This window comes from Corvus cornix, chromosome 2 (genome assembly GCF_000738735.6).
Source record: "Corvus cornix cornix isolate S_Up_H32 chromosome 2, ASM73873v5, whole genome shotgun sequence".
NCBI classification, from domain to species: Eukaryota; Metazoa; Chordata; class Aves; order Passeriformes; family Corvidae; genus Corvus; species Corvus cornix.
The window spans coordinates 9,727,143-10,246,690 of NC_046333.1; the positions used below are offsets into that span (position 1 = coordinate 9,727,143).

At 40.5% G+C, this 519,548-nt stretch overlaps 2 protein-coding genes across 7 annotated transcripts; one reads left to right on the top strand and one right to left on the bottom strand.

Moving 5' to 3' along the window:
- Positions 1-34,854: 34,854 nt before the first annotated feature.
- ZMYND11 (zinc finger MYND-type containing 11) lies at positions 34,855-140,423 on the top strand. Of its 3 annotated transcripts, XM_019283165.3 has the most exons (16): positions 34,855-35,071; positions 78,940-79,074; positions 96,194-96,353; positions 109,379-109,423; positions 112,202-112,363; positions 121,247-121,324; positions 121,724-121,816; positions 123,287-123,374; positions 124,493-124,548; positions 125,336-125,413; positions 125,939-126,057; positions 127,908-128,115; positions 129,964-130,032; positions 131,864-132,136; positions 133,210-133,395; positions 138,015-140,423. In XM_019283165.3, exons 2-16 carry the CDS (start codon positions 78,959-78,961, stop codon positions 138,135-138,137), a joined length of 1,854 nt encoding a protein of 617 aa, XP_019138710.2. In that variant the 5' UTR covers positions 34,855-35,071; positions 78,940-78,958; the 3' UTR covers positions 138,138-140,423. The 3 variants fall into 3 exon arrangements, with proteins under 3 accessions (XP_019138710.2, XP_019138711.2, XP_010393170.3); XM_010394868.4 differs by lacking the exon at positions 109,379-109,423 and having other exon boundaries at positions 34,856-35,071; XM_019283166.3 differs by lacking the exons at positions 109,379-109,423; positions 112,202-112,363.
- Positions 140,424-147,965: 7,542 nt separating this feature from the next.
- On the bottom strand, positions 147,966-459,016 carry DIP2C (disco interacting protein 2 homolog C). 4 transcript variants are annotated; one of them, XM_039548195.1, is made up of 39 exons: positions 458,645-459,016; positions 293,117-293,188; positions 290,445-290,612; positions 281,061-281,171; positions 263,193-263,318; positions 262,134-262,343; positions 255,936-256,067; positions 254,475-254,594; positions 253,336-253,533; positions 242,865-242,956; positions 238,894-239,004; positions 228,548-228,671; positions 227,813-227,922; positions 226,393-226,495; positions 225,976-226,040; positions 224,098-224,191; positions 223,856-223,975; positions 222,880-222,994; positions 218,907-219,046; positions 217,179-217,315; positions 214,786-214,994; positions 213,861-213,975; positions 209,355-209,556; positions 207,248-207,357; positions 206,378-206,458; positions 202,733-202,856; positions 201,374-201,495; positions 198,611-198,722; positions 198,413-198,522; positions 195,502-195,632; positions 186,695-186,863; positions 185,588-185,758; positions 178,868-178,897; positions 177,107-177,168; positions 160,184-160,241; positions 159,133-159,207; positions 158,043-158,217; positions 156,131-156,254; positions 147,966-151,456 (listed from the first exon to the last, which is right to left on the bottom strand). In XM_039548195.1, the coding sequence occupies exons 1-39, from the start codon at positions 458,727-458,729 to the stop codon at positions 151,204-151,206; spliced, it is 4,866 nt and encodes a 1,621-aa protein (XP_039404129.1). In that variant the 5' UTR covers positions 458,730-459,016; the 3' UTR covers positions 147,966-151,203. The 4 variants fall into 4 exon arrangements, with proteins under 4 accessions (XP_039404129.1, XP_039404131.1, XP_039404130.1 ...); XM_039548197.1 differs by lacking the exon at positions 290,445-290,612; XM_039548196.1 differs by lacking the exon at positions 178,868-178,897.
- Positions 459,017-519,548: the final 60,532 nt, after the last annotated feature.

The following is a 519,548-nucleotide window of genomic DNA, read 5'->3' on the forward strand; positions in this document are numbered from 1 at the left end:
TATCAAATACCTGGAAAAGTAATTACTTTAGCCATCTAATTAAACATACAGATTAAAACAGGTTACAGTCTGAGTTTAAACTGGTGGCAATGAATATTTTAGCCTCCAGTGATAAATTGCATGTCAGAGTTTTCCTGTCTTTTCAGCCTGGGCTGTAACCCCAAAGGGACTGGGCGTGCAGTGCTTATCTTAAGTGTATCTATAACATACAGACAACCTTTCACAAATGCAAAGAGGACATATTGTGTCGTCAGACTTGTACTTCCTAAGCAGGGTTCTACTCCAGCTGACAGTAATGAACTCTGACGGTGGAGCAGAGGTTATTTTTGTCCTAAATGACAAGCTGCCATGTCCTGTTATCTAGAAGATTTAAGACCTGACACAGTCTATTTCATCTAATGGGAACAGTTTAAAATGAAAAGACAGGTTAACATATGCCAGTAGGAATGGATATGGAGCTGTATTTCCCCAGGTAGCCGAGAACTAAATACCAGTGATTTTTCTAACCATGGTGGTTTTTGTCAGTTCATTTTATTTCAAGGTGTGCTTAAAATTCAAACAAGTATTGGAATTTGCATCCCAGCATCCCCTCAGCTGGCCACTTTTCCCAGGAGATAGAAAAAGGCTGAGGTTGTCACCAGTAATTACTCCTGACTGACCAGACATTCTACCAAAAGAGTGACAACCACCATTTTAGTCAAAGAGAAGAGATGACGAAAGCAAACACCTTGTTTCTTCTTTTTGTTAGAAATGGGTGGTTTTGAAGCAGTTCAGACTAGTGACATCCCTTTAGATGAACCTCACAGTCCAATGCAGCTACCTTTTCCTGAGGGCAATTCCATTTAGTATTTAGCTCTAATTAGCCTTTTGCCTTTTGTCTAATATTTTGCATCTTCAGTGCTGTAAAACAGTGACTGCATTTTTGCTCTGGTTTTATGCAGTTCTTGAGCCATGATTAGGATTCCTACAGCACGTACTGCTATCAACACCGCACAGCCAGGCATTCAAAGTGCCCTTTGCAGGGGCTTCTCTGTCAGACTCATATTTCCAAAATTCAGCACACAGGCAAGTATTTGGCCCAGAGACTTAAATTCCACAGTGTTATAAACCATGGATGTATGACATGTCCTAGAAAGTCTCTGTGCCCTGGTTCATATTTAAAGACCCCTGCTTTTAATGGAATTTTATCTTCCCAGACATTATGAAATCCATTAAAATGAAAAATACTTCTTTTGGGTTCCTGGAAGTAATTAATTCATTTATACTTGAAATAAAGGACAGATATTGTAGTAACAGTAACTGTCAGAAAAGAGGACAATTAGAAAGGCTTAGAAAATACAGGCTGTGTTCCTGACAGGCAGCTGAGGAGCTGCAGGGAATTAACAGTGCTGGGGACATTAAGTTCTTTTATATCATATTAGTAAGAACCAAGGACCCTGAAGTGTGGTTTAATGACAGGATTAAAACTTTACAAAGCTTCACAGGTTCCTTTCTCAAAAGTATTTGAGCAAGAGCAGACAATGACTTAGTAACACAGAGGTGAACTAAGTATTGCTGCATTTGCCAAAACCAAAGAAGTTTTTTGCAAACATTGCAGTCTACACCTTCCTCGTGAGGGGAAGAAGAGGGGCAAACACTGATCTCCTCTCTGGTCACCAGTGACAGGACCCCATTTAATGGCCTGAAGTTGTGTATGGGCAGGTTTAGGTTGGGTATCAGGAAAAGATTCTTCACCCCAAGGGTGATTGGGTACTGGAACAGGCTCCCCAGGGCAGTGGTCACAGCACCAGGCCTGACAGAGTTCAAGAAGCATTTGGACAAAGCTCTCAGGCACAGGGTATGACTCTTGGGATGGTTCTGTGCAGGGCCAGGAGTCGGACTCAGTGGGTCCCTTCCATCTCAAAATATTCTATGATTCTATGAATGAAGTTACAAAAAATAATTATGCAGAAGCAAATTAAAAATGCTGTGATACGCATCTAGTAAAAGAGTAATCACACCAAGAACCTAAGAGAAGCATGACAAATCACCCAAGATATAGTAACCACCTTGAATACAAGAGATTCCTCTAGACATTTTCTTCTTCTGAGTCTACCTGTATCAGAAAAAGCAAAACAGGAGTCCACAAAAGGGTAGGTCCTGCAAATGGGTGAACGAGATGGGCCAGGAATACTGGATGGCCAAAACATATATCCTTGAGTCAAGATATAACTCTTCAAGCTTTAGTTTTGGGGGTTTTTGTTTTCTTTTTTTACCTACAATGGAAGTGGAAAATTCTGTCTATCTGGGTCACAGTTTTCACAAAATCTTGAAATGTTTTTGAAAAGAAATCTCTTATTTCTGCTTTGCCTTTTGCAAACTCTATACACAACCATACCTAACCAGAAGATTTCCTTAATGGGACCCTAATGCATCTTTCCATCTTCCTATCACAGAATGGTTGGGTTGGTAGGAATCTTGAAGTTCCCCTGTCCATCGGCAGGGACACCTTCCTCTAGACCAGCTTGCTCCAAGCCCTGTCCAACCTGGCCTTGGACACTTCCACGGATGAGGAAGCCACAACTTCACTGAGCAACCTCTTCCAGTGCCTCACTGCCCTCATGGTAAAGAATTTACCTGTGTCCTATGTGTTCTTGGACATATATTTAAATATTTTAAAATATACTAATCTTCAATTTTTCATCATTAAGGGAAAAAAAGTGTTTTTCATTCTAGATACCAGTGCTTTTGTCTCTGTATGTAGTATTTCTATCTTTAGAAATTTTGTCTAAGAACAAATGGAGACAGTGCTAAGGTATGAGTATGCTGAAGTATAATACACATCCTTTGCACATGTCACAACATCTGAGTTTGTAGTTCAGAGTCTCTGGCTGTTTGCATTTATTTCCAGTGTCTGGACCTGTGTACATTTTGCCAGAGGGACACAACAATACAACAATTCTGAATCTGAAAATAGCTTTACTATATTTTTTATTGGATTTTACATTTAAAGTAACTATGATTCTCTATTGCGTAACTCTCATATTCGTGTTTGCTATCTGGGTATTAACTGAATAATCCAACACCCTAACATTGCAATATATGTGCATTAACAATTATAATATTAATTTTTAAAAATGAACACACCTTCTAACTGCACTATTTATCTTAAAAATGAGCCCAAGTCAAAATATTCATATCCAGGTCTCAATTTCCCTGTTTTTCAGGTGATACAGATGGACTACTGGCTTTTAACTTACATCCCATTTAAGTAACCTTTGCATTTTTGTGTATATTGCTTGTTTATCTTTAGCAAGACAAAATAAACTCTAGGATTCAAGTGACTATTTTTTGGGATTCATCAAAGAAGAATAAAGAATACATTTTTATGAGACAGTGTGGCTGAGCTGAGCTGAGGAGCAGGTGTTTGGAATGCATGCAGAGGGATTCAGTTGCTGTCAGTGTGTTTAAAGCTGGAGAAGACAGTCAGCACTGTGCTCTTCAGCTTGTAAACTCTGGTTGCTGATGTGATGAGAAACAGTGAATGTTCTGCTTACAAATTTAGACTCTTCATCCCAAGAGGTTCCTACTAGATCCCAGGCTCTGGGACAAAGCCAGGTTCTTTTTTCATGGCCAGTATATTTCAGAACAATAATATATGACATTTGTGTGCCTTCTGAAAGCCCAGAAGAACGTGGTTTCCTTCTTGTGCAATGTGAGCAGCCCTTTCAATCTCCATCAACACAAGTCACAGGGCTCTCTGAGAACCAGGAGAGAATAAATGAAGAATTGGAATATTTATATTATTTTTTCTGTAAATTGCTCTCATCTGTTGGTTTATAAGAGTTTTGCCTTTCCAGTTTATATGTCATATAGGTGAAATAATAATTGCAAGATAATAAATGTATTGTGTAAAGTCTAATAGACTGGAGCTGCAATCAGGGTTCCACCAGTCACTCTCCACTTCCTGGCAGGGAGCAATGAACTAAGTAACAGCCTTCAGTGCAATTTCTTGTGTCAGGGCAATCTCAAGCACAGGCTGTGCAGAGAATGCATTGGGAGCAGTCCTGGGGGGAAGGACTTGGGGGAATTGGTTGATGAGTAGCTCAAAATGACCCAGAAATGGGCACTCACAGCCCAGAAAGCCAGATAAGGCTGCATCAAAAGCAGTGTGGGCAGCAGGCAAGGGAGGGGATTCTGCCCCTCTGCTCTGCTCTGCTCTGCTCTGCTCTGGTGAGACCCCAGCTGCAGAGCTGCCTCCAGCTCTGGAGGCCCCAACAAAAGAAGGAGAAGGACCTGTTCGAGTGAGTCCAGGGGATGCCATGCAGATTATTAGAGGGCTGAAGCAACTCTGCTATGGAGACAAGCTGGGAGAGTTGTGGCTGTTGAGCCCAGAGAAGAGAAGGCTCTGAGGGGACCTGGTAACAACTCCTCCTATGATGTACAGGAAAGCTGAAGAGGGACTGTTTCCAAGTGGAAAGGACAGGTGGAGTGACAGGACAAGGGGCAATGGCCTTAAACTGACAGAGAGCAGGTTTAGATTAGATATTAGAAATAAATTTGTTACTGTGAGGGTGAGTTACTGGCACAGTTGCCCAGAGAAACTGTGGCTGCCCCATTCCTGGAAGTGCTCAAGGCCAGGCTGGATGGGGCACCCTGGTCTAGTGGAAGGTGTCCCTGCCCTTTGAAGGGGCATTGGAACTTGATCATCTTTAAGGCTGTTTCCAACTGAACCTATTCTATGATTCTATGATTTACTAGTGGATGCATTTACATAAAAAGGGGTAATGAATAACATAGTTTTGTACCCTTTTTGCTTCTTATTTATTTCAGGATTATAAGCAAGCAAAAAAAGGGCAAGTTTTCCAGTAATATTCTTCATGAATTAATAAAAGCATGGATGACAAATGTTGGATAGAGCAGAGTAGTTGTCAGAGAAGCCTGCAGACACCAGAGTTTGCAGAGACAGCAGAAGGCAAGGTATTTTGAGACAGCACATATATGAGATTTTTAGTAAAGTGAATGATGCATGGCAGGGAGCAGTTTAGGAGAGGAGACACTGCAGGAACATGCCTTATTCTGCCTGCAAGAAAGTTTGAGAATGATAGAATATATCTTCTGAAGAAGCAGTATGGATGGGAAAAATCCAAAATTATTAGAACCACTGTTTTTCTTCATGACATTTCATGGTTATGAGGAAAATCAGGGCAGAATGCCACAAAAACAGCTGTTGCTATGTACTCTATAAAATTGTCCCAAACCAGGAATTAAAGAATCATAAAAAAACCAAATAGAAAAAAAAATAACAAAACTTCTTCCAAAAAAACCAAAACCTGAAGACCTTATACTACCCAAACCATGTTTTAGGCTACATCAGCTCTTTGTTACTCAGGATATGATTTATATTCTGACTTCTGAAACAGTTGGAATAAATAAGTCACCCCAGCAGCAACTGCTTGAAACACAAGTAAAATCTTCTTATGAGTTGATCTGATGTATTATTACCGGAAAGTATTTCGGCCCCTGAAAAAAGTGGCAGTCATCATCGCTTGAGTTCACAAACTGTCAGCTCTGTCCAAGGTGCCAGCTTATTACCTCCAGAATATTTGAGATCCAGAAAAACAACATTGTAAGAGACTTTATCAGAATATTTATGGAATGAATTACTGGCAAAGTTGCTGTTATTTGTTTTATTTAAAGGAAGTTTATAGGTGAAAACTGGTCTAGTTTCTGTATACGTATTAAATGAAAGATTCTTTTAGAGATGTGTTTCTTTTAGAGATAGACTATGTGAACTCTTAAATATTTTTTTCATATTCATTTGGAAAAATAACTCTAAGAGTGCCATTAATTCCACAGTTCTCCAGAACAATTTTATATACACTGAAAAAAAAGTAAATTATGGTATTCATAACCACTGTAACAAGGTTACAAATTGTATATTTTCAAACATTCATTAATTCCATCAGTCTTCATGCATGCCTATAGTGGACCCCGTGGTGAGTCCCTGTCTCTACCAAACAGCCTCAGGTTTACACAGAAGCAAATGAGAGAAAAACATTTTACAGAACACAGAGGATTTGTCATGCCAGGCATAAAGACAAAACAAGGTCTGTTTTTCAAAACTACAAGCTTATTCTCCCATGAGCTGAACATTGGCAGAAATTTTTACAACAGTTTTAATCTGTTCTTGACACTCTTACTTTCTAAAAATATCTGGTACATCTTGCTGGCACATACAGGACCCTTACGAATTTATTTTGAATATACAAAGCAGAAAATCTGGGGTTTGGCATGCTGTCAGCGTAAGGAGGACGCACACAAACCATTGCAAAGGCCTTAGCAGTTCAGCTGGGAGCTTACAAGGTTTCCCTATACTCATGCATGAGGAATGCAACTCCCCATGAATTCAATTGTGGGTCAGATTTGTCTTTTGAGATCAAAGCCCTCATTAATATGTTGGGAGGATGTGAATTCAAAGAGGGAGTTTGACAGTGATGAATGTCACTGTGCATGCTGAGAACTCCTGCTGCACATTTCATTAACATGGGTCTTGCAAACATGTTCTTGCTACAAATCCACCCCAAGTTTACAAAAATCTGCTGAAAGGCTGGTCACATTTTAAAGTTTCCTGAATTTTGAAAGATTTTACTGGTTCAAAAGAGATTCTTTGGATAACATTATGGCCATGCTGATGCTAACAGGAGTTTCATCATTGATTTTAGCAAAGTGTGGTAGGCTGACCTTGGATGGACACCAGGTGCCCACTGTGGAGCTCTGTGGGCTGCAGGGGCACAGCTCCTCTCCGGGGTCTTCAACAAAGCCTGAAGGAGAATCTCCACTCTGGCTCCTGGAGCACTTTCCCCCTCTTCTTCACTGATCCTGGTGTCTGCATAGTTGTTTCTCTTGCATATTCCCAATGCTTCCTCCAGCTGCTATTGCTCAGTTTTAGGGGTTTTTTACCCTTCTTGCTTATGTTATCCAGAGGCACTTACAGATGATGCTGATGGGCTCAACCTCAGCCAACAGCAGATCTGTCTTGGAGCCAGCTGGCATTGGCTCTCTCAGGCATGGGGAAAACTTCTGGAAGTTTCTCTCAAAAGCCACCCATGGCCCCAAAACCTTTTGTGACCAAAACCTTGCCATCAAAACCCAATACACAAGGCCAGAATTTGCAGTCTAATGACTGAAGAGGTTATCTATACAAACAGCCACTGGTTAGAGCTTGCTCTACTTACATTAATGTGGCTACAGCTCAAACCTGCAGTGTTCAGAAAGTTATCTACTTGCAAGCACTTGGTTTGTGCAAAGGTATTTCCTGTTTTAACCTACAAAACTATAGCAAATTGCAACTCACTGTGCTCTGTGAATTTTCTGTGAATGTGTATTAAACAAAAATAAAACCCAAAGCTTGTGGACTAAGTCTTCCTTTGTTTTCTCAAATGCAGTTACAGAGTTTCTTCAGCAGAGGAAGTCCCAGTTTCCAGCAAGGAAAGCACGGTGTGTTGTGACCTGAGTGAAAACTTGAGGAGCACCCTTTCCCTTTGGTTCTCCCAAACATAACCCCTGCTTGCCCTCTGAGTCCTAGAAAAATAACAGGTCAGTAAATGTGGTGGTTTGCTGTGAAGACTTCACCACACTGGTGGCTGTGTTCTGATGCTTAACAATAAAAATGCCTTCTCAGACTGGCACATGAAATTCAGTGGCAATGCACATCACATGCCTGCAGTGTGGTCTTCCTGCCTCTGGGGCTTTCCCCAGATGCTCATCATAGCCAAGATTTGTGTTGCAAAGAGGTGCTGCGTAAACAGGCAAACATAATTTTGTTTTATGAAACAAACCAGGACGTGCCCCCTTCATACAAGCAGTCTGACACTCAGGACCCCTGGATACAGAGCAAGTTTTGTTCTTAAAGCTGATTTGGCCTCAAGGTTACAATAATATTAAGCAACATTTCTTTACATGCAATGCAGAATCTACAGGCGTTAAACTGAAGAAGCAATTTGCCGGTATCTTAGAAATACTTGGTCAAAGTTTGGGATTTGCCTCCAGGCTCTAAAAATTCTAAAAAGTAGGTCACTCAGAAATAGTCCAGCTGTCTCATATTCCCAGTTATTGTTTGTTAATTTCCCAAAAACATATGAAACAGACCCACTCCACCATACCATCTTTCAAAAAGATTGTGGAAATGATCCTAGTGTCAGCTACACACTTCATAACATCCCTACCAGGAAACTGGATTGCACATGACTGGGGAAAATAAGATCCAGCATATGTCTTTCATCCTGTTTTTATCCTTTTTCTCCATGGAAAATATTCTCACCTTGGCTGCAAATTTAGATAAAGTTTCAGTCTGTGAGAGGAAATTTGTGTGGTTTTCTTTTTTTTTTTTTTTCCTCTTCTGTTTGGGTTACTTTTAATCCTTCTTGGAGACCTGATATAACCTCAGTTTTCTACATTTTTGCACTTGAGTCAAATATCTGACTGTGATAAATGGCCACAATGAAGTTCCTTGGAAAATTGAGCTGTATCACTCCTGCCTCTGTTGGAGAGCTCCTATATAACAAGATTATAAATGCATTTTCCTTACTACCCCAGCTCCAACAAAAGGAAAAAAAAGAATTATGAAAGAAATGTTGATGTCTTCTGACCAGCTGATAATATCATCTGCTATTTTCTATTCTTAAAATTTGTTATATTATTTAAGAGCCATTATTGCTTTTGCATGAAGCTTCATTCGAAAAGTGCTACATGAAAAATTCAACTCAGCTAATCAGCATAGCTAGCTTAGTGACAGAAATTTCCCATAGAAAACAGGGAGACATAGGAGAAAAAACTCAGCAGAAAGGACCTGATTTATTTTTTTGATCAACTACTGACTCGTGCTAATTTGAAAAAATTCAGAAGAAGCAGAGCCAACACTGGCAAGACAAAGAAAAACTAAATGCAATCAAATGATATTCCAGTGCTCACAATGAAACCATTGCACACTGCAGCTGATGTTAGGATTTCAATCCTCAGAGACAGACAGGTGATTCAGATGCCAAGCTCTTTTGAAATTGTCATACATACTTGGACTTAAAAAGATGCAGACTTCGATTCTGTTTCAGCTCCCACCAAAAGATGTGGGCTTTGAGCCCATCATTTAAGGCATTTAATACTCTTACCTGAATCTTAACAAAATTAAATAGATTCACAAAACCTTTGAAAGCATAGAATATTTCATTTGATCACCATAGAGAGCTAACAGAGGGTGCCCATAACCACACAGAAATCTCCAAAAAGTCTGAAAATACTTTGCCACTGTCTTCCAACACCTTAGAGAAGTTACAGGGAAGCTGGAAGTACTCTCTTCTCTAGGATGCACAGTAGCAGGTCGAGACAGCAGGTACATGTTGTTCCATGGTAAATTTCATGTGGATTTAAGAAAAAAGATTATTCATCTTGAGAAGAATTAAACACTGGAACAGGCAGCCCAGCAAAGCAGTGGAATCCCCTTGGCTTAGAAATACTCCTTGGCTAGACAATCCTCTGGAAAATCAAATCTAAGGCCTGGCTGTTGGCTGGAGATTGGAACAGATGATCTCCAGAGGTCCCTTCCAACATGGAATTTTCTGTAATTCTAACCTGTAATTCACCACTTCTGTTATTTTTAAAATTACTTTGGTAGTGTTCAAGAAACAATAAGTTGTGAAAAGCACATGTTCACCTAATATACCAAAACATGTGAGAAATATGATCATAAGCTCTGTCCATCAGATTCAGATATTGCTTGAAAGTCAAACCAAGGTATTCAGCTGGGGTGAGACTCTAGAGATGCTGGTCACAAGGGCTCTGTCTATCCCAGTTGAACTGGGGATGCCTGGGCACAGAGACCAAGAGGCAGTGAGTGCTCTGTATCTGTGTTAGCAAACTGTCATTGTCTCCAAAAGAAGGGCCTGCAAGCAAGTTCTTCTTCGGCCTGACGAGTCCTCACTGCCAGCAGGTCCTGTGCAGGGCGGGTGCAAGGAAAGTCCTACCTGGGACAGGCAAAGGTGCTGCTAGATAATGATCAAACCATTCATCAGACAGATAATAGTGGTTCAGGGACCAGAAATGTCCCTGAGCAAACTGGGATTTAAAGCCTAAAAATACGAGAATAGGAAGAAATAGGTCCTTATTCCACTGCACATAGGCCAGCAACCAAACACAAGTTAGCCCAAACTATTAATTCATTCCACTACAAAAGCGTAAGTTCACTTTCAAACCAAAATAAAAAGTACTTAGCTTGTGGAACAGATATGGTGAAAGTATCTTATAAATCTGTTGAAGAAAAAATTGTACATTATTAATGGCTTGATTAGTCAAGGAAAGGGTGGAAAATTAAACAAACACAATGTCCTTGCTGTCTGAAAAGAGATAAATTGCTAACACGCGTACACCCTGTGTTATGGTGGATTGAGACTACCGGTTTGACTCCTCACTCTTTTTTGTCTGGGCCTTGGCTCATTGACAATACCATTATAGAACTTATTTCCTAATTCTTCAACAGGCTTGTATTGGGTTTGTATTGCCAGATTTTGGTAGTGGAGGCCTATAGAGATGGCTTCTGTGAGAACCTGCCAGAAGCTTCCTCCATGTCTGATAGAGCCAATGCCAGGCAGCTCCAAGGAGGACCCACCAGTGGCCCAGGCCAAGTGGTGGTGGTGATGCCTCTGGGGTAATGAATTAAGAAGGGGGAATAAAAGTGCTCAAATTCTACAGCAGTCAAGAGAGACAGGAGTGAGAATACATGAGAGGAACAGCTCTGCAGACCCCAAGGTCAGTGCAGAAGGAAGGGGAGGAGATGTTCCAGTCCCCTGCAGCTTCTGATGCAGCCCATGGTGAGGCAGCTGTACCTCTGCAACCCATGGAGATACATGGTGGAGCAGGGATCCCCCTGAAGCCCATGGAGGACCCCATGTCAGAGCAGGTGGATGCCCAAAGGATGCTGTGACCCCTAGGGAAGCCCATGCTGGAGCAGCTTTTCTGGCAGAACATCCAATCCCCTGGGGGACCCACGCTGGAGCAGCCTTTTCCTGAAGGACTCCACGCCATGAAAGGGGGGTACACGTTCCAGAGTCCCATGTGTTGTTCAGTGGCAGCTGTGCAGGCTGTGCCACAGCTTTGGCCTCTGTCACCTGCAAGCAGGGCAGACACGTACAGGGAACACCACTCTGCATGAGCCCAAACAAAAGACATGCCTCCATCAGTCTGTCACGGGAGCATGTGTAGATCTTCCCTGCTACTGTCCCTTCACAGAACAAATGGCCTAGAGCTGGGCCAGGTGCTAGAAATCACTCCCCTATTTTCATAGAAGCAAGTCAGAGTGGGCAGGATGTCACTTTATTGGGTTTATATGGGACATCCTGGGGGAGCGGTGGTTACACAGCCCCCTGTTTTTCTGTACATCACACTTCAGACACTTTCCCTGTCATTGTGCTGTGGACTTCTGTGAGAGATGGGAAGGACAACCCAAAGGGATTAGAGGAGTCCTGACAGCACACATGGTGCTGGAAACCACAGCATAGTTGAGCAATAGCATGTGATGACATCTACCATTACTTTTACAAGTCTCTCACATGGTGTTTGAGGTAGAAGGAGGTTCCCAAACCATCCACTACACAGCAGGGACTTTCACACAGCACTTTTCACTTGTTCCTGCCTGCTCCATCTGCCTCTTCTAGAATGTAGCAGCAGCCTCAGGCATCTTGTGTCATAGCTATCCCTACCATGCTAAAGACATTTCTCTGTAACTAATAAGAGTGTTACCTCAGAGAGCTGAGTCTGGGCTCAAGAAATGAGAGATGATAAAGGCTCTGTTTACACAGTATCCCTCAATCTCATGGGATGATTAGCAAGACTGCACTCTAGGAGGATGTGTGCTGAGGATGGAGTGGATCTCTGCACACCTGTCCTGCCCCAGCACTGATGCCACGTAAGAGGAGGGGTGTGTGGAGAGGTCCTGGAGACAGCGGTGTGTGAGCAGTCCCAATGCTCAGCTGACAGCGTATCCCACTAAAGGGTATGGCTGCCAGGGCCTGAAGGACATGCCGGCGAGTTTGGCAGTATTTTGTGGCAATGCAAGCAGTCGGTGAAGAAATGCTATGTATGTTCTTACACTGCCATCTTGTGACCGGCAAAGGTAACGTTTGTGCACTGAAACTTGTAAAATAGAATTATTACAACTATTATAAAATAGGACTTACAAGCAATTTCCAATAGCATGCTACTGAAAACTAATGCCTGCAATCAGGCAGTTAATTAGCTACAGGTCATTCATTACTTTTAGTTTTTTCATCTGAAATTTTGAACATTCACATATCACTGCAATTTTGAACATTTTTTCAAACGTAACGAAGTCACATTCTCTTAACATCTGTATCTCATTTTGGACAAGGATCAAGTCTGGGAACATTGGAAACATTTTGAAAAAGCCATGGTAATTATAAAAAGCCAGTTAACTTTTTTGTTTTGTCTTTTGAGGGGGCAAGCTGGCAGAGTTTGAAGATGTTGAATGTCCTTCATTTGCTGAAAAGGATCTTTCAGAATGCAGTGTTTCTCAGGGAGGACTTACTAGGTACAATCACTTTCTTGGAAGTTTCTTGGAACTTTCTAGCTGCCAAGGCTTTACCTTCAGTTCTCAGATGCTTGTCTCACATTCTGCATTGTTCTGCACACTGATTATATAATAGATTGACATTTTTAAAAAATAGTTCCTTCAGGTAGTTGGTGGCATGACTCTTATACTGCTTTCAAAATTAGCACTTAAAATGGCATTGTCTGGAAGCCAAAAGAGGGACTATAACCTTGGGCTACCTATCACTACTGTTATCGAAGCCATGTGAAAGGCTCTGTATCAACTTCTCAATCGGATTCACCCACAAGTTAAACTTCCAACAGTTACCCATTTCAAATTTTTCATCAAAACACCAGCAGTGATGGGATTTGAAACACTTTAGATTAAAAATTAGGGTCAGTAGCATAGTAATGACAAAAGGCAGTTTATGAGATTGCCGAGGTAAAAAAGATACAGTTCCATGGCAGATTCTGACTTCTAAACTATTTTGTCATATAGGGCTCCGTGCCCCTCTTCTGAATTAGACACATTACCTTCAAAGGCAAACAAGGTAACAAGCAAGGAAACTAGATCCTTCCCTCAGTAATCAATGCACCTGGAGTACCCCGAGTTCCCAGAGATCTCCAACTGGAATCCATTCTACAGGTGCAACTGCCTCCTCTGGAGAAGCTCCTTTTGTTCATTGGCAAAGAGGCCGAGAGCTGACATACAGTGACAAAGTCAGTGATATCAGTGTGCACTGCCCCTGCCTCACAAAGTCGAGTGGACAGAGTGCAGATTGTTAAATGGAACTGGGGGGGAAGCAGTGGTGAATTGCAGTGCAAATACCCTTGTGATAGGTCCAATATAAAGCCCAGACTGATGTGGACTGGCTGTCTATCACTTTCCCACAGCCCCATATGGAAGGACAGACTGGATAAATTATTCCACAGACCTTGCTCTCTTTCTGTTTTCCAAAGAGAAAATTGTTACCTCTGTATTTTAATAATCTGATCCATTTTGAGAATTAAAATTCCAGAATATATAAATGTAAAGTCAGAAACAAAAGAGGCTTCTACTTATCTCTGCATCTACTTATTTCTGCTGATATGAATTTCAATACCCATGGTAAACTTTTTCAGATTACTGTTTACTTGCACAAGTAATCATAAGTGTGTTTTCTTCTGTCCTTTGGTTGGATATATAGTTCAAAAATTAAAGAGCAAGTCCACATTTATGCTCTAAAATTTCCAGCATATTTTATTTATATAATTAACTTGTAAAGTCATCTATTTTTACTGACAATGCCTACCTCTCCCTGATGAGTGACTGAGTTGTGTGACTCTTCATAAAATGAGCATCTGCTACAGTAGGGTTTAGGATTTGTGTCTTCCCACTCTTCTGGACATTTAGAAAATTTATTGGTCTCTTGATGTTTGACCGCAAAATAAGGAATGCACTGTCACATACAAAGTCCTGAACTATCTATAGAGAACACCTCTAAATAAGAAGATTTTATTCAGCCTTGATTTATGGTATTCATCTTACCTAACTTCAGGCACCAACCATGTAGAGATTTACAGCTAAACAAGTCACTTCAGCATCTTTTTACAGGGAGTTAAAATGTGGTTTGAGGTTATGTTCTGCTCCACTTCAGTTATCTATCTGGAGAACAAGATGAATTTATACCTAGATCATAGTGACAAAGTAACTGTTTCTCCACTGCCTACTGTAACTAGGCTCAAATGTAAACCAATCTTTGGTTAAGTTAATGCCATCCCCATCATAAAAACACATTACCAACACATTAATAAGTATCGATTTGAAGAATAGTTCTCATTTTAGTCTCAGTTCTTCATTTTAGTCCATGTTGTATAATTGTAACACGTTTTACCAGGGCTTGTTGCAAGATTTACATTATCTGAATTGATTTAAGTCTGACACATAGCACAGGCACCTCCCCCAAAGCCTTTCCTAAAGCTGCATTCTGTAATCTGCAAAGGCTGATGACAGTCACAGCACAGTCTATAACATTTACCTGCATCTGTGCTAGCTTAGAAACAGAAAGTTGTTTGCATGGTGTGATAGTGACTGCAGTAGAGCAGGAGGGAAATCTACCGAAGATTTCTGTTTCTTCATGGATAACTGTCTTCTGGAGGTGGGAGGGGAAGGGGAAAGAGGATCTTTTCCTCATTCTTCCAAGAGAAAGAGCTTCAAGCAGACAAATGATTGAAAAAATAGTCCAATCTCCTCTTGATCTACTAGAAGATCTTGAGTATATTATTATTACATATTGTTATCTGGAATTTGGCAGGGTTTTCAACCACATTCACTGGTTCACTGAGAAGTATGTAGAAACTCCTGCAAAAATGTTCTGCCATAATAAGCAGAATATCAGAGTCCAGCTGTGCAATATAGAGGATTTATAGACATAAAAGGTTTCCATTTTACTGAATGATTAAAAAAATAAACTGAAAAATTTCAATGCCAGAAACGATTTTTGTTGGGTTCGGCTGGTTGGTTGTTTTTCTGGAAATGTACTTTAGTTAAAAAAACCACCCAAACCAAACAAATCAACCTTTATCTGTCATTGTAATTAAGTTGAAACTGTACATTATTATTATATTAATCTAAAAAATTATTAAAATTGTACTCACAATTTTTACAGCTCAATCATAATTGTATTGTCCTTACAGTGTTAGACACACATTGCTGAAATTCTTTTTGTTAACAGCACCTAACTTTAATGATTTTCTCTATCGCACATTTTGACGACGCTTTGAAACTTAACAAATTGAGTTTCACTTCTCACTTACAAAATTAAATCAAAATACTGACCAGATTCCAGAGTCTGAGAAATTGAAGTACTAGTTTCTCCTCTTTACAGGAGAAAACCTAGAGTTTTCATACTGTTATGAAGTTATGCAAGATAACACTGAAGTCCAGGCATTTTGCAACCTTGACACGAGCTGGCAGGTCAAAATAAGCTCATAGGTACAGCTTTCACTTGATCTACTAACTGATGTGAAAGCTAAAAGTAGAACTTAGCTTTCAATACAATTTAATTCACCAGAGATGATTCAATTAGGTAAAGCTGAAATCAATTTTTTCGCCCAGAAAAAAAAAAATACAGCCAGGGTTATTTTAAAAATCACATTTGTGATGTGTTTAGTATCTACCATTCAAGTTCAAGTCATGTGATACAATAATTCTCAGCAGCCTAAAAAAGAATAGCTGAAAAATCTAAATTAGGAAGATTCTGCCCAGTTTCCCGAAATCCAGCTTTTGTGTTAGCCTGTGTGAAGCTGGAATGGTACTGCACCTGCTGAAAGTTTTAAACTGAGTGCTATTGAAAAAAATCAACAACAGAACTGCAGGTTAGGAGAAAAACATAGTCTCCCCTAATCTTTGAGCAGCCTATTTTCCTTCGAGTGCACGTGTCATTATCTCAGTAGTGCTAATGGATTTGGAACCATGTGTCCAGAGACCATGCCTGTCTCCAGGACCTCTCTGAGGGATATTGAGTATTTGCAATTGACCCCTCATTGACCTTAAGAAGTTTTGGGTCTTAAACACAGTATTTTTTTTGGTTACATATAGTAGTGTGTTGTGGCACAAAATCTAGGCTGTGAAAAAGAAAGAGGAAACTTTAAAAAAAATCTGAGCTGGATGGGATGAGCCTTTATGTAGGCATGGTCTGTATGTATGCAGGTCATCATATAGCAGAGATTGTACGATAGGCAGTGTCAGAGAAGAACAAAATTAAATTACAGTAAAGAAGGAATAATCACAATTCTATGAAAAATCATCAGTAACATGTTTTATGCAGTTTTTAAAAAAAATTATTTCTTCACATTTTTGTTTAATTCATCTTTCTTTGAGTCTCATCCAGTAATGTCTCCCTCCCACTCCCTTCATCTGGAATAGGAATCCAATTCTTTAAGTACTTTCTCTTCAACTTACTTTTCAACTCTGTCCCCAAAGCTGAAATTTCAGTGACTAATTGAACAAAATTTGGAATACTTCCAAGCCTACCTTGTCCTCATTGGTTTGACAACGTTCCTGTGCTCTGGTCATTAGTACAGCATGACCCTGCAGAACTAACTCAGCCATGAAGCAGGTTAATCAGTAAATGAATAGAGTTCTTGAACAGAGAAGTTTTATTCTGAGTTCACCAAAGCAATTATGTGTTAATTAATTCTCTGCCAGGCACAAAGTAAGACAAATATAGGAATTATGATCTTGAGAGAAATAATTTTCTGGCGAGAAGGTCAAATTGTAAACTGATGTAAATTGTCAGAGCTTGCTTTACTTATATTGAGACACTAAGATTTATACCTTCTGAGGATCTGGCCCTATTATAAGAGGATTCACTTTTTAAATTTTTTTCTTAATCCTAATAACCAAGGGTAAACCCATGCCAGCTGAGCCTTTCTTCAAAGAAAATGAGTTTCCTCTGAAAAATTGCTTCATATGACTTAAATCATAAATAACAAAACTGGTATATCTCCATTTTCTAGATATACATAGAAATGTCTCATTAGACAACATACAAATATATATCTAGAGGCTGAATTTTTTAAATGTTCAGTCCTTAAAAATATATACATATAACTTACTAAACCAAGACAGCATTAAAATCCCCAGGAATATGCAGACTAAAACTTGAAAGAAAGCTTTGGATTGTGTATTTTTTTATATTTGAAAAATTAACTCCTATGAGCATAACTTAATTACACCATAGTTCAGAGTGCTGCAAAAGCAAAAAAGCTTGCAAATCTCAAACATAAAATACATCAAGAATCTGTTCTTTTTCCCATTTCAACCAGTAAGATATTTACCTTTCAGTTAAATGGAAACAAAAGCAGGTTTTAGACCACGCAACCTCTTCTTTATTTCAGAACCCAATTTTTTAAGAATAGACATTGAATGGAGTTTCCAGGTTTTCAGATGTGCCTTTTGTAAGCCTTTGAAGGGATTTAACATTCAGTGGATTGACAGGTTTAGTCAATAACATCTCAAGGTACCATTACTTCAAGTCACTTTGGAATGAAGAGACCATCTAATCTAGCAGCAGAACACTGAATGTACACAACTTTTTAATCCTACAGTTGAAAGTCTAAATAAAAATTTATTATTATCAGATATTTTTTTTTAAATGAAAGCATTTCATATGCTGGCTCTGCCAAAGGTGCTGCTCAGTGTGGTTGTCTAGGTACTGTACCTTGTCAAGAAGGGAGATGTCAAGTCTTTGTGCTCCAATTCCATCAGCACCCTGCTTCATTGCTCCCAGTCGTGCTTTCAGTTCTGTAATCATACTTACATGAGAGTGAGATGAGAAAAGCCTTTCATACTGGACTCAGATGAATTGCACAGGTGTAGCTGAAAGCAACCTGCTTCATGCCAAAACTTCGCATGGGAGGTGCCTAAGGGGTTATGATTAATACAAGCTTCTAAAAGTATAACACTGAAATGTCTTCACTGGGAAATTGATTATAATTCCTCTAAGCTAAGCCAAGTCAGACATATGTATCTCATCTGTAATTTTGCTATAAAATCTCCTGCAATACTTCAGTATTTTTTGCATTCCTGATAGTCAAACACAAACAGAATAGTAGTGATAGATGTGTCTTCTCAGAAGCTATTATTACTTCCAAGCTCACTGCAGTACCCCCAAAGGGGTGCTTCTGAGATTCTTGTCTCTTGTAGGACAATGGGATTTGTATTGTTTGCAGACACAACAGATTGAACAATCAAAGGTGACAGAAAGGTGTATTATATGCCTGTAGGTGACCATTATTAACTACCACTACTAGTCCTGAAAATATTCCTGTTGTAAATGTTTGGATTCCATGGAACCAACTGGTTATTTTACCACTCCTGGTGATTTTCAACATGTAATATTTATCAAATACTATTCCTTTGTTTGTGATTAATCCCTTGCTGAAGGACAGTGTTTCTTAAGGAAAACAGAGTGTTCTGGGTTTTAAAGAACATAGAAACAATTGTTAAAAAATTAAGTGCCCAGCTGCCCTATTACATATCTAGATAGCCCAATTCCTTTTGCAGAGCACGTTGACTGTTAAAACTACAAATACATGTATAATGAGAACTACAAATACATGTTGTATAATGAAACAAAGTGCCAGCATTGAAGTTTATCAATAGGCACAAGCAGTTCCTAAGCAAGCAGAGCCACTTACATTGGTTTTTTGTAGCAATGGGGATCTGGATCATCTAATAAATGCTCTGCAGACTCTCCTCTCTCCATCCTACTATAACTTTCCACAAAACTTGTAACAACAATTTTTTTCTCTCTCTTCCTCTCTCTCACACAAACAAAACATGATTGTGTGTTTCCTTTGTTTCCTTAGTTTCCTTTTCCCTTCCAAAAGGGCTTGGGAAGGAAACCATTGCAGAGCAACATAATAAAATTATAATAAATGTTTATATATGATCCAATAAAATACAAGTAAGAACCAAAACTAAAGTTGCACACTAAATTAATATTTCTACATACATATCACATCCCTTCTCCCTGTCTTTTCTTTCTCCAACCCTAAAGACAACAGAGTATGACCTTTAGGAAGGAAAATAATTTCTCTATATATCCTTGAAGAATTTAGTGCTATGTGGGCCTAATCCTTCTATGGTTTTTGAGAGTTAAAAGAACACATAACTTCTACCTGTAACAGTACTAAAGTGGATTGAAGCCAAAAGAAAGCCAAGAATATCAACAGGGACCACTGTGAATAGGGATCAACAAGTTTCTTGAAGTTCAGTCTCCTAAGATGTGCCAAAACCTCATGTTCCTGCCTGTTTGTAATTTGCCTCACATAAAAATTACTTCCATTATTTTTCCCCATAATGTTCTGGAATTAATAGCCCTTTCATGCACAGACGAGCCCACTTTTGTGATAACAAACTGCTTATGGTAAAGCAATGAAAGGTCAGGAAACTGTCTCTGCTTGCAACATTTGTCTAAGGAAAGGTAGTGGAAGATTACAGAAATTCTTTATTACTTCTCTATAACCCCACTAAATTCTTGAAACAAATATTTTAGGTACTTGCCTATAAAGAGTAGGTTAAAATATTTTTTACATTCCTTTTGCTCCTTGACCATGACATATGCAATCTTTCACAATATTTTTTCAGAAGAAAATATGCATGTTTCTTCCAAAAAATATGTCAAGTTTTCTCCTTTAACAGATGGTGACAGTAGTTCTTATCATATTTCCTCATAGCCTTAGATTTTAAGCAAAACATTTTGGCAAATCAAGAGGTATAAATAAAGATTCAGATGTTTCTTGAACTCCACATAATTTAAATAAATCATATTTATGAATGTCTGGCTGAGCAGAATTGACTGCCAACATATACCCTTTGGGCCTGAGTTTGTTATCTGATGTTTATCTCAGACTGGAAAACACAGCATGAGAATCATTTATCTCTTTTTGTACTCTCCTTTTCCCTACTTTTCAATTTTTTTCAAAATCACTATTTAAAGTTAAAACCCCATTACCTTGAAATGTACTCACATGCCCAGTAAGTTTAGCATCTGAGAACTGAAATAATTAAAACCCAGTAATTACCAAATAAATTAATCAAATAAGCCCTCACTTAATGTCCCATTTCATCTTCACATAAATGAATGTAAAAAACTTCTTACATTTCAACATTGGGCTTTCAAAAATTTGGCATTTCCCTCTTAGCAAGCAGGCTGCAGAAGTATGAACTCTGTGCTAAACAAGCTCTGAATTCTTGAGAGGTGTGATGCTGGCAACATGCACCAGCAAATCAGACAGACACAAGTGCTGTGAAGGGACACAACAGCAGCAGTGATCCTTCTGATCCCCCAGCCTGGGGCAATTCAAACTCCTCAAGCCACGCTGGCAAACCCAGGAGGTGTTCTCATGTTCTCACCAGTACTGCTATTTTTTCCAAACTGAGCCTCATTACTTTATTCCCATACATATTGTCAACAGCTGATCTAGTATAACACTGGAAGTATCTGGAAGAAACAGAGAAAAAACCTTTTCAATACTGCAGGCCAAATCACGGGACTGACATTGATAGTAGCCTTGCAAGATAAGCAATCTACAGACCTGAACAGAAATTGCAAATATTCCTTAACTTTCCCAAGTTCTTTCAAAAAGTGGAAAAAGAAGCCAACAAAGACTAAGTATCCCCACAAGATATAAGAAATAAATCTTAAAACCACACCGTGAATGGATTTTTATACTTTATTTTTATAAGTACAATTGCAATGAAACTTAGTAGGAAAAACTAGCAGTCTTTTAAGATGTTCATGCAAATAAGGGGCACTCAGGTTTTTTTAGCATGGATATGTTCATAGATGGCAAATTCATACATTCCAATGTACAAGTGTCAGTATCCATAGCAAGATTTGATTTCCTTCTTACATTTTGATATGTGTACTAAAGTGGATGGAGTACATTCAGCAATGTCCCAGCCTCAATAAAATGTTATGTGCTGTTTCCACCTCTGATATGCACCAAGTCTGAAAGCCTTCTCTCTTAAAAAGTTTTCATGGTGGCAATTATGTCTCCTTTCCCATCTCCTCAAGTTCCTCTTCATCACCTCCAGCAATCTCTCATGACACAATAATTTTTATATGAATATTGCTACTAAAAGCATCACTCTTTCCAAAACAGAATTTCTCATTTTTCCTTCTTTGTTTCCAGAATACTTTAAAAAATTATTTTAGATAAGAATATTTAAAAGAAGATCCACCTCAAAATTAATGTAGTCATTGGTTGAATTTGTTTTATAACTAGGAAAACAGCAATTTTCTTCACTATTTGAATCTCCAACCATGAGAATTAAATATCATCGTTCTCAGCTTCATGTTCCCAAATAAAATAGTGGCTGAAAAAGAAAATTAATGACTGTGTCCTGGGTGGCAACAAATAGAACCAACCTCTGGAACACATCTTCAAAACCAGATTTTTTAAAGAATCACTCAAAATGCCTGCACATGGAGGACATCATGAGAACCTGCTTCCCTTGGTTAGCAAACTAGTCCCAGACTGAGCATCTGTTTGTATGGAGGAGTCAACATTGAACTTTATGCAGAGATCAGAGGAGCACTTGTGCCCAATGGTTACGGTAGGTATTCCATTTAGCAAGAAAGCTACTGAACGCCCTTCTCAAGGGATTTGAGACATATGATGAATTGTAATAACTTTATCTCGTGGACTGGTTTTGGCTGGGATGGAGTAAACTTTCTTCATAGCAGCCGCTTGGGTGCTGTTTTGGATTTATGACCAAAACAGTGGTGATAACACAGGGCTGGTTTAGGTATTGCTCAGCAGTGCTTACACAGAGTCAAGGTTTTCTCTGCTTCTCACCCCACCCTGGCAGTGGCGACTGGGGGTGCACAAGAGGTTGGTGGGGGGACAGAGCCAGGACAGCTGACCCCACCTGACTGAGGGGTATCCCACACCATGTGGAGTCATGGTCAGCAATAACAGCGGGGAAAGAAGGAACAAAGAGGATACTTGGAGTCATGCCGTTTGTCTTTCCAAGTCACTGTTATGCATAATGGAGCCCTGCTTTCCTGAAGATGGCTGACACCTGCCTGCCCATGGAAGTAGTGAATTAATTCCTTATTTTGCTCTGCTTGTGTGTAGAGCTTTGGCTTTACCCATCAAATTGTTTTTATCTTGATCCATGACTTTTCTCACTTTTACCCTTCCAATTCTCTCCTCCTTCCCACTGGGGTAGAGTGAGTGAGGGAGGGAGGGAGGGAGGGAGTGAGTGAGTGAGTGAGTGAGTGATTGAGTGGGGCTGATCTTCCTGATGGGGTTAACCCAAAATATCTCAAAATGATAAAATCCCTCTTTCTCATAGAAAAGCATGCAAGCATTCACAGGCAGTATAATTAGGTCACCTTTCTATTTGCAGTGGCTTACCAGGACAGAGCAAGCAGTACTTTCAGATGCAGACCTGGTTAGTTATTCATCTTGGGAGCTGGCAATGAGAATGGTATCTTAGGCCATACAAACCAGGAGCACCAGTGCTTTAAGGTCAACTGCTCTGGCAGTGAGCCCCATCTGCCCTTTCTCTCCAAGATGATCTTTATTAGTTTCCTTTTAGTTGTTCTTGTAGGGAAGTCTCGTGATTTTCTTCTCGTCAAACTCAAGGAAAGAGGTTAGGATGATCATATTTATGTGCAGTGAAGTAGAAAGCAGTGGTTTGAAAGCAATCACAGTTTACTGTGGCAGTATGTACTCTATGTTTGCCTGCCAGGCATCTATTTTACATTTTGCAAAAATATACAGGGCTGAGTGTTTTGTGCAAGGGGTCCCTCCTCCCCCCTCAAGTTTTTGATAGCTTACAAAATACATGGGGAAGAAAAATCTTAGAAAGTAAAATACTGACCCAGTTGCAGACAAATGTTTCTAAGATTTGAAACTACAGATTCAACCAAGGCCACACCAGCATAATGTTGATCCTCTCCTGTGCAATGTCCACTTAGACATGAAGGTTTGTGCCTCCAGTGTCTTCCTTCCTCCCTTGAAGTCCACATAAGTCCTTCTCTGTGATGGAACACTCACGCAGTCGGTGCTCCCTTAAGCAATATTGAGAGTGGCAGGAAAACGAGATAAAATGATAGAACATGAGCAAGACAACAAAGTTGGTTAAGAAACCCCATTACTCTCCAGGCCTCTCTTTTCCCTGGTGTCTCTCTTGACTCTGCAGTTGCTGATTGCTCCAGCTGAGCAGGGTCTCAAGTCCTTCCTGCCCTCACTTTCCTGGCTGTCACCAACACTACCCCACAGCAAATAGAAATTGGATACTACTGTGCCCAGATACATGGGCTTATGCTTGTTTTCTCTTTTAAGAATCACTCTGCAGTCTGATGCAGCATGGGCTCTGTAAGTGATGCACGTGATTTGTGACTTCTTTCCCATTATGTAAGGCAGAAGACTCTCTCCACGCAGTTTCACTGGAATTCAGATTAGGCTTTTCCTATATCATAGAGAAGTTTATTTCATCTCACATTCACCTTAGCATTTACAAAAATTTCCCAAGGAAGAAAGCAGGCCCCATCTCATTTACAAGTGAGACCTTCAATAAACTTTGAAACTTAGTAGCATGGAAGTGATTTATTGAGTTGCTAGAAAGAATGGAGTTTCCTGTTCAGCCTTCCTAAATCATTTTTGTAAAATATTAAAAGTGAGCTCCTATTTCTCTTTTGTATTCATGCCTGTAAAAACAGCCACAAAATCTATGAGATTATTTTGCTAGATTTCAATGTAAACAGAAGAAATGGAACAACTCTAAAGGTGTCATTCAAGCTACATTTTCTTGACTTCAAGAGGGCTTTAAATTACCTTTGAATTCAGATGTAAAGTGTGGCCTAGCAGAGGGTCTGACTGTACAGATGCAGGGGAAATATGAAAGCATAAGAAATCAGTCATGACTTTTTTTTTTTTTGGGACTCTCAGAGTTATACTTAGAAATTCTGGCATTGCTGGAACTCTTACTATAGTCTGTAAAGCACATTCAAAATTCTACATATTTACAAATGGTTCTTAGCAGGTAGTTTAAAATGGCAGTGTAACTTGAATTTTCCGTGTCTCTTTACCAACACATCATGTTTAAAGATTTGACATTTGTTCACGGCCAAAAAAAATTATGATTTTTTTAAACATATACTGTTATATCTCTATTTAGATATTGAAGTACTACAACTTTTATGGCCTCAATAAATGAGAGATGCGTACACTACTACTGATGTGTTTAGAAAAAGATGTTGGGGACTAGACCCCTATTTTTTCCCCCATTGCCCCTTCCAAAATTCCAGTGAAATTTACTTACAACTTCTTGTGCTTTATAAATGCTAGCACAATTAATATTTAGACTGTCTGAAAATCAAAATAATTTTTCCAAAAATAAACAGTGGAATAGGAAAAGATCAATAATATCTCTGTGTAACAGAAATAATCAGTATGATCTGTGTTCTATTGTTGAATTAAATGATTCACACATATGGTCCTGCAAACCACAGGCAAGCTGAGCAACAGTTTTCTGGAGTGCAGATGGCTTCTATGGCTCTAATATGACAAATGGCAGTAGAGTTCCACTATCCCCTCTCTATTTCATAGTATCACAGAAGGAATGCTGCATATCATCTCCAACCATTTTTATTATAAGCCTCAATTTAAAAAAATACGTAATTTGTTGGATGAAATCTGTCATAGCTACTTCCTTCCCTGGACAGCTCTAAAGCAAAGTTTAATCAATTCTATTTAGCCATTTTTAATATCTGAGAAAGACAAAAAATGAATGCGTGACAGCTGCTGCTATTAATAAAGGCCCTACTTCTTTAGTTTCCATTTTTCACATTGTGTTCTTTCAAAACAAAGGCTATGAGGAGCTTAAGGTTGTATTAACTTTTCTGACTTAGAAAAATTATTTTTATACATTTATTTTTAACATTTCTGATGTTAACTAAGACAGATTGTATGTGTATGCGCAATTATTAAGATATTATTGTGCTTGCTAACTCATGCATGTCTTGACATGTTAAAAAAGCTGTTTAAGAAACAGAAGTTCCAAATTGCTTGGAAATCATGGGCCTTCCATACAGACAGAGTAAGCTTTTCAATTTTTTTGAAATGTATATTATGAAGACAACTAAATAGTAAACAGTTAAATTAATGTCTTTCACACACTAACAGGCACCAGACATGATACATTTACTTCTAGTAATTGTAAATTGTATTTCCATGGATGCACATTCCAATCAATCTCTCACTGCTTGCTACAGTTGTAGCAAACAATTTGCTCACATTAATAGCAACAAAATTATTTGTCTAGGGAAATGGTTATTGGAATTCTGCTTTGACTTTAGGGCTGTCCGTGTAGATTAACTTTTCTTAAGATTAACTAAACTCACACATATTTCTATTAATTTGAGTGTGCAGGCAGTATAATAAAGAAGCGATGTCTGTAGTGATAAACAAAGGAGTGCTAAGGTCCAAGCACAGGCACTGGCACACAGTTACAGATTCTGTTAAATGGTTAACATGGTTTCTGAAGAGGAAAAAAAAGCCAAGCCAGATTTAAGGGCATTACAACCCAGACACTATTCCCAATAGGCTGTTTAGTCAAGAACATCGTATTTTGGAGGTAACAGAATTTAGCCACCTGAATGTAAGGCATGTTGTGTAGGTTGCTGTCAGGGCTAGACAGCAGTGACGGACACATTTTATGCATTTATTCATCAGAAAGTGTTGTTGCCTATGATCAAAATACTAACCCAAACTTCTATTAAAAAACTGTACAGAGGTCATTTTATTCTTTGCTACCTCTTTTAAAAGTCTCAGCTACAACAACAATGTCCAAATACACCATCTAAACCTTAAGTCAATTGTGTAAAAACTTTCCTGTAGACCTACTGCTTCAAATGTAGTGAAGGCTTTTTGGTTTTAATTTGATCTTCAAATCCTTACACCTCCTGTAATCCATTCTACTTTACCTTACTTACTGCAACAATATTCTCCTTTCATTAACTACACAAGTTCATGTTCAACTAATTATCCAACACGACCATTGGCTCCTTTCAGAGTTACTAAACTACATGTCTTACATTCTGCAGCCATACAACTCTGGTCTTTATTCTTCATTTCTCTAAGGAAGAATGATCTTTTAAATTTATTTTTTATTTTAAAGAAGGGGCCATCTGCAAGAAAGCTTGGAAGCATCTCTTTGTTAACACTTTTAGCAGCTTGTGAGCGTCCCAATTTTTAAAGGCTTTTTTATATTTTTCAGTATCATATTTGAACAGGTATTCCCAAAAAAAAGGTAGTACAATTACATTTCTGTCATATATAATGAGTTCAGGTTTGACTTAAACACTCCCAGGAATGTTCTACTAGAACTCAAGAGCAGAATGTTGTCTGCATTGTGCCATGTAAATCTAGTAACTGAGGCAAAAATAATCGACTCCAATCCTCCAAAGGAATATCTCCTTATCACACTTTGTTTCCATGAAGACATTCCAACAAAACTGCCACCATTGCTTCATGGCAAGTTAATTGCTTACAAATAGCTTATACCACCCCATGTCCCCTCAGCCCGGGAGTTCCATGGTACTGAATGAAAATGCTTGTAAATAACACAGTTTAACAATTCAATTAGTGTTCTGCAAGGGGTTTGTAGTTTATAATTTTTCCCTGTGGAGATCATGTTTTAATATAGTGTGCATAAATCTGTTCTATCTTTCTTACCATTGGGGGACCTGAACAATTTCGCTGCAGTAATGAAAAGGGAGGAGTAGCTCATTGCTAGCACCAGTATCACCTCTCATCTAGGTGGCCTTACTAACCAGTAAAATATAAAAGAGGATACAAATTTGGGACACTTGACCCCAGAATTCCCATACATTAAGGATACCAGCAGCCATACTGCTACCACAAGGATACTATGAGTTCATTCCTAGCCACTAAATTCCTAAGAGAGGGAAGATTTTATTCTTATAGTCCTTGCTTGAACATGTTGTTCATACACACTGGACATTGCTTACAACTTGGCAAACAGGGTTCATTTGTCTCTTCAGGAATCCCTACATGTGCATAAAATATTTTGAGATGGTTCAGTCTGAATCTCCCAGCTATTTAAAAAAATTGTTTGTCTTTTAGTTTTAGAGGGGTTTTGAGTTGAATTTCTTTTGCCTCTTCTAATATTTTTGATCACCTGCTAGAGTAATCAAGAGTCCTTTGATTTTAAGAAGCCACATATTATCTTCCTTATTCCCCCTATGCATTGTGTGTACAGCTCAGTAGCTGAAAGCAAATACAACTTTGTACGTGAATGGTCACCTTCTTGGTAAATTAATTGATACAGTGTTTCATTTAAAACCTGCGCAAAATTTTCTTACAGACACAAATTAGTCCAGGGTAAGAACTCAAACACAGACTTTTGTGTGAGTTGATTTGTCCTGTTTTTATATCATCAAGCACTATGAATTTAACTCTAAAAGGCAGCACACTAACTAAGAGGATAGGGGAGAACTCTGCCCCCTTTTCAAATGGAGAATCCATCTGGAAATTCAATCCCTTTTCCAATAATAATATTATGAGGAATTATTACAATGTTTTACTGCTTGATGTTTATTACAGGATCCCCTTTGAAATTTTTTGTAAACTCCTTGCAGCTTCCTGAGTTTTTATGAGCAGAGAACTGTGTTGTTCTCTATCATGTGTATACCTACCACTTTGCAACTTTTCTGAATAGCATTAGAAAATAGTTTTAAATAGAAGAATGATTATGTTATTTAATTGGCACTTGGGCAGGATTCCGTTGATATCTAGAGAGTTATGGGAGAAAGAAGGAAAAATACGTCTGTTTCTCTGTCCCAGCACCTTGGAGCTGTGCTAAACCATTCAAAGGCAAAAGCATTTCCAAAGTGAATGCAACATAGTTGTCACCCAGAAGGGAAAACATTCACATAAATAACTGAGATGAAAAGTAGCATGACCTATAGTTAAGAACTGAAACATGGGGATGATAAATCTTTCCTTTTATGTTAAGAAATGAACAAAATTAGAACTAGTCCAGCACTAAGAAGAGGCTATAAAGCATATGTGGATTTATGTCCCAATGTTAAAAAATGTATTAAGGGCAGGTATTGAACAGAAAATGTGTTATCAAAATTGCCCTGAGTGACACACATGTACAGGACGTAAAAATCTGATTCCTTTTATTTTTTTTAATTCAGGATCAAGGAAATTAGGTGGACTTTTTAAGTTCAGCAATGCAGGATATTTAAAGTTGCTATTTCAATGGTAACTGTAATTAGTTACCCTGCTACTAGCTAACCATGACTTTTGATTAGTATGCCTGGTAAATTTACAAGATATTTCAAACCCCCACATTATTCTTATTAAAGTTAATAGGTTGTTAATAAATTCCTTTTTTAAAATGAGACATCTTTAAGTGTTACATTGCCATATGCTGAACATAATGCAGCTGTTAACTAAGATAAATAGGTAAATAGACAAAAATGTAAATAAAATCTATTATTTGTGAATTATACATAATACATATCCTACATGACATGTAAGATCAAACAATACACAATCTATTTGTCCCAGTACTCTTTCCAAATCTAATAATTTCAAACAGTCTCACTGTCTTAAGTTCCACTTTGGTTAACTTGTCATGGCATTCTCTTCCAATTTCATCAGTGTAAGAAGGTTGGTAGCAAAAGGACAATCAGACTAGAATATGACAATTGATTTTAAGCATGTGATTACTCACAGAATGCAACAAAAATTAAATTGGTGATAATGGATCAAAACTATTTAATCTTATCCAACATATTATCTTTAACTTTGGATAATATAAAAAGCTTTCAAATAAGGTGTCAGAAACACAGAATGACAGATGTGGATTTTTTTTGTTCCCACATTAGCTTTCATCCTGACCATAATGGTTCAAAACTGACACAAATGTTGCTATTAATTAAACCCATCCTGTACAGCCAATCAGTGATATCTCTAAGAGGTGCAGTCAAGCTGCAGATGATATCAGGACACATCAAAGTTCCAAGCACATGAAGATGGCTTCATGCCAGGCCAGCTTCAGTCTGGTAGGGATCTTCAGCTCAGGCAATGTGTTAGATCTGAGAGCAGCTCTGTTCCAGAAACAATTTTGTCTCTTTTGTGTAGCATCAGAACTGGAAAAATAAACAGTGTGAGACTGGAGCTAATGCTATGCAAAAGAGTGTATTCCTGGAAACTGGAGCTTGGGAAAAAGCTGTACAGAGCCACAACTGGTGATCAGCTCTGGTCTAACACGGCTTATTAGCTCCAGATAAGTACTAATGACAACACATTGTGTCTTTCAGAAACATCTGGATGTCTCTGTTCTGTACAGGGACAGAAGTCTGTATACTGGAAAGGCTTGTTAAGCCCAGAGCAGTGCCCCATGAATGCATGGAACCAGTCCAGGACCAGCACTACCTTGGAGCTAACAAGCCAAGTCGGAACATGGAAGGCTTTGACACAAAGGGCAGAGACAGAGTATTTCTGCACTAATTAGCTCAAAGGCAGTGCTGGACCAAAATGGGTTAAGCCTGGCTTGTCATGAACTAAACTCTGTTTTAAAAGCACTTGAACATCTCTGCACGCTCCTAATGCATGCACCTCCCTTATCCATGAATGACCACTGTCTTGAGATGATGGACTCCACTTACTTTAAACGCAGGATTTTTTTTTCTTACTATTTTCTATGCTGGCATTTATGATGTGCAGTGTAATTAATATTTCCCTACAATTATGGCATTCATAATGCCTCCATATAAAAGTTCTAGTTCTGTAGTTATTTAATAGCAAAAGGTACTACTTATTTCCTCATAGTCACAGCAGGTTTTCTGGCAAATGATGTATCTCCAATCACAGCATCCTCATAAAATAACAATAGATGCTACTTCAGTCTAAAATCAAATTTAAATTTTGCACGTTTATTTTGCATAGATAATTTCCTATATTATACCAACACTGGACAAACCACTGTGAGATAAATTTGATGTACACTTGGAAGTTGACATTAAAGCTTTTTTTTCTCCCACAAAGTATGAAACTGGTGCAAACTCACTCTGTTGTTTAGAATTAGATAAAAAATATGGAGCTATATTTCTTTTGGCAGACTCTGTGCTGAATCAGGCATACACTTTTCATGAAGCATAATGCTGGTGTAAACACATGTCATGTCATATGTCATAAACATATGTCAGTTTACTCACAGGTAAACTTTTTAGGATAAACCTCTATTCCCAGTTGTGCATGAAAATGTAAAGACAGAACAGAGTGAAGAAAAAAAAAAAGTGCATTTTTGTATCTTAGTCTACATCTATACTTGCTAGACTTAGTCCTGAGTGGGGTTTTTTATTACCAGTTACACCCACAGGGAACTCACACATGTGAGTGCTGGCCATAGGGTGTCAGACCAAAGATCCACCTCCCCACAGTGTACTGTTTTCAACAAATGCCCCAGAATGTCTTTAGAAATTCTGCCTGTACAAGCTCCTCTGAGCACTGTGGGTAGCCTGCACCACACATCGCCAGGGACAGAGCAAGGAGAGGGAAGCTGAAAAGGGAAGAAGGATCCTGGCTGCTGTAGAGTCTACTTCAATCCTCATCATGTCAAGACTGCAAGGACAGCACCTCTGGATGGCTTGAACTCACTCCTTAGACAGCTTCATGGAGCAGCAGACACTGGGGGCTCTCTGCTCTGTGTCCCCCCTCTTGAGCCTGGTATTTTCTTTACAATGCCTAAAACCTAAGGCATCACCGGGGAGAAAAGGAACAGCATAACCTTCTCCTTAAGACTCTCCCATCCTCCAACTGTTTTCAGCTCCATGGATTTCCTGAGCCTGTTGTTATTAAGACTTTGTTCCCTTCCCCCAGATTCCTAAATTAAATGCCTAGCTGAGATTTTTACTGCAAAGAAAACTGTGTTGCTAAACTTTGTTCTGATGAAAAATTTACACTAATTTTCTGCATTAATACTTCTATGATCACAACACAGCAGACCTGCCTCTCAGGAAACACATTCAAATTATTTTTGTTTCAGTGCAGCTGGGAGTAAAGTACACAGTGAAGTGGGCTGGCACCACCAGCAAGACAGCTATCTTACAAAGCAAGATAAAGACTTGAGCTTATAGTGGGTGGGTTTGGTTCAGCCAGAAAGATGGTAGAAAGTCCTGGAGAAGGCAGGGATGTGCATTCATTAGCCTAGCACAAGTGCTGCGATGGAGAGTACACAACACTCCCTGCTCTCCTAAGGGTAGCATTCAGATGACTTCATGGTACCAAGCCCAGTACCTAGAACACACCAGCAATTATGTACTTGTTCACCTGCAGGTTTGATGGTTGTACCACCACTGAAGCAAGAGAATAGCAGAAGAGCATGGCAAGAATAAAAAGTCATATACACACAGTATTGTGCTGTCCAGTATTAGAACTAAAAATAGAATGATCTTTGGAAAAGAATGAGGGGAAGAGTATCATCTAAAAGGAAAACAGAGCCATGTTTACCAGTCTGCATGTTACTAGGCAGTGTTGGTCTTCTCCCATCTGAAAAGTGTAGTGGACATACCTGGAGGAACATGGTTATAGCCAGGACACAGGGCATTCTTGTCCGAGCCTGCATTCAGCTCAGGGGTTTCCCAAGTCACGGTTTGTGTGTCTCCAACCTGCAAAGGATTTCTTTGCCATGAACCTGCCTCGTATGCCCCTTAATTCATGGCAGGAGATTATGTTCTTGGTCTGGATGATGCTAATTTTGTGTTTCTTGTTTATGCAGCTTCTTCTCCCCCCTCCAAGTCCCTTTCAAAGAGAAGCAGTGCCTACAAATCGCCTGTTTACACACCAGTGCAGCGCTACTGGCAAAACCACACAGGCAGAACGATGTATTCCTACGGCAAGTACTTTCTACTCGGAAGGAAGTAACTTTATCATGTTTTCTTTCTAACACTGACGCAGTGATGCGTTTTCTCTCCCCACAACCACGTAAGCAAGCAGGCGACTTGAGCCCTCACGATTAACCTTTTGGACCAGCAAATTCTTTCCCCAACCGAGCCACTGCAGCCCGAGAGGTGCCGGTCCTGCCCCAGAGCTCCGGCTCCCGACCGTCCTTGCCAGGGCCCTTCCCGGCCGGGCGGGAGGAAATGCGGCCCCGCGGCCTCGCACCGCCCCCCGCCCTCGCCCCGGGGAGGGGGGGCTGGAGAAGGCCCTGAGCCCGCTTTTTGTTGGAACAAACATTTCCCCGTGCCGATGAGGAAACCCGCCGCGGCCGGAGCTGGGGGAGGGGGATTTCCTTCCCATTGTCTGCCGGGCTCGGCGCTCCCGGCCCCCGCTCCCAGTGAAAGTGAATGGCCGGGAGGGACCCGCCGCAGGGCTCGTGTTAGACACCCAACTACTGCGGATAAACGCAGGACTCGGGGCTAGCCCAGCCCGGCTAGCCGGGCTTCAAAGCTGTACACTGATGAGCATTGAAAAGTCTTCACAATACACATAAAAATAAGTCAAAACGAGACAAAAATGCATCCTTTTTACCCTTCAACGGGCATTTGAAGGCTATATAATGCAAACAGTTACTCAGGGGACCTAGTGAGGATATCAAAATATCCCCAAACCTGGCCCATGAACACCCATTTATAAGCTCTATGCCTGTCTTTCTACACTTGATTTAATTCACTGCCCATCAGCTCAAGAAGATAACGTGGCTATGGTTGCAGACACTCCCTACATGTTTGCTTTAGGATACCCTGTTCTTTCCAAAATCAAATATTTGTATCCTGAAACAAATATTTGGAGGTGGTCCAGACTAGCCTTTCTAAGTATGTTAAGTACAGGAGATTGTTGACAAGTGGTAGACTCTAGGTAAAAACCTGTACGGTAGGCAAGCCATAAGGCTTCTGCCCTCCATGTGCTTCCATGCTGGTGAAACTGCGGCCTGAGTATTTATTTGACAGCTCTCTATGGGTCCTGTGAGAGATAAAGGGCTAAAACCTCTTTATACTGAAGATAGCTGAACTTCTGCCTTAAATAAATATTTACATAGGTAAGGAGAAGGCACTGCGGCAGAGCAATAAATCTTTCACTAGAGAAGCTGAGACTGGCTTTGGAGCTTTGTTTTGGAGTTATGGCAAATCCCCCCAGGCGACCCAGTTGTTGGGGATACCTGGCTGTTTGGGGTGAAGAATTAAAAATGGTTATGTGGCTGCTAGCTATGTTTGTTTGTCCTCTGATTCTGGATGCAAAAATCAGTGTGCCTTAACCATGCTGGCTTGAGCAGTGCTGTTGGCTTGACTGCACGGTAGAAACAGCAGAAACTATAATGACCCCAACTTCTTTTTTCTTCCCCCTGTATATAAATATAGCTCAGATGCAATTTGAACAGAGAAGGTTTCAAAGAAAGCTAAGACAGGCAAGCCAGCAATATCCCATGGAAACTTGGCATATATTTCTATCTAACTTCTTTTGAAAATGACATGCCTTAACGAAATCACAGCCAAACATCACAAATAAATGCTTAAAATAAGGTAGTATTTTTGTAATTATATTGACAGTAAATCCCTTTTTACTTAAAAAAATTGCCTGTAAATTTCATTTGCTTTTTATTAATACAAGCAATATAATGCAGTTAATAAATTATAGTACCACTATTGGGTATCTGCCCAATGCCTCAAGCACTCTTTGAAAGCAGATTACCAGCACTTTCTTTCCTATCTATTTATTTTAGATAATGTAAAATGTTCTTTCATATTTAAATGCATAACAGAAGTAAGACTTTATCACAACTGTGCAACTAACCATTATTTGCATTTTATTTTCAAAGTGGACGTAAAGTCCTGATGCAGCAGTCTCAAAGAAACTGTGTGGGTTTAGACACTACTAGAAATCTTATTTACTGGACATACAGGAGAAACTTTCACTGTTCAGTGTACAAACTCTGTTTAATCTTTGACTGATCAGGCACAATGGATGCATCTTTTTCAACATTAGCACTACTATTTCCTTCTACTATTTTAGTAATATTAACAACTACTCATATGGCTCAATTTTTTTCATACATAAATGCTCATAGAATTAAGCTTACAGTATATTTTAATAAAAGTAAAGTTCTAGTCAAGTTAATTAATTGTGAAGTGTGTTACTTATCCATTAATAATTCCTGAAGCATTTCAGAAACTTCAGAATATATTTTCCTAGACATTCATTAATATTTATCTCACAGTCCATAAAAAACAGTGTAAAACGTACATGCTCTCTTGCTACTTACATATATGTTCCTATAAAGTTATGTATTTTGTATTACTATGTATCTCCCAACCCTGCAGTGCAAGAATGGCTAACAGTTGGACTCAATGATCATAAAGGTCTTTTCCAATCTAAATGATTCTATGATTCTGTGGTCTACAGTTCACGACGTGTTGACAACTCTGAGACAGGCCGTTGATTCTCTATGTTTTAGTTTCTGTTGCTCAAGGTGAGTGTCTACTTTTAAAAACATTATCTGTCATTTCTTCAAGTTGGACTTAATGATAGGAGGAATTTCCATGTATCAAGTCGGATAAGCACCACATTTTCCCTCTGCAACAAGAGAGGGTCCAGACCGAAGACTGTGACAAAATACATACATAATAAATATATAATAAATAGTTAAAGATCCGTTTCAAATGTATTATTAAAAAAAAATAATAAAAGAAACAAACAGCAACTCCAGCAGACACCACTAGAGTTCTCCTTCTCCCAAATATCCCTAGCACCATCCTAAACCCTGTTTACCCCAGAAACCTGAACTGTGGACAGACAGAAGAGGAGAGAGAGAGAGAAAATTCAGACACAATAAAACTCTGAGGGGAAAAATATGTGGAAGGAGGAGGCAGCAGCGGCCTGGGGAAGGGATTGAAAAGTTTCCCCTGGCTTAACTTCTCCCCCCCTGCAGCAGCAGAAGCAGCGCCAGCAGCACAAGGTGAGAGAGACTTTTAAGTCTGGGGAGGAGGGGTGTGTGTGCGGGAGGGGGGGTGAATTTACAGCCCTGTGGATATTTCTGTGTCTGCCTCCCTGGCTTTGGGGTGCGAGAGACGCCGTGTCTCATGCTGGGTGGATTTTTTTTTTTTAATATGATGGAGGATTATAAACATGGCGCCTTAAAAAAACTACAAAATCATGTACACACTGTTCCAAGGAGATGGGGGAGAGGGGACAGGGGAAGGGCTGGGCACCAGGGGAGGGGGCAATCCTTCCCCGCGGGGTGCCATATGAGGAGGGGGGAGCAATTATACTTAATAATAAAATGTGTGGGGCTGCGGGGGGGAGATGGAAGGCGGGATTTTTTTTTATTATTATTATTATTTCATTTTTCGGAGTGGGCAGGATTATCTGGCAGCCCGCTTGGAAACCGAGGAGGAGAAGGGGACGGCGGCGGAGCGCGTGTGATTATTAACGGCGATTATTTTTGTCCCCACACCTTCCCGGTCGAATTTCGGCTGGGAGGCGGCGGCGGGTCCTCCGTGCCCCCGTGCCGAGTTGCAGCCAGCCCCGGGGCCGGGGCGGGAGGAGGTGGGGTGGGGAGAGGGGCGCTCCGGAGAGAATCGCCGCTTCCAGCGCTCCGCGCGGGCCTGCAGGGCGGGGGAGCCGGGGACTCGCGTGAGAGGCGAGGCCGGGCAGGTGTGGTGCAGCCCGGCCTCGGCCCCGTCACCCCCCGGTCCCCCTTTCTCCCACACGCGGGGCCACCGCTTTGCTCCCCACTCTCTCCCGCTTTCCTTTCGCTCACACACCCCTGCCGCCACCGCATTTCCTCGCTGGGGAGGGGATGCCTGCTTGGAGGACGGGTCTTGGCCCGAGTAATGGCAGCTGCTCGACAGCGCCGAGGCTCCACAGGAGAGAGACGGCGGGGCTCCCGCAGGCCGGGCGAGGGGCCATGGCTGCCGTGCCCGCGGGGGACAGGGGAGGGGACGGGGAAAGGGTGAACTCAGAGCCCCGGCCCTCCTCGCCCGGCGGCTGCGGGCGGTGCCACCCCCGTAGCCGGGACGGCCTCGCCGCCCGGCGGGGCACGGGGCCCCGGATAGCCTCGTCCCCCGGCACCCCCCCGGGGGCTTCCTCGCCTCCCTTGTGTGCTCTGGGGCAGGGCCTGGGGAGAAAAAGGGGCGATTTGTCCGCTCTCCCCCCTCCCCCCGGCTCCCCGCGCCCTCCGGAGCTGCGCCCTCGCTGCCCCCAGCCGAGAAGGGCCCTCCCGGGGCTGTGCCGGACTCGGCGGGTCTGGGAATGCGAACTGGCGACGGGCTCGCTTTTGTCGACGGGCTCGCTTTTGTCGGCGTTCTGGGGAGCTTTGTGTGTGTGCACCCCCGAAGCCGTGTTTGCAGATAACTCCCTCGGTGCACTTTGTGGGGTGTTCGCCTTCTCCCCCTCCCTCAGGGCTGCTCAGAGGCCTGTCTCCTTTCTTTTCGGGGAAAGGATGGAAGTGTAGGTGTGGGAGTGCCCGTGGTAAGGATGATGAGGAGTTTCGGTGCGCTTTCCTGACCTTTCGTGTGCTCCAGACAGCAGCCCCCCTGTAAAATGCTGATGTTAAAGATTTGGGAAACTTCGTGTGTCTTTTGGGGCTTATCCTGAAACCAGCAGACTTTGGGAATTTGTTTTTGGTCTTCTGTGAACTTTACAGATGCTGGATATGGGGTGGCTTGAGAAGAGGAAAAGGAGTGAAAAAACTTTAATTTAGTGCTGGTTGGTTTTATGATTTAACCTGGAATCATCTGGCATGGTCTCTGTATTGTGGGAGTAATTCTATTTTTTGTAGTTTTAAGAAGATCCTATTGCAGTAGAAAAGAAAAAGAGTAGTAAATGCTTTCTTGTCCTAGATAATGCTGATATTTTTTCATTTCTGTTGCTTTTGTAGGAAATCATTTAATTCTTTAGGGGTGAATGCTGAGACAGGTGTCAGGAGGGAGGAAAATGGGAGGAGAAATGCCAGTTTGTGGTTCAGGTTGCACTCCTTTGGGTTCTTCTAGTTCCTCATCCTTCAGTGTGAAGGACCTGGCATCTCTCCACTTTTTTTTTTTTTTTTTTTTTTTTTAATTATCAGCCACTCTTGAGTGTGTTACAGAAAGTCTTTAGGGAAGTAGATTGTTTGCTGACTAATGTTTTGTATAAAAGTGGAAGTGCCCACAAAATAATTCCCACTTCTATGGGATTTATGGCATTAATTAATTCCCACTGTGGATCTATGGCCTTAAAATGTCAGCTTTTCCATGCCTAAACAAACCCTCTCTGCTTTGACCAGATAGTTGCATGGGGAAGGGAGGGAAGGGAATGCTTCATGGGGTAAGTAGCTCAACAGAGAGCACTTGATCTTGCTGATGATGAGTTTGGTTTTAGTGAGTGGAGAAAAAAGTGACTGTGTTGATGACTGTTGGGTGTGCTATGGATGGTGGTCTCTGCATCTGCAGCTGATACTTGGTATGGGTTTCAGTAGCAAAGGTCTCAGAGAGAAAAATTACTCTTCCACTCCACCTCATGAACTGGATAGTGTGATGGAAATTGTCTTGTGTTGAAGTCAGCTTTGTAAGGGGAGTTGTGAGTCTGTGGATGTTGGGTGGGGGTCTGAAAACGTTGGTGATAGAAGATACTCTTTGACAGTTTGAAGCTTTTTAGCGAAAATTTTACAGTTCACCTCTGAAGGTGGTGTTTGTTTTGTTTTTTAAATCTAAGCAAGCACTTCCAGCTATTAAATATAAATGTAAAAAACCAAATTGAGTTTGTTCACCATAAATCAAAATTCCTAGTAGTTTGACTTAGTCCTTCTGTAGTATGAGCTAGAGCAATGCTTCATAACTTTTCAGGACAAAAAATGAGCACTATTGGAGTGACAAGAATTTCATGACTGGAATTGCTGTGCAGCCAGTATGTGACTGGGAGGTCATGTGCTGTGTGTCCACACTGTTTGCAGGCAGTAGACATTCTGTGGGCATCTACTGTTCAGGTGTCCTGGGTTTTCCCCTGCCTTGGAGCAGAGAGAAGGGAGTGTTCAGGATGACCTGAGGCTTCTGCAGCAGAAGAGCCTGGATCATGTTTTCAGCCTAAGGTCATCTTAAAAACAAGTGAGAAGGTGAAAGGCTGTGAAGTGGGTTTGGTATTTCTGCCTGCATGTAAATAAAACATACTGGGTGTGGTTAGTGACGTGATGCTCCCTGAGAAGATGGACTATGAATTTGGCCTCAAACTCATCTTGAACTGGCTCAGGCTCCATCTAGACTGTTGAGCATTTCTACCAGTGCACTACAGCTTGGGGACCACTGAACTGTGCCATCTGCAGTCACTGGGTTAGAATAAAATACTTCAAAAGGAGCTAGATGAAAGTTAACATTGAAGATGTTCCCTTAATTTTAGGTAACTAAATGCCCCCATAGATGTCTGCATTATCTAGTTAGTTAGCAAATTGTCTCATTTCACGCAGTTTGAGAATGAGGGGGAATTTTAGAATTAGCAGACATGTTTTGAAATGGAGGACCCAACTTCAGTCAGCTAAAGTTCACGAATTTTGGACATACCTGTAACTAGTTTTCATAGTATCTGCCTTCCACAGTGTTTCAGAACATTTATCTCTGGAAGTCTGTGAGGACTTCAGGCAGTGTCAATCAGTCCAGGCTAAAAGTTCTGAAAGTGTGCTGTGATGTGAAAGTGTGTGAAAGGTGATGATGAAGATGTTTTTGGGAAATTTCTGGTTTGCTTCTTAAATGACTTTTTAGCTGGATCCAGATTAGCATAAATGTCAGTAAAACTTGTATTTTACCCATAATGCAGGTTGTTACAAATGCTAACTAGAACTATAAACAAAATTAATCTGTGCAAGGCATACGTGCCTCACACCAGTGATGAACTTGGTTGGTAAAATGTGGAATTGTTTAAAATTACTGGCCAAATGCACACAAGGTTTTACTTTCCTGAATGAAGTAGGCTTTGGAGATTTTTTCAAAAGTTAGGTCAGAATTGTTGGAGCAATTTTTTTCATATCTATCCAGCAAATACATAAATTTGTTTGAAATCCTGACCCCTGATTTTATTAATTGCAGTGGTTTTCCTTCCATATAACAGGACTTTGTTTAGCCATTCTTCTTGCCCTGATTGTTTAGGAGGTAATGTCAGATCATGTTCTTTATCTGCAGAAGGTTTTGTGCCTCGGTTTTTGTTGGGTTTGTTTAGTCTCAGGATGTGGTGAACACTCCCATTGTACGTGTGTAGTACCTGGAGCGTGGTGCCCTTGGTAGCTGGGCAGTGCAACGTATGTCATCTTTCATATAGCTCATACATTTTAGGCTGTCAAGTGTTGCTTGTGCTAAACATTGTGAGCAAAGATTGTTCTTGTCAGGTTCTGGATCATTTTTCATCAGTTGAATGTAAATTTAGCTCATAATTGGGTTATTGTTCTAAGGTTTAATTTTCCAGTCGTGAGAGTACAGCCTGCAAAATAGGTAATTTATAAGATGACGTAATGACTCCATTTTTCAGGAATTTCTTTATTTGTTATTGGCAAGAGTATAAGAAATGCAAAACAAATGTGGTAAACTCCACAAACCCCTTAATTCCTGGGTGTAGTGCAGGTAACTGGGAGTAGACTGATTGACACCAGAGTGGCTGTGTACAGTACAATAACCACTGTGGCCTCAAGCCTGCACAGCTGAACTCCTGTGGCACACGGGGCCATCTGATTTCCAAGGCCTCTCCACAGGCAGCTCCCAGAAACACCAGAGCTGGATCAAGCCCATTTTTTTTCACCATATTTTCAATCGTAGTCTTTAAACACAATTTTATCATCTATTTAAACCAATGTCTGCCAGCAAGTAAGTTGTGAAAGCCTGAACTCTGTCTTCTTGTTTATTTCTATCATGCTGCGAATATTGAATTATATAAAAAAAAATTTAAGGGTAAACCTAGCATTTTAGTAAGATTTCATTCATATTTATTTATTCTCTTTTTTTTCTCCCTGAAACTACCAGGGTCTTTTAAGTCCTCTGGGCAGGCGACAGCAGGCACAGTGGTGATACATACTGACATGTCCATGAACCCAAGTTAAAGCTCATGGTGTCTAATTTTAGCCAGCTTTGGTAATATCCCATTGGAGCCTGATCCCATAGCTATACCATGTAGATAAGAACAAAGTGTAGCCATTGAGAGTTTTGTGTATAAAAAGACTGGTTTTGATTTTCTTCCAAGCTCTCATTTTACACTTCACTAGAATGCAAAAGTGTTTGTTATGAAAATGCAGAGAAAAGTATACTATTGGTTAAAAAGGCAGTTATACTTGTAATTTCAAAATTAGAAATATATTTAAAAATGTAAGTAAAATATGGTTTATTGGTATACTTACTAACAATCAGAATATCTTTGCATATACCTTTACACTGTATCCAGTTTGAAATTCCAAGGTTAAATAATTGCAGAATAAAACATTGTGAATTAATGATTATGAGTCTTCATACAACTCTCACTTGTAGTATTATATAAGACTAATTCTTAAAAATAATTTCAACACCAGACACAGTGAAATTTAAAGTACTAAAATCCACTAGTTCATTAAAAATTAATTTAAATATACAACAAAAATACCAGTAATATCCCATTCACCTTTTTTTTGTGGAAATTGCATTTTTTTGCATGCAAAGGACTGGGCTCTAATTTATTTTTTACCCATAATAGGATACTATTGATTTGAGGTCTAGTAATTGAAAAAAAGAAGAGTTAAACATATTCCTGCTTACCTCTCATTTCTCCTATATTTGTTAATATGTTAAATATTAAACCTACTTGCATTATATTCACATCTGTGATTTTAATGCAGCTGACTGAACTATGTTTTGGTTACAGACTGTAGGACTCTGCTAGTAGGTGTAGTACTCCAAAGCAGTGTTTTGGCAAGTGGGTATTTGATCCCGTTAACTTAGGGCATGGCATTGTTATCTGGTCTTTTAAAGAGAGGTGGATGGGAGTTGCATGCTGTGACTCACGGGACATGGCACTTAGTTTACTAATTTTAGCTGAGTGATTCTTATCTGTCAACCTTAGGTTTTATTTGAACCTTCTGGAAAAGCGAGTAAGTGAAACAAAATGGAGTTGAGAGAAAATGATTAGCAGAGTCCCAGAGTAGCTAGAAATAGTATACAGTGAAAAAGAAATTAAAAGTATGTAAGATATGTTTATTGCTCAACAAATCTTAAAGATCTGAGAGACTGATCTGAGAGCTTTATCTTTCTTAGCACGCTATCATTTTCTGTTAAGTCTCACACAACATTTATGCATTCAGTAAGAGAGGATCTCACACTACAGATACCTGTTTGCAATTACAGATGCTTCTCAAGTCAGAAACCAAGCACCAGCCAAGCCTGCATTGGCTGCTTGTGCCTTATTACTATTTTCTTGGTGTCATTGCTTGTAAAAGAAAACTTCCGAAGAGGAGAGAGTCTGTGCCTTGCATAACACTGCAGTGTGTGCATTCACATGCACAAATTAAAGTGGGAATTCTGCCTCAGAATGGTGGGGGGTTTCTCCAGTTTTCCTTCTGGTCGGTTGTTAATTTTGTGATCAGTGTCTTATGAGCTGTCATTGACTTCAGAGACAAGTTGGAACCCAGAGTTTATGCATAATCTCCTTCCCCCAAGCAATTACTAGGATCCAGGTTCAAAATTGTACAAAATCAAAACAAAGGAATTGCTATTTCATAAAATGTAATCGCAGGCCACACAGTCACTGATTGTTCACTGATGAAAATTGATATTCACTATTCACTGCAGAAAATTCATTGTTACCCATAGATTAATATTAATATAATGATGGAGACCTTGATCATATAAGCACTTGTTTCCCACAGGCATGAAAATGCATAGGCCTTGGAGCATACTGATGAATAAGTTTAGTTTCACAAAATAGTTTTAAAAATTAAAACCTTATGTATGACTCCAGTATTCCAGGAAGAACACAGTTAAAATTTGCCAATACAATTTTATGTAATGCTGTATTTTTAATTCTTTTAATGGAGCTGCATAGCAGTGTTACATGGGCATTTTTATGCCTTCTCAATATTAACAGTATGACTGTTGGTTTTTTTGCACATGCTAAATTTTACATTGATGATTTTCATTGAAGCTAAGGCACTTTTCCTACATGTACATTAGTCTTTGAAGGAATTAACTGCTTTTGAAAAGAACAGAGAAAACGTGGATTAGTGTTAGTGATCACTGTTAGTGATTTCTGCCATTTTCTGTATATCTTAAATCCTGTGTGTTATAGAAAACCTTAATTATAGATAAAGAAAATGGTAAAAGAAGAAATTTCTACTGGAAAAGCCAATACTATTATGAGAAGAAAGGTTTATTTTTAATAATATATTTATTAGGAAAGCTAGAAAACAGATATGTCAGGAAACTGTATTTTAACACTGTTTCAAAATTACAGAAATTGTGAATGTGCAAGCAGATTAAGTAATCAATTTTTTTTCCCATATAACATAAATTAAAAACCTGAATTCTGAAAGTTTTCTTGATTCATCCTGTTCTTATCATTTACCTGACAACAGTAGGCAAATCTAGGCAATCCTTTTTGCTCCATGCAACAAATTGTTTAGAGTGGGTAATGTTCTCCTCACCTTGTGCTTCTATTCCTTCTTTGTTAAACACTCAAAATTGCAGAAAACTTTTTTTCTTTCTTTTTAATTAAAAGCGAAGAATTGTTATTAGTTGTTTTCCTAGGAACCAGATTGGCACCATTTTTAGCTTCACATAACTATAGTTGAGAATTTAGGACGTTCCTAAGAACTGGCTGCATGGACCTTTTCTCGGGAAGCTTTGGTGTCAGTCATCACATGCAAGCTGACACTTGAATATAATACAGCACACTGAATAATTTGGCATTGGCACTAATATTAAAAAAAAAAGATAATTTAATTTTTTTTCCCAAATAAAAATAGCTTTCTCAAAACTTTTCTTGGTCATAGTGAAATGTGAGGAACAATGAGAAGGGATGTACACTTTGCTCACAGATAACTCAGGATGTCCCACCTCTTAGCAGTCTGACTAGAATGGAATATCAGGCTGTTTAAAAGCTGCCATATTAAAATATTGTTTGTTTCTTTGTTTGCGTGTTAAAAGAAAATGTTTTGTTTCACTGACATTACTTTCTGAAGGAGAGTGCTGATGCATACCTGGGAGCATTTCAGACTGACAGTGTTGGAAAGTGAGAAACATGGACACTCTCAATCTGTAATTGTGTCTTTCAGTTTTGTAGCTTTGTCTTCATCTTCTGCTTACACTGACCTGAAGTAAATAGACTTACAGGAAATACTTGTTGTAAGAAAGAGATTCTTCGTTTTCCTGCACACTTTCCACTCTCCTGGCTCCCAGAAGGCTTCTTTGTAAATGTCCTAATTGGAAGCATACTCCTAACTTCTCTCTGGTTCCAGACATGAGATTTCCTCTTTTTATTGAACTTGCACGTTTTAGGAAATACAGATTAAGAGCCAACCATCTCCAGGAACCAGTTTTATTGATTTTTTAAATTCATGCTGATATTCTTTTTCTCAATAGTTTTAAAAAGTATTATAAAAATACCCACATTTCCGGTCAACCAAATATTAGCCTAAGTTGTAGCACTAATTCCTGAAAACATGGAGCTTTCAATAAAATGGAAGGATTTTTGTTCCTCACACAGGCACAGGAAATACCAATAAATATCAGCTAAAGCTGCGTGGTGGCGCAGATGCTTGGAGTACAGGTGCGCCAAGGAGTGAGGAGCTGAACATGGTTTGCTCTGCCAAATTAGTGGATAAGCAGTTACAGTGTTTCCTGGGCCATTGGGAAGGAATGGTATCCAAATTTCTGCTTGGCTCTTCTTCAGGAGAACTGCCTTTCTTGATCAAACTAGCATGTCATGTAATCCAGAGTCTTGTTTCCAGCCATCAGATGTCTCCTAAAAAGGTGTCAAAAATCAGGCAATTTGCTGAGGTTGAAAGCTACAGAATACTTGTTTTCTGTACTATTTCCAAACAACAGTAATTTAGATTATGGCTCCTGTTTTTACAGGAGCGATAGTCTAAATGTAGAAGTTTTATTTGTTCCATTTTTTTAATGTGTTAATTTCTCTTTCCTGTAGTAGATGAGTATTTTAGCTGTAATGTTGAAGCCTACTGCTTTTTAGGTCAAGCCTGTTCTGTCCTCTCTACATGCTTTGCAGCCTCCCACTGCAGTGCTTTTTGTCTTTGCACTTTCCGAGAGCTTCTTCCTAGGTTGCAGAAAAGAGCCATGTCATACCTGCTTCTCTGAGGGATTTGGTGGAGATAAGAGACTTTGAGGGTCGAGTTAGTGAAAGGCCATAGTGGTTGTCTGTTGAGTACCAGTAAGAGCTGGGAAATGCACATTTGAAAGGAAGAAAGGGAGAGTTTGTTGTGAGATGGACATTAAGTGGAAGTCAGGTACAGCCTTGTCACAGGAGACAGGAGGCAGGACCACTGACTTTGCTAATGTCATTTGGTGCAGCTCTGTTGACTTTAGTGGAGCAATATTAGTTTACACCTGCAGAAAATTTTCTGAATCTCTGGGAATGAGAATATAAAATGAAGTATTTATGGGTGAGTGACAGAGAGAGTGCATGTGAGAGAGCGCGCATGCACACACTTTCAGGCCTGATTGATTATATGAAAAAAACCCTGGAGTTGAAAGAACATTATTTTAAATTAACATTCATTATCTTCACGCGTGAGATAACAGTTCACTTTGGACCAAATCCTAACCCCATTATGTTTCCTGAGCAGAGACTGCTTTTTCCTTGAGTGAGGTTATTCAGTATGAGAATGGCAAAATGTAGTCAGATCTTTGACAATTAAAATATATGGTTTAGTCACTGTATATTAGAATAAAGCTGTGTTATTTCTGTCAGGAAAACACGTATCTTTTTTCTTTTTAAAAGAAATTATTGCATTTTCTTTGAAATGTGAAATAAAAAGTAAGGTATCTATTTTTTAGGTCTGATCTTATGCCCGGAAAAGCTTGCAGCCATTTTAATTCATGCTGCATTCATTGATCTAGCAGTTAAATCATTTAATCAGTGTGCAGCTAGGTCTTCTACCTATTGGACACTGTTAAAGTGTTCAGTAATACACTTTGGGTTATTGGCTTCTAAATGTTGCTTTTGGGGAAAAAAAAAAAAAAGAAAACAAAAAAGAAAAACAACCTATGAACACCCCAGTTAGCTGATGAACATTATAAAGGAAAACACAATGTGAATTCATGGTCTTATCACTCAACTGTTTTTTGTCCTGTACATAATATAAGTAGAAAAAAGCACATCAGAGCAAACAAAGAAAAAATCTGATTTTTATATTCTTTGGCAGTTCTTTTAAATACAGAGTTTAAGTCATCTAATTAGGCAGCAGCTTGCTATGAAATATTTTCATAACAGATATAGTTTGTGAGCATGAAAATGAAAGCCACATTTTAAAATTATAAGCCCAAATAACTTTCTGAATTTAAATATTACTCTGAAAATGGCTTATTCTGTAAGTAAAATAATGTGAAAGAAAGTGGGAGAAGTTTGTATTTTATGTCAACAGCACTAGAAAACTTAATAGCTTAGACTTAAATGCTGCAACTATAGAAACCCAGTAATCTAAATACATAAAAAGGGAAATAAGTGTAGCAGCAGCTAATAGGTGGCAGTGAAAAGCAGAGGAAAATATCATGATGCTTTTAAGTGTCCTGTATTTTCTGAGGGAGTTACTCACAATGAAATAAATCTCCCCTTGGTATGCAATAGGCAAGTATCTTGTCCAGGGAGAGATGGTAAATTCCTTGGCAGTGATGCACTTGGCACCAGCAGTTTTTTAAAGGGTCACCTGTGTGCTTTTCAGTTATTTCTCTGTAGAGATGAAAAGGGAAGTTCATGCTCTTGTGAGGTATTGTTATCTGTCTGAGTGCAGGTGGAACAAGAAAGTCGTGTTTCATATGAAGATGGGAACTGTATTTCCCTCTTGTTCGATGAAGGCTCAGAATCCAGACGTGCCAATTCCATCTGTTTGTGTCTGGATCCCTTGGCGTATTTCCTTGTGCTTTCCTGATGTACACTGAAAGCTTCATCAGATGAGAGGCTATGATCGTGTTAAGTATCTCTCTGTATATTCAGCAGGGAGACTCTGAACAAAGGAGAGGGTCAGTTGTTCATCTTATTTGGTGTTTATTTAGTGAATTTTTCAATGGTTTCACTCTCCAACTTCTAATAGCTCCTCTGCTTTATCATGTTAGTTTATTACAATTTTGGTACAACTTCTTGTTATACTTGCACCTGGGAATTCTGGGATGTCATTCCTTTTTTGAAGTAATGTCATGATATATGTACATGAGGAATGCGACAGTAGAGGAGAAATTTGACTAAAGGTTTCATGAATGCCATCCCACTGCTGAGTAAGACCTCACTGAGCCAGTTGAAATAGGGATCTGATACTTTTGCTCTCTTCCTTTTGGAAGAACATTGAAAGGGCTGCAAACTCAGACGAATGTGCTGTGTCCTCACTGTGTATTTCTTTACCACTAAATAGGGGATTCAGTCATGGAAGGCAACTCGGTGAGGTTAAAGAAAGAAAGGTGCTGAAATCAGCTGCATGTCAAAGGAAAATGAGAATTCAGTGACAATAAAAGCAAAGTGTCAGTGTTAATGCAACATACTTTCAGGTTTTGAAGAGCTGAAGATGCCTCTTAAAAGCAGCTTTGGGTGGCTGAATTGCAGTTTAGGAGCTGTCAAAGGACAGGGTGTTAAAGAAGGCTAAAGTCCTGGCAGGAGAGCAAACAAGCATCCCCGTGAGCTCAGCCCGTTCTGGTGGGTGTGGTGACCAGATGATTATCAAACAATACATGAAGTGCAATATTGCAGTGGGTATCAAACATTTTCACATCTATGTTGCTAAACTTGGGAAACAAAAAGAGCTCTTGACAGCATGAAATTACAGCCCTGGTTTCCAACGTTTCTTCTGAGTTCCACTGAATTAATGAAATTACCTGAGCTGCCAGACCGGGTGGAGAGCTGCTGGTGAGCTGCTGTCGCAGGAACCCCCACATCGGGCAGAAGTGCTGATTTACAGTCTCTTTGTCTTGAATTTAAATGATGACCTTCACTTCCTGCATCTCAGACTACAGCAGGCTGCAATGGAGGTAGCCTTGAGACGGCGTTTGCTAATGAAGTTCTAGCACCTTTGATAGCTGTGCTAGATAATCAGAAAGTGATAGATGATGGTGTACTGTGTTTGGAAATTTCATTTAAAGTATATATTTATGTACTTATGATTTTGACCCATTCAAGCCATTTGTATGATCTGTTGGTGTTTTCCACAAGAGTAGGGATGTTGGCCTGGCTGAATTCCAGTTTGGCTAATTACATTCTGAGTACCTACATTTCTGTAAAGTTTCATCTGGATTTTGTTACTGTTGTTTATTTAAATAGTAATGCATATGTACTTGGAAACATATAAAATAACAGCACAGGATAAAAAAAGTTAGGAAAATCCCTGCTCCAAATTACATTTAGTATTTGTGCATGAATAAAGTATGGCATGATACAGTACAGAAAAAATATGAAGTGGCATAGTCAGTAATAGCATTCATAGAAGAGGTAGGTTTTCAGAGTTTATGAAATAGGTTAAGTTGCTGAGTAGTGTGCACTGTTAAACATATGATATATTATGCAGCAGGAATGGATATAATTCACTGGTAGGAGAAATAATGCTTGTTTGTATTGTAGTTAAACTGTATATATTTTTACAAGGTTATCATGCATGGATTTTACATGTGTGTCAACAAGGGAGCGGGAGCCAATTTATGCGGTGATGTCAAAAGGACTTAGGCAATCACAGATCTGCACGTGGCAATCAACTGCTGGCACAGAAATGTTTCTCTTCTACATACAAAGGCATATTTTATCATTTACCACTCAGTCTCTCAGAATCCTGCTTAAATTACAGTAGGAAGGACTTGCTGTTTGTTACTGTAGACTAAGATGTCGGTGAAAAAGAACCCAAGCCACATCCTGTTGTGGAGAGTTATTTTGTAGAGATATGAGCTTCAAAGCTGCAAGCTTGCTCTTAAAACTGATGGGTATTAATAGTCAATATTAACCAAGAATAGATTTCCAGAGGACTTCAAAATAATCCAGTATTAGACCATACTGCATAACCATAGCAGTCTAATATTTACAAGAACTGTCGCAGTGTTATCCTAAAAATAACTTGTTTATTTAGAGATGTTTAATCCAGTGTGTATATACCCCATTAGACAAAGATATTAGAAGTAGATGGAAAAGCAGTTTTCATTTTGAAAATGATTTCAAGAAAAGTGCTTTTGACTAGTATTTGTGAGTGAAATCATACCCAACTCAAATAGATTGTTCACAAAAAGAGGTTTAGGGTATCTTTGTTTTTCTAGAAATGGAAAAAATTGTTTTGAAGATATCTTAGAATTTGCATATTAACACTGGTGTTTCTTATTGTTAGTAGTTGTTTTTACATAACTTCATTTCTAGTAAAAATAGTAAATAATGTACTATGTACTTCCGCAACAGAAAGATTTACGACAATGTATGTGCTTCTGAAAATTGCTGTTCTTTTAATTTTTGTCTGTTCAATGGCTTGGCCTTGTTTTTGGAAAGAATTTTCCTGTGTAACCCAACTTAAATAATTTTACCTATTTCTTCTGTATGAAACCCAGTGAAAATGCCATGACAAGCCCTTGTGACGTCAGCCAACCTGTCATGTGTAAGTGAAAGGATTGAAGCCCCATTTGTCAGTGCTTTGGGACAGACAGGTATCTTACCCACTTTAGTGTCTGTCTAGCTGGATATTTTTTTGTCATCTGTGGACTTTTTCCTATGAAAAAAAATCAGGAATACTTCAATGAGGAAAGCCATCCAGCGTCCACATGCTGCACATTATGGGAATGAGATCCATGTGGCTTCTTACCTTTTTTTTTTTTCCTCCTTCTGTATCATTTATTAAAGCTGTTATGGAATATCTGCTTAAGGCTAAAAGAGTTTGAATTCTCACTTAGCTTCATTAAGGTCTTGGGCTTGGTGTTTACTGCTTCTGCTTTCATCAAGGCCACTTCCTCAGAGGCTTTTGCAGGAGCCACATATGTTCCTATGAATAACATTCTTCATTTTCTGTCTCAAATCATGGTAGAATTATACTTTTTAATCAGCCGGTTTTATTTAAACTCAAAAATTTCATTGCTGGTTCTGCCTCTAAAGCAGAATTTGTTATTTTATACTTTTATGTTGTGGGTTGTCTACTTCTGTATTCACACATTTAAATGCTTCAGGCTATTCATTGTGTGTTTTCTGGGGGGTTTAACAGTTCAGCCATTTCCACACAGACTGTCGAAGTCAGTTGGTGACTGTCAAAATTCGCTATCAGACTGCTAAGATGAATCTCCCACTGTCACTACAGAGTACTTCTCTAGAGAACAAAACATTGTTAAGAAACAGTTGAGGTACTGGAGGTGATGCTATCTGTAGATCCATCAGTAGCTTCACCATATGCTCTTAGTGCTAGAATGGTTTCTGTAAAAGACTCCATGCCCTCAGGTGCTTAGTGGCCAGGTGTAGCTGTTGAAGTCACTATGATAAATTGTACTAGTGCACTCAAAATAGAAAAAGAGGTGATTTACCAACAGGCAACTTCTAAAAAATATATTTAGTTCACATTAGTGTTTTCTATTTTCATTACTTTGTTCTCCCTCAGAATTTTTAAAATTTATCTGACTTTTTATGGTTGGGAGGAAACCAAAAGTGGCACAGTCAGTACCTTATATACTTATTCGTTGCAAAGATACAAGACTAGTCTTAAGTGAAAGGACACATATGTAGCCCAGTAGTTTGAATATACATGAAGAATTCGTGTCTCAAAGAATTCTGGTTATTGGTAAGCAACCTCTCTTTATTTTAGCTGTAAATTTAAACTTTGAACAATGAATGTGCTTAGACTAGTGATGTGCTTATTAGGTTAAAAAAAGAAGCAAGATTTTAGTAGGAAAAAATTATCACAAGACAAAACAGCACATGATCTCATTAGTATTTATGGCTTGCTAAACTGCAGTTTAAAAGTCACATTTCTGTCTAAAGTTTTCCACAATAGTCATACAAGCAACATTAAACAGTGTTGTTTTAGTTTGTTTACTTGAGGTCAGATTCAATGATTAGAGTGATTAAAGTTGCAGTTGTCTGCAAAGGCAGCACTAATTAGCTGCAATTGATGTTAGCGGGACTAAATAAACATTGGTTCTGAAAATCTCATCATGAATGGACCTCATATCTGTTTGCAGACATCTTTGAAAATCTGGCCCTTAGGACAGTTTACATCTTTCCTTCTCTTCTATCAGTGGTTTTCCCTTATCAGTTCCCCATTTTACTCTGCTCAGGAAGGTCCATCAATTTTAAACAGCATTTTGTAGTAATTTCTTTCTTGAAGAGTTTATACATGTCAGAAGGGATAGATTGACAGAAGAGACTTGGCCCTGGCTTCCCATGCAGTATTTTACTTCTTTGCTCTAATATTCTTAGGATAATTCTTTTCATCCATTGATGTTTAAGTGCTGCAGAAAAGGGATTAGTGTAATTAGTTTTGCATTTGGAAATGGTAGTGTAGAGATATGCAGTGACTTGCCTGAAGTTAACTAGCACAGGAGGTGACTACCAAGTTAGCAGCCCTGGCGCTCAGTCTGCTTCCTTCAGCAAATGGAGTTTCAGAGTGCTTGATCTATCCACACAAAATAACCAGACGAGAATCTTCTAAATGTAGTGATCTGGTACTTACGCAGTGTGAGTCATGTTCTGGGATGCTGGCAGTGTTTTTTTGTGATATTTCCGTTTCACATTCAGCTTCAGGGGCTCAGCGGGGGCTTTTGGTCTGTTTGCCATATGAAGTTCATCAGGGGTGACAGGGGAAAGCAGCTTAATGTGGTCATGTTATTTTTGTCTATTGTAGAAATTTGTGATGGGGACTGTTTCTGTTTTGCCTAAAGTCACCAAAATAGTGCATTGACTGTAAGCTAACTGGAGGTGCCCAGGACTATTTCCAGCAGAATTGCCTGGACAGTGTTAGTTATTGAGTGTAATTATTTTGCCCTTATGGAGAGCAAAGGATAAAAGCCACTTGTCAGATTTCCTAAATTGCACACCATTGTTAATTGTGGTGCTGAAGTTGGGTACCTTAGCTAGGCCTTCCGGACACAGCTTTTTGTGTAATGGTTCCCCAACTATAAAATGAAAAGAAAATGAAAAACAAATCTTACAAAGTGCTGTGGGCATAAAAACGTTCAAGGCTACAAGATCCTCAGCCAAGATGGTTTGTGGAAAAAACATTAATAACCTCAGCCAGCTGCTACTCACCATGGAGTACTTACCACTCTTCTCATCTTGCTTTCTCGAAACTGAGTGTAGAGGAATGTGTGCTGTAGGTACTGTGAGAACTCTCGGCCCAGTTTGTTTGCTTTTCTCTACCCCATCAACTAAAGTAGATTACAGCAAACTTTTCAGGCTGGAGCACAGACATGTGGTCAGTCTTCCCTAAATTAATTCCTGTAACTTGCTCAGCTGAGGTTTGTTCCAGATCCCAAAGGCTAGAGACCCTTGCCTCCAAGGATTCAATTAGCCAACACTACTAATTTAGCGGCCCCAAGCGGAGGACAGATTTCTCCTTAGGACTCCTTCTCTTCAGCACAACAGAAATGCTCAGGATACTTAATGTTGTCTTCAAATTAGAAGATTCTCCAGATTCCTTGTAGCAGAGCCGGTTCTTCTAGTCAGAGCTTGATTTAGAGAAAGAAATGGTATTTGTGGGCCTTACAGGTGTCTTAGATGGGAAGGCATCTGGTTGAACCATTCAGGTCTGTTTGCTGCGTCAGTAAAAATACCTAATCTTTATTACTTTTATTTACAGCCTGCTTATATTAATAATTTAGGATTGAGATTTGTTGTGAATTAGATGTTGACGTTGGTGTTCCAACAGAGAGGCTGGAACTCTGCTGTTACTTATGTTACCTTTCTCCATCTTTAGCCGTGGAGCATCCCATATATTTGAGTGGCTTCATGTCATGCACCAGGAATTCAGTAAATGTGTCTTTGATCAATCCCTGTGGTTCTTATGATCTCTACAAATATGTCTAGAGGGAGGTGACTGTGGAAGAGAGTAAAAAGCCACTTAAGACACACTAATAGTGTGAGGATGACAACACACAGCCAGTGTGGGTAAGTATGGATTGGAAGCCAGGCTGTAGGATCTAAACGTGAGCTCTTCAAATGAAGGAACTTGTCACGATGTCTATATCACACATGTCATGTTGTGACTGCTTTCAAGTGTGTACTGTGTAGGGCAAATATGGCCAAACCTCTCACCCTGTGATTGCACACTAAAATTCCTATGTGGTTTTGAGCCAAAACTGCTATACCCTATGCTTTGGATAGCTGAGAGCTCCCAAAATGGAGGTTGAGACTCGTCTCAGTGTTGAGTGCTAGCGTTTGCTTCCTTGTTGACTGGTTTCTTCCAAATCCAGAGATCTGAGTTTATTCATCCCTCATGGTATCAGCATGGTCCTGCTGCCAGGTACATGACTGGCAGCCTCACGAGAACTATACCTGAAATATTGTGATCCAGGAGCTGTGTCTGCCCACCACAGGCTGGTGAGAATAACTCATCAGGTTTCTGCAATGATTTACCAGTCTCATTTTTGTGCTTGTAACAGATTCTGAATATACTTCTCTGTAGCATGGTTTCCTCCCTGTAAAGTAGCAGTATCAGCACTTTGCTGTATTACGAGGCATTTGGAGTATAAATTAGAGGGGAACAGTTGCTAAGGCATACACTTCCATTTCATTCTGTGAACAGGTCTGCTTCTAAGACAGAAGGAGATAAAGATAATATGCCAATACTTTTAGCACTAGAAGAATAGAAAATTAGAAGAAGAGAAGAGATGGAGAGAAAGTGGTATTGATAACAGTGAAGGCAAGTGCAAAAGCAAAAGGCTAGCAGAATTAATATGCTAAATTGTTTAATAGCTCTGCAAAAATGGATGGAACTTCAAGTTGCTGGTACCCCCATAGTAGCAGGAAATGTCATTGCACTTAGGTCATAGAAACAGTGAAAAACACTTGCTACTATGATTTTCTGATTAGCTTTAAAGAAAGTGCTACACTAAAACTAGCAAATTTTGTACTTAGTAACTTAAATTAATGTTACATTGAAATTGAGAAACTGCTTATAACTTGGGAAGGCATGTCGTGAGAAGTTGCATCATTTTCCTCAAGAGAAATATCTTCCTTAAAATCTTCACCAAGAGACAACTAATCTTGCTAGCAATTCTCTTATTAGCGCTGCTCTGCTATTTTGTCATTCAGAGGGAACGTCTCGACTCTGGGAAGAGTGAAATGTGTGTCAATTCACATTTGCACATAGCCCATTTTTTACTTTTTGCTGTGACATCGGAAGTTTTGTTGTCATCAAGGAACTGAGGCATTCACTGTGATACAATCTGGACCTGCCCTCAGAGCTTTTGAGATAATTGAATATTGTTACACAAATTGTCTGGTTCCAGGCTTCAACTCTAGGATGCTTGTGCTCTTGAACATGAGCCCTACACTTGGAAACACCCTCTTGGATTTCTTTCTTAGTGTAATTAAACAGGAATGGCTTCTTCAGTGCTCACTCATTGAATCTGAATATCCATTGTTCAAGAGTGACTGGAGAGTTCAGTAATTAGCATGTGTATGTTGGTGTTTTTTCCATTCTGCAAAAACCAAAAATTATTTATGAAATCTAAAGAATATAGATAGAATTTTTTTTAACTGGTTAAAAAACGTTGCTGGTGTCACAGCAAACCTGTAGCACTGCCAGGAAGTGAACTTGGACATACCTGCAGGACAGACCTTCTTAAACAAATTTATCTGCTATACTGTTGAAGCTGGCTGTCAGCAATTGGCCATGCATTGTCATTTCTACTTAAAAAAGATGGGAGTGGCACATGTGACAGGAGACTTAGTACCAGAATAGTCAGTGCAATCTTCCTTCAGCTCAGCTTTCCTGTTTCTTAGACTTTTAGCTGAGTCTTCCAGAGGGCTTATCAGGTCAGGCAGTCTGTTTTAATTCTTTCTCAAAAAATAGTTGCACGGATTTTACACAAGCTTTTCCTTTTCTAAAGAAAAACAAGAAAAAGTAGACTGAGAATAAAACTTTCTTGTCTAGGATCTTAAATTATTAAAAATACTGAATTAAAAAAAAAATTGAATACATGGAGACAATATAATTACTTTTCACATTTCCTCATGTAGCTTGCTTGAAACAGCAGCTAAAACACTCCCAATAAAAAGAGCTGTTGCATTTTCAAATAATGAGATTTGCTTTCCAATATGTACTTCTGTTGCTTGCTGTCTTCTAACTGTTAGCTGTGGCCAATTAAAAACATAAGTCAGTTTATTTTTTATTCCTTCTAATTAGCATTTTCGTGTTCACTATATGCACTAAACTTTCAAAGCAGTTTTGGGGTGATTTAAAAGAATATTTGTAATTTAGTGATTGATACTGCGTTTTACAAAATCTTTGGGCTTTTTGAGATTCTGGCAAATGGGAAATAAAAGGCAGTAAGGACCTTCAAGAAAATCAGGCACAGATGAAACATCTTGTATCCCTTTCCCACGACTGCAGGAAACAAGATATAAGAAGGAGAGGGGAGGATGTCAGGGAGGTGGCATATAATCCATGAAAATTTATAGCAAATCCGTTGGACAACTGAGAAGGCTCTTGGTGTGGGAAAATGACTAAAATAAACTGAAGTCAGCAGAGAAGTACTCGGATACTACGGCTAAGGAGAAGAGCAGTGAGCAGGTCATGAATGTGGGAGAAATAGAATTTAGGGTACAAAAATTGGATCAATGTGATGAATTACCTGAAGAAAATTAAGTTCCTCGATCTTTACCTTGTTCTTTGTCTTCTTGTTTTTTGAAAATAAAGATTTGCAGAGAAATATATAATTGAGTGGAAGAGAAATCCAGCATTTTTTTAATTATGAGGGAAAAAAATTATCTAGTCTACTACTCCTTCTGGATGAGATCCAGGGAAGGCAAAGCTGTTGTGTAGGATTCTGAATATCTTTATCCTGTTTTTAATTGAAGTAGATGTACGTACACCTTGTAACATCCCAAAATTGTTAGGAAGGCATTTTGTAGTATGAGATACATTTTAGTTGTTACTGACTACTTTCATTTCAGAATTACTGAAAAATCTATGTGTCTTCCAACTAGCTGCCCTATACCAGACAGATTTCTTTCTTCAAGAGAAACAATCGAATGTCTCAAATTTTTGTGCACTTGTTATTTATCATATAAATGATAAGTCCAATGCAAAATGCATATAATTCTTCATGCCATTGTATTATTTCTTGTTTCACCGTCTGCTACCTCTTGTGCTATAAAAGTGCAGTCTCTTTGTAATACAGTTTGGATTTGTTTTTGTTTTTGTTTTTTTCAAATTGAGCGATTCAAAGATACTACATGAGGGAGAAGCAATTTATGTGATGTGGCTACATTCTTAAGCTGTAACAATGATAAATTAGTAACATTGCTTTAGGAGTTTGCAGTCATTTTGCTTTTGATATGATTTGAAGAACTGTGTTGCTTAAACACATTTTATTCTTCACATACAATAGAAATTTAATAGTGTGGTTCTGTACAGATTCTTGACTGAATTACAGCTAGATTTGTTCCTTAGACTAGTTTACTGGAATATATTAATGTATAGATATCTAATATAATTTATTTCCTTTGCAGTGCTGTACGTTTGTATTTGATTTATATTTACAAAGCCAAAATCTTATAATAAATAATAGAACCAAACTGTTTGCATAGCTTTCTTTTTGATCTTTGTTTTCTTATCTGCATAAACATTACTGCAGGCTCCTGGACTGGTACCTGTGGTAAATGGATGTTTGACGTTCTGTATTTCTGTTCCATCTTATCTGTCTGTTTATCAGCCACATAGTCCAGCGTCTCTTCCAGAACATGCTTATTCATAAAAGCTATTGGCTGTTGTCAGGATTGAGACTGGAGGGCTGTAGGCAGTAATGAGATGTGAAACTTGGAACTCATATCTTTAAGACATCCATCTACCTGATTTGCTGCTGTGCTAAAAAGATTGTTTATTCATCTCGGTTATTTTGAAATGAGTTTCTTGATTTTTAAAAGAGAGACTGCAAGTGGAGCAGAGGATGGAATTGAAACTCTACATCTCTTAAAATCTAAATCTTTAGAATTCCTCTCAGAATTTTAGATCTATGTATTTTTCCCATATGCAGTCTTTTAAAATAATTTCTGTAATCCCTGGGATAAAGCTCTGGTGCAGGATTATTTCTGACTCATGATGGTGGAGTAAGGGAGGAGAGATGGAGCTTGGAGATTTGTCTTTGCTATTTACAGATCTTGGGACAAGCCCTTTAACCTTTCAAAGACTCAACTCCTTCAGCTTTAGATTGTGGGCAGGCGTTTGAAGTTTTTGGAAGATATTACAAAAAAAATCAACTTCTTTAGGGTGCTAGAAGTTACACTAGAGAAAATGCATTACCCAGTCACGTGGTCTTAGTATCTTCTTGAAGGGTTATCTATGAGCTTTGAAATTAAATATTTTTCTGGGGCTTTGGTAATATTTAGTACCTTGGAGCTCTGTATCCTATGACAAATCCAGTATTGAGTATTGGTCAAATACATCCACTTATGGTTTGAGCTGTGGGATTTTGCCATGGAATCAGCTTGTGGACATGACCCAGTGGAGGATAATGTTTTCTCCTCCAGAATCAGCCTGAATCATCCCATGGAATTTTTCTTTTGCCAGTTTGTACCCTATGCAGCTCCTGCTACCATCCCATCATCATGCTGGTTTCTGAGTGCAATGGTGCCAGGCTGTCTCCAATGGAAGCATTTCCCACTCCTGCACTTGTGGGGTTCTGTTTGAGGAGCTCTCTTCCTTTCAGGCCCTGACCTTGTGGGACCTCTTCTTTGCCAGGTGCATGTGAACAAGGGCCTTTCTGTTTGTCTTTATGCTTTTGTGTGGTGGTGGTGGGCATCTCACAACCATGTCCTTCCCTCTCACACTGGTCTGGACATGCCAGCTTCTGTCCTGGTGTCATTCAAACCCATTGAGAGGATTTCCTCTGCTTTCTTACAGTGCCATTGTGAGAATTGTCACCTGCATTTAAAATGTTATGAATGAAGGCCATTTACATTTTTGCCTTTAACAATGTATTTGAAGTATTGAAGAGTTCGTAAGCTCTTTAACTAATCCAGAGCTTTGTGTTAGTAATTAAAAAAATGAGTGGTGGCAGTTTTCATCAGAGCTGAAGGTCACTGAAGGCATAATGTATTAAGAAAATGTAGCACATAATTTCCTTTCTCCAGATTCTTTTGTGGAAGTGGAAATAGGTTTTTAAAAATACCTGGTTTTTATAAGAGTTTTACTTTCTATAGTCAGTAAAAGTACAATAAAAAAATAACCCACTGTAATTTTAATTCTTGCTTTCTTAGGGATGAGAAAAAATTAAATTCCATGGACAATATCACAGTGGTGAATGTTTGTCCATTGGAGGTTTTTATAGTGTACATGAGAGTTAGTTTCTCCTGCCTAGTATGATGTTAAGCTTTTACATTTAGTGGGTAAGTGAGGCACACGGACACTGGGTTTCTCCCAGTGGGAATGTGCAGCTATCTAGGATTTGAGGGTTTGTGCCATGTTAGAATAAATATTTAATTACTTGTGCAAGTGGCAGCACTCCAGCAGGGCAGCTGAGCACTTCCAGCCTGGGCTGTCCATCACCTGCTCCAGCATTGGCCTGGAACAGCTCCTTGCTATGGAGGGTGGTGCTGAGCATTCCTGAATCCCAGGAAAACCTTGCTGTAGTCAAGAGCCCTGGTGAATCACACCTATATAGCCCAAGTATTAAAAGATCTTATCTTAACTTCCGTAAATGACTGCAAATACTAAGACAGAGATGTCACAAATAGTTGTTTCAGGTTGTACATCTGTTGATTGTCCTACAGTGGTCCATCAATGTTTGCACAGAACCTAGGTGCATATTCACAATTGTTAATTACTTTGTGTTGGGTTTTGGCAATAGAATAATTCAATTAATAAAGTACTTGGATGTTCTTTAATAAAAAGTCTCAGCATGTTTAACAGCATGGGTACACACCTACCTACCTCTGAAATGGGGCCTCAGCTCCCACTCTGCCAGCATCCTGCCCAAGTATGGTTAACTATGAAAACTCTGCCGACCTGTATGACAGTAGAGTTTAAATGAGTCCTTAAAATACACTCTGTCCTCACTTTCTTGTTCTAAAACATTAGCTTGTTTACAGACTTCTGCCATTCTGTGATATTTTTAATGCAAGGCAAATAATATTTGTCTGAATTCACAACCTGTAAAGAAACTATCCCAGTGATGTGTTTAGCTTGGCTTTGCTTATGCAGAATATTTGTGTGTAAACATGGCAGATACTGTTTTTCAATGTTCTTTTTTGTCTGCAGTACTTAAAAGAGTCCCTTGTATCATTTCATATATCACTTAGTCATAAAACCTCTGAATATACATTGTGAGAGCCTCAGAAAAGTGTTAATTGCATTCCACTGCAGTGGTAGCCAGAAGGTCAGGATCTAAAATTAATGTATTTCTGAATAATTTGAATTTTGTATGAAGGTTGATTTTTCATGGTTACTACTCAAAGTAGCATGCTAATTTATGGCTAACATATTACATATTTTTCCTGTAAAAACAAGGAGGCCTTTCCCTTCTCACAGATACAGGCATGCTATCTAAACATTTCTGCAATAGAAATAATTAAATGCGTTGGTAGATTATTGGACTTGTCTCAAATGTGTGCAGAAACTCTATAAAATTGAGAAAAACTTTCTTTTGAAAGGAATCAACTAGAGATTTTTAGGTGAGATTCATTAGCTTTTATTGTTATCAATATATACATATGAAAGCATTTTGAAAGAATATTTAATTTATTTCTTTAAGGAAAATATTGTGTATTAGCTGCCTTCCAATGCATTTTTATTCCTCACTGGTGAACAGATGAGTATAATTATCTTTGTATTAATCAGTTTTGGAAGTCTTTTCCAGTGATAATGTATAGAGAGGATTAAGAGAGAGATTACCAAAGCATTAGGACTTTTTTCTGGTTTTTTTTTAAGAAAGAATCCTTGCCTTAAGTCAATTACAAAATTATTTCCTTGTAAGAAACTGTTGAGCAAACTGAAAAAAAATAAAATCACCTATGGCAGGGTCTGTATGTTCTGGATCTTGAGAGGGAGATGTGCAAGCAGTGAGGTCCTATTTTGGTCATGCACCTTCTTTTCTAACTTTTTCTTTCCTTGTTATGTGGTAAGGCAGGGTGGTCTTTTTACCGTTAGAAATTTTGAAGTTCCTTTTCTCTTTCTTTTCCTCTGTTAGATGAGTAGCAATAAAAGAGAGGAATAACATCCCTTCTCACATCCTCTGCTACCATTTTTCACTGGGGAATAGTTTTGTTTTCCTGGTGCTCATTTTTCATGGGTATTAACTTGCTCCATAGTGTTCTCTAGTTTGACCTTTGTTTTATGTTTTGCTTTGGATATCATCAGAGTGATGATAAAATTTAAATGCAGTTCTGTAAAGTTATTTTAATTGAATGTTTGAGTAACTCTGTGTGCCTCTGTAATGACTGAAATTAACTTGATCTGGAGCTTGGAAAGCTCCATGTCCTATGTATGATTTCATAATTAAAAAAATAAATTAATACAATGTTTTATTGAACAAATCTGAGATCACAGTTCATTTGCTTTTGGCTTTAGGGAACCAAAGTGCAGCTGCACTCTGAATTCCTGCTGTTGAAAGGCTTCTTCCAAGCCTCCAGTTACACCAAAAATGGTTATGTGACATAGTTCCAGCTCTGGGAGTCACAAGCTAACCTTCTTCTGTAGGAATCTGCTTTCGAGTCATGATAACTTCTTTTTCTTGCCTGATTACAGTAGCCCTGGTTTAGCTCTGGGATTGTATCACATCAGACAAGCCTATGTGGATATTGTTAGGCAGCTCTGTAATATCTCCATTACTTTCTTGCCTTCAGTGTTTCTTGTCTGGGATGTTGGGGTTTTTTTCTCATTTCACATTTATTGGAGAGGCTGAAGAATAAAGGGTTGAGAACAGCTTAGACCGTGCTCTACAATGAGAATAGTTACACGTAATATCACAGGATACTGATGGGATCTGTTCACCACTGCTCTCCTCATTCTTCTGGTATTCCTGTGTTGGTGTCCTGGTGTGGAGCCTGTTCTGCAGGAGTGTTTGCAGTTTGTCTTTATTTGCTTAACAGAAAGAAGTTCTGCTTATCTAAGCCATTTTTGCTGGCATGTTTGCATCTGTGACTGCATATGAGAAGGAACAAGCCTGCCATTTTCATTTTACTTCCAAAGTAGCAGAAGTTTCCATTACAGATCAGTTTTTATTATATCTGTCCAAGAGTCATGCTCTGCTTATATCAGGGAAATACCACCTGCTAAATGACACATCATACTCATGCAAAAACTGTGTATGTGCGTCCTAAAACCCATACAGGTGGAAACAAAGAACAATCTGTCATTTGAGATCAGCCAAGACTGATTTTTTCCAAATGTCCACTGGACTTTGTTTTGCAATGTAGCTGATTTTAAGAGTGACCCATATCCCTTGTCTATAACTCATCATATGTGACAAGTGTGAGAGGAAGGGAGTTTACTTTACGTGAGATTTGCCCATGGGTCTGGCAAAAACCTAGAGACCCAGCCAGGATGGTTAGCAGAAGACAATATTTGAGCTGGGTCATAAACCTTGAAAAGGCAGTCATAAATCGTAATTAAGGGGTTTTGTTTCCTCAATGGTGTAACTCTTCAGAGAATGGAGACTGAAATTGTTTACCAAAGCCCATTTCTTTTGTGTTCAGAGAAGTGTTTAGGAAACCTTAACCAGGGTTTATTAAGCATATCTGTGGGAGACAAAAACAGAATTGTTGGTCTCCAAGCAGCAAGCAGCATTGACAGGCTGACTGGTGTGGTCAGAAAGGATATTTAATTTCAAAGGATAAACTACAGGCTTCTTTTTCTTTTTTTTTTTATCTGAAATCAAGCTTATCTGGTTCATACCTTATCTAGTTTAATGTATGAGAACTGTAAATTCAGCTATGTTAAGCAAACAGTTTACTTTGGGTTAAATCCATTTTCTCTTTGTTTTACTAATTTTTGAGTTTGTTAGGATTACTGTTGTGTACGTAATTTAATACAGATGTCTTCAAAGAGTAAAGAAAAATCCATAACTCTTAAAGAGAATAGCTGAAGGGGAAAAAATGTCTCTGGAACTCCTTTTCATTCTTCTGTGGTCCTGCCGGAGGGGTTTGGATTAAAGGATTGTATCAGGAAGTCATCTTGCTGCAGTTGGTAACCATAAGAGAGAGACCAAAAACCAAAGAAGAGAGAAAGACTTAATGTTTTCAGTCATAACATTACAATGCTAAAATTTTCAAAGTCCTATAAAGTATAGAAGCATAAATAATATAAAGAAGAGTAACAGATCCTGTGTGTGAGGTGATGGGGTGGGATGGATGTGTATTCTGTTTGTTTTGGAAATGAAATAGTGAAAAAACTTATTTTTGAGATATCTATTAATATGAAATAAGAGGTGAAATGATCAGGCTGTGTTTCTTTTTTCTTCTTTTTCAGCATCATAAAACAAGATCAAGAAATCAGACATTTACGAGTAACTTGTAATTTTATAAAGTATAAATAATGTTTTGGACAGTGGGAATTTAGCCTGTAGAACACCATGGAGGTCATATAGTTAAATATAGTGGTTCAATTTTCAAAAAGTGCTTGATGATATAAAGTCTAATAACAGTGGCAGCAAAGCATGCCTAGAGAAGGGTAATCAAATCTCGTGATTTAAGACGTAAGCGCATTACCTGTAGCATCTGGAAAGGCCTCGTTCCTCTCTGTCACCTGCAAAGCTTTCTGCAATTAGTAAGCTTCATTCTGGCTATTTGTAGTGCCTAATTTCTCTGAAGCATTGCTCATAGCAGTTGTTAGGGGCAGGATGCAGTCTTCTGTATGTCATCATATCGTATCAAGTGTTCACACAGAACAGTGCCCTGCTTCCCGGTGCTGCTGTGTTGAATGACACCGGCATGGTCTGAAACAAAAGATCCTGGCAGTGTGATGCTGCGAAAGCACAAAATTGCCTGAGCCAACATCAAATAGAAGTGAACTTGAATGGTTTTTACACATTACTTTGAGAATTAATCCAATCTTTTGTAAAAATCAGTTGTTATAGTTCATGCAAAAAACCCCTTGCCCTTATAAGCAGTAGTGAGATAACTGAATGCATGAAGTAGGCAATTTCTTTTGACACAAAAATGGAAGTGTATTTGATATCTAATTTTTGCTTTATCTTTTTATTTCTGTGGTTTGCTCTAAATAGCAACTGCTGGTTAAAATTTATGTAACGTGCAATATGAGGAGTATATACAGAGTTAAATCCTATGTGAGATCCTCCTTTGTAAGTAAAACCTATAGGAATTAATTTAGATACAGTTTTGTCTTAGTTAGGAAATTAGGTAAGAGTGAAATGTTTTAGCATTAACCCTTAATAAATCAAAGGGAGAGATAAAGACGGCTTCCAAGGCTGAAGGCTTGAATTATAGGGTCAGATGACTCCTAAACGTTTTGAACAGCTTTTCCAGCACCCTCCAAAGTGAAGTCCTGCAAAGGACTGGGGCATGGCCTGTGAGCAGGCTTGCTGGCCCATGGGATGTAGTTCCATATGCATGCAGCTGCTCTGGGAACAGAGCTTGAAACCTGGGTTTCAGCATTTTAAAATTTATTTTACATTCCATTTTATAACTTTCCATGGAGTTCATAAAAGTCAGAGTCAAATCGAAGGAATAAAGGAAGATGTTTATTTTAAATTATTGAAGACAGAGACATCAGTATGGAAATTTTTTACTGCTTATATGTTTGCAGTTTCTTTTTATTGAACTTATTAAACTGTTTGGAGGTAATCAGAAAATGGGTGTAGGAACCAGGCTCAGACCAACCAAATAAATTTGATTAACTGAGTGTTGATAAAGGCAGGAGGGTGAGATGAAGGTTCCAGTAGTGATATGATATAGAGGACAAAGGCTGCAACGTTATAAAAAGGGGTGAAAAATTTGTACTTTACTTTAAATGAAAAGTACCTTTGATCTGAAATAAACAGCCTTGTGACCTAGGAGTCAAAGTTAGAGAAAGTTAGCTTCTTGAAATAACTAAGGATATTAATTTTTTTTTCTAGCTCAGTTTCTACTTGATCAAGGTATTGTTGTGAAACACTGAAGAAAATTCTACAGTTATGCTATTGCAGTTTCATTTTGTCTGGATAGATAGCCACATTTATTAAAATTACACTTCTTGCAAGAAAAATTAAAAAGTGTCTTACACTGCACTTTTTCTTAATTAAAAACTCAATCTGACAAGAAAAAAATTCAAAATACACATTATTCCCATTGAAAATTATAGTATATATCAGACATTGTCATTAATCAGCCCTTTTACTAGAATTGCAATGATATTACTTGGGTTATAAAGGAAATATCCCTGGGTTTGTTTGAGGGTTTTTAAGGAAAAACTGCGGTTATTTAAGCCTTTCTCAATGAAAAACACAATTGCATTTCTTTTTCTTTAAGCAGATGGGGAAAGTAAGATATCTTCAGTTATTCAAAGATGTCCATATGGAAACTGAAAACATATTGATGAAATTTTTAATCCAAAAAAGGCAAAGTAGCAGCAAAATCAATAATATGCTGGCTAGAGCCCTTAGCTGAGATGCAAGAAATTCAGTTGTAAGCACGACTTTATACTAGGCAAGTGTAGGCACTGGTTAAAACAGGCAGCCTGAGTGCAGTGTGTGTGATTTAAATCCAGCCACATGAACTTCTCATCCTAATTTCACTTTATCTTCCCTGGAGAGAAATGGTTAATTTTAGGGCTTAATTCATCTGACCTATTTGCGATGTCTGCTTCACAACAAGATGAATTGTAGCCTTGAGTAGATCATGTCAAGTGTGAAGGGAGCGTGGAGTGATTAGCTCAGGAATAGACGTCTGCATTCAATCCGTTTTTCCAGCCTCTCATGTTGGAGGCTGCATTAACAAAAGGACAGAGCTGCAGGAGGACTCTGGCTGTGGAGCTGGAGCTTTGGCACCGATCACCTGCAGTGCCAGCTGCCCCAGGTGAGCTGAGGGGATCTCCAATACATTCCCACATATCTACTACTGTATTTCCACAAACCAACTTGGGACCAATAAAAACATTTTTTGAAGGAGAGAGCTTTATGAGAAAACTGTGCAGCTCAGTGTTCATTTCTACTCTAGTGTGACTATCTGCTTCACTGTAAGGACATGAAACACTTGGACTAGGAGGGAGCACACAGGCATTCAGCAGCCTTGCCAAAAGTAGAATAAACATTTTTTGATTTGGGGAGATGAAGTTTCAAATGCCCTCCTCTGAGTGACCACATTATGGAAAGAATATCAGTTTTGTTTGTCAGTGTTATTTCCTGTTCTCGAGTTGCTTAATATGTTCTCATTTTTGCAACAGGGAAAAGAATTCTTGGTGTACTGGCTCTCCTCTTTCTTTACATCAGAAATCTGCTCTTTTCAGAAAGCTAAAACCCCAACAAACATGCAGGGGCTGAAAGTGCCTAGCTAAACATTTCGGCAGGTTGAGGCAAAAAAGGGTTTTTGTCTGTAAGGAAGGTTTGCATGTTTCCTGTCTCAAGCCAGCTGAACACACTGCTGTGCAAAAGGGCTTTTTACTAAAGCTTTTACTTTCTTGCTTTGAAAACCAGATTTTCAGCCTTTCCAGCACATTTTAGGGGTAAAGAGCTGCTTTCTTCTCTGAACAGGTTAGGTAACTTTTGTTTGCCACATTTTTTTCTTAAGTAATTATACTTTAGGGGCCCTGTGTTACATTTTTTTCTGCCTGGAATTGCTTTTAGAGCAACTGGAAGCACTGTTGAATGGAGTTACTTGGTGCTTTCCCTTCTCTGCTCTTTCCTCAAATGCTTACACTTTACTTAAATGCTGCCTGTTTGTCTGTTACCATAGGAAAACCTTATATATGCTGTCATGTGTTGGACTTCTTGCCTAACACTGAATTTACTTTTCTGTGTGGAAAGTGCTAGTAAGAAAATACAATAGTTGTTTAACCTGTATGAAATAGCTGAAAGACTATTTGTAATGCGATCATTAAGTATATTCAAACCAGGTAGGACAAAGAAGGGGATGAGAAATGGAAGTGCAAATGAAACTACCTTTGTTTTTTCTTTTTGTCATCCTCTTGTAGTATTATGTAGATCCCCAGCCAGATGGCTACTGGCTATAAGCTGTGTGTGGATTCACAGGATTTTAACTCCTCTGTTGGTTTCCCATCTGTCATAAACTCAGAAGCTGCAATCCAGAGACTGACATGAATGTCAGTGTCTTCTTAAGCACACCAAAACCATTATGCTCAAAGGCTGCAGTAAGAGCACGAATGAAGACAGGACAGTGTCTGGCTTACCAACCATGCTGCTAGACTAGGCAGTAAAATTTCTTGCAGCTGGTTTAATGTAGTGCTTCAAATTAGTTTGACCACTGTGGTGGCAGCAGTCTCCGACAAACACTACCTGAAAAGTCTCCTCAAAAGGAGGTTTTTTTCTATTGTTGGAGCTCAGCAAAGATTGTAAACCCACAATTGATTTCAGTAGGAAATCTCATGTCTAAAAATAAAACAGCATGCTATCTGCAACAGAAAAAAAGTGGTAAAAGTCAACACTTGGGGAATAGATGTGAAGTGTTTAAAAGCAATACCTTGGTCTTTCTTCAGTTTAAAATGACCAGTTCAGTATCCCGTATGTTTTCCTTCAGCATGTCATCACTTGGATGAACACATTCTGTGTGAATGGAGGTGAAAACAGTGAAAAACATCTTAGATTTCATGGTATAGGGTAGAATAAGGCGTTGGTCACCTTGTGGCTGCTCACCAGGGCCTCAGTGTCATGGAAACAAAGAAACCTTGCTCCTCAATGTAAGAGAAGCTCTCATAGTCTTACTTTATGTCTTGTCATACTCAAAAAAGCAAAATGAAAAATTAAATGAAATCTCTATGAAACAAATGAGAAATAGGGGCTGAGCACACTCCACAAACCATTTTAGAAGGAATTTTAGTATGTAAATATATCAAAGAGAAGCATGCATATAAGCCCGTAAGGACATCACTACTATTACGAAGTCCTCCCAGATTTAGACTTGGTGTTCTTCATTAATGGATTTGACTTACATGAGAAGAAAAGTTACACCCCTGCGAGAAAATAACCACTTTCCTGAGGAGTAGCTGTCTGAAATCAAGCAATCTGGTAATCCAGCTTCAAAAACCCTGTCAGGAGCAAATTACCCTCTCCGTTTCCACTTTGTGTTCAGTCCTGTAGGACAGGGAGCAGCTTAAGAGGATGATGAAGTGTTAGACTGTGTTTCAGGTGGTTTCTAGTGCTTGGTGGAGTAGGCCAGAGTGAAATGCCTCATTCGGCATCAGGCATCACAACTGGAGTCAGTCCAGGCAGGTGCTCCTGCAGCACAGTGGACTTCACGTCTTCTGCCTAGGTGGAAAGAGCCCCACATGATGAAATAAGATAATTGATAGGAAAGATAGCCAGAACTCTGGTATTTTATTTCCTGCAGAATAGTGTTTTGTAAATCCAAAATTCAAGTCAAGAGGCTTGGCCTTTGTTATAACACCATAATGTTGTGATATTCTTACAGTTAATTTTCTTTGCATTACTCAGAAAATATTTTTGTAGAAATCACAACAGGAGGCTCTATTTCATGAATGACATTTTTAGAAATTTGGGAGAAGCTGATGGTAGGATTAGTTAATTTTTCTGGGTTTGTAACTTCTATTGGTAGCCACAGGGACGGCACACTATTCAGTTATGTCCTGCACATCTATGAATTTCCCCCACCCTGTAGGGCTAAGTCCCAGTGTCAGAGCTCCCTATCATTCATGTGCATTCAGGTTAAAGGAGTAAAATAAAAACCCAGCCAAATGCTGGCAGTAGAGAAAACTGAAATAATCTGAAAAATGAAGTCCAAGTTTTGATGATGAAATTATTAATCCTGTGTTTCTGTGTCCAAAGGAAATGGCTGAGAACAGAACAGTATGGTCCTGTTGCCTTTAATAAACCTCAGCCCTAGATAATGATAGAGCAGGAAGGGCTCTTGAGTGTTGGGGAAGTAATGTCCTCCCTAAAGGGCCTTTGTAATCTGCTCTGTGTCATCGACATCACCATCATCAGTGCTTGAAGAAATAGGTTTCAGATGCACCTGCCAGAGGAGACACAGAACATCATTCTACAAGTGGAAAGTGCTGTAATCCCAGAGCATCACAGGGCTCTTTGTAGCTCCAGCATATGCCATGGACATGCATATGAATATAATAGCAAGCCACTGGTCAAAGTATTAATTTTACCAAAGAAGTAGTACAGAACAGATATAACATGCAAGAATCAAGCTGATGTGAAATGGATTTTCAGAAAAGAAATGTGTAATTCTGTTCACCTGCAGCTGGTCCTCGAGAAGCCTTGAGAAGAATTCTCTACATAAAAAAATAAGGACATGTAAGTTGACTTCAGGTAAGAGAGGATGAGAAATAGGAGTTGGAAGCATCTGAATGTTATAGGTAATAGAAAATATATAAAAAGAGATCACACTAGAACTCCCACCCAGGACTTTGAAACAGACCAACAAATTTGAGAGTGCAGTCCCAGATTACATGTACAGTGTTGGGAAAAATTCTGTGCCAGAAAAACCCATTTCCCAACCTCTGCCACACCATCAGCCACACCAAGAGCTGGTTATAAAGTTAAGTGGTATATTGCCCGTGCCTCTTTTAAAGAGCTTATAGGAAGGACATACGAATCTGAAATGGTAGGGTGAGGTTTTCTTGATGTCAGCTGCTACCAAGTTTGCTGAGAAACTGGTGCTATCTGAAGTAATGGCAACATACTTCCATCATCTGCTTGATCTTTGGAAGATCTTTGTTTGAGTAATGTTTTGACTTTTAAGGTTTCTCTTTATAAAGTTTATGGTTTTGAAACTTATTTTCTTCATTTTTTCCATTTGTCAACTTTTGCAGCAAAGATGAAAAGGATCACGATTATACTCAGCTGTTTTCCACTTCAGGATTCGTTTAGTTATGAATGCAGTTGTTTTTCACTGTACATTGGTTTCTGTGAAAACTGCTGTTCTCACGTCTGTAAATTGTCCTCTAGGCAAGCTTTGTCCTTGTCCAGACATGAACATTTTGAGGGGAGAGCTGAGGGCAATCTGATGTACAAAAGTGCAAACTTGATAAATTACCTGCTTTTGAGGTATTTAAAAAAAAAAAATATCAAAATGTACCTTAGAAATGGATAGGGATTAAGGCTTCACTAGGCAATGATGATGGAGTTGGTTTGGGGCAGGATGAGAGGAAAGCTGTGTAGGAATGCATGTAATTAGTGAGTTTGGATACTGCGTATGAAGGAGACAACATGCTCCAAATATACTTCAGGTTGTACTTTTAAGCCAGATGTCTGTGGCCAACCTAGGAAATACATTCTTTAGAAAACATGGAAAAGAAAACTAAGCAAGGTGAGCACTAGGGGAAAGGCTTCCAGTTCCACAACGCATAGTTCTTTCTCTTGATGAACTGTCCCACAGCTGGGAGCATTGCATGAAACTTTCAGGTCCTTTATTTCTGATATTCACCTTGAATTTCAGAGGCAGGATCTAAAGCTCAGGTTTTACAATTTGATCCTCTCCCTGCCTGGAAGTTTCTTTTGATTAATGCTGTAGAAGCCTGTAAGCTTTGGCAGTGTTTTTCTTAGGCTCATCTTACCTGCATTACAGATCAATGTGTTTTAACGCTGTAAGTTCTGAGTGTATTTCTGAAAGTTTCCAAGGATAAGCCCAGGTATATTGGCCTCGAAGGAGCTTTAGTTTGGAAACCTTAGTTGGTTCAGAACTGTACTTGTTTTCTGTATATAGTATCTGCTTTCGTGGAGATGACTGTTGACAAGAGAAAGTCTCCTCTGAGCTAATGTTGCTTGTGGCCTGACTGCTGGAGAAAAGTGGTCATGCCTGCATAACACACTCACTTTAAAATAATTCAATATCTGAGCAGTTTTAGAAGTTCTGTAGCTGTGCTTTTATTTGTAGAGAGGGAGAAGCCAAAAAGAAGAGCTTTGAAAGAAACAAGTTCAGGCAGGCTTTGTTTTTGTTAAGGAGCAACAAAAATTGATTCAGCTGCCTTTTGTCAATAAAAATGCAGCCTGGCAGAGGAGTAGTTGTTACAAACATCTAAGGTTTAGGTCCTGTTGCTACCACCAGAATCACAATTTGTACTTTAAAGATAGTGTCAGTTGTATGTAATTCAGAGAAAGAGAAGAAAACCCAGCAATTTGGAATCTCACGTTATATTGGAAAAAAGTCAACATCAGCTCTGTGTTATACCATATAGCTTACATAATCTGCAATGAATTTATCTTTTTCATTATTTGGTACTTCTCCATACATTCCTAACTCTTTGACCTGGAAAATTTATCTCTCTTTCACATTGTTTAGCATGAAGCTGACCTTATGCCGGATTACATTCCCTGCTAATATACCATGAAAAATCATTTATTTATTTATGTCAGCATACCTTATTTATTATACCTTACTTACTGACAGAGAAATTTACTGCATCAGTTCAGTTGAGGCTTACGGAGCAACCAAGCTCCTTAGCTTTCAGACCGGAAAGGAAGATGATGATCAAAAGCTTGCTTTCAGAGAAGGAGCTACTCTTCTCATTTATATTTCTTAGCATTTTCCAAGATGTCTTCCACCTATCACTTGTTATTAGAGGGAGTTGCAGAATCAAAGTGGCATCTATTTATCATCCAAACCAAAATTCCAGCCCTCACCAACAGCCTTCTTTGGCCATGATTTTTCCCGTTTTACGACCAAGTGAGCATTGGAGCCTGTCAGGATGCATAGCTGCATTAATCATCTCTGCTTACTATAGCCAAGTGAAAGGACAGGAAGCGTCTATTTACTAAGGGTTTGTCTACATGGGGAAATAGCCCAGACTGCTCATTAGGAGTTAACTCCTTCCATGGATTCTCTATGAACATCTTTCAGTGGTTTAGCTTCAGGCTGCTTTGGAAAATATGGAATTTGGTATTGGGTGTAGTTAAACCACAGAAAGCCTGTGTTAGTGTGCAGTGTGGGTTCAGAACATGATCCTATCTCCACGTGTCACTTAATCTTCTGTAACTGACCCTCTTGATGCTCTTAGTCTGTGGCAAATGGAGGGTAAAACGTGTTAGTTCAAGCCTCTCATATTAAGGCAGGTGTGTGTGACTTGCTTGTGTCCGTACGCCTGTGCATTTGTACAGGTGAGCCCAGGGTGCTGCTGACAGCAGCTAGGGTGCAAGCATTATTTTTGATAACCCCAAATAAACAAATCTGATGAGAACTCATTATTTTTCATGATAGAGGACAAGAAATCTGTAGGATGATCTCTTTACACCTTGTATGAGCCATGTATTATTTAGTGATGTTGAAGTTAGTTGTGTTGGACCATCTTTTGTATAGAGATTTCCTTTGCCCCAAGATGAGTAGCCTTCTGAGGTAAACAGCTTAAAGTCTATTTAATATTAGTCTAGTATGTCATTATCCTGAAAATAAGAGGCTTTGTTACTATGGAAGCTAAAGTTTACCTTCATGAGAAACTTGCATCACTTTTCAGGAACTGTGTTTTTAAAGCAACTTACACTAGTGCAGGCTTCATTGTGGAAACTATTTCGTGTAACTTAATTTCATTAATTAAGCCTTAACCAAACCAAACTAATTTTTTTTTTTAACTGGAATTATGTTCAGGAGTTTGATAAAGGCATTAACAATGTATGCATTTTTAGTGGTCATATAGAATAGGAGTAGAATAGAAAAGAAAAGAATATTTCAGTTATAAGAGTCTTACAGTAACCATTTAGTCCAACTGCATGACCACTTCAGGGCTGACCAAAAGTTAAAGCATGTTATTAAGGGCAAATGCCAAATGCCTCTTAAACAGTTACAGGCTTGGGGCATTTTCACCTCTCTAGGAAGCCTGTTACAGTGTTTGACCACCCTGCAGGTAAAGAAATACCTCCTAATATCCAGTCTAAATCTTCCCAGAACTGCTTTGAAACGTTACTTTCTCAGTAAAACAAAAACTTGTGTGGTTCTTGATCTTCCTATGTAACCATTAATTTTCTTACTAGCTATAAAAACTAGCTCTCTGTGTGTTGGATACTGATTAAAAGTTGAAATATTAAGGAAAATACTGCTTATTATAGAAGATCAATGTAGAACCTTGTCTTAACACAGATTCATAGCAGAAAATAGATTATGTGCTTCAGCTTACCTAGGCACAGTACCGAGAGTCAAACATGATGACCATTACCAAAAAAGTCATTTAAAGAAGCTGGTGTAGCTACATTGCTAGTAACAGATTTGGCTCTTTGCTTTCAGCTCTTTCAACTACATTACTTTCTTTGGCAGTTATGCACTTCTCTTTTCCAAACTTACATTGCTAGATAAAGTTTTAGTCAGTGATTTCTGCCAGACAGGAACAAAGGATAGTTTTCTCCAAATATTAGGATGACATTTTGTATTGTCTGTGAAATTCCATACTGGGATTGGCTGGAGAAGCAGCAGAATGCATTTTAGTCCTGTACATATATTTGTATTTGATAGCAAACAAGAAGACCACTTTGACAAGCCTTTGTTTGGGGTATGTGGCTATTATTCAGTCTTTCTCAGCATCTTGTGTTGATGCTTCGGATCAGATTTTGTTTTACTCTATTTACGCTTACACTTTTAGAAATTCTCTTTTGGGACGGCGCCTCAACATTTGTATCAAGTTCTCTCTAACAGGGTGAGTTAATTAAACAAGAAAGTCTAGGTTTGGCTCCAAAAGAAAAATAAAGAGTTGTACCATTTGTATACTGATGATTCAAAATGTCTGAACTTAACATTCAAGTGCTGTATGCTTTAGCCCCAGCGAAGGACACTTACTTAATCATTATGAATGGAATACAATACAAATGAAATAAATGCAGTATCAGGGATTAAAATAAACCTTGCACATATGTGTAGTAAAAGTATTCTTGGGGCCTTTAATTCTGTAATGTCCTTGGCTCAGATTTATACAGTGGCTCACTGCCATCTTGAAATGGCACAAGGTAAAAGCAAAAGCTTTCATGTATTCTGTGCACAGGAGTTGGGAAAAAATTAAATTTCAGAGAGAATGAAGCAAAACTCTGCAGTTTTGTATTCATGCAGTCCTGTTTTGTGTCTGTACTGCACTTCAGGGGGTTATGCAAAACCTCACTCAGAAAGTTGCATGACATCAAGGTTACAAACCTTGCAGCTGGGAAATGCAAAAGGTGGAGCTGCACAGAACAGCAGGGGTATTGCACTTGCACGTGGGAAATATTTAGGATTATTATGTTAATAAACTTTTCTCTTTTGAATAGATTGTGTAGACCTTAAGCTAACGGTGAATGAAATGAAAAGATTTTCATTAGGAATGACACACATTCAACATCCAAAATTCGGTATTTTAATAACTTCCAAAATGACAGCATTACAGCCTGAACTAATCTCCTAATAAAAAAAAAAAAAAAAAACAAACTGAAGAATTCAGTAACTTTTATTAATTTATAGTCTAATTTTCTGAGTTTAGTCTAATTAACAAAGAAATTTTGCCTATTTCAGCCACAAGCCTTTGTTACATTTTTCAGCTTCACTAACATCACTCAACACATCCCTAAGTTTTTCATTGTGAGGATGTGGCAGTCAGCAGAAAGGCATTTGTTGATTTAGTGGATTGGGATTAAGTCCAGAATAAATATCTAATATACAAAACCACTTGCTTATTCTTCAACATTTGAAAATTACTTTGTATGCAAAATCTTTATTTCTGATAACCTTCACTCTTACAAAAGAGAGTCTCCTTCTACCAGGAGGTTAAATTCTTGGTTATGTCTATAATCTTGCACACTCATGAAGACAAATAAATGGTAAGCAAAATATGGAATTATTTCTCCTACCAAAAGCTGTCCTCACCCTAGCAGCTTCTCCCCACATTTTTGAATCACCAGCTATGGAAGGCAGATATAATATTAAACCTCTTGGTTTTGCCCCATGCATGCCTATGCTGCTTTTCAGTCAAGGCATTTTCACCTGTACCTTTCCTATGTAAAAATAGAATAATTACCACTTTTAATCACAATTGTTGTAGGAGGGGAAGACTAAGAGTTCACACTCCCACGAAACTGGTGATGAAAGATATGTTTTAACAGCAGTTTAAATTGTAAACTAAATTTTAAGCTGCAGAAGTTTACAGTACAATGAAGACCTGTATAAAGTCTAGGGACCCAAACACTGCATCAACTTGCAAATCTGGATTTTAATGGTAGACTCCTATTTAGTACAAGAACAAAGCTAGACATTTGGAACTCTTTGTACTGCTGATATATACAGTTTATGCTTACTGTAAAAAGTTACACTTTAAGAAACACTAGACCTCATATTATAAAGTACATATAAATATGAAACTAGGTCTGTGTTTAAGCTCCCAAACCACCCAAAATCAGCATGAAAGCCACAAAAACTAGGACTGAGTCTAGTTTCTTCCTCCTGTTGAGCCTAAAATCTTTCCCTGTGTATTGTGGAAGAAAAAATAGCAAGTCCCAGGGCTTTGAGGCCAAAAGGCAGCATCCAGTAGCTGAGCAGTGGCAAGGATCAACTCCCTAAACCTTCTTTGCATTGCAATTAAGTGCATGTGGAGTCCCAGCCAAATGGTGGCTGATAGCAGGGATGGAGTTTAACCTGTTTGACCTTGCACTGGAAGGGCTGAGCCCCACAGGTAGCCTCACTTTCAGTGAAGTATGAACACAAGACTTAACAAGCTACTGCCTGTCAGCTCTTAATTAGCAGCTCCCATCAGAGCAGCAGCACCCAACTGCAATGCCGACTGCTTCAGTGCAAAGTCCAATTCATTAGTTAAGTTTTCAGAAGCATCATAATTTGCTTGAACGATGGTATTTAACAGCTAACACGTGGCAAGATTTGACTACCTTGGAGTTGTGTGTAGGGAGAGTTTCTAGCTAAACTTAGTACTTGATAGTATCTGCTAAATTGGATGCAGGCAGCAGGTCAGGAGGTTCCTTGGGCTAAATTCCTTGACATGCTGCAAGGTGATTTTTGTTTATTTTGACTTGCAGTTCAGATTTCCATATCCACCACTGTTGCAGCAGACAGCTGTACAGCATTTGCTTCAGCCAAGTGTGTGCTAATGATTGGTAGCCTTGTTGTTTTGACAGTGTCTGCCTTGCCACCGCTGTGACACTGCTGCCGCGTGGCAGTGAGGCTGCTCTGGGGGCTTGGGGAAGATAAGCTGTGCTCTGTGTGTTATCTTGTATACTCACAAGATAAAGCACAGGTTGTGGAGCCTGCCTGTGAGAAGTGTGGGTAACATTTGGCTCTTGAGGAATACAGTAAAGTAGTATACTTTTCAAAATGTGTTTAGGACATTAAAGAGGGATTCAAAATACAAAGTACAGTAAAACCATACTACTCAGTGTGCATGAGGAAAAGTTAGAAAGTTGAAAATTGAGAAGAGAAATTATTTGCTTTGGGCCCTGTGTGAGTGAGGGTGTGATGGAAGTGTGTGAGCTGGTGCATCAAACACAAAACTTTTTCTGTTAGGAGGATATTTCTTATATTCTGCAGGTCTCATGGATGCCTACAAAACCTAAGACAGATCCTGCTGATATAATTTCCTAGATTTTCAGTCGTCTGGTTTTGTCAATCTTTCTCTCAGAAGCTATGTCCTACCATAAACTTGCTAACAAAACATGACAGAAATGGCATGGAGCAAATAATTTTGTATGGACAGGGGGTGCCATAGCTAAATGAGCATAGTGCCCAGCAAATCATACAAAGGAAATGAATGTTTCCTTCAGCTTTCAATTTTTCTTTCCAGAATTTTTAAATGAATGCTATAACAAAAGAGGACGATGAGTAACACCTTCAAGCATTTGTATGTAAATGTACATTTCAGTATTGTGGTTTTAAAGAGTCTCCAGACTTCAAATTTCTTTAAAACACTGCATGGGTGAATCAGCCTCTTTTGATACTTAACCTCTGAGCCACAGATTTTTACACATACACACACTGCATGTTTATGCTTGTTCTCTCCTCTGTGTGTGTGTGTGTGTGTGTATGAACCCACACATAAGCAAATAATCAGGAGTGATAAATACAGATTTAGGAACCTAACGTGTATCCCGTTAAAATGTAAACTACTATTTGCGTGAATAAGTTGTTCCAGTGGAGACTCTGGGAGGATTTTCTGTTGCTTGGAAGTAGAACTCAAAGGCATTGTATGAACTGTTAGTAGTTGGATACAAGTTCCCTTTAAGATATTGTAATAATATAGAAAAATGCTTATATTTTTGCAGGAGTGCAGGGAGTAGACTGTTGTGGTTAATTTTACCATAGAGGAAGAGTGACTGCAATGAACAGCAAGAAATATGCTACAATCTTTTAATCTTTTTCTGTAATGCAAAAAGACTCTATTTTTTCTACACCGTGCAATTAAAAGATTAAAATAACACTAAAGGAGCCTGGACTTTTAGAAAAAAACCCTTATTTTTGTATTCTTGGCAATATGGTGTGTAAGAACTGCTATTTCAGTAGTAAAGTGTCAACTGTTGAGTTTAACGAAAGTGCCCTTAAATAGTAAACCAAAGTTATGAAAGTGAAATGTATATTCTTTGAAGGCAGAACACCTACTAAAATTATTGTATCTTAAAAAAAAAAAAGGAAACAGAGAACAGGTGTGATTGCTGTATCCCATGTGTGTCCATACTGCTGTTATTTCCAGACAAACAGAGAAGAGCCATGGCCCTGCCTGTGTGTGCAGCAGTGGGAGCAGGGGCCAGCCAGCAAGGAGCCATTTGGGGGCCACCAACATGGGTTGTGTTTTGGGGGGTAACTTCTGGCTCAGTGATGTGACATCCCTGCCGCATTCGGGGCCAGGAGGTGCACGCCTGTCCTGAGGGCTGAGTTAGCCATGGCACAGGGCACAGCCTGGCCGTGCTTCAAGCCAACACAGCACGATAAGGATACGGTAAGGGGGCGGTCGGAGAGTTTGTTCTGAAAGCACATTCCAAAGGAGATGTGATCCTGTAGGGCTTTTGGCACTCTGCAGCCACAGGGCTTCAGGAATTCATGGTTACAGTTCTTCACTCTCCCTCTTCCTGCCTCAAGCATGGGCTTCTTCTCCTACTCTGGGAATTCCTTATCCCCAAAGGCCAGCCTTCCCTCTGGCTGCACGGCGGGGCCATGGGGCCATGCAGAGGTGGCAGGTGGCTTCCCCAGGACCCTGTGCTGTGCCGGGGCCCTCGGGCACAGGTGTTGTGGAGGCGAGAGAAAACCTCGCTGTCCCCTGTGCTGGGTGTGACGCTAGCATGGCAGCCATATGCTGGGCTGCCAGAAATAGCGGCTATTTTTAAAGAGTTGGGATTACTAAATAAACTGAGAACTAGGCTGTTGTTTCACACTGATATCGGGGTCAAGAAGGACGAGTGTTTGCTCCTTGCATGGGGATGTGATGCTGTGCAAGGGACCCCATGTCCGGCTTGCTGGCTGCCATATTGTCTGACAGCTTTTGTAGCAGAGAGTTTGTAGAGAGCTGGAATAAGAAGAATGATCTTTCAGTCATGTCTGTGTTAGGAAAGAAATTTTATGCTAAAATAATAGGTCTGTAAAGACTGGCGCTTTTTGTGTTAAGATCTAACCTTTTTTTGTGCTTTCCTCTATTTCTCTTAAAAATTAAATTCTACAAATGGTTATATGTTACTCTTACAAATTAGCAGGGTTTTTTTTTTTAGTTTGCAATGGCCTCATGTTCTGTGAAATTAATGCAGAGGAGCTCACAGAGATGCAGTGTCTTTTCCCACTGTTCCCAACGGAGACTTTCTTTCTCTGAATCACTGTCAGGCGATGCTATCTACTGCTGTCACTCTTAGCTGTATGTCTGTCACATTCCCCCTTATCCTTCCTTCAAAACTGTGTTCTTGGCCTTTTTATCTGGGAGATCCCTCTAGTTGCCCTTGCTTTAATCCCCAGAGGGAGGAGATTTCTAAAGCTGAAATGTGGGATCGATGTGTGACCACACCACATCTTCTCATGTGCTGCTCTGTTCTGCCCTTCCCTGACATCTACTGTAGCCAGGAATGCCTCATGGACCTGGGCATGTACATACCACTTCACATCATCTTTTTTCTTCTCCCAATTTTTTTCTTTAAATGGGCTACATAACATAAAGTATAATGCAGTTAAATAATTTCTTATCCTTAATAATGGAATGTTGCTATTCATTTCATTGCACCTGTAAAGTTAGTGAGCTTTGCTGAGCTTATATCAGATCTAAAACTTGAGAGCCCTCTTTGATAAGTACCTGTAGGTCCCATAGACTTGAAAATGACATTGCTGCAACTGATGGAATACTCAAATCTGTTTCATTTTTCTGGATTTGAGAGCAGGGACACTTTTAGTACTTAAATTCCCATCTTTAACTTTGCACAGATGGTGAAATGTTTTTGCATTTTTTATATTATTTTGGGTTACTGAAGTTAATATTCTGCTAGCTACAAATATCCGTGTGCATACCACAGAGTTCATTCTGAGGACAGAGCTCTAAAATAAATTATAGACCTTGGTAGCACCCATAAATCAGTCATTTTTTCATTGAGAAAGTGGTGGCAGTGGAAGAAAGTTATTTAATGATCAAAATGCATCGTTAAGCTTTTAAAAAGGGATTCGGTGCCTGTAGTGGAGCTGTAGGCGATTTATGGCTTATCTGTACTCATTGCCTCCAGCTTTTGGAAAATTTGTAAACAAAGCCAGATGCTCATTATGTTCCTGTTCAGGGTTGGTTAGATGGGTAAATGCCATCAGAAGCACTTTGGTCCTGTTGGGTTTTAGCATGTTACAGAAAATGGAACTGCTCCAAAATACTTTTTTAAATACTTATCATTCATGAAAATATACTTCTAGTTTCTCCTCTTAGAATGGACTTTTTAAAAATAGCTGTTAACGATAAGAACATGAAGGTAATACTCCAAGAACTGTGTGGTATGTTAAACTGTGGGTCCAGCTTTTTCTCTGTGTTAGAATTTGTGCTTATGCCATATGATGTAGTCAAGTACCACTCTCACCCTTTTTAAGGGCTTCAGGCAATGCAGGAGGCTGTGGCAGCTTCAGGCTGGGGTAGTTTTGCATTTTTACCAAATACAGGGAACTGAGATATGAACTAAGTGACTTTTTATAACCAGTTTCATAAGTTGAGTAATTTGCTATTGATTTCATATATTTTACTGCTTTCCTTTTGTCTTCTGTATAGATTACGTGATGTGAAAGGGGTTCTTGTAAACTGCGTTTTTTTCACTTTTTACTGCTCTTCAAGCACTTGAAAACGTCGTTGGGTACAAATTGAATGGCTACGCGACAGTACAGTTTTCCTTGTAATCATGTTTGTTGCAATATAATCTTCACGTAATTTATTCCATAATTCTTGGTTAACCTTTTGGTGTATTTTTTTGTTTTTTTGTTTATTGGCTGCAGCTGACCAGGTAAACAGGTCATGGCACGCCTAACGAAGAGACGACAGGCAGATACAAAGGCTATCCAGCATCTTTGGGCAGCTATAGAGATAATCCGGAACCAGAAGCAAATTGCAAACATTGACCGTATTACAAAGTAAGTGACCTGCTCCAAATACAGTCTTGGTGAGGGGGAAGGTTGATGCTAATAAAAGCCCTTGGAGACAGAGATAGTAAACATTGTTAGAGCCTGTGAAACAGTTACATGCACTTCTATGTTACTAATTAATTAATTATATATAAAAAACCAAATTTACCAAACTGGGCACCTGAAGGGCCTAAAATGAGGTTAATTCACAGAATTGAAATATTACCCTGTATTTGTTTTGTATAAGCATCTTTAGGAAATATGTAACATTTCTAGTGCTATAACTGAATTTAGCATTTTGGAGTTGATAGCTTGATCAAAATACAAGAAGTAGATATAACAGTTGAGGACAAAAGGGCAATAAAATCTGTAAATAATCTATTTCTTTAGGAAAATGTGAGAGACTAGTAGGACTTTTCCAGAAGGCAAAGAGAAATCTGAAGTGTTAGGTTGCTCAAATAAATAAGAAGCCATATTTGCTGAGAAGTGCATAAGATGCTATTAAAGAAGACATGAGATGATTACCACCTGTGATTAATACTGTTAAAATATTCTTCAAGGTGTATTAGGTGCTGGATACACAAAGAAATATATATTCTTTGTTCTGTGGAGCTTGCAATGTGCAGAAAAGTCTGCAATATAACTTGTAGCAGCCACTGTATTAAAAACAGAGGGCTTTGTGCCTCTTTCTGCTTTGTCTGCATTTTCAGGCCGGCCTGTACGTCACATTTGTCAAAGTAATCAATATGAATAATTTAAAAGAACTAAAGTAACCAGTTGGCAACTCTTCAGTTGCCAGAACCAATGTGAACTGATAATGAGGCCAGAGACCACTAACAGGGAGAGTTATAAACAGTGCAGGTGACTAACAAAGTGAAAATCATTATATCATGGTCCATGACACGGTCCACTGACAGAGTTTGGAAATTTTAGGGTGGAAGTGACAGGCAAAACTGGCTTCGTAAGTGGAAGAAGTATAACAGTTCAGGTTCTCCAAACATAATGAACAGTGAAGTGCAGAAAGAAAGATGATGTCCCAAATGAATTAGTGGGTACCCTGCTTCTGCAAGAAGAAAAATGGACCATCAAACCAAAATGCACCTTTCCAGAGATAGGGAATTCCATGAGGGCTTGAGAAGGAGTCTGTATTTTAGGGAATTTCACTTTTGAGGTTGCAGTGGAGTTTTAGAATGCATTAAAGCATATATATTATCATCATGTCTCCAAGGAGACAAGTGGGTAAACTAATGCTGTACACTTTCCATTTTAACATTTCAAATTACTTGCTTTAGGCTACATATTAGCTGAGTTTGTTAGCTGTTTGTGCTCCTTTTAGATGTAATAAAGGGAGACAGGCATGTCTAGCTGGGAATTCATCCCACTCTTATGAGAGATGCCTAGTTTAAGTTAGTGGGAATAACATTTAGCTGAGTAAAGTTAGGTCAGACAAATCATTACAAACAAGGTTGAGAAAACAAGCAATTAGATACTAGAAAAAGAAGTACTGCTCTTGGTAACTTGATGGGTAGTTTGATTTTTTAAAAAAGTCTAGATCCAGATTGTATGACTCATTTGTAATCAGAAGAAAAGTAAGTGACTAAACAGAAATGCAAGAAGCCTTAGTACTTTGAGAAAGACGTGCAAGGTGTTAGCAGTGAAGAGTAATCTAAAAAGTGCTTGGGCATTTTAAATTCTCCCCATGCACATCAGTGAGATAAGAGTGATGAACACTGATCTAGTTTCTATTATGTGACATTCCTAAGGAGATAACTTTTGACAAGGAAATGATAAAGACCTTTGAATTGCTGTATGGTACTAGTGGTTGATGAAGAAACACATATGACATAGTAAATGAGTATGCATAATACATAATATTCAAAATAAAGTTCCAAAATTAGCATGGCATCAGAATATCTCTTCTGATGAAAACGGAGCAGCTGATACATTCTTTCAGGCTCAATAATCATTTGGTCAGGTCAACTGCAATTCCTTAAAAGATCCATCAGTGTCTGGGCATACAGGCAAACATATGAATACTAACGATTTTCAAAACCAATGGTCAAAAGTGAAAATTATGAGCATGTGTACACAGTTGGAGCTAAAATGAAGATTTTAATATTTGGATTAGTAACATTTTCTAGAAGTGTTAAAACATCTTGGGATTGACAGAAAGAGTGGCTTTGCGTATTACAAGTATTTGAAAGTAATAATGACAGTGACATTATGGAAGTGTGTCATATTCCTAAGTGAGGATACAGAAAAACAGCAAGAGAATATTTTTTTTTATAAATCCATGTTTAAGGTAAGTAACAGTCTTCCTATGTGTCATATAGTGGATGACAAATGGGTACTTTCAGAGAAATTCACATGTTGAAAAGATGATTCATGATTTGGTTTTTGAATGGATTTTCTTTTCTCCTGGTTTGAGCATTCATTTGCTGCTAGAGAAAAGTCATCCTGTGTCTTTTGTGACCTGTTCGTCCAACTATCTTTACAGCAATTGCTATGAAGAACTGTTGCTTTCTTCATTAGATGGTTTGTTAAGCAAATCTATTTGTTGGCTTTTCTCTTAATGTGCAATTCAGCATGGTTGTCTCCCTCTCCTTTATATATTCTTGTTAATTTAATTTAATTTAATATAATTTAATTCTTACTTTTCTTAGTCTTCTGGTGCTGAGTAGAAGACACTGTTCATCTCAAGGAACACTTACTTTTGATGACCAGGGAGGAAATGTTGGTGATACAAAAAGAGGGTTCATTGTTCGTAGATTATGAACTGTTTCAACTCAGTATGTAAAACAGACAAATTTATATTACACGTGCAAGTATGCAAATTGTTATCTATGCACTTTAAGTATAATTGTTAGAAGATTATTTGGGTAAAGGAAGACTTCCAGGAGGTACTGTCAATGGTGAGTATGCAAGGAAAATCTAAAGAACTAGGCACGCATTTTCTGTAGAGTGCATAAGAGTAGGAGGATAGTGTAGGAGGAGCCAAGAGCACTAGAAGGTACTTCTGTTATTATCAGGAAAAACCTATAAGGAAAGAGGTCCTTTAATTAAAAGCAGACTAGATCAAGTATACTTTGCTTTTTAAATTGATGAGGGGGAAAGGCAAGAACAGAAAAATGTGTGATTAGAAGTGATTGAAAACTGTCTTACATCAAGGGAAGAGTCACTTGGAAAGTTTGAATATGCAAGTTAGAGCCTTTAAGAAATTAATTAGTAAGCTTTTTGAACTTTTGACAATTTTTTTAGAAAAGTCATTGCATGCAGAGAAGCAGTAAGAAACACAAGAAAGGTGTCTGTTTTGTAAAGAATTAAAAACGTGGTTGTAAAAATGGCAAGAATATGACAGAGTTAATTGGAGTATTATATAAATACTTAAGGCATTGGTAAGGAAGAGACCACACTGCGCAGACTCAATGTCTCAGAAAAAAACACTCAACAAATCATCATATGAAAGGGATTCTGCAGTTTTATTGACTACCTGTGAGGGTACCTTATATTTGGAAATGCACTTTCCATGGGTTGGAGAGAATTCTTCAGTAACTTGAAAACTGAATGAAGGACTGAAAACCAAAACTAACGAGAAGCAAGAGTGACGTGAATTTAAAGGAATTAGTACTTTGAATGCAAACTACCTTTGGAAGAGAATTTTAAAATATATGTTTAAGTTCCTATCTTTGTACATAAGCTCCAGTATATTCAATGCATTTTTATTTAATGATAGAGCTCACTTGAAGGCAGTAGTAGCATTTCTGTTAAGGTATGGAAAATAAATATTCTCACCTGGCTTATATTGTCACAGTGTATCTCAAGTCAATGAATTGCAATAGTTTAAAGTTTGACTACAAGAAATAGCTAGTATTTCTAAACCCACCACATTTCTTAATAACAAAATTACATTTCTAAGAGGTATTCCTCAAGAAATATGACTTCTTTTTCTGAATAGACTTGATATTGGGATAATTTGACCCTAGTGTATCAATTATTTAGATGAGCATTATTGGTATTAGTTGTGCTGTAGGCACTAGTGAAGAAATAGCTTCCCATATCCTATGAATTCTCTGTCAAGAGTGCAGCCTGAAAAATAGTTCATCCCTAAAAGTGTGTTAAAAATTGTAACTATGCTTTGACTTCCTGTTTTTTCCTCATTATCTTCCATCTGTTCTGGTTTTGGGGTAACCTCAAGAATTGATTCTATGGAATAAAACGCCTTAAAATACACTGGCAAAAAGGCATGCATATTTAGCTGAGTAGGATAAATTACTGACATTCAGTTGTATAGCAGATTGGTAAGTATTTCTGTACGGACATGTTTTTAAAGTTCCCTTTTTTTGGCCATTCCAATCTCCCAGTTCATTTTACAGTGTTTTCTTCATAATTCCCTTACAGGTAATTGGACTCATAAGATTTAATTAACTATTAATTAAATATATACCCCTTTTCTCACAAAGTATTTGGTTTTCTCAGTAGCAATATATGAACATTTCATAATCTTTATGATTAGTTCATAGTTCATTAGCTATTGAGTTAATGTTATTAACATACCCAGTTGGCAAATCTGGTCTTCTAAAACGATTATTGGCAGCTTTCAAGATTTTTTCATTGTTAAATGATAATTTTTCTGGTTTCTAAACTACTCCATGAAGACTAATGTAAAGAACCAAAACATAATTCTTCTGCACATTCTTCCTCGTGATTTTTTCTCTTTCCCTTTGTTGCATTTCATGATTGATTAAGTTGATTAGTGTTTCTCTGTCTCTTGTATAGGCTGTGTCTGTACCATCTTGTGTACCATGACAGGGAATGCCCTGGCACTCTCTGGAGCAGTTATGCTGGGTCTACACCTCATTGCCTTTAGCTCATAGAGTGTTTCTTTGGCCCTGACATATTCTTTTGTTTGTTTTGTATGTGTGTGTGGTTCTTCAGTTCTAAGTGCCAAAAATAACACAGCCCACAGCAATGCTATTCTCGAAACCTGAAGATAGAGCCATGATAGTTCGCCGTTGGGCACGATGTGGAGGCGTCTGAGGACACACAGCGTGCTGCAACAGGGTTGGGTGCCCTTGGCAGAGGGAGCCAGTGTTGGCATGGTTTACACTGGTGTTCTCTGTCATGCCATGCTTTGCTTTTTCCCTGGAGGAAGAACTTGTCTTTCTCCAGAATGGAGCCTGTGAATAAGTTAGTGTGGAAATGAAACCAAGAGTGGCCATAGACACAGGGTAGAGGTATCACAACTTTGGGGGGGATGAAGCTGATGGATAGACCACTAGCTGGGATAAAACTGATAATGCTGAAATTGGGCACTTTATATTATTTTCAAGTAAAGTGATACTGAAACCATCTGTTTCATCAATCAGAAAGCTGTTTTACCCCATTGGTGTTACAAAAAAATATTTTTTTCTCATTAATAGATACTTTAATATTTTTAATTGGTTTTCAATTAGGATGGTCCAGTAGTAGGTGCCTAAACGGTCATAGCTGTTTTTCCCATATTTGTTCTGTGGGCTCATTCTTGCTATATTGTAATTTAATGTAGGTGCAGCCAAGTCAGAACATCAAACAGAAATGAGCAGATCCCAAGCCAGTGTAGAGTAGACTCTCTTAGCTCTGTGCAGACTGACATTAATCAGCACTGATGGGATATCATGTCAGAAAAGAATTACTCAGTATGAAAGATTACTGTAAAATAATGAGATTTTCTGGTTCCACCGTTGAGATGGAGTTGCTAACAGTTGTAGATTGAGTATGTGACCCTCTCAGTTTGACATTTGGACCTAGGAAGGGGATTTCTTCTCCAAGTATCAGTCTTTGGAATTTCTCTAGTCAATGTCTGAGAAAGAGTTGAAGTTCATATATATGGTTTTGTTGCCTTACTTCTTTTGCTGTTCTCTTTCTAGGCTGTCTACTTTAACAGAAAACAATTTATAGAAGTAGTGATTAAAGTAAAGTTGAGAATGAGCAATTTATTCTCAGGTACAGAATAAACACAACAGGGTATAAATAAGAAAATGAGCAATTTGAATGGATAGGGAATAATCACACAAGTATATAAATAAGAATATGTGGTGAAGTGGCAAGAAAGAAAAATCAGAAGAACAAGATTCTTACAAAATTGCTTATTTGAAGCTTAGAAACTTACCAGAAAAAAATCTGTTACTATTTATAGTACTCCTGATGAAAATTTAAATCCTCCTAGTATTCTGCATGTTGCAACTAAATAGTCATGCATAAATGAAAATAGTAAGCCATAGGAAAGATTAGAAGAGCAGATGACTCTGGATTTATAACTAGATAATCCTGTTGTTAAACTTTGCATGAACAGAAGAAGTATTGTAGCCCCTGATATTTCTTTGATTGAAATAAAGGCTTAGAAATGTTTTTTTTCGCTTTGTTGGTTTCTTATCCTTTGTCAAGCTATTCCCCTAAAATATCTGTCTTTTTGTTGCTGGAGAGCAGGCTTATCTGAAAGCAACTGTTTGAAGTAGAGCATCCTCCTGTTATGCAGGAGAATGCAGTGATCACTTGAGTTCACTTTTTACCAGAGTTACTGGCTCCTTTTCTATATCTGTACATCGTTTTCATGTATGCTTTAAATGTGACTATTTGAAGCAAACAGTGTTATTGAAACCCTGGCCAGTACACTGAATTTGTTTTCTGTGCATGCAGTGTAGTAGCAATTCCTGATTATGCAAGGGTAAGCAAAAGTTTGGAGTACAAGGTCCAACAATAAAAAGCATAATACTTCCTTAACAGTCCACATAGCTGCTTCCAGAGGCAGCCTGTCTAGTGAGAAAACTGACTTCAGTTTCTATAGGACTGGCAGAATTATAGATAATATGCATTACAGAATACATCACTGGGTGGTGACAGGGTAGAAAACTCTTAATTTTCAATGCCTCCTCATGTGTTTTCTGTTACAGGTAAAGACAAGGTGCTTTTTTTCTGTTTGGCTCCTCTGTGTCAATCTCCTTTGTAATTTTGTTTATTTTCCTTCTCTGTTTGTCATTATGAACTCCAGCTACTTCTTTAAGCTCCAAACCAGTGTGGGATTTTTCTGTTCTCAGAACACTTTTTTTGTGTTAAAGTGAGACAATGACCTGAGTTTAGAGTTTTAAGGCTTCTAAATCCTTAGTCAGAGATCAAACTGCAGAAAACAAAGGTCTTCTCTGCTTTTTCAGCAATTTGTGACCAATTTAGTTAAAAATCATTATATTAATAAAACAAAAACCAGTCTAAAAATCATTTGATCATTTGATTCCCTAATAACAAAATTTTTAGTACAAGTACTACTTTGGTCATATATAAAAATCGTATTATGGGTGCATAACTAGCAGTTACAAGCATAGCAATACATTGCAGAGAAATGTGCTGGACACCAAAATGCTTGGCTTGTTTGACACATTAATTTTTTATACTGATGGCGTCGCAGTGAGTTTAAATGATGGATTCAGGTTAAATTTGTTTTATATTTTCAAAAGCTCATTTATATTCTATAAAGTAACAAAAAGAACACTGAGAACTGCATATATGCAGGAAAGTACAGGGGTTCTTACCTGCTCCTGCATCATAACTGATACACAGTTTTGCTTGTAAATTTGTACTGAGACTGACCAATGAGGTAATACTCATCAAGCTAATAACAATTTTTAATACCCAGATTCAAAAAAAAAGTTGAAAGAAAAGTGAGAAACCAAGCTAAACATGCATATTTTATAAAACTCTTAAGAAGGAATGACAGATTGTGATTTAATTGCACAAGGGGTGTTTACAATGGCATATGTTCATTAAATTTCACCTGTGTTCCCTGTAGATAGATACATTCATCATACAGCTTTTACCTATCTGTTTACAGGGTGTTTTATCTTAATTTTGTTTACGATTTTGGAATGATTTTTTGGTTGGGATATTATTTAATTTTAATATTGCTCATATTAATGGTCCATTTTAAGGGCTGCCTTTAGATTATTTGACTAAGGAGAGTGAAAACAGGGATTGCAGGAAAAAATGTAAACTTTTCTTGAAAAAAGTCTATAAAGAACCTATCTGCATTTGCTCTGAGTAGTCATGGAATTAAAAGTGCTAAATTAGTAGATTTGCTTGAAGTATTATCTTGAGTTTATAATGCATATTAATAATTACTCTTTTTCCCATCAAGCTCTTTTATTGATACAGCTTATTTCTTCAATTTGTGTAACAATTCTATTTAATCACATTAATTAAACTGGTTTAAGGAATACAGAAAGAGAAGTCCACAAGTATTCAACAGTGTTATTTGTAATTTCTTAGGGATGATTTTTCCTTCAACTTGGTACTGAGACATTGTCCCCTGTTGCTTCCTGAATTGCTGGGTCTGCTTTCCAGTGCTGGCTGTCAAAGACTAGTTCAGTGCCTGGTGTGGAAAACTCTTCACCAGGGGACTGACGGATTGCTCCAGCCTTGCTGCCTTTTTTCCTGCTTTATGCAGAATACAGGGAATGGATAGGATGTTGTAGCTGGCTGTGCAATCATTACACCTGTAAGGGTCTAGCATAAATGGCTATTTTGTTAAGGACTGGAGCTTAAGGTGAAGTGGAGCTTTTTGTGCATTTGCTTTGATCAGAAATATTACTGCATGCACGTCTTGTTCCTACAGTTCATTCTGCAAAAAATAAATAGGTGCTCACATGTTCTGATGAATTTTGCTTGATTTAATGTTCCTTATTTAATAATTCTTCTCTTAGGAATGGTCTTACATGGTATTGCTAGCGTGGCATTTTTCTTTTTCTGTCTCAGAAGTCAATGTTCTTCATTGATTCAGTAGGTGAAGTCATCTCTGGGCTGAGCATGACTATGGTAAATAAAATGATTCACAGAAACAGCACAAACACATTGTTATTAACAGCAGCCATACTCCTTGTTTGATGTTTGTTAGTAAGTGGATACTCATTTAAAGTCTCCTTATTGAGTATTACTATAAAAGCTGTAATATCCAATGTTTAATACAATACATACAAACTATGAGCTCCAGTAGGAATATTGAGAAGGAAAGGGATGGAACTGATTTGAAAATCGCTGTCCCCATTTTCATGTACTCCATATTTCTATTAATATTTGTATTGAAATTGTGTAAGTTTACACTGAAAAATACATAAAAGGCTAATTTTATTCCTAATTATTAAAAGCAAACCAGTTTTTATGTCATGACCATAATGGTTTTTGTTCAAATCATAACATCTTTGTAATATTTGAAAGTGAAACTTCTAGCTTATGTTTGGTTTCTTTGCTGTAAATAAATGTGACTTTCTATTAGAAGTAAGAGATAAAAATGAGTGGGACATGGCCATTTAACAGCTTGTATCTGACCTGAAGTGCTCATCAAGGCTTTCTCTGTAATCAGTGGAGAGAGAATGATCTCCAAAGCACTACTCATACCATCTATTTTAGGCTGTGGTTTCATATTCCCATTCATATAAACAATATCATCACCAAGAGCAGCAGCCCTGCCCTGATGGCTTTTCCAGCCATTGTGTTGTTCCCTAGATGGTAATAAGGTGAACATTTGTGTGACAGAGTGATGATTCTGAAACTCAGCTAGACTAAAAGTAACCTAACAAAAAAACCACACACACAAAACCACCCCCAAAAACAGAAAGAAAAAGGTTTTTGACCCATATAAGAATGGAAATTAGATAGAAAGCTCTAAAAAACTGAATCATGAAAGCATTCAAATCTTTATTTTTTTAACATGTTTTGAATTGAGATGCTCAGTATGAACTGACTAAATATTTCATTTCCAAGGTATTAGCTAGGATGTTACATTCTGAGTCATGTAATACTTGTTTGTCTCTTCAGTACATCCAAAGAAAAGAGCAGGATGGAACAGTGGCCCTGCAGATACCTGAACAATTGTACCTGTGCATGCAGCACCTGTGCATGATTAGTGCTTGTTTCCCAGTGCACACACATGTGCATTACCAGCAGTGTCACATACAGGTTTTTAGGTTGGGAAAATAGGAGTAGAGCCATTTATTAGGTAAGTTCCTCCGTAAGAAGGTGGTGGGGAAATTTTTCTGGGTAAGGGTTGAATAGCTTGGTGCTTAAATTACTTGCTTTTCATGGCCATACTGGTGGATTACACAATCTAAAGTGTATAGTGAAGTTGTAAGAGTGGGAGTTTAAATTACTGAATCAGGGAATTACCTGGGTTAACATTACTGTGCTTTTTACAGAAATGACCCAGGTGATTACCATTATTGGTGCATGCATGGTGCCTGTGGTATCTAAAGCACTCACAAACGAGATCACTCCTCAGCTTCCTTTTAGCAGCAGCAGCACAAACATCAGGCAGATCTGAATTTAGCTGAACTGCTAGATTTCACTGTTTCACTATCAAGTTTATGTGTTCTTTTTGTTTTATAAAAACACTGCACAAAATTAGATTCCATATTCATGCAAATTCTGAATTTCTTGACTACAAAGGAAAGATGAAACAAACTTTAAAAACACTTACTGCTTGGATAGTGTATGTGTCTTCAAAATGAATGTTGCAGATACTGATGTCAGAGGGAGAAGTAAATGCATGGTTTCTCTGTAATTCCTGGAATTTTGGACGGCATAAAATGTGGATCACGTAAGAAGTATTTTACTGCAGAGGCAGCAGCCCTGTCAGTGGCTGCCTGGTCTGTGCATGTGCTGTTGGTATGTGGAGTGCGCCTGTTCATATACCTGCATCTCATTGTGGAATATAAATACAGAGGAAGAAAATTGTGCCATGATTGTGTTTATCTTAGTGAATATAATCCATAATTGAAACTTCAGAAAGTGGAAACACATCAAAAAGTATCCTAGAAAACAAAAGTGAGCTGCTACATCCCCTCTGTAGCCAGCTCTACCTCCTGGGTGTGTCTGTGTTGTCTCAGCTCTCAGACCAGCTCTCAGTTTCTGGCAAGCGGGGAATATATGTGTCAAATACCCATAATGTTTAGGCTGTGTTTTATGGGAGTTGATTGGTCCCATAGTGCTACATGGTGGGAGCAGGCAACCTGAGCTTCAGAGCTGAGACCTGGAGATACAACTGTGAGCACAGATCTTCACCTGGCTTTCCACAAGGAGAGCTGATGGATTCCCAAGATCTGGGCCTGTGTATTTGAAGTTCTTATGCCATGTAGCTGCATTTGTTAAAAAAGAATAAATCAATCACAGCCATCTCTTCTACTTTTATTTTCAGTATGACCAAGTGGCCTGTTCTTTGCAAATTATATTTTAAAAAGGTCTTAAAAGAAATGTGTGGGCCTTCTATAAAATAGCTGTCATGCCCTGGAACTGAGGCAAAAGGCATCACTTTTCACTAGAGGTAGGGAGACAATATAAAACTCAGAACAGATTTTTGGCTGCTTTCCTTCTATTTTATGTATTATTCCTTAAGGTCTGTCCCTGAATCTAGGACGTTTTTATGTACCTGTAGGTAACATTTAAAATTAATGGCAGACTTTCAGTTGAGTTTAATGGTATCTGCTGTATTTTCTCAGATCTCAATTTTATCAGATCTCATTTTATCAGACCTCAAATTTATCAGTTTTCAACTCATCCCTGGATGAGTTGCTCAGTGGATAGTCTGCTGGCAGCAGCAGGCTGCTACTTCCCTTTTCATTGGGGAGGGTGGAGGCATCCAGCATTGAGAGAGATCAGACCAAGATCACAGTGCTTGCCATGAAAGTTAACATCTACCTACGCTTGCCACACTGTTGTATTTTTGCAGCTATTTGTGATATGTGTTTTATTTCAGTCTTTACGTACAGATACCCTTGCTGTAACATTTTTCGGTTATTTTCTTTTGGTTGAGTTCAAGTGGCCGAAAATGCAATTCCTTATGAGTTCAGAAAAACTGGTTGGTTTTTTTTTTAAATACCCATGTCAGCTTCCTACCTTAAATAACCTTCCTTCCTCCTCTGCCCAGCTTTCTTCTTTGGGCTGCAGTACAGCAGTGCCCATGTAGACCATTTGCTGCCTCTCAGTCGACCACAGATGCCTTCAAGAGGACTCTTTAGGAGCAGAGTTAGCTATTTTACCTGCTCTATTTTGTAGCTATCTAGACTAAACTCTTTGGGACGGGGTTTAGCTTCATGCTGTGTCTTGCAGAGCACCAGGCAGGAGTTGTGAGCTGTGTGACAGCTGTAGGTGAAAAGTTCACCATCTGATCCCCTGCAAGTGCTGGCCACTTCTGTGTCTGTTTTGCTCCCATGGTGATCACAGCTTTAGAGTCTGCTTCCTACACACCCCTAAGATCAAACCAAGCTTCTTTCTTTAGTTTTAAGGTGTGTTATGAAGCACATATATTAGATGTAGGTTTTTAATAGAAACACTTCATGGAAACTGGCAATTTGAGAAAAGTATTTTGAAGTTTTAGGAGTGAATTGGTGATACGCTGACAGACTTTTGTGCTTCTGTAATGTCCTATATATTTGGCAGGCAGGTGGTTTAGAGGTGGATCAGGTACTCCTGTAGTCCAGTTTGTTTAGCAAAGGGAGGTGGCAAGATCCAGTTGTCAATTGGTAGTGCCATGAGTTACCGGAGATTTTGTTGCTGTGAAGGAGGGAGAGTCTGGAAATGCCCGTACCAGGTTTTGCTGCATCTCTTTCCTCTCCAGTGTTCAGCATGGCTCAGATGGGGTGTACAGCAGGTGCCTGTGTGGCCCCTCTGAGAAGTGCTGGAGGCCCCTCCTTCCACATGTGCTGGTCCCTTGGGCTGTCCCTGTGGTGTCTGAGAGGTGGTCAAGATTTTAGGATGGGTAACAGTAATAACATAATAATATAAACAGAAGAATATGACCATATTTTATTGTCACTTACACCTGACTAATGTTCATCTGCAGTCCCAAAGAGATTTGAAATTGTTGTTTCATATTTCTCTGATTGGTACTTTGTGTATTAAATACAGATGAGCATCACATACATATACAATCTATGAATCTATTAGTGATTATACTCTGTAAGTCTCCTCTAAAGGTTTTCTTTTATCATCAGACAGATGCACACATATATTAGGTGTGTGCACATGTGCATCTACCTGATTCTGTTGGTAGTATCGTTTCTGAAGGTCACCACATTTAAATATACATTTGATGGTATGGCAATGAGGTTTGTTTAAGGGTGCTAATGAACAAACTACGTGCTAAAGATCCTTAGCCTTTCCCTTCCAAGTGGTGTTGCAATAATTGAAAACATGCATTACTAGGCCCTTAAAAGTTGGTTCCAAAAACTGTAATTTTGCTAGATTTGCTAGATTCTTCTATGCTAATGTCAAGGAGGTTTGCACTGCCAGTTTATAAATTGAGAAAATACTGACCTATAAACACTCTAATTTTCAGCGGCAGTTCAGTTGCTTCTGTATTCTGCAGACAGGCAGCCTCATTTGGTGAGATTTTGAATTTAACATGCAGATTATCAGGCCTAACCTCCACTTTTCATCAGACAGACCCTCATTTTATATAGTACGGATTAGCAGAGTTTTGAAATGGTTTCTTCAGCCCCCTATCTGATTAGGGCTGGTTTACTGATTTAGAGGATTTTACTTTGTCTCTGTGCCTTATTCTCACTCATATGAGTGTATTTGCTTTACTGCTTGTGGCTGGGTTGTATTACACTCCAAAATCTGTTGATATGGAGGGCTGGGCAAGAGCATAACAAACCAGTGTTCCTTCAACTCCCTGTCTCCAAGGTAAGGCTAATCAAGTTTTGTTGAAAACAGCAATTGGGGATTGCTTTATCTCCTGTACTTGTTTTTTAACTTGCTGGTGCCAGATGCTTCAGTGCATGCAGTGCCAGGAAGGGACGTGCACTCCCTGGATTAGTGGTGTCACTTCCGCACAAAGGCATTTCAATATTGTTTTTCCCTGATCCAGTAATGAGGCTGACATAGTAGTTGGGACTCCAGACATCATGCTTTCTGTCTCTGAGCTGGATATTAACTTATTCTGTGTTTTCAGCATTTTTCACGTTGTGAGAGTTTTTTTCACATTTCATTATTAAAGAACTTTAACGATCTTTTCTGATTTGAGTCCTGTGCCTTAGTCACTTCTTTTATTACCTGCTGTCCTTCTGGCTGAAAAGAAACAAGATAAGTTTTCATCCAAACCTTACAGTGTTGTTTTTTAGTCTTTGTGAATATCTAGCCATGTACACTTCACAAGTTTTAATGAAGTAAAAATTTGGGGGAGGGTGCACTTTTCTAACAGCAGTTCTACTCTTTGAAGTAAAACCATTCTCTCTACACATGCGTGCTTTCCTATGAAAGGTGATAACATTTTATTTTAAAAATAGAAAGCATAGCCCTTGTGGCTCTCCAGTGGCACAGTCTGAACATTGACTAAAGTATTCTTCAAAAAGCCACTGGGGATTTATTACTCCTGATTTACAGCTGGAGAAAATGGGGAGGCAGTTTAGTAGGTAGCAATACTTTCACTCTGGTTGAGAACACAGATTGGATTTGAGAAATGGGTGATTCTGAGCCTTGTGCTCCTTTTCACTAGGGCACAACCTGCCACAGTGGAAATAGGCAGATTAAACCTCTTAGATGATTACAGTTGGTTTAATGCTTTTTGGTTGGTATTATGTATCTGTTCTGTTCAGAGATATCAGTGAGAAATCACGAAACCTGTAGCTTACATTTAGAAATTTGGTTGGACTGAGTTTCTGCAACTAGAGATGATGCAGTGCAAAATACATCCTTCAGTAGGATACCCTGAGGGTTATGGCACTGGGTTAATACTTGATTTCTGTTCTCAGACCTATAGCAGCCCACCATATAAGTGTAGGGAAATCGCTTATGTGCTCAGAGTCTGATTTGTTCTGTCACTAAAATGGGAAGAATGATAGTTAGCCTATTCTCCGTATTTTGAGACCTATTAAGGACTTGAATTAATTACAGACATATGAATGCTATGGCTCTGTTGGGGAGGTTGTTAGTACTGAGTTAAAAATGGAAATTTGCTGAAAAAAGAGTAACATTAGCAAATGTTGATGAAGATAATTTGCACTTTAAAAAGCTAGTTGTGTTTGCATAAATATGTGCATATGTGCACACACACGAAATACATGTAACATGATTATATAAGCAAATGAGCTGTTTTCGTGTGGGTTTAAAGCTTCAGCACTTTATGCTTCCACAGACTAGTGGTGTTCACTTGCACTCTGTTTGAAAGTGAAGTAAACAGACTTGAGTCTCTGCCTGTTTCAGACCTTGGAATTTGGAGAACTTGGAAAACTCATTTATGGTGTTTAATCTCACTTGAACAGGTGCTCATGATGAGTTTTGGTTTCTGTAAAAGTCGAGAGGGATCAGGTTGGGCAGATGAGCATCCACCCAGGGTGATACAGAACTGAAGTGCCTTATCTTCTGATTTTGGCCCTTGCCCCTATGTGCAAACCACCAGAAGGTTCATATATATTAGCTTGGAACGCAGACTTGCACAGAATATTGTTCTTTTTGTATCAATTACTTACTTTTTAGACAGTGCTAGCTTGCACACACCAATCAGGCTTGGACCATGTTGTGGTAGACATTGTAAAATATAGTAAATGGTAGCATCTGCCTCTAAGAGTTTTTATCCTAAAATAATAAAACTCAAGATCCTGAAAACATGCTGCATTTATGTAAATGCCTCTGATACCAAGCAGAAATTTATAAATGCTCTGTGCTGCTCTGATTATTGTATAATTTACTATAACAATATATACTTCCACTCAGTCAGAAATCTACTGTATGGTTTTATATACAGTTTAGAGCAAAACAAAAATATTAGCATGAACCAGTTCCAGCAAAAGCTTGGGAGAGAAAGCAGGAAAGGAAAATACCTTTATTTATCCAAAACAGCAAGAAGTTTGAAAGGCAAATGTCTTCAAAAAGAGGGGTTGATTGAAGACTTGACCATTGGAATGGTCTTCACTCCTTATTGTAAGTTTATAACTTCTAAAGCATTAAAAATTCCTTTCAGCCATGTTATTAAAAAAAAATCTGAACTGATTTAACTCTCTTTTTTTCATGCAATGTTACTGCTTTAAAATAAATCTTTCTTGAGTTTGCTCGTGATCATAATTACATTTTTTGTGAAGGTGTTTGTGATGACAGTCACAAAGGAGTCATGGTTGCTGGAATTCATTATGAAGCAGGAATGAGAGGATACTATAGCTGTCAGCTTTGTCTTAAAGCAGGCAAATTACAGATTTCTCTCTTAGGAAACAGGTAAGGACAGAATACCTGGAGAAATAAAAACTGAGAGAAATTCAGTTAGCTCTGTAACTTTAACAGATCTATAACTAGGAAAATATTGTCCACAAAATAATTGGTTCCAAGTCAATTCACTTATCTGCTGATTGCCTGCGATTGCAGCTCTCCGTGTGCAGCAACTCCTAGATATGTTCTCAGAATTTTGTTAAAAAAACCTGAATTGTAATGAATTTAAGGCAAAAAGGTCATTTTTATTTGAGAGAAAATAATTTTATGTTGTTTACTCCAAGTTAATATTTGGCATTGGGCTAGAAGTGAATTATACTGGGCAAAGGTCAACATTACATAGCTGAATCTCATGTCTATACACAGTTAAGGCTACATATGTTTTTTTCTCACCAAGGCAGTTTGTCACAGTGTGATCATGGTAGTTATCTCAAGAAAAGGAGAAAAACCACTTAGCACAGAAACTTGAGCTGCTGGGTTTTCCTATGTGATATATAAATATTGCATTTTTTGTAAATGTGTTGTACACACAAGCATCACAAAGATTCATTGGTACATTCTGTAGTATGTATGCTATAGGAAGTGTTGGAGACATGCAAGTTTAAGGTAATTTAAAGGGCACAAATGGATGTGGCAGAGACAAGCCCAAACAGTGTATGTGTTAATTTTGGGATTTTTTTGGTAGAGGAGTACTGTGCTACTACTTGTCTAAGTGTGTACACGATAGCTGCAAGGAGAAAAAGTTGATTTTAAGTAAAGGGGGAAGTTATATAAATTTCGAATGTTTAAAAACAATCTAAAACTTAGACTGTGTATTATTTTAACTCATCTGAAAATGTGTATATTTTGCTGATACATTTTATAGCTTAAAACTAACACTTTTTAAAAGACTTTTGTGCTTTGTGTGCAGGTATATGTCTCGAGTCCATGGTATGCATCCAAAAGAAACTACACGTCAGCTGAGTTTAGCAGTCAAGGATGGTCTCATTGTGGAAACCCTGACGGTGGGGTGTAAAGGGTCAAAAGCTGGTATTGAACAAGAAGGATATTGGTTGCCAGGAGATGAGATTGTGAGTATAAAGTCTTTGAGAAAATAAATCACGATTTCTGATATCTTAGCATGAAAGTTGTTTTAATTTATATTTAAAGCTATTTATAGATTCTGTGTTGGTGCTCGTGAGCAGGGAAGTAATGCGCTCTTAAATTTTTTTAACCTTTTCTATTCCATAGAAGCTTGCTCTTCTTGAATTCTGAGTTTTCTGCTATGAAAAACTGGCAAAGTCTTTTACTCGGTTATCCCTCACTTTTATGTAGTATTCTCTTCGACAGTTATACAGGAAGACAGTAAATATTATTGGTATTACTTGAAATCCTCAGACGTTCTCAAATCCCAAAGGTGGTGCATTAAAAAAAAAAAAAAAGAAGTCTAGAACTTTTGATTAATCTTTCTTTAATCTGAATCTGAGGAGCAAAGAACTCCTTTTCAGAAATGCAACATGAAATTATAGAATTATATGCAAAAACACATGAAAAGATGTGTTTTGCTGATATTCATGAACACCAGGGCATTCAATTAGAATGGATTTTTGTAGCAAATTAGCTACAGGCATCCAAATACTGTTCCAAATACTAAAATACATTTAAATAGGTTGGAAGTTACGTGAAGGGAAGAAAAGCATGTTTTTGATATCCCTCCATAGCTGAGATGGAACACACTCACAAAGTGAGGGTTGTCACAGAGACCAGGAAAAAGCTTGCACAATAGCTTTGTCTTGTTTGGAAGTCCCATCTCTCTATTTACAAGACAACATTTTCCTAACTTTAAAAAAAAAAGAGTTTTGGAAAGCTTTAAAATACCTGAACTAGGAACTATTGCTTTGGAATATAAATTGCATTAAATACTGATAAAAGGGTCAGCATTGTCTCAGACATAGCTAATACATTAAATTTATAGGAAACCCAGAAAAACTCTAAAAACCACCAAAACACTCATTGGAATATTGCAGTTATGAGTAAGATCCTGAAAGTGAAACAATGTATTATTTTTTGTTTTGTGGAAACAAGCAATATCCATAACAGAAAACATTATCGTCAAAATTATCCCACTTACACTAATTTAAAGCATTGAAATACCTTAATTTCAATACATTGTATTTAATGCACATTATGTCACTGTAAAGATTCTCATTCTAATTTCATTAGAAACCCTCTAGGGAACCTTTAAAGGGTATGTTACTATTCTCCCTGGGAGGAGACATTTCAAAACTTCAGCTTAGCTCTTTTAGGTATTTCTTGCATCAGTTTTATCTGTTTAGAAGTGATATTAACTGTGTAAGCTCAACAAGACATAAAGCCTCAGATCTGTGGTTATCTCAAGTACTCTGTATGTTTGTTTCCTCTATTGCTAAGAGAAAGGAAAAAAAGAAAAAAAGAATCAAAATGCCTCACAATAGCCATTTCTTATATAGTCATTCAAATAATGTTCCTGCTGCTTATTAGCAACATTTGTTTAACAAAACTTGAAAGATAACCAGCCTGTAAATTCCCTGTGAGTCATTAGAATTACACAAATATTTTATTTCTGAGAAAAAAGCGTCGTCTTTGACTTGACTGAAGATGCTGTTAAAGTCACGTTATGAATAACCCTTTAGTTAGAAGCACTGACTGCATTTTCAGCATGACTGCTAAGCACTGATACTTTGGGCTGTGACCATATGTGTAGTGGCCATCTCAGTAGTTCAGAGCACCACACTTGACTTAACAGTTTTATGCAAAAATAAGAATCAGCTTCTGATCCAGGCCATACTGCAATAGTACCCAAACCCCAACTTTTTGATCCTAATACTGAATCATAATGCTGCAGACAGATGAAGCAAAACACATTGATTTGGTATAAAGTCATTCTCTTTGTTCTTTTATTCAGAAAGTTTTAATGAGTAACAAAGTGACATTGTCATCACTCGACATCAGATCAAGTATTTTCCATTCTTCGAAAATTGGTGCAAACCCATGAAGTTTGGTATGTTCCTGCTTTGGACACACTGGAAGGTTTTACAGAGGCTTTGTCTGCACTTGATCAAGAAGCAGTTTGTAGTTCTTTGTAATTCAGCACTGCTCAAATCTGGTACTAATGACTGTTGAACCATGAGCTCAAGTTACATTTCAGTGAGGGCAAACACATTGAATTCTTTTTGGAGGTTCGCTTGGAGGAGATGGAACTCTATGAAGCAGGGTTATTAATGTTAAAATAGGGATTTCAGGCTCATCGAACTTTAGCACTTGACATAATTGTCAAATTTGGTTTGACTGGTACTACTGGAACTTGGAAAGCTCATAATGGAAAGAGAGGACTTAAGAACCAATCCACCACCCACTGACACCAGTGCAGGAATGCTTTTGGATTTTAGCTTGTTTCCTGGCACCACAGTGGAAGTCAGAAAATACAGGCTGCCCCAAGGAGATAGTAAAGGGACACATTCTTATCATCCCTCCCCCCTTTTTTTATTTGAGTATTTGCTTGGTGTTTTTTTACACTTTTGAAGTTTTGGATCTGAATTTTTGTAAGTAAAAAAATTACTGGCCTTGGCCACAAAACTGCTGAGCACCTTTGTCTGTTACTGTGAGAGGTGCCTGACTAGAGGATGCCACAGGACCTGAAAGTACTGGTTGTGATGGTGACTACAGACTGATGGCTAAATAGTGACAATAATTTAAAGTATAGAGATTATGAAAACACAGCTCTATTTGGAAAAGATTCATTTGATAATCTGTGGTGCTTGCTTAGGGGTTTCCAAACATTTGCCCTATCCAATAGGCTGACATAAAGATAGATCTATGCAGTAAGGACACGATCTCTGATGGGGTTACTCTTAGCCTTCAGAAAAATTATACTGCTTTGCTCTCATTGTTCTGGTAGTATGTTGAAGCTGTGGTAAAATAAATTAAGCAAAACCTCATATATTTAGTAATATCATACAAAATAACAAGCTGAGGTACAAAGACAAAACAGTTTGAGGGCATCAGGAGGCTCTTCCAAAAGGGACAGCTCATGAAAATTAATGTTCAGAAAAACTGGGAAAAAAATAATGATCATATTTAAGAGTATAAAATTATTCTCTTTTTCTGTCAGATACATGTGGGAGAAATATTTTTATATAAGTTAGTAAATTTAAAATGTGGTGTCAGTAGCAAAATGTACTGTATTCCAACTGACATTTAAGGGTTGGTACCTCTACAAGAACTTTGCTCCAAATATTATACCTCCAGGGCTTGTGCAGGTATTCATTTTGTTTGCTCATTTGCCAGATGTTTTGCACATTTTCAAAATGTGTTCTCATCTTACAGGCGTTCTTATCTTGCAGATGATTAATGCATTTGACACAAAATAAATGAGAGAAGAATTTCTTTTGCATTTTTATTCAGGATTTTAGTTAGGAATTTTGCATTTTTCTGTTTGTTGATGCCATTACTATACAATTGAACAAAATCTCTTCAGCTTCTTGCCTTGCAAGGGAAATGTCAGTCCTGAAGTCTGGTAATGGAAGTTTACTTTTTTCTTTCTTTCTAAATGCTTTATTTCTATTTCTCACAGAACTTCTGGAATTTGGACATTCTACTTACTATCAGCATAAAAAAAATCCCCTTTCTCTTTGGATTTAGAAAAAAAAATGGCAAATCAGTGCTGTTAACTATGTTTTCAGTGCAGTTGATAAAATAGAAAGGAAACATAGTTCTTCAAGAAAATAATAATGAATCTTCTTACCTATTCATTACTATTTCCTGATATGCCATGATTTTTATGTACTTTTATCTGTGTAAAATAGTACTCAGTCTAACCCCAAGGAAAGAAATTGAATTTAAGTACCGATGTCCTGTGGCTTTATGGGCGTGTTAGATACAGTTTTTAGGGTTAGTTTGTCTTACTCATTTACATTTTTCTACAGACAGTGTGCACTGAACTATTTTGAGCATTTAATGTGCTAATTCTTCTCCTCATGATTAAAGTCATAAAATTGCTCTGACCCAGAGAAAGGCTTTATAAATATATAATTTCAATTTTCATGTGTTCATAAAGCCAAACAATATTGTGCTCTTCTAAAATGGAGATGTGTTCATAACACGAGTTCATTGTTTGCATCTGATTGCAACACATCCCACAGCACTGCTGTGGTTTAAAAGTGGTTCATAGTGGCCAAATTCCCTAATGAGATGTGAAGAGTGAGGCTTCACACTTAGTTAAGGCACTGTGAGCTATTTCTTCACTGAAAAATGCATAAAAGGTGATTATATTTTCAAGAAATTACTCTTTTACAGTGTTCTGTTTTCTGATCATTTAATTGATTGCTTATAGAAAGAGCCAGCAATTCTTCTGGCTAGTTAAGTCTGACTTTGGAGGTCAGTTACAGTCATTTTCCTGTTTATTTGGTCCTCTCTCTATCTAAATTATTGCCTTTCCAATTCTTCCCTCTAAAGATGTTTTAGTTTAGTGGAGAGGATACTGTTTGGAGGGGAAGTTTCATTGCTTTTTCCTGTTTTCAGAAAACATTACAGATGCAATGTGGTTTTTCCCAACACACACATGTATTCTCAGTGTGCTAATTCATTACTGGGGATTTTTCCAGGTATTTTAAATGGAGAAAGTACTGGTGCTTGCCCAAAGCGACTCCAGATAAGTCACAAGGCTGCCTAAATAGTCCATCTCTCTGCTCTGTCTGTATTCCCATCATTTTAACATTTGTAGTAACCCACTGTCAGCATGGTGAGTCTTGAAGGTGATTTTGTTAACCCAAGTGACCTTAGGCACACACCCAGCTATTTTTGTGATTTGATGTGTTGCAGGTTCAATTTTACTAGGATCAGTCTCTAAGAAAGCAGTATTTTTGGCTGTTATGTTTGTGTTAATCTAAATTACTTTAGACTGAGCAAAGGTTTGATTCCTTGCTTGCCATGCTTAATTGCTTTTGTAATTATATTGATTTTTCCATGCTAGGTCAGTATTGGTAGCCAGAAGCTGTTTTTTGAACTGTCTATGTCATCTTGAGTTTCCATAAATATGAAGATAATTGTAAAAAGCTTAAGAACTGTCACTGTGAGGGTTTGAATCTTTTCTGTACACAAAATAAATTTTAAATAATAAAAATCTCCAAACAACAACAGACAAAACCAAACCTCAATCCAAAACCAGCTTGAATAGCTACCAGTTCCTTCTAGCAAGCTAGGGGCTTCTAAATAACTAGGCTGAGGAATGGTTTTAATGTGCATCCCATTTATTTCAGTTAGGAGCAGAAGGATAATATGAAACAGCAATAGTGACAGCCAGTGCCTTCATCATGAAAGCTCTTACAACTGGAGAGCACAAAGAGGAAGAACATGTCACACCAAATGAAGAAAAATCTCCTTCAGTGTTTAAAAAAAATTCTCCATTTGCCTTATCCATCTGTATGGCCTTTAATGTAAAGTCCTGTGTTATTTCACTGATCTAAAGCCAAACATAGCCCAAGCCATATTAGTTAATATTTTTCACATATTGAAGAAATTGACAATTTTCCAGGCTGGAATGTTCCAGATAGATTCCTAATTATTGTGAAAGTACCAGTGTTCTTTTACAGTTGGTGATTCACTGATGCAAAGAGTTAATGATTGATCCCATGAGAGAAAAAATTCAAACTGGCTTCCATCCCTTATTACCACACATCAGGGAGAGTATGAGGAGGCTTTGAGGTCAGGCCACATACCAGCTTGGTCACACAAGAACACTCAAGGAAGATGAGCTTCTGAAACTCTTTGAATCTTTCTTTTTTGTCTGTCTTTCCATCCTGTAAGGTCCCATCATTCAGAGCTTAATTTTTCAAAAGACTGCCATTAAATCAATCTGCCATGTGCTAAATACAATGATTTTCTTGCAAATTATTGTCAGAAACTGCAGATGTGATTCTGCTTATTAATAAACCAAAAATTTAGTGGATATGTGAAAGTTCAGAAAAGCAAATATTTTCAAATCATCAAATCAAAGCATGGACTATTTTGTCCTAGAGAAGCGAATTAGAATTCTGAATTCCCAAGTCATGGATGAGAAATTCTTTCTGCATTAAAGCCAAGACCCTGTTCTGTCTTTGGATTGAGGCTGTTAACATGCAGCTCATGAGAGTGGCCTCACAGCCATTCCAGTGGTTCTTCCTGCCTCCAGATGGGTTAAGAATAGTAAGCAATTCTCTGCATTCCTTTTCCAATCTTGTTTTTCTCTTCCCATCTGTTCAGGGGTATTTCTTTTCTCTCCTCTGCTCATCCTTATTTTTTTTCCTCTGGAAAGGGAGTTCACACTGTTTGCAGAATCTTCACCTTACTGAAGGTGACACTAGTAGACTCCATCTGATGGCAGAGAGATGCTGCTTCTTTTAAGCTGGTGAAACAACCTTGTCAGCATCTTCACTTGCCTCTCTCAGCTTTGCCAACTTGACTTTAAAAAATTCAGTTGATGTAATGCTGTATTCTTCTTTGAAGCTTTCACTCTCCATTCTGGAGTTGAGATACTGATAATGTTGTTCACAGATTTCACAAAATGTTCTTTTCTGATTGGAAGGGTGTTCTGAAGAATGAGAATTTACCTATTGGTTTGAAGTAAACTAGTCAGACTAGTCTGTGTGAAGGTTCCATTATGGGATTTAAATTATGCTAACAGAATAATGACAGAGATCAGTCTATCTTGAGTTTGTTCTGAAAATACGCATCTTGCACCTTTTTGTGCCCACCCTGACCTAGTAGTGTTGTTTTTATTAACTTTGTGGGTTCAAAATGCTCTGTATCTCTGGCAACTGATTTGAATCTTTTATTATTATGTCATGCTGGTCACTAAATGAAATGTCATTGACTTTTATGGGCTTATTAATATTCATGCTTCATTCACAATAAAGGCAGTCCTCGTGCCTTTCTGACAGCTGAAACAATACCAGCCACACCTACAGCACAGGACACATGGGCAAGAGATTTAAGGAACCTTTGTAGGAGGGAGGTTCTGCTGTTGGTTCAGATGAAGTGTTTCTGTGTGTGCTGAAACATCAACCTAAAGAAACACTACAAAATAAGACCAGAGAAGCAATGTAAACATATTTTAAGCAAGAAAAGGGAAGAAGACCATTTTTGTTCACAGTTCTTGAAAGGAGACTTGGAACTACAAGAAAAGAGATGGTTTATTTCTAGTCTGGATTCACCTTCTTTCTAGGGGAACAAAACCATAATGAGGAAATAAAAGGCATTGCACCTGATAAATACTTCACTCCATCACTGATTTATCTCCCTAATGAAAATAGCCTACAGACCTCCTCTTGGCTCCACCTAAGTCAAAATTTGTGACATTAATAGCAGAGTGAATCCAGTTTCTGAGGAGATAAGCTGAAAGTTTCTGTTAACCTTGAACTCTCTTGGAACGTAAAGAAAGAAAAAAACATTTTCACTTGAAATTATTTCCTATTTCTAATATCCTGGAAGAGAATACTTGTATTGTCTCACCTTAAATCGTGTACACTGCTACTACCCAAACACGATTTTCTTGGGAAGGAAATTGAGATTTATTCATTACTTCAGGAGCACATCTCATCTGAGATAAGTATGACAGGGGTTTAAAGCAGTTAGTTTGGCTGCTGACGTGCTACTACACTTCTTGAAAAAAACCTCATTTCTTTAGCATTGGGACCTAGAGCCTGGCTCTGTACTTTGGGGCCTATCACCCCAAGTTGTCCAGAACACAGCTGCAAGGTAGGAAGGGGAATAAAAATCTACCTGTCCTGGCACGAATCCAGAGAAGACTTGGGTGGTTTCTGCCAGAAACTGAAGACTTCTAAGAGAAACTGGCAATAAGTTAATTAGACTAACTTAGGCTTGCAGATTAAATTCAGTGAAAGAAAGCCAAAAGTGTTCTGAGAGTATGTGGAATTGTCTGCAGCACCTGAATCTTCCTGCATCAGTGCATCATTAGAGGAAGCAGTTACCGGTGAAGAAAGTAGAAATGGATTGTTACAAGCCCATAAATACATCTGTGTTTTAATATGCACTATGGAGAAGGACATTTTGGTCTCTCCCCTGCCTGATGATTTTGTGTTGGTTCTTTTTAGAATAGAAAGAGTTTCTAAAATAAGAGAATTTAAAAATCATGTAAAACAAGAAATTCCAATTAATTGCTGAGGTACTAAAACTTAGGCCATAATTAACAAATAAATAAATGTACTTGAAATAAAGCAAGATGCCTCAATAGTTGTGAGGACGTGAATCATAATTACTTTGGATTTCTTTGTGATAAAATATGAGTAATGAATACCTACAAAGTGTCCTACAGAGTCAGTTTATGGGAATCCATTTTAAAGATAAAGCCCAGGTCAACAAAGAAAAGAATCTATAAAGGCAACTGATCTGAATGAATAGATTATCCTGTCTGTAAAAGCACACATTGTAGCTACCTGCTGTGGTAGTTTTCTAGAAAAAGAAGGAGAAGATAAAGTGAAACAATTTTCACAAAGGGATTCTAGCTGCTGAAGTCTTTTTGGCTTTGAAAGAGAGATGTATGCATGTTTATTTGCTGAGCACTTTTGATGAGCAAAAGCAGTAGGAAAAACATAGATGCAAAACAGGAAGAAATATATCTAGTAAACACATGGATACAGGAAAACTGCAGGGGAGAAAATAAGCTTATTTTGATGCTGAATTTACCCCAAAGCATTGCTCTAGCATTAAATGTAAAACATGTGATGATCTAAGAAACTTTTATCATTGGAAAGCAATTGTCCTGATCAAATATGGATCCTTTACAGCAATGATAAAAGGGAAATACTTTATTAAAGGGCTAACTCGCCATTTACCTGCTGCAAAGATGGAGTAAGTCCTCTGAGCCATCAAGGAATTAATCACACCTTTCTCAGTTTGAAGCCTAACCTTTTCATCATTGTTCTGATGAAAAGATAAAAGCAGATTACTGAAGGCAAGTTTACAGGAGGATTCATGCTTGCTAAGGAATAGATGGAGCCAGGGATGTGGCATGAAGAGAAGGCTAACCCAAAGGGCAGTAGGAAGACTGCCCTCACAGCAGGCTAAGGCCTCTGGTCAAAAACATACACAGTGTCCCCACTGCATTTGAAAAAATACTGGGAATGGTGTTTCATGACACATTATGTTTGTTCAACCCAGGTATTATTTGGTGCATGCTGGTGTCTGAGTGGAAACCAGTACATCTGCCAGAAACCCCTGATAATCTGGAGATTCTTACTGGCTACTGTACCCAGCGAGGTACAGCCTGTTTAAAATAGAGGCCAGTGTGCACGCACCACGTGCACTTATACTGCCTGAAAAAAAAAAAGGAGTAAGGCTCCAATCTCTGCAGTTCTACAGATAATCAGCCACACTTTGTAAACTCCTCTTACTACAGAGCAGTTACTTGGAAGTTGAACAGAATTGCAAAAGCAGTGATAGATGGGCAAAGGGGGGCATTTCAAAGCTGAGCTAAATGCTGGTTTAGCATTTCTGCAGCTCATAAGGGCTGCTAACAACTGCTCCTGTCCAAGCCTGTTTCAGGCTGCCTTTTTTGTGGGGCACAGATTATGGTATTTACATCTTGAGAGAAGTACAGAACAGACCAATGAAGTGGGCAGTAGCTATTTGCAACAAATATACAAGTAAGAAGCATTTCTTCAGGTTTTTTGCTGGAGGACAGAAGTCTCATAGGTAATGCACCCCCACCACGGTTCCTGATATTCATGAGTCATAGAGATGTACTGCAAGGTTTTAGCAATTACCTTTAGTAAAGCTCATGTCTAATTGAGAAAGCTTTGATGGAGCAGATGCTGCCTGAAAAAGACAGAAAGGAACTGATTTATTAAGAATGGAAAACGTGTTTAGACAGAAATAGATGCTGCTTTGTGGGGGCATAGGTTCCTGCAGCATACTCTGAGTCCTCTTAAGGAGAGGACCCGGATACCAGAGAAGAGTAATGAGATGGTAGATACATCCATGCTAGAATGCAGTACCACCACTTTTTAGTATAATAAAGGCTTTTAATTTACAGCAGAAAATTTGAAATATGAAAGATTAAGTAGAGAAGATAGGAATTACTTCCCAACAGCAGATGATGATGAATGCACGTTGCAAAACCTAAGCAAAATCAAAGATGTGAAAAAAAAAAAAAAAAAGCATCATTCATGTGCGAGGCATTTATTTCAGTGTATCTTTCTACTTGATAGGGACTGGTGGTCAGCTTTGTTGGGTTCCAGTGAAGAATTGCTGAAGGCCAGCAAAGAAACCTAACATCAAAAAACAAGATTTTAAAAGCTTCTCTTTTAGTTGAAGGGGGGGAAATGTGAAGAACTCTGATGTTAAAGCTGATAGAGGTGAGAAGAGATGGAAGTGTTCCTTATGGCTGTTCCCAAATCCTAAAATACCAGAATCCAGAACATTTGCTTCAGAAATTATATCTTTAAATTGAGCATGGCCTATCTCATTACATGTTAAAGAAATAGGAATCTAAGAAATAGTAGGAAATCATTTATTGGCATTCTTTAAAGGGTTATGAAATAGTCATGGAAAGATTACACTAAAATCTTGGGCTGGTGATTTGAAGATGTCTTGAAATAAATGTAGCATGCAAATACTACCATTTTTAAATAATTTGTATTTTGTAAACGACTTCTTTCTTCTGGCATGGACCTCTTTGCCATTCTAGATTCCACCTCTGTGACAGACCAAAATTGTTACAATACACAGTTGGTGAAGTCTGCTGTGTGTCTGCAAATACTCTTCCTTTAGACCAGTGAAAAACTGCTCTAAGTTTCTTATCCACTGGACAGCTGGAGCTCTAGGGACTGTTAAAGCATAGACACCATGCAGGGCTGACAAGGAGTTTGTGCACAGGTGGGTCTGAATGAAAATCCGGTGATCTGGAAGGAGCTGTGTGTACGTGAGTGTAGGGGGGAGAGAGAGAGGAACACCACAGCAGCATGCACGTTAAAGAAGCTCTGGAGAAGCACTTAAAACAGAACACCTGGGGGAAAAAAACGTGCAAAGAGTGCTATGGGACAAATGCCACACAGGAAATGCTGGGAACCATGAACTCCATGGGAAATTGTTTCCTTCATTTGCATCATATTGAATTTAGGACAACAGAACTGTATGTATATTATTCTCAAATAAACATGATCGTGCCAAAGGGGTAACTGACTTATAACTGTCTTTCCCATATATGTGACCCTTTTTTTTTTAGCTTACTGGTTGGGTCCAAAGGATATCCATAATTTGGATTGTTTGGGAAATCTAGTTCAACAGTGTGAAACCAGCAAATCCCCATAAAGGGGAGTTTCATGAATAGAGTTTTGCTTTTTTCCCCCTCCCTTTTCCTCTCTCCACCTGATAGTAGAGTGACTTAATACCGAGTATCTGGGCTACCATTAAGGGACTTGGAGAAACCAGATTAACAGGTAAGAAATGAGCTATGTTAATGGAATGTGCATTATAAAAAGGCAAAGTGGTCCTTTTAGACAAAGTGTAAGAAAGGAGGCTATACTGTTTTCGTGTGCTATGCCTACATATATTTTATATGAAAATGAAAATTTATTACTTGTTTTAACATATTTTTTTTTTTTACAATAATTACGGGCTTGCTGTGGTATGGAAGTGACCTAATAGTTACAATTGTGACCTTTAAGTTATTGTTAATTTTACTGTCAGTATGTGCTTCACATCTCCTACTTAATGGTATGCTAATTGTACAGCAGGATGTCACATTCTCCAACATACAGATTCCCTATTTCAATTACAGCTAAGTAAATCTCCATTACTAATGAGTAAGCATTTCTTTTCCATGTACATTTGCATTATAATGGACATTTTCTTTGTGCACTAAAATTATTCTTTCCTTGACAACAACTATGTATTTTATTTTACAGTAAAGGCTACGACATGATGATTCATTCCTTTCTGTTGGGTTTATCTGTATTTAAATTGTCAAATGTTCTGGATAGCCTGACATTTTCTATTCCGTGTTATTTTTCTGTACTTACAGAATAAATGTATGTATTTTCTTTAAGACAACCTACTTAAGACAAATGACAAACAAAAGTAAGCTTACGTACCGGTCATAAATTAAGTTGTATTTTTGAAATTGTTGCAGTGCTTCGCTCATGTTGCTGAGAAATCTCAGCTATTTATGTCAGTGCAAAGTGACCTTTATGATACAATGTTTGACAGATTTGAATATAAAGAACAAGTGACCACATGTGACCCATATGATTGCAAGATCCCACTCTGCTTAACAGAGCATAGCTCTTTGGCTATTACACGCAGTCCCCCAAACACATTTGCTGCCCGGCTGATGCATAGATTTACAAACACAGCGGGCAGCTGGGCAGAACGAAGGGGGAAGGCCTCCCGTTGGATCTGAGTTAGGCACCTTTGCTGCCAAATCCTCTCCCTCTCGGGGCCAGTCACTGGTGCCGCTGAACTGCTGAACTTGGGCAGGCAGCAGAGGATTCCCTTTGTCTGCCAGCACAGTGACCTGGGAGGCCTTCCCTGCCCTGCGTCAGGAAACGGAGTCCCTGTGGCGGAGATCCTTCCTTCAGTCTGCGTGGCCCTGGGAAAATGTCTCACCTTTTATACACAAATACAGACTGTGAGTTTTAATCATAGCCTAACCTTTGATAATCTGCAGCAAAGGTGTTGCTTTGATTTTGGTGGGGCCACTCCCTATGCAGTAAATTATGTTAGAAGGATCTTTTTTAGATGCCCAGAGAAGGTTTATGTATCAAAGAGAGTGCATTAATTAACAATCATTAATATTCTTGATGATTTTTAAATTGGCCTGGTGGTGGGTGTGTATATGGATAAGAATGATGGGTGCTGGGTTCTTTTAATCATATTTGGGATATTTTAAAGAAGTAAAATGTGGTGAAAGTGTCAGGTAGCATTCCAGGAATGCAGGAGGAAATGTGTGCAACCAAAAGTTAGAACTAACAGATTGATTTCCTGGTCACTGTGCATGAATTCTTTCTAGCCTTGTGTATATCCTGATAATCAGATGGCTTACAGTATAGATACAAAGTTTGTTTTGTTTTTATTTTGAAAGGCCTACGGTATGCAGCCTTTTTCCCAGACAGCAGCAAAAAACAAGGTGAACAATTTTTGCACTATGTGGTTTTGAATTCTGTCATATTTTCTATTACGTTTCTGTCTTCCATTAGGATAGCTTAGTCTACTCTCTTAGCCACCACCATCATCCATATCACTCCCGGTCCCGGGTTCAGTGTGCGTGCCGTGTGTCCGGCGGGCTCCCGGGGCTGGCCGCGGCCGCTCGGATGTCGCAGCTCCGGGCGCTGTCACCGCGGCCGCCCTTGGGCCGCTGCTTTCGGGAGCGGCCGGCGACACCTGGCGGTGCGAGCGGGAACTGCAGCCCCGCCGCGCCTGCGGCTGCAGGAGCGCCCTGACCTGCCCGACCCCGAGCGCTGGCAGCCGGAGCTGGGCACACTTAAACTAATCCCATTTCCTGCATGAAAAAAAAACAAAAAAAACCAAACAAAAAAACCAACAAAGTGCTGGGAGCACATTCCCCTCCCATTCACACATAGGTAAACCGAGAGAAGCAATGACCAACATTTCATTGTTGTTGGAGGAAAATTAATTCCTCTGACCTCGCTATTGAAGTCAATAGGGCAGTTGTCCACAAGGGTTATGTTCCTTTTAAAATCTTTTTTTATTAGCTTTTCAAATATATTGCACAAATTAATGTTTTATGTATACTTATGCACTAAATATACTGCATTAAACTAAAACATTTTTCTGTGAAAAACCTTGTATTTAGAAATAATGAGGTTTTCAAAACTTTACCGTGTGAATACTGAAGGAAGCTTCTTCTGGTGTTTTATTTAACGTCATGGTTTCTGGCTTGAGTGTATGATTTTTCTTGCCAGCAAATATATTTCCGTATGTTTATGAAATTCCACATCTCTTTGCCAGCATATTTCTTAACAATGGAATATCTGGGAGATAGGAATACGTAACTAGTGCAAACAAAAATTAAGAATCCTGGTATCCTGATTCTGTGGTGAAATTGCAGGACCTGTTAGGGTCTTCTCAGTTTAATTTTTATCTAACATACCTTCAACCAAAACTGATTATTTTTCTTGCTTAATTGGCCCTTTACTGCCACCTGATTTTTTTTTTTCATTTCATACATACAGTTAATATAAAAGAAATAAAAACCACTACTTTATCCTGATTTTTCTCAGTCTGCAGGCAAATCAAGTTCACCAATAATGCAGTATCTTTAGTTGTTTATAAAATATCCTAAAGAAAGGACTCCCAAAGTACACGGCCACTGGACTTTGGAAGGGGAAAGATTTGGTGAAACAAGAAAGTGTTCTTTACAGCCAAATTTGGTGGTGTTATGCCATTTTGAGATATACAGAATTTGCCAATAAAATGAAATTAGGAGAAATGATAACAGGTCAAGTTACTCTGTTAATCTGCACAACAAAGGAGGGCAAAGTTCTGAGTTCAAAAATCACTGGTTACGATTTCATAGGGCAGTTTTTCTCCTCTAAACTTGCTGCCCCTGCAATCCAACATTCATGGTACATAAACTTTAGTGCAGGCAGTTTGGGTTGAGGCTGTCCCAGAATCTCTTGTGTTCATGGGGGCTCTGGTCAGATGAGTTCTGTACACAACACGGCTGCTCTTCAGCAGAAGGGACTGGAAGCGCCACTTGTGTGTGGCACTTCTTACGCTGCTCCGCTGGAGGAGACCTTTCACACAAGGACTGTAGTTCCCAGGCACAGAATAATGAAAATCAGACAAATGCCAGTTCTGGCAGTTGGTGGGAATTGCTAACTCCACCTTTACAACATGACATTAAAAATAGCTTGATCTGATTTTTACCAAGATAATTTATTGAAGAATAGGAGTAATTTTTTCAGAGATCTGAACCCATTGAAAAGTGACATTTGACATGAAAAGGCATTGGGAGTTTTATCTGAGATATGACAGCTATTTTGTCTTCTAAGTGTAGGGAAAACTGTGGCATTTCAGATAACAAACATAAACATTTAACAGTGGCCACTGGCAATTCTGCTTGGTTTTAGAACTATAGATTCCTAGAGCAAAATTCTGCTTCCAAATTATATGCATGCTGCTCTCATTTATTTCAGCAAAGCTTGTGCACATGTTTCAAAGGTCAGAATTTGGCCGTTGGGGGTGAATTTTCAAGGAAGAGTATATTAAAGACATCTGTGCATCACAGAACCATATCCTTTGTCTTCTGTAGAATGTTTCAGGAATGAGCCTGGTGCTATTTGAGCACGGCAAGTGAAACATTTTATATTTTTTGAATTGCATTGGGATTGCTTAGCAGAAATATTTCTTGCAGTAATTGGTTCATGATTTCATTTATTTCTTGTAACTCAACACTTCAATGCTGAAAAGTTGTCAGTTTTAAGACAGTAGAGACTGGAAGGGACCGCCCTTCAGAAAATTACAGTTGAAAATATACTGTAACAATCAAACTAAGGGAAATAGTCCAAGAAAATAGGTATGGTCTGTTGAGGTGCACAAACTTTTGTTTGCAGTCTAATACAGAGAGGTCAACAAATGTTTTACACAAAGGTAGAAAACAAACCCACTTTTCATTGTGGACAGAGCTCATATTTGAAATTGTAACTAATCAGACACTTGAAAAAACTAAAACTTGGCATTCATATTTTATTGGCGTTAGTGTGTATTAAATTGATGAAGATCTTTAAGCACGTAGGTTTTCCCCTGTTTTTTAAACATTATACACCACTTAAAATGTTTATAATGTCTAATTGCTGCTGGATTTCAAGACATATCAATTTTGTTCTTAGTTCCTGCAGATTTTGACAGAATGTCATACCAAAATATTTTGTATTTTTTGTAGGACTGGGAAACAGAAAATCATGACTGGTATTGTTTTGAATGCCATTTGCCTGGAGAGGTGTTGATATGTGACCTGTGTTTTCGTGTGTATCATTCCAAGTGTTTGTCTGATGAGTTCAGGCTTAGAGACAGCAGTAGTCACTGGCAGTGCCCAGTTTGCAGGGTGAGTACCTATGAGATTTCATGTGCTGATTAGAGGATTGATATTCATTAATAGATTCATTAAGGTGTCCAGATGGTCTGGCCAGGTTAATGGGTAAAGAACTGAATATTGAAATGATGGTACATACCTAGAGCATCTATGCAGAGGTACCAAAATGTGGTGCCTGTAGCAGATGGCTATTTTTGAAGACTCCAACAAGTTTTACTTGCACAGTACCCTGTGTCAGAGTGTGTGCACCTAAGTGCAGTAAAGTGTGGGAACTTTCGACAAGAGTAAACAAATTGCTGTATAAAATGCTACTGTTTTTACTTAACGTCATTGTAATGAATCATTTTTGTATTTTGATGACTTGCATTCTTAATATTTTATTGGAATGATATTTTACGTTATAAAGCCACAATCATGTTACTGATGAAGGCAGTATCAAAAATACGGAGTTAAATCCTGCTTTTCATTTACTGATGTGGATTCTGTTGGTGCAAAAAGGGCAATCTGGATTTCACTCAGGGCGTCCATATCTATGTTGCTTTTTCTTTAAAAATGCTATTCTTATGAGTATGGTAGGGAGACAGCAAAAAGTATATTTTATATACTTTCCAAGAATGGGCAGATATGTTGTCTATGTGTCATTAGAAGACTAAACATTCTAGTCAGGATGGTACCTAGCCTTGAATCAGCCAAATACCTATTGCTGTTTTCATCTCTGTATCACCTCCCCAAATGGAGCACTTCACTAGGCTTCCTACAGAGCTAGGCTCCCTTCCTGTGGAAGGAATAATGCATATGAACGTTTCAGATAAAACTGTTGGTACAGAAAGGCATAAAACTGCCAGTTCCACTCTGCCTAGGATTGCTGGAGGGAGAGGCAATTCCTTTGCAAAAGCTTGGATTTAGCTGTAGAGCAGCAGACTGATTTTAAGATTATCTGTGCTGCAGGGAATGTGAGGTTTCAGGCACTTCGTTGGATGGAGAAGCAGTTGTTGAAAACACGTGGATTGCTTTGTTTCAAAGCAGCACTTTTTGATTGCTGTTACCTTAGAACGAATTCTAAAAAGCCTGTTGCCTCAGACTGGGAGCTCTCAGGGTTTAGGGAAATAGCAAGAAAATCAAGCCTGCCTCAAGGAAGTTGAAAGTAATGAAAAAGAAGTAGTGGCAGGGAATAAACTGTTAAGAATAAAGACAAATACTGCATCTCTCCATATTGAATTGCTAGCATTTAATTTAGCTAGTCAATATTCCCTCTGTTAACGACAAAGTATGACCATATATAAATGAATTGCTTTCAGATTTTTAAATAAATCTCTAATAATTGTTGGGTGTTATTATAAATATTAATAATTCCTATAAATAGTTAAAATTAGGTAAACTGCATCTAGTCTCCACTCTAGTTTGCTGGGAATTTTAGATGATGCCTGGTGAGAGTAGAGAATGTAGATGGTTTATGCCACCTTGTGTATGAGGTGGTTTTATAACATCTTGTAACATGGATGTCCTCAGAGTGAAAATGCTGAATCATTGCTTGAAATATGCTCCAATACGTCAGCTTGGAGAACAGCTTGACTTTCATCCTGAAGCCTTGATGTCCTTTATGGCAAAGATATTAAATAAATGTTTACCTTAAAAAAAAGTCCTGTGAAAATTGAGCCATGTGCTCTCTGCCTATCTTTCTGCGTATTGGTTCCTTTTTCGTTATACGAATATAAGGAAAGGTTTTGGGGGCTCTTAAATACTTCCTGCCTTTGGCTTGCTTAGTGCCAAAGTTCACCTTGCTTAGGTGAAGATCAACCTATTTTTGTGAATATTGCCATTGTGAATGCCATGGCATCCTTCCTCCCTCTGTGCCAGCAGCTCCTCTTTTTGTTGTTGTTAATTCAAATCCCTTCAAGCCCTAATTCTGCAAACTTGGACTAAGGAGGCTTGCACAGTCCCTGTAAGTGTGGGAGTCAGCATCCTTGCGTCACTATTCATCCTTCAGTATTCTGCTACTTTCTCCCCACCCTCCTAGGAAATGACTGATCTAATTTCATTTTAAAGGCAAGAAAGTGGCCTATATTCAAAAAACTAATAATGTGGAGAGAGCCCTGGCTGATGTCCAGAGGGCGTAACAGAGCTTAACCAAGTTGCATAAGGGCAATGGGGGATTTACGTTGCATTATCAGCCGTAAATATGTACCTTCAAGAAAAGTGATAGCTGGGACAAAGAGATACATATATTTTCATATTTAATTCTCATAACTGGACATAGCACTTTTCACTTGGAGATTTCAAAGCTCTACAAAAGTGAAGTAAAAGTGTGTTTAAAACATAATATATTGGGAGAAATAATCTAAGAACACTTCATTCTTATGTAAAGATTGCTTCTATAATGCTGCCAAGGTCAGCAAGCCTTTGGATTTTTCATTTCACAATTTCTCATTGTATTAGTTTGATCAACCTGTGCAGCTTTATCTTGCACACTTGACTACTCAGAACTATCTTATAAAAGCCATTGCTAAGGATTTGTTCATAACTAAAAAATATTTTTCCTCCCATATAATTTATAACAAGCACTTTCATACCTTGTTCTCAACTCTGTTTGCCTGCTCATGGTTTTTCTCCACTGCATCCATAAACAACAATGTCCAGTTCCTCATTTGTTTCTTTTTTTAACTTGACGGTACCACTCTGAATATATTTCTACTCTATATAACTCTCAGCAGGAGTCAAAAGTCAAACAAAGTTCAATTCAAACCACATTGCACTGACTGAAATTTTTCCCTGACTTTTGACTAATCACTGTCTTAAGTGAAATAAATTGGCATTATCAGCAAAATTCCTGGTAGGCAGGTCACAAGAAAAAAACGTAATATTGAATGAGCTTAGAGATCACATTTTTCACTATTGGAATAGTCCATTCAAGACAGGGTTAGTCAGCTCAGTTTCTGAAGGAGAAGGAGACTTGTACATTTATTGCTGCTCTTCAATAAGATAAAACAAGGGAATTAATTTTCTTCAGCTGTTAATTTAGTACCTAAAGACTACAAAAGGTACTGCCAAAATACTAACTTTTTGGAGGGGGAATAGATATATACAAAATTATGAATAGGAGAATACTGATCACATGTTGGTGTAACTATTATTATTTCTTCTCTAAAAATCCAAATTTAAAAAAAAATATAGGAAGGCAAAATTCAGCATTTTGATATATCGTTTGTCCTAGAGAAATAGATTTTGATTCATGAAACAGAAGGAAAGAATTATTCATGTGTTTTCACTTGACTCCTAAATTTTTGTACAATCATGTGATCAGATTGGTCTTCCATGCATGTTCTTTGCTAGGACTTATATCCAATTTACCTATCGTAGTGGGTGTTTCAATATTCCTGGGGTTTATACATAGGAGACTAAAGTAATCTGTAGAGTTTAAGATATTAAGTACTGTGCTGATAAGTATTCTATAAATAGGCTGTTTCTGAGTTCTGGTACTGTACTGAGCATTTCCTAGACTACATAAAAATAAACCATTATGCAGTTCACAATTGACTTCAGACAAAATTTGACAAGTGAGAATGACAAGCAGTAGAAAGTTAGAAGCACAGAAAGATGGAGGTTACTTAAGTGAAGTTGCTCAAGTGCTCAGATTAGGGGGGGTTTAGGTACCAGCTGTCAGTCAAGGTGGTTAATGCAAAATACAAGGAAGGAGGAAATAATACTAATTTATTGACTTATTTTATGGTATTATGGTAGGAGTTTGTTAGAGACCTGTATGGGGAAACACATTCTTGAAACAGGATTTGGTGGGGTCACACAAATAATAATCATGGATTGATGGTAAAGGAAAGTCCTAGTGCAGGACCAGTTTTAGCAGCACATGGCTCAGTGCACAGAGCCCACACCTGAGGAGGTTTTAGTTCTCAGCAGGTCCCTCCCATGCACCCTGGAGTAAATCAGGGAGCTGACAGAACAGGGTGCTACATAGGACATACTGAATGAAGTATAAAGGAATTTGTCCACAGCAGTGAGGAAACTGGGAAACCTCCACTTAGAGCCTCCTGCCACCTTCTTTGTGCACATAAAAGCATATTTAATTCATATGATACTTCATATTCAGAAAGTGCTTAATGCACCATACAAGTAGAAATCAATTTGTGGATTCAGCTGTAACATTTCCAAAAGCACCTGATGCTTTAAAAGTCTAGTTTTACTGCATTTGACCATGAAAGAGGCAAGTCTTAGGGCATATTTTGCTCATGCAGAAGCTTTTCTGTGTGATACTTAGGGCACATAGTGCATTGATTGCTCTGAGACCCATTCCATGTGCCTGCATACCTTTCTTAATAGTACCGGAAACATGAGGACCTGAGGGTTGGAAGTTTGAGAGGGCGGCAGAGCGGTAAAGCTTTCCATATGTAGCACCAAATTCCTCTGGCAATTTAAGCCCTGGAAGAGTCCAAGGGCTAGTGTGTAAAGCAAGAAGTTTCTACAGGGCAGTGGTGAGTGTATGTTAGACTCATGCTCATAGTTCCCCTCTGCAAATAGACCCCTTGAAACCTGAATTGCTTCTGAAAATGCAATGGATGCCTTAGAAACATGTATCTGTCATTGAGCAGCCTTCACATAATCCATCACTGAACTGAGATGCAGCTCTTTGATGTGTGTATACACAGGACAGGTGAGGGAGGAAGGGACAAATATTCATTAATGGGAGATTATAGGGAAATGGAAACCTCTTTAAAGGGAGCAAATGTAATTTAAATTGTTACAGCTAGACAGAATGCTGGCACTGACACCTTGCATTTCTTAGAGATTTCCTATTTTTTCTCTTCAAATGAAAGATTGCAGCAACTGCAGCACAGTGGCCACTGCCACCCTGGGAGTTGAGAGCTCCATGCTAACTCAGAGTGCTGAGGTTTGTCACTTCCATCATCCCTGGTGCTACTGAAGGATGGAGTGTTTCTTGGAAGTGCCCCTGGCTGCTCTACCCTCATGTGGTTTGTAAAGTCTTGCAGTGAATTTCTGCACTATAAGCATGTCAGAATTGCTAAATAAGTCACACCTGTGCTGTGCAATATATTGCTACCCTCTTTATGAGTTAGGCAGTATAATTAATCTGGAATATTGAATATAAAGAGCAATGTAACCTTCAGGTACCAGAAGAAACAGATGTGCTGCAGAGAATAAGGCAAATACAAGGTATTTCCTGCACCCACAAGAAGAGAGTTGGGCTGCAGCCTTGGCCTTTCACCTACCAAATCTCATTAATCTTCTATATGAGGATTGCTATTGTGAAGGTTATTACTTCACTCCTACATCCCCTGTGTAAACACTGGGCCTGACCAAGCCTTTCACTTTACCTTGATTCAGAGCAGAAGGTTTGCAGATTTCTCTAAAGCAATGAGAGGAGTTGTCCATGTTGCAGGTTAAGCTGAGCAGGCAGCTGAGCACCACACGGCTGCTCTCTCATGTCTCCTCAACACCCAGCTGAAAAAGAAAACAAAACAAAAGTGGTGCAAAGGCAATCACTGCCCACACTCCATGGACTGATCGATGCCCAGACAGTTCCTGACCTAAAGATGGTTAAATTCCCCCTAGGCCCTCCTCTTCCTTTCTATTGTTGGGCATGACGTTATATGCCATGGAGTATCTCTTTGGTTAGTCAGGTCATCTGCCTTGTTGTGTCTTCTCCCAACCTCTTGTGTACTCCCCAATCTATTCACTGTGGGGGCAGAGTGAGAAACTGCCAAGGCCTTTGCATTGTGCAAACACTGTTCAGCAAGAGCTAAAACATCCATGTGTTATCAACACTGTTTTGGGCACAAATCTAAACCACACGACCATACAAGCTGCTGTGAAGACAATTCCTTTCATCCCAGCCAGACCTAGTACAGTCCTATATTAAGATAATTTGTCCCACAAATAGGCTATCTACAAGTATAAGGATCCTGATATTTTGGGGACTGGATTGAATCTCAGCAGTCTCCTTGAAAGAAACTTGAACTTGAACAAGGTTTGCAGTTGAGTATCTTAGTAGATCTGACAGGGAAAAGATAGTGGATCTTGCCACTATCATTGTTTTTGTTTCCTGAAAGTAGGAAATTAGAAAAATGAAAACTTAATTTTCATTTATATTTGCTTCTATAGTGCTCTGCCAAAAAAGGGACTTGAAAGTGGGTATATTATCTTGTGTCAGAGCAATATAAATAGATTTTATGCAAGTCATAGTCCCCAGCTAGTATTATCTATTTTCTTGCTTTAAGTGGCTCTAGGTTGACTTGTCTGAGAACACTACAAGTCTTCAAAATACAAAGAAGGGGTTTTTTTATTAAAAAATTACACATTTTGCAGTATAACTTCCGAAGAATGTGATTGCTACCTCCTAAATGGCTAATTATTGCTGAAAAGTGAATGAAGTGGTTGAAATGTAACTTGCTTTCTACAAAGGGTGAGCAACCGTGCCATAAAAAGACATTTTGCTGGCTCATAGGCTCCAATTCTCCAAATTTATTACCTTTCAAAATTTAGTAGAGGAACATGGAGATCAAGTTTTTCTTAAAATAAATCAGTGTAGGGATTTGAAAGAAAAGTGAAAAAATCAAAGTTTGCCAGAATTGGCAAGTTAATTATATCATTTTCATTGGTGCTTAAGATGATATTAATTGCTGACATCAATAACTATACAAAGCTAGCTATCTATCTTTTCTTATGATCTGAAGGATAAGACTGTAAACCATCTATCTCAACAGTTTCTTTCAAACTGTCTTGCCCAGTAGGGCATGAAAAATGGTTCACATGAATTCTGAAATACTTTCAAAGGATGATAAATTCAGAGCCATGTCAGAAAAAGAGGTGTAGGACTAGTCAGTGCAAGTGAGTTTTATTGTGTCCTTATAAGTTTCAGTCTTTTAAAATGCTGTGTCATTAGCAAGCACGCAGCACTCCGGTGCCTGAAATGACAAAATGACAGCAGCGTTTCATAATGCAGATAATTTAATGCACATTTGGGTTTTCATTTGCAGTAGCAATGTTGGTTTATGAGAAACTGAACAGGTGATTTGAATTCCAGCAGAATGCACTTTCTCACGGCAGTCAGAGTGAAACATGAATATACAGAAGGTGATTCAGATATATAGTGCAAGATAAAATTCTCTGTCAGTCCAGAGTTTGGAAGGAAGATCAGGCAACCATTAATATTACGAAAATAATGCTTAAAGGAACTGTAGGTATTAGAAATACCTGGGGCTGGCCCTTTCCACAACAGAGTTTTTCCTAGTCAGGAGAAAGCTATAGTGTTGTTATGCACAGTGCAGAATCTGAGTAGGTTCATGACTGAACTGGTATTTCAGCGCAGTTTGTAATGATTCTAATTGCTGTTAAGCAATCAAATGAGCAGCTTTGCAGGTAGTGCTGTGTGCAGTTTTGTTTTAAGAAAGAGGTAGTAAGTACAATCCTGAGATGTACAGGTTGCAAGTTTGCTTTAGCACAGGGGAACAGCCTGTGATTTTCAGTCTCCTCAGTGTCTTGCAGGAGGAATATAAACAGGGGAGACACAATCAAATCCTATCAGCTTTTTTTGCACTGATGTGTAATTTTACCCTTGCCAAGTAAATTTGTAAAAGCAGTTGCTCTGTACTCTGTGTGCTTCCTATGTCCAGAGTCACATACAATTAATTCAATTAAAAATAGCACACTTCTAGTGACTGATAATTTTTAAGGCTCATACTTCTTTGAGTTACCTACTGGAACATGCATTCGTTTTTTTCTTGTGTTTGCTAAGCAACCATCATCTGCACAATTATGTGGACCTTGCTAAAGACCATGAGATTTTGAGGATGTAACAGCCAGTTTGGTCCACACAGGTTGCACACAAGTGGTGAAATGGGGCATGAGAAGGGGAGACTCAGCTTGGCAGTCAGTGCACAAGGAGGTGGGAGGAGGAGTGAATGTCTTGCAAGAGATGTGGGCAATTAGAAACACTTCAGGATAATAAACCTGGAACCCATGCTGTTGTTTCACCATGATTTTGTTTTGGAAAGCTACTGTAGGTAAAAGCAGGGAGGAGGTAGCACTCTTCAGCCAGCTGTTGTAAGGCCATGCAGAACTGTGCACAGCTGCTGTGAGCTGGAATTAGAAAGGCTGCTTTGTAAGAGCACATTGGGCATTTGCAGAGAGACACCTTCTCTCTAGCAGCACGTTTTCTGTATGCAGGGCTTCTCACTAGCCTGATTATACTTTGAAGGGTGGGGTTAAGTCTCTATACTAGTCTAAGATGAGAGGCAAAAACTCTGGATCTTGAACTGCTAAAAAGTAGTCATCTGTGTTCCAGAATCCAGATTAAATTTTATTAAGGAAGAACCACAAAAATCCCAAACTGCTATGTTTCTTGAGCAGTAAAAAGTGCTCTGAGTTTCTACTGGCTAGAGCCAATTAGACTTCCTCCCAGATGGTGTCATTTTGCTTAGTAAGCACATAATTTTTAGATGGTACAGGATATTATTTTAAAAATTATTTTTTATTTTACTAAAATTATTAATGGCTTGCTAATGAAAAGACCATTAAATAAATTTTAAGCTGCTCCCTAAAATGCCTTTCTTCATTGCTTTATTCTAATTAGGCACTTTTTTTATGAGAGGTTTTGACAAATTATTATGGATACAAGTGGAAATAAAACTTGTGATTTTTCTGTAGCTGAAGTTCTCAGCCCAGACATAATTCAAAGCAACACATATAGTTGTTGTGGCGTGTTAGTGTTACTAATTTCCCAGAAAAGATTTTCCCTAAGAAATAGTGTTTTATGTGATTCAAAGTTACCTTTTCAAATTAAGTGTTAATGCAGAGAAAATGTTTATTGGCTGGATTTTGAAGTCAAGTTTAAAATAATAATATGATCCTGTTTTTCTTTGGCAGAGTATCAAGAAGAAAAACACAAGTAAACAAGAGATGAGCACATACCTGCGATTCATAGTGTCTCGTATGAAGGAGCGGGTGAGTGTGAGACAGGGAGGTTTATTCAGTGTTGTGCTGCACTGTGGAGGGTCATTGTGGTTGTTCAAGTGTGACTGTGCAGGGAGGAGGGCTGCAAGAGGGTGGGTTTTATTTCTTGTGTCACAAGCAGTGTGTGTTTCCACATACACTTATCAGGCGCCATGGCTCGGATCAGTATCGCCCTGACAGGAGCAGGTTTATGCCATGGGCCTGTGGTTCCTCTGACATGGACATTTTTCAGGTTTGAGACACACGTAATCTCATGGGTTGTGATTCCCAGTTTGCCCTTATGTAGTCCCCACCTGAAATATTCCAAACTATTGCATTTTCTAATCTTCTTTTATGTGTTTTAAGCAGATTCTTAATGCAATAATAAACACTGTCTCATGGTCCTTTCAGGCTATAGATCTAAACAAGAAAGGGAAGGACAACAAACACCCAATGTATCGAAGGCTGGTGCACTCAGCTGTTGATGTTCCTACTATACAGGAGGTAGAGTGACTTGCTTTCTAAATTACACACTGGTTTTGTGTCTTTTAACAGTGAAGGTCTAAAAAGTCCTAATCCTATTTAATTCTCTTTATGATGAGTATTTCAGTATTGTATCCAGCATTGGATATGGAAGCTTAACATTTCAAACTTTTCCTCATAAATATGTTACCAAGTAAAACCATTTTGAGTGGTGCCTAGTTTTCAGACACAGAATATCCTCAATTCTTTTTTGTGCTAAAGTTTTACTAGGAGCTGCAGGTAGCTAAAATCTTAGAGAAAGTACTGTTTAACTAAATCAACGAGACTCAAGTGCCTATGTTTGCATCTCTGGCCCAATGTTCTTGACCATATTCCAATTTCAGTCATTATGCCCTTGTGTAGGTGTCAGCTTTATAAACATCCAAATGATTCATAAAGAACCAATCATTTTGTTCATCATGAAAAACCAGACTCACCCAAAACATTTGTTTTGCATTAATTGTTCCAAAAATAAAGTACTAATAAATATTTTGTCCCTTTTTTCTGAACTAAAGGTCTGATCATGACTCATATAAATCAACTGCACATGACCATAATGAACAGCATACTCATCTTTACTCATTCCTGCAACTGGATTGCTATGCAGTGCTGTGGTATATCTTGCCCTTTACAACCACAGATGTGAAGAGCCTTTGTTTTATTATTAAAATGCATGCATAAACAATAGCTTCACTGACAGTTTTGGACACCAGCACTGCTGCCTGTCTAGAAGTGCTGGCAACACTGGTTGGGCCTGAAAATAGGTCAGGTCTTCCTTTCACTCTGTCAACTTCTGCTGCTTCCACAGAAGGTCTTTTGGCCTTGATAGCATTCTATAAGCTGATGTTGTTTTGTTTGATGATTGCAGTTGTCATAGATGTTCTTGAGAGAGCACAACTGAAAATGTTGCATTCCTTATCGGACAAAAGGCCATACTAGGAAAATGAATTGCATGGCTCCATGTAGGCATTTGTTATGAGTTTGGAAGACTGGGACAATCAGCTTGCATCAGAAAGCACTGACTGTCAACCGAAGATCTTGGACGTTTAAAGGCAGTCAACATTGATTTGAAACTAGCTGATATTTTAAGGTACAAAATGTTCACCTCAGGGAACATATTTCAGTTTGAACAAATGTTCTGGGCCACACCTTATGCTGAAGCTACTCCAGATTCAGCTTGTTACAACCAGGAAAATCTTTTTTAAACTTGGTGAAGTATTAAAGAATCTATTTTACTTCTGAGCGTTGCATAAAGGAACCATTGCAAAAAGTTCAGCCAGTGCTCTGGTACTAACAAACCATGTCAAAGAGTTGTAAGTATTCCTTTTGTATGCAGGAAAGGCAGTGTCTGATCTGTGTTGCATAATGCAGATTTCTGTGAAAGCTTCTCTGCATAAACAGGTACAGCACTTTTAAGAGTTTTCTCACAGTCTTGTGTTTTCTTTTGTGTAGAAAGTAAATGAAGGAAAGTACAGGAGTTATGAGGAGTTCAAAGCAGATGCTCAACTTCTTCTACACAACACGGTGATTTTCTATGGAGGTAAAATACTACATTTACTGCTTGCCTTGTTTGATTCGTCTTTATTTGTAGGAAACTCACAAGTTCAGGATTGAATTTGGTATTAGATAGTCTTAAGTATGAATTAAGTCATTTGAAAGCCTTTAAAAATCAAAGTGCATAAGGGTCTTTTCTGGCCCACCTACTACAGAACTATTTTCATCCTCCCTGGCTAAACCTCTTAGTGGGAATTTACACCTTTGCCATCCTGTTCTTTCTTCAGAAAGTCCTAAGTCAGTCTATACTGCAGATTTTTGCCAATATACATATGTTGTCCTAGGGTACGGTAGGGTTTCTCTGCTGTGTCAGCAGAAAAATGTACTATAGACATATTTCTTTTACTTTTGGGCAATATCTGCCATATTGTGACAGCAAATATAGCTACATCCACACCAGAAGTGTGCTGCTGGTGCAGTGTGAAGGTACAGCCATCGGAGAAGCTGACAGGCACTGGGAAGGTAATGAGCAACTGATTGGAAGTCAAAAAACACCACCACCATCTCAGAAGCTGTAGCCAGGTCCTGTTTTCCAGAGCCATCATTTCAGGAAGAATGTGGCTCTCCCCTGCAGACGTGGCCTCCCCATCAGGGAGACTGGGAGGAGGGTGGCACCAGTCTGTTTGCAGCCCCAGGAGATTCACATTGTGGCTGGTGGGGAAAGATGTGAATATGGCAGGAGAGGAATACATGGGTGTAAAGGGAGATTCAGTGATAAACAGTCTGTGAAGCATCACTCAGAGCAGAGAGCAGAGGGCCATGTTTTAGGACAGCAGCAGTGTGTCATTAAGACACAAGCAGAGAAAGAGACTGAATCCATATTAAGAGCAACTGTGTCTCCCTACTGCTGCTCCTCCTCAGATGTGTGCTTGTATTGTTCAGTGTAAAAGCAGTATTGTTGAATATAAATATGACACAGAAAACAAATACTGAACTGAATGTTAGAAAATTTTAAATGGAAGGGCTGTCCAAGTGATTAAATTATGTTTTGTCTTCTTAAGCACGACAATTATAGCATGAAAGTCACAGCAATGACAGCTGCAAATCTTTGTGAGCACTGTGATCATACTGTGATTGTTTATACCATCTATTTTTAATTTATAGCGGACAGTGAACAAGCTGATATAGCAAGGATGCTTTACAAAGACACCTGCCATGAAGTAAGTACTACCAAGTAACCAAGATGTAGTTAAGATACTTGATTTTCATTTCAGAATCTAAGAAATTATTCTTCATATTACAAAAAAAAAAAAAGGTGTGCAATTGAATTATAAATTTTTTCCTGACTCTGTAGCAGCTGATCGAGAATTCCTTTTTCTTTTTCTTCAGTTTTTTTTTGTTGGTTGGTTGGGTTTTGCAGTTGTAGTTGTTGTTGGGGTTTTGCTGGGGTTTTTTTTTTGCAACTAGATTGTAATTTTAAAAAGACTGATATTCAAATTTTAATTTTGAAAATAATCAGGTAATATATATTTGGACTAGAAATAATTGTACTTACTAATACAAATTGAACCTGAGGTGAGATTCCTACTAAACTCTGTAATTGGCATCAAAACATTTCTCCACATTCAGAGGACACCAAAAATACAGCTGAGGAGCTGGCACACTTTCTCCTTTTGTACAGTTGAATTACTTCTCTCACAATGTACTTTAAATATTTGATGAATTTTAAGAACTATTCTTTGCATTTCATCTATAATAGATGATTAATATGTCAATTAGTCTTCTCCCTCTGCCTGGGTTTTCTGAAACATGAAGAATGTTTCTTCAGGTTGTCTTTCAGCCTCTCACATCCCACCTCAGTTTCACACCTTTAGTTTGCATGGACGGAAGTAACTCCACCAAATTACCAAGCAGGGCTGAAAAATTTTACTGCTAAAGGGAGAGGGATGCTACTGAAATCACATAAATAGGATTTTTTTTGCTTATTTACCTTCTTTTGTTTTTCAGCTGGATGAACTGCAGCTTTGCAAGAACTGTTTCTATTTGTCAAATGCGCGACCTGACAATTGGTTCTGCTATCCTTGTGTATGTTGCTGACACAGATTTTTATTTGTTTGCTTTTCTGTATAAAAGCCTGCAGTTTTGGTGTCATTAATGCACTGAATATTCCACTTCAGGGGGCTTGTTTCAAAGGCATAGTTAAGACCCTGTAAGCCTGGATATTTTGCACAAGTGAAGTGTTGATTGAAGTTCAAAGCTGTAACAATATAGGTTATAAAATTTGGGTATCAGCCAGTTACAACAGTTTCACAAGAGAATAAGGAGCTTACAGAACTAAAATTTTGCTCCTGAATGAAGCTAAAAAGACATGTTAATTTTTAGTCTGCTTAAGATCTCTGTTTTCAATAGACAGTTATACCCTTTTCAGACTTTGTTGTTTTGGGTTTTTTTTACTTTGATACAAGCAATATCTCTAACAAGGAAATGTATTGTAAGAAGATAAAAATGGAAAAAGCACTAGACACAAACAGTAACCATATTTTTAAGGTACTAGCATAGTATTACAGCAGAATATTTCATATCCACTAATAAATCCAACTTTTTTCCCAGATACCTAATCATGAGTTGGTTTGGGCCAAAATGAAAGGCTTTGGGTTTTGGCCAGCCAAAGTCATGCAGAAAGAGGACAATCAAGTTGATGTCCGCTTTTTTGGCCATCACCACCAAAGGTAATTTATTAATTCCATGTGCTGCTTTTTACGAACAATATTAAAAGAATTTATCTCATCTATCATGTTGTAAATCCTGGCTCAGCTTGTTGCCAGCATTAGAAATACTGAATGCTTTCCCATAATGGTTTCAGAAAATTTAAAGTTCAGTCTAACACATGTGAAGTGTCCAAATGGCTCAGAGATTCTCTTTCCACAGTTGCCAGAAGGATGTTCCTTAATGCCATTTTAATTAAAGACAGTAAGTGAACTTCAGCTTCACTTGCCCAGCTTCACATGGGTGGCAGCCTGATAATCCAGGCCAAGGTGAAAATTGGCAGAAATGTTCTCCTTCTACCAGCAGTATTGACTTTGTGCAGTTTCTCATTTGAGCTGAGGCACTGCAATTTTGTGGTTTAGTACCATGATATATATCACAAATGTTTGTGTCTCACTGCTAGAACATTGACAGGCCTCCTGCTGGGAGCCAGTTTGCAATTTCAGAGAATCACTCTTTACATTGGAAACTTAACTCTTAGAGATCAGCTTTTGGTTCTCTCTCCAGTTGGTTGTTCACCATTTGGGGAGGTTTGTAGCAGTGTTACAGTGGATGTACTGTTGTTTGGGGTTTTTTTAATGTTTCATTTATGTGCCTATAATGTGAGGACAGGAAACATTTCCAAAGTAATTCATGGTTGTTGGGAGGTGGTATATTTTGGTGCACCCCAAAAGGGCCTAGACAATTCCGTAACAGTGTTTTAGGAGACTGTTTATTTAAATTGCTTTCAGTGTAACTTTCACAGTATATAACATCTTTTCACATCTTATATGAACTACCAAGACTTTCTAATAGTCATAAAGTGAGCAAAGGATCTTTACTGGTGCCTCAGTCACAGAAAGGTTTTTACCTTGAATGTGTTTACAAATGCAGTTTATTTCTTTAGTAATCTTTTGCTTTGAGTTCATACAGTTTAAAACTACTTAATAAAGTAACCTGGCACCTGTGGGATGAGGTGCTTGCAACTTCTTAAATGTGTGCTATACAAAAGGCAAAGGATGTTTAACTAGAGTGCCATTGCTGTGCTGGACTTGGACAAAAGGCCAAATTCTTGGCTGGTGTAAATTGGCATTGTTTCTTTGTCTTCACTGAAATTAAATTTATATTGCAAGAATAAAGAATCTGTTCACAAACATATAATTTGTTGATTATTTAATCTGTTAGGCAGGTGTGCATGGCACTGACCCTATATCTTCAATGTTCAAGCTTGGTGCTTGGTATAACTTTCAAAATGTCAAGACCTGCCCATCTTACTCTCTGAGGACTCTCGGAACATATTTAAGAGGACAAAGTAACTTTGGAACCAAGTCACTGGCATGAATTCAGTCCAAAGAAACATGACAGTCCCCACAAAAGTTCAGTCCTGATAGACAGGGGCCCAGGCTGCAAAATGTCTCTATTCCAGGTGATGAGTTGGTACATTCCTTGACAGTTTTAGCAAGGAGGTCAAGAGCTAAATTGGATTAGCATATGAACCTCCGATCAAAACTGTTTCTGTGTCTGACTCAGGGCATTTAGCAAGAGAGCAGGTAAGAGATGGTACTGGGGAAGGTTTGTGGCTCATCAAAAATGAGGGAGACTTTTAGCCATAGCACTCACAGCTAACAAGTATTTATAATAACAAAAATGTCTAACAGTATGCAGTCCATTTTTTTTCGAGTGTGTTGAGTTTAAAAAAAGAAATCAAAGTAAAAAGGAATTGTCAGTGATTGGCCATTGTGAAAAACTGCTTTTGAAGTCAGTTTCTCAGGTCAGGATCCTTCACCTGTATTATTTAATGTTTCTGAACCTGTCTGTACTGTGTATTCAAAAGGGCCTGGATCCCCTCTGAAAACATTCAAGATATCACAGTTAACATCCACCGGCTGCACGTGAAACGCAGTATGGGATGGAAGAAGGCCTGTGATGAGCTGGAACTGCACCAGCGTTTTCTTCGTGAGGGGAGATTCTGGAAATCAAAGAATGAGGACAAAGGGGAAGAGGAGGCAGAGTCGAGTATCTCTTCCACTAGCAATGAGCAAGTGAGTGCTGCTACAATATTAGCAATCAGGGCCATTCATTAAAGAGTACGAAGATGATATATTTTTGATTAATGTGCTATTAAATTAGCCTTGTGCGCTGTCTGCAGGTTTGTGATGACAAGAGGGTTCAAAGGCTTATTGTCTCTCTGTTTTGTAGCTCAGTAATAGCAAGAATACAGATTTTCCTCTTTCCTCAGTTTCTTGGATGACCTTTGGGAAGTTTCAAAGTGTTTCTCACTTAACAGCACCTTGATGAGACAGATCAAGATTTCTAAAGTTAAATAGGAATGGTCAAGTCAAATGTCACAGATATCAGATGGACTGCAACACTGCCTTCTTGGAGCCCTGTCAAGGGCCAGCCCTGTAGCTGCTCAGCCTTTTCACAGCTGGAGTATGTTCACTTTGGACTCTGTCCTGCTTTCAGATCCATGAGTAACACCAGCTGTGACATTTTCAGCATTTCACCTAACTAAAGTTAGGTGCAAACGTTGCACTTGGGGACCATGTGACCAGCAAGATTAAAGTCATTAAAAATAATTCTGCAAAACAAGAAAAATTGCATTGTTTGTAACAAAGGGAACAAACAGCCAAAATCCAAAACCTTGTATTTCCATATGGAAATTCCCTTATCATAGCTGATCTTTACTAGTCATTCATCGTCCAAGAGGGTATTATATATTCACTACTAGTGACTTGGCAGTAAGGTTTTCATAGTTTGTAGGACGCTTCTCTGTATTTTTGGCAGCCCTTTCCCTGGCAGCATCTTTTCTCATTTAAAACCACTATCCTTTCTCTAAGTCTGTATTAAAAAAAAAATCGGTGTATTTTGACTCTCTTCCTTTGTCCTTTTGTCAAACAGGTCTATCACCCAATTTGGAACTAAAAAATTAAAAGTTTATAAAACTGTATGTTGTAGTGGGAGGTTGTTCCTTATCAAAGTGGTTTTAGGGTTTTTAAGCCTAGTTTGCTTAGCTAACCCTTTGTAGCTCCTTTGTTTAAAGTCTTGTGTGCAGTCATTCAACAGCCTGTGGTAAAACAGGAAAATGGTCACAAATAAAAGATAACAGTGGTATTTTCACATTTTTTTCAGAAGTGTCAGTCGCAGGGTCTGAAGTGTCTGTTTATGTATTTTCTCTTCGATGCCATCTGTTCATCCTTCACTTGGCAAATGCTTATACCTGTTTTACTGGTTTCCCAGATAAAGGAACACAAGAGTAGCCATCAAACTCACTGTTCTGCTGTAGTCTGCAGTATCCTGTTACTAACACTAGCTAGTACTGCATGCTTCAAAAGCAGGCGTAAGAACTTCTCTACAAGCACCGTAAGATAATTACCATCAACTTAGATCTCATCCTTGTTTCTATTGTGAGACTGACTTTTACTCTAAAGCATTAAGTTCCATACCCCTCCAGTTATAATCCAGTCTGGATGTTCTTACCATATTTACATACTTACATTTGCTTTACAATCACTGCTGTTTTCTGGCATCAAACAAGATCTGATTTCTAAGTATGGGTCACTGATACCAGAATATCTCAGAAAACGAGTGTTTGAGCTTGTGTGTGAAATGAAGAAAGGAATGGTTAAGAATATTTTAGCAAATGCATATTAAATATTAGAACTTGTTCATTAATTTTGTTCCTTTGTGCATTCATAGTCATCAGTGATAACATAGAAAGTCTAATGTGTACACTTCTCATTTAAGAACATTTAATTAAACTTTCTATTTGATACCTTAAAAAATACAAATAATCACAAATAAAGGGCACATTGGTCATGTTACAATGAAAGCTGCTTACATGAACTGGTTTTTGGATTGATTCAATATGCTTTTCTTAATGTTCACAGCTGAAGGTTACTCAGGAACCAAGAGCAAAGAAAGGACGACGTAACCAGAGTATGGAACTCAAAAAAGAAGTGAGTGACCTAAATGATTGTGTTTGTAGAGATAACAAGTACAAAAAGTCTGAAATTTTAATAGACACACCTTCAGTTTCAGTCACCTTTTACTGATTTTACATTAGTCTTGGAAGTTCCAGCCCCACACTTGGTCCTCCTTGCTAACAAATGTAATTGTGCCTCCCACACGTAAGTAATGTGTGTCATCATGGGAACATTATGTATTGTGAATAAAGGAAGTCAGCTTACAACATTTCTTTTTTAATAACAAATTCAGGCTATCAGTAAGTCCATAAACAGCAGAAATTAGTAAGTGCAATCCAGACTGTAAAGTTTATGAACTACCGTATCCACTTTGTCTGTAGGGCTTCTCTGTTTATCCCGCTTGCACACGCCAGGATCAGGGAACCAAGGGCTGCGTTATTGCGCGTGTACACAAGGGGGCACTTAGAGAGAGAGCCGTAAATCTGTTCCGAACCGTCAAGGACTTTTTCCTGGCCTTGTTCCAGCTGCAGGAGTAATGCTAAGAAAAATTTGCGCATATGTCCATTCCTTGCAAGAGGACTCGGGGTGCCATTGCAGAGGAGGGTGCAGGTACTGTAGCACCAGAGCTCCCTGTGGTGGCTGGAACACAGACGTGGCCACTCGTAATTCCTGGGCACCTGCCCCCCCCTTGTACCTGACCCCGTAGGAGGCAGCTTTGTTGATGGAGGCAGTGACACAGTCTGTGCTCCCTGGGGCACAAACTGTGTTTGAGTGCAAGATAGGGAGATTACAGGAGGATGTCTCACCATTCTTATTGTGTTTTCTGTCAAGCGAATGCTGTAATTTGCTTCATATATTTATGTCTTAACATTTGCCTTCTTAGCTCTGATCAGTGATCCAGAAGTCAATCACAGTGACCTCTTAGAGAGTAATTGATTGCAAAAGGGAATACACAGTCAGCCTTTTGAATGGTGTGAGCAATGCTTCATCACACGGACAGGCACAAAGTCTAGTCCTGAGCAAGGCTTTGTCTCTGCACTGTAAAATGAGCATTCAAACATCTCACTTGAAAAAAAAAAAATTATTGTTTGTGTCTTCAGACACTTCAAATAGCAATAAGTGATTCCAGGAGTGTAACTTCGATCTGTTCTAAAGAGCAGGAGCAATTGGTGATACAGGGTAATAGCACTGGCAGCTAAATTCAGTACAGTACACTACAGTAACTGTGACTTCTTTCTTGATAATTGTGTAATTATATAGAGCTTCTGTGGTCATCCAAGTCTAGTTCTATATTATTGGAAGCAAGACGTAGACTCTCATTAGCCTTTCATCTTCAAAGGACCTTTGAAGTACTAATCAATCTTTGCAGCAGTTCTATGGAATCAGTGGAATATTACAGACTCCAGTGGAGCCTGCTGGGCCAGGGGAAGCCCAGAGTTTGCCAAAACAATTCAGGAGCCTTGGCTATGCAACTACAGTCTCTTTAGGCAGAATATTGTGGGGAAAAGTGTCTCTAGCAGATCTCTAGTAATCCCAAGGGGTCAGCATAGCCTCTGAGGTTTGTCATACTTTTGGGGAGGTGAGGCTGGGGAGTGTGGCATCCTGAGGCCATTGGTGTGCTTCCTTTTGGAGGGCTCCAGGCTGAAGTCAGAAAAGCCTGACCCAAGAGCCTACCCACTCTCAAGCTGGTTTTCCACAGGGATCCCACATCCCATTAGCACTACAGGTCTTCGACAGACACCTTTCACATTAATTACACTGATATTATTCATGTAACATTTTTCCTTCAGGGGGAACTGAACAGTTAACAGGTTGACTTTTTCTATTTTGATATCTGATTTACAAGTTTGTTCTTTCTCTGCAGGAGCCAGAACCTGAAACTGAAGCAGTAAGTTCAAGCCAGGAAATTCCCACAATGCCTCAGCCCATTGAAAAAGTTTCAGTCTCAACTCAGACCAAGAAGTTAAGTGCCTCTTCTCCAAAAATGCTGCATCGGAGCACCCAGACCAGTAATGATGGAGTGTGTCAGAACATGTGCCATGACAAATACACCAAAATCTTTAACGATTTCAAGGACAGGATGAAAGCTGATCACAAAAGAGAAACTGAGAGAGTTGTGCGAGAGGCAGTGGAAAAGGTAACACTTGTTGAACAGCACCTACACTTGAGGGTTGAGAAGGGATTTTGGGGATTTTTTCACATTCTTTTCTATTTTTTTAACAACTGCTCTTACCAAAATGAATAAAAAACCTTTTCCAAAGAGACTACATAAAAATACTCTCCATTATTGCTTTTTTAGACCATTTCTATACCAACAAGCCTACTTTAAACAGAAAACTCTTGACTTTTTTTGATTCTTGTCCACTGAAATCAGTTTGTGATCCAAAACTGAAACTAATTGTTCATTCATGAGTATCTGTTTCCAAAGCCTTTCTCTCCATTGTCAAGTGTGATTCTAAACAATGTCATTGTTTAACTGCTAGTCATAAATAATTCTTCTTTTGTCAATCTTCTAACCTAAAGATCAAATAGGGTCACTGAAATTTGTTTGAATTTTCTTATCTAATAATAACCTGTTTAAAATTCAATGTCTTAAACTTGACCTGGTCACCTTTGGCTGGAGAGAGCAGGACAATTTGGAGGATGATTTGTCTGACCTCTCTTAAGTACCTGTCTTAAAATAAGATTAATTTCCTTCTGCATGAAGGACTGTGAAATGAACCTAGGGAGTTCAAGTGTTAATCCTGTAGGATTAAGACACCAAAGGTTTAGATACCTGAGCAAGGGCAAAGGAACCTCACTGACAATGAATACTTAAAGGTACCTCTTAATGAACTCAGGGATGTTCAATTTTGTATTTTCCATTGTGCACTTGCTATAGATTTATATGCAGTTGTAGATTTGGAAGAAACAAAATCTTTTTTTAAGAGAAATTCATAAATTTGTAAACTGATCATTGAGCAAATATGCATAGAACTTACTTAGCTTATTGTAGATGCCTAGCAGAGTAGAAATACAGTGACATTTTTATTTGATAAAATCTAATTTTGTTCTAACTGAGAAATTTTTATTTCCTAAATAGGAGAAATCTCCAATTAGGTGACCTCCACCTGTATCAGTAATAGAGGTTTAAAGAGTAGAGGTTTAAATAAGACACTTTCAATTCCAATAGCTGTCCCCTGACTTGTTTTGCTGACTTGTCTTTGGCAGCTGCGTACAGAGATGGAAGAAGAGAAAAGGCAGGCTGTAAATAAAGCTGTGGCCAACGCACAAGGAGAGATGGACAGAAAATGTAAGCAGGTAAAGGAGAAGTGCAAAGAAGAATTTTTAGAAGAAATTAAGAAACTAGCAGGCCAGCACAAGCAACTGATTTCCCAGACCAAGAAGAAGCAGTGGGTAAGTGTCCAAAATTTATCACCAGTAAGTGCAAATGTATAATGCATCCTTCAGGCCAGTTGAAGGGGATTTCTCCCTTGTTTTTAACTGCACTGCTCTTCCACTGCTCTTCCAGTATTAAGGCTTTCTCCTTCATATTACTGTTTCAAATTTTCTCCAGATTTCAACTTGATATTCTGATTACTTTCCATCTTAATTTGTTAGTGTTAACAGCAACATCTTCTAGAGTCCAATCAGATCTTAGTATCAAAAATATTTTTTTCTATATGCAGTTTTACTCCATAGAAGACATGTTTTGCATTATGTTCACATTCCTTTGATCTTGAGGCCTCAGAGGGTACAATATATGGCTGCATCAATTTGTATTCCCCTGCTAATAAGGCTATTAGTGATATCCTTTTGGCCTTTTCCTCTCCTTGCTTTTTCTACAGCTCTTTTATATTCTTTTGTATTTAAGACATGACATTCTGAAATGTATTCCTCTCCCTCGCTCAGATCTTCAGTGCAAATCTTCAGCATCGACTACAAAAACCATGTTGCTCTGCCCTTTAGAAACATGAAAATACACATCTAACTTAGTGTTCTATTACATGCCACAAACTTTTCCCTGGTTTTATTTGGATTGTGGCTCATATTTTCTCAGGCTGGAAGTGTGTTCTCCCGCATGACTGTACACCACCTAGCCAAACACTGCAAGCACCATAAACTGTGCTGCTTTCCAGGAGCAGAGTGCAGGTGGAAACCACTCTGCTCAGGAGCCGGGACCTGGCACACACACAGACTCCGCTATTTCTATGCTAATTTTCACAGAACAGGGGAGTGAAAGCCATTGCTCAGGAAGTCACACAGCACTGTGACAGCTGTCTGTAACACACAGAGGTGTGGGCACAGGATTGTAGCACTGGTGGGGCTGGGAAGGAGCGGGAGCCTCCAGGAGATGGCACAAGCCAAGGGACAGCCAGTCCTGCCAGCCCCCTGCAGCCCCATTTGCCTTCTGCTATGAAGGGCTGTTTTGCTGCTGCTCAGCCTCATTAGTCCCTGTGCTTACATGAAACGAGGGTCCCTGCAGGGAAAACTCTGCTCTGGAGAAGAGTGGAAAAAATACTCGGGCGAGACAGTCAGTTGCTGACTATCACAGTTGGTTTTTGGAAAGAGAAGAATTACTTCACATGCCAGAACTCCTGTAGAGTCTTTATTTCTGTTCCTCACGGAGATTTTACTGTGGGTGTTATGATGCTGCAATGCTTGGGTCTCTGTAAATAAGAGGATTCCTCCCTGTCTACCTGTCTCTGCTGACCAGAGAAGTTATTTATGACTCTGACTTGATCAAGTTACTGTGTTCAGTGTGTCACCAGCTGCTGGTGCCTGTGTGCATGTGCTCACCTGTCGCACTGGAGAGGGAAATGGAATTGCCTTTGCCCACTACAGAATATGTCAAATTAGCTCTGTTGTCACAAGTGAAGAGCACACATGTGAACCATTGTCACCATTCCACTGACATGCAGTAACTCAGGCACAATAACTTGATTGTGAGACTGGACTCTTAGCTCTAGCTGCTTTTTGGTGGTTTTGAAGGCAGAATTTTCTAAAGGGACTGACTGGACTTACTTTTATCTGCTCCAATGTGCCTTTACATATCCTTCAGACTAATCAGAGAGTGCCCTGATACCACATCACTGAGTTTATTAACAAGGGCATAAAGCCTCTCTACTGAGCAAAACAATCAAAAGATAGAGTATTTGACAGTCTTGCCTATTTCTGTGGCCTCGAACTATCCGTCAATCACCACCCTAAATGAAGGCATCATGCAGGCAGCTGGTTTGCATGTGGCAGGAGAGGGAGGGTCAGGATAAACACCTCTGCATTCAAGCTGATGGATCTGCCTGCCAACACACAGCCCCAGGCAGCTGGACTTGGTCCAATTACACAACTCCCCAGTGATTCTTCCTTCAGTGATACTAATGACAGTCCCTGGTGTGTAGTACTGCACTTGTGTGCTGCTATTATAATGATACCTCCTTACCAAAATCTCATGTAATTAACTCACATACTAAATGAGTTTTGGTGGCTTTGCTTTTTAATTAGGAGCAGAGACCTCTGGTTTTGTGTAATGCTGATGTCTAGGCTTGGGAATACAGCTGCTATTATTCGCACTATATTTGTCTTTTTCTCATACCTAAAAAAAAGTCCAGTTGGGATGAAGGGATCATTTTGCTGGTGGTATACAGGGACATGAGAAGATGTGCTTCCAGCCCTCAGGAGACTAATGCATAGTTAAAGAATAACAGTTCCTCTTTCTGTAGCTGGTCACAATATCCTTGGCTTAGCCCAATTTCATTTGTACACCTCCAGAAAATTTGGGTTTTATACAGATACCTCAAGTAAATAGCAAACAAAAGGAAGAAATGTAAAGACAGGAATAACAATAATGAGATTATGCAGCTCGATGGCCTCCAGGGTGCAGGCTGGAGTGCTGGTCTTAATGTTTCTGTTTTAGTTTCTCCAAGTTCTTTTATTTGTGTATAAGCCTTATTTAAATTGGTGCATAGGTCATTTCTATAGATAGCTTTTAACTTTTTTCTCTTTCAAATTTATTTACACATATATTTATTTTAACTTGCAACAGGTGGTCTTTAAGTGAATGAGCATTGTCTGTGATGTGCACTGTCTAAAACAAAACCCCAAGTGATTGATAATGTTTAGAAAGAGGAAAAGAAAAGAGGATGCCTGAGGCTAGCTGGCATTTTGCCTTCAGTGCCACATGTGCTGGTACCAGCACAGATGACACTATTTTCCTTTTCTAAGTGGAGATTTACATCCCACACTTATGGCCAGCATATGTAAAGGGAAGTGCAGGACCCACAGATCAGTTGTCCTCTCCTGTCGTAGCATTTTTTGATCTCTCCAAGCCAGCAGATGTGAATTTGGTCTCTGGGCTGAGGCCCATGCTGTACATAATGGAGAGACACAGCTGTTCCCTGCATCTTTCCAGCAGATGATCCTAATGGCTCCCACAGGCTTGTGGGCCGCCAGCAACATGAAAAACCAGGAAAACAGCTCTTGAGAGGACACTTGTTTGCAGACATTTTTACAAATAAACTTCTCAGGAGCTAAATTATGAAAGGAAAATGGAGAGGTTCCCTTCTCACACAGCTAGGGCAGTCCCTTTATTGCTGATGTAAATAAATGGGTATCAGTTTAGCCAATGTAAATGTTGGCTTTCTTGGACCTGTCTTTCAGTAGTGGGGGTTGTTGTGGTTTTTCTTTTGAGGCAGTTGGGTTTGTTTTTTTTGTAATTCCCTGTTTTATTAGCAAAGCTGTAGCTAGACAGAACATAAAAAGTAAATTGTGTGTTATTCTGTGGTTTGATAGCAGCCTGCACAGACTGTGTGGTATCCCTCCCCCTGTTCCCCATCACACAATAAGCATTTCAGACTGGATTCCTAAAGATACTTTCTGATTTTGAGCAGACCAAATTCCGAAAGACAAATCTGATGTTGTTAGAAGCTGGCTCTCCAAGATGCAGAAGTATAAATGGTACCTTTCATAGCAATGCCACCTTGCTTTATAGAATTTTGTCAAAATGACAGTTAATGCTTTTGCAGCATTCCCTCAAGGGGCATAAACCCACCTGAAGACAGGGCACACACACTGCGTGTGGGTGCTGTACCTCCTTGATGGCCACCCATAGTGCTAACCAGCACGTTGCATTCCCTTTCTTAGTTCCTCAGAAGCCAAAGGGCTATTTTCCAAGTAGCTCTTCCAGCTACCAGAAAGCTGTGGGCCTTCTGTGTGTTCCAAGGTAGCAATCGTCTTTGCTGCAGCTTTCCCCAGAACCAAGTAACTCTGCATAAATCACGGGCTGTGCAGCATCTTTCTTTGAGGAGTTTTGTGCAGTCCTGGCAGGCACAACAAAGGACACAAGCCCAGGCAGCCAATCTGTGTACAACAGGCCTTCTTGGTTTTATGTAAGACTTGGAGGTAAAAACACTTTCTTGATCTGCTCAGTAGCACTGAAGTAGCGCAAGGTTTTCCCTTCAGGAGGTGGCAGTGCTGCCTGGCAGTCAGCAAACCCCAGTGACAGCAGCCTCCTTGCAGGCTGACCCCAGATGGGCTATAACAAGCCAATAATTCTTCACTCCTGGGATGTTATTGTTGTGACTTTTGAGATTTTCTAGACCGAAAGGATCTTCCCCAGCAACCTCTGGACAGGTCAGGCTTACAAAGAAGCCTCAGAAACACCAATTTTTCCAGCCTGTGTAGAGCCTGCTCACGCCAGCAGCTCCTGCTGATTTATTGTAGCCTTTTAAGACGTAGATCAGGGTGTTATTACACAAATGTAGGGTAAAAGAGGTTCCTGGGCTATGTGGCTGAAAAACGTCAGTCCACCATTCTGAGACATGAGTTTTCTTAAGCAAGCGATGATTTTTTGAAAAGCAGTAATCCAGACTGTGGAAAATAGGAAGGCATTGTGCGGATGTGCTGAAGATTGCTGCTTCACTCAGCATGTGTGAAAAATGCCCTCACATGCTGGTGTGTGCAGGGCTGGGGGAACGCTGGTGAGCTGGTGAGGAGGGATCCTGCCAGGGGGATAATCCCATCTCGTTTGTTCTCCCCAGTGCTACAACTGTGAAGAGGAGGCCATGTACCACTGCTGCTGGAACACTTCCTACTGCTCCATCAAGTGTCAGCAGGAGCACTGGCATGCCGAACACAAACGTACCTGCCGCAGGAAAAGATGAAAGAGTTACTCCTCCCCTAGAGCAGCACCCCGATGATTGCTATTCTCAGACACAGCGGTTTTTGTTTCCAAGAAAAGCCAAAATTGTTTAGAATTTGCTTCCCATTTTGCACCAGCCTTTAAACACTTTTGGTAAAAGAAATTTTGCACAGTAATTTCAGTCTTCTGTTAAAAATGCTCCTCCAAAATTTTGTCGGCAGAATAAATTGAACATCTGTGGGAGCAGGTTACTGCAAATAATTTTAAACTAGAGGATTTGTTGCATTTTCAGCAAATTTTAAGACATTTTTAGGTTTTACAGATATTTTAATCTTTAAAAACAGCAGATCTAAAAACAAAAAAATGATGCAAGTTTAACAAAAGGAACATTTAAAAACTAGATCTGAATGTAAAAAGTACAGAACTGTTTCAGAAAAACAAAGCATACTACCTTGATGTAACATTTATTTCTTAACCTTGTTGAGCTGGTTTTGTTCAGCTTAATTTTACTGTTTAAAGGCATTATCTATTGGTTATACCAGTGGGTACATGATTGAATTTAGGGAACAGGGTTGACACAGCAGGTGCTAGTCCTGCGTATTTTTTCTTAAATATTTCCCAACTGTGTTTTATTTTCATTATTTCTTTTCAATATATAACTTTTATAACAAAATATTAGCTTTGATCTTGTAGTTTAAAATCACAGGGAACTGGGGTAATCTTTTACTGAGCTGGATCTTAGAGAAAAATGAATATTTAAATTTTGAAGTTTGCACATTTCATTTTTGTTCTAACATGAGTGCTTGTAACAAGAATAAGAAAAGCCAAAAAAAAACCCAAACAAAAACAAACAAACAAAAAAACCCAACTACCTTTATTCCTACTCGGAATTTGGAGGCATACAAATTACTTTTTTGCGCCCCCCTTCAGCCTCCCCAATTCAACATCATTTGACCACCTCTTATCTGGTGTCACCTGGTCCACCATAACTTGATAATAAAAGGAGAAAAAGCACTTAAGTTTCACAGAAGCCGTTATGTTTGTAGTAATGGGTCATTGCCTAATAATGAGCTCCATCACTGTACTCAGAATGAAGAATAATGCATGTTAATTTTCTTGTATTAAAGATGCCGTGATTTGTAAAAAGTCTGTATTTTGCGGAATGTCTGGATTAAGAAGCATTACCAATAGGAATGGATCGATAGTTGAAAAATGATTTTCTTTTTGTTTGTTTTATATATAGATATATGAATTGCATCCATGTTCAGAGACAATTTTTTAAATAGATGTAAAGCTTACTTAAATAGCTTTTCTTTTAAAGTGTCTCCACATTTTAGTTTTTTTCAAAGATTGGTCTTAGACTGAGTCATATGCCCATTAATCATCCAGCTATTTTTTGAGAAGTTAGAGGAATAATTTGTAAATATTTATTTAGATCTTTGATATTTATTGAAAGCAATTACATGATGGAACGATGGAAGCTGAAGAATCAGGAGGAAAGCCTTTTAAAAAGTTTTCTCTAGGATTTGTCAGGGTCATTGTAAAGACAAAAATATAACTAAGACTTCTGTGAACTACCACTGAAATCCTGACCTTTTTTACTTACAGTGGTGATATAAGTTAATTGACTATATACCGCCAAATAATGCCCAATATGTTGCAGAAATTAAGTGGTAAGTTGATTGGAAAAAATAGTAAGTAGATGGTAACTTGTATTACCACAGCTACATTATTGCCTGATAAATGTGTAATTAACTTTTGTCGCCTCTGTGTTGTGACTGTAAAACACTTCACAACTAAAAATCAATCTTGTTCGATTACTTTACAAGTTCCAAAACTTCGATCCACCCCTATGAAAGCAAGTTATTGTGAAAATATTTTTGGTGTAAAATCATTCCAGAATATGTAATATTTAACTGATAGCTGCATGAAAGTAAGATTCGTGTTACTTTGGCTTTTTTGTCTCTGTTGACACGGTTGCACATTTCCAAGTTACTACAGCGTGAAAACTGTGTGTTTTAAAAAAAAAAAACAAAACAAAAAAAAAAAGATTGTGGCCTGGTTTTGTATAAGTTTTAGGTAAAATTACAATTGATTGTTTTAGGAATCATGATTTAAAATTAATTTTTCTGCAAATCATAAAGCTATAATAAAGTGTTGAGCTTAGCCACTATGCACATTGTAATTATTCATTGTGGCTGTCCAGTTTATGATGCATTCTGGCATTTTGTAAGCTGCTCTGACTAGCAATATATAGAGTCATTTAATGTGTTAACATTGGTTAATAAATGTATTTAAAAAAACCTCATTGAAAGTATCTGTGTTGATTTTGGCCAGTTGTCCTCACATCCTGGGGTGGGCAGGCATGAGGCTGCTGTTAGTACTTGTACCAAGCGAGACCGGGGCTGTGCGTGGGGAGCTGGGCCTGAACTCCCAGGAACCTTGTTCCTGACTCGAGGGGAGCTGGCAGGGCCATGCAAGGGCTTCAGCACTTAACATGGCTTAACAGCACCCACAGGGAATCTTTTCAGCCCATGCAGAGCCAGCAGCCCCTGGGGGTTGCGCCCATCAAGTCCTGGTTTTAAAGCCAGATCCTGCACTGGCAGCAGCCAGGCTGGGGCTCAGCCCTGCCTTGCCCTGTGCTTCCCCTCACCAGAGGCCCCACTCTGCCTCCGCCCTCACCCGGTCACCAGCCCTGAGCCTGCGCCTGTTGTGTGTTTTATCAATGAAGTAATTCCCTCTGGAGGGGCTGCATGAGCTCAGCTTCACCTGAGTGCAGTGGGGTTTCTCCTGCTGAGCCCTGAGCAGCTCAGTCCCTCACTCGCCACAACGCTGCCAGTGAGGTGCCCAAGGGAGCCAAGGGCCCAAGGAGCACATCCTGCGGCCAGCCACCCAAGAGAAAGGGCCATGTGGGGACAAGCCAAAGGCTGAGTGGGTCATCCTGGAGCTCCACTGGGACTTCAGGGCTGCAGGAGGGACACTGGGAGTTGGTTTCAGTATGGCAATTAAGAATTTCCCTATGGAAATTAAGACCTGGAAAGACCTTCAAGTCCTAAGGGATCCCTCTAAGTCTCTTTTATTATTTCACAATCCAAACAGTTCTGTTCTTACACGAGCCAAATTTTATTCCTTCATCTTGATGAAACTCAATTAAATGTCAACAGCCAGCACAGCCAATCACGTAAGCTGGTAAAGCAGGATCAGGAATAAGCAGCATCTCCCTTCAGCTCCCCTCCCAGGGCATTCCCCTTTTTTGATGACTGCAGTCACTCTCCAAGCTCATCAGCACTCCAATGGCAGAAATCCTCAGTGCAAATGCTCCTCCATTCCTCTCCCCATGTGCATTTGCCAGTTCAGGTGACAGCAGTGGTGCCAGCATCAGGATCAAACAGATCTCTGGATGTGCCAAGGCAGCCTCCCACCTGCATTGTGTAACATGGACTGTCTGTGACCTGCTGTACTCCATCACTGTCCCACACTGGGCCCTGTCACTGCCAGCTGGCAGAGCAGAGGAGGAGAATTGTCCTTGCACTGCCCCAACTCTGCAAGTTTCCTTCCATCAGGAATCTCAGGGTGAGTGAGGGTTTCTCTGAGTTCCTGCAGCATCACCGCTGCAGGCAGTGCTCCTAAAGCATCAGTCTGAAAGACTTATTGTTGGCTTTTCCTATTATTAACATTGTTATTACTATTAATTTTTTAATTTTTATTGTTTTTTTAAACTCTGGCTATTCCTTTATTTTAATAAGGAGAAGCTGTGGTTTCTGCCTCCTGCTTCCTTTAGGTGGAGTGAGCTGCCCAGCTCATGGCTTGTTTGCCTTTCACAATCTTAAATGACCAAGTATGTGAAATATGTTTGGGATTTGTTACTGGTAGTTAGGGGCCACCCTGTCAATTTTAGCTTCGCTGAGTGAGAGTACATATGTGATCTGTGCATATACTTCTCAAATGCTTTCATAAATCAAATTGAGGCGGGGGGTATCTAAACCGAAGAGGCCCTTCTTGTGTTGTTTCACGTTAAGAAAATGCAACTGCAAGCAGAAAGGTCCATCCATTTGTGAGAATACTAGAATATTTTTGGGGTTAAGTGGGAAATGATTATAGGTAATGTAAAAGGAATAAAACCAACTATCTTGGATCTTCCAAACCCCATAGTTTATCCTTAATAAAACCTATTTCCAGATGTCAAAAGGCTCAAAAGTATGATACGCTCTGAGTAACGCTCTTTGTAAAAGAAATGCTGGTTACTAGATGTTCAAAATTGTAAAATCAGAAAAAGAAAGAGAACCAAGAAAAAATTAACTCTACATTGTCCCTCCTGCTCCCCATGGCCATGCCTGCCCCAGGACCTCTCCAGCCCCTTGACCCTGGAGTCACAAGTGAGGTATAGAAGGGATGTTTCATCCCTTCAGGCGTGGCAAACAGCAATGAGGAGGCTGAAATTAAGCGCAGCATCTACTTTGTAGATAATTTGTACATAGAAGGAAACTGAAGATTATTCAGAAGGAATGCCAAGAGAGCAAGAACACTCCATGATAAAAGGCAGAGTGATGTGTTTGTTTACAAAGCCACTGGCCAGCTGCTGTAAACTCACTGAGTGAAAAGTAAGCTGGTGTGAAGCTTCAATGGAAATAGGATTTACCCTAGAGAGATACCTAAAAATAAACTGAGTTCTGCATCAGAAGATGCTGTGAATCTGGTTACACAAAATGCTTTAGTAGTGTTTGGAAAAGGACTTCTGCAGCAGAAAATAATGTTTGTTAATAAAGCCAGAGCACTTCGATTTTTAACTACTTCATTAACAGGAAAGGTATCTTTGGCAAACAGCCACTGTAGGCAGCTTGGGGCCCCACTTGCTGCCACATTCCACCTCCGCTTCTCCCCTGCTCATGCTCCCATGGGAGCATGGGCCAGTTTTGAGCCATGATCCCACCATGCTTGGCCACAGCAATGTGCTTTTGTCCCTTGTAATAGAGCCTTCAATGTGAAAAATGGTTTCATTAAAAGTGAAAAGAGACTCGGTGACTTGCACACAGCAGCTCTTTGAGTCCCTGTCACCAGGAAAGAGGGTTTTGCGTGGCTTGGGCCACACCTCTATGCCTCAGCCAGTTGGGGCATCCTGCTCACTGTCCTCATTGGGAGGCATAGGAGCCGTGTGGGTCAGCTGTGCCTGAGGAGGGAGCAGAACAAACCCCAGGGCATGGGCAGGGACATCCCCCGCTGCCAGCCCTGCAGCTCAGCCTCGCCAAGGAGCAGCAACACTGGCTCCTTCCAGGAAAAGCATGGCCAGAAACTCTGCCATGCGTGGATTACGTGCTGGAGAGAGAATTTCTTTGGCTGACACAACGCTTGACTGAGTGACAGAGCCTTTTCCTATCTTTTCACAAGTCCATAAAGACCACAAGGGCTAGAAAGCCTTTTAGTTTTGCCCCGAAGAAACGCAAGATGTGCAGCTCAGCCATGCAATTGCTTCTGTTTTCCCACTGATGCTGGAGCCGGCAGCATTTGAACCCTGGGCTCCCCAGTGCCAGGGGCTGCCACAGCAGGGAGCTGCTCCATGCTGGCCGAGCTGTTGGGACTCGGCGCTGGACGCCGAGCCAGAGCCCAGCACTGCTCAGCTCTTCCAACCAGCGGGGTTCCCGCTGCCTCTCTCTGCCGAATTTGGGTGGGGGCAATGCTGCACTTGCAAGGAAGCCTTGGAGTCAGTGGGGTGACATTGAGATTTAGGTGCCGGAAGGGGAACAGGAGGCCGCTCCCACAGCAGGTCCCTGCTGCAGGGACTGGATCTGTCCTGAAGTGCCACAGACACTGAGAAAGCTCCGAGCCACCTCGGGCTTGTCCTGGTGCAGGAGCCTCCCTTTGAAAGCTACGGACAATTACAAGCAGCAATTGCCACAGACAGGGGCCCTGCAGCGAGAGAGCAGCGGGAGCTCAAGGCTAAGAGCCACAGGCTTCCCAAGCTCCTCCTTAGCCTGGCACAGCCCAGACTGTCGACCTCTGCCCCTGGTACTAGATCCACTCCCAGAGCCTTTCTCTTAGCCCAAAGCTCATGAAGAAGTACCCTCTCTGTGCAGAATCATCTGCAGAGACAGAACCTATCTATGGTCTTCTAGTAACAGCTTATCCAGAATTTGCCTCTTTTTCTCCTAATTGTGATCCTGCTCAGGACCTCCCTGGGCAGAGGGAGTGTTTCCACCTCTCCCAACTACTGCTATCACCATTTGGTGAAGAAAAGCAGTGTCTGGAATCCCGCATCCCATTACAGACCTAATTATTATTATTCCAGTAGCTCAGCATTTCCAAATCAAAACGGGACTTTGCTACATCCCAAACTGACAGGTTGCATCCTGACTTTGTGTCTCTCCTGCAGATGCACTGGCTTTATCGTGCTGGAGAAATAAATGGTGCTGGTAGTTGTAAGTAAAGTGCAACGACAGCACACGTGCCTCATGCAGGCATAGCAAAATGCAGTCAGACCAGTTTGGAGCAAGGCTACAGCCTGTTAGGTGATCCACTGGAAATGGGAGTTTTTAATGGAAGTTTTCACTTAAGAAAACATGGGGTTTGTTAGAAAATTTTCATAACAGAGTGATCTCTAATAGCCATTTTATTACTGCTTAAAACAGCAGTTAAAAACCTCTTGTACTGTAAAAAGGCTTTGCTCCAAGTTGAAAAAATACTTCCCTCCTTTGAAGGAAAAAAAAAAATTATAGCTGAGACCACACTTCTTTCTCTTTGCTAACCAAAGAGCTGTGAGAGAAGAACTTAAACATTCCCATTCAGTTTTTGTGGCCCTGCACCCTGGACTGGCAGGGTGAGCTGTGGGTTTCCATGGTGGATGCCCAGTGCCTGCCCAGGCAGCCAGAGAGTTTTTCAGGCTGTGCAAGTCCACCCCTGCCCCTGCAGCAGCCAGCCCGGACTGAGCCACGCAGGGACCCTGCAAAGGCACACGAGGGTGCAGCCCCATCCCAGCTTGCAGCTACTTGTGGTTAGGAGAGAGGGGGGGTATGCAAAAAAAATTCTCCTGTGGATTTCAGGAAAGTATCCAAACCCAAATGTTTGGGAGAGGCATCCTAGAAATGCTAATGAGTACATGTGGCTGCAATGGAAAGTTTAATTCCTTTGTACCTCCTCAGCCACTCACTTCCTTTGGGCAGTTGTTGGCTCAAATTCTCGTCTCCTGCTGCTCTGTGAATACTAGCCGTGCCATACTCCTCTCCCGACCTGGCTTCACGGAAACATTATTTTCTTCTTGCATGCAGCTGCTTTTCCTATTCTTGTTTTCTCCCAGTTTCTGTTCTTCAGTCCTGCCACTTACCTGATACAGATCTGGTTCTTTTTTAGTTTCCCAGACCGTTGGGGCTGGGATAAACTCTGTCCTTGCCTTGCACAGGTCTGTCCTTCTACCTCTATACACCTCCTCTCTTGAGTCTTCCTGCAGAGCCCTTGGCTCAGTCCAACAGGGGCAGGTCACCCAAGCCTCCAGTCAGAATCCAGGGCTAAGAGCAGCGACGTGAGTCCCAGCATTGGAGCTTCCTGATTGAAATGCACTCCCCTAGGAGGCCCCTAAAATTGGGCGCCCGATGCCACAGGTTTAGATTGTCTCAACTGCTTGATCTTTACTTCCATATGCACAATCTTCTCTTTCCTGGCCTCCTCTTCTACCCAAATATTTTTCCTAAAACTGCCCTTCATTTGTGGCTTCCTGCACTGGTGTGTTTATCCTGATAGCTCAGTACAGCTCTTGGTGCCTCTTCTGGCATCTCCAAACCTTTCCCATGTGCTGCCAGTCACACTTGGAAGCCACTTCCTGTGAAGATTCTACCAGCTTTGTCCCCTCCTCCAGCTACTCTCCACATGCCTATGAGCCTCAATCTACCAAAGCACAAAATTAAAACAAGATCAGCTTTGTGCCTTTAGGATCTGCCCATTAACTGGCCATTGCTGTAGAAGATTTGGCAATCATTAAAAAAAATTATTATTAGCTGTGTCGTGGGCTCCCAGGGAAAAGACTTCCCCCCCTGCCCCCCACTGGCCCCATGTGCATCATAGACAATATACAACAGTGCTTTGGCTTTGAAGAAATCTTGTTTGTGCAGACCAGAAAAAGGTAAAGAGCACTGACTTTGACTGGCATGATGCAGCACGACCTGCTTAGTGAACCTGAGGGAATTTGAAATGCCATGCAGTTCCCAGTGTCAGGATGATGCCAGAAAGTGCAGAGATGGCCTGATCCTGTTCTGCTGTGTAAGAAAGGGGGAGCTGCTGCTTCAGAGATGTTGACCTCAGGCAGGTGCAGCACAAATGAGGCAAAGCTTAGATGGTTTTTGTACCAGCTTTAAGGTGATACCCCACAAAAGAGACAAGGAAAACCATGAAAAGGAGAACCCTAAATCATGGTAAGGTGAGAGAGAGCTTTTGGGAATGTGGGCTACCAAATGGAGCACTCCAGATGTAAAAAAACCCCATACATTTATGTTTTAAAAAAATTAACAATATATTATTTTATATTTTATCCCCAAACAAAATGATTAATTTCTACTTTCACCATGTAGAATCTGGTTACTTTTTTTCTTTTTCCTTTTCAAATCTCAGTTTTAAAGCAAAAATTTCTTCCAATAAAACAAAGCAACAAAAAATTCAAAATCAGGGTTGGCTCTTACGCTGGGGACAGTGGGGTCCATTCCCCTTGGGATGACTCTTGTAGGCTGTACCTCTTCCCCACTGCCCATCCACCCAGAGCCCAGCCCAGCCCCCTCAAACATGAGTGTGCCCAGGCAAGAGCCACAGCTGGATTTGCCTCTCCAGGGATGCAGAGGGTTCTGTGGCCCAGCAGGTGACTGTGAGAAGCTGTGCTGGAGAAAGCTCAAAGCTCCCCCAAACTCAGCTTTGCTCACAAGGCAACTGGTAAGAATTTGTTGTTGATCTCTGTGCATGCCCCTCCCTCCCCCCTTGATAATAACAGTGCATAAAGGAAATCTTTGTGTTGAAAACCAGAAAAGGAAAGTTGTATGGTCTTTTATCAAACTTTTTTTCCAATTCTTACATTCTTAGTATCATGATAATGAATAAATTATGCTGTTCCTATTGTTCATGATTCTTCTAATCTCACAGGGGTTTTTTGTTGAGATTTCCCACCAGCTTTGCAGTGTTACAGCCGCCTTTTGCCAAAATAATTTTTAAATTGTGGATATGAAATATTTTGACCTTTTAAAAACCCTAATCCCCTTAACATAAAAATCAAACCCCTTTTTCCTTTAATGAAACAATTTGTGAAATTGAATCAGGAATTACTTGCTGTTCTGCCATCCTCTTCCTTCTGCCATCTCTAACTTGCTTTGTCATTCCCACAATTTTTGGATCTCTGCTCAGGGAAATTGTAGTTCCACAAGACTGCACCTACCTCTTGTGATGAGCAACCTGAAATCCAAGCCATCAGAGACGGGATTTTACACCCTGAAGTTCTCAGACAGGCCTCCAAAGACATGAGGACTCACAATTTCACCCCTCGAAATCACATTTGGAAAACGAGAGTTGGGGCCAAACCTCTTCCCTGGAGAAGCTGCTACTCAGCAGCTGGGAGCCAGATCTGAAATCAAGGTCTTTTTGGAAAAAGCCAATGGAAACATGCCGCTCACATTTCCAGGAGGGATCATCTGGCCACCCAAGGTTACTGAATCATTAGGGAGGTTCTAGCCCCACGTGTGAGTGACCAAGCAGCAACCCATAGACTTCCAGCGGCAGAAAGTTCCATCAGAGCTGTAACACCTGGATCAGCAACTTCCTTAGGTGACTGATTAGCAGCATGTCAGTAGCAAGACCTTGCAAGAAAAGTGATAAGTGACAAATTTGAGGAGTTTTACAGTACTAATGCTTGTTATTGCTTCTCACAAAATGTTACCAAGCTTACAATAATCTTTACACTTTCAGCAAAAATGTGAACAGTATATTTGAATATATTAAAAAGAATTAAAAAAACATTTCACAAAAAACATTTGTTGCCATATGAAAGTCTTTCAGCAATAAATGCCCACACCAGTATTTAAACATTGTTAAAAGTATAATGATTTGTACTAATAAATTATGCAACAAGAGAGGTAAACAAAATAAAATTACAGTATAGCTCTCCATGTTCCTCCACTGAGCATCCGCAGCTCTTGGAAGCTCCATTTTAGATGACTAATTAAGAAACTGATATTTTCAGAGCAACAAAAATAAAAGCTTTTATTTGTTCATTTGAATATAAAACAGGCGTTATCACAGATGTACAAAGCGTACTGGTGGTTTAACATACAAGAAGGTTGCTGTCCTTTGCACATAAAAATTTTTGTTTGAATCTGTGATTGGCTGAGTTACATGAATTTCTCTAACCAGTCACCACACTCTATGAAATAACGCTGCTAACATTCAACTGATAAAAGGGACAGTCTTCCCTTGGGTAAAGTGTCAAGCAGGATTAAATATATATAATAAACAAGCACCATGAGGAATCTGCTCCTGTTTGATTAGTTTTGTGTTTAAATGTTCATTGTGTACCCTCTCTTTTTGTGCATGTGCATCGAGTTGATTACATGGTTTTGTCTGACTCCAAAAGCACAAGGTCACAAGACAAACATTTTATACATTCTCATGAATGGTTTATCTACAGTACAGTTTCTAATACAGAACAATCCTTCTTTATTGCTCAGTCTGATGGTGCTTAAATGTTTCCTTCCTTTTGCTTGCACAACAAAACCAGAAACTCAGTTTATCATTTCTCTTAACTCAGGATTTAACAACCACAGATGACAGGTTGCAGAAGAGAGCTGTTATTAACTGCGTTTCACAACTGCATTGCAGCTCTTTTATTCTCTACAAATGCAAAGTTGACTTCGTGAAGGTTAAAGTGATGCTTTGAACGACAGCGAGATTTGTTTTGCAGTACTGAGATCAGCGATAGCAGGACTTCACAAGTTAGTTCACACACTGCAATTATGTTTGTAATCAATCAACATCTTGTCTGAAACCTTACAACAACTTGCCATTAAGAACAGATTTTATTCTTTTTAGGGAGCAGAAAATGATTTAACAAAGTATGGGATTGGTCTGCAGAGCATGAATAGGGCTATTCACAGGACAGTGAGGGTGGAAAAGATGGTCTGAAAGAAAACGCGTCTGATGTGGCAAGATGCTCCGTACTGTACATGCAGACTAAAACGTCCCTACCTCTTAAAAAGATTTTTAACACCCAGCATTGAGACTCCCTTATACGTGATAAAAACATGATAACATTTGCCCTGCAACAATCTTAGTCATGCATATCCGGTAATGAGAGCCAGCACATGAACGTCATTTGGGACAAATAAGAAAAGCATTCTTGGACTGCAGCTGGTAAATCCCACTCTTGATCACAAACAGGTCAATTCAGTTACAACCACATGAAGGAAGGGGAAGGTTTTAAAAAAGGGGGCAGGGGGGGCAGGGAAGACAACATAACGGGGGAATCAAACCCCTCTTTTCTCCAAAGGTAGTAAAATGAAGGCAGCTGTGATGCATGTTTTCTACTCTTCTCCCGTGATGGCCTCAGGCTGGAGACCACGGGACTCCTCCGTTCCTTAACCAGGCAGATGGGTTCCTCTGATGTTTCAATGCGTTTAGGGACTAGTTAGCAGATGCACGATCCGTGCCAAAGGGTGGTAGTGACTGTACACGCTCCTCTCCATTAAGGAATAAATTAAAGACCATTGAAACAATCGTTTCCTGTAAATGTAAACTGGATGCGTTGGCCACCAAGCTACATGTCCTAGCTGAGAGGCGAATTGATGACTCTGTGCAAAAAACCCCAAAACTTTTCCTTATAGCAGTAAAAACACCAACTAAAACAATGAAAAAAATTGTGCAACAAAGTTCTGCAGCTAGACAACAGTGCTATTCCTCAACCTGCCTTTTCTAAGTCTAACAAGTGTATGCACATGCCAGCACGAATATTTATTGTTGCCTCCATGGCAAAGAAAAGAAAATTATTGTAGTGCATTTTTAGTCTTAAATTCATTCACTGCCTTAAAGGCAGCAATAATTCCACTTGCTGGTATCTAGAGGATTCTTTTTGACAGGGATACTTAGCAATCCAGGATTGCTTTTTTTCTTTTTCCAAAAAATTCGTGAGTAACATTTGATTATCTACAGTGGGAGACACCATGCAAGTGACAAGTACTGCATTTTAAACTTTAAAATCTTTTGTCATTAGTGAATTTATATTTCATATATATATATTTGATGTGATACTATCCACTCAAGATAATACAACACTTTGTTTTTATATTAGCAAACATTTCAAGATTTTAATATTCTTGAATGTTTCTTCTCTTTTATACTTCTAAAGAGATCAAAATAAATTAAACGTTTTGTACATAATTACAGAAGTAGTAGTTAACTTATTTTATCTTTTTAGTTTAGTACAAAGATATTTGCAAGCTCATTGCCGAAATACACCTTATTTATAAATTTCTTCCATTCTAACGCTAACAGCAAAGGCTCTTTGGCCTTTGGGCTTTCAGCATCTCTGACAGAAAGCTGCAAAATTTCTAATTGAAAGGTGCTACTTTGGGTTTTCTCCTCGTACCACTACATAGTTTCCTAAGATGTGGGATCTAAAATGGCTTAAGTTAGTAATGGATCTGTATTCATCAACTTTTTATGATATATTAAAACAAATGAAGGAAACAATTATTTGTATTAGTATGCAAATTGTTTTAAAAGAATCCATTTGGAGGGCAGAATAAAAAAAAATCTACTTCAGCTTACTTAATGTAAAATACAAAGCCACATTTACTCAAAAAGCAGTATTGTCCAATAAGCAAAAAATAAAAGTTTAAAATGGGCTTTTCCAACACACTGAAGGGCCTTACCCCATAGTCCTTCTTTTCTAAAATTTAGTGATAAAAGAAAACATTTCACATTTTATTTCCTGCCAATCGTGACTGCTTTGAAAAGTCGTAATAGAAACAGTTCCATTCTGATGAGTGTCAGCATCTTATCTGCACACTTTTTAGTGGACACAAAAAAATTTTATACATCTATAGTAAAGTCCATGGAAGCTTTAAGGTACAAGACTACATGTTGTAGGCCACATAGATGGGATCTAGCTGGTCTGCCAAAAATCCATCTCGTAGGTGCATACGTTGTTTCTCTCCACGGGAGTTGATAGGAATTACACCAATGTCCACAACCACCACCACCCCTACAATCAGATAGTGTTCCTCCAGGACCACGTTGGTGACCAAAGGAACAAGGTCCAAAGCTTCTTGCTCAGATCCATCCAGCTCAACTACAACAACCAATAAATTTGTCCAGGTAAACACCGCACTGGAACGAAAGAAAAAATAGTATTAGTGGTAGGGTTTTTTTATCCATTTCATTTTTTATCTTTTTTCTTGCATCTTGGTTACCTTTTGTTGGAGCTCCTTGGGCTTGTTCAGTGTGCTCAGCACAAAGTGTGAGCAGCAAGAGAGAACATGCTGCAGGCAAGGGCAGAACAGCCCCATGAGCTCTCTCTTTAATACTGCTGCAATTTTAAGCATTAGGCTGAACTTTACAGAAACTTGCCTGCCGTGTAATGAGGGACTATGACAGCATGTGGTTCCCTCTGAAGCCAGGGAAGTGCCACAGCTCTGCTGTGGTCATGGAGTGATGTGTGTGTGGAGGCGTCTTCTCTGGGGTTTTTTGAAGAGCAGCCCAGAAAACCAAGGAGGTTAAGAGAGGAGGCACCAAGAAGAACAGCAGGAGCATAGGCTGAGCTGAAAGATCTGAAGGATAAGGCCTGCTAGTGAAGGGGTGTGGAGCCCTGGGAAGGCACATGGCACAGTGCAGGCAGACAGGGGTGCCCGGGGAGGGGCCATCCTCCCTGCGCCTGCTTGGCAAACACGGCTGTGCGACTTAGGGAATGGGCTGGCTGCTGTCCAGGCAGGGCAGAGCTCAGCACAAAAAAGCTGCAATTCTTCTGGACCAATTGGTTTCCACAGAAGTAAGGCTGTCTCTCCATCTGTTTTATTTTGGCTGTTTTATTTCTGTTGGGTTTAAGGGGACAGGAGTTTTAACATTCCTGATTAACAGTTGAGACAGTCAAGGGAATGCCATTATCCCCAGTATCTCTTCTTTGCTAAAAGAACTTTGTAAGACCCCAAAGTTTTGGTTAAGTCCTGGAGCCAAAGCAGGTAAATTTTGGGTTCTGCTACCTGGGACCATTTCTGGCTAAGGATAATGCATTTATCTTTCCAAATACGGAGGCTGGGAGGATATCAAAGTCTGGTGTATGGTTCCATCCAGAGTAGTTTTACAGCTTCCCTCCATCCTCCTCCTCACATCTCCAGTGTCTCCAAAGACTCTTGCATCTCATGGGAGGTCAGCACAGCTAAGTCACAAAGAGCAATCTCATTCTTCCTTGCAGGTGTTTAAGACAATTCTTCCTCTAACTTATTCCATAGAATAAATAATAATATTCTACACATGTAAGCCATACATCAAGCCCTGTACTTTACTTGCCTTCACCTCATAAAATCAGGGGATAACTTCCCAGAACTGTCTTGAGCATAAGCATCTGAAAGTCAGAATATATTATGTACATAAGCCATCTTCAAAAAGAGCTTCTTACCCTAAGGTCAATGCTTGATTGAGACAGAAGTGCACTGTTTTAGCCTACTAAGACAGCTCTGAAAATCCATGTACTGTGGAACCATATCTTAATTAGCCCAAAAATTAGCTATGAAAATGTGCTCTACGTTGATGCTTGACAGAATGGATTTTAGAAGGAAAGTACTTACTCTAAAAAAAAAATTATTTTCAGATCCTGCCAAAGTACTATTTGATTGAATTCTTATGTGCTTATTGATCTGGAAAACTAATGAGCAGTCAAAGCAAGGCTGAGAAGGCCCCTTTTGACTTAGTACTGCTGTGAAATGAATTTCCATTTGTAATTATGTTTTTACAGGCATTTTAGTAAGTTGATTGATGCTGAATATATGTATCAGACTGCACAGGTGACCATCTCCAGAGAGGTCCTGGAATTTTTATTGATTGCTGTACAAACATCTAAATTAGTATTATATATATTTTAACAAAAAAACCCTGGGTAGGTTTCATTGAAATGTAAGTTAGCATTTGAAACCATGCCTGGAAACTGCTGTTAGTTCGTTACTTGAGAAAGCAATTAATAGCAAGATTCAGGAGCAGGTCCCTAAAACATGTGTTAGAATAAACTAGTTTGTCTGAATTCAGAAAACTGATTCCCAAAATTTTCATGAAGCTTCTATTAAGTCCTAAAATCAGTGACACTCCCAAGAGGCTTCAATTTAATTTAAAACTCATTTCATATGTCATGGTTCTAACTCACTGGTGACCACTGGAAGTAAAAGGAAATATTGCTCTTTATGTTCTTACTAGTTGAGATGAAATACATTAGCCAGTGTGTATCTCTTATGCATACATAACTTTCTAGCCCTGATGAATAAAAAAACTCAAACCAAAAATCTAGGGACCAGGAAGGCTGCCCTTTCCTTAAGAAATAACTGAGTCACAGTAATCAAGTCACACCCAATAGATGGAAAACAGTCAATGCACTGAGCTGGGAATGGCCCCTCCTGCTGCTTCCGTGTCACCAAATGCTACAGGAAAAACAAGGAACTTGTCAAAACACCTCCAGGGAAAGAAGCTCCTAATTGTTTTCTTCTCCAAATATCTTGTGTAGCTTTGTGTATAAACCACTTCTAGGCAAATTCCAGGAAGCTCTGTTCTGTTCCTCCTTTGAGACTTTGACATTTAAATGAGTCAACCATGTGCTTTAATTAAAACACATTCCTTATTTTTCAATGTATTTTGTGGTATTAGAAACACTTTCAAAATGCCCGGTGTGTGTTTCCCTCACAGTAAAACCAGACTGTGCCACTCTTGTTACGTATAAAGACACAGGAAGTCCAGGGTCAGAGGTTGTTGATTTTGTGCTAAAATTTCTTAAGAGACGAGCATAATTTTAAATGACCTTTCAGATCTGATCCTCAATGACAGAAGCTGCCCAGCAGGATCACATGTCAGTCAACAAACCCCCGGGTCCCTCAGTGGTGCCCAGTGTTACAAAATGAGCTGCGTTTCTCAGAGGCTGTTTTTACAATCTATCAACTGGACATGCCCAGCACCTTCTGTGTGCAACAGGAACTTATGTAGTTAAATCCTTAATGGGGCATTGTAACTGAAGAAAGGAAAGAAAAACAAGAAAAGAAAAAAAGAAAAGAGGCTCATGCCCCTGTCCACAGAAAGGGATATACAAATTATAAATTTAAAAAAAAAGAGTTAGCTGGCTATTATTTTGTCAAGGGGTGTGTCACAAAGACAAAAGGAGCGTCTCTCAGAGAAGCTGAAAGAGAAGTTACATGAAAGAAGTCAAGGACAGTCAGGACAAGGACTGTGAATGAAAACTCTATGATGGTTATTTGGCAGAGCATTGGTTAGGAAGAGGCTGGGAACTGTGAGCAAACCAGACATTGTCACTCTGAATAACTGTGTGTCCCTTTTCTACAGGGACCACATCCAAGACACATCTAATTCATCAGCAATCTCTCTTTTTGAGGAAAAAACAACCCTGAGATATTGGCCTTAAATATTGGCCCTTGAGCAAAGGGTAGCAACAGTACAGAGTGTTTTCTGAATTCTCAGTCCTGTGCCTTGTACACTATCACCCACCTACTGGGAAGAGTGAAGGCACTGAGAATTATCTGCACGTACTTCTACCTTCTTGCAGAAATTCAGTGGCCTTTTTCTCTGGTTGTTCCAGCTTACCCCCAACCCTTTTTCAGTTGTCACTTTCTCACTCAGAATTTCCATGGTTGTGAAACAAAAAGGATCCTCAAAGTGCTCTCAGCAGTCTTGAAAGCAGGAATATAATTCAAGCATTTTCTGGTACTGAAACCCATTTCTGCAGTGTGATATGGCTACTTAATTCACTGCCTGTGAGCTCATAATTTGAGGGGACACAAACCTCTGACAAACAGGTACTGATGAACACATCGATTTATGAATCTATGGCCATCTTATCATAGAGCAGTCCTTAAACAGCTTTACCGGAAAACTGCTGGTACTGACACATTTTCAAGGGGAATTTCACGACATTCCTAAAGTGTTCACACTGGTCTGTATGAAGGCACAGAACCCAGCTCCCTGTGTAGTCCCTATCTGGCACAAGACCATACCAGCAGTGATGATGCTCTAGGAGGAGGCAATAAGGCAAAACCTGAGTTACACTCGGCCAAGCAACTAAATGCATTCATTTTAACTGATATTTAAGAAAAAAGCAAAGTCTTGTACTAAAGAAAACCAGTTCAGCTGCTGTGCTTCATTCATTATTAATCTTTCTGCTTCAGGCCACACCTCTGCAGCCAGGACTGAAAAGAAAAATGCACTAAATTGCTCTGGATATTGCGACAGATTCATTTTGGTTGAAAGGTGAATAGCTGAGCAAAGGTTGTATCAAAACAGAACAACTACCTGACTGAGTCTTCTGATGAAAGAATAATGAAAAGCAATTTGAGCTCATCGGCCTCAAGAAATGATTACTTGCTGTGTACATCTGAGGATGATACATTGATTAAGACAACATCATTATTAACTCATTGATTTACCACTTCAATTTCCATTGTGACCTTGATTTGATCACTACTTCATTTATTAATAACCCATTCAAAAAATAACAGTGTGTTCACTAATAAAGTTTATTAGTGTTCATTTATTTGAAATGTTTGCTTGCTTACTCCTTAAAAAAAAAAAAAAAAAAAGAAAGAAACATACTGAATGAACTTATCAGAAATCAGTCCTTTCTGATTAAATCTGTTTGAGAAAAGTTTCATCCTAAGGACACATTGGCAGCTGGGTTATAAATCCTGTGACCATCCTGACAGGCCATTTTCTGGATCAATTGCAATATCCAAGGAGAAAACCTAGACATTATAGATATTTCAGCTTTTTATAAGGGCCCTGGTGTTATATAATCCTTACCATTCTGTGATGCTCTTGTGTGCTCTAATTACAGAGGTTTCAATATCGATCGGATGGTACCTCATCCCTCGCAATTCCATGGCTTCATCTAATGCACCCACCACATAAAGTGCATCATGGCGTTCTGGTGGTGAGGGAAAAAAAACAAGAGAGATTCTATTCTCCAGTACATTAAATTATAAAAATGTTCACATTCAGAATTAAGTAAAATAAGTACAATGTAAGTTGTCCTTGAATTTCTGAAACCCTGAAGTGATTTCTGAACTAACGAGCATTTTCCATTACTGAAGTGCAATGCAGAGCAAAAAGACAGAAGAAAGGAAGGCAGAAACACTACTCCCATTTGAAAAAGACAAAGGCAGAAATCTTTATCCAAAGACAGCAGCATAAATTCCTGGTGTTCTCCCAGGTGGATGCAGAACAGATTCATTTTTTTTAAGGCACTCTGAATAGACAATAGGTTCCTTGTTTGTCTCTGTTTTTTCAAAGAGAAAGAACAGATTTAATCCTAACAGTGTGGCTGACTTTCTTCCAATTGCTTTGAGATGGTCACTACAGATGCTTTTGGTGTATTACAAAGGTGATTATCAATAAACTAAAAACATGTGCTATAGCTAGATAGCAAATTGCTCATTCAGGTAAATTAAGCATAACACTTTTATAGCCCGTGTTTTTGACCTACTAAAGAAATAAATGAGGCTGAAGTTACACTTCTTAAAAGATACTAGGCTGAAAATAAACAATACATGCTAGTTACAAAAAGTATTTGCTTATAGCAGATAACTGACTCTTTTTTGCAAGAATTTGGATAGTTGCGTAGTGGTATTGTAATGACAATATGAGCTCTACCTAGTAAAGGGCTGAGAACTTTCTGCTCTGGGAGCTGTAAGTAGGAGGAGAATGGAGCAACTTTTTGCTAGGAGAATACTTAAGCTATTTGAATGCTTAAGTTGCAATATCCTCAGAGAATCCTGAATTTTCTTAAAGTTGGGCTATCATTATGAAATGAAAAAAGCCTGTGCAAACCAAAGTAAACCTCTTCAGAGGGTGCCAACATTAGGCAGCAGGCCTAATCCAGATGGATTACTAAAATGTTTTCAGGTTTGATGAATTCTTTCTTTGGCTGAATAGTAGCTATTCTAATGGCCCTGGGATCACCCCTGGAGGTGCTCACAGTGTTGCTGGAAACCCTACTTGGCCAACAGCCTTCCCTGGCCAGCTCAGCCACAGCTGCTTGTGGCACTGTGCTCTGCAAAAATCACAGAAGAAACTGTTTTCCCAAGCACAGACTTTGTGTGCCTGGCAGCACTGGTTCACTTATATGTGTACATGAGACAAAGAATTTCATTAAAACAAGTAAGAGAATCCTGTACCTTCCTGACAGAAACCCAAACACTCTATAATTTCTCTTGCAGCCTACTGCTTGTTGTTACATTTCAGTAACCAGCCCTGTGGGGTTAAAGACAGGAAGGTCTGAGGAATGGACAGCTCCTGTGAAGAGGTTTATAACAGAGGAGGTGGTGGTCACAGGAGGGACAGGGCTCAGATTCCCACCAGGCTTCTTCCATCTGCACAAATGCTTTCCTGGGCACACAATTGCCAGAGCAAATTATGGCAGTTTCAGCTGCATTTCATATTTTTCAAGCAGAAGCACTGGGTGCATTAACAGTGCCAAAAGGTCACTGGTGGAGGGGATTTATAGCACCTGAGGTCCAGCAAAGGAAAAGCAACTATTTCAGCAGGGAAATCTTGCCCTCTGATTTATTTTCTGATTCTTTTAACTAAGGCTTTTTTGCAGTTTTACAGGTTTCACAGATGGAGCATGTTAGGTACCGCAGGGCCAGAGACACAGTGTCACCCTCCAAATAATCTAAATTATTTGCATAGACCTAGATGATGAGAAAGCTCTTACCTCCATTTGCATCTGTGAGTTCTGTTCTTCTCAGGAACCCCAGATAACCAGTTCTTGCCCAAATAGTCTGTGTGTCTCCAAAGCTGAGTCTTGAGTTAAAATGATCTGATTGCAAAGATTCATCTCCATAGATGGTAAAATACCCACTGGCATTGTGAGTGCTGTGAACCCATATCTAAGTTAAAAGCAATTATACTGGTATTAATTAAAGTAGCTTTCAAGAATGAAGCATTATTGAAAATTTTTGATGCAAATATTTTTAGTCACAGCTAGATAATACTAAAAATGTCTTTTAAATCTGTTTCTGAATCCATAACTGAGCCAGTTCCAGGCACAGAGACCCCAATCTACTTTTGTTGAAGTTGCAGGGCAGATCTGAGCCAAGTTCCCCACTCCTGGTTCAGTGTATTTACCCCAGCAGAGCATCCTCCATGAACACCAGACAGACAGATTATTTTAAAGAGTGAGGCCAGGGACCTTCACCTATGGAGAAGGATTCTTTCCATTGAACTCAAAGCATCATGGAAATTTTTATGATTTCAAATTAATGAACTCTTACAGAAACTCACAAATTAGATTGTGGTTTTAATTATGATCAAACATGTTCTTCATTTTGTTAACTAGATTTTTAAGTGCTTGAAAACAACATAATTTTTTTCCTCACTCTAGAAACATAAAATAAATTTGAAAAGCATATAGCCTTGCTCAACTGAGCTAATGAGAGTACTTCAGTGCAATGAAGCACGATTATGAAGAACAGCACAAGAAAACCATCTAGCTGAAATTGAGCTAATCTATAACCTTTCATGTAAACTTCCATCAGAATTAGCGAAGCACCAAGTATAAAATACAGTTAGCAAAAGCAAATTTTTTTTCATATTTTTAACTTGAGCTATTACTATTTAGTAACAATTTACTAACAATTTTAATAATGACACAAGTAACATTTTATAAAGATCAGTAGAATTCACTGTTTTCTTCACTGGGCATTTGATAAGGTGTATCATAGGAAATCATTAGCATGCACAAAAATAGATTTGTCTCTGCAATTTAGTTCAGAGCATACAAAGTTCTGGTTCTCATGACTCACCTCACCAAGATGAGAATCTCCTAAGGGTCCCTTTGTTTCTGGATTAGCAATAATGATACGTACTCCTGGGAGGATCTATTGAAAGAAAACATGAGGCAGTAAGAAAGCAGGTACCACCTTTGCAATTGTATGCTGACACTTTGTCCCCAAAGAACCTTCATTAGGAACTACAAGAAATCCTTAAAAGTTAAGGTAGATTTATAGCGCAAAAAAATAAAATAGTCCATAGGTATGACAAATTCTGAGATATTTGGGAGATGTGACAAAACTGCTTCTCTTTGTGAAAGCTGTTCCGTCAATAAACCTCCTCAGAAATGAAATGTTCACCTGCAGAACAAAAGTCAGACCAAATGGTCCCTGTCTCTATGAGAATACGTAGTAGGATAGGAAAAATCCCAATGAAACTTTGGCCTGAAACAAGGAGAAAGCCAGAGGCATCATGCAATCTCCCAGGATGATGACCTGCCAAATACCTCACGTAATGGACATTCAACAACTACAGAGGTGGATGTTGACCCCCAAAATAAAAAGGGAGCATCCTCTGACCATGGGTGTCTGCAAAGGTATGGACAGAAAGCTTTAGATGAGCATCCACAGCATCAGAGCTTGCTCCCATGTCCTCACCCTGTCCCCACAGCCATGCCCCAGCAGGGACAGATCCTTTGCAGGTGAGCAGTGGCCCATGAGCACAGCATTGGTCATCTCAGAACAGCTCTCACTAGAGGTGGGTTCTACATTGATGGAACTGCCAGCACCAGCAGCACATTTGTCAGCTGCTTCAGGAAGGACATGCAGGGGATGAAATACCTTCTTTTTGCATAAAAGAAGGAATTGATTTCTGCATAAAAGAGCAAGGTACAGGTTCTGAGAGAGCAGTAATGCATCAGTTACTGCTATCATGCTGTAACCTCCACAGTAAAGGAAGGACATCAATCTGTACAGCTGATAGTGCATTCCCCAGCAGTACATTCATGTAAAAATGAACAGAAATGGATATTAACTGAAAATATTGACCATAAAAGTTACACTTAAATCTTCTTTCAGTACTTACTTTTCCAGACTCCATGAGAGGCAAACTATGTGGAGATCCTCTTTCAACCAAACGAACTCTGTAAAATAATATGTATAATACATGGTTGCATTTATTTGCTTTTCATTAACATTTATTTCTAAAAGGAATGGTTAATGGTTGCAGAGTTTAATGTTATTTTTGGAAGAGATGAAGCTTATATCCTGTTATGTAGAACATAATCAGACCCAATATTTAATATTAGTCAAAACTTATGGATGGGAAAATAATGAAAAAAGATGTGTGTGAACATTTTCTTAAATAATAAATTCTTCAAATGTAGTTGGTGCCTTTTATTTGTTTTCGATAGACTTTTGTAAATGAAATTCCATGCACAAATTTATTCATGGCAAGAGGGATCTAAAATACTGATTTCTCACAAGAACATCATAAAAACCAGGGCACAGACACAAAAGCATCTGAGCTGAGTGAGCAACCACATTCCACAAGTAGCTAACAGCTAAAATCAAAATCATATCAAAATAACTCATAACTTGGCCTCAGCTTCAAATCTGCATTTGCAATCTGTTAATTATTTTCAATGGACAGTGGCTGATAAACATTTTAATATTTTTAAAAAATCATTTAATGAGAAATGTTATTACTGCTGATATCAGATCCGTTCTCAGAGTATAACTTTCTGGCTGTCTCTCTTCTTTTTTTAGATAACTTATTTCCCCACTAAGTGAACTGGAATGTCATCTCTCCTTCAGTGGTAAAATGTTCTGGAAGGAAATTTCTCATTTAACCTTAGAAAACTACTCAGCAGGTTAGAATGCAAGAGACTTTCAAGTTCCAAAATAGCTAATGATCTCAGCCAGTACATGGCAAAGAAAATTCAGTAACATCTAGTTATTCCTGTATCCTAAGGAAGTAACGTACAACCATGAAAACCTTAACCTTCCCACTCCTGAACATTATCTGTAATCCACTTAGCCAAGCTAAATCTGGACTTGTGTCCAAAGAGCTGTTCTTACCTCTTTCCTCCCCTCAGCTCTGGGTATCAGAAAGACAAAACCCCACAATACAAGATGCCTAAAAGCCAGCCATGTAAAAGGTAAAGATGAAATGTCAGAAGACAAGAAAACAGACAGGAGCAGATGGGTGGAGATGGCTGGATCCCGATAAGCTGAGCATAAAACTGAGTCTATTAGGAGCAGTCACAATAGATCTTTTTCAGACTGTTTTGTCTTTTTATAGAGTATCACAGTGCTCAGTTTGGGAAAGGAGGGATGAGACACAGAGAGACCCCAGCTAGAGGTCTCTTTGGAGGTCTCTTTGGAGAAGAACAAAGCTTTGGCAAGTTCAGACCCTAAGCATAAAGAAGATGGAAAAAGATCTTTCTCCTCTTTTTCCCTTTCCCTATTTCTTTGCTCCAAGAGTCTTCTATAAAAGCTGAGACTGTTGAGGTCAAGGCAGGCATAGTGGATAGTGTTTTATCTGCAGTTCTGGGAAGTCTCTCAACTTTGATGAATGGGGCAGGGTTAAGCACTGAGATACTGCACATCAGTGTGAACAGCTCCTCTCACTAACAGAAAGATACAACCCAAACATCTAGGAATTTCAGACTTTTTTCCAAGTCGTGTTGAGAGGAAAAGGATGTAAACTGTAAAGTACCTACGAGGGGTACTGTGTGGAGCAGGCACAGCTAGGCAGCTGCCACCCAGCCTATGAGGTGTGTAACAGGAACCACCTTTCAACACTTCTTCAGGGGCCATTAAACTCCCAGACAGAGCCTGAAGCACTGATTACCTCCTCTGTGTGTTACCTTTAATGTTATCCTGCCCTTGTTTACACTGTTGTGTTACAGGTGTTACACATGTCTGTGTTTTCTACATTTACTGCTGAGCCTCCCACCAGCTGAGGAGCAGTAGAGCCACCACTGGATTCATGGCAGAAGCAGTGAAGCTACAGCATCCATTTGTTCATCCAGGAACACAGACACAGGGCAGCAGAAAGCCAGGCTGTGGGAGCTTCTCTAAAATGAGTGTGTGCAAGGCTAAGTTAATGCTGCTCTATAAAGGGTACATCTACATCAGCCAGGCTTGTGGCAGCAAATGGCAACAAAATGGCACCCAACCACACAAACGGCAGCCAAATCATAAGTATTTAGGAGTATTCGGTAAAGGTTTTAAAAATAACTGTATGTACTGAAATGAAATTAAATATTGCAAAAACCAGTTGCTACTAGTGCCTATATATTTCTGCCTTCATATATGTATCTTTGTTCTGTAAAATCCGTATTAGTCTAGAAATAGAAAATGCCTTAACTGAGTTCTTCCAAACCATTAACATCTCCAAACTTTCGATAGGTGTTTGCAGACAGATAGCTACTCTTGGCAGAAATAGTTATCATCTCAACCACATGGTACCTCCTTTAACAGACAGAGTTATCTTACGTATTATTTATGAATGTTTTGTGAAATTGAGAAAGTCTTTAAAAAAAAAGACAATTTAGAAAACCTCAGTCACAAGCACTGTTAAGAGTGATGGTGTAACGAAGGTCAGGAAGCAATTTATGCAATTTAAGATAGGTTTAAAGAGAATTCTGTTTGGATAACAATAGAAAAAACCTCTGGGGCAGGAAAAGTGTATGTCAGAACTTTCCAGCTGCCCACAGATACTGCCGGCCTTTGCTCCCTTCCTGTCACTAAGACATGCCTCCATGAAGTGTTGCTGAACTCCAGGCCTAGCAAAAATCACAAATAATAAAGCAACACATTCAATAGTCAGTGGAATGACTACTGGAAATGAATCAACAGTTATAAATCTGACAATCTCCATCTTTGCTTTCAGCATCTGTGCTTCCCATCTTGTTGTTATTATCACTGGCATATTTTTCTAGTTCCCTTCTCCACCTATTGCATTTAACCTTGCCTGATTTTTTAGCACATGGTGATCCACAGAAGGTGCAATTTCTCACTTTCCAGCTCTGTTAAACCTCTCCCACTCTGTGCTTCCCGCCTCACATCCCCTACAGAGTTTTCACGGCACTAAACATAGAAACGGCATTTCCTGGAGGTTTTCTGTGAGGGTCCTCTTAGCACCCAAAACCTTGGATCCCTTTTTAAAAAGTTTCTGCCAAGCTCACAATCCATTTGGGAATACACTGTTAAACCTCTAACAAATTCAAAATAATAAAAAATATTTTGCCACTAAGATATTTAAAAAAAAAAGTAAGCCAAACATGAGATTCTGATGTTACCCACTCTCATGCACATTCTTAATTTTAAGTGCTTAATAATCTCATTAACTCTACTGGGATTAGATACTGTGAATAAATTATGGGTATTAGGCAATAATTTTTAAAGTTAGTTTTATTGTGCCTCAGCATAAAATAATTCAATTTTTCCCACTCTTCCCCAAGAGAGTTCCCTTTTTCCACTGAAAAACACAGACACAATTGAAAACTTCTTTTCTTCCCTCTTGAGCAAACAGCATCACTATCAAGGCTGCTCTGGCAAGCAAACTAAAAATGCAGAGCACAGGGCCCATCAGACCCTTAAAAACACCACCTCTGAATTACCCAGGTGATGCTGGCTGAGAAGCACTCGGCTCCTTGCAGCCTCCCTAGGATAATGACAGAAAACCCTCTCCAAATTCACAAATAATTGTAACCTGCTCCCAGGCAGCGCAGGTCCAGGAAGGGCAAGTCCTGTTTCTCAGCAGTGCTCCAGAGCTCTTTGTTGGGAATGAAAACAATCTCTTAGAAAGTGAGTACAGAGCGTTCCTGCTGTTTTCTTCTGTGTTCTAGTCTTGGTGGGAAAGGCAGAGGAGAACATGGCAGTACAGCCAGACTGGGCTAAGAGCCTGAAAATCGAGTGGATGGGAGAAAACATGCTGCACTTGGGTGTGAAAGTTACTTTTGCACCTTCTGGTGGTTTGCAGCCAAGCTGAGAGGGAAAACATAATTGAGAGACCCAATGTAGGGCAGACACAGAGTTTCTCCCCCACCGAAATGTCTCACTGGAGGGGGGAGACAGAAGATGTTTGAGAATCGTTTCATTGTTGCAAAGCTATAACCAGGGATGATGCACAGTGAAACTGTAATATTTACACAGAATTGTACAGGAGAGTATATTTTTCATAACTTTTTTCCACTGGTTCCTAAGAAATTTTTCTTAAAAAGTTCTCTCACTGGAGTTGTACAGTTGAGAAAGCTGTTTCAGAGTCTGGCAACTGGGATTTAATGGGGAATGCAGCTACACCCCCAGTATGTGTCAAACTTCTTCTCTTGTTACAATTTAATACATTGAACAGATTTCATCTTCTTTATATCAACCACTTACTATAGAAAAGTAGGACTGAAATCTGACTTCAGAGCAAGAACTGGCCAGATATAACTAACCAGTGACTGCCATCACTGTGCAGCGAAGCGGTATCGAAATGCAGCAACCATATCTTTCTGCCCAACTACCTTACATGAAACTGCAAATTTTGTTTATGCTCCATTTTAGATCTGGTTCATTTGGTGATGAAAACTCTCCAAAATACACTGCACAGCTTGCTGGTGCTTTACACTAATCAGAGAGTTTGTCAGCAGAGCTATTAACTCTTGCTTTGGGAATCTGCAGGGGCTGGCACGAGCACAGTGGTACTAAGCAAGACGATGGTGCCAAACCTGGGCAATCCTTCAGAGCCGGCTGTGCTGCTGCTCTGAGAAAGAGTTTGGATTCTGTGATTCTAATGGAGATGGAAAGAAGCTATGAGGTCATCCAAGTCTTGCTCCCTGCCAAAAAAAGACTGCTCCCTGCAATGCACTTTTGAGTGCTTTGTCTACTTCTGTTAAAGTACTTCAAATGATGGGGCTTCTTCTACTTCCTTTCAGGGCTTATTTATCAGCTGAATTTATTTCAAATCCAGGAACCTTTTTTCACTCTGCGATGCTTGGCATGACCGAGTCTTAGTTTTGTCTTATTATTTCTACCTCTCCACATCCAACTCAAAGGAGACTTTCCCCAGTGTCCCCATTCCCTTTCAACATAACTCAGCTGAAGAGATTGCCTTTTACCCTACACTTGGCCAAACCTCACATCTCAAACTTTTTTCTTTCCTTTATAGCCATTGCCTCAAGCTGAGCCATGGTAATTGCCCTCTTCCTCCTTGCCCATGTGCCAGCATCTTGTCAGTAAGGTTTGGGGACTGAACCTTCCACCCTCTCCAGCTCTTATTTCCCTGCCTATCCCACCAGCCCTTCCTCCTGTCTGGAGCAGTTCTCACACCATGTCACTTTGCAGTCATGCCAGCCTGGAAGCCCAACTCTTTAATACCAGCTATTTTGCACTCTGATTTCTTTCAGCATCTGTTCTTGGATGCTGCCACTCTTGAAAATCTTCAGCAACAAAGCCTAGAGGAAACTAGACAGGATGTGATGAACATATAACCCAATGTGTAGAAGTCCCCTCCATGCCCACAGTTTCTGTGGTAGCAAGCAACAGCCAGTGGTCTCTGGTTTCATTCCAGCCCTGTTTCTTAAGTGTTCCTACTGACTGTCATCTTACATTAGAAGTTAAGCTTGTGGGGGAAAAGTGGGTATTTTCTTATCCTGTAAGATCCTCCTTATTGATAGTTTAAAAATTTTTCTGTATTAACTGGAACAAAAAAGTTAAATATTACAGAAGTTGTAAATGTAATCTTAAAAAAAAATGTAGCAGGTCAGAAAAACAGGGTTATTGATGTTTAATGTTTCGGGGCATTTTGTTTTGTTTTTTAATTAAGTTAATTAACTCTCCAAACTGAAAATGTTTTGACCACCATCATGAGCAAAAACTAAAAACTTCATGTGTTTTGACCACTTTGGAAACTCTTTTTCCTTAAGCGGAAAAGGATCTACCCAAAGTGACTCTTCTGAACTCAACACAATAGTCTTTTACAAGGAAAAAAAGGCCAACTACCTAATTCATTAGAAACTGCAATGAAAATCTAATTGCAAGGCAGAAACCTTTTATGTGGCTACATCCACAGCACAATGACTTCCCAGTTCTGACTCAAATCATTACAAACTATTGCCATCAACACTTTTCAGATATGTATCAATGTCCAGTCTGAGATGGTGCCTGGATAAGACTTTTGATGGGAAAGGGCTGATGCAGCCTCTTCTCATTTTCTATAGTTAGAAGAAGGATGGACACTGAAGGTAACAGTGGGATCCTGGACTGGGTCACGGCTCTTTGACACTCAAGCCTGTCAGTGCATTTTCTCTTTACTCAAATAATAAAATGCTTCTACATAAGCTATTCCAGAATTAACAAGTCAATGAGCTCATTCTACCAAAAAATGGAAATATGGATCGAAGAACTTAAGCTCTGCCTTCCAAAATGGCATGCAGTATTCAAACAGCAGATCAGAAAAGTAGGAAAATTGCACAGCTGAACACTTAGGCTGAAGGGAAAAGGTAGACAATGAAAAAGTTTTCCTGCATCATCCTGGTTTCCTCAGAGCAGTTTTTCTCCTATCACATGATAAATTCCAATAATAGATAAATACAATTGAGACTGAAAAAGGGACTTTGGGATTTAGGCAAACTTTAACCAACCAAATGAACAACCATTAAACTTTCTCTATGCCTAGGACATATCTTAATCCTGTTAATTTGATAATCAACAAGAATTAGTACTAAATCATTTCCTTTAATGTAAAGGAATCCTTCACTATAAACCTAAATAACACTTCATGTGCCAAATTCCCTGAGGTCAAAAGCAAACACCTTCCAACCCTTCAGATGACTGAACAAAGAAGCAGAAAAAGTTACACAATGATTTGAGGCAGTTCAGAAAGCTGCAAATGAATCAAAATGGGGCAGGAACTCTGGTTCAGGAGGAGAACACTCAAAGCTTCACAGATTAAAAAAAGCAGTAGCAATTTGATCATAAAAGATTATGAGAATATGTAAAAAAATTCATGTTTATGTTTGCTTTCAGCTTTGAAGTACTTTAAAATGTTCAACTGTCATCACACATTAAATTTGTTTAAATTAACTTTGCACATTGTTTAAAGCACAATATACAACTATTTCAAGAGAATGCAGTGAACCAGGACTCTGGAGAATTTGCTCTCCCACCTTGCACCTCGAGCACCATCAGGTACAGCATTACCTTTCTCTGTGCTTCAGGTTCAGCTTTGCAAAACCAGGCATAAAGCTGCTCAGAGCTGTTATCTTTTTACTCAGATTATAAACATCCCAGGACATGTGTTTATCACTAATTGTTTTTACAGCACTTTTCATAATCACAGTTGTGATCTGAGAATTCTGTTTAATGCAATATGCTTTTTCTATTTTGTAACCCTTTGTCTTCCCAGTCCTAATCTCTAAAGAGGCTTCACATATAAGGAAAAATTTAATTATAATGAACTTGGGATCTGAAAATATCCCTAGATAATGGAATTAGCTTATTTGTTGTTAACAAATGATGGAAATTATTTTAGCATTGCTAATGAAATATTCATATTCTAGATTCCCACAATGTAATCAAACAAGAATTTCTGAACTCAAGTAATTTTCTTTAACCTGTCCTCTTCTCTTGCTATAACCTCCAAAATTCCCACCATTAGCTGACTCACCCTGCATTTTTGGGAAAAAATCTGCAGAAAGTTCTGCTTAACAACAACCAGGGACATTTCCTGTGCATGGAACACCAACACACAGAGCTATTTTTTCAGCTCAATTAAAACTGCAGATGAGCACTCAGAAGGAAAGGTCAGCGGTGCCATGAGCAGCAGTGCCTTGTACACCTGCAGGCACTGAAAAGGGACTGCCCTGTCACAGGAGACTCACTGGGAAGCCTGGCTGGGCTGCTTGAGACTCTGCTTAAGCAAGCTCATCTTCTGCTCACAGACACTTCCAGTATATGCCATACTAAAAAGGACAAGTGAGGCTTGAAGCAACATATTAAGATCTATTGAAGGGAGCCATTTAAGAGGGTATTACATCTCTAACCAAATTAGTGATGTATCCTTATATAAATAAAGGATGCTTTTACTATTCAGAGCTCCCCTTCCCAAGCCTAACCATTCCTTCAGTTTTCCTTCAGCCAGAGACTTCACTGACAACAGGAGCCAAATGAGTGCCTGAGGCTGGCAAGCTGGAGTGGGTCCCAAAGGTGACAGAGCCCATTTCCCAGGGGTAACTGGCAGCACAGCACCCTGTGCTGAATTATTTGTCACAAAAAACTGACAGTGTGTGGGATGGCAAAGGCCCTGTCCTCCTGCAAAGGCTGGCAAGAGAAGAGGGAAATGAAAGATGGGTGGAGAGCACATAGGAAGCTCCATCTCTTATAGCACAGCACAGTCTGTGGCTAGGGCTGCAGAAGCCACAAAGGCTTGTTCCAAATCTTACATGCATTCATTATTTCCCCTTCCAAAGCAGATGCCTTGTGAAATGCCCTCTAAGGCAGCAGTATGGGAAAGCAGCACTTTTTCTTCCACTCAGCAAATGTACCCCATGTTGATCACTTGGCACTTTTAAAGAATCAGTGTTTAGCATTCCATTAACAGTATATACCAAAATGAAGGAAAGCAAACTGTTTCAGAATATATTATCTGCAAAAATCAAATATATAATACATCGTATTTGCATTAAAAAAATGGAAGAATGAAAATTCTCTTTTATGAAGACATTCCTGTAACTGTACAGCTAGACTCATGGCAAAGTCTGAGACAGAGAAAGAAAGAAGTATGGCTTGTAGGGAACAAAAAAGGAAGAATTTTTAATAAATCTTCCTCAGAAATGTGAGCAGCCAGCTTGTTTCATCTATTCCCAGCTTCCAGGAGAAGCATGATTGAAAGAGAAGGACCAGTAACACCAAAGAAGCTCGGTATACCTGGAAATGGGAAATCCTTTTTTTTAACAGTGTCAGTCACTCTTCTGGAATAAATATGTTGGTGTATTTTAATATGTTGGAAACCTAATAAGCAGTGAAATTCCCAATAATTTTACTGAAATTTTATAATTTCGGCAAGTTATCGTTAAACTTCAAAACTTGTAGGGTGTGCCCAGCCCCTGCCCTGGAGGGAGGCCTGCTGAGATAAGGAGGTTGCATAACCTCCCAGCAAGATCCCCTTGGAAAAGGCAGCACTTTGTGGTGAGGGTGAGAGAAAAATGAAACCATGATCCTCTGGGAGACCCTATGTAGACTCTTTGTAACCCCTTGGCTTCTACCCTCTCACACCCACCCTTGTACCCCTATAAGAGCTACCCTGCTCTCCCTTAGAGATCGGAGAGCTCATCCCTGGCCTCCCCTTCGCGGGGAGTGGGACAAATAAAGCTGCCCCATGCAGAACCGCCAAACGAGCCTCTTATCTCTCTCCTCCTGGTCTGGCCTGGGGTTGCCTCACAGAACATGAGCTGAAATCACTCTCGCTGAATCACTAAAGAGCTGACAGCCTGCTGGGACAGGCACCCCTCTGCAGAGGCACCCCGGCGGCTGAGGGAACACCACAGACTTCTTTTGGGACACTCTCTCTGGGTCAGTCACGGCTCCCTGGGTCTGAGCCATAGACACCAACCCAGTTGCAATGAAAACTGGTTTGTAAAAACAAAAATGGAACCATTTTCCATCTAGTTCTTTTACTCATACTTGAAGAATGACATGAAAATGTTACTTGCAAACAGTACGACAGTAACTGCACAACTGCAGTACACCCACCTTCCTGGAAAGGTACAGGTTTTTGTTTTCCCTTTGTCTTTGTCTTACTTGGTACACAGAATAGTATTCCCTTTCCCCTAAGCCCTCCAGGGAAATACAACTGGAATTTCTTGAGTTGTAGTTAAAGTATGCTAAACCACATCCTCTCTCAAAAACCATACTTGGAGCCAACTCTTATTGTCCTGTTCCACTGAAATCATGATATGCTTATCCCTTGAAGATGACTTTATCAAGGAAGAAATGGGCTTGGGTCAATGGAGGAAATACTTCAGTAATCAGTAATCTTGCCTTAGAAAGCACACAAATTACTTTGTAGGGCTCCCACTCCCCTAGTTATTGGAAGTTTCTCCCTTTCTCCTGCCCTGCACAGAAGTTGTGTTATGCCTGGAAACATGAAGCATCTTTCAAAGCTCTTCAAAAGGTATATTTACAAATTTGGTTATAACTCTGGATCCTTATGAGTAAACAGTACAATTTCTTCAAAAGTATTTGCTCCTCTTCCATTTCCCAGGCCATCAGCTTTATTCCTAATCACTGACTATTCAGTGTATGGAGACTGAACAAGTTTGTCTCCTGATGCAGTCAGAACAGCAAGAGACAATCTTTCCTCCTCTCTAGAGAGACTGGGAGTTCTCTAAGTCAGAACTGCAAGTGTTCACATGATGCTTATCAGCCCAAATTAACTTTTCTTTCTGAGAGATTTGTTTCCCAAAGATCAGAAACAATGCCAAGCGGATTTTTGAGACAGCAGTGTTTGCATGGCAGAAAGAAAGCACAATACTGCTAAAAGGCCAAGGCTGTATCTTCTTCTGAGGAAAAACACAAAGAAGGAGGGTTTTGCCAGTACCATGACAAACAGCTTATACTCATAAATAAGATTCTGAAAGCTAATAGGCAAAATGCCTAAAAGCCAGGCGGTTCTACAAAGACTCCTCAAAACCAAACTGCATCATTTCTTTTTGTACTTAAATCTTTGAGGGACTCAGGCTTTAAAGACCTCAAGCCTTTCTCTCAACTGAGCTACTTTTACTGACTCCATAGGGGTGCAAATCTTTTCACTTTCATGAAAGAACTGTTTCTGTGAAAACAGAAAAAAAAATCCAAACAGCTAAAGCAACAGACAACTATAAAACAGTATGGGTAATGTATGGAACTCGGAATTGGGGAGTGCTGTGTGAAGCTTGGAATTGGAGCCACCCATATGAAAATATCCCTGGAGCTCAGGGTGACAGGAATGGCAGTGCTGGAGGTAGCACTTGACAATTCCATTTGCTAAATGAGCTTACTGTGTCTAAAGCACTCTGAGGACAATGACATGGGAGGTCTATGTTTTGAACAGCTCACCAGGTACGTGGAGCTTTACACCTCAAAACAACCCACACCCTCTGCCTACAGAGTCTCACTGCAAGGGAAATGCTGGCTGGGTGTCACAGAGGGTAGTGATGGATTCTAACCACCCCTTTGGACCCCACACAGTGAGCAACTGAGGACTGCGATTTTCTCTAACCTGTGACTGGGCTCTGTACACTGCAACCCATTCCAGGAGCTGGAAAAGCCCTGCTCCCCCCAGCATCAAGGGAGCACTCTTCCAAGTTTCTCTTTTGCTATCATTGGCAAACGGTTTTCAAATATAATTAATCAATAAAGTTTCACAAAAGGTACCTATTTCACTGTCACTTGCTATTAGCACGTGGCCTTCTGAGACTCCTCCCCTCTGTCTCTTTTTCATCTCATGTGAATATAAAATGGTTCCCCTCTATGCTGTGACTGTGCTACAGAGCACTGCTGTGGCTACAGCTCAGCTAACAACTCAGCTAAGGAGTTCTTTAATAACCCTTTAATAAGAGTATTTTTCAAGGTAGATGGAGGAGAAGTGTTTGACAATAAGGAAAAAAAGCTCCTGTGGCTTTGTTGTTTGGTGTTACCCAAAACAATGCATACACAACATGAAAGTTTCAGTAAAATGCAGAGGAGAAGGATAAACAATTGACAGCCATAATAAAAGGCTAATTTTCTGCTCCTGCATGAAGTCTGAAATGCTGGAATATATTAAAATGAAGCCAAAGCTTTACTGATTCCTTTTGACAGAGCCTGGATTTGAGACTGGGCTCAGTGTATAAGCAATCTATAAAAATAAATCCTAAGTAACAATTTTCTCATTTCTTTGAAATGCTACAAGTGTTCCCTTTTTTTCTTGAGGAATGAGATTCAGAATTTCCATCCTCTGAAAACGCCTTTGTCAGGGAGACAATGTCAGCAAGTCTGAAGGAAATTCAGAGATCTCTGAATACTCTCAGAATCCAAAGCAAAAAATAAGACTTGCTTATTACTGGTAGTACAATACACAAATGACCTCTTAAGAAATTGAGTCTGCTAATGACAGATGAAGTATATACAAGGTCATATTTTTTAAGAGCTACATTAATTTGCATCACTCCAAGGAGATGTCAGTGGCCACATGGGAAAAGACACCTATTTTGTACAGCTCCACAGACTGCTTGTTTAATATAGAGGGTAATCAGGTTAAAATAATTGTTCTGATGATGGAGTGGGAGTATTTCAGTGAAAGACTATGGATATCACAAACCACAAATTGAATAACAGCCAGACTGAAAAATTAAAAACTTGAACCCAAATACATCTTTGTGCTTCTGGTCTGTTTGACAATACTCCACACCTGGATTTGAGTCCCTCTTTGGTGCCAGCTGCCTCACCATGTCTGTCTATCCCAGCAGTTCACCATTACATGTAGCTCAAAAGAAACTCTAGTAAACCACAAAAGAGTTTAATAAATTAATTTTTCCATTTCTATTACCCTACAGACCTAACTAGATGAAACTGAATAATTTAAAAGATCATTTAATGCACCTATTATTTCACCAAAGGGTATACTGGGGTTTGAAGACAGGATAAGAAGGACATGATGGGAAAGGATGCCTGCATGTATGAAATTAGAGATGGCATCAAATAGAAAACAGTGTTTACCAACACTGGCTGAAAGTCTTCATTTTTGCCCAGTCTGATACAAAATGTGGGTGTAGTTCAATAAACAGGTTAAATACAATTTGTAGTAAAAATAAGGGGAAACTGTCTATAACAAATACAAAATGGCATCCCAATCTTCATCAATACATTTGTGGCTTGGTTAGTGGCTCTCTCCCCCTGGGAGCCTAAGCCTCCACTACATCAAAGCTTGTAAGTTGTCACTATCTGCTACTGAACAAGAAGACTGGTGACATTTTTATCTGCTTTTGAGGGCAGACAGATTGCAATGAATATGTTTCCTTTTACTTTTCTTATCCTTTTTAAAATAAACTTCAATATCAAAGTGGATCTTTCCTTGCTCTGCTTAGGGCAGAACAGTGGGTTTTTGTTTTTTTTTTTTTTTTTTCCTTTTTTTAATGGGTAAGGTTTTGATATAGAAGAGAGTATTAGGATGCAAGGGGATGCTTATCTTTACAGGATTTGCATGACGTTTCAACTTTAGGAGAAGATCAATGGTCTCAATGTCACCAGACGGATCCTTCAGCTCACTATTTAAAATTTCTGAGGAAATTCTCTATAAAACATTTAGAATATGAAAGGTACAGATACCCAGGAAAAGAAATTTCTGTGTTAAAAATTTGAGAAAAAATTCAAAGCAGTCGAAATATTTCAATATTTTTAATGCCATTTTATTTCTAATTCATACCTGTTAGCTTCAAATTCAAGGTAATTTCAAAATATGCATTACCATGTTGAAACAGTAACATTTTGAAAACAGTTTTGAATGAGTCTAAAAAAATATATGGTTTTGGATGTTTACAAATATACTGAAACATTTGAGAATCCAGCCTGACCTGCTGCAGAACACCTGAAAATATTTTTGCCTTTTTGATGGAAAGAAAGATTTATTTTGGTTTATTCTCAGTTTGATGAATTGGCTTGTTTTGCCAATAAATAGTTTTTCTACCAAGAATTAAGCTGCTGTTAAGGATGAAGAAGCTGTGAAATTTTTATTCTAATTTCAGATATGTATTTTTTGTTGGACATTTTATAAACATGTGTACATATTGTTTTAGAGCAATCCAGATACAAGGGATGCTTGGGCTTTAAATTTAAATCTTTAGTGGTACAAAAGGCTGCAATGTTGTAAATGCCACCATCTTTCAAGTATATGGTGTTTTGGCATGATGAGAAAACTCTCTCTCTCTCCCTCCCTCCCTTTTTTATCTTCCAAGTACTTCTCAGCTTTTAGAGTATTTAGGTATCTTGAGCTTACCCACCTGAAAAGCTTTCTGAGGAGAGCATGACTGGTCAAAAATATGACAGAACAGTCTGACAACCAGCACTTTAGACAGCAGGACAAGAATATGTATACATTTATTTGATTTATTTTCCTTTTTTGGGGGGTGGGGGGAATAAAATTGCTTTCCTAGAGGCAGAGAAATGCAGCAATGACCTGACCGGGTGCTCCCGCCCGGAGCTCTGCTGCCTGGCCCTCCCTGAGGATGCCCGTGGGCACAGGGCTATGGCCTGAGCTGCTCAGGGAGGCAGCAGCCAGGAGCCTCTGTGCTGTGCTGGGAAGCATTAATCCACCTACTCTGCCTTTTGGACCCGAGTTAACCTCTGTAAACTGCACTGCAGGGGCACATCACCCACTTGGTGGATAACACACAAGTCTTCTTCATTAAAAGCCTGTGTGAGACTTGCCTGTGTTTGCTCACTCTTTCTTGGCCATCCTGAGGACACCCTGATTTTTAGAAATGGTTTAGAAAACCATTAGAATGCCGAGTACAGCAACACTGATATCCTGTCACCAACAGAAGGCCAGAGCTGTATATTCTTGCTTTTAGGGTGCTACTCAGTTTCCAAAAATAGGTGTCTAATGCCATTTGAGACAGCACAGGGTGCCTGGGACAACTCGTTAGGGCTAACAAATACAACATGACTCCATGAGAGACCCTACTAGTGAGGCTGGAGCATCTAGAACTGCACTAGATGCTCACAGCCAGGCAGTCAAGCCTTTGTCCAGTGTCAGAACTGATGCCAGTCACTGACTAAGTGGTTGCACCCCTTGGAACAAGTATCCTGAACCACCAGGTAAGCCCAGTACTATGGCCAGACTTCCAGTAGCTAAACCAGTGGGCTGGTAACTCAAAATCCCACAGGGACACACAAAAAGGTGTTTGAAAACCTCCACCCTGACCTAAGCAGCAAACCATCCAAATCCAGGGAGACCTGGAAGGAAAGAAACATCTAGCTTGGTCGAACAGCCACCCCTAGATCTCCACAAAGATTGTACCTAGCACAGGTATTTTGACCTAAACTCCTATAAAAAAATGACATTTTCATAAGCTGTGAAGTGCACAAGCACATAATTACCGGATGAGCTTGAAATAGTTGTATTGAAACTGATTATTAATTTTTATGGATGTGAACAGGATTTGAATAATCTCAAAGAGATGAACTACAGCTGTTTTTTGAAGCAACTAGAGAGTGTTATCATGCCAAGAAAAAAAATATGTTCAGTCTTTTGCAGACCCTGAAAAGTATCTTCTAAAATATAAATTATGAAAAACATTTTCTTACATTAAGTGTACAGTGTAAAATGTTCATATTGTTGGGGGACCGGCTGGCCTGCAAAGACTCTGTGGGTTGCTACTCTGTGGTCTCACAGCTATTTACAGGAATCTTTCAGTTACTGGTAAGTAATAGGGACATTCAGTTCCACTAAAATGGTTAGACACAGCAAGTGTGAAGAGATTATATCAAATAGAGTTGTTTTCTCCCTTAATTTATGACCCACTGATCTAATTCTAAATTCCACAGGACTGGGTAAATGAGGCACAGCTTTAAACCATCAAATTAAAATCTACATTACCACAATATGAGAACCAGCTGTAAAGATCATCTTTCATGTTCTGTAGAACTAGTCACTAAATATAAATTAACACACTGCAAAGCCTGATCTCGATAATGATGCCTACTGCTCAATGATATGCTAAGGCAGCGAAATAGTATACCCATGGTTTATGCAACTTTTATGAATAGTAAGTCTTAATTCGTCTCTCTATAACATATTTTTTTATTACTTATAATTTTTACACTGTGAATGTTACATTCTCCTTCTATAGAAAAGGCCTTTTTTCTTTTCTGGATTTAGTACGACCATGGACTGTGTCACTACTGCAGTTGCTGGGCCAGGAACACCAAATTTCTGTGGCTGGGTTATGCAGACAGCAGTGTCCCAAAGGACAGATCAAACAAAAGTCTTCTTATTGGAATCATTGTGAAAGGAATAAAGAAATGGTGAGTCAAATATATTGCAGCTCCTTTTTTCTACCTGCCAAACTCCCTGTGCAACAAGAAAATATCTACATGTCTATCTGACCTAACTACCCAGTAAGTAATTTGGGCCTGCTGTACCCTGAGGTTTGTAGTCTGCAAGCTGAACTGGACACTTTGACAGAGCCAAAGTTGGGGGGCAAATTCTCTGTTAAGCTTTTAAGAAGGATGAAAGAAACAGAACAAAGAAACTCCCTATTTGGATAATGATTTTTTAAGGGAACCAGGATTGTTAATTAAATGTTCACCTTTTCCAGAGTTCATAGAAAACTTTTTGGTTTGTTACAGTTCTGTAAAGAGACTCGTGACCAGAGTATTGGAAAACAGAAATATATGTGCATGGGTATTTTTTAAAATCACAACTGAGATCTCAAGCTTCCCTCCAATTGCTAAGTGGTAAATTTTATTTCTCACTTCTTGTATACACATCTAACACTCAAGATGGAACTGAAAAATACCCACAATTACAGAATGTGATCGCTCACAGGGGCTGAAGCCAATAATCCATCTCCTCATAGTCCTGCAGCATTAAGAACTGTAGGAAACTCTGCCGGGGTCTTCTGACAGGAAAACAGCTGCCAACCCAGGAGAAACACCTCTGTGAAGCTAAAAGGCCCAGCAGGACTCCAGTCCCATGGGACTGGCTAGGCTGCACCACCTGAATACAAGTGTCATGAAATCCTGATGGCAATAAAGGCAAGGAATCTTGTTAGCCACTGCAGTAGTGATGTCAGATGCCTCAGTTTTATCAATGGTAAAATTAATTAACCAATTATTATAAATGTCTATGTCTGCTTGCTGGTAGGAGTCAACACAAATTATTTATGAGAATTACAAAGGTTTCCAGAATCCGTGAGGTGTGCTGTAAGCTGTTTTCTTGTTAGAAACTCTGTTAATTGTGTGTATTAGAGAAAAAGAAAAAGGTGGTTCCGACCTGTCATGCCTCAGTGCCCTCATATCAACATACACTGTGGTGGGATCTGGTCCAGATGTTCCCTGCAAACAACAACATCAGCTAATCAGAACCTGAGGGCTGGGAGGAGAAAAGAGTTTTACCCCCCAAATAACCAAACATTCATTTCAGTGCTAATTATGCTAATCAAATGACAAATTATATTTAAGGTATTCATCAAAGATCAGCTTTACAGAATCAGAACAAGCACTGGAAACATACCTACCATCAGGTACGTGTCACCTTGGGGTTCAGAAAAACATCAAGCAGTCAGACTACTTAACCAACACATGTCAACAGAGGTTCTATTTGCTACAAAATGCCAAGTAATCAGCACATGGATACATACAAAAAATGTTAAATACGTTTTGCCATATAAAGGAAGGCGGAAATCGCTGAGGAGACACAGTTTAATGGCAGAAGCACATGGTCAGGAATGTGAAGCATGGTTTACTGAGAGTCTTCCATACATGCAACAGAGAATATACTTGAAGCTAAAGATAGTAAAGGTAGCACGCATGACATGAACCAATCTGGACTGAAGGTCTGTTAAGCAATTATTCTGATCCTTTTCAGTCTTCCACTGCATAATTTAAATCCTTGCTTTATGTCACAATATTTAGTTACTTGAAAAGAGGCAGACTAATTTTAGTTTCCTTTCATGCAGAGATGATGCAGTCTTTAGGCCTTTCCACCCACAGCTTTTCTGCAGTTTTGCAGCCTACTATGATCTGCCCTTATCCAAAACTTCAAACTCATCACCACTGAACATCATGTGAATTCTCAATGCTCTGGGCTAGGACTCTTCCCTCTGCTGCAGACCTCGTGCCACTGCTAAGCACAAAGCTAGAAGAAAAGCACAACTTCATTTTGGACCACTGGAATGTCAGAAATTTTCTTTCAGCAGAGGAATTCTCCTAAACCTGGTAAACTCCAGATGTACAAACTCCTTTACATGTTATTTAGACATTTACTGCTTAAACCAGCAGGCAACATCAACTCCTAGTGATTTCTGTCCCATTTGGGTTACATTGTAGAGTATAATTCTTCACATTAGGAATCTTCACATCTAGGGCTAAGTTTTACATTTCTGCAGTGCTGGCTGGTAGTTCCACAATTTTTTGAGCACTAAAAGTTGCAATGGAGATCCACAAATAGGAAATTTTTGTATCTAAGGGGGAAAAGAATTACCACTACCAATTGATACTTACTGCACAGGTACTGATCATCACCCACCACCAGAGGAGAACAGGAGTAATAGAGCTGCACATGCATGTTAGCCTCTTTAGCTTGTTATACACAATACAAGGTACAATATCCTCTCTAGCTATAAACAACACGATTTTCAGTCTACTGGTAAACTCAGCAGTGTAACAGACTAGTGCTGAGTGGAGAACTTATTTTAAATATATGCAATGTTGAAAAGAAAAAAACAAAACCAAGGAAAAATTGGTTATCTTTAAAAATAAAACTAAAGCTGATTTGATTTGTAAAATAATGGAAACAGTCAAGCTGGAAAATCAAAGACAATCACTATGGTATTTATTATTTTCAGCATGAATGAAATAGTTACAATGGACATCTAATATTTGATGAAACCTGCATCCAGATAAAGCTATAATGGACTTATTTATAATTTTATAGAAGGATCTGAAAATCCCCAAATCTCCAGACTCAATTTCTAGTCTGTCCCACTGTTGGAAGCTGATAGGTGGGTATTGAGGGAACATGAAAATCCCCTACCTGCTCGGCCAGCTTCCCCAGCCTGTGAGGCTATAGCAGCAGGAATAGCAGGGATGAGGGAGAGAAGGAAATAAGGTAACACAAGACGAAAATAACAATAAAAAATGGGAATGAAGGGTGGGAGAAAAAAAAGAGGAGAATGCAAAAAGCAGGGAGTAAAATAAAAGAAAAACAATGTCAAATACAGGAATTTTACAAATTAACCATTATACCATTAAAGGTTAAAAAAAGTAAAAAATGAGGTGTCAACATTTTAGTAGAGCAACAGAAGAGACAGCTGTAGACTGCTAACCTTGGACAAACAGACTTAAATGGTTTTAGGACACTACAGACAATGTTAGTGGAAAACACGCGTCTAGCATACTGATTTTTTTGTCGTTGTTGTTTTTGTTTTTGAAGTCATTAAACATTAAGGCCCTGCTATTTAAATGCACTTTAATCCAGTGAGAGTTCCAGGTCTGCCATTTCACTAGTAATAAAAGTTTGTAAGTGATGTACTCTGGAAATCAAAAGTAAGCTCTCTTTTAGGAAAAAAATTAAAATTAGTATACAACAGAGAAAGATACTTACACCTTCTTGCATACAGATTAACCTGATCCTACAGTGAAATAAAATCAAGGCTTGGTGCATAATCTAACTACTGGAAGATCATAAATAGAGTAACTTCAGAGCCCAATAAGTCTTCATTCATATTTGTTATGATAAACAGTTTAATACATATACAGAACAATAAAGTTAAAAGCTGATAAAACCCCATCAGTTCTCCTTCATGACTGATAGCTCAGCAAAGAGACAAAAAATCCTCAGCGGTGCCTAGTCCTAAGCCACTACTATCACGTGGAGTATCTAACACCAGATGGCTGCTGTGGGATTTGCCCTACAACTTGTGAAAACAAACAGCTCTGAAAGCCCTGGCATCCCACGTTCCTCTCACCAGACTTCTGAATGCCAGCAGAGCTAAAGACTGCAGGAAGCTGCCACAGCAACACCTTAAGACAGGTTTATTTTGGTTGCAAAGGAAGATGAAACATTTTAACAAAATAGGATGGATCTGCTTATTACATTGGTGCCCCAAAATAGTATTACTAATAATCCAGGCTGAACACTGCAGTGTAACAGCAAGAAAGCAAGAGAATTACTGAAATCCAGCAGTTACATAATTCATTGCCTGTGACTATACTGCAGGTCCAGAAAGGATTTTGAGAGTACCAGAGTCTCATATGGCTTTTAACTACAGAACGGCTTGAGAAACAGCAGCGGAATTATCAGCACCATCCTTCTGTGGCCAGTTGCAGCTGGAATACTCTGAAAAGTATTTCAAAAGAAGCAGAGTCTAAGCCAAGACCAGAATGACTGACTCAATTTGTCTGTGCACATTTATTTTGAGAGACAGGGATAGAGAGCATCTGTTATGCTGGTAACAGGGAAAAACAACTTCTGGAGTATCTGATATTTACTTAGGACATGCCTGGTAGTGTTCAAGGAAACAAAATGGGACATACAGAATTTTCTGTCTGAAAATGGTTATATCATAAATCACATCTCTTGGACTAAATAAATCTCCTGCCCATGCACAGGCTGCCACTGGTGAACCATCCCTGGTCTGAGCAAATCTCAGCAATATGGCAGGCTTTTATTCTCTGGGAAAACATTGCAGGTCACAACTGCTTAAAGGCCCACCCCAAAAAGTCGGCTGTAGGGCTGACCACGTGCCAGGACTCAGTCCATACCTAATTTCCAGTCAAGTCAAAGGCCAAGCTGCATGCTCTCCCTTCTTCCCTCCCCAGAGTGAAAAACCAGGAACTAGGCTATTAGAAGTCCTAAGAATTTAAATATAACTGGGGTTTTGGGTTTTCTTTCACTATCTAAGGATGTGGCCTCAGTGTTTACTCCGAGTCTACTTCTGCTCCAGTGATGCTCAGAAAAGGAATTTTTGGTGTGCACTTGGCGATCTCACCTCCGCAAGCACAGTGGCTGGAGCTGTGAAAAGAACTTCATGGCATGACTCACAGCAAAGGTGGGAAAGCAGAATCTGAGGGAGCTCACCCAGAGCTGTAGTACATTGCTAAGAGTGAATCATACCTCTGACACAGTGCACAGTCTCCTGCAGCACGCTCTGCAGACCTACCCTTTATTACTTTTAATATAGAAGATCCTCAGAGAGTGTGATCTATCACTAAGTAAAAAGAAATACTGACTTTAAGCCCTAAATTGAGTAACAAAGATTCCTTTGCCAGACAGTGAGGAAAGAGTTCATTTCATGTAACTTCAGCCATCAAAGAAGAAATGTGCAGTATAAGGTAGGAAGAATCTCCTGATGGTGATGGATCCCATCCGCAGATGGGTACCTGAGATGTCTCTTGAAGTATTTCTGTGATTCCACTGACTATTCATGGATATGGGATAACTCACTTAACCTTGCAGTCTCAGTTAGAGGAGATAGAAAAGAAGCAAGATGAATCCAGCTCTCCTTAGCTTGGACAGATTTGCTAGTACATTTTCAGGGTTAACTAAGGAAAATTAACAACTTCTAGAAGTTTTCCCTCAACTGAAATTGAGTAGCAGGTTGAATAAAATGAAAATATTTATTCCAAGTGTTTAAATGGAAATTAGCTAAAATCCTAGAGAACCATCTGTGCTGTTGTAAGAAACAGGCTACTTTTCATATCTATTTTTCTCTCTCTCTTGAGAATGCTAAGATGCTAGTTAATGAGAATTAAAATATGCTAGATGCAATCTTTTCATCTCACTAATCCCTGGACCATTATTTTTGACTATACAGCCATAAAAGGTCAGATATTAATAGTATTTAAGTGCCTAAAGATGGAGGGAATTATTTATTTTCAAAAGCACATCTCTAAAAATCTAGTCCAAAATGACTACATCAAAGGAAGCATACTAAATTTGCTCTCAGTTTGAAAGGAAATGAATACAAATGACAACGCATTAGTCTGTCAGTGATCACAACCTGGAAATTAAGATAATTTGGTAGACTAAGACTCTTTTGTACCAAAGGGATTATCACAATGATTTCCTTTTTAAGGTAATCTTTAATAAAATGTTAAATTCTGCTATACACAGACATACAAACACACATAAATGTACATACACACCCTCCTCCTCTTCCTTTTTGAGGGGTGAACTGTAAAAGCTTTCTGGAAAAATCAGTATACCTTTCCCTTGAAACATTTGAGTCTTGGATTTGTCTACAAAATTGGAAATCAAGAAGGTATCAAAGATAATACCCGGGTTGTGTTAGAGGTACTCCTTAGAGAAGAAACCTGGATAGGCTTTTTTTGCTGGTATGGGTCAGTAGCTGAATACTGAGATATGTTTAGTAAGGTGATTAGTAGATACATATTTTAGAAACACTGCAGAACAGACTGGATCACCATTATCCCTGTGGAAGATGATGTTCCAGGTACCATGTGCTGATCTCATAGATGACATAACTTGGAAGAAAAAAAGCAAAGGCAGATGCCATTGACTCAAATATCTTGAGAAGTAGTTTTATGCAGTGTGAAGAATCCAGAAATCATAACCCATTTCTGGAACATACTTGGGACAATACTAATTGTAGGAATATTGTTGATGGGGGATTAAAATTTATTTTGTTCCTCAGCTGAGAAAACAGAATAGCCCACAAGCTATTCTGGAATACCACTAGCCATAAACTTCCAGACAGTTTGGAAAGAGCATTCAATCTAATTCAGTATCCAGTCCCTGGCAATGCCTACTGCCAGATGCTTCAAAACATGCAAGCCTCTATCTTTATATTCTCTACCAAAATGACATGTTTTGTGGTGATGCTTGCAAGTAAAACCTTTAGTAATTTTTCAAACACCTTTAAAACTTGCCAAACAAGGCTCAGCTCAAATGCTTCAAAAACAATTCTGCTTGGGAGGATAATGTTACTACAAATAGCCTGTCCTGAAATGGCTTTTCTCCATTCCAGCCACATTACTCTTTAGACACTGTTTGTCTTTTAGTTTATCTTATGGACTGAGATGCCACATCTTAGTAGAACTCAAGAAGCCTGACAGTAAACTGTACAATCAGCCCAGCTGTTTAACCATCTCACTCAAGGCTCACATTCCGTGCTGCTCCTAAATCCATAGGCACTATCATTAATAACATTCCTTCAGAGATTTACCCACTTTTACAGTTTGATTCAACAACTCAAGAATTTCTGTAAAGAACCATCTAAGAAGCAACCTTCAGCTAAGGAGTTAACACAATCAAAAGGCAGATGTACATAGTCAAGCCATAATCCAGTCTAACTCCATGCTGATTAGGACTTCCAGTTTCTCTAAGTGTAGTCAGCTTTCCTGCATGTTTGCAGTGGGTTGACCTAGTCAGCAGCTCAGTACCCACCCAGCTCCCTGTGGAACAGGGAAAGCACAGGAAGAGCAAAAGTGAGAAAACCCCCAGGTCAAGATGAAGACAGTTTAAAGAGTGAAGGAAAGAGAGAAACCCAAGTGATGCAAAAGCAATCACTCATCACCCCCCTTGAGCAGAATGATGCCCAGCCAGTCTCTGAGAAATGGTGACTTTGGAAGACCAACCACCCTTTTTCTTTAATGCTGAGCATGACATTATGTGGTATGGGACATCCCAGGTCAGCTTGGGACAGCTTTCCTGGCTTTATCCCTTCCCAGCTTCTTTCTCCTCCAACCTTCTTGCTGGAGGGCAGTGGGGTGGTCGCTCAGGGGGCACAGAGAGAAATGGGGACAGCCCTGATGCTGTGCAGGACTGCTCAGCAGGAGCCCAGCCACTGGTGTGCCCCCAACACTGTTCAGTCACAAACCAAAATAGAAAACCAAAAACTTCTAAGTGAAACAATCAGCATGAACAGTCCAGAGATCAGTGCACATCTGAAATAGAGATTTTCAATACTGGCAAGCAAACTTCTGCAGCTAAAAATTTTCCTTTCTAATCTACAGCATCCTTCAAGTCTGGTCCCTGCATCTACCAAAAGCCAGAAAAGTTGTCTTTCAGAAGCAGCTCCACCACAGCAGCAGGGGAGAGCTAACAGGCCCCACCCTGAACTGTTCCCAATGAAGGTATGGCATCATTTACCTCCTTCCCCTCCTTTCTAAAACTTTATTCCTGAAGAATATTTATGGTAGCAATTACAGAATGGCAAACCAAACAACTCTACCTCTGGGCCACAGAATGACTTTTAACCCTGCTCAGCTTTGCCGTGTCTTATGCTTGACAGCAATAATTAAAGACAGCCTAGGCTGTAGGGATGCTCTGCTGCAGTCAGAGAGAAAGCAAGCAGTACTGGAGGTGTGGCACACCTCCTTGTATTCATATCCTGGTAACACTAAAAAGGGCAAGAGGCTAAAGCAGGCACAGACACACTGGTCTGTGCTGAACACATAACCTGTATTTGTCAGATTTTTTTGATAAAATAAAAAATATTTACATTTACAGTCAGAAAAGGAATAGCAGATTCTTATCTGCATTGTCACTGACAAGATCTGTTGTGACTTCCACACTGAAGCAGGTACCCATGTGACCTTCATGAGAAATCCTTCATGTAAACCAGGGGTAACTGCCAGCTTTGAAATGTGGGATGGACCACTCAGAGTACAGGCAAGTCCTACTGAGGACACAGTGACTTTGAAGAGGTTAGAGACATGGTAGATGACAAATGGATATGGGACTTCCCAGCAAGAGCAGCTGCCAATGCAGAAGAAGATTCTTTTAGTATTTAAAAGGTTATTAAATTAGAAAACATATTACACCTGAGTAGGACACCTATGGTATTATTACAGGATATGTGAAACTCTGGAACCAGATTTGGAAGGACAGAAGGAGATCAAGAGTCATAAAAATGAGACTGAGATCAGGAAAGCATGTATTAAGGTTTTTTATCTATTTATCAAAATTAAGATGTGTATTAGATGCATGACAGAAATGAGATTCTTATTCTAGATTTGAAAAATGCAATAAAATAAAAAAGGCTGGATCTAATGCCAGATAAATTTAAACTAAAAATAAGGCAAAATTAATTAAAAATGGAACACCTTAAAAAAAGCAAGTTAACTTCCATCACATGAAGTCCTCAAAGAGAAAATAATATATTCCAGATCAGCCTAAAACTGTTTTCTTGGTGCATTTATCGCTGGTTGAAAAACTAGACACTACTCAGAAATTCAGACCGGATAGCTACAGTTCTCCATCAGTCATTAAAATCATGACTCAATAAAGATTCCTAGCGAATGGATGTTACATCCTGTATTATTCTTGGGAATTTTCTTCTCATTAGAGGATCAAAACAGAAGAGATATCGCAAAATAATTTTCCTTGTGTGCAGAAAATATCTATCTAGTTCAATAGGTAATGGTTGGGAGTATTTCACAAACAGAAGGAATCCATTTGGTAACATACTGAAGTAAACACTTGGAAACTGTAGTTTACATGACATGGTTACATACTGGCTTTGGAGGACAGAGTACACATTCTGTCACTGTCAGGTGCCTTTCTGAATTACTGTATTCATGGGCAGAATAAATGCTATGATTGCAACATGAGAGGGATGTAGTTGACAAAGTAACAGAAATTTACTACCTTTGTATGCAAGAACATTAAGTACCACATGCATTTGCTTAGTATGCCTACGACCAAACAGCCAAAGGAAATACAATGAATGCTTCTTACTGAAAACCATTTCCTTAAATAACTTTGAGCTTAAGGAGTGAAAAATCTTACCTGCAAACATATTGCCAGGTTAACTCTACAGCCAAGTGATGTGCTGACAGCCCGTGGATGGAGACCCAGGTCTTTAAATAACTTTGAAAATGACTGAGTAAGAGCTATTCGAGGTCGTTCTTCAGCCACCACTACGCATGTCCGTACACGTGAAAGGTCCAGTCCCCTTGCCTAGAAAGAAGTCAAAATGTAACAAAGGCCACTAATGGGCAGATTTAATGCAAAACAGTAGTTCTTAAGTGTATTATGCAGGTAATATGAGTCAAGAGGAATAGCAGAACACAGGCTAAGGTATCCGTACAGTTTCCATCTTTCCTGGAGGCCGGATGGCCAGATGACACTCTAATAGCTGAAGATGCACATACTTGCTTGTCATCTCAACATTAGCACATAGGAAATGATGGGCATGCTAATTCTGAAGGGAGGGGATGCTATTTCCCCAAATTAATTCAGACGACAGTGAATAACAGCAAACAGGAAGCAATGTCTAGACTTGGAAAAACTGATTAGGAAATTATTAAGCGAGAATGGTAAAGGCTGGAGACATCATAAATATCAGTATCTCAAGATTCAATTTATTTCAGTAGCACACAGGAAATTCCAGGTGATTTCAGATATTTAGCTGGCTACCTGGCTTTTAATTCTGGGGGAAAAAGGAAGATATACCCTCCTCTCCATACAATGAGGACCACCTAGTTAAAACAACACAGTACTTTCAAGCATGTGATTATTTAACGACAGGGATGAAAACCAAACTAGTACTTCATATAACCAGGGCACTCAAAAAACACTACACTATGTAGCACTCCTTGAGGCTCTTGGACATTTACACCTCTGTTTTCCAACACTTGCCTATCAACACAGGCTGCAACACAGATCAGAAAGCCTAGGTAAATAAAAACCTTTCCTTGATGTTTAACAGCCCTGTGATCAGAAGAATGACTGGTATTGATACACAGCCTTTGGCAAGGAGTAACGTGGCTTCTGTGGAAGCTGCCTGTGCCCTCTGATGATTTTCTCCTCACAGCAGACAGTCAGCAGAGTGTTCAAGGCTCCCAAACCCCACCATACAGGTGGCAGGGCGTGCAGGACAGCAGAACCACTCACCTTCAGTGACTCTGTTTGCGACCCGAGTCCCTTAGTACAGAGCTCCATGACTGAATAGGAACAAAAAGTGTCTCTCACTTTGTACTGACTCACGGCAAGAAGCCACAGGGCGGGATTGGTCTCCAGTTCTGAGGGAGGAATCAGAATAGACTGGTGTCCTGAATAAACGCTGCAAGACACAAGATTCATTAACACACACTAAACACCAGTGTCCATAGACAAGCCATGGGGAGCTTGAATAGACAGTTTATCACAGCACTGGATGAACCATGTGGAGCCTTACAGTGCTCCACAGCTCCAGAAGTATAACATGATGTTTAACCCTGGTTTTTTGTCATACTTTCAGAGTCTATGATGAATCATGAGAACTGCAGGCAGAATGTGCTCCTAAACTACTAATTTACTTAAAATTCCTGTGGACTTTGCTGTTAGAACTGTACCAAAGAGAGCAAAATAGCTCAGTTATAAATGGTGTGAATAAGCAGTACAATAATATTAATAAAAATTAAGCCTTGCTGACAAATACTTTGGATTGAGTAATTAGCATTTTAAGAGACCTTGACTAAAAAAGTACTTTATTGCTTAATATGGAAAAAACCTGTCTCCTGCTAAAGGAAGCAAGAGGTTTGCAATAATTTTCAAGGGAGTAAATTTGGCCCCAATTCAACTACCCTTGCGGCTTTAAATTTCTTCTGTGAAAGTTTCATGAACTTTTGAAACTTAAATATACTACATCTCTTGTATACTGGATACTCACTGAGCAAAAATACTGCTAAAATACACTTATCAGGGCCCTGATGGAAACAATTATGTCAGAGCTAATTTCTCTGGTATCTAAGATTTTCCTCAAGGGAAAAATATTCCCAGTTTGATGAGTTTATTTCCCATGGGTTCTGTGTTGTTCACTCATCTCACTCAGGCAGATTTACCATCAATTTTACAGTCCACTCACATCTCAATTTGTATTCTGTAGATATTTCCAATTTGAATGGTGACAGCGTAAAGCCTCCAAATCATAGAAGTTCTGAGAAAGGACCATAAAAGCCCCTGAGATTTATCATGCACAAAAGAATTTCATTTGTGACTTGAAAATTGAAATGCCAGCTTGGTAAAGTAAAGTCGATGTTTTCAAATCCAAGTGTCTGAGGTAAGACATGAAATGGAACTTTATTTTCAGGAAAATGAGCATCTCTCTAACACTGGACATCAGGACACCTTTGCAATTCTTGCAGATGGGCTGCACACACTCACACAGGTTCCCTCCTTGGTTAGTGAGTGCCCCCACTCCCCCAAACCCAGATGAGAGTGCTTTCAAAAGCTGTGCCATGTAGAGCAAGGTTTGTGTGACCTGGATGTCTTTACTTGGTACGATAAAGGCAAAAAAAGGTGTACAAGTCCAGCCCCAACAGCAGTTAATAATGCAAATTGTTTAGGTCTCCACTGGAGTAGGAGCCTGATGACGTCATGGAATATGTATGAACTACAGTTCAAACAATTTCATTTATCATAGAGGAGAAATTTTATCTTTGACTGCTTGTCCCCATTTATGCCACTCTGGGTGATTCATGACCAGTGGCTTCCATGGAGAGATGTGCTCTGGGATGGGGCTGACACGATGACCACAGCATGGGGCAGGCAAATGAACCATTACACTTTTATGGAATCAGAGTAAGTATCACTGAACCTTGAGCATGTGCTGCATAAACATGTGAAAAGAGATCTTGGCAATGTTACCCAAGCCTGAAAGGGGAATGCCCTGAGCTCAAGTGAAAGATCACACCTGTCAGGGACTAGTACCAGTTTTTAGAATAAATAATACCTGACTCTTTCTTTCTTAGCCAATTCTATTAAGTTTTTCAGAGACGTAAGACCAACAGACCTTTTAGCTTAGGGCTTCACAAAGAATCAAGGTGTGCAATCCATCTGGTAAATACATAATTCTTACAAACAGGAAGCTGTAACCACTCGTGTAAAAGCCTGGGATGGGCTCCAATCTGTACAAATATGGTATACAGAGATTGACTCTCAAACCCTTCCTCCTGCCCCTGAAATTCTCTAGTTGATGCAACGAGTATCAGGGGAAAAAAATTATCTGCACAATAAATACCTCAGGAAACATGATGCCAGGGTGTCAAATGTCAGAGAATTATTACTCTCAACCACATTAAGATCCCTTAAGTATCACTTATTCAACTGGGCAGACATACCAAAATCAAAACCAAATCAAAAGAACAAACTTTATCCCTGTACTGAAAAGTGTTCCCACAAACTCCACAGTAAAATGGGAAAAGAAAGCTGCATTGCTTTGGTAGGAAAACAAAAAATTGATTCCAAATGTATTTTACCAGAAAATCATTTAAAATAGCAGAATTTACACCAAAGACAAATGTTTTCCCCCTCAGCAACACTAATGTGTGGGGACGAACTGTCTACCTCTCTTGACCAACTTATGGACAAGAAAGATACTTGGGTTTGCTCCCACCAACAGTCCTGCAGCAAAGCATGAGGATTTGGATGCAAAAAAACCCATCTTCTTCAGACTGAGGGGTACAAATACTCTTATGATCAGGCTTAGACTAAAAAAATTACTCCAGTTAGACTGAAACAAATTAAGATGTTGCTTGCATGTTTTCTGAGTTTTCTAATGCCTCAAAAATACTATGGAGTTCAGGATCAAACTGCATAGCAGAAGGAAATATCTAGCAGGCAGGAAACTTTCTGTGGTGGAAAGCCTCACATGTGCTGCTCTTGTCTGCAATACACAAATCTACAGCCAGCTGATACCATGCCTGGAAACTTCATGCCCAACACAGGCTTTGCCTACTGAACTGTGGTTTAATAATCCATGCATATCCTCTGATTTGCTAGAGCAGTTGGTGGAGCTACAAGAAGAACTACAAAGGCATAATTGTGGGGTGATTGTGCCAGTTCCACAGCTGAAGTGGTTTATGCAGCACCTGGTCACCACGACATCAACCATAACTTGGCTCAGCTCCCTGAATCAATCTCTGAAACATTACGCAGAATCTGTGTTTCAGTCCAAGCCACAAAATGCTCCTGATAGCTACATATCTGTGCAAATTCACAGATTTATACTCCCCTGAGAAGCTATCACCTGTGTTTTGGTGAAGAGAAGCTGAGGAAAAAATACCCTGGCACAGCTGGTTGAAGCATTTCTACCATTCTGGTGGTTTCAAATCACTGTGAGATGTTAGAGGCCATTTGCTTATCATGAATGCCAAACACCACACAGAGGACCATGGGCTTGAACAAACTGCAGTTGTGCAAGGCTGCTTTGGAGATGCTGGATGAAGCTTGATATGGTTCCAAACCCATAGGAAGCTCTGTCAATGCTGCCTCCATGTAATTCTAGGTATGGTAGAGTTAATCCTGAAACTGAGGCACTGAACAAGGTGAGGCAGTTCCATCTCACCTTGAAACATCATAGTTAAGATGGTTAAGCTGTCAGCTTGGCTATTCTCATACAGGAACAAAGAAAATCACGGTGAACACTGCGGCAGCAGGGGGATCAACGGGATATTCGGAAAACTTGGGAGTTTAAATATAAACTGTTGAACCTAAATTCCCCTTTCTGAGATTGCAACAATATATGATACAATGGACTAGGTGCAAGATTTAGTTATGTAAATACTGGGAAGGAATTGTATCAAGATTGTTTCTTCCATTGGTGCAGAAAACTGCATCACAAAAGTATCCACCTCCTGATGCAAGTCTTGACAACAGGAGCAGACACAGTGCAGAGCATCCCTTGTCACAATGACTTTTGGCATGCAGATTCAGAGGGAAATGCCAGGGTGGCTGAGGCGGGAGATCACCTTTTAGAAATGTTGTCTTCCTTTAGGGAACTGCAGAGCAATCCAGGGAAAAAAAGCATTCATGTGGTGGACAAAGCCTTGGATTGTGGCAGTAAGTGAAGAGCCTTGTCTGCCTGCACTAAGCAAGGGCTGCCCAAGGACATGAATCCTCCAGGTAAAAGCACCAGGATGCATTTTGGTATGACGGCACCATCTGATCACAACACTGGCTCTGCTGCTGGCAGGCTGTTTTGGCAGCATATGGAGATTCCTGGAAGGACCTCTTGGCACTTAACTGTTCCACTGAATTGGAGCTTTATCCCATATTGTGCTGAGGCAGATTAGCAGAAAAAGCTGAGGTTTTATTATAGTTCCAAAAATTTCAGCAGGCCAATAAGTGCTGACAATGGCAAGTGCAATTTCCAATTGCATTCTGGCAGGTTACTGACCCACCACTGCCCTTACCCCTGGGTCCTTGCCAGGTGACATGAGCTGCTTTCCCACTTCACTGGAGGAGGCAGGTGGGTACTGCTGCATCCTGTCAAGCATATGCATTTGGTTTCTGCATTTCTACAGATGATATTTGGCATTTGGTGTTGAGGGACAGGTATGGGAACTGGGTGCTTGGTAGAGCAAAAGTCTTCACAATCACCTGGACCAGAGCTTGTAGGGAGGACAGTACAGGCTATAGAGGACAGTGCTTAGGCATATATCTCTCTTGGGCTTCAAAGGACTTGGGCAAAAATTAAATCTTCAGTTCTGGAGACCCACCATGTACTAAAAAAATGGACTTTTGGAGAAAAAGTAACCACCACCTGAAGAGTCCAGAGATGACGGCTGGCACACAGCACTCTAAGAACATGACTGCACATGGTAAGCAGATAACCCATCAGTACCAGAGACAGCAAAAGGCCACTGCTCAGCCTTTAGCATCATTCTGGTTCCTTATCACCATCTCTCTTGCCCCACTTACTCCCCCATGTACGGGCATGTCTCCAGAGGTGATAACAGTAAGTCTGCCAGCTCATCTCAGAACTCACATATCAAGGTGACTCAGGGCTTTCAGCTGCCCTTGAACCTTCCAGACTTGAGGGAGGTTTAACAGTACTGTTATAATGTGGAAGGAAAGCAAATTGCCTCTTCCACAAATTGCCACTGGCAACAGACTCTGCAGGAAACTGGCACACAGCAGTATGAGGGCAGACAACACACCTTCACACTCCTCCTGGGCCAATTATGCACTTTGCAAAATACATGACAGATGTTTATGTTCATATCCTTCACTTCCCATGCCAGGGTTATCCAGTTCTGATGTGGGATTTAGGCTTCTTTATGCAGTCTTGCCTTTAGTTTGCTGCACATGGGCTGGAAATTGGGGGAAATGCTCATGCCTGCCAGTTATCTTCAAGTTAGCCTAAAAAACCTAACAATAATTAGTGATTCCTAACACAATAAACCTTCCTAAAATGCAGTTCTCCTGTTGGTGTTGCAATCCCTTGCTCACTTCTTGCACAGTTCCACCTGTCTGGTTACTAAGAAACCTTGCAGACTTTTGCAGCAGAAGCTACCTGGCAGTACCACTGTGGATTTTGGCTTCATGCTATGGAACAGAGGCAGCAGGAGCAGGATAGGAGAAAGCACCTTCCCTGGAAAGCCTTCCCTGGACCATTTCACAGCAATCGTGTTATTTATTGCATGGCCACTGTGCACCAGAAAATTCAGTTCCTCTGGTCCAGTCTGAGTCTCACTGACTTCCACTATTACAAGCTCAGTGTCTGAGAATATATATAAAATTTATTTAAAATTATTAATGTACTTAATTTTAATTTGAGCAAGGACAATTCTGTCTTCCAGCAGTAAAAGTAGAACTGCAATTTGAGTTGGCTTAGCTGGGCTAAAGTAGAAGGAAAATTCTTACTCGATTGCATTACTCAGCAACTATCAATTAAGTGAATCCTCACTAATGAACTGCAGAATGCTCTATTCTGCCCCACAGTGACAATCATTAAGACAGGGACATCTTAATTTCAGGAAGCATTTCTGAACAATGGGATTTAGAATTCATTTTTTTTTTTACATTTGAGGTCTTTGGCTTTTTTTTTTCCTTTTAAAGAATGTAATACATTTTAAAATGTAATGCAATGCAAGTCGGAATACTAGGATCACCTTCTCAGAATGGATAAATGAGATTATTAAAGAGAAAAACGCGAAGATAATGTATTCTTTTATTGAATCATTAATAAGAACTCGTTAAAATCAGGAAGTTAGGGGGTTGTGAACTCACATGGGGCTGATGTCTGCTGCCACACCCAGGACTTGATGTTCAGTGATAAAGGTTCCAAGGAAACCCTGCTGGAGCATGAGGCCAGTTTAGAGGGAACAGTTCTTTTTAATGTATTGCTCTGCTTTGCAAGGTTTCTTTTCTTTATTATTTTATAACCTTTAGGCCATAAAATAATAAATTTTTTAAAAATAAAAAACTTTGCAAAACTATGCAATATATTCCAAACTTACCAAAGGGCTGGCTCCATGCTCCAGCAGCTTTCCTAAGTAGCTTTGACCTCACAGAATGGGGCATTCTGGGGCACCGTAGTGGAGCAGGCCAGCACAACGTCTAAGCACCTACAATGGGGATAAAAGGTTAGTTTTTCTTTCAATTCCTTAGTCAATGCCTCCTTTGGTCTAGTTAATAAAGGAATTTAAATGTACTTTTAACTGCACCCAGCACAGGAGGTTTCTCTTGCTTCCTGCTGGGCTCTTAAAACAAAGAGTTCCTATTTAACTCTCAAAAGCCTCTAGCTTATAAAAAATTTAAGACCTAACTTCATTTCCATATGCCATTAGAAATATTAATTTAGTTAATGGAAGTGGTGACAAGACAATCATAAGTTTCGAGCAGAATTCTCTGAGTTAGAAATCTGGGTTGAAATGTTGTCTGGATCCAGTTATACTGAACCACAAAGGGTAAAATGCAAAGTCACAAAATTTTAAGTTATGATCAGTAAGAGCTTTGTAAACTCCAGGATGCGTTTTTTTCCTATGACATCAAATAATACTCATTTCTAAAATAGTAATGAAATGGAAATTAGGTTTGTAAGTGGAATTAATTAGGCTGTATCTGATGCCAGCTTTCTCCAAGTGACAATCGTAATTCTAGCAGCCCGAAGTTTTTCTGATTTAATCGGAACAGGGGATTGTGGCAAAGAAGAGACTGATGTGATGGTTCACAAGACTAGAGTGTTGCTGGCCTGATCTCAGTTCCTTCAACTCCCTTGTTTCCTTCCTCTTTTTTGAAAACGGTATATAAAATTTTCTATTCCTTCTATAAGCTACAAATGACCGCAGACTCTGATTGCTTTCTCCCAGAGGCTTGCTGCCTTAATTCACTTGCCAGTCATAAACAATCTTCTCCTTCTGAAAGGCTGAATACTATCAGTATTGGGAAGGACCTAAGGGCAGCAAATGCATACTTATTGGAAAAATGGTTCTAGAAGAAGAAGAAAAAAATTTGTATTCAGGAGAGTCTCGGGCACCACAAATTACTTGGGTTTTAGACTAGTCAACATTTGTCTGTGTTTTATGGCTCTATCATGATGTTGCATAGAAGTTATTCTTGGATGCTGTGTGCTCCAGCACTATCCTATACAATGATACATTCCTTAGCTAAACTCTCCTGTGGTGCTGTACAGTCCTTCCCTGGCCTAACAGTGCTGACATCAGTTCATGCTGGAACACTCGAGTCTTTATCAGAAATAGTCACCTGACTTTAAAAAAACCAACATTTAAAAAATTAAACTTAAAACAGAGTGATTTAATTAAAATCTCAAAATTTCTGAAGTTTTTTTTCTGCAGCCTCAATAGTTTTACTTTTATGTTGGGTAAATGAAACGCTGAAAACCAAAAAGTTTTTCAAAACAAAGGCAATGCTAATCTCTATGTAAAACTCAAAATATTATTAGGCAAGTATAACTTAAATCAAAAGAAACTGATCAAGAATGAATAAGATAATACTGTTAATCTTTGGCCTATTTAATATATAATAACAAATATTTTAAAAGGGCAATAAAGCATGCCAATAGCCGACTTTTAAATAACAATAATTGTTGAAAAGAAGTTGTTGCAGCTGTTATCAAATAATACTTCCTTCAGCTATTTAGTAAATTGGTACAAAGTTTATCCAAAGTATTTTTAATGCCATGGATTATCTTCATTTTAGTAACTAAAAATAGCAGAACTGCTAACACCAAAGAATTTTCTGTGGAGAGTGCAAAGATATCAGACTACTGTGACTCTGAGATGCTTTCATCAAAATGGGCTCCAACACTCCCACAGTTATTTTCCTTTGCCTCTGCATCAACCCAGCCAACTTAAAAAAAAAAAATTAATAGACCTGCTTTCAGTAGCTGAACTGTAGCTTCCCTGGAGTATAGAGATAGACAGAATTGTTATTTCAAAATGTATTAACCAAAAAAGCTGATTCGCATTTCACTAGAAACATTTTGTTCTCTGATAACTTCGCTATTGCCATAAAAGTACCTGCAAAAAAACACACTTCTGTGTCTGCAAAAACCATATCCTGAAAGTCCCACAAATGAGGAAGTCCCCTGATATCTACTCCTGCTTTCAGATAAGAGAATGAAAAAGAGGACACAAGGAAACCCCTTCCTTAAGGTAATACTGGTAAAGCACTGATTTCATCAAATGAAACAAGCCAGACTCTGCAGAGACAGCAGTAAAGCGGCAGGACGTCAATGAGCAGCTGTGTTGATGCTCTCTACTTCCAAGCCTAAATACCTACGGCCATGCCCCACTCAAACAAACCTCATCCTCCATACAGCAGGTTCTGTATAGCTTCCAGCAATTCCAACTGCCTATGGCAGTCCCAGAGGCACTGTCTGTTCTTCCCATCCTTTCATCACTCACATCATCCGTTCTGTTGTGCTACAGTGCAATGGAAACCGTGTTTCAGAAAAGGCTGAGGAGAAGCCTCACCTGCAGAGGCACCAGAGGACAAACCCAAGTCCACAGTAGGGGTCCAAGCAGATCGCGACTTCCCGGGAGGGATAAAGCTCACACTGCAGCTTAATAGAACGACAAAAGGCACTAGTGGCTGCATGAGACATCTGAAAGACAACAGCAAAGCAATTAAAATGATCAACTGTGTCATTGGAAAGCTCAGTCTCAGACTGTTCCAAGTGCTTACATCAATTACAGGATAAAACCACCAAGTAAATATTGACTTTATGCTCAGTGTAAGCACACAGGTAATTTATATCTTAGAAAACATAATTTTCCTTCAAGAGGGCATCCACGTAATTGTGAAAGGGGAGAGGAGACAATGAATGGTAAGTTTGAAGTGATTTAGGAAGAAAGCTGTGAGTGGTTTAAAGATGTGCTCCAAGCTGTATGCAAAGCTAATGATAACATGCTACAATTCCTGGAAGAATAAAGGAATTAATGACTGAATTAAACATTTTGTTGATCATCAGTACCATATTTTAAAGTACATATTTCTTAACAAAATAAATAAAAAATGCCAATGAACTTTTTAAATTGAAAGGAATTTTGCCAGACAGTACTAAGGACCTAATCATTCAGCCCTAAAAATCCCAATAAACTTAGCAAAGTTTCTGTAAATAAATATCTGTAAAATATCTGCATGTTATCCAGCTCCTAGTTGAGAAAAAGACTCCTAAAATTTTGGTAAGAAAGCTCTCAAAGATAAAACAAGCAGAAAGTAGAAATAAAAAACCTGATCCAAAGGAAATTATTTCGATTTTTTTCCTAGTATTAGGATGTTTTCCACACTCACCCATCCTGACTTACAAGTTCTAATGACAACGGAACAGGAAAATATCTTTTAATGTTTGTCCTCTCTACTAGCAACAAGAAAGACACCAGTGTTAGAAACACAGCCTGAACAGGATTTAACTTACCAAACCTTTGATCTCTGCCACATAGGGAGCTGGTTGCTTTATATACTGCTCACTGAGAGTCAGTGGAGGAAAATGGGCACTTGGAAGGTAAAATTTATTTGATCTTAAAGTAAACAGGGGAATAAAGCTCCAGAAGTGACTTTTTCTCCATTCCAATGACAGCCATAACTGAGGCTGGATGTGTTCCAAGTGATGCAAAAGGACCAGTTCAGTATGGGTGTCTGTATGGTGATCATTTGCAGTCTGCAGATTAATTCTGCTCAAGCTGAATCAAGACCACTTTTTCACCCAGGATTAAACCGAACTCTATTGACACAGAACTGATAATCATAATTATTCTGTGAATTTTTACACCATAAAAATTGTGTGCAAGCTGTTGAAAATGTTGAGAGTGACACAAGTGGAATCTACTACTTTCAAAGTGATTACAAAACATTTACCAACTTTTCAGGAGGCACAGGAGTTATTTAGCCATTTCTTTTAATTTAGTACCACCGCATTATGAATTATAAGCCTTGTGGCCTCTTTTGATCCTTTTATAATTAATTAATCATTAGTGATGATGTCGTGGATGGTAACTGTTTACATAAACCTGCTGAGTCAGTGACCTGCAGGCTCTGTGACCCAGATATTAGAAGCTAATCAAGAATTCCTTGATAGATTTATCTGTATTTCCCTCTAGCCACACTAAGAAAGGCTCATCGACTTGTCCTGTCTTTGACTATCTTTGAAGATTCCCAGATACTCACTTTGCATAGTTAGTAGTCATTTCTGCAAGTCTGATAAAGTGTAATTCAGACCTGATTTAATACAGATGACTGCATCTGAAACAATCATTTGAGGCCTCTAGAAGAAATGAAGACTTATGTGACATTCGCTCCTTTAAAAAACAGATGTTTTAGATAAATCAGATAAATTACACCCTAAAAGTCCCACTTCTCTGTGTTGGCTGGTGAGGAGCCCAATGACCACTCCACATCTGTAGGCATTGTACTATTCAAAGTTAGATGGAATGAATGTTGCAGGAGTGTCCAATATGTGACCACCAGCAAGGTCAACCATTTAACCATCAGTCAGCCTCAAGCTGGTCACTTCACCAGCCCTGTGCTTCAAATTCTTCACCTGAAAATGGGGAAAATGGTGTTTACTTTGTTTATAAAGTATGCTGACAGTTTCTGCAAATAGATGGATAACACCAAAGAGTATGAGGAATTCAACATAGGCTCTGAGTGTGATACATCACTAGAGATTGCTAAAGTAATCATAATCCTCGGATATGCAACAAATAGGAGTAAGGAGGTAACGAGTAGGAATAACAGAGTGATTTTACTTTGTCTTGGTGAAACCAATAGTGAGATGATACATAAATCAGCAGATAGGTAAAACAGATTTGATGAATTGTGGCTAAAGGGTTCGAGAAAATGGCAGAATAGATTTCAAGAGCTCAAATGCCTGACCTTATCAAACGAATCTATCAATGAATTTTTGCAGCTTACTCTAGTACTGTACTAGGTGAATATACCAGAGAAATCATCATGTCCCTCAATTGCATGAAGAAGAGAATATTGAAAACCAATGGCTAGTAGCTGAGTTGCAACAAGAAGGGAGCAATGAATGGGCACTGGAACAAGTAGGAAAACGATGACAGTCTCATTTCCTTCACAGATCAGAAATAACAGATGCCTAAGTTGAAAAATGCTTCGGGCAGACAAACTAGTGGTCTATGCACAGGAGTAATGGACTGAAATTTTTAGTCTGAGGAGGAGGAGATGGGCTAAACCCACCACACACAGTCCTGTAGCAAGTAGAGAAGAAATAATTTAATGTCAATGGAATCAAACAATGACTGCAAGGGAGGAAGCGCTTCAATTCCTAGTTCCAAAGATCACAAGGAGTCACAAATTAGGAGCAACCACCTGCCAGCCAGGCAGGACAGCAAGAAGGGCAGCTTTAACACAAGTCCCTACCTTTACCCCTGCCAGCATGCCAGTGGTGGAGACACTGAAGTCAAGGTAAGCAAGCGTTTCAGGGTTAGAAGGTTTGTAGATCTGTGCAGGCCGCTTCTTTGGCAAATCGTCTGGTGGAGACAGAGACAGAAAATGTGTGTATGTCACTGACAAACACGGTGACAAAAGAGTCAGAGGTCCCTTAAGCCCAGCACCCACCTGTATCTAGGACTGGAGGCCATGTCCTGATATCCACTGCTGCCGCCGCCTCCCGCGACCGTAGCAATTTACATATTAATTGCGTAGTCATTAAGCAGGCAGAGCGGCTCACCTAGAAAATCCAGAAATAAATAAAAACATGATGGGATACTAATTAACTCTCCCATGAAAATGGGCAAGACTGTGACTTATTTTCTGCCAGAACAGGACACAGGTGTATCAATTTTATGTTTCCTGATCAGCAGGTGGGAAGCTGCTCAAAAAATGCAGCTCATGAAGCAGACAAAGTCATGTGAGCTTTACAACTTACATGAAAACTGCACTTTGAGAAGAGCATTGTAATGAAATTACAGGCACCTTAATAGTGAGAACATGACCTTTCCAACTCATTGAATCAGCTCTCACCCCAAAGTGTCAGTAAAGAAGACTGTCCAAAACATTTCCTATATGATGGTAATATATCTTGGTTTATAAACAATATTTTCAGATAAACAAAAACCTAGTCTGACGTTTTAATGAATAATTTTACTATCTTAAGTCAGTGTTACGTTAGCCATGTATTTCCAGTTCCTGTGCTAGTGATAAACCACTGTGAACTCTTCTGATATTGGCAACAGTAGCTCTAGAACAGAAATTGTGCAAGTGGCACTAAGAAATGAAATGGTGAGCTTACTGCAAATACCATCTGCACTGAATTTTACATGATACATGCTGAATTCTCCTTTTAGATTTGCTATTTTTAAAAGTTCATAGGTATCAACTATAAGAATATTTCTTACTGATTATAAAAAATTAATATCCTTAAGGAATTCAGACAAACATGAATATGAACACTGAAATCACTGAAGATAAAACACAGGAAAAACTGAAAAGCAACATTCTTCTTCTTTTACCCAAACTTTGAAAATCTGTGCAAATGCTGCTAAGAGTATTTTTTTTCTTTAAGGAAAATGAAACACTTCATTGCACACTAAATTTCCAGTGTTTAACCTAATGAAATCAGTAATCATATGTACACTAAATGTTACCACTGAGCAGAAGAGAACAGCTTCTCTTGACAATAATCTCATGGAAGTCAACTTTATACAACACCAGAAATTTGGAAATTTGAACAAACATCACTGAACCAAACTCTAATCTCTTGACACTCTAATCCCATTACTTCCCTATAGATAAACAGTCTAAATATTTCAAGGTAAAAGTGGATACAAACAAAGCCACTGCAGCACCCCTCAATCCAATCATTTTTACTGTCATGGCAAGGCAAATTAATTCTTACATTTTAATCTATGCAAATCTTGATTTGGGACACTAAGGCATCAAACAAAAGGAATTTCAAGAGTTGGTGGTTAGAAGCTTTCTCAGGAATTACATAATCTGGAAGGTTTATTAAAATACAGAATATCCATGCCCAGAGAATTGCACATCAGAGGTAAACACATAGGGATTGTGGGAAGGAGAAATAACATATTTTAGCTACAGGTTAGCAACTGCTCAAGATGGGGCTCAGTTCAGTTATACCTTACAACTACTAGGTCATCACAAAAACACAATTATGTAGGCCAAATTTTACTCAGAAGTCATTCTGACTGACTTCAAAATGTGCAGTGCAGACGTACAACATGTTAGAGCAGGCATTGACCCCATCACATCAGGAAATTTGTGTGACTGCATTGGCAATGAAAGAACAGCTGCAATATTTTATTTTCTACAAGGCCATTAATCTCAAAATTGAAAGAAGTTCTTGTGTAAAACAGAGCCAAGAGGTTTATAAGTAAAACTGGCATTAATATGGCTAATAAATGTCAACATTTTATTTAAAGTTAGTCTATTGAAGAGACAATGAATACAAGTCAGCTTACATCTATCAGGGTTTTATCATGAAATCAAATAGATCTAGTTTAGCTATTAAACATCAAGGGAAAAAGAAACACATTTTACATCACTTCTATATGTTAACAATTGATGTTTAAAAACACCGAGTGCCAAAATATTAAATAATGAGAATCTTGAAAATAACAGGACAATTTCTCATACCTCTTCTGATACTTTGTGGCATCTGATGCCATAAGGAAAGCCAAAAGATACAACTATCTCTACTACTTGTTAATTGAAAAGTAATGATGGTAAAAACACGTTTGTTTCTTCAGAATTCCAATCAATATATTAGAAACTGCCAGATGTAAAGGGCTATCTAATTTCAACTATTTTTATTTCCCTCAGTAACAAGCACATTGCAGTTATTTATGTGCAACAAAGGCTAAACGTTAGATAAAGCCAAAATACTAAAAGAAAGCACTGAATGAAAAAGTCTGAGTAACACCTTCCTAGATGAAATGAAATATTGATCAACATCTTCACAACAGAACTTTGAAACTGTTTTAAATGCAGAACAATTGGATGTTCAGAGGTGAGCATGCCATCAGGTTAGGATAAACTTCCCACTGAGGTTTTTCTCAACAGTCAGTGTGGTGCTGCCTGTGAGGAATCCTACCCCTTTTAGCATGTAGCTAAATATAACAAAGGACTTTAAATATATTTTTTGAAAGGAGTCACGTAACTGGGGCAAAATGTGACAGCTCAAGTTAGCAGGTTGTACGTTGTCAAGCAGTGTTGATTTTGCAACACACTGAAGTCCTGAGTCCTTGGAAGGAATACAACTCTTCAACCCAACCACCACTCAAGTTACTCAAGTTACTGCTCCTAAAGACACAAACCCATCACTCATTTCATCTACTCGTGCAGTCTGTGGTGTCTGCTCACCTCCACAATCATCTTCACTGTGGGTAAGGTGGTGGCAATGTTCTGGGGATGTGGAGGTCGCACTGTGATTGGCACACAGCCCGCATACAGGCATCCGTAAAACGCCGCAATCAGGTCTATCCCTGCATGGAGAACAAAGCAGAAAGCCTCCCCTGAAAATCAAATCATTTCATCACAGACTCCTATGTCAGCATAAATAGTACTTGGAACTGAACCCAGAAGGTTAAATGAGTGACTAAGCCCTTTAACAGACTTCTTTTTCAGCCCCTTGTCAGTATTTGTTCAGCTTCACTGATTCCTCTCAACTGCACTGTTCTGAGCATGAAAAAGCACAGGCAACACACAGAATTGCAGCCAGATATCAACACTTAGGAGAACTCCACTTTGATGTTCAGGAAATGACCTGTTAAAAAGACTGATTTCTACAGATTATCTTCCTAAATTTACATTTATAGAGTGCACAAGAAGAGAGATGTCCCCGCAAAAGGACCAAGTAGGATGATGCTTGGTCCTATCAGCTGCAGAAAAATCATCTGGAGGTTCCATAAAATACTGTCTTTCTCTTGCCATTTTTAACCTGATGTAGGCAGCCTTGACTTACCTACCTGAAATTTTACAGTAAAAAAGGGAGTAATGATTTTGAAATCCTGGTTCTAACATAAAATTCGGTGCTGTCCCATATAAATATTGACTGTAGGTAATAGACAAGGGACAGCACCCTTCAGGCTACCTAAGGAGGCTGAACAGACAACAGTACAAAGATCCCTTGGATACTGCTGCCTGACACCTCCCTGGTGCTGTACACAGGCTGTGATGACAGTGGGGGATGGTTTATTCTTTCAGTGGAAGAAAATCTGCAGTACTGGTAGGTTATTGTTCCTTCAATAAAATGCTTCATTCATGGGAAGTGAAATACAGAAACAAACACTTAAGTTTAAAGTACTAGTCTTCTTTTGTGGAAAAGGTTTTCCCATATTAACCATTGCAAAACTGCTCCTACAACTATAGATATAACCAGTGTCTTGCAGTCCTTACAAACCAAATATCACATTACAGACCTTAAATCAGACTGTTTATTTCACCAACACACAAGAAATGTTAAAGTAGCTTGTAAGAGACATGTTTTAAAAACACAGGTTAGTCTTAATCTGAACCCAAAGAAATAAAATCTGTGTGTATGCACAGAGAGAGATCCTTTTAAATATGTTTGACTAAATTCAAAGAAATGTGCATAAGGCAAATATTTTGTGTTTTGCCAATTAACAGGGTGTACATGGTAGCACCACTGATGCAGCACCATTCTGAAGGATCTTGATGAACTTCCAGGAGTACCAAGGTACAGCTACAGCAATTCTTTACCTGGTGGGTAAACCAAAGCAACATGGTCTCCATCCTGTAAATGTCCCCTCTCCATCAGCATGACAGCTATCTTCTCAGCTCGTTTATGCAGCTGGACACATGTCAGCGAGTTGGCTATTGTTCCCTGCACAGGAAGAAAGATAAATGTCACAGGACATAATGTGATGTGCTGATACTCTATTTTCCTCTTCACCTTAGAAGCTGTGGGATGAGGGGCAGCCACAATACGTCATGCAGTCAACTTAAAATATGGAAACATTCAGCCTTAGGCCAAACTGTAGTTGGAAGGAAAAAAGATGTTTGTAAGGCAGAGGAATGTTCTCTGTTCCTTTCTCTGTACCTTCTGCCCTTAGTGCTTCTGCCCCAACCAAGGCAGTACAGCAGTGGGCTAATGTCCTGCCTATGTAACCTGTACTTCCCTTGCTACACAGGCAGCATTCTGGCTGCAGCCAGGGAAGTGCCTTTATGGTCTCTGTAGCAAACTGGAGCATCTGTGGACAGCAATTCTGAAAATTGCATTTTCTTGTCTGCATGCTGGAGTGGAGCCAAATGGCCCAGCAGAAATATTTTAAAGACAAGAGACAAAAGACACAGAAGAAAACAATACTTTGTGATGGAGAAAAGAATTAGTCTGGAACACAAGATAAGCACTTACATTGCATATAAATGAAAGAGAGAAGAAAGGCATTTGTTTAATTTGAATAACTCTGGTCAGCATGAGCTTGGCATTTTTGAAGCACTTCAAATAGTGCAAACCCAAAATTATCAGTGTTTTAAATTGAATGAGTGTTACAGTTCTTGCACTTCCTAAATATATATATGTGTGTGTGTGTGCATGTACATATGTACACACACAAATACACATTTAGAAAAATATATACATCTATATCACAAAATTCACTACCACTGCAGGCAGACACCTCAGAAGTCTAAAAATGAATGTACAGGACAGACTGGTTGCACCTAGAGTTGGTCAGGCCAGGTCTGGGCTGGAAGAAAAGGACAGGGCAGTATGGGAAGGGCTACATCTTGGCTTGTGTACTTGTTCTGTGGAAAAAGAGGAATTCGGTCTCCGGTACTGCTTTGGCACACCTGGCACTTCTATCAGAAGCACTAAGTTCAGTTATTTTTCACTTAGCCACTTAGTCACCACTGCAATGTTTACTGACCAGGCTTCAGAGAGGAGGGAGCAGTTTGCCAAAGGGGAAGCCCTGCAAGCAGTGCCATGTTACCAGGATTGCCTGGCACTCACAGACTTCATTGCAAACTGTCAACAGAGAGCACAACCCAATGGAAAATAAAATGGGCAAAGTCAGGCTCAGCATTCCTCTTCATCAGCCTCAGCAACCACACTCACTGAATTGCACTCCAGGCAATTTTAATCAGTCTTTTGATCAATGTGGAGATCACTTCACTAAGAAACCTTCCTCTAAGGACATATGCAACTCTATGGATGCTGGACCAGAGATGACTTCCCGCTGTCCAGCTGTGAGTAGGCCAAAGCAGCCTGAGGTCTGGCTGTCCTGCCACTGCAGACCCGTCAGGAGGAACGTATTTAAACTCTCCATTTCTTCTTTCAAGAAATTGCCTGTTTCAATGGTTATGAGAAGAAGGACCCTTTATATCCCGCCACAGATCAGAAGCATAGCTCCTACCAACAGATAGGGAATTGCTGCAAACCATGTGAATTTGTGAAAAGCTTGTTTACATTTAAGACTTCTGGCACTTGCTGCCAGTGAACCAGTGGGAAGTCACTGTTTATATGAACTGTAGGGAAGGAGAATCCTGTTGTTGGACAAGAAGCACTTGCAAGCATCAGACAACTGCTCCCTTTGGGCCTTTAATGAGCTATCCTGAAATGTAAAGGTGTTGCAATCCTTCATGACACACACTAAAAACAATGTACTGCCCTAATTTTGAAATATTTCAAATTCTCAAAGCTTGGGTTACAGGAAAACACTAATCTCAGTAGACTTTTATGAGTCATCCACTGCAGGATGCCTGAATGTTTTAGAACAAAGTGTACAGACAATGTCCAAGAAAGATAAAATAGGAAAATTTACAAATCAGAACTAAAATTCAAGATGGGCAATAAAACTTGCAAACCCCACAAAACCTGCCATCCCTTTCTATAAAATATTAATTCTCCCCAAAAAGCATTACATCTTTTAAACAAATTTCATATGAGAAGATACTCTTCACTGAGAGTAACAGATAAACTGTATTTCAAAATCCAACTATTTTTCACTTCTATGGAATGAGAATTTGTTTTGTTAATCCTTGTTTTTGCACATTGTGTCCTTACTTCCCACTGTCTGAACCCTTCTTCCAGCATGGGAAGTTTGGCTTTATTTAAAGCTCAAAAGCAATGGTCTTGTGTGGAAGAGCTGGGATCCCATAGTACATATCAACTCTTTCTCACAGCACCTTTGCTCCTAACTTACAGGACACAGCAATGCAATACTTCAACAGTGTAATATTGAACTTATAAATAGCATTGCCTCTCAAGATTTCTACTTTGCCATAAAAAAATACATTACTACTTCACTATTTATCTGTCAGGTTTCACATATTCACAAATATGAGATATTAATCTGAATTTTTTAGAAAATTATTTAATGATTACTGGTAGCCTCAAACTGAACGTTGTACCAGTACTGTAAAATGGAGAAGCACATTCTGTAAATACTGCAAGTAGTGATTTCACAGAGGTTCACAAATTACTGGAGGTCTAAGAACCCATTCAAGTCGCGTAAAGACCACAATGGGCTGAGACAACACCAGCTACTACTCCAGGGAATAGCACTATTTCAGGCCTCTCCTGGAGACTCTCACACACTATGTATGTTTCCCAGATCTGATAGATATGTGTAGATGTACTGTGATGGAATGGTTTGAAATCAGACTTTAATTCTCTCTGTGGTCTTGAGAATTATTTTTTTGTCATCTGTAATCTGTAATCATCCAGGAAGTAAAGAAGTTACACTACAGACAGCAAGGAAATTTTACTCTTAACAAAGCCAAGTTCTGCACTCATCACATTCATTAATTCAATTTTAGTAAGCAATGAAATGCTGTGCCAGCCTGGCACCCCATGTAGGTTATGCAGAGAGATTTATTAGGGATCCTCTGCAGACTTGATTGTATTCAGGACATACATTTTCTTCTCTTCACCTCCTTTCCTCATTCTCACACCTCCCCCCAGATGGTCCAATGTCAAAAACAACAGCCATTGCTTTATTTAGGGAAAATGCTTTGGTTTTGCCAAGCCTGTGCTTTTCAAATTGGAAATCAGGATGGTGAGCAGTATTAAACACTGTTATTCAGCATAGGGACGGATTTGAAACGGATTCAACAGTATTGAAACAGATCTGCAGTGTCAGCTCACACACAACATGCATGTGGTGGAAAAAGAAATGAGAAATGTGTAAGGCACACTGTCTGATACAAAAGCAATCTATATCTTGACAACTGGCAATGATTATTCTCTTTTTCTTTTTGCCTTAGTGAACATTAAATATAACAGCTGAGTATTAGTGGGAAAAGGAAGAGAAAGGTCACATCCAGCCACAGCACAAGCAGGTGCTGCTGAAATCCCAGTGTGCCTTTTCCAAACCTATTGGAGCCATGGCTTCAGCTTCTTACCCTGCAGTTGAGCAGAGTGTAGAGCACATGGTCAGGGGTGGTCTGAGCTCTCCACTGCAACACTTCTGACAGGAACAGGAACTGCAATAAAGCAGAGTGACAATCATGACACTGAACAACTTCTTGGCTTTAAAATCCAGGTCACAGTACCCAGAAGCATTAAACAGGAATTAATTCTCTTGTCGTCACACATTTATAGCAAGGTGCTTCTGCACGGTAGCAGTGGCCTCTCTGGAAGTGAAGCCACTGCTGGGATGATGATATATTGCTGCACATACTTCCAAAGCAATAACACAGTTCTTACTGATCCCTCTGAATTTAAGTGCTATTCAATTCTTCAGCTTCCTCTCTTTTTCTTACTATAAATATGTAAGTACTTCTATAGTTTAGAACTTACTAATTTAATTACTCACATATACTCCCAAAAGAGCTGAATTTCAACTTAATTTTCCAGGACTGAAATAACAAATAAGGTCAGGACCATATATGTAAACAAAATTCTCTGGATTCCACTTGAGCTTGTAAAAATTACACAATAGAGGGTGATTTCTGGAAGAAGCCCCACCACATTTTTTCTGTTATCCCATGGAAACTTATTTCAAAAAATCCATAAAGATGAAATGCAGTGACCTCTCCTCATGTCTATTTCATATTTATGTGTAAAGGAGGTTCTGAAATATTAAATATATCCGTTAACTAAAAAGAAGCCATCAACAAATTTTGTAATAATAACAATAATCATCATCATCATCCATCATATCTCTGTACTGCTAAGTGTCCTGATGTCAACTATATGATGTTAATTCTATATATGTATGAAGTTAACTATACGACGTTAAATATAAGCTGTAACAGAAAAGTTTAGCTTACCTTTCTGGCCTGGTCATTATCTTCTATTTGCCCCAAATCTCTACCACTGGCCTGTGCAATTCTTTTTCCAGAGACCAAGTTCCCCACCATCACAGAGGCAGGGCCAATTTCTAGAATAAAGAAGAAATATGCAAAGTGCAATAAAAATACTTTCCCTGTGGATGAAAATTCATGTCTTTTTTTTTGCATTACATGATGTTTTCCTCACTGTTGTCCACAAAACCAAACCTTGAGCACATGTCTGATGATACAAACTTCGGTTGTGGACCAGAAATGGTTGTTGGAAGATACATAGGATTCATCCTCTCAAAATATATCTCATTTAGCATGGGCTCTCCACAGCCAGAGACACAGCTTGTTTTGATATGATGAATCTTTGGAAAATTTAGCTCTTACTGTAGGCATATCCATTCAAGTGCCTCAAAACAGAGGGACAACATTCCTGGTTCCCTCTTTGGCTCCCTGGGCTAAGTTGCATCTGTATTAGGACTTCTGTAATGCTATAGACATGAAGTGACAGGGATTAGGAAGGCACATGGTGCGTGTGATAAAATATATGCAAGCCCTCTAGAATAAGATCAAGAGTGAAGACAAACAGCTTCAGAAGAAAAGATGTCACAGCTGACACTTCTCCATGAGGTGGATTTCACTGATGTTTTGTTGCTGCCATTAGGGGACAATACCTGTCTCACAAATACCATTTAAGCTCATGTTGGCATTTGTTTTCTGCTTCTCCAGCATGGATTACTGATCAACTGCAATTGATACCAGGCTTTTCTTCTAGTCTATGATGTGCAAGTGATTGTTTGTAATGTAAGTAACCAGACAATGTACAATCAAAAGCACCTACAGACTACTCTGCTTTAAAATTATAAAAGCAATGCCCTCGGGGTATGTCACAACAACACTAAATGGGAGAATGTGATACTGTAAGTTTTGTTTCTGTGCTCCTGGCATTACTTTTACCATAGTAATATTTAATGTATATATAACATATCTGTAACAATCTCCATTGATTCCAATTCAGCAATTATTTTGCGGTGCAGCAATAAGGAAATACCGAAGTGAGCACTGCCGTAAAAGGCCTCATTGCTTCCATTAAGTTAGTGCAAGTCACTGTATCCAGTATCCACAAACTGAGATTATGGTTTTGATTCTGAAACATTTGTCCAAAGGTTTAAGAAAAGCTGACGGTGTAGGCAAACTTGCACTGAGTTCATGATGGATAGCCTCCATATTTGAGATCCAGAGAGCAAACCCACTTCTAATCCCAAGGTGTTTTTCAAAGTGGAAAATAACCAACACTTAGTATAATGTAGCTGAATTCAAGTCTTAAGCCTGAAGCTACACATCCAGAACTCCTTGAAATTAATCTGAGTACTATAATCTGCAACTGGATTCAAAGGCAAAAAAAATTTGTTAAAATTTGCTTGTACATTGGGCACAAGTAACCAGTGACTGGACTACAGCAGGCCACAGGGGCTTTCTTGGTCTCTTGAGACAGTGCCTTGCTGTATCATCCAACTCTCTTCATGAAGAGGCAGAACTTCTGAAGAATAATCTTAAAACTAGTTAGGGTTTTCCCTCTAATATACCTGCTGTAAGAGTAATATAGAATCTCCCCACTCAGGTGGGGGATTAAACCACTCATTCTTTGGTTTCATTTATTCATGACCAGTTTTTAAGTATTTGCTCTTCCCACACTATTTAGTGTCAACAGTCCTCTTCCTCTCTGTTTCTAGTTTACAAACTCAGCCTTCAAAATAAGCCAGGATTTTATCTTTCTCTGATTTGGTCTCAGTCCACCCTCTTCAAACATAACTGAAGAGGAATTTACAAAGAACTCCAGGTGTGGTCTCAGCAGTGCCTTGTAGAGTGATAAAAATGTTATCTTTATTGAATTAGCAGCATTTTCCCTTGCACTCTCTGTGAAGGTGCTTCTACCTTCTGGCAACACCAGTGATGTCCTTGACACACACAGAGAATTTCAGAGGAAAGCCAATCAAGCTGATTCTCACCTGCGTCAGCAATTACTCGACTTTGCTCCATTCCAGTACCATAAACACACAGCATGAAGTCAGAGTCCCTTTGCCTTCACTCCTCTTACCTGGTTGCTTTTGCCGGGGTTTAGGCAGGTTTGTGACACAGGTGTGGGGACACATCAGCACGTTACAAGGATGCAGAGATCCTTCCAGGAAGAGCTGTTTGGTTTCTGACAGGTGTATCCCTCCCAGCGGCGTCTTGGGAAGTGTGTTTGCTGGGACAAGTGCCAGGCAATAGACTCCCACTTGATGAATACTGTCTATTGCCTAAAAAACCACACAGGAAGTCGATTTTAATGAAAGGCTAATTTTTCATCATTCTAATTCTGTTCTGAATTACTGCATAAAACAGCCCTAATAACGAACTGGCAATGGAAAGACACTTCAGCTATGCCAGTGATAAGGAGGTTCTTTTCACTGGGAACAGGTGGACGGAAATGTTGTTACACTCATTCCAGCAGATAAAGAAGCAACCAAAAACCTGGTGATAAATACACACAAATCTATTAGGAAATGTTACCTTGTTATCCCTCTTAAGCACACATTAGTAGCAGGTATTGTGGAGATTTATTACAAAGATGGGTTGGCAGGCCATGTGAAATTGCTTTAAATTGGTGCACTCCTTAGAGCTAAAGTTCAAAGGATTTCTATCAACTTAATATCCAGTCCATCTTCCTGAGCAAGGCAAAATTTCAAATAACCCCTACACCTAACGATGTATGTAGCTTGTGAATTTTTTTTACTTTTTTATAGGGTAATAACTGTTTCATTCCCTGATCACAGTGCAAAAGATTTTCAGGCAGGAATGGGAAATATATAAGGGAAAACTATGAAACTATCCACTTGAAAAAAATCTGTTGGACAAAAACCTGAAAAAGAAGCATCTTTGAATCTTATAGCAATCATGTTCACTGCCTGACAAGTTAATTAAATTGCATCACTTTCAAGAAAATTGTAGCATACAGTATCTATGTAATTTATTGAGTTAAATATGAATATCATGAATATCCACACACTTAGATTTTAATTCCATACAAATTTGAAGGAGTTATTTTCCTTATAAGGGTAACAAAAATTGCAGCATTAGTGTTAGAAAACCAACTTCAGACATTAACGCAAACTGAGAAACAAATTAAATAGCAGCTCTAATGAGTAGTTAAATGTTCAAAAATATAATTTACTTATCTTGCTTTTTAATTTTAAACTGTGAGAAAAGTGAATTGATATGTGTGCTGCCTTGAAGATACAATCTATACTCTGAGCATCAAATAATCACTTACAGTTATATATGTACTAAAGTGTAGACCAATAAATTACTGATTACTTCTACAGATGAAGCAATGCTTTGCTTTTGGCTTCCGTTTGCTCCATTTCTTATTGATTTGACTTCAAAATTTCATAAGAAAGAATAATAAAACGGTGACTCATTTAAAAACATTGGAATTTTAGCAGCAGTAGTTCTCACAGCAGAATTGGAAGACCTTGCTGCTGGTCTACAGACACCACCCGGAAGATCAGCAAGAGTGAAATATTTATGGCAGCCAACATACAATTCTGGCAGAAATCATCATAACCTACTAATCATAACGTTATTTGTAGGTTCTGAAAAGCAGTGATAAATCATGGGATCCTCTCCTGACATGAGTTTGAAGGAAAACCATCACAGGGCAAGTAACCACTTTTACTCAAACATTTAACTCCATGGCTCCTACAGCTGGTGAGCGGAAAGCAATACCCAGCTGGGGTGGGATGAGGGGTGTATGCAATGATTCCCCAGTAACTTCTGAACTGTCTCTGAGAGCAACATCTGCTACACAAGGCCACATAAAATATCATGTGTCATTCAAACCCATCACCTTTGAGTTTGGCACATTTCTGAAGCAGGGAATGACTTTGTCACAAGGATGACAACTGGTGAACTGAGTCTTAAAATTTTGAGGGAGAAGAGTACCAGTCAATTTTAATACTGCTGGCATTTATGCCTCTTGATGAGATGGCTTGGTTTTTGAAATGACTCTGTCCAGCCAGAGACGAACAGTATCTGAAATCTCTGTCCCTCTCTTTCATCATGAAAACGGACAAGATATACCCAAACTTGTGCAGAGTCCACAGTGCTGTGTTGTTTGAGCTGAGAAAACCTCTCATTCTGACACAATTCTCTGGGTAAACACTCTCCAGTGCTGCAGTAGATCTCCTGGCTTTACTTAGTCCTGTCAAGTCCTGGCACTGGTAAAATGAACATCCAGCCTGCCAACACAGGAACTACAGCACTGCCTGAAGGGTCAGATCAGTCTGCAGCAGATGAGTATCTAGGATCTATCTGACTGAACTGCTGGGTGATCTGGGATCTTCACCCTTCTACTCTCAAGAAGCTCCATCCCCAGCCTGACCACTCCCTCCCAACCATCCTTCTGCTAAAGCCCACAGTCCAGCACACACCCATAGGTAGAGTAGCTCTACCATCCTTCAGCTCCCTGCCAAGGGGCAGAATGGGTCAGGAGAGTCAGAATATGTGCAAACCACTGGAAAAAAGGGTTCTGCAAATCAAGACAGCTCAACTGCAGGGAAGAGACAGCAAGGTGCAGCAGAAGCAGGCAGTGCAGGGCAGGGCTGGCACAGGGTAGCCCTCACAGGGTGTCAGACAACTCACAAATAGCCTTAGAATCAAGTAGCAATTTGATAGAGTTTGTTATCATGGACTTCACTGAGAGTCATGACACAGACTGTTATGTTGTGCCTCACTAGCAGATGATTCAGATACAGCTGGTTACCACTTCCTGACATCTGTCATTAAAACTCTGATTGGGAAGAGGCACAAAACATCCCACTTGTTCCTGGCTTCTGTCCTTCATCTCTGCTCTCAGCTGTGGTGGAAACAGAAACTTCTTGTTCACATAGTGGTGCATGCCAGAGTTGCAGGCTTCACACGTGGGTGATGAAAGCAGCCACACATGTGTGTACTTTGATACATGGCCTACTATTCTCAGACACTGCTGGGACTTGATCAGACTCAGAATAACGCGGCCGACTCCTGGCAGGAGTATTGGGACACAGGATTCCTGCAGTTTTCAGTACAGAATTCTACTGGCTATGACTGCGTAAGACATTAGTTCTGTAAAAGTCACAAAGATGCTCAGCTGACTAAACAGGACAAGTGCTAAGTCCAGAGTTTCAACCTTTTTAGGAGCCTGCTACTTGACAAAAATAATCGAAGCATGGGAAACCCAAAGCTTTTTCTTCTACAATAGTTGCCCTAGGTGCTACTAGGTGTTTCAAAGGCTTTCTGTGCGATGGACAAGCTAGAGGTTCTATCTTTTCTTGGTATTGATTTAGATCTACTGTGAATATGAGATGCCTCTAACTGTATGAAATGTAGCTGTCTTTTGAATCAAGAGAGCAGATAAGCCTGTCTTGAGATGGATGAAAGTTTATTTGTTCAGTTTCTTGAACAAATAGTACAGTAGATAGATTCCCTTTCTTATTCAGTACAATGCAATAATGAATAAAAACATCTCTGAATTGTGTGGGATCTTTTTCTTTGGCTCTTGGGTAAAGCAAATACATGTTTGCAATACATTTACTGAGAAGAGTCCTTGCAGAAGAACAGAAAGGAAGTTAGGAAAGGGAAGTAGAAGTAACAGGACACCAACTGTAGACAGAGTTGAGACCACTTCACAAGGTAGCAACAGACTTAATCTGACTACATCTCCATTAAATCTATTGCTTTTGAGTGTGAATTGGTTTAACCACAGAAATGGAGGAGATGGAAGATGACCCTGTCTAAAGTATCTAAATTTTTTATGTGGAGACATTAGAGTCGAAAAAAACTGAGTATAGTATTGATATTGCTGTAACTTGGGCTTCCTAATGCTTTGAGAAGATCAGAATGCTTTAGTATACAGTAACATTCATCTTCTGGTCAAACCGTCAGACACCACCACCAAAGTGGGATCATCACAGTGCCCTGCATGATTCACCAGACTGCTGGAATGGGATTCTTTGCAATAGGTATCCCTCTGAGAAGATATCCTCCCTGTAAATACCTAGATCTGAGCTAATCAATCACTTCCCTTCATTTCAGTGGAGGGAAATTGGGATTTTTAGGCTGAGTTTCATCCAGTTTATTTTAGCTATCAACATAATACGCTAGAAACACGTAATTCTCTCCCACCCATTAAAAAATATAAATCTGGGTGAGGCCAACTCTGTATCCATGCTTATAACTGTTTAGTAAGAGACTCTGGTAGCTTTTGACAGTAAGAGTATATAATGCATTCATTCATTCATTCCCCTTTCAAAGTAATGAATATCCCTATAAACCATATGCTACTCTCTCATTGCTATTATTTACTTCAATTCATTCCTGTTTTCTTATAGCAGGTGTGTGCAGACCAGATAGGAACTGTCACTCAGAAGAATCTCATTTTGTGCTCATTAAGAGCAAGTGCAACTGAAGATGGATTCACAGTTAGTCAAAGACAAATGTCAGTTACCTTAGGGATCTGAAAGATCAATAAAAAGAATATAAAGCAAGAAAAAAATAGCTTCCAAACGTAGATACAGAGCATTACCTGGAGAACTCTACTCATCCACTGAAAACTGTCTTCTTCTGTGGAATCTGGCCTTTGCTCAGCAACAATAACTATCCTTTCATCGTGTAGCACGCTCACGGAAAACACTGCTATTCTATAGAAGAAGAGAAGAGTGTTTAGTGCCTGGACAGAGGGAAAAACCTGTCTTCTACATTAATCTTCTACAAGTATGACTTCTTTATTTATTAGACTCCTGGTGTGTCAATTACTAATATATGTATGGGGAAAAAGCTACAAGAACAGTTTTGGATAAGTTCTGGAGTAGAAACAGCAGGCTTTGTTCTACAGTCATGTATATACAAGCATGATGTCAGAGCAGGATTGAGAAGTGAACATTCTTGGAATAAGAAAAGCACTAAACTTGGGTCACACCAAGGTTGTTGCTAAGCTGTTATATAACAGCCAGCATAAGCACCTTCCTTGGCCCCAACTTAGAAGAAAGTAATTGCAACATCATTTTGTGAGAGGTCTGACATGCAATGGAGTGTGAGCACGTGCTACTGCATGAGGCTCTTCAGAAGATTTAGATGTCTCCTGCTCAGTTTCAGCACATGAGACAGGTCACACAAAGAACCACTTTCACATTCAAAAACTTCCGTGTGAGGCATATTGGAAATATTCAGCTCACACAGAAAGGGTACTGTTGAGCCAACACCCTCAGAATTAATCAGCTGTTCAAATGGAAATTTCAGTAATCATAGTTTCAAGACCTTGGTATCCAAATTCTGCCTCAACATTGCCTTGGGCTTCCCTCAGCTGTCTCCTGGTTCAGGCAATATGAACAGAACTGGAGAGAAACCACAGTGCAGATCAGGCACTGCTTTCTGAAAGCACCTGGATCATTTACACTCCGTCTAAGCAAAATAAAGATTTCTACATAAGATAAGAAAAGAAAGAATCAAACCTCCCCCTGTAGACAAATTTCATGGGTTCCACGGCCAGTGCTGTTGCTACAATGTCATCAGCATTATGTCTTCTTCCACTGACAACCATCAAACCATCCATTTTGCCAATAACAAAGACAAGTCCACCTGGTCCTATGAAGCCTAGAAGTCCAGTCCTTATAAAAGGATATTCGGTGATAGGGCCGCCAGAACTGGTCATAGGAAACACCTGCAAAACAGAAACAGGGGTCTTCAGTTCCATACATAGAGATCAGGCTGCAAAGTATTTCAGGCATTTTCTCTCAGATGGCTATTCTGAAAAAAGTAAATAGGTCACTGGTGATGCTCTTTATCCTTCACTGACCATGAAGGGAGTGTCAGGAAACTCCTACACTCGTGTGTACCTAAGTTCCAGCAAATTCAATCCCACTCTGTTTACCATACACATTTTCCGTGACTGTGACTCCATAAATCATTTATGGCCTTAAAAAAAATATACAAATCAACATCAACAGTATTAAATAAAAACCCATGCTGAGCAGACTGCCAACCTGAAGTGGTGTGTATAGGTTAACTGAGAGCTTAACTCACAAACATTTCAGTAGAGGTTTTTCTCAGTACCTCACGCCCATTTCCAGCACAGTGTAAGAAATAGGCAGGCTAGAAGAGAAGCTATTTTAAGGTACAGCACATTAATGACTCCTCCAGCTGATCACATTTTTATTTAGGGTCAATTAAGTTCTCGGAGTACTAGCGATAAAGTCTTCTGTGGCCCACCTGAAAGTGAAAATACAGCCCTACAGAGTACCTCTCTAAAGGTCTGAACACCAGACATGAGTGACTTCCACAGATAGATTCCTATGGGTTTTTCTATCCTAATTAGTACAGTGTTATCCTTTTGGCATGTGAGCTACTCTGAGCTGCTTTCTGACACAACCACACTTTCCTGCAGTCATTTCTTTAAACTTTAATAGTCTAAAGGCAAAAAGACAATTGCAATTAGAAGGCCATGGCTAATCGTGTTCTTGAAGGCTCATCTAAAAAGTAAGGTCAATTCTGGCAAATTCTGCTGCCAGATGCCCATGGGTGACTCTTACTGAACAGATTTAATGCTTATACATCCTTGGCCATAATTCATTTCAGCAACACAAACCTCTTTGACTCTCTAATACCTGCAACATGAATTACACAGTAAAACAGAATAGAGATCCACTTGGAGAGGACTCTTAAGAACATGCTTAACTTTAAAATTGAGTGGTCCTGCTCACTCAATGACAGTTTATTTGCTTAGCATAAAGTATGTCTAAATCAGTCTAAATAGGCTGTTAAACAGCTGACAGTTATGAATTATGAATGATATCACAATTAGAGCAAGTACTTGTGAGTACCTTTCTACCCTGAAGTGTGTAAAATCCAGGACTATCACTCACACTGGGTATTGCCAATTGTACTTGCAGCACAAAAATCAACTATCAACAAATTTCCGATCACAATTGCATAGTAGGATTCCTGACTTCAACAGCAGGATGTAGAATCATAACCATTTGTCTGCATTAATTATATAATGTGCAGGGTTTACAACATTCAGCTCTGCATTTTGCAGAAGATATTAGTCACATTAGTCTATTAAAAGTGGTAATAACAGAAAATTTGTTAAGGGAAACCTAAATGTATCTGTGTTAATTTTTGCCTTAAATATTAAATGAGAAAAGGATTGCAGCTTAAAAAGCAATTTTTTTTTACTTTTTCTCTAATTTGTTCAGCCTTTTGCACTGTCTTCAGCAGAAGTTAATGATAACAAGTGAGCAGGTACTACAGAGCTATCAGTACAGCTGTGTGCATTGGAGTCAGGAAACAGATTCCACAAAGCCAAAAGGCTTTCACCTAAGGCAATTCAAACAAAAGCAGGTGGAGACTCATCAGGAAAAGGTTTCTTTGCTCTTCAGATACCTCTCTTGAAGACTACATCTGTCAGGATTCTGTATAAATACAAGCCTTAATGTTGGAAGTGCTGTGGAAACGTTGAAAATTGCTTTCTAGAGATACCCAGCAGCTTTCTTAGTGTTTGCCATAATCAAATTCTGCACATAAACTTGTACAATATTACCTTTTGAACTTGGTCTTTCTTATTCCTTTCCTTCTGATTTTTTCAGCTCCTGGTATCTTATTTGAAAATTAAAGTTAAAACTCTTCAGAGCCAAAACTAAACTCCCATAAAGATCTACTACTGCACTTAATGAAATGGGCTTCAGTGCAGATTATCTGGCTGGAATACAGGTCCCAAGCCACAAGCACCATTGATTAATATTGTTATTCTTATATTGTTACTATCAATATTTTATGACAAATATTGCCTTGAAACAGAAAAGGTTCAAAAGGAAGGAATTTGTATAGCACTTTTTGGTCAACTTACCTCAAAAGTATTTTTGGTCATGCCCGAGAGTCCATAATATGATGTACCCGTTGCAATAGCACATACACAAAGTTCTCCTATTTCATCTGTTTTACAGAGCTGAGGAATTCCATCTGGCTTCACTGAACACATTATAGCTAGAGGGAGAAGAAAGGAATTCAAAAATATTATAAAATGAACCACAGAATAACATAAATGCTGTAGGAAAGACGTCATGGTGGAGCCGACATAAACAAATTAATTACATGTAGGCTAATGTCTAACAATCAGTTTCTTGAACATTACGGTGTTCAACATTACAAGTGGTTTTATATTATAAATAATATCTATATAAAGAATGCAAGGACCTTTATGTAAACTCAGTCCTTACATTGATAACAATACCTATTTGCTTTGCTCTCTGAAACTGCAGCTCATCTGTAATATTGCTGTGAAATGTGATTGTGTTCCCAGCTTTGCATACTGAAAACCAGATTTGCCTCAGTCAGTGCAAAATGAAATACCCTAATGGAGCCCTTGATAATTACTATACAGCCAGGGAGGCAGGCAACCACGAAATCCACCTCTCAGAAAGTAGCAACTAATGCCGTATGAAAGATCAAGATATTCCAGCAGACTAATATGGTTGTTTTACAGAGAATTTATCAGAGCTCAGACTCCCTCTGTCTGGTCTTACAGGCCTGCAGAGACAGCAGGAGCTAAACAGGAGGGATTAGAAAGCACTGGTCTGAGAAAGAAGCACTATTTCATGTCAACCATTTGAGCAAGAATCAGGAATGCTGCTTTAGCTATAATCTGCGGAGTTGGAGTACAGCATTGGTAGGTTTTGTAGTTGCAAAGAGGATATGATGATCAAGGGAAAGCAGAAAGGAATCAACACATCTTTTAAGTACAAGTGTACAGAATCTTTAATGACCTTTCAGAGGATAAACAAGAGCACGCATTTTCATTAAAACTATCAGAACATAATATGAAGTGCAAGATGGCACATCTATTATAATATCTTGTATGATAACTATTAAACAACAACCAATCGTATCTTCCTTTAAGTTGTTCAACTGAAATTTTATAAGGTGCATCATTATGTTTTATTGCTTTGGTCCATAACAAGCATTCTCTTATGAAAAATTACAGTATATAGCCTTTTCTAGTATCCACAGCATCTCATTTAAATGTAGCTGTCTTATGAAAACTGTAATCTTCCTCTTCTGAAGCACTGGTTTCAGTTTGAATTTATCAACATGAACTTTTCAGTCATACCCCCTCTATATAATAACTGGGTGATAGCACAAGACCTTGGGGAAAACATTCTGCAAGCTTTCAGATAGCAACTTTGTTGATCCTTAGCACGCGCTATGAAAACTTTCCCTACTGAAATCTTTTGTCTTGGTTGGACTTATGGATATTTATAGCCACAGTACTTTAACTTCCTTATTTTCTCTACCAACATCTCGCAGCTAAGGAACAGATGTTCTGATGTGGTGGCAGGTTGCTTAATACATGCTGCTAATGCAAGCATAGACAGACACTGAGGTAAATGCAGACAAGAAATCTTGGGATTTCCAAACCATGAAGTTTTGTAAGGTAATGCTTTTTGACTGAAATGTTTTCAAGGAGCTTGTAGTCCCAAAGTTTGTAGTCTGGCAACAAAGTACGCTCACCTGTGACTTTCTACTGCCAATTACTTAAATTGATGACACTTACTCAGTTTCAAAGGAAGTTTCTCACCTCCTGGCATCACTAAGCCAACATCCTGGACAGTCAGGACGGACAGCTTTTCTTCAGAGTCCACTCGAATCACACCGTAAGTGAGACCATGCATGGACAGAACTCCTCTTCCCGGCGGCTGGTTGCTGTCATCTGTTGGCCTACAAACACGAGTTAGAGCATCAGTGCACCATCAGGCAGGTGTAAACATTTACTTGTGCTTAATGGACTACTATTGCAAATACTCCTCTGTTTCAGAGTTTGAAATTTCACCTTCTTTTCCCCTGCTATTAGGCCCGATAAAATCCTGGTTTTCCATCATTTCTAAGTAATTACATCTGTTCTCTCTCTCATTCAGTACCCACCCACATATATGGGGCTGCTGAGATGCAAGTAACACCTAACATTTACCCAAAACAGCTTGTATTTAATTTTCATTTTTTATAAAGATTGCTTTACCATCCAAGTAAAGACCTTTTACCTCATTTTTAAAAGACTGAAAGATGGTGGAGACAATTTGTAAGGAAACTGCACTACACATATTTGGAACTGATCAGTAAATAACTTGATAAATTCTACCTGTTATCTATTTTGAGGCAACCTGGCATAGATTTACTGTCAAGTATCTGGAGAAGAGACAAGGACTTTACCATCTTCATTTTAGTGCATATAATTGAATTCTTCCTATTCTAATTTACCACATGAATATTAAAACAAATTATGCCTTCATCAGTCATGGTCAAAATGTTGTGGATGCAGCTTCTTGGTAACACCTCAGTTTGCTCGGATTCATTATCTATGTGCTGTAAAATTCCACAGCATAAACACAAGATGCCTGTCAGCTTGTTTCAGTATAAAACCACCTGCTGCACCAGTGGATACAATTATACCTATGGAGAGTGGGGCTTGAGTAAACCAGTGTTGACGTATGCAAGTTACCAAGTCAGGGGAATGTCAGAGCTTTTCATGTCCGGAAGGACTCGCGCACTGTCCTGCATTTTAAAATGCAAAACTGGAAGGTGACGTGGTGCTGATTTGGGTTCAGATAATGCATCCATGAAGAGCAGACTCCAGCTCTTTTCAGGATGGATAAAATAGCTAATATTTAATTCACAGTTCTGCATTTTCCCCAAATACTCCATCACAACACAACTATTTTTTAACAGATAATGTCCTTTGATATGACATTTCTCCTCTGCTGTGCTTAAAATACTAGATGGGCCTAAGCCAGTCCTGCTCACGTAAGCCTTGCCCTGATGGGCTCCATAAATTTCAATTAATAGGTTTTATGAGACATATTTCTCAAGTGACATTGTCAACAAAGAAGGATGTGAGCACGCTTGAAAATGCATTAGAGCATAACAAATTGCCCTAGTAAACAAGCACCTGTGATAAATAACACTCCCATCATGTAAAAGGAACTTTCAGTGACATTATTGATCAACTTTCTCTCATGCCTGCTCCCCAAAACACACATTTTGTGCTTATGAGAAGAAAGGTCTCCTGCAGGCACACACAGCTTCTCACAGACTTCCAGAAGTAGAGGCCATCTGGACTTTCATCACATCCATTTTCCTGCACTACTTATCACACAAAGCATTTTGAGAGCAGCTCCTACTACCATTTACAGATACAATCTATTTGACCACTGCTTTTTGCCAGCCATTTAAACAGGAAAAAAACCTGTCCTTAAACTTTTGCATTCCCTTAAGCAAGTGGGTTCAGACTAACATGCAATAAACCAAAGGGGAATAACATGAATTATTTGCATGACACATCCCTTTGAATATTAGGCTTTGTGATTCAGCTCTAAGGCTGAAGTACCTCGAGTCTATTACTGTCTTTCTCTAAACTGTAAGGGTATTTCAACTGAGAACTGGTTTTGTTATTCTTCCTCGTAGGAAGTTCAGTAAAAATACACCATAGATTCTGAAAGCCAGAACATTAACAGGGAGCTCTCTGGATCTCTGCTCTGCAGGGAATCATTTTAATGCATACTTCAGTAGTAACTCTTTGGAGCTTGTATGATAATGTCTTTACTGTCAGTGGAGATGGCTTGAACAAAATGAAAAATGCTACATCTCCCAAGTTCATCTAGCATTATCCTACCATTAAATAGACTTCAAAAAAAAAAGGAGATATGTGTTCAGTAACATACACTGCAGTAAGAACTGCTCGGTAATTACACAGCAACGCACTGAAGATAAAAATGCCTTCTTTTTATTTTGAATTATCCACAATGTTATGTGCTAATAATTTTTTTTGTAAACTCTCAATGCTAGTTAATTCAGAAATGAATTTTTAGTGCTTCAGAGGGCTACAGGCTTACATCTAGAAAGGGCACACCACCCACGCCATTATGAAGTTCTCCCACTTTATAACCTGTGATTTGGGCCAAATTTTCCAGGACTAACCCAGGAAATTCAAAACCTGCTCAGTGCTCAGCACAAGCGATGTCTGCTACTCATTCACCTCCTCCCTGAACTTAAAAGCAAGAGCTTGTTCCAAGAGAGCAAAGGCCGGCACAGCCTATGGCAGGGAAACTCATCTAAGAGAAAGACACTTGGTACTTCTTGGTATAAAGCTGAGAACAGGCTGATGCAGCTGAATGAAGGGCTCTCTGAAGTCCTGTAGTTCACACAAAGACAACTAACCTGAACAGGGTAAGTCTCTGATGGATTGCTTTCAGATGTTTTAAACTAATAATGAAGTGGCTGAAAGTCAACCACATTCTTGGCCTCATCCCCTTCTTCCTGTAATGTTCTGTTGGAAAGCTAATTGAAAATCTAGTTAAATTTCACTTGGACAGTGTATTTAAGAATTTGTGGCAGGAAGTATTTTACTTAATGCTATTTTAGTGCTTTACACATTTATACTGCATGTTCTAACATGTGAAACAATTACAATTGGCTGCAGAAGTATGAACTTAAAAACAAAGTGCTTACTGTCCAAGGTACAATTTTTGGAGAACTCTGCCAAAACAGACAATACCTACACCATTTACTGTGTGCTACAGCACTCCTGACAGGAGTCTGCTGGTTAAGTCTTATGAGAGACTGAGGGTGCTGGGGTGGCTCAGTCTGGAGAAAAGGAGGCTCAGAGGGAACTTATCGCTCCCTACAACTCCCTAAAAGGAGGGCGTACCCAGGTGCATCTCTTCTCCCAAGTAACAAGTGACAGGGTGAGAGGAAATGGCCTCAAGTTGTGCCAGGGGAGGTTTAGATAGGATATTAGGAAAAAATTCTTCATCCAAAGGGTCATGACGCATTGGAAGAGGCTGCCCAGGGAAGAGGCTGAGACACCATGCTTGGGTATTTAGAAGAGGTGTGGAAGTGGCACAGGGACACAGTTTAGTGAAGGCTTGGAAGTGCTGGATTAATGTTGCGATTCAATGATCTTAAAGGTCTTTTCCAACCTGAACAACCCTGTGATTGTATATACATAAGGCTTAACAGTTTTAGTAGCATTCAGCAGTTTTAGTGGAATTTATCTGTTTTATTTCTAGGCACAAATCCTTCAGATTCAAAGAGCATTTCCAGATGATTACTGAGAGTCGATGAATGGTTAAAAAGTGCCTGTCAGCCAAAAACAACCTGCAGAATGTCATAATTCTCTTTAAACAGACTACTTAAGAATATGATTTTCCTTGATGGCAATTCCACTTAATTCTCACATTTTAATTAATTTTACACTTACAGCGGCATTTTTACATTTTTATTTACAGAATTTGCTTTTGCATTTCCATTTATTTAATTTAAAGTTAGATAAAATTACAGCAATGAGAACCATAAAGCATTCCGACGTTAAATCATTACTCTAAAAATTCTTCTTATATGTCTTCCTTGGACATAAACAAATTGCAAACTATACAGATCATGTAGAAGTTAAATATGCAGATTCATACTTGAATAATTTTCTCTCTTTTTTTTTTTTTTTTTTCAAATTACCATATATACACATTCAGGGGGTCTATTTCCACTGGAATAACACGTACCTTCGAATAGCAACAGTGAGAGCTTCTGGTGAACTAGCACAGGGACAAATGACCTCCTGCCTTAGACCCTTACTTTGGAAGACATTGAGAAATGCATCACAGGAAGAAATGGACCCTGGGGTAAAGAAAAAAAATAACAAAAAATCAGAGGAGAAAAATAATTTGATTCCTGAAGTGATGCTATTCAAGCTGCAAATTTACTATTAATATATAGGCTTTTCAGGAAAAATAATTTTTAAAGGATCCATGTCCACAGGGAAATACATCATAGCTGCTACAACTACATATATGTATGTATATGCAATTGTACATATGCATACAGGGAATAAAGACTAAATTTTGAACATGATGTCTTTTCATTATGCTTACATAGAAAAGCCATTACTGCTAGATTTACAGTACCAATTTCATTCCAGTGTTCTTTTTTAGGATGAGGGAAATTAAAGATTTAATTCAGAAATTCCAACCAAACTACTAAACTACTACAAACAAGTAGAACACCTGTACACGTGTATCTTAAATAATACAGAGAAATAGCTCATGCTGTTAATTGTCATGAAGTGATTCAGATGTGTTTCTCTAGAGTAGCGCAAGTATTCCCCTAAAATTCTGTTACTTCTGCATGTGAGAATCATCATTCAGAGCAAATGTTCTGATCTTTTCTATAGCTTAAGGTCTTCATTGCTTCAACTTTTATAGCTTCAGTCTCTTTACATGACTATGATGTTGAAAACACCTGTATTTACTGCAACTTGCATTATATGGAATATCAAGTTTGTTTCAGGATGAGCTAATGAAAAACATATTTTGAAAAAAATCCCAAATTAATTACTGTTTCCATAAATGTCACACAGTTTGTAGTAGACAAACTGTGTATTTTGCAAATATTTTAGCTAAGACAGCTGAAGATTGAAACTTTAAAGGCAAGACAGAAACCGCTTCCTGTTCTCTCCTGAAGTGCAGCAGCAGAGCTTACATGGGTTTGCACCATCAGCCACTATCAGCATCCGCAGCGAGGAGAGGTTGATGTCCCTCTGGTCTCGATGTGCCACCAACGCCCAGTGCATGTCTCTGGACTTCACACAGGCAACTTTTGCTGCAATAACAATGACAAAATTACTAACACACCATATGAAAGCTAGACAGACGGGATGTGTTATCAATTTGCACTTTGGATTTTGACTATCAAGCAAACTTTTGTATATTCTTGTTCCTTACCTTTGTATTGACAGACTTTTTGTATCCATGACAGTGGATTCACTTTCATTAAGGAGTATGGAATACTTATAACATGCATCATGTTCATGACACTCTGAAATCAAAAAAATAAAAGGGTTTCAGACAAAAATTGTGGTAACTACTTATATTGTGTTATGGGCAGGGGCATCTATGCAAATTGCTCTGTGCTTATTTTATTGTCAGTGCTGGCATTCATCTTTTCCTATCTAGCTACCTACATTAAGATGAAAAAGACACCCATTTTCCAGTGCTTTAATTAAGGATTAACGATTTAGACAAATCAGACCATAACTTTTAAGCAGTACTGAAAAGAAATATTTTCTTTCTATTAATACTTAAACTCTAAATACAAAAAAATCTAATAAACCATTGGGTGAAGAATGTCTGCATGTTTGCTCTGTAGGTAAATATTATCCCTAAGCCTGATAAACTGCCATATATATGAACACTGCACTAAAAAGCTCAAGCAGCAAGATATCTGTCTACAGAAATCCATCTCTGGGAAGACTAAAAGCTACCAATAGTAGTGGGGCACAAATTATTTAAAAGCCAGTAGACAAAGAAATTGAAGTCCTAGACTAAGCAGAGATCAATTTATTTTAACAGAAAATAAATGAAGGAGGTTTTAGTCCCTCTCTGGGTGAGCTAATTCCAGTATTTTCAACAAGGTCATGAAAAGTTCCAGGAAGTTTAGAAAAAGCAGCTGAGTGAAACCAATGACAAATCCAAAACTGATCTCTCAGTCTGAGCCCACCAATTGCATTGGTGATTTCTCAGTGTTAAACAAACAGCCTGTAAATGAGCTGCTGCTTTACTTCTGTTACCATTTAGAAATATCTCCTCAGGGCAACACGCCTCCCCTCATAGCAGCTCAGGTTAAATACAGTATTTGTTTTGGAAAACCTAGGTCTAAGAAAGGTTAAGTGTCCCAGTGAATTAGTCATTTAAACACTTGGAAACTGCAAAAGATAGTTCTCCTTTCAGTCTGGCATAAGCACAGGTACAGGAAAAGCACTTACAGGCAAGTACTGAAAAAAATGAAGTTCAGAACAAGATCAATAGCAAAGGAAGGCACAGAAAAGCTCTATTAGACACTTGCTTTCAACCAGTGATAAAGATGAGATACTTATGGGTGTTAAGCCTAATTGTTTCTGCTTCAGAACTGTTATTACTGCACTTTGATAGTAAGAAGAGTATAACACTGCATGGGAAAAACAGATCACTGGGAATCATAGGGACCCCCAAAATCATGGGAACCCCAAACAATGACCCTTCAACACTTGACATCTGTTCTTAAAGTGATCAGTGAATAGTAAACATTTTGTCAGTCACTGATTGCAACAGCACCTTTAGAAGCAATCCTTAAAAATATGTCACTTGTCTCCCATGTCAATTGAGGAAGACATTCCAACATTAAGTAGAAAATTAATGCAATTTAAAGTATTGGGAATGCTTCAATGTTAGCAAAAACATCTGTTGGTGGGAGTTTTGATAGGGGAGCTAGTCAGGAGCAATAGAACTATGCCATTAGATCATATCCCTATAGAAGCAAGTACTAATTTGATTTGTTTCTGCTATAAAGTTTGATCTTAAAATCACATATTGGTGAGATAACATGATAAGAATGGGACCACAGTACTTGACATGATACATAAAAATACTCTGATGTCTTTACCATGCTCATTATGGGTAAGTGCACTAGGAGAAGATCACGGGTTTAAATCACATTTATTTTGCTTTCAAAGCAGAAAAGATTGTATTAGAAGAAACTGTAGGACATCCCAGTTTGTGACAGCAATAAGCATATTAGGATAATTTCTTTTCAAATATTCAGAGAGAATAAAAACACATACTTACTGTAAGAATTCCATGCCATAAACCAACATCCTTCTTGAAATCTAGTACATTCACAATTGTTTCAGCTGTCCAATGAAAACAAAGCAGAATTTATTTTTTAGAGCATGGCATTGACCCAAGGCAAACCCACTCAAAGGAAGGAAGCTTCAGTATAACATGACTGATGACCTCAAAGGTTAAGTTTCAAAGTAAATCTCCGCTGCGGGATTTATATTGGTTAAGACATTATTTGTACCTCTCCTATAGATATTTTAAACATGAACATATTTCCTGAAATAAATTAAAAAAGAATCATGTTTTTAAACCTAGAAGCCTTTGGCACCGAACAGTGTAAAACATAAGATAGGAGACTGATGAGAAGTGAATTACAATTCCCACTTGATTTTAAGGATGATGCAAGGGGAGTGCACTCCTTACCTTCTGTGTATCCACATGCCTGGGTCAGAGCTTGGCAGTGTGTCAGCAGTGCAATCCTTGTCACAGTTACCCCAAGCACACTTCCATCTTTACATGTTTTGTACTAAAATGAAATAAGTAGGGAAAGTCAATGTGAAATAATTGCCCTATTTCCATTATTTAATAGCTATGTTTAAAGTGTTTCCTCTGCAGGTGTATGATGGACACATCTAATGACTCTATTTTAAGAAGGCAGCAGTACTGGGGAGTTTTGGAGGCATCTCTTTGTTAAAAAGGAATTTTTTTTCAGATAGGCTTTCTCTTTTGACTGAAGCTTCCCAGGCTTGATATCTGAAATCCATGTGTTGTTTAGAAACAGGCATAATTCTAACAATTCCGATCATGTCAATGACTAATGGACTGGCTAGATTTAGCAGTCTGTTCAGTGTTTACATGTCAGATTTTATAGGCCAACCACTAAACCCAAGCTTCTCCCTTCTGCATCTTGTAAGGCATATGATAAGAGCTGACTGCAGAATCCTTGCTGGGTGCTGTGATAATAATCTATATGTATGCAGTCTGAAAGACACAAATTCTTTGATCAGAAGAATATGAGACTCGTGAGAAAGCAGCAGAAAAGAGGCAGGAGGCCATTGGTGATTACTGAAATAATTTTTGTAACTTTATGCAAGAGTCTGAGAACTATCAGTGGCAGATAATAAATTAAACATTTATCTTTCTCCATTATAAAGATAATCAGCAAGATTGAGAATGAAGACATCTCTGCTTCTCTAGCCCAGTATCCTGACTGCACAAAGACAGGAAACACCTTTGGTCCATTCACTTGCACTTAGTCCCATTGAAGAATCATTTAAATTCAATACTAACACCACTGAATTCAAAGCATTTGAGTCTATGCAGAAGGGGGAGAAAATTATGGGGGAAAAAAAAAAAGAGGAAAATTAAATTCAAAAGCATTGCTAACTTTGCCTTCCTGATGCTGTTCTGTTGTGGGGAGTGTGACTCATAAAGCAGTTAGTGACAAGCAAGCATTTGAACAAGAAATTCTTTCTCTTTCAAAGGGTCTGAAGGTTGTGATATGAGAACTGAAGCTTCACTGTGAACCTTGTCTTCTATCCATCCCAAGGCTAGTGGGCAAGCCCACACTGAACAGAACCAAGATTGGTCAAGGCAAGTGTAATATAATACTGCAGCAGCCACATAAAAACAGTAATGTTAGAAACACCCAAAATGCAATTTAACATTCCATTGACTTTTCTGAACTCAGTATTGGTCAAATTTATTAGAAAACATTACTTATTAACAGGCTAAGCCAGGATGTTCTTTGCTTCTGTCACTATGGAATGAATAATGATGTTTACCTAACCCAGAAGTGCCATATGTAATGATTCGAGGAGAAGATGCATCTTCATTAACTCACCTCAATGTAAGCTGTGTCATTGTTGGCATCCTTGATGTGGGGGAACCAGTCACGAGGAGGCTTGGAGAGGTGTTTAGACTCTGTGACAAACCACAGCAGCTTTGGCCAGCCTGAGATACAAACAAAAGCCAGCTTTTGTTGAGTTTCTGCTGGATAAGACAAGACAGAAGTCTTCCTTGCCAGAGTTTTATTCTTGAAAGGTCTGTGTCACCATTACCTAAACATTGCTTCCTTTGAACCTCAGTGTAGTCTGAGAAAGAAGATTTTGCAGAACTGCTGTCTTAACACAGCTATTGAGGTCTTTTTAGGCAGACCCTGAGGGAATGGCTGGGCAGTTTAAGCTGTTAGTGACCCAAGCAGTTTCATTACCACTCCCCTGTCAGAAGTTACTGTCCCTACACTTCACTAAAGGAGTGAATCATATGAATATTTCTCATCTACTACAGTCCTAAGTCTGTTGGCTTAATTTTTGTGGCCACAGATGGTCTCAGCAGCCTGGCTGAGCCAGCAGAGAACTGGATTGGGAATACTGGTGCCGCTCTCCATCCATGAGGCTGGCACAGCCATCACTGCCAGCAGTGACATGCCAGGACAGTGGTGTCCCAGCAGCAACAGCTGCTCCCGTGGCAAGTGTTTCATCATGGGCCTGACCCTCACCCACAGCCACTAAACAAGTGCAATTACTTGTTGTAGTAAATGACCAGCAAGAGCCATGATAAACTAGGGTTAGATTACCTTTAAACTGTGGTATCTCCCCTGTGGGGCTTTTAGGCAGTCCTTTATGGCATGCGTCGCTGGTCAAGGCCACAGTAACTCCACAGCTTCCAAGCAAAAAGCCTATTTGTTGACTTCCAGCATCCTAAGAGATGACAAAATGCACGGAATTGATTAGAAGTGATTACAGGCTGAAATAATTTTTGTCCTTGGGCACATTATCTTGAGAGGAAAACAGTCTCTTTCCATTAAATTGATTTCCTTTTAGGTGACTATCAAAACTCATCTGTACATTGACAAAGGAATTCCACAAGCTACATATCCCCTTGTCTGTAGCAGCATAAATCATAAAGAGAGCAGAAGCCATCAGATGGCATCTGCTCTTGCATCTCTTCAGAAATGACGAGTGTCTGGGAGGAATGTCTGATCTGACTGATCAGAGAGGATTCCTGGAGAAATGGCCAGACAGGGCCCTCATAAAATTCACCAAAGGCAAATTCAAAGTCCTGTATCTGTGGAGGAACAACCTCCTGTACCAGAATGGTCTGGAGACCAACCTTTCGGTAAAGGACCTGGAGGTCCTGGTGGACACCAAACTGAGTGTGAAGCAGCAACGTGCCCTGGCATGAGGAAGGCAAATGGCATCCTGAGCTGTGCGAGGCAAAGCACTGCCAGCAGGCTGAGGAAGGTGATCCTTCCCCTCAGCACCAGTGAGGCACATCTCCAGCACTGGGACCAGTTCTGGGCTTCCAAGTAGAAGACATAGAACTACTGGAGAGAGTCAGCAAAGGACCACTAGAATAATTAAGGGACTGGAGCATATCTCCTATGAGGAAAGAGTGAGAGCTAGGACTGCTCAGTCTCAAGAAGAGAATGCTTAGCAGGGGATCTAATCAATGTGAACAAACACCTGAAGGGAGAGTGTGAAGAAGATGGAGTCAGGTTTATTCCTTTCTTTGCCCAGCGACAGGCCCAGAGGCAATGGACACAAACCAAAACAGAGGAGATTCCCTCTGACTATCAGGAAACACTTTTTTACTGGGAGGGTGACTGGCACTAGGTGCCCATAGAGGTGGTGGAGTTTCCATACTTGGAGATATCCAACAGCTACCATGGATATAGTCCTGGGCACCCTGTTCTAGGTGGCCCTGTTTGAGCAGGGGCGCTGGATTAGGTCATCTTAACACATCTCTGCCAACCTCAACCATTCTGTGATTTTGTGACAATTCTAGGAAATAATATGGACTACAGATGCTTCCACCTGGAGAAAGCTTTCAACCTTTAAGATGTTAGGATGGGTGTACAGTGGTGAGAGTTTCCCTATTAATGCTGACCTAAGCTGATCTGTCAATAACCATTTCATTCAGTAGTTACAGGCATGTTTCAGGAGGACTACATACAGTCAAGTGCCCATTAGAGTATGCTCATTACATTTTACTTTCATCAAGGGGATAGAAGCAGTGAGATTAAGAAGTCATGTAATGATTTCCAAGTCTAGGCCATAGCTGTTCTTTAGGAGATGCTGTGCTCCTACAGCATTATGTCTGCTTTATGTGTAGTGTCTTGTCATTACTCTTTTATGAACTTTACATCTATCCACTCAGCTCTTCAACAGAGCAAAGCCCAAGATGTAAATGCACATTGAAGTATTAACCCTTTCTTCACAGAATGGTTCTACTGAAAACCGCCTAAAGAGACTTAAAAGATCAAATTATAATATCTTTCAAATCAACCATAGAGCACACTCAACCATGGAAACAACCAGAAATACAGAACAGTTGCCTTAATCTATTGATTTATTCAAAGCAAAATTGTATGATGGAAAGAAAGCCCCAGAGCCTAACTGACTAATTCTTAATGCAATTTTTATGTAGTCAAATAAAACTATCTAAAATGGAGAAGCAATGAGAACAGAGGAAAAGCAAAAGCTTACTTTTCCATACCACCTCAAAATATGTATATAGCAGCAATTATCCCACCTTTGATAGCTGAGTAAGCAATGTGGGACAATTAACTGATCTGTCAAGTCTATGCTATATAACTCCTTCCATCCAGAATTACTGCATTTGCTTTTGCTTACTGTAGCCAGAATGCTTATAAAAACAGGAAAAAAAAGAAAAGTATTTTTTCAGCAAGGCTTTTTAAACTTAAGCTTGTGTATCATCTGTCCCCATATAAAACCAGACAATGAGAGTATCCTTTGAACAACAGAGAATAATACTGGTGTCTCCATGAACAACACTTTGGGGAGCATGTTGTTTGCTCCACCACACCTGCACCAGTGGGACTTCCAGAACTTAATGGGTTTTGTCAAGCATTAATTACTGTCCTCACTGACTCTCATGTCAGCTCGTCCACATCTGTGTTGTCAAACCTACGGGACAAGCACTTAGCCAGATCTAATCCTGGTTCCACATGAGGATGAGACCTTCTGTCTCCACTCTTGGAGTCTGCTCAGAGGAGGGAAATGTGGGTGCCTGAACAGTGCAGGAGAGATGGCTCTCCCTGAGGGTCCCTCAGAAGGAATGCCAGGAAGAGGAAGGCTGGAGTGTTCCACAGAGAACACCACTCCTTGGTCAAGACACAGCTTCTGAGACCTGCTACTCTATCATCTATAAAGGGAGGTCATGAGTTCCTTAAAATATCAGATTCATACTACCATTGCTCAAAATTTCCCATTAAATTTAATCTAATAAATATTTACTAATATATGTATGACTTTCTAACTACCAATTTAAAAAAGGCATATAAATTTTATAATTGAATGGAGACTGCATTGATCTCAATTTTAAATTACAATATTGTTGTAACTGTATATCCTATAAAAGACTGCTACAGTTTCACTACTATATCAAGAAAATGCCAATTCTCAACCAAGGAAATTCCATTTAATGCAGAACTTTGTAAGCAGAAATTAACCTAACAAATTCCATTAAGAAATTTAACATAAGGAAAGCCAGTAGAAAGTGCGGACCTTAGAGCATCAGCACACCATGTCCCTGGGTATCATCTGTCAAACTCTTCTTACACCAAAACAAAACAACGGGGAAAAGAAACTTGCATTAATAGTGTAGAGTTCTTCAGATAACACAAGAAAGAATGACTACGCTTTCCCTTAGTGCAGTATCAACTGTCTTAGAGTATGTCCACATAAATATTAATCATTCATTTGTAGCAGTTCACACACATACATAGATTTCTTAATACAATCTATGCATGCCACAGTTTGTAATAGCAGACTGCTTTACATCAGAACAACCCACCTCAAACAGCACTAAAATCTTCACCCCATTCTTTTCTGCACAGATATTCTTTCAATTGTGAGGAAAACATGACTGAAAAATCACATGATGTAACACTGCCACAAGAGATTGGAAGAATTTCATCAGGCATGGGCAGTGTGTTTTACAGACTTTCAAATCCCATGCCATGCTTTGGTGGCCACACTAAATCCTGCCTTGCAAGAAAAAGGCAAATCAAGATGCTGAAGCAGAAGTGCTGTGACAGACACTGTCAAGAGCCATAGAAGCTCCAGTTGAGGATTTTGAACACAATGAAGCTTTCTGGAACTCTCCTACTCAGTGTCCATCGATTCCACCTTCAGTCTCAGTCTCTCACACTCTGTAACTAGTTATCCTCACCTTCTGCCTGCTTCTGGTGGCTCCATCCTAACCCAGAATCTAAAAGTACTGCAGAGAACAGAGACATAAAGAAGGGGTCAACATCCCTTGCCCCATGCCAGTGCTTCTGTGATAACTGCTGCCCCACAGAACTTGTTTCTAACTACTCAAGTGGTGTTGAGATGCTGGAGTGACAGCTAGGAGGTGGAAGATCTGAAACCTTTATACACCCCCCAGACACACCACAATGTTACCTACATACTCAACCATGCAAGCACAACAGTCTTTGCTGTTCCTTACGCCTCAGCATGACAGGCCCAGAACAGTGAGGACCTTGGGCAAAACTTGTTTTTGAAAAATGAAATTTGAGTTAAAAGTGCAGTCCTTTGCCTGAAGCAGTCAAAGCTTCCATGTGGGCCACAAAAAAGGCTACTCACTTTAAAGGGAATGATTATTTCAGATTTCACAGACAAGCTATCGGCCTGCCTTTTGAGTAACGTGAAATGAATGGGTGCAAAGGTGAAAACTACTTTTTAAGTAGCAAAAAGACACAAACAAATAATCCTCCACAAAAAAAGCCAACCAAATCCTCTTCCCCTCTTAAATAGAATCACTCTCCTACCTGAGAAGAGAATAGATTTTCAGGACACACTGGTTTGTCAGAAGTGTTACTTGCTATTTTGGTAATTTATGCTGATCTGCTACTTGGCAACCCCCCACTTGCCATGAATGCTTTATTTTGCTGAATCTTGTGGGGGTAGGAAAAAGCTCAGGAAGCCAGTGGAGACCAGGTGATACAACTCAACACAGCCCCAACTGCAGACAGGGGCTCACTGACTTGCCAGAGATGCTTATTGTCAAATCCTCTACAATTCACAGTTTGAAATGACACACAATGCAGGCAGAAGGCAAAACACAGAGCTGAGGTATTGTAGCATGAGGTCTGAGACCAATAGCTGACTTTGGAACTATCATTTTACATTTCTTGAAGGCACAGCACTTGCTGCGGTATGAAAAATGAGGTGTGCATAGCTTTAGACTATGTCTGCACACACCTAGAGAGATCAATCTTTCAGATGAAGTGAGCCAGAAATCCTCTCTGCTGTAGGCAGCCATTCAAAGTTCTCTAAAGACTTTTATTAAAGGTTCCCTAAAGGTTTTCACCAGTACCTGGAGGCAAATTGTCTTCTTCCTGCTGCAGAGAGTGATAATTCATTGTCTGGATAAAAAAATCCCACGTGTGGTTGCATTTCAGCATGCTGTTAATGTCATTTCTAGAATGCTTTGTGAGAGTATCTATGTGAAGGAAAACAATTATGATCCTGTCTCCGTGAGTGAGAGTGCATGTCCTTATCTAATAAGGAAGGAAGGAAGAGACAGCCTGTGCAAAGGTTGGTCTGATAAAGGTTACTTCTGTTCACTTGCAAATCCCAGACTGCTTTCAAAATGAGAATTATGTGGTGGAGCATCACAGACTGAACTAATCTTGTTTTCTGTTACAATGCTTATTTGAGCTCCAGTGCCCTCACCCTAACAAAAATTTGCTGGTAAAGAACAAATAGGGCAATGATCAGATGTAAAGGCCAAGCATCACCAGTTCTGAGCCAAAAGTTAAAAGGCATTGAGGAAACCCTCTTTTTTAAAAAACACAAAGACCTTAGTAAAAATTAAACACAGTGCAGACAAAAATCTTTATAACCAGCTTTAAGATGAAGAAATTAGTTGTCTCTTCAGACAACAGCTTTGGTATCTGCCTGCAATTTGCATGTGAAATCTGCAACTATGAGCATCTTAATCTCCAGAAATCTTAATAAAAGCAAGACAGTAGTTATTTTTGGCAGGGGACACTGCATGAAATATGGTATCCTCTATTGAAACGATCATTTCCTAAACTTGAAAATATAATAAGGAAACACAAACTTTAAAGGATGTGAGATTCACTGTGGCAAACTGAGCAAGGACTTCTTTGCTCCACTGCTGAAGCGTATGAAGAGGGATGGACAGGCACAAGGCTTACAGGGTCCAGCAGTGTGCACATGGGGCTCAGGTGCAGCTCAGGGAACTTAGATTCTTTGGAAGGACTGGAAGACTACGCCACTGAAAAGAATATATAAAACATTTTATACATATTTTAAATCCAGGGGAGAAAGAGATGCATTGTCAAAAGATGTTCAAAAGCATGTAGAGCTCCAGTGTTTCTGGCACACTACAGCCCTACAATGAGTAAAGCTGAGAGAAAGCAAAGCTCATTTTATCCCTGAAACACTAGGAAAGATGTCAAGGTGTATCTCCTTCAGACTAGAACTCTTCTTTTAAAGAAATATATGACTGGGACAATTTACTGTCTCGGAAGAGATCTACCTCCCTGGCTATGTCGAAGCTTTAATAACCTTTCCGGATTAAATAAAAAGAGCTTCTGAAAAACAGTTTTACCCTATATGAAGCATCCTTTAAAAAAACCCCTAAATGTCCTGGAATGGATATCTCCAGATTTCCTATGACAATACACAGGCACAATTCTTCCAATCATACAGTGAGAGCCAGCACCCAGAAGAGCAAAGAAATGCCTGCTGAAAGCACACACAGCATTAAATCTAACGGACTACAAAATAGCATTTTAAGTGAGAAACTAATTTTTACATGCTTTCATGTCACACACACTCTGCTACAAATTCTGCCTGTGATAAGGAGGCCATGAAGATCTGTGAGGGACAGCTTTCTTCCTATGTTCACAGCATGTGACTGAGCATAACTACGAATGTGCTTGGAGGACAAAAATGTTATTTTTAGATTAAAACTGAATAGCTCCCCTGACTGTGTCAGAGCAGAATAATAATATTTTTCATGGTGCCAATCAAATGGAAAAAAACATTGACCTAAAAAACATAAAGAAAAATAAATCAAAACCATATTTTAAAATTGTTTCATAAGGGACATAGTAAATCACTGTTTGAACTAGAACTTGACATGTTGAAACTCCCATCTCATCTACTTTGATGGCACATTCTATGACATACAGTTTGCAATTCACATCATATCACACATACAATGAAAGACTTTGTAATACTCCAGCTTCAGACAAGATTAACAAAAGTGGCAGTTCTGAAGGAAGAGATGTTGTATAGGACATATTATTTGCTAATGTTTGGGAAACATAAGCAAATTTGGAGAAAGGGACACTATTCTGAGAGAACAGAGCCTGTAAGACAAGGGATGAGGATTAGCTACAACAATTTTGGGGAGTGTTGATGATAAAGGCATTGCAATGGTATTAAATGCAGGGAAAGGAGGAGAAATAAAAATACTGCTTGTTCTATTGTTACAATGAGTGCAGAACCCCTGACTGGTGCTTTTTAGAATGAAAAGTTGGTTTGGGATTTCAGTTTTTAATTTTAGACCTGATGTCCCAAGTCTAAGGAGGCAAAACCATACTCCATGAACTCCCATTTCCAATTTTTCTTTGCCAAACACTAGGAAGCATTTGAGAATAAAATTGGAAAATGCTGCATGGTTGCTGGATGTTCAGACAATCCATCCCAGATGCCAGGTCAAACGTGCCCTGCAGTCCTGGGGATATTCCAGGTATTCTGTCAACACAAAGGTGGGATATAGAAGGAAAGAGCAAGGCAAGATGGACCTTCACCTAACAATGAACTGGGAAGAAAATCCTGTCAAAATCCTAAAAAAATAACAGTTATGCTACAAAGAAAAGGGAATGCAGACAAAATCTAAGTGCTGGTAAAGCAAAAGCCCTTACTTCCATATGGGTAGAGATGTCTGCAGAGTAATCTGTAAGCCAAAAGTCTACCTGGCTGCAAATATTACTGCCAGTTTTAAAATGCCAGGGACAAAATTCTGCACAGAGCTGTGAAAAACTCTTCTTTATGAAAATGTAGAACACTATTAAAGCTGCTAATACAAACTTTTAATATTAGAAATGGCTGCTAATATAACTACCTGAAATAGCTCATCCTGTATCAGTTTATTATTCTGTAAGCCTACAGTATAATACAATATAAAATGTAATAGAATTGCTGGTCTATTTGCCAGCTCACATCTCTGTCTTCCAGAAAGCAACCCAAAGGATGTCCACTGCCAGAATGTACTGAAGCATGCAGAAAACAGAACAAATAATGGGAAAGCATAACAGAACAGTCTAGGCCATTGTGTGACGACAGGAATGACATCTTCCCACGGATGCCAGAAGCAATCCACTGCCATTTGACCAGGCAGAGGTATTCCTTCTGGGACTACTCAGAACATGATTTTCATCTCATTGTTTCCACTCCAGTTGTCTTTCCATATAAACAAATGCAAAGATATTTGCAATAGTATATGCTGTGAGATTGCATAGTTTTATTTATAGAGTATAGATCATGTTGCTTTTTTAACTGACATCTCTGTTATTGTGTTATTAATTTGATATTTAAACTTTGTGGCAAAAGATAAACAGTCTGAGTCTGTATATATTCCTTTATATAAATATATATATATATACATGTGTAAGTGTATATTTATATATCCATATATAGACACATATTTTAAAAAAAACAAACACCCAAGAGGTTCAGCCAAATTAGGGTAAGTTATTCATTTGACACAGAGTATTTACTTGGACAGCTGGATTTTATAGTTTACTGGATGGATGTGGTATCAGATGTTCCAAAATAAATCAAATTTACGCCTATCTATGTGCTTTAAAATGTCATTAAACCACAGAAAATAGTAACAGGGAAAGACAGATTTTTTAACCCTCAAAACCATGTTGCTTTTTTTTCACGGAATGAAAGCAGATTTACCCATTTGAGCACTCTGCAAGATCTTAAAATGTACATATTTTGCCAGCCTTATTTTGTTGATGCATATAAAATCTCTGTTTTTTATCAAAATAATGCACCATGTTATGCAACTGCCTCAGACTACAGGTACTGCCCTCAGATGTGAAGGCACAATGAGAGCCCAGTGCAAATGAAATGTGTTTCTACTAAAATCATCCTCGTTCTACAGCCATGTCCACCTCTCAGTGCTCTCAAATACAACATTTTAGAAATGGAACAGCATAACCCTACTCCCCAAAGCAGGTATGGTGGTTGAGGTCCCATCCTCTCCCCTTGCATGGCCTTTCCAGCTCACCTGCATCTTTCCTCCAGTCTCAGACAGTTTAAGCTGGGGCACATCCTGTCTCCTCTTTCCCTTGGTCCTTCCTTCTGCTCAGTGGCCCTCAAATCTGCTCAGCTGGATCATGGCCTCTTGTTGTCTGATCCACTCCCTCCCTCCATCTCTCTCTCCTCCTTCCCCAGTTTATCAACCTGCCCCTTCCTGCGGCTCCCACCCCTTCTGTCCCTGCCACCTTCTGGTTTCACCATGGCAGGAGCCCACCACAGATGTTGGCTGGGACATGCATGACTGAAATCAAGAAATTTTGAGGTCAGCTCAGCTTCCCAGAGGTGAGGAAGGCTCAAGCAGGTTCATTCAGGAAGGAATCTCCAGTTATGTCGAGCTGTTAATTTGCTGTGTGAGATGTGCAAACTGCAAAGCCTTCGTGAGGGCTCACAATCTTGTTTTCAGGGCTTTCTTTTGAAAGGCAGGGTTCCTGTCCATGAAACAAAGATTTGAGCTTCTGCTCCAGGGTGCTCTAACACTGGAACGTTTCAAAGAAAAACCCTTGACACCTGAAACATTGAAAATGTTTGACCAAAGCAATACATTTGCTCAGCCCTTTCCTTGGAAACGTCTCATGGCTTCAGTCAACATTTTCCAAAACAATTTACTTTAAAAAAGAAAGCCCGTAAGGATTTAAAAACACTCTTTGTATGGCCAAGTCCAGACCAAATAATTAAAGCAAGGCATTATTAGTGCTAGCTAATAAAAAAGTGATCATACAAGGGGTACGTAGGAGCAGCCAAACATGGTAAATTAAGGGGATACAACAAAAAAACCCTTGTAATGAATAAATACATTTTGCTGTACTTACCGCCTTCAAGGCACACATCCTCAGAAAAAAATGCAAGTTCTGCAGAATCTATGTAAGTGACCCAGCTGTCATTCACCTCCACCACTGATCCTCCCCTCACTACCCCCAGACACTCCTTCCAGCTGGAACTGCTCTATCTGCCTCCTAACACTTCTCTGGGATACGTGGTAGAATCTTTGAACCAACACTGGATGTGAAAGGCTTTTGATTAGAAGTGGTCAGTTTTCTCTATGAATGTATGTTCTGTGGCGAGAATTCCTGAGCTGAATTTGTTCCAGTGCCACCCTTGGCAGAGGTGACCATGGTGACAGAAGCTTTGGAATACATATGCACATACAGACAGAGGAGAAGGCATTTCCATAAGTGCTTTGAAGTAGCACACACAGCATCAGTGGCATTATAACATAGCTTGGGTTGCAGGGACAGGTGGAAAATCAGCAGTTGTTGCCGATGATTCTTTGTCAGTGGCCAACACCAGAAGGCTTTAAAAGGCAACAAAGATAATCTATCTACGACTGGCAGAGCTGTCCTCTTGAAAAACTTTCCTCTCATTTTCCATGCAGACCTGCCTTTGCTGAAACTGCAAGCACGTCTTCAGATTTTCCATCACAAAAAAGAAGAAACTATATATAATTCACCACACAGAACTATCTTGGTATCCTCAGATTCAGAGCTAGCTAACCACAAAAATGTACTCAAAAGCTGTGTTCAGTTGTGATTTATTCTGATGTAAGTTCTAAAATGGAGCATAGAGAAGAAACTCAGTTCCCCACCTTTCTTGTAAGTGGCACTTCAATTGGGACGGGCACAACTTCCGCAAGCAGGCAGCCATAAAACGCCACCATGAAAGCAGCAGGATCATTGTTAGGAAACACGAGTGTTACCTGAAAGAGAGAGATGTGCATTAATAATGTTTCATCCTAGGTGTCAGATAATGATAATTGGAGTTTCCATGCTTCCTTTTGGATGGAGATGATACTGGAGCACTTCTAAGACAGCTATTCAAATGCCTAATGACAGAGAATGAGGAATCAGAAGGAATTTATTTTGATAAATATTCCTTTTATGAGTATTTTCACTTAGGATGTAGTTAAATATTTTCATGCTGCATTGTTTCCTACATTGACAACACCTTTCATCTGGTTCTGAATTAACTGATTGTTTTACCGGTGTTAAATAACCAAGCAAATGGAATTAAAAGAATTTCAGATTCTAATGTAGTAATTTGCTTGAGGTTACTAAAACTGAAGTGTACATGTGACCAAATCAGATTACCCAGACTTAAGATGCCATTATGTCAATCATTAACACAGTTTTGTTTCACTATACTTTGCCTCATGCAATAGTTTTGTTTTAGGACTATCCTGTTGTCCAAGTGTAAAGTTTCTGTGTGCTGTGTGCACACACAAAAACTGGTATCTAGAAGTAAACGTCACATCCAGAGCTGGCCCTATCACATGCCAGCCTAGGTGTGGATTTGTTGAACTTCACAGCTTCAGGGCTAGGGCGGGGGAATTATTTAGATAAAAGAATGCCAAAACCAATCACAGATCACCGGAATGCTCAGTAGGTGTTGAACTGTGCAGCTTAACTCCTGCAGGCCCCGTGGACAATGCCTGAGATCCTCCACAGACCAAGGGGAAGGAGACAGGAGGGCTCACAGCCTTGCTGAGGATCCAGCAGCTTCAGAGAGCCCAGAGCTCTCCTTGCAAGGGCAGGCAACAGTACTGCTCTCACTGGTGAATGACCTTAGTGGCTGGATCCTCTCTGCAATTTTGTTCCGGTTTAGTCAGATGGGCGTTCTCAGCTCATGTCCTAAACAGCTGTAACACAGGTGGTTACTCCTGCACAGTCAACTGCAGTGGCATGCAAAGGCATGGCAAATGATTTCAAACCTCATTCCTCTGGGCTCACACACAGGACAAGGCTGTACTATCACAGCACCTTGCAGCTTGCTAGAACTATTTGGTAGCTCTTGAGTTTTGACTGCTTCGACATGCACAGCAGTTTTGTTGAAGTAAAATCATGATGTATGCTCCAAGGTTCAGTTACTGGGAGTTTCCAGAATTTTCACATGGCTTCAAAGCCTTCCATACTATGTATGGATACCTTCCATATGTATGTACCTTCCATATGTATCCATGTATGGATAACCTTCCATACATCAACTTGATTTCTTCAAACTAGAAGAAATCTAACCAGCCTTGTCCAAGTGGGTCCAAAATATCTGGTTTTTAAGCTGAAGATTTAACTCATAATTCTTTAGAGTCAGAGCAAATACACCGCTACTTTATCTACACACTTGCACGTTAAAAAATCCAAGTGCTGGAGATGGCTGTGCAGAGCTTACTGTATGCAAATGGAAATAGAGGGATTTTGCCAGGTGAACAGAGGGGATGGTAGAGATTGCTGAGCCCAGCAAACATCTGAAATATCCCAAAATATACTTTGAGGGTTGTTGGGTTTTGCACTGGTCTCTGCTTACACAAAGGCAGTGAAGGTTTGGCTGGGAATCTTTGAAAAGGAGCTGACAGAGGTGAAAAAAAAAAAATCACTGAAGTCCAGTGGGAATGAGGCACTAACTTCCTCTCCAAAAAACATTAATCACTAACAGACTTTACCAAATAAATAAATAATGTGTGTAAAAGCAAAAAGGGATAAAGTTGAAGAAAAACAAATCATACAGTGTATATTAACAGAGAATCTGGTTAGCTAGTAGGTATTTCAGAGAGCAAGATTAATTTCCAGGCAGCTGTCTGGGGTGATGCAAGGTTAAATTTCTGAAGCTACTATAGAAGGCAAATGCAGTTTGCCACGTACAAGACCAGAAACACGGAAGGAGATGCAGGCACGTTCATTTATTTTATGGCTCAGACAAAAAACCTAAGAGGTGAGGTAATGGTAGTCATTAGGTAGTAATGGTAATGAAAAACAGAGATTGTATTGACAGAAGGTGTTTTCAAAGGAAAATATAAACTATTTTATATCTATCAAAATAAGGAAACAAATACATTCTCATTTGGAAAAGACCAAAGATATGTGCCTGTATTTCATTTAGTATTTAAAAACTACCTTTAAGTGTTGTCACACAAGACACATTATGTAGAATAAAGTCACCTTCAAAGAGGTCAGAAAGCTTTTATGTTATTACGACAGGGGTGTAACCGCCAGAATCACAGCCTGGAGCATCAGAAGTGCTGTAACACCTCATCTTCAATGTGAAGTTGCCTCAAATGATCACGTTCCTGTTACACAGGGATGCCAGGCAAGATGCTTTTACAACACAAAGCATATGCTTTCAGCACTCAGCTATAAACATTTGTTTCACTTTAATCTAGGTGGACTTATTTTAGAAGAGCTGCAATTTGTTCCTTACGTGTCCTGTGCTAGTTAAACTTCCAGCTTTAGCCTGAACTATCCACAAATCCTTTCTAAATGTTAGGAGATGCCAGTGACTACTGCAGAAAATGACTACAAAGATGGGCAGGCAGCACACAATAGATACACAGAAATGCACGTTGCCTGTATGTGAACTTTATTCCTTTGGAGCTTTCTGGGTGGACTGTTTTGATGTGTACACTTGAACAACTTGCTGCTTCTGCTGTTGCTTAGAGACACTCTTGTAAGTCAAGTAAAAGAGAGTCTTCAGATCCTAGTCCTAGCTGAACGCCATCGTAGGAAGCAATTTAGATTAAGGATCCAGAGATCCTTTAGTTAATTTCTTTATGATTTATTTCAAAAAGAAACACAGGAAGGACTGTCACTATTTTTTTTCCTCTTTTTTCCTTCTGGGAAGCATTACTGCATGCTCTCATTTTTGAAGCCCTAAGACGTGTAATGCAAGCAGACATGTTTCTCACATGTGGCACAAGAGGATCAAGTGAACCAACAGTTTGAGAATTGCTGTCAGACCCTGGAGGGGGGAAACTTAATCTCATGCTCAGAACACTAAGCACTAGGGCAGGACTAGAATTTGCATTTCTGACAAATTTTTTCTGGAATATCCATTCCACAGCTTAGATCCAAACTGGAATGGGACCTGTGGAATTTTCTATACACACTCTGGCAGAGAAAATGAGCAGCAGGCTCAGCCAGCCTTGGCAGACAAAGGGGTAGGTTTGTAAGCACATTGTTAGCAAAACCATAGGATGTTCTTGTCTTCATTTAACATTTTCAAGTGCTACCTCTGCAACTCTTGCTCTCTGTGGGCTTTATCCATTTACTTAGATGCAGCCTCTAGCAGTAGCTGCATCAGAGTCAGAACCAGGAATGGAAATATTCTCTGCTACCAGTCAGCGTCATTTATTTATTCAACTGGCTGCCAAAATGTGCTGACATTGCTTGTCTTTGTCCTCCACAATGCTCCTCTTGTTTCTACCATCTCAACAACTACTAAGTCATTAGTAAGTAAGTTTTTTATCCACATGACACCTCCAGGCTCCATGAGCAAGCTTTTACTAAACAGACTGTTGTTCAATGTCCAAAAATCACTTTCCATGGGAATGTTTATTGCTGATGTTGCCACAACTTCAAGTTACTATTCAGGGAGTACCAGCTCATGTTACTTATTATGCAGTCCAAAACATCTGTCTGAATGATCAGTCTTAGGCAGTAAACAGCAGATTTCAGCACCCCATCCCACACCCCATTATTTCACTGATTTCTTCTGAGCACCCCAAATACCTCATTCTCTCTTTGTCAGCATTGGATTTGAACTATTACAAAAAATCATTGAGATACTCACCCTGTCTCCAGGTCGTACCATTGGTTCTTGTTTTGTGCCTAATTTATGTAGTATATTGTAAGCAACCTTCATACTTCTGGTCCAAAGTTTGCCTATTAACACAAAATTTTTGAAATTAATATAAAAATTCTTATGCTTTACAAGATTATTAAAGAGAAAGAATACCTGAGAAGTGGAAAACACACAGCAGGAACATTTATATTAGTTTTCCAGCTAAATATGACACCACTACTGGGACTTGTGGAAATACTTAAATACTTATCAGAAGTTTTCTTTGAACTTCTTTTTTCAAGACAGCAGTACTTAAAAAAAAAAGAAAAGTGAGAATAGTTTTCCTTCTGGCAGAAGTTTCTTACTTTGGAGAAAATTGGATCTTGACTCTGAAATTAACTGTCAGAAGGGGCTGGTACATCATCAAGTCCAGACATCACCCTAACACCTCAGATGTAGCAAGCTGGACACGGCGCATTTCAGCACAGACTGACCTTGAGGTGATGTTCAGTTTCACCATGGCAATTCTCTCACCAAGGGAAAAGAAAAGGACTCCCAAGAAGCAGAGGCAAAGAGAAGAAAACCCCAACAAACAGAAAACACCCCACAGCTAAAGGGGCACACTGAAGCAGCAGGGACCCTCTGAACCTTAGCACATCCATATGGCTGTTTCACTTTTAATCCTGGGCCTTCTTCCATTTAACTTGGCTTTTCCTTCTCACCTGCTCCCATATCCTCCCTTCTCTGATTCATTTCACTTTCCCCAGGTATCCCCTCCTTACTGTCTCTCTTCTCCCTTGCTTCACCTTTCCAGCACCACTCTTAGCTAATCCTTATCAAGTCGTCACCCCAACATTCAATAACGAAAAATTCTCTCACCACGACCTCTTTTTTCACATTACAGGCCTTTCATTTATCCTTCAAGTGATTGGCATCTTTGCTCTTCCAGATGCCCTTTGTTTAGAGGCCTTGTTACTTCCATGTGAACAATACCAAGTTTAACAGCCCTTGTGCTTGGCTGGCCCCCAGGTACTGTCTTTAAGCACTATTCAGTCTGATAGTAATAAATCTTTAATTCATGCCCACCAATAACTGAAACGATAATAGGTTCTGACAACAGATTACCTATGGATTTCAGCAGTTCAGCCCCCCAAACATGCAGTATTGCTATTTATAACTAAGCCAAGCAGTTGCTATAATAAGTTCCTCCACATCCTGGTTAGAAAATGCAATACTACTGAATAATTTTTAAGTGCAAATCCAATGTAAATATAAAGTATGATGAGAAGGCCAGATTTTCTTTTTTTCTCACTTAAGGAAAATTGGAAGAGTCACTGCTGCTTGTTACAGAGAAAGTACTAAATGCAATATTTCTTATGAAAACAGTAATATTGTATCATCAAACTATGCTTTGCGAAGTTTTTAATTTATTAAAATTATGCCAGTATTTGCATGTTGAACTGTCTTGCTGCTCAGAAAGGAACACAATTCTGTTTCACTGGAAACTCAGCATAGATACAGGAGTATGTCTGCAGGATTAACTCTCACAGGACTATGACAGAACTACCTGCATTTGATGGAAAGAAAGTCTTCAAAAGCCTCCGTGCTGCTACAGTTAACGCTTGAACTTGACAAGTGAGGAGGATAAAAAAAAAAGGATGCCTTAAGAAAGCAAATACTCTTTCTCCTAAAGTTTTAAGCTTCAGTGGCAACAAACTTAAAAGAGCAATTAATAATGATACAGAATATTGGAGAATGGAAATCAAAAGCCTGGCAAAAGTTCTGAATTGCAAAAGAGAACCATCTTTACAAAAAACACTTTTAAGCTTGAAATGAACATTGAAGGAGCTGCTGTGAAAAGTTATGTCTGAGCTATAAAGATTAAATCTGTTACAAATCTTAAATTTACATTTGTGACACATTCACACTAATTTTTCATCTATCAAATGTGCCATCGAATATTTTCTTTAAAATCTAAGGGCTATAATATTACAGTATCTAGATGCATTCTTTCAGAGGTACCCAGGTATGCAGTACAATCATCTCCACCTAAGAGACCTGGATAAATGCTGAAATTAAGTTCTCTCAAAGACTAAGAAAACTTGAAGGAGTACTTTCTGGTAAAGCTTTAAATAAGTTTAAACATGTTTTGTCTTGATGCTCTTTTGTTGCCAAAATTTTATTTCATCTTCTAAGACACAGATAATGTAAGGCTCCCTTCCTAATTCTTCACCTTTCTGTTTGAATACACTTTGAACTGCACAAAAAATGGCCATATTTTCTAGTGGCTAGAAAAGACTCGAATTTTCTGTCACCACAGCCCTTTCCTTCTGTATTTACTGGTGTGATACCAACTTGTGTTAAGTATCTGAGGCATCATGTATCATGTGCCTCTGAGTGTGAAACTGTGGAAAACTGGAGTGAAGCAGCTTGCTTGCATTCAGCTGGGAAGGGGCTGGAACACAAAGACCTTATAAACTCTATAATGTCACTCCAACCCTTACAGGCTCTGCCTGCCCTCAGCTGCTGCCAACTCTGTTCCAGTGTGGGCTGTCACGGGCAGGCAGGGACCCCCAGGCACCCACATGAGCAAACAGAGCAGAGTCCACGCAGATCTTGAACTAAATTGTGTTCAACAGGAAGTCTGTAATTTCTCTAGCAGGGTATATAGCTGTGTTCCAAAAAAGTAAATTAAACAAGGGCCACAAAAGGAGCAGTAACGCAGAAGCTGGAGCTAGGAATGTATGGATGATCAGGGCCAGATCAGCGGCTGCTGGATGGGGCACGAACTTCTGACCAGATGTGGACTGAACCATGGGTTTGTTTTGTCACCTTGGCTGTTTGCCCTCTCCGACCCGACACCACTGAGAAACACAAAGGACTCAACGTCTGCAGGATAACAGCCCTGAGGAACGGAGGATGTTATAAAGAAGGAAATCTTTGAAGTGTTTCCTTCCTTGGTTCTGTCTAGGCTGCAAATCAGAGTAATTCTTCCTTTGCAAACTTGAGAGATTAGATGCTGCTGGGAAAAAAGCTGATTGCTAAAACCTCTCCCACAAATCCCGATGCTGCGACCTTGCCGTGACCTCCATGCAGTGCCACATCTGTGCTGTGGGAGTGGGAGGCCTGGCGAGGAGGCCAGCTGTGCTCCATCCAAGGCTTTGGCTCAGAGGCAGGGTTTAGGGCCCATCCTCATGTGGGTTAAATCACTTCGTTACATGGGCTCCAGAGGAAATCTGTTTGCGGCCACTGGGGATACATCCCATTGTCCTCATCCCGAGTTCAGTGAAGCACTAGCCCTCCTCAGATAAACACACTGCCATTAATCTTTTGAGCTGGCTTGAAGACAGGGGGCAGATGCAGGAAACTCAAGCAACAGCTTCATTTGGTAGTGAGTGGAGCAGCCCATATCCCAGCTCCGTGCCAGAGCTCCTCTTTCCCAGCCATGCTGCTGCTGCAGGGAGCTGCCCTCGGCCCTTTCTACAGCTGGCAGAGCATGGGTGCAGGAGCCTGGAGCTGAACTGCTGCTTCCCTGCTCTAAACACCAGACCCTGTGAGCCCTCCTGCTCCTGACATTCTTGCCCCCATCCCCACTGCAGCAGGGTCCTTGCAAACAACATTCCTACTCACCACACCAGGACAGGATTTGTGCCTGTCAGGCCCCAATCTCACTAGACAAACATTAACAGCTACTTTCTTGCATCTAAAAATGAAGGACTGTTATGCCATCTACAGAAGTGTTCAGTGGTGTTTAAGGGACAAGGGTTCCCTCTGGAAGAGGCCCTGGCTCTGCAGACCCAGTGCTGGGACTGCCAGTCACACACACATCTCATGGGTAACATAAGGCACTACATGTTTAAGAACACGAATCACTCCTCAGTTTTCAGGTCACAGAACTATTTCCCATACAAAGCAGACTGGTAGAGTTCCCCTAGCTGATTTTGGAAAACAAAACCCCAACAACAGGCAGTTGATGCATACTATGTCACTACTACAATTTATTAACCTTGTTTCTACCTCCCATTGAGCTAATTGCGGTGCTGCTTTCCAAAATCTTGTATAACTCCACAAGATGGTAAGAAACTGAGCTTTTCTCTCCATCTATCACTGCCTAACTTATAATTGCTTATTTACTGAAATATATCTTCTTCTAAAGATGATCACAGCTCCCTTAGCCACTTCTGTCACTTTGCCAGAGTGCTGCTGCCAGACTCTCATGCCCTAGCAGCATGCTCATGCAGGGAGGCCTTTCAGGTTCTTCACACACTTGCAAACTGAGCGGAGAGCTCCCACCGTCCAGTGAGTAACAGCAAGTAGCACTCTGCCTCTGAATCTGAGCCATATCTGGCAGACATCACATGTGCAGGAATGCTCGGCAGGACAGAATGGAAAATGGCATCTCGCCTTCTGGCAGCTGTGACAAACACTGTTAGCACCCACGTGGAGCTAGTCCCTTTTCTCTTGCCACTGGAGTTTTGATTTAGTTAAGCAGTAGCAACTCCACATCAACAATTATATATTTTGTATTCAGTCATCTTCTTTTTTTTAAGTCTACTCAGATGGCAATAAAATTTAGCAAGCAAAAGTAGTTAATACCCAGTCCCATCTGGTTAAGCAACACATTATGAAGGTAAAGAAAACCACAAGGTGTTAAAAACCACACCAAAAGGGATCTGTTAAGAAAAATTAGATGTTTTCCACATGACACTGAAGTAAGTCCCCTTCCTCTTCCTTTCCAAATCTGTAAAAGTACTAAATGTTTGTGTTGAATGTAAAGAAGGTTTTAATAGAAAAGCTGTATCAGGGAGAAAATACAGAGAGAAAACAAACCACAACGAAATTTCCTGATCATCTTCAGGACGCTTTTCAGAACCACACAGCACTAATTCAACAAAGCCAAACCAGTGGTTGCTTACCAATCTCCGTGCACAGCAACTGCGAGACTGCCAAAGTTTAACTGCAAATAATTTTGTCAAATATTCATTTTCTCAATACCACAGTATGACATTCTTTGTATTAAACAGAAACAAGAGCATTTATTAAATCTAGTGTAAATGGCAAACTTCCTAATGCTATGCAGGTAAAGGGGCTTTTTTTCTGCTTTGCAAAATAATAGTCGCAGCTTTACTACTCTGGTAATCCTTTCTTCGTGAGTTCTTTAGATCCAGCCTGAACAGCAAACGGAGTTGTTGCTCTTTGGGATAAAAAATCCAAAGAAAAAGAACAGAAATGTTCTGTTGCAGAGAATGAAGGACACCAGACATACTCAGAATAGAGGTAACCTTGCAATTACAGTCTTGATACTGCAGTCTGAACCATATAATCAGTAATTTTCAGTCTATTTATTAAAGAAACAAAGGTTTAAAATACCAAACAACCATAAGATTGATACCTGTCTGGGGATTTAAACCCATATGGACGACTATCCATACCTCTGTGAGTCTTGCATTATTTCCGAGGTAAGGGCAGTCTGGTTATGCAGCTGCTTGGTCAGAAGCATCTCGAATCTGTCTCTCTCCTGCTGATAATTGTGAAATTCCTGGCCTAGGAGATTCTCACAGAAAGGTATGGGAGGGTGTCCTAGGTTACAGTGTAAGATGTAACCAAAAATAGGTATTCTATTATCATCTTCACAAGCTGTTAGAGCAGGTGGGGTAGTGTTCGTTATCTCCTACCATGACTCATCCCTGATAACTCCCTCCGGGACTATCTCTCTTTGATGGGCCATCAAGGACCCACTGTACGGCTCATAGAATTACATCAGCCAGGGGAGAGGAGCCAAGGGGAGAGGACTCATAGAATTACATCAGCCAGGGGAGAGGAGCCAAGTATTCCCACCTGGAGATAATCTGGGGTTTGGAACAGCACGAGCAGGCTTACCTACTGGATTCCCAAAGAATAAGTGCTACTACTGGACCTTCAGGTGAAGACCAGATCCTTGTACAGGATCACTGCTCCAACAGAACCACTTCATCTGGACTGCTACCACCACCCTGACTAACAGGGTGTCAGGTTGTATCCTGACTCTGTCACTGTTCTTGTACTATTGCATTTATTTTAATTTTCCTATTAAATTATAGTTCTGACTTGCGATCTCCCACTAGTTTGTTTTCAAACTAGTACAGGGGTGCAGGTTGCACACTAGGTGCAGAACGGCTTGGGTTGGCTATTTCTGGCCTGTTGTTACCTTTCAGGCATGCCAGGATACCTCCAGTAGGAGCAACATCACCCCTGATGAGTCAGAATTACTTTGGCCCCAAAGTGTTTACAGTTGCTTTAGAGCTATTTTTAAAATCAGCAATTCATTTGAAAAAAATTGCCATTTTCCAAGCATTTCCTTCTCCACGGAATCCAAATGGAAAAAACAGTCTTCTGCCCAGAGAGTCACCTCTGCTCTTTTTTGAGAGCCTTGCTGTCTCTAGTGGGCCTCCGATGTCGGAAACACTACATCGGAGATACTGAAAGTATGTTTTAAAAAATCTGATTACAGAAAGTGTTAGATAAAGGAAATGAGATTCTTTGAATCAGACAAAGTTTACTGGTACTCATTTTGTTGTTTTTAATAATGGTTACAATAAGAAAGCTCAAAACTTGTTACTGATAAATTACTTTCAACCCTTTACTTTTTCCCCAGCTTTTCTGGTTCTCCTTAGAATAATCATTTTAAGTAAGAAAAGTAGCTCTGATACCATAAGAACTATATAGGATTTAATTGTCCTTTATTCAAGTTTCTTCTCTAAGAAACCACTAAGTGCTTCATTATTAATACTAAAACCAGATGCCTCACTACCCTGATTAACTTTGTCTGAGCCAGAAATTGTTTTCCTTTTCCTCAAAGCACACATTACATTTCTAGTCAGAGTTCAGACTCCCATAAAACCTGATAAAGACATATTTCCTTCCCATATCTCAGACATTTCAATTTATGCCTATTCAGTGATTTGATTTATAAAGGGATTGAGAATAACTTAACTAAGATGTTCTCCACTTAAACAAGTTCCCAGAGGAACAAAATATTTGAGAAATAAGTAATATTCATAGTGTTTCATTCACTAGAAAGAATTTAAGAATTTTGAGTACATTAAATAAAGATTACAACTGGGGCACTGACAAGAACAAGAACTGAGGCAAATCACTTCCAACACTTGCTTGAAAAAAAGGATCAAGTCTGCAAGTGCATTTATACATTTATTCTATCTAAAGTAATCTGAGACATGTGGACAAAACCAGTCCTGACATGCTACGAAGACAAGAAGCTCAAAAAACATGCTGAAAAAGACACAGGAGATACAAAGCATTGCAAATTTGATGAACTCCTGCAGAGAAATGGGAGAGCAGCAGTGATTTTAAGCAACAGCTGGAAGTGCAACTTCTTTAAACTAGTTCCCCTTCTGGCCGAGAAGCCCTTCATAATCTAGAGCTCTCACCACCCAAAGCCACACTAACACATATCCACATCAGCACCATTAGGGGGAGAAATTAATTCCAGTAAACCACACAAGGTGGTCCATGCAACACTCATCCACCCCTGTCTGCCACAGCAGATCATAGCTTGACCTCTGGTCTGAGCCCTCAAAGGTGTCTCTGGAAGGGACAGCAAAGGAGTTGTGAGAAAGACTTTGGAGAAGCAGAATTTTGTGGATTCTCAGAGCTCCTTTCCAGCATGCAAGGCCACCAATGGCAAATAAGAAAGCATCCTGGATAGATTCAAGAGGTCAGCACTATGTTTTTCAGGGCCAGAAGAGAGCCTGATGTAAGAATCGAGACCAAGGTCACAGATGGGATGAGATATCACCACGCAGATGCAGCAAAAGGTCTCAATTTGAAAAGATTTCCTCCTAAAATAACCTGCAAGGTTTGGACACAGAATGGCTGTAAAATAAACAAAGAAGCAAATGTCTGGGTTGTGTATGGTACTCTAGTTACAGCCCAAGAGATGGATGGGAAGGCAATATTGTCTACAACAACCCATGAAAGAGGGGGTAAATATGCATGGTGTTGAGGGAATTAGAACTCCTACTCAAGATGGGTCTTGATGTAGCTGATAGCTACAGAGACACTCCTGGAAACCATCTTGGAAAGATGGAAGAAAGTGGCAAGGCAAACCTGCAATTCATCCATGCAGGAACAGAAAACTGGAGAAGATACTGAGAACAATATCAAAAGACATCAAAGAGAAGCCTCCCCTTAACTGGAAAGTTGGAGGATAAAGGAAGAGGATTTCCAGGAAGACAAGGGGGTGTGAGAAGAGACTGAAGCAAAAACAGTAAATAAAGGTTAAATATTCAAAAGGAGGTGCAAGTGATGACAACGTCTCAAAAACCAAACCTCTGGAAAATTAAAATTATTCTTAAAACTCATGAACATTTGTGAAATATATGAAAATTCCTGGTAATGGTATTGCTTTAAATTAACAAAAAACTTGAAAATAACTGTGAAGTACAAACTAGAGGCTACTGAAAATTGTCAGGGTTGATAATTAAAATTTTAGCCACCTGATCATAGCATGCACATGAGGAAATTCAGTGTCACATAAATACCATTTATGTGGTAGGATTGCAGCTAAGCTCATCTTTCAAAATTTTATTACTACCATGGCCAGTGGAACTATGCACAAGGATAAAAACTCATGAGTAGGAGTGTCTTTAATGATTTCGAGGCTTAATGTCTATTAATGTTCGAGTTCAAAAAATGTCATGCCTGCCATTGCTAGAAAATATTGCAGGCACAGAAGGTGGACTAGCTCCAGCAAAATCATTCATAAAGTCACCAGTGAAACGGCAGGTGGCTGTATTGTTAATGACATTTCCAAAGCAGTTTTCATTTAAGAAAACTACTACGGCATAGTGAATGAACATTTCCCATGAAAGAGAGTGTCAGCACGAAATGCACCTAGCAGAGAAGAATTCAGTAAATCTAGGAAATGTTTTGGTTTGTAATTTCTTTTATCTATAAAAAGAAAAAGAAGAAAAAAAAATAACTGATTTTTTTTCTGACCTCAAGAAACTACTGAAAGGCAACAGGAAAACCACATCCCAAAGTGCTGCCAAATGAAAGGTGCAAAAACATGAATTTTAGTCCTACTTTTCTCAAGATTCAGACAATGTAGAAGGGGGAGAGAGTTATTTTAGAACAGAGAAGCAGGCTAGGTGGCTCCATGAGCCATGCAAATATGTTCCTTGGGTTGATCTGCTCACCCTAGAGCCTCAGGCAAAGCAGGACATATGCTCAGACTCTCTGGACAGAATCTCAAATTCAGAAAAATGGTCTGATTCTCAGTAACAGCTTAATTTCCTTTCCTGTCCAATTTATTTAGGGCATTCAGTAGATGACATGACTTTTGCAAACATGTAATTGCAAACTTTAAAATTCTTCCCTAGTTCCAAGTAAATGTCCTTAAGGAAGAAAAACATTTATCAATGGTGAATCGTATGTTTGCCCCTGAAATTAAGTCACTTCTTAACTCTAAGGTACCTGAAGGGAAAGTGTTTCATGCATGACCCTCAGTTGCAAAGGTGCTCTTATGCTTTAAAAGCCTTTAACTATATTTGCAGTGCCAAACTTGCAGCAGACAACTTTTTGGCCAGGGACCATCACTGAGTCTGACTCCTGAACGGAAATGAATGCTCAGCACTGAACAAAACAGACAGACCTCTGTATCACAGCATGTAACAACATTCTCTGCACAGAACTCCAAGTCCCTGAGAAGGTAGAAATAAAAAAAGAAAAAACAATTTTTTATATCCATATCAGTAGCATACGGAAATGTTCCAACTCACTTTCAAAGTCTGACAGTTATTCATAATAATTCCTTTGAACAGCTCCCAAATGTTCCCAGAACATCTCAAAATTAGAAGCAATATGGGAGTTACTTTTCAGAGGTACCCTTATGTTTATTTTTATTTGGCCTTTCTTGGTTGCAATACACTGTCAGGCAGTACACATTGGACTACATCAACATACCAAAGGTCACACTGAAATATATCCTGGTAAATCTCTTTCTAGGGGGTATACTTGCTAGTTGTACAACTACCCATCAGGAGAAATAATTCAAATCACACTTACTACAATGTCAGAAAACAAGGGAAAAAATCCTATTTAACTTCTTCAGGAAGCTGATGAATTTTGTACACCAGGTTAGGCTTTTGCAGAACAAAGCCTGGGCGAGATCCAAGAGCAATGGATTTAGACATTAATCTTCAGGAAAATCTGCCCTAGGACGCATTTCTATTTGAAAAGTGGTTTTAATTTATAATCTGTTATTCCATGGGTGTATCTACTCAGCTCTTTTCCTCTGTCTGAAATAAATCATACTACAACATCTCAGCAACCCATACTCAGACATCAACAGCTTCAGAGTTCTTCACAAACAGAACAGATGCATCATTACAAGGCTTTTTTCACTATATGTTTATGCATTTACTATACACAGACACTGCACAGAATATATAAAAGCACAAATAGTTGGAAGAGTGCTCACCATAAGTGAGAATATACAGTGGTTTTCCATTGGTATCCATAGTGGTTAGGCAAGGAGCTTTTGGTGAGATGGTCCCCCATCGCTGCAAGGCTGCTTCCAGGGAAGGCGGCCAGTTTGTAACCACACCTAATTGTTCCCCACGCATAGCCAACATCTGAGCTCCTTCTGGCTTTGGCTGGTTTGGATCTGGCTGTTGAACTTATGATTATGAAAAGATATACAGTTACCATGTGAATTCTATACCCTGTGTACACCTGTGTAATCAAGAGAATAAGTTACCTTTGCAAAATATTCTGAAAACAGTAACATGTAAGAAGGTATTGAGAAGTAACAGAGAAATATAACAGAATAATTTACTTTTAACTTTAACACAGATCAAGCAACTGAAGCACCTCAGGAATGAAAAGTCCTTGTTCTTACAGGAGTTCTACAAGCAGGGAAAGAAACTGCTGAGGCAGCATGCATATATTTATCTTCAAAATAATCAACATTTCTTTATTCCTAAAGAGAGATGGAGAATACTTTTTCCTGGGAAAAATGCAGTAATGAGATGAACTGCAGGACTACTGACAAAAATGTACTTTAACAAGTAACAGATTGATTTAACTCATGTTCTGTTACATGTTTTCTTATAAATTCCTGTGAAGACTATTTAAATTTCCACATTCTGGCAAATCTTAATCCTCAAAGCACCGGTCTTTTTTAAAAAAAGTTCCATTTATTGACTGCATCTTTTTTTCTATTTTACATTTAGTTCATTTTTCATACTTCACTGTTACACAAAGGATGTGTAAAACATTTAACATGCTCCCTCACTAATAGATTTTCTCATATTGGTGTTCAAAAGCAATGGCTGCAAGCCACAGAAGAATGTTCTCAAAACAAAGCTGCCCTGTATTCTCTTCTATCATTTCTTTGCAAGCAGAACCAGGAGCTGAGCAAACAAGAGAGACTTTTGACTCCACAGCACTATGTCTAAGCGTACTACAAGCAGTTTCCACTGAATACCAATGGTTTTTTTGGTACTTGCCAGTACAGGGAGGGCTTACTTGGCTTACTAGAAAGTCAACGTAGGAGACAAACATTTTACAGAGTTTTAATAAGCGATCCCCAAACCTTTTGAAAAACAGTCATTTTACCTTCTAACAATTCCTCAAAGTCATCTACAAAGAACTCTCGTAATGGTGGTCGTTTGGGCCGTTTTAGTGTATTGACCAGCTGCTGAATCTTTGCTGACACTCTGCTGCTCACTGGTACTCCTGCAGGACAGGGATCAATGGAGACATCAGTCGACAGCTACGCTGCACCCACCAGACGTCAGGTGGGCTAAGAAAAAGTCCAGGACTGCAAGGCCACCACAACTACAGTTTCATGCCATACCGTGACTCAAGTACTTAACATTAAAACATACACGCAAAAAGGAACAGTGATGCCTAATGTGAATAAAACCAGTACAACAATGTCAGAGCGAGGTTGCAGAATTAGAGGGGAAACAGCACACAGACTGAGGGAGAGAAGCACAGTGGAAAAAATGTCCCTACACCAAATGTCAGTACCCTGAGGGAATTCCCTCAGCAATGGTCAGTGAGAAAACTGGCACTCGCCCTCCCCATGATCATGGGCCATACCAACGTTGTCTGACTAGACTGCAGCCTGGTGAGGAGTGTGGGTCATAGGCTCTGCCCTGTCATTTATTCTGGGTTATTTTTACACTGCAGGGGACATCCATCCAGTACCCATCTTAAACATGGTTCATGTCTTTGTATTATTTCAGCATGACCCTGTATTCTCTGAACATCCCTGCAGTCAATCCCACCAGCCAGCAATCTCCAAGGGGAGCATGCTTGCCCATACAGCACTTCAGAAAACACTGCTCCGAGCAGCAGCCTGGGGCAAGGGGCATTTTTATAATATAGTCCCATCAATCACCTCCCCCTTCCCTTTCTCTAGTCGAGTGCAAAGCCTCTCCAATGTCATCTGTTCCTGAACTAATAGCTTTCTGTCACTGCATTGCAGGAATTTCAACTTCTTACCCTTCCATAAGGTTGGCTCCAAAACTTTTACCAAGTGGTGTTTAGAGCTGAAGCTACTAAGTTTAGATGCAGTACACTTGGTCAACAACTCCATGCTGTGCTGAAATATTGTTTGGTAAGTTTTAGAAAAGAGGAGCGGTAAATAAGGAAGGGTTTACAAATAACTGTTTTTCAAAAAAAAAAAAAAAAAAAAAATTCAAGAGAATGAAACATCAAACATGCTAATTTTCAAGATCCATCCTAGCATGTCACATTCTCTGCCATTTAAAAAAACAGACTAGCTGTAACCAGACAGCATGATAATAGCAAATCTAAAGAGATTCTCTGGGGTTTTTGCCAAACTTCTATTGGGAGTCAGCTCTGCTGATTAAGAAATATTTCTCTATGTTATCTTCATTGATATCAGCTTATTTTAGAACTGTAAAGGGCCTGCAGCTTTGTGTTTACAAGTGAAAAGTGCCCAGAAAAAATCACAAAGAACACCCAAAAAACAAGAGCAGATGCATACAGTAACCACTAAAAAGTCCAGGATACTCAAAATAACCCCAGTTCTGCTTTGTGACATACCATCACCAGTCTCCATAAGCTCAGCGTTGCCATACTTTGGTGCCACCCGTGCTGTGGATCCTTGTGGTCTTTCTACTTGTATTGAGTGTTCTGAGGTGTAAGTGGTAACATCTGGAGGGGCAGAATGATTTTCTGTGAAAAGTAAGTTAAAAGGTTTAACCATGTACCTCTAGTGTCAAAAGGCAGAAAAGCAAAGGGCAGAGGAAAGGTGAGCATTTGATTTTGTTTTTTCCCCAACATCTGAACAGGCATTAAAGTTAATGCATAAAATGATGGTACTGAACTACAATGTGTAGCATGATTTTAATAAATAAAGTTTGCACTGATTAAAACAGGGCTGTATATCTGCAATCACATAAGCGATAGGCTAAGAAAATGATACAATTAGGTTGTAGGTTCTCCACTGACATCTGATTTTACTTAAAACTTGTGGACATCTGCAAACAGAAAAGACCCAGAGAAATACACTTCTGTTGCATTATTGTGTTGATTTTTCTAAGTAAAAAGAACACAGCACATTGTCAATCACTTGCAAGTGCCAATGCATATCACTTTTATAACCTCTGTATTTTGAATATGTCAATTTTAGTTAAGAAAGGAAAAAAGTCAATCATAGCAGGTTTGGAAACTAGAGGCAAGAAATAAAATGTAAAGAAACATGAACTTTGCATTCTTCATGGACACTTGCTTGTCTACTATTTTTAGACAGAGATATTTCAATTCTTCCGCATAACAAAGCCTTGCCTTCCAGAAGGCAAACACGATTTGGTCTGACTCATGCCAGCACTGCTGAACAATTCCACAGAGCTAATCTTTCTCTTTCATGGCCTGATAACTCAGCATGCTACCACAGTTCGTCTTCCCATGTTTTCAAGTTTGAGTCTTTATTTCCTACGTATTTGTACTATTTTTATAGGTTGTCTCATAAATTTTTTGCAGGTTTTTATCCGCATTAGATTAGATGGAGATAAACGCCACAAGCAAATAACAACTTTTCTTTCAATTGACTTAAATGATCCCCAGCAGCCTCTGAGTTACAAAAGAAGGCAGGTTGTCATTCTGCTGCCACAGAAGTGAAGAGAAATGCATTCTATTTTACAACAGGGTAAGAGCCTTTCAAAACGAAAAAATTCTGGAAAAATGTCATCATGTTCCAGTACTGTTTTCAAGATGTGCTTTTTATTAAACCTTTTCTTTAAGTATTATGATGTCATAAGTACTAGAACACCAACCTCTCCAGTAAATTTAATTTCAAACATAATTATAAAGCATTTTCATTTTTATGAGTTTTGAACTTTGAAACACTGTGATTCTTGTGCATTCAATCCCAAATTTATGCACCATCGACACAGAAAACTAATTTTTTTTGCTACACATACATGAATAGGATGCTATAATAGATACTTATTTTGCATAGTTCTCATTTAAAGGTAGCATTTGACAGAGAATCATCATGAAAATTTAAGACATGACATTAATGTCTGCAGCTGTTATTTAATGTTTATATTCATAACATCATAAGGGCTCAATCCTATCACCCAATCATATTATCTGGTTGAGGAAAATGAAATGGCTTTTTTTGACCAACTCAAAATGTCGTGCATTCTACAAATGTCCAGTTGGAGCTTTTGCTTCTGATCATGTCCATTGTTACAATTTTACTGAACAAACACCTTATATTGTGCTATAAGTGACAGTTGAAATACAATAGATTGAACAATGAAGCTTATGCTGGTAATGGCTTGAATAATGTCTTCCTTTTAAATTTCTTGTCATTATCAACTATTTTAGACTCAGCACAATTTTTTGCCCTTTCCTGTTAAGTGGCAAGAGCTTTTTATAGATCATGATTGTATTACTCAATAACTAAGTGAATTAAAAAATGCTGATGTTTATCTTTCTCTTTACTTATAATGCAGTTTTGCTATGCATATGGGAGATCATGACTAAGAAAATAATTGTACTTAGTCAGCTATCAATAACATGAGAAGGTATTTTTAAAGTGAGCTGTATTTGCTTACATCTTTCCAGTGAAGTATTTCCATCTTTCAGACTTTACAGGGCAAAGTGAATTGGAGTTAAAGATTAAATTTTTTTTAATGCATGGGGCAGAAGATACATGAGCGGGGATGTTCTCCCCTCAGAACTCTGCGCTTAAACCAAATTCTTCTTTGTTACACATGGTGCTGAGGAGGGGGAAAGAACATAACAAGAGTCCTGCTCTTTTGTAAAAGGGTTTCCTTTTGAACAGACAGCACTTGCACATGAAGTTGCCTAAAAGAAGCTCTCTACCCAAGGCTGCCACCACAGGTCAGTCAAAGAGTTCTAGTGCCCAGCTGCTATTTACTTTTATCCCGAAGAAGAGGAATATTAAGGTTTGTCTTGACGTGTTCCTTTATAGTATCTGCTTTACAGATGTCTTATCATGGCAGTATCTACCTCTAAGTTTCATCCATTAGATTTACAAATATTTGGTCAGTTCATGTCTCAGAGTCAGGCTTGGAGAAATGAAAATCATACAGACAAAATTTTGGTCTGAATGACTTCTAAAGAAAAAGATAATTGTTATGTTATGTGAAATGTACCCTTTTTTAATATAGAACATTCAATCCAAGCTTTGGCTATGGACACGATCTGTAGAGAGTTGCTTGGTCTTATGTCAGGTAACTCAAAGAACTGTCTGAGCTTTCATTAAGAATCATGATCCTGACACATCTGTTCACTAAAAAGTAGAAACTGTGACAGCTGCATGACTTCAAAGTACTTCCTCCATCAAAGATACATATTCACCTCCTATTCCCATCTCTTCCAATATCCTTGCATTAGAGGATCACAGACAGAACAGCTGTTTCCAGTTAAGGCTCTCTTCATTTCTTCCACTGGAGTGACATCATTTACCCCATTTCATGAAGATCAGAAAGGCCCAACAAAGCAGAGCATGTTCATGTAGGGATAGAGCCAATGCACTGACAAAGCCCCACGTCTGAGGAGAGGCAAAGAAGTGGAGGAATACTTTCAGTGGAGGTTTGGAATCTCACATAAGCAGCAGGTATTTGAAAAGTCTCAGGGAACTCAAAAAGCATTCCTGCAACACTGTGCTTGAAGAAAATGCAGCTTTTACTCCCAAATGAGCTGGCTCTTCTGGTTGTCAGGGAAGGGAAATCCAGGGTCAGAGATGCAGCTCTTGTAGCTGGGTTTTTCTTGTACTGATGTCCAGGTGACAGATTGTATTTTAAACTAGTCTCCTGTATAAGTTAACATTCCCCACAGAACACAAGAATTTTCAGTTGTTTGAAAACTATCAGCCATGCTTATGGCACATGTTTTTATATTTATTTGATTAGCAATCTATGTAGCCTTTAATGTGGATAGAAGCCTTTGATTTTCAAACAGAAACATATTTGAAGCATATAAAAGAAACATTAAATGCACCTATAGGATCAACACTTTGAAATGACATGATTAACTATAAAGATTTACAGTCATAGGCAAGCACTGTGTAATTTTCATTGCATGAACCTTGTGAGCTCTGGGCTGTGCTTTCTGTCCCTGATTTTTATATACACAGAAATCCAAACCATGTAATACCAAAAAAAGAAAGGTTAAAGATCTTAGAAATATGCACAGTACTGACCCAAAGAAGGGTCAGAACATTAGATTTTTTTTACAGATTTCACTGGTTTGACCTCTAAATTCAAGAATTACTGAACCCAACTGTGACACCTATGCCAAACTGAAGACTTTCCCTGTAGCTTAATGCAGACAGCTGAGCATCTTAAAGCTGAGAATAAATATTAAAATTATATCTATCCCAAACTAAAACTTTGGCCACAATAAAGCAGCGGCAATCAAATTAAATGAACAGTATAACATTAAAAGCATATCATATCTTATGCAAATTATCGAAATGAGTCACAAAGATAACTCTGATTATATTGTAGCCAAACCTTTTTATCAAATCCCTTTTCAGGCCTGCATTCTTATACTTAAACTGGAAAAAATCTCCCTTTCATTCTGTGATGCACTCTGGAGGTAAAATCCTAGTGGATATCAGAATGGAGGGCTTTTTTGGGTTATCATTAAGGTCTTCCCTGTTGCACTTTGAATTTGTATTTTTAAAATTGGCACCTTCAGAGTAAAATTGGCACCTTCTCTCTTGCAGGCTGGCCTGTCTCTGGAGAACAATTCCCTGGACCAAACATCAAGCCATGGTAACATATGTTCTTTGTGACCAAGAACAAACTGTCTCTGGTAGCTGAGGAACTTTAAGGAACAGGATTACTCTTCTCTCTCATCTACTCTCCTGCCAAAGACATGTATTCATTCACCATCACTGGCCCACTGCCCTGCAAAGAGCCAGGCTTTCTGTAGGAATACTCCAAATCTATTACCTCTTAGAATACATTTAAATGCAAAATTTACCTTCTTGGATGGGAAAGAAACAAAATAGCAATTTAATTTCAAATTCTTAAAGGATGCAGCTCACTCATGAAGAAATACATCTTAGAGTTATCAACTGTGCAGCTTCTCTTACATTTCCAGTGACTTTAGCAACAATGACTGATGGCAACCATAAGACCCCAGTCTCATCACTCATATTTTGTGCCCAAACAACCTTTACATTACTACACCTCAACTACTGTCCAAGAAGAGTTGCAATTTAAGGTATCCCATTGTCAGAACAAATGAAAATATGCATACACTGAGGTAAGCTCAGCTGCTTCCTTCAAAGGCAAGATCTTTCTAGTCAACAACAAGGCACAATAAAACAAGTATAAAAAATAGTAGTTTCCCTCTTCTGCAGAATAGTGCCATCTTAATTTAGCTCTATAAATGCTGTATTATTTACCACAAACTTAGTGATTATAAAAGAAGATTTACTGTGCCAGATTTAAAATTACCAAAATGTCAAATTATAAAGAAGCTATTTTTAAAGACACATTAAGACTTGGTGTGTGAGTAATGCAACCTTTCAGAGTTTGGATAAATTTAATTCTCTATGCTATAATTTCCTGTAGCATTTCAAGATGAAGTCACAGAAAATAATCAAATGCAATGATTAATGTGTTTCCAAGTGTATGTGTTTCTAAAACAAGTTTCTAAGCATTCATTTAGCATGAATTTATGAATACAATACGAGTTCTTCCCCTGACTGCAATTCAGCAGTTCCAGATCGCGATGAGAGGATTACTGAAAATACAGGTGTTACATCAAGCTATACTGATAGCAAAAACCAAGGGATATGTACTCTTGTTCCAGCACATAAAACCAGGAATACTGAAGAAGCTTTCATGTATCTCATTACATACACTTGAAAAGGTTGAGAACAGCCACATAAACTGTAGTAAGACAGTAGTAAGATTGCTTTATCTGTTCCAACACAGACTTCAACAGATTTTCAGTGAGAGCCCAAAATACACACCCCAGCAAGAACACACCCAAAGCAAGTGCCTTGTATGATAAGCAGCTGAAGAGTGAAAGGAAATCAAGCCTTGCTTTCCACATATCCAATCAAATAGCTGCCTCATGTCAATAAAGACTAGGGTCAATGGCACAGTATTCAGGAATTATGTCTGTGAAGCTTAGCCCTAATGCAAAGAAAGCTTTGACTTCCTAGGATCTTTCCAAAGGAAATAAACAAGCTATTAATAACAACAGCTCCCTTTTCTGAAGCTATATAATGGTCTCTCCCATGGAGTATAATCGCTAGATATCCCAGTTCAAGTATTCTAAATTCAATTAAGGGCAGAAAAAAATATGTTTAAGAGGACTACTGTTAACAGAATTATCAAAAATCACTCAAGCTATGTAATTAAAGTGGTGCAGCAGTGGGGGAAACTCATATGCAAGCAATCCCTAATGATGCATGCACTGATTTTCCTTACTGATGAATCCTACAGAGGATCCTTTATAGCGCTAAGTAATGGAAGTCACAGAACTGTACATTTTAAGGTATTTGGTAACCAAATAGCTAGACCCTGTTTGCCACAACATAAGTTTACCCCCAAATCCAAACTGCTATGTTTTTCCCCTCCTGAAATAGGAACGTAGGACTATCTCTCCATATAATACATGTAAATATTAAAAAACAAAGAAGAAAGGAAAGGCTTCTGTAAGACTTCATGTAGCAGCATCAGCTGAACCTGAGAGTCAAAATTCATGTTAAACTGGACACACTCAACACATCTCTATACTGACCTATATGAGTTTGAGCCATAACATCAGCTAGTCTGTGTGCAGCACCACTGCCTCCACTTTGTGTCGAGGAGGAGGAAGTGGTTGATGTGGTAGAGCCGTGGATCGCTTGACTGATCCAATGTTCCATGTTTATACTCCCCTGGCTTGAGGTGGGAGTTCCCTGGGAGTCGCCCTGTACAGAGCCTTCGTCTTCTGAACCAGAAGAAGTATCTAGTAATTAAAAACAGCCTGTTAGCTTGCAGTCCTTTGGGGTTTTCTTAATAGAAATAACTCATATTCACATCACAAATCTAAAGAAAGTGCCATTAAGAAAATCTCAGGAAGGCAGGCAAACATAATGAGAAAATTGCACTACTGAAAACCCTGAAACTAAGTCAGTTGCTAACCGTGCACATCTCCTGCTCTAAGGTCATGGCGTGTGTATTATTGTACACAAAAAAAAAAAAAAAAGGATAATTAAAGTCTTCCTTTGTAATGTTAAACACAGAATTTTCTGAAGATTTCCAGCCAGGAGAGAATAAAAAAAAACTTTCCCAAGCTCACTCCACAAAGTCTGTGAGACACTTATACAATTGTACAAAGACCGATCCTCAGTGAAATGGGAGTCCCAGCTGGATTCAGTGAGTATGAGAAGCATGAGATATGAGGTATTTTCACAATCTAGTAGGTAAAAAGAGCAGATAAACTTGAAAAGGAATGGCACAACTAGTTGCTAAGACAATGTTAGATTACATTGTTAGGGAATAAACCAGAAACGTGAAGGGAACTTGGACTATCATAAAGAATGACAAGCTGGCCATAGTTAGGTTCTTGTAAGCCTAAAAGGACTGGTGCAAGCTAAGGTATCACCAAGGGCAAAGCAATCATGTGAACTGTCCCTGTTGACTTTTCCACTACTCAGTTCACCTTCTCTTCAAACATACCTCAATGAAGATTGGTGTGCATCAAATGACATTTCCATTTCTATCTATGCTGACAGACTAGCAGCTCATAGCAGCACAAAGAACCATTTTAAAAATTCTCATTCAATTTAATATTTAAAAATAGAGAGATACTCACCCGGAGGTGTGTAGGCATCCATTGATGTTTGCACCACCAATGAACGTCGTTTTGAGGGCATGGGGACTGCCATTTTCCTTTCTTTATGTTTAGCAAGGGCTGCCTGCACTGCTTCTGTGTGGACATCTAGAAGGAAAGAGGTTTGAAGCCAGAGTTAGACAGAAAGGAGCTGTTCTTTGCCCACCCAGCACACCTGTTGCAGGTTCGTGTGTGTGCCAGCTGGGCTGACAATGCACATCCCATGATGGAAGGCCAGGAACACACGGGATCTCAGAGGAACTGCAGGAGTTCTCCTCACTGTAGAAAAAGCAGCTACAGTGAAAAGTGCTGTACCAACAAACAAGCCCTTTGTGCTGTATGATATTCCCAGAACAGTGTTGCAGTATTTGAAGAGCAGGAACATCACTTCCCGAGAGCAAACCTTTGTTTAACCAGGAGCTGTTACTTCAGTGACCATTGCCATTTTCAGTGGAACTGTGGTGTATTATTGTTGTCCATTTTTTAAATAAATAAGGTTTCCAATTTACACAAAAGTCACACAGAGTAAGTGAACAAGAACATTTGCTTGAAGGGTAAGAGGTATGTTAAATGACACAACAGAAATGGCAACAGGTCCCTCATTCCCAAATCCTTCTCCTGCCCCTGTCACTTGGCATTATTCACAGAAAAATAAGTACTACGTAAGGTTGGCCTGAGGTGGAATGAGGAAAAAACCACTCTAAGCACAGACCTGGTGCTTTTCAGGCAGGTGCTGCACACAGCTCACACCAGCCCACTCCACAGTATCCAACAGATCCCTTCTCCTTGGGGATATAGCCAGTGGACAGCTTCTCTACTTTTCACATGTATTTATAGCTGCCTGCCTCCCAAAGTTCGAAAAAGGCTATTTACCGTGTCAAAAAGATGCGAGTGCCTTTTTGATAATGACTTTGTTTTAAGCACCATTTTTGAATTACTACTATAACTACACATTGAAATAAGTCTGCCTTTAGTTTACTACCTTGCACTGTTTGTCTGCATATTTCTATGGATTTGGGACAAGACTCACACGAGGAGAATGTATGCAAAAGACATGGCAGCCAACAGAAGTTTCTTGTGGCTAAAGAAGTTGCCACATACATTGACCATCTGATATCTTGCCTCTTAACCAGTTACCACTGGTCAGCTGTAGAAAATACAGCAATTTGGGTGCATAATTTAGCTATTTCCATTTGTGAAGCAGGAGCACAGTGAATCAGGTCTAATCCAGAGAGATCCCACTTCAGCTGCTGCTGAATCTGCTTGAAGACCACCCCCACAGGCTGGGTTGGCAGCACGCAGTCATTATCCTACTCCTGTATGGATGTGGTGGCAGCTCTGAATGGGCAGTGTGACCCAAGAAAAGCAACAGGAAACAGAAGAGCATATATATATACATATATATATATATATCTCCTTATTTAAAGAAGCATTGGTTGAATCACACCTCTGTAACAATCTGGAAGGATGATTAGAAGCATTAGATGATAAGCGCTGCAGTGTCTTATTTCCAATAATGGTGTTTCCTATCTTCAGCCAGGGTTTAAGCACCTCTCACTAGAAGTACAACAAGGAAGAGTAAGAAAAATAACATTACCAGCTGCTTCTGTGAGTCACTTTCTTTTGTTTTAAATCATGAAGAGGATGAGCATAGCAGCAAAGCAAAGCAAGAAAAGTAACAGCAAAGCTGGAAAACCATTCTCAAAAGATGAAAGAGTCGTGCTGCCGATGGACCAAAATGAAGGAAGACCAATGTTATCATCAACCCAGAGAATAATTTCCCTCCTGTCATTATTTTAAAGCAGAAAGTTTTCTTATAATTAATTATAATTAAAAACTGATGAAAAGTTTATGTGAAAACTATAAGAAAATTTATGTGAAAAGTATCAGGCTATGAAAATAAACAATCTAAGACTTTACCTAACAGCATGACCCCAAGATAAATTCCTACCTGCTCATTTCACACCAATGTCAATAAGGTACACAGGACTGAACATGCTCCCTAATAGTTTCTTATCTGTTAAAGAGGGAAAATTCTTGATTTTCCTTCAAAGGATAGCAATTAGATATCTAGCAGTAAAAAAAAAGAAAAAAAAAAGCTTTCCTTTTAAAAAAGCTCAACAAACCAACACTCCACAGCAATTTTTGGAAAAAAGAATTTTTTGAAGAAAATAAATTTTGCTGATCAACACATGAGGAACTATTTGTATATTATTGTACATAGGATTGTTTTTTAACTTTGTCAGGAGGGAGAAGAAATTCTTCCAAAGTTTTTTAAAGGAGGACAGCTGACAGAAAATCATTAAAATGCTTAGTGACAGCTGGACACTGAATCATAACTTGTCAATTTTTGACTTCTTTTTTGATGGTGTTTTGATATAAGAAGGTAGACTCATCAGCTTAATTAAAAACACTCTGCAGGGTTTTAATTTTCAAACGAGTCCACAGGAGTCCAGGAATTGAACTGTTTTCTCAATAAGACACATTCTTGATATGTTTATTTGTAATGGGCTACCATGGAATAAACCACACTATAGACTGCTAAAAAAACCAAACCCAAAGCCTCACAGGAAAGCAAAAACAATGTCAAAGATAAGAAACTCTGAATAAACAAGAGGGAAGCTGACTGGGAAGAAGGAACATGCACACCTGCTCCCAGCCCAGCCTGCAAGTTCAAATATTTAGAAGGCATTACTCTATGGAGGCTACCAAAAAAACCCAGGACACGTGTCCAGAAAATGCTGAGGACAGATAGTCCAGAGATGGTCCAGGGAGCATCAACAAGAGTTTCCAGGGTTTTAGGGTGAGAAGAATAAAATGCAGCATAAACAGTCAAGCTTGGGTGAAAAACTTTTCACAATGTTCTCTCTCAGGAATAAAACTCTTGGCTAAACAAAGTGCCTTTATGCATATAAAGAATGGCTAAGGATTAGGTAAAGAATGAATAACTATATAATTAGGCATATAATGAATATATAGATTGTATGGTCTTCCTTTGGAACAAAAGCCTATTGGTGGGTTCTAAAAATGCTCTTAACCTGTCTGGACAGTCTTGTACAGAGTGGAACTTGGATAAGCTAATGAACAGCATTCAAGCCATTCGTGCCCAGAGACCAAGACCTAAAGTACAGAGAAATCAGAGAGGTGAGGGAAAGCCAGACTGATACTTCAGAATTACACTTGAGAACAACTCATGGCTTACAATATCCTGTAACCACAGCAAGACAAAAACAGTAAGGAGGTTTGTTCCCAGCAAATACCAGCTTCGGATATACACGTTGCACACGCTTTGCTTTTCTCTAGGCTTTTCTCTGCATTTCTGATCTACGAGCCAACTTTCTTATGTAGCACAGGGAATGTTAACCAAAATGCAACTAACAATCTCTTCTTGTACTTTCATGCATCATGGATTTAAATCCAAGTTGAAATGTACGTTCTCCACCAGTGTCCCTGGTGATCTGCTTCTCATGAATTTGAACAGGAGTGTGGTAGCTCTTTCCCTTCACCTTGGTGAAAGATGGGCTGTGGTGTCCATCATTTTGTATGTAACTCACTGCTTCCTCAAATCTGTCCCTAACAGCTACTGAAAAAATACGAGGAGACTTGCCATAGGAATTTATACAATAGTAGCTGGATGCTCCTTGTTCTTTAAAGAAAGGAAGCCACATTTTCGATGCTCATTGGGACAAAGTGCGAAGATGTATCCAAGTTCCTTTGCGACAGGAAACTGCTATCCCCCCCGAATCCCATCATCACAAAGCAGTTTGTATTCTCCACATATCACACACAGTATCAGCAGGAACATCATATTAGAATTTCAAACCATCTCGGGTAGGGTGATGCCCCTGTCTTGCAGGTCTGACAGAAGTGTCTGAATTCCTTCTCAATCTATCCTAGCATGCTCAGACTAACTAAATTCATCATACTGTGATTGAGTATTGCTATAAAACACAGATTTCTCATTAATTTTTCCTGAAAAAAATTGTTCAAGTATGAAAACTTAGTCCAAAAACAACACACAAAAAAAAAGCCCACAAAAAGAACACTTCTCTGTATTTCCTTATAAGGTTGCTTGCTGTAATTTCTCACCTACTATAAACTTCTGATACAGTTTCAAACACAAATATACCTTGATGTAATTGCACTCAAGTCTTCTGAGAAAGTCCTGTATCTAAGTGGAAAAAACACACTTTTAGGTGAAATATTCTTTCATGCAACATTCTAACTACACAGTTACAGCTGATTAAACTACTCCAGATCCTGACCCTTCAAAGCTCTCCTGTAGGTAAAAAATCATTTTACTCTTCCCACCTGGCTTTTCCACAAGAATGTCTTAACAGAAAATCTAGAACAGAGTACAATATCATCACCTCTGTCTACAGTAGTAGGAACTAACGCACAGTGACTTATCTGCTGTTGTCTTCCACTGTTTTAGCTTGGCCAGCCACACATTGAATCCAATTTGTGTGTTTGTACTCAAAGAATCAATAAATGGGAAATGCTTGGGAAAACTCACTGTTCAACTTGTGCTTCCTGCTTAACACCAATCAACCTGGTGTTCAGCATTCAACCTGACGTATTTCTTATAGGCTGTAAACTGCAGACAAAAGAGCTCTGTCCCCAGTCTTTTCCCTGTTGTATTCAAGCGTTTTTACTTGTTTATTCTCTCCCTTGACTTTCTATGACAGGATAGAAAGGGCAAGCATACTTTTGGGAGTGAAGTCAGTAAGTGAAATGGAAAGGAAGTGGAACTGTAAAAACAAGCAGTTGGTAAAGAGAAAGTTTCCTTTCAAAGAACTAATGATCTGTTATTATGCAAGAGATGAGGTCTCAAAACAAAGGGGAGAGAAATTAAAACTGGCACAGAGAATGCGGGTCCGCAAGCTCAGGCTCCCAGAGTGATGATGACCTATGGCTTTGGCCAATGAGCTCCATAACCAGAAACTCTCATCTATTGCAAATTCCTCATGCCATCAGCAGGATGAATTGCCCAGCTTTCCTGGGAGGTGCTCTGCTTAGTGCAGTCACTCTTCATCTGGTTTATCTCATAACTTGGCACAATGGTGTGCTCCTGACTTAACTGGAAAGGCTTAGGAAAAAAGCCAAACCCACTAAAACAGACATTACTACACAGCACCAGCTTAATATGGACACCTTTCTCAAAAGGGGTGACTAGATGTCAGAAGATGTTTGGGAGATAGCTGTATTAACTGCTGATAGGTGGGCAGTGGTCAAAGGTCAAATAGTAATGCCCAGAAATACAGAAATAAATACTGTTAATTTCAGACTCCTGATATTTTTGACTCCTTGTTCAAAGTGTTCTTGAACCATTTATTCCATATGTTGTCGATGACCTGAAATCTTTTTTGGGTGACGCCATGAAGATTTTTTGCCTTTTCTTTTATACCCCTGTTATACCTTTTTACAACTTCTGTATTCTTAGTGCTTTTTCCCTACATTCTTGGACTTGTTTGTCAAGCTAAGAGACTAAACATCTTAGAAGCTTCGTAGTTAGGGATCAGTGTGCCCCAGACCCCAAGGTTCTCTCCAGAACATATTCTGTAAACCAAGCTAGAACCATCCAGGGGAAGGTTCCTTGGGGAGGGGGGCTCACTTGAGCCTCTCATAGGGGAATCTTTGATAGATATGCTAATTAGTAAAACCTATAATATTATACCCGATCTTTTGAGGCATATTGGGCGGGGTGCATCTCGATGCATATAACCTGGACATGTGCACCTAAGGATCCTTAAAATAAATACCAAAGTAAAATCCCTTTTCCTCTTCTAACCATGTATGACTCTTGATTTTAAGACCAGGATAAGGCATCACGGGCAGAACACTACAAATTTTTATTTAGTCAGAAGTTGAGCTGGGTGGTTTTAACTGGCTCTGGGATAATATAAATCTCTTTGGAACTTTTCATGATGCTTTTTTTGGGGAACATATTTTCTCTCATTCTTGCACAAATATATGCATACTTAGAACAAGTGGTGACTTCCCTCTATGACAAGCTGCACTCTCCTAGTCATTTCCTTTGGGGAAGACAGTATGTATGATCCTTCTAGGCTCAGCTGTCTCCACAAGCAAATCAGTCTTCCTTTCCTGAAGCAAAAACCAATTGTTGTGTGACGAACAAGGTCAGCCATTTCCTACTCCACATATGGAGCCCTGCTGCAGTATCTCGTGTTTCTCTACAGCTGCTAGAAGAGCACTCTTCCAAAGAGTGCATCCTTGTTTGGCACCAAGCATAATCCTGACTCACCCTACCCCTTACACCCCATGAACAGGGATGCCCATCCCTTACTTGGGCCAGAGAGAGTGTCCTTTAAAGCCCTGAACTGGAACTGAGATATTTGAAATATGCTGCAAATTCCTAGTCCTCCTACAGACCTTTGTAGATTTTAGCAGAATGAACTTGCTCCTTTTTCTTCAGATCTTCTTTTTTAAAAGAACAAAAACCTATTCAACAAATTACAGTTGCATTCTTCCTCGAGGTGGAGGGGTGGTTACTTTTTTTCCCCCTATATAAGTTTAACATGCCTCAGCAGCTTCCTTTATTCAACATTAGCTGCATTTTCTCCATAGGTATGTCAAACACTCAAAATACTGTAAGCAAAGCAGTACCTTGTCACAGATCAGGGATCTGGGTATGAGTTCTGCATGGATCAGAGAACAGGGTGCTCCTCCCACGGCAAGCAACAGCTTCATTAAAAAATTCCACATCATAAAACTTTTCCTCACAGCCCTTCCATAAAATGCCTCAGCACACAAAAGAAAAACATTATCTTCTTTTGTACTTAAATCAGATCTTGCAGTTGTGTGTCAAGTAGTTCTCCTGTATCTCATTTGCCACACAGCCCTGTCTCTTTTTAAGACAAGAAATTAGACTGGCTGTAGACGGGAGTTGTGCACTGCTAGAATCGAGACTGTACAATCTGCTCCTGCCTCTGTTTATGACAAAATATATTCCTTCTGCTGGTTTTGCTCACGTTTTCAGTTTTGCTGGAATTATAAAGCCTTCATATGCAATCACCAGCTGTTTAAGAAACACAAATATGAAAAAAAAGCTGTTGACTAATTTTTTCTGTACAGATGCCGAATTACCTAACAGAGTCCCTACCATCTTCTGCAGCCTGGTTTGCCTGTTGTGAGGTAATGGTACTACTACCACCCCTCCTTTCAGAGGACTTACCCCTGGAAGAATAAAACTGCCTGGAGACAAACCTAGTTGTGGTCTGAATTCATCCATCTCTTCTGTTTCTTCATTTTGGTTCATGTAATTCCTCTCATTCTTCTCCCCTGAGCTCTTTTGTCATCTTCTTTTTTTTTGTGTTTTGAGCTAGCCATTGGAAACAATCTTTATTCCTTTGCATTAGTAGCCAATTCCTGGTAACATGATGGATGACACAACTGGGAGTAAGACAGGCCTAAGGACTGAGAAGGTTCAGACTACTTGCTTGTTACAGGATAGTCCTCAAACACAACTAACTCACTCAGAGAATGGCAGATTATTAAGATCAAGAAGGCCGATGCTCTGCTCTAATGAGTTGAGAATGCCAAAGGATTTTTAATTAGAGGTTATTTATGTACATATAATACATAGTTATGTCTTATTTATATTGCAGTAGAGGATCAGCCCTGAAGTCAGACATTTAACAAATAAGTAAAACCACAAATAAATCTCTGTCATAGGGAAGCAAGCATCTGGGATGGCAACAAGGAAAACAGCTGGAAGAACAGACAGAAGAGGCAATGGGAGCAAGGGCATTTTCTGCTGCATCAACACAGAGTGCAACAGAATAATCAAAACACTTTCTAGTTATTACAGGGAGACAGCTGATATTTTAGGAAAATAGCATTATCAAAGGTGGATTTTGGCTGAAAATTCTGGATAAGACAATGCTAAGTATAGGAATTGTATGCTAAGTAATTATACAGGGAGAAGGTTGGTAATTGCAGTCTTACAGGAAACCAGTAGTTGAAAGCACGAAAGTTGCTTATGAGTTTAATCAGACCTTTGTTAGAGCTACCATGGAAACAAAGGATACACTGAGAATTCATTTCCTAATAAGTGGCTTGTAAATACTCTGAATAGAGATAACTTGGTAGCTACATTTATTGGAAATGCAATCAGGACATACTAAATAGGGTGAAACATGGTAAATGTGGTATCATCAGAACAGATTACAGTTGGGTTTTGTCTTTTAGTTGTCCTGGGTTGACAGCACTGAGTTATTTTCAGGCAGATACGGGGCAAGTGATTTCATAAAAGTTGCTGTGTTCACCCAACACAGATCAGTCCCTGGGAAATCATCTCACCCCTGGGAATGTGAAAGTGAGTCCATATAATAACAGATCTTTGCTGTGGGTGATGCTATAATGAAGCAGTCTTAGAACACTTTCACAATCTCTCTGGGTTTTAAGATAGGAAAGCACACGGCCCAAACAGTGTGACACCTAATTTCTCTCCATCTGGAAGCAGGTGTGCTATTAATTCTGAAATATGGCATTCACAACAGTCAACACACGACTGAAAGCAAGAACAGCTGCTCTGACTCTCATCTATAGGAGGGCTGTGGAGGTTACTAGCAGAAATAAACCATTGCTTACCTTTCAAAAAACAACTTATGTGTGCAAGTTTCAGTCTTTGGGATGTTTAAGCTATATATACTAGGCCTCTGGCTTTACTGGGAACTGGGGATGCATGGATATGCAGGGGAAAATTCTGCTTTCATGAATTTTGGGGCTGAATTTTGTTAATCTGTACCATTTTTGGCATTGAAAAGTCAGTGGTTTAGAAAAGATGTGCACTCCCATAAATGTGCCACTGGAAAAGACTTGGCTTTTCAAGGATGCTGCAGCCAACAACTCCCACTGGTGCAGGAAGCTCTGTGCACTCCGCAAAGGGCTGTGCCATCCTTCAGCCAATGCTGAGCACCTCCTGAGCATTTTCTGTCCCCACCTGCTGCACACATGCACAAACCAGATGCTTGGTATGTTTTCATGTGGTCAGAAAGCTTAACTCTAAAGGAGAGAAGTATGGCTGTCATCTTCCACTTTGGCTGGCATGGCAGTAATCCATAATTCTGAGTGGAAGGAAGGGAGGAGCTCAACACGTGGCCGGGAAAGCTGTATGGGCAGGCTGTGAGACACAGAGCTTACATGCTGGAAACAGAGGACACCAAAACAGCAGACTGAACTCTCTATGACTTCACTGCTGGTTTTGCTGAAAGGCATAGTTTTTGCTTTAATTTGGATTCTTCAGGTACTATAATAAAGTTAATTTTAAAATGCTTTTCTCAAAACTCTGAGTTTTTAAATTATATTAACTCTACCCAGAAGTGAAATAAAACCCCAACATGCAGGTCTCCCACTAATAATTTCCATCCCTCCATTTACTTATTGTTCCATTTGTAATGCAATCTGGAAGTCAGCTTCACACAGTGATCTCATCTCAGGTCCCCTTACTATGCAATCTGAACTAAACTAACTTTATATTTGTTTCTCTCCAGAGATCTTCTAAGAATGTTCCTCAAGAGTTCTACACTTATCCTCACAAACTTTTTCTGCTGGGTCAAAAGCAAGGATGTGGTCATACAAATTACATATTTGCCAGAGTTTTTCTTCAACTTTTTTTTTTCCCCCTGATTGAGTTGTAGCTTGAAATTAACTTTGTAAGCAAGCTAAATCAGATAGGAGATTAATTAATTTCTGAATAAGTCTGTTTACAGCCAGGTTAATGACTTCAAATTAACTCTTACAAGTAACCCTCACCCACCTCAAGGGTTAAAATATTAATCGTTTTACGACAAGCCACATGAATACTTCTATGCAGTCCCATCCTAATAGATAGCACATTAATCGCATTTTTCTTTCTCTTTATTCTTTGGAGAAATGCTAAATGATGATGGTTCAGTAAAAATGATGTCTCAGATCTTCCCATTCCATCCTTTACCACGCACAACTCACATAGTTTCATAGTGTAATTCTTTTTTGTCAGTTCTGGCAGGATTGCAGAGCAAGATCTTGAATGTCCTCTCAAAACCACAAAATATAAGCTACCCGTATATTTTCAAATCACCATGAGGTAAGCTGTAAAGACACAAAATGTCACCTACCTTTGTTAGGGCTCATACACACACCTACCTCATGGTAAATGAGAACGAATACATGGCTAGAGCAGAGCAGCTCAGCTACCAAAGGTCTGGTGCCAGCATCTCAAGGATCTGGGTCTACAGGGAATATTCTTTCATTCCCAGCTACCTTATTTCAAATAACCCTCAAATCTGGCCTGGGATGATTTGTTCTGAAGCTTAACAATCTCGTGCTCAGTATAAGTTGTTCTGTCTTTTCCCCTTTGAACACCAGTGTGGGAAAAGTGGCTCAGGAATTTGATCTGTGAGAGCTGTAGTTAGGGTGCCTTTGTTTTGGCAGTACCTCCAAGTATCTCCTACATTAAGATGTCTTTTAAAAGAAGTGCTGAGTGCACTTGGAAAATGGGCTGCTCCCTGCAGTGCTGGGATCTCTGGGGCAGGGGCTGACAGCTCTCCAAGTGTACCAGACCAATTTTTTCTTTCTCATCTCCACAACCTAAATGTACGGGAAAAAAAATCAGCAGAAGAGTGTGAGAAGGGAGGTACTCTCCCAGCTGGGAGTGCAGGTACCACAACCACCCTAGAGGCCGTACCCTTCCTCCATGCTACCAGCTGAGATGTTGATTCCACAAATGGTATTTCTCCAAACACTCCACTTCTCAGCTCCCAGCTCTGTGCTCACCCACTGCTGTGCGTTTTAAAACCTGTCCACTGAGTCCATGCAGTGCATATGCTCCCATTTGCTGGTCTTTCCTCTAGGACACCATGAACCCCCAGCCACAGAGGCAGCACCATTTCACTTACACTTCTACTTCCCATATCATTGCTGACATCTGGAAAACTCAGTTTTTAGAGCTTATTGGTCTCATTTTTCTTAAGGATTATACTGCTCCAGGCAGTGCTCCGGTCATCTTCAAGGCCTATGACAAAGCTAATGAGAAACAAGAGACTTAAAAACCTTGGCCCAACCCATTTGTCCCATCCTTATCTCATCAGAGGAGAATTCTGGTGCAGTAGAAATCTTAGAGACGCTATCCCATTCCTAACACACACATGTACCTTTGAACATATTACACCACATTCCCTATCAATTAATGTTGCCTTTTTTTTAGTTTTTAATTTTTATTGGTACACATTTTTTGTGTTATACCTCCTGGTTTTAGGTGGGGTTTTTTCCTGACAAGTGTGGAAACAGTAAAAGTCAGGTCCTGGCACACGAGAAGGTGCTCTGGTTTTCCGCATCGGGACGGAGAACTCAGGCTTCTTGCTTTGGCCTGATCTAAAGGCCACATGGTGTCCTTTTGGAAAAATGAAGTTGGAAAGGACCTGATGTTTCAGTTCCTTGTGTGTTGAACACCCAGCTGAGGGAAGATAACATACTTTTTCTCTGGAAAGGTGCTGAAGGTGCCTGAGGGAGAGTTTCTGAGCCCCACAAACCATGACCAGCTGGGAAACAAAGAACTGTGGGACATTTATTGTGACCAAGAAAACCATTTCTTATCCCAAGGACCTGCCCAGTTGCCCATGGGCTCTGTCACCTGGCAGGGCCCCAGCAGCTGCTGCTGTACTGCACTGCAGCCTTTACGTGGCAGCAGAGCCCAGCTCAGCTCCAGCCACCACAACGGCAGCCACCGGCAAGAGGCCAAGCTACAGCAGGACGGTCACTACAGGGCTACACTGTGGAGGGGCTACAGCTCACTGTTTTATGCTCCAAATCAGTTAAGACCATTCTTCCAAAAGCAAGACAGCTGATATGATGGCATTTTAAATAATGGTGGCAAAAACTTCAGGTCCTCCTATGAGGGATTTCAGTGTTAGCAAGAGCAGAATGCAGCCACTGCTACCAGTGAGCAAACAGGTCCCTAGTGACTGCATGGAGGGACAACAGCCTCCGAAAATCTCAGTCTTCAACTGAGTAAGCTCATTCAGACAGCATGGCAAGAGTGTGAAAGCTCGGCTATTCAGATTACCCACTTGCCTACTCCACCACATTATTCCTATCTCCTTATCTCAACATACCATTCCAAATCCATGGATCTGCAGCTTCCAAAAGTACCCAAGAAATCTAGTTTCTAAATGGCACTAAGGAAACAAAAGCTGTATGGCCAACTGCAGCTCCGTCTACATACCATTATTAACTCATACTCCAGTCTGTGCCTGACTTTGCAGTCCCCTCAGCAGACCAAGCCCAGTGCTGACATCTATTCTGCATGCAGAGCCACAAGTGCTGTGCACGCCAGCTTTCCTCTGACTGAGCTTTCCTGCCTGAAAACCCACCAGGCCAGAAAAGCCTCTTGGCAAAAGTTACTGATCCAGCCTACAGCACCATTTGGCTTCAGTGTCATCTTGAGCCCCCAGACAATGTTACAGTACAAGCACTGGATAAGGAATGGCAGTTGCTAAGAGAAAAACATTGCCATGATCTACACTTGGCAAACCTTTCCAAATATTGTTTCTAAGTGAGTAAATACTAAGAGATTTTTTAATTCAGTAGTAAACAAATCAAAGAATGCTTTTGGATTAATATCAGCTAAACTATTTGCCACATTTTTATAAAGTAAGTAATATAGCTTAACCCTGCACTAATTCAGTTACTACACTTTATAGCATTATCTGTTTCTTTAGACATCTGAAAAATGATCAAACCTGACATTTTGAAACATAGTGGTTTCAGGCTCCCTTCCTGTATAAAAATAAGCAGCCAGGAAATTTTAAACCTTTTTGGTTTTAAAGAATTAGAGCAAATTTCCAATGTAGGCTGAATTGTAAAATCGAATTATCTTGAAACAAAAAATTACCAGGAACATTTAGGGGGAAAAAATAGTGTCCACAAACTCAAGTGTCAATTTTATTTAAAACATAAAATCATAGAACCCAGGCTTTCAAAATTACAGTGCTGAAAAAATCAGTTACAACATTAATGAAATAATAATAATAAAAAAGATTGAAGTAAGAAAATAGGTAGGGATTAAAAATGTCACAGTATGACATTTTGCATAATACAAGAAAATAAGTTGAAGGTGATATTAGTGGCAGCAATGATTTTGAGTCTCCAAAGAGAGTTTGTTAAACAATCTTTGCTGACATCTAAATCCATGTAAAAAGCAAAGGCATGGAAGGAGAACTGGATGACTCTCAGAATCTTAGACTTCCAATTAGGAAAACCTTACCACGAAGAGACAGAAAAGGATTTTGATCAGAGTTGGAATGGGAGATCTATTTGCAGATGTTAATTGAAATAAACTGTGCAAAAACACTAAGGAAGGGAAATGTTTTCCTAGATGTGAATTCCTTATTGGTTAAAGAGTGTGCATTCATTTTGTTTTGGGCTTTTTCCAAGTAGATGTGCCAAGTATGATAACAAACACTCAAAATGGGTAACAGCTAGGATCTAACAATCACAATGTGATCAGAGCAGAGATGCTGAAGTATTAAGCACAGCAAATCAACAAGCGAAACAAAGACTTCTACCTGAAGCAAATCTGAATCCGAAAGCAAGATAACCAAAATGAAATCTGACTTGCAAGTTTGCAACCTACAGAAAGAAACAGACTTCTGATCTCACAGGGGCAATACATAGAATGGGAGAACACAGGACAGGGTAGGAACATTGCACTGTATCGTAGCAAATCTCCTCTGAAAGTAAATTTGGAGAGGATTCTGATAACTTTTCAAAATTAAAATGTGTATTTACATTTACCTTCACTGGCATTTTCTACATTTGGTTTTCTTTTGAGGGAGTGAAGATGCAGGAGTTGTTCAAACCAATTTGCTGGAAAGCTCAGTGACTTGCTGAGGAGTCATGCTATACAGCAACCAAGCTCGGAATTCAAAACTTTGCCAGAAATCCCCAAAATACTGTCAAGCTTTTCAGTTTTAACACCGAGGACATTTTCAGAGCAACAAGAAAGATCTGAATTTACAGTATAGTCCTTACTCTGCTAAAGTAAAACTCCTGCCCTAATAACAGCCCTTTACACTGAATTCCTTACTTCTCAGCAACAAAGTTTACATCTTTATTATTTATATATATGTATATATGTAATTGCAACTCACCCCATCCCTAAGACAGGACCTTATGTACCCTTTCACTGCACAAATGCCTTCCTTTTAAGGCAGCAGGCAGTGACTGAAACCCAGGGGCAGCAGCACCAACTCAGAGAGCACTCTTGGGGTCTCAGAAGAGGCACACAGTGAAGATACGCATAATGTCTCCTTTTGCCCATCCCCAAATTGACTCGACATCTTAGCTTACAAATGGCAAGCACAGCTCAAGCAGATGACTTTTGACTCACAGTCAAATGCACATGTTTCTAACAGAACTGCTCTGGCGAGTCACAGCTTGGAGATTTGAGGACCATGTGTTGCACACCCACAAATTAGACAAGTTCAGGAATAGTATTTTTTTACCTATTTAAAAGCACTGGGTAAAAATCAGACCATTTATAGTGTAATGTTGGAGAAGCTTCTAGGAGCTTATATATCAAGGAATTATTATGCAGATACCACAACCATTATTCAACAAAAAATTGGCAGCATCTACAGTATGAACCCGGGGTTTCTGAGGGGAGGAGGGAGTTTTAAAAATTTATCAGAATGGTCTGGACACACATGAACTTTCTCTGCCACATTCAGCATTTAATTTTCCTTTAAATGGGACTGGCAAGCTCTTTGACTAATGGAATGAACCAGAGATATGTTACAAAAGGTTTAATAAGGAGTTCTCTACAATTTTCCAGTTGTGTCAGCACAATGAGTCTGACTGCATCCAGCAAGAGGCATCTCTCAAACACAATTCAGAGCTTCCACAGCCAAATTTACTTTCCTCGAGACCATCCATAACCATCAGGCCCTGGCTTCTGACTCTCAGCTCACCAGGATCTCTCTGCCACAGAGGTTGATGGGTGCTGCTGTCTATGGCTCCCTTATTCTGCAGATGGAAGAGGCAGCACCAGGTGAACCAGTCCATGGCCTCAGGCTGCTATCTGAGAAGGATGCTCATACTGCAGCAGCCCCTGAAGCAGTTCAAACAACAGCTGAGCACACCTACCCTTCATCCTGTTAAGGTGTAGTGCATGCAGTTTTCACCTTCAAAGGTAAGAGTAAAGAAGTTTCAGAGCTCACTTTTCCTTTATGGAATCCCAGAATTGTTAATGTTGGAAAAGATAACATTATCAAGACCAACCATTAAGCCAGCACCACCGTGTTCACTACTAAACCACATCCCTAAGTGCCACATCCACATGCCTTTTGAACATTTTCAGGGATGGTCATTCCACCTCTTCCCTGGGCAGCCTGTTTCAATGGTTGACAACTCTTTTGGTGAAGAATTCTTTTCCTAATATCCAATCTAAACCTCCCCAGGCACAGCTTGAGGCCATTTTCTCTTGTCCTGTCTCTTGTTATTGTGAAGAGAAGCTGAACCTCATCTGTCTCCAGTTTCCTTTCAGAGAGTTGTACAGAGTGATAAGGTTTCCCCAGAGCCTCCTTTTCTCCAGGGTAAACACCTCCAGATCCCTCAGCTGCTCCTCACAAGACTTGTGCTCCAGACCCTTTGCCAGTTTCACTGCCCTTTTCTGGACATGCTCCAGCACCTCAATGTCTTGTTGTGAGAAGCCATTATAAACCAGTTTTAAACCAATCACTTCCTTCACTTTGTGTTATATCTGGAGCAGTATCACGAAGAAAGTTGGATCCCATTCACTTGGAAATGAGTTTTTACCCTTCTGTTCAGCTCTGAAATTAATTTTATCTTCCTTTAATCAGTGCTTCTATTTAGGGCATAATGATGTTCCCAACTTGCTATACTGCAAATTAAATATTTTCTTATAGTATTACCAAACTGGAATCAGTACAGTAAAATTCAGCTGTGCCACTGAACCATAGACTGGAGTAGGTCAGCAGGAGCCTCTGGAGACCATCCAGTCCAACTCCCTGCTCTAGGCAGGGTCATCTACAGCACACTGCTTGGGACCACATCCAATGAGGTTTTGAATAGCTCCAAGAATGGAGTCACCAAAACTTCTCTCAGCGACCTGTGCCAGTGCTTGACCTCTCTTAGAGAAAAAAAAAAAGCTTTTTCTTATACTTAAATCAAATGCTTCATATTTTGGTTCTGCCAACTGTCTCTTGTCTGACTCCAGCTTCTTTAATTCCCCCATCACGTAGCTTATACACAGGGATAAGATCCCCTTGAGCTTTCTCCAGGCTGTACAACCCCAGCTCTCTCAGCCTCTCCTCACATATCACAGGATCTATTTCTTAATCATCTGTGGTCTTTTGCTGGACTCATTCCAGTACATCCATATCCCTCTTGTACTGGGGAGCCCAGCACCGGACTCAGCACTCCCAGTGTGCCTCACCAGTGCTGAGCAGAGGGAAGGATCACCTGCCCTGACCTGCTGGCAGCATTCCTCTGAGTGCAGCCCAGGAGGCTCTTGGCCTTCTTTGCCATAAGAGCACCTTCCTAGCTCACGTCCACCACAACTTTGCTGCCAAGCTGCTTTCCAGCAACCTGTCAAAGTACAAGGGGTTATTCCTTCCCAGGCACTAGACTTTGCACTTTCCTTTGTCAAACTTGACTAGATTCCTGTTTGCCCACTCCTCCAGCCTGCCCAGATCCCTCTAAATGCTATTACACCCGTGTGGTATATCGACCACTCCTTCCAATTTGGTATCATCTGCCAGTGTGTGTCTCACCAGCAAGGTCACTAATGAAGCTATTAAGGGGTACTGGAGCCAGTATTCACTCCCTACAGTACCCATTAGAGGCTGGTGTCCAGCTGGACTTTGTACCACTCATTCCAACTCTCTGAGCTCAATATTTCAGCCAATTTTCAGACTACTTTGCTGTCTACTTATCTAAACCATATTTCACCAGTTTGTCAAGGATATTATGAGAGACACTGTCAAAAGCTTCACTAAAGTCAAAGCATACAACATCCACTGCTCTTCCCTCAACTTCCAGGGCAGTCATCTCATTGTAGAAGGTTATTGGGCAGATCAAGAATTGACCAGCCTACTAAGAGCACTTTGTAAATCCATACTGTCTACTCCCAGTCACTGCCTTGTCCATATATTTTAAAAGAGCTTCCAGCTTTATTTGCTCCACCACCTGCTCAAGAGATTGAGAAGAGTCTGGCTGGCCTGTAGTTTTCCAGATGCTATGTCCTGCTATTCCTGAAGACAGAAATGAACCTTGCTTTCTCTCAGCCTGCAGAAACCTCCTCTGACTGACAGACAATCATATCGGTCAGTGATCCACCCCCATCACGTCCCATGGACTTCTATTTGTTCAGTTTGTTCAAATATTCCCCATCCTGATTCTCCTTCACAGAGGGTAGGTTGTCATTGTTCAAGACTTTCCCATTGGTCTCAGATGCCTTGATTCCAGAACTCAGATATCATCAGTACAGACCAAGGCAAAGGATACATTAATTATCTTTGCCTTTTCCATGCCCTTTGTCACCCTGCCCCATTCAGCATGTTTTCCCTACTCTTTCCTCTTTTACTAATGTGCCTGTAGAAGGCCTTTTAGCAGCCCTTCACACTCACAGCCAGATCCAGTTCCAGATATATCTTGGCTTTGTAGCTCCACCCCTTCACGCTTGGACAGTGTCTCTGTGTTCGCACAATGAATGTTTCCCATATATAGCTACATGAGTTTACAACAAACTTCTTTTTAGAAAAGCGAGGAACAGAATGAGACATTTCAAATTTTCATTCCAGTTCCGGGGTCTTCAGTTCCACTCACCCGATCTGTAGCGCTCATCCCGTGACCCTGAGGACCTGCGACGGTGATACCGAGAGGAAGAGGATGGAGTGACAGGAGTTCGACGTTCTTGTGGTAACGCCTGGTCCACCCCTGCATCAATGAAAAAACACCAAACAGCTCATTCTGATTGCGTTTTGGAAGGCTTATAGTGAGGAGGAGTTCAGCATACACGACGAGTAGAAAATGAACATTCAGTGCCTAAAGCGCATCGTGTCAATTGGTTACACTCTACTTGCCTCTGGTCAGCTTTTCTGATGTGGTTATTTTCCTGGTTGTCTCTAAAAAACCTTTTTTCCAGGGTCATGGACAACATAGAAAGAGCAAACAGACAGTAAGCTTGGCATTTTTTATTTCCACAAACAGATGACTTTTCATAAAGTAGTATTTAGGAAATATTTTAATGAGCTAATAAAGGCAGACACCATTGCAGTGGATAGTGAAACTTTCCTGCAAATTGGCTCCTAGGAAAACTTAGTATGTATCATCTAAAACTTCATCAGGTTGGATGGTGTCAGCTGGTGACAACACAATACTAACCTGTGGAAACTAGTTCCTGTGGGAAGGGAGCTATAGTAATATGTACAGTCATTTTTAGCCACCAATGGTCAGAAAGTAAACAGTAACTGCACCAAACCAGGCTGAAACTAGTAATCTGTTCCAGCAAAACAACAAAAATAGCCTTGTAAACCTGCAGCATTTGAGTATGCTGAGCCTAAACGTCCAGTATTTTAAGATTCAAACCTTTTATTAATCCCTTTCCCATAGCGAATTTGCTTTTTTTTTCCAATAGTATTTACTTGAAAGCTTCTTAAACTACAGTAGCAATATAACAGCAGCATCATACATAAACACTTCTAGAAACTGATGTTCCTCGACAGCTTCCGGAGAAGAGTGAAGGCAATGACTTAAGCAGGAAAGTTCAAGCAAACAATAGGAAAAGAAAGCAAACCTGCATCTGTAATAGTGGGATGATATGGTGCCCTGCTCTCTTCCAGAGAAGAACCTGAGCAGACAAGCCCAGCAGATGCGCTCAGCTTTGAGCTAACAAAGCACAGAGCCTTGGATGAGTTATGCATGGGATAAAGAACCAGGAGTACCTGACAAAATTAAATTGATTCTTTCCTACGATTTTTTGCCTTTAAGAAGTAGTTACACAGTATGCTCAACTGTAAAAACAGAAGAAAAACTGGTCCCTTGCACTTAGGGCTCAAATGTAGGACTAATAACTTGAAATTGGATTCAACAAAACAATGCATGGAAATTTGCTTGTATTTTTCAATTAAAACATAATGTACAAACTCTCCACTACTATTTCTGAATGGTTCAATGCCAGCTTATTGGGGAGGGCTAAGAGTTTACATTTGTGGAAACAAGAATTTTTCTGTAGACAAGAGACCAACCGAAAATCCTGTGATTGCTTCAATCAGTCTCAGCTGGGTTTCAATGGACTTCTTAAAAAGCATCTTTTGAAAAAGGCTGGCACTGTATGCTTATTTCTTTGTGAAAATAAACTGCACTCTAAATCCAGCTTCTCTCTTAAATCTTTGGATTATCAGCGATGTCAAGTCTGCTTTGATTTTGTGGAGAAATGGCTGGCTGGCTAAAAAACATGCTTGGAGTGAAATCTCATAGGCGCCTAAAAGACAGACTGAATCCATAAATTTTCCTCTACTCAGATTGCGATTAATAATTCACACTCCTAAATCAAATAAAATGTCTTCATTTAACTCCTCTGTTTCCACACTATACTACTGTATAATTTCACTTGCTCTCACTTCCCTTTATATTCTTTAAGTCAGGTGAACCTGACTTCTAAATCACTGAAATAATCAAAAGGAGTACTTTCTCCTCACTTTTATATTCAGGATTTTTCCTTCTTTATTTGGTCACCCTGAAAATGAGCAATATACAGTTAATAATATAACTAATTTTGACTGAAATTTTTCCAAAAATTATGTTTCAATCTGTATGAGATGCTAAGCACCATTACTCATCTCAGTCCTTATCTACATCATCAGGAATGAAATAATTTCTGGAAATCACATATATTCACAAAAATCCTAAAAAAAACGCACCCAAAAACTGACACTGTGTGACAGGGGTTTTGCTAAGAAAGCAGTGCCACATTTCCCCTGGCAAGTGACTTGTGTAGGGCAATGTCATGGGGAGAAAAACAAACAAAGATCATTGTGATGTTGCCACTGCAGTATAACATCATGATGACACCAAAAAAGGGGATTAACTGCATCTTCCAAACAACCAAACCACATGCAATAGGCTTTAGAAACATCGAGGGGAAATTAAATTGTGAGGAAAAGCATCCGTTTCAGAGGTGCACAACTGCTGTAGGAGGGAGATCTTCCAAGGAGGCCTGCAGGCCATTGGACAAAATACATTCAAGCCTGTGGCTTCCTTCTCCTGGCTTAGTGACTGTGAGACACCTCAAGTGTCTCATTCCCTTTTCTGCAGCTGTGGGCAGTGCACAAACTTTATTTTCCAGGTGTAAAATAAACAGTGCACATAAGATAACATCAAACACTGACCCAGTCATAGCAGAAGACAGCAGGACACCCAACTGGCCAGGCAGCACTGCTGCCCACAGCACTCCCTGACACTGCCAAGGGCTCTTCCCTACTTCAGTTCACCATGGTGATTGTGTCTCTTGTCTAATCTTAAAACCGAGACACTTAAGGCAGTTTTAGTTCCTTCTCCTTTGTATACATGTGTTCGTTCTTTTAGGTAAGTTAGTTCTGACCCAATGGGCAACATGAAGTTTCTTCATACAGTCAGGAAAGAGGGACACCCAATTCATCATCCTGCACCAGTAGTCATTAAGTCATTATAGAAAACTAAAGAAGAATATCAGAATGTCTTATGAGGGGGATCATTTGATGGCTTTACTTCCCACTTGTCCATATATACAAAAACAGTGAATAAATCCCTACCCGAGTGTGGAGCAGGACATATGAACTTGGCTCACTGATAACACCAATTAAGATGAGGAAGTTAATTGTGTGCTAAAATAGAGAAGCTCTCCATCAGGCACCTGTGGAGACGCCTCTTTGTATTATGCTCCTCTAAGGTGAAAAAACAAAGCACCGCCCCACTTTGGAGAGACAGCAAGTAATTGAATGACAGTTCTCTACTAAAGGGGCTGGAGCATGAATTAGCTGGGTTGCCTGGACTCACATCTTGGCTTCCTGTGCACGCGCTGGCTCCCATGGCACCAGCGATGGTGTGAGACAAAGGACACAATAGCAAGAACCTACACACTGCCATTCCTGAGCGATGGGTGGGAGGAAAAGCCATGCAGAATAATGAGTACCATGAAATCAGTGAAGTGTTGCCACAAATAACAAAGCAGTGTTAACAGGCGAATTGTTCACCTCCATGAAGGCTCCAGCAGTACAGTGCAGTAACAAGAATATATTTTTTTTCACTTCTGAACATAACTAAACCCAAAAAATAGATAGCTTTCACAGCCAGCACAAGGGTCCGTGAGTTAAGCACTAATGTTTGTTCAAGTGCAGCTTCGCCCAGATGCATTTGTGAATTGGCGGCTTGAGAATCCATACTTGGATCGATTCCTAAATTTAAGGAGGTGGCAAAGCAATGAATGGCTTTCCCAAAAGAAAAGACAGTGTCACGCCAGTGCCCTGTGCACAGACACATTCACAGTCACTGCCAAAGTGGCACAGTTCTTAATAATGCCATAGTCTACCCCAGTCTTGCAGCTGAAGCAGGACTTTTAACAGGTAAGCATGATTAGCACCAATGATTGACTCTTTCCAAGCCATGAAGAATTTCAGCAAAATATATATACCTGGAGCACAGTTATTTTATATGAGAGACTGAGAATTCAGTGCTTTATGGTCATCACATTACACACGGGCATCAGCAGGTGCACTGGAGCAAACAGATGTGTTCCTAATACAAATCAAAGCTCCTAATGTGGGATTCAGCTCGCAGATTATGACACCTGTATTTAGGTGTCTACAAGAAGGTGCTTAAGATAAGCTCCCATCATGAAAAACAGAGACCTAGACCAGAACTCAGGATTCTAAACAAAGGTGTCAGATTTCTTTGCAGATGTTGTGGACTATGATACCCAGCTTGACCAGAATGGCATTGTCCCCTTTAAGTCCTGTTTTACGTGTGCTCACTCTGTGCAGATGTCTCCAGTACCGTAGGGAGTCCTGAACAGTATCAGACACCCATCATCAGGCAACTCCATAAGTCCAGTGAAGCCTTGAGAGCTGTGCAAGCGGTCAGTGGAGGTATCTACTTTGGAATAAACTGAAAAGCTCTTTGGGTTTCATCAACTGAATTAACTATATCTCTTCACATAAGAATGGAAGCATAAACACAAGGTTCATAGGCAGACAATGCAGATGTATCAATCCACAAATCCTAATCTGCAAGCTGGATCTTGTCTTGACTGCATTTAGCTAAAAAATGCAAGAGCCTCAGAAAAGTTATTTAAGCAATACCACTGCAAGCTGGATAGCTTTATTTCTAAGTGCATGGAAAGTACAAAACTGTCAGCTGGAAGCAGGTTTCACCTTTTTTTTTTTTCTTCACCCTTGTTCCTCCTTTCTTTATTATTCCTTTTTGTAGCTAAATTGCAACTCTGTGTGCTGATAACATGGCAATAGCTACACTGCCCTCTCTGACAGAGGACAATTGTTTCCTTAATGACAGCTGACAAGCTGCTTTGATGAATCTCTTACTCCTATGTCTGTGTCAAATTTTTGCATCTAAAAATATGTAAAAGCTGAAATGTCTAACTGACAAGAAATAGAAGGCATTCTTAGACACAGGCTATATTTATTGTTCTAAAACTAACTTACAATGTGTGCCCCCAGGAGAGAGAGCTGTAGGATAAACCAAACAACTCCAGGGCCAGTGGGAAGGAAGGCAAACAGTGCTTGCAGTGCAGTTTTAAAAAACAGTATTTACCTTCCCTTCACAGTATTTCCTGAGCTTCTATGCAAAGGGTGATGGCTCAGCTTTAAAAGCAAAGCCAGGTATGAACACACCATGTATTTTGTAAACAGGCTAAATGTCACACCATCCCCATGGAACTCGTTACTTAGCATGGCATTTCACTCTTATGATCAAATGTACAACTAAGTAATGAATTCACTGGATAAGCCAAGGGAGATTTAAAATGCAATACTTCTAACCAAAGGCATCCAGGAAAGTGGAGCCAGTTTTTGCTAGATAAATCTGGGAAAATGTTATTTCTGATTAGATTTGTTTAATTAAAAGTTTTTCCTTCACAGGTGAGCTTACTCTCAGTCCTGACTTAAAACAATGAACATACTTCAAATTGATCCTCTTTTCTTATAAAAATTTCAATTTTTTCAATTTTGCCTTCCAGCATTTCCTTGAAAGGTTTAGCTTTCAGTTCAAGCTTAGCATGGGTATCATGGGCTTCTTTTTTCTCTCCTTTATCCCAGTGATGGTGGACATCACATTACTGCTCCAGTGCACACGTGATGTTTGATTTCCATTTTTCTTTAGACAGTCCCACAGCTGCAGTGTACCATTTGAAGATTCTTTTTGGAGAATATGTAAAGGAAGACTACTTATTCACAAAGCAAATACATTCACCAAAGGGCTGGTCAACTCACACTGCAGACAAATACGGGCAGCACTGTGAATTCCAGCAGTTTCTCATTTTGAGCACCCAGCTCTTCAAACACCTCTATGGGCTCCACCTCCTCTGCTTCAGCACTGGTTAAGCTTTAAGGCCCTCCTCAGTGGTGTTTTTCCTTTCTACCATCTATCTTTCACCTCTGGCTGACACACCTTTCCTTACCCACTTGTCATATTTTAGACCAAGGAGGAAACACTTTCATGTTTCCTCCTATGCTCTTATGTTCTGCAGATGCTCTCCAGGAACATCAACAAGTATTTCCTTCGAAATCTTCAAATTCTTTGAAAAACACACCAAGTCTGATGTGTACTAAAAATATCCCTTCCCCAAAAAACATCACACCACGTGCTGAAATCACTACCTGCATTACTAACTGATTTCATTGTGTACTCATTTCTTCCCTTGCAACCACTTCTTTGCCTTACTAGTAGAGTGAAAAGTGAAGGAAGGTATTTTTTTTTGCTCTGTGTTTGAACAAGGTTTACTATTATGAAGTCTTGGTGCAGAATAGGAAATACAGATGCCATCAAAACCCAAAGAATGATAAAATGGTAACTGGACTCCCAGTCATGGTGGCAAAACCAAAACAATAACCACCATTCCTTAAGGGATGGCCTCAAGGGGTGCTTCTCAGAGGCTTTCAGTACCTTCTTTTTTATCCAAACTAAGCTCCGCAGGCATCCACCAATTCAAAACCAGACTCTTTTTTTAAACCCAAGACTTACTAAGCATTTGTCTGTGCATTATAGTTTCTCATCTGTGAAACATCTGTCACACTGTTTCAGGGATGTGCTCACGTGTTGTGCAATGCATATGCCTTTCAATGAGATCCACATTCTCAACACACTTTGAAATGCCCCATCATGGTTATCCCTTGGTAAGATCTTTGAGAATTAGGAAGGCAGATGTGATAAGAATACTTTTTAGTATTAATAAAATGAATACATGAGAGTATTTTTTCAGAATCAAATTTCCTTGCAATCTTTGCAATCCAAATAATGTTGCAATACAAATAATGTCTGTGGAAGGAAAATTGAAATTGTAATCACCAAGTTTACTTGGAGTGCCTTAAGACTCACCAGCAGGAATAGTTGAAAGCAAAGGCATGCACACATACACATAGAAGGTATGCAAATATGTGCACAGATAACAGATATATATTAACATATGTGTCATGCTAATAAGAGAGGCTATGGAAATTGGCTCCTGTAATTCTACAGAAAATTGTTTTTTCGTAAGGCAAAGGGATCTTCTGTGCAAATGTATTATCTCCTCTGCCCTGCATAGCTTGAAATGTTCCCAAGCTGGTGCTGTTGGGGCTCCAGCAGCAGGAGGTGCAGGGATCTGTCTCTAGGCCTGTGAAAGGAACAGCAGGTGCCTTTTAAGCACCACATCTCACAGATTTATTAGCCATAATAAATAAAGCACTGATGACTGGTCCACATGGTTACACTACAAATAGAGCTACACTGGTGGTACCAATGATGGGAAATTGCAGAAAGCAATCTAGTGGAGACACAGCACTTGATTAAGAGAGAATGAACCACCCATGTCTAAGCTTAATTGATAAGCATTGAAGCAATGCTTAATTGATAACAACATTGTCTCTGTTCTGTGAATGAATAATCAAATTTCCTGGCAAAAAACTGGAAGCAAATTGGGCAAAGCCACAGCTTATGGGGAATGCAGGTAATTTCAGGGTTTTTTCTTCTAGGGAAGGTTTCTCTTAACAGTGTGCACGCAGCTGTCCACGTTATCTTACCCAGAACTGACTGATCGAATCAAGATAAAATTCTGAAAGTTACTGTGAAATAAATCCCTGTTTAAGTGATTACTTCAGCTCTTGGCTGTCATGGCCCCCCTACAAAGGCAGTAAGAGAAAGGTCACTGCACAAGAGGGACTGGGATATATGTACAGACATAAAGGTCTGGATTCACTATTATTTTTAGATGTCTGACACACAGGCACACTAAGGAAAAAAACTACTCTGCACACAGAACATCTCCAGCTACAATCTCACATCCTGAGAAAGCATCTTGAGGAAACAAAGCTGTACTTTTGTCTCCCTGACTTAAAGCAGGTGGGGATTTAATGGGAAAGAAAAAGGGGGCTCCCCCCATCCCTTCTCCCATTAACACTGCCAAATGCAGCATATCCGTTCCGGATTTCTGGAAGTTTGACAGCCCGGCTGGAACAGTACAAATGTCCTTTGCATATGTGCAGTCTGTGCAGCATCTGGATGTGTCAGACCCACTGTGCAAGCACTGCAGAGTCAGCCTGCAGATGTACAGTGGATATGGCACATCCCCTGTTTTTCACTGCACGTTTGCTGTACAGCATGTGACAATACACTCTCCGGGATTGTCCTGTCAGAAACAGGGAGCCTAAGAGCCAGCTCCTACATCAGCTAGAGGAGTATCAACCACATGGTTGTCTGGCTTTATCTTTCATCAATCCCACTCCTGAAAAGTAACAGCTCTCCCTTTCTAAAATGACAGCATCCCAATAAGCATGACAAAAAGACCATAGATGTATGTGTGTTCAGATATGTCTACAGACCTTCTACTGGTTACATTTATCACATGTAAAACACATTTTTATATCACTAACACTGTTAAACCTGAAATTGCAATTTACATTAAATCCTTCCCATTTTGCCGAAAATCTCAGGCAGAGAAAGTTATGCTTGTCAGACGGAGGGAACCTGACCTAGAACAGCCCTGTGTAAGAGGAGAAATACAAACACAGTCAGAATCCACTATAGATCTCTGTCCTCCATAGTAATATAGCAAATTGGTTTGAAAATTAGTGGAAAAGGGTTTCTGAAATAGATAATCTTTTTACAGGTATGTCTTGTCCTGAGACAAGAACAGCAGATCTTATCTTCCCTCCAGCCATCTCTTACAGCATGTCTGGACTGCCTGTGTGAGCGTGGACAAGCATGCAGGCAAGAGTGTGATGTCCTCCATATGCCCACATGGTTGGCAAGAGAAAATCTGGTGTCTTGAGGGGCTGTGGATCCTCTGCAGCCTTCCTACAAATGCAGGGATAAAGCAGAATGCCTGCCGCCAGCCACAGGTCCTACCAAAGGGACGGATATCTGGGAAGGGCACAGTTCTTCAGGCACAGCTGGAGTCATACCTTGCGAGTCCACATTGCAGAGATGTAGCCCTGCAGAATGTTCTTCCTTCAGCCTGCCCTACCAGCCTGATGCCTGTTCCGAGAAGTCAGTCTGCTTCTGAATGGCTTGGATGTGAGCAGAGCTCAGGCAGAGATCTCTACTTGAAAATAGCATAGAACTAGGGGTGCTTAGATTTTTACAGCTTCCTCCAGAATCTGGTGAGCTCGGGCCTATTTAGAGCTCTATAAAAGGGAGTGCCAAAAAGGGAATTAGAAACACACGCCTTCCTGTGTTTCACCAGCTTATTGTATGCAACCTCCTCCAAAGCATCCATGGTATGGAAGCTAGAGAAGCATTAATATGTTCAAATGTTACTAAGAAGAGCTACTCCTTCTCCCTTCCCATCACTTCACTCTTAGGCAGACAGAATCAGCAACGGCCTTCCAGATGTTGGTTGTCCTGCCTTGCAACTGGCAGCCCCATATTCATCCTACTGATGTAGGTGTCTAACAGAGGCTTCCAGATGAGGCACAGTTATATACAGATAGGGACTGGAAAAGATACATTCATCGTGCTCACCAAAACGAAAATAAAAGAGAGGCCGGTTTCCTGCTGTGCTGGCTGCTCTCTCTCTAGCGGCCGCTTCCCGGATGTCACAGACACCAATGTTGGCAGTGCGGAGCATTCTTCTGGCAGCTCCTTCACTGTGTTGCAGTCTACACCGTACCGCGGCAGCTCCATTCGCTGCTGTAACAAGTTGAAAAAAACTAATTAATTCACGTCTAGTTTTTTTACATTTGTTACAGCAACGAGTGGAGCTGCTGCCCCCATGCAGTAGAGCACACACGCACACGCACGCACAGACACCACAGGACACCCACGGAGCCAACGCGGGTCGATGTTCCACTCTGCCAACATGGGCGTTAGGAATGTTAGCAAAGGTGCAGCGGGAGGACTGGATGTCCCAGAAGAGGGGAAATGCCTTAGGATTTCCTTTAGTTTGTTGAATGCAGTCACAGAATGCAAATCCCTGCCCTTTCCCAAAGCCTCCAATCCCAGCAAAAGTCATGTCTGTTTCCATACCTGTTTAAAATATCTCTAAAACCTCTATTCCCTTATAACACCAAGATCCGAGCCCATCAAAGCTTATAAATTCTTGCATTCCCCATCAAAACAGGTTACAAAACAAAAAAATTTTAAAAAAAAGGCTAGTTGGTCATGTATGTGATTGTTTAGGCATGAACAGGGGCTTACAAAAGGCAGCATCTGTTTTGTCATCCTACTTCTTCCTGGAAAGGATTCATCTCCCCCTTCCTAGTGAGCAGGGACTTCAAGCTATTCAGATGAGTAAGGACTTAGAAGGATTATATCAAATCGAACCTTTTCAAGTTTTGTCCAAAAATTAACACAACAAAACACACAAAAAGTACAAAGACAGCAAAAGACCCAAGCACAAATAGGATCCGTTTCTGGAGGAAAATAATACAGTAGAAGCAGTGTCTTCCACTATAATAAAATAATTCATCTAGACATCAGCTAAATGATTGAGCTTAATATATTTACAAGAAAACAGTGGACAGTATTTTAATACTTCTCTTTCTTGATCCTATTATAATCCTCCTTCACTTATCCATGTTTCACATTCCTTGTGTGGGATTTTCCAGCAACTGGTTGAGCAGAAAATGTTCATTCCATTTTCTCCCATCTTTAAAACAGCTCTAAATCAGCTACATTTTCAATCATGACCTCTTCAAATTATTCAATGGACCTCACTGTAGGACTGGCTTACAGAGATCCCTCTGCTTCTCCTTACAATGCAAAATTTAAGTATGACAGTAGAGACCTTGAAAGATAAATGTGAGGGTTCTCCACATTCACTTTTTCATCATTACATGCATATGAATCCCCAGAAGTTTCACACATAGATATAGGTTGACCAGAAAACTGTGAGCTTTTTGGAGAAACAGCTCTATTTGCTTGTGTAAAGAAAGGAGAGTAACAACTAAAAAAAATAAACAGATTCTGGTACCAACTGCGCTGCTGCATTGAGGATTGCTGTGAGGCTCTCCATAACCCAGCAAATCTAAGCAGGTCTCATGAGAACCAGCTGTGAAGACTAATGTATGTCTGATAGTCGGGTTAGACCAATAAACACCCAGAAATTTAATAAACTGCACCTCTGGTATTGTAATTCTGTTGATTTGGTTTGCTTCATTCTCTAATGGCTCCCAACGGTTGGGGAATGTCACAGACACCCTCAAACCAGGCTGTATCACTTCAGAAAACACAGGTGTCTGCAACACTGATCTCTTTTGTGGAGTTCCCACCAGTGGACCAGACCAAGTGAAATCTAAAGGCACTAAATCAGCATTCTGCTATGGAGCTAGACAGTATATATATAAACCTGATGAAGAGAGAACAAGGCAGTGCCTTCACACAGGAACAGTTTAAATAAAACCCCATAAATTCCACTAAAAAGGAAGGACTCTGTAAAAGAAGGAGGAAACTAGTGCCGAGGCCTGCAACAAAAACAAGGCTCAGAGAACAGCCAAGCCCAAGTAGAGCCTGTTTAAGGTCAGTGAGACCAGGAATGAATGGGCACACTCCTCTGAGACCAAGACAGAAGAGAGGTCTACACCAATACCTACAGCTACTATTGAACTTCACAAGAGTGAAAGAACTCTAGAAAGTTCTTATACATATATATGAAATAAATTCAATGAAGCAATACATTATTAAATTTAGTTTGAAGATATTTTTACACCTTTTGGGCAAGTGCACGCAGCCTATCCCTTAATACTAAAACCATGTATGTGTAAAAGGTCAGCTGCCCACTCGCCTTAGGACAAGCTGAACTCTAGGGTTATTGATGGTTTCTCTAGTGTCTTCAAAAGTGAGACTTCACTTTTTACATCAACTTTACATGGCTGAGATGTTAATGAGTTAGGACATCACGTTTTCCTTTGGATTCTTGCATTCCTTCCAACAAACAATGCCTCTCTAACAAGCCTAGGCTGATTTAATTTTCCAGACATGACTGAAAAACCCACACCAACGTATGTAAAAAATGTACACACACATCAAAGCAGACATATATATAAAAATACACATAAAATGGATGGAATAAGCTTATTCTGCATAACAATAGCTTTGTTTCTGCCACATATATTTCTTCAGAGATGCAGATTTCTACAGCGGCAACTACCAGTACACTTGACATCTTCATGTATCGCAAGCACAGATACACATACCGGGAGGCTGTGGCAGGTAGGCCCCAATTAATTTTGATCTCTTCTTTTCATATCCCTTCTGTGTGATGTCACCTGCCAAGAAAAGAAAAGGAAAATCAATAAGATGTGGATAAAGACAGTGTCTAGCTGCTTAATGGCAGCACCATCAGCTGAGCCACCACTGCACTGTTCGTCTGTCCTGACAATTAGAATGAACAAATGAAAAGCACAGAATGATCATTCCACCCAGAAAAAACTCAATTTAGGCCAGAGCCATTCTGGCAAGAAAATACCAAACCTTGACTTATTTCAGCACCAAAGTCCAGCAGCACAGAATTTTAAAACCATTTTGGTGTGCCGCACACAAGCTTTCAAAAGCTGCAATGACCTTCATCAGGTTAATAAACAATGGATTATATAGAATGTGTGGGCTTGTAGTGGCTGGCAAAACACATCGTTAATTAGCATTTTCTATCATTAATGGGATTTTTTCTAATCGAGCATGTAAGGCACAAAAGACTTGAAACTGCTGCTATATCATTTCTGCAATATAAATATTTTAGCTAATTTCTGAGCAGTACAAAACCAAAACAAAACAGATGTACAACAAATCCACTAAAATATAGTATCATAAAGAGTCTTTATCTGGTTTTCCATTTAAGTATCAAAAAAAAAATTTTGAGACAAACGTCTGTATTTCCTAAATTCAATTAAAATGACACTTCACTGTGTCTCAAGCTTCCCCAGGTAAACTGTGCTTTTTTAATATAAAGATTATTTCTCTGTAAAACTTTTCTAACAAAAAATTATGCATAATTAGACGTGTAGAACAAAACATATACTTTTAGTCTTCTTAGACTTCGGGAGAGGTTTGGCACCAAAGCAGAGATACAGTCCTGATTCTGGAGCTAAACATTGAATTTAATATGTGCATATATGCTTGTGTTCAACATAAGGTGCTCCAGACACTAAAAAGAGTGTTAGCTTTTACAATTACAAAGATCTTTTAAATAACACCATATTCCCTGCCCTTCCAACAGGCCTATCTGTTATTGTGAGACTCATGCAGCTGAAGCTCCGTTGCAACATTGGACTTCGGTGTTTGTAAAGATTGAGGGCTTAGGAGGGTGGAAACCACAAAAAGAAGAGGAGCTCTGGCTGTAATGTCCAGCTGGACACAGAAACGTGAGCCTGTTTGTGCTCTTCCATCCCTGAGCTCAACCTTTACCTAAGGACATCGTTTGCCAAGGGAACAACACACTCATTTCAAACCCAGCTGCTCTGGCAAATGGATGCTAAATTGGCACCAGTGTCTGCTGGTCAGAAATCAATAACTACATACAAACATCTTTAAATGCTACGCCTTGCTGAAACACCCTTTCTTGGGAATGGTTCCAGTAAGCAGTAAGGAGGCAAAATTCTCCAAACCTCTCTGCCAGTGTCCTGAGCCAACCTCTCGGCCCTGCCTCAAAAACAGTCCTTAAAATAACACCTATACTCTTCACGACTATATCTCAAACTGCTCTACAAAAGAAGCCTGCTAAAATATCTGTGTTTTTACATGAGGAGAGTGAGACTGAAGCACTTCAAATGATAACATTCCCATATTTACACAGGGAAGAAGTGGCAGACTTGGCAAAGAGGTCCTAAGCCTTTAAAGTTCAAACCCACTGACTTTTCAAGCACATTTCTTCCCATTTTGAACACTTCTGGCATGCGTTCAAGCTAGTGAAACAAGCTCCCTCTCCGTTGTAATCATCAGCTTCTCATAAACCAGACACTAACAATAGATATTACTTCATTAAAAAGTTTTAATGAAAAAATGTGTTTGCTTTTATTTGAAAATTATAAAATGTGAACAAATTTTTCTTTCAAACTGTTGCTAAACAAATTATTATTGACTTCCTGTGCTCATCAACACCAAAGTCTCACACATTCCAGACATATCCTGAGTAAAAATGTTGCCTTCTTATTTTACTATTGCTCTTTTAGGAGAGCAGAGATACTGTATGGAGAACCACTGCTCCACTGTGGTATGTACAAGCTGGCAATGCCATTTTAGATATGAAACTATTAACAACAGGTGCTTCCACACACATGGGAGTTCGTACACATGCAAATCGATACCTCAAGCTATACATTCCAGACATGGCTCATGCAACCTGCACCCATTCCTGCCTTAAAGTTTCTTCCACTAGTTTATAAACCTATATTGTCCTTAATGGAACGAAATGACAGGAACAAGCAGTTTCTTTGACACCAAAGTGCGAAAGATAAAAATCCAGTATTATCTCTGGTCAGTAATAATCCTTCAGTCAAATTGGTATCCAGACTCACTCTTTTGAATTTCACCATTAAAGAGTTACTCTGAGCAGAAATAATAGTGACTCCTTCCCCAGACCACTGACTCCACCAAAAAAATCACCAATAAATGAGTTTTTGAGACAATTTGATATGAGAATATTTCAGCTTCAGGAGCAAAGAGCAAATTAATTTGGAATTATCACTAAACTTTCTATAACCATGTCCATCATTTCCGAAGTCACCAACTACAAAAAACATGCAAAAGCAAAATATAAAATCTCCACAATTTCATTGTAGCATCACTTTCACCATTTTGAGGTAGAAGGAAGTCAAATGTATCATGTAGTCCAGGGAAATACTATGCTTTATTTATCAGGATTAATGCTATTCATATTCATTTGTGTTTTTTCAGGTAGACTGACTTTAAATTAGAAACAATAGCTCATTAACTATTAAAATATTATTATGACATATGTAAAACTATTGCATTTCAAATCTATGTTGAACTCATTGTGTAAGCTCCTAATATATACTAAACACAGCTCACCAAAGGTTAGGTAGGCTTACACTCTGTTCTTACCATAAATCACCATTCACTCAGTTTTCACTAAGACCTTTGGACGATGTCCTTCCTTCCTTTGCAAATGAATGTGATAGTTTTACATCTATCATCTGAGGATTCCTTTCCAGTTGGGTCCACATAGCTCATGTTCTTCCACAGTGCAATACTGCATTTAGTCTTGGCTTTTGGAGAGTATCAACAGGATAACAGGAACGATACTTTCTTGCCCTGGGAAGAAAGGATTTATGGTACCTTTCTGTTTTTAACTAACTCTTCTCTTGAAAAGCCAGCAGACACAAGGAGGTGAAAGGGTCTCACCCACAATGTCCTTTGAGCAGACAGTATGTGTTGGGTTTTCTACTCACTCTCCAACGCCTCTGCAAATTTAGATCTCCTTGTTGCATCACTCTCCAGCTTTCCTCTCATGACACCCCTGCCTGCTTTTGTGTGCCATTTCCAAGCCAGGCTGCAATGCTGTACAAACAACTTGGGGAGGCAGGCTGGAATGAGCAGGGGACAAGGCTGGCAACAGGCTTAAGGCAAAAAGGCCAGGCCAGGATGGAAGGATGATGACAAGACTCCAGCACTAAGGTCGTGCAGGAGCAGAAGGAGCACATGGCTGCAGGGTGCTCTGGGGATGGGTATTCCAGGGACATGACATCACATAATGTCATGCAGCTGAAAGGTGGCATCTCCATTTAGCAGCTCCCTGCAGACCTCTGCTCTGTCTGTCCGTCTTCGACCGTGGCTCTCGCCCCATCCCCTGGCCTTGGCTCTGCTCCCAAGCACTCTGTCCACTCTCAGCTGGCTCTGCTACTTCTCAGCTTCATCCCACAGCTGGACCCCACCCTCCCCCTCACTCCCTTCCTCCCAGGCTGCATTCACTTCTCGGCACCCAAGGATCTCAGCCTCCTGTTTGCATCAGCACTCTCCAGGTTTTTTCCCCCGGACAGGTTGCTCTTTTCCTCCGCCCTCCACTGGTGATCTGACAGATTTCCACCATGGGAGGCCATAGGTGTATTCCCTGTGGGGTGCTGTGCCTGAGGGTCAGCATGGAAGAGCAAAGCACAAGCCTGAGAGACCTGAATGCACCAACAGTGAGCAAATGTTACCCTGCTTTTTTCCATATTTGAAATTGGCTGTCCAAGGACTGCTAAACAACAGGCGTGCAAGACCCTCTTTCACCAAAACAATTTCAATTCTAGTGAAATAAGTCTTAAGACTCTCTCCAGGCACAAGAGGGAAAATGCCACATTTGCAATGAAAAGGACAGCACGAACGAAAGACCATCCACCCCTTCAAGGAGGAAGGTTGCCCAGTCGAGCCAAGAACAGGAACCAGGGCTCTGCTGTAATCCCACTGCCATCTCTTTTATTTGTGATTTGTACCCCTGTTTCTGCAGCTTCCCCAGCTGCAGATGGCAATGCTCTCCGACACCAGCGCCCGCAGACAAGTCTTCTGTAGCTATATTTAGCAAAGCCACACTGGAGTGTAAGTTCATTCGACTATGCTCATCACAACTGCTACTGTTTGCATTAGACCCTGGGTTTTCTTTGAAAATTTACTGGGTTTTCCTCTTTCCTTCAAAAGTGCTGGATTTGTGCCTTGTTAAAAGACAGTGGTGTAAAGCTGGGGGAGGCGGGTCAGAGCAATGTAACTACAGCACAAACCCATCAGGAGCAGGAAAGGAATGTCAGGTGATAGAGAGCCACTGGGGATACTCCACATTGGGCAAGACACTTTGAGGAGCAAGAAATGCCTGTAAATGTTGAAGTCATTCCCATGATCCTATCCCCTTTCCAGGCCTCTCCATGAGTCAGCTCTATCCATTTATATGTCATGTCCTACCCTGAATCACACCTTAAAATGAAAAGGAAAAGGCACATTTTGTAATCGGCAAATTATTGACTTCTTAGTGTTTTGTCGAAGGGAAGGTTATTAAATGTGAAAATATTTCCACATGAAAATATCAGTGCATTTCCGCCCCTCTTTAAAGCATTTGCATTTTCAAAGCTGAGAGTGGTTAGAAACACTGGTACCACAAAAAAATAAGGTGCTCTGCTGCTTTCATGAAAGTAAAATTCTTGAAGCTGATATAGTACAGAAGTTTCATTTTCAACTGAACTACCTATCAGCTGATCTATTATCACTTCTGGAAACAAACATGTCCAGTACTGAAGAACTGCTACCATGATATATGAAGTAAATTCATTCAAAATTACTGGATTATACAGGGGAGGGAAAAAAAACCCCAAAGCCCAATACAAGCTAAATTTCACCACATCTTTCTTCTTTCCTGTAAGGTCCCAAAAATTCTTACTGATCTCAGCTTTTTGTGACACAGCATAGGTAAAAAGCTCACAAAACCAGGGACCAAAATCACCTTGTTTAGTGCAGTGAAAACTCAATTTTATACTCCCTGATCTCAAAGGCTGACTGATGCTGCTGTTTTCAGTACACATACATGTTTTTAAAATGAAATTTCAGGTTGGGACTTCGAATTAGTTTAAGGCATTTATGTAAAAATCCACCACGGGAAATAATGCAATCAGTAACTCCTCTCAAGCACAGACTAACACAGAGCTTGCCGGTGTCTTTCCTTTGCCCATGATTTTCTGCCCTCTAAAGATTCAATTTTCTGTACGACTTGTTTATTGCTGATGACTCAAATTCAGTGTCAGCATCTTGGCAAGAGGGATTTGAATGAAACAAAGCTCCTCATAAAGAGAACTGTGAGTCATTTACTTCTCCCACTCATGATGCAGACAGTCTCCCTGTCTGGTTTCCCAAAAATATGCCAAGAGACAAAAGATTTCATTTTGGAGGGTGCAAGTACAGAGATACCAAAACTCCACAAATACATCTCATGTAACACGTACAAGAACACAAAAATATATATCAGGAGTAATTTTCTTTTCCAATGTCTTTTAAAAATTATGTTTAACCACGGCAGCAGCTTATAAAACTGCTCAGAAGTAGGATGGAGAAATAAATGGCAAACTATGGCAGTGGGCAGAAAAATTAATGGGATCCCATACTTTCACTGCAACCAGTGCCATAAATTACAGAACTGCTCAAGTGCCTTTAAGGAGATTATGCTGTAGCTTAAAGGTTTCAATGACAATTTTACCCACTTATATTTGATTTCCTTTTTTCCCCCCAAGGATACATTTTGTTCCTGCTTGTTGCAAGTAAAGAAGAAAATGGCTGAGTTTCAGTGAAAGATAAGGAAGAATGATCGATGTGTACTTAAAATGTGAAGCTTCTAATTTTTCCTAAAGAGGGTTCTAATTCAGGAGAAAATATTTAAACAGATTATGCTATTAACAGAGATGGTAAACTATTTTAAAAGGGCTGAAATGAGAGATTCAAGGTCTTCCAAATTTTGAAAGTATTCCTGTTCAAAATTAATAATTCGTTCCCATTCATTTGCTAGAGAAATTAAGTATCTGGTGCATAACCTGCCAAGTGCTTAGTTTTAATTCAAACTCTACTGTTTTAAAGAAGTGTGTGAGCAGCAAATAATTTTATATAGAAGCCATTTTTTAGTATCTTCACCTTGAATCCCAGAAGACCCCTTAATGAGTTTCCTCACTTACTTTCTGGTCCCAAAGTCTTCAGCACATTTTTCCAATAGCCAAAATACTCCTGGGCTTCAAAAGAAAGAAAAAATAAGGGGGAGGGACCCCATATGGAACCCCAAAACACCTAATTTAAGGCAATTAAAACAATCCCAGGGATTTTGTGACTCAGACTTTCTCCGCGCTGGCCGGGCTGGGAGCAGCGGTGTCTGCCAGCGGCGTGGCACCGGGCCAGGAGCTGGGCGAGCTGCCGGAGACCCCGTGCCTTTGAAGCCGGGGAACTGTGTGGTCCTCGGGCATCCCGGAGCTCCCTCGGAACGGGGAATTTGCGCGGCACTACTTTTATGGCCTGGATTATTGTAAAGTAAACAGAGGCTGGTTGAACAGTGAAGGTTTCCATTCTCAGTGTCAAGGGTTTATTTCATTATTTAAAGCTTTAACGAACACTTTATATAATGAAAGCAATCCTTGCCATTTTTGGAATTTTATGACTGTTAGGACCCTTCATAATTTTGTTTTCCTTCCTTTATTGCTTTATAAGGCTTATGGGGCACCCTTGAAGTGTATATCCTTTCTGCAGCTGCTGGAAGCTCATCTTTCATCTCTCCACTGGCTTTCCTGTTGCCTATGAGGCATTTGCCTGTTCTAGATATTCTCCCTGTCTCTAACGCAAACGGTGCAGAGTCAGATCTTGCTCAAGATAAAAATAAAATACAATTCTGAAAAGTATGCCTAAGGAAACATTCCTGATAAATGTTATTTAATAGGCAGGCTTTATATTTCAAGTTAGAAATGTTCCCTACAGAAAGATAATTACAGCAGTAATTCCACTTATCATTATTTAGAATTTGCAGTTCAGAGCAAATCAGCCATTTCCATAAATGCTGCGCTGTGTACTGCAAATTTGTGTCCCGATTTTTTCCCAGCCCTGAAAATGCCTTGTAAAAAAAAAAAAATACAGCAGGAGGAGGAGGAGGAATCCGAAAGGAGAAACATATAATAGCTGTATGAAACAAAATAGAGAATACATATCCAAACAAGTCTGTGTGCACATTTGCTCCTCTGGGTAGAAAAATATGTTCAAGGCTTTTCACAAGGAAAAATCTGCAATATCTAAGTAAAACGGTAAAATTCGTTAATAGTGAAATTTTGTAGTTTTGCTACTTCTCTAGGAAGTAGCCTATGAAAATAATTCTCCTGCTCGCAACCTTGTGCTTTTAACCATCTTTTCACTACTTTTGACATTACTAAGTTTGCAAAAAAGTGCAAATGGGTGAATCTTCTTGGAAGAGAACACAAATCTTCCAAAAATCAACAGACTTCTAAATCTTTCATCCATAATTTTGCTCCCAGTACATTGATGCAGCACAGTATGACTGCAGATCTCTTCCCAAATTTCAACTAAGAACAGAAATCTGGAAGTCCTGTTTTCATATGCTGAAAAAAAAAAATAAAAGAACTGTTTTCACCTGATATATTGCAGCATTCTCCCTATTGACTTGGGTTCACTATAAAGCTTTTGTATTTGGTATTAGTTATGCTAGTCGATAATAGAACTGATTATATCTAAAATATCTAAAATAATGTTATTTTACCCTAATGTGGGTTAAAGACATGACATTGATTTTAAAAATAGGTATTTAGAGCAGTTGTACTGTAGTATTAGAATGCCAAAATGTCCAAATCTCCTCCCACAGTTTTTGTAAAAATAGAACCTCTTCTGGGGAAAAACACCAAAAAACCTCTTCATGCAAATGCAAATTTCCACATACTTTGACAGCTGGATGCAAAGAGAGAAAAGCACAGATATTTTAACTACCACGGGAAAACTAAAGCAGGAATACTCGCTTTTTAAAACAATTTGAAGACCACTAATGGTTGTGGAAGAATATTGAGGAGTTTTAAGTAGTTGTGAACAGGGACTGGAATTACCATGACAACTATGCTGAGTGACCATAATGTCTTTAAAAATGTATCACTTGGGAGATCATTGAGCTCAATAATCTGGTCTACAATTTTAATGCACCATGTTTTGCTACATGACACATACGACTTTCAAGAATTAAAAAAAAAAAGAGATTGATGAAGGGAACATAAATATCTTCCATGGCAATATTCACTTTTTTTTTTCCTGAAATGATGGTGCTTAGTTTACTAAGGTCAGGAAATAAGATATTTCCTGTACTATCACAAACTTTGTTGCAAGCAAGGATCATAAATGCCTAGTGCTCATAAAAGCCTGATACATCCAACATCTGCTTTCCTACTCCCAAGAGTTGAGAACCAAGTCTCTCATATGCTCAAAGTGCCCAAGGGTAATTAATGTGAACAATGAAACGCTCAAGGAAGCCTCCAGACATCTCCAAGTTCTGATAAGCAATTCTCCCAAAAACCTAACCCACATTCCTGCTGCCTGCATTCCAGTCCCCAGTAACTCCAGTTCTTTTTCAAGCTTTCCAACAAGAGTAAAATAATTTGTTTCCTTCAAAAAAATCCCCCAAAATTATAGAAATACATTCATTTTAAAAGCAACCAAAAGGTAACAATCTCCTCAAGACACACAGCCCAACAACCTGTTGGCTAAGAACAGCAGATCAGAGAGAACACCCTTGCTCTGAGTGACAAGCACTCTAGCAACAACATTGAATAGTTACTCACATCCTCTCTGCCTCAGCAGATTTTTAACTATTTTGTGCAAAATAAAACTACCTCATTCCGAGTTTGCTTCTTAGAATTAAAAGACAGCCATCAATGGTTTTACCTAAGAGGTGAGATGTTGTTTCAAATCTTGAGGAGAAAGGAATCTTAGTTTTATTATAAGCACATATGGGCACTTACACGTGCCCTTATACATGAAGGCATCTTCACCAGTTTTATTTTGTGAGACAGGCTGGACATGGTACAAGCATAAGGTCGCGTAAATTTGGAAAACCCCACACCTCTTTCCACAGTATTTCTTCTTGGTTTTCAATTACTTTCTTGCTATGATGGCTGTGATGGACCCTTACGTTATTTCACCTGGGAACACAGGTTTGACTAAGCAGAAGAGCACTTGCAACTTAGACAAAGCAGGAGGTTGCGTTCAGGTACATTTTATCAATCTAATCAACATCCTCTGACACACATTCCAAAGTCCAAATAATCCTAAGCAGGTGCAATATTGTGTTACTCTTGTTCTACCTCTGTAGCGGGTTGGGTTTGTAACCAGGCGAAAACACCAATTTAGTGTAGTGGTTTGGCCCAAAATACTCATTACTGTTTATCTTCTGTGAGATAAGAATTAGGAGAAACGCAAAGCAGGCACCAATCTTGAAAGAATATAAAGAAGTTTATTAACAGACCTAAAAGAAGGAAAAAAATCACACCACACCTTCAGAACTCTTCTCCTCCCCCCACCTTCCTCCCTTCTCCAAGTGACAATGTAAAAAGACAACCCTTAAGATGTTCAGTCTGTTTACCACTTCCATAATAACCTTGTTCAGTTCACTTAGGAAGAGGAGTGTCTCTTGCCCATGCTATGAACGCCTTATCACAACGAGACAGCCACCCACTTCCAAATAACTTTGTTCAGTCCATTTAGGAAGAGGAGTCTCTCTGCTCTCATGTGAGTCCCTTCCCCCAACTTGCAGCTTTCCCACAACTGCTTTCGAGGGTCCACTCTTGAAGGTTTTTTTGGGGTACAATTTTAAGGTTGCGCTGTTCAGAAACAAAAGTTCTCTTCACCCATCTCTGGGAGCATTTCATCTCTAAGAACAAAGGCCCTTCTCCTTCCCTGGGAGCAAAGGGTCTCCCTCATCTTTGTCTTTAGGGCTCTGCCTCGGAGTTTTCTATTCTTCAGTGTGCATCACAGAGGCGGTCACAACTTTAAGTGGCTTAAAGAATTGTCCATATTCAAACTGGCCAGCTGATAGGTTCTGTCAGGTCACAGAGGAAGCTGTAAGCACCCCTTAGCAAGAACATCACTTCCGGGCCTATGCTTGCTAACCCATGACAACCTCTCACACAGTTGAAAAGTAACTGATATTACTGCAAGACACAGAAAACACCACACTCAGGAATTTCTGAACTGTAATACCACAGCACATAAATACTGATGCTGTCTTTCCAAGGAAACTGGTTCATCATTTTGTGCCTCAGTATTTCACTTTAGCACATGAGGCACCAGCCCCAAAGCAGACCATCTGTATTTTACTTCTGTCCCACTGAAGGTCAGTGGTGAACTGCTGACTGGTGAGACAGACCACAGAGGCTGCTTGGGGAGCAAACGGAGCAATCTGGAAGGGATGCCTTCCCTGAAGAAGCATTGTGGAGAGAAGAACTATGGTTTTATTCATAAACCTCACTGCTCACTTCCACTTGAGGAAGAAGTGACCTCCCATTTTACCAACCTTATCCTTCAGGAGGTCTTAAAAGGTGTCAGACAAATACATGGGAATGCCTGGGTCACTGAGCCCTGTGTACTGCAGCAGAGCTTGTCAAATGCTCTCAGGAAGAATTGAGTCTCATCTGGAACTAAATTCAGCTGTACTCTTTTTTTTTTTAATTCAAGCTGCTATAGCATTCTCTTTACCATTCTGAGGGAATGTTTTTCACTGATCTCGATCTTTTCTACTTGAAATAGTTATTTTCTATTTAATCCTGGCTTTATACCACTGGCTTTCCTGGTTCCTTGGTAGACAAACTTCATTTGTCTAAAAAAAGTGAACTACCCCAAAAAACCAAGAGATCAGCCAGTTTTGCAAAACTCACCTTATCAAAGATAATTCAGGTTGTGTTTTATCAAGTTTAAATTTACCTCCCTGTATTTAATTTTTGCTTTTAGCATTCCAGTGCTGATATTACCTAGTTGCCTATTTCAGCAAATTTTTCTTCCACTGTTATTAATATATAATAATCACTACACAAACAGTTTCTAAAAAGACAAAGGCTTCCCAAACTGCACAGTTCCTGGAAGTATTTATTTTCCTGCTAACATGAAAAAACTAAACACTCATTTCTATTAATACGCAGTTCAAAGAAAACCCAGTTCAAATTTTTAACCAAATCTGGGCCTGAAAACTAAGGAAAATGTATGCAGAACAAAATGATCTACCTATCCTAGTGATGCAGAGTAAATTAAATCTGCCTCTGGTCTCAAGAAATCAGAAAAATTAATCCTTTTTTTACAGCCTGCAAATGCAATTTAGGCTGATATGTTAAAATACATTTTGTTGACAGTCTGTTTGATCCAACAGCCAGATATGACAAAACAAGCAGCTATTTAAAGGCCTTTGCAATACATGAACTGCAATTCATGTTAATAAGATGCCCAGATCACTTCATCTTTTCTACATAAAAAACTACATTTGAAAACGGTCACTAGTGTATTTCCACATGAACCAGAGCACTGAAATTCCACTTTTAAAAGAAATAACCTAAAATGCATTTATGTCATTTTCCCACTCCATTCCACAAGGACCTCAAACAGCAAGATAAATTAACATCATTTGATTACTCAACTCAATTCCAAGCATTTTACTAAAGGAACAGAAAAGCCCAAAAGCAGCTCGTTGTTCTCCTGTTATGTGGGCAAAGTGTTTATGAAGCACTGGAAATATGCATCCTTTGACTCAAGGACTCCTATTACCCAAAGGCTGACTCAGATCCTACTCTCTTAAGCCTGCAAAACAACTTGAAAGGAAAAAGAGTTGCATACCTTCAATTACCTCAAGACACAATCGATGTCCCTGTTCTCCACAAGTTTCACAATATTTGACAATTCCATTTTTTTCCCCTGCTGTTGTTCACCTCTGAAGGCTCCTAAAGGTCTGTAACATTATTACAGACCTAATGTGACAGCACATACTGATGTTGGCACAAAGCAGCTGCTCTCCAAGGAGGCATTACCCTCCAGAGCCTGTGAAATATGGCACTCGGAAATCTGCAAGCCTCTGCTAGGTCCAGGGCACACACTTCCCTGCAGCTGGAAAATCAGATCTCCATACTCTCATTCTTCTTTTTCTCCGTTTCCAGCTTACAACTTCTCCTGATCAAGATATGGAAATTTGCTGTGGTAAGCCAGATGTGCAAACATTTTCTTTTTTTCCTCAGTTCTGAGTTCACAATTTATTTCATACGTTAATGAGGTTATTCTGTGATTTCTGTAGCTTTTTCCCTCAGATTTCAAAAAATAATAAAGTATTTCAACCCAAAAAAAGCCACTAATTTCACATCCTTGTCACATTCTTTCCTGCAATACAGAGTACTTTTCAAAAAAAGTTGGAATTAAATCATAGCCATACTTACTAAAATAAAAGCAAGCAAAATTTTACTGAGTAGTGTTCATTTTCACCTGTGCTAGAAGCCAAAACCAGCACTGCCTTTCTAACAAGCAGGCGTTTGCAAAGGCCATTTCCCACAATGACAAGTTTCAGCACTTGAGTTTGGCTTTCACGGACAGGGCTGGTGGTTTACAAGTTTTTGAGAAAGCCCACGAATGTCGGTATCAATATGTCAAAATATACTCTTCTGCTCTTGTTCTCCAATTGTCATGCAGTGAAAAGTAGCTAATTATTATCACAAATATTTGTTAATTCGCTGGTTTGCAGGAATTCCCCTTGTGGCTTATTCATTTTGTGGATCCACAGGTAAATTGGCAAACATGCCAGCCTGAGGACCGAAGGAACACCAATAACACACCTTACAAAACCCAGAACTCCATTTGCTTTTACATTTATAATACAGCTATACTTTAGAAGTGCCAATAAAGATTACTTAACATGCAGAAAACCAACAAGAGACTTGATTTAATAATCTGTTATTAAGTCCTAGCTGGGAAATAGAACTAGCAGAGCCTGGGAAGGCGGCCATCTTTTAAGAAACTAAGAAATCAAGAATCAAGGTAGGATTTACACACTCTTATAAATATCCACAAAACACTGAATTTTCAGCATAATTCAGATAGCACATCCACACAGATTGCTTTGGACAGAAATGCATGTGACCAGCTATCAGCCTTCGGCCTTGTACTGCCGTCCAAGATCCTCAGTCCTGCAGTTGTGTCCTCAGGCACCTGTTTGGCCCACAAACGCTGCTGATCCGACTGCCCCATGTGAGTGGACAACTGTCCACTTAAACCTGACAAAACCACAGATGAAGTATCTGCTTAAGGTACACCATTGCTTGCTGTCCTACACAAGCAGATCCACACATCCAAACAGACCCCTGGCTGTAAATCCACACGGGCAGAGGAATACATCATTCAGAGCAGCTGCTGGACCAGGTGATGCTTAAGACGTAACTGGATAAACCTGAAAGACTAGGCATAAACCTCGCCTTATTTTTTTCCTGCTTATTTTTTACCCAGACTTGCTATTTTCCTCATTCCTCTCTACTTTCCAGTGGGCTCTGATGCTGTAAGGCTGTGCCAGAATCCCATCTTCAATGATCTTTATTCTTATCTACATTCTTTTCTGCCTTGCAAACAACCAGCTGCTCAGCTCTGCTTCACAGGTGTCCACATCTTGGTGTCCACACACTACCTGAGCACTGGCTGGCCTCACTCAGACCCGCAGTTGTACTGAAGCAGCATTGCAAAGTTCTTCAATCGCTCCCTTGCTGTTTAATGTTCACAAGGTTTATAACCTTTTTTAAATTTACATTTATTAATCATCTGCAATCTCAGGTATTGCTCATCCTAACGTCCTCCTGGATCAGCTGAGTCCAGCTAAGGCTTTCCACAGCCAAGGCTGACGCCAGACCTCGCAACTGCTCCCCTCTGCACACAGTTTGGAAGTTTCACTGCCCGGCCCCACAGGAATTCCTCATTATTTCCATATGATGCAATCACTACTGTATGACTTCCTACCATGGTAGCACTGCAAAGCTGACCTCCCCATCTGAACATCTCAGTTTTCACTGCAATCTTCCTTTTGGTAATTCAAACAAGAACAGCATAACCAGAATCAGATGCTTTCATTAACTAAAGGTGATCCCCACCACAGTTACATAATTAAAACAGTGAGTGGCACCTGAAAACCTGTACATTTAAGATGGAAAGACGCATCATCTTTGTGTCTTCCTGACGGCAACTAAGGTTTCTGCCACTTTTCTAATAATGTCATGCTTTGGATGTCTGAAGACATTAATTTTCATGGATGGAAAAGTGTAAGAAACACAGGAACAATCACATTGGATCCCATTCAGTGTCAAAAATGGAGGAATGGATCCCTTCCAATGCTCTTTCATGTCTCTCAGCACATACAGTTACTTACAGGACATAATAAGGCAAAAAGTTTCAAAGATAAAATATAAATAATCTACCCTTCTCACAGTGTCATTATATCAAAAGCTATTAAGAGATTCACCTAAACCTCAGAGCACAACATTGCAAAAACCACTGCCACAGCTCAGGGTAGCTTTTGCCTCCCTGGGAAAACTGGAATCCCGTTTCGAATCTTGGTGAAATCTTCGAATCTTCAGTGAGTTTCAATGACGAATTAATTCCACAATGTAATTACACTCAGTGTCAATTTGCCAACTTTTAAGTTATTTAAATATCCCCCTACCCTCTGCCATGAAAAGTTCATGACATACCTTCTCTGCAGCATTCATTATTTGACACACTTTGTCAGTTCCTCCTTGCAAGATAATTATTTCCAGATTTTCAAGACTCTTTAGATACACGTTTTTTCCATGCTGTTCATCAGTCTCACCTTGCTACCACAGCCACAGGTCAGTTCCCCTGTGGATAATGCAAGGCAGTGGGTAGTGAAGGGAGAAACACTTGGATCATGCTCCAGCTTGGGGTTTCCCAGTGCTCCCAGTCTGTGGCTCCCAGCTGCCAGTCCTGTGCAGCACTGCCCAGGTACCCCAACTACCGACACCCATGTTCACATCTCTCTCCCAACCCAACTGTTTCCATCTTGAAAACTCTGAACACACACCTTTATCCCAGAGTCAGTTTTTACAACCTCTTATCAGCTCCGAAACGTAGAGATTAGCTATGTTAAACTAAGGAAACTTGACAGATCTGCTTTTATAGTAAGGTGGTCCAAGGTCAGAGGTTTAAAAGGAAAATAAAAAGCCATATATCCCATGCAGAACATGTTTGAAGTACTTCATACATTTAAAAAAAAAAGTATCAATAATTTCTATATTGCTAAAAGCTTTCCTTACAATGCTTGCAATTTCAGTACCATTAATCATTATGTCATCATTAGGACTGAGTTTTTCTGTTGGATTCTCTTCCAAATCTTTCAAAAAGAAAAATACCATCATATGTATCACACTCTTACTAACCCCTTCCCTACAACTTTTCTCCAAAAAGTGGTTAAGGTAGTGGCTAGTGTATAAATATTTCTAAATACATTAGTGGCTTGTGATTTTAAACCTGATATACACATAAAATTTCCTTTTCCTTATTTCTTTGAAATTATATATATACACACATATATAAAATAAAAATATAAGCAACTGAGACTAGAGAATCAAGAGCTGAAACTAGAGAGAGTAGCAGTCCTAACCTCACCAACAGCACATCTTCTCCCCAGTGACTACCAAATTACTTTTTGTTTAGGAAGGTGGAAGAAACAATCCTGGGACAGTTTCCTTTTAAATCTAAAAAGCAACGCAGTCAAGCCTCTATACCCAAAATACCCAAAAGATTTGCTGATTTCTTTAGACATGGCTACTCCTATACAAGTGTTCTCCATGAATACAGGATTACTGTCAAAAAATCAAATGCAAATGTTGCATCAATGAGCACCAATGTGAAATTAGTACCCATCCCAGTAACCTGGAGGAATAAAGTCCTTCCTTTTTCAACTTGCGTTTGCACTGGTGTTTAAGCACATGCCTTATGTAAAGGTATCTGAGACTTCTTCTGCACAAAATTATGATACAACATAAAACCACTAACTCTTTGGGCTCATAAATTCTGCAAGGGCTCGAAATACAAGAGCATTCTAAATATGTAACCTGGATTCTGATTATAGGTAGTCTGCCGGTATGTCCAGGTAAGACTGGTCCACGCCCTTAAAAATCCAGGCAAATTCAGGAGTAGCTCTGCAGGTATCTTTGCGTACTAGAGGGCCACTGTTGGTAATGGTTGAATAAGGGAAGGAACACAGACAACCAGGATGCAAGTAAAAATTTTTTTAAAATATATATTGACTACGGTGTTTTTCTTAGGTTAAGCTCCCATTTGCCAAAAGAGCTCCTGTAAGGCTAACAGCTCCTAGGAACAAACACTGAAATGTCTTTCTTTTAAATTACATTAATTTACAAAACCAACTACTTCTGATCCAGAAACCATCAATGTGTAGTCCTGACCTGTTCTGTAGTTTCAGGTGCACTATCAGAGCATATTAGGACACACAGAGCCTGGAACAGCACTTTTTTCTGCAGCTTCTAAGTACCACTGGAATATAAGTAATGTGTAATAACAAGCAGTGCATTTGTACCTCCACGACGAATAAACACTTGCCCTGAGTTTTATACATCAGGCTGTGTATACATTTTTACACTTTAACCTCCGCAAGCTGTATGTCAAACAGCCCCTTCAAAAATCCCAAGTTTTTGCAAAGTCAGGCACTGCATAATGGCTTATTTCAGAAGTTACACTCTGTACACATATGTATGAAGAAATTACAGGAAAAAAAAGCAGCTCAGCTTGTTTGTCTTTTGGTCACCTAATCAAGAGGGTGATTGGATTCACTTTTACCGTATCAATGAAGTCACTGGAGAGCAATCACAACTCTTTTTCCATGTGACAGATGAATGACCTTTGCCATGGCCTCAGTGAAAGACAAGCCCATGTTTTGTCCAGGTACACCAAGGCCACAGTTCCCTTCTGCTTGCACATGTAGGGAATATCAGATGTACTGCAGCAGGGCTTGCTCTCTTTCCTCTCTCGCAGCATATCAAGGCGCTTATTTAATTTCTCTCATAGGAGACCAGGAGGACACCAGCCAGGAAAAGATGTAAGATATTAAGGATGCTTGCTATGCACGATCAGAAGGGGATACACAAAGTATCCTTTATTTCCCAAGGGAAATCACTGCCCTGCTGCAGCCAAAGTATTTAACACTACAACTGAAGATTGCAGAGTGGGACACAGACCTTGACTTACGTACATAAACCCCACACATGCCTCCCTAAAATTCAGTTCAGCAATTTTGTTTGCCAAAGAGTATCACAGATTTGTCTGAAGCTCACTACTGCCTTTTCTCCTCCAAACCAGTGTCATTTTGTGAATTCTCTTTCCCATCAGGGTCAATTCAATGCACTTTATTCAGTACTATACCACCCACAACTTTACAGTCCTCTCTTCTCAGCCTTATCTCTTTGTCCTACAGAAAATGGCACTGTTTGCTTTTATTTAAGAGTTTGCCAAGTCACTGATGGAGCCTCCATGGGTCCCAGAGATGTTATTACTATGGTTTACAGAGGATTCACACAACCAAACTTGCAGGCAGCCACTGCTTTCAACCATGAGGTTTCCACACAGAGCTGAACCTCAGTGACCTGAGTGCTTGTGACCCTTTCTCCCCTTCATCTCCCCCCGAAAGCAGGAACCTTGGCAGTTCTCTCTCCTCACACAGCAAATGATGGGCATTGCTAATACACTGATGGATCTTCAGCAATGGATTCAGTAATGGATTCACCAGGTTCTGCTCCCACCAAGAGTGTTTGCACAGTTTCCAGAAAATCTCATCAGTAAATCTTAGGAAGACTTTCAGGTAAGCAATCTACTTACTTATCTGGCTACACCCCCCACCACAGGACCAACAGAATCCGATAAAACTTGGGATGCAGCCTCCAGCAAAGCTATGGGCTGCACTGGGTATCTAAAAAGAGTTGAAAATAATAGGATATATATTCATTTTATATTTATCTTAAATAATAAATAAGTACATGAATATATAATCAATTAATACCTTACTTATAATAACTGGAAATTAGTAAAACAATAATGGAAAGTCTGAGGTACAGTTGTCAAGACATTGAGAAAGCCTAAAATATAGAGCCATAGTAAACTTAAAAATTGAACAAAACTACCTTGTGCTCTAGAATAGGGAGGGAAGAGGGACGGGGGAACCCAGATATAACCTTGGCACCCAAATGGCATATGGACTACCTACAGCTCCTCCTTTTAGCCTCTACCTGTTCTCTTTCAGCTACAGGCAGATAACCTTCAGCCTACTCCTGCTGTACCCTAGGCCCTGCTGAAACATGCAACCACAGAATCACAGAGTATCCTAAATGGGAAAGGACCCACCAGGATCATTGAGTCCAACTCACAGCCCTGCACAGGACATCCCAGGAGTCACACCCTGTGCCTGAGAACATTGTCCAAACACTTTGTGAACTCTGTCACCTTGGTGCTGTGACCACTGCCCTCGGGAGCCTGTTCCAGTGCCCAACCAGAGGAAGGACCTTTTTCTAATATCCAACCTAAACCTCCCCTGACACAGCTTCAGGCCATTCCCTTGGGTCCTGTCAGTGGTCAGCACACAGCAGAGATCATAGTCTGTTCCTCCTCTTCCCCTCACCACGAAGTTATAGACAGCAATGAGGTCCCTGAAAGACATCAAGAGCAGAACTCTTCTGCTGCTCCCTTCTTAATCACAGAACACAAGGATCAAGGCACAGGATGAAGTGTGGTGGTTTTGGCTGAGAAAAAATGAGCTTCAGAAGAATGAAGGAGATAGACGGCAGATTTGTGAACCTCAGCAAATAACACTATTTCTGTTGTTCATGAAAATTCAAGGTTGCAAAGCAGTGTTACATTAGACAACATGCAGGCTGCCTGTGTTCTCATCTATACAAACCTAATTTAGTATTACACTTCCTCTCCTTTCAGCCACAGCCTGTGTTTCTTGTAAGCAGCAATCCCAGTATGGACTCAAAAGAAAAAGCCTCTGAAAGCTCAGCTTTCTGAATACTGTTGTGTAGTTACTTGCATATGTAATTTGCTCTCACTGAAATAAATGCTAGCGTGCTTGGAAAATGTGACTTCATTTTGTGATGCGAATGAGTTTTCCTGTGTAAATCTCTCTATACAATCTTATGTTATTCTTTCTAAAAAACAGAAATTACTACTGCATTCCAGTTCCAGTTCCAGAGTGAATACTGAGATTTATACTCTTTACCAGGGCATGACACAAGGGAACTGCTCTAACCTCCTCTCTTGCATTTACTAACAACAGAAGTGTTTTGTTCACATCACATTCAGCATTTACTAAACAGAAAATACAGTAATTGAAACACTAGATAGTGAACAGACATTTCTATATTCTTCACAAACCCATCTAAGAAACCCTTGGCTATTGGTGCAGAAGGCTTTATCATGCTATTCATCACAATTTTATCTCATAAGAAAAAATTCAAGGAAGGTGATTTATCCCCAAACTCCCACCTCTCTGGCACCCAACCACAGGCAAGCTGATGGCAAATCACTGCTTTACATAAATCTTCCTTTTTTGTGCTCCAAAGAAAGAAGGAAAGTCAGAAAAAAATTAAAAACCAAAACAAATTATTCCTTAAAGGATAGAACTACACAAGTATTTATAGATATATATTTATTTCAGAAAGCAATACTACAGAAGGACAACTTTATGAAGCAACAGCGTCTGAGATTTTGCCTTCCTAAAGCAACTAACGGAAAGTATTTCACCTGTTTTGTATCTGCATGCATGTACAGGCCCTGCTGTTTGGCATGGGGATGCAGCTTAGATAAAATGGTTTCTCAAATCACACACCACCCAATATTGCAAAAGCCATGGAAATTACAGGCTCTGCACGTCCATCTACCCACAAATCATTCAGATAAGATATGCAGTAGCCCTTGTCTCCTTCAGTCTGAGGCCACTGTGCAGGATCATTTGCATTGCTATTCTGTACAAGACAGTAGCAATATCTCAATGCAAATGTTTCCATGTAAAATAGTAACTATCAGCAGCATCATGGCACCATATCCTCTTGTTATACTTACTTCAGCACATGAGGAAATAAAATAAGTGTGACTTGCCAGAAGTCATGTAGGCAGTCCATGGCAGCAGTGAGAACTGAATGCAGATCTCCAGGTTGTGTATTACCCATAATACCAAACTACCCTTTAAAAAAAGTAGAAAATCTTTAAGAACATGATGTTTTTCTTCCCTTCTGATGATTAAATAGATTCTGCATTCTCTTTTTCTTGCTTTCATAGGTCACCAGGCTACACAAACAGCTTATATTGTACACATAAAAAAGGCAGCTTAAAAACACCTGTTCACTTTGGCTGGACTGAGACTATACATCTCTTTCAAGTACAGAGGCTGACAATTCCTTGGGCTCCCTGATTATGATCTATGGGATCATTTTGATTAATAAGTGACAATGCTTTTCTGTAGTCCTGGCAAGGTTAGTTGCATATCATTACCAGCTCACTCACATTTTTGTCCACGAAAAGCTATAGGAGCAAATACATTTGTGATACTCACGTCTTCTCTGATAAAGAAGAAAGGACCTGTCCCAAGAGGTTGCATTCAATCATCTCCACAGAGAGTAACATTAAATACTGAGCTGTGGTAAACATCACAGTCAGGCAAAAGATCATTAAAACAACAGGAAAAATCATCCTTATTCATCTCTTTTATACAGTAACATAACTACTGCAATTCAATGAGATTAAAAGGTGTGAATTATTGGGATTAAGCCTGTGAAATATAACGGGAAATAACCAGAAGCCAAAAGCAAGCAGATAGCAGGAATCATTAGTAGAGATTGGAGAACTTCAAACTTACATCGTCATATAAATTCATGGTGAGCCCATACTGCAGTGCACTTAGAGAGGATGTAGTGAGGGTGAACAGACAGTGAGGGTGAACAGATCTGTTGAAACACTTCTGTCTATTGAAAGTCTAGGAAAACACATTCCTCCCAGAAGATGTAAGAGATTTCCATATAATCATGAATAGCAGATACATGGCAATACAATGGTTTCCCATTTAATAAAATAGAAGAAATAAATACCCCAAGATAACTATTAAGCAGCAGATTTGAAAGAAACTGAATAAAGAAGTACTTTTCTACATGTCACATCACTCCCATATGGAACTGACTGCTCCAGCACGCTCTACAGGGCGACAGTAAGATTAGCTGCAAAAAGGGATCTATAGAAAAAGGAGGTCCAGACACATGTTGGACCAGACATAAAACAACTTATGCCTCTCACTCTCAGAAACTAGGAGGCTCTATAAGGCCAGAGTAACATTATACCCCACTTGTGCTGGGTTTTTCCCCTAATCATCCATCCCTAGGTAGTGGGTGATGCAGCACAGGCAGGCTGTTCTGCTGAGATGAATGATTTCAGCAAGGCACTATGGCTCTTGTGGTGGAGTTCTCAGATCTTCTGTCTTCTCTCCTTCACTGAATCTGCTTCCAGCCGTGGGCACAGTGCAGAAGCTGCTGTCAGCACTGGCTTGTATTCTCCTTAAAATGGATAAGGATCAACTGCCGTTGACCACTGAGGTAGACTCATCAAGAAGCCTGTGGTCCCCAGCAGATCTCGGCTGGATCACTGCTAACTGCATCTCAGGTACTGCCTGGAGTGCAAAAGGAGGTTGTCACCTTGGGCCTCCTCCATCATGTCTCCTTATCAGTCAGCATGTGTGAGGTCAGTGGTGAACAAAAGTCAGGTGGCTATTTGGACACTGCTGTCAAACTGCCAGGAAACAGTTTAAGGAGCAGGAACAAACAGCAGTCTGTTTTCTCTAGGTTTTCTCCATGAGCAAATAATTTCTCCCTTCTCCTTGTAGATGATGTAATTCCAACTTTCACTCTTCCAAGAAGTGAAGAGTTGAAGGGACCTGTGCTATACAGGTCATTTTGGGCCCAGTTGTTTCATTAAGCAAGTACACAAATCATATGAGTTGGGCACAGGAATTCCTGCTACATTTGTGTGGTTTTTGTTTATGCATGCAAAGCACTAGCATGGGTATTTCTGGCAAATGAAGGAGAATGTGAATTAAAGCACATATTAATCACACTCTTTATCTGCAGTCTAAACTAGCAGGTATTTTCATTCTTCATATGAACATATTCTTGAAGCTGCAAGATAGTAATTTAAAAGAAAAGCAATTCAAAGCTTCCTCAGTTGACACTGCAGGTAATGAGATTTTTTTCCTCTGACATCTTGTGTTTCATCTCACAACTAAATTATTTAGTGTATTTTTAAATATATATATAAGCATTCTAAACACTAAGCTGTGTATGACCTACTTATTTTGAGTTTTCAATTAAAAAATAGATATTCCAGGAAAAAATATATCCTATGCAATCATCAGCTGAAGGAAGTCAACTTAATCCATGAAACAAAGACTTGTGAAGGTGAGACACATGCACCAGTAAGCGTGAGAAATCTTTTGAACTGCAGTTCTAATTCGGAGAAATGAGTTTTCAATTAAAAAACAAGATTTCCCATGTGACTCTCCCAGTCACTAAAGCACATGACAGCTTCAGCTGGTACCAGTGTGGTGGCTGTGACAGGTCACCCCGCAAAGGATGGTGAATGTGCAGCTCATATATAATTGGCTTGATTGTAGGGATTTGCATATACATAAAACACAGGCTGATGTGAAGACTTCATCAGTATGAAATGGAGGTGGTTGCATTCTCCATGCATGACCAAAGATGTGAGGACAGTCAAAGACTTTAATGTAATGAGAGTTTTTAACACTTTAATCACCTTTGCTGGGTGCATAAATAGACTGATAGGACAACAATGGAAGTTGCATTATCTGCAGGTTTTACTTCTGCTAGATAGTTACCCTGTCCATGCCCTTCTTTCCTCCCACTAAAATAAAAGTAAAAATCAGCTGAGCCAATTATAAAGGATTTTAAGTCTGTTGTAAAACAGACCAAGTAGCTAACTTTCAAGAAGCTTCTAAAAGACCCTTTGAAGTTTGCAGAGGAAGTCTCCATCCATGGCAGAGCCTCTGAAAGCACACCTGTGGGACAGGGAGAATGACCACTCTGGAGAGAAAATCACCCAAGGGACTTGTCAAAAGACTGGAACAAAAAGAAGAAGGAAAATAGGTAGTTACATACAATTAACTCTCTCCTCCCTGCTGAGCTGCAAGAGAGCTCAGGATAAGCTCCATGCTGCCTTTGAAGTGCTCACACACAGGATGGCTGGTAAAGGTAGTCCCATGCATGATGAAGGCAAAGGACGCTGCTTAAACCAAAGAATTTAGAGCACTGGTAAGAAGTTACACTGGGTTTTGAGCAGGCAACACTGAGGAAGATACCATTATTTCAAGCAGGCATTTGGAGCCCTGCAGTGAGTGCAGAAGGGGTTCCATGGGTACAACTGATTTAGAATGCAGCTCTGACAGGGAGAAGAATTCTCCCCTTATTGCTTTACACAATCCACTGGCATGGCTTTTTCATCTTCTGGAGATCCACAAGCCTTCACACCCCCATGCAAATATACTCTAATCCTGCATGAAGCACGAGTTCAAGTATCTCTGCATCTGGCTGCCTGTGCCAGTGCCCACACTGTGAGCTGCTGAGGGCAGAACTATGGAAAAAGAGGATTTATAATATTTTTAGAATATATAGCTTCATTTGATTTTGTTTGCCAATCTCTTTTACATTTTACTTGAAATCATAAAATAAAAGTCACAGAGGGGGAGGACAACTAAAGTAAAATGAAAACTACCACTATGGCCAAGTTCAAGAGAGTTTGATTTTGTAAAACAAAGACAGAAACCTAAAAGCACAGTCGTGGGTTTTCCTGGTAAGAAAGTGAATGATTTTCCAGGCTGCACTGGATTTAAGATTTTAACAAAAATATGCCAGAAAGCAGGAACAAGGTTACAGCCAGGAACATTTAAGTTTTTATGCAGGCAAAAGAAAGCTATAAAGCATTATAATAGATTTGTCCAGAATGTTTAAAATGGAGAGCACGCATTTATTAGACATTGAAGCATGATTTCCAGCCTACACTTCAGAAAAAAAATGGTGAAGTATTTCCAAAGTGTCTCGCAACTAACATTAACCAAGAAACAAAAGGTGAAGTCATGTAATGGTTTCACACCCTCTTTCTCTGTACCTCTGAATCAAAAAGAATGGGAAGTTATTGTAGAAACATTTGTATAAGTAATTAAAATAAATGTTTTAAATAAACTTTCTTGATTCAATGGTTTCAGAAACATGAAGTTACAGGACACTTCAGAAATTGTTTGACCTCCCCCATTCCTGAGCAAGACTAAAATAGAAGCTTATGGATTCAGAGCTGTCTCAAAAACATTATTTTGCCTACGCAATTTCTGCCTTTTCATTGCAAAGGAATAAAAATGACCCTTTATCTATTTGATAGAAAAGTATCTAATAATAATAATAATAATAATAATAATAATAATAATCAAATAGAAATATAAGATTGTAATCTAATAAAATAATCTAACAGAAAAAAGGTGCAAAAGTATTTCAGATAGTCATTAACCCTTCTTACAAGTCACTGCAAAGAAGTGTTAAAATGGGAACACACGATGCAATTTTACATGGTGAAGAACTGCACCCTTGCCAGCACCTTTTCAAGACAGAGAGGCCCATGGAGTCAAAATAAAGCCCAGGAATTTTGCAGGGGGAAAATAATCAACCAGTACACACTGAAATGGAAAAATAAGTCTGTGTGGTGTGTATATGTTTACACACCTTAAGCTTTAAGATTGCTTCAATGGATGTTCAAAACTACAATTTCACTTCCCCCCTGAAGCACTGAGCTGGGAGCAGCTCTGGGTCCCCTTCCCCACAGTGACATCCAGGGTCTTGCCCCACACAAAGGCCTCCCAGTGAGCCAGGCAAACACTGCCACGTGCCTTTGCTGCCTGCTGGAGTGCGCCCACGTGGCTGCTCTGCTGGGAATTTAAATTAAGTAAGAAGTTCAGTGCCCTGCCTGTGCCTGCAGTGGGCAGTGCCTGTGGAACAGTAGATTCCAGCAGCGTTCCCAGTGCTGAGGGTCAGATTAGGGCACGGGCTGCAGAGTGGGGCTGTCAGTGCCAGCTGACAGGCTCTGGCACAGTGGCAGGGATGGCTGGGATGACAGGGCTCACTTCCACCAGGCACCTGGGACAAGGCACCAGGTTCTGCTCCCTCAGCACTACCCAGGGTTCAGGGTACCTGTTTGGTGCCAAGGTACTGAACATATACACAAAATTTGTTCCTCATCCTTCAGTGCAGCCCTCATGATTCCACCCTGTGAACTAGGGGAAGAAGACCAGCACACACAGACACAGATATGCACAAATAACCCCACCATCAGGCCAGGGAGCCAGGGAACCAAAGGAGCTCAAGCACCACACAGCAGGAGATGGCCAGACAGCTCCAGCAGGACTGTCCCTGCTCCTGCTGGTGTTTGCCATGCAGGCAGTGCCAGAAAGAAGTGAGTATAAATTTACACTGTTATCATGGAAATTTCCCACAGCAGCTTTTACCGCAGGGTAACAATAGGGTCCTATGAGAAATTAAAGCTTATTTAAGCTGGGTGATTTGCCAGCTCAGAACACAATGGCCCATCTTCAGCAAAGGCGAGGTGTAATTTGATGTTTTTGCAACCAGGAAGGATGGTCCTTTCTCCAGAGCCCATGTGTAACTGAGGGCATGACTGGCAGGGGATGCAAACAGCCCAGCAGGAGCACAAAGCTCCCTCCATCACACACAAGGAGCAACCTCGAGCCACAGGCTGGACAAACAACAGCTTCTGCTTGGAAACAAAGCTGCCTTCATCGCTCCAAAACTGACGGCTCGCTGTGACCCAGCGCAGGTTTCTCCCTGCCTGTCACATGAGGCAGAGCCCCAGTGTGCCCATTGTGAGCACAACCTTTCCCAAACAGAAGCCCAGTCAGCTTGCTGGGTGTCCAGGTCAGCTGCCTTTGCTGAGGACAAGGGGAAAACAAGGAAAACACCAGCTCCCAGCCACACTGTGGGTGTCTGATGTCACTGCTGGGATCTGGCCAGTGCTGGTCCCTCCCAGCTGCAGCTTTGGGGAGTTGCACCATGGAATAAAAGTGCAGACACAAGCATGGAAGAGTTGCATGGAGAAGTGAACGAGGATCGCAGCTGCTTCCCTGCAATGTTGTCTAGAGCCCAGGTGAGGAGAAGAGTGGGAAAGAGTCGCAACATCTTCCCCTCCATAACTGTCCTCAGAAGAAAATCCCCCACTGTCAGAAATGCCATGCTCATTGGAAAATGGGATGATAAAGAACTCTATGGGCATTGCAACTCAATAACCCAAAGCCCAGGTCATGTTGGAGGAGTCCCAACTCCTCCAGGAGCTGAGACAGGACCTAGGGAATCAACACATAATTTCTCTAATGACTTTTCTGCCCTTTGGCTTTCCCTGTTCTTTTCACTAGCAAGAACTCTGAGACTGCCATTTGTATACCAAATAAATTATATCTGCATTTCTTGTATTTGCTTTTATTTCTCCTGGATGGGTTGGCTTTGCTTTCCCCATTTGAGAGGTAACAGAAGCAGGGAAAGGACTTGACCTAAGGGGCAAGTCCATCAAAGAAGGGGCAACGCAGCAAGAACGGGTGATTGCTTTAATTCAGCTCACACGTACACCAGACATTAATTCAGCAGAATTAAAACTCATGGGAATTCTTATCAACAGCAACCAAAACCTCTTTTACAGCATTTGATTTGACACTGATGGACTCAAAACTGAGGCGAGGCTAACCAAAGGTTTGCAGCTCTTTTCTGAGAAGCCCAAATCTGATTTATTCAAGCTGTGCTACATCTGGATTCTGTACAGAAATCATACAAAAACTTCAGATTTGGGAGAATTTAAATTTGTGTTTATTCAGCTCCAGGAGGAAACAAAGTAGATGAGCATTTACGTAGTGGAAAAGCTTAATTTCCAGGTATCCAATAAAGGTTGCTCCCCTCTTCAGCTGGCTCTGCTCAGAAGTCCTTGTGAACTACCTGATATGGGACACAGCCTGCACCACAGTCTGCCTAAAACAGCATCTCCAACTCACTTCCAGGTGAAAGGACCTTTCAATACAGCTCTTGCCCACCAAGTAAACCAATACAAAATAAGTTAATTTGCAGGTTGGGAATATGGAAAGAATACAAACCCGGGTGGGTGTTTGTCAAAGTCGTGTGGCAGTGCCAGCAGCGCCACCGAGCAGCGACCTTGACATGCATTACGTGCTTGCATCTCAGTTTAACATGCATGACTTCCACAGAGGTCAATCACTCAAAGGCAAAACATACAGTGCCTCTGTTCTTCAGTTGTTGTTTTGCTTTATAGCATTTACACACAGTACACGCATCCCAGAAAAAAATCTATTCTCCATTAGCAAGAAGGTGATGCATGGAAGAGACTCACCATCTTTGGTCCTGCCTTTCACCTGGGTTATTTAGTGTTGCAGTTTTAAAATTTTACTTGTGTAAGCCTGATTTAACTAAATATTATCATAGAAGTCACAACTCAAGATTTCTGCCTTGGATTTTAAATGACAATGTTGTGATTTACTGGACATTGCTACGAATTCTTTATAGCAGTTAATTGTCATGCTGGTACTTATTCTTTTTGTGTGTGGTACTTCAATTATTTTCAATACTTTAATGTAATATATATTCAAATAGCCAGTAATAGTAATAGGCCAAGCACCAGTAAAAGTCTTGCCAAACCAAACAACTTTTGGCCTTAAGCCAAAAATCTACTTGGTCTCAACAATTTACTGCAATGTTCATTTAAGTTCAGTATTCTTCCACTAACTTTCAATTGCGTTGCTTGGTTATTTTTAGTTTATTCCTTCAGGTGAAAAAGAGGTTTCATCAAATTCAGCAGTAGCTGAAAAGATATGGAATTAACATCTTTTGAATTTCCAAGTGCTAAATGGTGAAATAATATTTATACTTTGTGTGGCTGCCTGATTTTTCCCATTAGCATATCTGTGGTTTTTATCAATTTTTCTATTGTGCTCATTTTGCAAACATTCTAAGCTTACTTAATAGTTTGTAAACAGAGGTAAGAGGTAATTAGTTGACAAAAAACATGACTGAGGTTAAGCATGCATGAAATTATTTTCAAGATTGGAACCCAAATTAGTTAAGCTTAATTCAGGTCATTGTTAATAAAATTTTAAAACCCCACTATTTTTATGGATGTCTTTGAAATAAACTCTCTCACTTCTCTTTGATCTTCTTTGTTCTCTTCACCCTACTGCTTTACCGGTGACACTCAAAAGCTCAAGTCTGCATTTTTCAGAGAGCAACAGTGTAAAATATATCTACAGCTTTCTAAAATAAAAAAATAAAATTTATCTACAGCTTTCTAAACTGAAAAATAAAATTATTTAAATGGTGGCTCAGAACTTATTGTCCTCTCTTCCCCATACAGCAGTAAAAAGCTTTTCCTTGGAGTAACAATATAAAAGCATTACAAATTTTTATTTCATCAAGTTGGCAGCTGCATATATGTCTTTAGACTGGTTAGGAAAGAAGATTGTTGGGAAAGTGGTAGCAATATATTTCTTCACTGTACATGACAATAATTCATTACAGCAGGACAATGCTCTTGTATTTGCACATGTATCACTTCTCTCAAATTTCTACTCCTCTTTTCAGACCATTTTTTTGTGTGCATGTATATTATATTTACATTGCATGTTGCACAGCATTGCTCAATTTATGTCTGCCTAGGTCTGTAAATAAGCAAACAAGTGTATTCTTAAAAGTTATATTTACAGTAACATGACAATTGAATTTATTCCTTCTGCTACCAAGCACAGCTTGTGAGATTCAACGTTTCTCTTCCTACTGACCACAAAGATAGTTGTGCTCCAGAACTTGTGTCCATTCAAAAATAAATGAATCATAAGAAATTACAATGTATTTATTATATTAAGTCTTCCTTTTAATAAGAAAGGAAAAAACATAAGCATACCAGGACTGAAAGAACCACACAGGCAATCATGTGCAGTATTCCACAACCAGAAACATCTATGCAATAGACAGTTCATAAGAGAAGTCTACAAAATACTTACTCCACTCCTTTGTTGATCACTTTCCTGTAAGCTTTTTAACCTTTTTGGTCTGTTTAAAACAGTCCTCTTCAAATGTAATTCAAAAAAATCCTACAGAAACTTCAGGAATGAGGAATACTAAGTCAAAGCAGATCTTGCCCTCATTACCTCTCTGACACCACCATGTCTCCTTTTACACCCCACGTAGTTCAAACATAAAGAAACCATTCCTAATACATGTTTTAGAGGAAATGTCCTCTTAGGAAGGAAGTCGGATGACCAGGTGGGTCAAGGGACTCTTCACACTTATTTTCCTGTGCTACTCCAGCACCTGCATCCCTTTTGCCCTGAATCAGCATTGGCAGAGGACAGATATCTTCCCTTGCAGAAGAGACAGGGCTTACACAACAGCAGAAAATCCATAGAAACACAGCTCTTAAAAAGTACATGTTATTACTAAAGGCATTAGGGTGAATATAAAAGAAAAGGAGCGTATGCGTAATTAAAAGGCTGCCCCTCATTCATGGGGGTTGAAAGCAAGAAAGAGCACCTTCCTCGAGGCTAGGAAACATGTTTTATGGAAGGTAATTGTGTAGAGAAGCACCACGTGTTCCTTGCTGAAAGCTGGCAGTGATAACTGGGGGTAGATCCAGAGGCTGTGACAACTCTCCACAGCCAAAGCAAGGCTTCGCAGGCTGAGGATTTCTGGTGTGGCCTGCACACAGGTTGTGCTCATGGAGTCTTCTGGCCTATTTCCCCCCAAAATCAATCTCACTTCAAGCTCAGTTCAGAACTCTTTGCGTATTTGAAAAACTACAGGCTTATTATACATCAAACATTGCTTTCACCACCCAATTTCCAACCAAACTTGAAAATAAAAATTTTCACATAGCACCACATATGACTGGTACACTGGTATTTAAAATTGGAGCCTCTCATGTGTTTAAGCAGCTTTAAAAACAGCAAACTTGCACAGGAAACTCTTTAAATATAGTATAGGTGTCACTGAAGAACCCTTTATGTTTATCCTTGTGCTTCAAAGTCACACCAAGCAGTGCTTCACGGCAGCCACTTCTGTTTTGGTCCAATTCGGCAAGACTCTGGTGTTACTCAATCTAGTGTAAATTCTACAGCTGGTCATAGAGCATTCTGCCAGCTGGGGAAAGCAAAAACAAACCTCTTTATTTTCAGCTGAAAACAGAAAGCCTAAGAAATGTTTATTTGGGAGGAAAAAAAAAATAAATCTCCACTATTTTAAAATCTTATTCGGCTTGACATTTCAGCAGGGCCATGTTCTGTCCTGCACAAGGGTGTGAGGCTGTCACATTTCCCCATGTGGAGACAAGCCCAGCTGGTTCCCAGTCATCACAATGCTGCTCCATGGAAGTATGAGGCATGCAATGACTGCCTCTGGCAACTCCAAAGGAGAGACCTTCACATTTAAAAGCCATGAGGCTGCATTCCCAAAGATTTGATGGGCAGGGAAGCCTGCAGAGGAGTGCAGCTGGAGCTTTGCTCTTCCTCCCTTAAACTGGTGTGAATATACTCCAACAGGGGCCTCACCCCCACAAACAGGGAATGTCTACCTGGCCACTGGAGTTCTCCTCCTGGATGATGGTGGGAGGCTCTGGAGCAGGGTCAGGAGAAGGCGGACACACAGGAGGCACCACCCCTGCTGCTCGAGCACACCACTCCAACCCCTCCACCACCAGCCTCCATTTAAAGCCTAACACTCACTTTTAAACACTTTTTTCTCCCTTAGCACACATAATTTTGAAAAACAGAAAGCCATTTGCAAAGGTCTTTTTCAGGCTTCTCTTTTCATTGTTGCAATTTAACAGGAGGGTGGGCAGCAGGATTGCCTGCAGGTGGGAGGGGAGGAGGAGCAGCAAACACCTTGCCTTTTCCAAGCACTCCCTGATTTTGTGTACCCCACACTGGGACGTCAAGGCCAGTGATATATATGCAGCAGGACAGGTTTCTCCAGGGGCTCGGTGCTGCATTCAGCAGTCTGTGAGAGGAAATCAATGAGAGCTCTCCCTGGGCTCGGCGCTCCCCGGCCCTGCCGCATTTCCCTCCATGGCCTCTGTACTTAGGCAGAGTGCAGTCCTTTGTGCCATCACCCCCGCCAAAGCCACTACAGCAGCTGAACAGTGCAAGGTGACATCGATAACTAAAGCTACAGAAACAGCTTCCACAGCTCGGTGAAAGAAATACAGGCAAACAAAATATTGCAGCTAAGGCCCATTTCATCACTGTTGATGTAGTATGGTGCCTGGGCTCTTCTAGCACTAAACACTGGATGCATTGCTACATTTTCATGTTGCTAAATTATCAGATATGCCTGCCTGAAACACGTAATACCTTTTCTAGTGTCAGAAACCCAGCAGTCATCACACAGGTCTCCCTGTCACACTGTAGCCTTTAGATAGTGGACTCTGAAATGCCAAAACCCATCCCTCTTATTCTTTCCATCACTGTTTCCTGTAGGGTGGTTTATCTGCTGGGACAGCATGGTATTTTTTCCTGAAGAAGCTGATAATGTTTACTCTGTCTCCTTTTGAAAACAGTTTCTTTCCATTATGCATTTTCTATTGATATAATTCTCTTATTATAGACATCATTTGGCCAATAATAGTATTTTTCTTAGGGTTTGTTTTTTTGCAAATGTCTATATATTGTAGGTTTTCCCAAATTCATTTAACCCTTTTCTATTTTTCAGTAAGTTCTGGCATTGGTATTGGCTCTGCATATTCTGGCATTGGCTCTGCATATTGCTTGTAACATAGCTGGTGCAAAATGGCACAATACCAGAAAAAACTTGTTTAAATATATACTCCTGTTAAATTTTTCTTTGCCTGAATGTAATTAGAAAGCAAGAAGAGTCAGGAGCCATGACTGGGATCAGCTGATGAGACTAGAGCCAGCTGCTCAGCTGGCTACAGGGCAGTCACAGAGGCAGGCACAGGAGAAGCAGCTGGCACATTCCAGTATCTTTTTTATGTCAGATATTCAAGTAAGACCCTTCTTTCCAGTAAGTTTCCTTCTCAAAGTGCTGGACTAATTGAGAGGAATGGAACAGAGCATATGGAGGAGATAGCTTGGGCTCCAGCCCCACTGCAGATGGGATAGCCTGGAAAGCAGCGGATGAAGCCCAGGAAAAATCCTCCCCTTGGGCCAACAGCCCTGGAAACCCAGTGGAAGAGCCAGGCTGCTCACAAACGTTGAGGTTTGGCAAGGCAGGCTGGGTGTTCAGCCTTGTCAATGGATTGATTCTATATTCTCCAAAGGGATGATGCACATGCCTGCAGAGGGAAGAAAAACCATGCCCCAGTAGCAGCCACACCCTGGCCAGTCCTGTATTATATCTGCTAGACTTCTTTAGTTCAACCTAACCATGTTATTGTAGGCTTGCACATTTAAAGGCAGTCATCTGCTCATCTGTAAAAATTATAGTTCAACTATTTGTGAAGTCTGTTAAAAAAAAAGTAAAATGTAAGCTTCTCTTAGTGCTCAAAAAAAAAAAAAAGTCCAGCAAAAAAAGAGTAACCCAGCAATATCTAATGACCCAAGAGGATGAGGATAAAGAAGTTATCAGTTGGGAGCTGAAAGCATTAAGCAGTGAAAACTAATTATAAACTTACTTCAGTATTGTGGACACACAGACAAAAGCCAGATGTTGGTACAATAAACACCACAATCTCTGGAATTAAGAGCAGAAACATTCAGTTTTAAATCAAAATGATAATGTTTCACTTCACCATGCAGGTGTTTAACCTTCCAAGCTTCATGCTACTTTCATTTTGTCTTTGAAAGGACAGACATGCTAAAGCAGAAAGCTTTTCTGCATGGACAACTTCAAAACATACTTGTTCAATAGTCCTGTTGTGCAAAACTTTGGAAAACTCCCTTCCTTGCCAGCAGACGCTGGTAGCGGCCAAAGGGACTTAACCTCTCCACTGCCACATGTGTGATCAGACCATTCCCAGGCACAAACAGGACATCAAGGGACTGCTCCCAGCCACCCTGCACCAGCCCTCACTCACAGCACCTCCCATTACAGTGCAGCAACGAAATCCAATGCATTTTGACTTACCCAGGGGTTATTCCAGAAAAACAAAATTTAAAATGTGTCTCAAACTCTTTATAGATCTGGTATCAAAGTCATTCACAGCCCACTATGAAATCACGCATTTTACTTTTAAGACCTGAATCAAGCTATTTTATGCACATCCAAAGACTTCATTCCCACCTCAGAAGGCTTTTAGCTTTCCTGATACCCAGTCTGCCTCAAAGCCCCGTGCTGGGCACTTTACAGCTCAGGGAACACTGAGTTCATTGCTCAGTACAGGGGCAGCAGCCACCCCAGCCCTGCCTGTTCACTGCCACACTCCTGGCAGAGGAAACCAGCAGGTACTTAGAAAATATAAATAATCGTTTTTATTCAACCCAAATGCTGCTCTGCAACATCACTTCCTTGAATAATGTGTCCTAGTGTGCCACTTTGTTTTTCTCTCTTACATTATTTATCCTGTAAAGAGTTCTGCTGTGGGAGATGCAGAAAGAAAATAACAAAGCACAATCAAATAGCTGCGTTTCTCAGGAGGGAGGCATCAGAGATGCAATTCTAACAAGACCTGGTCATTTTTTAAATTCCAGGTTTTTTCAATCAAGATAATCTGGTACAATATTTAAGTACAAAATTAAAATAAATGAACTGGGAATAAGATGAAAGGGTTCTTGACTTGTTTTCTTTACACACATTTCATTTAATGCTTTCAGAATTTGCAGGCAGATGGTAAAGTTGGGTTTTATATGCTTAGGGCCCCAAAATATGATGCACTGTCTGGACAACAGAAAGATTTGAAAGAGATTCTGTTGCCTACCATGTTTTATTTAATGCAGTACAGCAGCAGGGACCAAACAGAAGATGTTTGCCCACTGGTAGTAAATGGCTGAACTTTAATATTGGTTTGTCTGGATGATCCTCTCTTTGCAAGCTCTCGGTGCAATCCACTGTGGGTAATTACACCTTCAGTATCTGGCAGAAGGAGAAATATCTGTGCTGGAAATAAAAAGCAGCCAACAGGGAAGAAGAAAAAGATGTAGTGCTTACAAAACTATTAAAGGCACTTAAACAGCCATCTAACAAAAAAATGGGAAAATCTTTGTAAACCAACAGTCATAGCAACTCCTTTCAAGTGTTCCTTTCAGTCCTTTACAATATCAAAAATGAGGTGACACGGTACCATAAAAACTAAAATCTCACCAAAATAAATACCTTGGGAAAGAAGCAAGTAGTTATATTAAATGGGAGTGAACCAAGCAAGTTCTTTTATGGAACCCTGGAAGGCAAAGGTTGCCTGTAAACATGAAAGCAATACAGACCACCAGTTAAGCAATGCCACGTTATCTATCATTTTATGGTTATGTGGACCATAAACACTTTAAAGAACGAGTATAAATGCCTAGTGAGATGGCTGTGAAAAGGGAAAAAAGCAGAGCTCCTTTGATGGAAGGAGCTGGGAGAGGTACTCTGGGCAGTTTAGAAATGAAGATGTGGAGTTTTTTTAATTTGGTCCTGACATTGGATTCACGATATTTAATTTAGCCATATATATGGTTGACATTTGTTCTGCAGTAATGATTGATGCTTCCTCTAGAATCAGCAATAAGAGACAGGCACTTTCAGCTGGTGATTCACTGGATCCTAAAATAGGTTTATAAAACAGGAATCTCCAGGGATGATTCCATCCACATCCACTGACTAGGACTGAACTTAGCAGCTGAAGTTAAATGAAAGAAATTCTGTTTGAATTTACCAATCACAGCACAGGAATATCTGCCAACCACGGAATGAGAAATAAAGCTGAGGAAAGGAGTTATAGTGAAAAAGCCACATTTTTTGGCATGCTACATCTTCTAATAATTAGGATTTTTGGATTCATGCAACTACACTTCATGTAGAAAAACCATGTGATTTCATTCTCTGAAATTGTCTATATATATATAGTTTTCTTCCTCAAAATGTAAGCAGTTCCTAAAGGCATCATATTATGCACCACTCTTTCTTCCCAAATTTGGTTTTATCTGGCAAGTGTGTATTGTGCTCCTCTACCAGCAGTAGATCCCCACTTCCTTGGGAAACCTTGAAAAAACCTCTCACATGCACTCACTCTTTCTAATGTAACCCAGTGCATAAAGATGTCTGCTTAAGACCACTAGTCCAACTTCTGACAAATTACAGTGGCAGAATTAACAGATCTAAAGAAATTACAAAAATATTAAAAGGTATTACTAAAAGAACACTGTATCCAAGTACTGATACTTTAACTTTTTAATCATACGGTTTTAGGTAAAAGGTCATAGGAAAGATAAAAAAATAAATAACACAATCAGATCACTCATTGTGCAGCATCAGTTTAAAATTTCTAGAGCTACAAAATTATAAAGAGAGCCATAAAGCTTGTAGGAATTCACAACTTACTTTTATGCAACTAAAATGAATATACTGAAGAATAAAACAGTGTAATTTCAGGAAGCTGTGTAATTCAGGACTGTGTAATTTCAGGAAGCTGCTTCTCTACAGATGTCCGTGCAAAAGTCATGTATACGTGTAAAGCAAGCCCAAAACTCTTCATTTTTCTTTCTTTATGTAACTTTAGGTCAGACAGATACTTTTTTTTTTCTTTGTGCATTTTTTTCTTAAAAAACAACGTAACAACTTTACATACAACAAGGTATTTTCTGAAATGTAAGCGGGCTGAAGGATTAACAGATTAAGCAAAATAAAAGGAAGTATTAAGACAAAAGAGAAGAAACAATCAGCAACAATATTGTGAAGTGAGAGATTGTTCCACCCAATACTAGCAATGGTAAACATCCACCATCAATAAAAGAACTCCTGGGACCTACTAACACTGCACTAATGGAACATTAATGAGCCTTGCACAGACCTCTCATCTGCAAGGATCTTCACTGCACAAACACGACACATCATGAAAACTCAAAGTTCTCATTGTATAATCTGTGGCAGAGAAGACCTTTACGGATTTTTTTTTAAATAGGTGTAAAATGTTTTACAGAATATACCATAGGCATATTTCTTCAAAATGCTATCAGTCAATGCTGAAAGCCCACCATCTTCAAAAAGAAAGCCAGATACACGTAAGAAAAGAAAAACTATTTCCAATAAAAAGATTACAGGCAGTAAAATATGTATATAAACTGGAAGTCAGTTACACCCTTCCGAGGAAACTCTGTATATCCTGCAGTAGGGCAGCGTCCATCCCCCCTGAGCCCCCCCAGCAGCATCCCAGCCAGAGCAGCCTGGCATGGGGACCTAGTTAAACGTGCCCAGCAGCATTCTTCGAATGCAATGAGATGTGGCCAGATGGCTTGAAGGCATGTCTAGAATCCAGCAATTCTGCTGGAACCAGAAAATACCCTCTTCTGAGTGGTACATAGTGATCTCAACTGATCCAGAGAGAAGCAGGGCTGCTGGAGTATAAAAAAAGCCTTTCCCACCAGTTATTATCCTGTAATACAATGTATTTTTTCCACACTTTGGGAAGTACTCCCTATTCAGGGAAGTGGCATGGCAGCTGCTATTAAAATTTGACCTCTGTGATATTAAGATAATAGCTTTTGACATAGCCATACTAAATGTCATTCCTCATTCTTCCATGTCACTACCAGTAAATCAATACCAGAAACTAATTTATTGCTGGCAGAAAAGTCCTCCTGTCTTTTGACTGACATAAATTAACGAGCTAAATAACATGAAATTATCTGAAGTCAACTGCTATTTGCATTAGTCCTGCAGAGGTCACAAAGCAGATGGAATGCATACCTGGCAAAGTCCCATACCAATGGCAAAGTTTAGTTTACATGTAAAATATAAAGCAGGCTATTTTTATTACAAGGAGTTTTACATTCCTCCTCTGCTTCAACAGGCTGGTCCTGCTCTGGCCTCACCAGGGCTACGCTGACACTGCTGCAGTCAACAGGGTGATGTGTGAGAAAAAAAAAGCTTAAAATGCATAGCTAAGGGCTAAAGCTTGGGGGAAAAAAACAACAAGGAAAACAAACAAACCAACCAAAAAAATCCAATAATGTTGCAAAGGATTGGCAGCATTCTGCTGAATTAGAGCTGAAGTTCCCACTTGCAGCTTGCCTGTCCGTAAATAGCGGAGCAGCCACGCCAGGCAGCCAATGGAGGCTTTCTCACAGTCACCATACACTGCCCAAGCTGCAAAAAATCAAACCCTTTTCCTGCAGCTTTGCTGACCACCAAGGACTTTCCAGCCAATTGTCAAGTACAATCCTTCCCAGGGGCATAATAAACACTGCATCCCCCCCACGCCCCCCGCCGGAGACTTAAATATCCATTTTTATATAAAAATAGAGGAGCTGTTTTGCATCAGGTGACTGCCTGAGTTGTTTGGAGGAGTGTATGACAGTCTCAAAGCTACGAAAGGAGCCTTCACGCCCACTGCCTGTCCCTAATTAAGGCGAAATAAGTGCTCCTGTCATGTACGCTCCAACCACACAAAGAACTCCAGTATGACGTAGAAGACAGCATGCATAGATGAAAGAGAAATTTAAAAGGCAGCACAGCCCTGGTTTTCTTACTAGCACCATCAAAAAGGAAGGAAGAAACAGTGTCAAAGAGCAGCGGCATTTAGAGGCAGAGATCCCCAAAACAATACTTTTCTAATGAAAGACCTGCAGGTCCAAAAACTTCTTGGTTCCCTGCAAATATTTTGGTTTAGTACATGCTGTTACATTACCCCACAAAACATCTCCCAACCTTTCTTTTTTCTCTATATAAGTTAAAAACAGCTGATGGAAAATTCAACCATTTTCTTTTTTTTTTAAACTAAACCTCAAATTGAAGGATTCTGGCATACTAATGCATTTCAAAACAGGAATGTTGCAAGCAGAAATGGAACTCATGCTTTGACATTAGCATGGAAGCATTCCTACCTAAAAGAAAAGAAGCTACCACCTTGATTTAGCAAGCACTTGCTTTCACATTATTAAATTATGATTTTGTCTATGCAGAAATTCTTTTGTATCCTGAAGAACAGCTTGTTACATCTACCTACATCAGCTGACCAAACCTGGACGTCCTTGGTGATTGCACAGCCTTTGTTAAACTATATATAATCACAGTTAGGTATTTTGGCAAAACATCCCAGAAGTAAATGTAGAGAGATTTGTATACTTTCACAGATTACTACATTTTCTGTAGCTATTCACTGACACTTAATTTCCATGTGTTTGACATGCAGCATTTTCACCCTGAGGAGCACCAGCATTTGCTGCCTCCTGAGTAAAGAGTTTTCCAGCTTCCTTCAAAAGTTATAGGTTGCATTCCAGGGTTTGGTTTCTGCTTAAAATAAGTCAGTTTTGAGCTGTTCCCTTAAAAGAGAACTGGGAAGTTAAAAGGGTTTTTCTCCACCTGAGGCCCAGATAAATCCATGTATATAAATCTAGAGGCTCCTCACAAGGATCATCTCTGCAGCAAAAGGAGTGAAGGACCTGACACACTGCACACAAACCTACAGAAATTATGCAGTCCTTCAGCAGCTTTACATGAGCTGGAGAAAAAGTACAAAAGAGGGGGGAAAAAACAAATAGAAGTGTGATTCCAGGCCAGGAAAGGCAGAAGCAGGAGAGAGGGGGCCCTGAAATGGCACCCAGCACCACGCGGCGGTGGAATGGAAGCTGAGGGAGAAGAGGGTGCCACCTGGGGTGAACATGAAGAAGAATTTAAAGAATCCTTCTATCTCATATGTTAAAGTTGAAAAGCATCAGGTCTCACTCCTAGTGCAGGTCCCATGCGCCATCACCACCAAAACCCTCCCCAGACAACTCTCTATCCAGAGCAATGTCTTTTCTCCAGAGCAAATTAAAAATTGAACCTGAAGCACTGCTGCCTGCAAGCTCTAAATACAAGAAACACAAATATACTGGTTGTGGCTTTTTCACCAGCACAAACCATCCTACAGATATTCAATGGGGTAACCATGTGTAAGCAAACCTTGCAAAAGATCAAGTTAATTTTAGCTCAGGAGAATCAACTTCCACCCCAAGCAATCACGTGCTGCTCCACAGCCTTTTTCCCCTCGTGGTTTTCACATTGTTTTTCCATCTCCCTCTGCATGAAAGTAGCCTTAATCCCCCATGCTTCCTGAATGCCCCATTAAATACAAGTTATTCTACAAGCTTTACACATCACATAGCTTAAAAATGTCATTAAACTCAAGAGAGTTTACTGCAGGGTGCTCGGACCTGGGTTTTCAGTGGCAATGTTGAGTAGGTAGTGCTAAGCAGGGCTGTGTATTAATAAATTTGTTCAGCAAGTGCTCATTTTAAGATCCAAGTAGCAGATACATCATTCATTACTCCAAATGAAATCACTGACAGAACTTAAAAGTATATGCAAGACTTCTCTAACAGAAAGCAGAATATAGACCGTTACTTGCCCTTCATGCTAAATTAATAATCTACACAATTAAATACTTGCAATTAACAGCCATTTATTATTTTTGCAGCGTATTTCTGTAATTGCTAATGTAGTATAAAAATCATGAAAACTGTCTGGGAGTTCATTTAAGATATTTATAAAAATTTTACACTGCCTTACCAGTACCACCAAAATGGAACAATGTCTACAGGAAAAAAACTACAGACATTTAATTACTGAGCAAGGTTTTAATCAAACCTTTCTATTTTCCTTCATGGTAACAAAAGAGATGTTTCGGCACTGGGCCAGAAAATAACTGTAAATTTGCATGTTCTTTGCTTCCGAAGAAAAGAGGTTAAAAATTCATCTTTAGCTCAATGTAGTAATTATTTAAAATCTCTGACATGAACTGTTGAAAAGTTAAATGTATTTAAAATTTAAATATGAAATGAGGAAAAAATGGGATAACAAGGAAAAAGGACCACTTCTCCACAGGCTCTTTATGGATTAGTATTTTTCATAACATCAGGTAAACAGATTCCTAAAATACAGCATGGTTTTCAAAGCCCCACAGCTCATCTCTCTGCGTCCTGTGGCCAGCCCAGCCCAGTGCAGAAAGGCTTGGCACAAATTCTGCACACCTGGGACTTCCAGTCAAGGAGTTTCCAAGTGAAACATAAAAACTTCTGCATTTCTTCAGTTGTGGAGCATTTTAACTCCTTGGCAAGGTTGGAGAAACTGTTCCCAAAACAGGAATGGTCTAAACACTATTGCCTAATTATACAATATACTGAAATCTATGACCGTGTAAGTGATCCACTGACATTTAGTCACACACACAGATTCAGCCACATCTGGCCTGCAATACTAAATTCTTCCATCTGCAGCCTCTGCTTAAAAAATGTCTGAACTAAGCCAACTGCAAAACTCTATTCTGCAGGCACTACAAACACAGACGATGGTCCTAACTTCTATAGGGCATAGAAATAAAGTTCAAAAACTTCCTAAAGAAAGAAACTTGCATGAAGAATTTGCAGTGTTTTCTATGCTTTTTAAAGTATACACATTTAATCTAAGTACCATTCTATTTTTCCATTCCTGCATCTCCACGGTAACATCATCAATCTTTGGGGTTGTTTGTTTTTTGGGGTTTTTTTTAGAAAATAAGTGAATTTTTCTCAAAGTAGGGAAACAAGGTAGAAAATTTTAAGAAAAAATAAGAGAAAAATTTGTCAAGCATCATAATAACTTCAGTTTGTACAATTTTTTACAATCACTGTGTACACATTGATCAGAAAGATTTCAAATAATTCAAATAAAGATTACATTACTACAAATGTAACACATATCAAGAACACAACACTTGGCCAATGGCTTTGAAAACAAAGCTTTAATCTGTAACCTGAATTCTGAAAGAAAAGGAAATCAGCTGAAGCAGCATTACAGCAATTACCTTTAATACACTCCCATCTCCCAGAAACCTTCAGCAGCTACACCTTGTGCATTCAAGTGAGTTATCACCACTCTCACAACTAATTTACAGAAGTGACTGAGGCTCTGTTAGGTGGGAAGAGACTCATTCTCACAGATAATTTTGTTCCACTACTGCACATTAACAGGTTTTGTACATTTAAATGTAGAAAAAAACCTCTGCTGTTTAGGAAAGACAACCTATGTGAGTCAATCTCTCAGCTGGATGTGTGCACTAAATTAAGTGTGCAGATCATCATGGTGAGCAACCTCTGCGGGCAGCACACATCCCTCCATGCCAGAAGACACCTGTCTTCCTTCAGAGCAGCTTTCCACTCCCAGTCTTACCTCTCCTCCTCATTTCTGTGCAGAAACACCATCATTTGGTTGCTCCCCTGACCTACTTACTCAATAGTGCATCTTTTCCTTCTGGAAGCAACTTAACACTACTGATAAAAAGCTAAAAAACAAGACAAAGAATGCTCTATACAAATTACAGCTGAAAAAGATACTTGGAATTAAAAATAAGATAGACATTTCTAAGTTTTCTAATGTGGCTGCAAAATGGGGTGTGCTTACATTCCATGAACAGGAAACTGGCTGCTGTTTAAAGTAACAATACTGGAGAAATATTAAGAGCTGAAGAAGCAGAAGACTGAGCTAAAAGAGTTAAATCTGCAATGCTTTAGAAATGCACACATGAACTGCAAGAGAGCCACACTGACAGAGGCCATAATGCTCCAGGATGGTATTCCTGCTCCACCACTGGCACCAGCAGACGAAGATGCTTAAGCTCATGCTTAAGCCCTCAGCTGACCCTGGTAGCTGCAGTTATCAGTTTGACAGCCTGCCATTCCAATTCAGCAGACAACAGCCAAGCACAAGCACAATATTCACATGCTTAAAATTAGTCATGCTCAAGTGTTTCAAGGTATTGCTTCCACATCCCATGTCATTGTTTAATTAAACCATCACATTGCTCAGGTCATTGGTATTTTTGAGCACCAAGGAAGGACTGTCATAACTTGCTCAGCAGGAAGATGCTTTAAAATGACAAAATGTTATGAACTATTTTGATGCATTTACCAGTTCTCACTATTTCAGCTAATTGCTGTACTGAGTCTATCTGCCAGCCAAACTGATAGCAGATATCAAGGCACCACGGAAAATGTTCCTGCACTGCATGCTGCTATGGATGGCATGTATGTGTGGCACTGTGACACCTCACGTGGTTAGATAGGATAAGTCAGTATATTTAAAGGTGTTAGAAGTTAATACATGTGCCAAACATCACGTGGTGGTCTCTTTCTTTGGCTGGCTTAGCTGTGGTGAAGCCATCTTGCCTAAGAAACAGCTCGGTTTAAAGTTCTGCTTTTCACCTTGGCACGGCCTAAACTCCTGTAGTTCCTGTTCATTCCTGTGTAAATTTATTCCTGCAAGTTCAAAAGACACAGATGTCTGTTGGTGGGGGAGATAAGTATAGTCTAAATCAGAGCTCATGATTGCTGCTCTAGCACTGGATCAGGAATGATATGCCATCAATCACAAAACCCGCATGCTTCCAGCTTAACCTCCTGCAGGATCCGGTCCTTTCCTTCCTGAGCCGGCAACAAATCAAAAATCACAGGGTCTTCACTTCCCCGATTAAAACATATTTCATCAAAACACACTGAATCTAAACACCAGGATTTAAAGGTGATATCAACAGTTCATTGCAATTGGAATGGGGGTGAAATTGGATCAGAGCACACTGGGGAGCTGGTTGTATAATGGCTGTGTGCTACCAAATTGTGCATACCTAAATTCAGGTCATTTTGTGCTTTCTAAATCCCATGAAAGATTTTTTTGTTGTTGTTTTTCTAACTTGGAGCATATAAATGGAAGTTTATGATAGGATTTAGCAATTTAGGAGAAAGTAGCATAGTCAGGTGTGTGCTCCCTTTTTAAGAAACTGGTTTTGGCTTTGTTACTACATATTTTCATTTCATAAATTTTACTGAAGTTATTTCAATGAAAGATCCTATTGAAGCAAAAAATTCTATTTAGAAATGTTTATTAAAATTGTATTTTGCTGTCATATTTTCACACACTACACCAGTAAAATACAACCACACCTTCTCACAGCACTACTTAAGTTTCTAAAGCAATCCTTCAGAATGTGGACATTTCTTTGATTGCTTTTTTCCCAGAATAAATATGAAAGCTGCTTAAGAGCTTAGAATTGCAAGTGCACACTTGGTGCACTTCTACCAAGATCTTCTGAAGATGAAGGTGGGCTGGCTGAGTCTGCTGCCCTGAGCCAGCCAAATGTCAGGCAACTCTACCTGAGTGCAGGGTAGCCACATCACTGCTGTGTGTCACAGAACACCTCCAGCTGCCTGGCAGGCAGGGTGTACAGCCATCAGAGCCCCATCCTGCACACCCAACACACCCCCTAAGGCAGTTCTCCTCTAAAATCTATTACTAATAGTTATTGCCCTGCAAAGGCATTCCTTAGCATATACTTCCCACTCAGAAATGAAAACCAAATTTCTTCTCTTCCACTGCTAAGCAAAGTTTTAGCAAAACAAAACCAAAACAAACCCACCCAACAATGAAACCATAGGAGGAGCAGAAAAACGGACCACAAACATTTTTTCTTAGTTCAGGATGATCTAGAAGATCAATGGGACATAAATTATTTGTGAGTCGAGCTATTTCTGTAAACTCTACTGAATGTTACATCAAAGGCAAAGCAAAAAGCCCATAACAAGCAGTTCAAAATAATTTCCCCCAACCTCCTTCAGTCACTGAATTCTCAGGTGTTTCTTCTAATGGAAATAAAAATATTTCTATTTGCGTCATTTCCAAACTGATGTTCATGATTTAAACTCATCACTCCTTACGTATTCAAGGTGACTCCAAAGTGTCATGATATTTTCTGTGTATGCTGCAACATGCAGGCACCGTGTGGGGTATTAAAAATACTATGCATGCTTTCCTTTATTACATCTTTACTTCATTTTGCTCTAAAATTACTTTTTATATTACAGGATGCTGTTCACAGATATAACCACAGCTACATAATTTTGCAACACAAACTCCAAGAAGCAGCTTTCAAAACACAAAGCAAAGGGCAAGCCAATGGGCTAAAGTTTACTTAAAGACATTAATTTTATGGAAAACAATGAAAACGAGTGGAAAAAACACTTCTTTGTGTACAACAGATTTAACATGACAGAAGTAAACACTCCTGACCCTTCCTCATACAAATCCTTTGCCTGCCCAGAATCTGAGTTAGAGGCATTTCCAGAGATTAATGGAAAACCCAATTCATACAAACTGTGTGACTCTTCCTCTGCAGGGCCCACGATGCCTAGTGCAGGGTTCTCAAATTTAAATAAGGATGTGACCAGCATCTCTGCTCTGGCAGAGGGAAATTACACATCAAGTATTACAATGTTCCCCTACAACCCTTCTTTTTTCCTAAAACAACTTTAAAAATAACTGGACACTAATAATTTGAATGAAAAGCAAGCCAGTTACCCTGGAGAAAGTAAAACAGGCACACAATTTTATAGGTAAAATACGTTCTCTTTTTGTGCTCAACACACTAATGCTAAAAGTAAGAATTTTGCTGTTCATGTACTTCATACACAGTAACATTACCTTAAGATAATATTTTTCTCTTATTTTTAATGATCAATAAGAAGTAAGATAAAGTTATGTTTGATTTCTTCACTTGTGGTTGAAAAGGAGAGCACATTTGTTTTTAACTAGATTGTTGGCCTTTGTCAAAACTTGTTAAAGCCAATTCTGAATCCTTTCCTGCTTCTGAATGCCTCAAGGCCTTATGTAATTAGGGTGCTGCTGGAGTGCCGAGGGGCAAAAGGAAAACTGCTGGTTTGGAGCACCTTGGACAGCCAAGGTCACTTTTGGTGGCAGTGTACAGAAAATCCATCATCTTGCTATCTATGCTTCAAGGAAATAATACTTTTCTAAATGTCTGAAAGTGTGCAAACTGACCAGCTTAGAAAAGATACAGGTAATTAGTCCTGTTGTGCTGGCTATAAACTGGTACATCAACTGCAGAATGCCCTGGACGTCCACTCTGTGTCCCAAAGTGCTGTGGTACCTGTCCTGTTTCTCCAATAAACAATGTATTACAATTCTAGCTGTTGCCATCTGGCAGTAACTGTTTGGGTCCAAATTTCACAAATCCCCGTTGTTCTTAATTATCTGGGGCCTATTCTGTAAGCATACAAATTATCATGCCAAATAATTTGATTTACTACATCTAAATTAGATTCTTTTGACAGAAAAACCTTGGAAGTCACTGCACAATTCAACTCCTCAACACATATCAGTATGCATGTCATAAGTTACGATTAGCTGATTATAGTTATTTTCCTTTTAACTGGTTTTAAAGTTTCATAGGAACAGAAAAGTTAGAAGCAAGCTTTGTCCCTTACAACTCAAGAGCTACCTCCAGCACGCTCACCAGCCCAAAAGGCAGCCCAGTGCTTATATTTATAGTTGTATGTTTCTATTTACACTATATTTAGTACAAAAGTAACTCCAGCGTTACTCAATAAACACCATTTTTACATGTGGACATTCTTGCTTTGGGGAAATTTGACTTCTCGTGATGTCTGCACCCATTTAAGGGTGCATGATCACCTAAGTATCGTTTTCAATTTCAATAAAAGCATGTATATGAGGATTAGACTGCTATGAACACTGCAGTGCAGATCTAAATAACTCAGTCTGCCAAACTAGTGTTACTATGGAAACAAAACTAATGTACTGTGACCACAGCTCTGACTGCATTACTTAAGACCATCTGGTTAAAACAAATATTTTCGTGGCATAGTATTTGTTCTTAATTGTGTACTGATCGTTTTTCTTTTTTCTTTAACATGCACAAATACATTACTTTTTTTGTTGTATTACTGTACTCTGTTCAGGTTTTCACAACACTGCATGTGATTTTAGTTTTATTTAACATGCTTACAAATAAATCCACATCTCTGAGTTAAGCAAGATTGGATGAAGGTTAACAGTCTGAAGTTCCCTGCTCTCTTGCACCGTGTTTTAAATGAGGTATTTTTTCATATTCCTGCACCACGGCACCACTGAGGAAACACTTTACGCCATCTGTTCTCCCTGGGAACGCAGGGGTGCCGAAAAGCAAAGCTGAGCAATGAGCTCCCATCCACCCCATCTCAGCTCCCTGACTGCACTGTGGGTGCAAAGCACCTTCCAAGTCCATTGGCAGCTCCTCCAGCAGCTCCTTGCTAGAAGGAGTCAGAGCGCTTCCAAAGCAGTTTATTTTACTTTGAAGCATTTTTCAGAGTAATAACTCATTGCCGGTCTCCAGCCTGGGGAAATTTAATATTCTGAATTGAGATGCGTCACTGCAGATACTGTTCAGATAAGAAATCAAATGCTTTCACAGCTAAATTCAGATTGACCAGATCGTCAGCTATACCAACACAGAAAGGTGAGGAACAATTTCCTATCTGTTTCTAAAACTGGAAAGATTTTTTATTCCAGGGAAACATTAAATTAATGAACTAGTAAACAAGTAGATCACTTTTTCATTTCAGTGTTTCGACAGAACTGCAATATTTAGTTCCTACTTAACAGGGAACATATAAATATGTATTATAAATATATATAAAAATATAACTATAACTAACTAACTATATGGTGGGGCTTCTCAGTGGCTTTTTTTGATGGTGGGTTGACCCTGGCTGGATGCCAGGTGCCCACCAAAACCTCTCTTACCACTCCTCTCATCAGATAATACAAAGAAAAGCTCATGAGTCAAGATAAGGACAGGGAGACATCACTCACCAGTTATCACCACAGGCAAAACAGACTCACCTTGGAGAAATTAGTTTAATTTATGACCAACCAAGTGAGAGCAGGTAATGAGAGATCAAACCAAACTTAAAAACACCTTCCCTGCATCCCTCCCTTCTTCCTGAGCTTAACTTCACTCCTGAATTCACTACCTCCTCTCCCGTAGTGGCACAGGGGAACACAAAAACATAAGTCAGTCCCAAAATGCAAGTTTGTCTATTCTTGCAAGCTCCACAGAAAAACCTTGTATTGCTTCCAGACTGCATTGTTGAACTGCATTATAAATTTGAGGACACATGACTTGAGAAAAACCAAACCCAGTTGGTTTTCCAATGATGAAAGGAACTAAATGTTGTCCATTATGACAACGAGGCTTTTCTGGCTCAGAATGTCACAGTCCTTGGCCACAAAGGTAGATCCATTCTCTTGGCCTCAGCTTGAGCGTTCCTTAAAGATATGACTTGGAGAGGCAGATTTATTGTGGCATGGATTATCCATGCTGCTGGAGGTGTGAAAAGTGCAGGGGCTAATACTGGTGAAGTGACCTGCAATCTTCTTTAGGCAGCTCTGTTACACAAAGCCTGTGAGACCTGCAGTTGGGAGGGGAGGGAGGGAGCTCTGCCTGGGAAAGGCAGCAAGGAACCACTTCCCTCCTGTCAGCAGGAGCTGATGGTGCTCCATCAATGCAGCTGGAGGGCACTTTTGGCAAGAGCTGTGGCAAATGCACAGCAAATTTAAGGAACTGTGGATGATACCATAAAGAAAACGCAGAGCAATTAATCTACTGCTCTATTTGCTTGTATGTCCATCTGCACATTGTATCTGGACACACTATCATGGCATGTGGGAACTTGTAAGGTGTCAAACTATATGAGGTACTGTATTCTGATCTTGGAAACGATGGCAGAAAGTTAAGAATTCAGCTAGAGCCTCCACCTTTTTATGAAATAAAGATCTAAGGAAAATATTCATGTCCTAAATTATGTGCTTCTGGATGCCACCACTGGAGACAGAAGAAGGAAAGTAGCTCTCAGTACAGAACTCCTTCAGATTCCCCAGGGCAATGCTTTTTGGAACAACTTTTGCTCAATCCTGCCAATACTTCACTTTTTTTTTTTTTCTAATGGAGAAAATGATGGGAAGAAGATTATTTTTTTAAAGAACACAAATGTAAAGGAAGCACAATCTTTCTAGTTCATAATTACAGCCTTGTATCAGATTGCCAACCACGTATCAATCAAGCATTTCTTATCATTAAGAAATGAGTAATTGCAGCAGATGATTGAAGGAAATCAGTCAATCTCTCTAACAAAAAAATCTATGTCTCCATTTATCAGATGGGTATAGGAAAGTGAGCATCAAATTCTGGCTAAAGACTCCAAGAAAACATGCTGAGAGCTAAAAGCAATATAATTAAGAGGTGATTACAGAAGAGCTTTACCTACAGCAGAGTGTGCAAAGCACCACACCTCCCTGCACCACACACAGATCACCCTTCTGCCAGGAGCTCCTAGCGTAGCTGCTAGGAAAGCATCCTCACAGGGAACGCTTCCAAAGGGACCTGCTAGCGAGGTGGGAGCCACCACAGCCAAGAGCTTCCCTTCTACAGCCAACAGATACACAGACATCCAACCACGTGTGCAGAGAGCTGGCTCTGGACCTCAGGGCTGCCCTCACGTCTCCTCCGGTCCTCTGGGGTGAGTTTCAAAGAAAGACATTAAAATATACTTGCTCTTCCAAAACTGACAATTGATGCTGGAGCTGCTGCCATCTGATGACTTGGTAAAGAGACAGGAAAGAGGAAATAGGAGCTACAATGACTCCAAGACTGTTAAAAGCTGAATTATGTTTGGCTGACAGAACAAAAAAAAAGCAAACTAACTTTTGTGCTATGGGTGATCTGAGGGTAGATAACTAAGAGAGCAGGATAGGGAAAATCTCCAGCAGTTTTTATCATCTTTGCAAGGCCACATAAATAAGCAGAATACTTAACAAAAGAAATCCTGTTACACTTAACTACGTTTCCATTAATGACTGACATAGTTTATGCCAAGGCAATGGTGACTTCATGACATGTCATGTCTTAGTTTCACAAAATTTAAACTAAGCTGTATTACTTTGGGACACGGCATCTACATGTCCAGCATGGCAGAGAAGGAGGGAAAAATCAGGAGAGATCTGATCTCTGCTTCAGGAAATCTCTGCATATTCCCCCTCCCTACCCAGGGCAGAGCCACAATACAACAGGATCACCCACCTTCAGACTAAATTTATGGAATCATATTTCTTTGGACTTAAAAGAATATCCTAGAGATTCCTCAAGTCCATTGAAAGTATATCTGTTTTTAGCTTATCAGAATATGAATGTGACTGTATTTCTAGTCCAGTTTGGCAAGCATCCCAGTACTGGTGTGATGACAAAATCAGATCAGCTCTGATTTCTCCTGACACTCTGCTTTGATGTGACAAGCATTGATACGAGAAGGTCCCATACTTCATTCACGGTTTCGGGTGGCCTCCCCAGTTGCGAGGATGATGAAAATAAGAAATTCTGTGGGCAGAGCACGAGAAAAGTGCAAGGCTCACCTGGCCTGCTCAGCTCTCCAGTCTCTGCCATGAAGGGTGTCCACACAGCAAGTCTGACCCCAGCACTGCCCACTCCCCGGCCCTCCAGCTGCCCCTCCAGCAAGGAGCTCCAGCTTCCCTGGAGACAAAGAGACAACCTGTCCCAGCCTTTGTCATCTGCTCTACTACCTCTGGCCCTTGGACATTCCACCTGTCCTTCTCTGACTCTTAATCTCATTCCACATTCTTCACACTCAAGGGAAAGTATTTAAAAGAAAAATTCTGATTGCAACTTATCTTCAGAGTCCACACCTTGAGTCACCCCATGAAGGTGTCAACATATTCTTATGTGGATGACTACACAACATGAATTTTGCATCACTGCCCACTCTTTTCCTCTTCTCTGCTGCTTCTCATCACCTCACTTTAGACTGTGAACCCTTCAGTCCACATAGCATGTCTTGCCACATCTGGGAAAAAAACTTATTTCTATCCCACTTTCCATTTTCATGTACCTTTCTTACTTGTTGCATACTCTTCGTATACATGTCACTACCATCAGCTTTATTAACTCAATTTCTGGCAAATTGTTTTTGCAAGGGACAAGAAGAAACAATACAGTGAAAGTAAAGGAGTATCTGCACTAAAGAAGTACCTTATAAGATTAACATTATTGGATTTGTGCTGAAGGATTTCAGACACCACCGTGTCACAGTTGCTTCCTTTGAAGAACAAAACATATTTTCACCCAACAGTCAGAACCTTGGCCTCTGCCTGGACTCAGACTCAACTTGTTTCTCTCCATCTTAGATCAAGAACTTGCCCAAACCATCCCTCCAATTTCACTAGGGCATACAGACAGCAGTAAGGGGTTTTAATAGGATTACTGTGGTCCTGGGGTATAAAGAGAATGGAGTCACACATGAATAGCTGAGGACTCAAGTTTGCTTGCAGATAAAGAGAATTCAGAATCCTCAAACAGCAATTCCATAAGGAGTAAAACTTCCTAACCACAAAAGACACGAGTTTTAGAAATTACATACACACATATGAATTTATTGCTCCCCTATTTTTACTTTTTATGTATATGCAAATATCTGCAGATTCCTAACTTTGAAAATCAGACACAACCTCACAGACCAGTATATGGAAATTTTCCTTTTTTTCATAATAAAATGGGAACATATAATTTCTAGTAACTTATGATATCTGTAAGAAAATGCAATAAGTACAAAAAGTGCCTGCTTAAGCAAAAAATTCTGGATACCCTAACCCACAAGCCTACACTTGGACCACCCATTATTTAATAACATGCCTTTGGCAAGCTCTGTTGATTCTTGCTAAGAATACTTTCTTTAAAATAGAAAAGGATTAACAGAAAGTTAAATCTTCAGTGCTTGACACATGAAGATCACCAAGGAAACTGTACTTATTTGACTCGAGGAGAACAGTGCTTAGATTTAAGGACAAAGCATGCACGGGATTCTTCATGAGCTTTGTTTTGCTTGCATTGAAATGGAGCATATCTAAAGCCCGATCTTAAACTTCTAAAATATATTTTTTAAATGCTTAACATACTTGTGCCTGCAATAGGTATAGAGATGACCCCAATGTGTAGGTACTAACGAAAATTATTTATGACAGTCCTCCCAAACATAGCTTCTTTCACCCTAAATCATGTGCTTGAGGCACCACTTGTGTAGTCTTGTGGGGAAACTCCACCTCAGCAACCTGGACAACTGCTCCAGCTCCATCTGAGGGAAAAGCAGCCACATCAATCTAATTTACAGCCTGGTCTACATTTGTCTACATTCCTCAGCATTCAAATATGTTGTCTTTAAAAAAATACACTTTTTTCCCCCTCATTCTTTCCATTTCCTTCAAGTAAAACACTTTCCAAATGGAACATGAAACTAAAAGCTCTTCATGCCTATCCAGCTTTAATTTTCCTGTAAATTATTTGCTGTTAAGTTGACAATCTAAATGTATGTTTTAAAGAAATTTCACTATTTCAACATTTGATGCTTAAGTTTTACATACTGCATTTTATATTTAAAAAAAAAAAAAGAAGAAAAAGTATCAGACGTCTGTCCTTGAACTTTTCAGTTAAAGCCCAGAGTGACACACCCAGGGAGTTACTTGCTTGAAGCATGAAACACAATTAGGGTAAATGCAGGCCTGTCCAAGTGTCCAGAGGTATCTATTTCTGACTGTTAACATTCCATAGAGTTTCTTGCTCTATTATAAATGAGCTCTGCCACAGAGCTCCCAGCTACCACAGCAAGCAAGAACTATTTGATATCATTAACTGCAACAGCATTTTCATCTTGCTAGAACTGACTGGAATGGCTGCAGGAAGCCCTGATCTGCAGTCCAACATGACTCCATCAGTTTCCATGATATCCTAAATTAGGTTTTGAGGAGACTGTTAACAAGAAATGTAAACACTACCCTTGGACTATCTCCATGGCTCACATACCATGCTGCAACCCTTTCACCTGGACATTAACAGAATGATCTGTATTTAAAAACACACTCCCAGTTCCTAACAGGAGGAGTACAGCCTGATGGCAGAAGTAATGGAGAGAAAAATGGAAAGAAAGTGGAGAAGGAGACTCAAGGTGACTAGAAGAAATAAAATGTAATGGGATAACTGAAAGGAAACATTTGCATTACTTTTTTTCTGCAATTCTCTTTGGCCAAAATTTCTTGTTCAGTACTTGTAACTCATACATGCTGCACAAAATAGTCATATGGTCATCACCCTAGCATATAATATTAAATGTGTTGACATAGGTGTTGGTCTCAAAGCTTTTCCCCCCTGGTGTTGAGCAATCACACCTCCTTTTAGACACTGTCCTGCCCACTCATTTTGGCAAAGGAGATCAGTGCTGAGCCTCAGCCCTGGGAACAGCTGCTAAAAGGAAGGAGCAATGGCAACAGGAGCCCTGTCCCTGTATTTAATGGGAGGGACCCACAAACTCAAAGAGGAATTAGTGACAAATCAGATCTGCTAGTTAAATGACTGCCAAAATAATCTCCATTTGCTAGAGAACATGTAAGTCATAATTCACCCAAGAAGAGGGACAACAAACTGGGAAGGTATGTCTCCAGATGTCTGAGCTGCAGAGGTGATGAAGACCCTAGAGACCTGACTCTCAGACAGCATCTATCATCATCAAGCATGTAACACGACTACAAAAAGAACTGTTTCTCTAGAGTATCTTTCTCATGAACTTTTCCTTACTGTTTGGAGGAGGTTTCAGTGTAGAAGGGCAGAGGACTGAGAGTTCTGTATTTGAGACACAGACTTTTTCTTTAAGTCACATGGCCAAACTGATGAGACAGGAACTAGAAAAATGGGCACTGTGGGTGGAAAATTGACCGTATCCTTGACTCAAAGGATGACATCAAAGGATGGTGGCCAGCAGTAAAAGTCCAACTAGTGGCCAGTTTCTAGCAGTGTCTGAGGGACTGACATTGGGGCCAACACTGCTGGATGTCTCCATGAATCACCTGAACAGTGGGACAGAGTATGCCCTCAGCAAGGCCATGCGTGGGACCACGTAGGTGGTCAGTGTGGTGGAGGAATGGTCTGTCAGGAGCCTCCTGAAGCTCAGTATGACAAGTAAGAAGTCCTGAATTCCATACAGAATAACCCTATAGAAATATATGGAGTGGGGACTGACTGGCAAGGAAGCAGCTTTGCCAAAAAAACCCTGAGCGGTCTGGTGAACCAAAGTGGGCAACACGTGTCAGCTGTATGCCCCTGTGGCAGGGAGGGACAGCTGCACACAGCTGTATTACCAACTGTAGACAGCAGGCTTATAGAAATTATTATTTGCCTCTATATGGCATTTTTGCCAACATTTTTAGACTATTGTGCCAGTCTCAAACAAGACCATAGGAGGAATGCCACAGAAAGTTAAGTGAAGTCTTGATGTTTTAATGTGATCAGCTTCACTGCATCAATTAATGACATTTCAGCCTACAGCTCTCCATTAGGAAAGAAGGCACCTCTATGAACACTAAGAAAATACCTCTATGAACACTAAGAAAATAGTGAGTTTGATAATGATTGCTCAAGATAGTATTAAGTAAAATCTTTTACAGAATTTAGAAATTTCTCCTGTGATTCTTCAGTCTGTTTGCATCAAAAAGTACTCTATTCAAATGTTTGAGCAAAGCAGTTGAGCTCTTGGACAAGGTTTATCTAATCATGGACCACAAGGTGTTGCAGAACAATCATCTGATCAAGAAAAGAGAAATAACATGTTATTTATGCTAATGACCATACAGCCAGTCTCTCTGAATCATACTGATTAATCATGCTATGGAACAGGTGTAATGAATTATTCCTGAATTATTCTCAGGATTCCAACCATGTATGAAAACATGCGAAAAACAATTACAACTGGCAGGCAGGAAAGGAAAACAATGGCAATATTTTGTTCATATACTATTTCTGAATACTAAATTGGCCTGAAATCTATTAATTAGATGTTCACAGTAATTCCTTCATGCAAACTGATTCAGAACACTGTTGCCAATTCTTCCAGCCACAAACGGGTCATTCTTACAACAGCACAGCTCTATTTATCTTGGCCACCCTGTCAGGAGCAGAAGCACAGGCAGTATGGCCAAAGCTGAATGAGGATTTACACACTTTTATTGAGAAACTTAATTTTTATAATTTGCCTAAATCATCGGTTACTTTATATCCTGCAATACTGCTACCATCAGCATTAATAAATAATCTTGGCTTCAGCCTCCAGGTTGTGAGATTGATATGTACCGTGCTCATGTTCCTCCTCCCTTGATTTTTAACTTCTAGTGTATGCCAAAGCCCCACCCCTTGAGGATTATTGATTTACTTAAAAGGGGAGGGGAGCTAGGGAAGAGAGACAGGTGGTATTGTCACACACCATCACTGGAGAACAGGAAGCAAACAAAAAAGGAAAAGGCATGGGGTCCAGCCCCCACCTTCTGAAGCTGCTGCTCATCTGCTGCAAGGATTGCACTCCAGGCAAGATCAGGATGATTGCAACGTGACAGGTAAATAGAGAAACAACCTCCATCAAGGAAGATCCTCCATCCCCTATGCAGTGTTCACATACCTGCTTGATTCTTCTGTTACCCACTAATCCACAGTAACTGTTCAGTGGCAGTGAGCAACAGTACATAACAGTCAAGAAGAGGAAATAACTAATTTGCTTGTGTCTCATTGAGAATTTTGCCAAAACACCAGTCAATCCTGTTATAGTCACTGATATGTAAAACAACAAATGGTCTTCAGTAATGACAAAAAAAAAGCAAAACTGTCTTCCATAAACCCTACAAATAACATACTCTAAAAATGACTTTTTCTGCTCTAGTTAAAAAATGTGATTAAATCTGTATTTCTATGTAAGAGTGAATACCCGTACATTAGTAAGGATTTGTTGCATTGAAATCATGAGTTCAGCCACACTTGAGGACACTGTTTGATGTGGCAGAAACCAGAATGCAGGTAGAACAAGAGAACTCCCCTTCCTCAGAGGGCAGAGTGTGTTCCCAGGCAGGTCATTCACATAGTGGTGGTCTATGTGACCTTGGCTTACTTTCCACAGCACGTGCCCAAAGCTTAGCTGTGATAATCAAAACTGATTAAATGAAGGCTATTCCTAATGCAAACTGGAATGGATGACAAAGTTTTCCTTGCAAATGGATGGGATTAAGCCTTATTCTCACACCTGATTTTGAAAAGGCTGGTACTATCAAAGATAGTTCAAAACCCTTTTCCTGCATGAACATCCTCTACAACCTCAGGAAATCACATCACCTGCCCTTTGAATTTTGCTTTCTGGCTGTGAAGAGTAGCATTTTTCCATCATCTGTTACCTCAACTTCATTACAACAGCAATTACATTATTATCTGCAAGACTCTCACATGGGTACATTTAAGGAGACAGCTGAGAAGTTTATAAAGGAAGACACCTCCTCTTCCCCCAAGAAATAAATAGTGGTCATTGCAGATAAATTAAAGTCATTCCAATTTCTGTTTGTGTGCCACTATTTTAACAGCAATGAAGGGATGCTGTGTGAGGCATGTGAGTTTGCCATTTGTTTGCTGCTATTTAGAATTTAAAAAAAAAAAACAACAAAAACCAAGTTGCACAAATTGGGGATTGATACTAGGAAAATGCATTGAAACTGTTCCTGGTAGGCACCAGGAGGCTCTGCCCATCTGGCCCTGGCTCCTCCAGTGCATTAAATGCTGCCAGGAATCCAAATCTGTAATTACAGCTACCCAGTGCATGAAACACCCATGCTCCTTTGCCTTCTATTTTCTGTATTCACAAAGTAAAGCTTCTCCTGCAGCTCGCTGTTCCCGCAGAGCCCACAAAGCCTGAGCCACATGCCGTGTATGTGACGGGGCACCCAGAGCCTCGGGGACCCAGTGCTGGGATGCCCCACTTTGGCTCCAGCCTCCTTGCCCAGAGCGTGGCTGGTCCTCACATCCCTCCACTGTCTCCCACTCTCTGCAAAAGCTACAGGGACAGCACAGAGCTGGCTCCTTGCAGAGACCATGTTCCTGAAAATCCAGTGCCAGGAGAGAAGGCAGCCTGTTATTTCAAGTGACCCAGCAACAAATCATTCGTTATTACGGGGCAGCCCAATGCCAACAGTGCACTGCAGGCACAGGATCCTGTGCCAGATGAGAATACAGCAAGCAAGGAGCACGAAAGCATCGTGACCAGAATCTGAGATGCAGAATCTGATGAGGGACCGCAGCCCTTCCAATGAGATGAACTGTGAGCAGCATTAATGAAATGCAAGTACGTAACTTATGGCACAGAGCACTAGAAGTATTGAACTGAGAAAGGGAAGCAGTTCCACGGCCATAAAGGGCTACAAATAAAACTGGGATTTATAGCAAATGGCTCCTAGTGCAGAAGCATGGCTCCTTGATGATATTACCACATGAAGAGCAATAATTTGTGTTACATATCAGGTAACTGCAGGCAGTGCAACAGCTTCTCTTCCTCTTCTGCAACTCCTAGGTCACGAGCTGGCCCCTCTGCTTTTCTGATAAAGCTTCCAAAATCTCAGGAGGAATCCCCTTCCCAAATACAAGCTCATTGCTCAGATCTAACCTCACTGGAAGTCTGCTCTGACTGCAGTCTGTAGAGTACCTGTTAAACACCACATCTACAGGGTTGTTTTGTTCCTCTGTCTGAGTTTATCAGTGCAAATACCCATTTTGTTTAGAAGCTTTCATCGCTGGAACCTATGCAACTACAGCAAGGGTCACAGAAGCACACTGGGTATCTAGACATAATCTTAGACACTGAGGATCAATAAGTGTATCTGGTACTCCTCAACCCTACCTCCCTTTCCTTAAAAGGGGTACATGAGATGGAGAAGCCAGGAACACATGTGCTGCAAGTGCTATTGCTAACAGCTCTGAGAAATGCTCCTGCCTGGGAAGAACAGCAATGAATTTCTCCAGTATCTCAAGCACTGAAGGTCTGATTCTGTAAGAAAAATATGTTTTACACAGGAAGTTATTTCAAAACAATGCAGCAATTTGTGAATTAGGAAAAAGAAAATCCCAGCAAATGTAAATTTCCCACCTTTCTCAGTAGAAAACCTGGCTGCTGCAGTTCATTTTTCCTGAAATTCTATTATTAGTCTTTGCACTGCCACAGACGTCTCTGCTGGTATCAAGGCCCTATTCTGCAGAACATATAAATGTGAAGAGACATCAAGTGGTGTTAGGGAAGAAAACCCATAGAAGTTACAAATAGGAGTACAAAAATATTAGTGACAGGACAGAAACTACAAGGACTACTGCAGAATTGCCTTGGTTCATCAATATTACCTTTAGATACTTCATCATATTGTAACTTTACATGATGTGTGTTACAATGTGACATTTTATGATTCCAAAGTTACAGAATTCCTAATTTCAGCAGCCCATCACATAAAATAACCATGTCATACAATAAAAATCTCTTCCTGACGTTCATGTGGCTGTAAGTCTACACTTATTTCCTTCACTTCAAGCTTTGCAGAACAATTGCTGCCATTTTCTCAGTGAATAAATAGGAAACAAAGAATTAGTATCAAACGTTGGAGATCAATTTTCACAGACCCCATTGCTTGATAATTTAAATGCTAAGTACTGCAGCCAATTAGTCTAGACTGAAGTATTTGATGGGGGCAAAATTTAGGTTAACAAATACTGCATAATATTATCTGAATAATACAGAGCAGACTTCCTATAAAGATGAATTTTGAATCTGCCCATTATATGAAACAGGTGCAAAGAGTGCGTGGGAGAGGTGAATTCATCCCTCCTCTAAATGGCAGTATAAAATAAAATTAGGATATAAAATTTGGGGGTGTCTCACAGGGCAGTTTTTAATTATATACTTAGCAGCATCTTTGCATATAATCATTACCTCAGCCTCCTCGTTTGCATGTATATATTCTTTTGTGCCATGATCAAAGAACAAAGGTTAAATCCTTCTGAAACTCTATTCAAGCAGTGAAAATTGAAAACAGCTATTTTGAGGCTTTGAGATTTTTTGTGTGTTTTCCAACTGTCTGTATAATCTGCTTAAAATTCTGTTTACTTGTTAAACCATGTATTCATAGTGTGATATTACAGAGCACAGGTGAACCAGCAGAGTTTTAAGGAGGACCCTTTCAATGGTCCTCCCACGGAAGAGTGAGAAACAGAATGAGGTCTCCAGCTGGGACACTGGCTGGCTGCTGGAGGACTTCCACCAGATCTTCACCCCTCCCATTCTTCTCCCACACTCAGTTTTGGTTTGCAAGGAAGAGTTTGGTATGAAAACACTGGAATTGCTGTCTAGTCCTCTGTTGCTATGCTCATGGCACACAAATGAAGTCCCTTCTCTGTCCTGACAGCAATGGATAAATACCCAGCCTTGGCAGCTGGGGCAGATGGGAACTGATGGAGAGGCAGAGCCATGCTGGTGCCAGTGAGGAATGATGAGACTGGGTCTGCTGGGGCCATGGGGCTGCTTTCAGTCACTGCTTTCCCAGAAAATGTCTGGCTTGTGAGCTTTTCTTCTTCCTCTGTTGCCACCAGCTGACCTGTATGAACATCAAGCTGTATGTTATGGCCCTTCCTGGCTACTTCTGAGGAAGTCCTCAGTGCCCAGTTAGAATTCCTGGTTTGTGTTTGGGCCTAGGTTAACACTGAAAATAACCCATGTACTGCAAACTTCCTCCTTTTCTCTAAATAGAAGCTGGCAGGATCTGAGCAAGGGTTGAAAACTTTAGAATAAGACAAGGGAAGATGAACTACTGAGTAAATGAAAGCCTACAAGGCACATGGCATGGAAACAGCTCGGCAATCCCTCATTTTAACAAAACCCAGACAGATGTATTTCTGTAACATGTCCAGCTCATCCTTGTGACACATCACCAAAAACAAGAGAACATTGAGATAGAGGGTGTCAACACACAAATACCACAATCACACAGGTCACAGCACCAAGAAGTATTTCAGGGTTCATCTAGCACCAGACACCTAAATTCAGCTGCCATCCCAACCTATCAAACTGACTTAAATGCTAAGTGCTGGAGAAAACCTCTTCCTTCTTCCAATCACAGGTTCCTGAAGCAATAGCCACTGAAGGCTGGAGGATATTCTGTTTCTGGGTTAGTAACCACTTTTTAGTAAAGAAAATTTTTAGCAGTTTAAACTGTTACTTTGCAGCCCTGCAAAAATGAAAAGATACCAGGTCAGCTCTTCCCTACAACCTCCTGATGATCTGAACACACGGAATGAACTCCCTTTCTGTCCCAGACACACAACCTTTAATATCAGTTATGAACAGCACACCAGCAGGGTATTTTCCAGGACTGGGAAGCCACATCAGCTATTTCTACTGAATCACAACCCATTATCAAGAGGATGGCCAAGTTCAGCCTTTCTCAGCAGACCCATGGCTCAGGTCTGCCACAAGATGTATTTGAAATTTCAGTTACCAAAGAGCTATTTAGATTTTCACTGATAGTTAATTGCTTTCCATTATGTACACAGAGAAAGATGCATAAGGGGTGGATTGACTGGAAAATACTATAATTAAAAAAGGTTTTTGGCTAGTAAAAGGATCTAGAGAGCTCCTCACTGGACACATCCTTTTACACTGCTAGTCCTCTGGATAGATTCATTCTGTCCAGGTTTAGTCTATGTCAGATTTGCTAGGGATAAAGTGAGGATGACTCGGGAGCAACAATCAGATGCACTGTTCAGCTTCAGCCTCTTCCACAGTCTTCTTTTAAAAGAGTTGGAGATTAGGAATGAGCAGCACAGAAGGAAGCCCAGCAGGACGTGAAACACCAGGTGAGGCTCTCTGTCTACAGTGCCCAACATTAATAGCTTCTTGGAAAGAAAGAAGAATTTGAACATCCTATTTCTGTCATGCAGTGCCAAGGCAGACATGGATTTTGGATGGGGATGTTGGAGCATTTCTTCTTACTCCACCAACTCTGTCCTTTCAAGAAATGTTTCCACCATATGGTAGAAAGAGCCATAAAATCACAGAAAATATCATCTGGATATTTAGTCAACTGCTGTTTCCAGAAATGCTGGTATCCTCAGTCATATAGGAAAAAGGCAGTAAAAGTAGGGCTTCACCTGCAAGTCTAAAGGCCCTCTGGCATTCTGGCCTCTTCAAAAGACTGGCTGAAACTAGGTTAAAATCTTCAATTAAAAAAATGGCAATTCACTGAATATATATTCGGGATTCTGAGGTTAAAGAAAACCCATTTGCTGCATTTGACCCTTTCCATCTAAATACCGAAGGTCTGACTTTTACAATTGTTGTGTCCACACACAGACACAACCTTCCTCCTGAAGGAGGGCTGCAGATGCTCAGTGACATCTGAAAAACAAACTACTTAGCAGAGGAAGAGTCTGTAAACTAGAACACGAAAGAAATTATCCAAAGGGCAGCATGTCATGTACTCTACACTACTGGAGTACTACTGTCACTGTAAATTTTCCCTCATTTTCCCCTTAAGAGCTATCAGTATGTCTTGATGACTGCAAAGGCACACAGGCATGTGTCTCCTGTCTTTCAACACCTTTCCAACATTTCAGGTTTCCTACACAGCACCTGTCTGAAGTTCACTGCATCACTCCTGCTTCCTTCAGCACCTGCCTCCTACACTCAGAGGAAAAGAAGCTCAGTTATAATGCACTGTAGCACACAGATTTTATACAACAAATTCATTTTACATGAAATTACTCTTGGAGACATAGAAAGAAAGTGGAGAGAATAAAGCCGAAGAAGCCAACATTCTAGACAGGCAGAAGTGTACAAAATATACTCTAAGTACAATTTAAACCCCTTCATAAAGCAAACAAACCAAGAAAAATTCAAAGTGATACAATGCAGTGTAATTTAAGCCTAATGTTGCAACACTAAAAAATCAGCAAATGAAGTAGATGCTTCACATGGCTCTGTCACTATACTGTGCATAGAAAGCATCTTGGAAATATATACTAAAAATTTGCATGTTTTCCTCCTCACAATGGCAAAATTTTAGTCTGATGATCTTCTGTCATTTCAGAAAAAAACATGTGCCATAAAATGAACAGTAAGAGGAAACTAATTAGAGTTTGCACCTATGCAAAAAACACAATTCAATCTCTTAAATAATTAAAAGCATTTCTGAGTGTGAGCTTTTCTTATTGTTATCAAAAAAAAAAATCAGTTTATATTGCAGCTGAGATTAATATTTTTAGTATCTGAATGGAAACAAATGTGGAAGCAAATGTCTATTAAAACTGTGTGATGGCCTATGTCTTTATAAATAACCACATCCCCTCGCTGCCAGTTGCAGTGATGACTACGGATACAGCATGCTAAGTTATTCCATCACAAGTCACACGCTCGTGGGAGCACTGCAAAGTGAAGATCAAGGTTAAATAGTTAGCAGGGATTTCTAAGAGGAAAGATGGCCGTGTGACCTTGGAGCTCTGACAGGCTCCAATCCAGGAAAATATGGTATGTAAGGAATCAGATGTTACCCATGTTCTTCACAGGAGAATTTTTTTTTAATTAGATACAAAGCATTTCATGTCTAAAAGGCCAACTAGGAAAGTCAAGAGTTCACAGCAAAATGTGTGCTGTTTCTAAAAGTCCCCCACATTAAATGTTACAGAATAGATGCTTTACCCCCAAATTCAGTGCTTGTGCTCATCTGATGTAGAAAACTCTCCTGCACTGAAACCCTAATGGAGGCAGTTTTGAAAGACTCACAGCACTTATTTTCACTAGAAGGTGTGCAGCTGCTTTGCAGTATTTCCCAAAAAACTAGCACCATTCTCATGAATGGTTTCCCAATGTGAGCTGATTAATATTACAGCTAACAGCACTGTCCCAAACTTCGCCTGGAATTTCCTCCCTCTAACTGTTGCACTAAAGATGCGTTTTCATAATCCAGGCACGAAGGTGACTTCTGCCAAGCAGAGGAAGGGACTGGGGCTTGACAGGGTGCCTGTTCCCCTTGGCTCATTCAGGGGCCAGAAAAGCAACTCAGCGAGGCTGTATCTTACAGAGCACCGAAGGAAAGAGGCCAGGAAACTTCATGCTGGGATTTTTCCCAGGTTTAACTTTGTATATTCATCCACAGCTTCCCATGAGTCAAAGCAAAGTTGAAACTGCCTGGCATGGCTGCAGACCTGCATTCTGCCCAAGTTTCTTTCTCCTGGCAGATTCCAACTGTCCTTCCCTCCTGTCCTCACCTCCTACCTAATCTAAACCATCCCAACATTTGCTTCAAGCAGCCTGAGCACTCCCTCCCAGAAAGCTACTTCTTGAGAGGCTTAAAAACTTGGCAAAAATTAGATTTTTAGCCCAGAAAAAGATTTCCAAAAGGTAAGACCCTGTTATGGGTTACTGATATGTAAAAAAGGCATGGTTATTATGAGTAAAAAGAAATTCCTCCTTGTTCTTTATTTCAGAACCAGCCTGAACAGTTCTGGAGGCAGTTTTCACACTGGAAGCTATTCCAATGGAAATGTTGGTGTAGCCAAAATGAAAGGAAGATCTGCTACAACGTCCTATGGTATTTCCATTAGTTTTATTACCCCTATCTCTACCTAACACAATGCCTTTAAAAACTATTAAAAGCAGTAAAATGCCTCTATTTTTCCTTCCTTGTCTAAGGAGGAACACACATCAACCAAACCAATTTCTTTAACTAAAATGACACTTTTGACCTCTCATTATAATTTGACAACCACTTAGTTTGCCTTCAAATCAACACTCTCTATGTTTCTAACTACATGTAACACAACATGGCTGCGGATGACCTGTGTTTACATTTTCTAAGCCCAACTCACTCTGCTTTCTGAACTGTTAGAAATTAGAGCTGCTAAGAACAACAACAACAAAAAAGCTACTATTTGTTTCTAAGTTATTATCAGAAGACAAGCTTCAGATCACTCCAACCTAAATAACTACTGCCAGAGTTGTTTCTACCCATTAGTAGTTGTCAACAGATTGGTTTCACTTAATGGGCAGCCAAACTCAGCTTCACTGAACAGCATTTCCCTGGGAAAAAAAAAAAAAAGAGTTTGCAAACCTTCACATGAAGAAAATGAACAGGATGCATGTAATAACAAGTACATAAAAAATGAAATGCAATCTGCTCACAAAACTGCAGTATATAGTTTTGTTCTCCTACTTTTTTAGTAATTCCTGTTGTCTAGCTGTGTATTCCAATTGACAAAAACAATACAACCAATATCCTGAGACAGCAAAATTTTGATGAAATTCATAAATAAAACTAGGTTGAAAAATAACTTGATTTTTTTTTTTTTTTTTTTAGTATAGCTCCAACTCTTTTTTTAAGAAGATCAAGAGTAGTTTGAAATACCTGATCACAATAAGGCATGAAGGAAAACAGCTTTTCAAAAAGAAAAAATAATCAAACTATCCCAAACTGCTCCCCTACCTGCTGGGCTATTTGTTTCATCACCAGAGCAGAGCAAAGGGTTATATAGTCAGAACAATAAGCTACTACACTTGTAACTCAGCTCATTTCTCTTACCCTGACAGAAAGCTACTGGAAAATGTGTGGTGGCTCCTTTTTATTTTTCTAATTAATTCCAAAATCGAATTGAAACTAAAGGAGGAGAAAGATTAAATGAGCTATAGCAGAGGTAGCCCTGCCCTTCACACACTGCATCCTGGGATGCCTTGCAAGAAGACTTCATACAGAGATGTGAATGCTCAGCACTGGGCTGCAGATTGAACCTCCAATTAAGCATCTGTGGGAGAGCAAGGAGTCTCCCTCTCCCCCTCTCCCTGGTGATGCCCAGCAGTCAGAGAGCAGACAGAGACAACCACTGCAGCACATCTCTGCAAAGGTTTCTCTTGGCAGCCTGAGCAGTTGCTATTTTCCCTTTATATTTGTAATGTGAGGTGTGCATGTCAGTGTGTGTGTGTTTTGCTTCTGTTATGAACCGGTTTTAACGCATGAACAAAGCCTGGGGTGAAGTGATGGGGAAGGATTGAGGGAGGATGCTTTTGAAGAATGGGGGTTTGATAGCGGGATCACTGAGCATCTCTTATTTGTATATGGTCTCATTTACATTAAAGAGGAAATACAACAGTAACACAGCAATTCACGGATACAGGAGCAGTGTCCACAAGCACATGGGGATGCCTGTCCTGCTCTATTTGGTGTCTGGGTCTGGGTTTAGAAGCTTGCTCAGAATTAAAAGAGCTTTAGTCCCCTCTGCATGCTTCATGTACGCCATTCCTTTACAGAAACAGTGTCTGCAGATGAACATTGGCTGCCAAAAATGTGACAAATTCAAACAGACAAGCTCTCATAATTACCAGAGAAATCTGTACACAAAGGAGGAAAGGGAACTATGCTCCATGGAAAAAAAAAAAAAAAGTCCAAACATCATATATGAAAACAAGACAAAGGGAGCTATTGTTGAAATGAGTCTTGCCAGTTCCCAAAACATTTGATTTTCTTTTTACCCTTAGGCTTTAAGAGTAAGTGAATACATTTATTTCTTTTGTAAAAATAAAATCATTCTGTATTTCTTCTATCTGGAAGAGAGAAAATTACAAAATAGGAAAATCAGCCTCTCCACCAACCCTGCCCCATGCAGCACACGAGTTTAAAGAAAATGTGACTTCACATCTGAAAATACCCTAATTCAGAAAAAAACTGTATCACAAAACTACTAAAGGCATGGAGTTGTCCTACTGAGCAGCATCTAGGCCTCAGCAGTACAAATTTAATAACCACCCCACTGCCCCAGAATCAACATCCAGGACTTTTTGTTGCAGACACAGAGCAGCAGAGCAGTAGGTCAGGCTGAAAGGCTTCAGCTGTCATACAGGAGTTATCTTTACTCAAACAACACTGGAAGATTCAACTGGATTATTTTTATCATGATCCTGAACCTCTTTTCATGATTTTGCACGTTGCAGATGGCGGTGCCTCCTGCCCTGCCCCAGCATCCTACAGCAAATCACGCTCCCAAATACAAAGGCAGCACCATCCCATTTCCCTGGCCAGACACACTCTCCCATCATCCTGGTAACACTCATTATATCACACACTTATCACCATTATCTCTTCACTGAAAGCTGATTTCTAAAAAATTGCTTTTTCATATCATGGTTCCTTCCACTGTATTCATTAACAAGAACTTGTTTATTTTCTGACCTCATCCAACTTTACTTCTTTGGGTTTTTTTAACCATTTCTCCCTTTTTTTTTTATTTAGTCCTTGAAGTAACTCTGAATCTAACCACTTCCATTTAGTATCTATGTGAACAGCAGAAAATAGTAATATTGCCGTTTTTGTCTAATGAAGTTCTCTATTTTATTTCAGGTTTGTAGGTAGGATTTTCAGGAGAATCCCACCCTGCTCAACAGATACACATGCAGGTTTTACAGGCCGTTCTGTTATGGGTAATGTACCTACCATACCACTTCAAAATGATGCCAGTATGCCAAAAATGCAGTACTATTACTTTGAGACTATTTCATAATAGTTCATGAAAGGAAACTGGATCACAAAACATGTTATTGCCATTACCTGTGGAAGTCATTACTGTGGGGCCTAAGGACAGCTGCAAAGCAGCTTCACACGCCAATGGAAAACCTTTCACATCCACTGGCTGCTCCTAACGAGTCAGCCTGTGCCAGCACCACCACAATTAACCACAATGATTTCCTCTTCTTGACAGAAATCTCTCCATGGAAATTTGCTCCACGCTAATACCTAAAACTGATTTTTAACACTACAGATGAGACATAAACAAAATCAGTTTATCTTCTCAGATCAAAACATTTCAGGGCCAATCCAATGGCTTGAAGACGCATCAGAAAAGAGCTAATTCTGCGAAAATAATTCCTTTTATTCCTCTGATTTTCAGAGGAATGCTTTGCTGATATTTCTAACCTGCACACTTCTTTTCTAACTCTCTTCAAAAATGGATAATCAATCACAAAAATCACCCTGTTCAGAATCTGTGATGTTGGGATGCCCAAGAGACAGGTGGGATTGGCATGCTCCTAATTAAAACAGTCACACATCAATTTGCAAGGTCTTCAAAATCTGGAAATCTCTTACATATTATATACATACCTTGCACAAGAATAGAAATTTTCTTTACACTGGTTACATCACATATTGCTCAGGATCTGCAACTTGCCCTCAAAACGGCCAGTGTCATGAATTGGTAAGGATTACTGTTAACCTTCACACTTGTAGACTGAACAAACAGACTGTATTTTTCTCAGAGCATAAATTAACAGCACTAAATATGATGTTTTGGAACATTCACATAAAAACATCAAAGGTTGATTTTGCTTTTAAATATTGGAAGGGTATTTATTAAGTTGCTTTGTTATAATATTTTGGCACTTATCAGGCAGAAATTTGAGATGAAATACATAACACTGATGTAACAATGTTTTCTGTGAAATATAAAATAATCTGGCACATTCTTCTCTCCACCATATGAAAAGTAATTCAACTACAATCTCTACTAGATTTATATTACTCCCTGAATTAAATAGAACTGTTTGAATTTTTTCTAGCTTAAAACAAAAGAAACAGAAAACCGCAAAAACCTAAACCAAGAAATCCATTTAACATTGCCAGCTTAACAAAGTTCTTTGGATGTACTATCAATTATTCTTTCTAGCCCCACAGTCACATATTAAGAAATCTTTAGGAAACATTGCAAAGGAGTAGTACAAGAAATGCACAACTGCAAAATGCAAAGTATCCTCCAAGGCAGGAAACTAAACTTCCAGGACTGTCGTGTTCTGATGGTTTTCAGTTCTGCAGAGCTTTCTATTTTTCTCTTCTTCAATTTAGCCCTGGGAAGCTGTTGTGGGAGGTATTATCTATTTGATGGAGATTTTTTTTTCTCCAGATTGTAGCCAAAAATAGATGATGAGAGGAAAAAAAAAAAGAAAAAAAGAAAATCTCATGTAAATAGCCTCAGAAGATGTGATTTACAAAAGAAGAAACCTGCCAGCCACAGATTAAACCACACTATATTTGTTCTGAAACAGAATTAAAATGAATAGCATCATTAACTGCATCTGCTAAGAAGTCATCCTGCTTCTGTACAGAGTGAGTTTTTGCTGAGGAAGATTCCTTGCCCACATCTCATCCATGGAAAATGTGGGATAGAAACACACACTGGCTGTGGTCTCTTGTTTCAGACAACTGAAGATGACAGAAGACAAAGAGAGAAACATACTAAAATGGGTTCACCACAAGAAGAGGATTATACAACCTTAGATATAATTTGTACAACCAGAAGAGGGAAGAGGGATAAAAAGAGGAATGAAGGCATTCCGCAAATGACATACATACACACACACACACACAAATAAATATGAGAAAAAGCTCACCACTCCAAAACCCAATAATAAACAATATTACTCCCTTATATTATAGTGTCAGGACTATCAAGCAAGTCTGTAGATATTAATAAAGTTATGTACTTGTTTAGACTGAAATGCAACACAGTAAGCTAAAATACTTTGCAGATGGGAACAAGACTACTAAGTCTGCTCTTGATTCTATGTTTGCTCTTAGACACCCTGACCATGCATTAAAAGCAAACAGAACAGATTTTTTATTTAACTTATTCTTAAAAATTGACACCATAAAGACCAAGTAAAGCAAATGGAATATGAGTCTGTTCCCATGTTACTGGGCAGAGGTGCTGGGTAGAGTTTGTCTCTATCTTTTTCAATAACTCAACCACATAAATAGTCCTTAATATATTTCCACTTCCAGAGTTGTACATGACAGTTTCAGTGCTGGAGAAACATGGAGGTATCTTTGTCTAAACCACCACAACAGGCTGTGTTGTGTTCTGCATCACCCCCTCCCCCACCCCCCCAATATCTGTGGGATAATAAAGTCAAACCAAATAAAAATAAAAGCATCTTTGACACAAAAGGAAGAATTATTTTCAACTTTAAATTTGAAATTTCAGTTGAAAAAATATGGCCAGACAGAAGGACAAAGTGCATTTCTTTCCAAATTTCTTTCCAAAACCAAACTACTGAACATCTACTTCAGAGGCAGCAGAGCAGAGCTATGTGTCCCAGCCAATGCATGACCTATGCAAACTTTCCCTGATGTTACACAGCAATAACTTATTCAATCTCCTCTTTAATTCAAGAAAGCTTGTCAGCAATCAAGGGGTTAAATCCCTCTTCTCATCCTCCTCTCCTCGGCTTCCCACACAAGACTGAACCTATTTCATAAATGAGAGCTGTCCTCCTACATAAGATTCATATTAATAAAATCATTCTTGGAGGATCACAGGCTCCATCTATCCCAGCACATTAAGCAGTGCCAGGGAATGCTCCCGGGAGAAGGAACCTGATGGTCTGCACTCTCACGGTGGGAGATGGCCCCTGGCAGCACCTGGCCCCAAACCAGGCACTGCTCTCCCAAGCCAGTCTCTGGCCATCCATCAGCTGGGATGTGACCAACCTGTTTCGGACCGTAAGGCTCAGCAGTGCCGGCCCGGGCTCCACTGTGCCAGCTGGCCCCGCTGCCAGGGCAGCCACAGCCTTTCCATGCACAGAGAAATGCCAGCAGCATGCAGTGTGTGCAGCCTTGGAGCTCCAGCTGCTTTACATTTAGGTGTCTTTACCAGTCTCTTGTACAGCCCTTGGACAGCAGAACCAGCTTCATGGTACCTGCTCCCCCCACAAGTTAGCTCTCCTCTGACTTTGGATACTGTCAGCATTTCCAGCAGAGACAACGCACCGTAACACTGGTGAGGGATCTCCTATGGTCCAGTCATCAACTTGGTAGTGTAAAAAATCCAATGAGTTTAACTCTGGGAAATGTGTTCTGTTTGTGTTAGTCAAATCTGGGTGAAACAGAAGCAAAACACTATTTTAAATGGACTCTATGAGTGCATAACACAGGCTCTAGATGCCAGGGCCTTCTACAGCTGCACTGAGCTGGGGGACAGCATTTCAGCAAAGGCATTCAAAAATGCCTACATTGTAACTCTTTAAAAGGGCAAATCAAGATCTTTTCTTGCACCCAAAAAAACCTTTGCCATACATAAGAGAAATCACACAAGTGCTACTGGATTTGATTCTACTGTTTCAATAAAATACAAATGCTAAGAGGGCAGGACAAGGGATATGAGGGCTTTATTATCCTCACCAGCCAATACTCCATGATATGGAGCTCACAGGACTCAAACCTGTATCGCTTCAAGGTCTGTCACACATCCCCCATGGTCAGGGTTGTCTGCAAAAGCTGACAGTGGAGAAGACTGGTTTTAACACTAACTTCTGCCATCACTTGCCTTAGCACCTGGAGTGAAGGACAGAGGGGGAAGTCACACACACGGGGATCTCTGGTACAGCAGATGAAGGTGCACAGTCCACATTCAGCCCTCCCTTTGGACCTGAGCACCAGTGGTACTACAGAAAACAACACTCAGGAAACAACCAGCACTACAGCTGGCCAGCTCCAGTATTGCCAGTGGTGTAACTGGGCAGACTCAGGCTGCAGGACAGGCACTGAGGCATTCTGGGCTATGACAGATGAGATGCAAAAGTTGAAGGTGTTACTGCCAAGTCTTACCATCATTTCCCAAAGCCTTCGTTCAGCCCTTCTGCTGGAGGTGGCAAAACCAACATGGTGTGAGCCCCAGCCAAGGGCATCAGCACCTCAAACTGTCCCTGTAAATCCCATCCTCTGTAATTACAGTCAGTGATGAAGATGCAGCTCTCGAGACACAGAGGGCAATTAATTACCAGAATTGGCATTGCTGGTTTTAAGTATCACACTAAGCATGCATTAACAAAAGGCAGCACTGTATTATATATTTTTGGATCAGAACACTCAATCAGTACATGTTAGAATACAGGAACATTAGGTAAAAGCAACAACAATTTGAAAAATACGATCTAAAAATCAAGCTTAGAGAGAAATGGAGTTTTCTTTTTCCAGATGACCGGCATAACACAAAGTGACTTAACTCATCTGACAAGATGGATTACAGCTGGCCCCTTATCTCTTGGCCTGCTTAGTAACATGAAAGGAAAAGAAAAACAATGCATTAATTGACGGTGGAGAACGTTTTTCTTCCTAATGGTTTCCAGCCAGAATTTTTGAGCCTGAGCCATTTCCCAAATAATGGCTAGCATTTGTGTACACATTACTTTCTTTCATGTGACAAGGAAATGTAACTTTTCTTTGAAAACATACTCATTAAAGAAGCAAACCCCTTCCCCTCCCCAGAAGCCTTTGCGCCCCATTCATAAGTGTGACACAGTATAATCACTTTAAAAGTCTGGACAAACTGCAGATCCTTTGAAAACTCCCACAGCAGAGACACAGCCATGTGCCTACTCTCCAATGCCCTCTATTAGATCAGGCCTACCCAATATTTTAAGGTTATTTGCAATGCGACAACCATCAGAGATCTCAATCATGTTGAGAGTTATTCTAGGAAACACATTAAAAAAAAAAAATCAAAGAAACCAATGATTATCACAAATAATTGAAAGGAGTAGGCATCATTAACACAGTCATAATATTACATAGGTTGATTATATGCTCAGAAGTCACTTGGAAGTATTTATTTTCTCTGAGCTTTTCAGCTCAGTTTCACAGAGCCCTTTCAAGGAAAGGAAGTGCACAAAGGGAGTTGCAGATGATTGTGCTGTACTTCTCACCAGCCTCGGTGCCCAGGGAGATGCAAGTGTGACGGCTGATGAAATGCAGCACAGTGAGGTGAGCAGCAGTGCACCTGAAATTCCCTTCTCTACTACCAACATGTGGATCCTCAGAAGACAAACTCAACTGCAAAAGGGCTCAGTGAAAGTCTCCAGCCACTGTATGCTGTGTCTACTAGATGCAGAAAACAAATACCTAAGGAAACATAGATCAAGACAGTGTGTCCTGTAAATCTGTGCCACACCGTCAGCAATGCCTTGGGTTAAACAAATGCATCTGCTTGAGCCTCATTTTCTTGCCCTCCATTGAGATCAGACCACAGAGAGCATGGCATCTCTCCAACACAGGGCCCTGAGCTGTTCCCAGAACAGAGACCATTTAGCACATGACCAGAAGAAATTAAGATATTTTTTCTATTACAGCAAAACTGCTTGGTCTCCCTGCTTGGGCTGCAGCCCAGGAGAGACTTAGTTAAAAGAAATGGCAACTGCAGTAGAGTTCAATGCCTGAGACTAAAGCTGAAACTCAGTTTTACATGTAAACAGATGCATTATGAATGTGCAGGCATGCAAAATTAATTTAAACCCACCCTGAAAACAGGGAGCTGAAAGATGTTCCCTTGTGGAAGCAATCCCAGCAGTGCTGCCATGCCAAGCACTGCCTACCTGACCGGGCAGAGTGGCATGTTGAACACCCACCACTTAGAGCAAAGACAAGGCTGATGCTGCACATCAATTCCTATTATTTTATTTATAACCCCAGTGCTGAGATGTGTACCAGCTATGTGGGGCAAGGAACACTTCCCTACTCTCTCTCTCACTGATGGATCAGTGGAAAGTTCATGCTGCAGCTTTCAGTGATTAGCAACAATTACCACATAAGGCTGGCAACCACCCATAAGAATGCAGCCACCAACTCTTCCCTCAGGTATGATCACAAACTGGGGATCCAAAAAAGTCCAGGCCTCTGTTGCGGTGGATATCACAAGATCTTACAGATATCTGTAATTTGGGAAGGCCTCACAGAATGCTGTATTTTTCAGGTGATAGCAAGGTATCTAAGGAGTACACTTACTCCTGTCAGCAGCTCTCTGAAACATTTAAAAGTTCATTTTAAGAGTAATAAATATATTTCATAATCATCCCAAGGGAGTTTTTCCTCTTCAATAAAGCTACTGTACTTGGCAAGGAAGCAGTGTGACATTTTTTCCCCAAAGGCTTTGGAGTAATAAATGATAGCTAAAATGAAATTTTCTATTAGGCTTAAACCCTTTGCAGGACAGGCTTTAAGAAGAAAGGTTTGGATTAGGAAGTCCAAATTTAAAAATCCTGAAATGTAAATGTTAGAGTACTTGAAACACAGACACGACTGATACACAGAGATTAAACTAATTTAAGGCAAACTCCCAGACAACTCTTTGGTTGACAGACAACTGAGGGCTTGGAGATATCTCTTACTGACTTTCACAAACTTCCTCTGAAAATGCACCATAAACTAAACGAAGATAACCTTATTGAAACATTATGTCATTTCATTGATACTGAGTTGCATTCAGATATTAAAATAGTTCAAGTATCTTTCAGCACACTCTAGAAAGATGTTTGTTCTTGAATGAGCTCACTTGAAGTACACATAATAGAAAGAGTAAAATTATCAGCCTGAGGGTCTGACATTTTTAGAATCTAGAAATAACAAGTTAACACGCAAAATCGTAAGTTTAGGTCACCAAATTATGAAGGTTTTTAAAAAATCAAATTGGATTATTTCTCTTGTGGTTTTGAACTGTTAGCTATATATGTGATTCACATTTTCAAAACTTTTAATGTGAACATGATTTTATTTTGGTTTTAATGGAAACCAGTTGTGAATTGTGAGATGTAATCTCACAATTTACGAGGCTGTCTGGGTGTTAAGAAAAATGTTCCAAAACTTCACAGTTAACTCTTCTTGACAGCTTAGTGTGGAATTTAGCTATATTCAAAAACTGCATTGACCCATGACAACCTTCTTGAGATGGCACTATTTACGTCTCTCAAGTTCCTGTGAAAATGCCTGACCATTATGGTCACTTCAACTAAACTTAGTTCTGAATCTGGAGTCTTTTCTGAGAGAGTGAAGTCCTGGCTGGACACTGCAGATGCCAGTCAGTCATTCCAAAGGGTCACAGGAGCTTGTGACAGCACCCAGTGTAAGGAAATCTGTGAGATTCACTGTCAGACCTGAAGCTGAGAATCAGGACTAAAGAGCAGTATGGGAATTAATCTTTTCAATACCTCCTAAGTGAAATAACAAGATACACAATGGTTGATTACACTGAAAAATGTGCTTTTAAAAAACTTAATATATAATAATTTTTAAGCCTCCACAACAAATTTACAGGAGGCAAGAACTTCAGCTTTACCACTGTAGTTACCAACATCCTGAGCTGCAAATGGAGAATCAAAGCATTGTCAAAAAACCAGTACTGTTTAAAAAAACACACATCAGCTAAACAGTGTTACATAATTACAGACAGAGCCATGTACTGACATGGTTTTTTGTTCCCACTTGGGTAATACTAGACTAGGAAGTCAGTGCCCTTAACATCCATTTGGATTCATTTCCTGGGTATCCCACTCCCATTCCTAGCAAAACTCAGTAACTGAAAATAACTGAAGTCAAATGTTTTCTGTTTTCTAACCTGTAAACATCTGTCACACTGAAAGACATTTCCACAGGTGATCTAATGAGGCAGGGGAGCAGTTTATCAGACACATTCACCACCTGGTCACTGGTTCCAGTCCAGGCTGAAATTGATAGTCCGTGTTTAAAAAAAAAAAAAAGAAAGAAAAAGAAAAACCACTAAAACAGCCTGAAGTTTCCAGCAGCTGTTCAGTAGTGCTTATTATACTCCCTGGTAACAGTAAACTATTTGTACAATCTCCCTGTACAAAATGTGGCATTAAAATAAAACCTTGGCCAAAATTACTAACATTTCAGTCCAGACAAGATTATTTACATGCCTAAAGTCTCCTGTCTTGGAGAATGAAGACCAAGATGTGTTTCTACCCAAATGGCCACAATTTTATAGCAGATGCTGCTGAACTCCAGCAACATCCAGACTGTGGCTCTGGGCTGCATCCCTCTATCAATTATAATCTGTATTTTCACATGATACAGATCACGAGGGTCTAATGCACACAGCCAACAACAGACTGCATTCATCTACGGTCAGACATATGTGTTGAGTCCCACAGACTCCTTTTGGGGGAAAGTCCTTATAAAACTGAATTCCCAGTGTCAGGCTGCTACTGACCTGGCTCTCCAGAGGCGCCGTTTGGCTGCCGGCTCACCCAGTCCCTGCTCCCCACCCCGTGCCTGCCTCCACCAGTACACCAGTGATAATGGTTCCAGACTTCCAGCCAGACTAAGTGCTGGGTCATCTTATACAAAGCACAGAATGGGAAACACGCTTTACTCAAAGTTTGGTATTTCTGAAAGCAGTGAAAAGCACCTGAACACACCCAGGTAAGGAAGAGTACAGCCCATAAATTTCTGTCAGGGCTGTGCTTATATCAGGAGAAATCTTATTCCAGAGCAGGGTTCCCATTTCCCTCAGAGGCAGATGGAGGTATCACATACAGAAAACACCTGATACTTGACACTGAATTACTGCAATAACTACATGGCATATGCAACTTCAACAATTGTGCCTGAGCACTGGTACCCCACGGAACCACGTGCACCGTGTTTGGGGACAGGACCGCAGGCAGCATTCACACGGCACAGCCCCACTTGGCAGCTGTTCTTCTGTTTGCCTGTTTGTTTGTTTGTTTGTTTTCCAGGAGGGCAGAATGACTAACTCAGCAGTCCCTGTTTGCAAAGTCTCATAACAGGGCTTGGAAGCGTGAACTGCCCATTTAGGGCAATTTTTTTTTTTTTTTTTTTTTTTTTAACCTGGGATCTCAAGGTAACATTTACATGCCCTAAATACCATTTCCTTAGTATACTTTTAGCACAATTAGGTGATCAAGCAGAGCTACAGTCATGTATTTCAGCCAAGCAGCCATTAACTACTGGGAGCAGCAGCATTAGCAGTTAGGAGTATATTTTAGGGAACAAGGATAAAACCTTTCTCCTGATCCATACCCCATTGGAGAGTGTATACAAAATCAGAGGGACATTAATATTGAATGAGAAACCACAGTGAGGCAAAAAAGATGTGACATAAAAAAGCAAAAATTTCAACCAGAAGACAAACTTACTGAATGTGAAAGAGAAGAAGGCAAGCAAGAGGGAAGCAGAAAGATCAGCTAGAATTCTTTAAACAGAACCAAAGGCATTTTGAATAGTTACATTTTAACTAAGTTAGAAATAACTGGATGAAATTCCATGACCGATGTGATACAAGAGAACAGACTAGAGGATACAATGTTGCTTTCTAGTTTTAAAACCTAAGACCCTACAAACAGAAAAGGAAAGAAGCTTGATTGGCAGCAATGGAGACATAGCAATACAAAATGTTATTTCAGGCAGAGAAAACATACTGCCAAAAATAGTAAAAAATATGTCTGACATATGCATATACATGCTCTGTTCTCCACTACCCACATCAGTACTTACGTATTTAATGTACAATTTGGCAGGAAAAAAACCAACACAAAAGGATACAGTGGTTCCCAAGGGAATTGCTTCACAGGTGCCAAAAAACTTGGGAAAATAGGAAAATCCTCATATATGGTTGGTCTTCAGCCTTGCCCAGAGCGCAAATAGCGAGGGCACAGCCCAGCAGTTCCTTGGGTTACAGGGGTATCTGCCTCAGCCACCTCAGCCTTGCTCCACCATGCCCAGGGTGTGCAAGACACAGGCACTGCCAAGGAAAGGGCTGGCCCAAGAACAAGTTGTTCCAGCTGCTCACAGCTGTTGGACACTCCCTTGGGATTCAGGGACAGCTGGCACAGGTTGGGTAGCCAGCACTTCTCGATAAACAAAGAAACACGTAAAGGATAAAATACAGACCGAGAGTTCTGACAATCATGGTCAGCAGCAATCAACTTTGTCGTGTTACATCAAGCAGAAAGAAGCACCGGAAGCCTTTCTGGAGAGTTTGGACACAAAAACTGCAACACAAGTATGAACTGTCACTGCTGGATACCTTCAACTCAGTATTTTATCACACATTAGGAGCAAATTTATCCCAGAAGTCAAAAAGAAATACTGCATGCAAAGCAATGCTTACAAAGCTATACTGCTGCTGGCTTTAGTCACCACCTCACTGGATGTATTCGTAAAGTGAGGAATCAGGGTTTTGGGAGAGTGTGCTCCAGCCTCCAGGAAACCTGCTGCTGTAGGGTAAGATTGAAGAAGCCCCTGAATCCTGATGAACTGCACATCAAAGGCTGTGCCTAAGTCAATTTGCACAGTACAGCTACAGTGATAGGAAAACAAAACTGCTTACACCCAAGAGCTCTGATTCCCTCTGAGTAACCCACCTCCCCAAGGAATCTCGAGCACCAACTCCTCCTCCCTGAGGGTCCTGCTGATTTCCTAAAACAACTGCCAAGTACAAGTCTCCATGCGCAAGATTTGCCACAGTCTATCCTAAAAAACAGCAAATGCAGTACTTCAGAAATTGCCAAAAATACACAATGAAACTATCACAGTATTTTATTAAATCAAATCTTTAAGATTATTGCTGTGCAGTTTACTGTAGAGCATTTTAAAGCAAGTACCACAGAAGCCATTGCCTATGCTGTGCCTACACAGATGAATATATGCAAAAGCCTGCGGCTCGTGAAGGTACAGTCATAGGAAAAAAAAGAAAACGGAACAGAACCAGGAACCAAACTCCCACATATTTGCCTTTTTCAGCTAATCCTGCTAATAATAGCACAATTGTTTCCTTGTAAAGGAATGCAGGGAGACTTACTTACTGAAGTAGAACTTGATGCTTTTAAGGCTGGGGGGAAAAAATGAAACTACTTTCCTGTATTTCCTAGCCTTTAGCACAAGGACTGTACTTAGAAACAGAGATCTCAAATTTAGCACTTGGTGTCACTGGAGATTTTAAAGCTATCACTCTCCTGTTTTCTTCTTCCCAGATCACCCACCATCACCACAGCACACCAGCTCCCAAAAAAAGAAAGCAGTAATTTCTGAATTGCTGATGTAAATTTTTGTAGAGTAAAAGGGGGTGAAGTCAAGAAAGAAGCCTTGACTCGCCAATGTCTGTACTGAAATCAAAGTGCCATTCACAAACAACTGGTCTTATATCTTCATCTCCATTCCTCTACTGCCTCCAGCACCCACAGAACTTGTAAACCATCTTGCATTCAGGTTATTTCTTTGACTACTTCAGATGGTGGAACAAAGATATGGCAACCATAACTTCAGTTTCACATTTGGAGTGTGATGGCCAAAGCTCCAGAACACTCAGTATGGTGACCTGGTAGTCCCTAACAACCACCGTAAGACCACATCAGACTTTAGACAACTCTGAAATAAAATGATAATATAAACAGGGTTTTTCCCCTTCAGTTCTAGATTTAAAATCATTAAGCCATAAAACCCATAAAGCTGGGAACTAACATTATCATATACTTGCAAATTCAAGGAAGTAGACAGAGTACTGAGGCTAAGCTGTATTTAATTTCTGCCCACCTGTCACTAGCTTTGGTGTGATATGTCATCCTGAATAAAAAAAAAAGAGGTTGCAGATTTCTACTTTCTTTCTGTTTAAAATAACAAAATTTTTCCCATGTTCTTGAGCACCTCATCTATTGAAATGCACAAGTAAACATTAAAATAATTATAACTAACAGCAGTAGTTTCATTTATTTATGATGAATAAAACATGATGGAGAGCTGTCATAAGAAAAGACAGAGATCTAATCTCCTAAGACACACAAGTGCATTTCCTGTTCATGTCAGTAAGAATAAACAGCCCTGTGCAAAGCCCAATGATTTTACTGGGGCTTAAGTGCCTCTGTCATATAAGACAAAAATTACTTAATATTACATGTTTCACATACAAAATGAAGGGGAGGAAAGGGGGAAGATGAAGGAGTAATAGCAGAAAACATTAGAAATATTCATTAAATTCAAATTTGGATGTATACTCCATTTTTTCTAAGTTTTCATGATCAGTGAAAAAAATCAATATTCCTAACCCCACAGGAAAACTGCTTAGAGCAGTTGGGGGGTGAAGTAGAGCAGGGCATTTCTGCTGAAAAAAATAAAATTATTCCGAAAGACATCCCTATAATCTGTTTTCAGCAAACAGGAAATTCAATGGACTTAAGAGGCTACTCGTAGCCTAAATTTTTGTTGATATTTTATCCAAACTTAGCCTGCTATTTGGTTTGGTGTGAAAGGAAACAACACCACACACACACAAAACTACACAATGGGCAACAACTGGTTTCCTGCAGGACACACATTACTAATTCCATGCAATTGCACAACAGTCAATTACCATATTTTGGAAATACAAACAGGTGTTTATCCTGCAAAGTACCTGAATATTCCTTCCACCTTTTTCAGCTTTGCTAGACCTCGGGTAAAACCTGGCAATCAGCTCTGGGCACTATACATTATCTCAGCACCTCTTAAAGCAGTCTGGAGTTACTTAACAAGGAATGACAGAGGTCCAGAATGTTTCATCTCTGTCCTGTTTAGTGGCCAGGTAAAGGCTTTATAAATCACTCAAATGAGATATTATGCAGCTGATTCCAGACAAGAGCAAGGAACAGACTGGACAATCTCTCTAGGTCAATCCAAACCCTATTTCCTAAGAACATTAACAGTAAAGTTTCTTTCTGCAATCCCAAGTGAAATGGCTTTGACATAAGGACCATAAACCTCAACAAATCCCACTTTCTATTACTACCATAAATTCCACCTCCATTGCAGTGCACCAGCTCAAGGATCTCAACAATTCAAGCCCAAGCTGCACAGCAAACAGTTCCCAAAGCCCAGCTTCTCAAAATGAGGAGTTACCACATTGTGCATGAGATAAAATAGAGAACTTCAAAGACAAATGGTGACAGCTCCAGTAACATTTTAGATCCACATAAGAAGTGAGATGGTTGCTGACATCTGAACATCTTCTGACAAGCAGTTCCATTTAAGAAAACGGAAGGAATTATTTTAACATATTCTGGGGGGAGGGAAAACGGAACTATTTTTAAATTCACAGTTAGCAAAGTCCCACTTTATTCATGAAGGTTAGCCAGGGAAAACCAGTCTCATGGTCTAAACAGTGTGCTGATGCTCAGAAAAGCAGATATGAGAAAACCACCTTTTCTTAATAGACATGCTCTACATGTGACACCCAGATTAGCCCTGGCTGCTTTAGAGATTAAAATTACTTTTCTCCTCATTTGCAGCTCTTTGCAATGCAAAATCCAACAGAAACTGAAAGCAGAAACTAGACTGTTTCTGGGTCATACACTATTAGACCTGTTAGTTAAATGCCAGTTGCAAAGCTGCTATTCCTGGTTGGAATGTGTGAGCCACAAAAAACATGGTCTGACATTCAATTTATAGGGTTGGCACTTTGGCATCTGGAGACAGGGCAAATTTTTCACAGATGATGCATATTTCAGCTAGAAGTCTTTAAAAGGCCCTGAATAAGGAATGCCATTTTCAAAGAACCAGTATTTAGACTTTTGTCACGTATTAGGCATTCCTTTAATCTACAAACTTTCACAATCTTATGTTCAATTTGTAGAAACAAGCAACCAAGAAATCACATTGACCAGAGTTCTCTATTTTGACAATAAACCAATAACTGTAAATTATTGAAAATAAGAAACTTATTTTCAATAAAATGCAAGGCTCTTGAGACACTGGCCTGCAGTATAGAGTTCTCTGAAACTAAAGTGATCTGTTATATGAAAGAAATACTTTACCAGGTAATTAAACTTCTTCCTCTGCACTAAGAAAAAGAGATTCAGGAAGAAATCAAATCCGGACTGATGTCTGCAGGGATGTTTTCAAATGCATAGTCTCTGTAGAAAATTTATGTACTTATTACATTTACAAAAGCCTTTGATTTCCTTAAGGACTTGAAATGTTAAATTATTTCCCCCCTGGTTCTATTTTCTATTATTTTTGACTGCTTCAAGAGAATAAACAGGTCACTTTGCTCATTGCTTCAGCCATGTGACACTGTAAGACTGACCAAAATTAACAAAGCACAAAACATTTAACGAGGAAGAAAGAACACAGGAACTGACTTTAATTGGGATCACTACATTCTGCAGAACGAAAGGAAAGCTATAATATAGAAAACTGCTTTAGAGGAAAGTACAAAGGAGTCAGGGTCTGGCAAGCAAATGTGGTACATATGTGGTGAGGCAGTCTGTCATCCATCTTCCTAGACGGAGATCTCTTTGTTGTTCTGCTGGGACAGTTTGTAATGTCCAACTTGCAGAGTGTGCAAGAAAGAATTGGTGCACTTCTAACAAAAAATAGTGATGTTTGTAAAATATAAAGAGATTCAGGGACCAGCCCGAAAACAGGGATGTTCTTGGTTGTCAGGGTAACACGATCACCCCAGACAACAGAAACGTCAGCAGGAATCTGCAGCACACACTTGGTACCCAAGCACACAAGTCTTCCTGCTTCCCTTTTGTGATTAAGCCACAAAGGGATATAGGTAATTGTTGCTAAGGTGGGGCTCAGTCTTTTGTCTATGTTAGGGATCCAAGAAAACCAAGAATCTGGTTGATGCTTAAAAAACAGTCTTCACTGGTGTTACCCATTCAACTTTCTGCCATTAATTAGAAGAATCAACAGGTAGCAGAAAAACAAAGTGAACCATAAGGGACAATCCTTCTGTTTAATGTAGCAATGTCCAGCAAACGTGGTAAGATCCAGTGATGCACAAAACACTACTATTATTTTCTTTAGGGTAATACTCATGTAGCTTTGCTTTCATTAGGTCAGATGCCCATTGTGTGCATTCGCTCAAGAAGCTAATGAACAGTTTTCCAGTTTTCTGCAGCCTGACCTCTTGAAAGCTACACTACCTTCTCCATCAAAGCAACAGGCTTCACATCACCACTCAGCTGCAAACACACAAAGATTCTGATATGCAATAGAATAAATGACCAGATGAACAAGTCTTGCTTGTCTGCCTTGCTGATGATCCCATAAAACAAATAAAGTGAAGTCACATGTCTGATGAAAGCAAAAATGTGCAAATTTTGAAGGATTTTTATTAATGAGAGTGGATACAGCCCACTGATCCCACAGCATTACCAATGTGTGCTCACAGATCACCCTTCTATTGCATTCTGCACAGTTGGTGGTTTGGATAGACTGTTGTGGATTTACTAGGCAGGTACCTAAACATCACCCAGCCTCCCACTCACTTCCCCTTCCAGTGCGACAGGGGAAAGAAAAAAAAAGTAACACTCATGGGTTGAGATAAAGACCGTTTAATAGGACAGAAATTGAAGTAGTAGTAGTAATAATAATATTAATAATAATCAAATATACAAAACAAGAGATGCACAATGCAGTTGCTCTCCACCTGCTGACCAATGCCCAGCCAGGTGCCAAGTGCAGCCCTTGGCTGATTTTTTCCCCAATTTTTACACTGAACATGACCCTCAATGGTGGGATACCCCTCTGGTCAGTTGGGGTCAGCTGTCCCAGCTGTGTACCCTCCCAGCCTCTTGTGCACCCCTAAGCTCCTCGCTGGTGGGATAGGGTGAGAGGCAGAAAAGGCCTTGGCACTGTGCAAACACTACTCAGCAACAATTAAAACATCACTGTATTATCAATATTATTCTCATCCTAAATCTTAAACAAAGCACTGTCCTAGCTACTAGGAAGAAAATTAACTCTATCCCAGCTGAAACCACGACACCCTGAAAACATTTTCAGAAAGCTATCTAGCTGAAAAGAATTCCCATGGAGTTGAAAACATTAAATATTCTGAATTTTGAATATTAAAGTTGACAAGAATAGCCTCATGGGTTTTTAATCTTACTCTATGTCAGTGCTGTTGTTTTCTTTGAAGACTATCTTCCTAAAAAAGAGAAAAGTATTTAAACCACTTTATTTAAATCCCTCTAGAGGCTAGACCAGCTCTTTAGCACTATGGAGTGAATAAAACATTCAGTCACCAAATGGGACACACGTTAATGGTTGTGCACGAGGAAGAAATAACATGATTTTTGAAAGAAAACATTCAGGTACAACTAAGTTTATTTTGTCATTGTTCTGATATTAAAAGACAATTTATACTCAGCAAGGATTAGTGAAACAGGGAGATTAAAACAAGTAAATGGAGAAAAGCCTCAGGAAAAAAGATAGAACACATGACTTAAATTTTCAGAGTAGCAAATTGTACAATCAATGTAAGTTAACATCTATGCTTTTACTCCCAACCATTGCTGGGACTCTTTGCAGCCAGTTTTGCAACACAGCCCTGCCCCAGCTCACTCCTGGAGCCCAAGAAACTTACCTATGCTTGCCTTTCCCTCTTCCCTCCCTGGGTATGTCATAAGTTGGCCAGTTTGCATTTAGGGCTAATAGGTCATATGCAATAAATGAAAATCTTTCCACAACAGTTTCACAGTCAATACAAGACGCCAGTGAGCTCTCTCTGTTCTACTTGAAACTGAGTTGGTGTTGCTAGCATAAATATTTACTTTATATCCATAAACACACGTACACCTTCCCACACACACCCTTGTGACCATTATGTAGCTACATAGCTCATATTACCCACCTACAAGTAAAGAAGTTTTTCAAGTTATAACCTGAGATGTCTATTAGCAGGTGTAGGAAACCAATGACCTGAAACAGCAGCTGGCACTGAAGGTACCTAGAAAACAGCCATACCCTCAGTTAATATCCTGCTTTGCATAATTTACAGGTGATTAATAATCTCAGGTTTGCTTCATCAATATGGGGATGGCACTTCCCACATTTAGGCAGAAAATGCCCCTTGCTGTCCCCGTGTGCTTCTGTCCCTGCCTCAGCCCAGCAGGTCCCCCCTCTCCGAGCCACACACCCCAGAGCAGCTGGGGAAGGAGCCCCGGGGGTTTCACCAGTGCTGCTGCAGGACTGACCACAGAAGAATCACTATAGCCAGGAAACAACTCAGCTAACACATGAGTCGGGTAACAAATATAAGTTACGAATAATAACGTTCAGTTTGTGTTTGATAGCAATCATCACATGCATGACAGACAATAAAAGAAATACTTCCTATGTTTCTTTTCACTTGTTTCATATTAAAAAGCTCTTAAAACCTCTTGCACAATTGCTGGTCAACCCTGTGATCTAAAATACAAACCAAACGCTGGCAAGGCCAAGCCATTAAGTTTAAAGTCCACATCAAATACTTCTCTGGAGTTCTTTAGGTGATAACAGATTATAACCTTTTTTTAATCATCATATTGTTTTCAATTCCACTTGACTAACATCAGACGGGAATAGCAGCTCAACACCTTTCTTAAGAGGAGCTCTGCCACCACCTGGCACAAGGCAGGTGGGGATTACAGACAGTATGAACCAGAGTTCAAAATGCCTCTAAAATAACATGGAACCAGAGCTGGATCTCAAAGTCATTTCAGATTTCTGGCTGCCCTTATGATTTCTCATCTAACCTAAAAGTAGAGCTTTGTCTCCATGCTTGGCTACACAAGATGAAATTACTACAAAATTTTAGGAGTTAGAAAATAGTAAGACATTACAGCTCATATTCAGTTCTTGAAAGAAAAAAATCATGGGGGGGAGAGTCAAAATCCAATGAAGTTAATTCCTTAACTGGGAGTTTATCTGGGAGGTGTATACACGTAGGCAATGAGCTTAGAAAACTTTATAGGTGATCTCAACATGCATTTGTGAACATGATCAGGTATGATTCATCTCTTCCTGAACTCTTAGACTTACTGAATTCCCAAATAAGAGTGAAGTCAAAGAACTGGTAGACATATTAGAAGGAATCAGATGGTTTTGAATCTTCTACACGGAATCAGTGATATGATTTGTGGGACTCTTAACACAAAATTCCCAGGCTTCACTTGAAGGCCTTATCCTAAATACCCTGCTGCAGAAGGACATCTATTCATATCCCGGAAGACAAGAGTAACAGACGTAGCTCGGGAGAGGATTAGGCTAAATATAGCTAATATTGGTTTAAAACATATCTACAATCAAATCTTGATTTGCATCAGTCTTCACTAATTGGCTCATATGCATCCAGATTCCTGTGTGCAGTATAATATGTAGCTGTACTCAACTACTGAATTTATTATGCTTTCCATTAAAAAAATTACCCCTGGCACAATTGGTACCGGTGACCCTTCATGGTTTTGTTACTAGTTGCCAAAGGGTACAAGCTGGAGAGCCAAAGGAGAAGGGTCTGGCCAATGCACTGGCTTGGAGTTTTTATGTTATTCCACAGCCTATACCCTCTCCTTCCACTCAACAGGTCTCTCTTTCTCTCTCTGCTATGGACCTCGCACCTTCCTAGTTTTGCTGATTGACTGTTCCAGGCTTCTTATTTTTCTACTAAAACGTCAAGAGCTGGAAGTTAGTTAGTTATCAGTCATTTATCTCTGTGACATGAGATGTTTCATATGTATGCATTCAAGTATGTCTGTATGACACTCTAGGATCAAGGATGATCTCTGCCTCCCCCTTTCAAGCACAAAAGCAATAATGCAAATACTTTAATAGTAATGTCATAGCCATTCATCATTCCTGATCTTAAAACTTAAGATCTCAGCTTTGAAGTAAGAACCGGTTAAATGACAGTACTGCCCCCCTCTGTAATTATGTCCCTTTTATGGCAAGTTTTCTGGTATACAACAGCTGGTTTTATTACTATTAATGCTGCATGATGACTACAAAAAATCTGACCTGAATGGGATAAAACCAAACCAGCTGTTTCATCTCCTTTCATCTATTCACATCTCAAAGGGGGCTTTGTGCACCATCGGTTTCCACTGAAGAGCTGAAAAATCACGTGTCACAACAGGGGCCCGACGTATGTGGGTCATGGAATAGCCGGCAATCCAGAGCCCCGCCGACGGAAATCTCTGCCCAGCTGATCCTCCCCCGCTTAATCTCACCAGGATGAATTGGCACCGAGGAAAACAACAAGCACTCACTCGCACCACTTAATTTCCACAGTGCATAAACACAGAAATGAGACAGCCAGCACGTTCAGTTGTAGAATCTGCCCTGAGAGTGGAGATGAGCAGTAGGAATGGAAAGGGTTTTAGCCTCCAAAATAAGAAAAACAGAATCCAAATTTAGATCCATTACGTTGTTTCTGCACAGAATATAGAAATCACTCTCTTTTTCTACCACAGCAAATGACTTCTCCCAGCCCTCTCCCTGACAACCTCCTTAGTCACCCCAGTTTCACAAACCATACTTCTGTCACCTAAGCAGATACAACAGTGCTGCCCACCAACTCAAGATGACAAAAGCTCAAAACCAGAACATTTTAATTACGGATCTCTTTTATTTTTACTTGCAAAGAATAATAATTAGAGAGCGAAAGAAGCCCACACAAACCCAGAAACATCCCACAGACACTCCATGGACTTCACCAAGGTTCACCCATAGTTCCCATTTAATGATTCCAGATGTCATTACTGGCAAAGCCTGGAACTAAAACAATTTTACAGAATGATCTCAAGTACAAACTTAACTCCCCAAGATACTGCAATGGTTAATTAGTACAGCTTTGACTTGAGATGACAATGCCAGATTATACATGTAAAGTACATTCTAAGGTATTATTTAGCCATGGCTCTGACATGGCTGACTCTTTTATCCTCAAACACCAGCAATTACATTTTAACAAAAAGCCATTCAATACATCACTTTATGTAGCCTGAAGAAAATGAATCATTCAAATAGATGTTTATTTTCAACAGATATAACTATTAAAATAGGATTCAAAAAACAGGTATGAGCAGCATTATAACTGACTGCTGTGTTTCCTGTATTTTGTCAGTGTAACAATTAACAGTGTGGTACCTCACATGTCCTTTAGTGAGTTAAGGAATCAGTCAACTTTATAAGGAAGCACAGCTGTTAATTGAACACACGCCAATAGTGGCACCTTGCATGGAGGGCAACCCTGACCTCGCACAGCCAGGACTCCCTGAGACCAACAGCCTGGCTGCCAACCCTGCAGCCGCTCCAGTGGGACCAGTGAGATTCCCCTGGCCTTTGGGAACTCTGAAGCATGTGTATGCAACACATCCCAGCAGAGATAGAGGTGCCTTGAGTCTGGAAGCACCATGGCACAGAGTCAGTATCCCATGAAACTAGACAAGAGCGAAGAGCCTGGAGGGGAACCGTGGAATACAGAGCACAAACACCCAGAAGGCAGCAAATAATTAGCCTCAAGAGCAAAGCCTAAATCAAAATCCTCTCTGCTTTTCAGCCCAAGACACACATCACCAGGGAACTGTGCCAGTGTGCATCACAGCATTTCCCTCTACACGGACAGTGAAAAACATTGCCCTAAAACTTTTTATTGTACTGCTCCAAGCCACAATTTCAGGGCTGCTCTGAGTGTTATTTGGATCACAGCAGGAGTTTTGTCCCTCCTCTCCACACCAAAATGCTACAGTGGTAAAGCTCTCCTCAGAGTAACAACCTGACACACTCGTATGTAAGTGAAGAAAATTGCATTCACACCACTATACCAAGAAAGAACCACACATCTTTGCTAATTAATATTATTTACATAAAATGGGATTTCAGTGGCTTCCTACAAATGGCCTTAAGCTAACAGGTCTGCCACAGGGCAATACAGAACTTCACACTGCTCCACAGCTCAGTGTTTCAGGGCTGAAGCTTAAAGGAGGCCTGTGCACGCTTTGGGTGACATCACATCAAATGCGTCCTTAAAGGGACCAAGGTGAAGAACAACAGTATTCTGATTTCCAAAATATCTAATATGCAAGTTATTGTGCAATTTTATCAACTGCAGCACTTTTACACAGTCTTTCATCTCAAGTCTTGCGTTAATGGCTCTAGCAATAATTTACAAAAAATCCCTAAACTGGAGAAATGATGTAATAAACATTACTAACAACTTCTTTGGGATTCTTCTAATACACTGCAAAAATTAATCCCCAAGTAGAGAAAAAACAAAGCAAACCATTTGCACAGTCCTGTTGGAGTAATTCCTCTCCAGTAACCATTCTTTGCAGAATCAATGTTTTAGTGTTACAACTTGTGATGTTCTATTAAAGCCTTGGAGACAGAAACTCTATAAAATACATTTCAATAGTAAATAAAAAACTAGTTGCAAGCAACAGATTTTTATTTTATCTGAACTAGCCATAAATTTTCATCTGATACCAAACCCCCCCATTTTTAGCATTATGTAGGCAAGGAAGGTGGATGATAAACTGTAGTCATATCAGATACACATTAGAAACAAAAATATTTTAAAGTATCATGGAGAACCACTGAAGTTGTGATGATGGATACAAAGATAACAGTAAAAAATTTCCAACTTGGCTGAACAACTCAAATCAATCTGTTATGGAGATTAAACACTTGGAAGCTTATTTGCACATACCTGTGTTACCACAAAACAAAAATAAAACCGGAGATAAATATTTCAAACATCCAAAGCTTTCACTAGTTCCTTCTATCTTACATGCTCTGTAACATTTGAAAGCATCAAGGATAAAATACATGATCCCTCTTCTGAAGGCAGAAGTTCAAAAGTTAGATTTTCACTGCTCAAATACAGTCTTAAAGGGGTATGCAGTCCAAGCAGATACCTGCTTGCGTGTTTCCCTTCCTAGCCTTCTCAAATCCAACCTAGGAAATGGGGATTAAAGACCAAGGCAGCCTCGAGCTGCAAACAGGTGGGCTAGGGGAATTTGTGAACGTCAGACACCAGTCCCAAGGGTGTCCTCTGACATGGCACAGCTGATAATTTGCTTCTGCAATTCCCCATGCAAATGTAATGAGTCCTGGTGTATCTGCAAGGCCACCTTGGCAGCTGCTGGCCACGCACACCGGAGCTGCCCACCCTGCTGCACCGGGGCGGTGCCGAGTCAGTCCCCTCGCAGCAGCACCGCCCGCTGCCCCAGGTGCGCAGTGAGCCCGGGGTGAGTCACCCTTGGCAGGCGGCTGCTTCCCTCCTAAAAAGAGGGAACTACAAATAGAGCCAGAAGGACCGGTTCCGACAGAGGCACCTCAGAGTTGGGCATCTGAGTGAAGGTAGATGAATCCTACTCTTCACCTCTGAGTCATGGTTCCTCCCCAGATTTTCACCTGAGGCGGCACAACTACGTAACACCCACAGGCGGGACTTAAAATACATCCTGGCCCAGGGCAATCTGTAAAACAGGAGGATACAAAATCTGACAGTTTTATCATAAATAGCCCGTAAGCCTTCTAAAAAGAAGCCATGCAGGGAAAACAACTGCTGCCAGATAACCGTATGTTTTAATGGGAGTGCAGATCTCCTCTGAAAATTAACTTCACAGTCATGTTGTAGGGATATGTTTATTGCTCCTCAGTGATGAAAATAAAACTATCACTTAATTTGACTGCTAGGGCTGAAACCTCCATCAAAGCTTCAATCTCTCTGGTTTACACAGCACCATTAGGCCCATTGCTAACACCACATTAGCACCGTCATCCTAAGAGATGCAAAAGTCAAGCTAAAAATTGCTTTGGTGCCTAAAATAAACAGACAATACTTGAAGCTGCAGAGAGAAAGCATTTCTGTTGTAAAAATTTTACCCTGTCATATTAACAGACCATAAATAGATCTAAAAATATTTACTGAAGGCCAAATTCTGCAGAGCTGAATTTACCCAGTGGTGTTATGTAAGAAAGGGTTTCAGAAATGCACTAAATGGGGCTGATGTTACAGCTCTAGAAATAATGTCTTCCGTTTCCATGCATTCCACTTTTTTTCTCAGTTTCTTAAACTGATAAACTTGCAGTGATGTTCTGCTCTTCAAACAAATCTCCAGTACCTGATGATGATGAGTTGGAATGAAAACTAGCACTTGCGGCCCCTTTATGCCAGTCTTTCCTCCCTTGTCCAAAAATAGTTCTGCTGTAAATGCAACCAAAAATTACAGAAGGGCAGATTTAACTGAAATAGTCTTCAAAGATGATGAATTTAAATCTCCCTGAAAAACTTTTATCATTGTCATTTAATTTTACTGAGAAGATTTACAGTACTTGAAATATTTTGGCAAGTATAATGGATTAGTGACATGAGACAGAGACAATCTGGGTCAGGCATTTCTGCCAGCTGCCCATCCAGCTGCCTGCCTGTCTGGGGTCCCACACACCCAGCTCCACAGGTTGCTAAAAGTAACTCCTGAATTCATCCCACATTCAGGCACAGTAAATTCAGTGGCACTGACAGTGAAGGAGCAAGTTGCTCTTGGGTACCACATTTCACTCTTAAATGAAGACAGACAGCCCTTACTTTTAGGCCTACAACCAAGCATACTGCAGTTCCTTTACTATAATGACAATGATAATAGCAGAATACATCTAAAACCAGTAGAAAGTTAGAAACAGTAACTCCGTGGTAAAATTCATTTTTCTCAGAGCACAGGGAAGTTTTTCTCACCCACAACTTCCCACCAGTACAAGCAACATGTTCAATGGCACATGTGGAAAGAGTCTCCAAAGCCAGAGGAAGACAGAAAGAAGACTCCTCACCATTAACTTTCCCCTTTACTTCTACCTCCACACAGGAGGGGACCAGGGTAAACACCAAGGCAAGAGCTCACGACAGCAAAGCTTCCCCAAGGCACAATATTCAAGACCCTATTCCTGCGAGCTCCATAGGGACTCATAGGGTTTGCTGGCCACATCCACATTTCCCTGCAAAGCCATAGATGTTACCAACAGAGGAGGGGGAATGCTCTACATCGCAACTCTAAAAGCAGTTCTAATTCTCTCCCCAGAGAATCTCATTTAAAGCAAAAACAGCGTTGTTAAACCACCACAATTTGCTTGCCTACAAGACAGAACTTCCAGGCTGCTCTCCATGACCTACCCTAAGTGGTGACATGGATGTCCAAACCCTTCTGGTTCATGCCAGCAGGTGGAACAGTCTTTGACCAAGAGAGATCAAGTCCCTTTTGCTCAGCACTGGCAACAGCAAGTAAAATGCTGCCATGCAAAGACCTTTCTTGAGACAACCCAGGTTTTGGATTCTGCCTCACAGATGAGTATCCAACCTTCGGTACGGTGTTTCAGCAAGTGGTGTTTTCAGGGTCAAATGATACCAAGGAATATAATAGAAAGCAGAAAATATTTCTAAATCACTGTTTCACACAACAGTCTATTGAGAGAGAATATGAAGTCTGACTCACTGTAATCTTCATACATTTAATGGATTTTTCCACACTCCAGTTGGGCTCCATACCAACAGGAAGAAGGTTATTTTCCTCAGTGAAGATCATTAACAATTCATATGCAGCAGTTTCTGCCATATGTGGCTCATCAGCTGACTGCCTTGATCTGTTAACCAGTCTGCTGGTGGGGTTCTTCTAGCTTAAATGAGGAGCACATTATTTAATAGTTTTAATAATATTACCAAAAATGATACTGAAGTCATTTGCTGTGAAAGAAATGTTGCTTTTATTCAGAAGAAAGGTTGTTAAACCATCCTCTACCTAAATGTGTTGCTCACTTTTTTCTCATTCTCGTCTATGCTTGCGGGGGAAGAAAGATGTGGGAGGACATTTGCAAGACATAAAAAGCTTCAGAAGTTTCCAATTGGTACTATGCACTGATAAAACCTTGTGTCAATTGGCCAGAATACAAGACAAGAGAGAAAAGGGGGAAAATTTGTAGTAAAGAACAGTTCTCCCACTTCCTTCCAATCACTGCTTAGTTCACTAAGAAAAGGGTAAAAAAGTATCTTTCCATCAACACAGAAAAAGCAGATTTCAAAGCAGTTTTCTACAAATATCAGCACTATCTCTACTGCACTTCCTCCCTGCACTGAATCACCATTTTGCAAATATCCAAGTTTTGGTTAAACATGAGCAATTATAGGAAGCGCAGCAAAAGAGGAAATTATTTTACTTCAGCCTTATGCAAAGTTATACTTACAGAAATCAATGAAATTTTTGTTGTGGAATGAGAAAAAAATGCATTTTACATTTCTCCAAGCTACTTACAGTCTGTGCTCCATCTCAGATGATGACACTGTCACCAGTATTCAAGACTCTGGTCAACAGTCCAGCAAATTTGTCATTTAATGATGGTTCCCCTACTCCACAATCAAGCACATACATTCTGGCCCTTTATTTGATACAGTACTGACTTCATCTTCTCTTCATAATACATATAAACTACTGTACTTTCAACATGTATTTCTAATCTGTTCATCTCAGAATCCAGAGCTGCCTATATTTATCACAGAAGCAAAATTGACTTTGTCAAGGAAATAAAAACCTCTTCAAAAGAAAGCACCAAGAGAAATCATTGCATCCATGCAGTCGGGTGGTTTGGGCCAGAACAGATCCATTTCCAGAAAAATGTGCCAGATCAAATACGACCTTCAGTTCTTATGTCTACTCTTCAGACTCCTAATCCTGCCCCATGAAACCTGTATCTTCTTCAGAAGGACAGTAAACTGAATTATTCCAAACCCAGTATTTAATAGTTCCTGCAATGACAAAAAACCACAAGTGTTCCTAAGTGGCACAAAGATACTGCCAGAAAACAAGTTAAAGGAATTTTGGTCGTTTTCCTATAGCATTTAAACAGCCAGAAATACAAATTTTACAAACACAGAAAAGGGTCATAAAGAACCATTCCAGCTGTGTTTGTTTTGAAAAGACACTTGTTTTAAAATAAAATTTAATCATGGAGTCAGAACCAGAAAGACGGGGAAGGTCTAGCACAGGTGACTCCAGGGTTCTGCTCTTCACCTCTCATGGAGTTTGGGGCAAACTGTGAATCTCCACAGCATAGTCAACACCCCTCACTCTTCATCTGCCTGGGGGGATTTGAAATGCAGCTACAAAGCTGAGATGTAATAGACAGCATTTTTAGTCCAAATGCTAATGGTTTAGTTAAATGCGAGTTCAAGATTTTGATATTTTATTAAGATTCTTCACATCATACTCAAGGGATTGGTCCAGAGATTAGTAAGAAGTATTTTTGCTGCCTTAGACAACGGAAGAGATTAAGTAATACCAATTATTTATGTGTGTTGGTGTTCTAACATTTCCTTGGCACAGAGAGCCAAATTAACTAACTGCATTTTTCAGGAGTAGCTCTTAAGATGGTTTTACCAACAACCTTGTTGTATTATCAAATATCTATCTCCAAAATAAAAAAATAAATTGACAGTCCTGGGAAACGGAATACCATTACTATATCAAGACTTAAGGAATTTTTTTTTATGGTACAGTAATAACATGGCATATTGTTAGCAAGATGAAATCAGCTTAGTGGTCACAAGAACAAAAGCGAAATCAAGTTAAGATTGTTTCTCTGAAAGGAAAAGATGACTTGACAGACAGTAATCAAGAGTTACTTTGTAAATGGATTTGCTGATGCTTTCCAAAGGCATCAAGAAGGCTTAAGTTATTTAAAATAAAAATTATACTGTTTCATTTTTAAATCGTTTTCTTCTCACTTTAATTTGTAATTAAAGTGGATATTATGATATACATATAACATGCAAAAAGAGCTCTTCTGGCCTTATTTTTGGAAAATTTCAAACCTGTTCCTCTTTCTAATAAAGAAAATGAAAGCAAGATTTCTGTTCCAATAAAACATTACTGAGATTTATTTTCAGTTTGACTGAATATTCAGGTAACACTGAAGAAATTATTTTAGTGGGACTGAAGAAAGGAAATTAGCCAAGAGCTGGGGACCAGCTTCTACAATGGTTTCATGGATTTGAGATTTCCTTTCTGATGGATTGATGCTGATACACTCTGAACCCATTTAGAATTAAGTCTTCTTTTGTCCCTACACTGTTGATTTCCTTCAGCTTCTGAGCTGTAATGAGCAGCAGGGAAAGGCAGAAGACCTTGCATCTTGATCATGCAAAGAGAAGCATGTTTGAGTAAGACTGATCAGTACTGAAAATACGTGACCAAGACAAGGCAATATTTATCCAAGTAACCAACCTCCTCCAGAAGGAAAATATGATCCTTAGGTCTCATATTAAGACAACATGCCTCATAAAAAAATTATTCTTAAGAGCTGCCTAAAATTACGAAGCCTCCAAAACTTTATGTGATACTGTTGCAGCATTTGTAAGATCTGATTCACAGATTGAAGTGCAACCCCCTTCTGCTTCAGCTCACCAGCTGAAAACACATCCCCATGACAACCCAGGAGCCACGGAGGAGAGCACAACACCCAACCTGCTGCCAGGCACTGTCGGAGCCCTCCTCCAAACAGGGATGTGCCAACCCACAGGAGCACATTTCTGTCACTGCTATGGGGCCTGGACATGTGTGCGTCATCCTGAATTAGAAAATTTAAACGAGAATGGCATTAGGGGCATGCCAACAACCCTAACAGCCAACTTCTTAACTTCAACAGTGACAATACTATCTCTGCAAGCTAATATATTATTTGTTTGTACAGACTGGGGGAACAAAAAGGTTATTTAGGTGCCTAAATGTCTATCTCCTGCTTGAGCAGAATCAGTGACCAACCCAAACTCGCAGTATGAATCCATTACATCTCAGACCAGGGAAGATGGTTTTCCCCCTCAACAGTATGCAAAAGCTAATGGTAAGGTTTGAGTTGAACAAAACATTACAACTGCATTTGTCTAGATCAACACTGCAGACAGATTATATTAATTTTACCACTAAAAGCAAAATAATTAGCTACATTTATCATAAACGACATCAAGCACTGTGTATCTCAGCAGTTGTACTGCTCCTTCAATTATTCTACCTCTCTGTTACATAAGCTCTACTTTGCAGCTCCAGGTGATACAAGAAAAACCCAAATTCATGTCACTTTCATAGTCTACATTACAGCAGAGAGACAAAGAAAAATATGTTGGGAAAAATCGGGAAAATCGCCTGCTATACTATTTTGCAGTAGTTCCACTTCAGTAATTTCATAAACATAGTCTCATGATCCACACTGGGCAAGGACTAAATGGGTTTGGCAATCAGAGTTACCCAAGCATGGAAATGATTCCTGGTTAAAATAAAACATGACTGTAATAAGTTCAAGGTAGTTGGTACTTGTGTGCACTATTTCATCCTCACCAAATACGACAATTAACTCACATGGTGAAATCCCAGCTGAAAAGAAACCAAGAGAAAAACCTCATTATCTTGAGGCCACAGTGACCTTTAACTCTCCTAAAAAGACTACAAAAATCCTGTTAAAACAGAGTCCCCTTATTGCAACATCATGGTGAGTATATACAACTTGCCACATATTTTCTTGACCATTATTTCCAGAAATTGGTTCTGGAAAACAAGTCCTACCATCTCTGTCTTCAGGGGCTGGCAGGCTCACAATTCAACTCTTTCCAGAAAGCATAAAATCACAATCAACAGAGCTCAGCTGGCATTTGGTGTCAGCTAAACAGAGACAAAGCTGTTGGTCAAATATTCCACAGCTATTGCTGCTTAGCTCTTAAAAATTTCTCATGTTTAAAACTAGATTACAAGACTGAAACTTGGTATTTTCTAACGTGGTATTTTTCAGTCATCTCTCCTGACAATTTGTTCTGGTTTGTGTGCATCATACTTCCTATTATTTCTTAATTTGGTAAGTAAGTTCACAGTATTCATAAATTCATACCACTTATACAGTGGAATTAATGACAACAGTTCTCACTGGGAAGTCAGGCTCTAACTCTTTGACAACTTCCATATCCCTTAACCCTTCCTTGTCCATTCCCACATTCATCACCTGTCATGTGAACCAAATCCACCTACAAAAGAGGCTGACAAAGCTGGTTACTGTAATTTAGAGTGACACTGCTATGCATGTGCCCTTCAGAGGCCTTTTAGGACACACCAGCTTAAAAGTTTAACAGGCACCTCAAGGTGCCTCCTGGGAAACAACACACGGATGATACCCATGGAGTACCAGCCAGCTTCTGGGAGCTGCCCCAGCTCCAGGCCCATGCCAGGACCTGGCGGCCGCGCTCAGGGAGAGCCCACGCACTACCTGTGCCCAACAGCCTGCAAATCCCATCTGTCTCCTTGACAAGCAATTTCACATTCTTTCTAGGAAGGATTCTAGGACAACTGCCAAAACACACTCCTTGCATTGTTTCTGCCTCATGCTGTCACCACAAGGCCACATGGGATGGCTGGAGAGGGGGACCTCCCACAGAGCAAATACAAGTACCTGGGATTTCCTAATGGACATGCAACCAGTGCAGGACACGCAGGCAAAAGCAGGCCAAGAAGCCACCCAGGGAGCCAGTGCTGTTGTTCCATGTGAGAGTGCGGAGTCGGTGCCACCAGCTCACACTGTGTATTCAGCCCCATCAAGTGCCACAGTCTGCATGGGCTGTTTTGAATGTTGCACCAAGTGCATTCTGGGGTGAAAGTCTAATTTTTCAAGGCAAATTAGACACACAAGGACTCACATTAATTACAGGTTCTGGGCACTAATCCATGAAGACAGGTGCAGAAACCACAAGTTTACTGCTGCTCCGAGAGTTTTGCGATGGCAAGCCAGAATCAGTGCATATCCCACCCCAGGGTACAAGAGCTTCTGTGTCTAAACAAGAGCGAAGCAGCACAAAATAACAAACATTCAATTCACATGTGAGTGGTGCTCAGAACTTAACTCTGAGAGAAACCCTGCTGGCTCTGTTGCCAACAAACCCCTCTCCTGGCCTTTTTCAGTCTTTGGATTTACTTCATATATTCATTTTATCAAACAAATAAGAGCCCTGCCACTGAAATGACCAGTCTAAACACACAAGGGTTTTTAGAGAAAGTTTTTATTAGCTCTTTTTAAAGAGTCAGACAGAACAGGCTAAAGCAGCACTCCTACTAATGAGTCACATTGGTGGGCTGCAAGAAAAGTATCTTTGAACACCACCAACAAAAACACTGTTCAGAAGAGGCTGCTTACCATTACACTCTCCCAGATAAAGCTTGGAGAACTTGTCTGAAAAGGTTACTGGGTTCTTCATTCCCATCACCTGCACCTATAATGGTGGGACCGGGGTCCATCTGAGAAGTGACAGCTTTCCTGCTTTTACTGAGACCAAGACCCAACTGTAAGGCCCTGTCCTGGCTGAGTGAACACAACTCCCTCTGAGGACAAAAAAACCTCATTTGGGTCATTAGGCAGAGGCATTGCTACTGAAGCTGCTTCTCTCCTCCAGCAGCTGAGCTCAATGTCATGTTCCCAGCCTCGGCCAGCTCAAAAAATACCACCAGTTTCAGGTGTCCAACTGACTGCCAAGGCAGACACACAATGCAGTCTCATTTCGGGAGACAGGTATGGGTGAAGGTCCCATACACTCCTTTCACCCATTCCTGCAGCTGAAACACATCCAAGAGGGAGGCCAACAGGTGAATTCCCACAGGTACTCAAAGGGACAAAATCACGTACCAGTAGGAGAACATATTTCACAATCACTAAATCCCTTTTCTCTTCTTCCTGATCAACAGCCAAGACCTTGGAAGTACCTTCAAAACAAAACAGGACCAGCAGAAACCCTAAAATGAATTATTTTGACCACTAAAAGCCACAGACTGGCACATTATAACTTCCCAAACACCCTTCCCTCAACCAGGCCCTCAATGTGTTTTCAATTATGTGAATAACTTGCATAATTAAGTTACATTCAGTACAGGTTTTTTTCAACTGGTCAGAATTAGTATTGACTTTAAAAAGTCACAATGATTTCATTTCTGAAGGAAACCCCCTAAGCCTCTCTGGTTTCAATAGTTTAGTTTGATTTATCTAGGGCAAATCCAGGGCAAATTTAGTGTAATTTGGAACTAAAAAGGCATTCTGAACCTAGCATTTTTACTTGTATTTCAACATCATGGTTGGGAAGCACAACTGACAAATACAAGCTCAAGTCCAAAAAAACTTCACTGTGTACAACCACTACAATTCAGGCATAAACAATCCACTGTGCCACAGAATCTCTGATTCCAACCCTTTTTTTGTAGGGAACTATGTAACATTTCTTCATCCAAGACATATTATTCTACTCCTTTCCCACCTGACCAGATCCAGCCTGCTGCAGCTACAGAGTTTACACAAACCTCACAAGTGCTCATAAAATACCAATTATAATCTCATTCTTTTTAATTTCCCCTGTTCCAGTCCTTGCCATTTTTCAGGAGATGGGCCAGAAGCTCTTCAAAAGGATCTAGTTACTGTAGAACAGTCCCGTTCAAGTCAGGAAGAGATACAGATGGCCTTCAGTGATTTCTTGTGTTCAAGGGATGCCAGCTCAGAGAACAATTGTGAATGGTTGAAAGACTGACTTAAAAACATCTTGATAAACAAATACACCAATAACCCTTAAATGATTTTGTTTGCCAATAGTTAAATGCAGTTAGCTTTCCAAAGCTGAAATGCCAAGGATGCAAATGTTCATTAAAATCTAAAGGCACTATAATCAATACAAGACACAACACTAGTTAAATTAGCATAGTCTAGAGCTCAAAAGGACAAAAAGATCTACAAATCTGCATTTTTGTTTAAATTGCATCACATGTTAAATTCTGCTGCTTACAAGCCAAACATTGTGTGCTTCACTGATACTAAATTATCCCTATGATGTCAATAAAAATATTTCTGTAATGAAATTAAAATAATTCTATGCTAATAGAAAACTTCATTCAGGCAAAAATGTTTTTTCTTTAAATATCACATGAAAATGTAAATTAAGCAGTGGGCTGGTGCCTACCATGTAGTTTAAATGAAGACAACCAAGGCAGATTTAATTTTGAATGCCAGGAAACTAGGATGCCTTCTGTAGATTTGAGAAAATACAGTACCAAAGTACCAGTACGACTTACCTAGCAAGCAACTGCTACTTCAAGATATGGTAGGCAGTGAAGATGCTTCAGCAGTGTTCAGGAACATCCTTACAAGCACCTATAGGGACAATTTAACTCAGTGCCTAAAGTTTCCTATATTTCTGGGCATTATGCAAAACATTTCCAGCATATGAGTAGGTAAATACCTTGTAAGAAACTTCTGTTCCTACAAGAGAGTACAACCCCACAAGCTGAAAGGGCTTTAACCAATTCAGTTAAATTCATTTAATTGTGAAATGAACTTTAATTGCACTGAAGCCAACACCGCCCTCTTAACATCAGTAACTGGTCACAGACATTTGGGTGCAGACCAAAATGGAGATGAGACTGAAACCCCTCTGCAAAGAGAGGGAGGGCTCCCCAGCTGTCCCTGCCGCTGTCCCTGTCCACGGCACTCGTGCTGTCAACCCTGCAGGGAGCATCCAACATGTCCCACCTGGGGTGGCATCCCAGAGGGGTGGGCCTTTCTAGGTGTGTTGAGCAAAACAGCTCCCAGCAAGTTTGGAACTGGGAATGTGTTTGTTTGTTCCCTTTCTTTTCTGGACATGTTAGGGACCCAGGAATAGAAGAACATACCTGTAAATTATCTGAAATGCAGTCCAGCCATGAAAAAATGCTCTGGTTTTTCTTGTTTTCCTTTCTAGAAAGCAGGTCTTGTAGGAGAATCAGCTATGGTACATCCCTGCATCATAGTGGTGTCTGTGATGCATCTATCCACAGACTACCAGTCTGGAATTGGATAGCTGCAAAATCTGTAAAGCAGGTTTTGGAACTGAAAGGCCCCTGAAGTCTAAAGTAAAAGGACTTGTTCTGACTATAACAAACAAATCCTATTCCAGCTGTAACAAAGGAATCCATTCTTTCTTGCATTAAAAGCCATGTATTTTTTTTTAAAAATCCTTCTTTTCTACCTTTCTGGCTATATATACAGTACTTAAAATAACTTTAAAATCCACTTATCAGGTTACTTGGATTTCTGGAACACACTGAAGTTTTAGTCAGAATTCCTGTCCCATTTTTCCTTTGTCTGGCAGTAGAAAGAGTCACTGAGTCAATCCATCTGGGGCGTGATCAGAAACCTTGCACAAATCAATAGTGAGATTCTCTGGCTAGGATGTCTCAGTTTTGTCAAATGAATCCATCTCTTTAATCTGGTTTCCACTCCTAGACAATGGATAGAGACAGACACTCCTGGACCAAAATTCACTTGACCCTCAGATGTCTAAAAAAAAAGATCAGGTGAATCGTGTCCAAGAAAAAAACTGTTCTTTTCCTTTGATTACATAGGGATCCTAGTATGATTTGATCAGAGGTGGACACCCAAACTGCTATCTAACCTTATACAAGATGATTCACAGCTTCAATAGCTTTGACAGAGTCCACCCAAGACCTCTGTGCAGCCATTAGCCAAAATAAACCAATATTCTCCACTCAACTGCCAGGATCAGGGTAAGAACTGAATGTAGCCCTTCAGCCCTACTGCTACACAGGGCTGAGCTATCACAACCAGTCTGGAACCTTTTGTTCTATGGGAAGCCTCTTTTGTGTTCTATATTCACATTTTGAAAGAATACACAGAAGAGAGATGCCAAAACAGAAACACTTTGTTTAAATACCATTTTTTTTTTAATTAAATTGTACATGCAATACAAGCTGTAATGTGTTGGACAGAAAATTTCTGTCCAAGTAGCAGGAATGCATGAAAATCCCAGCACGTGACAAACCACACTGTGGTGCCTTTATTCCTGTGTGACCTGGGTGATCCTATAGCAAACAGCAGGTAACTTCCAAAGCTTGATACAGTTTGCTCTCACACAGATAGCTTCATATAAAGGCCCTAGCTATTACCAGGCAGTGCTTCTGGGTGTATGGAGAATATTCCCTCCACAAGCTTACACAATTATGCTCCTGCAATGTTACAACAGCCAACAGGACAGTCAGTATACAGCATATTTACATGTATTTTCAAGGAACAGGTGAAAGGATGCACACAGGTTAGACAAATTAAACAGTTCAACAAAAACCACAGGTATTCTGTGTTTCATTCTTTCTAAATTAATAATTCAAAGATGCTGAGCACCTGCATTTCTTACCAACAGCAGTGGAGCTGCTTCTTGAGTGCACTCAAAAGACATTTATCACTGGTATAATAAAGAGGGTATTATTTGAGTGACGACCTGGAGAGGCCTTATCCTGCAAGATGCCAAGTGCTTCCCGTGGTTTGAGAGTGACTCTTGTGTAGCCATGAGATCTGTCAACACTACAATACACACACCTTCCTTACCCTGCCACCCCCTCTGTGATGTCTGCTCACCAGGACTTTTTCTGACCATGGAATGTAAAGTCTTTGGGGTAAAAACCGCTTCTTTTTATACCTTTGTATAATAAACTGGAGTGATTGGGCCTGACACTGACTGTATTAAACATAAATAAAGATCAGCACTGCACATCTATATCGCTCCTTCAGGAGAGATTAACTAGAACGATTCATATAATGACAAGGCTCCTTCTGTCTCACCTCAAATGCCACCAAGGTAGCTCAGACCAGATATATCATTTTATTTTTTACCCTGCCTGTTCATACCTGGGGGAGATAATAATGTATCTTGTGTACCAGCTTTCATTTCTCATGTCTACTAATATTGTAAACTCTTATGACTGCCCCAGCTTCTTACTTTCCACAACATTCAACAGCAGTGGTTTGAACTACCAAATTAAAGGATCTACACCATTTACTCTCTCCAGATCAGAAAAATGCCCAAGGTGGCTTAGCAAGACTAGATCTCTTACACACCTTTGGCAGTATACTCCTACCTAGTAAACAGCCCAGATAAAACCATAAAAGATGTACTAAGAAGACCAGGGGGAGGGAATGAGGATGACAGTGCAGCAGCCAGTAAACCTGAAGGTCCCTTGAAGGAAACCAGTGACACTGGTGGTGCAAAGAGTACACTGTTTCAAAGGTCCTGACGGAGATTTTTTTTAATTTAAATTCCCAGATTGCACATAAAGCTTCAGGAAATACGAAAATTTCTTCTGTTGGGTAGTAACGCATCCATCACCATGCACCAGGATTTGATAGCATTAAAACAACAGGTCTTGCACTGGCTTGAATACATTATAAAGTAACACTCCACTTAAATAATGAAGTGTTGCAATACCCCTGGCAAAACACTAATCTATGCAGTGAAAGCCAGGCAAGAAGAAAAATGTGTCTTACAACATAGTAAATAAATTTCAAGTGTTTAGTAAACCTTTATAAACAACAAGATTTGAATGCCATGACAAACATAGCATTGAATCAGCCCAGAGGAAGGGCAGGTTGAGGAAGCACAGCCCACCCTGGGGCAGAGGGCTCACCGTGTGCAAGGACACCCTCCCAAGACTGATGACTGGGATCCAAACAGTACATGAAGAATCAAACCTCCTCTGCTCTTGCAGGCCCTCAGCCTGATGTAAAGAGGAGTAGATAGAACTCAGAACATTTTCTCATTTTTTCTCACGGCTATGAAATCCTGAAACCCACTGCCATGTATAGGATAGTGTGAGCAAGGCAAGGCAAGATTTTTGGGTGGTTCAGGGGAAGAGAGAAGAGGCTATATCACTTGCATCAGGGCCTACTGCTCAGCCACCTTTAAATTTAAATTAAAAATAATTTTAAAAAAGACATCATATTTCATGGCAAGGATGTAGTCAAACAAGCTTGGTAAAACACAAGGGCCCCTTGAGACAGTGGACATAATACAGATGTCAGAAATGGCACAGCTAACTATTTATAACTGTAAAATCAGGGATTTAATTGCCCCAATGATCAAAGAGGTAAAAATTACTCTTTACAAAAAATGTTTCAGGTTCCACTGTCTGGATCCAGACAGCTCTTATCTGTGAAACTCTGTAACATCTCAATTACCAATGCCACAGAGACCAGACCAGCTTCTCAGCTGTACAGTCTGGCCCAAGACCATAACCCTGTGCCAAAATGCAAATCGACTGTCCCATTGTTAATGATATAGAAATGCTAAATTTTTGGCAAGTTAACAATAAAGAGAATTTGAACTACATACATTAATACACTAGGGCAGTATGCATTGCAACCCCCCAGGCACATCAGCAACTGTATATATTAGGCTTTGGAGATACTTCTTTTTCCACAGTTGGAAGGTCTGAAAAAATACATTAGGGCATAAGCCGTCATCTGTCTTACATGACAATGAGGTTATTTGGAGGTTAATAATTTTGGGGTTATTATTCTCAACCACAGTTCTTATTAAAATAGGTTTTTATAAAAACATACACAATGACAAATCCTGGGTGTATTTAAATAAAATACAACAGTATAATGGGGATTCTGTGAAGAGCTTTTACCACTATTTATGGTATTCAATGCTTCTTCATCTCACAACTACAACATCCATGAGAAAGAGAAAGACATATCTAGGTCCTGCTACTAAAATTATCTATCAGGATAAAGCAGCTCTGATCTCAGGGTACATTTTCTGACTTGCCTTTAGCTAAGACATTCTTTCTAAGGAAGGCAAGCTAAGGAAACCCAGCCTAAAGCTGCATGTGAAGCTGTGAGCCGTGTTGCCTCATCTGTTCCCTTCAGGCACTAACCAGGAAAAGGAGCAGCCACCCAAGCCACTTTCCCATTCAGTTCGACTCAGTTGCTGAATGTAAACTTTCATTTCTCTGCTTGAGGAGCTCTGACCATTCTTAATTGCCACTTATCTTCCAGATCACTAATTAGGTTTTGCAACACTCAGTTCTTAGAAAAAGCATCGCCAAGATCAATAACTTGTCAGATCTCCTGCTTTTTTCATATTTGAACTTGACTCAACCAAGGTTTTCTAAGCTTTCTTTTGAAACTGTCCCAGTTTGAGAAACCCCAAGACATATACCATTGTTCAAAATGTTATTCCTAAATTCTGAATTCTTCTAAAAGTTTAACAAAATAAAACAAGCCAATTCTTTTTCTTTAAATAGTGTGAAGCTGAAGGAGGACAAGCTTACCTCCTGACATACAGAGTCCAAAACATTTAATTTATGCCCAGCACAAAGTAAAAGACAGGAGATTAAGTGTATACACTTCTGAATTAAATATATATACATATAACCAAAAATTTCATGAATATTTACAACAAAGGACTACAAATAATTATCAAATGCCCCACTCTAAAATGCAGCATTTAATCTGATGCGTCCAATGGTTATAGTTTGTGCGACAAATTGTTGCAATCAACTTAATTAAATATATAGTATTACTTGTGTGAGATGGTTATGTTCACTTGAAAATTAAATATACTCTAGCTGTTAGTGCACTGGTTACATTTTTGAGACCATCCTCCCCTTTCCAGCATAAAACTGCAAATGCAGGAGAGCATTTTCCACCATCTTCCAGCTCTGGGAATACAAATGCCTACATTTCACTCAAGCATGGGCAGCCTCATTACAGCCAGTGGGAATACTTGCAAGTTTAAATTTAAGCAGAATCATGTCTTAACTGTTCACATGTAATAGAACATAAATCAAATCACACTAAGAAAAAAAAAAAAAACAACCTGTTAAATTTTTTATTTCTGCCAAAATTGGACATCATTGCAGCCTGCTGGTCACAACCTTGAACTCAACCCACACTAGACACCATTGCTTTTAGGCCCAAGACTTTTTTCCAATGCACAAAATTATTCCAATGAATTGCATGGAAAAAAAGGCAATGTCTTCTTCCCAAACATTGTTATTTAAACCCTGTAGGGAACATATTCTTGGGCTTATTGTATGGGGATCACTCCATTAAAAAATACAATTACAGAATGAAAATAGAGGTCAGGAGCAACTGGCCAAGGAATTTAAGAAGTGTTTAAAACTGGCAAGGATGAAGCATAACAAACCACCCCATTGGCAACACGCTGGCACTTGTGACTGTAAGGACACCTCTGTCTCTATCACAACTACCTCAGTATTTAACAACAGATATGCAGCACATGGAATTAAAGACTTGCTCAAACTCTAATCCATTGCCATGCAATATGCAAAACCCAACCCTTTAAGAAGCACTTAAAGCCTCCTGTCCTGGACAACAACCTGTCCTGAAGAAATAAAAACTGTAACATTCATTACCCAGAAAACACTGAGTGAGCAGTAGTCACAAACAGAAATAAAGTGAAAGTCATTCTTCCTTCAATTCTGGATCATCAGGGAAACGCCCCTGTGAACACCACTGGGCATTCCATCCTGGAGGTAACTTGTATGAAACAAAACCACCAGCTACATATGAATCAAATTCGTCTTTTACTTTCTTACCACAAAATGTTGTTTTCAAACAAAGTAACCCTTACTGTGGCAGAGCTACACAGTAATACTTAAAACCCAGTTAAAATGTTGAGTTGGAATGTATTATCACTCAATAAGAACTACACTAATCACTGTAATTAAGCCTCAATTTAAACAATTATTTTGGTATTAAAACCGTTTTCCACAGCCTTAGTTTTAATGCTATTAATCCACTGTGAAGTTCTTTTCATTAAGCAAGAACAAAACTTTTGTTGAGAAACTTCTTAATCACACAGTAAACACGCTGGTTCTAATGCTGACATTTATGTTCTTAACAAGAAAATCTGTTTCATTTATTTGGGATAACAAGGAGACTTTTGACACTGTTACATCACACCGCACCAAGCATTTTGCTTTGCAAAAGACAGAGAATTCAATTCTCATTACAGCCACCTACACTTGAATAATCCCAAGTAAATGTGTAGTCCTGTACAAATGTAACCAAGGAAAGAATGGCCACAATTTTGCAAGACCAAGTTTCCCCATCAGAGTGCGGCAGCAATACCGTGCCTGAGGTTGATTTAAAATCATCACCATGGATCTTCCCTGGTTTTCCTGTCATTGACCTAAGCTACAACAGACAACGTAATTTCAAAATTCTAAGACCAAAAGGGAGGCAGCAATCAGAAAGCATTTTGGTGTCTGAGCTATTGACTCTACCTTTCCAACTCAGCCCCCTTCTTTCAGCCTACACAGTGAATTAAGAGCATATTCCTTAAATACTGATCAGTTCTGTCTGTAGTCATGTTCTTATTACAAGATTACTGCAATAAACTTTTCCACATTGAATTTTACCTTCACTGAATGAAAATTAATTAGGCGCACACTAAACAGCATCCAAAATTCAGAGCTTATAAAAGTTTAAATGCCGTATGTAGACCCCGTTGAAGACTTTTGGTTAATTAACTCCTTTTCTCTTGAGTGCATGCCACATGCTTTAGATAATTTTAGCCACATTATTCTCAGTAAATTTTTCCATTTCCAATGTGTAAGAAGCAATATTCAAAAGACTAAACTGTTTGTGCCTCCATAAGTTATGACCTTAAAATACAAGAACTACACCGAGTTATATCATCTTTGGTTGCAGCTTCTGACTTCTGTCTCATTACTTCTATTACATGATCAAAAAGTCGAAGGCAGCAATATTTTTAATATAGCATATATACACAATTATTTACATCCCCAGGCTATTGAAAAGGTCTTTATTAAGTGTGAAATGCCAGTGTTTTATTACAGCTGCCATTAACATTCAGGTGTAGTCACAACCTACTTCATTATGTGTTGTGAGTAAACTAATCCCTGAGGTGTCCTGTTATGGTCGGGCTTACACAGGGCAAAGCAGAGGACCCAAAGAATTTTAGACGTTGAGCAAAAGTGAGCTTGACAGACACCCAGCACTTCAATAAAATCCAAGAAGGAAAAAGAAGAAACAGTCATCCTTTGGCAATGTTACACAGAATTTGCATGCATGTATGGACTACACTCCTACCACTTGGGGGAAAATAAATGACAATTATGGCAACCCACTGATAGTTGAAAATGTGGTTAGCTCAGTGTACAAGCTAGTTTGCAATATCTTTAATTATAACTACAAAAGAGGAGGAATAGGACAGGATGGGATGAGATGGATAGGATAGGACAGGAGAGGACAGGACAGGAGAGGACAGGAGAGGACAGGACAGGAGAGGACAGGATAGGAGAGGACAGGACAGGACAGGACAGGACAGGATAGGATAGGATAGGATAGGATAGGATAGTTCATTGGGAAGGGACATACAAGGATCATCAAGGCCAACTGCAATATGCCAGTTTTTGCAGCAGACCTGGAAACTGAAGGTTTTTCGTAGTTGATGCATCAGTCATTAAGCATTGCTCACCACAAAAGAAATAGCACTGTTTTCCTTTAATAAAAATTCTCTTTCAGCACAGTGAGTAATTTTAAGCTTCAGCAACTTGCATTCTCACTTTCAATAGAGCTGGTAATATGTCAAATTTCACTTTCAAAAACCAGCACAGTATGATGAACCTCCACAGAAAAGGTATTTCAAACAGAAATATCCAATTGCATTGGGATCATCACCATTTCAATAAAAAAAATGATCCTTGCAGGGAGAAACACAGCAGGTGCTGGAGTTCTCACACTGCACAGGAGCCTCCAGAACAGCAACCTCCAGGCTCTGGACTGCTCTGTTGTATTGATAGTTCTTAACTGATAAAGCTTTATCACTGCTAATGAAAAGTGTTAATAAGGAGCAGGCAAGGGAAGAGAAAAAACTTCAAGAAAATGGTATCATTCAGGTGTTACTGATGGGGAAGACATCATTTGTGTGACATAGCAAGTCATGGGGGGCGGGGGGGGATAGCAAGTCATGGGGGGCGGGGGGGGTGTAACACAACAGTAAAACTGCTACTCCTATATTCAAATGTATACAATGCTACCAAACCCCAAATCTCAAAAAAATCCCCAAATCCCAAAAATAGAAAGAGTCACGGATCTGCCAAATTTTGCTTTGCCAGCGTGGGGAATGACATCAGTGTGACTCACAGTGCTCAAGCCGAAGAGGCAGAAAGACAGCTCAGAAGGGAGAGAGGAGGGAGGAAGAGGAGCCATTCAGTAACTCTCCTGCTCCACATTGCAGCAGTCATTTACACATTTATGTTCCCGTGCCTTCATTTTCAAATGAAGAAGACATGCTATATTTAGCTCAAATCTTTTCTTGGGACACATTTTAAAGTCTCAGTGGCAAGCTGTATGGAAAAGCAGTGCAATTAGGAGTTAAAAATCTAATTGCAAAGGGTCTGTGAAAATACACAATCCTGAATTTGCATCTTAGGGATAACTACATTTGGTTCAGAAAACCCAGTTGGCTCATGTTAACCTTGTGAATTGATCCTATACAGAATTAATCTTGCTGCTTAATCCCATGCTTCAAAACAATCTTGAAAACATAACGTCACTTTTTAGATACCCTATTTCCATAGTATTTGGAAGCAGTAACCAAAGCTATCTCACAAATAAGGTTCTCCTGATTGTACATACACTGACACGATGCAACTTTTTTTATACTATTTTTCCCCTAATAACAATAGTTTAATTCCACCCCTGGCAACCACCTTATGAAGCACGTTTTTCCTTTTAGTCTTCTGTTTTGCCATTTAGACTCTCTGGAGTCAATACAAAAACCCTACAATTAATTACACAGGAAGAAGTTGCAACATAAACACTGGTTATTCCTTAGGAGAAAGCAGCAGCAGTGTTAAATTAAGAGGCTAAGATCCAGTGGCCACAGATAATGAACCCATTACAACATACACATCTCTAAAGCTGTGTACATTGCAACACTGCAACAGCTGAGCCATGTGAAGTCCAGCACCAACTCAAATCAATGTAGAATGCTACCTTAAACATCCCTCTGTATCACAGCCTTAAATAACCTCACTTGAAGCCCTCATTAACAAACTGGCTAGCTGAAAGAAATTACACAGTATAACAGAATTTGAAAAGACAACAGACACAGTTCAAATACTGTGTATTTCTTTTTCCCACTATTCTACAGTAAGGTAAACACAAGTACTACACATAACAATAGACTCAACTAACCCTGGCAAAATCGCACTTGCGGGGCTGTGGGTGGTGATGATGAGAGGCCAGAAAAGGAGAGTTATCTTTCCTCTCACAGACTTTCATCAGTTTTTCCATCCTGAGTCAAAACCAAAAACTAGGACAGTTATATTTTCTTATGATCAGATAACCATACACTAAGACACTTTTGGTGTAACAGAGGTATTCCATCAAGTGTGAGGTTTCTTTGTTTTGTCAAGAACATGAATAGATTTCCAACTTTTTTAAACCCTCGCCACCAAATATACCCTTCTCTATACAAGCCTGGACATTTTTTAATGATAAACAAAATCTTGGATATTTATAATAAAAAAAAAAATCATCTGCTTGAAAACTAGTTGCAGTAGGACCCAGATGAATTCCCTTCCTGCTGCCATTGCTGCTGAACTCCACCTGGTATCTGGCTACTAAAGCAGATTCTGAGTGTGACACTCTGAAAGATCTCATTAGTTTTCCCACAGCAATTTTCTTCTTAAATTTATAAGACCTCTGTAAAAAGTACAGTGATATAATACCGGTTAAAAGCATGGGGAACAGGAATGAATATTCTCTATTAAAACATCCCAGACAAGAGAAAGCAAACTGCAAAATTTTCAACTCCCTTTTTGGATGAATCTGCTCTTAAATGCCATTTCCTAATCTCTTGTTCTCACTTTATTCAGTTGTTTTGGAGTCAGGACAGAAATAGCCACGAATACATATTTCACTTTTTTAACCTTTGAGATATTTTGTAACTGCATTAATTTCTCACTCCACCTCTTCACATCTCAAAGTCACTGTAGAAAGCTGAAGAGAGAAACAATACGCAGAAAATTGGGAACATTTTAATTCCCTATTGTTCAAATGAATCTTGAATCCTTCAGATATAGATGTACTGAGTTTCTCAAACTGTACAACTCTTCAGGCTATGTGCTGGTTTTTCCTTATTCCTGGATGCTGTTGCCTACTGAGATACTTCATTTGAATGTTGAAGAGTGGGTAAAAGGCAAAAGCCCAACAAATATTAATGTACTCTCAGAGAGACAGGAAGTCAATGCAAAAACTGGAGCTGCCAGCTGCCCAGTTGCCTGGAATATCACTTTCTTAAGAACTACTTACAGGATTTTACAGGAATTTCACCTAATTATTTACAGGAATGAATGAACTGTTACACAGGATGAAGCCAAAGGTTCATCTGATTGAGGATATTTTCTCTAGCCGTTTCACATTTTATCTAACTTTTGGAATTATTATTCCCTCTCTTGTAAACACAGAAAACTCATGGGGATTCACAGAAATTATCGTTCAGTGTGTTAAAAAAGAATCAAACTAAAACAAAAGGAAGGACCTTTCCACACAAACAAAATAATTAAATTGTGAAACTCTATGCTGCAGAGGCCAAAAGTATAAATGGTTTTATGGAAAAAATTCAGGGGAAGTAAGTTCATGGCTGACTATTGACCAAGATGACCAAGCTAACAGCTCAGAAAGCCTCCGGCTCGCCAACTGTGGGATATTCAGGGGATTCACCAGGGAAGCACTGCCCTGTGCTTACCCCTTCTAACACTATCTGTGCTGGCCAGGAACATGCTGGGCTTGTCAGATCTAGTACATCTCTTCCTGTGACTGAAAACAGCAACAAGGAGTCTGCAACTCAAATGCCTGAAAACTTTCATTTTATTCAGCCCTGTGCACGGTTTTCCCTTTTGTGTTGTTAACAGCTAACGTTAACCTGTGTGGAGATGTGTGAGCAACCAAAGGGGTTAGAAAGGTCTACCTGGCCTTTCACAAGGCTCTGCATTCAACCCATTTGTTTAAGTACAAAACCACCTAATGGATATATATTCAAAAATATTTCTGTGGGTGGAGAGCCTTCCTAATTTTGGGCAGTGCAAGACGATTCACATCCTGAAACACAGGAAAGAATTCTCCCAAAAACCTACTTAAGCTGAGTTTCTCAAACTTGTATGAACACCTCCCAGAGTCATGGCCAGTAAGCAAAGACAGTTTAGGGATGTCCATACAAACAGGCTGTACCAAGCCATGCTGCCAACTGACTCACCAATATCTTTGCAACTGTTTTGCTCAGAGATCTAAGTGGATGCTGCATTCACATATGCCAGCATCTGGTAGCCCCCACATCAGCTCTTCATATCAATTCACTGAATCACAAAGGAATTGGGGCCAGCAGGGACTTTTGGGGATCACCTAGTCCAATCCTCCTCTCCCCAAAGCCGAATTGCTCAGAGTAAATTCCACAGAACTATGACCAGTTGGATTTTGAATAGCCCTAAGGATGAAGAGTTCTCTACTTTGTTTATTGTCCTTTAGCAGAATTTCCTGTATTTCAGTTTGTGCCCATTGCCTCTTGTCCTATCATTAGATACCACAAGAAGAGCCTGGCTCCAGCTTCTTTACTCCCCCAACAGATCAGCCCCACCTTCCTCATTTCACAGACAGAAGTCAAAATTCAGAAAACCTAAAAAGAAGTAAAAATAAAGCTTTACTGCCTGATCCTGGACTAAAAAGACAGTGGTCCTAGGTGCCTATCTCAGCTGTCTGATCACTGCAGTTTGTATGACCATCTCATCTACCAGCAAGTACCACAGAGGCTCAGCAGCTGCAAAGCAGTGTGGTTGTAAGGGAAGAAGAGAGCAGCAAACTCTCTCTCAGGCAGAAAACTTACAGCAGGTCTCGCAAGATATTTAAAACTCCAGATGACCTATTAAAGTAAAATAATCAAACACCAGCAACAACTTTTAACATCCCCAGAAGATAGACTATTCAACACAGGAAGACGAAATTACTGCTATATGATATTTTACTCCTCCAATAAAGTATTTATAATGTAGCCCCACAATAGCACACAATATAAAAATACACCGGCCCTTTCACAAAAGCAATTAAATAAATAAAATATAAACCAGCTCAGTACCCTCCAGGCACTCAGACCAGCAGACCCAGATTCTCCATCATGGTCCTTTATCCAAGCACGCTCACACAGCCACAAGCAGCCCCCTCTCTTGTCTGTCTCTTCCATGGACACTTAAGTCCCATTTATGTCCCGGCGCTTCCCTGCACCGTTTTTTGCATTAATTTTAATGATTAACAGCAATTGGTAGTGAAATATCAATGCTGTCAAACACATCTATTACTCTTTCTTGAAGCTGGACTGGGAAAGATGTTTTCCAGCTGTTTCAGTGCAGACAGTTTTTAAAACCACGTTCCCCTAACCAGTCAGCTCATCAGTCAAACACACCCATTCTGCGCCAAAGAGCAGCCCTGAATCTCAGAGGTACAAAAGGTGGCTGAAAGAAGGCAGGTGGCAAAAAAGGCTAATCCAAACCCTTAACCCTCCTCTTCCCTAAATTCAGCCAAGTATCAGTATTTTTCCAGTAATGTAAGACTGTTTCAAAGCTCAACACTGGCACCTTCCTAAGACTACTGAATGATACTTCTTTCTTTTAATTTGTGAGCAGAAAACACCTTAGCAATATAGCCAGAATGAACAAAAAATGGTAAGTTGGAAGAAAAAACATAACTGTGCAACGAGGCACAAAATGCCCTGACAAAAAGAGCAATACCCCCAGAAATTACTCTGATAATACAATTATTTTTAAAATGTCATGTACCTAAGAGGAAGACCAATAAACTTATGATACTCATGGGAGTAGCAAGTCTACTCTTCAGTTTTAAAACACAAGGACATAAGGAGCTGGCCCAGAAACACAGAGCATAAACCAACTTGGAGGAAAAACTCTAAAATTCAAAATTTTTAATTTGTGCTCCCTCTCCTGTTATACTCCATAAAAACATGAGTTTATACCAAAAATAGAAAAATGAATACAGGAAAAGGATGGTGCAGAAATTAAAGAGGAACATTCCCATAAATTAGCACATTGACAAACCTATGCAGATAAGATGAAGTAAAATGACAATGTGGTGGAGTCTCCAGGGCATTAGACAGCTTCCACTTAAAATTGCCATGTGGTGTCAAAAATTGTCATTGCTTCTGAGCAATGAGTTACAGTAGCATAAGCTTTTCTATTCACAAATAATCTTCCACTGGGAAACTTCCAATATATACAATTCATTTTCTTTTTTGATAGCAGGATATTGACCTATAAATTGAACAAACTAAATTAGAAAGGTATTTTTTGCTACAAACCCACATTTCTGGATCCCATTCAAGGCAGCTCTCCAGGGCATTCCCAGTTCTCCGTCCTTCCCAGAAGGCAGGACAAGGTCCAGCCTGTGTGGGAAGGAGAGGGCGCTTGGCTTTGCTGCTCCCCTGCTGTCAGAATAGCTCCCCCATGCAAAGAGCTTGTCAATCAGTGACAGATTATAAAAAGGAAGTGAAATGTCACATTCCTGCAAGAACTTGGGGACAAGTGAGCTTACCTAGAAAACCAGGATAAGCACAGCTACTGACCTGTTAAGTGGAAAAGGTCAGAAAAACCACAAACCGCTGTGCCTACAGGCAGGCTTTCAGCAGTTTCATGCTTCCCCTTGGCATTTCCAGGCATGACCCCATGGGCAATGCTGAGGTGAGAGGGATAAGGAAGTGGGTGATTTATTCTCAGAAAACCTTGACCCTCTCCTTCAGAGTAAATGAAGATTCTCTACCATGCAATGCAGTGCCAGATGTGGATGGGACACAGGGAGGATGCTACCCAAATACATTTATTGCCTTACAAAGAATTTTAAGGCATTAGTTTTAATAACCACAAATTTTCAAATAGTGCTCCTCAGCACCTGGAATGTGCATGGAAGGTATGGAAGCAACTGAGTTGCCAAGTAATCTGACTTGGACAAGATTCAAGGCACCTAAAATTGGTCTCGCTGATTTTACATTCTTGGCAGGAGAAACTTGATTAAGAAAACCATTTTTCACTAGTTACTGATTTTAATAAATAGCCTACTACTTGTAGCCTACAGAAACTGGTATAGTGACTAAGAGTGGGTGAAGCAGAAGAGAGGATGACTTGCCAGGGAGTTATTATTAGACACCTGATGTCAGAGCAATGATGGTTGCCTCTGTGAAAACACTGCTCCTGAGCACGACAAGGTTCACGTCTCAGAGAGGGAGATGAGCAGATGGAGACATCAGCAGACCCCCCTGCTGTTCTCTGGGGAATATTAATCCACTCTTCCCATTTTAAAACAATTTTCAAATAATACATGACACACTGCCCCTCTATAGGACCTACAAAAGCATGAAGGTGGGATGGTTTGCCCACAAACATTGCGACCACCCCCTCTGACATGGCCAGAGGTGATCCAAATCACTGTTGCAGGGCAGCCTGGATATATCCTACTGTTTGCAAAAGCCTTACATCTTTGACAACGTAGTGAATGGATCTTCTCACATCTGATACCATCTGCTGGCACTTGCCAAACCAGAAAGAAAAAAAAGGCACCTGACTAGACTGAGGAAGGTAGTTTCTGTTCTAAGGAAAGCTTTATCTTCTCAGACATTTGAAAAGCTCACTGAAAATCCAAGAGCAGCAGGATGGATAGCTTGTTAGACAACCATTATGTTGATAGAGAACATCTGAGTTTTGAGAAGAGCACATTAAGCCTAAACTCAAGTAGTCCACTAGAAATGAGAAACCTTCTGCAAATGGAATCCAGACAGACACAGAGCATGGATAAAATAAATCTTGGCAATCACTACCTCTTTACTGAGCCTTTACCTTTCAAGGGATAACACATAATACATTCATAGAACTGAAGGCAATAATACCCCAGTTTTAGTCAGATAGATGGCTGCCTCCTGAGCACTGGTCTGTGCACTCAGCCACACCTCAGGCACAGCCTGCAGTGCCCACAGCCCCCAGAGCTGCTCGGCTGCACAACTGCCGACAGCTCCCCCCTTCCTATTGCTTCTCCAGCTTCCCTCCAGTTCCCTCCTCCCTAAATCAGGAACAGGGTCCGTCTGTCAGCACATCCTGAATTAAGCAGTCAGTTTGGTTTCTCATCTTCCACACACAATCACGCATTTGTCCTCAGCTGGAGACATGGGGTGAAGTCAAAGTCAGGAGACTGATCTCCACGGTCAAGTAATCAAGATAATTTTAGCTCATAAACTGATGTTCAGCTCTACTCCAGCCGACTTAAGGAAATTTTTAAGCTTTTGCATCAGATGGAAGGCCAGGGAATGACAGCGTCCTCATTTCTGCACTGGAAAGTCATTCTCACCCAAGTAGCTTGGACTGGTTGTGGCAACACAGGGATGTCAGCAGCCAACCAGCACACCCCGCCACCAGCAAGTCGTCTCCATCAGGTAGATTTTTAACTGCCCTTTGGCACTTTCAGCTGAATTAGGTCCCTGGCTTACTTTAACAAGTTATCCAGTACTTACAATAGCTTAAATTCTACTAATCTGCTGGAGTCATTTTTGGCAAGTAGCAAAAACAGTGAATCATCCCACATTATCCCAGAGAGACTTCATAAATAAATCCTCCTATCTGAGGAGAACTTGCTGAAGGCTTTTTTATATGAAGGAAACTATTTTGGTCCTGTAAATAAGTAACAATGATTCAGTCCAACAAATGAGCCACTTGCTTTTTCATGCTGATCTTTACTAGGGAATGATAGGGCTGGAATACCACTGTACACCTCCAGATTTCATTCATTCCCCTCCAGCAACCTACCAAGAGAGAGGGAAAAACTGAGATAAACTCTTTTTTTTACATGTTTTCAACTGAGTCCTGTGTATCGTCATTTTTATTTTAAAAGCCTCCCAAGGCAGAGGTGACTCAGCAGTCATTACCTCAGACATCAACATAAAATTAGAGATGTTATAAAAATTATGTCAATTAAATTAGCTAGACATCTTTAGCAATTCTGATTATAACCAGATATTAAATTTCAGAGTAATCTGAATTGCAATCAAAGCCCATATTTACATCCTAGACGAATGCCAGATAGAAATGTCAATTAATTTGTATATATTGTTCGAAAGACCAATTATGATCATCAGGCACAGTGTTAGACAGTAGCTGTACAAGTCGCAAACAATCTGACTTCTTTTCAAAGAATGAGTTTGCCAATTTCCCTCTTTCTGCATTTTCAGATTTGTTTGCTTATTATTTTGTAGGTGGAAAAAAGGAAAATACACCTATTTCAATAAAAGGCTTAGGTTTTCTTGAAAATGTTACATAAGCTCTCAAATCCAATAAGCCTATAATGTGCATTGCTGATGGCATATTAACTCTAATAATTAGTCTTTGTTAGCAAAGTAAGCTGTACGAATTTTGCTGAAGTATAAAAGTCATTAAACAATGAGCATCTGTCATAAAATGGTGCAATACATCATGCACAAAATCTCCAGCCCGTTCAGCCAACGGTGAAGGTCCTCTCCCTCTGTCTATGATAGGATTTCTGAGCAATGAATGGGGCTTTCTCTTCAGCATAATCCTTTCCTAATTTAGTGTCAGGATTTTATGATGCAGTTCTTCTATTCTGAAGCTGAAACAATTTCAAATCTCTCTTCACAAAAATAAAACATTAATAACTCTGTCTTTTTGACATGCGAATTTTGTAAACATTGAATTGCCTTTCTTTCCAGAAGAATACCAACAAACACTTTCTCTTTGCCACCTAATGTCTTTATATACTTACAGGGGTAAAGAGTATCTATAAAATTGCAGCTGACATACGAATACCACATTGGAAGGTCTGACACTCACTCAGAGCTCCTGGAGAACTAAACAGTCTGTCAAGCCGTTTAGCAGCAAATTGGTTATCTTATTGTTCTAAATAGGATTGAAACAGGACCTGCATTGTTGTACAGAATTAGGAGTGACAATGCAGATTACTCAATTTTAAAAGGAAGAGAAAGAAATAACTGGACCTGAAACACAAAAAAGGGGTTACAGTCTCTCACCTAAAAAACCTCCATAAGCAGAGAGGAGCTTTTTTCCTTATAAATACATTTTTTAATAGAGACAGGTAGATTTTCTTCACACACAGGTAAAGAAAAAATTATCCCCGTGGTACTTTTATAGGAAATTCACTGTTGCGAGAATAATTGGGTGGAAATATTCTCTCTCTGGTTGTAACTTGCTGTCACAAAGCTCATTCCTACAAACCTAGAACACAGCACTGATCCCTCCAGTGTGTACAAGGCCTCAGTTAGCACTTGGGAAAACCAAAGATTTAAACACAGGGGCACAGTTCTGCATCAAATAGGAGGATGGGGGACAACCAACTTTCCACAAATACACCCCAAACCACCACCATCAACACCGCCACGAAGTTTCCAAAGTTTCCACACATAAAACGACCGTAAGTAAAAAAACCACTTCACCCTAAAATACCACTAGTTCTAAATTTGCCAGCTTCATTCCTATTTCTGTCTCTAGCATTACACAGTCAGCCTCTACTCAGAGTGCAACATCACCATGTGGGGAGCAGCCCCTATTAACTGGCAAAGCAGGTGAGCAGAGCTGAGCACAGCCCTGCAGACAGACTGACTGCACTGTGCAAACCTACCTTTCATGGCTCTGATTGTGAGTTCAATTGCATAGTTCAAATGCATAATTACACACAAATGTAATTTTGGATAGTACAAATGCTGGTTTGTTACGTTCTGTTTTAAAGGAAAAGAAAACTATTTTGACAACAGGACTTCAGAGTGGTATTTTTAGAATTCACATACAGCGCAGCATTTCAGCTAAAGAAAGAAAGCAACAAAATATTTCTAAGCTGAAATATCAGTGTATTGGTGCTCCATATTCCTGACTCATTAAAATCTCAAATTGCCCAACTTCAATCTTCCACACAGTTAAACAATGCTTTTTTTTGCTTTATGTATTTTCTTATCCGCAATAAAAATGCTTCATTCCATGTTCTTCCTATATGAATCCTAAATAACTTTTTCATTAAACACAGTTTTCTGCTATCATGATTTACACTGCAGTATCCTTCTGCTCAGCCTCCTTTTTTTTTTTCAAAATAGATCTGGAATATCAGGTTGGACTAGTCAGCTATTTGGTCCAATATCCCAACCCTGACAACAGGGACTTATAAACGCAAAGCTGTAGTGAAGGTCCAGGAAACCACTACACAATAATCTGCTCTTGGAAAAATTTCTTCATAAAACTCATTTGTTTTCAACTAGTCTCAGTTCCCAGGCATGAGAGTATATATCTGTACACTCCACCACTTACTTTACTTGCTATAATTGAAGCCTCGTTTTGCTTACTTCACCTGAGTGCTACTACGTTGTACATATGTTTTCTTGGAATAACTTCACAGAACTCGCAGATTAATTTTATATTATGTGTGGGTTTTCCTTCTTTTTTTTTTGAGTTTATCCACACCTCGATGTTCCCTGCGTGATGCTCCCCGCGATCACAACTGTCACCTCCCTGAGCGTGTTTTTGGGACTCGGATGCTTGGACAGATCTAAGGGATGTCTTTGAACACAGGTCTGGCAGGATCCAAGACTGTTTGCAAGCAGATGGCACATTTGCCACCAGGCTTAACCAAGGCTGAACTGTGTATTGCTAATGAGGTCTTGTCACAGAGGAACCGCAAAATGGCCCCTCCGCCCTTGGCTGGATTATCTGACCTACCCACATTCCTCAGATGCACAGGACACAACTGCTGCTTGTAACATCTCAAACACAATAGTAAGAAATCCAACGACTCTTATAGCTCCTGGCCCTTCCCAAAATCATTTTAAACATTTAACTGTCCAACCATGTGCAAAATGGCCTTGAGGCAGCAAAACAATTGATGACATGTAAGTCACATGAGTGAACAATATTGAGCATGATCCTTTAATGGCATAGAGCTTTCTGAATAAGATACACCGCTCTTCAAATCAGGTGGAGAGAATACCTCTAGACTGGAAGTGTCCAAAGCACATTTCCTGACTTGTAACCAGTGTGAACAGTACACAGAAAAAAGATTTTCACTAACTGTGAAAGTCAAATACACTGGAGTTTCTTCACATTCAACAAAACATGGTAATAACAAAAATTCCTAGAGACTGTCACCCTACTTTGCTTGTAAACTGAGCCTTTAAAAGCAAGTGAAGACAAATTAGGATAACACCAGAAATTAAGATATTGTATTTTACAAACTATTAAAAATGTCAATTCATGATCCATGCTGTGGCCTTGGATACAAAAGATAAAAAGAAAGCCCTTCACATAAGGAGAGAATTCAGAGTTTAAGTAAATTTCACCTCACCACTGAAGGCATGCAAATGAATGTAATTAACCAGGTCTCATTAGCAAGGTTCGCTCTAATTTATAGTCTTACTTTCAGTTTTTCTCTTAGGCTCCCAAAGACAAAGATCAAAAAAGGAGGTCAAACTGAAAGGTTTGTCTTACATCCACAACCAGTTTTTCAGCAAAATTAAAATGGGACACAAGTGTCATAGTTGGTGACAGCCATTCCAAGAGAGTCCAAGACTCCACTGACTCAGTTTAAAGCTATATTCCAATCCCAGTTCCTCCTCCCCAAATATAACATAAACCACCAGCAGTTCATTTTGCAAGACAAACCAGAGTATGATTCCTCTTCAACAAAATGCCTTAATGTTTTTATTTCAGCTTTTACTTTTTCTATTCGGGCCAGTAATGTAACTGGGGACAAAATTCTCAAGTGCCTCAAAATTTAACATTTTATTCAGATTTTAATTACAAAGCTCTCGAGGACATGATGTGTTGGGTTACTTTTTTGCTTAACGAAGTAATAAATCAGGAGTAAATGGATTATAAAAATTTCATTGTAATTTTGACCCAGTTTAACTGAATTTTTTTACAAAATTGCTTCAACAGATACTAATTCCCCACACAAAGGCCAGGACTAAGGACAACAGTTGGGGATTGCATGGGAAAGGAACCAGCATAGTGCATGGGCTGTTAAGTACTCTACAAGAGACCAGCTGACTTCTTCTCACCATGGCACTCCAATTACTTCGTAGAAACAGGAGGTACCTCTGCAGTGTCTGAACTACTGTTTATCCTTTCTCACCTCGTTACTGCTCTCCAACTAAGTACATTTAAGGTTTTGCAAGTCTATATCTAACTTATTTTGCTGTTTCCAAAGGCACTGTCTCACTGTAACACCTGCTACAGAGAGTGAGCACGTAACTGCTGCTTGGCAAAGCCTGGGATGGAGACTGGAGTGTGTGCATCAGCCATGCTTTCACATTTCAATTTTCCTTCCATTCTACTCTAGCCATTGTGCTAAAAAAAAAAAAAAAAAAAAAAAAAAAAAAAAAAAGCCAATGCCAAAATCACAAGCTCAGAGCCTTTTAATCAGGGAAGAAATAAAAGCTTAGTTCATTCACATGGTTAAACACAGTAGGATCCTGCTTCCTTTACAATCCTAATGGTGACACATGGAATGAGTTTGTTCTCTTAATTTGGTTCAAATCCACAGAAAAATGAAGCCGAACTCTAGAAATCACCCTAGCCTGCTTCTGGACACCATTATTTTCCATCAGGAATACATGCTGAAAAGGGACTTTTGCTGGTCAGTTCTTGCTCCTCGCATTACTTGATCCTACCCATTACCTCTGCAGCAGGGAAGGGAACAAAAAATTATCAGAGAGAAATGATACAGTCTTTATAATCCAAAGGTAATGTCAATGATCATTAAGTAAGGAGGGATTTTACAAGCAGAAGTCTGTGTTTTCAAGTTCAAGTTCCAGTTTTTATTCAGAGTGATTACAGGCTTGATCCTTATGCAATTATTTGCTCTGTTAGGCACAAATTTTCAATGGCTTTCTCAGTCATTACAGTCAGCACTTGAAATAAATGGCAACACTGCCTAAGAATGGAACACAGAAGTTCCCTCTTAACGCAGGTGGCATCAGCACTCTCAAAACGTGTTCAGTGTTTCCAGTGATCCAGCTGATGTCAATGTCAGGACTTAATCTTCTCCTTTCAAGCAAGCAAGTGCTACTAGGACCTTTTATACCTTTCAACCCTTGCTAAAGGCTTGCCATCCCCTTGACCTCTGACCACTCTTTTCTTACCTCTGAGCAGCTCAATCACACACCAGGCAGCTACTTCCAGTACAGTGAGCTTGGTTCACACCTTTCCTTTCTCCAACATGGGAAACTGAAGAAGAACTGAAGAACTGAACCTTCCCTGACACACTCCACTATTCACTGCTTTTAACCATTTATTTTTTAGCTGGTGTCTGCTGTGTAACCAGGAAGCTCATCCAGTGGCTCCTACCTTGTGCTCCCCATATGGACAAGTAACGTAGCTCAGGGTCTGAACCACGCTGTCATTCAGATTTCAGACACAGGCAGCCAGTCTCTGCTGATAAAGAACAGCCGTGACCCCAAAGGGGATCTTCTAGGAGAGCTTTACATGGAAGGAGACCTAGCCCTTCAGTAGCATCACTGAGTCACAGCCCCTTTCACTGTGACCTGCCCCAGCCTCATGACCTGGAGTCTCTCACATCAGCCTACTGAATTCTGAGCATCCAGCTCTTGGGTTTGGACTGACTGGCAGAAGGAAGCACCCCTTGCTCCCTTCTAGTTTCCTTTGTGGATCTATGTTCAAAAACGTGAAAGGCCAGAGCCAGACATGCTATTGAGCAGCCTTGAACTCAATCCATGGGTTGTAAAAGAAAGCCTTTATACCATTATGCAGGAAAACAAAAGAAGAAACACTTGAAAGTATTCCTTCACTTTCCTTGGACAGAGGAAAGTAACTCTCTTTGTCCCCAGACTCCATTCAGTTCTGTCAGATAGGGACTTTCTGAATAAAACAGCCACCCCATACCACACACGAACTTCTGACAGAATAGGCTGTACTTAAGAATGGAAAAACAAAGAAAAAAACTTACTCCTGTTTTTTAGTGGATTTTGAAACCACAGTCAGGCATTTCAGCTTGTAGGCTCAGGTTTAAACTTGGAGATCCAAACAGAAGTACAGCCCTAAAATTGGAGAGACACTTGTGCAGCTGGCCATTGGATGAATGCAAAGAAAGGAAAACACTTGAACCCAAAGTCTGCTTCTCTGAAAACAAATCCTGTATTATTTCTTTGCAAACTAACCTCGTATGAGGTTCTGGCAAGCACATTCAGCAGCACACCCTGCATCTGCCAGCTCCAGTCAAATTAACACAGAGCCCCATGACAGTGACTAAGAGCAAGCATGAAACTGGCCTGAATACAGAAGTGCTCACAGTTTTTAAAGAAATGGATAATGGGTAATTTGTAGGAGTTGGTTGTCAAATTATATATTTAGGGGAGTTTTTTTGTATGCAAACTAATAATAGGCTTAAGCCTGTAACTTGCACTAGGAATAATGATTAAAGTAGCAAGCTTTGGCAGTTTCCGTCTGAAGGACTCTCTCAGCTGAACTCCTCCCACAGTCACAGCAAATCCTAAGAGATATCTTAGGAGTGGATAATATGAATCACCACTCTTTTAAAGCAAGAAGGATAATTCAGATTGGCAACCTTTTTTTTTTTTTTTAAGGAGCTAAAACCTGTCATGAAATAAAATCACTGCCGACCCACAGGAAGCCACTGGCACAGCCACTGATTAAAAGAATCTCATAAAACAAATTCAGGGATGTTACATCCTTAACTCTGAATGATTTTTTGCCATTTTAGATGATAAATTGTACTACAGTTTCAGTCTCACGAACTTGACCAAATAATTTTTGAAACTGTCTGAAAACATAAAGATGTACTTGATCTTTTTAGTGATCAATACCACTGTATTAGACAGAAGATTATGCAATAGATTCAGTAAAAGTTAATAGAGAGCTATTTGTGAATCTAAAATGGTGATTTGCCTGGATATATCTAAAAAGGAAATTAGTATTAAGAGGTGATGTGGCAAGCTGAGGACTGCTCAGGTAGTAAAAAACTAATGCCCTTAAACAAAACAATAAACAAGTAATTTTCACTTTCATAAAACCATGATTGATAAAGAACTGTCTGAATATCTAAAGCATGCAGTGAAAAGACAAAAATTCAATCCTGAACCTAATCTGAGCCTTGTCCATTCATCAAATTCACATCCTGATAATAGGATTGGTTTAGAAAGAGCAACCAACAGTGAATACGCTGAAATTATTTCAAGAGATCTTTATAGCAAATTACCTTACAATGTACTCTTTCAGCAATTCAAGGGCCAGGCAAGAGCTTTTTTGACTGTTTTAAAGATACTGGGGTTTAACAGCATTTATTAGCAAGGCTTGTGTTCTGTTGGAGCTGTATAGAATCAAGTTGCTGCATACCGGGACTCCCCAGTAACCTCCATCTGTCTTACACCTGCCTCTAGTACAGTGGACGGTTGACACTGTTATGAATCAAGTGGCTGGATTACTGCTCAATGCAACATCTTTCATCTCTACCTGAAAACAAAAGCAGTAAACAAGGTAGGCAACTCCAACCCTTGATATAAATGGGTATTTGTCTCTACTTAATTCATGACCTCACTTTTGTTTACCTGGTCATGTACATCTTTTGACCCCAGTGTGGACAGACCCAAATGTCCCAAGCATGGCCAGTCCAGCCACACTGATTCCAGTGGGACTCCTTCCAATTTGCTAAAGGCACAGGACTCCTATAGTGCAGGGTCAGAGAAAAGTACCTCAGAACTAAGAAAGGGGCAGCCTTGCCTAAGCCCTACACCTCAAACACTGCCTGTCCACTTGCTACAGTGCATTACCAATCCAAGGACATCCATAAGGTACTCCATAAGGAGCCAAATGGGTACAACAATGCAAGCCAAATGGGTACTGATGCCTTAGGATTTTAGCTTTTATATTTTTCATATCCTGTAATGCTTTAGTGTGTAACTCTAAGACTCCATATAGCCTGTTAGTTACTGTTCTGCCGTTCTGGTCAGACAAAACAAATCCTTTCTAGGGCTGAACTTCAAGGACACCTCACTGTCTCAAGCCCCAAAATATGTAAACAAAGCCTCTAAAGGGGGGCAACAAATTTGGAGTAATGACTTCATTACCTGAAATTGTAATTGAAGAATTAACCCAGATATGCAAATGGACCAAACTTACAAAAGTATGAAAAATTCGTGACCAGTCATCCATTGAGGGTGTAGCCTTTCTGAAGGCTTTTGACTGCCCAAAGAGTACCTTGGAGGCCCTTCAATAAACACCCGCTTTTATCCTCTTAATTTTGTCTACCCTCTGTTTTTAGGCAGCCCCATCAAGGCATCAGTACAACTATCCTATGAAAGAAGAACGGCTTGTGCAGGAAACAAAGCAGGAGGAATAAGTATTGGAAGACTCACAGCTCTGCCACTTGGCTATGAAAGCCACAGCCATGTGCAGCAATGAGCCCTGAGCAAGGAACCCAGCAGCTGAAAACGCTCAGCCCTCCAAGCTGCAGCGACTGTTCCTGAGAACAGACCCACAGTTGTCAACGTTAACACAATTTCACACTGCCTCTAATCACATTTTAATTTTAAAATAGCACATTTCCAATGGTGCATTTCTATTCCTTCCCGTTTTACATGGAATTTGCATTTCTTAGAAGCAACTGGCTTCTCTGGGCTCACACACTTTGCTTGAGTCATACATTAAAACCTGCTCTGCTGTTAAACGGCCGTTCCCTTTTCATTAGATCCAACAGGAACCAGAAACGCAAACACACCAAACTAGAAAGGGTAGGTTTGTATCCGATTCTCTGCAGACACAAAATACCAATATATATGTATCAAAAAGTAGCAATGAAAGCCACATTTTCTTCCACGTCCTCACTCTCACTTTTCTGTAATTGCTTGCCTAGAAACCATGATAAATGAAGCTCTACGAATACAATAACTAGAAAAATTATTGCAGCACAGAACAGGTAATTTGCATTCTATATTTAGCACATGTGCATGTGTTAGTGCTGACAAGAACACCTATTAGAAATGCCTAAAAGTGTCTCAACCAGAGCTTTTGCAACTAAGTTTTTCATGGTAAACACAAGATGAAATATTTAATATTCAGAGTTTATAGTTTGGAAGAGCTTACATCTCAGACTGTTCATCACAGTTTATCATAAGTGCACAACAGGTTTTATGTTAGCCAGTGGATAGAGATACCTTGAAACTACCAGCTCTAGAGAAATACATAAATAATTATTTGTTCATATTTAAGGAACAAATGGAGATGCATTCCTAGATGGGTAGATTAAAGATACAAGATTAGAACCTGTCTCTCCTCCCTCTGGAGTGGGGAACACAGGAGGATTTGCTAACAGACAGATAAATCAGCATCACTTTCAGGATGAAAGCACCACATTTGCACTAGTAAGGAAGATGCTAAAAAATAAATGTAATTAAGTCTACAGAGTAGGTAGGACCTAAGATGGGAAGGTATTGGATTTCCACAAACTTGGGAAGTTACTTGTTTTCTGTGCCAAAAGGCAGGATCTCTGCCTTCTTCTCTCTGCCACATGGTAGATGAAGCGGGGAGAAGGACTGCCTGCGACTCCAGCCCTGTGCTGGGCTTCCCAAGGACTTGTGCTAAAGACCTGGAGGTGAGGAGGCAGTATCTTGGTGGGAGTACAGTTTGTTGTCCCGAGACAAGCACTCCTTCCTTAAGAAACTTACAGTTGGGATGAAACTGCCTCACCCCAAAATAAAATGGTGCCTTAACACAGGAAAAAATCCTGTGTTATATTAGGAATCACCTTAAAACTGGTCCTGAAGGAGCAGCTGATGAGCCTTCTCAGCTGAGAGGAATACTGAGACACAAGCCCATGCAATTACCACCATACTAATTCCTTCACTGTGTTTGGGGCATCTCAGCAGAGAGCAGAGAAGCAGCACAGCATCATTTGAAGGGCAGAACCCAGCACAGCAAGCTGCCAGTGCTGCAGCCTAGTCCCCTGCCATGCCTTGGAGGGCACGAACCAGAGCAGCCTCTCAGCACGAGGCAGCCGCAGCCAAACCTCTCCGTGGAGGGAGAGCCGCGCTGGCCGTGCTGGGGAAGCGCTGCAGACACCCCACCAACAGGGAACACTTCCAGAAGGGACTAATGCTTTACAAGCTCCATTACCACAGGAAATCAATGAGGCCTGCCCTTCCAAGCCATTCATAAAATTAACCCTAATATGGTGTCAAGTACACACTGAAAACAAATAAGAGAGGAAAACAAAAATTCAAAGCATCTCTCTCTGATCTCCTGAGCTAAATAGCTCAAGATCCTGCAGAGAACAGACATGCTGTAAGATGAATTTAGGCTGACCCTGCTGCGATTTAGAATGATGCTTTTCTTTCAGTAGACCCTTCAACAAAAATCTTCTGATGTTTTTCCTCATTAGGTAACCAATTTGCATTACTATTAGCTAGCCACACAGTTCAGAAAACTTGCTTCATATTTCAAATCCATATATCCTGCCAAAATGTACTTCAAGTGTAGGTGTAAGAAGAGAAAAATACAGCCTTTTTATTTTTGAAAAGAAAGAAAATATGAAACAGGGAAAATATTACTTAAACAGTGGAGTATCATTAATCACCAGGTTCATTCAAAAAAAAGGGTGGAAACACATTATAACCAATTCTCCACAGAAATCAATTTTACTTTTAAGAAAAAAAAAAAAAAAAGACTGCCAGGTTTGCTCTTCCCATTTGCCTTCAGAACTGCTACTAATTCTGCCTCCTAACAGTAATGAAATGAGGAGGAGAATGAAATATTGTCCCCTTACTACCTTTTATGGAAGAAGCAATACACAACATCAACCAATGTTCTCTCAAGGAAGCCCAAAGGAGCTTCCAAACCTTCATCAGTCTGGTTTGAGTGTGAGTGTTCCTTTGCCACTGCAAGAAGAGTCAGAACCTGAACCACAACAGTTCTTTTAGCAGTGATGACCATGCCTCCACCAGGGTGGTTTTGCTACAACATGGTGATTCCTCTTTTGCTACCAACCAGAGAGCACAGCTGCTGACAATTTTAAGACTTCTTCTGGATTAGTACACAGTTTTCTAGGGGCACTACAAAAAAATACTTAAGTGTTTGTGACTGGTGTTTGTTTTAGAGTAATTGAATGTATCTTACTGCATCTGCAGAGGAGGCAAAGCAACAACTGAATCAAGCACCTTGGTTCCACCCAATCCAGACACTGTGATTATACCATCCAAAAACTGCTTTTTCAGGCTTTTGATTTCTGCTGGGTGAAAAGATTTATGACAGTAACACACATCTTGATGCAGTTCTTAACAACTTGACAAAGAAATACACTGTTGATATTGCCCACAATTACTTCAATCACTTTGCCTTCCCTTAGAACATCTGGATATGAACATTTGAGCACCTACGGACAGAAATCTTCTCACTCTGACAGGCAAAGCTTCAATTTAAAATTTCCATAACGAGTTTCTTACTGCACTGTGATCCTGAATAAGCATCTCTTAGAGCATTTCACTACTAACTCTAGAAAGTATCACTGATACCTTACCAATAAAATAGTTACCAAATCCACACCTCCACAGTATCTGGAAACAGTAGCCATTAGTGGAATTTCTACTTACAATATAACACTGAGCTAGCAAATGGAAACAAACACTACAAACAGAACAAGCCCAGCTCCTAAAGGAATTCTGTGGCTCAGGCAAGAACTGAGAACATGTTTATGAAGACTCTCTGTCCACATAACCTTTCTAGAAACACAATCTTTTTATGAAATATGTGATTCCTGTTTATGCTCTATATTCCATGAGGATGTCATGCTCAGAAAGAAATGACAGCTTCAGTAAAGTACATCAAGAGAAATCCAAGAGCTTATTCTGCCTATCTGTTTTGACTTGCTGAGAGTTCCTAAGACACAGGACATTTTGTCACTCTGAAATTATTTTTAAGTAGAAGCCACGTACATTTTCCACAGAAAAAGAAATCAGGAAAAAAAAAAGTATCATACACTTAATGACTAATTAAGATAACAAACTGAAGGAATTTTCACACCTCAGGTGTGAAAGGCTAAGGACTTTTTACGGAATAATCCCTGAAAGTTTTACTTGGAACCTTTACAGAATTGTATTATCCCTTCAGAAAGCCTGTAACTAGGAATCTGCAAGTAATTGGTAATGGCCTCAATGCCTGTTCGTAAATAATGAACTTAGTTTTTCCTAACTACTATACCTCATGATCTAAGAAATTGCATAGTAAGCTAATTCATCACTGTGCAATGTACAGAGGAAGATAATTAAAGAATCTACTTTTTGCCTATTGATTGATTTCTTGGTTTAGTCACAAAAGGTACTGCACCTAAATGAACTGAGTATGCTTTCACAGTCATCAGAAATAACCAAACGAGCTATAGGGCAGGACCTTCAAGGTCCTAGTCTCTGAAATACAAACTTCCACATAAATTCTACTGAAGAAGTTAAGTTTCATTAATAACCCACCATGACACCACACACAAACCCAAGGCCACCAAGATGAGGGAATGGTGAATTGCAATAGGATTCCTGAACACAAGGCAGAGGATTCTCACGGAAAGCTTCAAAGTAACTAAAATAGTGCCAGTCTCACTCACATTATTCGTGGGGAACAGCCTTTTAGGAAAAGATGTCATATTACGTCCTTTGCTTATTTTGTGAAAGAAGCAAGTTGGGAAAATGGAGCTCAACCCTGAAGACAACTTCACTACTAATAATAATTTTAAGCATTACAATGCAACTCCCAGAGCTTTCCTTTTGTCAGACAGTAAGTCAATATTAAATATTATCACTTATGTCTGTAGCAAATGCTAAAGAGTAAACTAATAACTCAATTTCATCCAAAAATAAGAAAAAGAATCATAGAAAGAGCAGTAATTCAAATGCCTGATTTCTCCTTAGAGTATAAAGAGGTATCAAAGCCGAGATTTGTGAAGTTAGGAAGAAAGTTTAGCTCTACAATAAAGAGAAGATAATCCCGTGCATTCAATGAACCACTGACCCATTTCCTATCCATATGATCCTCATTTAAATAGACCTTCCTCTCTCACCAATGCACAAATCACACCAATATTGCAAACACCTGGCAAGGCTGCTGAGGGCCAGGGAGGTACCTCATTCCCATTCTGCACACCAGGAAGCGGTGTCAGAGCTGTTTGCAGCAGAAACTCAACCTGAGGCTTTCTACCTCCTAGGCTAACTCCCTAGGCACGGAAAATCCCTCCTTGTTAAGGAGACCTGTTACAGTAATACACAAAGTCCCTTGCATCATGTTATCTGAGGGTTAAGATCTCTAGATAACACAGGTCACTTCAGTTTGCAATTCAACCCCTTTGCCAGAACAGATTTATTTTCTAGCGAACACCAATTAACCCAGTTAAATAGATTTAATCCATTATTGGGGTGGGAAGTTGCCACAAGGTGTAAGAAAAACTGAAACATCCTCCAGAGTTTTCTTCTGGGATGAAGTCTTACAAGGCAAAAACACGGGATGCACCAGAGCGTGACAGCATCAGAGGGAAGGAAGCCAAAATATTAGCTGCTGCATACAGATTTGGAAAGATAGGTTGTGATAATTGCTTTTATACAGACACTTTGGCATAGCACTATTTGAGATTAATGAACAGAGATAAGATTTAAAAAATCAGTTCCACCTGTTGCCCTGCTCTGGCTCAATCACATATTTAGAAGGAAGTGCCTCCAAATGTAGTGAGCACTGGGAAGAAAAAGGACCCCTGAAGTCTTAAACCGGCCAGAAACCAGATGCAGATGGAAAACTGATCTTCTGTCCTTCACCCGTTTGACTGGAGGCAGAAATTGACTTCCTGCAAGTTATTAATTAAATTTGCTGGGCAAAAATTAATCCTTTGTGTATGGCCATCACATTATCTCTCATTATTCAGAAGACTGAAATAATACTGTTCTAGCTCACTTCACCTTCATTTCCCCAGTCCTGGAAGAGGGTATACTGAAGTGCTATCCACATCAAGCAAAGCCATTAACAGTGGCATCAATTACTGCTCCTGTTCTTCCTTCTGGGTTAATTCCTCTCCAACCCAAGGTCCAGCTTTCCTAAAAGCAGCTATTCATTAAAGAAGTTCAGATAAAGCAAAAGGGACTTCATTCATGAGGTAAATACAAATGAAGCTTAGACCAGCATTTGGACCATGTCATCTGTAGTGAATGAAGTAACAGAAGGAGCTTCAAAAATAGGAGTGCAATAAATGCCTGTTAAGGACTCATCCTGGCAGCAGTTGTTGCCCGTGTTGGAAAATGACCCCTCCAGCTCGGATGCAGCTGGGGCAGCTCTGCTGCAGAGGGGACAGTGTGTAGCCGAGCCCTGGTCCCACACTTGGGCTTGAGAGGGAGCCTTGGGCTGGAGCTGCTGCTCCAGCAAGAGGAGTTCACAGTCCATGGCATTTGTACAGTGCAGAAGGATGGGACAGTCACCATCACAAACTCAGAGAAAAAAATGAAAGAAAAACGGCCCAATTTTCAGAGACGAAAATCATTATCAGTCCACCTTACACTGCCTACGAAAATGTTCTCAAGAACCGTGAGAAGCGTTAGTTCAAACTACAACAGACATAGCAACGTGCACATTAAAACAGGAACTGTTTTACACAGCCCCATTGCTGGAAAAGGCCGTTGTTACCCTCCCGCCTCTCAAGGATTTAACTACACTCACCACCACCAGCCACTGAAAATGACTCGCTTCCTCGGGCATAAGAAAGACAAGATGGTATTATAGTTTTTGGTGTAAAGAATCCTCTCCCTGAGCATTTCCAAGTGACCAAAGACTCTAACGGCTCAGCTCTGCTCCATATTTCATGAGGAACAAAATATCTGAGAGCAGATTTTCATGTGTTCCCCATTTATCCATACACAACTTCACAAAAATGCACCCTGCAAACACTGGCATGCCAATCATTCGTGCTCACAAACACATTTCTTTTCTGCTGGTGCAAGCAGGCTACCTGCAGCTACCTTTTCTGTGCACTGGTCAGTGTATGGAAAATTTAACACTGTGAAAAACAAGTCCCTCGGATTAGAAAACAGACTGCAATAAAGCAAGAATTGAATTGGCTGATTATCTCAATATGTGGTTTTAATTACCTCTAACTCATAGCAGTCTGCTCATTTGCATCCTTCAGATGAGACCTTAAATATCCATACCCTCTGTGCCTGCCTTGGACAAAGAAGATAGCTTGGGGCTTTTTGGAAAAAAAACAGATTCCTGCCTCGTTTTACTTGGCTGCTACAGTCCTCTGAGGTGGCTGCAATTCAGCAAAGCCATAGGGCTTGCAGCTTGGGAATTAGGATGGAAATTGTTACATGAATGCAAATACTGTTCTTGGTCTTTTCTTGAAAAAAGCACCTATTTACTCACCAGCCTTAAAAGTTAAATGAGGTTCTAATTAAGGAACAATAAGCCACAAAGAAAAAAACAAAACCTGACAAGAGTGGCCCAAAAGACACAATTTAAGATAAAACAGATCAAATAACCAAGTCATCATTTAAACCAAAGTTATCTAAAAAGGAACCAAAAGAATGAAGTGAAGATAGAATTTAAAATGAGCTTGGCGGAGTCAAGAGAAAAGCAGAGAAAATGAAAGACAAGGTATAAGACCTTGGCCACAGGAGCTGATTGGAGTTTATTAGTGAATGAAATCCCAGTTTAACAAAAATGCATTATTACAGTCTGAATGTGCCTAGCTCTTTGTAGGGCACCCAGAGAAGATTAATCTCCTGCCCCACCTCCTTTTACACAGTAGCCACAATCCAGCCCTTCAAGTCTGACTACTGCAAAACGTCAATCAATTTTTATGGGAAGTGGCACCTTCAAAATTACATTTCATGGCATCTTCTTACTTCAGATAAAACAAATATTGCTTTAGTTATGCCATGTTCACAAGAACACCAGTTCTGAAGCATCAGGTTTGAATGCTACACAGCAGACACATTACACCGTTGGTTTTAGGCACCTGAATTAAGTGTTTGAAGTTACTGGTAAGGCACTGCTGCAGCTTACAGCCAAAGCACAGTATGGAACCTGACAAGTGTATCTGAAATCCTGTAATTTTAACCTAGTTGTCACTTCACACTACGGCTAATCAGCTTCCTCAAACATGTCACAACTATCTATTGCATTTTTAGAAGCCTTCACCTTCCCTTGTTCTTATAAGAACCCTCTCCCAAGCCACAAGCCCAAGGATGAGGACAGGTGCAAAGTAAGCCCATTACTTAAGAAAGGAAAATCACTTAATTACCAGGTTGCAGCCTTAGCTGCAGAAATGCATAGACCTGTAATTCTGATCGCTGAAGATATGCTTGGCACTAGAGCAGTGACACCAGACTGTTTCAGACTGCAGGGTGGCAAGAACCTGGTTGACAACTGCAGAGTTTTGGACGCAGGGAGAGCAGAAGGGGCTCCAGCCCCCAGCTGGGTCAGTCAGCAGCTCCTGCAGAGAACAGCTCTACCCAGGGAGGGAGAGGCCTCTCCATCTCCACAGGAGGCTGCACCTATGAAGAAGTTTAAAGCCCCTGAAGATCTGCCCAATAAAATCAATTCCAACTCTGTGGAAATAAACCTTAAATTTGGTACTAAAAGCCAACTCTATTTCCCTCTTGCTGGGGGAAGGATTTCTGCACTGTTTTGTTTGAACTGGTTAGTCACATACCAGGCGATAACACTGGAGAAGACAAAAAAAATAAACAGCAACAATGAACAGTTCCAAACAAATCAGGATGGTTTCACACAATGCTGGCAGCCAGAGAGAGAACTCAGAGGGTAAAAGCAGCAGGTAAAGTCATGGGGTCCAGGCTTGCTTTGCCTTAATTGACAAGCTTGTTTAGAAACAAACTGGCAAATACAGTGACCTCTCTCCCCTGCCCTTACGTGCTTATCATGTTTTGACTAAAAGGTTGTTTTCAAAAGATGAGCAAGTTCCCAGCACCACCTCATTAATCCCTCTGCCACTGTTTTCTTGAAGAAAAGTGCACCAATGGTACATCCTACAAGTTCCATTTCTTTGTAACAATTATACTATAGAAATAGTTTCTTCATATTAAATATTGGCAGGGCAGTTCTAAAAGAACCAGTAGCCAAACACTGCACTTAACACCTGCCATTTTAATAACCACCTCTACTTCTACTGAACAGGCTATTAAATTTAATAGACATTAGTAAAATTCTAATATGTCTTGTGACTGGCACCCATCTCTCTCTATTTTATCTCATTAGAGGTTTCTTGCTTGGTATAATTTTTTAGAAATGGTAGCTTTCGTTTTCCAAGACAGTGTTGAATTTGAAAAATTAAGATATATACCACACAGTTTGAAGACAAGATAAAAAGCACTTCCATTCACAACTGTAACTGACTGTTCCGACTCCGCAGGACACTTCCATCGCCAACCACCCACCCTCTCCTCTTTTTAAATAAGGCTGCAGCTGGTCTCCAAGAGGTTCTAAATTAAGGCAGGAATGTGGTACAAAGTGCATGTGCATGAATTCAGATCTCTCCACACCCACTGAAATGCATCTCCAGAGAAACAAAAGCCCAGTACAGCAAGGGATGGAGAAATCAGCACTTGTGCTCCATGACACCCATCTTAAAAAGCGACTGCTAAATGTGTCTCAGGAGTTAACTTGTCCACCTCAACAACTCTTAACCATTGTTAGTAAGAAACATAGAATATTAAATAATACACATTCTATTTCACCTTGTGCTCTTCCAATAAGGTATTGTAAAAACTCAAGAGAATACAGAGCTGGAGGTTGTAAATTATGTCGATAAACATATCTGTAAATAGTATGAAATAAAGATAAATAAAACAGTCTTTTAAATGACTGTGGTCTCAAAGAGAAGTGGAACAGTGTTCAGAAATAGACAATATTTACCTTAGAATATCTTTGCATGTTGGAAGGAAAAGATCAGATCAATGCATGTGTACTCCACTGATGGCCAAACCCACCAATCAACATCCACTTGTGTGCTGTAGGGGTTTTTTCCTTAATTCAAGGAGCAAAACAAAGCCTCCTGAAAGTGAGGTGAAATGCCTTTGCATCTCCTGTGGATACTTTCACATATACAAAACATGTCTCTGTGTTTCTCTCACTCCCATTTCAATCAGACAAAGGACACAGACAAGTATGTGATGGAAGAAGAGCAAAGTCTTTCATTAGCCACTTACCAACTGACCATGTGTATTAACCTCACACTCTGAGCCTATGATCCCACTTACCTCCTGCAGGTGCTAACCACCCTTCTCACATCTCTCTTGCATTCCCCACAGGCTTCCATTTCTCCTCCCTTTTTCCTCCTCTTGCTGTTAGCACACCTCCTGCTTCACCAGCAGCTTCTGGTTTTGCCCTTGCCATGGTTTAACAAGGGCTTCCCACCTCTGCCACTCCTACAGCTCCTGCTCCTCCAGCACTGCACTGATACACTCTCTGAAGAGCCTCACTGCTGACTGGATCAAAACTGACCCAGCCACACAATTCTGCAGTTTTCAAGCCAGATCAATCCCCTGGCACAGAGAAGCAGGGATGGCACACCAGCAAGTGCCTGGGAAAAGGGAGCAGCAGGAATCACTGCAGAAAGCTGGTTTATCACTGAACTGCAGCCCTAGGCTGGGCTCTCCCTACTCCCACCCTCCCAGAGTTCTTTCCATGACCACCGTTCCCCACCTGGCAGCACTGGCAACTCTCACCTGGAGTTCCTCATCCTCCAAGTCTCACTCAGCACTTTGCTAGCAGTGACATGTGGAGGTCAAATCTCTGTCCCAATAACTTATATTAAAATGCCGTGTCTCAATGCCAGATTTTAAAGCTTGATAACTTACACATTTTGTTTCTTAAAGAGATGGAAGTGAAAACAGATGAAATCTGGACAGGCATATTCTCATGTTATTCATACTAATACATATCCAAATAACCATTTATTTCTGTGCATACGTAAACTGATGATGGATGAGATGAAAAGTCTGTTTTTAAAGAATTCCTGTTAAAAACTGAATTAGTGAAAAATTCCCAGATTACGAAACCATTACACAGTCTGACTCAGTTTTGATCTACATTGATTTAATGATATTCCTTGGAGCTCAAACTAACTGGTATGTTATTATGTATTTACAGAAAATAAAGGAACTAGAAATCTAGTGGTACAGGCTAATCAAACTGTCAACAAACCTCTTTGCTGCATAGCATAATCCACACAGCAATCTCAAAATACATTTTATATACATGTTCAAAAGAACATTTTATAATGCAAATAAATTTGAGCAGGTTTTATTTTATATATAAAACACTGTCACCTCTAAGGCACTACAATATTATATCAGAGTTGGAATTTTTACTTGAGATGCTGCATGTGTTTGAACTTGAGTAGAGTTCAAAAGCCGAGGACACTCTGGTTGAGCTGGGATGACCAGAACCTCAGCTAAAACTTTACTGTTACATCCACATCCTAAATGCAAAACTGCTACAGAGCATTGCTGTACCACAACACACAGGCACTGGGACCAGCCAGACCTGGGTGGAAATTTCAAATGCTCATTTTATTTGCTTTTTCCTGAGGAAGTTATATGAAAAAATTCAATCTGGATTCAAAACAGAGGGAGAAGGAATTCCACTGGGTCAAGCCTCAGCTCAGTCACAGCATCTTTACAACCATTACAACTCCCTATTTATTCACAAACAGAATTTCAGCTGAAATGGAGGCGACCCAGCAAAGGGTCTGCAAGAGAGCGGAAGCTGATAGTCTTTAAATTGGTGGTTTCAAGTATCTTGCTACAGTGTATGGAGTCTGCTTTTATACCCTCTCCAGTCTCATTCACAATGCTCAATGACAAAACTGCAATGCTAAGCATTGCTTGGGCCATGAATCATAGTATGGAGCAGTTATTCACACAGAAAATGCATGTCTTACTGATTCAACAGCCTGAACAGAGTAGATCCCTGTCCTACAAGGTAACTTAAATTATTTGTTTAAATTAAATGTGACCCTCAAGGCAGTGAGCCTGCTTTCAGATTTCAGATAATAACACAGGCCCTGGTTTCAAGTGCCACTGAAATCAGTGGAAAGATTCAGAACCACTTCCAAAGGCTTTGGATTGAGCTCATGGAATGCTGGATCCCATCTGAGCCTACTCATTACCACCAGCAGTCTTGGGGGCAGAAAAGCAGAAACAAGGGACTACAGAGGACTCCAATTACATAGCACAGCTTCAGGGTCCAGCAACTGGTCAGCCGGGCTATGAAACACCAAGTATTTGACCTCTTTTTTGTTGAAGAACTACGTGTTTCTTCAATCCTTACACGGAATTACTAAGGACAGGAAGGACAACGCCATCTCATTTCAAGCCTCTTGGCACACAATGTCAAAACACAGACAAATTCATAACTCCCACCACACAACTCTAATTTCACTTCCAAAACTCACCTCCACAGAAGCTGTGCAAATCTTACGTCTCTCTAAAGTCAGTGCTGACTGACAACATCAGATCACAGGAAATTTTATACAAAAATCAATAAAATACACAAGAAAATTCTGTGGATACTCAAAATAAATTAGAATTAAATTGTGTCCATGGATAAATTGCAGTATTTTAAGATTTAATATATTTAACATTGTTGCACTCTCGCTTTAAAGAAGTCTACACATCAAAGTGGAAGGTACCATCCTAGCTACATATTTTGTTGTTAGAATTATCTAATCCTCCTACAATAGTATCACCCAGAGACCTCAACTGACACGCTGCATTCTGTATCTTCTGCAGCAAAACGCAGGCAGAACAGAAAATAACAAAACATGGAAATGTGTTGCTAGGATAAGACGTCATGGAAACCAAATGCATTGCACTTAAATAGTGTGCCATTCTGTATGTGCTTTAACACACAGAAATACTTCATTTTCTCCAAAGTTTAATCATTTGCCTTTGGTGGATTTAGATTTGATTTTTTTTTTTAATAGCACACCTGAGTTTAAATTCGAAATGTGTTAACTAAATATTGTCTTAGATTTTAATCTCTACTACTCAATAAAGATGATGCGATAGTATAGATCCAATGTGGGCAGAATTTTTCTGCTAGAGTCTTGCAGAATCATATCCCAAAATGCCATGAGAATTATCACTTCAGATCAGATGCATCTCTCTTCTCTCATCCTCTAAGTTTCTGAAGCCCCAAGGACACTCTGAAGGAGAACAAATGAAAATGAAAATTTAGTTGCTGTTCAGAGCCTCAGGGGACTTTTCTACTGATGTCTCTGGAGAGTAGGGAGCTAAGGTGAGAAAAAGTTTTCAAGAGAGAGAATTTTCCAGCAATGCATTTCAGCCACAGCCTGAAATGGTCTTCTCTCTGTTAAAAAAATCCATTAAAGGTTCAAAAAAACTTCCGTTCTTTCAAAGATTACATTCCCTCTGCACACTTGAAATTACAGTACCACGGGTTTCTAAACAGTAAGCCACTGTTCGCTAGCTACAGCAACAGAATGTAAAAAAGGCACATTGCCACTTGTAAGAGCACATCCCACTATGAAGCCACATACCCAGTACACAGTACTTTGAGGATGCTTGCCCATTTTGAAACCAACGCACAAAATGAAGTTAAATGACCTTGGAATACCTGAACACAGTCTCCAGAATGTCATGCTGTCACTTCCCAGCTAGGGAGCTGTATTTTTAACATCTACTAAATACATTTCATCATTGCTAAAATGCAAAGACACTGTGTACAGCATTATCACATAGTGTGATCACTACCATATTCTCCTCTTGTCATAATAATAATAACAATAATAATAATTATTACTATTATAGTAATCTTCATCATAATACAAGTGATTCTGCTTGTTAGAATTTGAATGGCAGACACTTCACATTGTCAAAAAGATCCCTTTTCCTCCACCTGCTGCTATCTGATGAAGCACCAAAAGTACCACTGTGATGTAACCGAAAGCTTCTCTCTAAGATTCGGGCTTTGATTAGGAAAAAGAAGTTGGGTTGTGTTAAAACCCATTTCCATGCATTTCCCAACAGGCCTTTTACTTTGCCTGAATACTGAGTAAAACTGTCCTTGTACAGAATGCATATCTCTTGAAAAACAAACAGATCATCTAGATAGGACATGATACTACTTCAAAGCACACCGTAAGAATCAACAGATTTGCATGTAGCTTTGGGAACAGGATAAGGTCTCACCCACAGCCCCAGACTTGCAGCATGCAGAATTATAAGCACTAGGAGAGGGGGAAGTAGGACTGAAAAGGATTTCATGGTAAGTCCTTCATTAGTCCTGGCAGCATCTGAGAATTGGTCTGAACACTGAGCAAGTTTCTTCACTGTATTTGTATGTATTTATATGGCTTAAATATATCCAAGCATGGCATTTCCATGATCTCTTCTAATCAAGCTCATTTTGGAAAATATCCAAAACAGAAGTGGAAACAAATGAGCTGGAGTTAGAGCACACCACAAGACAACTACAGTCCAACCCAGAAGGCAAAAACTCTTTTTTTTTTTGAAGACAGATTTTCCTTTAGAACCATTTCCAGATATTGTTACCTTTTTAAATGGAAAGATGACTGCAAGTCTGACTACTTGCTATCAGAACGTCAGCATTCCTGCAGCATCCAAAAGCTACAAAGGGCATTCTTTGATCCCATTAATATGGAAATGAGGGCATAGAGAGTGCTTTCTTTAAAGAAAAACAGCTGTATCAATAAAAGCTATTTGTGAAAGCGATGAAATATTTTCTCAACAAAATTATATTTAAGTTCTTTAAGCTGAAAATGCTGAAAACCCTTTAAGAGGTACTGCAGAATCCTCCTTTTGATGAGAGTGATCACGTACAGCCATGGAAGTGGTTTGCCCACATTTTCCATGTGCCAGCCTCACACAGAGCACCGCCAGATCTCCTGGGGGAGATCTCTGACTAACATCACATGAAAGCAGAAGAGCTCATGTGAAAGATACGCAGGATCTAACTTCAGTGGGGAAAATCAGCAAGGAAAAGAGGGTACAACTTACCTTTACTGGCAATAGTTGGGAAGAAGGACCCTTCAGGTTAAAGCCTGGCAGTAAATATAAAGTAGCATTTGCTTTCTTACCAAATGATGCCCAGGGAGATTTCTAAGCAGTTCCTCCATTCTTCACAGCTGCAGCCTTGGTCTGTTCCTGAGAAGAGCCTTCCCAGCAGCAGAGTGGCCCTGTGCAGGGCACCAGATGAAAATAAGAAGAACATGGGAAAAGGAGGGGTGTCAGCTCACTACCAGCACTGGCTGAACCCTGAGAAAAAGGCTATGATGGGAAGAGCCAGGCACATTATGCAGAGCAAATCCATGATTCTGGAGGACAGTCTCCAAGCTGATGGGACAGCAGAGAATCTGGCAACCAACAAGCACTCACAGGGTACCAGGCCAGTAAGGAAGTCAGCCCTCGATTTTAGTTTCTGTTCCCACTGCAGACCCAACCCTCTGCTGCCTGTTTGCTCTGGGCCCTTCAGAGCAGGAGCTGGTACTTGTGCAGCCCTTGCACAACAGCATCCTGACTGTAGCTCCTCTCCACACCTCACTGCAGCAATGATGAATTAGTCTCTGTCAAGTTCAACAGATGATAATGAAGTGAAAAGAAGAGAGTGAGAACGCTCTGATATCAGAATTTGGTAATTTTTAAAGTAGCAATAGCAAGGCCCTTGTTACTACCAAGGATCTAGAGCATCCCTTCAACAGCTTGTCCTTGTTTAAAGCTTTGTTTCCTGGAAGTGAGAAAGTAACAAAGAAAAGGCCATAAATAATTGTTACAGACATTAACTCTTTTCTCCCCTGCAGCTTTTAAAAGCAGTACAAGCTATAAACTACCCTATAAACAGATCTTGAGTTTCCTGAGACAACTGCTGTGTCAAGCAAAGCCTGCCACTGTGCAACAGTATTAAGTTTTCCACTCCTGTTTTGAATATGGATACAGTTTCAGACTCCTGTAGAGTCTATTTAACAACTTTTCTCTTTTATTAGGTCTCTGTTCCAATTATCTTTATATTGTTCTTATTTATTGTACAATATTGTGTTGTGTTGTTCACGTGCTTTTGGGGCACACAGTGTGTGAAATACTGCTCTATGCAACACAGGATTTCCATTTGCTTTTGCAATTTGTAGACAGCAAATACTATCAAGCTACAACACTATTCAGAAGCTGCACACCTCCTTGCACAGACAGTGTAACAGACAGAAGTTTATAGCATGTTAACTATAAATTTACTTTTATTTTACTTAACATTTCCTTTCTCCATACAAATGATTCTGCACTCATAATTAATTTGCCATACGTATTTAAGCAGCATGCACACACGTCATGCCCACCACCACTTCAATGATTACTGCTAAAAATCCATGGTATTAAAAAAAGTAGTCACACTTCACATAAAAAAAGAGGAGCTATGTACTACTTAACAAACAGTAAGGTCACAATCTCCATCTGGCCGAAAAGCATGTCATAACAAAAAGGAACAGCTGGAACTTGTACTGCAGAGTTCTGCACTGCCTTTATTTTTCTATGTATGTATTTAGCACTTTCCAAAATTATCTTAGCAGGACTTTTTAAGACTAATAACATCATCAGTTATATCAAAGACATATTACTCAACTACTTCTATTGCATATTTCAAGTGCTTTTATGGTACCTTCCAGTATGATTTTATTCACATCACTCAATCTGCCTACTAATAGCCACTCGTTAGGAGTTCTTAAGCTACTTATCAGCCACGGCACAAGCTACCTACTGACACAGTTCCAGTCCTCTCTTACAGAGAAGGCCATGCCAGCAACCAGGCAGCCAATCCAGGAAAGGACAGTTTTTTATAGCTCTAGTAATTTTAAGAAAAAAAAAAACAAACAGAAAAACAGATTTTCGAGGCTTTGTCTTCACGCTCAGTAGCAGACATTTACTGCAACTGATGTTTAGAGACTGAGATCTGTAAAATGTTCGTAATACTTTCTTAAGTCTCCTCTGCAGTCTAAACCCTGGAGCAAAAATATAGAATGAGCAAGCAGAGAGAGACATACCAGTGCTGTTGATGTATTCATCCTCACAAACAAATGCATTATAATTCCGTCTGTATCATAAGGCAGCACGAATAACATCTCTAGAATAATAATCCATTCAGTGATACTCTCACATTGATATGCTTCTGTGATTTTGACATTTTTAGTTGATTAAAAATTGATAGTAAAACAAGTAAGCATTTGCTCTGAGTGTCCAAGTGTCGAAGAAATTGACATTTTGTTAAAAGAACACTCACTTTTCTAGAATATTCAGTTGAGATTTAGTAAGACTCATATTCTAACACGAGCAAATGCTCTTGCATTTGAACACTGGTGCTGTACATATTACAGTGCACACAAAGCCCTGCATGGCTCCCAGGCTGCTGTGGAGAAATGTCTGTGCAAGCAGCAGTGAACCTGGCAAGGATGGAATCGCACCCATTCCTCTGCTGATACCCACCCCACCACTGGGACTAAACCCAGGCTCCAAGGGAACAGATGAAGGAACAGATGAAACCTCTGCCTTGACTTTGTCTGAGCTAGGACTCACTCAGAAGTTTCAGCTGGAGAAAATGTGGTCTATAAATTTTGTCTTCAAGGGATACAGGATGTATTTACATCATTCTATATTGTGACTGAGCCTTGCACTCACCAAAAGCAAGGACGCTCCCAACAAGAATAATGAAAGAAAAATAGGTCAGTCTCCACTACACAAATTTTGAAAGCTTCATGTTGAGCTATCACACAAAGAGTAAGAAAAGAGAAACCACATCATTTCCTCGCATATCCAGAGGTATTATCTAGGAATATGACAATTTGATGTCTGATTTTGTTTCACACTGGACAAAATCAGCATCTTTTTAAGCTTCCTGTTGATATAATATTGGATCAACTTTAGTCTCCATTTCTCAAGTCATCAGACCATAATACTTTTGGAGCAAGACTGAAAACAGACATTGATGTTCAATCTGCTTAGAAGTGGTTTGCAATAAGTTACCATTTGTCTACAATATTAATTTGTGTCCTACAGACCTGGATTAAAAGTATAAATATGATATAATTTAAAAATACAATTAAAATTTCCCCATACTTCTCAATCCTTCTAACGAAATTCACAAATGTGAACTAGATATACTATCTGAAGGTCAAACAGCTTTTTAAGCCAACAGAGTCATAGAAGGCTTCTAAAATCAATAAGACATATAAAACTGATTGCAACCTTATAAAAAGCCTCAAATCTTTTAGCCTGAGTGACAGAAATATAGCATTTCACGCTGTAAGCAATTTCCTGGCAATGTAGGCCAGTTTACCTTTGCACTGTGAAGGGGTTTTTTGCATCTCTAGACTACGAGTAACTGCAGTGGTTATTTAGGGAGCAGACAACTCCATAAGGCACAGTGCAAGACCAAGAATAGCAGCTCTTTGCGGCTAAGACACGGTGTCACACATGGGTCACCCCACACCTTGTGAGCAAACAGCCTGGCTTTGCTTTGAGGATGGGATGATTTGTCTCCAAGGAAAAAGGATGCAGGGAAAAATAACTTAAGGGAAGTGGGGGGGTTGTAGTAGCTGATGTAAACATTCAATCTCAAACCCTGGGCTCCCCAGTCAACCATTACCAAAGACCTTACCAACACTCCAGGTAAGATGGCAAACGAGTGTAGGTGTTCCAAGCTCTCTGCACCCAACTGCCCTCCATGGACAGCCAATAGTGCTACTACAGCAGCAGGTTTTCACAAGAACAGTCACGTGAAATCCACGAAAAACGGCCTAGGTGTGATGTCAGGACACCCTCATGCCTTCAGCAAAGCCCTGTTCATGCTCAGAGGTGCAGTCATGCATCTGAGGGATCAGACCATTCTGACTGGTCTCAGCCAGGTGACTCCAAAACCCTCAGGCACCTTTTATATTCAGTTTGCAGAGCCTACACTATGTCCAAAAATGTTCAAATCACATTAAGCTTCTAGGTTGTTTTTGAAGATGAAACTGATAAAATGGGCATGTGTGCTGTTAAAAATTTTAATAACATGGGTTTTTTTAATATAAACAAGCAAATTCACACTTTCCACAAGTCAATCATCTTTGACTAAAAAGGACTTAGAGGAAACACCAAATAATGCCAACTAATCCCAAATTTTAGGGATCATTCCTTTAAACCTTGCAGTTACAACATGAGTGAGCAGATGCAGAAGGTATTGAAATTCTTCCACTGTTGCCAGGGGTGCAGGCAGAATGCTCTTCCAAGGAATTCAAGAATATCTTTGATACTTTCTGCATCAAAACAACGCCAATTAGAACACTGACATTTAAACTTGTGGCTGTCAGCAGAGCTAGGACACAGCTAAATATACACTGAGGATATGCCCTACACAGAATCTATAGAGGAAGGGAAAATACTAACATAGAAAGTAGAAAGTGTATCTGTAACACTGTTATTATTTTGAAGACGTGCTGAAATAGGAAGGATGATATGAAATGTTGTCACAGCAGATCTTTATAGAGAAGCCAAAGGAAGATAATGCTGCCCAGAACTAGTGCAGAAAACATGAATGTTAGTAAGAATTTTTTTCCATCTGTATTTCTGGCCTGATACTGTGTGACACTGTTTTCTGCAACACAATGCACTATTTCAAGCACAAGAAGAAACACTGTCCACTGAAAATTAATATGTGGTAAGAACATTCCTTTGCAAGACGTAAGTGATTTAATAATGAGATTTGGGATTATGTCATCTGACCATACTGTTTCTATGATCTTTATGGCAAATTAACTAACTTACATTTTCATCATCACAGCTAGGCCAACAATTTTCATTCCAGGATGATATCCACACGGAATGAGCTACGAATGAGTACGAAACACGTATCAGGATACACACTGTTCTTAACAGTGCCACTGCTTCAAAGGTATTTTTTAATGCTGAATTATTTTTGTACACATGGAAGAAATTTTTGCCAGTGCACGTAAGAAGATGTGGCACAAGGATATTCACTGATGTGGCATGGTACCACCAAAATGCTTGAGAGGCAACCCCACCCATCTATGGCTGGAACAGCAAAAGAAAATTCAGGGATATACACAGGGGCTGCTTAGTTTGTCACTCAACCAAAATCAAAACACACACAAATTCTTGGCAGAACACGGTCAATTATTAACTTTATTTATCATTTTACAAAGTAAACTGTAACAATTCATAAAAACAAATATCCAGAACACTGAAACCACACATTAATAATAACAAACCCCCAAAACTGCAGATCACAGAATTAGACTCCATTAGGCACATTGTTGCACTAAGTGGCACCCATTTAGAAGAAGCAACAGAGCCAAAAAAACCAGTCTTCTACACAGAGATCCAACACGAGCAAATGGAGCTAGATTAATACAGCAAATTCGTATAAATTCAGGACAAGAATAGAAATCAGGCATGCTATTCCACTGTTGTTTGTTTTTCATTTTGCTAAGACAGAAAATACTATGTTTGCTAAAATGTTTTGATTAAGAAAAAAGCATCCATATTTAGGACAACTTTTATTTTATTTATTACAAATACTGTCCTTCTTACAGGTTAACATAAGCTCATAATGGAGCATTTTCTTAAATCATGTCACAGTCAAAGGAAAGAAGAAATGGTATGTGGCAATACCAACACCATCTTTCACAGATTTCCTGACATAACTGGACTTCCAAAACTGCCTTTGCCCCTTCCCTTTTTGGCCTTACTGAAAATACAGCAAAAATAAAAATGCTAGCCCAAGTAGTTTCAGGTATTACAAATTCTCCTTGACACCAATAGCTGGAGTCCAGTTACTCTGAAGCACATTGACAGACAACCTCACTTCTTTTAAGATGGGACACACTAAGACTGAAGAATGCATCACTGTAATGAGGAGAGCAATATTTTACATATCCACAAATGTTAACATTATTACTTCTTAGATTAAAAGACTGTAACAAAAAATCTCTTAAATGTGGAATTACTGCACCTTTTTATGACAGTCATTACTGTCATTTACTGATAACTGGTTATTATTCTGTTTTAAACAGCTGTAAATAAGACTTCATACCTTCTTGATAGCAAACTTCCATTGTTAAGTCACATATCTGAATCAATTCCTTCCCCCTGAGCATAACTTCATCCTCTGAGAGGTAAGTATACAAGAATATGGCCTGAAGAGACTTCTTTCATGTATTTTCATAGACGTGACAAGGGGGGAAACGGGAAATAAAAATCAAGAAGAGACAGCCTTTTTTAATCAATGTTTTTCCGTATTCCCATGACTTCGAAAATACACTCAATACAAGTGTGAAATTCTAAAAAAGGACCCACTGAAGTCACAAACAGCTTGATCCAACTTGCTTTTGGTTCTACAATCTACATTGCTTAAAATTTACAAGATTTTATTCAAATGGGTCATCTGCAGACGCTTCTAAGGAAGATATCCTGGGTTAAAACCGAGAAGTTTTAACACTATGATGCAATCAAAAGCAATAGTTCTGAAACTGCATGGTGGATCCAGTGATAACACCAGCTCATGGGGGAAAAAAAAAAAAGGGAAAAAAAGTTTGACCAAAATGTCAAAACTAAGAAAAAGCATTTATTAGAATCTCTGATTAAAACCAGATGCTTTCAATTCAGAAACTATTTTTCTGTCAGTTCTATTCTCTTCTTCCTGCTTCTAATGACCTCTCCTCATAAGGAAGCCAAGCAGTCACCTTCATGCCAGGTCACCAACTACAGGCTCATAAACTCAGCACTGGCACCACACAGTACTCAGCAGAAGCTGCAGTAATCCTTTGTGTGATACCCCCTCTTCTCATTTAAAAAAAAATGTGAATGCGAACACCTGAAACCTCCACTTCTCAAGGCAAGGTTATTTTATCGTGTCTTATCCATCTGTTAAACAGATAATTTCTAGGAAATGTGAGTGCTCTATTTAGTTACCCCTTGGGAAAAAAGCAAGGCAAATGGGGCTGCTGTAGGATAGTACTCAGGCTGGCTTGCATTCTTCCATTGACTTGCATTTCTTTGCCAAGAGCTTCAGTTCTGAGGCTGCTATCATGTTGTCTGCTCAAAAACAAAGGTTCTCCTTTGTGAGTGAGATACCCAAGAAATACAACTGGGCCAGGGCACAGCACAAGCACAGCCCCATGTTTCTGTTTGGCAGCTGGTGCTCTCACTGACACAGTTTTGGCCCACGACAGCCATCACTGTCCCAGATAATGAATGCCCAGGCACAGGGAGCAGCACATATTACAGACTGTTCACACACTTTGGGTATGACCAAATGCTGAGAGAAGGTTCAGACACCCACATGTGAGCCAGCCTGGGCCACCCAACCACAGCACCTGAGACCCGTCCCTGGCCTGGGGTGATTTTCAAGGGCAGTCCTGACAAATGAGGGCTTAGGATTTCAGGTGCTACTTTTACAACACACACACACAAATACACAAATTCTGTGTAGGAAAGACAACAGATTGATTGAACTCTTATTTCACATATCAAATCTTAATTATGAGAAATTGTGGAGAAAATGGTCTAAAGAATTGCTTAGGTGTATATTGCACATATAATGCCAGCCTGAGCTCTGCGACAGAAATCAAATGCTGTTTGTGTAAACTGATGCCTGATTTTCAGATACTAATTACTCATAGTTGGCTGATGTGGACATCTCATTGGCTGCCTCCAGGGTCTGAACTATCCTTCATCCTCTTCAACATACTCCAGACTCAGATGAGGTTTTTTTATTAACAGAAAAAATCTAAAAAGCTACAAACACTAGATGTTTCTGAGCCATGAAAAAAACACGTGATAAAATACCACAATTAAACCCTGAAAATCAAACTTTTTTTTTTCAATATTATACCCGACATGAAAAAAATAACCCTCAAAATTATTTTTACACTAGAGACAGGCTTTAAAATCCCTGAGGAACAGAGTGGGAAAGTCAAATAAGTATTTTGGAACACCAACCCGAACATTTCCAATCCTGTTGCATCTTTTTTTGGTAAAGTTTAATTGCAGAGGCATGCTCTCATTCTTGCTGGGATCCAGCTGCCACTGTTTCCCTCTGACTGCAGCCACGAAAGCCACAGCAAACGTGGCAGGAGCGAATGAGTGCTAGCAGGTCCTTCAATTCACAGCCCAGCATAATAATCACAATATTAACGAATGCACAGAACTAAGCACTGGTGCAGTTGGGTACCAGACACATCCTCAGCTGTCTCAGCTCCACCCACAAGCACGGGGACAGTGCAGAGGCCGGGGCAATGCCACCGGAGGGAATCCCACTGAACAACACAGTCTGTCTGAAGGCAAACAAAGCCTTGGTGCTGAAGAACAGATGCTTGCAGCTCCACTGATGAAATGGTCCAATACTGTATTTTTCCCATTGTCCACTGGACACTATTACTGTTTTTCCTTCATTGCCTGTGCCAGATATAAAAAAAGGGCAGGAGGGAATAAGAAGAAACATGTGTTTCCAAGACTGTAGTTCCTGCCTATTAAAAGAACATTTTTAAAAAGTTATAGTGACATCCAGAATACTATTTATCCAGCTTTAAAAGTGGAAGCATTTAGTCCAGTAGAAGAAAAAAAATTAAAGGACCATCAAGCTTATTCCTTCTTTAGGACTCCTCTTGCAGTGTACAATACTACAGTATTATAATCAAGTATTGTCTAGATGATTTTAAAAATGAACAAATTTATTCCAGATGTGAAAGTCTTTGAGGCAAAAGAACTCAATAACACGTCAATACTGGAAAGATTGTGGGGATTAAAAATAGCAGCAGAAGGAGGTTTTGTGTTCACTTCAGTTCTATTGGAGCAAAAAATGCTGAACGCAGTGTAGTCTCCCAAAATGGCTGAGATGTCCTTCTCGTACAGAATCCCTTACATCAACAGTTGAACTCTGTTAGGATCATCCAGGTATCCTTTCTTTTTACATCCCCTTTTTGGATGTTTTCTTCTTCTAGTTCCAGTTTGGCAATCTGTCCCTGGACAACAAAGTCCTTAATCGTGTATATGCCCACTTATATTCAGTGTTTCAGCTCCAATTGGTTTCAATACGACTTAAACCCATAATAAAAGAACTATGTCCCATACAACTGTTTGTACCTACACATTTCCATAAGCAAACAAAATAATCCACAGTTGCACAACTTTATAACACTATTCCAATAAAAATTTCTTCTATGTGAATGTCACACGGCAAGTTCCAGTCCAGTCAGTTTTTCACAGGACAATCCACAATAAAATGCCCCACAGCTTTTTATATTAGACTGTAGAGAAAAATGTAACACTTGCTCTTGGCTTTAAGTAGTAACACAGTGCTCCCAGAGTAGCAATTCCATTTCTGAAAGTATAATGGTGTCCAACCTCAATGTACTATGTTGCATCCACCTCAGGTTTGTCAATAATACATAACTTCATGTCTGAATCTAATACTGTTCTAAGAACACATATACAGTATTAGTTTCCCAAACTTAAGGGCCTGTTCTAAACCTAAAGATAAATCATCACTGGAGAACTACCATCTGGAAACAAAGTACAGTTTTTCCTGCAGGACAGGAAAGAATGGCATCTAAGAAGAACTGTAGTTCATCCACAAGACATTAGACATCAGGTACAAAATACCAGGAGAACTTTATCATGTCCGTGTGTGATCAGCAGACATTTGAATTTCTTATGACCTGAAAGAAAAACTCAAACAAAACAGCTCTCAACTTATGAATCCTTGAGATATCACAGAAAAAAAAAAGGGGGGGTACAGGGGTAATCACTGCTCAATGTCTTGAGCTACTGGTATATATTATTTATATTCTGGAGCACTTAATGACATGTTGTTTGGGGACTTAACTTTAAGGGCACATACTCATCTAGAGATGTTTCAGGAGAACTGGTCATGGACATCAGCAAATTAAGCTGTCAGATGTGAACCCACTGCAGCTTTGCTGCCTGCCCTGCTGAGGCTCTGAGAAGGGCACAGCACTACTTCTGCCACTGATGGAGGTCTGAGCACGCACCTCCAGCCACCAGCCCAAGGACAAAGGAAGGACTGGCTCAGAAGCAGCATCCACCTCTACCTCAAGCTGCTGGGCAAGTCTTTGACCCAGCTTTGGATTTCAAAGCTCTTTTGCTTCCAACCCAAAACTTTTTGTATGTCTGTGTCCCTGTCTGCAAAACTGATCTTCCCTCTCTCATTATTTTCCCAGCCAATTGTACAGGTCTGAATTTGCTCCAGTTCAGTGAGACCCAGAGCCCCTACACATCTCCAGACACCACAAATGGAAAGGCACAACATATTAAGGAAAACCTCAAGATATATACAATAGAGTTGTACTTTATTAACTGTGTATTTTGAGGTATCAAAGGTCATAATGGTTGATTGTTCCAAGCCAAAAGACATTGTTACAAATTCAGCAACTGCAGCTTGTAATTCATTTCACGTGAATGAATAGAAATAGACATCACAAAACTAACTGTAATAAAGATATCTTCTAAGTCTAACAATAAGAGCATCGGTGACTCCTTTGAAAGGGTGTGAGTCAGTATAAAAGCCAAAACACTACTGAGAAGCAATAAATATAATGGGATTAAAATTATCTTCTTGCACCAGACAGCTGACTGAGCATCAAGAAACCCCACATACCCTGGTGTGATTTAGAAGGCCTCCTAGTGACAGTGATCTGTCCCTTGTCCTTCTTGACCTCAGCTGCTATTTAAGGAATTGGGAGCATGGTGGGGAAGGGGCTTGCACATCTGAGCCACAAAGCTGCGGAAAAATCCGTGACTCAGAACGGGGTAACTTGTGCATGCCTATCCCTAAGGGAGCTGCTGCCTCCCATAACATTCCCTTAAGTGGGAAGATTTGTTCATTTGAAGAGTCAGTGTGCGAGGTTTTTCCTTCCCCTTCTTCTATGAATGTATATTCCTTTATATCTTCAAATATGCCTACATACACGCACACACTGCTTGCAAAAATAATGACGTCTGTGTACAGGTTTTTACATTTCAAAAGTTACTTCCTTAAATATCACTGAAAATAAATCATTGCCTAAAGAGATGTTTCCACAGCTAAATTCTTAAGTTCCTTAATGTGTCACATTTAGCCTTTAATGGAATACATAGTCCTTGTCCACATCTTTATGTCTAAATTTTAATTATTCTATCAGTGACAGACTAACTTCTTACCCTCCTCACCCCGTAGCACTGGGTAGAAACAACTGTGTACTTGACTTTGCAGGCCATTCCTTTCACTACACAAACAATCAAAAGCTTCTGTTATTCAGATCTTATGAAACACAGAGGACTAAACCACCATAAATGCTGGATATTGCAAGAGGACCAAGCTCTTTGAATCAACTACATTTTCATACAGTTTAATGAAGCAAAACTAACTCAGTGGGAAAACCATAAGGCTTCAGACCAGGTTCAGTAGATTCCAAGTACACTAGGAAAACATCATGATGGATGGTAAAAGGAAGATGAAAATAAAAAAATAGTCATAAATGTATTGCATGGTCCTGAACAGAATCTTTTATCTCACGTGTTGAACACAGCAATACACTCTCAAATTCCTAAAACAGAAACAATTCATGCCTTTGCCATACAACATCAAAGGACAAAGAAAGAGACACCTATCCCTTGGCCTCTGCCATTCTGTTTTTGAAAATCCTGCAATGAAATTAAAAGCATCTTCTCACCCATCCCTCAACTGCCTCTTTTTCCCATAAGAGAATGGCTTGAATACAGTCTTCAGGAAATTACCCTGTTGAATCCAGATTTTTCAGATCCCTGAGCTGCAAACTCAACCCTGGAAAGCAGGAGATAGGCATTTTTGTCTTTGGCTGGTGATTACAGTAATTGGGCTATGAACCACTTTTGTTAAGGCAGTACTAGAAAAAGCAGAAGGAGCAAGGCTGGAGCAATTCTTCCTTGCTTCCTCATGATTCTTGCCTTGCAGCAAAAGGTAAAGAGAAACAGCTTCAAATCATTTTCCAGAAAATGGCTGCTTAGATCAACTTGTATTTAGGAGGAAAGGTAATCACTGTATTCCCTTGTTTCCTCACTGTCTTGAAGGCAAGGACCTGCCTTGTGATCCTAAGGTGATTTCACACATTTGGCTGCAGACAGGAGGCCCCTCTCCATGACATGTGGCTTCTGACAAGCTGCTGAGTGTATCCTTCACCACAACATGTATGATTGAATTCTTCAGCCGACACGCACCCTCATGGAGTTACTCTCTTTTTGTTACAAATTCAATAAAGCACCGAGGAAGCACAGAAAATGAGACACAGGTATGGTCAGTTTTGTTCTTCATCTAATGACCTGACCTTAAACATATAGTGAAGCATCATTTAAACAAAAAATGCTTGAAGATCCCTTTCCATTTACTCAGTAATCCAAACGAAAGACTGTTGATCCCTTGATTTAACACTGACTCTCTTTTTTAAGCAAGCAATGAAGATGCCAGCAATTTTCTTTTTTCCATGCAGGAGACAAATATGCTCTCTCCATGTGTGACAATTTGGTTTAAGTTAAACTGGCAGTATCAATGAGACTGAAGCACATGCCTAAAATGCCTTGCTGAACTGGGACCATACTCTACATAACTTTCTCTCACAAAAGCTATGTCCAGCTGCTCACTGAATAGTCAGGAAACAATGTGGATATGGGAGTTCTTCCATATTTAAAAGCTGTCTTCATACTCCAAAAAATACAGTCCAGTTTCACTTTTTATAGAGAAGAGAAGAAAGCCTGGTGGCTGGGAAAGCATTAATAGCTTGAGGCCAAACATTCAGCTGAGGACCACAGCCACCAAATCGCTTTCAGAAGAAGGCTTTTTACTGGGGGTTGTTCTACAATGCCAAAGTATTGGTGACTGATTTCTACCTCTGCCAGGGGGATTCATTAGTGCATTACTGACGTGAAACTTTGAAAAAATATGCAGTATTTAACTGTATGATTACAGCTGCATACAACTCTCAAAACAGATTTCAATAAAAATAATAAAAGATCTCATCAACATTCAAGGTATTTTCATATCTAAAATCAGTGTTAATAAGTAATTGAACAAAATTATTTTCAAAGCCATTCAATCCTGCTCATTTCCCTGCTCCTGACAGAACCAAAGGAAATACTTTTCCACAGATATAAACAAGCATATACTTCCATCATACCGAAAAAAACCAGGAATTGTTTAATTGACAGTCATATACCTGAGTGATGATCATAATGACAGTATTAAAATCATCACAAGCACCCTTACCCATGCTTGGATTCTAGTTCATTTACATAAGATGTAAATTTATTGCCATTATCAAGTTTTGCATACAAAAACCAGTAACATTATTTTAAGGGAAACAATTTCCAAATACCTGTTTAATGCATTGTGCTTCACCTCTCATGTGGTGTATTTTTGCTGACTATCACTAAAGTGCACAAGGCATAATTACATTCCAGAATTTTAAAACCTGGTGTTGCAGCAGATCTCAGGTATGAACACACTGCAGAAGAGGCCAAGTACACCATTCCAAGAGCCACATACAGCTTGTGATCCATGAGAAACATGCTGGGAAGCACAAAATTACTTATCAATTACTTATGTGAAATTACAATTACATATGTGAAAGGGTGGAAATTTCAGGGCGTATCATGGAATGGCTGAGGATGGAAAGAGCCTCTAGAGGTCACCTTGTCCAACTCTCCCTGTCAAGCAGGGCCACCTAGAACATGTTGCCCAGAACCACGTCCAGACAGCTTCTGAGCATCTCAAAGGATAGGGAGTCCACAACCATGCTGTGCAAGCTGTAACAGTGCCTCACAGTAACAAAATGTTCTCCTTATGTTCAGTGTAGTTATATAAATTATTTTATTCAGCAGAAAAACTGGATTTAGATGTTTCTATACATGCACCCTTTCCCAATGCATCCATCTTTTCCTCCATGCATACTGTTCAGAGCCCTGTTCTCAGCAGAGTGCAGTTACTTCTGAAGTTGCACTTTATAGCAGACTGTTGAATTGATCCAACTTTAAAATGCTACAAAAAGAAACTTACTCAGGGAAAGGAAAAACAAACAAAGTCCATGATATTTTCTTCCTTTTCTAGTTTTATTGTTTCTTTTGCTTTTGTTTTTTGTTTGTAAACCCAGACATCACTGGAATCATAACCCACCTGCAAACAGCAACAAGGCAGCAGTGACAGGGAAAAGGACTTTCAAAATCCAGCTTCACACCACATCATGCAGCACCCTCAGTCCTGTTGCTCCAAGTCTGGGTCCCCAGGAAGCTGTATTTTGTGGGTACTCATATTAACACCAAAGGCTAAACTGGGCACAGCACTTACACTGAGCAGAGAAGAGGTGCAGGATACAGCGATCACACAACCCAACTCTTCCCCTCAATACAGGCCTGGTGCTGGAAAATAGGTGCAAGTAACATGACTCTGCCCCAGTTGGCGCTGAACCCTCCGCAGCTAGGAAGTTAACAGAAGCCAAGAAGAAGGCCCTTTATTTTTTTTCTTCTTTTCCACATACAAGTGTGAAAGGAGACACGCTTCAGTATGTCAGGGATGTATTACAGCCATGCTGCACATTGTGCTAAATGACAGTGCCGGGGAGGGGCAGGGTGGGAGCAGGAATCTTTATATAGCACTGGGAGCAGTAATTCAGCCCCTGACAGTCACATGAACACAGCCCGGCTGAACACAAACAGTATCTTTCTCTGGTATTAGGCTATTAGGCAGATAAGGCTCGACTTTGGATTTGAAAGACTTAAACTGACAAATGATCTTGTTTTCCTTCACCCTGCATACCGTGGCAGAGGGCTGGAGGAATCTCAGCACTTTCCACTGCTTATATAACAGGTGTACTCATAAATATGCAAAGATGATTTGAAGATACAGTTTCTAATCCATGTTTTATGCCTGAACAATTCAAATTACTTTCATCATGTAGACAGCATTGCCAGCTCTTTGCAAGTAGTTTCTTTACAATCTTAGGCTCTATTAGCTGTATTTTTGCTTAGTGTGGGTTCCACGTGAATTGAGGGGGAAAAAAACCCCACCCACACTGAATGGGGATATAATTAAGAGAAATGCATTTTTAGATGGAAAATAGATGTCATGACTTAGCTCCAGATCAGATTTCAAGAAATTTAAGATGCACATTTTCCATAAATGCCTTGCACTGCATGGAGGATATCCAAATCTAGCTCTAAGCAAACATGACAAAGTAGAACTAAACATCAATAACCAAAAAAGCAAACATCAAGCATGACTAACAGAACACATAACTAAGTTAGTGTCTCTACAGACTGTGAGTTTCAGCAGTTAACAAGTTTGTTACTCCAAGACAAAAATTTGTTTGAAATCAACTTAAGAATAAAAGATTTCAGTTTGCAACATGTTGGCCCTGACATGCCTCAAGAGCAATCTTTCACATGTGAAAAAAAGAAGCAGTTGCAAAAAGGGGCATCACATGAATTACCTACGTGGTGATCCTGCACCAAGTCTACTGTTTAAGTAGTGGTGAAAAGAGAGATGACCAAGGAAGGTGGGGCAGGATGGTCGAATGACCCTGACAGGCCACACCACAGCCAGATGCCTTTAGAGAGAAGAAAGTCAGAAAGTAAACAATGGGGGGAAAACAGGCAGAAAGGTGAAAAGAAGCTAAAAGCAAAAGTAAAAGGCACATATGCTGGCTTTCTCTCTCTGTCACACAGAAACAGGTGATACCAACCATGTATTACCTTTCACAAAGGACCAGAAATGCTACGAGTGCCTTCCAGCAAACAGGTAACAAGTTCTCTAAATATGGACTGGTTTCCCAGGCCTGAATGAGGTTCCCATCTTTCCACTGGGAGTACATCATTGCCTGTTGCTCCATATAAGTAACTGCTCTGTCCCAAACGCAAAATGTTCTCATAGTACCACCAATGACTACACACAAAGTGAAGAAAAAGTATCTGTTTCTTTCTGCCACACACCTGAGCACAGATCCTTAAATATCACAGACTGCTTCTGATTATTCACAGACATAGCTTTAAGGGAAGTACACCCATTAGTGCAGTCCTGATGCCAGCATAGCTTTTGCCATTTATTTTTAGGTGAACTGGACTTCATTCTGAGTGAAAAAATAAATACAAGAATTTATTTTGGAAAAACTTATACTCCCTCCTTATTCAAGCCCCTGAAAATGAAGCTTCAGCCTGTACATTGGAAGTACTTCCACACTGCTATTTTGGGGAGACTTCAATCACCTTTCATCTGTAATTCCTATTGTAATTTTATTGTAACTCCTACTGTGCTCTCCTAGGAACTCAGCTCTGTGAGGTGTGCTTGCTATATTGTCCGTGCTGGGCTCAGGGGTGGAATGCAGAAACCAGTGAGGTGGGTAACCCAGCCCATGACAACAGTCATACTATATTCTCAAAAAGAGCCTGGAGAAGAACAGGTGCCACAGTATTTCAGAAGGATGCAGCCACTTTGATGCTTTATCCTCTCTTAACTCTAACACAACTATGTGAGCAATTTTTGAGGGACAAGGATACATAATATGTTTCACTAGTACTTAAGTAAGACATTTAGGTAGTTTGAAAATGGTAGCTGGTAGATGCTATCACGTTTTACAAGATCCCCATTAGCAAAACGAACCTTTTATTCTAGGGAAAAGTCAGGGGAGACTTCTTTGGGTGTCTGAGTTAGAGCAGATTTATTACAGAGTAAAAAAACACTAAACTTCAGAACACAAAGCTGTTCATGCTTTGAAAGCTCACTCTAAAGAAGAGGTGGCTTCTTCTTCCCAATTTCAGTCTAATCTAGTCCTAAATACTCAATTTGCTTTGGCCCTAAGAAGGTACAAAGAATCAAGTTGGCAGATGAGGCATGCAATTATTTCTAGCATATATCCAGCACTGGAATGGCTCATAAAGAAAGTCAAATCTGAAACTATATTTGTTATTTACCAGAAGTAACTAATTACAATACTGAAGAGCCAATGTGCATTTGAAGAAACATACATGTGCAATTTCACATTTTGAATGATGTGCAATAGACATAACATTGCAGGTGATATTACCTTATCAAAATACACAGGAAAGCACTTCGCAGGTCAGCCAAAGCCAGACCAGCACCAAGGAATGACTAATAGCATCACAGAGGAAGAGGACTTTATGTTTCAGAGATGCTGTGGTTTTTGGATGATCTTCAGGACAGAAAAGAGCCCAGAGTATTTCTTGAATAGTACAAAGAGTTGGTATATGAACCAGCTGGGATTCCTCCCAGGAGAGAAAAACTGGCACTGATGAGAAAGGGTCCAAGCTTCCTATACTTGTTTGAAAGGTATCCTATGGAGAGAAAGCTCTAACAGCCTAGGTTTCCACAAGTTACCAAATGTCTCTGAAAGGTCCAACAGTCAAAGATGAAATTTAACATCGCTGTGGCTATTTCTGGCTCAATGTATCCCACACACAGCTTCCTCACTTTTCACAAGGTGACCCCAGTCACCTGGCTCGGCCACACTGCATCTTTTGTAGAACAAAAAACAGACAGGAGGCTGACCTTCAAAGCCAAGGAAGAAATATCAGACTTGCCAGGAGCCCTCATCTTCCTCAGAAGCACCACCAGCAGACACTACCAGCCACAGCATGATTGTGCTCAGGAAGAACAGTGTCAGGGCTAAGCAACAGCAAATATCTTCTCCCACTGCAAACAAAGGAATACGTTCTCTGTTTCACCTTGCTCCAGAAGTGACTGCTGGAGGTCAAAGATACCAGCTTTGTGAAACTCCCAATAAACAAAACACAGACGTTCAGGTGCCAGCACAAAGGCACAGAGTCACTTTTGCTGCTCCTACACCCTTCACCTATCACTGCAATGAAGAGCAAATACAAGTTACCACAGTCAGCCACTGAGGCAGAAGCAAAGACATCAGATCAAACAGCAACCCTAGGAACAGAATGCAAGAAGAATTAATCTTCAGAGGAAGTGAGTAGGTTCTTATTTTTTATCCAAATTATTACAATGGACAATACCTTTACATAAAAACCAATGATTAAGCAAAGTACAATAAACTTTAGAAGCTTTTAAAAATGTTATTTTTCTGCCACTTCTTGCTTATACAGAAGTCCCCTGAGCTACAGGCAAATATATGAGTAGCCAGTATTTAAGCAAGTATTATCACAGCGGTTGCCTTTGATACCCTCTCAAACTGTAATGTATGCACATCCTTACAGTGTTCAATATTGACTTAAAACAAATTACTCCTGCAAGTAAATGTCAAGTCATCTCTAGTAAAATACTGAAAACATACTAAACCTGAAATTCTAAGACGTTGCAGTGCCTTTTGGAGTTACCAGGAAAACATATATCATAATATTGGACTAAAACATTTATAAAATGCCACTACAAAAGTACTTAAACCAGTATATTTCTGGTCAAGGGTAGCTTCTGTGGTTTACATACCTATGTACACACACAAACTTCTTACATTTATTATGTCTTAGGAAGGAGCCTTCCATCAGTTCTGCTTGTGGGTAGATTTTTTTTTAGAAAGCTGTTGAGTCTTCTCTTCAATGCAAGCGTTTCGGTGTTTATCTAGCACTATTAATATCTTCTGTCTTATCTTCAACCTCCATTTGTCTAATTTCCATTCCTAGGAGTTCAATCTTCTCGTGTTTTGGACTGCTAATGCTTTGTGGTACGAGAAAGTATTCCTCCATCCCCAACACAAGGCTTTTCAAATAATCAAAATAAACTCCAATTTTTCTCCTGGTAAACAGTGTTTATTAAGACTGCTTTAATCCTCAGAGTCCAAGCCTCTATTCTTGGTCACTCCTCCAGATCTCTTCTGAACTGCTTGTCCAATTCTCCCAAGTCTGTGGTATGGATACTCAGATGACTGAAGTCAGCTTGTAAGAGTCAGTCAGTTTGTAAGAGACATGGATATAACCTTGTGACTGGGATGTGTCAAACTTTAACAGCATAAAATTCATAAACATAAAACACAAGACTTTTTTTCATCATTAAAAAAAAAAAAAAGATTAAATTTACCTGCTGATAGTCCCATTGTTTCTCAACACAACAAATCAACTTTTTTCTATTACAACATGGAGCCAATTTAAAGTAGAGTAAATTAAAAGTACTGCCTGTTATTTTCCCTCTCACAAGTAAAAATCACTCACAGCCCAACAGCACTTTTTCCTAAAAAAGGTTAACCCTTCATTTCACAACACTCAGAAAACCTACAGCATTTTCTAGAGAATATAATCATTATTTTTTCAGACTAAAAAAATATAGCAAATGAAACTAAGCTCTTCCAGCAAATTCAGCAAGGGGGTTTGCCATTATCATCACTCAGGGAAGAGCAGGGATATTCCTACATTGTGGTGTTTCACTAGGTAAATGTTGTTTGTTCATCCTCAGGCATCTGTCAAAGAAATCTAGCATTTCAAACACAATTTTTATTTCAAGATTCTTCACTAAATTTGAACTGCTTGCATGTCACCACAATGACAATTATAATTGTTCAATTATTCACCAAAAATACTTGATTATTTGAATATCTCTTTCAATAAGGATAAGAGGCATGACACAAAATTCTAAATTTTGCTCATTCCCCTTGCAATTATAACAACAAAAAATATGACTTAATACAACTAAAGATATCCCCTCAAAAGAAAAAAGGTGAAGTTTTATTATTCGCTATTACCAGAAGGAAATTTTCTGTACAATTCCAGAACGGTTCTGTAGTGTGATACGAGAAGTCCAAAGACCAGGTTGGTCTGTTTTCCCATTAATGACAGTGATAGATGCAACAGCCCTGTGGCCATCCTGTGAACACCCAACTCCTTCTGGAGGGTCCACGCAGATGGAATAGTCCAGGGCTGCTTTCTCTCAGGAGACTGTTGCTACGGTCTCTCTATTTTGCCAGGCTGTTTATGGACACATGGACATCCACACAGTAGGAAAAAGAGTTTGTTTGGGTCCCTACACCAACCAAAAGTCTCTGAACTTTTGCTGGTCTAGGCAAACTTTCAACCACCAGCCCACCAGTGAAAAATCAGGCTCCATTACTTACACTTCAGTATTTGTCACAGAGTTCATTAAGAAACATTTTTCTGGCTTCTGAGCAGCTCTTACCAGACCAGGCTTACAAGATCTTTTTTTGATATTTTAATCCTACATACAGAGCAAGCCAAGATTTGAATGAAGAAACTGCAGATGTCACAGTTTGGAGATATGGACTCTGGATCCAGAAAGAAATAGGACCAAACAAGTCCTAACATCCATTTTTACTTACATAAGCAGACAACACTTGAAGAATCCCTCTGTCCCCTCCACTGCCATCATTCTGCAGACCCAGCCATGCACATAAAAGCAAAAACCCCCTTAAGCATCCTAAATGACAGTATATGTATGATCCAGTCTTTGGAAATCAAACAGCCCCATCAAAAGTCAGAGGAAACACCTTCTCTTCCAAGTTATCAAGATCCTTCGTGAGAGTCCTTTCTCTAGTTATCCAACCACTTAACACAATAGTCTTAAAAAGAGATCACTGAGACATCATATACTTTTCAACATCAACTTGTGTTGTAAAATAATGTGGAATTATCCACACCCCAGCACTCGATGCCGCTCTAAGCACTGCAGGTTATGCGTCAAATAGACTACGCCTACCAAACTGCCAGGAACCAGCAAATGACTCTGCTCTCCAAAAAGGGACTGCAAGAAGCACCTCCCTCCATCCCCTGAGAGCCATGCACAGAGAGCCCTGCTAGGATTTCACATGGCTTTAAGGCAGAAACCTCCTCTTCTGTGGCAAGAGGCTCCCGCTAAAGCCATGGCCACGGTCTTCCCAGCATCTGTCTCAAGCTGTATTGCTTTAAGTATTTCTACTCCTATATTTGCTGGTTTATTGCAGAATATGATGGTGTCCCCAGTATGTTTTATACCTGTTTTGAAGTTGTACTTAATCCTAGTGATAAATAATACTGGCTAGCAATTAGAAGCCCTAGCTAAGATTACTGGGCAGAAAAAAAACCAAAAAAAAATATTTATTTACACAGGTCTAAAATGAGCAATTCTCCAATGCACTGCACCAAGTGGAGTTAAATAAAACCAGTTCCCATTTTTTAGTGTATGTTTATCCTAGTAATACAGGGAAAGACCAGAATTCTGCAGAGAGCAATCATGTTTTGGAAATGCCCCCGCACCACCACAGTCAGGGAGAGAACCAGGAGCTGTGGTTAACAATCAGGAAGGGCTCCTCATAAGCCAGGAAAAGACTGCTCCATCCAGACCCCGTGCTGTGGCTACTGACTGCAAGGAGGTTCTCAAGAAGAAAAGGGGAAAAAAAAAAGGAGGCTGGGGAAGAAAGAAGGCAGAATAGGATCATCATAAGTTTGGCAAAAATGAAGCTCACCCACTGGGAAGATAGGGGAATATACATGCATAATTTTACATGGATTAAGAGTTTGTGTCAAATCTGTGATGCGCTGTGGTGAATTCTTACACTGCAGTGACTCATCTTGTCTGACAGTTGCTGGGGAATTAAAGCAGTTATTTTTAAAAAATTATATGTCCTGCTTGACGCGTTATACAAATAGCCTCTTAAAAAATTAAAGCGCAGTCAATGCATTTTTAAGTATAGGAGAGCTATGGTACATTTAGGATTCTCTATATGATACCACAAACATCCATTCTGAGCTAGGAAGACCTAAAGGAATCTGCTGATATCCCTTCAGAGAAATAGTGATCTTTTTGCTGTTCCCAATCCAAACCCTGCATCAAAAATTAGTTTATTATCTCTGCTTTAATACGGCATGCAAATGCTTTAACTGGAGAAAAATTAAATACAAAGGAAAGAGGTGTGCTAAACCTGAATTCCTCTGATACCAAAGGATATTTGGTTTGCTGGAATGAGAATGACTGCATTCCCCTTCTGATGGATAACAAAGGCAGGTCAACACCCTTCCAGGGAAAGGCAGCACATTGACTCGAAGCCATAGGTGTACACAGGTTTGGCAAAGGGAAGCAGTGCTGGCTCCTGCTCCCTGCTCTGTGCAGCCCAACCACACAGACGTACCCTAGAGCTGCAAAGGGCAGCTCCTTGCAGTGTGTGTTCTCGTTGGAAACACATTGCTTACTCCCTGCTTTGCCTATAAAACTGACACCCCCTTGGCAACTTTCACACATCCCTGGGAAAAGTGTTTAGAGTATGTCAGTTGTGTAATACAGTAAAGATCATCTGCATGATCTATTAAGTGTAACCCTTGGGCATCAGTGCTGCTCAACATCAGCTGGCAGTGAAGGTATATTTACAGCATGCCTTCAGGACAGCTGTTCTGGGAACATCCTGGAGATTTGCATAGACTGTTTTACAAGGCATTACCATGTACTTCAACTGAATGAGTGGCTGAGAATTCTTTTGACACCCACTAAAAGCCCTTAAGTCCAAATAGCACAGTGAAAGAGGCAAATAAAAAATATTTTAAATTTAAAAAGGAATTCTTCAAATTCCAGTGCCTTAAAATACAAATGGTTAACTCATTAATGAATTGAATCTGTTTTTAAAATCATCAAGTTATTGTCCCTCTCCAACTTGAGCATGATCAGAGAAACAAAATAGCTGACGAGAGGAGCTTCATCTTACAAAAAAAGGTTTCTGTTGACAGTGCTCTTGATTTCATCATAATTCACATGATATCCAGTATATTTTCTTAAAGCCCTAGTCTTCCATATAACTTACATGAAAATTTCAGCCTTATGTATTTTGCGTAAATTAGTCCTCTCTGTGTCAGAAAAAATAACTGACATGAGCCAGCTGCATCCTAACAGCTCAAAAAACAACGAGAAGTAAATGTGAGTATTGAATTTCTTAGTTCATTTCTCACCTAAACTCAGGAAGTATTAACACTGTCATTTCACAGGTGATACTCACTTGCTAAGCAGAGCACTATCTCTCAAGGAGTGAATTAAAAGGATGACTTTGTGTCCCAAATCACAGAGGTGTGCTAGTTATTGAAATTTTCACACTTTAAAACCTCTCTGCGAGTGAAGAGTCAGCTGGCAAATGTTAGGGAGAAATAATAACTGGAGAAGTTAACTACACATCTCTGGTCCCAACCCAGCAACTACATGCAGACAACAAAAGACATAACTAATACCTAATAAAATAATAAACCTGGCCAGAGAGTAACTCAATCAACCCAAGCAATATTACCAAATATAATTGAGCCAGTCAATACAGTGAAAGCAGAGGACCAAATTAATTAGGTGACTGCACGTCCAGAGCCTTTGGGAATAAGTAATCACTTATTAAAGATCTGCAGAGACTATTTTTGAAAGTGCTCTTTGGAGAAAAGTTGAGACTTTCAAAACAAGAAACCTGCTATACCTCACATGTTTAAAAAGAAGGAGGACTGGAATTATAATAAGGAATTTAGGGAGAATAGTTTCTGAACAGGATGGTTTTCACATTTTCCATGCGGTGTCTGTGGTTCTTTAAGTGTTTCTGCTATGTTATCTGGCACTTGGATAAAATACTGGAAGAAATATAGAGCATCTTTCTCCAATTAATTTTGGTTCACAAAATAATTGGAAGGGTAATTTAACCTTGTACACCCTTAAATTGAGGGCAAAATGAGAAAAGGGGGAGGGGGCATTTTTTTAATTCTTAAGTATTTTTAAGAATGGAGGGGTTGTAGAATTACTTTTTTTTTTTAATAAGACAGCAAACTTCAGGACTCCTGGTTTTATTTAATCAGTTCTTCAGTTAACAGCCCCCAAGCTATTCTAAAAAACAGGATGATTCATCTATTTCTACCCAGTGCAATTTTATACATCGTTAGAAAACTAAAACCTCGTAAAATCCTAAGCAGCCCTGAAGAACAGCTACTGCAGAGTGACATGTTGATTGCATCAGCCTAGAAGGGCTACTTCTGCTCAATGCAAGCTTTAGTAGCTCAGGGAAACTACCAGAGTGTCAAAGAACATGTATGTAACATACCAGCATCAAGCACATTAACTCAAACACATCAAAACAAATGTCTCCAGAACATCTGGGATCAAGGATGATTCCACAACTTCCAATATTTATAAAATTTAAAGTGCTGTTGAGACCCTATGTCCTGAGAAGCACAGCAGCAATTTCCCCTTCCCAAAATGAAGTGAAAACACCAACAAGAAGTGTGCTGTTGATGCTTTAAGCTGAATATATATAACACTACACACCACCACATCACCATGAACGTCATTCTCAACACTCTTCAGAGTGTCAGGCTACCTCTGGCACTCGCTCCTTGTGGGGCAGGCAACCTGCATACAGACACAGAGGAACCTGCGAAGTATTTCTGAGCTGGCTGATCTTCACCTTCCAAGCCATACTAAAGAAACTAATAAAATCTAACATGGTTATTCTCGTTTGCATCCATAGTACCTTTTAAATAGCATTGTTTAAACCAAAAAAAAGCCTATTCAGACCACAGCAAAGGGGAGGTGGAAGGCATGTGGCTTGCCCACAATAACCAACAGGTTACTATTGTCACAAACTTTGCAGAACACCATTAAATGCCTTCTTGACCTTCCTCCTCCCTTTCAACAAACAAGCAGTGCCAGCTGCTTTAAAAAAAAAAAAAAAAAAAAAAAAAAGGCACTTTGCTCCATGGGTTACAAAGCACGTGCTATCTGCCCAGCAGACACTTCCTGAGGCTCTCCTGCCACATCCCTGCTGCCAGTGAGGCTATGCCGAGTGCGAGTGTGCAGCTGAACAAGGAACTCAGATTTTGGCTACACCGGGGGGGAAAAATACCACGGCCAAATTGAAATGTGTGATGATGACTACCAGTGAGGACTGTGATTACAACACCTGCACAGTGCCTGCTGTGCTAGTGGCACAGTAACCAGGTCTGGGCACAGGGACGCCAGCTATCTTATGTTCAGTTTCAAGATGCACTGCGTGGGTAGGACCCACGCTATCACACTTCCTAGAGCTAGGAAGGAGACAGCTTTAGCTCACAGCCGAGGAATAACCACGCAATAATCCTGCTGGTGCTCCTCTCTCTCCTACAAAGCAGCAGCTCTCTTTCAGAAGCTGTTCCTAAAGCTTCACTGTCCATAGCAGGATTTGGCACCAGAGAACCACGTGGCTTGGGTGCAAGCAGCAGCTCGAAGACCCACAGCACGCAAAAATAAAAAACTCACACTCAATACAACAAATACGTTTCAGAAATGCAGCACTTGAAAAAACATCTTCCTAGCAAGTCAGACTCGGGAAAGCACTTTAAAAGGGGCATAAATTACAGCAGTCACTCTGCTCCCAATGTTATCGATGAGACCCAAATACATATTTAAGCATGCAGTTGCCTATTGCCTTCAAAAGTCTCCTGCTTCACGAAGGCAGCAGAGACACCCTAACACATCATGAGCAGAACACGTGGTAAAACCTCAATCTTGTGAACTTTTATGGACTTGCCTAAATGTATCTCAGTGAATGAAGGCAGTGGCTCGGCTCATTACGCTCGAGCAAAGCACAAGCATAAGATACTGCACGCTCAGGGTGTAAAGAGACACAAAGTTGCCTTGAAAACCATCTAACTCAAGAGTAGCATGGCCAGAGTATGAGAAGACTTCTACAGCACAATAAAACTGTACAAATTACTGATCCCACTCTCGGTAGGGACTAATTTTGAGAACAGGCCAGCAGTTGCAACTTGCCTAAAGGTAGGAGCTTTAAGCAGTAAATTATTTCATTTTCTCAGGCACTGAACACTGTCATGTTCTTGACTAAGAACACACCAAGAGCAGCCTGGGGGAAGACAAAGAAAATGTGATGCTGCCTGTTCTTTACCTGCCTCCCAGTTCCAACTGATCCTTTAGGCTGCCACAGTCAGAACACATGAGCCACCCCGTCCGCCGGGTGTAACACCAGTTAAATAAGGAAAGATACTGTCAGTGGGCTAAACTCATTCCAGATCTAGCTGCAGGGAATTTACAGCAGTGCAGATACATATGCCCAATTTCAAACCATGTCCCACTTCCTCAGAGCTTTCTTGGATTATGCTTACAGCAACAGAAACTGCACCGTAAAACTGTATTACAACTTTGGTACACTGCATTAGCATATTTATTGAAGGTCTATGCCTGTTTGATTTGGGGTTTTTTATAAGCATTTACTAACAGCTGTTTTAATTAGTATCTCATTGGTGTGTAGACAATGATGTGACACACACCAAGAAGCATTTTCTGCATAAAGCGACAACATTACATGTACCATGATATAAACGGCTCTTCCCACCCTCACTACCACAGATGAGGGCCAATGGACTGGCAGTGCATCACAGAAAGGCAATATTGTATTTAACTCATCTTACTTCAAGTTTACAGGGCACCCTCAGGGAGGGGGAGGTACAGAAATGAGAGCCACAAGCAATCTCAGTAGCTCATTCTCTCCACCCTCAAAGCGTTAAAAGGAAAATACAATGTCAACATCAGCTCCTCCCTGCTGATGAAACTGGCTCCAGCGCATTTTACTTTCTGGCTCGGAGCCCTTACAAACCGTTACAAAAAGACAGAAGACAGACAGCCAGCTCAATATATCGACCACTTCCAATAACTAATTTGGGACACGCTGGGTCATTTGTCCCTTCTATGAAATGCTGTAGCCTCTTGGTGGTGAATGAACCCTGATATTTGGGGGTATTATTAAAAAAAACAAAAAAGAGGGGGCAGCTAATAGCAGATTTGCATTTCAGGAAAGAGCCAACGCTAGCATTGGTATATATAAATAAATACTCCCCACTCTCTTCCTCCGGGAGGCACCGATTACATCTGATACACTAAAATCGCCTCCACGACGCTGGTCGCTCAGTGCCCATCAGCGAGGACACTGACAGGCACTCCTCGCTGCCTGCCTCTCGCTCCTGCCCGGGCGCTGACACACATGGAAGCGGGGAGCGGGAGCCGGGCTGAGGAGCGGAGGGCGGGCTGGGGCTCCTGCTCATCCTCCCTGCCACGGCAACAGCTCGGGCTGCGTGCGCGCCTTCCCAGCCCGGGGACCGGCGGAGCATCACAACCAACCACGCCAAGAAGCCACCACAAGCTTTCAATTATACATTTCAAAAAAATCCCGCAATTATAAAAAATATATATCGTTTCGTCTGAGTGACTTCACTGGTATTGTCCAAAACGACCTTATCAGGGGGTGTTTTGTTGCAGCCGACACACACACGCTGCGTGGACTCCGGGGGAGTCTCTCGATGCGGCCACGCAGGTACACGGCACGTTTCCGTGAAGCTGCGTTTCCCTGGTAGGGCAGGAGCCCCTCCAAGGCATCCCTACGGATTTTTCCAGCTCCCGCACCACCGCGTGCGCGGCCAAGCCCCGCCGCCAGAGCCCCCCTGCCGCCCCCGCCCGCGCCGCGGCGGAGCGCGGGGGGCTCGCAGGTAGAACAAAACCCCCGCGCCGCGTTCCCCGCCAGCGGCAGGGGCCGTCAAGGGAGCCCCCCGGGCGCCATCGGGCCGGGGCCGGCACCGCAGGGCCGCAGGGCGGAGGGTGTGCGATGGGGGAGCGGGCCGGGGGTGCCGCGCCGCTGCCGCGCCGCCCGCGCCCACCACCGCCCGCCCCGCCGCGCCTTTACCTTCGGAGAGCTCCAGCTCCAGCTCGGCCAGCCGGGCCCGCACCTCCAGCGGCAGGGACACGCTCTCCAGGCTGCGGTCCGCCATGCTCGCGCGGTGGGGACGGGCTCTCCCCTCCTCTGGCTGCCCGCTCTCCCCCTTTGTCCGCGGCTGGCGGGGCGCGGGAAGGCGGCGGGGCCGCGGCGGGTGGCTGAGTCCTCCCCGCGGTCTCAGCCGGGCATGCAGGGGGGAGGCGGGCGGGCGGGCGGTCCGCGCGGGGGGACGGGGCGCGGAGGGAGGGAATGCGGAGGTTTCTCCTCTCCTCCCCTCTCCTCCTCCTCCTCCTCCTTCGCCGCCTCCTTCAGCGGGGCCCCGCCATGGCTGCTCCCGCCGCCCGCCCGCGATCGCTCCGCATCGGCTCCTCGCCGCGCCCGGCCCACCCCCCGCCCGCCGCCGCCCGGCACCGCGGCGGCGGCTCCCCCCTGGCCTCGCCCCGGCCCCGGCCCCGCTGTCCCCGCCCGGCTCGGGCTGGCGGCGGCGCTGGCGCTGCGGTGCCGCTGCCGCGACTGGGGCTGGCCGGGCACTGCCGCTGTCACATCCACGTGACCGCGGGCCCCGCCGCCGCCCGCAGGGGGCGCCCCGCGCCGCTCGGGCCCCGCCCGCCCCACCGGGGCCGCCGCTGCCGCCGGGGCGAGCGGGGCCGGGGCTCGGGGCGAGCGGGGCCGGGGCTCGGGGCGAGCGGGGCCGCGCCCGCCTGCGCTCCGCCCGCCTCCCGGGAGAGGGACTGCAGGTCCCCGTTTTGCCGATGAAGGCGGGGAAGGAGTGATGTGCTCGAGGCAGGCGGAGATTCGACTCCGACGCCCTGTGCCCCTTTTTCCTTCTCCACCTGCCGAACAACTTCCAGCCTACCCCTATTTTCACTCCTGTTCTCTGCATACAGCCAGTGGAGGACTACGTAGTGTCAGGTTAACAGTGGGACTCTATGATCTCAGGGGTCTTTCCCAACCCAAAATATTCTATTCTATTCTATTCTATTCTAATCCTAATTCTATTCCATTCCAAACAAGCCGTGGCAATTCTGGTGTGTATATCACTAAACCATGGGTGCATGTTGCCATGAATAGTAGCAAATTTAATATGATGAAAAAGAACAAAGTTGACACGTGTACCAGCTGACGCTGAGCCAGTATCTGGGGAACAGGGTAAAAAGGACTGAGGACTCTCAATTACACCACTCCAACATAAGAAGGAATGTTTTGAAAACATTTAAGAAAACTACCTTTCAAATCAACAATTATATTCCACAAGGAACATCTTCCTTTTTTCCTTTGTACACATTTTCTTCCTCTTTTTTTTTTTTTTTTTTTTTTTTTTTTTTTTTTTTTTTTTGTTTGGGCTGGGGGTTAGTAGTTTGGTTTGGGTTTGGTGAGTTTTTTTAATCCCTCACAAGAAAGAGCAAGACACCACAACACCTATGGTTTCAAAAATCCTTGGGAGTCCCAAAGGTAGAACAGGTCTTTGGTACATTGTGGTACACGATGTTAGCAGGAAGGAAAAGTCATAATCATCCCCAGGTCAGCCTTGACTTACCAGTTTACTGTTCTAGTCAGTGAAAGAAAAGGATGTAGGAGTTTCTTCAAAAGATAAAGCCGAGGCTGCGACTATACTAAACAAAGTAGTTTTTTATTACGTTGTGGAACGAAACCAAATTACATCATGTTACCACCTGTGCTGTACAGGCATCAGCACTGGAGTGATTCCTGCAGAGTGTGCAGGGCTGGTGGTTTCCAGTGTTTTTACGGGTTACCAGCCCCAGACTGGAGAGCTGTTCACACCCAGCCATGGCCCATGCCAGCATCACTCCAGCCAGACCAGCAGCAGAACTGGTTGGGATACTTTGGTGAGTTTGCCTGCTGTAAGCAAGGCTTGAGCACACGAAGTCCCTTAATTTTGTGGTGCTGCTGTTTGTTTTATTGTCAGATATGTTGTTTTCTAGTAACCTTTCCTGGGTTTCTCTTCAATGCAGTGAGGAGGAAATCCACCTGGTCAGCCTCCCTTGAGCAGGGCCATTGCTTTCAGAAGCGTGGTGACACACATTATTTAGGACTATACAAATGCCTCTCCCCCGGCACTGTGCTACACAGGAGTAAGAATTTTTGCCTTTTGTTGAGCACCGCATGTTTCAAATACAGACATTCAAAAAATTATCCAGGTCTTTTTTGTTTATTACATCCAGATCTAAACAAAGAAAAGCAATTAAATCCAAATATGCTCCAGGGTTCCTACCTGACTATCTGAGTTTTGTTTGTTGTTGTGTTATGTGGGATGAAATACGCTGAAAGTATCACCCTTCTGCAGAAGGGGCTTTTTCAAGTATGAGGGAGGCAGTCAAGAGGAAGGCAAGGGAAGGCTTTGTGGTGGTCCAGCTTCCTTGGCCTATGTGTGTCTCTGAGTTGCAACTTCACTTCCCCAGTCCTGGTACAATATGATTATTTAACTCATTACCTGATCATTACAGAGTCTGTACTGCTGGTGTTTATACTACTTTCCAAATTTTTCCTTTCATGAAGCTATATAAAGGGACATAAAGAGAAATAGTTGAGCTTTCATATTATTGTGACTGAATTTTCTTGGCTCTTCCATGACAAGCCCAGGGTTTCAGCTGTTGGGTGCTTTGAAAGGAAGAGCAATCACTTGGGTCTGGATGTCATCCAGCAGAAATGGAAATGGCTGAATTCAGCGAACACTCAGCCGAGACAATGTCCTGTGTGTTGGCTCCTGTGGAGGGTCTTGGGGTTTACAGGGCCCCCTGGGCAGGCAGGGCCACCCCATCACCTGGGGCAGGCTACAGACAGAGGTGAGTGCTGTGAGAGCCTTGGCCTGAGGCTCCAACAGCCAAGCCCCAGCATGGGGATGAGCATGGGGCCATGGCAGCCTCCTTTGGAAAGCCCATTTGTTCCCCTGGAGCTGATCTCGAGAGGAGAGATTTCTTACTTATGCAAAGTATCAGAGCCCAGGCTCCAGGAAGGAAATCTCAAGCATATAAATTTGCACAATGATTTTGATGAAACACTGATACCACAATGAAAAAGAAGCAAGTCAGGAGATTTGACCTAGTTCATCTTTATTCATGGATCCTTTTAGGTTTATAAGTAAGAGGTTGTGAGGTGGGAAAGTTCCAGACTCCAAGAAGAGCCGGATACTATTTGCATTTCAGATGCAGTGATTAGTTAGCATGGTCAGAAAGAAGTGTATTTTTACTTAACAATACTTATGTAGTGGTCAAATCCTACTGGTGACTATGAATCACCTTATGGTATTGGTAGCTGAGTGAAACCTCTGAGGGACCACATAGAATTGACCTTGCCTAGGTAAAATTTTTTTCCTGGTTCTCTCACAAAAAAGAAGTATCCATTTTGCAGATTTAGCACAAAGCCAGGTCTATACTAGAAAACATTCCCAGCATCACAACTTTAGGAAGGGGACAAGGCAATAGAAACATTTAAGGAAAGGCAAGAACTCTTGTGTAGATGCTCTCACCTTAACTTAAAGCACCTAAAATGATGTGTGTGTCTCCTGCACGCCTTAGCAAAAGGAAGAGGAATGTGTCTGTGAATGAATGGTCAGCTTCTCTTCAGTCTGAGGAAGGGGGGAGTGGGGATTTGGCCAATGTAACAAAAAAAAAAGTAGTCAAAAGCAGGAGGTATTCACAGAAAAACAACCAAAATAATCAGCTGCCTGGAGGGACTGGGTTATAAGAAGAGATTACAGAAACGCTTACTCAGCTTATGAAGCAACAGCAAGAGATGGCCCAAACAGCTGCCAGTGATGGCTTGACAGGCGGAAGCACCAAGGAAGTTGAAGTGGGGAAAAAAGCAGGGCAAAGAGGATATAACTGAATAATGTAATGGAAATAAGAAAGGCAGTGAAACATGTATCAGGGAGAGCTTCCAAGGGATGAGCAGCATTAGACTGCAGAGGAGGCTCTCAAAGGAAATGGTGGAATCCCCATAATTTGAAACATTAAAACCAGAGTAGACAAAGCAATCGTGAATATGCTGTAGGAAATAATCCTACTGTGGGATGGGATGAACATGCTTGTCTGGCATTGCTTATGCAAAGACATACTGCTTTTCTTTTTCCCTATTGAAGTCAATTTATTTTTTCCCCTTCACCTCTCCACTTCCATTCCCTCTATTTTCATCTGTCTGCTTGTATCTTATAAACAAATCATGAAATGTATTATTCTTTTGCTGTATCTACCAAAAATGTGTTTGGATGGCTACCTGATGCCAACTGCAAATAGCAAAAGAATTAATTAGTTAGATAAATTAATCAAGTTTCCCGTGAATGGCATGCAAAGGGTTCCATAATTATGTCCAAGTTGGGTTCAAATTTCTTTTCACAGTTAAAAATTACATCCAATCATTTCTTCTAATTTTTCTCCTGGGGAAGGGAGAAGGGGAAGGGGAAGGAAGGGGAAGGGGAGGAAAGGGGAAGGGAAGGGAAGGGAAGGGGAAGGGAAGGGAAGGGGAAGGGAAGGGAAGGGGAAGGGGAAGGAAGAGGAAGGGGAAGGGAAAGGAAAGGAAGGAAAGGGGGAAGGGAAGGGAAGGGGAAGGGAAGGGAAAGGGAAAGGGGAAAGGGAAGGGGAAAGGGAAAGGGAAAGGGAAAGGGAAAGGGAAGGGAAAGGGAAAGGGAAAGGGGAAAGGGAAAGGGAAAGGGGAAAGGAAAGAGGAAAGGGGAAAGGGAAGGGGAAGGGAAGGGGAAGGGGAAGGGAAGGGAAGGGAAGGGAAGGGAAGGGTAAGGGAAGGGAGGGAAGGGAAGGGAAGGGAAGGGAAGGGAAGGGAAAGGGAAAGGAAGGGGGAAGGGAAAGGAAGGGAAGGAAGGGAAGGGAAGGAAGGAATGGGAAGGGAAGGGAAAGGGAAGGGAAGGGAAGGGGAAGGGAAGGGAAGGGCGAAGGGAAGGGAAGGGAAGGGAAGGGAAGGGAGGGAAGGGAAGGGAAGGGAAGGGAAAGGGAAGGGAAGGGAAGGGAAGGGGGAAGGGGAAGGGAAGGGAAGGGGGAAGGGAAAGGGGAAAGGGAAGGGAAGGGAAGGGGAAGGGGAAGGGGAAAGGAAAGGGGGAAGGGAAAGGGAAGGGGAAGGGGAAGGGAAGGAAGGGGAAGGAAAGGGGAAGGGAAGGGAAAGGGAAGGGAAGGGAAGGGAAAGGGAAGGGAAGGGAAAGGGGAAGGAAGGGAAGGGGGAAGGGAAGGAAAGGGAAGGGAAGGGAAGGGAAGGGGAAGGGGAAGGGGAAGGGGGAAGGGGAAGGGGGGAAGGGAAGGGGAAGGGGAAGAAGGGAAGGAAAGGGGGAAAGGGAAAGGGAAGGGAAGGGAAGGGAAGGAAGGGAGGGAAGGGAAGGGAAGGGAAGGGAAGGGAAGGGAAGGGAAGGGAAAGGGAAGGGAAGCGAAGGGAAGGGAGAAGGAGGAAGGGAAAGGGGAAGGGAAAGGGGAAGGGAAGGGAAGGGGAAGGGGAAGGGAAAGGGGAAGGGAAAGGAAAGGGGAAGGGAAAGGAAAGGGGAAGGGAAGGGAAAGGAAAGGGGAAGGGAAAGGGGAAGGGAAGGGAAAGGGGAAGGGAAGGGAAAGGGGAAGGGAAGGGAAAGGGGAAGGGAAGGGAAGGGAAGGGAAGGGAAGGAAAGGGGAACGGGGAAGGGGAAGGGGAAGGGGAAGGGGAGGGGAGGGAAAGGAAAGGTGAAGGGAAGGAAAGCCACTCAGCCTTTCTCACATATGATTTTCATTCTCTGTTGTGCCACTTGAGCAAGTACAATGTTCCATTTCTCCAAGCTGTTTAGACACCTCAGATCCATTTAATTACCATGGGCATGTGGCAGATGTAAATTGTTGCATATATGGGCATTTGATTATTTGCCTTAATACTTTGAAATAATGTAGATGTCCCTCTCTTAATTCACTGTGGTTTATGAAAGTGAATCCAAGGAAAGCCAAATGAATACTGTGGATATACTGATCTACCTCATTGTACAGGAAAGTGTGCAGCAAGCCCTGGACAGCTGAGAGGAAACTTCATAACCTTCAGTCATTTTCTTCCTTTATGCCACTGGTAGTGGGGGAACTGTGAAGTTCCTTTCTCCTCCTGTCCCTGTGCCAGAGCTTACTGGCCTCATAGCACAGCTGGCAGCAGGGAACATGAATTCATGCCTGAGCTCTTTCTGCACATAGTTTGGCATATTATCTCATAAGCTGATGAAACTGGATTTGAGCTAAGATGCATAAAAGGGAACTTTCTTGGCTAAATGTGAGGTACTGCACAGAAAAATGAAGGAAAAGGAAACCTTGGGAAATATATTTTCCTTTAATTTATTAGATAGTTCTCTCTCCGTGTTGCATTTCCATTGTTCATAAAGGAACTATTTGATTATTTTCATTTTTAAGGTATTTTTTACAGTGGTATTTTGTGCATTTTATTAATTTTCATACATCGTTCTTTTTATTAAAAGCAAAAATCTAATAAAAAGGTTTTCTTGCCATAGTTTAAATTAACTTTGGTTTGAAAGTTAGTCGCACATAAGACATGTTTATTAGGCTCCTGCAGTCTGGCAAAGCCTGTTTACACAAAATAAAGATCCTCCCCACTGCTCTATTTGAGGTAGGAATTGACAACACATTTCACAAGTTCAGACAAATTGAGGGAACTGGCATCTGGAGATAGGAAATGCCCCTAAATTCTATGAGAATATTCTATGAGAATATTCTGTAATATAGTAAAAGATCCCAACACACACATGCACAGCTGGTCTCTCTTCACACCACGGGTCTTATAGGAATAATAGCTGTTCACCCTTTCATCAAGGTTTGAAGCTTCAGTGATGCTTACAGTTTTTGGAAAAGCCACCAGCTTTTCTTCAACAAAATTTTTAAACTTCTTAGTGATTTTTTCGATCTACTGAAATAGAAACATGAAGTTGAGTATAGGAGAGCAAATTTCCTGGAGTCAATTCCTTTCCGTTTTTCTGGGGTTTTTTCTGTAAAGTTTTTAAGGAAAACATTCATAGATGAAAAAGGAACTAGTGATTTTTAATAGCTTGCCCTCAAGTTAATTCATTCTATCATATTTTTAGCAACAAAAAGGCAGATTGGTGCTTTAAGATGTCATACAAAACTGTTGACACATTGTAAAACCAATATAAGTAATATTCTGTTATCTAATATGCCTCTCTGAGATGCCCATCTTTACCTTACCTAAAGAACATGAAAATTAAAACAGGTTAATGTTCAATTAATGTATTAAAATAACTCTTAATACCCAGAAAATATCTTAAGATTCTTTCTACTGACATGGATAAACTCTTGTTTGAACATGCCTTAATATTTTTGTGGATACACAACAGACAAGAAGAAATATCCTTAGAAATGGGAAATTATTCAGGAAATGAGGAAAAAATACTTATTTTTCTATAAAAATAAAAGGATATTTTAACCATTGACCATCTTGCCCAATTTCTACTACATGAGGTAGATTAACTCCATTTCAATTTGATTATCACACAAAATTAGGATTAAGATTACCATCTGCAGTGATGATGCATTCTAAAAATTCAAAACATTCCACTTTTGAATGTTTTTGATATTTTGGGGTAGTCCTAGCAGAGTTTCATGCTTTCTTGAAAATAATCAGGATGATAGGTTACTCTTTGTTAGTGCAGAGTAACAGATGTACATCCAAAGCATTTCAGTAACTCTGTGACTTAAATATTAACTGGTCACAGAAAAAATACACTCCTCTCAATCTTTTCTTACTTGTTTTCCCAGCTGACATGGGAGCTAGTTTATTATGTTAAGACTTCAAGCATTTATGCCAACAAGATGTAGAACCTGAATTATCAGTGACTCTTGGAAGCAAAAATAGTGCCCATCTGAACAACAGTGGAAATATTCTCATACACTTTCACAATGTCTGTGGCAACACCTTTTCATTTTCAATCTTTTCTTACTTAGTAACCAAAAAAAAAAAAAGCTTGAATTGTAATCTGAGAAGTGTGCTATGATTATCTTTATGATCTGCTCCAATTACATACTGTCCTGCATCTCACATCCACCATTAGCAATTTTGCACAAATGGCAGTAAACGTATGGCAATTACTGATCTCACTACTTACCTGCATCAACTGATTTCTTCTGTCTTTCTGAAAGTAGAAAGCTTTTGCATTTCTGAGGCAGTAACTTTACATTTGAGAAAATACTGCTGTCATCATCACTTTCACCATCACAATCCATGTAAGAATGTGACTCAGATAAATCCAAATAACTAATACTCAGTCTTAGCTCTTTATCACCTTTTAGTCTGTGCACTTTGGTACGGGCTCAACTGGTTCTAGATACTTGTTCCCAAAAACCAAGTACACATTTTGGTCAGCCTCCAGCAAACATAGTTCAACCTTAGGGATGCCCTCTGGGAATTCAACACTCATTCCTCCCAGCTGTCCAGAGACCTTTGTTTCCTTCTGGCCAGGCTCTTCGCCTCTGAGCAATTTCCATAGGCAAGCTAATTTTTTTTTTTTTTTTTGAGAAAATTGTCTAATTTGGTCCTGTCCCAAAACTCCCATACTTTATTTATGGGAGTTTATTCCTTCTAACATTACCATGAGGTTCTGACAGATGTCTTCAACGTTTCTCTATACTAAAGTTTGCATTACCAACTTCTCTATGAGCTAAAGTCTTTTAGGACTTGCTGAGACCTGAAGAACATTTAAAGAGAACTATACTCAAGCTTCTTCATAGAAATACTTTTTCTGGAAGATCTGGCTTGCCATTGTCTTTCAAAACTTTATCCTGAAAAAAATTCTCACTGGCCATTTGCAAAAAAAATCCTGCCAGACTTTAAATGGAGAGTGTTTGCTGTTTACATGGCCATTAATGAAACAGGCCAGAAGTTTCCTTCTTTGCATGATGTTTCCTTACTTGATTCACGAGTGCAAAACCCAGAATACTGCACTAACCTGGTTCTGCAGGCAAAGACTCCAACATGAAGCCACACCCCCCCACTTGTTATTTAAGGTGCATGATCTATCACTGCCTCAGGGAGGCATAGAAGACGAATTCCTTACTTGTGAATTTATGTCAATTTCTGTTAAATAATTACGTGGAAGTTGAGTTCAGTTCTGGAAACAGGACTAACCAGCAGTTGTTTTCATTTCTGTGTGCTCTGTGCAAATGTTAGGTCATCGATTTAGTCTTCACCTTGCTTACACAGCAAATTAATGAATTATGGTTGGACTTGATCTTAAAGGTCTTTTCTAGACTAAATGACTCTTATTCTTTGAATTAATACGTACTTCTCAAATGAGAAACCAGGGCTCAGTGTCCCCAGTGTGTGAACAAATGCACCCCATGGTGAGCACCACTGTGAGCAGCCACATCTGGCAGCAGAGGGGTACCAAACAGCTGGGCAGCACCAGGGCTGCAGACAGGGCTCACCACAGTATGGATTTTCATTGTGCATGGACTTTTTTCTTTCCTTTCTAAGCTAAAAAGGTTAATGTTTGACTACTTATTTGGCTGAGCCTCCTTAAAGGCATGAGCTCAGTAGACCATTTTAATAACAGTAGACAGTGCTTCCTGCCCCCTCTTCTCTCTGGCCCGGGGAGCTATTCTTACCAGGAAATACTGAAAGTCCACAAACACAACATCACTGGCCTACAACCCCATGTCAGAAGCTCAGATTAATCATCTTTATACTGTTTAACTTTCAGTGACAAGCTTTTACATTTATGTTTTAAATAGTCCGGGAAATTCAGGTCAGGATTGACAGCTGGAAACTTCTGGTCCAAAGTGTAAAATTACTTATTTCTTCATCTTCTTAATGCTTTTAAGTACAGACACCTGTCTAAGGTCTGTTGGCTTCCAGAAGCATTGGAGCTAACAGTAAAATAATTTAATTTTTGGGGTTATCATCCAGAGAAGGGGGTAACATCTAGCTGTGTAGAAACAGAATAACACTTACTTATGTCATCAGGTGCTGTGAGGACCACTTATTTAATAGTACTTATGTGTTTCTCCAGGGAATGCCATGAATTCCACAGATAACATATTTATTTAACATTAAACATTTTTTTTAGCAGTGTAAGAAAGCAATTTTACTTAAGAACTGAGACAATTCCTATGCATAAAAATACCTCCAGTATTTCCTTCTGGTTTTAAGACTGTCCTTGATATTTTACAAAAATGCCCTTCCACCACAGTTAAGAGGGATAGGTTTTCAATTTCTGGGATTTAAATCTTGCCTTTTGAAGAAAGCAGGAGAGCTTAGTACTCCCCAAACAGGGCAACCCTGCATCCAAGAACAGGTAGTCTTTCAATCACATACCTTGATCTTCCTTTATTCTCTTTTCTTGCTTTGTTGCTACTGTTTCTTGGTCTGATTTTTAGCTGATCTGTTTACTGACCTTTAAAACCTCTCCAGCATCACTTCAGGAGAACTCTTGCCTTGCCTTGCCTTGCAATGTTATCAGATGTATGAATTGCTGAACCACTGGGAGCAACTGAGTACCTCACCTTGGGTTTGTCTGGGTAATAATGAGCAGGGAAAAAATAGATGGGATGAAATTCAAACCTTTGTTTATTTTTGGTATATGAGCATCTTTATTTTGATGTGAGGCTTCCAGGTCACATGGGAGTGGATTACAGATTGCTTCTAAGCAGTTTTAGTTAAAAACTATCTAAACCACTTTTGTTTCAAATTGAACTGAAGTTATATTGTTGCAGTGGGGATCCTGCAACATGCATATACCAAACCAGGAGTCCCGTGGAAAGGAAATATATATGGACAGACAGATTCTTGCTAGATGTTTCAGAGAGATGTTTATTTCTCCAGCCGCACGGCCAGAGCTCTGCTGAGGAACTGTTCCAGTCACGGGACCAAGGCTCCTTCTGCCCGCGCAGGGAACACAAACCAACCCATGGGAACGAGGCTGAGCAGGGGCAGGGAAGCCCCGTGTCTGTGCCCTCAGGGCCCCTCTCCCAGGGCTCCATGGCAGGGGAGGGACCCCAACACCTCACCCGTTTTATTTTAATAAAAGGAGAATGAAAACAACTGGATAAACATAACAAGAACAGTTTCAAAAACAAACAAGCCACCCTCCTGAGTCTTTAAATGTCCAAACAGATTCTGTGGAACATCTTAGGGCTGACAGAAGGGAGACAGAACTCTCTGAGCATGCTTTGTGGGGAAACTGAGGCAGGAGAGGGTTTAATTTCTTCCCTCCCCCTTTTCATCCCCCATTCGGCATTGGAAAGGGATTTTTGGGGAAACAATTGGCAAAAGCACGGTTTTGTGAGGGAAACCATGGATAAAAAAACGGATTGGGAATGCACTGGGAGTAATAGGACATAGGGTAAAAGGGAAAGGTGGGATTAGGAAAGGGAGACTGTAGGGGGGGGCTTACAATGGAGATACTGTCTAACATGACTACGATTTTTTGCATATATACTGCCTTTTACAGGAACACCATCAGGCCCAGTGACCTGCGATGCTTGTAACCCTTTTCTACCTTGTATAATTTTGAATTCCACCACCTCTCCATCTCCCAAGCTTGGGATGCATTTTTCAGGGTTATTCTTTTTAATAGCAGTTCTATGCACGAATATGTCTTGCTGGTTGTCACACCTTGTTATAAAACCATAATTTTGCTTAACATTATACCATTTTACTATCCCTAAGATCTTAGCTACTATGATTTTTTCCTTTTTCCGAGTGGCTGCTGTTTTCTGTCTCGCTGCGTCTTTGCTCTCTCCTTCGGTCGCTCCTGTGTTGGAATTGTCGGGGCTGCTGGTGCCTGCGCGCTCTTCCCGGGGTCGCGTTCGGGGCTGCGTGGGCCGGGCCGGGCCGCGCCGCTCAGTTCTTCGTGCGTCGCCTCCTCTGGTCGCAGCTTCGCTGCCGCTGCCAGGCGCTGCACCCAGGTCTCGGCCAGGCCCCCGAGCGACGACTCCCCCGCGCCCTGCTCCAGCGCGCGTCTCGGCTGGGCGCGGCTCCGTTCCACCGCCACCGCCGCCCGCCGCCGCCCGCGCGCCGCCCCTCTCGGCCGGGCGTTCACGGGGCTCGCTCCACCACGCGCTGCGCGGGGCCGGGCGGGCACTGCCGGGTCCCGCCGCTCCCGCCGCTCCTCGCTCCGCCACCGACACTGCGGCTCGCGTGGCTCCGCCCGCACGCGGGAACTGCCTCGCTGCTGCTCACAGAGCGCTCGGTGCACGTGGCCTGGGCCGCACGGTCCCTGCGCCAGGCTTCCCTTCGCCAGGACACAGCTGACATTGCTCAACAGTCTCGGTAACTAAATAATATTCATGAAAATATTCTTCCATCGGCATATATTTTGACTCCAATATTAACTGTGTCCAAACGGTTTTCCAAAAGCCCTTGGTAAGAATTAAATCCCAAGAAACATAGAAAAAGTTCTTAAACAACCATGCCAGGAAGTGTTTCAGTTCTTTTTGAGCTTGAATCAAGCTAAAATTTACAAATCGTTGTTCAAGAATCATTTTAAGTTTAAGATAAATGTCCATATGCGGCTCTGAGAGCCAAGAGTCTTCCCACGGTTCCTCCATAGTTTAGATATGGAAGAGCAAAGCAAAACCAAGAAGAGGAATCCAAAGTTTCCAGGGTTTACTCACACAAATCAGTCGCTTAGGGATCGGGGATCGTTCTGCTCACAATTCTCCACCATTATGTTGCAGTGGGGATACTGCAACATGCATATACCAAACCAGGAGTCCCGTGGAAAGGAAATATATATGGACAGACAGACTCTTGATAGCTGTTTCAGAGATGTTTATTTCTCCAGCCGCATGGCCGGGGCTCTGCTGAGGAACTGTTCCAGTCACGGGACCAAGGGTCCTTCTGCCCGCGCAGGGAACACAAACCAACCCATGGGAACGAGGCTGAGCAGGGGCAGGGAAACCCCGTGTCTGTCCCCTCAGGGCCCCTCTCCCAGGGCTACACGGCGGGGGAGGAGACCCCAACATTATATCAGTTACCTTGCATCAGTTGGGAACAAATCAAAACCAAGATTAAGTAAAATTGCCATTAATCCAAAGTCAGAATGGTTACACCAGCTAAATTGGTGTGACTGTCTGTAATAGAGAGGACTTAGTGTCATGCACTGTTGAAATAATTTATTCATATGAAATTCTGCCCAGGGGCAGATTTCAAGTAATTACTTCATTTTCCTCAACCTTCTTTGCATAGAAAGTTTGTTAAATGTCCTGATGCTTTGTCATTTTTTGTTATTGGTAAGAAAAGCTTCTTCCCATTGGAGTTAACTTGGGTCCTTGGTCGTCTTATATGTAGTTCCTCTGGAAAATAATAATAAAAGAGTTTGTATTGCAGGAAAGAATTTGATTCATAGTTTTTTCAAGATTTCACCCCTCTCTGAGCTGTGGTATTGGTTCAGCACAGGTGAGCTAACTCCAGATCTTTATAGAATGTTTTCTGGGATTTACTTTGAAAAAAGTCCTGATGTGACTATTTCACACATACAAGGGAAGAGGACATTGTTATGTCTTTAGCCAGAATAACCAGTTGATATCTTGCTTGAGTGCATTTGCAGGATGAAAATGCAGATCACATGAATTTGATATATACTTTCATGTAATGTTTTCATTTGGCAAAGTCCTTGGTTTCTGAACAGACCAGGGACAACTGTCTCAGATCCCCAACTTCATCTTTCAATTCTAAAGCCAGATGTCTCTGACTTCGCTGCCGCTCATAATCCACACTCCTCACATTCCCTTGGAACCTGGGACCCCAGCCACCAAACTGGGGACTTCGTGCTCTTTGAGACTTTGCTTCTGCAAAGGCCCTCTCTGACCCAAAGCTTTGGGCAGGGTGCATCAGTCCCAGGGGCTTGTTTGCACCTCCTGCTCAGCCTGGATGAGGGATCAGCCTGGGCTGGGACAACTGAATATTCTAGGACCTTGAAGTGGCAAGCAGGAGAGAGCCTGTGGGGGTGGTCCCTCAGGAGTGGTGTTGAAGGAGGTGCAGAAGGTGAGTGAGGACAGAGCTGTGGGGTCTTAGGCTCGGAGCAAGCAAGGAATGTGAAATGCTCCTGTTCCTAGGAACTGCTGTTTACTCACCTTCCCAGGTAACATTAATGGCAAGACCTGGTGGCACGTGCTCACCCCCTGCTAGTGACACCTGAATGGCTTTGCTAGTTACACAGGAATGGCTCACCACCTGCCCCACTATTTCAGCTTTCTCCAGGCACCTTAAAGGATGAGACAAAGTTTTGTCCCTTCGTGCTTATTTCTGTTACAGAAAGGGAAGTAAATACCCTTCTGTGTTGTGTTTTTAAGTGCAATAGGAAAAGTGTTCTTTTTATGTAGCTTGAAACCATAAAATAGATGTTGCAAAACAAATCACTGTTATTGTATGTAATGGATACTTTTCAACAAAATAGCCTTCCTTTTTTTTTGTATGTAACAGTGTAGCCACTCATGGACAATTTTTTGATTGGAATCTACTTACACTTTAGTGAAAGGGGTAATGCTGGGGCACAAATGTGATGGCTAAGTTCATGGAAAGGCATACATCAGAAAAAAATGCTCTGTATAATGCAGATATGATTGATTATTTTAGGGATATCACATAAATGTTAAATTACCACTGTGGACAAAGTGGCATTTAGAAACTCCTGAGTTACGCTGCTATCACTTCTGTGATCAACTCAGAATTCCGTATGCTTTTAGGATCATTGCTTGTTTTGTGGTTGTACTGTGGAATTGACAGATAGATAGTTTTGCCTTTCCTTCAAAAATCTAGATTGTTATTATTATTGGTATTAGGAATGAAATTCTAAAATGTCTTTTCTAGTACAGACTTAAATGATACTAATAAAGCAAGGTACTTAGTCCACTAGCACGTCAATAAACCATTAAAACAATCCATACATAATTCTAACTCTAATTGGTAGTGTATTAAGAGCCTTAGTTTTTCTTAGGGAGACAGAATAAATACCTCCTGCTTTCAACTGGAGTTACATAGGTTGTGGAGAGATGTACTGGATAACTAGTGAGAATTTTGCTTGTTTTGGATTTGTGTCCTTTTTGCTCAAACACAAGATTAAAAATGTACAATTTTTCTTTACTCTGCTTTTTTATGGTAAATATATATCAGAATTGTTACATTTGGCTTTCCCTGATGGAGGGCAAGAGAGAGAGACACCTTTTCACTGCCTTCCAACTCTAATGAAGGAGTGGGGGTTTCAACCCTTTCCTTCTCAGTGCTCAGTCCCCATAGCTAGGCCCTACACCTCAGCACAGCTGGGCTTGACCCATGGCCCTTCTCTCTGGGGCAGTAATTGGGGTCTCCTTCCTCAGCCCACCATCCACTTCCAAAAAGTTTGCAGGACTCCAGTGTCTTTTTCTCCTCTGACAAGTTCAGCAGAAAGGGATAAAGGCAAGAAGCCATGTTTATTAAAAAAAATTGAACAGAAAAAAAAGGAACTTAAAGGTTTTTTCCTCTTTGTAGGTCACTTACAGTCAAAAAACTACAAGATTATAGCCAATGCCAAAAGGGTTGATACATGAGTAAAAGCTACTGATGTGTGGAAAAATCATGTAATCATGGAATTATTTTTATTGGAAGGGACCTTAAAGATCATCTAGCACATGGGCAGGGACACCCACCAGACCAGGTTACTCAAAGTCCCATCCAATCTGACCTTCATCTCATTGGTTTAAAGTGTTCCCAAACTGTAACCATTAATAGGCCTTCTAGTACTCATATGAATATTCAAAGACATTTTGTTGTCAAATCATGCTGTAAAAGGCTACAGAGAAGAATACTTGACACATTGCATCAGATATATATGTGCATTAATCAAGACTTAGATGCCTCAAATAGAAATTACTTCAGAGAGAAAGATAGAATGTAGTTTTTGATGCAGAAGTATCTTTAAGATATGTAGTGAGATGGTTTCTGTCTTTAATGAAATCATACCCAGTGCAGTTCATGTTGGGAGACGGTGTAGGACGTACAGGGTCAGGAAATTGCGATGCAATAATGGTTAAAATGAGAACATGAAATGGAGCTCACCACAAACCTTAACACAGAGTTTAGTATGTAGAGCACTTGGGTACTCAGCCATGCCTCTTGCAAACAGTGGATGTAGGCTATTATTTGTTTTTTTTCATACAAAAATCACACCATGCTCAGTAATATGCAAGAGGTCCTGAAGAAAGGAAGAAGCCCTGAAACTTGAGTGTTCTTCAGCATCTGGGCTTGCTGGTACTCAAGGGGATTTCTAAATCCACAGGAGCATCCATCTAGCAAGTTACACATCTTTCTTTGGAGAATAAAAATCATTGTATTGTTCAGTGAATAGGTAATGAGAGCTCTTGAGATATCCAGTGCTGCATGTGTAAGTTAGGAACAGTGTACCCTGACTGTGATTATCTTTTGCCTTTGTCACTGCATGAAAAGGGTGATTGGTTCAGTGCAGACAGAGGTAGAAATGCTTTGTTGTCTACTATCCCAGGACTGAAATGCTGACTCAACACCTTAGGCAATTAGTACAAGAAAAAAACCCCTTGAGAATATTTAATGCCAACAGATTTAAGCAGACTGTTTTCCAAGAATGCTGAGCTTTTCTGGATCCCATTAAATCCACAGCAAGAGTCTGTATTCAGCACCACTACAGATCAGAGCAACCTTTAAAGACCTTTGGAGATCCATGTCTCTACAAAGCAACTGAGCTACCAGCAGAGGGGCTGGCAGCCCCTCAGTGAACAGTGGCACGTGCTCCTTCTCTCCCAGAACTGGAACTTGAGGGTGCTGGTAGCAGCTGATTTTCCTGAGTTTGAACCAGAAAAAGTTAAGTGTCCACCTTGCAGAGAAGGATGTGAGTCCTGGTTGGACACACTACTGGACATCAGCTGGGCCAGTGTCATGGAGCACTTGGTCACTCCTGCCAGCTTGTAAATCAGTTCTGCTCAGTGTTTTACTTCACATTTACCAGAGGGGAAGGACATGTACATGATTAGGGGCAGTGGCTCAGGTGGTCTCTGACGACTCACTAAACTGGGGAAATTCAATTGTTTGTCTTAACCTATGTTCTCTCCATTCTGGTAGATACATCTTTTGCTGTTTTTATGAAACCTGGATTCTAATTTATGTTCTTGATGCACAGAAATAACATCCACTTCTGAATGCATTTTGCTATGTGCCTCACGGGGTATAGCTTAGTGAACACGTGAAACAATTTTCCAGCTCACTTTCAGCAAGCAAGCTATATTTGCATCAGCACCATCTTGCATTAGTCCTACCCACACAGCAAGAACTGTCTGAGTATTATCAGTGGTACTGCACAGAATTAACAGGCAAAGCCCAGTAAAAGCAGCACCATGTTTCCTGGGCAGTGAGAAAACTCTACAACTCTTGCACCCCATCAGATTTCTTTCAAGCACTTCAAGGAATTTGTTCTGAGGACGCTGGAATTACATTCAGATAACATGCATCTCTCCTTCTTATTTCTGGTTACATTAATTACTTTTGCTATGGGATTCTTGAAGATTGCAGGTTGTCAGCAAATTTCCAGAGTGCTGTGTATCTATCGGACATTCTGGGAGGTTTATGAGGACAGCAAACCCTGTCATCTTCAATAAGATCGATAGCTATGGAATGCAGGCACTGGAAGACTGGAAGACACTGGAAGATGAGCTTTGCAATTATAGATTCAAGCTAGCACAGGTGGAGAAAATAAACAGTCAGAAAAAAAGGGTAGGAAAACCAATTGTGGAAAATCTGGGGAAGAAAGCATGTGAATTTTCTTCATAAGGTTGGGAAAGATACTGCAATGGAAATGTTTCTTTACTTAAGCTTGAGTTACAGCACTCATTTCCCCAAGATCAAGGCTTGGTGCTTCTACCTGCCCCTAGACCAATATGAAACACTGGGAAAGAGGTTCTGAGTGCCCACTCTCAGTGATCAGACCACACAGCTTGTGTTTTTAGCCTAATCCAGAATTTGTAAGGATGGGAGATTATTGGAAGTGCTTTTAAATACAGGCTAAGGTGTCTTTATGGACTTGGCCATAATAGAACTTGAATTGCATCTCCACCGGCCCAACCCAGCAGACGCCGTGCTTTACACGTGGGTCAAAGTTAAACCTTTCGCTAGTGGAGCAGGTCTGAGTGGATCACCAGGAGACGTTCTCACCTCAGTACTTGAGTGCAAGCTCCGTGTTGCCTGAGACAAGACCTGAAGTGCTCTCTCTAGTGGTGGCTGGGTGTTCCAAGCAGCGCAGCTCGGGGTTGCTCCCCTCGGCGATGTTTCTGCCCACAAACAAAAGCAGGTTGGGCAGTTTCGGGTCTGTGTGAGTCGAGGCACAAAGCCTGCTTGGCCCTTTTCCTGCTGCTGGAGCCTCACCTTAGCGAGAGGACCAGTGCACTTCTCTTGGGCCAAGCTGATTGCAAAAGCTAATTGTTATCCTGCATCTGTGTAACTGAGAAGTCCCCAGCAAGTGACATGATCGTTCTATACAAATATAGCCAGTCCCTAGTATGGGACATCTCAGTACCCTTGTATCCTCTGTCTTTCTTCTCCTCTTTTATTACAGACACTCTTGCATAGCTGTTCTGTCTCCATCTCTGCTGCTTTCCATTCCTTTGTCTCTGGCCACGTTTCAATTACCTGTTCTGGAAAGGGACCCACCCCTGTGTGCTATCAGCAGTGGAAAATTTCAAGGTGATATTTTAGAAGGGAGTAACTAAACTGTGCATACAGCCCATTAATACCAATTATGGGTGCCAGATCAATACCAATAGCAGTGATATTGTTTAGAAGCTTGAATTAATCTCATTATGCTGCCCACTCAGCTATGGGCATTTTCAGAGACAATACACTATTTGCATTTTATTATCATGTATCTTTCCTGAAAGTTCCCATCATGGTGGGGACATTGTCATGTCATAAGCCAACCATTCAGATAGATGATATAGAGTGCTGGGCTGACAGGAGCACCCTGCAGTGGCACAGTTGTGACAAGGAGTGTCCTCGGGATGGATTGCTCTCTGCCAGCTCCTTCTCCTCCCTGCCAGGCTTACCAGATTCTCTCATGCACCAGCCTCCTCCTTGCTCTGTGCAGTTCCTGGCTTTTCTTACTGGTTTCTCTTGTGAAGCAAAGAGTGCCACCACCAGGGCAGGAAAAATGAATATGATAGGAGAATTTGGGCTTAAAAAAAATGTATTACAAAAACAAATACTTAAGAAATAATAACTAATGCTCCTTGTTCCTCTTTTTCTTTCCAGACTCTGTGTGCTCTGAGATGCCTGGAGACCTCAGACTCACCAGTTCTGTCTCAGTGGTCAAAAGAGTTGTCACTCTGTTAGCTGGGTGCTCACAGGCATGTTTTAAATAACCTCATCAGTCTGGATAATTCTTATTAATTTCTTCTTCTCAGACCTGCCAGCATTAAAAAAAAAAAAAAAAAAAAGGAAAGATTCTCAGTAGACTTTCCCCAACAAAACCAGAATAATATTATTGCCACTTACATAATGTTACTGGTGAGTCTTACTGGAAATAGCCTACACAATTCCAGCAGGATCAGGGAAGTGGCCCCCAGCTTCAAGGAGACTTACAGACCTTCACTTGTTTAGTCTGGCTAGTGAAGACTGAGAGGGGGGTGTGATCACTGCTAAATGCATCGTGGGGTTAACATCAAGAAAGGGGAAGAACTATTTACACTTCAGAGTGATGCTGGCACACTCTCAAATGGGTATAAGCTGATCTTGAATAGACTTGGCCTTGGTTTTAGAAGAAAGTACCTGCTACCCTGAAGCAGTGAAGCCTTTAATCAGAATAGTGTGGGCCAAAAAACCAAGTTAGATTAAAAAAAGTAGCACTATCCATTTTTGGAGAGAGCTGTGTGTTGTAGGGCTGCCATGGCAGGAAGGTCAATTCTGTGACCCAGAAGGATCTCTCAGTCCTATATCCATGTTCCTCACAGCCTTTGTCAGAAAAATAAATTGATAACAACATTGACACTAAAACCACCCTTCAGAGACAATCTTCAGAGTCTTCAACCTCCTGAAATGAAAGGTGGGAGATGGGGAGGGATTTCATCTTTCATATGGCTATTGATTTACTATCTCAGCTCATAACAGAGAATAGCATCAGTTTGCACTCGGTTCATATTTGAAAGTTGAAGTATTTTCCTCTTCAAGCACAGAGATTAGAAATGATTTTGTTTAAAAACCAAAGCTCAGATTCTGCAGATGTTCAAGAATCTTTGATGGGAGTATGGGAGGGACTCCTGATTCATCAGTGATTGAACTAAAGTGTATTTGAGTTGGATATCATTCCTTCATTATAAAGATAATAGACAAAGCAGGAACACCAACAATAACATTTCTTCTTCATTTCATAGTAGTCAAAAAGCAATGATGTTTCCCACTGAAACCTTGGATTTGACAAATAGCAGTATCAGCTTTGCATAAAGTTTTTCTTCTGAACCACTCCTGATAAGAATTGGATATATAATTCTAAAGAGCCACTCTCAGAGATTATGGTCTACCATACAATTCATCATACAATTACTAGTCAGGAATTTGATAAGATTGTTTTCCTGGAAGCCCTGTTTTTCCCTTCCTCCTAATATTTTTTTTGCTAAAGAGGACTTAAGGGTCAATTTAGGATAACAGACTCTTTTATTTTGAATTTTTTCCTTTCATGCTACTTTAAGGGAGTCTGTCATTCAGTATTAAAAGGAAAATATTCTAGAAAAACTTGTGATTGCAATTTCTTGATAATTTTATTCAATCTGCAGAAATGTTGAGGCCTTTCATGGGATGTTCCCCATCAATTTGTCCTTTTTAATACAGCATCCCATGAGTCAGGCCTTTACATAATCCTATTTATCAATGGCGGCAAAATCATTTATACAATGAGGAATGTAGTAAGTGCTCTCATTTGAAATCAAAATATTGAATTCACATGTGGCTAGTGTAGCAGACTACATGGTTGAACTAAAGATACCCTTTGCAGTTCCATCATCACACGATAATTATTTCTTTTCCTCTTTCTATATAGAAGACTGGAAGAAATAATTTTTGTTGTGTTATAATTCAAGGCAGATGATTATGAATTAAGCAGAAAGGCTGATTTTTCACTGAAGGAAATGAGTATTGTTTGCCTCATCAGCTCATTTTTTTTGAAACATTAATTATTAAACTTTGTCAGTCATATTCATAAGGGACATCTGATACAGTTGCAATCTCATACAGTTGCAAATGATGGGTTAGAAGCACCAGCTTTCCCCCAGATCAGTCATATCTGAATGAGCATTGGTAAGTGTGCTGGCTAATTAGATGGCAAGCAATTGAAGTTACAGCAAAACTGAGAATTTTATCAAGACGGATCCAGAGCAGTCTTGTTTCCTGTTGCTTCACACATCAAGCAAAAGCCCTTGTCCCTGCCATGGGATGTAGGATTCTATGCAGGTGAAATGTGTATGAAAGTGGTGAATCTGTGGCAGAGGGCCTGTGCCTAACCTGCAGGAATGCTGTGTCCTGTGCTTAACCTGCAGTGATTCTGTGTCCTGTGCTGGAGCCACACTGCAGTCATGATTGAGGAATGGCAATCTGGCCTCTGAAAAAGACATGAATTCGTAACAAACCCACCTCCACCTGTGTGTTGTTACTTGTATTGTGAAGAGTCTTTCTACATCCGTACCTCAAAAGTAATCCCGCAAGCTTTGCACCTGCAGCTTCCCAGTTACACACTCACTAAAGCAAGACAGCTGATGTTCAGCAGGTACGAGGCCATCAACCCTTCAGAGCCCATCAGAGAAGCTCTCCCATGTCAGTCTGGAGTGGCACTGCATCATAGGAAGGTGTGTGCCTGCATTGCAATCAATAAAACGCCAGCCACACGCCCTGCCCTTCCTCTCTCCAGGCAGCTGCCATGGGAATTGATCTCTCTTTTCTCTAATGCTACTCAGTGGCCAACTCCTCTTGCCTCCAACAGGGAAAGATGCTGGGAAACAAACCTCAGGGACTTACATGATGCTGAGGCATTACTCATAGGCCCACATATATAAAGGTTCATACAGAGCAACTTACATATATAAAAGATGGCTTGTTTAAATAAAACAGAAAATGAAACAAGACACTGTCTAAATGAATCCTGAACAGATTTATTTTGGGGTCTAATGTTGCTTCCCAGCGTCAAGGTAGTGGCAAAGAAACTATTAATACTTTCAAAGACAAGATATGATGCAAAGTCTACATGGGAAGAAGGAGCTAAAGCCGGCAAAAATGGACAGTGTGCGAGGAGCACACACAATCTGATCTCTGTGCACATTCACTGCATCAAAGAAGAACTGATAATATGTGTGAAATCAGTGGGACATTTCCACAGTAATAGAAAGGAATTTAACCTATCACCTACATCCTGGACAAATGCTCCATTCATTGTATTACTGGCTATAATGAGAACTGCCTCCTCTTTGAAAAGAAAAAAGCATATGTAACAATCTTTTTTTTGCAGTGCTTAGTCCTCACTTTTTCCTGGAGGGGACTTAGGACAAGAAGGCAACACAATCTGAGGAAAAAATTCGAATTACACCTTTATCTCCCCTCACCTCCTAGGTACCCAGGAGTTATCCAGCTCCTACCTGTGGGTAGGAAACATCTTCAGTCTGCTCATTGTCTAAAGCCAGGCACCACCACACCCAGTGTGTTCATACCTCCTCTTTCAGCTATAGACCTCAGGTGGTGGTGAGCATAATGGGAAGACTAATGAGGAAATCTGCTATCTAATAATTCCTATCTAATAATCTTTTCTTGTTAGAGCAGAGTATTAACAGTTTTCAGTGTACAATGCATGTGACCATTCTTGCAATAGAGATAATGAACCATAAAATACCTGCCCACCATGTGAGCACACCCCTCAAAAGGCCACCAGGGCAAATCTGTCAGCTGCTTAAGGTGATAGGAGTATATGATATATAATATATCATATATGTATATATATAATATATCTGATATCTGATGGGCCATGGAACAAAGGATGTGCAAGTCCTGCCTCAGGTCTCTGCACACGAAGCCATTGCCACACGGATCACAGGTGCAGCTCTGCTCTCCCCTGAAGGGAAAAAGCTCTTTAATGGACTTTGCAACATTCATGACAAGCAATTATGTCCAGGTCCATGACATTAAATGCACAGACATGGCAGCACAGATCTTGGGGGCTGTCACAAATTGACACTAAATAAATTGTCCAAGACCCTGGCTTGGTACAGCAGTTGCTTTCTTTGAAAACAACACAGTGGGTTTGTTTCTCTGCAGCCTGGATTGGAACAGCAATGCAATTGCTTTCTGTTATGAGGATTAATTGACCCACTCGGTTACTTCCAGCCAGTGAAAGTTAAGTGGGAACCTAAAATCTGAGCATTAGTCAGTTATGTAGAGCCTAACCAAGGACTCTTTCGTCTCACCTCATTCACTGTACCACCCTGCTGTCAAAATGTAGCTCTACTTAAAATGACGACATGCCAGTATATGTTTTGTATGCAAACTATTAAAACAAAGTTGTTCAAGTTGCTCAAACATAGAAAAGAGGGGCAGTGTCAGAGTTACAAGTTTAAATGCAATAAGGCTGGTCTGTCTACTTTCCAACTTAATTCCTAGAACAAATTTATTTAACATCCATCACCAATAAATCAGAAGAGGAGATACATGCTGGTACAACATGTGACTATCATGGCTAGCAAAATGTGCCTTGGAAAGAGGTACCATCTTTTTAATGACTGAAAATTCCTAAAATCCTTTCAAGAAGTTTTAGTTTAGATTTTGTTTTGTGGCCTTAAAACCAAAATGAGAAGCTCAGAACTACAAGCTTTATTTCTCTTGCAAATTACTTGAGGTCATAAACCAAGACTGATATTAAAAGAGGAGATGGGACTGATACATCTGGATTGAACATATATATGTAAAAATATATGTATATCTATACATATATATATATATATGGGAGATGGAAACGTACCTCAATATAAGGTATTGGAAGAGTGATTTGTACAGAAAAAGCTACTTTAAACCAAGGAGGGAATAACATTTGCAGAAATGGTAAGAAACACTGCACTGGGAATTAGTCTTTCCTGTAGTACATGGGTTACTTAGATCTTCCATAGAAATACGAGGCTGCGAGTTAGCCATAATTGCTTTGCCCCCTGTTTTTAACCTCATAGTTTTTCTCAGATTCCTCAGACTTTGAGAAAGTCCTAAGAAAATATTATGTCCTCTCTTCAAATTATAGTCAAGCATCATATATTGTGTTCTTTGTGACACTCTGAAGGGTTAAAACTGTCCTGCATCTGATGTGAAGGACAAATTGGCCCAACAACCTACAGCATTCCCTCTTTCCTTATGTGTGTACTTTCAAGATTGTACCTTGGCACTGAGCTCTTTGCCTGTGTTTCTACATGCTTCCAGTCAGTCTCAGAAAGAATCATGTCTAGATGTGACTTTCTGGAAGTCTTGAGAGAATCAGAAATGGGTAGAACCAAAATTAGAGCATGACTGAGAGGTCATACTCTTTTATTCATTGAATGGGCATGGAAGCACACCCATAACATAAGGAAGTTCATTTATATGAATAAATGCTTATGCTTGTGAGTAAGGCTCTCAAAATCCTGTCTGACATTTTGATGTAAAATGAATTAGCAATTTAGCAATGAAACAAGAGTAAGAATGGAGCTGCCTGCATCTCATTGAAGCAGGTGTATGATGGCACACCCAGCAAACAGTCCTAAATATAGACTACAAGGTGGGAACAAAATAGAATAGCAAGCATGCCTGGGGTAAACTGCAGTGAGAACCAGATCTTGTAAGCTGTGGTAGGAAAAATCCTCTCTGGTCACATGTGCCTGGGAGATTGCAGGAAGCAGAAGTGATGTTGCACTTTCTTGGAAGCAGTTGGGATCTGATGAGGTTGGGTCTAATTTGGATAACATGGAAATGTCACCACATCCAGCCTTAAGGCAGGCCCAGGAGATAGACAAAGTGACCAAGGTGTGTTTCAATTGCTATTCCCCACATACAAACCACAGCAGACCCTGGCATGGAGATCATGCAAATAAAAACAGTGGATTGAGCAAAAATGGCCAGAAGATACTCCTGAGCCTCAGGGTATCCCCTCCAGCCTCGAGCCTCCAGCCTAGACACTGCACTGTAAGCGACAAGATGACACTGCAGGGTTAGAGTCCGCCCCTGGGTGAGGGCAGAGACGGCCCTGGGTTGGTATTGGTGATGAAACATCACCAGTCTCCTGGGGGAGCATGATCACAGGTGGTGGGATTCCAGGCTGGTGCTGAGCTGATGCCCTGCTGCAGTCAGTGTGGGACACTGCTGAAAAAGCAAAAATACCTGTCTGGGCTCGGTGCTGGGCAGGAATTATTTTCTGTGTCACAGGTTGCACTACACCCTTGAAGAGACCATAGCCCAGCTCAGATATCCCACTGCTGGGGCAAGACAGTTGGTGAAGAAGCAGTTCAGAAAGATGTGTTAAAGCCTGTTTTTAACACACAGGATTCCTTTTCAGCTTGTAGCTTTGCTTAGTCTGTCAGGATATTTGTAATATTTTAGCATCTGTTTCACTGAAAACAAGCTCTTTTTTAATATCACAGTTTTATCTTCTTTTTTTTTTTTTCAGAGTACAGTGTCTCTCCAAACTGCAGTCCTGTAGGGACGCTCTCCCATCCAAGATAATTAACTGCTCATTAATTATGTTACAAACTGGCTGGAATTTGTCATTGACTTCCACAGATTCCCAGGAGTTTATGACCAAGCTGTCCAACTTTCATTTGGTCATGGAGAGGGAACAACATGAGAGACACAAGGAAGTTCAGCAGTGCCTTTGGTACTGCTTTAGCAGGGAGACATTCAGACCTTAATCCACAGTGTCAAATGGAGCTAACTGGAACCTTCATCTTCCTCATCTCCCTGTTGTCTGATGTACTGCTGGGATCCATCCATCCATCCATCCATCCATCCATCCATCCATCCATCCATCCCAATGGGATGATGAGTGCTGGGGTGAGTCCAGCTTGTTGTTCTGGGTATGAGCCCATGGCTGATTCTCACCATACAAATCAGCCCCTGACTCCCTTTGGGACGAGCTGCAAAATAAAAGCCTGAATCCAGTTGTTATGGGTGCTGGTCACTTCAGAGGTCTGTGTCTATTCCTGCTGAGGGTTGCATCACTCCTCTCACCCATTGTCTGCCATGAAGAGAAAGCCATGGTCAGCACCTCTCCAAGAGTGAGACACAACTCTAGGAGGAAATAAAAGGATTGATCCTCTTCCTCTGCTGAACATCCCAGTCACTTCAGTGAACTTGTCCTGAACTTCAGGAAAACATCTGAGGCGCTGCAGAGACCTCCACAGAACTCTCTCTCAGCTTTCCTCATTTCCTCACCTCTCCTTTACCCAACAGTACTGACCGGGTCTCCAGTTTTCTGCAGTTACTCATCGGTGCCTGTGAGGGGAATACAGCTGCATCCTCGAGGAGGCTGAAAAAGAGAGTGTGACCTGGAAAGTCTGGGAAAGATGGATTTTTTTCTGCAAAAGGGGCCACAAAGCAGTTCACAGTTTCCAAGGTGGTTGTGTGGGATGGGAGCTGCAAAGTGATCTCAAGGCATCAAGTAGCATTCTGTTCCATTTCTGGCTGTGCCATAAATCCCTCATAGTAAATAAAGGCTTTTGTGCATACCAGGTGTCCTGGTGGCAGAAATGAGTAAAGCAGAAAAAAAAGAAGCACTGATTAAGTGATGCTTTCTGGGCATCAGGATGGTTTTATTCAGAGTTCCAGCTAAGGGGAGGATGATCTTGTACCTAAAGTATTCTGAGAGATTCAGTCAAGCCCTGGCTCTTTCACAGGGAGCTGTGAGGATGCGTTTGTAATCTGGTGGGAGACTGAGCTGAAGGCCATATATGTAGATGAAGAGAAGCTGAAGAGAGAAGATTTTTTTGATTTATCCCTGCTGGCTCAGACATACATCTTAACCCTTCCAGCGTTAGCCCTCATAAACACAGAGCAGTACCTCTGTGGGAGCCCAGGAACCTCGGCGCCTGCCATCAGCTGTGCTGCCTGGCTGCTTGCACAAAGCACAAAGCTGATGGCAGACAAATCTGTGCAAACAAACAAAGGCTGCATAACTGTATCCCGGGATGGAACAAAATCCCCAAAGCTCGCAGTCATTTCCTAGGGAAAGCTGGATGCAGTTACAGGGCTGCAGTCCTGGAGGAGGTTAGATTAATGGCAGGGAGGTCCCGTTGGCAGGCCTGCCCTGGCTCCCAGCTCTGTTTCATCACCAGAGGGTGCCCAGGTATGTGGGCCCTGGGCAGAGTTACCTGGGTGCTGCTGTACACAAAGAGATCAGGACTGGGCACTTGGCAGAGGGAGGGAAGGAGAGGAAGATCCTGAACTCAGAAGGCTGCAGGGAAAAGCAGCTGTGCTCTGTGAGCTGTGAGCTGGAAACAGGCTGGGGAAAAAGTGGTGGGGGCAATGTGCCTCTTAGGATCCCTTCCACCCTGGCAGAAGGGAAATGCACATTTTGTTTGCCCTCCTATGCTGTCCTTCCCTGGAGGCTACAGGTGCTGTGGTGGCCACAGGGTACCTGGATGGGGCATTTTGCAAATGAGCAGAGGAAGGACCAAAGAGAGTTGTAACCATGAGAACATTTCTGCTGAAGCAGCTGAGACCCCACCATTGAGCTTCCTCACGAGTGAGGCCAAGGCTTCACGCTCAGCTGTCAGAGCTGCATCACAGCAGCTCCTCAGCCATGGAAAGGTCTCAGAGAGGATACCCAACACACCACAAAAGCCTTTCCCTACTGAGAAGGATTTTTGAGACAAGCAGACCCCACAACTGCTTTCCAGATGCTGTTGTTTCTTTGATCATGTCTCTCCAGGTCAGCCAGGGGCACCGGTGGGGTCCTGGTGTGGGCTGCACTGCAGCACCTTGCTCCTTCCTCACCAGGGTCAGCTGATGCTGCCAGGCTCGCCTTCACTGTGTGCACACAGGCAGAGATGGAAAACTAATGGACAATTACTTTTCCTGGAAAGTAGTGCTGAGCATCACTTACCAGAAGCACAGAAAGACTTCCACATTCCACAGAGCCCCCACGACCAGGAGGGCAGTGTGGAGGGAAGGGTGACCTGTGGGAAAGGCTTGTGCCAGTGCCATCATTTTCTTAACTCTCCTTGCAGTAAAGAAAATGAATGCAATAAGTTGGATAATAGAAAATACAGAAAGGACATTCCTATATTATTCAAGCCATTGTTACACATGATTTAGGACGTGGACATTTTTTCTTTTAAAGTACAGGAGACAGTCCAACACTTTAAAAACACAGGCATCTCAGATAAAAGTTGTTTATAAAAACCATCTTATTTTAAACAAGATTTACACAGAAGTATTCTACCATGGGTCAGCTTCCTGCAGTCAAAAACTCTGCTGGGAAACTAGGTTTAATTTCCTCTCCACTGCCATTTTTTTATGTGACGCTGAACAGCTTTCTTAATTGCTCCACATCTCAGTTTCCCATTCATAAATAATTGTACTTCCTTACTTCCTTTCCTGCAGACATTTTTTTTCTTAATTTTTAAATTACATTCAAAAAAGCTACTCAGGATGCAAAACCTGTGTACTGCAATGTTGATAAACTAATGCTGCATTAAAATTGTCTTGATTCTGCCTCTTGAACTCCCATTTTGGACTGTCCCCAAGGCACAAGTGATTCAACAATTAAATTCTGTAGCATAATGCAGATAGGGGACAGAATAATATTGCACACTAATCACCCCTTTCTTTCATCTCCAATGCATGACTTTGAAGCTTAAATAGAATTCTTTTAATGTATTGCTAAGTGTCACTTTCTGTCTAATTTTTAAAAAAAGAGGTAAAACCGGAATTATTTTATGTCTGCTCTTGTCTTTTTGTGTGTGCATTCAATACACAGTGTTACTGCTGAGGGCACACTGACTCCTGGGCATTGCCACCACCTTGGCCACCTCTGCCCAGGTCTGGTCACACCACGTGGTGCTTGTGCAAAGCTGCTGACAGGATGAGGGGTCACACACCCAGAAACAGGAGGAGAGGGGATGATTGAAGAAGCCAAGTGTCTCTTTCCATGTTTGCAAAACATCCTGCCCAGCCAGAGCTGCTTATCAGACCTGGAAGGGGCTCACAAGGCAGCTGAGGCCACCCCAGCTCACCCTTGCTCTCCTAACTTGGAGGCTCTGTCCGTGCCCTTGCTGGACGAGCTTGTCCAGTCCGTGGGTCTGGAGCTGCCCCTCCCAGCACTCCCAGCCCTGCTCTGTAGACGTGCTTTGGGGCACAAGAACAGTCAGGATCAATTAGCCTGAAAATCCACTACTAACTTTTTCTAGGGGAAACATGAAAGGACAGAAGAGAAATTGCCATTTTCAAAATTCATAACTCAGCAAAATCTAGGTGAATTCTTATGGAAAAGAAAATGCATTTCCATAGCTCCAGGGATTCCTTCTGCAACATTTCAAAGGCTGGCTGCAAGCACCAGCAATGCAGAACCTCTCAGTGACAGAAAGTATTAAATGGTCCAAACAGATGGGTTAGTATTGACAGCAGTGGCAATAACACAGTCCTGCATCAGTCTGTTTGGTGATGCTGGGTTCAGTTCCCAGGTCAGCATGGGATTGCTGTGGTTCCTTGGGCTGTGTGTGGGGATGTCACTGGGTGTCTGTGTGCTGCTGGGTGTCCCTTCTGCATCAGCCTTGACTGCTGTGGAAACCAGAGTGCAGTGAGATGTGTCAGCCTGATGTGGTTCCCTAGGGAGGGCTGGCAGTTCTTGCAGGGGAAAAAAAAAATTCATTGACTCTGCAGAGTATGGGTCTGCAAAGTGTAGCGTGATGGGTGGGGTTTGTGATTTGTTTTGTTTCCATTTAGTGTAAGAAGGTCCTTGTACAGTAAATACCTGCCCTGCCTGTGTTGCTTGGATTGCTTGGCAGAGATGTCACATCGGTATCAAAAAGTAAGATGACCAAGAGGACTGAAAGCCTGCTAGTAACATCATCCAGTGGCAAGAGTATCACAGCCTGCCTGTCCTGCCCAGGAGATTGTAGGAGTCATATGGCGACCAAACTCCTGTCAAATGGGCCAAACCTGCTCCTCTCACCAAGAAAGTCAATGGTCTGAGCAGGAGCTGGCAAGGAGGGTGCAGCTGGGATGGCTCCTGCTTACTCACAATTAAAATGGAAGAAATTACCATTTCTAAAGAGCTGATTAGAGAGAGGAAAACAAGTGAAGAAATTAACAGAATGAGCAGAATGGGCCATTTAGACTCATGGAGATGTCATGTTCAGGAAGCAAGTGCTTTCCTTGCCACACTGGTCAATTTGAACAGATCCAAGTGCCATGGTCATTTTTCTAGGTGCCAAGCCTCTTCTTTCTTGTCTTCAGACATTTATTTGGAATTAAAATGAGCTGGGTTGGGTTGGGATAGAGTAAGTTTTATTCAAAGTAGCGAGGTGGGGCTGTGTTTTGGATTTGTGCTGGAAACAGTGCCGATAACACAGGGGTGTTTTGGTTACTGCTGAGCAGTGCTTACACAGAGCCAAGGCCTTTCCTGCTTCTTGTACTGCCCCAGCAGTGAGGAGTCTGGGGGTGCACAAGGAGCTGGGAGGGGACACAGCCAGGACAGCTGGCTCAAGGATGTCCCACACCGTATGACACCATGCCCAGCAGTAACAGCTGAGGGAAGGTGGAGGAAAGGGGGGATGCTTGGATGGTGTTGGCCTTCCCAAGTCACCACTACAGATGATGGAGCCCTGCTGTCCTGGAGATGGCTGAACAACTGCCTGGCAAGGGGAAGTGATGAGTGAATTCCTTGGTTTGTTTTGCTTGTGTGTGCAACTTCTGCTTTATCTGCTAAACTCTCTTTATCTCAACCCATGAGCTTTCTCACTTTTACACCTCTGATTCTCTCCCCCATCCCACTGGGGCCTGTGAAAGAGATGTGTGGGACTGAGCTGCCAGCTGGGGTTATCCACAATACTACGTCATTCCAAGATAATTTTGTTTCCTGATGTAGCTTCTGTAGTGACGGTTTCACGTAAAAACATGGCCTTCCCTCTATGCTAGCAAAATCCAAATCTGAGATTACTAACCATCAGAGAGAGGGAGGGCAATGGGAGTTCATGGCTCTGGACATAAAGGTTCACAGACCTCATCATGTAAGAAATGAAGGAGAACAGAAGAGAGAGAAACCAAACTTCCTCGTTTTGGAGCCCATAAATCCAGAGTTATTTGCCAGCTATTTAATTTCAGTAGCCCTGTCTCTATTTGGTTCCTGATGAGAGAGAGTTCATTGCATTTACTGCTGACCCCACACTTGCCTCCTTCAGAGCAGGACTTTTTTTTGGTGATGAGAATGGCTGCAGTATTTTGGCCAGGCCAGGGGCAGCATGAAGGCCGAATCCCCATGGGTGGAGTGTGGTTGCAGCGAAGGTCTCCATTGTCCCTGGCCATGGCAGAACAAGCTGTGCATTGTGGCAGAGCTGTGCAAACCACTCCAGGATTTACTACATGCCTGCCCAGGAGTTCAAGGTGAGACAATGCTTCCCTCAATTCACATGCAACACTTAAGGCTCCAAACTCCTGTCAAGAAAGGCTGAAAAATCTGCAGAAAAAGCCAGAAGGTGAGTGGGAGCAGGCTTTCATCCCTGGTCCTTGATTGAATAAACAGGGAGTTGTAAAAAGAAATGGTTGTTGAAACTTCTTTGTATTTTGTCAGTGAGTTCACAAGGACCCAGATCCAATCAATTGATTTCTTCTTGCTGAAAGGTAAGCATGAGCCCTTATCAGTGAGTAAACATACTGCACCCAGGAATTTGTTGACCATGGTCAAAGCAAAGGATGTAGTAAACTCACATATTGGATTATTTGCAAATTGCAGCAGTGAAACTAATCTAACCTTTCAGCGGCTCTTTTAAGTGGTATTATTATTAGCCCTTGTTCAGAGGATGGCAGGCAGGCAGCCAGTAAAGCACTTAGAGTTTGCCATCATCCATCTGCTCCTCTACAGGTTTGAAGATTGTAGGAATTTTCCTTTTTAGGACTTACTTGGAATATGATTAGTGTACCACTTGCCACATTGCTATACAAGCGTGTCTGTGTGCTTCAGGCAGAAGTATGTGACAGGTATTTTATCAATGAGGGACTCTCAATTGAACAGAATTTCCATTCATCCCTCTGTTTGTTTATTTGTGTAGTAAAACTGCCCCTGGTGTTCTCAAAACACAGATCAGGATAACAAACATTTCATGTTGCAATAAGAGAGTTGTACAAGCAGTTGCATTCCAGCTTTCCATGAAATCAAAGATAAAATTAAAAGGCCTTATTTTTAAATCTTGAATGATATGGTTTTATTCTTAATTTTCATACATGTAATTGTAAGAACAGCTAGTGGAGCAGTGTCTGTTATCCTAGGTAAATCACAGTCAGGGATTAGTATTATGGGATGCAGAGACACAAGAAAAATTTAGCCCCTGTCACTAGACCTGTGCAGTCCAAGCAGTCAGATTATGCTGCTTTCCCTGTGAGCACTGGCCTGGCAGAGCTCATTGCAGAGCTGACATTAATGGGGCTGGGAGCACTGAGGGCAGTTCAGCCCTTCTGGTGAGGCACTGGAAGCAGAGGAACATGGTTTACAGTGGACCCCAGTTTACAGGCAGGGTTCAATAAAGCAATTTCTTCCTTGAATTCCTTCAGGGTCCCCCATTCACTATTTCATAAAGATGGACAAGATCAAAGGTGTAATTATGTCCAATTATGTTAATATACAAGAATTTTCTCTTTCCAGCAATCTTTCAATACCACAGCTTTTACCTAGGCTCCCAAAAGGCCCTGCAAAACTTCTGGGTTTCACTTGCCCTGCTCTGCTGCTCCTAGGTCCCAAAATGTGCATTTCCAGAAGCTATTGTTTTCCATTTGCTCGCTGATGAGCTTGGGAAACGCTGGGAGTATCGTGTCTCCCAGTAAGCCTACAGTATTCCTAGCATTGTCTCTGAAATGGTCTGTGTGCCAGAAAACTGGAGCTTCTCCTTCAGAGAAGGAATTTGACCTGTGGGGAGGTGAGCTGTATAAATATACCTCTAATTCCCTGCGCAGCCTGATTCACCCACATTATGTTCTGACTGCCATAGCACCAAACGTGGATCTTGGTTTCTAAATACAACTGCTCCTGGTGGGGCAGTGAGCTCAATCGAGAGGCAGTTCCTGCTCCAAGGATACAATACCATTTTCTAACCCACTAGGACATGGCAGGATTTATCCAGCACATCCCTACCAAAGGTTCTGGACAAATGGTTTCTTAGAGATGCAGATCTTTAGGCTGTAGGTAAGCCGGTTCTACCATGCAGTGCACACATGGACAGAGGGACAAGATGATGCCTCCTTAAAATTTTTGCCTTGTGGACGGGGACAATTTCTGCAGAGTAGATAGTACTTGTGAGAAGGGCAGCTGGCAAGGTCAGAATTCGGATGTGGGGCCAGGTGACATGCCAGCTGACTGCTCCCACCAGGCCTGGGTCGGTCACCCTGGTGGGACACACGTCTCTCTGTGGAGCCTTTCCCGTGCAGCTCAGCCGGCGCCACTGCTCCCGCCGTGCTCCGTCTGCCAGGCTCTGCCAGCCTGGGACCCTCCCCAGACACATTGGGAGTGAGTGTCTGCTGACTGAACGCACCACCGAGCCTTTGAAGACCCGTTTTGTGTGTCTTTCACAGGCAAATATTATTTCCTTGCGGCTTTTGGTGAGATTTGAGTTGGCAGAGGCTGCAGGTTTCAAACAAACGGATGGAGGGCTGTGATCTGAGAGCAGCTCTACTGACTGGTTGGTGTTGCTTTGGTACATGCACAAAACAGTGTCTGAGGAACACAGAAACTGGGGGGGGGGGGGGGTGTGGAAATTAAAATCCATGGCTTTGGAAGCACTGCAGCATGTGTTCAGCTCCTAGGGACTCTAACAGGCTGTAAGGACCTGCTGAATAGGGCTTTTAACTGGAGTAAGTATACTCGTATTAAAATTGGACAGAGGAATAAGAAACTCTTCCAGGTTCAAAAAGTGCATCTTGTGGCTCATTAAAAATGGTTTTCCCCAAGGCTCCTCTGAACATCTGCAGTCAGTGCTGCCCCTTTCTCCCACACAATACAATCTGTCCAACACCTTTCCTTGAATATAAATGTATTTTTATCTGGGAGAAGGTCCCCTTCACCAGGGAGGGCCCCTCTCAGCAGGGCTTCACATCCCCCCATTTCAGTAACCTCCCTTCCCACAGCATGGAGCCTCCTCTGGCTTCCAGGAAGAACAACCTCACACCTCTTGGCAGGCCCCAAAAAACAGGCATCCCATCACTGCTTCCCAGACACCACTGTTGCAGGCACACTGGAAAATCTATGAGTATTTAGAAGTAGTAGTCATATCATTTTTCCTTTGTATCCTTTGTGCCTGGAGAAGACAAAAGGAAAGGAGAATAAAAGCTTTCAGAAACACTGGTGGCCATAGATCCCCTGCTCGAAATACCTGGGCAATGGCATGTGTTTTGTTCTCTGGTTTTCAGGGTTCTTTTCAGCAAGTATTGAGCACCCCTAGCTTTCAAACCAATTTTCTCTGAAGACTTCTCAAATTAGTTGTCCAGACACACTGACCATTTTTTTTGAGCATTTAGGACGTGAAACTCAGGCAGGCTGTTCTTTCTCTATATAAAACTGAAAGAACACAAGGAATAGGGGGAAAGAAAGAAACTATCTTGCACAGGAAAACTGCAGTTAGAAACCATGCTTGAGAAAATTGTAGAATCTAAAAAGAAATAAGGAACTTCTTGACAAAGAAAGGAATTTTTGCAGTACCTGCTAAGATATCCAAACTGCAGCATAGGCAATTAGCAAAGACAAAGCTATTACAATGGGCGTAAGTCTGGTTTTAAGACTGTAGATTTGACATTAACAAAGAACAGCGACCAAAGGTCAGATGAATTCAACTCTAACAATATTTGGTTTTCAGACTATGTTCAGAAAGCATTGTTTTCTGGCATTTTTATTTTCAAGAGGGCTTTGACTGAGCCATGCCAGATATAGGAAGGGAGGATTGAACATGTAAAGACTTTCTTTACTAAATTATTTAGTGCTCATGAAAGGTGCCAGATGGAGAGCCTTGGGGACTCAAATCTTCTTTTCATCTGCAAAACTGCATTAGAATAAGAAGTGACAAATTTACCAAGCTCCTGTTACAGGCAGCTCCTGTGACTGCCTGAGCCCTGGCATGGAGCTCCTGACCCCGAGGGGGACTGGTTTGCTTTGCTACCCTTCCCTGCAACCCTGGGTGTTCCTGCTAGGATGTGCCGTGAAGGTGACACACAGTGTGTGAGCCGAGGCAGAGACCCAGCTCTCCCCCAGCTGGCAGGGCTGCTGCTTGCTCATCTCCACAAGTTCTGCTGGCAGGTGGGTTTGAACTGGTTCAACAGTCCAGTGACAAGTAAAAAAGAAAATCAGTTATTGACACGGGTGGGGCTGGATGATTTAATGGACTATTTTTTGTTATCTGTCTCCCACTTTGATGATCCTGTAAGTAACGAGCCATCCAGTCTTCTGAAACACTCCAGAGTTGTTGAGCCCAGTCAGTGTGAAAGGAAAGTGCTTTGCAGATAAATAAGCTGATGGATCTCTGTCCATACCATCAAAGTTAAACATAAAACAAAAACCTATATAATAAACAAAAAAAGGGCTAAGGAAAACCATAGCTGCCATATGCCAAGGCACAAACAGGTAAAAATTCTCTTTATGCCTTTTTGTTCCAAGACAGAAGGCAAATCTGTTTAGTTTGAGGTGAGTTCATTACCATGAGTGCAGCAAAAGTCTGAACTGCAGCCGTTCACCATGACTTAATTCATTGCTGAGAATGGCAATCAGACATCTCAAAAGGGATCTGAGTCCACCTAAAACAAAGGTTGCTCTCTTCAAGGCAGAGTGATGCCTTTTCCTGGTCTTAAAATCAAGAGGCATACATGGTTAGAAGGGGAAAAGGGATTTTACCTTGGTATTTATTCTTAAGGATCCTTAGGTGTACACATCCAGGTCATATGCATCGAGATGTACCCCACCGAGTCTTTCCCTGTGTCTCTGTGTCTCTCTTCTCCCATGTGTGTCGATCCCCCCCAACATTGGGTATAACATTATAGGTTTTACTAATTAGCATATCTATCAAAGATTCCCCAATGAGAGGCTCAAGTGAGCCCCCCCTCCCCAAGGAACCTTCCCCTGGATGGTTCTAGCTTGGTTTACAGAATATGTTCTGGAGAGGACCTTGGGGTCTGGGGCACACTGATCCCTAGCTACGAAGCTTCTAAAATGTTTAGTCTCTTAGCTTGACAAACAAGTCCAAGAATGTAGGCAAAAAGCACTAAGAATACAGAAGCTGTAAAAAGGTATAACAGGGGTATAAAAGAAAAGGCAAAAATCTTCATGGCATCAGAGTGGGATCACACCAGCTGGTAAACAATGGACTGTACAAATAGGGAAGAAGGACAACACTTAGAAGTGCTGACAAAGTCCTCATCATAACGTGGGGGTGTAAAAAAGGAATAAGAGATAAGGAGCCCCCAGCCCACAAACGGTGCGTCCATGACTGAAATATGGGATTATGCCCAGGGGTGCAAAGGAATGTTTCCTTCTCCATCAGAAGAAACCTGATTGCAGAAGCTAATTTCAGCTCCCGAGAAGGTCCTCGTAGGAAACCACATCAGCTGCCCAGTGCTGTCTGATTATTGACCTGTCAGGTGTAGGTAAGAGCTCTGTCAAGTTGCCTCTGTCAGAGGCCACAAAAGGGGAGGATGGCTGGGTATGCCAGAAGGCTCCATGCCAGACTACAAGTAATAAGAGAAGTTTCCACAGCCCCTGGAGAGGGAGTGAGTAGAGGGTATGGCTCTGATGCAATCCAGACCTTCTCTGTGCTCTTCCAGGAGAAGTTTTGGGACACCTGCAAGACAAACCTTCATGCTGGACTGTAACCCCAGACCATTCCTCTGGAGACTGGCTGGTGCACCTCAGGCTGGCTTTTAGCACTGAACCAGTGCCACAGCACAGATGAATGGGACCAGCTCTGCTCTCAAGGACAAGGGGAGAAAGAGGCAGGAGGTTGGCTGTCCTGCCTCTGAGCAGGAAGAGCCAGCTGTGGAGAAGGAAGCACTGGAACAGGATGGTCTGAGGGAGGGGGGAGCCATCTTCCAGGTGTACACACACCTGCTCTGGTGGAAACACCAGCCAGCTCCAAGGAAGCAAGCCCCAGAGGAGTCTTTTTTCACAGCAGCTCTGAGTGAATGATCCCAAAGAGACCCAGGCAGCTGGATACATCATTTTGTGCATCTGAGACATATCTTAACAGAATGAAATTACGCACTGAGGCCTGAGAATTAAAAAAAAAGAAAGGTCTCCCTGACTGTTTTGGTAGCTTTCCACTCCACTGTGCCTCTGTCTTGTCCTGGGGAGTGCCAGGTTGGACACCAGTGCAGTTTCAGAAGTCCTGCATGGAGAAGAAGGATTATATGCATAGCTACAGCTAATATGGAGTTAACTGAGGAGTCAGAAAACCCCGGCACCCCCTGGACACAAAACTGTGGGTCTTCAAGATTCCTGTCTCTGCAGTGTGACATCTTGTCTTGACCCAAATTTGGTCATCAGAAACTGTGTACAAAGAGGAAAAAGGAAAAAACCCAAACAATATAAGCAGGTGGCTGTGGAGGTTAGGTGGTGTTTCAGTGCTGTGAAGGGTGCTGCAGAAGCTCAGATGCCAGTGAAGCGTTTCCCATGGGAAGCTGGAAGGTGTGAGAGCCAAAGCACCTCTAATGCTCAGAGCCCAGTGGAGCAGGCAGGCAGTCAGGGGTATCAGTGAGAGCCAGGCTCCAAGCACAGCTTCAATGCAATATCAAAACCTTCAGCACAAGATTCCCAACAAATACAAAGGAACGGGGTAAGTAATCTTCTATCACAGAAACATCTAAGATTTGAATTAACCTCCCTAGTCCTTAAATTTCATTGCTTCACATGGGGCTAGTGTGTCTCAGGTTAATTGTGTGGACCTCTGATAATTGGCCCAAATATAGCACAAGGAGATTTTCATGCTAAGCCAACATCAATAATGTGCATCAAAGGCTGCCCTGAATTCTCCTCCTTGGTCGCTCAGTCATCTTTGATCTAAAAAATGAAAAGACTAAGGGATTTTGTTGTTATTTTTATTCCTTCTCCCCCGTCACAGGATTGAGGTTACTGAAAATATAAACAGAGAAAAGGTGGCAAAACATTAAAAAAATTGTAAAGACGAGCAGGAATGATGAAGGGAAGTAAACAGAAAGAAATAGGCTTAGAAAAGAAAAAAGAGCTGCTGATAGGAGAAAGAGAAATGCAGTAGATATGGGATATGACAGTGAATGGGGTGGTGAAGAAAAGCCTGGGCAAGATACTACGGATGAGAAAAAGGGATCAGCCCATGACTTCTGTAGGATGTGAGAATCAGATCCTGTCTTCTTAAGCCACCCATGTGCTGGCCATCTGACCTCGCTGTGATCTGCTTCAGGAGCCACCGGGACACCACTAAAATCTGCAGCACATATGCATTGTGAATTTGATCCTCATTGGGAATAATAATTATTTAGGAAACAGGTGTTCCTATGTGACCTTTGTACCACTCATATAAAAAGCAAAGGGGACCCACACCACTCCCTCTGCTGGCTGCACAGGAGGGAAGGAGCTGCTCCATCCACCGAGCTTGAGGGAGTAAACCAAGGCTCTCATGGGCAAAAGGAGGAAACCAAAAGAGCCAGAGAGAGGAATATGTAGAGGGAGGTGAGAAGCAGAAAAGAGAGGACATGTAGAATTTTGGGCATTTGGGTATTTAAAGTCTTTGTTCTAAGATTGCATTGGGAACTCAATTCTCCCAACAGTCCCAAGTGCTTCCTCTTGGCAGCTCCACAAAAAGAACAACTCGCTTTTAGCAACACTGAGACGGAGTAGAGTTGAGTCCCAAGGCTACAAAAGCCTGGCTCCAGGAAGGGTTGTTCACAAGCTTCCTATTCAGACTTGAGCTTAAGGCCCATTAATTACAGAAGGACATATCCCCAGCGTGGAAATCTGGATGAACTCACAAAACGCATGAGGACACTCAGACCTTAATCCCCCAGCCTGGCTTCACTCCCAATTTACAGCCCCAGGAAATCTGTTTCCAAGAAAGTGTCTCTTCCTTATCCTGTGCTATTATCCTCTCTCCTTCCAGCACTCTTTCATTCACCTCCACAGAATGCAGGTTTGGGGAATGAAGCCCAGCAAAGGTTTTCAGACAACAAAAAAACATCAGGAGAGATGGATTCATGACCTTGCAAAGTGCAGCGTTTTCTTGTTTGATGCTGAGCTGACTTCTTAAAGGTGGTAAAAATTAGCTAGTGAAGAAATATTGTATTTCAAATCAGCTCCAAATGCACGTAGTTCACTCACCCTTCATTTTCCAGCTTGGCCACTAAACTGGAAAATTTGCCATTTGTACAGCTCTAATGGTGAATCGTTTGAGCTCTTGGTTATAAACATGATTTCAAAAGTATGCAAACAAAATCAAGGAGAAAGAAAAAATTCAGGAACATGCAAAAAAAACAAGAAAAGGGAGAAAGAGGAAACGGATTCTGGAAGATGTGTGAGCTAGTTTGATAATAATGTCACCAAAAATATTTGCTGTATTCAAATAAAACCTTACCAAGTATTTCTTCTGTTCTGCATCTAAATCCAATACTGATCACAAATACAACATTTCAAAAAGTTGTCAATGTGAATCATAAGCTAAAGAGATTCCATGCTTTTTATTACAAATTAAAATTATAAAGAAAAAAGAGAAAATTTTGTTAGGTGTGAAAATGTGTTTATCTGGACATCTGATGCAAGAGAGCATCAGGCAGCATCACCAAGGTAAACAGATGAAATATGAAGCCCCTCATGCATGCCTGCCAGGAAAACAGCAGGTATGTTTGACATGCTAGAAATGTGCTTATGTTGACTTTTAATTGGAATCGTTAGAACAAATTTCCTTAGCAAACAGGGCTTTGCCTCCCCACCTTTTGTTGCTGTGTTTTTCCAGTCTCCCCTATGGGCTCCTGCATTGCAGGCTGTACCTGAGCCTCGCCTGTGCTGCTGGCAGCGCTCTCACCAGCCGTCTGGAGCATCACACTTACACAGAAACCACTATCAATTCCCCTGCAAAGCCAGATAATGGGATGCACTCTCCCTTCTTCCTGTTACAGCCTTCCAAGGGCCAAATCCTCCCTCCATTTACAGTCCAGGAAATCCCATCCACCCAGGGATGCTGTACTGCATTTACACTAATGCAACTGAAGGCTAATTTTGGCCCTAAGTTATTTGTAAACCTGAATATTAACTTAATGTAGGACATTTTCTGAGCTCAGTTCCACTCTGCACCATGTATCAACTTACTGAAAGCGAGAGCATCCTTCTTAGCTTCCAGTATCACAGGGAGATGTTCAGGGCATGGGCAGGGAGTTTCCATTTTGCCAATTATGGCTGTGGTGGCAGTTGGATGAGATTGACTTGCACTTACATCCATTACTGCGTTGCAGGTTTTGTTCGGTGCAGAATATTCCATATAATGGGTCCCTTCTGTAGCATTTGGCAATCAATCCTTCATAATTTGAAGTTCCCTTTCCTCATTGAACTGCTCTCCTCCTGGTGGAGCTGGTTTGCATGTTGATTTGGAATAGAATGAAAACTCAGTGAACTACAAAAGCCTGTTGCAGAGATTTTTGGCGGTGTATGACCAATGTTCTCTTTATTCCCGGCCCATTATTTTCTTCAGCATCTGCTCAGCTGATTAGTTTTAATGAGCAGTAGCTCCACCAGTGCATGAGGGAATTCACAGCTCAGTAGGTAGGGGAAAAGAAAATGAGCAGTGGAAAATGGCTGTGTGCAGGTAGCTGTCCCCAGAACAGGCACCTTTATGTGCACATCAAATGTGCAACAGGAGCAAACATCCTGCTTGTACACTGCAACCACTGAGAAACTCCTCTTTGCTGGGTAGTGACTCCCACTGGAAGAGGCTCTTTGAGATCCAAAACCACAGGGAGCTATTACAGATACACAGGGAAAAGCAAAGTTATGTCTTGGAGCTGTTGTGTCTCCAGGTGCACATAAGCCACGACAGGTTATTTCCCTAAAAAATGCCATACCATGCTATGCATGATCAGAGGAGGGAGCCTCCATGCTTGGATTTTGTGTTTTGCATTTTTCCACTGGTTTGCATGTTTGCCCAGGGATTTTCCATAGGACCAGCTTTCCCCTCCTGCCCTGTGCCTGCTGAGCAGGGAGTGCAATGTACAGAAACCAAACCACAGCAGTGGGAGAACCAGCCCTGCAAACACTGCTTCCTGGCTAAGCCTCCTGCTTCAGCCCCAGTGTTTGCTCCAATTTCCATGCCTGGATCATGCAAAAACCCCCAGGGTGTTGGGTTCCTAGAGGTGGCTGTAGAGCACCTTTCCATAGGTCTGCATGCTGGCTGCACACCTGAGGTACAGAAACGTCAAGGTAAAACGAGTCAAAACAGAAGCAAAGCTTCTGGTCTGGTGTCCATCATTCCCTGGAACAATTTTCCTCTCTCCATCACTGCAGAAGTCATTTCAGCAGAAGTCTGAAGATGCCAAAGGCTATTGAAAAACTGTTGTGGAAATGGCAATAGTCACCGGGAATTGGTTATTTTCTGTAACCACAGTACAAATGATACAAGCTGTGCTAACAGAACCACATCTGCAAAAACACATGAAAGTGATCTATTTTTTTATCTCTTTTGGCTTTTCAAACTGAGATAAGAGCTACTCAGCAATCCCCACTTTCATCTCCCCACAGAGGAAGCCCTGCACTTCTATCATGCAGTGACTGTGTGTTTTTGGGTAAGTAACCCCCAGAAATGGATGAGGTGGGGGCTGTGACTGGAAAACATGCCAGACACAGGCCAACCCACTGGGTATCACAGCCCTCAGCAGCAGCATGGTCCCTCTGCCACACAGGGATGCCGTGTGCCACAAGTTCCCTCAGGACAGATCTGAGGGATGGGGCTTGCACGGAGGGCTCTGGGACTGCAGGAGAGGCACTGCAGGAGGGGCAGGGCAGTGGTGCTGGGCACCAGCATCACCTGTGCTTATCTCCCCATGTAGGGGACACTGCCTTCAGACCTTAGGGTTTCCTTCCCCTCCCATGAGCTCCAGACCTCCCTCAGCTTTGTCTCTCTCCTTGTGGAGAGGAAGAGGAAAGGGGCTGGCTGTGCTGCTGCATTGTGCAAGAAACTGGGGCTGTCTCAGTGAGCCCAGCCATGTCCTGCTGGGCAGCAGGACCAGCTTTGACATTCTCCTCTGCATCTATCCCAGGTGCTGTGGGAAACAAACCCTTCCTGCTTTCCCTTCCTGTGTGCATCTCTCCTCTCTAGGCTGGTGAGATCATTATGCAATATCATGTCATATTTGTCATATTAGCAAGGTATAGTTGACAAAATAGAGGTGTATTTTATTGTTCTGACCTGGCAGAAAAGCCATTCTCCAATGCATTCATTATCAAGGCTCTTGGAAGAGTGGGCTCCACCACTGGGATGCCTCTCACCATCGGTCTATTGCTGCCTGAAAAAATGCCAAGAGAAAAATCCACCGTATGTATGGTGCCTGCGCTGCACAGAGCCCATATGGGGTCTATCTTTAGGCTTTAAGAAGAAGAAACAGTGACGGTTGCTCAGAGATACAGATTCTCCTCCCCTTCCCATCTTGCACAGAAGGAGCTCCCAACATAAGGGTGCTGAAGTACACGAGAGTAGAGAAGCCCTTTTGGGCCACCAGCACCCCCTTGCTCTGCCAACAGCCCCCTTGGTCTCTGAAGCCATGAAGGTGATAAACACCTGGAAAGGTTTCTTGGTGTCCCCTCAGGTCTATGTCACTGAGCTGTCAACTGCGGCGCGGTCAGGCGGGGTTGGGCTGCTGTGTCCCCTCTCTCGGGAATGCCACCACTGGGACTGCTGGCATGGATTGCAGCTCATCCTAAACCCTCCTCTAGTAATTTAAATTGCACACTTTTTTACTTGAATATTTTTGGCAGAGGCTTTGACAGGCAGGCTTTGAGAGCAGAGTGGGCAGGCGGAGAAGTGGCAGGTACCACTCTCTGGAGGTGGCCATCTGCTGCGATGGTGTGTGAGAGATGGAGGGACAGGCTGGGATCTCCTGTGCCCTGGGGCAGCTCCTGCCAAGCCAACAACCACTCTGTGCCCTGGCTGCCATTGTGAATTGTGCTGGAAGTGCTCTCCTCACTTCCTAAATACTAGTCAGAGCAGCAGAGCTGTGGTATCACACCCTGCAACAGGGAAGCTCACAGAAATCCTCTTTGCTTCCTTTTATCCCTTTCCTCAGCAAACATACACTAGTTATTCAGATTGCATTTCTCTAGCTGTCTTGAGTGCACAGTTTTACTACAAACCACAATGATGCCTTTTGTGTGCTAGAGATGACACAGCTGAGTTAGGACGGAGCCCTAGACTGACACCCAGGGCTGGAGGAAGCCTTGGTTATCCAGGACTATGCTCATCCTTTGCCATGGTGCCTGGGAAACACTTGCACAGTATCACAAAACAATTTGGGGAGTTACCAGTTCCATAGGCAGTTCAAACAACAGCAGCCTGTGCCACCCTCCTTCATGTTTTTACCTTATTAGGAGTCCCCTTAGGTGAAGATGAAGGAATTAAGTCTCTGCCCTAAAGAGCTTCCAGCTGAAGGAAAAGGATAGGGCAGAAATATGCAAATGTTCTATTAACCAAAATATTTCATGGAGCAGTCTATGTCCTGCCAAGCCGTGGTTTATTCTGACAAGCAGTAAGAGGACCTGGTGGTGCTTGGACTCTAGAAATTTTGGAAGGATGAGTACCTCTCCCACAGAGTGATCTCATGAGACAGACATGCTGTTAGTTGTTCTCCTGCAGGGATTTTGAAGTAGTGGGTACTTTTTATGCTATACAGAAATAGTATCAGAGGTAAAACTCAAGTTTCCTATCCATGAGACCCTTAGACACATTCATTAAGGAGCAGAGCAGAGTGCTCAGCAGCTGTTTAAGGCCAACAGCACTGAACACAAGCACCTTTTGCCTGAAAGTGGTTGTTTCCACTGGAGAAGTGATAAGTCTCATTCCCTCTGAGTAGGGATCATTTCCTGTGCCTGTCCCACATCTTTGTGTTTATGGACATATATTCCTGACATCTTCCGAATGTTATCCTGGGTAAAACACACAATGATTTGTTCAGCCTCCTGCAAGTTTGCCAACATTACACAGAAACAACAGCCTGGACACCCTTTGCACACATTTTGCTCTGGTTTGTTCAATTGCTCTTTATTCACAGCCTATGGCAAACATTTTTGGGTTTGCATGTTATTTGGGAAATAAACCTCACTGCCATCACGGTATGTGTTACTTGCTGAGCAACCCTTACAAACCCATTTCAGCCAATGGATTACTTATTCACCTGAAAATCTGTGTATCATCTATTAACCAGTTTCTGAGGTTTGTTTTCAGAAGGACAGTAGTCCTTGAGTTACCAAATTCTAATTCAGCCATGAGGTCTCACTGCAGAAGTGTCGACTATCCAAACATAAAGAAGAATTCAGGTCCAACAGACACCTCTTCCTGGGTACTGTCCTTCCATTCATCTCCCCTAGGGCCAGGAGAAGGAGCTGGACTTTGCAGTGGCTCCTGAGGGTCAGCAGCATGGGCCTTTACAGGCCAGGAATGAAGAGCAATGCATTAGACCATGAACAAAACTGAGCTGCTAAATTAACTCCAGGATGCATATATCAGCATCCTGACACTGCAAGATAGCCCAGGCAATGACCAGTGTTGTGGTGGGTCTGCACAGAGCTTCAGCACAGCTGGGACCCAGGACATCACTCCTTCCCAGGTGCTGCTGCAGCATGAGGTGAGGCAAGGCAGCGCTGGGTTTGGTCCCAGCTTCCCTCAGCATTCAGAGCTCCTGTGGTGGGATGTGTCAGGAGATTTGACAGTTGTTCTCTCCACTCAGGAAATGCTGACCTGTTGAAAACAAAATTTTGTTTGAAAGAACAGAGCTTTTCTTGAAAAACTGTGCATAAGAGATGAGAATGAGAAGACAATAAACCCAGTGTCAGCTCTTCCACAAATTAAGTGTCCTGACCAGTGGAGTATCCACTAGCTCTTTTGGTGTCCATTTTACTGCCAGGATACAAGAGATTCCTTTTCCTGGGTAGAAAACAGAACAAAATTCTTAACTCAAAAGGTGTGGCCGACTGTGAAAACCCTTTTCAGTGCAGTTTCACTTGAATGTAAGAAATTTAGTTTCTCTCCATTACCCACAAATGTCAGATAATTTCATCCTAGTAAGGGATATGCTGAGGAGATGAACTGAATGAAAAATCAAAAGGAAGAATATTTTTAGTCTTATTTGTCGATTAAATAATTACTTATATCATGCGTGCTAATTACAGGCGTTGCAAAAATCTGACGAAGAATAAAATGAATTAGTTCAACAGGAGTTGCTGTCGGCTGCCATCTGCCCCTCGCCCTTCAGCCATCGAATAGCAGCAGCTGGGGGAGCAGGAGGAGCTGGTTCACTTGGTTTCTGCTTTGCCTCATCCCAGAGCAACCCCGGCGTTAAACCCACCGTGCCTTTCGCAAGGGGTCTCCTCCTTATCCAGGGACAGGAGCAAACATCCCACGGGGCCGGCACACGCGGTGCTCCCGCTCACATGCTCCTTTCTCCTCCCCACAAAGGCAGTCTGGGAGCCGGGGCATCCCGGCGGGGTGTAATCCTCCGTGCCGCAGCCCTGGTGCCTCTCAGACAGGGCTTCCCTGGCAGAGAGAACAAACATGTGATGAGGCATCCGCCTGTGCGCCCCATGAAAGTGCCCCTGCCTTCGGGGAATTTAATGAGAAATCCTCCGAGCCTGTTGAGAGCTGGTATTTCCTGGCTTGTGATGCGGCTCCATCACCATCCCCAGGCAAATCGCACCCTGTACATCCCGCTGTCCTCCCCGCTGCCCTGCTGTGGAGCCGCGGAACACCCTCCCACAGGCACTGCGCGGGGGGACAAGAGGAAAGGGTTGCTTAGGGCGGGCAGGCGGCCTGGCCACGAGGGAATAAGCAAGTTCTCCATCACACAAAGTCATTTCCCAAACTACAAAAAGCACAGCTGCCCGCTTTATGTCCAGAGCAGACGGGGGTGCCTGCCCAGGAGCAAGCGGGGTTCGCGTTGTGTTACATCTGAAACGCAGCATCGAACTATTAAACTTTAATAGCGCTAAAGAGGCTGGGGCATGCAACTCTTGATGAGCGCTCGTAATGGGCAAAGGGAAAAGCCTTTCAAGCCAGATTTATTTCTGCACCCTCGCATAGCTGCTGAGACGGGTCAGGGTTGCGCGGCTCCACCGCCCTTCCGTCTGCCCTCTAGTGCCGGAGAGAAAAATTAAATGTCAGGAAAGGAGCCTGCAATTTCGTTCCTGAAATGCGCTGGGTAAGTAGAAGAGGAGGGAGAAAACACTGTTTGTATCTGTATGCTTTGGTTTAGGTAAAGCATGCCGGGAAAAGTGGTGCCACAAGAGCCACTGTCAGCAGGATTTGTTGTGCCTTTTGGGAGCCAGACGTGACACTGCAGAGGGCGAGCTGGGGACAGGACAGCTTCTGCTGTTAAACTGGACCCAGACCTGCCAAGAGCAGGAGACTCAGGGGTAAGGCAGGAGCTCACGGCCTCGTGCCACAGGTTGGGACAGGTGTATCTCCACCAAAGATGTGTCTGCTCCAGCCTCGCTGCTTCCTTTAGACTAAAACCTGACAAAGCTTCCAGACAAAATGTTTACACTGGGGAAGTGCCTGCTGTTGAACACTTCGAACCTCATTTAATTCACACTTGCTCTTAGTCTCTGCCTCTGAACACCACCTTGTCAGGCTGAGTCAGACCTGTTACCCTGACAACTCTCTCCCAAAAATGTGGTGGGAAAGGTGGCTGAGCCGAGGAGCACTCCCGGTGCCAGCGTTCACTTTTGTGTGCACCTGTACTTGACAGCATTTTGTTCAACAAAGTGTAAGGGAAAAGCCATGCTGCTGTAATTTCAGCAGCTTCTGTAAAACAGAGGAGCTGTCACCTGCTTTTTGAGCTGCCAAGAGTAGGTGAGAGCTCCAGGACATCCCAGGTACAAACAGGAATGGGAGATGATGTGAAAGGGAGATGGAGGACTGGTCCAGGCTCAACAGGGCCGACTGATGCAGCCCGAGGATGATGCTGAGATCCCGGTAAACCAGTGTGTAGGGCTGGGACTCAGCTGCCCCTAGGTGACCAGTGCCAAGCCAGCCTAATGAGGACTAACAGGCTTGGCTACCAAATGGGAAAGAGGCCCACAGGAGGAGAGGCAGAGCTCTCCGAACCATGGAGCAGTGTCACACCGGCCTCGCCTCCCTTCAGGCTGCAGTTTAGAAGGCCTAATGTCCTTCCTTGAGGCAACACACCAAATGGGGGTTCCTGACCAACTGCTCATCCCTCTGAAAAGACATTGCCTTGGGCTCCCTTCGAGTTGCCATGGGCACCAACAACATCCTGAAAATGCCATGTTACCCACAGTTCCCCCCCCACCTTTTCCTCCTCTGTACAGTCACAGAGGAAGAAATTAAGAAAAGTGATCAGAAGTAAGTTTTCCCTCTTGTCTTTGCTGCCTGACAAAACAAAGAGTTTTAAGCCACATCCTCCCTTTGAGACAGAAAGTTGTGATTATATACATTTTGCCTAACTACTCAATTTCAAAATGCTTATTCTTGTTTCTGATCTATTTCTCTTGTGCCTCCAAATCAGGATGTTTCAGAACTTTGACATGAATTTTTCAGTGTGTTACCCTCTCAGCTCAATGCTCTGCAAGGTGATGAGCTGTTCAGTGTCACACAGAAAGGAAAACTGATTTGAATTTCTGCTTCTCTCAGTCTGTTTATCTTTCAATTAGTTCCTGGTATCTGTCTACAAACAGGATTCCTGCTCATATAGGGCACAAGCAGTGCAAGGTGCCAGGAAAGTTCTCCAGGAAAGGCACATTTTGGTGTGCCTTGCCAAAAAGAGGATCCAGGGGGATCTGCAACTGAGGAGATGCAGGGTAGAACAGCAGAGCAGCTTCAGGTAAGATGCAAGGAGTGGGATGTGATGTTGCTACTGAAGAAAAGATAACAGGACAAATCCTACACTTAATCAGGGTCTGCTGTGGTCTTTCCTCCAAAATCAAAACTGGGGTTTCAGGAGGACATCAGTTGTCTTTCTTTTTTCTTCTGCTCCCTACTTTTCTCATGGACTTAAAATCTGACATAGACTCTGTAGGAAGAAACTATGGAAAATGGAAACTTCTTATTTCTTATATCTACCAGCTGCTGCAGGCTGGTAGAGGAGGGCATTCCAGGAAAGTTATGGCCCCCACAAAGCATGCTGTAAGCACAGTACGTGCTCACTGCTCCCTTTTCCAGCTAGTTGTGGGAAGCCCCAGCCTCCTTTTACATTTTCAGGTTGTGAAAATCATCATAATTCCACAGCTAAATGCCAAGACCTGAATTCACTTGAAAACACAGCGCAAACAAGGTACGGGGGGGTTGTCTGAAGGTAGTGACACAGAGGTTAAAAACTGGAAGAGGACACAGAAAAGGCATCTGGTACAGGCAAGCTTGGATGGAAAAGCTGGGGGACAGCACTTCTGAGGTTCATCTCTGCCCATCAGAGGTTGAAACTTAGCTTCACTTCAGTCACTCCTGTGATGCAGTTACACTTTACATGTTCTTTGTCAATAAACACGGTAGGATCACAGAAAACGAGGTTTCTGACATAATTTTCTCCTCTTTATGGAAACAGTTCTCAGGATGGTTGGACAACTCCCGGGTGCCATAAAGAGCAGTACAGGTACACACACGTGTGTGTGCTCCTTACACTTGCACAAGAACATTTCAGATGTGGTTCAGGCTGCTGCTTTTGACAGGAACAGTCACAGGATCACACTGGAGGGTGCTGAGGGATAAGTCAATGTTCTGTTTCCTCCCCATGAGATGGAGGCCCAGCTCCACCAGTGCTGTGCCAGGACAGCTGCCTGCACTGACCCCAGCCCAGCCAGTTCCCATTCATCACTAATCTGGCCAAAGGAGTGCCACAGCAGCCTGAGACCGATCCCCATCTCCTCAGTAAGCTGCTATATTCTAATGACATCTCAGCCTGAAATAATGCTAAAGTCTTTGACCTGCTACCAGTTTAAGCCTTTTTTATATTATTTTAAAAAGAATCCTAGCCTCTTCTGGTTAACATCTTAGGAAAAAACTCTGAGAAAAAGCAGCTCAGGAGAGCAATGATGGAAGCCACAGGCTTTGCCTTCATGTCACACATGCAATTAAAAAGAGAAGCTCCCTTCTCCCTCACCTACCACTCAATCTCCTTCAGTCCAGAGATAATGCGCCACTTTATTGAGCTTTAGTGAAGATGAGGAATCCATCTCTCCTGATGCTGCTCTGTAAGGGGAGGACCCAGGGGCTTCATGGGGAGGAGGACAGCACCAGAAACAGCTTGCTGAAAACTGTGCATGGCTGTGCCTCAGGTCACATGTCCAGCAGGAGCTGGGGGAGGGATGAAGGAGCAGGACCACCAAACTACACATTGGCTGGAAACACCAGAGACCTCTTGAGATCATCCAGTCCAACCCTCTGCCCAAGCAGTGTCAGCCAGAGCAGCTTCTCATTGATGGGTATTATCAGGTTTGAGTACATCCAAAAATGGATCCTCCACAACCTCTGGGGAACCTGATCCAGTGTTTGACCTTCCTCACCATAAAACAGCTTTTCCTTATATTTCGATGTACCTTCCTGTGTTTTGGTTTGTGTCCACTGCCTGTCATCCATTCTCTGGATACCCTGAGGAGATCCTGACTCCCCTCAGTACACAGAAAAGATCCCTCTGCAGTTTGTCTTCTCCAGGCTGGAGAGTCCCAGCTCAGCACTGGAGAAAAGATGAAGCAGGAATGATATAGGAGATGGCTGAAGAGCCAGTGACAGCTCCATGGGCAGGGTGAGGAGGATCTCATCAAAAGCAGGTGCCACTAAGCAGCTGCTGGTCTCACTGGTGGCACAAACATCACAGCCCAAACACAGCCTCTTCCCAGCCCAGCCCAGCCCAGTCTGCTCCAGTGAGGGCCCATGGGCACTGGCCTGAATTGTCCCAGGTGGGTGATGCACTGAGCCCATGTCTGACATGCAAGGAAAGGAAGGGGGACAATGGTGGATGTTCTTTTCTTACAGTGATGGCACTTGTGTTTTTCTTACAGCAACAGGGTCCTCCAGGGTTTTATTTCTCATGTTTGTGTTTGCAGCAACCATCCTACAGTTGCTGTGTGTAAATATGTCACCTGTCAAAGTGTTGCTTCTCCAGACAAGCCTTCCTGTCCCAAGCTGAGCATGTGCCCAAGCTCCATGTCATGCCCTCTGCTGCTACAGCTCATGGTGAGGTGTTTGAGGGCACTGCCAGTCCAAGCTGCACCACGGGACCGGGCTGCCACAGCCTGTGTTTGCTCAGAGCATGAGTGGTGAGTACTGCAGGGTTCTGACATGACCCATGGGGATAGATCCCCTCTTCCACTGCTTCCACCACCTCTGGTACCATTCTTGGTCAGGCCCTGCCTGTGACATCCTCCTACCCGAGCCAGCTCAGCTGCCTGCCTGCCCCTGCTCTTCAGCAAAGATGCTCCATTCCTCCAGCACAGTTCTGCCGACCTGTCCCAGGTGCGTTGAGTTAAACCCACTCTCCATTCATTGCCGCTGGTGTAGATTTGGGGTGAGGCCAAATCTCTGCTTCACAGCTTGGCACCCAGAGGAGCTGTTTGCTGCGGGTGCACTGGTCCCTGAAATTCCAGCAGTGAGGCCTGATGACTGCTCCACGGCTCCTCTGTGCTCCCAGCCATGCAAAACCACCCCGCATCGCGGTCCCTGGTGACTCAGATGCTTCAGAGGCAGCACAGTGCATCAGCTGCTGCAGAGCAGCGCTGACAGACACACCAGGGAGAGGAACAGCCGAGAGGAGCCAAGGCACAGCCAGAGACTCCCGACGTGAGACGTGTTTATTTTTAGAGTGTTGCAGCACTGAGGATATGGAATGAACTGCTTCCCTCTCGTCACTCTGACGCCATCACCCGCTGCCCACGCACCCATTAAGTGGGTTATCAAAGCCCATCAGGCTCCCAGGGAGAGGGAAAGAACACAAAAAGGTCACGTCTCTCCTCCCGCCAATAAACAGCAGAATATGTACAGTGTTGTGGTATTTATTAATGGACTTGGGTTTAAAGTGCTGAAGGTGTCTTGGGCAAGACATCACCTCTCCTGCTGCACAGACCTCGAGGACCAGCTGTATGTCACCAGCCTCCCAAATCCATGGGAAAACCAGATCTACAGCACTTAGAGAGGCCTTTCCTCTTTCTCAGCTGATGAGCCACTCCCCATATCCTTGATTCTTCCCCGACCTGTCAGTATCCTTCCTTCTCATTTAGACATTGCTAAAATCACTGTGATCCCAGGTACCAACCCTCTTCTCAGATGCCTTCTCTGTCATTTTAATTTTCTCACCTGGCATGTCAAAATTTGCACTTTTCTGAGATGCTTGTGTCCTTTGTGTTGCCACAGTGTTTACAGGGATTCTCAAGGGATGTTGTTATCCTCACCTAACACAGGGAAGCAGTACAAACTCCCCATTCCCCATGCTAGTGAGAGATGAACAACGTGCTCAAGATGAAAAAGACCATCCCAGCCCTTTGCACCTCAGGGTTGCACTTTTCCCTCCTTTCCTTTTTTCCCTCCAGTTAGAGTCAATTCACTGATCCACAGTCCCCATTCCCCCCCAGACACCATCCTGTGTGTCCTTGCAGCACAGAGCTCCTCACTGGGAAGTTTCAGCCCATGCTGTTGCACATTTTCCTTCCCCCAACTTGCTTTTTTAAATTTCTGGCACCAACAAGGCACCTGCTGAAGTGGTGCCTCTCTGCTCTTCATCTGCCTCACCATCTGCCTGAGAGAGTGTGGGGCAGGGGGGGTTTCTGCAGAGATTTGTAGACTGAAGGCCAGAAAGAACCAGCATGATCTATATCTGTACATAATAAGTGCTGTAGACAACCAGGCAGCAGTGCCCACAGCAAGTCCTCCATCACTCCGTGCTCTATCCCTAACCAGTGCAGACCCAGCCTTCCTGCCTTTTTTTTTTTTCTTGAGTGACACTAATTAAAATATGTTTTTGTACTATGAAAATATATAACTACACGGGGAGAGGACAGCTAAGGTTTGGAAATCTTAAAGACCAGATTTGGGAAGACCACAGTCTTGTGAGAAGAGCAGTTATTCAGGCACAAGTACACAAACGTAGCATTTTAAGCTTGCACAGTTTAATTAGAAAATAATTCCATTCCATAAAATATATTGACATTCCTAAATGGTTTTTTTTCAGTGAATATCAACACCTGTCCCCTCAGGGAGAGCTAAAATACCCAGGACCTGTGCTGTGCTGGAACTCATCCCTGGCATAAACCCAAAGCTGTGTGATGGGAACCTCCTGCTGATGCCTGCCCAAACACTGTTGGGAGAAGCTATAAGCACCAAGGCAGCAGGAACAGATTCCACCAGGGCATCCAGCCCCTGACTCAGGTCACCCCAAAGACACTCTATCCTGGGGTGCTGTGCCTCCATAAGCACAGATGCAGCTTTCTTCCTGCCACCAAAAAGCTCTCATTTCACCCAACCTGAAAACATCATCACCATTCCTCAGCCTCAGGAGACTGAAGAACCTAAAACCCCTCAACCTAGATGGAAGCCTGCTATGCTCTATTCCCAGCCAAGGTGTACACAACAACAGAGGGGTATTTGCCCAATCCTAGCTCTGCGTGGTGTCCCACAAGTCTGCATTTTAATCCCACCTTGCAGGAGCACTGCCAGATGCAGGGAGGAGCAAAGCCTCCTCTTCCCACAGCCATAGCCAGTAGATTCTTATTTGGCTCTGTCAATAAGCTTGCCCTGACTAGCTCAAGACAAATCTCCCAGCAAGTCTTCTCAAAAACCTAATTATAGCCCTGATCACCAACAATAACATTAGCCTGTAAAGTTCTGGGAATTCCCTCCTTGGTGTCAGAAAATATCCAAAGCTGCAGCCCAGCAGCACAGGTCTAACCTTTACCCCAGAGCCTGAGGTGGGGTTTGAGGGGGGTGGTTTAATCCACCTGTTACCTGACTGAATAAAGGGCAAGAGAAGCTAAGGGATGCAAACTCATTTTAAATGTGCACGAAAGCATTTATTTTCTTTTTTTTTGTTAAAACAATCAAGGAATTGGTGCTTTGTTTTTAAAACATCACTAAAGCTTCCCCAGCACTGGCTAACTCTCCAGCAAAAGACAGCGTGATGCATGGTGTTCATTTAGGTATCTACACATGAGAAAATACTGCAGGCACCTCTCTGAAGCAAAAAGCCGTTTTGTGGACTGTTTCACAAAGGGCTTCAGCATCTCCCTGTGTGGAACTGACATTGTGTGGGTGGTTCACTTGGGCCACCCGGGGACAGAAACACCAAGAAACAACATGTTGAGCTCTCCACTGCGAGCTGGTGGGAGAAGGCTGGTGTGCCAGGCTGCCAGGAAATTTCTGTCCGAGGATATCTGTGAAATTGGACAATCTCTTAAGTACTGTAAAATATAAAGAGGATCCTACAAATCTTTATCTGCAGATTTCTTGCTTAGTGAAAACCACATTACTTATGGTCAAAGAGAGTTGACACTGCTAATTCAGTATTTAATGCCACATTTTAGTAATTTTAAGACTTAATGTACTCTTAAATAGCATAGTAATATGCTATCTATGGCAAATCCCTTTTTCCAACGATGGATTTAAGTATGAGTAGAGTGGTTGAGAGACACTTAGTTGATTTAGCAACACTGGTGACTAATTCTTTTGAGAGACACTCCCCTAAAAGGATGCTGCTTTCTCTCCAGACCTCTGGGCTGAGACTCACAGTCACCAGAAGGCAATGTGCAGTAATCAGCCCCACGTGTGTTCTTTGTCTCTGTCAAATACAAGCTTATCAGAAGTTAGAGATGCGCACAGGCCAGCAGGGCCATGATGTTATCAGCATCATGGAGACATGGAGGGATGGCTCCTGTGACTGGAGTTTGAATAGAAGGATAGAGGCTTTTTAGGAAGGACAGGCAAGGGATATGAGGAGGGAGTGTTGCCCTCTATGTCAATGTTGGAGTGCCTGGAGCTTTGCCTGGGGATGGAGGAGAGCTCATGGGTCAGGGTTAAAGGGAGGGCAGGGACAGGTAACCCCTCTAAGGGGGGGTTTGCTACAGGCTGCTCCAACAGAAGACCAAGCAAATGAGGCCCTCTACAGACAGGTAGGAGCAGCCTCACAAGCCCTGCTCCTCATGGGGGACTTCTACCACCCCAGTACCTGCTGGAGGGGCAACATGGCAGGACATAAGCAATCCAAGAGGTTCCTGAAGGAGCACAAGTCCATTGAGGCTGATGAGCTGCATCTGTGGGACCTACGGGAACTGTTGGATAAAGTGGTTAAGCCACTCTCTGTCATATTGGGGAAGTCATGGCAGTCTGGGGAAGTTCCAGCTGAATGGAAAAGGGGAAACACAACCCCATTTTTTAAAAGGAAAAAAAAGGAAGACTGAGAAACTACATGCCAGCCAATCTCACCTTGGCACCTGGCCAGATCATGGAGCAGATTCTTCTGGAAATTATGCTAAGGCACATGGAAAATAATAAGGTGTCTAGTAAGTCAACAGGGTTTCACTAAGCACAAATCATGCCTGAAAAATGCAATTGTCTTCTAAGATGGAGTTGGTGGATATCCACCACAGCACTGGTGGATAATGGAAGAGCAACTGATGTCATCTACCTGGGTTTGTGCAGAGCATTTGACACTCTCCCACACGACATCCTGTGTGCAGACAGGCTGAAAGAGCTGGGGTTGTTCAGCCTGGAGAAGAGAAGGCTCCAGGGAGACCTTAGAGCACCTTTCAGTACCTAAAGGGGGTCTACAGGAAAGATGGGGAGCGACTCTTCATCAGGGAGTGTAGTGATAGGATAAGGGTAACAGTCTTAAACTGGAAGAGGGCAGATCTAGGTTAGATATTAGGAAGGGTAATGTGAAGGTAATGAGTTACTGGAACACACATTTACTGTGAGGATAATGAGCTACTGGAACGCCCAGAGAAGTTGTGGCTGCTCCATCCCTGGAAGTGTTCAAGGCCAGGCTGGATCTGGCTTTGGGCAGCCTGGGCTGGTGAAAGATGTTCCTACCCATGGCAGGGGTTTGGAACAAGATGGTCTTTAAGGTCCCTCCCAACCCCAATCCATTCCATGATGCTGTGGCTGAGGTAGCTCTGCCCACTTTTGCACAGTCCTAGACCAGTGCTGGGAGGACGGAACAGCAGATGCATCCAGATGATTTACTTTGAACAGAGCAGCTGAGCCACATCCAGATGACTAAGTTCAGATAAACTGAGCCATCAGATGCCCACTTCAGACAAGTTTAGAATGGTGTGCTGGTTTCAGCTGGGGTGGAGTTTATTTTCTTCACAGTTGCTAGTATAGGGCTGTGTTTTGGATTTGTGCTGAACATGGGTTGATAACATGGAAATGTTTTTGTTATTGCTGAGCAGGGCTCACACAGAGCCAAGGCCTTTTCTGCTTTTCATATGGCCGTGCTGGTGAGGGAGGCTGGGGGTGCCTGGCGAGGGTGGGAGGAGACAGAGCTGGGACAGGTGACCCCAAATGACCAAAAGGGACCTTCCAGACCATGTGGCATCATGCTCAGTATATAAAGTGGGGAGAAGAAGGAGGAAGGGGGAAAGTTTGGAGTGATGGGGTTTGTCTTCAGAAGTCACGGCTGCCTGTGATGGAGCCCTGCCCTCCTGGGAATGGCTGAACATCTGCCTGCTGGGGGAAGCAGTCAATTAGTTCCTTGGTTTTGCTTTGCTTGTGTGTGGTGTTTGTTTAAGCTGTTAAATTGTCCTTATCTCAACCCATGAGTTTTCCAGCTTTCACCCTCCTTATTCTCTCCCCATTCCCGCTGGTGGGGAGTGAGCAAGGGGCTGTGTGGGGCTGGGTAGATCACTGGGGTTAAACCACGACAAATGGCTACACTGCATTTGTCAATGGTTTAATGCACTAGAAGTGTACTTATAAGGCAGGGCTAATTTCCTAGTCCTTGAAGAAGAACACTTTGGGAAAGCAACTGCTCCATCTAGCAAAGCATTCTCGGATGCAGTCAAAAAGGCGTTCGGAGCATTAGTTTACTATGATACAGCTTTGGCGAAGAGTCACTCTTCAGGTTGCAGAGACATGATCTTTGGTTTTTATAACTCATACAGCTGAAATAAGTGCCAAAACACTGACAACATCATAAATCATGTTGTACAAGTTCTCGGCTTTTTTCTCTTTGACCAGATTAAATAGCAGCTGCAATGCAAACCAGAACTACAACACTATTTTTTATGAAGTGGATTGTAAAATTCCAACAGGGAATGATCCTCTTACTTGAATGCCAGCAAAGCATTTCACTTGAGCCAGCTCTGTCTGGGAGAGACATTCCAAAGAAATGTACCATATTGGTGCCAGCAGGGCTGGGCTGGTGGGGCCAGGGCAACCAGCCAGGCTGTGCAGCCTCCCTCCATCGCTGGCCATGGCCCTGCTGGCACACGGGGCTGTACAGAGCACCAAAACCCTCCTCACCCTCCTAATTCTGAGGAGCTGTAGCTTTATTCAGCTTTTCCCCGACTGTCCCTTCCTTTGCTCCTGCTCATTCCTAGTTCAGACTCCCTCCCCATACCCTAGAGGAGCAGAGAGAAGGGCCAGGATGGTTGGCTGAAGTTGGACAAGGGAGGAGGCTGGGAACAGGGTAAGGTCACGACAACACTGGACTAGACTGCTTGGGAAGGTAGTTTCCATTGTGGAAACAAAATGAACACAACAAATAATCTGTCTGGCACTAAGGGAACAAAAGGAAGGCAACAGATTCATTTTCTGAAGGCCTTTCTAGACTTCATTCCCTATTATACTGAGCAATCCATACTTTCAAAAATTTACTGTCTCATAATAGCAGCCACTGGGTACTAGAAAAAACCCAAACAACAAGTAATTATCAACCCAGAGGAGCAGTGATCAGGGTTATAAGCAGCTTCTTTGTCTCGCTTCAGACTTTGTCAAGTATTACACAACCTCTTAGGGGAAGCAAAATTCTGAAATTTTTCATGTCTCCAGTTACGCAAAGGCGAAAGGCAACTAGAATAATTCTCCTTTACATGGAAAAGTTCTGGAAGGCAGACTGCAGCTCAAGTACTGGCTCCAGTTTTGGGCCAATAAAAACAACAAACTGGAGCCAGTCCAGAAGAGATCACCAAGGTGGTTGGAGCTGGAGCACTCGCCCTGGGCAGGGAGGCTGAGGGAGCTGGTGCTGGTCAGCACTGAGGTGGGATTACTTTGGGGAAACTTACCTACCCATACCTGTGGGGAGCTATCTGGGAAACAGAGCTGGGATCTGCACTGCAGGACAGAGGGAGAACAAGAGGAAACAGGCACAAGGGTTTAAGGAAAAAATCCTTCCCCAAAAGGGCAGTCAAACATCAGAGCAGATTGCCCAGAGAGGTTGTGCAGTCTCCATCCTTGGAGACTTTCAAAGCCCAGATGGACCATCCCCTAAGAAACAAGCTCTGATCCTCCTTTGAGCAAGATGTTGAACCAAAGACCTCAGAATCAATACTCTGAGTTCGAAGGGACTCACAAGGAGCATCAAGTCCATCTCTCAGTGAAATGCCCATGAGGGGATTGAAACCACTTCTTTGGCATTATTAGCACCATGTACCTCATGAGATCCCTTCAGATCAGAACTGCTCTATGTTTCTATAGTTTGTGCTGAATGGGGAAATGTTTAATAGCAAATAGAAGACCATTCTATGAGTTGCAGCCATCTCCTAACAAAGACTGTCATTGAGGTTGTTAAAAACCTGCTACATGTTTTTATATTACTAAATACTGCATCACTTGGTCATTTGCATACATGAAATGGAGTTCACAGCTCAAGCCTTTGAGCTACAGGTGTCTACACAAGCTGTGTAAATGTGTGCCTTCATACTTCAACAGAGCTGAAGAGCTACTTGAGCACATCCAAGACACAGAATCAAAATTCAGCTGATCAAGATGCAGAAGAACAGCTCTCCAGGCTCCATTGCTTATTGATCCAATCTCCATGGACCAAGCAGACAATTCAATTTGTGTACATCTGTAAGCTGAGTCCCAACCACTGCCTGGTAATCTGTAACTTAATTTCTGTGTATTATATACACGTCCCTTTCTCTTTTATGCTGTATTAGCAGACAACAGCCTGACACAACCCCCCATTTAAGAGCTTACAAGTTAAATGTAGTGTCATTTGCTTGGGGAGTTTTTACCATGCTGAGCTCAGTCTGTCTTGGCAGTTGTGGGCAAGGGATGGGAAGACAACTGTAAGAAGCAGAGGAGACCAACACTGTTTTATACATCTGAATGGGGAAATGTCTTGCACACACGGTGCCCAAGGCTCCATGGAGCATGAGAAATCCCCAAGTCATCTGGCTCAGCCTGCTGTTCTCTCCTGGTCCACAGGAATTTTTAAATCACTGCTTCTCAGAGAAATGGAATCAAGTCAGAAAACATTTAGATGTCCCTGGAAATGCTGCCAAACACCTGAAGGTGTCTGTGGATCAGGTGAGGCTGTCTCTGTTGAGAATTAATATCTCCACAAATGGAGACATCCTCTCTAGGCAACTTGCACCAGTGTTCAATTATCCTTAGAAAAAAAACAAAGGGGTTTCTTCTGCCTGAACAGAATTCCCTGTTCCAGTTTGTGCACAGTCTCTTGTCCTATCACTGAGCACCACTGGGAAGAATAGGTCTCCGTCACCTTTCCTCCCCTCATCAGGTATTTGTACACAGGACAAGATCTCCCTGAGCTGTCTCTTTTCCAGGATGAGCAGTCCCAGCTCTCACACTCTCCTTGTGTGACAGATGCTCCAAATGCCTTAATCATCTTCACAGACCATCACTGCACTCACTCCAATGTGTCCATGAATTTTTTTGGACAGGGGAGCCAGATGCTGGACCCAGCAGCCCAGGTGTGGCCTCACCAGTGCTGAGCAGAGGAGAAGGATCACTGTCCCCTGACCTGCTGGCAATGCTCTGAGGGCTGCCCAGGATGCCACTGGCCTTCTGTACTCTAAGGGCACATTGCTGTCTCACGTCCAACTTGCTGCCCACCCAGTGCCCCCAGATCCTATTCTACAAAGCAGTTTTTCCAGCTGTTTTCCACCACCCCAGCTTGTATGTGGGGTTGTTCCTGCACCAGGAGGTGCAGGATTTGGCATTTCCCTTTGCTGGATTTTGTAAGATTTCCGTTGGCCCATTTCTCCGGCCTTGTCGAGGTCACCAAGTCTACAACATCCAACAAAACCAATCTTTGATAAACATGGCCAGCAACACAGTAGATGATCAGCAACTCACCCCTTTGCAGTTAAAGAGCAACCCTCAATAGAAATTACAGCTTGAAGTTACAGGAAAAGGGGATTGTACACCTGATTTCAGGCCATTCTACGTAATTTGATGCAGAAACAAAGTAGTGACTTTTCCCACCAAATCAGTGCTAATGTCTGCTGCATCCTGGGTTGTCAGAACCACTGAGACAGCAGCACCTGCTGAGGCTGAACAGTGAAGCATGAGGTGTGCTGCCTGCATGAGGTGTATTGCCAAGTCCAGCTCTGCTGTACTTCCCTGCCTTCCTGTTCCAGAACCACTTGTGGTACCTATATCACCTTCTCCATGTCAGAACTAAAAAAGAGTTCCACAGAGCATTTCTTGCCTTTTTTTTTTAATTTTCAAACTCAGTGTACATTAGATCCGGCACATAACTTCCATGTGTCCAACCAATGTGACTGCCTTCAGATTTCCTAGGCTGGGATGAAAGCATGGATCAACAGTCAGGACGGCAGCCAGCCCGGCTGAGCTTCTGTCTCCATGGGAATCACTAGTTCAAATGACAAGCAAAATACAAAGGTTTATCTGAAACGGATTTTGCTACCAAGGAAGCATTTGTTTGGCACTTCAAGCAGTAAAATCCACTGAGAAAATCACTCTAGCAAATCTGTCACTTCAGTGTCCACTGTCTGAATCAACAGGTCACTCCAGCACTTACTTGCCATGGCTTCAAGGCAGGAATCCTCCCTCAGCACCAGCATGAGTCATCCCAGAGGAGATGGACGTGTTACCAGTATGTAGGAAGGAAACAGACTCCAGCAAACATTGAAATGAAGAAAATATCAGACAAATACCATAAACCCAGCAACAACTGTAAATATTCAAAGACAGAGCATACTTTTTTGAATTTATTGTATACATTGTAGTTTTGGACATGTACCTAGATAATCCTCCTCTGAGTACCAAATTTGCTTTAATGAGTGGGACAAAACATAAAACTCCAGCAAACTGAAACGCTTCAAAATGCTGAGTCTGTTGTATTTCTGAAAACAGGTGCAACTCTTAGGAGCAGGGATCTGCCACCTACCACAAGCGATGCAGCTCCCAAGAAGAGAGAGCACTGAATCATTAGAGATGAAAAGGAGAATATACCATGAGAAGGAAAATTATTACTATGAATTTTACACAGCCCATTTCTAAAGGCGAACAAGAGCCTTGAGTAAGAACTGTATAGGTCAGGCCAGCCACAGACACCACAATCCCAA

Excerpts from the sequence above, each read along its gene's own strand:
- ZMYND11 (XM_019283165.3), top strand. The coding sequence starts at position 78,959 with ATGGCACGCCTAACGAAGAGACGACAGGCAGATACAAAGGCTATCCAG. Across the intron at positions 124,549-125,335 it reads ACAAAGACACCTGCCATGAA|CTGGATGAACTGCAGCTTTG; the intron begins GTAAGTACTACC and ends TTTGTTTTTCAG. Across the intron at positions 125,414-125,938 it reads ATTGGTTCTGCTATCCTTGT|ATACCTAATCATGAGTTGGT; the intron begins GTATGTTGCTGA and ends CTTTTTTCCCAG.
- DIP2C (XM_039548195.1), bottom strand. The coding sequence starts at position 458,729 with ATGGCGGACCGCAGCCTGGAGAGCGTGTCCCTGCCGCTGGAGGTGCGG. Across the intron at positions 293,189-458,644 it reads GGAGCTGGAGCTCTCCGAAG|GTGACATCACACAGAAGGGA; the intron begins GTAAAGGCGCGG and ends TTTTCTTGGCAG. Across the intron at positions 242,957-253,335 it reads ACTGTATATTCTCACTTATG|GCAAACTTTGGACCAGAAGT; the intron begins GTGAGCACTCTT and ends TTGTGTTAATAG.